The 525,000-nt window shown below is 38.2% G+C and overlaps 1 protein-coding gene and 1 pseudogene across 1 annotated transcript; one reads left to right on the top strand and one right to left on the bottom strand.

The window, feature by feature from the left end:
* The first annotated feature begins 61,707 nt into the window (after positions 1-61,707).
* Positions 61,708-291,768, top strand: Chsy3 (chondroitin sulfate synthase 3). Its single transcript, XM_036205226.1, has 3 exons — positions 61,708-62,850; positions 65,583-65,866; positions 289,355-291,768. The coding sequence occupies exons 1-3, from the start codon at positions 62,043-62,045 to the stop codon at positions 290,915-290,917; spliced, it is 2,655 nt and encodes an 884-aa protein (XP_036061119.1). The 5' UTR covers positions 61,708-62,042; the 3' UTR covers positions 290,918-291,768.
* On the bottom strand, positions 137,800-149,392 carry LOC118594926 (annotated as a pseudogene).
* Positions 291,769-525,000: the final 233,232 nt, after the last annotated feature.

The following is a 525,000-nucleotide window of genomic DNA, read 5'->3' on the forward strand; positions in this document are numbered from 1 at the left end:
CAAGAGTGATTTTACCATTCTAAACAGACACGTCTCAAGCATGCGAGCACCAATTTCATAGAACAAAGACCACTAGATCTAAAACCATTGATCAATCACAGCACGGCAGTGATGGGAGACTTCAATGCTCCACTATTACCAGAGTCAAATGCAATTCTACTCAAACCATCAAAGCATTTCTTTACAGAAAGGAAGGGAAAAAATATGTGGAGTAATGAAAGTCTAAAGATAACAAGAGAAATCTAAATAAAAAGAATACTCTGGAGAGAATTGTCATGCTGTTTCAACTCATACTATCAGAACCATAGTAATAAAAATAGTGCGGTACCTGAACCAAAACCGACACACAGATCAACGGAATAGAACAGAGAAGATATACACAATTCCATGTAACTAACTGCACCAGTTTGATTTTTTTGGCAAAGATGCTAAAAAATATGTATTGGAGAAAAGACAGCCTTCAGTAAATGACTCAGGGAAACCTGGTTGTCAACACCCAGAAAAATAAAACTACCCTGACATTGTTACAGGAAACGTAGGGAGAACACTCTCTTACAGGCACAGGGACAGACTTTACATAGGGCTCCAAAAGTGAAGGGAGTCAGACCAATACTTATCATGTGGGTCTCATAAAACCAAAAAGCTTACAAGAGATGATCAGATGAGTCTAGAGGAAGCGCATAGAACCCAGGAGCCAGAGGATGGGAAGGAGTGCTGTGTAATGCCCCCTATCAACACGACATGGGTGTTGCATGTACCAACTCAGGGAATGCGGTTCCACCTGTACAGAACCTTCACACGATCAAGTCAGTTTCTGTTCTACAGTTTTTGTGTTATTTCTACATAGTTTACATTTTTCTTGCTATATAATATCTCTAAGTAGCTGAAAGGAGAAATCACTGTTACCAGTCATTTAAAACATTTTTATTTGTGGCCTTAAAAATTCATCCAAATAAGCTTTATAATTTTTTGTTAATATAACTAATCTCCACAAACACTGTTATTTTGTGTAGAATTGAATAAAATTGTGTTAAGGCTGATATAATTTGAGAAAAATGTTATTTTAAGAATTTTTAATGCTGAACTTTTTTGACATTCTAGAAATACGTTCATGAAAATATTTTATATTTCTCAAAGAAACAAGAAATTACAGCATGAAGATTTCGCCATGGAGAAGGGAGGAGACCCTGAGGCCAAATCCATAGATGATGGCTGCTTAAGAAGAGTGAGTCACTTTTCTTTGGGGGATGACTACTAAGATTGCCCATGCTCAAGGGGGCACCATACTCATGTGTAGATGGGCAGCAATAATTTGCCTCAGTGGGATGTGTGTGTATGCATGATATCTATATGTATATATGTATGTATATATGTGTGTATATATGTGACATGTGTGTGTGTGTGTGTGTGTGTGTGTGTGTGTGTGTGTGACATGAAGCTAGAAGAGAGAGAAGGGATGGAACAGAGGGAATTTAGAGGAAGGGAGTGTAGATAGATATGATTAAGATGCAGTGTATACATCCATGACATTTTCAAAAAAATGTTTTAAAAGTTGCCATTTTGCACTAGTTATTCAGATAGTACAACAATGTCACAATGGTTTGTGATAAAATAGGTAGATGTTATCTAAACGTTGGTAGTGATATAGAGAGAGCATTTAGGTTGTATGTGTGAATAAGATGAATTGCTCAACTAAAGGGGGCACTGGCTCAGAGCCTAGTGTCTGTGGAGAAGGCTGAGCCAGACCTCAGAGTACCTGTGTTATCAATGTATTGTGTTAGTAGGGGCTTCTCTCAGGCACAGTGCCTCTTATCATTTGCCACATGGCCTTAGGCATTGTCCTTGGTTTTGTTTTTTGGTTTTTTTTGTTTTTTGTTTTTTAATCTGGTAACATGCTGATAATGATACTGCTGATTCCATCAACTTTTAAGAACGAAATGAAATTATTATGCCAATAGTTAACATTATCTCACACATAATGAGATTTCAGTGAATGTCAGAAATCATAATTGACTTAGGATATAAAGGTCTGTGATCTCTTATTTTTTCAGTTTGATATTTTTGACCTTTTTACATTAATTTCAGTTTTGTTGTATGTAAAATAAACTCCTTTAAAATTATTTTTTTAAAAAAAATCCTATGTTTAAAATCTGATTTTAGAGGGGGTTAGAGACAGTCTTGGTCATCAGAAGTTATGATTTGTGGAACCAGCTAATGTCCCCATTGATATAGTGTTATAGTTAACCAGTTCTAATTTTTTAGAAAGCTGAGAACATTCAAGTGAAATGGTTAAAATCTCACAGAGAACATGCTTAAAAGGCTTTTGAAGATGGCTTTTGGTCATACCATGACACCAGGTATACTTATGTTTGCTTCCCTCCATATATTGCAGAAGCAATGCAGAAAAAACAAATTGTGAGAGACTTGCTGCAGCTCAGAAGATCCAGGGCATGACCAGGGTTGAGGATAATGTGGAGAACTGGGGTATACATATGGAATATGCTTCAGAGGAGCTGACTGTCCCCTGACTCATCCCTTGTTGAGATCATGCACACATTTTTCCCATCTGTTTTCAGCTATCCTTTATAAAAGGGGTAAATGAAACAGAAATATGTTGAGATGTACATTAAAGATTGAGAGATAAGAATTTGCATTTGCCATAGAGAAATCAATAAATATCAGTAACAGGGAAAGCATAAATCATTTCCCATGGTTAGAGGTGAATGTAGATAAAAATATTCATGAAATATTTTATATGCCCCTTTAAATGTAGATCATCAGTAGTCAGAATATGGAATAGAGTACTGCATGCTGAGCTAAACAAACAAACGAACAAACAAAAAACCATGAAACTGCATTTTGAACTCTTATTTTATTTAATTAATTTATTTATTTAATTTTGTTGTTGCTGTTGTTGTTGTTTGAGACAGGGTTTCTCTGTGTAGTTTTAATGCCTGTCCTGGATCTCGTTCTATAGACCAGGCTGGCCTCGAACTCACAGAGATCCACCTGCCTCTGCCTCCCGAGTGCTGGGATTAAAGGCATGCGCCACCACCGCCCAGCCATTTTGAACACTTTCTAAAGAAATAAATCAACCTGATTTTTTCTTATAAATCTTTTGAATATTTGAGCCATAGATACTGGTCGTGACTATCTAGTACTAGCAATGACTGCCCATTTGGGTGGATTGGGAATGGATTACAAGCAGCAATCTAGCTCACAGGTGACACTTTTCTCTCTAAGATTAAGGTTCCAGCTCAAGATGTGAAACAATGGGTGACAGAACACAAAAAAAACAACTGACAGACTGACACTCCAGTGAAGAGGAGGTAGTGTGTTCCAACCACACACGAATCGTGGCTGTTTAGAGACAAGAAGCTACAACTTAGACAATTCTCATTCACCTATCCAGGTCTAACTAGCCTGAGAATGATGGTCCACCACATGCCTAGAATAAGACACACACTATTACTTGTAATGGAATGTTTTAAGCCTGCTTTTAAAACTCAGTACTTGAAATGTAGCTCTACAGTCAAGGAGGAACTAAAATATTGTTAATATGCAAAAATGTGCATTGAAGGTATGCACCAAAATTCCACTGAGTGGCATATGATTCTAAAATCAGTATTGCTTATGTGATTCCTCACAATTTATTCTCAGACATCTATCTGTATGCTTCAGCATATTCTTCCAAAATGGGAAATGATGCAGTTTTTTAAAATGTGCACTAAAAATGTGAAAAGATGTATTTCTAACTTTTAATGACCTCTTTTAAAGCAATTATATGACTATTTTTTCTTACTGGCTTGCAAAAATGATCATAGGTTTATACTTAAGAATGATCTAATTATGCCTTGTCATGAAGAGACAGAACTGAGCATTCACACAGAGTGATTGTTCTAAAGACCTGCCATTACTTTTACCCCAGACTTTCACCTGTAAAATTTTATAGTGCCAATGACAGATCACAAAGAGAAGATTAAGTAGGTCACCCCTTCTGATTCTGAAAAATTTTCACTTGGTATTTCCTTAAGAACATGGATGCCTGTGTCTGCCTGTGGGGCTACATTAGAAGTGTTTCTCAAAAGAATACAAAAAAATGTTACTGAAAAAGAATATATTCTTTTTCAACAGAAAAGATTTGAGGATCAATGCTTAAGCTATGGCATGGTAGCAGACTGGAGAAAGAACTAAGGAATGCCTGGCAACCTAGTGAGATACAACTGAGAGGTGAGGCTTTCCTTTGAAATGGAAACAGCTTCACGGACTCAGGAAACATTGGGAACAAATAGACTCCCCGTGATAGCTTCCAGAGGCTCTGAAATAGAAATACATGCAAAGAAAGAAACAGAGCTAGTGGTAAACTGTGCAAGTGATACATGGCTACTATGACTGCAAAGAAACATGCCATCATGACTCACAGGTGACCACAGGTCACTATGGTCCTCTTCATTCCTCACAGGTGACCACGGGTTGCTATGGTTCTCATCCCCTGTAGTGTTAGTTGTCCTAGACTAAACAATGGATTTCCTCAAATTACAACTTAATATGTCTTTTTTATTACAGGGTATTTTACTGAAGTTCAAGAGAGCTACAAGTGAAGTCTTGTGTTTTGAATTGTATTTTCATAACATCATAATGTTGATCATCTTTTCAGGAACTTGTTAATTATTTATATATTCTGTGAAGAACTACTTGTTTAAATCCTTTGCCTATTTTAATTAAGTGATTTGCCTATTTGTTGTTGGTTTGCTTGTTGTTGTTATATTCTCAAGAAAATAACTAACATTAGCACGAAAATGGAGCCACTGAACTCTTACACATCACTGGTGGGAATGTAAAATGGCACTGTCTCTGAAAAAAATATTTTGGCAAGTTACAGTTACATTGGTGTGTCAAATCCTAGCAAATAAATAGTCTGAATACAAAATATGCATTTTCCATAACAGCCCTATAAGTATAGATTACTTACATAGTGCTCATTGGTAAGTTAAAACTTTATATGCCTACACAATGCTACACCATTTCAGAATTAAAAGGCAGTGATTCATTTCATATTGTTACCCGGGAAAACTTCAAGACTTATCCTAAGTGAAGCAGTTACTTTTTGTGCTATGACAGAATACCTGAGAACAGTAACTTCAGAAGGAGGGTTTTGTTTGAGAGTCTCCATCATGGAAGGAAAATGTGATGGTAGAAGCATGTGTGACTTGTCACAGTGTATCAACTGACAGCAAGCAGAGAGAGGACCATGAGTGTCCCACTTTCTTCTTTTTTCTCATTCTACGACCTTAGTCCATGGGATGCTGCTGCCCACATTCAGAGTGCTCCTCTCTTCTCAGATAAACTATATTCAAACACAGTCTTAGTCACATTCAGTTTTACTGCTGAGTTGACTCTAAATCCATTCAAGCTGACATTGAAGATTAACTATGACAATGTCACCCTTTGCCAGCTTGACACCCAAATGCATCACTTGAGGGATTGTCCCTTTATGGGTTTTAAGTGACCTCTCTTATTTCTTTTGAATCCTTTGAAGTCTACTTTGTCATATAGAAAGGTTACACGTGTTTTGTTTTGTTTTGTTCTCTAATTTCATTTGATAGGGATACCATCTTTTCCATCCTCTAACCCTAATGTTCTGTCTATTGTTGATGGGGATGGATGTATTTCTTGGAGGCAGAATAAAAGATAGATTCCGTTTTCTAATCCAGTCTGCTAGTCTGTGTCTTTTTGTTGGGGGAACTGTGACTGTTACTATTCAAGGTTATTGTTGAAAGCTGTGTATTACTGTAATTTTGATGAATTTGTGGTATTTTCTTACAACTCTTTCTATTAACTGTCCTGGTATTCTTTATTATTTCCTGTGACCTTTTGGATGCATTCATACCTCTCTCCAGACTGAAGTATTCTTTTTCGATTTCCTCTGTGGAGCCTGTTGAGTGGTCATAAGTCTCTTTAATCTTTTTTTTTAAATGTCTTCTTTAATTTTAATAGGTAGTTTTATTTAGTAGAATGGTCTAGGTTGAAAGCTGTGATCTTTCTGAACTTGGAATATGTTTTTCAGTCACTTCTGACTTTAATTTTCTTTTTATTCAACGTTCAGGTGTTATTCTGATGGGCCTGACTTTAGAAGTGACTTGAGTATTCGTGCAGATTTGAATACCCTCTCTTTACCTTATGCTTTTGATATTTTAACTGTAATATGTTATGAGGAGTTTCTTTTTTATTCTGTGTGATTTTTGTGTGTAGGACTTTTGTATCTTGGTGGGTATCTTTTTTTTTCTTTAGATTTGGGGATATTTTTTTATTATTGTGTTTAAAATATATCCTTAATTCCTTTACTTATTTTTATTTTATATGTATAAGTGAATGTTTTTCTTGTATGTATGTCTGTACACCACATGCATACAGAGCCTGCACAGGCCAGAAGAAGGCATTAAATCCCCCTGGAACTGGAGTTATAGTGATTAGAAGTTGCTATGTGGTTGCTGAGAACTGAACCTAGGACCTCTGATAAAGCAATGAGTGCTCTTAACCTCGAAGCCAATTCTTCTGTTCCTTGGAACTATATTCTATGTATTTGGTATTCCTCTCCTTCTTCTATGTCAGTGATTTCAAGGTTAGGCTTTTTTTTTTAATAGTATGCCAAAGTTGTCTTATTTTCTGTTCATACATTTCTACAAATTTATTTATTTATTTATTTATTTATTTATTTATTTATTTATTTAATTTTTTCGAGACAGGGTTTCTCTGTGTAGCTTTGTGCCTTTCCTGGAACTCACTCTGTAGACCAGGCTGGCCTCGAACTCACAAAGATCCACCTGCCTCTGCCTCCCGAGTGCTGGGATTAAAGGCGTGTGCCACCAACGCCCGGCTATTTCTCCAAATTTATAATTGTTCATTACAGAGTGATCTAGTTAAGCTACCCTGTGTTAGCATTCAGGCCTGCCCTCAGGGTCCTCAACTGCAGCCACTAAGAGCATTCCCCATGTGTATGAGCTTGTTAGTACGCAGGAATCTACACTGGTCTGCTGTCAGGTCCTGACAGCATACACCATCAGCTGCTGTCACTACTTAGAGCTCTCTCTCCCTCTGCGCATGCAATACCTCCCCTTATAAGAGCCAAATCCCTTCAGCCTGCCTTCCTCCCACTCTCCTGCCACTCTTGCTGGTCAAGGCTGCTTTTCTCCCACCCCTCAATAAACCTCCCATGTGAGTTCTATTGTCTAGTGTGACTTTCTGGTGCCCCTTGGCTCCAACTCCACCAAGGTCGCCTTCCGCTGTTTTTTTTACTATTTCACTTTTTGAAGATCATAATTACATCATTTCCCCCTTACCTTTCCTCCCTCCAAAACTCACATAAACCATTCATCGCTCTCTTTCTCCTGGCCTCTTTTTCATTAATTATTGTTACATGCTTATATACATATATATTGAATATATACATATTGAATATATATTCAAATCTGCAAGAATATTCAAGTCATATTACACACACACACACACACACACACACACACACACACACACATATATATATATATATATATATATATTACCTAAAATACCCTTCTCAGTCTGCCCAATGTTATTTTTAACGTATGTTTTCAGGGCTAACAATTTGGCATTGGATACATACATTTTAGCGACACTAATTCTTCTAATCCATGAACATGCAAATTCTACTCATGTTTTTGTATCTTCTTCAAGTTTTTTCTCTGTACTTTACCATTTACATGGTGAAGTTCTTTCACCTCCTTGCTTAAATTCATTCCTAACTATCCACTAATCCATTACTTGGTATCAATCCAAATAAATGAAGTCACCATGCTAAAAGAACCTCTGAAATTGAATGATTATCATAACAGTATTCAACATCCAAAGCATGGAATCAGCTTGGGCATCATTGGATGTTGAGAGGAGATATAGGTACTTATTAGTCTGGTCTGATTATTACAAATTTCATGTTGAAACATTACACTGCACCTCATATGCACCCACAATGACATATAAGTTTAAAATGTAAATATTAACAAACAACGTAGTCTTTGATATACCACAAAGATAAAACCCTTACGGTAAAAATAAGAAGATAAGAAAAACTGGACTGGTTGAAAAAGGAGGCACCTGGATAAACAGCACACGACAGAGGAACATTTCTTCCTTCTAAGAATAAAAGATATTGTGAAACAAAGAATGGACACAGAAATTTCCTTTTAAAACAGTCTCTGTGCAGATAACTTGTATATATATATATATATATATATATATATATATATAGAGAGAGAGAGAGAGAGAGAGAGAGAGAGAGAGAGTTAGTTAGTTAGTTAGTTAGTTAGTTAGTTAGTTAGTTAGTTAGACAAACTGTGGCCTAACATCAATTATTGAAAACAACACAGTGCCAGTAACATTAGAACAAAACTTCTTAGAAAAGCACAGGTGTTAGAATCAGATGTCTGTACCATTCTGGAAGAGAGTCTATACTGAAGATCCACAAGAAGGACACTAAGTGTTTTGACAAAGTTCTGGAACAAAAAATGAAACTATTGTGCTAGAATCTGCTGCAACCAGTATGGTTTTATTTATATAATTACTACTCCAAATCCATAAGCTAAAGAGACACATTTTTTAGCTTACTGTAGGTAAATATCTGGAGTTTATGGGTCCTGTATCACATCTAAAATAAAAATAAATGATGAAAACTAGTTATAGGCATCTTGAGAATGCCTTGATTTGAGATGACCAAGTTGGATTGTGGTAGTTATTGCCCTTGATTGAGAGTAGGTTAGCTTATTTACCTGTGAGTAGCCTTTTACCATGGTCCACAGAAGGCTTCCTTCATTGTACTGAGATTTGGTAGGGCTGAGGTGGGAATCTGCCACCCTGCCCACATTAGCAAGGGCATAAATTAGAACACACAGTTATCTTCTTCCAGCTTGCAGTAAAAGGTTCTCTGGCAGCAATTCATTCTTAAGTCCACTTGTGCATTATAAGTGAAGTGAATGTGCTGGATTTGATTTTCTTGAATACTAGAAAATAAAACAAAAGACCAGAGAAGGACAAAGATGGTGTTCTGTTGGATGTGTGTGTGTGTGCGTGTGTGTGTGTGTGTGTGTGTGTGTGTATCTGTGATGTATGTCCATACCTGGCACAGCCATATCTAGATGGAATGACAGAAATCATAAATCCAGCACAGTTGCTTGACAAAGACCCAGCAAAGCTAAGCTGGATGATGGCTGCCATGCCACCTTTGGTTTTCATCTCCATCTGTTGCATACTTGGGGCATTTTTAATATTTGTACAATTTGGGGATGTTAGATTGATGGAAAATTCCTTATGAATCATTTATGCCTTCTCCTAGGAATGCTGCTTCTAAGTTCCCCCAGGACAATCCTGAAAATACTATTCCCCTGCTTTTAGGGAGATATCTTTATCTACTTGAAGGTCTTCCTTATGCCTTGGAGGTTGTGACACATAAAGAAGCCAGAGGTCTCTTCATAAGGCTATGAGATATTTTTGAAACAACTGTCCCTGTACTTACACAGAAACAAGATATTTTTAAAAAAAGTAAACTTAAAAAAGTCAACAAGATTTGGTGGGCTAGAGGAGTTAGCCACAGGTCAGATTACAAGCCTCTTCCCACTGTACACTCAGACAACTACACGGCATATATCTCTGCCCTGCACAGAGACATATTGATGAGTGAAGTATGGAGGGGAAAGATGATAAAAGTATGAGATGTCAGGACCTCTCTTTCTTAGAAGTTATCTTATGCAGGGCCACTGTGGTGACATATGACCAAGGAACAACAGAATGCCAGGATTAGACATATAGAAAAGTTCTATAAAGATATAAAATATAAACATTGTATTATTTCAGAATTTAAATAATTGCTGCAGCATCTTTAGCCTGAGGATTTTTCATGGGCATTCTAATCACTAAGAATTAATAATACACTGCTTGGGACATGGCAAAAGGCTCAGGGTGGCTTGAAGATTTTGTTTTGGTCTAGTGTGCTTGAAGCAACCAAAACTACCAGCCTGAGAACAGGCTGTCATATGCCTCTAGATTCTTAAAATTTGGGTTATAGGGTTAATAAGTAAGAATGATAACTCTGTTTATTAATGGTGTCAAAACCTGAGGGAAAATGATTGGAAATGATAACTCTGTTCTGTCATAGTTTATCAATGTTATTATGATGACTAAAAGATGATCAAAAGGAAGTGAAACACATGTCCAAAACCAAAAATGATATGATCTATGTTTTGGAACATCATGGATGTATCTCTGCTTACTAAATTCTGTATAAATAAAGAAGCACTCTGGCTGCTAGTCATTCAGGCTGCAAGATTCTCCTGATCACCATGACCTGGCTCACTTCTTACATCCTCTGCTGGGACCCATCCACCACTGGGGATGGCTCCCAGCACATACATATCTTGTTCTACCACTCTCTGTAACACAAATCACCAAATGGTCTTATTAGTAAAAAACTCAGAGCCAGATATTGGGGGTGAAAGCTGAGAGATCAGAGGAATAGAACAAGCAAGTTCTTACCGCTGGGAAATCTTCATCTCAAGAGAGAGCTACTTCCTGTATACGCAAGCCTTATATACCTTTCTGTGCCCTGCCATCTTACTTCCTTCTTCTGCACAGCTACACCACTTCCTCTTTCCACTCAACTCTATCACTTCCTGTCTGTCTGTACAGACCTCCAGACCTCTATGGTTAACTAATGCTAAAGGTATGTGCCACCACACCTGGCTCTGTCACCAGTGTGGCCTTAACTAGCAGAGATCCAGATGAATCTTTGCCTCCCAAATGCTAGGACTGAAGGTGTGTGCTACAATTACCTGACATCTATTTTTAACATAATGGCTAGTACTTTCCTCTGATCCCCAGGCAAGCTTTATTTGTTAAAGCACAAATAAAATACCACAACTCTCGGCCTTTTTCTCTTAATAGTGAGTCTCTAGTTGAACCTGGGGCTGGGCTAGAAACCTCAGAAATCTTTTGATTTTCACCTCCACAATGCTGTCATTATAGAAACATGCATTGCTATATGCAGTTTTGTTCTGTTAGATTTAAAATGAGGATCAGTAAACACAAACCCCATAGTAGACTGTTGTGGAATATCTGATTTCACAGTGACACTCTGAGGCTGTTAGTAAAATTAAATCTTGAATCAAGGTGCAGAGTCCATGACTAGCTGACTAGAATTAGCCATGGAGATTTTAGAGGGCCCAGATAGAGGGGCACAAGAAGAGATAGGGAGGGTCTTGGAAAGATTCATAGCCTTTTCCACCTGGGAAAATGGAGACAGGTCAGCTAGTAGTTCCTCCACTGCTTTCTTAATCTATCAGGTTTGTACCCCAATATTTGACTCCTGAGTTTTTATTAATAATAGAACAAGTTGCCAGCAGTGGTGGCGCAAGCCTTTAATCCCAGCACTCAGGAGGCAGAGCCAGGTGGATCTCTGTGAGTTTGAGGCCAGCCTGGGCTACCAAGTGAGTTCCAGGAAAGGTACAAAGCTACACAGAGAAACCCTGTCTCAAAAAACCATAATAATAATAATAATAATAATAATAGTAATAATAGTAATAATAATAATAGAACAAGTTAGGAAAGCACATCAGTAGATAGAGCATTGATCATGTGACCTTAATGCCAAATTGCTTTGGTATCTATGCTACCTCTCTTCTGGAGGAAAGCCAGGGCAGGCCTGTCACTCTAGGCATCAGCCATCACTAAGAAGAGTTGTGTTGGGAAGAATTCTAATGATTGTTCAGAATGCTGGCAAAAAGCCTGGTAGGGGAAGAGCTTGAGAAAGCTTTAGCTTGCTATCATGTTTGCTCAAGGAACTGAAGAACATTGAGTTGTCTCATACATACTCAAACTCACAGGGCAAACAAACAAGACAGGTTGCCAAAACCTTAAAATCTTTCCAATTTAAACAAGTCCCAAGTAGCAAACTTCAGAATGCATTGATAAAAGAAATGAAAGTTTGGGGGCTGGAGAGATGGCTCAGCAGTTAATAGCACTGGCTGTTCTTCCAGAGGTCCTGAGTTCAATTCTCAGCAACCACATGGTGGCTCACAACCATCTGTAATGAGATCTGGCGTCCTCTTCTGGCCTGCAGGCATGCATGCAGGCAGAACATTGTATACATAATAAATAAATATTTTTTAAAAAAAGAAAGTTTAATGGCTGATGGACAAAACTCCAAGAATATCTAAGACTTGTGAGCCAGCTCCACAAAGATCTTATATACAGCCATTATAGTAAATGTTAAGGCAGGGAGAGATAAATTACCAAACAGGTAAAGAGACCAGAAAATAAAATACTATAATTTGTGGAAATTTTAAGAAATTTTAAAGAAAATTTTAACTTAAATCAGTATAATGCCACCTTTGACTGGTGAGTCTGTGATTTTTTTTTATCTCTATAACCTATCAATTGCCCATAACAAACCAGCATTTTACTGAAATTAGAAAAAAATGAACAGAATGACTAATGTTTAAATCCATTTTCATTGCAGGTCCTTCCTCCTGTTGTTACATTTGATACATATTTTCACTTCCTGTATTCTTATCCTGATTGGTATATAGTAAGTGAATTCTTACTGCTGATGAGCAGCTAGAGTTTTCTGATTCTGGCATTAGAAAATCTTTCAAATACTCAGGTGTGCATAAGAGAAGACTTTGACTCTTATACCTTCTTATCTGATGATCTTAGTCACTGAACTAATAAATCTGCCTCTTCCTCTATAAAATGTAATATTTAGATAGTAAGATAACTAAAAGAATAAAATCAATGTACATAAGATAGACATTTAGAGCACTTAATTATTAGTACTTTTAAAATTTCCAGTTCTTTTTGTTATTGTTGTTGTTTGTTTCTTTGTTGTTGTTGTTTTTTCCAAGACAGGGCTTCTTTGTGTAGCCCTGACTGTCTTGGAATTTGTTCTGTAAACCAGGCTGGCCTTAAACTTTCTTGCTGGGGTTAAAGGCATGCACCACCACACTTAGCTAAATTTCCAATTATTGACCCCAGTGGCTTAATCATTCTTGTATCACAGAAGAAATTTCTATTTTAATTAACTCATTAAAATATGGTTGTTCTTGGAAATTGATTACTTGGGTCTATGCATGTAAATTTGGTGAAGGGCAGAAGAATTTATTAAACTATTAGAGCAGAGAAGAAGGTTTTGCCTAAGATATTCATTGGAACAAATTGGAACCCTTTGATGGCAAAGGGCAGAAGAGGAGAAGGCAGGTAGGAGGCAGAGGGAGCCAGTGGAGAGTACTCAGTAGAGGGCAACTGGTAGTCACCAAGGTTCTGTCTACCCAGAATGTGAGAGTAAAGAATCAGCCATTGGTCTTTGAACCATTATAAAGCGGAAATTAACTAGTAAGCAGAGTCAAACATCTGATTTAATTCAGTCCTACAGTTTCTGGTTTGATTTCAGTCCTACTTTGCAATCTTCAATGAGTCCGAAACTTTAAGATTCTCATGGTTCTTTCCTCCAAAGTTCAAAAGACAATTATTCCCATACTGTGAGAATTTAGAATGCATCATTATGGTTCTTCAGTCTGACAGCCTATCTCTCTTTTGACTGTGAATTCCCAAATTGTGACAAGCAGAGGTCACAACCAAACAGATTGTATTGGCAGAGACACTCTGTATTTATTTATTTATTTATTGAGTTAAATGAATGGTGTATGCCATACATTCTCCTAGGCACTGGGGCATGGTGGAAAATAAAGCAGAGATGATGCAATTCCTCAAAAACAACAACAACAACAACAACAACAACAACAACAACAAAACTATACATGCTCTAGTAAGTGCTATGAAGAAATTATAATGTACTATGCAATGGGGACCAGACCTGATCAAACAGTTCTCCAGGGAGGGACATTTAGGGGCTGGAGAAATTGCTCAGTGAGTAAAGTCCTTGTCACACAAAATGGAATCAGTGAGTTCCAGGTTCAGTGAGAAACCCTTTCTCAAAAAATAAGATGGAAAGAGGCTAAGAGTGAGGAATGCACCGGACATTGACCTCTGGGCTTCTACATGCACACACGACCATGTGCACAAACACGTACACAAACACACACATATGAAAAAGAAGGGGCATTGGATCCAAGCATAAATAAACTAAAGAGTTGGGAGGAATAGTCTTCTAAAAAAGAAAAGTGTACAAATATCCCCAAATCAAACAGAGTGTGTACTAGAGGCTCTGAAGGCTTAGTGTAGCTCAAATAAAGAGCTGCACAGTGAGGCAGGCTCAATAACGTCAGTGGCCAGTCCACACAGGCCACTGCAGGCCACAGTAGTATTCAGTTTTATGAGAGTGGCAGTAAAGAAAGAAACAGATGTATTGAAAATAAATATGTCAAGGCAATACAGTTTTCTAAAGACTGGATAGATGTGCACACACGATAAAGTGAGGTATTAATAGGTGACTTTCTGTGTTCCTAGTCTGATCTGTGTCTTTTGATATATAATAACCTGGTTGAGTTCCAGGTTATGGGGATAGATCGTGCATTCAATTTAGTCATCCTGAGTCCAAAGTGGTTTTGTAACAGCTACAGAGACATGCTAACTCAATGGCGAGGATTCTGGGTCTGACATTCAGAAGAGATCTTGACAAGAATGTTTGATCCACATCAAAGGGGTCAGAGGGCTGAAGATAGAGATATATAAATCAGACTCCATAGGATAAAGGGTACAATCAGAGGGAAGGGACAAGTGTGGTGCACCTAAGATAAATCTTGTGCTCTGTTGAGATCCATGGACCCTGTCTACTCTGAAGATAACAACTGTATGATGACCAGCCACCTCAATGCAATGTTTTGAAGCAAATTGGGTCCATTGTGCTTGGTTACAGCTTAGAGAAAGCCATCCTATCACCATGGCATTGTGTGTTTCTTCTATTCTGTTGTTCTTTGCTAACACTTTAGATGATTAAAAAGAAATAGAGCCTATTTTAGAGAGCAGACCACTTACTAAAATTGTGCTTCAGTGCCAGAAATGTCATTGGGGAGAATAAATGGAAAATAATGCAGGGTGCTTTGATGTAAGAACTTACAAGCTAGGATAGCAAAGCAATTAGGAAGCCATCTGAAATGCTTTTTCCAAGGTGAAGAATTGAATCCCAGAGCAGGCTTTGTAACCATTTAACATTGAAAACCATTCCAATAAATTGGTTCTAAAATGGCTGTATATTCATCTTTTTCTGTTCATTTCATTGCCATCCTTTCAACTTCAATAAAACAATACCATTAAAAGGCCATTTGTGCGTTCCTCCTCTGCCTGTCTTATTAACACCCCCTTCATCACTAAATCACCTAGTCAAACGTCTCTCAGCTTCTGACCATCTCTGGTTTTCTTCTCTGACCTCTGATCTTCTGACCTCCCCTTGCCACATCCACTTTAGAGTATCTCACAGTGTGTGTGGGCACCCTCCCCTGCGTCTGTATCTATCATCTTGCTCAACAAACAACAAAAAAATGAACTCCAGGATACAAGTTTTTAAGAAGGTTCAAGGTGATAGATGTCCTGGCTCGCCATACTTACAGCAGCATCAAGATAAGCAGAGAGATTTAAACCTGGAGTCCACAGCTATAGCCTGTTCTTCGAGATTTCCCAACAGGCCGAGTGTTTCTTCACTCTCCCACCCTTTATAGGAAAGCTACAATACAAAGCATTACAGTTTATGTCAAGAAGCACTGTTTTGGATCTGGATGCCAGAATTCCATCTTTTCACCTCTCTGCTCACAGGGAATGGGATTTGAACTGTTGCAGACTCGGCAAAGACAGGTTTCCTTGTGAGCAGAGACTAGAAAGTAGAGTGTTTAGTGACTTTGTCCAGGTAAGACTTTATTACTGTCCATCAGTGCCTGAGTCAGTTCCATGTAGGCTCCCTCATTTTCGGTTCAGTCTCTGTGAGTTGCTACGTGCCCAGGTTAGTTGATTCTGTGGGTTTTCTTGTGGTGTCCTTGACCCCTCTGACTCCTTCACTCCTTTCTCCTACTCTTCTGCAGGATTCCCTGAGCTCCACCTAACGTTTGGCTGTGGGTCTGCATCTGTTTCCATCGGTTGCTAGATGAAGCCTACCTGAGGATAGCTGGGCTAGGGACCGCTCTATGAGTACATCAGAATATTGTTAGGCGTCATTACATTGACTTTCTTTTTGAGATTTAAAAAAACATTTATTTTATTTTTTGAGAGTGTAATATAAATATACCATTTCCCCCTTTCCTTCCCCTCCCCCCAAGATCTCCTACATACACACCTTCTTGATATCTTTCAAATTCATGGTCTCGTTTTTCGTCATAAATACAACCTGCTCAGGCTGTGTTATCTTACTGGTAGATATGTTTTCAGCATTGATCATCTGGTATTGGATCGATTGGTTAACTGGTGTGCTCTTTCCTGGGGAAGATGATTTCTCCCACTTTCTGCATCCCTTAGTAGCTTGTAGTTCTTCGGGTAGGACTGAGGCCTTTGTTCTCTCCCCATCCACTTTAGCGTGTCTATCGACTGTAAGATTTTATGTCCCCAGGACTGACAGTAAAGTTGAGGTTTCTAAACCCCACACACAGTGTAAACGAGGACCAACTTTTCCTCGCTAACATTCACATGCTCTCCATTTCCAGCATAGTGTCTGAGCATCCTCATCCTGGCAGGTATAAATCACACAGAAGGCAAAACTCTCTGACTACCCACATGCTAATCTCCAGGGGTTGCTGGGCTGTGTATGGCACTGGTGGGGCTGGAACTCACTATGTGAAGCTGGCCTTGAACCTGTGGTGCCCCTCCTGCCTGTGTTTTTCATATTCTGCAGGAGTAAAGTAGCATATCCGTATCTCCATGCCTCCTGTTAGCTTTTGGGAGCAAGATTCTTTGTGCCCTCAGCCATTTCTCAAACCCATTCTTTTGCTTTTTACTTTAGTTTACCTTAGTTGAAAACAGTATTCTCTTGACCGGGAGGTGTAGCTGTTTTCTTGCCTTGTCCTACAGACAGGCCTGAAGGGAATTGTCATCTTTGTGCCTCCTGGTGACTTCCAGATCATTCTTCCCCTATAAATGTGTCCAGGCTGTCATCTCACTCTGTCCAGGTATTTTACTCCTTCTTATTGTCATCTATGCCTGCTGGGATGTTGTCCTTCACTCCACAAATATTTTATTTTTATCCTTCTCTGTACACACACACACACACACACACACACACACAAGCACACATTTATGGCTAAATAAATATGATATGTAAATATATACATGGTTGTTTACACATTGATGTGTATATTATGTAACTGAATTTCTATCAAGAGAAATACTATAACAAGTGGAGAAAATATTAATTTAGAGGTGAGCTAGAACATTTTAAACTGATTTGGCAGTTTCTCTGTGGGATTGATTTTGACTAAATACAAAACAAAGCATAATATTCTCACTTGCTGGTCTGTAAATCATTTGTTGGGTTCTCCATGAGCTTAATATTCTTACATCTTTGACGTTGTGCCCACCATATATTTCTGTTTGAATCTATCCTCCACTGAACCTATCTATCTGCTGGTGGTAGAGTCATAGTCAGGGTGGACACCCTGCTTTCTGCATGAGAAAGCTGCTGTCTCTGGTCAGGCTCCCTGATTTCTATCAGGTTGGACACTGCAGACTACTATCTGATGATAGAAAGGTGGGAAGAAAGGTGAGTGGGGTGAGAGATTTACCCACCATGCTCTGTCCTTGCCAGCCTGTATACTGATAGTCTTCTGTACATGGCCTTGATCCTGTCTCTTCCACACTCTTCTATCCCATCAGTGGCAATTCTTTCTGGACTGTAACTTGGTAACTTTCTTTCTCCTATTCAAGCCTGGACCTCCTTGGAGGCCTCATTAATCATTACTTCTCTGTTCACATTATCAGTACCACTTTCAGTAAATTCTCAGTTATTCTCTGAAATTGTCCACTTACCCCTCCAGGATCTATGTAGGTACACCCACCTAACACTGGCTCTTGTATACTCCTTTCCATGTACACTGGCCTGCATGCTGATCCTTGGACCTGCCAGGCACAACTTCATCTGGTTCTCTCTCTCTCTAAAACATTTTTGTCCTGGGTGGTTTGCTTTGTAGTTTCAAATCTAAAGTCCTCTGCTTAGTGAGACCCACAGTTTCCACCCCTGGCATTTCATTCTCCATGGTACTTTTTCTCCATAATACATATTTCATTTATTTCCTCTTGGTATTTTGTTTCCCGTCAGAGAACAAGCTGCAGGGTAGCAGGAAATTTCTGTCTATTTTTATCCAGCTGTATTTGAAGCACCAAGAATTTTCAAAATTTGTTAGTGAATGAATTGTATCTGCTTAACTAACATAACAGCAATTGGTGGATTGTTTGATGACTGATGGCCACACTGACTGAGTAAAATATTTAATACACAGAATCAGAGAATAATAGCTGAGTGAAACTTGAGAGTTCAAAGATCATTTAATCCAACCTTCTAATTTCACAGATGAGATGATCTGAAGCCAGGTTTTAGTGCCTTATACTGAGACTCTCTCACAGCAAGGTCAAGATGAATAGTCACTCCTTAGGGACATTTCATGATTTGTGTTAGAACAAAAGGAATTATCCTTCATATTACTCTCTCTATTTTTTATAATAGAAAGCAACCAGAGCATTGGAATAAAAAGGAACCCACTCTGTATCTTGGATTATTGTCATCCTCGTCTTCAGGGTGTAGCCACAGCAGGTCTGGCTTTAGGCTGTCTTACTGTCAAAGCTGCCATAGTTCTCTGAGCTGTTCCATGTAACTTCTTGCTGGCTGTCTGAATTACAGGAGAACTCCCAGGTCTGCCCTAACTTCCTAAACTAATGAAAATGCAGAGTATTCCTAAGTGACTATTAGCTGTAAAATAAAGGATAACTATGCTACAGTTCACAGACACAGAGAGACTAGGTAACAAGGAGAGTTCATGGGAGACACCCAGATCTCCCTGGGAAGGGGAAATAGAGATTTTGTTAGTGGACTGAGGGCTGGTGGGGATGGAGACATGAGCAATCAGGTTGGGGGGGACATGAAGGGGAGAGTGCTGAGGGGACCACTGATGGGTCATTTAGGGGTCTGGTACAGGGGAATCTCCCAGAAGTCTATGGGTAAGTAGACTGAACTGGCCATCTCCTATGACCAGATTGGTGCCTAGTCCAATTGTCATCAGAGAGGCGTCATCCGGTACCTGATGAAGGCAGATGCAGAGACCCACAGCCAAACATTAGGTGGAGTTTGGGAATCCTGCAGAGGAGGAGGAGAAAGGCGTGTAGGAGACAGAGGGGTCAAGAATACCCTGGGAAGGCTCACACAATCAACCAATCTGGGCTCATAGGGGCTTGCAGAGACTGAATCAACAACTAGGGAGCCTGCTTGGGACTGACCTTGGCACTCTGCATATATGTTACAGTAGTGTAGCTAGCTTGGTCCTCTTATGTGACTCCTAACAATGGGAAAAGGAGCTGTCTCTTCTCATGCTGGGTCTCCTTGCCCAGCCTTAACACATGGAGAGGTGCTTAGTCTTACTGCAGCTTGATATGCTGTTTTATTGATAACTCATAGGAGACTAGCCTTTTCCTGGATGGAGATGGAAGAGGAGGGGATTGGGGGTGTGGTGGGGAGAGGGACTGGGAAGGATGACTGGGGTGGGTAGAGGAGGGTGCTGTGGCTGGGATGTAAAGTAAATAGACGAATAAAAATGCAGAGTATTTCTCCCTTTTTGATGCAAAAGTCCTCTTGTTTGCTAATTATCCAATGAATAAAAACCTAAATAGCATTTCTGCCCAGAACTGGGACAAGAAAAAAAAAAATCTTCAAGCTTACTTGCTTGATTGCTTCTCTCTCTCCCCACCTCTCTCTCCCCCCTCTCTTTTTCTTAGTAGAGTTACTAAGCAGAAAATCTTTTAACTCTGATCTTCCCGAGTGGTTTCCTATATTAATAGGACTCATAAGCAATCTTTAATTTTGGAATAAGTGAATAAGAAATTCTAGTTCTTTATGGTTTATGTTGTTTAAAACAGAATACTTGTTGGTTTTCACTCATTACATACATACTTCATAGCCAGCACATGCTCTATAGGCTTTCTAATTATGGTCGCCTATCACTGTGGGGCCTCCAAGGTCCTCAGCTGGCCCTGAGTTTGTGATCCCCCGATCTTGGCTTCCAGAGAAGCTGGGATTATGTGAATGGGCCAACACTCTCAGCTCATATTTGAACTTTGCTTTGTAAACTAAGTCTAATGAATGGTTTTAACTCAAGAAAGCTGGAATACTGGAAGAGTTTTAGTTTCCTAGCTTTGTGATCCTGCTTTAGAGAGGAAGAACCCGAACTAATGCAGCTTGGTTAAGGACACAAGTCAAAAAAGGGGCAGAATTGCAGTTTTAATTTAAATCAGTCTGATTGTAATACCATGTTCTTTCATTGTTTTATATCAATAAAGGGGATTTATTATTTAACCTGCAAAAGTGAACTAATATGGTCCTAAAATTGTCATTTAATATTTTCAAAAATTTGAAAACACTTCTATTTTGACCCAGAAACATCAATTCTCAGACTGACAATCTTGTATGTCATCATCCTGGTTGGTTTTAACTGTCAATTAGATACCACCACGAGTCACCTGGAGAAGGGGTCTGAGTCTGGGCTTTGTCCAGATCAGGCTGGCTGTGAGCATGTTTGTGAAGGGATTGTCTTGATACTTAATCAATACAGATAGGCTGAGCCCATTGTGCTGTTCTCGGAGAAAGTGAATGTGCACTGTGTAGGAAAGCCAGTTGGACAAGGCAGCAAGTAGCTTCCCCCTCTGGTTTCTACCTCTGGGTTTCTGTCTTGATTTTCCTCAAAGATGGACTGTGACCTGGGAGCATAAGCTAAATGAACCTCTTCCTCCCCTAAGTTAGAGTGTCTTTAAAAACAACAAATTACATTTATTTGTTATGTATACAGTGCTTTGTCTGCATGTATGCCTGCAGGCCAGAAGAGGGCGCTAGATCCCATTACAGATGGTGATGAGTCACCACGTGGTTGCTGGGAATTGAACTCAGGTCCTTTGGAAGGACAGCCAGTGCTCTTAACCATTGAGCCATCTCTCCAGCCTAAACAGAGTGTGTTCTTACAACAACAGAAAGCAAACTAAGGCATTCATCTGATCTGTTCCCTCCCCTGGCAGCCTGAGTCTCTTCCACAGTACTGGGGTAACTACTCGCTTGGTCTCTTACTGATCAACTCAGTCACTATAAGTACATTTTATGTTTCTCTAAATACTAGAACTGCGACATGCCTTTTTCATAAATATGCGTTTTAATTCCCTTAGATTATATAATGAAACCAGGAGAGGGTGAGATATAAAACATTTTGTGAGTCTAAAATTTTAAAATGAGGATGAGTCCAAAATATTGAATCTTTAAAATGTATATGTGAGGGGATTAACTACAAAGCATAATAATTTATTAGGAAAATGCCACAATGAAATCCATTTCATTGTGCTGACCATAAAGCTTAACTTGAGAAGGAAAGGTTGTAGTGGGTAGCCGTTCCAGCTTTGACCTGGAAGTACTACTCCCAGTGAGGCTTCTGGTGACTATCATGCCTACCTATGACCTGCCCCTGAGGCAGGGTCGAGATGGGAGACCTTCGGACCCGAGATCCAGATTGGCCAGCTCTCTTGGTTCCTGGTAATCCTGCATGTTGGATGGTAGACAGAGCAGAGTTCTCCAGAGAACATGCATGGCTGGACTGCACTTCACCTTTCCCGGATCCTGTAAACCTTTACCTGTTGTAAGTAAAACCCCCAAATAAACCTCCCTTTTAACTACATGGAGTTGCCTTAATACTTCTACCAATAAATGTAATCACAAAAGCAGAACAAAACAATAATACAAATACAGGAGGGAAATTACCAAATCATTAGATAACTGTGATGGCAGGGGTTCAAAGGTCAAAGGTCTGTCCTGTGATCAAACCACCCCATCCCTTATCTCTGCTTTGTGTTCATGTCACCTGGTGGTAGCCAGGAGGCAGGTGCTATCATTTGTGGATAGGATATCGAACAGGGAGATTATGTCTACTAAACAAATGTTGTGACAAATCCTGGTCACTTCCAAGGGAAGAAGAACAGTAATGAAAATAAAATGGAATAAGAGCATTTTTATGAGCATGTAACTAAAGACCACTTCTAAGAAACTAACACTGAAGATCTAGAGAATTATGGGAGTCTTCCATGTAATTGAGGAACAGGAAACAGCCTATAGGAACTGTAGAAACTAGGAACTATAGGAACTAACGAGGCTGATGGGGAGTTCATTGCAAGGGAATGAGAGTGGAGAAATAATCAAACACCTGATCTTCCCGGGTCTTGCAAAGCCTTGGGATTATCATTGTGATAGGAAGCTGTAATGGACATCTGGAGGGAGCCATGTTAACAAATTAAATCCTGGCGTTCATTGTGCCACCTTAGGAATGAGGCAAAACAAGGAAGCTGTGGGTATCTGCCTTGTGTTCAGACATCGGAGAAGAGAAGGGAAAACAGGGGAATGAAGAAACTTGTCTTCCTTCCCTACTCTGTCAGAGTATTTATCTAGTATCCTCTCTGTCATGGACAAGGAAAGTGTGCCAGATGCAGTAAACTTAACAACTAAAAACACAGGGTCTAACATTAACTCCTGATACCTGTGTCTGCTCTACCATTTATCAGGCAGGTTACATAACCTCTTTGTGCTTCTGCTCTAGATCAGCAAAGTAAAATAAAAATAAAACAGATTTCAGAGAGTTATTAGAATGATGAAATGAGCCCATATCTGAAAGTGTTTAGATGGTGTTCAAATATTAGCCTTTAATTTAATGGAAATGGGTATGCTTTTTAAAATGCTTCGAGCACATTGAAATTGTCACTGATAAAAGGTTATATATTTAGAGTGCAAATAAAAGAAGAGCGGTCAACATTTTCTATCAGCTACCTGGAAATGAATCTTTGCTGGAAATACTTTCTCTAACTTGAACAACCAAATTACCCCAGTTCAGACAAGGGTACGAAGAAGAAAGTGGAAAGTCAACTGAGTGATGACTTCTGCTTTCCCTCTTTATCTGTTAAGAATTTAAGGGAAAACTCTCAGTAGATGCTTGGTTTTCTTCATAGGTGGAAGTCTGTTGGAAGAACCTTGTCACTTAGGAGCATTGTGGCACCTGTAATCAATACATTACAAATATAGGAATAAAAGACAATTCTATCTATAGTGGACTTTTCAGTGACCTAAATACTACTGAAGACATAAACATTTGGAGACTCTTATGTGCATTGTTAAAAAACAGTTTATGCAGGACAACTGCTTGGGTTTTATACAACAGCTTGCAGGAGTAATTTTTCCCAAGATGGCACTCTGACTGTTTTAAACTAGCAGACCACATTGGCAACAGCCGAAACATTCAGGAATAACTGCTAATGTCATAGCCAGATGTGTCTTAGAAAATCAACTGTCTGGCCAAACCACCAAACCCTATGAAAAAAAAAATGCAGAGTGAGCTCAGCAGGTAGAGAAAAATTCCATCATGTCTCTTTTACCCTGAAATATTTGTGTGACTCAATTAATAGCAGACTTTATTTCCTATTGGGCTCCAAAACTCATATTGAAGGCAGTTTCTCCCAGTGTGTCAGCAGGCTAACAAATACTCATTTTCTAAGTCCTAGGCTTCTCTAGCATCGTGAAGGTATCCATGCATGGGCCACTGCTGTTTCTGTCTTCCTTGGTATACCAGACTCAGTTGGTACTTCTGGAACATTATTACGGAGCAGCAGGATGTAGCCATTCAAATGTGTCAGTATCTAGCGAGAGCCAGCATACTATGGTTTGCTTATTAACAATTAATTTTCAAAACAAAATATTGTTTGGAGACGTTTATTATCTTTGTTGGAAACACTTCTCTCTTCCCTCTCTCCCTCCCTACCCTAATTCCTTTCTTTCTTTCTCAACCTCCTCTTCTAGTCCCTGCTTCTGTTCTTACCCCTCTGATTCATATTCTCTCTCTCTCATTTCTCCTTCCCTCCCTTTACCTCCCTCTCCCTCCTTCCCACCCTTGCTCTCTCTTGACATGGGAATATTCTCAGCTGTCCCTTGTCCCCCACAGGGGCTTTTCTGGCCAGTGGGTATTTTGCAATCTCATCTGCTTTCTATCATGTGGTCATCTCATTGGCATAGCTTGTCTCCAGAAATCAGTAACGAAGGGTGCAAGTGCTGTGGCCGTTCGTTTTGAAGAAACAAATGAATCTATCTCATAGCGTGGGTTTAAGTCAGTTGAACACCAGGCCTTTAATGCTCATTCATTATCTTCATGTGTACATAATGCTCATCTATTATCTTCATGTGTATATAATGCTCATCTATTAGCTTCATGTGTATATAATGTTCATCTATTAGCTTCATGTATATATAATGCTCATCTATTAGCCTCATGTGTACATAATGCTCATCTATTAGCTTCATGTATATATAATGCTCATCTATTAGCTTCATGTGTACATAATGCTCATCTATTAGGCTCATGTGTACATAATGCTCATCTATTAGCTTCATGTATATATAGTGCTCATCTATTAGCTTTATGTGTACAGAAGAATCTGTCTCAATCATTCAGAAGTCAGGGAAGCAAGGAAGGATCTTTTTACACTGATTTCATGCACTTTCAACACCCATGGGTGTTAAACAGTAAAACCACAACATTTTTGTTATGAATGTATGTCCAAGTTTCATTTCACACTTTCCAAGAGGGAAAAGGTTTTGAACAAACTAGGTTCTTTTGGTAAAAGGGAAAAGGAATGGTTAGATAAGAGGAGATGGAAGGAAGGGACAGAGGTGGAAGAGGACAGACATCTAGTTTCAGTTCATGATCATTAGACTTCTGATCATCAGAGAGCTGCCTAGCAGGAGATGCTCATCTCACCCACAGTTTAAAAAAATCTGACATGTTTTATAAACAATTCACATCCTTCCAAGAAGGAGAATGTGAACTGCTTCCTGTAAAAATTGTTTCTCCAACTGAACTGTCCACAAACTCTGCCTTACTCCTTTCTATGTTAAAAAAGATCAATACTGAGATATTTTTCTTCAATATGAGCCTTTCAACATCCTTGGTTCACTCATATCAAAACATACTTCAAATAACTCTCATAAGGACATGCTAGGTGATAGGAATAACAAGCAACCGTGTGTTGATGATTTTAAAATATTAATTGTGCTTGTCATTATGTGTATGCATATGCATCTGTATGCGGATGTGAGTGTAGATGCCTACAGAGGCCAGAAGGGGGCAGCAGATCCTCTGGAGTTGGAGGAGTAGGTGGCTATGAGCAGCCTGCTGTCGGTGCTGGGAACCAAACTGTGGTCCTTTGCCAGAGCAGCAAGTTCTCTTTAACTATTGAACTATCTCTCCCCTTGCATCGTTTAATTATTTATTTTATATTTTGAAATTAAAATGTTATTACATCATTTTCTCTTTCCTGTTCCTTCCTGTTCCTTCCTTTGCCATGAAATCCCCACTTTGCTCTCCCTCAAATTCATGGCCTCTACTACCTTTGTTGCCCACACACCCATAGGTATAGTCCTAAATATATAAACACAACTTGATTAGACTGTACACTGGTCACTTGCTAACCAATCTGGGGCATCTTCCCTAGGGAAGACTGTTTCTCCTGCTCTCTGCATTCTTTACTTGTCTGTAGTTCCTTTCCCAGGGTTGAGGAACTCATGGGCTTCCCCTCTTCATGTTAGAATTCCTAGTTGTAATCACATGTTTGCATGTCTCTATGTGGGTGTATGCATGTGGGTGCAGGATATTAAGCAATTTTTATGTACCAGGTGTTGTTATAAATATAATTTATTTAAGCCTCTTTATACTCTAATGTAGGCAGACTTTGCATTGCAGTATAAGTTGGGTATCTTCCATCTTCACCATGTAGATCTCTTTACCTAAAATGTTTTCTTTTACATGTTCTACATGAATGCTCTCAAGATCAGAGGCCTACCTTCTCTCTAGGCACCATTTGTGACATATGAATATCAATATATCAGAATCCACTGTCTTAGAATGACATGACATGTGGTTGATAAAAACCTTTCTGATGTAGACAAGAATCTTCCATCCCAGGAATACCTTCTAGATATATGAATGTCAGTAAGTTGAAATCCTCTGACACAAATAGTGTGGTTGGCAATCCGTGGCCCTCTGGCCACCTTTGCAAATGGCAGAGTTGGTGTAAACATAATGCTCTTTGAATGTAGACATCAGGTGCTTCCCTTGTTCAAACAAGGCTGGAGACCTCCTGAACCAAGGAGGGAATCAGACTCAAAGTGGACCAACGTTGGGTGAAAACAATCATGACACAGCTGAGAATTTGGAGGAATAACTAACTACTACTTTAATGGGATGTGAGTGTCTACAGTCCAAATGTCCTCTCCCTGATGACATTGCTCATGGACTTCTGCTGTTAAACTTCTGTTTTCCTCCTCTTTCCATCTTCCTTCTAGCAACACTTGTTAAAGCACTAACAACGTTTACCTATTTTTCTGTCGGCCTCCAATAAATCATCCTAGAATTCCCTTCTGAATGTTTTTAAATTATTTTACCTATGAGACCAGGAACCTTCAAAAGGCCTCTGAACTGGTTCTCCTCAGGTTCTCATATTTGCCTTAAGCTTTCCTAGATAGCGAAAGTTCGTCTGGCTTTTTGTAATATCTCTCCTTGCCAAGATAACATATAAAGTATACGTCCTGAAAAATGATACTTACCCTCATTAAAATTTTCCTCAAACCCCCTTATTGCTTCTAGGCCACTAATTAGACTTAGTCTCACTACAGGCTGATGATGAAAATTCTGCTCTTGTTGGGAGGAAATCGAGTATCCATCAAAATCATGTCAGGACCAAAACACGCTATGAATTGAAGTCATCCTGTGGTTTAAAGGCTACTATCTTCCAATGGCATCTGCAGTCATTCTAATAAACTGCTAATACAGTGTCTGAAAATCAGAGAAGATGACAGCTGACCTCTATGGATGAGTATTGAGGAAAACTTGACATTTAACAATCAATTTATTATAAACACAGCAGAATAATTGACTCTGTTCTCCTTAAGGCCACAGGAGAAATGCCCCCTGCTCTAGCCCAGTGAATACACAAGTTAAAAAACAAACAAACAAACAAACAAAAAAAACCCGAACATTGCTGAAGATTTTAGCGACAGACCTTCTCTTTGGGGAAGCTGAAGATTGTAGAATTGGGCTGGCTGGATGACAAGACCCTAGAATATGAGCCAAGGCCAAATTCAATACCAAATTATCATCAAGGTTGATGCAATTACTGTGATGGGAAGTGCTGTGAGACAGCCAGGAATCTCTAGTCCTTAAAAGTCAAGGGTAATGACCTAAAGACCAAAATCATTCTAGGTCAAGATAAGTGGAGAGTCAACAGTTCATATCTGTAACCAAAAAAAAAAAAAGCGACAAATTGAGAAACAGAAGATTTATGTCAGCCATAGCAAAGAAAGTCATGTTCTTGACTGAGTTTCCAAACCTGAACTTATTCTCAAATGTAGATTTAAGAATGTAAAACTAGATATTAAGAAAGGATCTTGAAATATCTACAGAATGCTTACACAGTGATCCTCAAAGTCCTGAGGAACTCACCATCATTTCTTCAGATCGTGTACAAGACTTGAGGAAAATGAGATATTCAAATCTCAAGTAATTTAAAATAGTTTTACATCTGAGATGTTACCAGTACAAGCAACAGAACACTACCATGATTTTCCTGTAATAATGCAGAAAATAGTGGGGAATACTGCCTTGTCTTAAGATATGTCTCATAGTGGGACCAGTGTGTCATTTCCTTGGTTTGTGGGTAACTAATTTTGGTAGCTGAGAGTACTCTTACACTGATTCTCCAACCTATCTATGCTTTAAGACTCTGAAGGGGCAGGGAGGCCAAGTGAATGCTTCTGAACCCACTGAATGTGTCTAAGATATTTAATCAGAACAATGCACTATCGTATGGAAAACATAAGATTCTTAATCAGTTCAACACACCATAGTATAGAGAAGATAAAGATAACAGTTCAATGACACACTTAAAAGTGTAAAAGGGCACACATTACATCCCTCTGTAACTTATCAGTCTTATCTCCATAAAAACAAAAGGAATTAAGGCAGATGGTGTAAACTTATTGGGTGGCACAGAAGACTGTCTATTTTAGGTTGGATTCTTCAATACATTCAGGATACTGAAGAAGACCACTGTCATTTGGGACACGTGTCATGGTAAATCCTGCAGTGCTAGAGGTTTCTGTGATAATCAGAATTTCTAGTATGGTTTCTTCAAGCTCTGAGAAGGGACACGAAGAAGAAACTCATTTCAGACCCTCTACCATTTTTTAAGTAAGACAATTCCACCTACAGCAGAAAACTTTTTCAGCAACAAAAAATCAGTTTCTATAGTATTTCTGGGCCCTAATTGGAGTTTGTCATTTGACTATAGAACATCAAGTCACCACAGGTATGTACATCATCATTTGTATGCTGTCAAAACCACCATGCAATAAGATCAAAGAGTGATGCATTGTATAAAACTGATCCAATTAATATTAGGATACAAGAGACCAGGGGCATAAGAAATCTAAACATGACTCATGTTCCCTCCCCATTTCACCTTTATTATCCTAATCTCTACTTCCCAAGACCTTGCAAGGAATTCTCCATGATGAGTTGTCACATTTTAGTAATGGCTTCAGCTTGTCACGATAAAATTCTGTTGCTGCTATATTACAATCTGACCGACTCAGTGTTGGCCCTGATAGCAGCAATGAGATGAAATTTTTCTATGCATAAAGCTTTGAGTGGCATACCTGGCCAAGAATTAAATGTAGGGAGAAGTGGTCTGAGGTAGGGTATACTATACTTGGAACTATAAAGAATTGTTTGCAATCACCTGGGAAGGACAAAGCTGAAACAGATGAAGACTTACTGAATATGAATGCAAAAGCCAGATATTTGTTCCCACCCCACACTGCAGAGGAAGCTATGAACAAATAGAATAGGGCAATTGGGGGTTTTGTATATGGAAAGGCATCCAGATCCTGTCCGTGGCAGCACAGTGCTTGAGAAATTGGCTTTTAAATGAAGTAGTCAGAGTGTCAGGCATGAAGACTATGTATGTGTTTCCTTTTGCTGAGGCTGACATATTTACTACCAAGGATTAATGTTCACCTTTCAATAGGCAAGATTGATGCTGAACTCTCAAAATGGAACTATTCTTGAAGAAACAGCCACTTGGTGGCAAGCTGAGTAAATCAGATCAGCTTCAGCCAGGAAAAAACAACAACAACAAATATTTGCATTTACTGGCATTAATAAATGTATGGGTATGACTTTTTACACTCAATCCCATAGTACCTTGGCTACCAATATTATCAGGCGGCCCAGAGTTTCTGATTTATCATCCTGACATCTCACATAACATTGCCTTGGATAAAGTGGGGGCACTATGGGTGAATGTTCATGGATCCTAAAGCATTCATCATGAATCAAGCCAATGAATGACTCCTTAAAGGCATAGCTAAAGCAGTAGCATAGAAATGGCACCCTTAACAGTGAGAAATCAACCCTGTATCCTTCAGGATCCAGTGGTCTCAACCCAGTGGTGCTGTGACCCTTTAATACATACAATTACTTTTACTGCTATTTCATGGCTGTAATTTTGCTATTGTTATGAATAATATTATAAATATTTGTGAAGATAGAGTTTGTCCTATCTAGCCCTTGTCATGACTCACAGCTTGAGAACCTCTGCTGTATGTACTACGTAACAGCAGTCATTATGTATTCAGCATTATAAGTTCAAAAATGATTGTATTCAGGACCTAAGATCCAATGTGAATCCATGAATGACTCCCCTAATCCTCACTCCCAATGATCCATTCAGGGACTTTGTGCTTCCTGTCTCTGTACTTAAAAACTCTCTAGATTAGAGCCTCTGGTTCCTTAGTAAATAGGATTGTGTCTATGAGAAAATAAAGTCTAGTCCTATAGCTTCAATACCAGCTTAGTCATTGTAGGTATATCATACCTACCGACCATGAGGCAAAGAAATGATTCACTACATCAGATTAGTATGATCTGCTTTTCATAAAAAGATAAAAGTTGCTGCAACATTATTGGGTAGTGTAGACTATTTGGAATTCAAAAGGTTCACCCACAAAACAGTTATTTACTCCATGATGTGATCAGAACGCAAAGAGTGAAGGACTATGAGGATCAGGATCTAGGCTACTCAAGAAGTAAATAACCTAGGTAACCAGAGGTGTTGGCCAAGGTAAAAGGTCTAGCAAGGGAGGTAGAAGAAATTATGAATACCAAATTATACCTCAAGAAAGCTCTTCAGGATGTCCTAACTGTGAGAAAATCTACTCTCTATTAAAAGTGATATAATGGGAAAATAAACACACACAAGTGGGGAACAGAGTACCTCAAAGACGATGTAAGACTAGGTTTACCTGCTAATCTGGCTAGTCTGTATCTGCAGGATGGGCTATGGAAGAATTTAAGTTTGTAATGTGGACTGAGAATCATACCAGAGGAAAACAATGTTAATTATTAAAGGATCAGATTGAGCCAGTGTGTCTGCACATCTGGAAGGCTGCCCACCATTGGCATTGCTTTCTCATGATCTCTGCTCAGTCTCAAGGAAGCACACTCATGTGGTGACTGTAGTCACATCCTTCTGTTCACTGATGAAAAGAATCATCCCTATGGAGAAAGGAATCTTAATCCCCTCTTTACTCTTTGACAAATAGATTAGGTTCAGAATCCAGTTGTTGCCTGGAATGGTACTTAGCCCCTGAGACCTGGGTCTTCTGTGAGTGGGAAGCAGAAGATGGACCAAAATATTCAGTGCTACTGTTGGCTAATTTACAATACTGCTTTGCAAGATAGTGCAAACATAATGTCTATGCTTGACAGGCTTATGCTCTCCAAGATTAAGTTTAACTCAACACTCTTTTCCCTGGTAGACCAAATAGGTAACTTAATGGTGCAGAAAACTTGGGAAAACTTTGCTCTAGAATTTCCAAAATGAAGAATAGGGTGGTAATGAAGCCATTTTTTGCATGTTGGACACAGCAAAATATAAATGAGAAGACAGTCACCAGAGAAGCATTTTAAGAGGAAAAGAGGGGACTATAAATCACCTCTGATTGACAGGCAAGAAGGAAGACAAATAAGACTTGAGCATTTCTGTTTGGTGATATTCTAATCTTGATGACCTACTATAGTTTAATTTTATGACCCAAATTCAGCCTTTTGTTCTTCTGGTAAGCTCCATATAGTTGATAGTTGTTCCAGCTTTGACCTAGGGGTACCACTGAGGCTTCAGGTAACTATCACACCTATGAGGCAGGGTAAAGAGAGAGCCCTTAAGAGCCTCTGAGATCCAGATGTGCTGGCTCTCTTGGTTCCTGGATTCTGGACACTGGAGGTAAACCAAACAGAGTTCTCCAGAGAACACCACTAGACTGCACTACAACTTTCCCGGACCCTGTAACCTATCCTTTTACTTGTGAGTTACCCCACAAAATAAACCTCCCTTTTAACTATGTAAAGTTGCCTTAATACTTCCCACCAATATCTGGCACCCAATGTGGGGCAAATTCCAAAGGCCTAGATGTCTTCTATCCATGCCTCCATGGTACCAGGAGGGACCCTGTAAGCTATCCCTTCACTTGTAAATTACCACTACAAAATAAACCTCCCTTTTAACTATGTAAAGTTGCCTTAATACTTCCACCAAAAGCTCCACACTGAAACCTTTCTTGTAGGACATAGGGTGGTTTTAGTGCCTTATGATATCTGAAGAATATCATGCTCATAAAACAGAGGCACATGTGCATGAAAGAAGTAGTGAGAGATGGGCAGTAATACATGAGAGTAGTTATTCTTTCTGTATTTAAAAGTGCTTATCATTATAGTGATTTCATTTTCAATCATATACACTGGATTGATCTTTATTTTCCAGTCTTTTTATTCTTAGAGTATCTTACTTCATTAAAGCTATTTCCTGTTGTTAGGTTTTCCTATTTTATTTCTTATTTTCCAATTAATGTAGCTAATATAAATAATAATGTATTCTCCAGAAATTAGCATACACTTAAGAAATACAGAACATTATAAGAAAAATCTTTTTAAAACCTCTACCATATCCCCTTAAGTTTGAAAATTTAAAAGAAATGGATTAATTTATTGATTCAGTTGTATATTTTTTTAGAGAAGGCAAAGCCATCATCTTGGTGATTATGATTTCTAGATTGAAAAACTCAAAGGAATAATTGATTAAATAGTTCACAAGTAACAGATAATGACATATATTAATATTTTCTGAGAAATGCAATAAATACATCATTTACTAAAAATTTCCAAAGGTAGCATGTAACCAACCAAAAATTTCCAAAGGTAGCATGAAAATCTTATTAAGTCACAGCTATGGCTTTGTATAATACAAGTGTAGCACAAAATTTTCTTTATTAAGAATTTTTTATTAATTTTACACACCAATCACATATCCCACTCTTCCCTCCTCCTTCCCCTCCAGCCTTCCCCCCTCAACCCATCCTCCATTCCCTCCTACAAGAAGGTAAGTCCTCCTGTGGGGAGTCAGCAGAGGCTGGTACATTCAGTAAAGGCAGGTCCAAGCCTCTGCCCTTCCCTCAAGGCTGATAGCTCAAAATTTTAGGGGATTTTTATTTTAACATAATTATTGTTCTCACATGTAAGCCTCATGGATTCAAAAGCTTGCTTTTCTATTTTATTTTGAACACACTGTGGGAGCTAACAAAGGTTTTCTAGTGAGATCTGAGCTAGCTTTACACAGCAGAGCCGCATTAGGGGATGGCTTGACCACATGCAAGGCCATGAGGTGTTTGGGATGATCTGCACTTGGCTGACTGGTGGGGAGATCTTTTGCTCCACCCCTTGGTGTTCCTTTAAAAAGCCCTTTAGTAGAGACAGAAGGGGCTGGTGGGTTGAGACCTCTCGACGCTGTCCTATGTTTCCTATTTCTCTCCTCTCTCCTTCTATCTACAAATTCCTCATTTCTCCCTGCTCAAGAGTACCCTGGGGGAATACGAGGGAGCTGGTCTTCCTCAACACACACACACATACTCACTCACAATACACTCAATGTCTGCCCAGTTTTTTTCTCCATTGGCACAACTCACCCAGTTCTCGCTGTGATCCTTACTATTACTGTCCAGTGGTGGTGAGCGCAGAGAGCCTGTTGCATGCTGTGTGTGTTTACCCAGTGTTTCACCAACCATGGTGTTTGTCATTAACAAGAGGAGGAAATAACAGTGAACAGGCACCAAAGCTGCTGTGACACCAAGGTCATGGAGTGGAAGAAGTATGAAGATTCAGGAGATGACAGAAGATTCACCCAATGGATTGGAAATATTACTACGAATAAAACAGGTTCTAAATAAACAGGTTTTTGGGTAATTCTTAAGCCATCTAGGATTATATGAAAGAAGACCCAAGTAATAAAAAAAATATAAAGTCATTTAGTAGAAATACATTAATTTTATCCCACAGTGGGAAGATAATTGGGGTTTGGGAAGAGTTAATAAATAATGTTTGTGAATATTATAGAATTAAGAAATAATAAGGCAAGAGAAAAACTATCTCCTAAAGCAACTAATGCATAATGATAAAGGGTAAATAAAATTGTATAATGAGTATACTTCAGGCAGAATACTGTCATAACCCTCCACAATTTAGACAAAGCCACCTATGCTGCTATGAATATCAACATGCTTTTACTTTCCTGGCACTACTGTAGTAATTTAAATGTAAGGGAAAGCAGCTTTGTGGAGTAAGGTATCTTGATAGATAGAGCTATTTATTCTTGTGAAAGAGGAAGCAATTCTTCAAAATAAAATAAATGAGTGGGGGTGTGGAGGAGGGGAAAGCTGTGTTCCAGAGAAGGATCAAGATAATGATTATAAGCATGGCTGAAGGACTTTTATGAGACCAAGCATACCTAGAGAGTTTACCACATTGTTAGTAGTCTATTTTCCTCTGATCTCATTGGCCATTTTCAGCAAATTCTTAATTGTTCACTAATGCTTTTTTTTTTTTTTTAATAAATGACTGTTTCCATGGGAAACTTAAAGCTTCATGTAAGAAAATATAATATATGAAAAAAAATCAAAATTCCTTGGTGAGCTTAGCTTACAATCACTGCCCAAACTCTGCAAATGTTTCTTTCACTGAAGTGCTGACAAAACCACTAACTTCACCTATTGTGTTCTTTTTATTCACTCACCTGCTAAGTTGTTGGGTTTATAACCATAGCAAAGCTTTGGGAAACACAATTTAATAATTAAGTTTACTTAAAAGTGGTTGTGAGCAGCAGCAAGCTTCTGTATACTCAAACATTAGAATAATTTAATGGGCATGAAGTATAATGGTCATGAAACATAAACACAGTAACGATCACACTAAGAGAACATTGAGGAAGCCAGTGAAAAGCCAGTCTCTGCCTTGGCTTGGCAGACCCAGCTCTCCTCACCTCTTAACGCAGTTCTCAGGATCAATATGCAGTGTTGTGAGGTACAAGGAACTGTCTGGTCCAGACAGATCCAGTGTCCCTATCCCTTCTAGAATAAGATGCCCTTTCAACACTTTTAGTTTAGCAATTGTTGTGGCTACTGGGGTAGAACATCACAGAACAAAAGATTGTCCAGGTCCTCTCAAACTGTGTTACATGGAACAAGTACTTATTAAAAGTACTGGCACTACTCGAGCCTTATGGGGTCACATCTGCACACATAAAGGAGTTCTGTTGTCTCTAAATGCCTATCTGTGAATGATGAAGCTGCTTCATGAAATTCTGGCTTGTGAGAGTGCTCTGACTCATCACACTTACAGAGGAGATAGTCACCAGCATATAGTGAAACTTCACAAAAGAAAGAACTCAAAAAGGATGTTAGATGTGAACTCTATTATAAAGCTAGGTGACTTTCCATATTAAAGGGAAAGATGGGGACACATTTGAGTAACAGGCCTGGGGAAGGCAAAGCACAGCATGCTGGGGGACACTGGAGATAAAGAGCTGGTGACAGCAAAGATGTCAGGATAGTACGAGGCACCAGTATTGTCCGGCTATCATAGAGTCATCTGGGATCTTGGGGGCTTTTTTGGTGAAAGCATCAGAGTCTATAGATGAGCAGTGTCGACCTGGGCATTGGAATGCTGGGTTTAGGCTGTACTGGACTAGATCTGAGAACTTTGAAACCACCCATCTTACAGAATGTGCTTTGTCAACAGAGATAACCCCCTCTACCTGTTATGATGTGCTAGCTCAGCTGTAACAAACTCCTCTAAGGTGGGTTCTTAAATTACTGGATCAGAAAAGCAGGAGCACAGCATTAGCTAGGCCATACCATACATATTCCTGATGTTTATATCTAAATTAACATTCTTGCTATTTTTTTTTTTTTTTTTTGAGTAAAGCTATCTCTTGGAAATGTGCACTTAGGTTTCCAGTTTCTACTGTAACAGATTACCACAGACTTGGTGCTTAAAACAATTCAGATTTCTTCTTTAAGAGCAACAAAGATTAGAAGTCCTAAAGCACCAGGCTTGATTCTTTTTGTTTTTTGTTTGTTTGTTCGTTTGTTTTTTCGAGACACGGTTTCTCTGTAGCTTTGGAGGCTGTCCTGGAACTGGCTTTGTAGACCAGGCTGGTCTTGAACTCACAGAGATCCACCTGCCTCTGTCTCCCGAGTGCTGGGGTTATAGGCGTGTGCCACCACCGCCCAGCAGGCTTGATTCTTTTTACAGACTCTAGGGAGGCATCTCTATTTTTCATGTGTTTGGATTTGTCTAGCATTCCAAGTTTGATGATCTTTTTTAGCTAGGCTTCTCTAGAGGAACAGAGCAAATGCAATGAGTGTATTTAAAGGAGATTTACTAGGTTGTCTTACATGCTATGTGCTGGATTGTCTAATTGATGGATTCTTCCCATGGCAAAACCGAGGGTTAGGTATGCTCACTCCATCAAGCTGGGGGTCTCCGGCAGTCACAATCTGGTGCAGGACTAGAACATTTTTGGAAAGCCTAGGTCTTCAGTCCGTGTTGGAAGTTCTATGAAGCTGGATTCTGGTATCAGTAAAGGATGACCACAGTGGGGGCAGCAGCACACTCCAGCAAGAGGTGAAGAGAAAGAGGAAAAGAGCAAAGCTTTTTTCTCCTTTGGTGTCCTTACATCTGGCTCACTGCAGGAAGATGCTGTCCACATTAGGGTGGGTCTTCCGTCTCTATTAACCTAATAAGAAAACCCTACATGTGCATGTTAAGGGGCTTACTTAATATGGAAAAATCTTTCACTGATGTGCAGAAAGGCTTATATGATGGGTGGTTCTGGGTCCTGCTGGGCTGAGGATCAGTATCAACCATAGGGCCCCATTCTCCAGTTGTCAAACCAGCAATGTAGAATCTCCTAAGTCCCTGTCCAAAGCTGACCCTGCCATCTCCCATCTTAAGGGGACCATTTGATTGTATTGGGCTCGCCCAAACAATCTAGGATAAGTTACCCAGATCATTAACCTTTAATTCTATATGCAGAATTCCTTTTTTCCACATAAGAGACATTTACATGTGTTCCTAGAATTAGGATATGGGCATCTTGGTGGGAATATTGTTTGGCTTAGCACACCTCTAGCATTTCATGTTAGTTGTGAGTTTAGAGCAATAAAAATGGGAAAATAACACATGGAGAGAATTATCATCCCTTTTTACAGCATCTGCTTTAAGGTGGCTTTGACAATGACAGTGATATGGTGATGGCTATATTTCTAGAATTATGAATATTTCCAATATTTGCTTAAATGCTGGATTGCAGAGTTAGGAGCAACTTCTAAGTCAAAGTTTGGTAACACCTTTGTCCTTCCATCTCTACCAATGGGCTTATAAGAACCTAGGCACCTCTAGTAAACACACTGCTGGTTGAAATGCCTAGGCCAGTTTCCATTTTTTTCACATGGAATCTTTATTGCTAGGACTTTAAACTAGTACACAAGCATAACCAGTTCCAGGTAAAAAGCTACATTCTGAAAGGCAATTTCAACTCTGAAAACCTAGCCCCAATATTAATGTCCATGTGATGTTAGGAGAATTACTTATTTTTCTGTGCCTGATTTTTTTCCCTAGAGCATTGTTACCTCTCTGCCAATGATAGGCTATCTCATTATTTTGAAGCAAAGGAATTAACATATATAAGACTTTAGACAAATATGGATTATATATTGTTATATAGAATATCATACTTTAAATATACAGCAAATACTTTCAACCCACATATATGGACAAAATAATATTATTTTCATAAATGTAGTGCTCTAAAAGAGAAATTTCATATTTACAAAGAGAGAATTTTACAGAAATATTTTTAACTGGCCAACCAAAAGGAACACTAATGTATGAGAAGGATGCTAACTACGGGAAGCAGCTGACACCTCAGGATTTGGAAGACAAAAGGAATTTTAAAATTAGAAGCTCAAAGGGCGACTTCATTGAGTCTATTTCCCTGTGTCAGAGCAAGACACTGCTAGGCCATTGCCAGAAGCTTAGAACAAAGAATAAGGCTGATGGCAGAAACAGAAAGTATCGAAAAATAATAATAATAAAGTGATGGACAAAAACTGATTCAAATACTGGTATGGGAAATGTTACAGCCTTCCTATTGGACAGGAAGTCAGTACAGATAAATAGGATGTGGCAATCCTTCCTCCTACATTCTGTGACTTTCTCTCATGTCCAATTAAAGCTTATTGAAAATGAAGCAATTCTAAAGCAGCAGGCATTTCAGCCCCAATGTCCCAAGCTGAATATGGAAGGATGAGCTTTAGGGTGCTATTACTTTGTCCTATGGGTTCATGCACTGGACCCTTGGTCCCCAATATGATGTTGCTGAGATTGCAGAACTTTCAAAGCATGGTTGTAGTGTCCTGGGACTAGAGTGTGAAGGCACCACCTCAGATATGATTAGTGCTGGTCTCTCAGCATGAGTTAGCTCTTGCAAGAGCAGGATATTATAAAACAAGGCCACTCCTCATATTTGGTCTCTTCTGAATGTGGCCATTTAGCTTTTGTTTCTCTACCATGATGTAAAACAAACAGGCTAGCCTTTACCAAGATAGTGGTGCCATGCTCTTGAACCTCCAGATTTGTCAACTAAATAAACTTCTTTTCTTTATAAAATACTCCACTTCAAATAATTGGCTACAGTGACACAGAATGAGCATAACTAGGAAATTCACATTCTAATATGGAACATGTATGCAAGACTTCATGCAAAATTTTGAAATTCTCCCTTTCTCAACAGCACAATGCAACTGTTCTTCATCTAGTGAAGACAATTCCTCACCACTGCCCCCAGTAACAAGATACTCCATCTGCAACCATTCTTCTCCATATCTGGAAAATAGTTGCATTTATGTGTTGTGTGGATTAATTTTCACATTTGTTGTAGTTTCACCTGAGTATGGTGTTACTTAAATATAACACTTACACAAAAATTATTTGTGGAGCACTAAACACAATAAGGAAATTACTCCCAGTGTGCACTTACTACAAAGCAGTCACAGGTTTGCCTGATTTGTTTGGTTTTCTGGGAAGAACCCATCCTACTTATATGACTTACTGAGACTTACTTACAAAACGAAATGATTCATCCCATCATTTACTTGTGCACTTCTTTGCTAGATATGCTAAATATAACATTTTAAAAACCATTTTATGATTACCATAATCCAGTATTTTTCCTAATGGTGTCCAGAATACAAGGACATAATTTCAAACTTTCATGAATAACATCTCTTATGTATCACTCTCCTCACTTTCTATTTTCAGGTAGTTAAACTTGTGTTACAATTTTCACTATTTTTCATACTTCTCTATAAGCCTTCATGATGGGTAAACACATTTAAGTCCATGCTCCATTAATCACAACAGGGCACATTTGACCTCTCACCTTGGCATGAATGATGGACTGTCCTGTTCTAGCTAAAATGTGAGTACAGATTTTGAAATTATTTTGTGTGTTTCTTTTTAAAATTCCTTTCATCTAATTTATTGTTCTCTATTTCTCTGCACATGTTTTTCCTTAGGGTAGGTTTTTATTGTTACAGGAAAGAAAAAAAGGGAGCCAACATTTAATGCTCCCCATTCAGAAGGCAAATCCTAGAGGAGATTTCACTAAGATACCATGGGCCAGAACTCCTGGACCAGATTGTAAGAATGTTAATATTAACGGTACTGCATGAGAATGATGTAAGTATGGTCAATGTTGGAGGAAAAGGAGTGAGGCAGAAGCCCAAGCTTCTTCATGACCTTGGAGAGGGGAAGATGGCAACAAAGATGGTGGCAGTGTCATGGTCAAGTGTCTTCACACCGGCTTCATTTCTCTTGCTGGTGCCTTGGGCATCATAGAGATGCATAGGAGCCATGTTGAAATGAAAGAGGAAACAGGATAGCTTTGCCTTGTTCTCTAACTGCAGTCCTGGGAGTCCAGATAGGCTGGCTTCTCACCACCTTGAGAGAGTAAAGCTTTGTGGAGAGATGTGTGAAAAGGATCTAGACACCTTTCCTGGTCTTCCACGATGGGTATTGATAAAGCCTAGGTAATCTGTAGTGGTCTCCCACAATAGATATTGACACAATGACCTCCCAAGTCTGGGTGAACCTTGCTCCATGCTGATGAGCTACAAAGTCTCCTTAGACTCTATAACCTGTTTAAGCAAGAAAATGGAACTTTGTATGCAGCTTAACTTTCAATAAGAATATTAATGTAGTGGACAGACTTTAGAAGTTGAAAAGAAAAAAAACTGCTGAAGCCACAGAAAATGGCCAGGTGGTGGTGGCACACTCCTTTCATCCCAGCACTTGGAGACAGAGTCAAGCAGATCTCTGTGAGTTTGAGGATAGCCTGGTCTACAGAGTGAGATCCAGGACAGGCTCCAAGAACAACACAGAGAAACCCTGTCTCTTAAAAAAAAAAAAAAAAAAAAAAGCCACAAAATGTCCCATCTTTAACATTCCCCTCCAATCACCTTTCATGGAGAGTTTAGAAGAACACCAGGAAATGAAATGTCTCTGTATTCTTTGGCCATCTGTGTATATATGTGTGACACTAACAGCACAGTCAGTATCCAGTGACTTGAGGTACTTGGTGGTGGCGGCTTTATGCTCATAATTGAGAATAATCCAAGCCTTGAATATTTGGAGAATATATTCCAAACAGCTGATAAACACGATAATTATGCTGTTCAAATACATTTAAATAATTTGCTATGTTGATACTACAAGGTAAGAAGTAATTATAACAATGATATTCAAATAATATTCAGTCACATTGTGTATTAACATTCATGTATTACAAAATAAGGAAACATATGGTCTGTCATGATATCTTGTCTTCCCAGTCCAAATCATACCTACTGTGATTCATTTTTTTAAAGTAAAAAATAATTTAAGATTTAAAAACATCCAAATTTGCAGAAAAGAATACTGTACTTCTAAGTAACTAGCGGTAAAAACGTCTATCACCTTTGATGACTTTTTTCTACTTTTATTGTGTTATTTTTAATACAGTTTATAGTCTTAGATTTTGACCCAAGTCTAGGAATGAACTATACTTAGAGGAAGTACCACATTTTAATATGAGTTATAATTTTAATATAATAACTTTTGCTATGCAATCCTTCTTCTTATTTTAATGCAGATAATTTGAAATCGACATTTTATTCATCTCTTCCAGTAAATAAAAGCCCCAGACTAGAGCTGCATTCCATTAAATACCTGTTACAACATGTCTGTGGAAATGTCTACCATGTGTATACAAAACTCCAAGAAAACTGGAAATTTAATGTCTGAGTATTTTATAACCTGTTAGCACTACAGCAAGAAAAAAAATTAAATGAAATTTATGATCAAGGTACTGAAGCTGCTAACAAAAATTCTGCCAGCTTCCAATATCTGCTGGTTTGGTTCTATGCACAGAGTTCTTTGAGTGCCAGAATCATAGATTCCATTTAAAAAGTAAAATAAATAGAGTGTCTGGGCCGGTGGCTGACAACCTTTGATTCATAGGCTTGGAGGTCTTCCTGTCTTCAGTTTTTTGTGTTACTATTCTTTGAGCTCTGTTTAAGTGTTCTAGGCCCTCCCTACCTCTCCTTTGCCTTTAAATTTAATTTTTGATGTGTTGCCTGGCCCTTTTAAATCTATTTGTTCTTTACCAGTTTTGTTAGTGTGCATATTGCTTAGTGTATAAGCAAAACAACTTCAGTATTTATCATGGACCTGACATAGTCAGTTAGCGTCCAGCCCCCTTCTTTCTCTTCCTCTCTCCCTCAATTCCTCTCTCCCCAGTCTCTCTTCCCCTCTCTGCCCCCCCCCCTCTCTCTTTTTCTCTCTCTCTCTCTCTGTCTCTCTCTCTCTCTCTCTCTCTCTGTCTGTCTGTCTCTGTCTCTCTGTCTCTCTCTCTCTCTCACACACACACACACACACACACACACAGAGACATACACTCACAGAGTTCCTATTAATAATCTGCAGTAAATGAGATTGCTATGCTGATTATGCCAGAGAAGGAAGCAAACTGAGGTTCAAGGTATTCAAGGAACATATTCATAAATAGGAAGGGAAAGACTTGAGGTCTGATTACTTATGGCATAAATAATCTTTAAATGACAATAATGTAGCCTTTTAAAAGCAGCCATGTTTAATGCACACTTACCCCTGTTTTCATGAAAATCTTACTTGTAGTGAATGACACAAGTCTAACATGATCTAGTGTACAAAATACAGCATCAACTGCCTCACATCACAAAAATTCCAAAAGTGGGTTTCCAAACATCCAGCTCCTCTTATCAACATGGCTCCACTTTCCAACTGTCCTGACTGAAGTGACCCCATGTGCCTGAGGCGCCAGAGGTTCATAAATCACTCTTGGGAGGGTCATGGTATCCTTGACTGGGTCACACGACTGAGGCTCAATGGTGGCCAGAGCATTGCTATGGCTAAAGATAGTCAGCTCCACCTATGTCACACAGACTGAACAGGAATAGTACGGAAGAAAGGTCATATGATTTCCTAGAAGGATGCTAGTCATGCAATAATTAAAAGTGAAAAAGCCTGAATGCTCCCAGTGTCCCTTCACATATGTACTGACGTCATGAATTACTGTAGCAACCTCAGAAAACTCAATGAGATCAATGCTATCTTTGTAATTTCAGCTATCAGCAACAGAAACAGAGAAAGATTCCTTAAATTCACATCATATGTAAATCATAAGACGTTTCACAAGTTGATTACATATCTGGTTGACTAGCATTAGAAGATAATATAAAAAGTCACTCACTCAGATCTAAAGGTGTGACACTAGAACCAAGTGTCAACATCTAAGGACTAAATACATTAAATAAATAAAACCAGACTTTGGTCTCATTTTAGTACTTTAGTGTTTGACAATAATTAATCTTTTAGACAATAGTCTAATTATCTTATACATACTAACTCTAACTTGAAATTTCCTGAAAGCAGAAAATCAAGAAGCAGAAAATCTATGTTGGATAAATGTCAGATTTAGTCACATTCTTGGGTTGAAGAATGTGAAATAAATTCAGAAATTAAAAAAAGAAACTTAAATCAACAGCAGCATTTATTAACATTTTATGTAAAAAGTATTGAGAAAAGAACTTATTTTTAATTAAGTTTTTCTGCCTATACATGGGGAAAATGTTTATGGCATAAAGCTTAATATGCATCAACATAGATGTATCATGTCTTTTTTTTCTTTTCTCTCTCTCCTTCCTCCAATCTCTCCTTTTGTTTTATTTCATAGGCAGGCTCACTGTCTACCTCCTATTCTGGAATTCACCATCCTCCTGTCTCAGCCTATGTAGTGCTGGGATTAAAAGCATACACTCCCCTATTTAGCTGATATTTACTTTATTTTATTCCATCTTCAAGACTCCAGTTGGGAAGAAATGAAACTCAAGGCATTTCCAGGATGTACCTGGCATTAGAACTGTCTGAATTCTAGGCTTGTGCCTCTAGCACCTAGGATGCTCCTAAAGTTATGTTGTACACAGTGGTTGCTGCTGGCACAAATGTTTCACCACCTTGAGGCTCTCAAACCTCTGCCCTGTGTGTTTTGAGTCTCTGTAGATAACAACATAATGTAGGATGCATATTTCCTGGCAATTTCTCTTGGAATGACTATAGTAGCTAATGGTCATGGGACCCACAAATCTTGGTCCCATTTATATATACTACAAATGGCCTTAAATCCACCTCCTTACCTGTTGGGAATGAGCCCAAAGGATCCTATTCATGAGCCAATATATTACAAAAGCTAAGGATGACAGTTTTCCTCAAGAGGATTTTACTTCCTATTATGTAAAATGTCTGGGATCAAGAGAAACAAATAGGTTGACTCTCAGCTTGAAATAAGAGGAAGGAGAAATACAAAAAGAGAAAAAGCTTTCATATTGTATTGCATAATCAAGATCTCCAGGCTGAATGAGGGCATTTTCCATAGAGCTGCCTCTAAAGTAAAACTGCAAGTGATAGGGGAATTGTGTCAACTTTAGGCTCTTGGAAGGGTACTCATCTGCTCTGCCTGGAGATGTTGCCCAATATAGGTGCCAGCAGCATCTGAAGCAGCAGCTAGATATGGGATGAAGAGATAATCATTAACAAGAAAAGCAAATAAATATTTAAAAAAAAATAACTAGAGCGGTCAGGCATCAGTAGCTAGACTCTGACCCCCATGGACTATTGGAACTTCAAGTTATAGATCTCTTCTCACTTAAGAGACACGCCTATGTTCTGTTGGTCCGTTAGAGGGTCTTGGGGGTTTTAGAAACATTTTATTGTAATTCCACTTCTCAAGTAGTACTGTTAGCCATTTTTAATACTCAGGAAATCAATAGACACAAGTGAAAGTTTTATGTCATGAAGGGATGTTGTGTGTACATGTGCATGTGCATGTGTGTATGTATCTCTCTCTGTGTAACTTCAAATAAGAGAGCATAGCTTTCACAGAAAATGTAACTCCATGGGGTTCATTGTTTTGCAAGAATGTGTGAAAACTTGAATGAGGTCAAGGCCTCTTCTGTTCCAGGTCTACAATGTCCCCACTCAGCCTCTGTGGTGTTCCTACAACAAACCACACTCATTTTGTTGGTCATTCACAACCAGTGTGTAAGTCCCATGAAATAAAGTCAAGGAACATTGGCCTGCTTTACTTAGATAAGAATTCCTAGCACCCAGTGTCTGTGGTTGATATATTGTGCACCCCAATAAATTTATCTAGGGGTCAGAGAACAGAACAGCCACTATATTAAACATAGGTTTAGGCAGTGGTAGCACACATCTTTAACCCTAGCATTCAGGAGGCAGAGATCCGCCTGGAACTCTGTGAGTTCAAAGCCATACCAGAAACAGCCAGGCATGGTGACACACGCTTTAATCCTAGGAAGTGATGGCAGGAAGCAGAAAGATATATAAGGCGTGAGGACCAGGAACTAGAGCCTTTTTAAGCTTTTAGCTTTTAGCAGCCATTCAGCTGAGATCCATTCGGATGAGCACTCAGAGGCTTTCAGTCTGAGGAAACAAGATCAGCTGAGGAATTGGCAAGGTGAGGTGTGATGTGGCTTGTTCTGTTTCTCTGGTCTTTCAGCATTCACCCCAATACCTGGCTCTGGGTTTGTTTTTATTAATAAGACCTTTTAAGATTCATGCTACAGGTGCCATGTAGCTCGTGCTTAGGAATCTTCACTGAATAAAGGTCTAGGAGAACTAATCCCAGGCATCAAAGTGAAATTGCCACAGTTAGATCTTTATACAAAATGGTTTGTGTGCACATGCACATTTGAGATATATTTTAATATTCTAATAGAAAGAAGTTGCATCAAGCACTTTCTGTCCCAGATCTGTTTCATGCTGAGAGTGTTTGTCTTGTTGTGTTAACTTAAATAACATATTTAACTTAATAATATATACCTTGCAAATATAACCTATTTAACCGAAGTTAAAGTAAGAATGCAACAAGCATTTTAGAATTTCCACCCACGTTCTAGTCACTGTGAGTATATGGTGGGTGCTCTTAAGGGCAGTGTTTCTATACAACTGAATGTATGTTTTTGTCTGAGTTGAGCTCTGAAGTCTTTAAATTTCAGTGTGATAAAATGCACGGCATAGAAATGCGTATCCAAGACCATGGATAATCTACTTTATAGAAAAATACAGGATTGTCAAGGGTAAATTTTACTGGGTTCTCAGTCTATTTTCAAATCGACCCTAATCTCTTATAAAATGTAAATGCAATTTACAAAAAAATGTAAATGTAGATTACACTAATTTTAATCCAACTATGATTTTTAATAAGCTTCAACTGCTGTACTTGGGCACCTATTTAGACGTTTGAAGTTAGGAACTTCAAACAGGAAGGAGTTCTTCCTCCCTCTGTTTACAACTCAAGCTCTTCATTGTCCACTAACATAAGATTGTAGCAGCCAATTCGTCACTGGGTGCCTGCTCCTCAAAGCCACCAGCCAGTAGCTCCATCTCAAGCAAACACTGGGCAGGCTAGACTATGCCCAGCTTTATCTCTCACTCCAAATTGTTGGTGCTGCTTGCCTGATTGCTACATTTTGATGATGAGAGCTGTTTCTGACATTGCAGGTAAAATCAAAAATTTCTACTTCTCATTATAAGTATTTGAATCAGTTTAATTTCAGAAAGTCCTAAGATTGCAAGGTGAGCTGTTAAAAAAAAATTGCTGCTATTTATAATCACTTATCTGCTTGAAGCAGGATTTTATTTTTGAACCACTCCAACAAAAAAATATCCACAGAATAAATTGTAGGCTGATTTTTTTTCCTAATACTGTAATTGTCATCTACAATCCCCAATGTCAAAATTGTCACCCCTTTCTTAGTCTATCATGCTCAAAGAAGCAGCCCACTTGTTCTGTATTGAACTTCACTAGTGAGCAACTAAAAGAAAAAAAATATTAAGCCCTTTTAAGTAATTATACATTCATTTGTTTTAAGTCAGAGGTTAGAATGGGATGTTTCTTTCTCTCTCTTCTAATTCTGATGCTGGGAATGATTTGAAAATCACAACTGTAGTTTGTGAGTCACTGAACTTTTTCTGAAAGAGCTGAATGTCAAATATTTTATATTTTTTCCCCAAGGAAGCAAAATCAAGGACCTTAAGTAAATATTAAAATACAAAAATTATTAAAGTATGAAACTTTTTTGGGAACAAGGTGGGCAAAGTTCACTTTAAATTTGTAGACTGTCTCAAATGAGGTGGAAGGGTGGTTTGGCCTGTGGGATGCAGTTTGTCAACCTCTGCTCAAGCACAATTAGCACTTACCTTCTCACTGTGAAGAAAGCAGAGTGGAAATTCTTGTGAAGGGGTCACAGGAACCATAGGTCTAGGAGGAGAGTATGGCTGCAAGGCTGGCCTGGTGACTCCTGACATTGCTGCGTCATTAATGAGCAGGAGGAAAAGAGTCACAGACATCTGCAGCAACAGACACCAAGCCACAGCTGAACTAAAAAATAAAACCACCGAAAATGACCACATGGGTGTTGACCATGTAAAAACCACCTTCAGGAGAGTTCTTCCTTTTTCAAATACAACCCCACCAAACTCTTCTTGAATGCAAAATGAAATATCCTTTAATTCCTAATGATCCATACCTAATGTACTAGGAATTCTAGAGGCTAAGAATCAAAGAATGTGGAGATGCAACTCTTCACCTTGACTCAATTACACACTTGTTTGAAAAATTTATGATTGTAATTTAAGGAATAAAAAAGCAAAATTTACCAATTAAATAGCTTCTTCTGTTCTTCCCAGAGTCACAGCTCTACATGTTAAGATGCAGACTTGAAAATAGTTATACGATTTTGGTTAGAACAGCAGAAAATTAGGTTGCTTTTGGTAGGAATAAATTCTGTCTAATCTTGCCTTTTAAATTCTCTAATGCATTAACAATTAAGGTTGAGAGAGCAAACATCTACTCTTTGTACAGATGGTCTGAGTAGGTAAATTTAAAGTTAAGTTTTCTTGACAGAAGTATTTCAATTAGTAAATTAGTTAGAACATGTCCACTTGGAGTTTCTAATGAGATAAGCATTAGATTGATCAAGGAATCCAGTATCAATTGCTGACAGCAGCAAAGGACAGACATACACGGCAATCCTACTGCTGAAAGAACACAAGTAAATTAGGAAGCAAATTATGCTCCGAAAAAAAAAAAAAGAAAAGAAAGAAAGAAATGAACCTGTATTTGCAATCCTCTCGAGTTTATTGTCAATTTACCATTTCACAAGGCATAGTGACTACCTAGAGAGATGTGGTAAATGACACCTCACAGTGAGGAGATGTACATGTTCTCTAGTTGTGAAGAATTTCAGAGGGCAAAATATTCAGTTTGTCTTTTTAAAACAAAATATAATTTGAGAAATGCAAGAGATGTAGACAGAACCCATTACAAATGTTCAAAAGCCGCAGAAAACAATAATAATTCTACGGGCTTGATGGAATTATTAGAAATTTGATAGTGTTAAAAATGATTATTGGGTCCAGTTATTGATGAAGTAGGAGGAAACAAAGCTAAAATACCTAAAGTAAAAACTGTTGAAGCTGGATATCCAGAACAGGAAGACAAGTGTTCCTTTGTAAAAGATTTTTAAAATAGCCAAAGGGAATTCTCAATACTAAGCCTGGTTAGATGGCCACTGTGGGCTCCTTCCTGAAAGCTGAACATTAGTTTAACAAGAATGACATTCAGGAAACATCAAGTCAAATAGATCTATTAAGATTGCTAATATAAGATCCATTCCTCAACTAAAAGAAATCTGAATTTGCAGGAAATGTATTTGAGCTGTTACTTGGGGTATGTTTGTAGTGTTGTAGGAATTCCAACAGTTTGGTTGTAGGGTGACTGTCATTTCTAACTCCTGGATAAAAATTGAGATTGTCAGAGCTCTGCTCACATGACCTTACCCTTCAGTGCTACTAACAATCTATGTTCCAACTAACAGCCCTTTAACTGTTTTTCAAGAGGCTTCCACTGACAGCTGGGCTGCTCTGTGAACCCTACAAGGGAAGGCTCCAAGTGTTGGAGAATGAATATTCCTGGAAGCAACCATTAATCAATGACTGATTTGTTTATTAATAAACACCCAAATTCTTTTCTCCTACAGTGAAATAAATAATCCATATTCCATGTCCTGTATTGCTATTAGAATCTTCAAAAGGAATTAAACTTCAGTTATCCACTGCCATAGTTACTGTTTTTCTACTCTATTGCTAAGAGATATCATGATCAAGGCAACTTAAAAAAGAGAGTATTCAGTTGGGGACTTGCTTACAATTTCAGTGAATCCATGTTCTTCATGGTGAGAGCATGGAGGCAGGCAGGCAGGCAGGCAGGCATGGAGTTGGAGCAGTAGCTGGATCCACAGCAAGAGGCAGAGACAGGGGTAGGGCAGAGATGGAGACTAAGAATGGCCATGACTTTCCTCAAAGTCCATGCTCAGTGACACACCTCCTGCAACAAGGCCACACCTCCTAATCCTTCTTAAATAGTCCACCCACTGGGAATGAAACCTTCAAACATATGAGCCTATTAGAGGGCATTTTCACTCACATGATGACATCCAGCAAGGCAGTGGGCTTCAAAGTCTGTAATCATTCATTTTCTTTCCTTATCACTATTTTTTCCTGCCTACATCCCTTCTGCTAATGTTTCCAAATATCCATTTGCCCTGAAAGCCTGGACTCAAAACCTGTTTTCTGGGGAGCCCAAATTAAGACACACAGAGATAAAATAACATTTACTTTTAAAAAAAAAAAAGGAAAGTTCTTCTATGTTTTGGGGCTAGAGAACCTAGTATTTAGACATGGATCTATTTTTCCCCCTGAGTGCTCTTGACTTTCATATTATCTAGTTTAACTTAACATGTCAGGATTTTAATTACTCCAGTTATTAAGGAAAATGAACACAGTGCAATACAAACTTTGGTAGCTTAAGAACCATGTAAGTAAATAATGGATTCTTGGCTCTTGCTGTCAGTGTTTCGGATTCAGTAAGAATTGAGACTTATAATTAGTTTTACCAAATCCAAACTTAGAAATACTCACGTAGGTATTCTGAGCAACAACCTTGGTACCCACATTTTAATTACCTGTAAGATGTCGTGGCCAGTCAAGTTCTATAGACCCACAGACAAGCTTTTGAACTGACTTTGATAGCTATACCATGTTCAAGAGTTCAGGAGTCAGTCCCAATTCTGCGCCACGAATACTAAAGCCTAAATTTAATTTTAATTAGATCCAGGTGGCACAGCTACTATTCCTGTCTGTGTTTCTGTAAAGGTAGACATGGGAAATTAAGGGTGGTGGGGGGGATGCTGCCCAGAATGGAGGGTGTGGCGAGTCGAACACCAGCAGAGCTGGGAGTGCTGTGCTCCACACCCTCACTCACTTCTGGCTGGGCCTCAGCCATGTGTCATTTTGCAACCCTTTGTGCCTAGTTAGGAGACGAAACCAGGAAGCATTCCTGCTGAGAAGTCATGTAACTTCCAGGCTCGTATTTACTCTTGATCTTCACTGGGAACTTCTTTTTTCCTTTCTCCCCACATAAGACTCAAAGATGAAGCCACAGATAACGATAAAAGAATTACCACCACATGCGCTCTCCTTCCCTGACTCATAATATTTTAATTAGAATAATTGTGTACATGTGCATGGTCTGCACGTATGTGTGTGCATGTGTGTGTGTGTGTGTGTGTGTACGTATGCGTGTGTATGTATGTACTTGTGTGTAAGGACATGTGTGTTGTGTGTGTGCATGTATGTGTATGTATGTGTATGCATTGTGCACTTGTGTGTATGTATGTGTGTGGTGTGTGTGTGTGTGTACAGGGCTGGTGTGGAGGTTAGGGGTTGACTTTGGGTGTTTTGCTCTATTGATCTCCAGCTTATTTCTTGGGGATCAAGCCTCCTACTGAATGTGGAGCTAGTTACTGTTTGGGCTAGAGTGGTTGCTCGGTCTTCTCTGGTGTCCTTCCTGTATCTGTAACCCCTTCTCCCCCCCAGAGGTGGGGGTCCGGAAGCTCCTGCCTTTATGTGACTGCTGGGGATTCAGACTCAGGTCTCCTTGGTGCAGCCATCACGTGACTCCTCAGATCTCCAGCCTCCTGTTCTTACAGTCCTTACGTCTATGAGGCCCATTTTAAATAAGTTCACACTGTTTTGTTTGGATTTACCATCCCCTCTATTGGAGGAACATAATTACTCTTTTAATTTTATTAAGATGGTCATATTATCTTCCATCCTCAGTAAATTTTATGACTGTGTTTACTCTTGAAATAACCAGTATTGGTGAAATTATTAAGGCCATTCCACGTAGTTAAAAGGGAGGTTTATTTTGTGGGGTAACTTACAAATGAAGGGGTATGTTGCAGGGTCTAGGAAAGGTATGGCGCAGTCCGGTGGTGTTCTCTGGAGAACTCTGTTTGGTCTACCTCCAGCGTCCAGGGTCCCGGAACCAAGAGAAGCCTCTCCTCTCCATCCTGGGTCTTCAGCGTTCTCCCTCAACCCTGCCTTGTGGGCATGACCATTACGAAGCTTCAATGAGGGTTGGAACTTCCAGGCCAAGGCTGGAATGGCTACCCACTATAAACCAGAGATATTTTTTTCTTTGACATGACAATCCAAACTGGCCCAAATTTGAGAGTGATGTATTATTATTCTTTTGTAGAATTGAAAAGCATGTCCTCAAATCTGTTCAAGATAGTAATATGTTATCATGGTTTAATTAGACTCTCAGAGTTTAATTAGAAAAGAATGACATGAAACTAATGCTCCGGCAAATTCATCCTTGCCATGTCCTTTCAGTAGCCATCCACGAAAAATCAAAACAGATGCCAAGCTACAGAATCCTTGAATGTAAAAGTAAAAATCAAAAACTGTGGTGACATAATGTTTTTAAAACACTGAAAACTTCAACAAATGCTAATTCAAGGATAGATTGTCATGTTAGCCAAGATTCTGAGTGTAAAGCTAACAACAAAGAATTCTAACTCTTTATGTTTGTGGGTTTATTGTTCTATTTTATTTTTAAATACTGATGAGGACAGGGAATTTAAAAATGGGATGGGGCCTCTATTCCTGTCTTTGACCAGAAGTCAAAATGTCCTTGGTCTTATCCTAGGTGGAGGTCAGAAATGCCATAAGTATTTGCAGGCATTTGTCCTTGGTCTGATTCTTAAACAATTTTAAGCTCTCTGCTCTTGAGCAGGAAATTTTATATAGCCTTAGAGGCCATCGAGGTTTTGGACCCCACCATCCCTTCCCTTGTAACATTAAAAGGTTCACCACTACTTTGATTTCAAAAAAGGGAATACCCCTGGCCCTGGGTTGTGATGGAATATCTAAAGTGCTCTAAAATTAGAACAGGATATACTGTGGTCTTCTCCACTCAGGAAGGCTGATCCAGAGACAGGCAGGCTAATTATTCTTCAATAATTATTCCCCTAATGAGATAATATACTTATCCTCCTTCCAAGAGACTGCTTCACCATGTAGACCTTGGCAGAGCTTCTGTTAGGTAGCACATGGAGACTGTGCACTCTTCTGAGTCTTAACCCAAAAAAGTATAACTTTTCTTTTTCCTTCCTTCTGTCTCCTTTTTTTATTTATTTAATATTTTTATTTTATAATTAACTTAATTTCATATATCAGCCACGGATTCCCCCCTCCCTCCTCCCCCTCCCCAGTCCCCTCCCTATGCACCCCGCATTCCTACCTCCTCCAAGGCAAGGTCTCCCCTGGGGAGTCAGCCCAGCCTGGTAGACTTAGCCAAGGCAGGTCTAGTCTTTACACCAAGGCTGAGCAAAGTGTCTCAGCATAGGCTCCAGGCTCCAAAAAGTCAGCCCATGCACCAAGGACAGGTCCTGGCTCCCCTGCCTGGGGGCCTCCCAAACAGTTCAAGTTAATCAACTGTCTCACTTATCCAGAAGGCCTGGTCCAGTTCCATGGAGGCTCCTCAGGTATTGGTTTACAGTTGATGCATTTCCACTAGTTTGGCTATTTGTCCCTGTGCTTTTTCCAACCATGGTCTCAATATCTCTTGCTCATACAATCCCTCCTCTCTCCTGCTGATTGGACTCCCAGAACTCCACCTGGGGCTCTGCCATGGATCTCTGCATCTGCTTCCATCAGACACTGGAGGAGAGTTCTATCATGACAGCCAGGGTGTTTGGCCATCCAATCACCAGAGCAGGTCACTCAGGCACTCTCTTGACCATTGCCAGTAGTCTACTGTGGAGGTATCTTTGTGGATTTCTGGGGACCTCTCTAGCACTCTGCTTCTTCCTATTCCCCTCGGGTCTTCATTCATCATGGTATCTCCCTTCCTGTTCTCCCACTCTGCTCCTGATCCAGCTGGGACCTCCTGCTCCCCTAAGCTCTCTTTCCCCCACCCTTTCCCTCCATTATCCACCCCCACCTCCAGTTTGCTCATGTAGATTTTCTGATGCTCACCCAAGCCTGCTTCTGCTGTTCTAAATTCTGGTCTCTGAAGCTCTTCTTCCTTCTGAGATTAAAAAAACACTTCTCCACAGTGTGGCTACCTGCACATGATTTTTTTTTTTTTTTTTTTTTTTTCTCCTCTGTTCCTTGTCCCAGCAGCCACTGAGAATTACAGCTTTTCCTGCCCTGTTGTTTGACTCTCCAACTCTAATAAAATGGTCCTGGAGCTTCCTCCAAGTCTGTTTCTAAATCCTTTTATTAATGAGTCTAAGAATCAATCAAAGTGAAGGAACCTCAGTTTTCTCCATGACAATACAGGGTTTCTCACCGAAGCCTAGGCTGGCCTCACACTTCTGTCCTCACAGCTGGAGCTTTGAGATTGTTGTAGTGATGTTTGCTCAGCCTTGGGCCTGAAAGAAGCAATGTAGTGACCTCTCAAAAGGGGAGGGAGAAGGGTCACATGCCCTTCCTCCCTGCTCCTGCCTGCCAGGTGGATTCCCTCAGATTAGAGGAACACTTACTTCAGCTGTCTACTCCGTTCTGTATTCGTGAGTGTATTTCCTCAATTTATATCTTAATAAATCCCCATTACCCATTAAAAAGACTCAGCTGGATTGATCATAATAGGTTGTGGGTATGGAGCTACCAAGCCAAGTTTAGCCAGTTCTGAACTTCCTGGAGAAGTTTTTTTTGGTTCTCCCAGGAGAAGAAAAAGATACATGAAGGAATTTCTTTAGACTAGTGTCCTCAAGCAATTAAAAAAAAAATGCTTTTTTTACATTTGTAAAACCTGATGAGGAGAGGCACATAGGGTGCTCAGCAGTGAAGAGTGTGGCCTGCACTTGCAGATGAAAAAACTTGATTCCCAGCATCCCTGTTTAGTAACTCCAGTTCCAGGGGAAGCCAATGTATCTGGCCTCCGTGGACACATGCACATACCTACACACACACACACACACACACACACACACACACACACACTTAAAAATAAAAATAAATGTTTAAAGATTGTCTAGGATTGCAAATATTATTTGAGAAATTAAAAAATTAGAAAATTCAGTTAATCATCTACTATTATAAAACATTACATGTTCATGTGAACAAATAAAATATTTTATGATACTAAAACGTTTCCAAAACCAATAATTGTAGAAAACATAACTGACATCCTAGTGCTAACATAGCCATAAAACTTTTCAAGACTAGGAGACTTTGGGGCCATTGTTAGCTTGGTTTGAAGTTAAATAAGAGTCATTCTGTCTGCAGCCACTTTAAATCAATTATAAACCATGCCTGCCTCACTTGAGATACAGAATATTGGGGAGAATATTCAATCTGCAAGCCTAAGGCATGTCTCTTGACAATCTATTTAAAGATGTGATACCCAAGCTTGCCTGTACCCTAGTAAAGTATTCTGAAATTTAATAATACTTGTGATCAACAAGGACAGTTTCTGATCCTCCTCTTTACACTTCTTTTGCAACAATAATGTAGCAATGAATACAAATAATACACACACACACACACACACACACACACACACACCACATTGTTATATATTCTATCCAATATATTCATATGTGAATATTTTAGAAAGCAGCACAATGATTTTAGAAACAGTCTGAAATTAATTTCCTATTGTTTAAAAACTTAGCCTTAAAGTCTTGCTCCCTAGAGACAGAATTATTGAGAAGACAAAAATGCAATATGAAGATTGAGTTTACTTTTTCAAACGTGGCTACGAGAAAATCTTAGATGACAACATTGTGTGTTGTTGCTGCCCAGCCTGGTCCCTGCAGACCAGGAAGGCAGAAGTAACCAGCAGGGACTAAAAACCCAGCAGAGGAAGGTGACATGTATATTTTTAAAATACTAAGATTAGTATCTGAATTGTAGCTTATTAATATCTTAGGAGCATAGTGAAGAGAGAAAATTAAAAGTAGAAATATTTTTAAGAGTAAATTCAGATTTCTGATTAAGTCCTTTCAAAAATTGTTGCAGCTCAATGTATAATGATAAAGTTCTTTCTATTTAGAAAAACAATCCTTTTTGTTTGTTTGTTTGTTTGTTTGTTTTTCGATCCTCATGTCAGAAATGGTGCTTCTTTGTGAGAATTCCATCAGGCATTTTTCTTACAGCTCAGACAGGGATATTTCTTTCATTTTTAATGTCTCTTGACCTCTTGCTAAATGACACTGTTATATGAGTTACCATTCTGTTGCCATGAAGAAAGTATCGTGAACAACACACCTCCAGGAAGGAAGAGTTTGTTCAAACTTATGGCTCCAAAGGGATAGAATCCATCTTGGCAGGGGGTCATGGCAACAGGCAGAAAAAGCTTGGATGAAGAAGCAGCAGCTGGCTGATCCTGATAACATTTTCATCTACAAACAGGAAGTGAAATAAGAAAACAGGAGGTGGGGCAAGGTCAAGGCCCCAGTCTGATGTCTGTAGCTTCCTTAAGCACCATGACCAAAACAACCCAAGAGGAACTGGCTTCCAAGTCGGGATCACAGTCCTTCATCCCGTGAAGCCAAGGCTGAAACTCAAGAAGGGCAGGAACTGAAACAGAGACCATGGAGGAAGGCAGCTTACCGGCTTGCTCCCATGGCTCCCTGTGTTCATTTTTTTATACAAGCCAGGCCCACCTGCCTAGAGGCAGCACTGCCCAGAGTGGACTGGGCTCTCCCACAGCAATCATTAGTCAGGAGAATGTTCCCCAGATATGCCCTCAGACCAGTCTGTTGGAGTCATTTTTCCAGTTGAGGTTCTTTCACCCAGGTGTCCCCAGTTTGTGTCAAACTGACAAGAAAACCTAACCAGCAAAACCACAAACTCTCAAAAGTCCTCTCCCAGTAATGCATGGAAGACTGTACCCACAGAAGGGTCCATAACTTGGTAAAGACCCCCCAACTGGGACCAAATTTTAAATACATGAACCTTTGGGGGACATTTCTCATTCAAATCAACCCAAATGACATTCATTCTTTCTTGTCACTTGGCCTTATCAGTGATCGTTTGGACAGAGTATGTTATCTCAGTCAGTTAAATCTTCTGAAAAAAAATGTTGAACTTGCACTATTTGTAAACAAATGAAACATTTTCTTTAAGCTGTTCATTATGGAGAATTCCAAATTTCTCCGAAGGTACCCCTGGTGCAATTCTAAGCCCCACCCCTAATACCATCAAGCTTCACCCGTGTCAGGATCCTATATAACCTCAGTGAGTATTGTTTGAAGTATCATACCACCTCACCTGAAAATAAAGATTGTTTTGAAAAGAATCAGACCCTAATAGTATTACCATATATAAAAACAGAGTTAACAATTAATAATATCTTTCTAAAAATCAAATGGCCAGTCACTGTAAAAAATTAACCATTGCATCCTCATTTGGTTACCCAAGTATAGATTATCATCAGGTCATGACCCACACAATTTGAAATCTGCTTTAAATAATTGTTTTTGTTTTTGTTTTTTTTTTTTTAATTTTACTATGTAAACTTTGAACATTCCCTCCTGTGCTGATTTCTGACAGAATAAAAGATTTAAAAAAAAATGGCTATCTTATTATCCATGGCTATAACAACCCTCAATGTCAAAAGTCCTGATGACATCATTTATCTCAGAAGCGAACTGTATTACCATTATGATTACTAACCACTAGATGCCACAGTTGCTTCACACACATGAAATCAATTCAGTCTTGATCTGTTAAGGAAAAAAAGGTACTAATATCTAAAACAGATTAATAGAATCCCAAACCAAAGTGCCTCAGAAGTATGTGTTGAACTGTTTATTTAAATATTTATCTGGAGCATAGTAATCAGAATTAGGTACTGTTCCCAAACTCACTCTTACCAGCTAGTGCTAACTCTTTAGGAATACTCATATACACAAGGGAACGAACGCCTCCAGAACAGGCACACCTTTGTAACACCTGGTCTCCAGTGGTGGATGATACACTCATACAACCCTACCCTTCCATCATGAATAAAAACCGCACCCTGAATCCAGATGACAATATATCTCAATAACTTTATCTCTGAGGAGTTGTGAGCAAATCCATATGTTACAACAGTTACATCTGATCACCTCTGAAATCCTTAAAAGATGAAAGGAGGTCAGGGATTCAATTTCGTGATTTTCTTTGTAAAATAATTACAATTTTTGGACACTTCTGTTCGTACTGCCTTCCTCAAAACTGGCCATCATGTTGCTTCAGGGAAATTTTACCGGCAGTTTGCTAGTTCACATTCTGAGACAATCTTCTCAGATAAGAATAATGAATGTGCTGGGCACCTTCAGTTGGAGACACCATTCTTCCTGTCACCTGTGTGTACTCTTTCAATTAGTGCTCAAAATACTTCCTTTATAATTATGTTTCGTTTCCAACACATAATCTCTTAGTCTTGGGTGGTATTACATATTTACATTTCCATGTAAATATGCTGCTATTACCTCTTGTTCAGATAGCTTTCTTTTCCTTAAATTCTTTTTCCTAGAATACATATTACTTATTTTAATAAAAAAAAAAATCCCCGAAAATTATTTATTCTAAAATTCACGTATTTTCAAGATTAAAATAAGTATGAAAAAATTGTTTCACTGGCTTCGGGAAATGCCAAATAAGTAACTCTAGGAATCTCAGTAAACATAATACTTACTTCAGATTAATAAAATTAATAAAATCAGGCTATCACAGTATTCAGTGGGTAAAGGTGCCTGTAGCCAAACAGCTCGAATTCACACCCTGCCACCTACTGTACTGCTTCCTCCCACTTCTACATAAGCACATGGCACAAGTTCCGCCACCCCCGTGAAAAAAGAAAATGTAATTTAAAATATTCAAAACATTAAAAACAGAAGTCTCACAGCGTCTCCTTAAAAATGAGAAGTGCAGATGCTGTGGGTGAAGAGCAAAAATGGTGCTTTACCTAAAAATTTTTTGGCGGAGGGAGGGGGGGTGTTCGAGACAGGGTTTCTCTGTGTAGCTTTGCTCCTTTCCTGGAACTCACTTGGTAGCCCAGGCTGGCCTGGAACTCACAGAGATCCACCTGGCTCTGCCTCCCGAGTGCTGGGTTTAAAGCCATGCGCCACCACCACCTGGTCTATTTTTTTTAAACTCTGGCAGGCTTGTAATTGAGCTCATGGCCTCACATGTGCTAGCCATGGCCCCTAAGCACTGGTATATACTCCCAGCTGCTATGAGTTTTAAATGCCTTCTACAACAAATCTCCCCTTCTCTCTAGGTTTTTCTCCCCATAGGCATTAGGGTGAATTTACAAAAATGTTGTTTTTCTTCTTGTAAAACACAGATAACAACCATAAGATTACTCTACATAGCATCTTTATTGTGACTTAGAAGAAATCCAGAGATTTTGCAAATAGTGATAAGACACTGTATATACACTGTCCACTGTTAGCCGCTAGCTACATGTATGTATTAAGCACTGAAACTGTGGTTCATATGAATTTTTATGTGCTATAATGGCCTTGGTGAAAAAAAAAACAGTTCACTAAAAGGAATATAAAACATCTCACTAATAATTTTATACTGATAACATATTATAATGACATTTTGGATATATTAATTTGAGAGCAGGAAAAATAATCAGACTAATTTATTTTTAAAGGTGGCTGTTAAACATTTTAATCACATTTGGAGTTCATATTAGTTTTTTTGTACATTTCTGCATTTTTTTTTCAGTATGCCAACAGCTCCTTCCCATTTCCAAACTCCCCTAGCTTCTGGTGATCTTCAGTAGACTGTGCCTCTCCCAGAGGCTTGGTGCCTGCCAATTCTCTCTGCCCAAAAGTTCTGCTGAAGCTGTGAGAAGAGGTTTTTAATTTTTTGAATATTTGAAATGATATTTTACTTATTCACAGGGGTGGCAGATCTTGTGCCGTGGCGATTATGTAGAGGTGGGAAGTAGAAGAAGCAGTAGGTTCTGGGGAGTGAATTCAAGTCATTTGGCTGCAACCACCCCTATGGTTGGTTCTTTTATTTTTGCCTATCTTTGATAGGATTATCATAAAGAACTCTGGTATACCACTTTTAAATTGTCACATTCCCATGCACACCAACACTATGGTTCTCTATTTTGAAGCATGGATAGAAGAGCCAGCATGTTTATTTATTTACATATGTTCTTAGGTAGCACTGTAGATCTTCCTTAGTAGACTAAAGCGCCATGAAACAGGAACCTTGTCTCTTTTTTTCTGTTTCTTGATAACAGCATCAGGTTTGCAAGAGATGTTAAATACTAATAAAATAAATAAAAGAATGAAACATAAAAACAATGTTTGATAAGGTGTTCCAGTGCTAAAGGCTTCCAGGCCTGATGACCTGAGATTGATTTCCTGAGACACATACAGTTGAAGGAAAATACACACACACACACACACACACACACACACACACACACACACACACACACACACCACAAAAATAAATATAAACACGAGGTGATATCAGACAAGGGCAAGAACAAACATGTCCTGGGTCTACAGTGACCTACAGGCTGTACTAATCACATTCAGTGTGCTGGTAAATTCTCACAGAAATGTGATGTTCAGGTGAGACATCTGAAGCGCAAAGGATTTGAATCAGGTTCCCTAAATCACTCGGGTAGCACTGGACACTGCTTCAATAATACCTTCATTTTATTACAGAATGCTCTTTGTGTCTTCCTGATTCCCAAAATGATGTCCTAAAGTACCAGAACACTCTTATAGGACCGTGTTTCTTCATCCTACTACTTATCAGCACTGTGATATTTTGCCCTGGGGTTTTATGTCCAGCCTAGGGTCCACTGTCAGCACACTAAACTCTGTCTCAGGAGGCAGCAATGATCTAGCTGGAGTCTCCATGTCCAAAGCTGTCCACTTTGACTGGTATGTAGTAGTGTCTTATACATGCTTGGTAAGCAAGCTAATCAATGGAATTAACTTTCTTCTCAATCATTCTAAACAGGCCCTGAGTGGGTTATTTGTGCGGAATGAGAATTAATGGCTTTGTAGGTCAACCCATGAATGACACCCACTAGAATGAAGAGCAGCTGAGAGCTGTAAGGGCGTGTTTGCTGATGTGTAAGCAGACTTGGTCCTCAACCACCGACCATACGTAATTGGAAACTCTTTGTAAATGTGCTGTCCATCACGGCAGCAGCTGACCACATGGGGACAATTAAATCAGAATTAATTCAAGTTATATAAAACTGAAAATACACTTCCTCGGTCATACTAGCCACATTTCAAGTGCCACAAAATCTGACATGGTCAGCAGCTACCATGAGGGATAATGAATATTCATTATGGCCAAAGTTCCACGAGATAACACTTGCATGAAAATTAATTAATTTTTTTTGGGTGAGGGTATATTTATTGTTAAGTCAGGAGAGTCCTATCTGCTTGACTAGGTTTGTTTCCTAGCTGAAATTCGACATTGAGAAAGAATCTGATCGTCTTGTCTTCATTCCCATGAGTCTCAGGGCAAGCCTCAGATGTGGAAAGGAAAGGAGATTCATTGTCAAACAGAAGCAACCTTTAGTCATCCGGGCTCATGCACAGCCAGTGACGGGTGTGGAAAGAACCCTCCTGCAATGGCTCCAGGCAGGCTTACTGTTCCGGGGACGCTGCCAGCGCGGTGCTCCACAGAGCCATTATGCCTAACGCCATTCAATATCATCCCCGTTGAGGCTGATCTATAAAGCAGAACACTGAAACTGGAAAGAAGTCAAAGGTTTGGGATGGCAGACACACCAGACCGTCTACGGTTAAACACATGAATCTGTTCAGAGAACAATTCTGAATTGTCTCCTTCGAAAAATTACTTAGCTACAGATAATTTCTTCTCACTATTGAAGTGATTTTGGCCAATACAACTTAACCATTTTGAAATCCCTCGCCGGAGAGATGAACCCTCTTCTGCCAGTGTCTCGGAATAGGCAAGAACAAAAATCGCACCTTCTATTTTATTTTATGACTAAGTTCGTCGGGATGATCTCCTTGGTTTGCGTCTTTGAGGTTTTCCGATTTGTTCGCATTTTTGTAATCCTTTGCCGGTCCTACTTAGTCTTCTTCCCAGACAGAAAATGATTCATGCTTCTTATTTCCACACAAGAGACTACCAGGAGAGCGGAGGAGGGGACAATCAGGCAGCCCCACGTTTCCCAAGTCAACAGGTGGAGTACAGACTTCACAAGTTCTTTGGGGAATGAACAGCCCCCTCCCGCGCCCCCACTCCCACCCCCAATTCACCTTTATCTCTCCAGGCCTTCGGAACGCGTATTTCCAATCTCAGAATTGTTTCGGGTGGCACCAAGAGCTGCTGATGCTCTGGCCGGGAGAGGGGAGGGGGGAAGGTGCAGGTAGGGCAGCTAGGCTGGGACTGACCGTTGGTTTCCTGGCAGTGAGCGGAGAGAGAGGGCGCGGCACAGTGGCAAACAGTGAGCGTAGCCACTCAGAACCCAAACCGCCAAAGTGGCTCCTCGGACCCTGAACTGGGCGCAGTGGGAGAGGGTCACGCCAGGACGCCACGGTGGGAGAGGGGAGCCCACCCACCATAGTTCGCTCTTGCTGGGGGCTCGGGGATACTAGCTAGCTCCGAGGATCGATCCAGCCCGGCCCAGGCACCAGGAGGAGCGCAGCAGAGGCCGGGGAAGCGGGGTCAGGAGGGCGGGGCGGGGGTGGGACCGGACCCAGAGCAGGAGCCAAAGGAGGGGAGACCAGGGGACCGCCGCGCTGGAAGCCGGAGGTGGCCGCACAGGCGGCGTTTCTTTCCGGAGGGGAGGCTGGCCGAGCCAGGCGCTGGCTGGGGGGCGTCCAAGGGCGGGGACGGGGAAATACCACGACCCGCGCGCTTCCCCACGCCTGGCAGCCGCGACGCGGGTGGCTCCTCCTTCGGGCCGGTCCCGAGCCCGGCGGCGGGTGGGAGGGAGGCGGGGAGCGAGGGCGGAGGCTCCGGGAGGAGGAGGGACCAGGCGCGCCTGTGACAGGGTGGCAGCCGAGAAGCGGACGCGTTGCCGCCGCCGCCGCTCCTCCTCCTGCAGCTCCTCTCGCCGCCGCCGCGGCCACCTCCGCCGCTGCCGAAGTTTCACTCCCGACCCTCGGCGGGAGCCCCAGCGCCGAGCAGAGCGGCTGCTTCGCCTGGAGCTGCGGCGCACGGCTGGCAGCTCGGCGTGTGGCTAGCCAGCCCGCGTTGGCGCCCAGGCGGCGTTCCACGGCCCGGGCTGGGGTCGCGGAGACTCAGCTGAGGCTGCAGCCAGCCTAGGGGACCCGTGGCATCGCCCACACCGCCCCATCTGCGTCCGAGCCCGGTGCTGCCGCGATGGCCGTGCGCTCCCGCCGCCCGTGGGTGAGCGTGGCGCTGGGGCTGGTCCTAGGCTTCACCGCCGCGTCCTGGCTCATCGCCCCCCGGGTGGCCGAGCTGAGCGAGAGGAGGCGACACGGCTCCAGCCTCTGCTCCTACTACGGCCGCTTGGCCACCGGGCCCCGCGCGGGCGCGCAGCAGCCGCTTCCCCAGCCCCAGTCCCGGCCGCGGCTAGAGCAGTCGCCGCCCCCTGCCAGCCAGCAGCTCTTGGGGCCGCAGCGGCCGGAGGCGGCGCCCGGAGGTCCCAGTTTTCGGAGCAGCCCCTGGCAGCAGCCAGCTCCGCTGCCGCAGAGGAGGCGAGGACACAAGCCCGAAGGTGCGACGGCGCTTCCCGTCGCTCCAGCAGCCAAAGGGGAACCCGAGGAAGAGGATGGGGGCGCGGCTGGCCCTCGGAAGGGTGGCCGGCCAGGGAGCAGCCACAACGGCAGCGGAGACGGGGGCGCCGCTGCCCCAAGCCCCGGACCCGGGGACTTCCTGTACGTGGGTGTGATGACCGCGCAGAAGTACCTGGGCAGCCGCGCGCTGGCCGCGCAGAGGACCTGGGCGCGCTTCATCCCCGGCCGCGTGGAGTTCTTTTCCAGTCAGCAGCCTCCCGGTGCCGCGCTCGGCCAGCCCCCTCCACCTTTGCCTGTCATCGAGCTGCCGGGGGTCGACGATTCCTACCCTCCTCAGAAGAAGTCCTTCATGATGATCAAGTACATGCACGACCACTACCTGGACAAGTACGAGTGGTTCATGCGCGCCGACGACGATGTCTACATCAAAGGTGACCTCCCAGTGTTAGCTGTGTCCCCCCTCCCGACCACCTCCTGATTCATTTCGCTTCTGTCAACCCCAGCCCCTCCACTGCTTCTCTGCCAGCACCTGCGGGGCTTCTGCAGACCCCCGACTCACTATCCCCACCTCTAGCATCCTCCCACCATTCTTAGCCTGCTCCTCCTCTTCTGCAGCGTGTCCCCTCTTCATACCTGCTCAGCTTTATTCACTTTCCTCACTCTTGCATTTGTTCCTAACGTCTGGCTGGAAAGGCGTAGAAAGGGACCTTAGAGCTAACCCAAAAGCCCTCCCCGCCCCTCCCCCAAGTAGGTGATAGTTTCCCAAATCTGTGCAGAGGGGCGTGTCCTGGCTAGAGGCAAGCGAGATGCAGGATGCTGGCTTGAGCAGGATTGGAGATTTCACATTGTTGCTTTACTCCATTTCTCCTTTGTTTCAGCTTGGTCTAGAGCGGTTTTTAGAACCGCTTGATGTTGAGGATAGCCATCTTTTACTGTCCCAGACCCGTGTTTGAACATTCCGTTGCCTTTAGAAACTTGCCCCACACTGAGACCTTGGATACACCCACTAGCCCAGTGTGCTAGCTGTTCCCCATTCTCTGCCACACTTTAATAAAACCCAGAGGCGATGAGTGGGGCTCCTCAAAGGTCAGGAGGAGAAGAGAGGTTGAAAGAGCTTTAGATTTATAAACACCCTGATAGCTGCAAGCTACATCATGCACGCTAACGGTAGATCCTTTTCCAGTTCATCTTGGTGGCTGTAGTGTATGACAGAGTCTAAAAGAACTACCTAGAACCACATCATGCAGCCACAGCACGAAGAAACTTTGTCAGGGAAGGGGCAGGTGTGTGTGTGTGTGTGTGTGTGTGTGTGTGTGTGTGTGTGTGTGTGTGTTTTATCTTTTTTTTTTTTTTTAATAGATTGTCAGAGGTTCTGGTCAGAGAATTTCTAAGCTCAATGCCTCAAAGTTCCTTAGAGTACAGGAGTAAATCTTCCTGGTTCAGAGAGTGGAAAAGGTAGGAAAAGACTCCAAAGAAACAGGCTTATCCTGAAGAAGCAATCTGTGCTTCCCATGCCTTCTAACCTCTCGTGCTGTGGAGGGCAGCCCTTCCTCAGTGTGTGCTGGCTACTTGGAAAACTATGGATTCGTCATGATCAAGGTTAATACCCTTCACATGACGTTCGGCCAAGCAAATGCAAAGGTCTTCTTTGGGACAAGGAGTTGACGTTAGCAGTCAGTGTTCTGAGTTTTGAGCTGAGAGGAGGAGGATCGCTGTGCTGGTGCCATTTGAAATGAGAGATTTTTATAGTTAAGTGCAAACAAGCCTATTATGACTGCATCCCTCAAATATGGTATTTATGGTTGATTTGGAGAAAAATGCCACTTTCAAAAGTATTGACACTTAAGCTAATTTTGCTTTCTGTTCCTTGCATTGTGGTCCTTGGACTTCAGGATAATTATCTTCAGTTTCTCATCAAAAATCACAAAACATTTCCTGGCAAGGGGGTCATGCTTTACAGTGTACATTGATAGTACCTACTTCTGCCATTTGTTTTAATTCTTTGAAGTGCCTCAGATCTTTGAAATGGCATATTCTGTTCCTATTAAAAATGAAAAAGTATTTTTATAAAGAACTCAGTCACAGCTTAAAATACCCCCTTTGAGAGTTAGAAAGTGTGATATGGGATTGAGATAGTGGCCACACATGTCCTGTTAATCAAAAAAAACGAGAGTACCAAGGCTGATTAAGAATGTGGAGGTTGACTACTTATTCTGATATATTGCTATATAGAATATCAAATGCTTTGAACTCTTACAGCTACAGAGTTTTATTTTAAATCTTTATTTTAATCAACTTACCACCCACAAGTCAATTTATGGCATTATTTTTCTTGTAAGGGTTATAACTCTTTCCCTCTAAAGTAATGCCTTTCCAAGTTCAGTTTCAAGATGAAATTTCATTTAAATGCCCCCTTAAATAATGTAGGTTGTATATGACTGAAGTTTAACTAATGAGAAACACTCAACCAAGTCAATTATTATGAAAAATATAGTTGAATATTGGAGCTCTAGCATAGCTAAGTTGGCAGAGTGTTTGCCTTGGAGGTATCAGACCAGAGTGGCATCCCCCAAAACCGCACGGAAAGAAAAGGTTAGACATGGCAGAATACTCTTTGGGGCTCTCTAGCCTGCCAGTATAGTCTACTTGGTGAGCTCCAGGCAAGTTAGAAAGACATTGTCTCCAAAACAAGGTCCCTGGAACCACAAGAACACCTAAGGCTGAACTCTGACCTCCATGTGCATACATGTGATGTTGTACCTCCTCCTACCTGTAAGGACATAGAAACAGATATTCATACAAGGAAAAACATTTATTGGCTATCAAATGATTGCCCAAACAACACAAAACACCAGCATTTGATATTGTGTTGTATTTCTGGGAATTGTTGTCACTTCAAATGTACTAACAAATGGTCTTTATTCCCTTTATCTCACCTCTGCTGCAAATTTGATGATTGTTAGATTTGTTTACATTGTATTAAGATTTAAGAAATAATCATAAGTTTGTGTTTTAAAAATTGTAAGAGGGAAAAGTGTTTCTTCCTAGCGGTATAAGGTGTACAGGGAGGTTAAAAGCAGTGGTGGAGTCCTTTCACTCCATTGAACACGGTAATGGCCTGTGAAATGAGGAAAGGAGGTGACTCTGGGTTTTCTCTTTGTAGGTGATAAATTAGAAGAATTCCTTAGGTCCCTAAATAGCAGCAAACCTCTCTACCTGGGACAGACTGGCCTGGGGAATACAGAAGAACTTGGAAAGCTGGGGCTGGAGCCTGGGGAGAACTTCTGCATGGGAGGACCTGGCATGATCTTCAGCCGAGAAGTCCTCAGGAGGATGGTGCCTCACATTGGCGAGTGCCTCCGAGAAATGTATACCACTCACGAGGATGTGGAGGTGGGGCGCTGTGTTCGCCGCTTTGGTGGGACTCAGTGTGTCTGGTCTTATGAGGTAAGCCTGGAGGTGTGACACATATGTGTGTATTACAGGTTCATGGCACTTCATGTCCTGGACCAGAGTCCTATCTCTTCTTGACTTCATTTACTTAAAAAAAATCACAGTAGCTGTCTTTATGGATTTGGGAATGATTGTGAGATACATCCTTCTTATTAGACCTAAAGCCTCTCTGAGGTTTTGTTGTTAGTATGGATCTTAACATTGGGCAGCTTTTTGGTTACATCTCTACTGGATAAAATTCCCCCTACCCCTCTGTATTTGCTTTTTCTGGTGTTTACGTGCGTGTGTGTTCATTTGATGTCTCTAACAAGAGAGCTGGTTTTAGTTCCTTCCACTAAAGTTTTCATTATTTGGTGCTGTCTGGACACTTGTTTTTTTTTTTTTTTTCTTTCTTTTCTTTATTTACACGACACAACCCTTTGCTTTCACATGACTAAAATTTAGTTTCCTTGGGAACCTTCAAGTGGGAATTGAACACTTAGTGGGAGGTCAGCAATATGTCATTCATGATAGGTTCATTTTCAACACTTTAAACACTATTTGATAGTGTTTGAGCAATCTGGGGAAATGGCTGAGGATGTCACATAGGTGTTTTCACTGTTCTCTGGACTTTATTTATGTCTATTTTGGTGACAATTTATCAAAAGTAAGAATTATTTGAATAATCAGAGGGATAGCCTGTTATGACATTCTGGCCATTAGCTTTGTGAACATTTTCCCTTTAGAATTTGACTTTGAAATCAAATGAATTGTCCTTTAAAATAGACTTCCTGAAAGATAATCTTAGTAACAATTGATTTGACGTTTAAATAATACATTGCAGTTTTAATGCAGTTTTGTTTTCAGATATTTGGAGTTTAATCTTATTTTACCTACACAGTGGACACTTTTTAAAACTGCATTTTAACTTCCTTATTTATCTTAAAAACATTTAGAAATTTAGTGTGGAGGACATATTTTATGAAATATATTTCATGGGAAATGATTGTATATCAAAGTTCCATGGTTCCTTTTATTATTATTTTTTTCTTTCAGGAGTGTAATACGCTTTAGTTTATTTAGTTTTTTAAACAAAAGGTTTTGTGATGCAATTCAAGGAGATATTTTGAATAATTATTACACACAAGGAAACTTCCTGGTAATTATGTATTTGGAATATGTGTTAGGCAAATTTAGATGATTATATAAGTAGTTCCTTCTAATGATGAAATAGCAAATTTTATTTTATAAATATGAAACTGTCCTATAGCTTTGGTAAAGCATTCCTGTAGTTCCAACACTTGCAAACCTGAAGAGGGAGGACTGTGAGCTTGAGCTTAGCCTGAGATGTGTCATCGAACTGTCTTACAAACAAAACAAGTGACAGTATTTGGAAGAAGATTGAGGAGCCTTAGAGCTTTTATCACTAAAGGTAACTTCACTGAACTCAATAAAAAATAATTCTCTCTACTATAAAATTATCTGTGAAAAGGCAACAGATGCTTGATGTATAAAATACACTCAGTTCATCTCGTGGGAAGATATGCTGTAGCCGTTTGGGATGAATGAGCGAGAACAAAATGGGAAAATGTGTGTTTTTTTTTTTTTTTTATAGTTTATTGACTTAAGTTAAATAGAAAGTTTCAACTAACTATCTTTTATTATCTTCCACATTTTCATTGATTCTGCTATGAATGTCCAGTCTCTACTCAATGTTTTATCTGTTCACGTTCCATGACAGGAAAAGGTGCTTAAGTGATGTGTAAGCTCTCTTGTAGGCTGTACATTGGTGGTATTTCTAATAACGTTTGCAGTGTGTTTTAATTTGGAATGACACTTGTCCATCTCTGACTTCAAAATCTATATTAATGGATCATTTCACCATTTTGTTCTAGCTCTGGGGGAAAAATAAAGTTTCCTGAATGAAATACTGAGCACCCCAAGGCCTTCATACAGTGTTTAGTCTGTGGCAGGTTGTTATCACATACTTCCTATCATTGTCTCAGAGCTGTACACTGTACCTCATGGGATCAAATTAGGAGTTGTGTAATGTAACATGGATTCGTAAACTTTCCTTACATGATAGTCATTAATGATGTTGATTCTTCTGTATCAAAAGAGTCAAACGCTTTAGTTGCAGAGTCCATGCTTTAATGGATTTTTTTTGTTTTTTTTTTTTTTGGCAAAACATTGGAAAACTGTAGTCTATTTTATTTTAGAAATTATAAAAAAATCTAATGATAGTCAACTGACTGTGAAACTCAGAATGCTTCTAAATTGCATTATAATGTAACCAAATTAAAGGAGAATGTGTGGAACATATTATTTAAATATACATTGTTCACGAGTCCTAAACAGGTTAGACTCTATCTACTTAGAGAAAAATGACTCAACTAATTCCTAGATTCATTTCTGGAGCTCTGTTCCATTTTCTGTGTTTTTCTTAAAGTCTCAACAGGCAAGGAAGTTGGCGCTGTCCCATTCCAATGTCACTCCCACAAACACCTAGGGACTCTTCTCTTTCTTTCTTCCCTTTTATTCAAGAAAAACAAAACAAAACAGCAAAACAACTTTACTCTCAGAAAATGAAAACTTACATTTACATAAAACCTTCTGTGTAAATGTTATAGCAATTATTTGTAATCGCCCCAAACTGCAAACAACGCAAGTGGTCTTCAGTATGTCAATCTACTTAGTTTTCAGGAACGTATTAAGGCAGCTGAAAACTCTTCTTGCTGTATTGGAACTCGGAGGCACTAATGTGTAACTTTAGTACCTAGGAAGCAGATTCTAGTAGTCTGGGGGCATATGTTTGCCAGTGGGCCCCTTCTTCTCTTCTCCATATCTACTCTCCCTTGTCCTTCACAGCACAGAACACACCAGATGCTACTGGAGAGTGTAGATGGATACTTTCCAGCTTGGGACTGGGACATCCATTTTTCAGGTTGTTAATATTCAAGGACTTCCCAGGTGGCTGTTGCCCTCACACTGGCCTCCGGTTCTGTGTTTAGATTGAAGCCTATTAGCAGGTGATTCTGTTGTATTCACTGTGTGCTAGCATCGATCGGCACCTCCTGCTGGCTAAGATCACTTGTCTGGTGTAGCCTTGATTGGGCTGTTGTTGATCTCTGTTGCTTTAGGAGGCTGCATATGGCTCTCAACATTGACTTGCCAACGAAGGTTTTCAAGTTTTGTGTTTTTAGTTCTGTTTTGTGATTCCTACAGCAAAGGCAGACAGTTTTCGGTTCCCTTCATGTCTCATTGGACACAAGGATTTTTATTTTCTATGTCTGACCCAAGCTGACCAAAATAATGCCATGGTTTTTGTTTGTTTATTTTTTTGTTTTAAGCCAGACAACCCTTAGGTTACAAATTTTATGATATTATTTTCCATAAAATGAATGACTTTTGGCAGTAAGGATAAAATTTATATTTTAAATACTTTGTTGGAGGATTATACGTAGTAGTTATTAAATCCAAGTCACCAATAGTGCATGGATGTCACATTAAGGAAAGAAATAAAAGCACTTCCCTTGGAGTTGATTAAACAAGTGTGAGTCCAGAGCTGAATCGCTCACTTCATTCCCCTTGTGTTTGTCTGTTGTAGGAGTCTGAATCTGTGCTCTGTTTGTATCTGCGTTTGTCTGGTGTCTGTGTCTATCCCTAACAGGGGGCTTTGCTCTGTTTTTATTGAGCATCATAGAAAGCATCACATGAGGAAGGGGTGGGATACTTTACAGAAATCTTTAATAGAGATTTTTTTTTTAAATAAGGGATTAAGTCTCTGGTTTCAACTGATCCCAGGTCACCCTAATAAAAAGCAGCCTTGTTTACCAACCAATATCCATAAATGGTTGCTTTCTGACTTTGTGATAGATTTTAGGGAGTTGTTTTCAGCTTCTGTATCTGTTGCTTTGAGCAAATGATACACATAAATGCATTATCTGGGTTGGGAGCACAGAAGAGTACATAATTTAAGATTACAGCTATATGTAATTTTAGATTGTAATAGTTGTTTATATGGGAACCCCAAGGCAAGTAAGATAGGTTCTTACACTAGTCTCTTAAAAGCAACTTAAACAAACACTCTGAGTACATTGTAGGCTAGCAGTCTTAAGTAACTTTAAGGTGTATTATTGACTCTGGCTCTGAGGCCCAGAAAAAGTTCCAGTCTCTTAAAATGTTAGTGATGCCTTCATAATATTTCACTGCTACACTTTGTAAAAGAATCAATATTTTTTGAGAAATTTCCATTAAAATTGGGTATCATATTCACTTCTATTTTTATTGTAAATTAGCTTATTTATATATTTATATTTAGTTATTAGCAGTCTTGAATATTTTTGTTTGAGTACTATCACTCATATTTAAGAATTAAAATTGTTTTAACTTCAGTAATTATTCTCACCCTGTGAGTTCTGCATTTGATGACCAAAGATCAATAGAAGAGAGTTAGAAGAGAGTTAGTTTTTCTCATTTTGAGTTCTGCAGTAAAATAAAGTTAACGGAAAGATATATAATTTAACTAAATGATGTTTCAAAAGCCAGTTCTATGTTGGTAAAAAAAATTCTGTGGCTTTAAAGAACCATTTCCCATGACTAGACAGAATTTTATTTGATTCTTCATAGTTAACGTTATGCCAGAAGTCTGATGTTCACTTTTGGCTCATTAATGGCTATAAAAATCATAGTGAATTATATTATTTTATGAAAGGATATATTTTGTGAGTTTTCCTGGGCTTTTAAGTGAAACCAGAGAGCTGAGACATTAGACTGTGTATAAAGTCTTCATTGCATCTTTTACGTTCAAAATATCTCTGCTATTTCCATGGGCTGCCCCACGTACTTCTTAGTTTCTTCCAGAACTTTGTGAATTATTATGTCTCCCCCATCTCCTGTTTTTCTTTGCCTTTATCTTTGTCCTCTCTCTCTCTGTCTCTTTCTCCCTGTCTCTCTCTCCTCCCTCCCTCCCTTCTTCCCTCCCTCCCTCCCCTTCTCTTTCTCTCTTTCTTATAAATGCATGAGTGTGTATAGGTGTGTACACATGTGTATGCTAGCCCCTCATTTGAATGTCCTTATGTAGAGGCCAGTGGTTGATATTGGTTGTCTTCCTCAGATGTTTGCCACTATATCTGTATATGTGTCTGTCTGTCTGTCTATCTATCTATCTATCCATCCATCCATCCATCCATCCATCCATCCATCCATCCATCTGTCTTTGAGGCAGAATCTTGCAACTGAACCAGAAGTTCAGCATCTATGCCACTCTGTCCCCCCAGTTCTGAATACTGGGGTTAAAAGAACATGCTGCCTGCCACATGTGGTTTTCACTCTATGTCTGGGGACCTGAACTCAGTTCCTCATGGTTGCACAGCAAACACTTTTACTAATGGAGCCATCTCCCCAGCCTACTGACAGGTGGCTCCTTGTTTAATGACAGTTAAGCTGGTTAAGCTCTGTTATCTGCATGTTTGATGCCCCCAGAAGTCATTCATAGGTGTGGTAAAATCCAAGACAAGGATTTTCACATAAAATCCAGTCTTTCAGAAGTGTTTTGGGTATGACTCCGGCACTATTTGTTTCTTTCCTAGAAGCAGCAAGCTTCTCTCACCCACTCGTTCCTCCCCCACCCCACTTGACAGATGAAATCATCCATAACTGATTTCATGAGACTTGGTTGCTTCCACACTGTTTTCTTCATTGTCCAAAATAAAATCACTTCCCAAAGTGATGGGAAAACACAGTACCTCTTTCCATGCGTTGTAAGCTCTGTTTGTTTCCATGGCTAACTGGTCCCTTATCAACAGACTTGAGATAGTTTATGCATTCTAAATAGATGCTGTCCACCCGCTGATGAAGCTACTAAGTTTGAATGATGCCTCCAGACATCTGGGAATAAAGTGCATGATAGTGTGACACTCCTGTCAGTCTTAAATGCTTTTCTTCCTTAATAAGTCACAACTATTCTAATTTCTTGAAAAATAATCAAGTCCGTTTCTGGTTCCACTTTCATTGTGTTGTTGTCTAAAACAATATGTTCTTTGAGAAACATTAGTTCAGCTGTTTTTCTACTTAGCAAGTATTAAAAATAAAAAGAAATGCGCCAGATATCCAAGAGCAGTTTATTTGCATTATACCGTATTTTGAGACATTTTGTTCAGGAAATTTAACTGATCGAAGAATGAAAAAGTACCAAGATGTGTGAGTCATTATTAAATGATGTCAACTACTAAAACCAGTCAAGGAAGGTGGGAATTGAGGAACTCCAGGGCTTCACAGGCCCAATGTTGTCCCACTTTGATCTCCTAAGAAACAATACATCGATCCAGGTCCTTTGTCAGCCATCATGTGCGTTTAATGTTTTTCTGTCCTGGAAATGTATTGGACATCAACAGTTCAGTAAGTGTGTTACCAGTTTATGAATTAACTGAGTAAAAAGATTTATTTTTTAAAAGCTAACAGACGCTGTTTTGGGTCTAACAGACAATGAAATTGATTTCTTAGTTGTTTGGAGATTCTCACATCTTTATTTACTGTTTATAATTTGGACACTTGTGTTCTTCATTCTTTGTGTTCAATAGTATCTGAAGCTTTTTTACTATCCTTTTTGGTTCCATTAGTTTTTATTGGAAAGCTATTTATTTGTAAAACTCCTATATCACTAATAGATGGTTTAAATGTACATATATAGGAAAAATAGCTGTTAAAATTCAAAGTAATCAGAGAAAAAGAAACGGCAGAAAAATACACAATTGGCTATTATTTTCTGAACATTAAATAACAATTCTGAATAAAAAGTTTCAAGTGAGGGAATGGAGTGTGGAGAGTTAGCAGACCACATCGTTAACACATCAGCTATAAGAAGGTAGTAGCATGGATGTTACATATGACTTCTCCCAACAGTAGCCAGGGTTGGAAGGCAGAAGGGTGATTCTGCAGACGGAATTCCCTGTAGAAAAAAAAACACACCTGTCATCAATTGCACCCATGTTTGGTGTACTGCTTGATTTTATTCTAAAACATAAAGTCTGCTTCAGAGACTTCTCCATGACTACCACAACTGGCTCAAATACTTTTTTATTAGGCTGGCAAACATATGGTGTGAGAAATGCATTTGTGTTGTTGTGGTTAAAAAGACTGGAGTACAGGTGTTGTGCTTTTGATCGAGGGACTGTGTGTGGTGACTTAGAGAAACAAGGGAAGGTGGGAGTAGCCCTGCAGATGGAGCAGTGGGCAGCTGAAGACAGGACAGCTATCCCACTGAGGAGCTCAGAGGAGTGGGATTCCAGACAACTGGGCCTAGCGTTAAAAGCACCATTACATAACCGAGAGCTGATTATTAGGAATGTCTCTTTGCATTAATAGTCATTTAATTTTGAGGTAAAACACAAATCAAAATATAAGAAGATAAACACTTCAATAAAAGCTGTATTTAATGAGGTAAGAACATGATACCAAGATGAATTCTTAATGAAATGAGGATATTTAATCTACATGATAAGCAGATCTCCTGAAAATACATTTGTTAAAGCACATTTCAATGTTCTGCTCATATAGCCAGCTTTGTTCACTTGTTCCATAGGCCCATGGAGCCTCCTCTACAGGCAGTGTGCCGTGAATCTTCCTTTCTTATCTTATGGCATGGACCAGGAGTAGGACCCAGGCTTCTAACTCACCTCTTGCCTTTGGGTCTGACATAGAATTGGACTCCCATCTCAGATATGTTTCTCAATATTACTTTCATTCTGCACTATGGGAGCTCCAGCTGACTCCAACTGTGGTAATCTGTCTCATAATAAAGATAGTATCATTATTACTCAATTTTATTAGCTGTGGCATCTCTTAGCTCCCAGAAGATATAAACAGACACATTTAGTAACCTTGTTCTCTGTTAATATCCTTTATTGCCGTTGGACACTGCTAACGGCAAATTACTTCTAGAGCTGAACTATCCCCCTCCAGACTCCAGTTTGCCATCCACTGGCTGTGTGGCTGTGGACAAGTCATTGTGTCTCCTGGTTCTTTCACTTTCATTTCATCACTGTCCATCACACTGAATGGTATTGCACTAGTACTTCCTTCAGAGCACTTCTTGGAAGGCTTAAATAGCTTAATGTGTAGTGGCATCAAAGCAGTGGCTAGAACTATTAAGCATTCTACAATGGTTATCTGTTTTGGAAGAAGCAAAATGCCATAAAATAGTGAGGAGTTTACAGAATCATTGTGGAGAATAAAAAAGGTCAATAAATTGAAAGTCTTTAGGAATCTGCTCGGCACACAGTAAGCCGTGTGTGTGTGTGTGTGTGTGTGTGTGTGTGTGTGTGTGTGTGTGTGTTAGCTATTTCTAATATCCAAAATGGCAGTGTTCATATGTTTTATTCCCCATAGGAAAAGGGTAATGTCAATTGGAAAGAGTTTTGTTGCAGTGTCTTTCAAAGGTCTGCTTTGCTATAGTAGGGAAAGTCTAGATTCAGTGTTTTATTTTATTTATTTATTTATTGTTGTGTTCATCCCTGTGTGAGTGTGTTAACATGAGTGTAGATGTCTGCAGAAGCCAGAAGAGGGCATCAGATCCCCTGGAGATGGATACAGGTGGTATATATAACCCATCTGATATTGTGGAGATAGGAACCAGACTTGGGTCTTTTGTAAAAGCAGTATGTTCTCCTAACTGATAAGCCATCTCTCCAGCCCAATTTAGTGGTTCTTTATTTTTGACTACACAAAGTGATCCTCTGAGGGACTTTGAAAAGAATTGTGATATTGGAACCAACCTCTGGTCCAACATATCAGAATCTCTTATAGGTGATTCCTGTACTGTGGATATTGTTTAACATTTCCTAGGTGGCTAAGGTGATCATAGTGTATTTCTTAAGTGACTAAGGTAGATGTAGTATTAACATCACAGTACTTATTAAAATATATGCATGGCTGGGCAGTGGTGGTACATGCCTGTAATCCCAGCACTCGGGAGGCAGAGCCAGGTGGATCTCTGTGAGTTTGAGGCCAGCCTGGGCTACCAAGTAAGTTCCAGGAGAGGCGCAAAGTTACACAGAGAAACCCTGTCTCAAAAAACAACAACAACTATATCTATATCTATATATATACATATATCTAGCTATATATCTATATCTATATCTATATCTATATCTATATCTATATACATGTTCATATTGGTTCTGGAGATGGAACCCATGTCCTTGCATTTGCACAAGTATTTTACCCACTGAAGTATCTCCCCATTTCCCTAGTATATGAATTTTAAGTTAACTTTCCTATTTACATATCCAGTCAATTTTGAGTTATTGTGTATTTTCTTTCTTTTTTTGGAATCAGAGACTAACAAAACTTCTATATCATTGTCATTCATCTGTTTAAAACAGTTAGTTCCCAGATTTTAAGGCAATAATATGAAACTCTCACTTATAGCTACGTGCCTTCTCACCTAATGACTATGCTCAAATATTGCTTTCTGAAAAGACATCAAAGAGTATATTTAGACAATCTTTAAACTACTTTTACATATTCAATGCTTAAGAAATTATTGCTCTTCCTAATAACTGTATCTGAGTTATTTATAATAAGGGTTCTAACATACTTGTATACTGATTCCCATGACTTTGCTTCCATAATATTGACTTACTGCATTGGGCTGGTGCTTTAAAGCCGAAAGGTATTAGAGTTATTTGTATGATAAGTTGCAGAAATGGTAATTTTATAGATTTAGAAATCTTTAAATGTATGTTTGATGTCATCTGCTTATCATCACCAAACATTTCTTTGCCCATCACTGTACTGACTTCTCTGCCAGTGGAAATTATATGATGCGTAAAAGAAAGAAATGTCCCAGGGAACTGAAAAATGCAGTATTTCCCTCAAACCTGTAGAAATGTACAGGGCAGTTGGCAGATGGGGAAGAGCATAGAAAGCTGAATAAAAGAGAATAGTGGGTTTGGGTTAAGTATATCTTGAGGTAAGATAAGTGAGGATTAAAAGCCACAGCCAACTCCAGTTATAAAGTACTTATACATTATACTCAAAGGTCCAGATATAACTGTAGATGAGTGTGTGAGTCTTAGATTTTCATGGAATAGTGTGGACTTAGAAGAGAGCATCATATTGTTAAAAATCCTTCTGAGTTTTTTTCTTAATGAACAATCCATATAGAAAATCAGTCCTATGGCTTTGATGAGTTCTGAGTGGAGAGTATCACACAGAAGTTTTTCTTAATGGCTCTAGTGTGGGGGCATGATTTAGAGGTCTTTGTGCTTACGGATAGTGACTTATGAGACTTAGTTGTAACCTCTGACCATGTGAGATGAATCTTAATAAAAGGGCCAAAGAGGAAATGAGACCAGTGATCTTAAGAGATGGTGAAGACAGAGGATTGGGAGAACTAGTGACAACCTAGGGGTGCCATAGTAGACCGGGGGAAGGGTAAGATGACTCCTGGGCCTTGTTGAAGGTGGCAGTGTTCTGAGAGGTAGAGTGCATGAGATGAGCAGGTAGGGGTGATTAATGAGTTTGAGGAATTGGCAGAACACAGGAGAATGTCTGCTTAGGGCACACCAAGTTCTATTCACTATTCATTTATTCAACCAACAGTCATGAGCATCTAATACCCAGGCATTCTTCCAGTTGTTGGTGTTTCCGCAAACATATAGAACCAAGTTCTAGCCTTATTTTCTGGAGTAGGAGAGAAGGTAAATGCCCATGAAAAGGCTCAGGAAGGCATCGCAGGAGGCACACAGCTCTATACACAGAGTCAAGGCGGGCTTTCCTGAGAAGACACTGTGTGAGTAATGCAGGTAACGAGGGACAACAGTTTCAGCGAAGGAGCATGGGCCAGCAAGCCAAGAACCAGGAAGAAGGCAAGAGAAGTTCCAGGGGAGTGACAAACTGGAGCGTTAAAAAATGCAAGATCAGAATGAAGAAATGGGGGAACAGACATCGTGTGTGCCTTTGAAAGGCTCTGGGAAGACTTCAGAGGAAATTGAGTCCCAGGTACCTTGAACAACTTTTCTGGCTAGTGAGGCAGGGGTGCCAACCCACAGGGGGCAGTGTCTTCTATTGCATACATGCATTTGTCTTAATCGAACTTCACTTCTAGGTAAAGCAAGTATTGTGCAAATAATCATTTTACAGCTGACTGTGAGGACAAGTGCCTGTGGGTCCCGCAGTCAACTCAAGGATCTAAGAGTACTTGACATGGGAAGTCTGAGAGATTGTATTGTAGAAGAAAAAAATTACCATGTCCAGAGTGTGACAGTCCTATTTTAATTTAAAATTTTACTTTAAAAAATCAGTTGTTTTAAACTTATTAAAATAAAATTTAATAAAAAGCAGTATTATAAAATGGTCAGAAACTTACGACATGCAATATATATCATATACATATATTGTGGAAAATCTTTCTATTTCTGTTCTCCATCTGACTCTAGAGTTTTTCTCCTAATAACCCATTTTATTTTATTTTATCTTTTTAACAACTAAGACTCCATTCTCTATTAGCGGTTTCTCTTGAATGTCAGAAAGCTTTGATTTAGTTTCTCTCCATGGTTATTATTTTATTTTGATGGGAGGTGGAAGATGTAATATACACATTCTTCTGCACATTAACTTTTTTTCAGTTATGATCCTTGCTGGGAGCTGTAGTTTGACAGCAAGCATGCCCTCGAAGAGGCTCGTGCATTGTGTGCCCAGCTGGTGGCGCTATTGAGAGGTGCTTGGATCAGAAGTGCACTAGCTCATTAATGGGTTCTCTAATGATGGGTTTGTAGCTGAACTGCCTGGAAGAGGTGGAGCCTGGTGGAAGAGCAGGTCACAGAGGCATGCCTGTGGAGGGAATTTCTTATGGTTGGTCCCTTCTCCCTTCTTCCTCTGGGTTGCTGCCAGGTATGTAGCTGCCTCAGCCACATGCTCATACCATTATGATATTCTGTCTCGTCCTAGGCCTGGGCCATGGACTAAAGCTTCAGAAACTGAGTGAGCCAAATTCATTTTGCTTTTAAGCTGTTAGGTAACAGCTAAAGTTTGTTATAGTAACAAAAGTCTTTTTTTAAAATTAATTATTTTTTCATTTTACATACAACAAAATAGTCTTAACAGAGAATCACTCACATTGGCATTAAATATCTCCACTCTTTATTTTAATGCTACCTAGAAGTTCGGTATCATTGGATGATTATCTTTGGCATTCTGGAAGAATACAAAGGAAATGGACTCTACTGCACACTTTCAAACCTTGTGCAAATCCCCACTTTTATAGGCTGCTTTTGATTCCTGGAAATAGTGTTCACTCTCCCAATGATTAGCCTTTTTCAATATGGCTTATTCATTTTGTCAAGATTTGCCAGGTACCTCTGGGGAAGGTATTTTGCTGTGTGCTATGAGAGGTAAATTCTGTTTATGGAATATGTGGTTTCAGGGAGAGAGATAAACAAACAAACACGGAACAAATACATGTCTTCCTTTATGAAACTGACATCTTGATTTATGAATATACATTACTTTTTGTGGCGGTAACTAAGTTTTGGTACTTTTGCTAAGATGACTTTGAACTAATAATTTTAGATTAATTAAAAATTAATTAAATTAAACAGCCTCTTACCATTAGTCTATTCTTGATTTCCTACCCACACAGTTGCTTCAATTAATATTTAATACTCATTTGATTCCTCTGTGGCTGTTTAACATTCTGCATTTCTCATAATTGACCTTCATCTTCTTTGGCTTCCCTTTTCATTACATAATCAACAATTTATGAACTTGTGACAAATCAGATTTCATGGAGAATGTCTTCTGACTTGTAAGTTGACAGACAGACCTACTGTGTGCAGTCTTTCAATCATTGTTGATCAGCACTACTACTGTGTGCAGTCTTACAATCTTCGTTGATCAGCACTTTCTCTTGACAACATTTTGCAGTAGTATTGGTAGAGGTTTGCTTTTCCTTTGGTTGTAAACCTGCTGCTGGTGATTGTTTTCACTAATGTTTGTTACCATAGTATTAGATGCAGGTGTATCCAGTGCAGTAAGTGCTTTGCATGGAATATTTAACAAACTGTCAGTTGGGAAATAATTTTAAATTCACTAACCTAGATTTGTCTCATTTGGAGAACATTTAATAACAATTTAGTTTTTTTTTAACATAAGCAGTCTCAGGAAGGCCAGTGTATTACTGAAAATATATGCTCATAACTGTAGGATGGTGTAATTATGGTATTTCTATAAAAACAATATTAATTGATGATAACTATAAATTTAGATATTTATGAAGTTTTTAAGGCCCTGGTTTGAATACACTTTAAAATTACATATCTTTTAAAATTTTAACTAAGCTCTACATTTTTCATCTCCAATTCTCATTTTGAAATATTTCTCTTTTATCAACTCTTAGTTTTTAGTATTCATAGGTTTAAACTCCATTATTATGTTTAATTTTGCCTCTGTGTTTTTGAACTGATTTATTTGTTGTGAAATAAAGCTGCATTGACCTATTCTTTGTATAGCATGTTCTACACTCTGCTTATGTCTTTCCTGGGAAACTTTTGACAGACGGGCACATGGCCTAGTTGCCATGTTCAGGATGCTGAGCTGATAGGTTCAGCACTAGTGTTCATCATTCAATACGTCACTTGAAATAGCAGATAATGAGTGAAGCTGTTGTTTTCCTACTGTGGCAGACAATGGGTGTGTGTGTCTGAGAGTTACTAAAAGGCTTCACATTTCATAGTTTTCTAAGTTACTGGGTAGGAGTAACTCTACAGGATCTTTGTATAAGGTTGTAAGTCACGACACTGACAATTGCTAATTGTGGGAGTTTCAGGAACAAGTTTACAGTTTTCAAATGACACCTGCTTTCATCTCATTTTTCACTCCAAAGGTTTGTGATTATGAAGACTCTTCTTAATTTTTTAACAAATTGGAATGATTAATGCTCGTTTATTTCCCCTTCTCCATATTCACGTTAAATTCTAGTGTGTTACACACATATAGTTAGGATAGATAACCAGCGTGTCACAAGCTCCCACAAAGTCTATGCAAAACAAATCTGGTGTAGTGTTGATGGCAGATGATTCTTACAGGACAATTTATATAGTTAGTAGTCACAGATTTTAGACTATTAGAAAATGATAAAAAGTATATTTTTCTTAGTTCATTTGTATCATAATTTTCCACCTATGCAATATAATTATTGTGGCTGAATTAATACAGATCTGATTCTAAAATGGGACATAATAAATTTTGTTACTAAAATAATTAGAATGTAATTCTATTTACTGTATAAAATAGTTGAAAATTGTGTTCTTTCTGCATGCTGGAGTTACAATTAAGGTAAATTGAGATGAGACTGTTTCATCCTTTTGACACTTAAAGTATCATGTAACTTTTGAGACAATGGAATCTTGAATAATAACTTATTATAGTTTAAAAAGCAGTACAGACAAGTTTTCTAGAGGTCAGTTTATAGCTTGATGTGGTCACACGAAAGTCTACTGTCTTTCATTGTAGAATGAAACAATGCTATTAACTAATTGAAAAGTCTAAAATCTTATTATGCTAATGATGAGCAGTAACCTACATTTGAACATTTATGAGTGTATAAAATGGTAATTATCATAAGTGTTGAACATTAGTTACATGCCTGATTCTTAATGGGTACTCTATATTCTGAAGGTTTCTGAGCTGTGCAGGGGTTCAGGGAAGTGTTGTTTCCTGTATCATTTTCTACAAGTGCTGATACAAACTAGAAGTTTCACAAGTAGCAGACATCACAGAGCTTGAGAATTGACAGAGTCTTGCATTGAACTCTGATTTATTTGATCCCAGTGGCCATTTCCCTGTCAGATTGTTACATTGCCATCATGGCTATGAATTCAAAGAATGACCTTGTGTTTTTTGTTTGAAAGTACTGTCATAGTGGATGCTGTACATGGATGCACCATTGCAGGAAGTTGGGAAGACAACACATAAAGTGAGAAAGATTAAACCACAAAGATAGAGTGAAGAGTAGTATCCAATGATTGTACTGTTCTCTGCTAGGCATGTTTACCTGTAGAAGATATAAGAAATACTGTCATTCCAAGACAGATCTGTGATATGTGGATGCATGAGATCAAAATTGCTGTTCTCTTTCCAGCCCTTAGTAGGTTTCCAGGAAAATATCTAGAAGAGCAAAATTTTCATTTTCAATAGAAACAGAAAAATGCCTTTTACTGGGCCTAAGGGCAAAAATAAGAATGTATGCTGTCAGTTTTATCTGAATGACCTTTATTTCCATCTGTACCCTTTATGAGCAGAGTGCATGTGGGTATGCATATCACAGGACAATCTTGCTTAATAGGATTTATTCTGAAAACTCAGCATTTTACATGTAATATATCTCTTTTTCTGCTGCTGAGTGTGTATTGCCAAGAGAATTTCTCATTTAATATATATATATGGAGAAATGTATCAGGGCTAGGTAAATAGTACAAAATAAAACAAAAATCTAATAACAATGATGCTATACAAACTACTATTTCAGTCTTTAAAATGGATATCACATAATTAATAGTTTTTAAGAATGAATGCCTTCTATTTATGCTAAACTATTTTTTATATAATTTAATTTAATTTTACATGTCAGCCACGGATTTCCCTGTCCCTGCCCTCCCCGCCCCCCTTAACAAATCTTTGTGAAACTCCCTAAAGATAAGTAGGGTTATTGTGACCTTTATTCTAATCATTATTGCAAGAAGACTATGGTGCGTGCTAGACATATCCTTAGCTTATGACATAATGCAAAAAGAGATTCCAATACATTTAAGCCCTTTACATACCTGAATGAGCAGTGTAAGTACTAAGTGTAAGATCCTACACTTTGTTGAAGGCACAGAACCTCTTGCTGAATGGTTAGCTAGGGTAGAGGACCAGTAAACAAGAATATAAGCAACATGCCACATACAGAGCTGGGCTGTGGATGAGTCATCACTCGGGATCATGGTTGATCTAAACTTGGAAAAGTAGGGAAACCTCCCAAGCAGAGGTGGGATGTGATGAGATAGATTGACTATGAAGTCCCAGGGCAGCACAGTCAAGGTACCCTCTAGATCAAGACTTCTTAAACTTGTTCCACTCACCCATGCATGTCTGATTATATAGTTGCATAAACCAAAAATTTTGTGATAGTAAATCACAAATTAATTTTAAAACAATTTGTATTCATATAATTTTATCATTCATTAAAGATGAAAGCAATTTTGCACATGAGATGAATGTGCTTGTCAGTTTTTCAAACAACAGTAAACTGTTGGCTGAATATTTGATAATGTAGGATGTAGAGCGTGTTCAATACCTTTAAGAGTTAATCAATATTTTGATTTTGTAGTCATCAATACTGCTTTTTATATGATGTACAAAATGGCAGAGTATAGTCAAAGCAGTTTCAGAAATTGGTCCTAATTCTTTCTTAATCAAGCCAAATGAGTTTAGTGATTTCTTATGATACTCAAGTCACCAACTCAAACAAAAATTTTCAACACCAAAGTTCTAACACAGTATGATCCAAGACATTTCATGGTTACATTTGGAAGATTGAAAGTAGGGAAATGTTAAAAAATTTTTGTTTCCATAACTGATTATATTTCTATGAGATCATTAAAACCATTGTAATTCACATCATATGATGGTCTCTGAGCTAAGGTGCTGCAGTACAAAGCATGAATATTGTGTTTAGCACCAAAGCTGCAGTGAATTCCTGCCACACATTGCCAGAAGCACCTCAGGTCCTTGTATTTCATTTGAATCAATTTGGTTATTATAGGTTCAGAAACATATTACAATTGACAAATTATTGATAACTTCCACACTCCCTTCTGATCCCATGAGGGGTTATCCCCCAGTTTAAGAAACTGGTGTCTAGATCAGAGCTGTAGAGGAGCGGGTCTCAACAGCAACAGGGGCAGCCAAGGTTCTACCTGTCCAGAGGGACAGATGTGGTGGCTACAAAGACCTGAGCAGTTGAGAGAAAGCAATGGTTGTCTAGAGCAGAGATGACAGCCACAGTGGGTGCGGAATGTGAAAGGGTGTTCATTTACATGGTTGGGGGGGAGTAGCTCTTGATCAGGGCTCTTCAGTTTTCTCATCCTCTTGAGGAAAGTTGTTTGTTTCATCTACCTTGGTTTTGTTGTAAACAGCCTTTAGCAGTATTTGTAGGCATGTGTGTTAATGTAAAGAAATCTGTTCAGTACAGATTTGTAAACGATTTAAGTCGTATTTGTTGTTTTGGAGGCCACGTATTTTTGTTCTATAACAAATCTGCATCTCAGGACAGACCAGCTTCTCCATCCTTCCATTGAAAGGAAGGGTTGACTTCCTTCACATACTTCTAACACAGAGTTAAATTAAGGAAATCATTAGTTGTTTGATAAGATTGCCATTCCACATTTTAAATTTAGCAATTCATTAGCTGTTTGATAAATTCTACATCAATTTTTTTGTAATTGTGCATTCTAAAATTCATTTTTACTAGTTTTTGTATAAGGAAGTAAGTATCTATATGGACACTATAGATATTTGTGGATTTTTTTGCTGTTGACATTTGATTTATAATTATTTGGTTAGATGCTTAGAAAGCCGTTTAAGAATGTAGTTGGCTGGGTAGTGGTGGTGCAGGCCTTTAATCCCAGCACTTGGGAGGCAGAGCCAGGTGGATCTCTGTGAGTTTGAGGCCAGCCTGGTCTACAAAGCGAGTTCCAGGAAAGGGGCAATGCTACACAGAGAAACCCTGTCTCGAAAAACAAAAACAAAACAAAACAAAAAGATTGTAGTTGGCTTCAGAAAACAGAAAGCTTGGAGACAGTGGCTGTTGAGTTTTCCAGATGTGCAGGTGGGACAGGGCACACCTGATGTGGTGTGGTGATTTTTGTTACCTTCTAGCTCTGCTGAGGCTTCAAGTATTAGCCTTTATTCCTGTACTTGCAGATTTAAGACATTTTAAGTATCTAATTCTAGCTCCAGATAAGGATGGGAAAGATTTACTGCTACTCTGAAATCTTGAGTCAAAGTATTTCCTATAGACTTCTGCCTAAATATCTATTCAGAACTATATCCTAGAGTTACCTATGGTTGTGAAAGCGGCAGGAAAACTGAACGTTTATGTTCAGTCTTCATAGCAATAGGGGCTGGAGAAGGAGCCCAACAATGAGCAGTCATATAGCTAATCCACTGTATTAATGAGTTTTCTCTGTAGGAGTAAAACCAGTGAAATGCATGTCCAAAATGTCAGCCATGGTTCTCTCTCTCTCTTTCTATCTATCTCTATCTCTCTCTCTTAGTCTCTCTCTCTATATAATCTATATCTATCTATCTATCTGTCTATCTATCTATCTATCTATCTATCTATAAATATCTATGTGCATTTACACGTATATACAGTCATGAACCACTTAACAATATGGGTACATGCTGAGGACTGTAATATTAGGTAGTGTTGTCATTGTGTGAACATCATACACTTGCAAAACCATGAGGCGAAGTAAAAAGACAAGATGAAGTGGAGCACTGAAGAGAGGAGCACACACAGGACACATGAATCTGCCACAACTGTGACAAGACATTGAGCTTTACATTCTATAGTGCAGTAAACACGTAGAACAGAACATGAGGTTAGTTATTACATCAAACTTTCTGAACTGTGCACGGCTGCGTGCTCTATGCTTCTGTGTGATTGACAGTGCAGCTTCCTTACTGATGCAAGAGCATTGTGCTAGGCTGCTTTCTTTTGGTATCAGAAGAGGTTAAGAATTTTGAGCTCCACCATAATCTTTTGAAATTATTAGTTTAATACTTGGCACAAATTGTGCAATTATGAAATTTATTATGTCATTTATAAGTTACATGTATCACAACCAGATTGTTTCCTCTTTCTCTTCTATCCTATGTTGTCCTTAACCACCCATCCTCTATCCACTTCCTGGTTCCCCATACAGTTCTTCGCATAAGGCCATGGTTTGCTTCAGTTTCATGACAGTTGCCTTTCTGTATTTGGCTCTTTTCACTTAATATGTCCTTCAGTTGAACCCATTCTTGGAAATGACATGATTGCATTCTTCTTTAGAGTTGAACAATATTGCATTGTTTACATATACATACATACATACACACACATATCATACTTTATTAACCTGATGATGGACAACTAGGCTGATTTTATACCTTAGCTATTACAATCAGTGGCACAGGAAACGTGGCTGTGCAGGCTCAGAAATGAGCTAGTCTGTGGAATGTCCATCATCTAATTGACAGCAGTGTAGTTCTGCGGGGAGAAGGAACATTGCAGGCAGAATGAGGCATGCTTTGATATTAGGATTCAGCTTTGGGTTGGGTCAGTACTAAAGTACTTCAATCCATGCTATTTAAACTCTATTCTTTTGAACAGTTAATCAGCAAATACTAGGGAAATGCCATCTAAAAATATTTGTTTTAATGATACTTACAATTTTAAATGATTTTTAAAAGCACTAAATGGCAATGGGAATAAAAAATGTTTTCTGTGCACATTTATTTTTATTTAAAAATTTCCCTTCATTTTTATTTTACATGTGTGAGTGTTCTACCTACATGTGTATTAAGTCTATGTACTGTGCGTGCATGCTTGGTGTGCACAAAGACTGGAAGAGGGCATCAGATTTCCTTGGCCTGGAATTACAGGTGATTTTTAGCCATCATGTGGGTGCTCATAATTGAACTTAGGTACTTTGGAAAAAGCAGCCAGTGCTCTTAGCCACTGAGGCCTCTCTCCAGTGCTTTATGTGTGAATTTATTTTAAAAAATACTTTCATATTCTCTGAAGTGATGAGTTGCTCAAGGTCATTTTGCTTGTATGTACAATTAAAAACCACTCACAACTTAATTCACTGAGGCACCAATTTTGACATAATAAATCTGGTGAAACTCCTACAAAGGAGATAATGCAAATATATCCATAGAATTGGATTTATAGAACCCTAAATGTTTTGAAACAATGCCTCTGAATTCTCTCATAGAATTATGATCTTCTTTGGGAGACTCAATCAGAAGTTCTGTTATGCAATTTAATTCTTTTAAGAAGTATTAGTTTTGGAACTTTTGGATACCAACTGTTAATTCCTCCCCTGCCCCCAGTGTGTGTGTCTGTATGTGTGTGTACAGGTGCACATGCATATGTATCCACGCATATGCGCATTGGAGGCCAAAGGTCAATGGTAGATGTCTTTCTCAGTCACCCTCTATTGCAGTTTTGAGACAGGATCTCTCTCCAAACATGGAACTCACCCATTTGCCTAGACTCCTGGGCCAGCTGGGATCTGCCCCTCTCTGCCTCCTCAGCACTAGGATTAATTGGACTTTATTTTTTAAGAAACTCCAGAGTGCTAGGAATCAAAATGATAACGCCAAGCTTGCATGGCGACCACTTTATCAGTTGAGCCTTCTCCCTAGCCTTGTAACTCTTCTATTTTCTATTTGTTTTTTTTTCATTTTTCAGGAATTTCATACACAAATACTTTATGTCATTTCCACCCTCCCCTTTTCTCACTCCAACATCTCTTATGTGCCCCTTTTCAAATTGATGACCTGTGCTTTATTATTTTTACACAAATATACTTAAGCATACATAAACATATTTTCTACTGATTCCATTTAATGTTGCTTATATGTATATGCATTTATGGTTTGGGATTGGATAATCTATCAGGGCCTCATCCCTGGAGAAAACTGATCCTTCTTCTCCCAGAAGCCATTAATTGTCTATAGTTCTTCATCTAGGGATGAGGTCTTGTGAAATTCCCCTCATCCATGTTGGTATGTCAACTGGCTTTGTCATTATGCATATCTTGTTTAGGTAGCCATATTGTTGAGATTTTACGGTGCAGCTTCCCTGTCATGTGTAGAAGAAGCAGGCATCCTGGTCCTGTGTCTCTGGAAATCTTTCCATTCCCTCTTTTTTTGAGCCTGAGGTATAGTGGTTGCATTGTAGGTGTATCTATCTGTTTGAGTTTGATGCTGGAGATGGCGTAGGATTCTGTGCAATAGTGAGTTCTTTGAATACAATAGCCTTTCAGGAAAATAACCGAGGAAGTATTTAGGGAACATTCTGGAGGAGTAATTTCAGGTTTCAGAAGATGGGTAGGAAGTTTTTGTCAGCAGCATAGGAGGGTTTATTTGAGATGGGCTGTCTAAAAGGCCTAGTTCTGGCCTTAGATAGAACTGCTAATTGAACAGAGATATCTTAAGAATACTTAGTTTAAAGTGAGCACTTCAAAATTAGACAGAAATTTTCCTCATATTATGAATGAGACCCTCATATTAAGTGAATCACACTGAAAGCTGGGATATAAAAGGAAGAAAAACTATTTTTAAAAAGACCATTTTAAATAGTATATGAAGAAATGGATCTTTCCTAAAGAGAAACACGATTCTTCTGGCCACATTTTCTCAAGTGCAGTTATTGTTTTGTATTATTGTTACAATATTTTAATTTACTGATTTAAATTTACATTTACTATGTGATTTTTCTGACATTTAAAATATTTATTCTTGTGTGTATGTGTGTTTGCACACACATGCTTTCTTGCTGTGGCATGTATGTATGTGTGTGTGGGGGGGTCAGAGAACAATTTCATGATGTTGGTTATCTCCTTTCACCTTTATGTGGGGTCTAGGGGTCAAAGTTAGGTTGTCACACTTCTCTTACAAGTGCTTTTCCCCACTGAGCCTTCTCTTTGACCTCCAACCTATTTTGTTTTGAGTGTACACCTTACTCAACTTGTTTGTATTGTAGACAAGATCTCTCTGTGTAGTCCAGACTTGCCTACAACTCAATATCCAACTCAGCCGAGTCTCAGCTCAGGATCCCACAGCCTTAACCTCTGAGATTATTGGCATGTGTACCACAACTGGCTTAAGAAGTCTTGCTATTTACATAACTGATTTCTAACTATAAATGTGAGAGTATCTAATTTTTCTAGTTATCATAGAAAGCCATATATGAGTTATGAAGTACAGAGAAGTTTTTCCTGAATTTTGGGGGGCTGAATATTTACCATGTGTTTCTAAATTAGAGTAACTCTATAACCATATCTCAGAATGTTTGTTTTCTTGTCTGAAATAAAAGATTGGCATCTGTCTCGTGAATGCTGTGTCATTCAATTGAAAAGTTGGTTCTTGGCCCTCTATCATTGTGCCAAAGTATTCATTTGACTGTTTGCATTTTCAGAGTTCATTCACCTACAACAAAAATAACATGTAGCTACCTGCAAGAAATTATTTCCAAGTGGAACTGACTGATAAGAAGAAAGAAAAAAAAACAGGGAAAAATGAAAACCAATAATTTTTTTTACTTAGGGCTTAAGTGGGTATACTCTCCTGATTTACTCAGCCTGTACCACATTCTGGATAGACAGTTGTTTAGCTTAAACTATTTGCTGGGCACCCAGGCAGGGGGATTGGGATCCATCCCTGGTGCATGAGCGGGCTTTTTGGAGCCTAGTGCCTAAGGTGTGACACCTTGAATAGCCTTTATGCAGTGAGGAGGGGTTTGGACCTGCCTCAACTAAATGTACCAGGCTCCATTGACTCCCCATGGGAGACCTTGACTTGGAGGAGGTGGGAATGGGGGGAGAGTTGGGAGGGAAGGCTGAGGGGCAGGAAGAGGGAGGAGAAAAGGTCTGTGGTTGGTATGTAAAATGAATAGATAATTTCTTGAAAAACATTTAAAAAAAGATTTAAAAAAAATTTAGGAGTCTTACATGGACCTTGTGATGGTCATTAGATGTGTAAATGAAATAAGACTTCAGAGTCAGGCTTCCATCCAGAGAACTAATTTGCCTTAATTGGCCTTTTGTTCTCTCTGTTGTACTTCATAGTAGCTTTGTGGTGTTCACACAACATATAAGTTTGGATCCTCAGCTGAAGGCAAAAGGACAACCTCTGGGTGATTTGCACAGTATGAGACTGATTCAAGATTCTTGGGAGCAGCTCATGAATGTGTTGTGGCTCAAGGATAAGATTGAATACCAGTTACCAGGACAGGATCCAGGATTAGGTTGCAGCTCATATTTAGCCCAGTATTGTTGCTGCTGCTGAACACACACCAGACTTTAGTTACCACTGCTAGGCTACTCTCAGAAGCCAAAAGTAGCCGCCTCTGTGGTCACCCCCTCTACCAGGAAACTGCTGAAACTGCCTTTGCTTCCTTCCCTGTATTACTATTACTAGTGCCTGAGTGGGTGGGTCTGACGTGCTCTCTCAGGTGAGATTTCTATACAATAAGTAATGCTGTCAATGGACCACTACTTTCCATTTATTGTTCTATGGCAGATCTAAGATGAGCATTTCTCAAATAAAAGATTGGAGAATGAACAATGGCCATCCAGGAATATTTATGTCTGATTCACAGCTTTATCATTCACTTTGTCCCCATGCCCTACACTCTATCCATAGCTTATTCCTCCTCCCATTGGGAGAGTTTATGTTTTGGTAAGGCTCTGGTTTTCTTAACCTTCTTACCTTGCTCTGAATCCCTTTTCGTCCCCATTGTACAGAGAGCCCTTCATGTATCATCCACAAAGTCATTTTTTCCCTCCCATAGGAAGAAACATGTCCCTTCATTTGGGATTCTCTTCCTCTCTTTTCCTCTCCTCCCTGTTTCTGAGCTCAAAAGGGGATGTGGGTCGATATCTCGCTCATTTTCAAAATGCCAAATGAATCCCTTGAATTCCTTTCTCTCTTCTTCCTCTCTCTAGCTTTTCCCCCTTCCCAATCTCATCCTATCTGTCCTTGAAGGCTGTGCCTCAGTCATAATTAACAGCAGGCTGAATTCAACAATTTGTGCTCGAGAATTTTCACTTTCAAATACTTATACTGTATTTTCCTCAAAAAATCATGAAAATAAGTTTTTTCTTACTGTGACTCTTTAAGGTTCTAAGTTTTTAAAATGTTAATGAATTTTTATCCTTTTTGTTTTATCCAAGCATTACTTTACACAAAAACACTGCTGTGCACGACAAGAAAAAGAATCTAAAGTTATTTTGATTTTTTTGTTCGCCAAATAATAACATTTGACATTAAAAGATAGTATTTTTGTTTACAAACCAAGATGGCTACTTGCTTTTTTAGTAGGTTATAATAGGTGATTTTTTTAGATTAAAAACCACAAACAATTGTGGAGTTTTTTACTAAATGAAAAGTTAGAATATAGAAAGTCTTATTGGATGGATGATGCCCTGACTTTATGCAAGGAAGTGAATTGTGTTTCCGTGAGACCGAGTTTATTTCAAAACATGAATAATCTTTCCAGGTTTTAACTTAATGGGTTGAAAGTAAAGGTGCTCAAAGCTATTCCCCGCAGAGCCTGTCCTATCAGTTAGCAGGAAATCTTTTCATAAGTGTTGATTCAAGATGAGATGAAAACTTAAAGCCTAAAGACTGAAGTGTAAACATCAAATGCATCCTCAGTCCTGATTCTTCAGTTCTGTACAGTGGGAAACATCACCGCTCACTAGGGCCTGTCACGTTATCTGACTTGACAGAACTGTTGGAGGCTTGTGAACTGGATACGATACGTGATCTTAGATTCTAATTAATGGATATGCAAATCAAGCTCAAATGTTATTGAAAGAGTTCTTGAGTAGAGTTTTTCCAAATTCCCCTTCACAGTTTAGAGTCTTACTTGCTGACCAAGTGGTAGAATAGGATCCTGTTGTACCCTCCAGGCCCTGCCTGTGTACAAACTGAAGGGAATCTAAAGTGATTAGAACATCTAATCATCTTTTCAAAGGCAATGTGAATTCCTTGTTTACCACAGTGTGAAGTGGATTTCTGATTGTCAAATTATTGAAGATGTATTGGGCCTTCTTTTGGTCCTCATTAACTGAATTCACTCTGAGCAATTGTAATGATGATTCGGATATGAATAAGAAACTAATATTTGCCCGATGAGATGATTAACAAAATTATGTCATTAGATATCATAACAAGATTTGTTTCTGATAATACTTTTCAACATTATGATAACCTTTAAAACATGTCTAAAATAAATTCATACACTGCTGAATCTTAAACATATAAGACTATGCTTTTTACCCTTCAGAAAATTACATAAAGTTGACCTTCTTCCTTTTGTAAATGCCATTTTTAGGTTTTCATTGTTACTAAAAATAGTACATTCATTATCTTATGTGTGTGAATGTGTGTGTGTGTGTATATATATATATATATATATATATATATATATATATATGCTATAAATAATGTGTAAGTAGATTCTATGCATATATATGCATTGTACAGTATATATAAATTTATTATCCTTAGCAGAGTATATTTATGCACACAGCACATATATTTGTATATATAAATATAGACACAATGATATATATTTACCTATTTAAATACATATATACACACATACTTAAGAGTTATATATATATATATATATCCATGAATTAAATATATTAAATTAAATTATTAAATTCTGTGATATAAGGCTATGATAATTTCTTTTTCTCATTTCAAAGTCTGATAAAGATGGGTATTTGAAATGCTTATAGTTAATTATTAAACATTGTCATAAAAATTAAAAGGCATTAATTAGGCATCTCCCCAGATTAGAAAAATTCCCAGTAAATTGCACCAATCTGGGGGACCCACAGGTTGGAAGATTGCGGGAAGGGTACCTTTGTCAATGTCCCTTCACTCTCTCCTGTCCCTCCTCTCCTCTGGTGGTAGGTCTTCAGTGGAGCTTATCAAACATAGTAGTCCTCTCTGAAAGTGATGATTCACGGTGCTCTCTTGTTTACTGGGCTTCAGCTGTGAGTCTACATCTCTTGTGGCTCTTGGGAACATTGTCGTTTAATATTAACCCAAAGAAAGGTCACTAACTCTGACCCAGAGGTCAGTTTGCTTTCTTTTTAACCCATGATAGTTTATTGGGAGTTGAGGAAAGGAGGATACTGGTCGTTCCAGACTGCTAATGAAGAACACCAAGAATGACTCAATTGTAGTTTTCTTAAAAAGGGGTGTGATGATGGCCTTCTAAGTTTCTATGACACCAGAATGGGTCAAAGTGTGGACTATAGTATCAGGACCATCCTGTATTACCTCCAGATTGTTGCTCTTTTAGGAGGAGATATGAACCTAGAGATCCTTCCAGGCACTACCTACCAGAGGACCAAAGACAGTTCCAGACTGCTTTTTGGGGTCCCTTCCTTGAGTCTTTACCTAACCAGTTTCTATCCCCTCTTCTCAACATTCACCCTCTGAACAGGAACTCTAACTGTCATTGAGTGAATGGGGACATGGATTTATCAGACCCCTGGAGCTGTCAGGTTTGGCAGTTTGGGTGACCCTCCAATGCAGCAAATTAGGGGATCCCAAATGTGTATCAGTGCTTCCATTTATCAGATAGCTGAATGTAGGGAAGAAAGAAAGTCTTCAGCTGGTGCCTGGATAGAGGTGAGGAAGACATAAAGGCAAGAGCTGTTAAGAGTACCATCCTAGGCAGAGCACCAGATGATGCCAGAGGAGAGGGTACTTTAAAAGCATCAGAAGCCTAAGCCCACTAGAATCCTGTAACAGGCTCATAGGGGCATTGGGCCACTGTACTCCTCTTCATTTTCTCTGGCCTCTAAGGATGGACTGGAGAGTGATGAACCCAGAACCAGCTTTCAAGCATGTTTACCATCCTACCTGGCTTCTAGACACACAGAGAATAAATTTAACCATCATTTGAAAACAGTAGTGGACCTTTGTCTTTCGACTTCATTGAGATGCTGCAGTGTTGAATTATACCAAGTTCATGATGTCTTATATGTGGACTTCCATGGGGAAGATGGGTTCTATTCATCACACAATTCTATGACTTTTAGAATTACAGCCTCCAAGTGGGGAGGGTATAGTAAAGAACAGGACCTACTTCTGGGTGGAGACCCACCACCATTGTCTTTCCTAAGAGTTAATTCAGCTCAGCAGCTCAGTCACCTGGCCAACGTATTAGTCCTCAGGAAGGTGGATCCACATAAACCTTGCTAAGGAGAGAGGGAAGAATAATGATGCCTTTAATGAGACAATGGACTTTTCTTCTCAGAATCCTTGCTCTCTGTGTGGTTGATACAGGGCCACTATGAGTCAGGACTCAGAAAGGTCTAACATTTCCCCCTTTTTTTTCTCTTCTGTCTTTCTTTTGGATGCTGGCCAGGGCCTAAATATTCCTTTTCTGGTCTGGTACTCTTTTTCCTCATCATGTGACTGCTTGTCTGCCTTGTGGCTAATCTCCATGCCAGCTTAACTCAAACCACATGGCCTTTTCTTTCTCTTCTCCATCGTCCTCTTCTGGGAGTGATCCACATTTACAATTTGCTATCCTGCTGCTTTGGGATTTCAAAATCTAATAAAATGGTCCTTGAGCTTAAAAAGAAAACCTCAAAAAACGTTGCTAAGAAGAGGGTCATGCAGCTATAAAGCTTCAGGTCACTAGCTAAATTCAAGTTAAATTAAAGACAATGAATTTAACAGTTTGTTTGAACTTTTGACTACATCATTTATCTGTAATTACTTATTGTCATTTTTATGATTTAATTTTATTCATTTTGTTTGAGGCAAGGTAACCCTGGGCGGCCTGCAACTAGCTAGGTAGATCAGTCTGCCTTAAACTTACAGAGATCTGCCTGCTTCTGCCTCCCAAGTGTTGGGATTAAACATGTATTCCACCATGTCCTACCCTGATATTTTTTAGGTCAATTTCCTTTTAAAATCATTATATGAAGACAAATCTTGTTCCCTATAGATGAAAGTTTCATGTTCTGTTGTTTCTCTTCCTTTAAAAGTTTTATTCAATAGTGATGCCTCTTCTTATAGAGCAATAGATTGATACAAATAGGTAAGTATATGAAATGTGTTGGCTAACTGGGTTAAGTTGACACACTTGGGAAGATAAAACCCCAAGTGAAAAGCTGCATCTATCAGTTTGGCCTGTCTGTGCAGCATTTCCTTGATTGTTGATTGTCATAGGAGGGCTCAGTCCACTTTAGGCAGTGCCAAACCAAGGCAGGTGGGCTGTGGTTGTATTACGAAGCAAGTGAAAAGTAACATTTACCTTTGTCCTCTGCTTTAGTTCCTACATCTAGGTTCCTGCCTTGGCTTCCCTTCATGAGGGACTATAACTTGTAAGTCAAAGAAGCCTCTTCCTCCCCAAGTTGGACTGGTTGTAGTGGGTAGCTGTTCCAACTTTGTCCTTGGAACACTGCCTCTAGTGAGGCAGCAAGTAACTGCTACACCTGCTTATGATCTGCTCCTGGGGCATGGCCAAGACAAGACCCCTCAAGACCCTAGATGTGTATGTGCTTGCTCTCTTGGCTCTTTGTAGACCTGTAGGCTGGATTTCAGACCAAGTCAGAGTTCTCCAGGGAACTCCGCTGGACTGCATCTCATCTCTTCCCAGATCTTGTAGCTGACCCTTTAGTGGCTGTAAGTTATGCCTGAAATAAACCTCTTTTAATTACCAGATAAATTACGTGGAATTGCCTCACTAATTGCCGTTATAACCGGTCACTATTTATCACAGCAACAGAAAGCAAACTAGAATACAAAGTAACAGTCTTCCTTCTTCACAGCTTTCACGATGTCCACATTTGTATTTCAGTCCAGAACATGGTTTTTAGATTACAAATGATTTTGCATGGAGCAAGAGAGGGTGGCAGTTGGAGGCTAATGTGGCAGTGAACATATCATTGTTACCTGGGAGGTTGTTTCTGTTGTCCTATGGCATGGGCAGCTGATCATAGTTAACAGTGTAGAAGTGGCCATTTCAAAATGATTTAGAGGATTCTCAGTGTTTTCATCACAGAAATGTTCAATCCCATGATTTGATTATAACACAGTATCTATATGTATTGAGAAAGCATACAGTACTCTATAAATAGGTAACATGTTTATGTCAGTTAAAGACAAAATGAAATTGAAAAAGTGTGTGGCCTATTTTGTCATTTCTTTGGCAAGTGATTATGTAAAATAAAGTCATGCTACACTAATATTCTCTGCAAGAAAATGCATTGTTTTAAAAAAATTACTGACCAGAATTAATTACATTGTAAATTAAAATAATATAAGCCAATGTGTTAGAGCAGTGGTTCTCAACCTTCTCCTTTAATACAGTTCTGATGACCCCCCCAACCATAAAATTATTTTCATTGCTTCTTCATAACTGTAATTTTGCTATGATTATTAATCATAATGTAAACCTCTGTGTTTTATAATCTTCTTAGGCAAGTCCTGTGAAAGGGTTGTTTGACCCCCAAGGGGTGGTGATCCACATGTTGACAACCTTTCTCATTAGTAAAACTGATGCCAGTTTAAGGACTGTATTGTTTCAATAGTCAAAGTCTGTCATTCTCTACCCCTAGTGAGCAGCTGCCCTAGTACTTCAGGAAAGAAAGATGTTGAGAGACTCTTGGACAAGAGAGGTGTTGACAATGCAGAAAATGCAAAATGTACAGGAATTTAGAAAATTGCTATTCTGTTCTTTGCCAACTGGTCAAAAATAAATAAATAAATAAATAAATACATAAATACATAAATACATAAATAAATAAATAAATAAATAAATAAATAAATAAATAAAGCTTTTAGAGTGAGCACCCCACTGTTTTCTCAATTGTCACCTTTGCATGAAATTTTGAGAAAGAAAAACAAGTCAAAACAAACCAAACAAAAGTATAAGGAAGGAATACAATCCAAGTCTTAGTTTATAGGACCTGAAGAATTTAACCTGAGGCATGGCTCAATTTTTAGAAATTACACTCACTTAAGGCAGTCTGTGAGCATATGTGCCTTCTCTTCCACGAGACACTTCTGATGGGAGACACGTAAGAAACTTCTCTCTGGAAGGGCACAGGAGGGAAGGGTGGAATAGACTAATGGGTGTTTTGCTTTTGGTAGTATGGGGAGGGAGGTGACATGGGCAGATGCAGTTGGGACTTTTCATTCATGCTTTGCTCTCCATAGTATTTAGCGTAAAATTCTGTGGATGGCAGCATCGTTAAAACACCGTTTGCTTTTTGTTAAAATTTTCCTCTTTTTAAGAAAAAACAACTATGTTGTGATGACTACCACTTCCCTAGCATTTGTAGTGTCTTCGGTTTGCTCTCTCTGTTTCTGTCTGTCTGTCTGTCTGTCTCTCTCTCTCTTTGTGAGTGAGTGAGTGAGTGTGTGTGTGTGTGTGTGTGTGTGTGTGTGTGTGTGTTGGTTTTAGTAAAATTTTCAATTAGTACAGCTCTTCCTCCCCACTTTCCTTTTCTTTTATGTAGAATCTACTTCTGAATTATCTCAGGAGAAAGAAATCCATGACGTTGAGAGACATGAACCTATATTCTTCTAACCACAGGCTTATTTTTAACAGCCTTCCCACTCTTGACATGACTTGAATAGCATCAGAGAAGGGCAGATTGATGAACTCAAGAGCAATGAGGGATCAGCCTGGATTTCTCACCTTTATGAATATTCCTGTTTGATTCACTACCTGTGTTTAATAGTCTTTGGGATTATGAGTATGGGTGGATTTAGGAAAAGTAGACATTTTCAGCAAATTTTCTTATTTTATAGCTGCTTCCTAGAGAAGAATTTTGAGATCACGTTAGGGAATTGTTAAAGTAATCATGTTTCCTAGAGGATTTCTCTGTAAAGAATTACTGTGCAAATTTGTATCAATTTAAAGTTTACAGCTAAAGAATTAAGAACTTAAAAAAAAAACTATCATATGCTTTTATTATTTATGTTTTTGTGTATGGTGTGTGTTCCTCTGTATGTGGAAGACAGTCCACATTAGGGGTGTATTCCTTTGTTGCTCCTCACTTTAATCCTTGAGACAGGGTTTCTCAGTGAACCTGGAACTCACTGTGTGGTGAGACTAGGTGGCTAGCATGCTCAGAGATCAGAGGTTCTCCTGTCTCTGTCCCCAGGCCCGTTCTGGCTCTACAGGCATATGCTGCCCTGTCCAACTTTTCCATGAGTGCTTGGGGATCCAAAGTCAAATCCTCATGCTTGCGTTGCAAAGACTTTCCCCACACTCCCATCTCCCTGCACCCTAAAGGTCTGTCTTTTAAATATAAAAATGTAAGCACCTTTAGAAAGTTACACAACCTTTGTGTTTAAGTTGAAATAGTTAAGTAGTCATGGATAATTTGTACTATGTTGTACATTGTATCTCCAGAACATATTAGTCACATATCTGATGATTCTAACCCTGATCAGCATCTCCCTAACTTGGTCCCTATCTAAAAATGGTAATTATATTTCTACTGTTTCCATCCGTGTGACAATTTTTTGATGCTGTATGTCACTGAGATTATGAAATTGGGTCCCCTCTCTCTCTCTTTGTAAATGACAGGATTTTCTTCATTCATAAGGCTAAATAACAAGATATCTTTGGGATAAATTTTCATTGTACTGATTATTTTCCTTTCCTGTGAGAAAGTTCACATGAAGAATGTTCCATCCAACAGTAGAATACACACGCCTCTCAAGCACATCTAGAACCTTCTATATGATGGATATTATGTTAGGTCACAAAAATTCATTTTAACAACTTGGAAACCATGCAGATATTTTACCAAATACAAAAAGTGTGAAACTAGAAATCAGCAATGCAAGAGAGACTGGAAAATTTGTAAATCAGTGGGGGAAAATGGCTTCTGAACAACCAATGAGTTAAAGATATAATCCCCAGGGAAGTTGGATAGCTTAGACAAACACAAATAGAAATAGTATGCCAGGTTTTACTGAAGAACAGCTCTGAAGAAAGTCCATAGCTATAAATACCTAATGGAAGGAAACAACTTTATACCTCAACTGAGCTACAAAAGAAGAGTTAAGTAAGCCCCAAAGTCAAGTTTTCTTTGTCTTTTTATGTATTTTAATTAAAATTTAATTAGATCACTTTCCCCTTTCCTCCAGCCTTTCCCAAATCTCTACCCCAGACTTCCTCATCCCTTCCCCAATTTTAAAATTTGATGGCCTTTTCTTTCCTTACTATTATTATTATGTATTTGTGTGCACAAATACACAACTTGCTGAATTCATTTATGTCGTTTTTGTGTATATGGTTCCAGACTGACCACTTTGTCAAGCTAACAGGGGGACTCATCTCTGGGAGAGGCTAACTATTCCTCTCTCAGCAGTCATCAGTTGCCTGTTTAGACGTGTGACCCTGAGTCATTTAACCCCTTCTCCATTACCACATCTTTTGATACTGTTATCGTTCAGGTCTTTTTTATGCAACCCTTTCTAAGAATAACCATGAATAGCAGAACTTCTGGTATCCCACCTCTTACAGTCTTTCTTCCCCCTGTTCCATGATGCTACCTGAGCCATAGATGCAAGAGTTGTGATGTAGATGTATCTGTTGGGCCTGGGCTCCCCATGATCTCTTGATCTTTGCGTTGTGTCCAGTGGTGAATTTCTGTTATGATCTCCATTTGCTATAAAGACAACCTTCTTTGATGATGGGTGGTAGCTACACTAATCATAAGGTTTACAATTTAGTAAGTGTTAATGCTAGTCTATCAAAGTGGTAGTAGTGGATTTTCTTCTAAGATCCATGACCACACTAGTCTTGGGAAGTTGACTAGAGTTTTAGTTTCAGGTATGATTTCTTTCCTGTTGTGTGGGCTTTATTTCCAATGAGATGGCTGTTGGTTCTTGGCAATATGTGAGTTCCACTTACTGTGTTCTTATAGTATTGCCATGCTGGTCAATCTTGCGGTTCATAGGTGTTATAGATAGAAAGGACTATTAATAGCTTTCCTCCTTTGGCAGCTTGCAAAGTATTTTCTGGTACTATGGAAGTTCTACCACAAGAAGGAAGCTTTCAGGTTGAATAAGCCATATAAATCCTTGTGTCATAAGTGTGTGGTGTCTTCAGCAATAGGGACTCACCCTCAACCTGTGAGAGGCAACCAAGAAGCCCAGAGTTATTGAAATTGAGGAAATAACAACTGTCAGAGTAGAAATAAACAAAACAGCAGCCACAAAAAGCAAGATTAATACTACAGTTGTTGTTTTGAAGCGATAAACATTGGTAAATAGGCCCTAGAGAAGAAATAGAAGATCCCCATAAATAAACTCAGAAAACATGAGACAGCTACAGATATTGTCACAGAAAATAAAGAGTGTTAAATATATATCAGCAAATTAGATAACATTCCTAAACCAATATGTCTGAGCAGTGAAGAAACAAAAACCGAGGTCAGTAACAACTATGGGGATTTTGTCAATATCATGGTTTGAACAAGAATAGCTCCCACGGGCTCATATATTTGAACGTTTGGTTCCCAGATGCTGGACTATTTAGGAAAGATTAGAAAGTGTGACCTTATTGGAGGAGGTGTCTCACCTGGGGTAGGTAGGCTTCGACAATTCAAAAACCCACACAGCCAGTCTTGGTCTTTCTCTGTTGTGGGTTGGGGCCAGGATTTGAGAAAATGTTGTTCTAGTGTCAGAACTCCCTGCCTGCCACCATACTCCCTGCCATGATGATCATGGACTCACCCCCTGAAACTGGAAGCGAGCCCCCAGTTAATTGCTTTCTTCTGTAAGTTGCCTTGATCATGGTATCTCTTCACAGTGATAGAACATCAGCTAAGATAACCAGTAACAAATTCTTTCATGAGGATCACTCTAACACTAACATAACTTTCTGTGATTTAGAATCACTTTGGAGATAAGCCCCTGGTCATATGTGTGAGCAACTGGCAAGATTAGGCTAGATTGGGCATGGCTATGAGGGCTCATTTAGATTAGGTTTATTAATGGAAAAACCCATTCTAAGTGTGAACAGCACCATTCCCTGGCTTAGGTCCTGAACAAAGGATAGAGCTAAATACCAATAGCTGTCTCTTTCTACCTCCTGCTTGTGAATATAGTATGATCCACAGCTTTAAGCTCCTCTGCCATGACTTCCTTACGATGGTAGGCTGTGTCTTCCACGTGTCAAGCAGCAATGGATCCTTCCTCTTCTAAGTTGCTTCCTGTCATTGTCAAATTTGGTCATAGCAACAAGAAAAGTGACTAATACTTCTCCCAACAAAGAAAAGCAAAGGGCCAGAGGATTTTCTGGTGCATTCTACCAAACATTTAAAGCCTTCTCAAACATTTTCAAAATATTGAAGAAAAAATACTCCTGAACACATGAGTTTTGTGGTCAACATAATACCTATACCAAAGCTGGATATGAACAATATAAGAAGGACAATCATAGACCAATATGTCTGATGAATATAGATGTAAAAATCTTCAACAAAACATTTGAAAATCAAAATTTAGTTGCATATTAAGAAGAGTAAGTGGGATTTATTCCTGGAGTGCAGATGGTTTAATACACACAAATCAATAAATGTTATATTCTGTAATAGCAGAGATAGGTATGAAGAATAAATCTACCATGAAGAGTGATAAGGAAAACATTTAACTAAGCAGCATACTTTCATGATAAAAACTCTCAGCAATTCATATATAAAGATAGTTTACCTTCTCATACTAAAGACCATATCTGACAGCTGACATAATAATTAGTGATTGAAAAAAAGGAAGACTTTCCCTATAAGGTTAGGAGTAGGAATGGATGTCCATTTTCTCAGCACTTAATCATATGAGTTCTGAAAGTTCTAGTCAGAGCAATTAAGCAAATAAAATAATAAATAATTTAGAAAGGAATTAAAACTGACAGATGGTGTGATCATGTGTGTAAACATCTCTGATGATTCCACATAAAAACCTGTTAGAACATGTGTTGTAAATTAAGTAGTTTTAGCATACAAAAATCAATATAATATATATGTATAAATATATATATACATATATATGTATATATATCTGAAAAGGAAGTTAAGAAAACAACTGCATCTACAAAAACATAGAAAATAATAGTTAGGAATAGATCTGACAGGAAGGTTTGTAGACTTGTCCTCTAGAAAATATAAGGCATCAAAGAAGAGGTAGTAAGCTGAGAGAGACCATGTGCTCATACCCTGGGGAGTTACTATGTTAAAATAGCCATTTCACTCCAAACAGTCTGAATTTAATGTATTCCTTGCTAAAGTCCCAGTGACACTTTTCATAGAAACAGAAAAATTCACATGGAAGCAGAAATGATCCTTAAGAAGAAAAAAACTGTAAGCATGCCATTTCTGGAATACAAATTTCTATTATAAAGTTGTGTCAATCAACACTCTATGAAACAGTCATAAATACAGGTGAGAGACCAGTGGACTGGGGATAGCCGAAGTTATTCCAAACACGCATGGTCAACTGTACCATGGCAAAGATGCCAATTTTCTCTTCAAAATTTAATGTTGAAAATACTGGATATAACATATGGAAAAGGATGAAATGGGATCACTATTTTACCGTACAGAATAATCAACTGAGAAGGAACTAAATACTTAAACAAAAGCCTTGGGCTATGAAACCCCTAGGACCTAGCATAGAGAAAGTCTTGTGATATTTCTCTTGGTACCCTGAGTTTTGGATCCTGCCTCACAAACACAGTTATAATCAAAACAAATAACTATAGATAGCCACATAAATTATAATAAAATGATTCTGTATTTTGTTAGTATGGTTTGTATTTGAAATTAGTATGGCAATATGTGCATATTTAATCTTACACTGAATGTGAGTTGTCTTACATATCAAACACTTTTGTGTAATACTTTTAACTACTTAGTAACATGATTATCAAATGTATAACTGTATTTAACTGAAGAATGTCTATATAAATTAGTGAGACTAACTCAGTAAGTAGTGCAAATGAAACAACTACAGCGTTAAAGATTTCTCTTCCATATCTGAAGGGCTCCTGTCATTTTAACATTTCTCCAGTTTTTTCAAATCCCATGTAAAATTCATACATGCAGTTTTATTGTGTTATCATGCAGTGTTTCCCCTCTGGGGACAACTTTGAGAAACATTTGGAAGGGCATAAGTAGCAAGCAGAACAACTCCATAGCATTGAGTTGATATCCAGAGAAGTTGGAGGACCTTAAAAATTGGGGGAATAATTTTTAGAGTATGTCACTGCTCAAAGATTATTGAACAGAGTATATACTTGTTATTCTCAGAATATCATCTCAAACTCACTGATGTCTGTATTCAATTCCAAACTTTCTAAGATTTTCAGAAGATGTTTACAGTGGAACAGTGAGACACCTTTCTTCCTGATGGTTCAATTTGTGTAATCTGCTGTAGCATAGCTGAGAAGGCACAGCCACACTTGATGGATGTGCCCACAAAAGAGATTGCTTTTTAGGGCTCTCTTGACAGTATAATTACTGTCTATACATTACCACTTGCTTTGAACTGTTTTCTGCTTTACATTTGCTAGCACTGTTTTGCATGGCTCATCTACATCTGCTAAGGACTGGGTAGACAAGCAGAATAGGTATACAACCAATCTGGTACCCAAAGACACATCCACATAAGAAAATAGAGCACAACATACTAAGCTTAAACTTACATGCTCTATGGTGTAGGCACTGCCATCCTGTAAGCATTCAGTGAAAGGAGGAAAGGCAAGGAGATAAAGCAATAGGGGTTTGTTAAGAAAGAACAATTGCTCCAGTGAAAATGGAGAAAGGTAGGGTCTGTAATATCTTTCTTGAGCAACTATAGAAAGAAAGCTTACCTTAAAACAATAAACAGAGACCTTGTCCTGTAGGCTTGACAGGAGAAGTGACCAATATTCTGTTGGAAAAACAGTTTCATCCAAATTTAATAAGAAATGATTGGGTCATGAAGACTCCTGAAATGTGTTTTGAGATCATTTAATACCAGGAGGTTGAGTGTTATTTTTATTAACATATAACTGAAATAACTATCAGCATGCTTATAAAGCTCAGTTAGACTCATTCTGACTTTATGTTTCAAACTATTTCAAACTTTCAGTTCTTTCTACCATTTACATATCTTCTTGATGACTTTTTTACCTTTTCTGAAAACTATCATGTATCCTCAGCTTGCAATTTGTGTCTGTGATAATCTACATGTTTCTCTTTATGCTTTAAAATCTCTCATTGGTCACATTTGATGTGTTGTGTTTTCCATCTGGTGCTTTTAATGCAAATTCCCACCTCATTCTTTAAACTCTGCAATTTCTTTTTATGGGGTATTTCGAGCTTATTTCCTGAGAGAGCATTTTATTTCCACTTTAGCTCTGATAGTGACATATCTTTTGCATCCTCTGGGAAGAGACTTTGGTATGCTGTGGTAGTTTCCTTGGATACACCAATAAAGGTAGGAGAAGTGCTAAGATACGAAGAGAAGAAAAGTAACGAATATCTACTACAGTCTAGGTCCAGGGCTGGGTTTTTGGGATATATTGTTTCATTTAGTCATCAAATCCTGGGAAGTGAATGATGGTTCCCCACTTAACTATGGATGATCTTGGAGTTTAAATTACTTTAACATGGCAAAAATGGCTAGAAACCAGATATCAGATGAGCTGCTCACTCTAAGAACCTACAGTTCTTAATGAATTCAATAAAAGTGTCATTGTATACTGGAGGACTGTGCGGGGCAGCATTGCTGTGCAATTACCATGCATTTAGCACTGCTTTAGGATGCTATCCTTTGATTTCTTATTATAACAACAGAAATTTCTTTGGCACCTGCTTGTGAAGGTAAGAAGTCCTGCTATCTGAGAAGGGCCTTCTCTGTGAGTCAGAACATGGTAGATAGCAAGTGAGAATGCAGGACAGGATGGAAATCAGGCTGAATTCAAGCTTTCATCAGGACCCAGTCACACAGTAGCCAACTCACGCCGGCACTAACACTACTAGCTCGTTTATGATGGGTGAGCCCTGTGACCTACAAGTCTCTTAAAGGTTCTGCCTCCTAAAACTGTCAGGATGTGAGGGAATGCAGACATACTTATACGCTGTAGTACTATTACTCTGTATCAAATTACATAGAGTACGTCATAGAACATGGAATTCTAAGCTTATTTGCACAGTATTAGATAAGCCCACGCTTCAGAAAATGTAGCATTATAAGAAATTTGGAAGGACAGGGCTTAATGTTGAAGAGCACTTCATAATTTTTTGAGTATTTGTCTCAATCTTATCTTAATACTCATCTAATTAATTTCCTGATCCAAGCGCCTCCTCCATTTTACAGGCAGACTTTTGCCTGGTTGAACTTTTCATTTGGAGAATCTTTCTTTTGTTTTTGTTTTTTTTTTTCCTCTTTTTTTTTCCTCTTTTTTTTTTTTTTTGGTGTGGTGTGAGGATTGAACCCTGAACCCTGAGAAAGACAGGCAAGTGCTCTTCCACTGATCCACTGCCCCAGCCCTCTCTCTGATTTACATTTTTGAAAAGTCTGTTGTAAACTTTTCTTCTTAATTTTAGCAAAAAACAATTTAGAATGACTGAAAATTATGTATTATCTTATGTCTCCGTAGATCAAATTTAAACGGTTAGATTCTAGAACTATAATTCAATTGAAATAACTTTTATATACATGGATTTTTAACTACATGGACCTCTCTCCCTTTAAAAAATAGTTAAACATTTGGCCATAAAGTTATATGGCAGGTAAAAATGAGTGAACTTTTACAAGTCTAAAAAATACCTTTCATTTCAGAAGAAAAAATTACTTTGATTATTATTCAATAAACATTCAACAAAAATGAGATCGGACCCACTTGCAGGCTAGGTTCATATCCAGGTAATGGGCATGTGCCTCACTTTAGACACAAGACACTGTTGTGTACTGGGACTATCCAGCCACATCTGCACAAAGCAATTTAAAATATGTTGTCAATTGTCTGCCATACCTTTTGTTCTTTCCTAGAAAAAGTTAGAAGCTAATCTTCGAATACAGCTGAACCATTAACCACTTTCTCACCATCCTTCCTTCCCTCATGCCCATCTTGGTCCATGTGTCTAGTCTGTTCTTTACTGTGACTTCCTGTGTTTTAGTGCCCGACGTATTATTTCATGTAATATTTCCCAGTTTTAACCACAAAAATATTTGTTCTTTTCGCATACCTGTTTAACATTTTTATTTAGCAGAGAACTTCAAGCTTAATAATAAATTTCTCAGAATGTGAAGTTACTTTCTTTCCATCTATGTTCTGTTATACCATGCGAATGACAGTCTGGTTGTTTGAAATTGTGCTTCCCCCATACTACAGGCCCTCAGGAGGTCTTGGATTTTCCTCTTCATCTTAGATACTCTGAAACTTTATGATCACATCTAAACATGGAGGGTTCCTATGTATTTCATTGTAAACACAGTTTTCACATAAGGAATTTTCCCTTCTTTCTTTTGTATGTAATTTTAACATTGATAATGTTTTCACTTTCTATATCAATGTTCATCGATTGCTTTTCCTCAGAGCATCCAATTACCTTTATGGAAGCAATGCCTTTCTTAAGCATTGAAGGTTCATACTTCGTGTGTTTAAGTTTTCTTCTCTGTCCTGGATTACCAGTGCTTCCAATTTCTTCTTCATGGTGGCTTAGACATTTGGTTGTATTTGCTTGTCTGTTCTTATCTGAATGAAAGCCTTGTTTGGTTATCTAATTATACAGTATGGATTTTCTCCAATGCTAGACCACTAGACCTACCTTTTCTTGGGCCCTTTCCTGGATGAAGATCTTCCTTGGACTCTTTAGAAGGAGCTGAGTGGATTAAAAATGTCCCTTATTAAGTATCACTTAACTGCTAGTTCTTATTAACTAATCATCCTGATTGTCAACAAATGAGATAATTACTTCTACTCTACAAAGAAAAAGTGTAAAGTAAACAGTAACAATATTAGCAACAAGAGTATGTGATCCTCAAGCATCTGTCTCAAAGGCCTAGAATAAAATAAGAACTTTATTCCTATTCTCTATATAAGACTTCATTGGTTCTTCTATTTCTCTGCTTTTCTATTGTGATTCCTTTCTTTTTTATTTGCTCATTTTTTTTTTTTAAAAGGATGGGCAGAAAAAATGTGAACGAAAAGATAGTTAGATGCCGGTGATCTTTTGACAAATCAAAATGATGTTATTTAATCTCTCCGTTAACATGTGCTGGGTGCTTTCTGTTTAGGAAGTAGTTCCTTTGAGGGTGAGATTATTTTTTGAATGCCAGAAGTTTCAAAAAATTAATCCCTGAAGGAATGCAGTGCAGGATTCAATATTTTTCCCTGCTAGTCTAAACAAATGACTAGTTACTAAAGTTTGTTAGCTAAACAGAGCAAAGATGTGCTCTTCATTCAAGTTCCAGCTTTTAATGAAGTGTTCTTGGATAAACTCCAAATGAATGTGCTCACATTTGCATAGCATAGATTAATTCCCCCCTCTCCTATGATAATTACCACATTTTTCTTCATGTGCTGAGTTGAATGCTACTGTTAGTTATTGTTAGATGTGGCTCTTGTCCTGAAGATGGTTTTCATTTTTATTTATATTTGTTCATTTCCTGGATACCTTTCCCCTAAAGACTAGGTAAACAACATTGGCCGGTTGACTAAACTCATGTTGACTTCATCACCAAATTCCAGTTGCAATCTGTTACTTGCTATCTGAGCCAGAATACTGCTCATATGTCCAAAATGTTTCTCCTCTGTCACCTTTCCAAGAGCTGTCTCTGAGGTTGAGTTTGTATTTATGTTTATGGCTTACATTTTATGATATTGATATTATGGGGAAAATTGAACACAAATACAATCACCTCCTTTTTTCTGAAATTTATGTTTATTATAATCCAGTATAACTAAGAAATTTACATGTGAGAATGTGGTATGTCAGTTTTAATGCTAATAGATTGAACTAACAACATATATATATCATCTGGAATATGTGAACTCAGTGTTACTCATTTGAATATTCAGGTAAAGGTGCATGGCAGTACTTATAGCGGTTTCAGTTCACAGTGTTTCTGATTTATTTGCTTTAGTATTTCTTTGTCACCAAGTGGAAAAGGAGCTGTTGAGAATTGTCATATACTTTAACTTTTTTCATTATCGATTTTTCCTTTGGAAATGCATGTTCTAAAATTTAAGGTGTTTCTTTTCTTTATTACACTTTTTTAAAGAATGTTTTAAGCTTGGTAACAGCTCTTTCAATCTTGATTGATAGCATATTTGCTAATTACCAGACATTAATCATATCTCTGCTTTGGGTAGAGTTGGAGACTATTGGGCAAAGCTTAGACATTCCTTAGTTCTGTGAATTATTAGTCTTAAACCATCACTTGCAACAGATGATTATAGCATGACTTGGTACTGGAAATCTGACTGGAGCCATGAGGGAATGAAGAAAGGAGCGTCACTCAGACACGTGCAGAAAAGCTGGAATCAAGTGTGCTGTCCTTCTCTGATGGAGGGCACCAACTACATCCCAGAACCTCCGTGCTTTCATTTTATACATCTGAATGGAGGTGGTGGGTTTGTAATATAAGCTGAATAAGAAGGTAGGTTTAGCTAATTCCTGGAGGGAAGCAGTCTCCTGCTGCAGCCATCCCTGGGGAGGAAGCTGCAGTTGGTAACTTCTGCATACACTATCAGCATTGGCACTGGGACCGGAGGAAGCCTTTGCCATCCCTCTGAGCCCCATTCAGGGGAGGCTTGGATGCTCCTGTAGTTCAAGGCACTGCAGGTCCTAGACTAGACTCTGCTCATATCGACAACACACATTCACTCCAGACTTCATCTGCTCCTTACACATTCACTCACGGGTTCCTTCCTTTCCTACACTTGACAGCATAAGGAAATGTTTGTTTGGGATCCATCTTACCCTGTTTACAAAGACCCTGGCCTATCATGTCAGCCCTTGAGCTGTCACTCTGACTTTGCAGGCTCCTTTTGCTATTTAATCCACACATGAGAAGGGTCTGGCACTTAACAGATGCTCACTAAATATAATGAATAAATTAATAAAGGACACTTGAACGTTTTTCCAATTCATTTTACATACCAACAACAGTTCCCCTTCTCCCCCAACCCATCCCTACCCACTCTTCAGAAAGGATAAGACCTCCCATGGAGAGTCAACAAGGTCTGGCATGTTCAGTTGAGACAGGATCAAGCCCCATGTCCCCACATCAAAGCTGAGCAAAGTTATATGGGGTTTTTTGCTCTGTTTTACTCTTTTGGATGGCCCATCATCCAGCTCCCAAATAAATCACACACAGAGGCTTATTCTTAATTATGAATGCCCGGCCTTAGCTTGTCTTGGTTTCTAGCCAACTGTTCTTAAATTATCCTGTCTACCTTTTGTCTATGGGTTTTTCCCATTCTCTTACTTCTGTATGTTACTCTTACTCCGTGGCTTGCTGTGTGTTTAGCTGGTTTAGCTGGCCCCTGGAGTCCTCCTCCTTCTCTGGCTACTTCTTTCTCTTTTTCTCTCTTTCCAGATTTCTCTCTCTCTATATTCTCTTTGCCTGCCACCCCGACCTATCCTTTCTCCTGTTTTGCTATTGGCCAGTTCTTTATTAGACAGGCACAGTAACACAGCTTCAGAGTTAAACAAATGCAACATAAACAAAAGTAACACATCTTAAAATATTCTACTACAGAGCAAGGCATCCCACCATATGAAATGAGCTTCATAAAGGCAGCTCATTCACCAGGGATAGACTAGTCTCACTGCCAGGGGTCTCACAAACAGACCAGGCTACAAAACGGCCGCCCACATGCAGAGGTCCTAATTTGGTTCCCATGTAGGCTCCCTAGCTGTTGGTCTAGTGTCTGTGTGCTTCCACAAGTTTTGGTCATCTGTTTCTGTGGGTCTCCCTGTCATGATCTTGATTCCCCTTGCTCCTATAATCCCTCTTCCCTCTCTGACTGGACTCCCGTAGTTTGGTCTGGTGCTTGGCTGTGGGTCTCTGCATCTGCTTCCATCAGTTACTGGATGAAGGTTCTAGCTTCTCTGGAGCTGTGGATTGTGGACTGGTTATCCTTTGCTTTACATCTAGTATCCACTTATGAGTATCCACTTATACTGTGTTTGTCTTTCTGGGTCTGGGTTATGTCACCCAGGATGATTTTTTTCTAGATCCATCCTTTTGCCTGAAAATTTCATGATGTCATTCTTTTTAAAATATTTATTTCCTGGGAAACTTTAAAATGGCCTTTAATGCTGGGATTTTATCAATTGGCAGGTTTTTTAACAGCTAAGGAAAACAAATCCACACATGGATAATTTTTATTATAGATTGGACTAAGACATTTATATTTGATTTTATAAAGGTATTTTATTTGTATTTCACTTGAAAAAGACAACTGTAGTGAGAAGACAAAGTATATGAATATTTGACAAGAGTACATTAAAACATAAAAATTATGGAAGACATCTTAAAGCTCTAGCTCAAGGTTTCATTGTATTTATTTGCTTTAAAGTAATAAAATCCTCAATGAAACAAGCCAACGATTTTGCAAATAATAAAAATTGTACTGTTAGTGTCTTAGTAAGCCAATTGTTTCATATGCCAACCAATTCTTTTAAATAATAAATTTGTTTCATTATTTTAAAGACAGGTAGTTTTTACAGATTTCTGATTTATTTAACACATTTTAGTAAATACTTTATAAATACCTTTTCCCAAATATTAGCATAAACAGGAAAGCATGCAAAAGTCTGCCTTTGTAGTTGTATTACTTATGTCTAGTGTTCTGTGTTATCACATTGTAATTGGTATTTTTGAAGCACTTTAAATGCTGTGTCCACCAGTGAGTATGAGCAAACAGCAGAAACTTTCCACAGCATGTCCTTCGTTGAAATTCTTCCCAGAGTGACTTGACTCGGAATGTTTGGTTGACTGTGGCAAAGCTGTCCTGCTTCTCACCATACATGGTACAGGCATGAGTTTTCTGAAAACAGTCGATGGAAATTTCAGCTAATGCAAGAAACACACCAAGGAGTACTTGCTTCCTTCTTTCCCTTTCCTTTTACATTGGGTTTTTCTTACAGACCTGAAGTTGTTGAAAATGTTTAACTTCTCACACACACATCACAATCACAACACATAAATGCAGAAAAAATCTGAAACAGTGATAAAGGGATTTGAACTGAGAGAAATAAAAAAGTGTGATCACACTGGCCTCTAAGAATAGCTTTGTTGGGCTGAGGACATGGCTGTGTTGGTAAAGTGCTTATCATGCATTATAGAAGGTTTTAATGTCAGCCTGTCCCGATTAGTATCACTTGCACAGGGAGACTGACCTGAAGAATTGTTAATGAGTGCCTTAATTGATGAGTGCCCTCCAACTTTGTATATTTGAATACTCAGTCCCCAGTTGGTGGAACTATTTGGCAAGGATTAGGGGGTTGTTGGAGGAGGTGTGTCACTGGATGGGCTTTTAGGTTTTAAAAGACAGAGGCAAGCAGATCTCTATGAGTTCAAGGCTAGCCTGGTCTACAAAGCAAGTTCCAAGACAGCTAGTGCTGTTACACAGAGAAACCCTGTCCTGAAAAACAAAACAAAACAAAACAAAACAAAACAAAACAAAACAAAAACCAAAATAGACTTGTGTCACTCCCAAAGACTTTTTCTGCTTACAATTTCTGGATCAAGGTAGAAGCTTTCAACTGTTCCTGCTACCACACCTTTGCTTTGCCTCCTGGGACTCTAACCAACTGAAGCCATACTCCCAAATTAAACACTTAAAGAAAATTGCATTAATCTTGCATAGAAATTAAGGCAGAAGTTCCTGCCAGGAATGGGACATTGCTGTGAAAGCCTGACCATACTTGGAATTTGGACTAGGAAAACAATTGAACACCAGGGCTTTGCAGGCCATCGAATAGGCCTTAGAAGACAATAGTGCCAAGAACAATGTAGAGTATGAGATGCCCAGGTCAAGAGGTCTCAGAGGGAAACAATATTAGCAACTGGGCTAGAGATCATTCTTGTGATAGTTTGACAAAGAATGTGGCTCATTTCTGCCCTTGTCCTGAGAACCTGCAGGTTATATTTAAGAGCATTAAATTCATTTCCTTGGTAGAGGAGGTTCAAAAGAGCCTAATATTGGCTCTGTCATATAGTGATTGATACTCTTATGCAGGTCTAGATTGAAAAAGATCAAGCCATGTATCCAGAAATATAAAATGTGCAGTTTGAAGAGGAAAAGAGTATCAGGAAATTGAATGTTGGGGTGAAGTTTAATGCTGAACAAAATGAGAAAAGAAAGTCCTGTTCTGAAATGAAGTAAAGGGAGGAGTGCCACCAGGGCAAGACCCCACCCAGTCAACCTTCCAACTGGTAAGGAGGAAAAGCCTGAGGAGGTTTCTCTTTCTAAAAAGCAAAACATAAAACTTATGCAAATGTGGCAAGCTGGGATCCATTTCACACACAGACACAGACACACACACACAGACACAGACACACACACACAGACACAGACACACACACACACACACACACACACACACACACACACCCTAGGCCTCAGAAGCTCTCCTTAAATGCATAGAACCAGTCCTTATGCTCTTTATTCAGGTGTTCTTTGTTGCTCTAAAATCAGACAACTTTGCCAAGTTTGACTGCAAGCCTGAAGTGAAATGAGGGCAAGAGTGAGTTTATCCCTGCATAGAGGTCCTGAGAGGCCGTAAAAGTGAAACCTGGATTGCAATGGGGATCCCAAGGTGTTGGAAATGCTAGAGTTGTGAGAAATCAGCCAAGGAAATATGCACACAGGGAGTGGAACCAGTCCAAGAGAGATAAATGTGTTGCAGGCAACACAGCCAGGAGGGAAGAGCCATCCAAGTCCATTGACATCAGCCACAGAGCTATAGTATCTTGAGTTTGCCCTGCTGAGTTTCAGTCTCGATTTGATCTAGCGTTCCCTCGATATGCACCCATTCCTTCCTTTTGAAACGGTAACATATATTCTGTGACACTGTATGCTAGAAGCATGGGATTTGTTTTTTTATTTTTATTTTAGAGAGGATGACAGTTGAGAAATTGCCTTGATACTCAAAAGAGACTCCGGACTTTGGATTTTTAGACATGTCAAGCCTGTCAAATATGATAGAGATTTTTGAAGTTAGATTAAAGCAATTTTGCATTATGATATGGCTGCAAGCCTATGGAGGGGTGGCATGGAGAGGAATGTGGTGGTTTGAAAGAGAATCGTCCCCATAGGCTCATATATTTGAATACGTGGTTGCAAACAGTTGGTGGAACTGTTTGGGAAGGATTAGATGTGGCCTTATTGAAGGAGGTGTGTCACTGGGGGGCTTTGATGTTCAGAAGATTTGTGCCATCCTCAGTGTGTCTTTTTCTCTGCCTCATACTTGTGGATCACTATGTAAGCTCTCAGCTATTCCTGTTATCACACCTTTGCTCTGCCATCAAGGACTCCAACCCTCTGAAACCATGAACCACAAAATAAATGCTTTCCTTTATAAATTGCCTTGATCATGATGTTTTATCACAGTAGTAGAAAAGTAAATAAGACACAGTATAAGATGCAAAATAGCAAGAGGAATCCCAGCACATTTAAAGACTTTCGTCATTGCCTTTCTCCTGTGCCAGATCTTGGGGTAGGAGATGTTACTGTTCAACTGGATGAATTAAATGTAATGGATTTCACTGAGCCTCTGAGTGGCAGGGCCTGGTTGGCAGCACTGACTCCCCAAAGGCAACGTGAGTACAGTTGTAATGAGAAGCACAGGCAAAGTAATATGTATAATGGTCTGACCCATAATTGTTAGCACAGGCTATGATCCTTTTATGGTGGCATGACTGGTATAGACCTTTGGGACTGGCTAATCCATTGTGATGTTTTATCACAGCAATAAAAACCCTAAAATTCCCAGAACCCAAATGAAACACCAGGTGCTACAGCGAATGGGTAATCTTTGTGCTGGGATGGCAGAGACAGGAGAGTCTCAGGGATGTGACGGTCAGTCAGCCTAGCCAATCTGTACATTCCAGGTTCAGTAAGAGAACCTGTCTCAAAAGTTGGGGTAGAGAGTAATCAAGAGAGAACTCTTGCCAGTGCACATGTGTACAAACATACACAAACACATTCATATATCACACATACATAAAAAGAGTAGTATGTGCAATTGTATTAGTATAAAGAAAATGACTCCTTGATAACATGACGTTTTCAACTCAAACCCTTTTACTTGAAATGAAAACATAGACTGTATGCTGCTCCCTTTCAGGCATGACATTTGGAATGGTCTCTTCATCTACCATCTGAGTACAATATATAGTTACATTATATTACACCCCCATAGTATAAGCCTTATGTACTCATTATCCTAATTTCAACTACTGGCTCACTGTGCTCTGTATCATTCACTGATTCTCTAAATTTCTTAGAGAAGCATAACCTGAGATCTGCTTGCACAACAGTTGTACAGATTTTTCTGTTCTCTCTTAGGCAGCATACATTTTAATAACTTCAACAACTGTTGCAAAGTCCCTCTACTTGGACACTTGTTATTTCCTACTTTATTATCTACAAAAGACCCTCCTTCATTCATGACAAGGAGAATAAAATTTATCAGTTGGAAGTTCTCAGCCTCCCTCAGTTCAAACCAGGAAACTCTCCCTGTCTGCTACTGTCCCTTCAGCACTGTCCCAGATCCCACGTAAGAGGAAGTCTGTTCCTCCTGCAGCAATGCCTGCATCTGAGTTTTGGTTTCTATGTCCTCAGTCTGTCGGGTACTCTGGCCTGTCTTCCATCTTAGATAAACCATTCGGCTGGGACTCATTTTCACCATCCCAATGAACGACTGATTCTATAACCTTCACCAACCCTTTCCCTTGTCCTCTGATCCCACTGAACAGCTCTCCTGTGAAGTCAGTTGCATGTGGAGACACCTGGGAGACATTTTCCTCTTCCACTCCGCAGATTCAACCCTTTCCACGTTTTTTTGATATTGTCCCCTAATGTCCTCTTCTGCCCTTGCTCCTCCAAGTACCCTTACACCAGACAGATTTTTAAAAATCCCTAGTTCAAAAAGGCTGGTTTCTAAATCACGGCTTCTCTTCTGCTTAAGCTCTTTTGTTGCTTCTAGAACACCAACTATGCAGACAAACTTCTCTCTGTAGGTTGTGAGATCTACTTCTCCCTCCCCTGTGTGTATCTGAAGCTTTACTTTATTCATGCTCCCCTTAACCACTAATCATTCCTTCTTTTCCTATCTAGTGAAGGAAAGAAATCTTCTTGCTTGTGGGTGACATTATGTCTCTAGACTCTCAGTGACGTAATTCAAGAACTACATTCAAATGCCAATTCTTGCAGAAACATTGGAATCATATAGATGGGTCAAAAGCCTTCTGGAGTATTGGAACATATTGGTTGGTTGCAGTCAGGGAAATACCTGCCCTGGGTGTTTGTAACTCATTCTAGGGCAGTTAGTTTCTGTGTGAGAGTCAACTTGTGTTGTACACTGCTGTTGGTAGATACTTTATAGACTTCAAGAGTGGATGTCAGGAAACTCAAGGTCACTGCCAGGATCGCAGCTCTAGTGGTGAAGCAAGAATGACTAGAATTAATTGTTATTTGTGATTGGCCTAGCAAAATTATGATGTGAAGAAGAGGTACAGGCTCTATGTATTCAATGATCTAAGAATGCGAATTTTATTTACTATTAAAGGGAGCTGTGACCCTCTTTCTTTCTCAAGTCAGAGAAATAGATAATACCTTGAATGCCCACATTCTTTTAGTGTGCATGAAACTATTTCCATCTACTATGTGGGTTGATATTTTAATATTTATGGTAGAGGTGGTCACCATTTTTCAGTTTTGTTTTTCTCTGAATGAAGAAGCAAAATGAAAGGTTGTGATTTGGCTGTGGTTTTAAAGCCAAGTGAAGCAGCCACATCATCTAATTTCTGTGCTGCCCTCATAAGATCCATGTAACATTTAACACTATGCTGGTCACAATGTGTACTATTAACATATTAGTTAAGTGTGATTTAGTGGGAAAATAACTAGCATATGACATTGAGGAGTTGATTTTCAGCTGCTTTTCATAATGTTGCCCTCTGTTTAGCTGTTACCCTGACCCGTTCTTCATTGTGTTTGGGATGCATCCCAGAGTCGTATGTCCAGAGTCGATGATGACCTTCTTTCACTGATATTTGCCCTTCGTCATCATCCCAATATTTCTAATGTTATCTGACTCAGAGAATCCACATTTTGATTTTCTGCCACGGTACTGGCTAGTGTTTTGGGTCCCAAGTAGTGTCATGTTCGAAATTTTTTTTTTTTTTGATTTTTTTTTTTGGTGGGGGGGAGCGTGAGGGTTCCTGCTAAGAGTTTAAAACCCCCTAAGAAATGTTTGCCTGTATGTGCTAGAGTTCATTTTTGATGATGAATGTCTGAGTCCTGGTAGCACTCACTCTCTCCATTTTCATGTCTCACAAGTGTGTATGCCAGTTAGGAATAGACACACTGGCTTGGTGCAAATGGGTTGTGGTCTGTTTCCTTTCCTGTAACCAAGCTTTCTGTGTGCACTAGAGGCTGTTTATTGCCATGTGATCCTTGAATAGCTGAGTGATGAGCCAATTGCTTTACCCAGACTCTATGTATGTGAGTAGAATAGCAGATAAATGAGGTACAATTCCTTCTGGCCACCAGAGGGTCTTTGTTCTGTTAGTTGGGCTCTTTCCTAGCTTGGGATGAGAAAGAGAAGAGAAGGTAAAGATAGTTGAAGGAAAGTAGAGGTTAATTTCAACTCATCCCTCAATTGGGGCTACTGTAGCTAAATCATGTACCCACGCATTAGAATCAGAATGCTCTCAAGCTACCCTCGCTGGTATTATGAAACTGCAAAGTTCATCTTGTTTCAACATCCTAATACTCTGGGACTGAATTATTTAGGTTAATCCCTACAGGTGCCTAACAAATAATATGCACAGAATACCAATTACCTTAGAAAGAACCTTAATTGGCAACACAAAGCCAGGTACTAGTAATGGGTGTGTTTAAAATTCAAATTATTATGAAGAACTTTTAACCTCTGGAAATGTCTCCCACAGTGTAAGCCTTCTTTAGGTTTGTTTTTGGCTTTAAAGCTATGCTAACCTGAAACTTTGAAGGATCTTGAACTTTCCTGTTTTCCTTGAATGATTTTCTTTCATTTGGATGAAAGTACCTTATTTGATATATGTTTATTCTGCTTCTACAAAATGTAGGTTGAATTGTCTACAGCAGTGGTTCTTTTTTTTTTTTTTTTTCCTTTTTGCCAGAGCTGAGGACCGAACCCAGGGCTTTGCGCTTGCTAGGCAAGCACTCTACCACTGAGCTAAATCCCCAAGCCCTAGCAGTGGTTCTTAACTTTCCTAATACTGTGATCTTTTAATACAATTCCTCATCTTGTGGTTATCCCAAGCCATACAATTATTTCGTTGCTACTCCATAACTGTACTTTTGCTACTGTGATGAACTGTAATGTAAATATTTGATATGCAGAATATCTGGTATGTGACCCCCAAAGGAGCTGTGACCCAGAGGTGAGAACCACTGGTCTGTAGTCTTTCATTCCTAACAATTGAAAGTTTCAAAAAAGATAAATAAAAGCACGTTGTGTGCTTCACAAGTATACTATCTTTAGTATCTGCTTCACTATAGTGTAACCACCATGGACAGTGGTGGTATCTGTTTCCAGGACCTGCAGAGATGTTGCTTTATTGTTGCACTACTAAACTTTGGGTATTTTTATATGGGTGCTTCAGGTATTAAAAAAAATGGATGCCACTGAGACAGATGCACAAAATTGGGAGCATTTGTGGTGTGTGTGTGTGTGTGTGTGTGTGTGTGTGTGTGTGTGTGTAACATGGAAAATAGGTAGCAAGAACATTCAGGTCACCAGGCCACGCAGAAGTGGATATCAACCTTAGCTACCAGTTTCTGTTCTATCTGTATCTTTTCAGCTGAAAGAAACAACACCCATCTCATTGGAGACTAGAGAGATGAGGATTTTGACTATCCTTTACTATATTTATATAATATGAAGCTGTGACAAGAGTTTTTTTTAATATGCTCAATTTATATCTCTGTAAAGTATGAGAAATAGCAAATGATTATCGAATAACTCCTACTAAACCATTAAGGAGTGAGAGTATGCCAGAACCAAAAGAGTGGAGTATGTATGTCCCTTTTATTTGACCTGGTGATTCAAAGGAGTTTGTGTTTGGAGTAACTTGGTGTCATGTGAGCAAGTGGAGCTTAGTAAACAGTTGCTGAATTGCAGCCACCCATGCCCAGCAGGCAAATAAATCACCCCAGGAAGCCCACTGCCTGCATGGGCCAGAGTCCTCATCTCTAGTAGATTGGCTAGGTAGCATTCTCTTCTGTGAGCTTCTGTGTGATCATAGAATCAAGTGAAACCCAGGTTGCTAAGAAAATAGAGTAGATATTAACATGTTTATGAATAGTCATTTTTAATTAATACAAACCATACTCTTTTTTTTTCTGGCTTCACTTGTGTTAGAGGTGTAGAATGGCAGTCATTACATGATTTCTCTGTTAGCCACAGTCTGGGGCTTGTAGTCTTCATGCTGTGAAGATTCGGTCCTAAGTGTAGGCTTTTGCAGTTCTGTAGAAGTAGTCAGTTTTATCCAGTGTCTACCTGAGAGAAAGGAAAAAAGAACAAACAAAAAACAAATCAACAACAACAACAAAACCCAAACTCTAACCTACTATTGGGGATTAGTTTTTTTGAATTGGTTTTATTTCAGTCCTGAGAAGGGAGATGAGAAAAAGCCTTGAGAAGTGACAATGTGGGAGCCAATTCCTGGCTTTATTCCCTTTCTCAGTGACCACACTGTCCCTCACACACTGAGGACACTGTAAGTCACTTTATACATAAAGTCAAAGAACTCCTTGTGTAGAGTCTCAACGTGTCTAGTGTTACTGTTGCCTAAAGCAATTTAAGAAGGCACTAAATGAATGATTCTGACCATCTTCTATTTATGTAGCCAATGTAGAGTGACCGGGTTGTAATGGAAAAAGCACTCAGAGTCAAAGGCCCTTGTGTTTAAAGTCAAATTTCACTACTCAACTAACTTCAGTGTCCTCATCTATAAAATAATACCACTCAGCCTCTATGTGTCCAGGACATATTGATAGAGGCCGAGAAAGAGCTCAAGGGAAGAAGATTGAATCAGCAAATAGTCTTATACATTTATCTAGAAAGTTAATATGTGATCTAAGGGGAATTAAGAAACATAGGTGAGAATCACTTTATGTAATAATGAAATACAGAGTTTTCTATTGAGTTCTTAGATATGCTTGTGTGTGTGTGTGTGTGTGTGTGTGTGTGTGTGTGTTGTTGTTGTTGTGTTGTTGTTGTTCTCTTTCAAATATCCAAATAAAGGAAAACAAATTTATTTCTGAACACATTGAATTGTGACTTTTGCTGTTTTTTTTTTTTTTTCTTTTTCTGGATAATATGACATTTATTTAAAAGGTCTGCTATTTACCAGTCACTGCTGCTATTTGGTTCCATAACAACCTCACTAATTATCTTAGAAAGCCAAATGTGATCTGGGTTTTCTTGGCAAAGGGATATTGACTTTCATCAAGGCTGAATTGCAATACAGACCTTTAAGCCTTTATCTGCATCCCATTAATTGGCATGTGATTTGGGAAAGTGGCTATTAATTATACAGAAGATGATGAGTGAATAGAAAGAATCATTCAAAGACAAACCGTGCTTAAACCTGACCATGTCCTCAGGCATTATACACTTCATCTGGCAGCCATTAATTTCCCTAAGTGTTTGGAATCAACTATGGTAAGGGGTTTTAAAGGGCACATCTAGAAATGACATGAATGTCTCGATATTTTTTCATTTAATTTAATGCTAAGCCATTTTATTAAGTTTGCATGACTGCTTGGTTGAGGTCACAAGAAAGGAGCACATATAATGTAATACGAATAAATCTTGAGAAATTACAGATTGGTTTATATAAATTAAAGCCCCTTCCATTAGTAGGATATTGGCTGCTCTTTAAAAAAAAATCCATTGCCAGTTTAAATAGTATGTTTCCTAAATATAATGGTTAATGAAGAATCAGTTCTCACACCTATTGTGAGGTTTCAACAAGTCAATTGTGTCTTGTTAAATATGTATTATTCAGAAATCTGCTTTACTTTCATTTGAATGACACACTTTATTAAACCCATATATAGAAACAGCTAAAGACTTACATGCAATAAATATGATTGAGCCCTCCTTTTTCAATTTTATCTATATAATGAATGCCTTTATAATTTGCCCTTTTAAAAAGTATTCTCTTCAACCTGGTGGCTGGAGGAGATGGGAATGGAGGGGAGGGGCTGGGGGAAGGTAGGGGAGGATGTGGGAGGGGGGAGGACAGGGGAACCCATGGCTGAAGTGCAAAATTAAAACACAAATATAATAAATTTAAAAAAAGGAGAAAAAAAGGTATTCTCTAAATTTTTAATTGATACCTAATGGTCTCTATATAAAGTATAATGTGACTTTTAAGTATAGCTACCTAATGAACAATGATCACACCCATGTAATTGTTATAGCCATTATCCACTGAAAGAATTAACATATTCTCCCCCTAGCCACTTTGAAATGCTCAATTAGTTGTTTCTGACTGTAATAACCCTGCTATGCTATACACCATTAGAATCAGTTCTCTTTTCCAACTGTGCCTCTGGGCCTGTTAACTGTCCTCTTGGCATCATGTCCTTCCTAGAAGAGTGCTCTGGTGCCCACCATTCTACTTTCTGCTTCTATGAGACCACCTCCTTAGCTTCTCTATGTGAGTGAGATAACGTTGACTTCCTCTTTCTCTGTGGCCTGATTATCTCTGTGTGTATGAATGCATGCACAAATGTATCTGTTTGTATGTGTACATATTCGTGTGTGAGTATGTGTACACGTGGAAGCCAGACAGATTTCAACTTCAAGTACCATCGCTCAGGAGTCATATACCTTCTTATTGGGGGAGGATCTCTCATGGGCATACAATTTGTTAAATAGAATAGGCTGGATTGCCAAGGATCCAGAGATTCCACTTTCTCCACCTCTCTATCACTGGGATTATAAATGTGTGTTACCACACCTAACTCTCTGTTTTTTTTTTTTTTTTTTTTTTTTGTGTGTGTGTGTGTGAGTTCTAGGGATTTGAACTCATGTCATTGTGCTTGCAGAGTGAGCACTTTGCAACCGCAGTCTCCCTAGCCCCTGTGTGGTCTATCTTTAAAGGAAAACAATCATTTGTAATTGTGTGCCATAGCTGTGTAATTTCCAGTGTTAAATCTCTGTTTCTTAAAGCAATTCAGCAAACTGACATTGGATATTGACTGTGAGCTGCATTGTGGTACTTTAGGCCATTTCAAAGAAGGCAAGGGGCTGCTACTCTTAAAAGTTACCCTGGGAAAGGAGGCCAGAGGATTTTCCAGCTCCATCTGTGGGATGGCAGGTGTTTAGTAATGTGGTGTGACTGTGTTCTTACTGGTTTTCTTGAGATTCTGTTACCAGTGTATCTATGGAGGAGAGGCATTTCTCACAATTCCATGGATCACAGCAACTGAGAAACAAACATGGTTGTTTCTATTAAGTGGTGAGCACTCTGTGACAAAAATCCCCCAGTGAATGGGCCACTGTGATTTTAGAACCTTTTCTTGAGATTTTCTAGATGTGAAGAGCAGTCAGCACCTTCCCTGTGGCAGCGGTGTTGTCTACCTTAATCTGAAAAGTAAGGTTTGTTACTACCCATTTCCTAGCAGTACTCCTGACTTTATGTCAGAATCTCCAGGAGAGCCTGTGACCCTCCCTGAATTTAACCCAGTTTGGGGGATCATTAACCTTTGACTTCCCTTCCTTCCATTTTGGATACTGAGTTATTACTATGAATATTTTATAATTAATGGAAATGATACTAAGTCAGTGTTGGTATATACTTCTCAGCATTATTATCTGTAGGTCAATGGAAGTAAATGGATATTTTTTGACAGGTCCTTTGTTTTCTACAATAAAACTTCAAAAATTTATCTGTGCCTATATACACACAAGAGACAGACAGACAGACACATATGCATGTGCACTCATGCACGTGTACACACACACACACACACACACACACACACACACACACAGACTTGAGGTGGAGTATAGGTACAGTTAAATAAGTGGGTACAAATTTGGAACCAATTTCTGAAATCAACATAAATACTTCTGTATTTAAAGTGGTTGATACAATTTCCATTAATGCAATGGTTTATTCATTAATGGTTAATGATGAGGCATTACTTAGTATAATTAAATGGATCATGTTTTATGATGCATATTTTCTTCAACTAAGCATTAGCTAATTGTCGTTAAGTCATTAAGTATACTGATTGCATACAGCACTCATTTTCTTGCTCTTTACAGACATCTAATTTGAAACACTTCCTGTGTGAATATCAGGGGATTTTTTTTTTTTTTTTTTTTTGCTTTTGAATGGTCTTGAGCTTAAATTAAAGTTTTTTTCTTCTCTTCAAAAATTTAATTTATATTTTTACATAAAGAATATGTCATTTCAAAGCACGTTGTAAGTAGTTTTGCAAGACATGAGTAGAAGATATAATCTTCACCATCTTGAGCGCTTTCATCTTTTCTTCAGTTACACTCATTTGGGTAAGGTGCCTGTTACTGCTATTTCTGCCATTCTTGACGGTCAGCCAGCAATATAAGCTGGAGCACAATGTTCTGTTTTAATTAATGCATTAGGTCAGTTTCTGTTGAATCAAGGTGAAAATAAGAACTTTTCAACACAAACTAGGGAAGCATATACTTACTTGTAGGCTAAACAGATGTACACTTGCCTTTCTTTGAGTTCCCCAATACTCTGAGCCATATCCTAGCAAAGGTTCTTGCCATATACACCTGTCTGCTTGTAAGGATTACCACCATGTCTCTCTGCAAAGATAAACCTTTCTCAGCCTTTAGGTTTCTGTTGAGGGAAGTCTTAGCTCATCTTGGCTTTACTAGTGTGTTTAATGTAGGCCTCCACTTCAGCCTTTTGCTTACTGTTTTTGGAAGACTTATCACAACTTCTAATCACATGGCTGTTTACTTACTTCTTGTCTGTCTTTACCACTTTATTGAAAGTAAGTTAAATATAGCTATCATGCAAACATTTGCATAAGCAGAACATAGTGTAATAACTGTCCCTCCTATAAGATGTACTTAAAAATATATATCCTAAGGGATGAATGGATGGAAAAATCGATAATAAATGGTCTTGAGTTGGGAGACATGGAACTTACAAGGTGTGAAAACATAAAATAATGCCTTTATGTGCTAAGTAAGGAATGGATGAATCTTAGTACAAACTTGACTTTCATTTAAGCATTATAAGCAGAATTGATTAATTGAACCAAAAGATAGTGTGGCTTGTGTTGTTTTCTGAAATGGTTGCACTTTGCCTACACTTTATGTGATTTGGCCAAATGCCATTTTCTCTCTATAATTTTGAGTATATTTTTTCTTTATTTTCACAAAATATGATTTCTGAGTTTAATTTGGTTTACAAAGTCATAATCTACTTTAAATTTTAAAAATGTGCTACCAGAAAACACATTATGATTTGAATTTGGTAAATGCCAAACTTGATGAAGTATTTGGTGGCATTAAGGATAAAAAGGAGTTAGTGTGCCCAGTTCTAAATTATGTAGTTAAATGTCAATTGAAATAACTATATTAGATCAGTTGTTCATTTTTGGTGGTGAGCCTAGCCTTTAACAGCTGAGCCATGTCTCCAGTCCTAGATCTGTTTTTCATAAGGCTAGAAGATTAAACTTGGCTACCATTTGTGCTTAGACATATATGCTTATAAAATTCCTTGGTATTCTATTTTAAAATACAAGAAAAACATTTTTGGGGAAATTGAAATACTTTTAATGTAGAGGGCATGCAATGATTCTACCGCAATTAAAAGTAAGAGAACCCCCAGGTATTCTGTTCTCTAAAACATAATAAGATAGAAATAACTTTTCATGTATTTGAATCTTCATGATAACAATAATTTTTGTGATTATATTTTAAATGTGGTGCAGTTTTACAGTGATAGATCATTATTTTTTAATGCATCGCTTAATTAGTCAAAACATTATAAAGTATCCTATTATAACTATTTGAAATAATAATAAAATATGGACTTAATTTCTATTTTTATCATCACATGCTATTCATTTAGTTTTGTAAGTTCTCTAGGCATTGGGTAACAGGACTAATATCACAAAACTAAATGCTGTTGGTTATATTATTTATTTCATTATGTTACTAAACAACAATGTAGGCATTTTAAACAAATCTATCTACACAGAGACTTTGTAAAAGAACATTATTGTCCATATTTTACAAATAAGAAAATTGTGTGCTCAAGATGCTGGCCCAAAGCTATATTGCTATAAAAAAAAAAGTTCTAGGTTGGGTTGATGTCTTTTTAAATCCTAAATTCTTTTTATTGTATCACATAGTTTCTAGAAAATACCATCTTGACATAAAATAATATTCAGACACATTCTTAGTGTAGACTGCATTTTTCACTCAGTAAATCAGCAAGCATTTATGGGGGTTACAGGCACTCTGGCTAGTTGAAAATTATCCATGAGCCTTGTCTCCAGAGACCTCATTGTGTAAAGGAAGATTGTTGCTGGCAGCTGTTAATTTCTGCACATGCTCTGGTTCTACTGGGACATAAGCCACACTGTTTTACACATTGCTTCATCTCTAGTTAATTCAAGTGTGAATGGGTTACTTCCCCTGGAGCAGTCCTCAGTGAACCTTGTTTAGCCAATATTTTCCTTAATTGCTTTGGCAGGAGACACAGTTTTTCATATGAATCCGGTGGAAATTTTGACTGAGTTCAAGTAGATGATTGGACTTTATAGAATTCAGTGTTGTCTGATACCCTCAGAATATGTCAAGTATATAAAGTGATTAAATATGTCATCCTCTATCAGCAAGATTAAAATGATTTCAGATTATCTCCAGGTTTTCCACTCTGTCTTTAAGTCCTAAAGATGAGTTTTCTGATAGAACGTCCTGGTGGTCCTTGATAATGTGTAGATGGAGTTCACTGTGCTTGGAGTGATTTTATTGTCTTGGCAGATCTTACTCATATTATATGTCTGGCACAATACGCAGTATGATCAACCTCCCTGCCAAAGACATTCTCAACAATTCCCATCCCCATTATTTATGGCTCCTATATTATTTTTTCACAGTTCTTTGTTCTCCAAGCCTTGGTATGATTGTTTATCTTTATTCTCTTTATGACTTTATTTTCATATAGCTTGTAGACATGCAATAATCAGGGTTCATATCCTACACTCATGGGTTTTCTGTAGAAATATCTTGTGTCTACACACGAGTGGTATTTAATGTCTAATTACACTTAATAAACTCAATTCCCAGGTAAGGGTTATAGTTTCTAGGTAACAACAGTTGTAGTAATTTAACTTCTTTCAAAGACCTTGTTAGACTAAAAGGGAGAGACGACTTTTGAGAATAAGGAAGAATCCCTACTACTTGGAGTGAATCTTCATTGTGAGAATGTATCTTACACTTGATTTCATGTTTTAATATTGATAATCCACAAAAACTCTATTGATTCCATTTTTTTAAGAAAAATAACTCAGGTTGAAATTTGTTAAAAGCTTAAATGAACATGAAATGTACACATAACACTGTTATTAAAAGCATGCACACTGTTATTTTTCCATTTAGCCTAATCCTCTTTTTTGATTGTCACCACACACTGTGTACTTTTGTGTTTATTTTAATAGCTAATAAAGATTATTTATGCCTAGTTTCCTTAAATAACTCACTAATCAGGATACCATCTGTATTGCACACAAATATATATATATACAGTCTTTCTGGTTTCTAAGAGACAGGTATAACATATCACAGAGTAATAATTCTATTTTATTAACCCAGTACTAAGTTTTACAAATTACTCTTAGCACTGAACATTGTGGATGAAGGGATATCTTATTCCATGTCTGGGGTTGATACCTGTACTTATTTGGATGAGAAATGTCCCCATAGACTCATGTGTTTGAATACCTACCCCCCACATTTGTGAAACTCTTTGGGAGATGTTGTATAACTGTTAGGAGATTGAGTCCTACTGTCACTAGGGAGAGCTTTGAGAGTTTATAGCCTTACCCCACTGCCTACTCCACTCTCGGCTTCTTGTTTGAGGTTGAAGATGTGACCCCTCAGCTTTATGCTCTGGCCACCTGCGGCCATGTCTATCTACCCCACCATTATAGATTCTCCTTATCTGAAAGCCAGATAAACTTTTAGCCCTAGAGTTTTATCATAGTAACAAAAAGTAACTAATACAATAGTGTTTTCCTAATCTCTGCCTTTTATTTCACTTTCCAGTTGGAGTGACCATCTTTTGATTTGTAGACAGAACTGGGCTAATACCTGACACTCAACCTTTTCCAGAAAGGCAGAGTTGCTTCTTTGCCTAAGTATTTTCTTTGCATTTGTATTAAAGTATATGTCCACACCCCCATTTTTTGCTTCAACTAGGAATTTATTAATGATCTGGCCATTCTAGATAACCCCACTATCCAAACAGATTTTTAGAGACCCAGAAAGATAAAAGGATGAAAATCCATGAGCATGGAGAGGGGTTGTCAGGAAGACACTGAATTTCTGTTTCTAGGATGCTTTCCTTACTGATTTCAGTTTACAATGTTTCAGGATTTGTGGGACAAATCAAAGCCATCAAAGGGAGCAGAGACATAGAGGATCATGTGACCTATTTAATCCTCTCCACCTGCATGTGTGGAAGGAAGCATCCTCATCTCTTAGTATAATCTAAATTTTCTTGATGATAGTGGCCCCTCTTACTCCAGCACATATCCGAGTGTCTATTCCAGAAGCTCTCGTCAGAGAAATACAGATGGTGAACACAGCTCACAATGTCATCTCTGCTGTGCATGGGTGTTTGCGTGTCTGTGTCTAGATGAATATTAAGAAATACCCAGCCCTCTCCCATCTGCTCACCCAGAGTGCTCTCAAAACCAGACTTATAATAAATGAACAGTGTGCAGAGAAGCACTTCTCTGTTTGTCCAGAGTTTCCTGCTCCCACACAGTGCCTCTTCCAGTACTTTCTGCTGCCTGTGTCTGGTTTCTGTACCTTCTCTTAACTCATAACTATTGCCAGGTCTCTCTCTCTCTCTCTCTCTCTCTCTCTCTCTCTCTCTCTCTCTCTCTCTCTCTCTGAACTTTAGCCCACTGATCAGGTCTTATCTTATGATGAGTCACTCTTGTTAGTCCATCTCATGTTATGCCTCATGTGGTCTGTTGCTCTAACATCTTGGTTGTAGTGGTCATGTCCTTCTCTGTGTCTCTGCTCTCTTTAGTGGCTCCTTAATTAAGTGTGAGTTAATTTTTTGCTGTGGTGTTTATGAAACCTTCATGTCATACATCCTGTCTCCACTGATTATGCCTTATTAGGAATGTAGTCCTATCAGCTATGATTTCTGAAACATATTAGTGCATCACCTGGTTCTCAGAAATAACTCATTACTCTTTTATTTATTACACTTTTTAATAAAGTTAGAAACTCTTGAGCCTCATGAAGAGTCAAAGCTTAGCTCCTCTAACTGCATATTCAAATAAACGAATAACTTTTGCTTCTTTTTATGTCTCTGAATTATATTCCCACACAACTAGCTACTTTCTGCATGTAAAATTTCTTATTCCTGTTCTAATGAATCCAAAGTGTTTCTTTTTAAATTACTGCTGAATTTTAAGGGTAATTTTAGATGCAATTTACTTCATTCATGATTTGAAAATGATTATATACATTCGTACTTCCTAATACATCCTATTGTTTGATTGCTGTTAGAAATTCTCAGTAGTCTCTATTGTCCTTCTATAAAACCTCCTTTCCCTAGTTTTTCTATGCAGAGCCGTGATCAAGGGCCTCATTACCTCTCCTGGAAGAATGATGAGCTGGCTCTTCATGCTTATCCCCTTGCCAAGTAAACACTTTCAAAGTTATCTTTTAAAAATATGTCACTCTGGATAAGGTACTTTTATACTCATAATCATTCAGTGTCTTGAAGAATAAAGCACAATCTATTTCTGCTTACCTTCTCAAGAAAAATTACCCTACACCCCCGTAAAACAAAAGTACTTGTGATATTCCCTAAACTTGTACTGTTTCAGGACACCCCAATTTCTTATGCTGTGTCCTTGATCTGCAGTGCTCTGATTTTGTCTATTTTGCAAAATCATATCTGCCCTGGATTCTTTATAGATTGACCACTCTTCAATTTCCTGTATTCTTAAAATACCTTATTATCCTATATTTACTTAATATGTAAAGTTCAAATTTCATCGAATGTTTCTGAGGGCAAATCATGTTTCCCACTAAGTGTAGCAACTTCTGGGAGCCCTCAATTTCTCTGGATGCCTTTGAGCAATTGAGCCCCATTAATACTGAGTTACCTACACTCTGCCCTCCTTATGAATCACCTACGAGGAATGGAATGGGACAGTCTGGGTGTGTAAATTATCACCATGGTACTGAGAAGTTAAATGGCTGTGATGTGGAATTGTCCTGGTGCAGTGATGCTGTGAGTTTTCACATGAGTTTGACGTGTCAAAAGAACAGTTATTCTGTTAGCTGCTGACTCTTGAACTGGGAATGCAAAACAGCAGAACCATTTGAATTGCCTTTGGTGAAATAAAAGCATTATAACTGAGAAGCAGTGGCAAGCTACACGGCCCCCCCCCCCCCCACCCCGTTCTTATGTTTTCCCAGGACTGTCAAATGCAGGTAGATAGGTGGTGCTTCTGCCAATCTGCCCTGAGAGGTAGTTCAGAGAATGAAATTCTGGAGCAAACAACTGTGCTCATGTTCCCTCCATTTGCTGTCAGGAAGAGCAGCAGCAGAAAGATTCACATCTTCTTCCTAGATATCAGGTGACCTTAGTGTACCCTTTGCTCGTCTCCTGTACCATGAATCTAAGTCAGAAAATTAAACCAAAGTGCACATTATCAGCACACCGCGTGGGGAAGTAATGGTACACATGCTGAGAACCTAACTTAGATGAGAATTGTCCTGGGCTGTCTTTGTCCCAGAACTTAGCAACTGTTCACCCATTAGACATTTATCCAAAGTGGATCTTGAGGGGAAAATGATTTAGATTTATTGTGGAAGCTGTCCTCCAAAGGCAGGAAAAAAAAATCTACAAATAAACCCAAGAAGATATATTGGTAATTAGTACAAAAATGTGTTGGTTACTTTAGTGGTTGTGGTGACAAAATTCCTGGCAAGAAGCAACTTGGAATTTGTTTTGAAAAGAATTTTGTTTCAACTGGGATAACATCTATCCAGACAGATAGCATGGTAGTAAAAACACCAACTGGCTGCTCACATTATGTCTGTACTAAGGAAACACAGAGGTGGATACTGCCACAGCTAGCTTTCTGTTTTTATTTTTGTTTGTTTGTTTTGTTTTTTTGTTTTTTGTTTTTGTTTTTCTATTTTACTCACTTTAAGACCCAAACTACAGGTGGGTCCTTCCTCCTAACTTAAAACTATTCAAACATCCACATGCACCCACTCAGATGTATGTCTCATAGATAAGCCCCAAACCAGTCAGCTTGGTGATGTAGAGTAGCCATCATAAAAGATATTTCAAAGATGAATGATATTTTTAAGTACTAAATAACTACAATGTAATGACATATAAGCAAGCTCATGTGAATGCTGTATTTGAGATCAGCTGTCCTTCTGAATTTTAGCAGCTCAGAATCCAGCAGCCCTTTGTGCATATGATGCACCTCTGTTGAAGAAGGTGAATATATATTCATCTAATGTCACCCAAAGCTGATTTAGATTATCTATAATATAGTTTTAAAAATGTAGATAGGCAGTATAGGAGCATGTACACACACACACCCACACACACAAATACATACACACAAATACACCCACAGAAGTGAAACATGCTCGGTAACTATAGAGACATACTTTAAACTGATGTAGTTAGTATACATTTCAGAGGTAGTTACTTCCTCTTATCAAGTTTTGTTTTGTCTTGGAGAAATAGAAGATTTTACAATATCAAGTTTAACTATAACCATGAAAGTGTTGATAAAACGACGAAGACTACAGTTTCAAATTAAAATAAGTCTTTTAAATTAATGTGGAAATACCACATAATTTACTTGACTTGGTTGGTCAGTATGCCACTGTAGTCATAAGTAAAAGACTGAGACATCATTCTTCAGCAGGAAAAACATATGATGGAGATGTATTTCTGAATAGGGATTTTAATATGGAAAGATGAGAAGAATCCACCTAGAATTTCTTTCCATCAAATCTCAGTTTTTTTTTTTTAATGTTGTTAGTTTTTTAGTTATGTGGTGGTTATTTTCCATTCAAGCACAGCGCTCTTCTAGAAAATTCACATGTTCATTTCTTACACAGAACTTTACTGTGCTATGAATTAATTGTTAAAGTAATTTATTCTTAGGTTTCCTTTTATTTCCAAGAGACTGGAATTCCAGTTACATCAATGGCTTTTAATGGTCTGTTTTGCACTGAAAAAATTTGCTGTAGTTCCTTCCTGGTGATATATTTCATATATTGAACTATATATTTAATCTAAAAATATTAGTAACATTAAAATACTAAATACAAGGATTCATTTTGGGGGAAATGGGTCTTGGTGTCATTATAATCAAGAGTTTTGGAGGCTGAAGCAGGAAGATCACCAGTTTGATGCCAGCCTTAGCTTTCTTTGGATGTTCAAAGCTGTCCAAATAATATAGTGAGATTTTGTCTTCCAAAACAACAACAACAAAAAAGACTGCAAAGAATGTTTTGTTTTAGTAATAAATACATTATTTAATATGCATATATTACTAATGAAAATAATTTTGAGTATTTTAATATTTTGATTCTTGTTTTCTTTAGCTACTATATACAAGAACATTTTACATACACACATGTACACATAGAACACTCTCATGACTAATATGTGATTCACAAACATTTGAGAATCAGAAGTATAAAGAGAGGGCTCACTGCTTAATCTTACATGTGATTCCCAAGTTAAAGCATCTTCTAGTGTATTCTGTTCACTTGTGTGTACATGTAGTTATGAAGGTGTTGATATTTTCTTTCTTTTGAATGCTTTAGGAGCTTTCTGCAGAAGTACATGTAATATCAATTCATGTAAATGTGTTAAAGTGTTTTAGCTTACCTGGACAATGCTGAAGACATGGAATATATCTGATAATTTATTTTAAGCTTGAAATTAGGGCTAACTTCTCAAGTAAAACTGAAAGTATTTATATATGTGTTTATTAACTGTATATATGGATTGTGTATACCCATTAGTGCCATATTATTATTAGAAAAATTATCAGTAAGCAATGTAAATAAGACATTATTATATGAATGTATTTTGTGGCCACTTCTTGCTATTGTTCTTAGGGCAATCTTGACTCAAGCAATCTTTCTAACTTAATAAGATTCACACACTCATCTATCCAGGCTAGAATTAATTTAATAAGGGAAATTATATTGGGATATTAAACTCATGAATGAGCTTTAAAAGTTAACATAAGATTTTCATACCTTCTTTATATATTATATGATACCATATAGTGTTTAAATTTTTCAATTCAAAGTAAGTTGTAAAATTAAAGTGAGATTTTGACTTGTCTTTTATCATAAATAAAATAATAAAACTTTATTATTTTGTGAGAAGAATTGTAGCATGAATCTTAAAATGTCTTATTAATAAAATCAAACCTGAGGCCAGTTATTGGGGTGAATGCTGGAAGATCAGAGAGACAGAACAAGCCACAGCTTCCTCACCTTGCCAGTTCCTCAGCTGACCCTTTTTTCTCAGACTAGAAGCCTCTGAGTCCTCATCCAAATGGGTCTCAGGTGAACTGCTGCTCCAAAGCCTAAAAGCTTAACCAGCCAAATGTTTCTGGTTTCTGGTCTTCACGCCTTATATATCTTTTCTGGTTTCTGGCATCACTCCCTGGGATTAAAGGCTCACTTCTTGGGATTAAAGGCTTGTGTCACCACTCCTGGCTGTTTCCTATGTGGCCTTGAACTCACAGAGATCCAGATGGATTTCTGCCTCTGGAATGCTAGGATTAAAGGCCTGTGTTACCACTGCCTATCCTTATGTTTGATATTGTGGCTCTCCTGTTCTCTGACCCCAGATAAGTTTATTAGCGTGCACAATATTTCAGGGAACACAATACCACCACAAAGAATGGTATTGAGCTTTCCACACACGTTCTAGTCTTTGCATGCTTAGATTCCTCACTGTCAGCATCCCTTCCCAGAGAGTGTATTTATACAAGAGTCCAGACAGGCATGCATTCATCTCCTGCCACCCAAAATCTAAAGTTTAACTTAGTGTATGTTCTTAGTATTTTTATCCTGTGAATTCGGCCAAATGTATAATGGCAGATTTTAGTATCAGATGAAGCTTTTCATTGCCTTAAAAACTGTCTATGTACTCGTCTTCATCTCCTGCTCCCCAGTCTGGAAACCTCTGATGCCTTTACTGTTTTATAGCCTGTAGCTGTCTATAGCATGGACCCCATGAAATCATTTCATACATATGGCCTTTTCATATTGACTTTTCTTTGCTTACTCATGTGCATTTCAGAGCTACCAATGTGTTATGTCATTTCTTAGATTGATAACACACTTTCCTGTTTATTGAGTCAGGGTCTCATATAGCCTAGACAGGCCTTGGACTTGCTGTATAGGATGAGGATGATCTTGAACTCCAGTCTTCTTGCTTCTCTCTCTCCCAAGAACTGGAACAATATGAGGCTCTAGAGCACAATACTTTTTAGCAGTTGATATGCACCACGGCTAAGTCCCTGTTTACCCATTTGACCAGTGATAGACATGGTTTCTAAGTTCAGATAATTATGCAGAGGGCTGCTTCAGTCACCAAGCATTTTATAGGAATGAAAACTTTCAGCTAAATCAGGTTGTGGAGAGCAGACAAAGCCTGCAGTGAGGGAAGTCCACAGTGAATGTGTGTTGATATGAGCTGGCCATGTCAAAGACTGCAGACCCTTGGAAGAGTGGCAAAGCCTTCCCCTATGGTGAGCTTGAGAGGCAAGATAAAGCCTCCTCAGGGGCCCTAGCACGAGTGTTGACAGAGTGCACAGAATATGTCCACCTTGATTTTCATCCTCCTGGACGTTTACAGTCTGAAGACTGCTTCACTATAGAAACTACTCCTGTGAAGATTAGCCAAACCCGCCTCCTGATCCAGTTGAACACCATAAACCCTGCCTCCCTGTTTATTTGTATTTAATGACCCTGTCTTCATGTCCAATTGCATGTAATAACCCTGCCTTTCTGTTCATCTGTATATCATAAACACAATGAGCTATGGCGTCTCAGAGTGTAGGCCACTGGATTCTAGCTTTCTCTCTGTGTGTTAGTCTGTTTTCTTCATTCTTCCTTTGTTATCCCAGTCAGGCCTGCCCCTGGAGCTTTTTTGGATACAGCAAAAGGTAAATGCTAAGAGTGTGATTGCTGGACCCCATGACAAGAATGTGCTCACCTTCTCAAGAAATAAGCAAGTTATCTTTCATGTTTGTTTCACTGTTTTTTTTGCATTCCCACTATAAATTACAGGATTTTTTCCAGTGGCATACTGGCTTCAAGTCCTTTGGATATACACAGTTGTGATATAACTTGATCATGTGGTAATACAGTCTTTACTCTTTTTTAGGAACTCATTCTTCTGAATAATCTGTTTTTAATTTGTATTGTCTTGTTTCGTTAGCAGAGACTGCCAGTACATGTCAAGAGGCAAGTCATTGGTGACCAGATTTTTGTGAGAATCTTGAGTTTCTCACCATTGAATATAATGGTTGGTGTGTGTTTTCTTTTATCCTATTACCTTTATATTGGTTAGTATGGAAGGTTTCGTTGTGGGATTTTTATATCTATGTATCATTAGACTTGGTTCTGGTTTGCTTCCACACTCTCTTCTCCAGTTACCGCTCTTCATTTCTGGTCCTGGTCCACCCTCCAAATTGTCCCCTTTCTGCTCTTTAGTCACTTGCGTTGTTACTCTTTCATATCCCCTCCTGTCTTCCTCCCCTGGCTGTCACCGTTCATGTCATTGGTATGAGAGAAAAATGTGATAGTTGTTTGCCGAGTCTGGCTTACCCTGCCTATTGTTAGGATATCTAGCTCCGTTCACTTTCTGAAGACATTGTAATTTCATGCTTCCTTATTTAGATTTATTATTTTTAATACATTTGTAATTAAATGTCACTTCCCTTTCCTTTTCCTCTCTCTATCCCTTTCTGTAACTTCTCTTGAATTGATAGCTTCTTTGTCCTCAATACCATTGTTTTACACACACACACACACACACACACACACACACACACACATATATAAATGCAACCTGCTGTGTTCATTTTTGCTGCTTGTGTGTATATGGTTTCAGGGATGACCAGTTTGCAATGGACAACCACCAAGCCCTGGGAGAGGCTAACTTTCCCTTTCCCAGCTCTAATTAGTTGCCTATAGTTCTAGGTCTAGGAATGGGACCCTGTGAAATTTTGTCCCTTCCATGACATGATGTCTATTAATGGAGGGTTTCTGGTCTTGTTTGAGCAGCCATTTCTAGAAAAAACTGGTTCACAGCCGATTTCCTGGAATTCTAGCTCTTACAGTCTTTCTGCTGTAGCCACACTTAGCTGTGAGTATAAGGACAAGATTTAGAAGAAGGAGTTATGTTGGTCTAGCAGAGTGCTGGTATTCTTGTTTATGGCTAAAAGACATTTGATCTTATAGATGGACCACGTTAACTTCATACATTCATTTATTAATGGACATCTAGGCCAGTCTTCATCTTATTTATTGTGAGTAGTGTTGCAAGTATCTCTGTAGTATGTGAGTCCTTTGGGTGTATCCTGAGTAATGATATAACTGGAGCATATGTTTTTCACATTTTTGAGAAGCCCTCTTACTATTTTCATATTGTCTGCAACAGAATGCTTTCCCATCCTGTAAAGGTTTCTCTTTCCACATGATTACTAGCACTTGCTCTTTTTTTTCTTCATGATAGTGATGTTGACTTGAATGTTATGGACTCCCAAGCAGTTAAACTGAATTCCTTCATAGCTTAGGATGTTGAACACTTTTTGAAATATTTGTTCCAATGTATACTTTTTTCTTTGGAAACTGTTGGTTCAATCTATTACTATATTTACATATTAGATGATATAGTGTTTTAAACATTCTACATTGAGTTAAGAAGCTTGCCTCTGATCCTATCTATCTATCTATCTATCTATCTATCTATCTATCTATCTATCTGTCATCTGTCTTCTGTCTATATATCTATCTATCATCTATCGATCATCTGTCTATCTATCTGTCTGTCTATCTACTTACCTATCTATCTATCACCTGTCTGTCTATCTGTCTATCTATCTATAGTCATAAGCCCTCACATCATGGCTGGGTGAGGCAACCCAGTAGGAGAAAAACATCTCTCAAGAGCAGGTGAAAGAGTCAGAGACACCTCCATTCCCACTGTCAGAAGTCCCTACAAAATACCAAGCCAACAACCATAACATATGTGCTGAGAAGAACAGACTCATGCAGGTTCCATGATTGCCATTTTGGTCTTTGTGAGACCCCATGAGCCCTTCTTAGTTGATTCCATGGGCCATGTTCTCCTAGTGTCCTCAGTCCTTCTGGCTCTCATCACCCTCTTCTGAAGGGATCCCAAGCTCCCAGGGAGGGACTGTATGGAACCTCTAACTTAGGCTCTCTCTTCGCCTAATGTTTGACTGTGGTTCTCTGCATCTGTTTCCATCAGCTGCCAGAGGAAGCCTCCCTAATGAAGACTGAGCTAGGTAATGGTCTATGAGTATAGCAGAACATCAGTAGGAATAATTCTATTTATTTATTTATTTGTTTGTTTGTTTATATATTTTTGCCAGTCATGTTTGGTTCTACCCCAGGTCTCTGGGCTATCCTGCCTCTGGTTCCTAGTAATCCAGGTGGTGTCAGGGGTGGGCTCCCTTTCATGGCACGGGCCTCAAATTAGACTACTTATTGGTTGACCACTCCAATGATTTCTGAGTCACTAGTGCCCCAGAACATCTTGCAGGGTGGACAGATTGTAAGTCGAAGATTTTGTGGCTGGGTTGATGTCCCAGTCTCACCACTGGAAATTTTGCATGGTTACAGAAGATGGCCCGGTTTAGGCTCCTTTTCCTCCATTACTAGAGGTCTTGGCTAGGGTCACCCTTACAGATTCAAGGGAGTTTCCACTGCACTAGGTTTCCATGTTGCCCCTCAAATGCTTTCCAGTTCCACTCGTGTCTCCCTGTACTCTCTTCCTCTATCTCCTGGCACTGATCCTTTCTATTCCCATTCCCACCTTCCCCCAGTCCACCCAGAAAATCTACTTCTGCTTCCCAGGGTTTTCCATGTATCCCCTACTAGGGCTCTCCTTGTTACTGCACCTCTCTGGGACCTTGGTTCTTACTTAATTGAGAGCTCTTTATCATTAATGAATGTTGGAGTTTTTGTCTGTTGTCTCTTCTCCATTAATATGGTTCTACAGTTTTGATTTTTATCTAGTTGTCTTAGATTATAGTAATGGATTCTCGAATCCTCCTTACATAGCTAGGATAAATCTTACTTGGTTGTGGTGTATAACCCTTTTAACACATTGTTGGTTTCTATTTGCTGGTATTTTGTCAAACACATTAGTATCTATGTTCAAGAAAGGTAATGATCTGTAGTTGGCTTATGTTTTTTTAATAGGGTTTAAATGCCAGATATATTCTTCCTTTCACTGATGGGTTTAACACGTACTGTTAGGTTCTTTATTATTTATGAGGAATTCAGGAGATAGAAATTCACTCTTCAAAAACACCCTCCCCCTTGTCCCGCTATACTTGATGATTTTTTCAATGTGAAAACAACCCACCAATTAAGTGTTTTAAAACTGTTGTCTTCATTTCCTTTATAATCACAAAGTGTTTACTAGTATAGGAGAAGTAAGGAATGTGTCTTTGTTTCCCTTGTGTTCAATGCACACTTGGACAAATTCCTGAAGACGTTTTATCCCTTTGGCAAAAATGGAATAGTGTCTTAAAAGCAATTATATATAATTTGATCAAAATTTTCATCTTGAACTGTTTTCTTTTGGACAATTCTGAGCTATATTTAAATTCAAAGGTCACGCATAACTAGTATATTTAATACATTCAGTTCCTTTCATTCTGTCTTAGTAATGTATGTTAGCACATCATGAAATCTGAGTGGAATGGAAGAGAGTGAAGCATTCCATTCCATTTGTGATGTCTACATCAATTTAAATACAGACTCAAATTAGTGTTCACAGCCAGACATAGAAACACCAATGCAGTTAGAGTTGATCAGAGCACACATACTTTTAATTTTCTATTTAAAGTATGATTGCATCATTTTCCCTCCTTTTTCTTACTACACCCATGTCCTCCACATCCCTTCTTCCTCCCAAATCCATTGGGCTCCTTCTCTTTTAACCATTGATTTTACATATACATGTAAAATAATACAAAACATATAAATACAACCTACTGAGTCCATTCATTACTACCTGCATGTATATGATTCTAGGGTACTGGATAGCCAGTCAGATGGCTCTTTTCTGTATCTCAGGAGTTGTTAATTGCTGTGTAGCTCTTTATCTAAGGATGAGTCCCTGTGAGGTTTCTCTATCTCTGGTGGAATGTCTACTCCTGTTAGAATTGTTCAAGTCTTATTTAGGCAGCCATGTTGTTGAGATCATTCATGCAGCTTCCCATCACAGTAGAATGCCTGGTCCTCTGGTCTCACCCATACTTCCACTCATTCTGTGAGCATTAGGTGTAGTTGTCATGTCTTACATATATCTATTGGAGCTGTACACCCCACAATCAATTGATCTCTGCATTTCACAAGTTTTGCCTTTATTTGATAGTCTCAATCTGCTGCAAAAAGAAGCTTCTTTGATGAAGGCTGAGATACTATGCTTATCTGTGGGTAGAAGGATAAGTACTAGAAATGCAGTTAGGGATTATACTGATTTAGAAAAGTAGTGAACATAGTGTGGATTTATACATTTGCTTCTGGTTAGGCAAAGATAATAGGTATACAATTATTTCACAAAAATAGACATCATTTTTTAAAGCTTCCAATGTTCTTGGAAATTTCATTATTGTTTATTATTAGTTATTACTGGCATACCATTACCAGAGTAGTTTGCTTAAGATCTAGGCTAGGGGGATAAAAATACCTATATCCTTGTAATTTACATTTAAAAACTTAAACCACTAACATAACTCCATGTACAGCCTAAGAGAAACAGCGAGAATTATTTGGAATTTTGCCAGTTTTCTTTATGAAACTGATATGTAAATTAGTTGATATTTGCAGGTTGTTCTAAGCACATATTCTGCATTATTGTAGACTCATGACTTTTGCCATAGGTGAAATTCTGTTCCCTGTATATGAAGGTAGTGCTTGGATGACTTCCTCCTGTGTCCATATGCTGTTGCTTAGAAGAATCATAAGATTCTGCTTTCTATGCCTAGGAGTTCAGCATAAATACTAGGAGGCTCACAGTAGTAAGAACTAAACTCATTTTAATGGGTCTCAAAATTCCATGACACATTTTTAGATGTTTTCCATTTAAAATATTCATTTTAAAAATGAATAACTTAAAACTTATACACACACACACACACACCAAATAAATAATAAATAGTCCAAAAAAATGTTATTTTCTTCTGAAAGTTTTACAGCACATTGCTGTCATTAAGCAGTCTTTTAATAGTAAACCTAAGTAGCCCCTGTAGGCAAATGGTTCTGATATCTTCTTCCACCATGGAGTAAGACAGGTGGGTGTTAGGGGTAATATTTATTAGCCTTCTGTGCTTTCTGGGCAGACTTGAGGACCTTTCTAACACCAGCAGCCTTCTTGTCCACAGCCCTGATGACACCCATAGCACCTGTCTTCCTTACATCACATGCAGCAAAAATGACCCCATGGAGGATAGTCAGAGAAGCTGTAGACACACATGGGCTTGCCTGTGACCTTATCAACAATGGAGCACCACCAGATTTTAGGACTTAGAGCCATCTTTCCAGCTTCTTACCAGAATGGCAATCAATTTGGTGTGTGTGTGTGTGTGTGTGTGTGTGTGTGTGTGTGTGTGTGTGTGTAAGTGTATGTGTTTTGTTGCTGTTGTTGTTGTTATTGTTGTTTTGTTCCAGGACAGGGCCTTGCTATGTAGCTCTGGCTGTCCTGGAACTAACTATGTAGATCAGGCTGACCTCAAACTCACAGAAATCTGCTTACCTTTACCTACCTGGTGATGTGATTAAAGGCGTATGTCACTGTACTTAGCAATCAATTTTAGTTTTCAAAGCTCAACACACTTGCAAGCTAGGTGAGGCGTGTGATACTCCAGTCTAAGAGCATATCTAAGAGCATATCCTTCACTTGTTTTGCCTGGGTGTTTCAGGATCATCATCTGTGTGGTGACACCAGCTGCTTTTATTGGAGGATCATTTTTGCTATTCCCAGCAATGTCACCACATCTAACATCTTCAAAAGTCATGTTCTTTATGTTGAATCTTAGGTTGTCCTGTGTAGCACGAATTGTTAGAAGTTCTTATTAATGAAAACAAACCTGGATCCAGGTATTGGGGTGAATGCTGAAAGATCAGAGAGACAGAACCAGCCACAGCTAACCTCACCTTGCCAATTCCTCAGCTGATCTCATTTCCTCAAATGGGAAGCCTCTGTGTCTTCATCCAAACAGATCTCAGATGAACTGCTGCTAAAAGCCAAAATGCTTAACCAGGCTAGTTTCTGGTCCTCACACCTTATATACCTTTCTGCTTCCTGCCATCACTTCCTGGGATTAAAGGCGTGAGTCCCCATCCCTGGCTGTTTCCAATGTGGCTTTGAACTCACAGAGATCTGGATGGATCTCAGCTTTTGGAATGCTAGGATTAAAGGTGTGTGTGCCACCATTTTCTGGCCTCTTTATCTAGTGGCTGTTCTGTTCTCTGACCCCGGATAAGTTTATTAGGGTACACAATATTTTGGGGAACACAATACCACCACAGTCCTGGAAAGAGCTTCACTCAGAACTTCTTGGTGCATTTCACCAGGTTTTATCTCAGTTGGGACATTGGCTGGGGCAAATGTAACCACCATGCCTGGTTTGAAAACACAAGTCTCCACTCAGCCCACAGAGACAGTGTAGGTACCATCCATATAGACACCCCAGGGGGGCAGTTGCAAAGGTTTATCAATTGGATGAATTAGTGGCAGGATACAGTTTAAAGCTTCCAGCAGTAGGGTCCCACTAGCATGCCCGTCTCTACAGGTGACTTTCCATTCCTTGAACCAAGACATATTGACACTTGTTTCCAGCATGTTGTCAAGGTTCCAAACAGAAACGGGCACAAATACCACTGTTTCAGGATTGTAGCCCGTCTTCTTGATGTAAGTGCTGACTTCCATAACCATTTCCCTTCTTTTCTGCCTGTAGGGTAGCTTGGTTGAACCATTTTTTTGGTTGTTGTTGTTGTTTTGTGTTTTTTAACACCAACCATTAGCTGTTTCACAGCCAACATGTAAGCCAGAATGGCATGCTCACAGGTCTACCCATTCTTGGAGGTACTAGCTTCAAATTCACCAGCACCAGCAAAAACATTCAGGACAGCACAGTCAAACTGAAATGTGCCTGTAATGATGTTTTCCATAAAATCTCTGTGTCCTGGAGCATCCATGGTAGTCACACAATATTTGCTGGTCTCAGATTTCCACGGAGTGATGTAATAGTGATACCATACATACTCATGCTCAACTTTAAGTTTGTCCAAGACACAGGCATACTTGAAGGAGCCTTTTCCCATTTTAGCAGCCTCCTTTACAAACTTTTGATGGGACGGGCAGTTTGACAATTCTACAATTGTAGATCAGTCCAGTAGTAGTGCACTTGCCCAAATCTACATGTCCTATGATGACAATGTTGATGTCTTTTCCTTACCTATTTTGTTGCAGATTTAGTAATGGTTTTCACAACACCTAGGCTCTGATGGCAAACTCATTGTCAAAAAGCAGTAGACTTCACTGGAAAACATCTATAGAGCCAAGGATCAACAAGAGAAGAGAACGTGTATATGCCCCTGATCCTGCCATGATCTTATAGGGAAATTTAGCATGCCCAGGATATAGAGTGGGGGAACAGGAGGAGATTACTGAAGCTTAGCCTGGGGTTAGTGGTTGGCTATGTAGATAGATGCCTTGTTTGACAATGTCAGCAGCTCAGCATTTGCAGAACTTATAACTCACAGAATGTTACAGTTCCCTCTGTTGGTGAGAAGAACCCTGAGAAGCTGAGCCTGGGTGGTCCCTCCTCCCAGAATACCAGGAAGTCCTTATTGGCTAGCCTTCTCTATGACAAGCAGAGTACTACCAGTTAACCTTGGAGAGACTTGTGCCTCATATTACAAAAAAGTGGCCATTTAGAGAAAATTAAACTCTAATGAGACAGGAAATCTCAGTAAATGTAAAAGTTTTTCAGTAGTTAGAATATGGTATATTCATTACCTTTGTCAAATATCAGTTATATTTCTATATAGTTGCTGCTGTGCTCCCAAATGGCTCTGTCAATGTTCTCATTTTTGTTTGTCTGAATGAATGATCCTGGTTGCCTTTTAAAAACTTCTAGAGCCAGTGCTCAACCTTTGGGGTTGCTTTGTTTTGAGCATGGATGCTGTCAGGACTTCTCATATGATATCCCTACTAAAAATGTTCAGTCTGTGCTGTACTTCAACAGCTGCCTATCACATGTGTCAACTGTTATAGCTGTGTGTGTGTGTGTGTGTGTGTGTGTGTGTGTGTGTGTGTGTGTGTGTTGCTAAATGCTGTGTGCGTGGTTGTTGCTAATTAGTTTGTGAAGACTATGTGGGATATCAATGGCAGCATGCTTTTAAAGATTTTTTTCTAGACAATTTGAACCTTGGAGTCTAATTTTATCTGAACTTTTTTTAATGAGCAAAATTAATGTGCTAAACTTAAGGTTGGTCTTCAGTACTTCTGAAGCACACAAAACCTGTTTGTGTCCCTTTAATTTTGGAAAGTAATCAACTCTGGAGTTAGCATTGGCACCGGGACCTGTCCTTAGTGCATGAGCTGGCTGTTTGGAAACTTGGGCTTGCACAGGGACACTTTGCTCAGCCTGGAAGGAGGGGACTGGACCTGCCTGTACTGAATCCACCAGGTTTAAATGAATCCGTGGGGGAGTCTTGGCCCTGGAGGACATGGGAATGGAGGGGAGGGGATGGGGGAAAGGTGGGGGTGGGCACGGGAGGGGGGAGGACAGGGGAACCCATGGCTGATGTATAAAATTAAAACACAAATATAATAATAATAATAATAATAATAATAATAATTATAATAAAAAATTAAAAAAAATAATCTTATCATTTGGAATTGACCAAGACATTCCATTCTAGATATTAACTTATTTAAAGAGTATCTTCATGAAGATAACCATATTTATTTTCCTATTTGACATCTCTGTCTGGAATACCGAAAAACATCCATAAATTGGATACTTTTCAGAATTTATGTGACTTTTAAACTGGCTCTGACTATTATCCTAAGGGTTTGTAAAGTGTATTCAAATTATAATTCCCAAGCAGCTAAAGTGCTGAGAAGTTCTCTGTCCTGTGCTCTGGGATCCTCAATAGCACACTTACACTGAAGGTGATGATTTCCTTAACCACACAACATGAAACCACCTATTGAGTAGCAAATCTACCAAATATGCTTATTCTTTTAATATTTGAGACCATTACATATCTGAATTTCAGTGATACAGTTTTATTTACTTTGAAATGTATAAGTCCTTTGCAGTAGAAATGTATATTGGAGCATTTTCATTAATAATGAGTAAATCTTTTAAAAAGTAAATCTATGGAATATTGTTACTTTACTGTTTGTACTATTTTTGTTCATTAATAATATTTGTTTGAATAAAGAGACAAAATAAGGCACAGATAGGAGGTTTAGTTAGCATAGGAATGAGAAACGAGAATTCTGGATCTATATCCCTCTGATACCCAAGGGAAGCAGTGGGCCTTAGAATGCCTGCATTATAGAGATCAAAATGTTCTATTATATCTGGAATCCCAGATTTCTGTGTTCAATGAGTGCATCTATTTAAGGCATCTGAGATACGGGTTAAGAGGGAGGTGCTGATGGAGAGAGGATGACCCCCACAGAGGGCATGGTGCAAGTGATGCTCCTGAGGATCCAAGCATGAATCTGTGTCTTTCAGGAGTCTGCTTTTATCATCCAGCCAAGTGTGAGGTGAGGCCCAGGATCAAGATAGTAGTCTTGGGGGGTTTAAAGAAACTCTAAAAGCTAGACCCACAAAGGCTTTGGTTGGTACTGGTTAGATGTGGTGCTTTGGGAATCTAAGGACATTTGGCACTTTGTTCATGTGTTTGTATCCATGCTGTGCAGGTGTGGAGCGTGGGGGGTGCTCAGTGAGTGTGTAGCATGCTGCCTGTTTCCAGACATAGTGGAGATCACCAGCTGCATGATGATTATCTCCCTGCTGTTTTCCCATCTCTAAACTTAGGTCCCCTAACAAGCTAGTCTCTCCACTGCCCCAGGCTTTCTCCAGTCATCAATGTTCCTACTGCCTTTCTTGTAGCTCTTTAATAGTCTGTGCCTCTTGAAGCAGGAACTGTTTTATCCCAATGGTGGTAGCAACTAATGAAAGACAAGTAACTTGCCTGAGAATTTTTTTTTTTTACCCTGTTTTCTCTAATCAGCAACGGACAGGCTTTAACAACTTTTTAAAAATCTATTAGTTTGTATAAAATCTTACCTCATATTTCCCTCTATAAACACAATTTATATTTGCTTGTTTGTTTGTTGTTGTTTCTTTAAGACAAGTTGAACATCAACAGGCTGAGATAAAATGCTTCAGATAGTCTAGGAGCTTTCTTTTGTTGTAGAACATAGAGCTTTGTACAACATAGCATTAAAAGATATTTAAATAAAGTATGATGGGCTAGGAAGATGACTCAGTCGATAAAGCACTTACCACACAATCATGAAGCCCTGCCTAGGAATACATGCCTGTAATCTCAGCAGAGATGGGAGAGTCCTTGAAAGCTCTAGGTCTAGCTAAGGTGGGATATGTAGGACTGAAAAAGAGACCCTAGTCTCCAATATAGTGGAAGATGAAAGCAAATCCTTAATTCTCTCTATATGAGATCCATGGCACACATGTCCACATACACATATCAATACAAATGCAACACAACCTATACATATAAAGAGAAAAGTCTTTAAAGAATGTGCCTTGAAGATATGCAGCATACTGTCAATTGGGTTTAGAACCAGAACTACAAGAAATCACAACAATGCAGTTCCTGTTTGGTTTAGGAGATCTCTGGGAGAGAAGAACTTCAAGTCAAATTGTCTTGAAACCCCTTGACCACAGAGGCTTTTCTTGGGAACAAGAGGATGAAGGGCACATGCTTCCTTTGTTGTAGGTGTTGTTTCCTGCTGGGTGGCTCCCAAATTTGTGCCCACTGTAGTAGTCTCAAGAGGGCATTGCTGTCCTGTCACTGAGGTGTACCTTTAAGTCTTTGGATCTTCCACCTGACAATATGCCAGCCCAACTATTTTATTTTTCACCCAAAGGGAGATTATGATTGCATAGCCTTATGTGTCCAAACAGAATTGTATTCATATAGGGGAAGTATAGTGTGCCCTTATTTACCAAAGAAATGTCTGCCTTTCTTTATTTTATATCTTGCTTTTTATTAACAAGAAATCTTGACTGCTATGATTTAACTTAAAAACACCCATGCATTTCCAACCATTTAACAGGCTTACCAGTAACTGTGAAAAAGTTTTCCTCCTAGTGCTCCTAGGCCTCCCTAAGCTGAACATTTTGTCATTCTGAAGAATTTTGTCAGGATTATGGTCAAACATATTTCTTGGACTTCTTTTCATGAAATGGTGTGACTGCACGACTGTCCAGTGTTCTGAATGACATGATCCCATCACCTCTGTGTCTGTCTCCCTAATTATCACCCCTCATCTTTAGTTCAAGCTTTTATTCTTTTCTCTTTAGTTCCGCCCATATTCCATTTAATCTTGTGTCCTGTCTGTATCTATATCCCCATCTTATTATATCATGTAGAAGAGTTTTTTAACATACTGTCATCACATTTGAATTAGCATTTTACACTTGTTGAAAACAGTCCTAATAATTACTATTATAATGGAAATACTACCAAACATTAGCACATATTCCAAAACAGCCCATTTTTGCCTCTTCTTCTCATGCATTCTTTGTCTTTATAATTGACAGCACCAACTGTCTGTCCCATTAGCCCAGATGCCTAAACAATTATCCTCTGCCTCCTCTTACTCTTCCTTCCTCATGGCTCATCTGATTGATCTGATCTCTTTACTATTTTGAACCCATCACCTCTCTGCCTCTCTCTCTACTTGTCAGCCCTCATTTTTAGATCAAGATTTAATTCCCTCCTCTAGATCATTGCATTTTCTAATTAATCTTGTGTCTTGTATCCCAGATCCTTATACACATTTACTCTGGAGAATAACAAGTGATTTGAAATCTTAGGTAAAGTCTTTATAGGATACTCCATGTAAAACATCACAGAATTATTTTATGTAGGTTTTTAAAATAAATATTGTGCCATCTGCTTGCACAATGCCTAGAGTATTTGCAGTTCTGATGTCACTGGCCTACAAGAAATCTTATTACTCTTCCCAAAACTCTATAGGTTAGCAGTGATACCATTTGATTAGGACAAATAGACATTTTAGATATGTACTAAAAAAAAAAACACACACACACACATAAGGGGTTAGGGATTGTGATTCTTTCCACTTAAAGTAATGGGCAGTAAATTTAAATTAGCATTCTGCCAAAGAGCATTAGAACATTCTGTTTCTGTGAATTGTTGACATTAGCAGTGTGTTGTCTATGCTTTCTCTACATTGTTATTTTACAGAATTTCTTATTAAAACACAGAGTTGGCATACCTACATCTCTGAATATTATTATTAGTGTCTTGTTCATGCACCTCCTTCTGATTAAGGTCCCAACTCTGTTTTGCTTGGAGAAAGCCTTCAGTATCCCATGTGATGTTTCATGCTGATTCTCTGGCCTTCTCTATTCAATATCATGTGTATCTGAACCAAATAAGATGCATATTTAAAATTTTATCACCCGAGGAGATGGCTCCTTGTATAAAATTATTGACATGTAAACACGAGAACCCAAGTTGCAGTCCCCAGAATAGACATAGAATGTGGATAGATAGCAACAGAATGTATAATCTAGCAGTCCTACAGGGAGATGCTAGGCAAGCACAGGAGAATCCCTAGAAGTCTGTGGGCCAGCTAGCCTGGCATACACAGGAGAAAAATAACAAAAGAGCTCCTGTCTTAAACAAGGTTTAAGATACCTGATATTGACCTCTGGCTTCCACACATACATGTTGTGGCATGTGTATACTCCCCACCACACACACCCCTCACACACAAATAATAAAATAGAATCTGAGATTCTTATTGGGGTGGGAAAAGTTTTGGATTCTGTACCTTCATTTGCCAAAGCTCTTAAGCGTGAAATCACATTGGCATTGGCTCACCTATTTGATAGAGTGCTTCTATTATTGTTGGGAATCCTGTTTCCATTTCACTGTCTGCTACTCTGTCTGGTAAGATATGCTCCAAATCTTGATCATGTTTTTATTTGTATACCTTTATCTACTCCTCTTATCTTACAGTGTTCCTAGTCATGTGCATGGCTTTCTTTTCATGTCTGCTGTAGATACTCAAGAGACAGAGCCATATTTATACAGTCTTAAGTTTTCAGTATTTGGTTGTCTTAATTACTTTTCTCTGGCTATGAAGATGCATCATGGTCAAGGCAAATTATAAAAGAGCATTTCATTGGAGACTTTCTTAAAGTTTCAGAGGTTGAGTCCATGGCTGTCATGGTGGGGAGCATGGCTGCAAGTTGGAGGCAAAAAGCAAGAGATTGAGCCTGGTGAGAGCCTTTGAAACCTCAAAGCCCAGCCCTAGTGACACACTTCCTCCAAAGAGTCCACACCTCCTAATCCTTCCTAAAACAATTCCACCAATAGGGATTAAGAATTCAAATATATTAGCCTGTTGTGGGGGCCATTCTCATCCAAATCCCCATATCAGTAGAGAACGTGTCAGTATGTTTGTCTGGCAAATGAATACTGGTACTTATTTCAGCCATGTTTATGTATTGTTACATCACTGACATCTCTGTAGCACCCATTTTTTTTAAAAAAATGTATTAGTTATATATTTAGGATGAAATGTTGAGTCATAAGAATCTCATTCTGATTCATCAGTAAGCAGATAATAGCACAGTCTTTGCTAAGATAAGGGCTCATGCCTAATGCAGGTTCCGATGGCTACAGCTGTACTTGCTTACTGTATTTCTACCACCATAGTTAATGCACCCTGAATACCCAGCCAGCAATGTTGGAGAGCTTTTAAAACTACTGATATTTTCATTTATACTTGAATCACTGTTTTAAGTGCATCAATGCAATTTGATCTTTCTTCTGTAAATGTGGGGAGAAAACAGACAGGCACATGAATTGCTTTTCCTGCCAGTTTCCATGGTAATGGAGCTTTCTATTTGTTTAGCCAGGATGGAACACTAGCAGAGTCTGGTTTGTTTCCTTAGTACATGAAAGCAAATGCACACACATGTATATACACATGCAAGCACACGCACATGTGTAAACACATGAGGCCTTACTTTCTCAAATTTTCCCACAACTTGACTCAACCTTAGTGTTTCTTTCTGCTCCAGTTTAATTTGCCCTACCCCTTATCTTTCCTTCATCAGAAACAAACACTCTGTAAACTCTTAAGTTTGAGAAATCCTCACGGAATGAGAAAAGAACAAATGTGTTATTATTTCAAGATGCAATGCCACCTTCAGGATGCTCCAGACTTTTCTAATAGCTGGGATTTCAGTAAGTTTAGAAGTAAGTCAGTCTTCGTTTCTATTTTTATCAGTTGTCTTGCCTAGTTATGTAAGTATGTGGCATCCACGGAAGAGGACAAGATCTCAGCACCTTCCTTTTATTTCAGCACCGATCCACACACAAGAGTGATGGGCTGTTGGCATGGTTTGTTATTTGGATAAACCAATTGGGTCATTTACCAAGAAAACGGATTAAATCTGCCACCTGAAAAGAGGAGTTTTCTTTCCAAATATTCCTCAATGAGTGCTGGATAGATTTGGTTCTATGATTTACAGTATGATATAGGACACAATTCTGTGCTCATGAGTCACAAATACCTATTTCTACCTATACCAGCTTATTATTCTCAGCAATCTTGAGTATTCCATGGCGATTCTCTGACTTCCTTCTTTTTTTGTTTCTTGTTTTTTGAGACAGGGTTCCTCTGTGTAGTTTTGTGCCTTTCCTGGAACTCACTTTGGGACCAGGCTGGCCTCGAACTCAGAGATCCACCTGGCTCTGCCTCCTGAGTGCTGGGATTAAAGGCATGCGCCACTACCGCCCAGCCTCTCTGACTTCCTTTTTAAGATTTCATTTTATTATTTTTAAGTGGTGTGTGTGTGTGTGTGTGTGTGTGTGTGTGTGTGTGTGTATTTGCAGTTATGTACATGTGAGTAACAGTGCCCATGGAAGTTGCCCATGCAGATCAGAGGTGTCAGATCACCCTGGACTGGAGTTCCTGAGTCATGAACCTCCCAGCACAGTACTGGGAACTGAACTCCAGTCTATGCTCTTGACACATGAGTCATCTTCCTTGCCTGTGTTCTTTACCTATTCATGTTTGTGAGCCACATCATTCTATGGCACATCTACATAGTTAATGCATATTACCTTAATAAATATTATGATGAGAATTTCTCTTGGATTCTATGTCCAGACCTTTGTTTTGTTCATTGATATTAACATCAAACTTAAAGATGTGCCTCAGATGGCAAATGACCAGTGATATATCTGCTTACATTTGACCCAGCATTTTGAAAATGTGAAAAAGGTCTCTGAAAGCAAAACCAGTTCTACTCCTTTTCTCTCTGCCAATAACATCTGACTTCCTCCTCTCCTCCTCCTCCTCCTCCTCCTTTTTTTTACTCTATTCAGTCGACTCTCATTTGTCAGTTGCTTTGAAAAGTGCATTTTACTAGAGAGAAAAGTGATAAACTTCATTGACATCCTCAGTGTATTATTTGATCCTTCCACCTTTGGGGCCATTTGTTCAAAGAAGCATTCCATGGAATCACATTATTTAAACATTGTTTCCTTGACTTCCCTGTCACCCAGCATCCATTTAAAATGAGTGATAAATGTATTACATTGGGTATAAAGAATGAGTATTACTTTTATTTTTGCTTTTTGTCTTTCACTTTTATAGAAGGATTCTGTGAACTTCCAATGAAATATGGAATTTTATCTACTTGACATCCAATATATGAAACTGTGTTTCATATTTGGCAAAGGACAGTTCTAAATTAAAATGATGATGAACTTGAGAATGTCTCCTTGACTGTCATCGCATAGTCCTAGAGAAGAACTCACAAAATTATTTTAAAACATCCTTTGAAGTGTCCAGCTCAGGAGGGTTTTTGATGTTACTTTCTTCCTTTAGTAATGGGAGACTCTCCACTGATGAACATTTAAATTTTGCTTTTTAATTTTTGTTTTTCTACACCTCTTGTAGGAAACAGAACAAGTTTCAGGTATTGTTTGTATTTATAAACTAGATTATGAGGAGTCTAATAAGTAGTAAGAAATTGTGTGTGTGTCTATGTGTTATTCTGTTTGCAAAATACACAAGGCAGCAGAAATCATGTGTGTTATACAATTGTCGATCATGTTGAAATTGTTTTTCTTTTTTTTTTTGTTCCCAGAGATTTACTTTCCAATTTACTTCCCTATTAAAGTACCGTGAAAGTGAATAAACACAATAGTACCATAGAATAGGATGGGAAATAACTTTTGAATGAATAAGGAATGTTTATGATAATTTCATTTACTATTTACAAGCAACATGATTACCATTTAGAGAAGAGGAGAGCAGCCACTGTTGAGTGTGGATTAATCATTGTACCTTATGCTTCAGACATACATAGTCAGTAAAATGTGTGTAGACAGTGAGCTGAGGAAGCTGAGGTCTCAAGTCATCATCGTAAGGTGTCTTTAGAGAGTCAAAGAGCAGCCATACAGAAGTTAACACTTGAGCTTGTCTTGTGACACTCCACATCTCTCCCACCTCTTCATCCAGTATGGTAGTAAAGTGCATAGGGACACAATGTGAGTCAGGGTAGAGATGAGTCTCTGCAGGAGGAACTACGCTTTCCTTCCTCAGCATTGGAACAGCAAATCCCATTATGTTTTGAAAATAGTTCTTCAGAGGAAATACACTTTTGTGGGGGGTATGAGCAACTGTCTTATGTTTTCCTAGCATAAGGTATCAGTTGCATCTCAGTTTTTGAACATTGTGTTCACTTCTGTGTGCCATTGAGAGTAAGGGTTATAGGTGGATAGTAGAGAACTTGGCTAACAAACGGGAGAGGGCCACAGACACACAGATGCACACAGATGTAGTAGTCAGTGTCCACCTGAGCACTATTTATACCTCCTGCTTAACCACCCATGATGTCCCACCCTTCTCTGACTTGGCCAGATCAATTCAAATACTAGTCTTCTGTTGGTCTCTCTTCACCAGCCCCATGATTGTGCAAGCGTATGGCCCTTCCTTGAAGAACCCACAGAAATCTAAATTATTTCCACATTAGAAATAAACTGTCTTCAAGATTTTCTCCAGATTTACAATTCTAATTGAAGTGAACATGATAATATCTTAAAAAGTAATAATTTAGTGAAAGCAATTCAATACCAAAGCCTACTGGAACAGTTGTTATTGCACTGAGCCTTTACTTAATAAAACTCTGGAAAGGGTTTTTTTGTTTGTTTGTTTGCTTGCTTGCTTTTTGCTTTAAACATAGAGTAGTTTGTTTGAAAGTGCATTATTTGTAGTTAAAAAAAAAAAAAAAACAACAACAACTGTCCAGATCATGAACCAGTGTTTCATGGCGTGCAACAGGGAGGCTTCACAGTGGCATCCCATCCCATTTTACCCCTTTAAAGGACACAATAGAAGTTAGTCTTAATTTGATGGTGCTCATAAAATGTTTCTTATTGACATTTATGAAAATTAATTTTCTTTTACTTGCATGGAAAACTGATACCAAGTCAGCAATTCTTTGTAACAGTGGATAGCATGAACACAAAATTAAGCAAAATATTAAACAAAGTTCAGAAAGACTCTGAGATGTGAGATAAGCAACTCTGAATGGTCCCCAATGTTGTTTTCAGAATTACTATGTGGACACAGAAGCTAGTAACAGAACAGTTCAACAGGTAAATACTATTACAAAGCACGGACCTCACCCTTCTCACCTTGATTCTGATCTTGCCTGAGATCTCTGTATAAATTAACTGCACCAATTAATGATCAGTCAGACATGAAAATTACTTAGTTGGGTAAAGAATATTTTTTTTTATCTCATTTCAGTCTTTGAAAAACACCAAGGAAAAGAGAAGATAGGTTTTATTTCGACTCCAACTTGACACATAAGTCATCTGAGTTGGACAACGCTGCACAGGACCAAACTAGACTGGCAGTGATGGCCCAGCCTCAGTGTATAACTGCTCAAAGGTTCAGCAAACATTTGATCAATCATTAATTTGTGGCCTAGAGCAGCTTATGTACTAGAAAATGAAGACTTCCTCCCTTGGTAAGGATTCTTATAAGACACATTTCCCCCCCCCCAACCATATGATAAGTGATTTCCAGAGTACTCCTGCCATAGCAGAGTAATTTCTGGCATTTTATTACCATGAGCATCTTTAGATATGGAGTTTCCTTTAATTTGACTTCGCATGAGACTGAATCACAGGAGGCAGGGATTTGGATATGATTTTGGGATCAGTGAAATCCTTCCTAAGGCAATAACATTTAGATTGGGTGCTAATGAAATTAGCCTTATTAACATTTTTGCAACAAGGGAATATAATATACAGGAAAGAAGCCAGATGAGCTAGGAGGACACAGTGGAGGCAACTGGCTAAGGGAAGCAGAATAGTGTGGCTAGAGCGAAAACAAGAAGGTAAACTCAACGAGGCTACAGGCCTGTGAAATTCCCGTCATGGGTGGTACTGTTAGCCTTTTAAAATCATCGCTCCGTCTCGCACAGTGTTTCCTGAGTGTTTTCTTTAGAAGTTGCATCATAGATGGGAAGGGTGACAGGGGAGGAGTTAGAGGAGGAAGATGGAGGACTTGAAATAATGTGAACACTTTGGTAAAATCCTAAAAAAAAAAAAAAAAGAAAAAGAAAAAAAGAAAAAAAAAACACTTAGAATTTAAATAAAAAATGACATGATATTGGGAGGGATTGAAGGTATATCTGGAATGATTTGGATTTGGAGAGAAGTGTGATATAGGCAAATGTGATCAAAATACATTGTAAGAATGTATGAAATTTTCAAATAGTTAATAAAATATGCCTTTGAAAAAGAAAAAAAAAAACATATCTAACCATACAAAGAATATTTGCCTTTTAATGAATGAAACCGAGTGGTTAAACAAGAAAATGATATTATTGTAGGACATCTGTACGACTGCAACCAAAAACCATAAGCTGTATAGGTCGTAGAATTGGGCATTGGCTTAGAGTTTGGGGCCAGGAAGCCTATGCCAAAGGCACCAGAGGAAGTGCCATCTTAGGGGCTCCTGTTTTTTGGTTGGTAGGCAGCAGACTTCTTGTTGTGTATTCAGACGAATGGACAAGGGCAAGGAAGCTCTCTGGGGTTTCCTTTGTATGGGCACCAGGTCCCTCTAAAGATCTCTCTGCCTTTATAACCTAATCTTCTTCCGGAACTTCCACCTCCAAATACCATCACTCGTGGGTGTTCAAGTTAAATGTGTGAATTAGGGGAGCATTACATTTATTTATAACATACAGTGTCTGGGTTATACTTTGAAAGATCATTTGGCTGACATATTGAAAACCTGTGGTGGAAGTAACTAGAGCAGTTTCATCACCATCTTTAGCCTCTTGCAGACACACAGGTAAGGGATGGGTTAGCTCTGAGAACCAGGATAGTATAGAGGAGAATGGTGTAAAGAAAATCTTGCAGATTCATGATTCTCTGCTCTCTCTCTCTCCCTGCCCCCTCTGCATTTTTTTTTTTTTTTTTTTTTTTGAGACAGGGTTTCTCTGTGTAGCTTTGGAGGCTATCCTGGATCTTGATCTATAGACCAGGCTGACCTCAAACTCACAGAGATCTGCCTGGCTCTGCCTTCCGAGTGCTAGGATTAGAGGCCTACACCACCACCTCCCCTGCTCATGATGTCTCTCAACAAGGGCCAGTCATATTTTATTTTTCTGCTAATTACAGTTTCTGAAGGTCGTGACCAGGCACGAATCTTGCAAGGGTAGAAATTACTGTTTGCTCATGGCATCTTCTCTTGATTATTCATTCCCATTTTGACAAACATTGTGCTTTGTTTGGCAAAGTATTAAAAACTAGCAATGAAGTAATTAAGATGTACAATGTACACTGCATTCACTGTGGTTAAGTACTAAGAAGATAATTGTTCATTAAATAACTTGAATGCCCGCTGAAAATACTGGTAACAGGATTTCCTTCAACTGAATGTATTGTTTCATACCAGCAACAAATGTTATTATAGACTGTCAGGTGGGATCTATAAATAGCAATGATATGTTTTAGTTTTATTGATGCAAATGGATTTGTGCCTCCTAATTTGTGTGCCTAATTTGCCAATTTACATTCTTATAAGGAAATTATATTTAATAACCATGGTCTCAAACCAATTCTTTGAAAATGGGATCTGGTGCCTCTTAAAATTGTGAAACATTTTAACTAGGTTATGCTCTAAAACTTAATTCATTTTCAACAAATTTTTAAAAATTGCCTTGTTTCAGAAAATTTAGTAGATTAATCTATTCAAGTTTGAGCTAAATAATGACATGGTGGATTGAAATGCTTTTAATTTTTGTTCTACTAATACCCTTTTAAAATGATGACAGCTTACTTTTTTTGGGCTTACAATATGAAGTATGGAAAGGATTCCTTTTCCCGATGGCTGATTGTATGAACACATTCATGAGTGTGTGTAGATAAATCTAACTGAAAACTGATAGCAGTGGAACCACTGGGTGAACTCTTTCCTTGTGTCTATGGGTGTTACTATCAGGGAGTCAGGTCTTCACTCCCTGGAAGCATTGAGTAGATGTGTGCGTGGGTTGTATATAATGTGACCACCCTGAACATTGTTTTATACAATATTGCAATATTGCTAACATGTTAATGGCTAAGTCATTCAACTCCATCAAACATGTGACACTGTAAATGAGAAGAAATTACCGTCAGCTAAGGTGTAACCTGATAAATTTGTATATTGATGCATCAGAGAGAATAGATAACCAGTGAAGCATTGGACTAGTTCAAAGCTAATATTAGCCTTGTGTTTCTTTCATGTGGACTCCTTTATTTCTAGGATAGGTGGACAACAGCAGCATGTATATGGGTTTGGAGTGTATCTGGTGCCTCTCTGTATTCTATTCCTTTTAATTATGGTTTTTAGCTTTTTATATCACCTCTCCTCCATCCCCAGACAGGGGTGTAAGAGAGCTCAAGATAATAAGAAATATTTTCATTCCAAGTTGTTTATTGCTTGCATGATAGAATCCACCACATCTAAATGTCTAAGAATTGTCACATTTTTACTAATATAATAGTATTGCATTAGACTGGTATCTGTGAAATAAGGCATTAAAGTGGGAGCACATTAAACAGGAATACTTTTTGCTTAGCTTCCCTTAAGAAGAATTCTTCAGCCGGGCAGTGGTGATGCATGCTTTTAATCCCAGCACTCGGGAGGCAGAGCCAGGCGGATCTCTGTGAGTTCGAGGCCGGCCTAGGCTACCAAGTGAGTTCCAGGAAAGGCCCAAAGCTACACAGAGAAACCCTGTCTCAAAAAACCAAAAACAAAAACAAACAAACAAACAAACAAACAAAAGACCTCTTCTGTGATACAATACCCTTTTATTTCCAAAATGAGGAAGTAGGGCACGAACACCCATTCTAAGCCTGGCAAGAGCATATTCCATGAGGTTTAGGAGAGAATTCCACTCTGTGTTCCATCCCTGACTATCTACTCAGAAGTGACAGTCAAATAATGAGCAAGGATATTTAAAGAGCCCACTCTGAGGGCATAAGTGGGGTTCCCTGAGTTCAGTCATATGCCTGGGGAGTCACAGATGAGTTGGCATGAAGGATAGAGGTGGGAGTTTCCGTGAGGGATCTCAGAGATCTCAGTTCATCTGTAAAGCCTGTGAACGGTGGTGTGAGTGGGGCACAGATGTAATCTGACAACCATGCAGACCTGACAATTATTGTTAGCCCAACCAGGAGCTGAGAGCAGAGTGTGCCTTGGAAGTTGCCTGGTTCTTGTGGCAGTGGCAGTGCTGGTTCCTGGACTGTGCTGTCTTGAAAAATTGTGCTATTGGCCTGAAAGCCAAGGCAGACTGCAGGCGGCTGTCTGCTATTCTACACTCTGCACAGATGGGCACCCCATGCACTCCTCAGGATGATCTGCATGTGGCAAGTCCATTGAGAAATACTTCTGGCATTTCTGCTGATATGTATATAGTATTTCAAGTGTTTATAGTCATTAAATAATCATCTTTAACCAATTAAAATGTTCCAGTTTGTTGTAATCATCGAAATCTCAGTTTTATTTGTTCCCTCTCCAACTATGGCACATACTTATTCTGTAAATGATATGACATGTTGCCTTATTTTGTTCTTAAGTCCATCTTTCTTTCTCTTGGCACAGTTCTGATTTTTCTAGTTGACACTCATGAAGCATTGACACTTTGCTCAGCCTTGGTGCAGGGAGGAGGGGACTGGACCTGCCTCAACTGAATCTACCAGGCTGGGCTGACTCCCCAGCAGAGACCTTGCCTTGGAGGAGGTGGGAATGGGGGGTGGGTTGTGGAGGTAGGCTGGGTGGTGGGAGGAGGGAGGACAGGGGAATCCGTGGCTGACATGTAAAATTAATTATAAAACAAAAATATTTATAAAGAAAAGAAAAGAGACAACGGGGCCATAGATGTGCTACTACCTCAAGACCAGAGAAACCTCAAGAATAGTAGAATTGATGAGTGCTTCCTGCTGTGTTGTTGTTAATAATAATAACTACAGTTTTTACTCATACTTTCACAAGCATATGGCTTACAAACTCCACTGATGATTCTTAAATCAGTTCTTAAATGCATGAAATGACTTCACTGGTGAATGGAGGAACTAGAATCTAGACTTTTGAGGGTCCTAGAGTTCTAGAATCTCAATATCTGAGGATTCTAGAGATCTAGGGCCTCAATAACCTGAAGTTCCCAGAGTTAGTTTCTAGACTGCCTTAATACATGAAGACTTTGGTTTTAGTGTTTTCTGTATTCTGTGCTTTATATTTATTTGCTTTTAGAAAATATTTTTGTCCATGAGTTGGAAGGTAACTCAGCATGTGAAAGTACTTGTTTTGAATACTAAAAGCCTGAGTCCAGTTAGTGGGACCCATGGATGAAAAACAGAATTGATTATTATAAGTTTTCCTCTGACTTCCATATGAACAACCCCAAACACACAATAAATAAATAAATGTAAGGAAGAGTGAAAAAACATGTTTACTCCTCTAAAACTCAAGGCTATGTTTATGTTTGTCTAGTACTGGTGTTACCATTAATTTAAAAATTATGTAGATAAACAAAACAGAACAACTGAAAGTCCAGCGGGCCACTCCCTAGATGCTTTTAATTAATGTAAATTGAAATATGAAAATGACATAAACTTCATTGTGTGCCTGAACTGCATTTTCATCCTCTGTTCATCAGCTGGTGGGCCTCTATACTGACTCCAGCCTTTGTGACTAGCATAGCGGTGAGCACTGATGTACAGGCATCTCTGTCACCCTGTGCAGAGTCCTTTGGGTGTATGCTCACTATGGTAGTTTTAGTTTTAGCTTTCTGAGCCATCTTCCCACTGACCTTTATAGCTAAACTAGTTGTCACTACCATCAACAGTGTATAAATATTCCCCTGTCCCTATATTCTACCTAGCATTTGTAACCATTTCTTTTCTTGACAATGTTTCATTGTCACTAGAATCAGACAATAGAATCTCAAAGTCATCTTGATTTATTTCCCTGACAACTAAGAATATCAAAGACTTTTAAAAATGGTCATTAGCCATTTTTATGTTTCTTTGGGGAACATTCTATTTAAGTCGAGAGTCAGTATTTTGATTGAATTGTTTATCTTCTTGGTGTTTAGTTTTTTGAGTTCTTTGTATAGGCTACAAGTTAATCCTCTAGCAGATGCATGGGCTGCCAAAGATTTTCTCCTGCTCTATAGGTTGCCTCTTGGTTATAGCCACACCAATAAAATAAGCCTCTTCAAAAGTTTTCTAGCTTCCACTGACAACATTATCTCAGGCTTCAAATGTTTCTTTCACTCTTTGTTCAGTACTAAAATACTCTTGCAGAGACCTTGCTAAAAAGTCATCTCTATAAGCTTTCTCTATCCCTTTTCTCCAGCTAGGCAAAAACTTGTGATATTTTTTAAAAGGTACTTTCCATACCTGTCCAGTTGCCTTTGGTAGTATATACTAGGTAAGTGTGGATGTGGCTGACTCAGATAAACCATGATTCTCTGTTAGGTACAAGACAGTGTCTTTGTTCATCTAGTCACTGAGGGTGTGGAAATATTTCACTTAGGAACTGTAGATATAACTGTCTTGTTAAATAAGAAACACAGAGCCAAACACAGAGTTAATAGCCAAGAAGTCACAGCAATAGCTGAGAGCTGAAAACTTTACCCTTCACTGCTGCGGCTGTCTTTCCCTCAGCAAGAGGCCTACTTCCTGTGTCCTGTCTTTTTCATAGACTTTCTGTTCTGTCTTCTCATTGGTTGTAAACACAACCACATGACTTCCTTGTCACTGCCTGTCTGTACAGAACTCCAGATATTCTATGGTTGGTATTGAGATTAAAGGCATGTGTCTCCATGCTGGCTGTATCCTTGAACACACAGAGATCTGCCTAGCTCTGCCTCCCAAGTGCTGGGATTAAAGGCGTGCACCACCACCAACCACCAACCACCACCACCACTACCACCACCACCCAGCTTCTGCTATGGCTTGCTCTGACCCCAAGGCAACTTTATTAACATACAAATAAAATCACATTTCAGTACAAATAAAATATCACCATAAGAAACTTTATAAATATTCTTTGTAATATAATTCTTTGAGATAAGAAGCTACATGATTTGGAATTAGAGGTATTACCCTGTCCTCCCATCTAACTGTATAGTCTGAGAGTCAAGCTCCTGGAAACTTCAGTTCCTTAAGCAAATGACACAGTGGACCATGGACACTCAAGTCCCTTCTTAATTTGCATCCTTGCTTTCATCATCATTGTCTTGTTACTTAGCCTGTGCCTTGCTAATATCACTGTTGTTGATAATATCACCACTACTACCCCAAGGAACAGTTTGCATCATTGAACATAGAGGTTTTGCCTTATGAAAATACACTTTCAATGAATGTTTTACTAGAAAAACAGAGGTTAAGAACTTTCCTTTTGGCTCAAGTGTACCTGCAGGAAAAGGGTCACAGGTGTTAACTTGCAAATCACTCTGTTATTGATCATGCTTTGCTCGTGTGAGAACAGAAATGAAGATAGGGAGGTTTTTAAACTATTGTTTATGAATATCATAAAGAAAATGTAAGCAGATTCCATTTCCTTTTTACACTGAATACTGATAGACTTTTAATGTTTAATCTATGCTGATTCTCCCATGGGAGACTATTAACTTCTCAAGTTACTTAGAATTCATCTTTTTTCCTTCTTTTAAGAGGTACAACTTCATATTTTAACAAAGAGTGATTCATTCTCCTAAATAGGAATCTGAGAACTGCCAGTTTTAGCAACATTTTATTATGCCATTGTCATCGTTCTCATCAGTCACATATACTTGTTTTTCTTTCAAAGTCAGAAAAAGAGATCCATTCAACAGGAATTTGTGGTTCAAAGATAGGTGCCCCCCCCCCCCAGAGATCGTATTCTGGGAAGGTTAGGTAAACAAAAATGAACAAGCAAGAAACATAACCAGCCTATACTCTCCCAGTAAGTTCCCCAGGGAGTATACAAAATGAAGCCAGGACAGGAAATGCTGAGGGGGCAGACGTTCCCAATGTACTGTTATTTCATATCAGCAAGTTGTCACTAAGAAAATAACGTCTGACTGAAGATCCGATGGCAACTAACAAATGAGGAATAAAAATGTCTAAGTGATGAACATCTCCAGTAGGGAGAACAAGGAGTACAGTTGTCCTGAGGGGGCGAAAAACACTGCTCAGCATTCATGAAGAAGGTTAGTGTATATGTCGGGGGTGGGGGGGGGCGGGTGAAGGTAGAGACAGTTGCTATTAAGATGGCAAGGGCAGGGTGAACCAAAGAAAGCAGAGGGAAGGTGAGGCTAGAGGTGTAATAGAAAACTGTTCTTATCGGTATACTTAGAAGTAATTGCATTTCTAGTGCTGGTATGACACATATTGAAAGTCCAATGTAAAACAATAGGGGGAGAATCGAATCGGAGAGTGGAAGTGTAGGCATCTTTAATAAGAGTCCAACTGGTACCCCCCAAAAAAAATTTGGTACCCCCCAAAAAAAAAGAGTCCAACTGATGACAGCAACCTCTACCAACATAGTTACCAGGGTAGAGTACAGGGGCAGATTCCTTTGTGCTTGAAGACCGCCCGTGGGATGTCCCAGTGGATGGGCAATGGGAATGGAAACATTCAGGATCTGTGATAAAAACAACCAAAAGGATAAAGTTAGCCTAAATTGCAAAGAATAGTTACACTTAATTGCAGTACAATGAAAATCATGTGTACATTTTTTTTGTGTGTTTTCACAGTAAAAATACTTCAAAAGTGTAACTTGAATTGCTAAGTGGTCTTATTAATAAAATATCTGGAGCCAGATATTGAGGTGAAAGCTGAAAGATCAGAGGCAGAGCAGCAAGCCACTAGTTCTTACTTCTACAAAATCCTCTGCCCAAAGAAGTGAGATCCTCTCTCCACCCTGCCTTATCTCTTCCTCTCTCCACCCAGCTCTATCACTTCCTGTCTGTCTGTCTGTATGGACCTCCAGACCTCTATGGTTAAATAGTGGCCAGCTCCTCCTTCTGATTTTCAGGCAAGCTTTATTTGTTAGAGCACAAATAAAATATCACTACAAAAAAGAGTAAAAATGCAAACAGCATATTTCTTTAATGTAAAGCAGCATGGATTTTATAGATAGCCTAGGGCTATATGTAGCATTATAAGAGTAAATTGAAATGAGTGATGTGAGACAGATGCCTCAAGACACAGGAAACAGAAAGAAGCCAAGGTCAGCAGCAGAGAAGAATTACCATGTGACAGGAATAATCAACAATATTCATAAAAATTCTAATATTTAGGTCAGATCTTCAGTCACTAGGAAAACAAACTATTGATTTCAATTTCTTACCTTTTCTAAATTCCACTGACAACTTAAACCCTCTGCATTAAAATTAAGAGCAGGTAGGTAGCTGATTGGGATATTGACATTCTCTGGAGCAGGTGCCTGAGCCTGATTGTTCACTTAATGTTGCTTTCACAAGTAGCTCGTGAACATCACTGTGTCAGACACAATCATTCTTTTGATCCTGGATAGTAAAGCTTTGGTTCCACACACACTGACTGTCAGGCAAGATGGATTAGCAGCTCACAGTTGATGTACTCAAATCTAACAATGACAAAAACGGGAACACACTTTCTTTCTGGAACACGGTAGAGAGTGAATTAAATAATGCTTATAACATGTTCACTCTGGGGAACAGAGAGTGAGAAGTGTCACAAAAATGCTCTCAATCCTGCAGTAATTACATCTTATTTTCTCTACTCGAGACAATTAGCAAATTTAAAATGCATGTGCATTTAAAAATATCTCAGTACTTTCCTTGCATACTTTATGTATCTTTCTACTCACATAGAAGTCCTCTTGTGCTTTGAATTTTAAAATACCTAAAACACACAGTTGTTTTAGAAATGTGTACTGATTACAGAGACACTGACTAGGTAGAGTAGTCACTTTACTTTGTAAACAGTGTTTTGTTTATTGTTTTAAAATCACGTGCCCTGGTAAACTGCTAAAGGTGGTTGAAAAACTCAGAAAGTGATGCACATAGACTGCCAAGATGAGAAGTCAGATCCTGGAGCCTGCAGGCTGGATCCTAGGCTGCCTGTTCTGCTGCGGATCCTCGGCCTCTATGAACTCAGCTTTCTTCCATGCACAAAACTTCATTGAGTAAATTGGTTAGTACCTACCAGAGTGAAAATAGTTTCACTTTCTTCCTTGTTTTGGAACTGATTCTATACCCCCTGAAACCCATCCTACGCCCGTGTGCGTGCGCGCACGTACTATGTATTAGAGAAACTTCAAAATGAAACACGAAGAAATAACTCCATGCTTCCATTTTCATTGCAATGAGTCGAGAGCCATTGTCCAAACCATGGACTTGACTTCTGAGTAAACTAAAAGCTAGATCCATGGAATATACTAGAGCAGGTCACTTCTTCATGAGTGGGTGGCCCCTCTGAAAGACCCAAAGCTGCCTCTTGCCAGTGGGAGACATAAGGGTTGTAGGTGCTATGGAAAGAGTAAAGATGTATTTTTACTGTGGATGTGACAACAAAGGGAAACTTAACAAGGATGCCTCCAAGCACACCACCTTTAATTTCTAGAACCCTCCTGACAATGTGAGGCAAATGAACCATGGTGAACCTGACCACCCTCCAGGCTGAGGACCTGGACAGGCAAATGAAGCCAGATTTTCTCTGCTTCCCTCCCCTCCTATCAAGGAAGGTGCAGAGATGCTGAACATGAAGGTCAGTCAGAGGGCAGAGGCTGCTGGAGTTGTTGAGAACAAAAAAGAAAATGACAAAGCATTACATAAAAAGATGTGAAAAGCTTTTGGTTTCAACAAAAATCTTTTTAAAAGTGTGAATTTTTCTTTTCCATTAAAGCTTTTAAAATGAAGAAAAGAGGTATCTGCCTAGGTACCCAGGACAGTGCTAGTTGAATTCTTGGCAAGGCAGCAGGGTCTCACCCTAAGGAGAAGAGAAAAGCAATCATTGCCTCCTTCTGTGCAGTTAAATTATTTGAGTCCTGTCTTTCTGTGCAGTTAAATTGTTTGAGTCCTGTCTTTCCATTCAAGAACCCATTTTCTTGTGTATGGGGAATAGAACGTAGATTTTTTTTTCACCCAGCAATCATTGTTATATTAATGATATGTTTATTTTTAGAATTATGTATCCATCTGAACTTTATTTTTTTCTGCTATCAGAGCACTAAAAATGGTTGTCATTGGATATTAACTTGAATTTGATCTTCCCTGATTCCTGTGGTATACAGTAAGAGTAAATCCTGAAAGTCCTACGTTTAGCAGGTTGATGTTTTCCGGGGATTGAGGGGGTAGCTGAAATTTGTATTCACTTTGAATTTCCTCATCTATAGGAAATGGCTTTAGATTCCCCTTCCCAGAAAAACAGCAGGGTATTAACGTTTAGTAATTGTCTTCTCCTTTGTGGACAAGCTTCTCTGAGAAAGATTCAGGCACAGTGAAAAGGCTTTTTATGCTTGTAGAGGAGAGCATGTGTACTTATGTGTGTGTTTCCCTCTGTAAGAAGTTAAATGTCAGCATTGTTCTTGTTGATTGAAGTTCTCATTCTTGGTGGGGAAGAAAAAAATCGCACCTATATTAAAGATTCTACTAAGCTTCGTGACTCATTAGAACGTCCTGGCAGTTGAGAATTGGAACATTGCATTAGAACTGAATGATAGTCGAGAATTGGAATGCTGCAGATTGAACAAAAAAATACCTGAAAAGAAGCCATGTCTACAAAGACTGACAGATGGCTTTGAACTGCAGTGTTACACAGTGATTGGAATGTTGCAGGTCCAAGGCCTATTTGCCTCATTTGGGGGCAACTTTAGCACACAGAATTCCTTGCCCACCTCTGTGTCTCTACTAACATCCCCAAACACTGATTCATTGAGAGCATGCTAACAGGATGGGAGGCATAATTATGCCCTCTAATAAAATGATGTACTGTCTTTCTCAGAGGGCCCTCCCTCATTGCACTGGCTTATGGAGCTTTCCTCATGGCCTCACTGCTAAGCCTGACCACTTTGAGTCTGAACTAAAAAAATAGAACTTTTTGTTTTCTCTTTCATTTTTGGAAACTGAGCAAAGCCGAGACATGCTTTTCCTGACACTCAGGGCTCGTCACTTTTTTGCTGAAGCCCATTCCACCAGACAGCTCTTTGCAGAAACCCATTGTTGAGCATGATGGCTTCCTTGGATCCTAACTCAAAAGTCTTGGCTTCCTCTCTTCCTAGTCTCCATCTCTCTCCTGCCAGCAGCTGCTGAGATTTACAGTTTGCCTGCCTTTTTTTCCCCCTCTCCTCTCAAATTCTAATGAAATTGCTTTTCATCTTCCTTCCAAGTCTGTTTCTAAATTCTCTTTACTAATGAGACTAAGAATACAAAAGGGAAACCCGTTTTTCTTTGTGGAGTCACCCCATGTTACTGGGGAAATCTGGGTACCCTTTGAGAGCCACAGAATGGATACACAGCCACCTGTCTTCATCTCTTTACCCTTCATCCATTACCCTGTTGGCCCCATTGTAGCATGAATATAAAAAGTCCTTATTAATAAAAACAAACCTGAGGCCAGTTATTGGGGTGAATGCTGGAAGATCAGAGACTCAGAACAAGCCACAGCTTCCTCACCTTGCCAGTTCCTCAGCTGGTCTTGTTTCCAGACTGTAAGCTTCTGAGATCCAAATGAATCTCAGCTGAACTGTGCTGCTCAAAGCCTAAAAGGATAACCAGCCAAATGCTTCTAGTTTCTAGTCTTCACGCCTTATATATATTTCTACTTTCTGCCATCACTCCCTGGGATTAAAGGTTTATATCTCCATGCTGGCTGTATCCTTGAACATGCCTAGCTCTGCCTCCCAAGTGCTGGGATTATAGGCATGCACCACTGCTCTTCCAAAGGTCCTGAGTTCAATTCCCAGCACCCACATGGTGGCTCACAACCATCTGCAATGAGATCTGGCGCCCTCTTCTGTGTACATAATAAACAAATAAAATAAATCTTTAAAGGCATGCACCACCATCGTCCAGCTTTTGCTATGGCTTGCTCTGACCCATTTTCTACCCACCATTTTTGGCTCTGTATCTAGTGGCTGTCTGCTCTCTGACCCCAGATAAATTTATTAGGGTGCACAATATTTTGGGGAACACAATACCACCATACTCCATGATGGTGTGGTGCCTTTTAGCAAAAACAAACTCTTAGTGCCTGTTTAAATTGAATTTCTGACATTCTGTTAAAAGTTCAGAATTTTTGCATTACTACTTTATGTTCAGTAATCTTGCTGCCAAAATTCAGATTCATGGTGTTTTCACCTTGAGAGAAACATCCCCACCCTACACAACTAACAGTTGAATTAATAGGATTTTTACTCTCCATAGGGAACTTTTGGGGGCTTTAGCTTTTTATAATATTTCATGTGCCAACATTCTCTTTTTGTGTGAGCTAATATAAGTTGCTCAAATGATGTCATTTTAGGGAAATGAGGTAAATTAACTTCGTTTCCATGTGGAAAGTAAGTGATGTTACAAGAAGCACTCTAAATCTGTGTCTTGAGTTCTGTGCTTTTGAGCTGTTGGCCACATTCCTGGTGTTCATTAAGCATCTAGATAGTGGGGAGAGGGAGAGCTTTTGTGGGGCTTCTAAGGTAGAGCCAGTTTCAAAATAAGCTTGTTTCAATTGCTGATCAATGGCCATTTTCATGGAAACCTGAATCACCATGAAGCATTTAGAGTCTGGGAGACAGACTGTAGGGATGGCTTTTCGTTGTTGTTATTCAACTGTCAGTTTCCGGGGTAAAAATTTCCATGCTGTGACAAGGTAGTCATTCTAAAATTTGCTCCCCAAATTGTTCATACCTGTAATACTATGCATTTGAAATTGCAAAGATGTTTAAAGTGTCAAAACTGCCTTGTTTTGACCATTGTTAATGCTAAGGAGATGGAGATGTCTCAGCCTACCTGGGAATTTACTCATTTAATGGTCTATGGTAAATCTTCTGTGGCTCAGATGTTGTCAATAGTATGTCACAGAAAGCTGTGTAATATAACAGCTATACAAGTGAAAACCAGAACAGTAAGTTATTTCAAACTTGATGGACATTCAAAATAAGCTAATGGTTAGGTTTCCAGAGAAACAGATGCTTATGCTGTTTCGTCTGCTTTCTGTGGCTATGATCAAACACTGACTGACCAAAAGAGCTGGGGAGAAAAGAGTTTGTGCTCAGAGCGCATCTTGAAGGGAACTCAGGGCAGGAACTCAAAGCTGGCACCTGGTGTCAGGAACTGAAGCAGAGGCCCTGGGGGGGGGGGGTAACATTGCTTCCTGACTTGCTCTAGTGGCTTGCTTGGTTTGCTTTCTTACACAGGCCGGGACCACTGTAGGAGGGTGGCAGCACCCACGGTGAGTTCGTCCCTCCCACCCTCACCATTAATGGAAGAATGCTCCACTACAAGCCAATTTAATGGGAACATTTCTCAGTCGATATTCTCCCTTCCCAGATGACCCCAATTTTTGTAAAGGTGATAAAAAGAAAAGTAAGCAGCACATACTCTAGATGCTCAGCACACAGTTTACAGCTTGCCCACGTTGACGAGGTTTCTTAGGGGAAGAAGAAAGGCGGCTCTTTCTGCACGTTGCTGTGTCTGCTCCACATAGTACACTCTGGAAGTCCTTCACCAGCAAAAATACAACATGTCAACATAGTTTTTCGAAGGGAATAATATTATGCTCAAGAAGTAAAATTGCTTGCCTCTTTCTTTATAGGAGCAATTATTACACAACACTGGGATATGACAGTTAAGGAAGGTTTGTGCTGTTGCTGGGATAAATCTCAGACCCACACCTGCGCTGTCAGTGTGACCCACACCAGGCTGCTCTAAGTGTTGCTTGTTAACAGCTTTGAAGCCGCCTCCTACTCTGCAGAGTTGTGCTGGGCCCAGTAGGAATTATCTTAGCCATGAAGGAAATTTCACTCCTTCTCGTACTTAATGATTGACAGCAACTGGGAGACAGTGATATTCGCCCTTTGTCCTAAGTGGAATATTGTCAGCTGCTAATTGCACCCAGTGTTCTCCCAAGCTATCAGGCTGACATGAGGTGAGAGGTAAAATCACACCAGAACCCTACATCTGCCCGTTCCCTGAGAAGGATCCCTTGAGAAGAGAAGAGCACAGGACCCAGCATCCAGGCAACCCAGGCCAATACAAGTGCCTGCTGCTTTCCTTTGTCTTTGCTGCTCTGCTACTAGTACCAAATGGAAGAATACAAGAAGCACTAGAAAGGGATGTGCATGCACGAAAGAGAGAGAGTATAAAACACCAATGTAGAATTATGATTTCAGTGTGAGATGGGCCCTGCAGGTGCATGTATTGAACACTGTGTTCTGAGTTCATGGTACCCCAGGTGTATATGTTGGATCCTGTGTTCTGACTGGTGGTATTTAGTTTAGGTGGGAAATTCTAGAAGTCATAAGTGAGGTCTAGATGAAGGAAATAGGTCACCCAAAGATTGACTTTCATGGTTGTACATGGTTCCAGTCCCCTTTCCCCAGTTTCTGTTTTCTGTCCACTATGAGGTGACAGCTTCTTCCATACCTTCCTACTGGCATGATGTTCTGTGTGAGGGCATGAGGCCAAGCAATGATGAACTGGACCCTGGAAATCATGAGCTAATATTCCTTTGTCAAGTTGTTCCTTTGGGGTTTGGTCCAGTGATAGAAAAATACCTAATGTAATAGGTAATTAAATATTTACTTAATGATTATTTTTAATTTGTTTATTTTAAAAGTCATGAAGCTACATCTTAATATTGGTAAAAGATAAACAGTGTTATATTGGTCATTAAACACAGTGATCCTATTCTTTTATGAAAGTTAAAAATACTTCTTAACATAACCATTAAAGATACTTGTCTATTCATGAATTCCAGTGCGTAGGAAGTTTGGAGAAAGGTAACAATGATAGAAGGTAAAGGAGCCTCATAAAAATCTTTAAAGAAAATTTAGGATTAATATTTAACAATCTCTGCTGATAAGAGATACTATTTCTATCTTTTACTGTACATATGAATTTATTGTACCATCTCATCTCACTAATACATGCATATCCTCCAGACAGTAATTATTCAAGCAAATCTTTAATTAGATCAAGGCAAAATAAATATTCATACACTATAATCCTGGATTATTTGCAGCTTCTTTTGCACTTTAAAAATAAAATAATTGCCATTAAAACACCAAATCCTTTTGTTGGCTGCTTTTAAATGGCCAAGCCAATCATTTTGTTTGATTATATCCTGCACATATGAAGCAAGATATCAATATTTATTTGATTTTTGATTTTATGGTCTCAGCTTGATTAAAAGAAATACAACATTTAAAATGGTTTGTGTTTGAGATCTAATCGTCTCTTTCCTATCAGGTAGAGATTCATAGCAGAGTTATATATATTATTCTAACCTTATTCATTCTTCAGATAGCAAGTAGATATTATTTAATATTTTTTCCAGTGTGGAGTACCCCAAAAGAATCTCTGCTTATTATAATTCCACCTATTATTCAATGATCGTTATAAAAAAAATACTCAGGAAAGTTTAACTTTCTGGTTCCTCAGTGCAGTCATGACAGGAGCTTGAAGACTCTTGTCCTATGGTCTGACATAGCCAACCTTGATTACCAGGGGTTATGTGACGACCTCAGGTAGTCATATTAATGCCTGAAACATGTGCAGTTACTGTTAGTTCAGTCCAAAGGCTGAGATGCATCCTTCTGTTACATGAACTCAGTGTTTTTCCCACTCAAAGTCTACCTTTTTGTCTTGTTTTGTTCTTCACATTACTGAATTACAACTTCATTAAGTGTTCCCAGTTCTAGAAGAAGTCATCCATTTGTCAATATTGTATTTTATAATACTAGATGGATGACTTCTTACTCCTTTCTCTGAGGAGAGAATTGAGTAAAGTATTAAGAGGGATTTGAATGAGCTTGGATAGCTGGAGACCATATATCTTGGGAATTAGAGGTGAGATACAGGCTTCATAGGCATGCCTGTATAGATGCATCTGTATTCCTTCTCAGCAGCTAAGAATAATGCAGATCATGCATTTTATTATGTGCTAGAAGATTATACTAACGAAAGGGCATGGATAACAGCAGAGCTACTCTCTATGTGTTGCTGCCCAGCATTTGCCTTGTATCATGAAAGTAACTCATAATTTTATTCATGTATTGTATTTGCTATCACATCATAGGTTTAACTTAACAAATTATTAGAAAAGCACAGGAAGTGTGCATTCATTTTTGCCGATACTAAGGATAGTAGCCAAATAACAGTTTTTAACTTCTTTGGTGACTATTGACTTTTTATTTTAATAACCATCTAGATCTACATTCCAGAAGAGATGATTTTTATGCTGAAAAATTCCACACACCATGCTAGACATACATTGCCAGTGATGTGGTTTGGTAACAAATGAGAACATTGAACTAAAATTGGGTTGTTTATGTATTTTTTTCATTTTTTGTTCACTAAGTGTTTATTGAGTATTCATGTTATGTGATTCCCTTTGGTAAATGCTGCGGACACAGAGTTAAAGAACATAAGATGCTTCCGTTGTGAAACTTAAGTCTTATTAGGGAAATTAAAAAACCTAAGAAATTAAATGAAGAGAGTTGCGAATATTGATAAATACATAGGAAGGAACAAATGAGATCATGGAATAGAAATGTATTGGGGGGGGGTGTCCAGGTAAGTTGTTTAGTAAAGAACATAGTGCAGCAAGGGTAATGGCTGACATGCTCAGGTAGAAGCAAGGTGGCCATGGCCCTTGGTGTGAGCTGAGATCTCAGAGGGAGAAGTCTGAATCATGATGCTAAGCTCATAGGTCCACATCTCACAGGGCCTTGTAAGCAAATGGAAATCTTCTTGTATGAGCACTGGGAAGCCACTTGCTGTTTTTAAAGCAAGAACATAAAAGATTTAGTTGCTGTTTTTGAATGGCTTCTCTAGAGAATGAATTGTAGGCAAACAGACACAGTAACAATGTGATTAAGAAAACAGATGATTTACTGATACATTTTTGGACAGAAACTGATAAGTTTTGGAGACAGAAGCAGTAGGACTTGCTGTTTAGAAAGAGACAGATGAGAAATTGTTGAGAGTCTTTTCAGTTTTTCCTTGATTGCAGTGGGTGGATACTGGTGTTATTTGTTGTAATGATGGAGGCCAGAAGATTAGATTAGAAAACGCAACATTCAAGTGAAATCAGGATTTGGATTTGGCCACAGTGAAGCTAACAAGCAGGTCAGAGCTTGTCATGAAAATGTCAGGCACGAAGCTGAACTGAATCTGGAAACAGCATTTGCAGTTGGAAAGCTTTGTCCTGAAAGGCTGTTGTCTGTAGATCAAATGTAGAAGGCTTGAGAGAAAATACACCCTTGGAAGACAATGCTCATGAATAGAACCTGGGCAGCCCAGGATTAATTATCAAGGCATTTCATTATTTGGAGGTCAAGAGAAAGAATGGGGAAGTGATGCTCAGGAATCAGCAAGACAGTAATATAAAAACCATCAAGATGAGTGGCAAAGATCAAGAAAGAAAATGTCGAGGAAGGGCGTAGGTCAGCTGCGTCAGCTGTAGAAGAAATGAAAGGACAGGACTCATGACTGAATTTGGCAGCCAGAAGCTTGAAGGTGACCTTGAAGAGAAGTTTCAGATGTTGGTTTGAGAGACATCAGATCGGTGTGTACTGAACTGTGAGAGGGAGAAGGGAAATGATTTTCAGATGAAATACATCACAAGAAACTTTTTGTAGTTACTTGCTCGTCTGTGCTTGTATATATATGTGTGTTTGCATGCATGTATGTGTTTAGAAAAGCTCCTTAGCATATTTTGCATAATGAATAGAATAATTTATGTTTCATGTATAGAATTTAATGGAATAACTTTGGATTTCATGATTTAAAGATTCTATCTTGTTACAGGAAAAGCTTAGAAGAAAAAAAGAAACAGAAGGTGAAGTCCAGAGCATAGTGTAGAAATTGGTCTTGTTTAAAAGAAGGGAATTCACCTCCATTAATCGAGGGAACAGAGGGAAGCCTGGGAGGTGGGAGATATGTGAACAGATTGACAGATTCAATAACTGGAAGGTGAGAGAATTCTGACAACTATTATATTGCCTAAGTGAATTGTGAAATCATTATCTATGCAGTAGTAGGGGAAGGAAATCAGTGGACTTTGCAGGGGAGATGTGCTAAATAATTATTTGGGGAGTAGTAAACTGAGTTTATTAGGAAACATAAAACCCAATTTTGAGTGTCATGTCTAGATTATAGTATGGGGACAGTTTACTCTATGCTTCTTCCTATGAAATCAGATATACTGATACATATATAGATAATGACAGAAACAAATATTCTCACTGGGTTAGGAGTGTCTAGGGTGACCAAGAAATTGGAAATACGTTTAAGGCAGTGACTGTAACAGTTTGTCATGGAATCCAAACAAGAGATAAGCAAAGCTGAGAGAATGATGATTGGCATACCAAAGGAGACCCTCAATGAAAGCCTTTAAAACTAGTTGATATTTTAACCTTGTGTTTGAATAACTGGAAAGGAGATGCAGGCACACCGAGACTACAGTGTTGAAGAACATGAGGAAGAATGTGTAGTGAGAGTGGAGACAAAGATGGAGTGCATATTTCTGGGTGGAAGTTAGAGCTAAGCTTTTATTATAGCAGTGACAGGCTGTCAGGGAAAGTTAATGGGGTTATTAGAGGTGACAAAGTCAAACAATTAAGGCACCAGCGTATGACCATTTGAAGGATATGCATTGTTTCAATGAGGTTGATGTCATCCAAAAGAAGGACAGGGAAGATAGTTGTTTCTTCAGAAAATAACACAAGTTAAGTAAGTGATATAAAAATAAGTTTGAGGCAATGATATCTGGGTGGCTTAAGAGTCATTGGCTTCTAGGGGAACTAAATAAATTATGAATAAAAGTAGCAAGACAAGAAAACTTATCCCACCTTCTAGAGCTGAGGCATATAGACTATAATGTAAAGATGCAAATGTGTTCACTAGAGTAATTAAGAAGCCAGTGTGTTCAGAGTACTTTCAAATTTGGCTTATAGCCTATTAGAGAAGTGATTAAGAAAAGATTGAGTTTAGAGCAATGTTTAGTCATGTTAGGCTTAGTTGGAAGGAGACATCCAAGTTTTGAGGATAAGTGTAGGGCAGCCTTAGATAGAGAATGTGTACGGAAAGATGCTGGTGATGATTCTGAGAGGAACTGATGTGATCTTAGAGACCTGGTTTGTGCTGGTGACATGGATATGGGTGATGAGGAATCAAGTCCTGAGAAGATGAAAATGGGAATAACACCAACCAGCTCTGTCTGTGTGCCTGAGAATCACAGTGATGGAACAAAACACTTCTCCATGGGAACACTGGAGATGCCAGGACTGCTGTTCAGATTAAGGGGGCTGAAGCATCGTTTAATTTGCCTTAGTCTGTGTCTATCCAACTTTGTGAGTCTTCTGTGATTGAACAACTCTTACTATGTCAGGAATTAAGGAGACGCAGAGTGGTTAAAAACTCTCAGACCTTCCAAAGGGTGCTTGAAGCCTGATTGCTCTCACGAATTCCCCGTGCTTAAGGGAATGAGTTCCCGTTGAGTGTCTCAGTGTTACTATCTCTTACTGATACTTCATGCTACCTTTCTTCTCACTTTCAAGTGATACTTTCCATTCTCCTAAGGCTATTAAAGCTAAATGTCAGAAAATAACTGTATTAATCATGTCATCATGTCCATACCTACAACACTATGATGGTAAAGGGAAAGGCACTGACCCAGGAGGCCCTCTGTTAATATTATATTGATTTAGATAGGAATGGTACATGTTTGCATTCAGATTTCTCACATCCTATTCTATTGAAGGTTAGGAAGCAACTCAAAATACAAATGGAGGTCAATTGCTTTGTCTATGACAAAAGTTTGGCTGCTTTATAGCAAAGTGCTGTGCATCCTATAACTATGCCAAAGAAAAATGTTGGAACTCCAGGAGATGTTCAGGAGAATGTCCTCATGAATAATAATTTAAAAACTGGCTAGTTATTAAAATGTTTGAAAACTTGACATTTTCCTAATGGTTGTTTTGATCATAAATTTGTAGAATAATAGATACAATCTTCTGATTATCTCAAATACATACTGATCAGTTATTCCAGAAGAAACAGCACCTGTTGATTAATATATCATCAACACTTTATGGTAATAGATAACAACACACTTTTAGCACTTATGATTAACAGTGAATTGGCATTTACAATATTATAATCATCTACATGGGAAAGACAGAAAGCTCTCTCTTGAACATGTGCACACGTGTGTGAGTGTACAGTGTATACATATGTGTATACATATGTATGTGTGCATAGTATATACATACTCACATATATATATATATATGCATATATTATATAAATATGTGTGAATGTGTGTGTATGTTTAGGAGAAAGAAATGGGGAAGTGAAAGAGAGGAGGAGATCTTGAGAAGAATGGGATGGCAATGAAAACATGTGACATAAGAGGAGGAAGGGAATGAGTTAGATGTTGTAGGGACATGGTGAAGACAGTAGGAGAGGAAAATGAATTAGAACAAAGTACAAAACCCTTCATGTATGCTGGTTTAAATTTTCTTTAAAAATTTGTGTAAAGAAATCAGAATTTTACAACATGTTCAGTGGTGGCAAGTGAATTATCAATAAATTATGTTCATGAAAATTTAAATGTTTTTCTCATATCCACTTTGAATGAGTATATTTATTCACACAGCACTGGTAAATGCAAGAAAAATAATCATGCAATTTAGAAATATTTTTGACAAGTTGTAAGATCTGTTCCAGTCAACCACACAGATTTTGAAACTATTCTGTCATCTAGAAAAAGTCAAATACTACTTGGTAGGAAAAAAAAATCATCCTTAGAATATATTAAACTGTAGTTCATTGCCTGCCTAAGAGACCACCAAAAATACATGTGATTTTCCCTGAACCAGATCACACTCTTACCTAATACAAAAGTTCTGTTAGCTGCAGCTTCATAGCTAAGATGAATAAGGTTCAAAGAAAGCAAATGTCCTTCGTAATATGCCCTAAATAGCCTCAATAAGAACACAGTGAGCTCCCACTAACACCAAAACAATCATGTCTAATTCCATTTTAACTGTAAAAATCAGGGAATAGGGAATGAATATTTTACACTTTTATCACTTTTACTAATCAAACCAAACCAGATAGAGTATTACTATTGCATTCTAAGTGTAATCTGAGTATTTACACTTGTATTTTTGCCATATGTATTTTTGAAAATTATTTTTGACTCCAGACTTTCTCCCTAATTTCATTTAACTGATTCTCCTTGTCTCATGACATACCTCCAATATTTATTCATCTCTGAACTTAACCCAATTATTTTCCATAGAAATCTTGACTAATTATTTATGCCTTGTACTTATTGAAAGGGTTTGCCCAGGGCTTTTATATTAAGATTCATATCTTAAGACAGTTTTTAAAAATCTCACTTTAAAGAAATTTTATAAGAATTTAAAGCCATGCTTCCTTAATAAAAGAATACAAAATTCCAATGTATTGCTACTAAATCATACAATATTGTAGGTCATTGTTTCTTCTGCCCTTCATGGATACACACACACACACATACACACACACACACACAAGAAACTGTAAGGGGATTATAAGTAAATAAATGATCCTCTTTTTATTCAGACATTCCTTTTAGCATTCATAAGTCCTCAAAATTGTATTTTCCTTTACTATCTCTTCTTGCAGATTTTCTCAGACTAATTCATGACCATTTTTTTAAATTTCCTGTTTAAAAATCCTTTAAATATCATTTGAGGAATCTTCAAATAATATGTTGAATTTAAAGTATGTGTGGAGGATTCACAAGTGACATTATCTGTTTACTAGAAGATCACACATTATTTCCACAAATAGGATAATGTATTATGTTGTGAAATTGTGACATAGCCATTTGTTTTTATGAATACCAATAATTCCTAAAGAAATAAAATTCATTATTATTAAACAATTATAACTAGTTATATACCAATTTTACTCATTAGAAAAATTTTAAAAGCACCATATTTAGTTACTAAAAATTGTATTTGAAAAATAAACCCAAAGAAAAATGATCACTAGAATTAAACACTTGGGTTTAAATTCTAATTTAGGACCTGTCTTTACCATTAATATCTGTCTTATGAACAATCTATGGGCAGATGATGGTAGATAGCTAGGTAATAAGGTAGACAGGTAGGTAGGTAGGTAGGAAGGTAGGTAGGTAGGTAAGTAGACAGATAGATAGAGAAGTAGATAGGTAACTAGATAGAGAAAATGTCTCTATCTAGCTGTCTCAAAAACAACAAAAAAAGATTGTTAGCCAAAGAAAAGTGTAGAAGAGTATTTATAAACATAAAATTTTCTTCCTCAAAGGAAATGGTCATTATTAGCTATATATCAGTCTTCGACAGTGTTACAAAAAGTTTAAAAGACCTTTTATTTCATTTCTATAGTAGTATGTGGCTATAATGTGTGAGCATTTCCATTAATAGGAGAGTATTGATTTTTTTCTTGGCAAACTGGAGTTTTCCTTAATGAATTTCAAGTAAGAGCTGTAAATATATGGAAAGTAACACAAATATGTGGCTCTTCTGTACTTATTAAACATTGCAAACATGGAAATTTTCAGCCGTTGCTTATATGATCTGACTTAAATATATTCATGGAAACAAGTGACATATTTAAGGGAAGAAGATGAGAAGGCACAGGTACTCTAGAGGCAAACAGTCCATCCTTTACCCTTCAAGTCTATGGGTGCTGCTCATGTGGTAGTTATCAACCCTGGATTGAACATAGTCTAGAAATATTGCATCTACACTTCATGACAATCCTTTCCTTATCTTCCTATGAAAATCAGTATAACTTCCATTTACACAGCATTCATGTTGCTTTGGGTTTGAAGGAACTTAGAAATGATGCAAACACACAGGGAAGTAGTAGGCAAACACTAGGGATGTTAAAGGTCCTGAATATATGAAGACTTTTGTGGCAGTGGGAGTTCTGGAGCCAGCCCCCATGGATTCCAGGAGATAATAGTGTATAATTGTCATAGCATCCCAAACAATACTCTTAGTAGCAGAGCTGAAGCCTTCTGCTGGAAGTACTGTGGACTGTTTTATAGTCAGAGTGCCAGTGATGTCTGGTCATTTAGGTTAGATGACATGTTCAATGTCGGAGCTCATGTAATGTGACAGCAGTGGTACCTTGGGTCCTCTCATTGCAGAGCTGTCACTGTGTCCACTATTTACCATCACCAAGGGACAATGTATATGGAAAGTAATGCTAATAGAAAGGTTTAGAAAGGGATGAAAATCTATTGTGATTTCTTTTTATTTTTGGTTTTTGTTCTTTAAATACTAACATTGCCTAGATTTTGGTAAATATTAAGTTTCTCCTGTGTGGGAGAAGATGAATGCGTATAATGTTCCATCTAAGTACTGAAGTTTATGGAGCATTCCTTGAAAACCTCAAACTTCATTCTCTCCTCTGCACATCCAAAACTGTTTGGGTTGGATGCAATTCTTTGACCCAGAAAGCATCTGATAACATGGTTTTAGCACTTTGGCTCTCTCATTCAGCCCAGTAAAGAAAGTTCTGGTTCATCAGAAGTAGAAAATTGAAAGAAAACAAGAAGAAGCTGACTGACTCATCTGACAGTTCAGTGTCCATGCCAATTTAAGGCATGCTGCCCTGTTGTGGAAATGATGCCGCCCTGTTTGTGATGGTCCCTGTCTTTAGAAGGATTCTGAAGTTGCAGTACTCTAGGATGTTTTGAATAGCTATGATTGATACAGAAGGAAATTTCAGAACTTACCATAATGCATCTTTCTCTGATCTCAGTCAAGCAAGGGTTAAAGGAAAGGCTGACTTTTCTATGTGATCTTTTTGTCTCACAGCTTCTTTGCACTTCCATGGAAAATGAAGATGTAGGAGCACTAAGTAAAAAAATGTTGAATAACCTTAAATAACTGTCACCCTCTTCACAGTGGGCAGAACAGAAGGTAGTGTAGTTTGTGACTTGCATTATGGGTGAAATTCTGATCCAGTCCATATTAGTTGTGTGCTCTCTGGCAGATTCTTAACAGCACTTTAAACACCATGACTCACTGTCCCCTTCTATAGAGCTGGATTGGGGGTTTTAAGAGGACTGCATGAGTCGATACTCAAAGAGCACAGGAAGACTGCCGGCTGCATGGAAACACAATGTGTGCTGTGGCCATAGTTGCCTTCTAGTGAAATCACCCAGGAGTATGGAAACCTTATGCTCTTATCACTCCAAATGAAATTGGTTCTGAAGCTGTTTTCAGAAATATCGATTGATCCTGACATCATGCAGGGTGTTTGCTAAATAATTTCTCCAGTTACTATTAAGGGCAATGATAGTTTTTAGTAACACTTTGATTTCTAAAACTGATCATATTTGTGTCACGCAGACAGCTCAATATAAAAAGCACAGATAATAGGATCTGCTACTTAGAAGACAGTGCTCTCTATATTCCCATAATCCTATCAATGAAGTAGCTCAGCATGTATAAATTGGACATCAATATTCCTTTTCAGACCTTGTATCAAAAGCATATTCTAGTGACAGACTCCTCTATAATTATTGAACTTGTTTTCCATTTCTTCTCTAGCAGTAACAGTGTGTTGATGAAAACATTTTGTTTATATGAAGATGCTTCACCACATCTCAAATTCAGTAAATTCAGAACTTAGGCCTTTCTAATCGTTTACTTACTCCTCTCATTTCTGATCTCCATTCTTCCCCACTGTCTCTTACTTTCGCCTACAAATTATGCAAGTGTGTTCATGCTCATGTAAGCACATGCACATGTGCACATGTGTGTGTCCACACATGCATGCACACACACACACACACACACACACACACACACACACACACACAAACACACATGGTACCTCTATTCAACATCCTTCTTAGGTATACCTTTGTTTTGCTAATCACTTTATCTCCCAAATTTAATTATATCTGATTCATCATTTAGCAGTGACTGAACATTAATGAATCTTTCCTTTAAGTAACACTTATTTGCTTTAATTTTCACGACGTCTTATGACTCAGAACGAAACCCTTAATTCAGGGTTTTTCCTTCCACTATCATTTCCCTATATGAAAAACTGTACCTGTTACTCAAATTACTACTTTATATCATGAAATCTAGATGAAAGACAGTCACTACTTTTAACATACCATAGTGATCAGCTGTCCTTTAAGCATGGATAAGTATGGTGAAAAGCACACATGGAACGTTAAAAATCATATAACCATAAAACAATGCAAAAGAGAAATTTAATAAAATAAAAGCAAATACATAAGATGAAGTGAACATTGATTCTTTCATCATGTACTATATCAGTTTGGGTCTATTGTTTAATTATAATAGTTTTGCTTGTTTGTTTGTTTGTTTTTTAAACATTAGGAACATATTCTTTTATGGATCTGGAGTCCAGATGTCTGAACCCAAGGTGTCAACAGACTCCTTAGTCTCTAGGGAAGAAATGGTTCTTGACCGCATCTTTCTACCTGTGGCTGTGGCTAGGTTCTTGGATAGTACTGGTAGTAACCATATCAGTGTTCCATTCCTTTGCTTGCCTTTTTTGTCTCTAGTAAGACACTTGCCTTCAGATTCATCCTGGTCTCTACTTGGTTAGGACACTTATCTTCTTGATGAAGTATAGATGACTTGGGGATGGTATTTTGCAGAGGTGACTAATGTTATGGTAAGGTAGGTTGCTCTCTATAATCACAGTGGATGTCGTGCATTTTACTGAGGACCTTGAGAGCAAAGTGTGATGTTTCACGGAGAAGAAAGAACTGTTTTCACATTGCCAACCTTTTACCTTGCATACAAACTCCAGTCTCAAAGCTGCAATATCAATTTTCAGCCAAATTGCAAGCCTGCCTCATGGATTTCAAACTTGCCAATAACACGGGGCCAATTAAAAAAAAAATCTGTTTAAACAAAACAAAAACTGTCCCCTCTCTTCCTCCCCATCTTTTCTTGCCCCTTTTTCTCTTTCCAGTCCCCCCTATCCCTCTTCTTCTGCTTCCTCCATTCCTGGTTTTGTCTAACAAGAGAACCCTGACCAATGCAGGGCCCAACCTAGACAATCTAAGATGATTTCATCTCAAAATGCTTAACTTAGCTACATCTGAGGAAATCTTTTATCCAAATAAGGTAACAATTACACATTTCTGGGATTTGAGGCACATATTTTGGGGATGGAAATGGCCATGTTTTTGCCTACCCTAACTACCTTATAAATGAGGAATTCCTGCTAGACATGGCACAGGAAATTATGAAGTAGAATGACCTTCCACACAATTCTTAATATAGTAATCAACAACAACCATGACAGAAAAATAATGTCCTTCACAACAGAGAATGAACATGTTGGCAGAGGGAATTTAAGACAGAAGGTCATCACAGATAGAATAAATACAATGCAGCTAATTGTAATGTTTTAAATTAACCTAAAGTCTAAATCATGATTAAAAATGAAGTAAAAGCAATTTCTCAGCAAAGCTGTCTTCATAGAAACCAGAAACTTAATTTGTTTAAGAACTCGATTTTTATAATTTTAAGTTATCTAATGTGTGTGTGTGTGTGTGTGTGTGTGTGTGTGTGTGTGTGTATTGGGGGGATTGAGCATATGATTGCCCGTACCTATGGAGACCAAAGGTATCAGATACCTTGGACCTGGAGTTCAGGCAGCTGTGAATCACCTGACATGGGTGGTGGGATCCAAAATCAGGTTTGTACAGTACAGCTCTTAACTGCTTAGCCATCTCTACAGCCCAGGACCAATGCCTAAGCACTGGCTGCAGAGGTTAACACAGATTGTATTTGTTTTAGTAATTTTCACATCTGTCAGACTGAGCTCTGTAGTTTTTTTCCAGTGAATCATTAATTTGTTAGAAAGTTATGTTACAACTTATAACTCGATCCAATTCTGTGGAAAATAAATACTGACTACAATTTAAGGTCTGTATTATTTCCCCTCAACTTGTCCAAGTTTTTAAAAACACATTGAGAAAACATTTCTAGATAGGATTTATTTCTCAAATGAAAACCGGGCTCCTATTTAAAAATAATTTTGTGTTCAGTAGATAATCATTAGCTCCTGGGTTTTGTGGCCTGTACCTTCTCCTGGCTTTCCTTCCTTGCATTTCAAAAATCTCAAGATTTGGTGAATCAGCAATATAAACTAAACTTGTATAATTAACAGCGGTATTTTTTTTTGTTATTTATTATATTTGTATTTTAATTTTACACATCAGCCATGGATTCCCCTGTCCTCCCCCCTCCCGCCCCTGCCCCTACCTTCCCCCCCAGCCCCTTCCCTCCATTCCCATCGCCTCCAGGGCCAAGACTCCCCTGGGGATTCATTTAAACCTGGTGGATTCAAATGGGACCCTAGGAAAGACACAGGGATCGACCAATGACAGAGAAATGGATGAAATCTACATGAACAACCTGGACAACAGTGGGAGTAATGAAGGGCAAGGTTTGAGGGAAAGAAAACAGCGGTATTTCTTAACTCTCCTTTGTTTATGAACAGTATAAAATTTTAAAGATATTCTTACTATATGCATGTAACTTGAGGAAACATTCTGCGACTGTCTCGTTGCATCCATCTTATAAGGCACTTGATGCAGATTGGGGATGAAGAGGAAAGCTCCAGGGACAAGGAGGAAGGCAGCTCCATATTGATGATTGCATATTTGCATTGTGGCCGCCAGACCCTACCTTTCACTTACATCCCGGGCACCAGCTGTGATCAGGTGCACACACCTAACCTAATGACAATGTGTGCTCCAAGTAGCGCAGCTCCCACTGCACTAACATGTCCCTCTAATAGTTTTATTGTTGCGGCAGCTCAGACATTTTTTGTCGTAGCCTGATGTCACTCATTTATCCAAACTTCGTTCCTCTGGAGCAGTTCCATTGGCATTGCTGTCTCAAAACATTGGAAAGACGTGTCCCTTTTATGAATAAAGAAAATCAATAATCTCATTTCTAAGAGGCTGGGGGATGCCTTTGTGCCCCTACAACAGAACAATGCAGACGAGGTGATTTATTATAATAGAAATTTATTTGCACATCTCTGAGGGCTCCAGGGTTCAAGGTCAAGGCTTCAGCATTTGGGGAGAAGGTTTTGGTTGTCAGAGCTTGACAGAACGTGGAAAGGCCAGAATGAAAAGTAGTTCAAGACTAAAGGAAACTTCTTTTATCTGAATTTTTATCTTGTCCACAAAAACCAAAGGTCCCAATGGTATAGGGCCCTAATGTCATAATGCTATCAGGTTGGCTCCATCTGAATTCAGATGGCAGCATTCAAATCACAGAATACAGCAATTAAGAAAGGATGTATTGGTCACTAGGATTTCTAAAAAATAAAATCTTGTCCATATAACAGGAAAATTCTCTCTTCCTGTCCTGTATGTCTCTTATTTAAAGAATAAAATAGCAGAGTCTTTAAGAAAATGATGGTGTTGTCATTTGAGCTACAAACTATTCTAATTAAAATACTTTCATTTTTTATAATGTGATAGGTATCTATCTAATAATAACATTACTGATTTGTTTTATATACAAGTTCTGTGTCAGAAACATGCTTACAGACATAGAAGCAATCTCTTGTTCCTGTGATGGCCTGGTATGTCAATCCAAGGTCTGTTTTATACTGAGAAATTGAAGCTGACAGAAGTTAAGGAATTTTTACACAGTTCTATAGTGGTTGTGGCAGACTCAGAGATAAGGTCTATTTATTGCTTCAATTCTCCATTGATCATCCCTGTAGTATTTGGATAGGGAAGGTGGTTTTGAAATGATTTTCTACTTGCTTTAGGCAATTCTCTGAAGCAGGACTATTTCTGAGGCATATGTTAAGAATTTAGAAAAGTCTAAATAATTTTGGTTAATTTGGGAAACAGATGAAAGGCTTGTCTGCTATTCACTGACTTCACATTTTGCATAATGAATCTATGATGTTTAAATCTGCATATATCTGATTCTTCATCTGGAGCCAAGTCTAAGAGAATCCCCAAGAGCCAAGGCTGTTCCCAGAATTCTTTTAAGTAAATTGCAAGGTCTAGAAAGTCCAAACAAAGTCTCTGGCCATGAGCAGAGAGAAAAGTCAGAGGGGTTACCAACTAATTGTGCTGAGCATGAGACACTATTATTGTTTCTTATACTGATGCTATCTTTGCATGGAGTTGAAGGTTGTGGCTGAGTAACTTCCTAGAGAGAATATTCTATTACCAATGGCCAAGGATTGAGGTATAGTTAGACTCTGCATAAGTCAGTTTGCAGAAAAAGTTTCCCTCAACTCTTTTCTTTACCATGTTTGCAATGATTTCCTGCATATGATCTCAATAGAACTTTCTTCCTGTAACTCATTCATTTGGAAGAATCCTATTCTTTTGCTACTACTTTGTCAACAGATGCAAATGCTTCTGAAAAATTGAATTTATTTGGAAATCTGTTATTGTTTTTTTGTGGTGTGGTTTGAATCTTGCCTTTCAAAAATATGAACCTAGTGTTCACTGTTCTAAAAAAAAGTCAGCTCATTTTGAAGCAAGAACAGTTGCTAGCTAATAAAAACATTGACATTTAGTAGAAGTCCTTTCCTAACAATGCTTAATTAAATATTCACGGAAGAATTAATGACAGTCCTCAGTATCTGTTTTCTATACATTAAAAGGTTATTATAATGTGGTCTAGTGGTTTTTGTCTTTTCGTTTTCCTAGAAAATTCTGATTATTTGGGCTATATGATACTTATGAGTATGCTTGCTGATGTCTCTGTGAAGTCCTCCAAGGTTCCCCCTTGTTAGGTATTTTTTCTGTTTCCTGGAGAAGCTTCTTGCTTTTAGCTACATCAGTGTAATTGATGGGGCTCTACCAAGACATGCTCTGAGAACCTTTCTGATTCACAGCACACGGCAAGCTGTCTGAGTTTGAGTATGTAAGATGATGCTACTGTTTTCCTAGTGTAAAAGTATCAAGAGAAAAAGATGTCCCTCTAGTCTGACATGTGATTAAGTGTGTTAATATGCTCCTAAATTTGCTGTCTAACATTATTTTTTAATTGCATCCATCCATCGACTTTCGTTTGGTGAGATGCCAGCTTTCTAAACTCAACTGTCTGCATCACAGTTTCCTCCCTTGTCACATTAATTTAGCACCCACAATTTTCCTAATCCCAAACAATGTCCTTATTCATGCTGCTTTGTATTATCTCAAGATCCTCCCAATATGCTTTCACTTATGTGGCATTAACACATTGTTCCATGGCTCCTACCATGGAAAATAAGCCCAAACTTGGATACACATGTCTTGAGACTACACCAACAAAAGAGGCCAAGTATCTGCTCTCATTTCTCCATGCTTCTGCAGACGAGCCTTTCTTACTGTTTCCATCATACATTATGGTCATCACAATCCTTTCAAATATCACTAGCTGTATTTCTCTTTAATCACAGTCTCCTAAGTGACTGTTGCGTCTTGATCAAGGTCTTCTCTTCGTGTTGATTATATATACTAATATACTAGGTGTTTTCCAGAACATTCCAAGTCTAATCATTTGCTAGACTTCAAATAATAAAGCGTGATGGGACCAGAGAAGCTCTTGGCTGGGCACTAATCTTTGGAATATTAAGAGCTACTGTGGAGCCACAATTAGTAACGGAGATGAAATCTGAACTTGCAAAGCCTTCTTGTAAGTTCAGATTTATTTCTATACTGTAATTTTCTCCAAAAGAAACTTGAATTGGAATATTTAACATAGTAGGAGTGAATTACCCTAAAGGAATACAAGCCCAAGCATAGTACATTTGAGAATTCTAGCTGTTAACTTTATACTTACTCTTACCTCTTTATTTTATTGTTTTCATTTAACTTCTGTAAACTTTGACATTGGGTGATTTGAATTCTACAATCCACAATTTCTATGAATAAAATAAGGAGTCATTTCTCTAAATTGTCAAGTTCAGCTTATTCACAGTAAAAACCTGAAGTCTAGGGCAGAAGCAAACCACACTGTTTGAACACTCTCAGCATCATTTAGCACCTGATGTCTAGTATTGGCTTAGAGTGTCCTTTTTGTCCAATTGTTGAATGAGGTTGTGCCAGATGCATTGACAGCATATCCAGGGGTGCTGAATTCCTTTTCTGGACCTGCTGCCATAAAGAACTTGTTTCATTGTCTTGTGCTAGAACTTTGTGACTTAACACTTGTTTATCTTCCTGCCTGCATTTCAATTTTTGTTCTGTTATCACAAGCTGTGCTGACTGTAGGTGTGAAATGATTTTTCTGTTACTTTTATTATCAGTTTATGAACACTCACAAACAGTGCTTTCCAATAACCATTCACTAATCTCCTTCCTGAAGCCATCTCTAATTTTCCTAGCTGAGTATTTTGGTTTCCTTCTTGTTTTACAACCATGGATAATTTCAGCTTCTTGGTTTGCCATGTGACCATAGATTCAAGAGCATGTTCAACGACATATCCAATCTCCCATTCTGTTATGAATGCAGGAACTCCTCTGAGACTTTCATCACATATTCACAATCAGAAAAGGAAATCACCTTGAAGAATGACGAGGTAGAAGTAACTAGCCATCACTTCATACACAGGACTCTCGTTACAAGGGGACTTTTGCTTGGGGACTCACTGTAGTATGAGTATGGAACTTGTTTTATAGATTGACATCGGTGGTTAGTCAGTTCCTTGATGAGAATTATTTTCTTCGAAAAAACCAATAATGTATATTTAAGAGACAGACAAAATTTCAGCTTACAAAATGTCAGCATATACATATCATGATTAACGTACTTCTATTATTAAGAAGCACATTCTTTGCTTATAAGCCAAACCCCAGATTGCTGAATTGTAACAATAATGGTGATGTATTAAAATATGGCAAAATAAATGCATTTTGCAAGTAATCTGGTCAGCGTCTAAATGAGTGCTTTAGGGACATCCAATGTCTACTGGCAGATGCTTTCATGGAAAGTGTGAATTCTGAAGTTGGAAAGCCGTGTGACTCAGACATGGAGTACCATCTGATCTGACTCTGAAACCACTGGATCCATCTGTCTATAAAGATGTTTCTTCTAATTAGAGAAATCTTCACAGGCGTTGACATGATATTCTTCTCCCTGCATTTTTCATAGCTTCTTACACCTTACTTGGTCCTTCTGCCCTTGTGTTTTATTCTCACTAGCTAAATAGACTGCCCACATGTACTTCCTATCTTGTTACTAATTTATTGGGTCAATTGTTTTTAAAATTATAACAACATAAATAATATCTGGCTTGAAGTACAAACCATGGAACTTCCTAGGGAAAGACATTCTAGATCAAAGAACATGTTGAATGTTATGACTTATTCTTTTCTTACTATAAAAAAAAATAACAAAACTGCAACTATGACTTATGGGCAAAGAGCAATAGCAGTAGGTGTTGATATGTTGAAGATAGTGAGGATAAAGGAAGAAGGAATAGCTACCCATTAATCTTTAAGGAATATGACTATGGTGTGCACTAGATGGGATAAGTGGTAAAAAGTGGCTAACTGTGGGGGATTTGCTTTAAAGAAAGTCAATATAATTTGCTGATGGATTGGATAAGTCATGAAAGAAGCAGAGAACTAAAACCCAGTTCTGGCTGGCCTGATCAACGAGAAAGATAGAATGGAAGTAAAAAGAAGATGTTGGAGTGAGGGTTTGGTGTGTTTTTGTTGTTGTTTACTCTTTCATTCTCCTGTCCTAGGAAGTATGTGGACGATTGGATTTAGTCACCGATATTTAATAGTGAGAAGATAATCAAGAGAGTAGATGTAGCAGGAGGGTCTAAGACAGAGACTGTAATGATGGGCCATGGGTTCTGAAACATTAATAGAGTGGTGATTAGCTTGACTGGTTGTTGATCCTAGAAAGGCTGACTGATTGTGACAAGATGGAATGAAAGAAGTTGATGGCTGTAGAATGGGCAAGTGGAAACAGACCATGGAAAGGATACACTGACTTTAACAAGGTGTAGAAAATGCCCTGGTAATGAAGAGCTGAGGTTACACAGAGGGAAAGCTTGTTAGATCATGAGAGATGGGGAGATTAAGACTTGAAAGTACAATGTTGAGAGAATGATTGATGTGAGCGTTAGAGTGTTAATAGGTCAAGAATTGGGACTGTGTTGAAGATTCTTAGCAGCTGTGGTGTGTTTGTTTGTTTGTTTGTTTGTTTGTTTGTTTGTTTTTTGAGACTTGAATAATAGAGTCTCAGAGTTGACATACTGGGCAGTGATATTGGGATTTTAGACATAATCCGAGAATATAGAATTCAAAACTGAGTATTTCATGCTGGAGGGAATATGATTAGCTAGAAGTGCCAAGAAGAATATTCACATTTGCACTTTGTGATACTAAACTTTGGGGATAAGGAATAGCCATCCTGGAGAAGGGCCTGGGAAAACATCATCCTCAGAGGAAGCAGGTTTGAACAAGAGATTCAAGGAATGGTTGGGACAAAGGGGAAAGATGAGTGAATGTGGCTGCTTGTATATCTGATTCTTACGTCTTTTGCTTATGATTTCAAAGACGTAAACTGTATTTCACTCCTTTTTAGGTTTTACTAACATCATAATGCAACATTATGGATTGATTTAATGTGGCATAGGTGCCTACAGATAATATAGACCTTTGTAGAAAGTGAATTCTAGTTACAGTTTCAGTCGGTGAAAGTGCAATGCTGGCCACCCTATATAAATGTTCCAATAAATAAATTAATTCTCAGCATATAATGTCCAGGCAACTATAAGAAATATATTAAGTATAAATTTAAGTTGTCAGCACTCACTCCTACCCTTTCTTCAACTTGACTTGTATTAATATTCAATTAAACTGGCCGGGCGGTGGTGGCTCACACCTTTAATCCCAGCACTCCGGAGGCAGAGGCAGGCGGATCTCTGTGAGTTTGAGGCCAGCCTGGGCTACCAAGTGAGTTCCAGGAAAGGCGCAAAGCTACACAGAGAAACCCTGTCTCGAAAAACAAAACAAAACAAAAAAAATATTTAATTAAACTGAATTTGTATTTCTGTAGACAAATTTCTAAATGATCTTATTAAATAAAAAAACACATAGCCAAATATAGGGGTGAAAGCCTTAGAGAGATCAGGGAAATAGGAAAAGCCACCAGCCATCCTTTTCTCACCAACTCTGCAGCTTCCAAATGCAAATTACTTCCTTTCTACCCAAGCACATATGCCTTGCTGTTCTGCCATCTGATTTGCTCTGTCCAGCTACGTCACTTCCTCTTCCTACACAGCTCTGTCACTTTCTGTCTGTCTGTACAAACCTCCAGACCACCATGATTAACTAGTGTTGGAATTAAGGTGTGTGCCACCACACTTGGCTCTGTTTTCAGTGTAGCCTTGAACACACAGAGATCCTGCCTGCTAAGTGATAGGATTAAGGGTGTCTGCTACCGATGCCTGACTTCTTTGTTTACTTATAATGGCTGGCCTTTTTTTCTCTGATCTCCAGGCACTCTTTGCTTATTAAAGCATAAATAAAATATCACCACATATTTCCTTATTGGTCCTTTAGCCAGGATTTGGTATGACTGTCATATATAGAGAGAACCTGTAGTTACTGTTAATGAACCCTGTAATTGCAAGTAAAAGAACTGAATATACTTGAATTTCCCATGATATTTTAAAAATAAGGTGGAAAATTCACTAGGTGTCTATTTCATTTTCAGAGGATTTTATAATTATTAAAGTGTCTCTATGATGGAACAACATGGTCCAACTGCTTGTAGGATGGGCTGCCCCTGTTCTGATACTTTCCTGTTTATCAGGAAGAACATTCAAAAAGCTCACTGCACTCTTCACACTCAAAAAGGGCTATGTAACAAAACTGCTACTCTGTTCCTAATATGGAAGACTGTGGCGAGCCTCCTGGACATCTCTGAGTGATGCATTGGGGCAAGGGAGTGCCAAACCACAGAAGTCTAGACAGAAAGTATGGAGGCAGTTCATAGAAAGTAAGTACCAGTGTTTCCTTATGAAGGACAGCTTCTGAACAGCTTGATGCTAGACTTACTTTCTAAAAGCCTTCATCAGCCGTGGCACTGTGGGATATCTGCAGTTGCTTTGTTTATAGACCACTACTCTTGCGTTCTGGCTTAAAGACCCAATCTTTCACCTACTTACAGAACAAGTTTCAAAACTTCTGTAAAACAGCCCTGTTGGTGAAAGAGACTTGTGTTTGCTTCTTTAACAACTCCAGGGTCAGCTGCTAGTCTATTACTCAATTAGTTTCTTTTAATAAGTGAATAAGTAGGTGAACTATGCCAAGTATATGTATACCTTCCTATCTGTAAACATCCTGTCATAAAAGATCCATACTTTCTATTAGTCAATCTAGGCCTTAATTAACCTTTGGATGGAAAATGTAATTGAAGAGGCAGCAAAATCCAAGGCTAGCTTTCCCTGATGCATCTCAATAAACTTTCTGTGGATTTTGCTGACTTAAAATAATAAAACAAAAACATTTTCCAGTTGTAAAAGTTTAATTAACTCTGGAGTTCAGAGTTCAGTACTGTATCAGTAAAATGAGTAAACACAACTGATTTACTAAGAGTTCGAATGAGAAAATAATTCTAAGGCCAGTGTTTCATTATGCAGCTAAATGCCTATCCCCTGACTTACATATTACAGTGACATAGAAATAAATTCAGCTATCACTTTTTGGAAGCATTAATAACAGTTAAATAAACCTGGGAGCTGGAGAGAGAACTCAGTGGTTCAGAACATAGTTGCTCTTCTAGGGGACCCAGGCTTAGTTACCAGCATAAATGTGTCATGGCTCACAACCACCTGTAACCCTAGCTCCATGGGATCTGACACCGTCTTCTGGCCTTGGCTAGCACCACAGTCACCACTCAATTGTACATATCCCCAATCACACACACATACACATAATTAAAACATTGTTTAAAAAGATAAATCTCAATAGCAGCCCAAATGAAACCAGTAAGGAATGAACATAGTTCAGTGCTGCAAAACTCTGGCTGCTCTGGTTCCATTTTTAATTGCAAGGGAAATAGTCTGAAGGTTAATAGACATAAATGCATTGCTCATTGGGTTCATTCATGTATATGTCTCTGCCATTGAGCATCATAGAGAGACAAGAAGAACTTTTAAGATAATAGCTCTACTGTCCAGCATGCAGTCTTGTGTCCGCCTTTGTCAATCAATGAAAGCAATAAAGCAATATTCTGTTATAACAACTTTGAGACAGCACAGCTTTATAAAGCACATTTATTTATTAACTAATTGGGGAAGTAATAAAGGCACCTTTTCACAGCTGTATTATAGACATCAAAAATCGTTGTTTAAAATATTAGGTAGTTCTTGGTAGCTTATAACTTTACATTTAGAATTTTGCATGGAAACAAATGTGTTCATGTATAGCAATTTCCAAACTTGATATTCATTTGCTTATGTGAAAATAAGTGGATGCATTCTCTGAACATTTGGAACACAATAAATAAAGGAATAAAAACCCAGATCTGTTCAAGGAAAGGTGTTTAATTTAACAACATAGAAAGGAACTCAGGACGGCTGACTAGACAAGCCTCCCCATCTTGTCTGTATACATATGCACACCACATTTTCTTCATTTACTCATTCTCTCATGGTGGACCGTGGGAGCAAGGATGAATGAACTTGGTGTACAGATGGCCCTTCAGCATCACATGCCTGATTCATTCTTATTGCCTGCATCCCAAAAGTGTGTCTTCTGGATCTCATGGTAAATCCACTTTAAGGTTTTCGAGCAATCCCTATATAATTTTTTAAAACATCTACACAAATTTACAGTCCCAGAAGCATGATAAAAGTCTTTCTTTCCCCACATCCTTGCCGGTCCATCTTACGATTTGTCCTTTCTATAAGACGTTCTAAGAGATATCACATAACATGTAATTTTGGTCTTAATTTTCATTTTCCTGGTAATTTGAGATGCAGAACACCTTCCAAGTGTCATTTCAGATCCTTTGGTTGCATTTTCAATCAGGTTATTTGCTTTCTTGCTCAACTCGAGTTCTGCATGTATTAGCCTCTTGTCAATGCATTAGCATCTTTTCAGACAGTGGTTGGACTCTTGACTCCTGTTCCAAGGCTTGTGCCTTCACAGTGGTAGCTGTCTGCTTTCCAGAGGGGAACTTCCTAGTTACTCATGTCTTCTTCCATCGGGTTTTATGTTTGTGTCTATATTTTTGGAGTTATTATTGTGTACCCAGATGTCATGAAGTCTTTTCTGTATTCTTTAATAATCTAACAGATTCAGGTCACACATTGGAATCAGAATCCACCGCTAACTGTTTTAGATGTGTGGTCATAGGTAATGTTCTAACTGCATCCTTCTGTGTCTGGATATCTAGATTTCCAAACACGTATACTGTAGAAAATATTGTTTTCCATAGCTTTTTCTTGGCTTTTATGCAAAACAGAATCATTTGATTATGTATGTGTGGATTTATTTCTTGGATCATTATTTGGTGTTTGTGCCTTTGTGTCTGTCATTAAGCTTTTAAATTGCTATGTCATTATATATATATATATATATATATATATATAATGAAATATTAATTTCATAGTAGGTTTTAAAATCATGCAAGTTAGTATATTAACTTCATCCCCTCACAAGATTGTTTAGTTATTCAAACTTTTGTGTCTACATAAGAATTTTTGTGATTTCTTTTTCTATTTACATAAAAATGTTATTAGAATTTTATAGGAAGCACATAAAATATGTAACTTGTTTCAGATAGTATAGCTATTTTAACAATATTAATCTTTTTAATCCATGAAAGTGGAATATTATGCAGATTTAAAAGTGAAGTAATAAATAAAAAAAGTGAAGTAATAAAAACATTGATCATTTGAGACAACATGAATAGAACAATATGCTAAGTGAAATAAGCCGCAAACACGAAAGTAGTACTGTGTGAAATCATTTCAGTGTGGAATTTGAACTACTCTAACTAACAGAGGGAAGAAAGATAGTTGTCTGAAGTTGATAGAAAGGAGAAGCTGTGAGGAGAAAGGTTCTTGGACAAGGGGTAGATGTGTTCAGTTAAACAGAAGGAATTCTGTCAATGATGGTTTATAGCACATTGTGAGCACACTTGATAACAATGATGTGAATTAAAAACAATATTCAATATCCTTGCTGGAAGAATAATAGTAAACTATCCATCCCATCAGAAATATAAACTGATGAAATCCCACAGCATGCACAGGGACAGGGACTGAAACACTGCATCTTGTTCCATAAACCTATCTATTTATTGTTTTTCTCTTTGAAATAAATACAAAAACATGCTGGAGAGATGGCTCCATCAGTCAAGTGCTTGCTGTGAAAAATGTGAGGGCTAGAGTTCAATTCCCTGAACCCACCTGACAAAAACTAGTGTGGCCATTCACTGATAACTATGTAGGGTAGGTACTCTGCAAAACTTCTTGGCCAGCCAGCTTAGCCTATTTCTACTACTAAACTAGCCTACGTAGAGCACTGTAGGCCAAGTAAGAAACCATGTTTCAAAACAACAAGGTAGATGACACCTGAGGATGGACACACACACACACACACACACACACACACACACACACACACACCCTACCCCCACCCCTGACACATGAACATATATACACACACAAAGGTTGTAAGAAAAATAATACCACTCTTTGCAAAAATAGCAGTGAAACAAACTATGATAATATCCCTCCAATTGTTCTTGGTTTTCTTCTTCTTCTTTAGATAGAGTCTCATGTGGCTGATATTGTCCTCAAACTCACAAAATAGCCAAGACAGGCCTTGAACTCTTGATTCTTCAACTTATAAGTGCTGGGATTACAGGCATATACTACCATGGATCGCTTTCCTAGAGTTTCATTTTATAATAGTTTATTTAATTTTCAAGGTATTTTCACCATTATTTACTATATGACTTTCACGACACACTTCAGAGTAGAGCCCATCATCTCCCTTGTCAGAGACATGAAGAAGAAGACATGGAATCTAATGTAAGTTCCAGTTCTCAAGAGCTAGTTTGCAATAAACAATATTCCTCTAAGTTGGAGCTCAGACTTTTTCACTTGACCCTGTGCATTCTTGTGAAATGTTGTAATATTGGACAATTTAACAGGTTTTTTTTTTTTAAAGCAAGATGTCCTATTTTGCTTTTTATTGCAGTGATAAATCACTATAACCAAAAGCAACTTGGGGAGGAAACAGTTTCTTTAGCTTACACGGCCCTATCACAGTACATTTTGAGGGAAGTCAGGGAAAGAACTGAAGCCAGTGTCCATTTAGGGACCTGCTTATGAATTTGCTCCTCAGACACATACTCTGATATCTTTCTTATACCTCTCAAATCTACCTCCCCAGGGGTGGCACCACCCAAATAGGCTGGACCTTCTCACATCAATCATGAATCAAGAATATGCCCCATAGATTTGTCTATAGGCCACTTTGATGGAGGCATTTCCTCAATTTAAATTCCTACTTCTCAGACTCTCAGATAACTGTAGCTTGAGTCAAGTTGACACAGACACACAGAGCAAAGAATCGGCATGCAAGCATCCATATTGTAAGGCTTAACTCTATGTATAAAAGAAACAGTGCACTACCTACCAGAGAATATGGCACAAATTCTGCTTGTTTGTATGTGAACCTGTGTGCAGTGCCCTCAGCTGCTAGAAGAGGGTTGGGAGTCCCCTGGAACTGGAGTGAAAGAGAGTTGTAAGCCACCTGACTGGGTTCTGGTAACTGAACCCAAGTCCTTTGCAAGAGCAGTAGGTGCTCTTAACAACTGAGCCATCTTTCCAGGCCCCAGTGTTGTAAATTCTTGTTAGTATCATATAAACTAGAATGAAACATGGGGAAGTGAGAGGATACATTTATCATTATAAAATTAGCTGGACATATCTAGGAGATAATAAAAATAAAATCTTGGCATTTTATAAAATAAAATTTCCATGTGAATTTAAGTATTTGCTAGTTCTAAAAATAAATATTTTCTGGTAATGCTCTCAGGAGAAAAAAATAGCTTATTAAAGTAATAAGATTGTTCTTTCTTCACTTTTCCATTAACCTCAGACTCACATAATGTACAGTGCTACTGCACAATGTAGCATCACTATATTTAGAATTCAATACTCATTGAATGGAGCTGGCTTGAATATCAAAGACAGAAGAAAGTCACGTTTCTGAAAATGGACATTTATATTTAATAATAAACAGATACATGAAAATAATCAAGCTTTTGAAAAGTCACATGATTGTGTACATTATCTTTTTTTTTTTATCACTTGTAAATGGAATCAGAATCTCACACTTACTGGAATATCATCAGAACAAAGGGTTTGGAATTGTAGAGTCTTGCACTCATTTAGCATGTTGCACCATTTGTTGTAAAATCACTGTTCTTTTGTTTTGTTTTCAAGGCCAGAGGAAGAAAATACTAGTCAACCAAACTATATAATGGTGTATAAAACTTTCAGCCCTCGTGATAACATTCAAGTACCTTTATTCCAACCCTGAGCCAAAATCATTTTAATAGAAAATTTGCTTGTAGAACATTCATGTATTCAGAATATTTTACAAGTAATTGAAATGTTGTGATAATACAGAAGAAGCAATATGAAATTCAAAGGTATCGGTGTGCTCACATGCACTTTATTTACTTCAGCTTATGCAAGTGCATTCATTCTGCCAAAATTACTCTTGTTGGGCCATGTCCAGTGCCTTCTGCTAATGTTTCATAAATAATGTAGTCAGAGTTCTTTCCTTTTTCCACCCATTCAAACTGTTGCTACTCAAGTGGCTGGTATTTAGGTGAGAAATTCTGTAGGCATTATGAAGAATACAGACTCAGAATTCTAGAATTTTCTCTCTCTCCTTCTCTCTCTCTCCTCTCTCTCCTCTCTCTCTCTCTCTTTTATTTTGATTTTAATATAATCAGACCATTCATCCCTTCCTCTTCCTCCTCCAAAACCTCACAAACTCACATATACCCTTCCTTAGTCTCTTTTAATGCCATGGCTTCTTTTCATTAACTGTTGAAACTGCATATATATCTCTGTATACATATATAGATATAAATATGTCTATATGTGGAAATATTCCTAAGTAAATACAATCTTATCAATCTGAGAGTCAGATTTCTTTTTAAAAATCATGACCTCAAATTGTTTAGCACTTTGTTCTGTAAATAAAATTAAGATACATACTAAATTACAATTGGCTTGGGAAAGCTAATTAACACCATCTCCAGGAAGGAAAGGACCATTTGAATGACATAAGATCATGTTAGGCACACACTTCCTGAGATCATTGCTGATCCCTGGAATCCACTCATATTATCTGGGATAATTTCTAATGCTTATTCCAGTACTTCAAATTCATGATACCCTTTTTCTAAGATATTGTTTTGTTTTCCCTCATCTTCTTGCTTAAGGGCATCACTATTGTCCCAGTTGTCAGTGCTTAACATCTTGGTAGTGGGGTAAGCCTTTCCTTGTCCATACAGTTACTGATTTACAACATGCATGGAATTGTACAGTCTAGTTGTCTGCCTTCCCGCAACTCACTCCCTACCTCATGCAGATACTTTCTGCAGCTACAGCCCTTCGTGTTATTGTCCAGAGTTCCCTTCATCCCCAGTGACTCTGAGAGCTGTGAGGAGATGGTGTTGTGAATTCTTTTTCACTGTGTGCCTTCAATCCTGTTTCTGAAAACCAGCATTCCCAACCATATTCAAATCTCCTTGTGTAATCTCAGGACTCTTGGTTTTTACATTCTCTGTGGCTCTATCACACTCCAAATCATATTATAATTATTTGAGAACAAACTTCGATTCCTTATTTAGCTTATAAATCCCCAAGGAAAAGAACTATTTCTTTTCATTTGAGTTTCCTGAATCTTCTGGAGTAAAACAGTAAGAAATGTTTGTGTATAGGCGATAATGAATACATGAATGCTTGATCTTAATTTCACACTTAAATGATTTAACATTTCTTTGAGATTAATATGCTTGGAAGTGTTCCGACATGCATACTTAAAAAGATCTCTAAAGAAGTAATATATATTTAGTGGTACAGATATAACTTTTCTTTCTTTCTATCAAAGTTTACACTTGGAATTACCAAAGAAATATCTTACATTACTTCTGCTGGGATTTAAATGGAACTTTGTGGAGAAGTTTTTGTGGGGTGGTCAGTGTAGTTTTGTAGTGAAGCTTTTGAAGAAGAAAAATGCTCATTCTTATGGATGAAAGAAACTCATACAGAGTCCCAGCATGAGGTTGGAATGTATGCTGAGAATACGAGAGGAAAGTCGATAAGCACACCCATCTTCTGTATTATTAGCAGTGAGACATCATAGGATGGCTACTGGGTGGCAGAAGCAAAGACTTTTTAAAGGGTCCCCAGGACCCTCTCAGTGTGGAAAAGGTGCAGTACTGGGTTCCTGCATGCCCTCTGCAAGCTGAGAGAGTGCATTCAGTGCAGTTGAGAAGGGAAGGCAGAAGTTGGGACATTCTTTTTCCAGTGCATCTTTTATTTGTTTTCTTTGACTTCTCTATTTCCTTATACATTTTCAATCATAACTACATCACTTTCCTACTTCCCTTTCCTTCTTCTGTCCCCTTCCAAGTCCCCTCCCTCTAATTCCTTCCATGTCACTCATCACTTTCAAATGGATAGCCTCTTTTTGTTATATATGTATATATATAATCCATATATATGATCCATATATATATATGATTCATGTATATCATGATCAAATAATATGCATTATGCATATGTAAGTATAAGTATGTAGAAATATATAAATATAAGTTGGTAAGTCCATTTTTATTGTTGGTGTGTATATGGTTTCATGGCTGACTACTTTGTATTGGATCATCAATTAGGGGGCTCATGCCCAGGACAGGCAATTCTCTCTCTCTCAGCAGTCATCAGTTGTACATAGGTCTTTGTCTAAGGCAGGAGTGGAATCCTCCCCCTTTTGTGTTAGCATGTCGTTGATGTTTTCATTGTTCCAGTTTTGTTTATGCATCTCTTTACAAGAGAGGCAATCACACAGCAGACTCCATGGTCCTTTAGCTCTTTTGGTCTCTCAGCTTCCTGTTTGTTGATGTTCCATTAGTCATGGGTGCAGGAGCTGTGATATAGATTTATCCATTGGGGCTGCACCCTGCACAATCTATTGATGTGTATAGTGTCCAGTTGTGAATTTCTGTGATGGTCCCCACTTGCTGTAAAGAGAAGCTTCTCTAACGGGGGGGGGGGTCATTACACATATCTGTGGATGTAATGAGGAAGATTTAGAGTAGTTAGGAATTATGCTGGTGTAGGATACTGACAGTAGTAGAATCTCTTCTAAAATCCACAGCCCCACTAACCTTTGGAAGTAGGAACTAGTACCAGGCATGATTTTCCTCCTGTTGAGTGGCTACATGTTCTCTGCCATCTACATTTGTAGCTCCAGATCTTCAGATCTGAGTATACAATATGGAATAACCACTAGGAAAGTATAAAGGGACCATGCAGTGGGGAACTTAGAGAGGAATAGCAGGATATGGGTAATGTGAAGGAAATATGGAAGAATGGACAGAAGGGTCCAGCTGGGAAGAAGGAAGGAAGGTTAATGGATGAAAAGAGGGATGAGTGGTAAATAACACGATAACTGATAGCTTCAGTGAATCGTATTTTATACTTGAAATTATACATAATACATTTAAGTATTTATGTGTGTGCATATCAGAAAGAGTTATGTCACTTGAGCTGGCAACGACCCTCATCTGAACCATAGACTGACAAATCCCCCAGGCACAAGAATCACCCTTTTAATGGTTAGACAGAGTAGTTGAAATGATTCCCAAAACATTATAGGCTGTTGTTGTTAACCTTGTTTACCTCCAAAGGTTGAAAGAAAGTTACTATTGCTGAATACACAACACTCCTAAGACACAGGGCTGGGGTTATTTAAGCTAAATCTAACTTGAAAGGCTCTATCCTGCTGTCTAGCTTCCATAGTACCAGAAAATACTACCCAAGCTACCAAAAAAGGTAAGAAATTAATAGTCCTTACCCAGCTGTGACACCTATGAACCACAGCAATAACCAATATGGCAAGGTATTTGTAAAGGTGAAGTAATTGGCACTTAAATATTGGTGGTAACGAAGGGCTGTATATTTGGACTCCAGGCATATTATATTCAGATATATGAAGCTCCATACTGGTGTGATGATAACCTCAGTTCTCAACTTGATATAGAATCTAGATTCTCCTGGGAAAGAGAATTTCAATAGGTGATTTCTAGGTCAGCCTAATGAACATATCTTTCAGAATTATATTGATCACCTTTTTGAGAAAGAAAAAGCCACCCATTGAGGATGACACCATTCCCTAGGTAAAGGATCCCAAACTGCTCAAGAGTGGGAGAGCTGAATGTAAGTATTCATGGATACCTTCTCTGCTCTTGACTGTGGGTGTGACTAGGCTGTCATCTTAACTTTACAATGATGAACTGGAATCATGAGTTAAAGTAAATCCATTCTTCCCCAAGTTGCTTTTCTCAGTGTACTTATCACAGTGACTGGAAAGTAACTGGTAAGTAGAAATCAAGATTATCATAAAAGTCTTAGTACAGTGAAGATAATTCAGAAGTATCCATATTTGTATGGCATTTAGTTAGCCTACTTTACTAGTTTGTGTGTATATGTGTGTGTGTGTGTGTATGTGTGTGTGTGTAAATTTAATGCTAAAATTTACACTGGAGAAAATCTTATAAGTGCTATTGTATGTAACAAATAGAAATTTTCTAAGAAAACCATTTCTGATTAAAGCAAAAACATATGAATACAAACTTATAACAATTATCATCTATTGACTAATTAATCTTCATTAGTCACTAGGCCAAGCAATTTCTGTGCATTTGATCTCCACTATGATATGTTGAAATACTGTTTCCATTTATAAGTGAGAAAGCTGAGATTTAGAAACCATAAATAAACCATAGAAGTTGAAATTGTTTATAAGTGGTTATGGTGGGATCTTAAATGAGGCTGTCCAACAACCCAAATAGGTGACATGGGAGGCCATCACCAACTTTTGTCTGGGGAAGAGCCCTGGGCTCCTGAATAGCCCTTAGAAATAGCAAATACAAAGTGGATACAGAGATCCTTGGCCAGGCCCCAGGTGGAGCTCTAGGAGTCCAATTGTCTAGAAAGGAGGGACTATAAGAGCGTGAATTGTTGAGACCAAGATTGGAAAAGCACAGGGACAAATAGCCAAATGAATGGAAGCACATGAATTATGAACCAAAGGCTGTGGAGCCCCCAGCTTGATCAGGCCTTCTGGATAAGTGAGAAAATCGAATAGCTTGAACTGTTTGGGAGGCACCCAGGCTGTGGGACCAGGACCTGTCCTTAATGCATGAGCTGGCTGTTTGGAACCTTGGGCTTACACAGGGACACTTTGCTCAGCCTGGAAGGAGGGAACTGGACCTGCCTGTACTGAATCCACCAGGTTTAAATGAATCCCCAGGGGAGTCTTGGCCCTGGAGGAGATGGGGATGGAGGGGAGGGCTGGGGGAAAGGTCGGGACGGGGGCAGGATGGGGGAGGACAGGAGAACCCATGGCTGATGTGTAAAATTAAAACACAAATATAATAAATAACAACAACAACAAAAAGAAATAGCAAATACAGAAGGCAGTAGACAGTGGTTCTTACTGATGCCATCTAAGCTGACATGATGGTTTTACTCGGTATCCTGGAGTTCAGAGAAGAATAGAAGACAGATGGCTGTAGGAATCAGCTGTGTCTGTTGGGAGCCATCCAGAGGTGCAGAGGCTAAGGTGCAATCCAAGAATCCAGCAGGCTAGGGCCCGCTCCCAGTCTCTCACAGCCCATCTCATCTCTCTTTCACCATCATCCCTCTGGGCTCACTTGTCTAATATGCTATAGTCTTCAAAGCAGGACATTAAGTGCCAAGATTTCTTTGCCTCTCAAGGTTATTATGAGGATTGATGGGATTATGTTTGTTAAAGATTCCTGCAAACATCAGAGAAAGGCGCTGCCTGAATATCAAGCGCTGCTGTGTCTGCAGCAAGCACCATTCTTTGCTCCTCTATTGTCTGCCTCAGAGACCCTTGACAATAGACCTTCTACCACATCCCCAGCCAGGATGGCAGCTGTGAGAGGCACAGGATTCAAAGCTGAGGTCATAACTGCTTTCCATAGACATTTAAGCCTGAGTGTTGCTGTCACTTCTGAGGAGAACATTTCCTTTCAAATCAAAGTTTGACTCTTATGACTGTGTTTTTCAAATGGAAATTTCCTTTTTGAAAGACTCAAAGGCAAATATCATGACAAAAACCTTATTCCCAAGTTTGATACTTTTTGAAGTTTAAACGTTTGGTTAAGTTCCAGGAATAATGTGTATGAGGAAAATAGCAGCATATTGTCTTGTCGAATTCAAAAGCAAGTATTTTATTTTCTACTTCATTTATGATTTTAGTGGTTGCTTTATTAGGTTAGAGTTTGGATTTTTATAGGAAGTAGCTTTACGGACAGTTAAAATAGGATGCTGCTTAAGAATAGACAGTTTTACAGACGTGATGGAATAGTGCCTGGCCCTTCCCATTTCTCCAACTTTAGGCATATTGTACAAATTTTAAAATCTTTCTTCTTTGTCTTTAAAAGTAGAGTAACCTGATATTTTCAATAGAGCTGTTGTGAAGCATGTAGAAACTATGAAGTCTTTGACAGGTTTTAAGTGGTCTCAACCACTTAGCTTTATGTACTTTTAAAATCCATAGAAAAAGCAAAGAGGTTGGTCAGTACATTGCTCTGGGCATTGGAAAGCTGACATTTGTCTCTGACTGCATGGTTTCATGACTTCTGAACATTAGTTTTTCTGACAAGCTTAGAACCTTGCTCAACTAAGTACCCTCAACCCTTCAGAAATACCTCTCTGTGTGCACGTATATTCATGCATATGTGTATAAGGGTATATACATATACCCACACATTTGTATTTCTCATGCCTATGCCTATCCTCTGCCATATGCCATGCAGCTATTTCTGTAAGCCCTGTTGAATCTCACCTATTTGCTGTGTCTGCAGGTGGAATAAAGTCATTGGTTTTCAGTGTAGCTGTCTTTAAAATGAAGACTATGGAATAGGTGACCTCTCAATTTTAGGTTCTCAAGCTTGGACTTTATTTTTTTATTTCTATCTTGACCTCTGTAGCATGATATAGTCTTATGATACATAGCACTTGACCAAGGTAGCCTTTCCTTGCCCACTAAGTTGAACACCAACACATACATTCATTGTAGTATGAACTCAATCCCTGTGCGACCAGGGTTTCTCAATGGGCCATTTGAATCTGTGCTCTCCATTCTGTCCATCATTAGCACTGTATCTAGCCATAAGATACCTCCCCTCCATGCTCAGTGTGGGCTACTTCAAAACTAAGCCTGGCTGCTATGGGCAGTCAGAGGAAGCCCATTGGAATCTCTTTCTGTTCACAATGTATTTTTGCCAAGCACAGTGTTTAATAATAAATGTGTTATTTTGTTCGTAATATTTTTCTTGGGATATTTGTTAAAATTTAGCAATATAAATGTAAGTATCTAATTCTTTAATGTAAATCTTGGCCAATAACCCAATGAAAAAGTCATGTTGTGTTAACCTTAACATATTTGGTTCTCTTTTTTTTTTAAATTATAATTAAATGAATTTATTAATTATTGCTAGTAGGCCAACAACAGCCTTAAAGACAAATCAAGGGCTTGTCACACAGAAGAGACTGGAGGAGGGGTTTTGAAGGCGGGCAGCACAATTATCCCATTTGTGTGCCTCTCTTTTTATGACACCTATAAGCATTTGTCATCTTCAGTGAAGGTGTATTTAATTATGATGATGATGAATTCCAATTAAAATCCAAGTAAAATTTTGGAACAGATTGATAACCTTTTACTCATATGTTCTATAAAAAGAACTTTGAATGAAGAGTAACAACTTACTGATAATTGCATATCATTCATAACTTTTCAGAAACAGGCATTCTATATAGAAAATTAATAAAAGGGAGTCTAGATAATGACAAGTTTCAGAAAGAGTTTCTGTTGTTTTTCTCACAGCCAAGAAATCCAAGTCACAGTATATAATTTGTTTCAAACAATGTATTTGAACTGATGAAATATTTTAAGCTTTATCCTGCTTTGCCTTCTGTGATGAATCATCTCCTTATTGTTACTAAAGCGTATCTGGATAAATTTCATTAGTGCTAATCTCTTAGTTTAAAAAGAAAGTCTGGTCTAGAGGCTGGGGAGATGGTTCAGTCAGTAAGGTAAATGGAATGCTAAACCAGTGCAAAGTCCTGAGTCCAACCTCTCTACAGCTCAGCTCACACAAATCCTAGAGAGGCAACTAGCCTTTAATCCTATCAGTGAGCAAGCAGAGACACAGGGAGGCTCCCTGGGGCCTGCTGCCCAGCCAGTCTACCTGAATCAAGTTTAGTGAGAGACCTGATCTCAAAATATAATGTGGAGAGCAATAGATATGGATGCCTGGCCTGCATACATGCGCGCACACACATGCGCACACGCACACACACAAGCGCATATCCCACCAAAATCTTTTTCTAGGGAGTTTTTTAAAATGGCTGTTTTTCACATTAACCATGTCATGTTTCATCACCGGTGCTTGATTGTCTTTATAAAAATGACTTCAGGAAATATATGATAAGCAATTTGTAAGTTAAAGGAGTGGGTGTATTTAATTACTCAGCTGGGGCCTGTACAATAAGACTTCAGAGGTATGGAAAAAGTTTGCCAAAAGGACTATGTTGTGATAGAAATAGAGGTGACTTGAGTAATGTTGTAAGTTCCCATTGAAATCAGTGACAGGAGTAATGTCCTAAAACCCAGTTCCTATTGAATGTAGTATAAAAACATCATATCTTCCCACCTTCCCCTCAGATGAGACTTATTTTATTTTGCTTTTTTTTTTTTAAATACAAGTGACTTCTGAGGTTCAAAAATACTGCTTGATTTCCTTTTGATTATTTGATTTTACATGCGAGAGTTACACATTTGATGAGCTGTAAAATTGACTCAAGTTTTAGTACGTGAAGGTCAGAGGACAACTTGTAACAGTCAGTTCTCTCTGTCCACCATGTCCTTTTCAGATGTCAAAATCAGGCCATCAATCTCAATGGCAAGAGCCTTAGTGAGCTATCTTGTCAGCTCCTCTTCTATAATTTAAAAATATATCTCAGCCCCGTTAACATTTTATGGAAATGTATGCATAGAAAAATGCATTCTGTCTTTCCCTGTTCTTAAAACTCATTTCCACTGCTTCAAGGCTGACAGTCCCATTTTATAAGCAAGTATCATTACTTAGGAATGAATACAAGAAAAAATGTTAAAGCCAATTTGAGTCATTACATGTGGTAACATACAATATATCTGTCAATAAATAATTAGATGAGAAGTAAAAATTACTATTTTCAAAAAGATAAATTGATAATCAATGGTTGACTTCTTTCTTTATGTGCATTTTCATTTTAGCAAATTTTTCCAATGTATCTTTCTAAAGGGTATTCATATTTTTATGAATTATTGAAATGTATAATCTTGAATGTCACCAAAAATGTATTATGGTTCAAGGTCATTATAAATAATTTCTGAAAAAAGTAAATTTAAAAAAAAAAAACAACACTAAAATAGTCAGGCGGTGGTGGCGCATGACTTTAATCCCAGCACCTGGGAGGCAGAGATAGGCAGATCTCTGTGAGTTAGAGGTTAGCCTGTCTACGGAGTGAGATCCAGCACAGGCACCAAAACTACACAGAGACACCCTGTCTCTAAAAAACCAAATTAATTAATTTCTGGGATTTTGTTGTTGTTTGATTTTTTTCCCATATGGAAATACCTCAGACATCTTTAAGTATATATTTTGACCCTTTCAAAAACAGATTTATGCTAAGATTTGTTTTCCTTCCTTCACTGTTTTCTATTTATGAGTGGGAAGTGACATGTCAGTGATTTTTTTCTTCCTCTAAATAGGAAGTGTGTATTTATGTTAGCAGGTAGTCCTTTTGCTCACCCCTACAATTTTTTATTCTTTACTCTTTACTAAACAGCTTGTATTAAAATATTTAAGGTAATTTATCCACAAAATCATGTCTGTGTTCAGAAGCATATTCTGTTGTTGGCTTCAGAAAGTTAATGTTATATTTAGAATATCTTTGATGAGGCATACTGTAGGGTTTGTAATTATAATCTTAATATCTGAAACTACAGAAAATTTGCTGTCTTCAACAGATGAGAAAATTCTTATTCCAAACTTTTAAGTAATGTCTATGATTGAGGTTATTTCAAACTAGTTTAGATGTTTAAAATATTCTTACTATAAAGGCATGAAAAATGTTTGAGGTAATAAATGTGCTAATTTAACTGATATTATCAATTCATAATATATACATGTGTCACAACATTACAGTATGTTCCACAAATAATATACCTATTGCTTAAGAAAGTATAAAGTTGTTTCAATGTTTAAATAGAAAAAAATATGAAACATACAGTTTTTCCCAAAAGATATGCATTTATAACCTAAATTGTAGCCTTGAAAATGTAACAAATAGATGAGAATTAATCAAATTTATGTCAGAACAAGACAGGCCATGATTATGAAGTTTTGTTTTTTTTTTTAATTGGAGTATTTTTTCTTGGTTGACATGGAGTTACTTTTTTAACTACAAAATATCATTTTTAATAGAAAGTCAATATTCTTCATTTTTGACCCAGAAGTATATCCATGTATTTTACTCTGACTCAAAATTTCAGCATTTGTTTTATTTGTGACAGTGAGTCACAAGCATTCCTCCAAATGTCAACGAAGTCGCTGGTAGATTAATAGGCGTCGCTTGACTTTGGTTTCTTTTTATGCATATGTATTAGAAAATAAGATTCCGCATGTTTACATGTGTGTGAACTGCGTACCTTTCTCTTTGTGTGGATATTTGTAAACAGAGAATTAAATGAAATGCACAGCTCTGTAAATTGGCACTGATGAAGTCTTGACGGCAAGGGAAACGGAGGCTTATTCATGCTGGTACATATCCAGGTAACATCTGGGGACTAATGAAGCTGTTCACCCAGTGTTTACACTTCGATGTGAAAATGCAGCTGTAAGTGATTTATTGAACTACCTGAACAGAGCAGGGCTCTCTCTCTCTCTCTCTCTCTCTCTCTCTCTCTCTCTCTCTCTCTCTCTCTCTCTCACACACACACACACACACACACACACACACACTCCATTTCTATGCTTTCCTTCCATTATCTAGCCTCTGTGCTTCTGGCTAGAAGTCCATGAAGTTCTCAGCACTTTCATCTTTACGCCAAGTGCTACCATCAGAATTCCAGTGTCTTGCTAAATGGAAAGTTCTGTCTCCTGCTTAGGCAGCCTTGGATTTTCCTTTCTTCCTCTGTTCTTCTCTCTCCATGCTTCTTCTGCTTTGGGGGCTTAGAAGAGCGCAAGAGAAATAACAGAAAAGAATAGCCTTGTGGTGGTCTTGGTGCCTTCTGGGATCTGGATATCCCAGTGGATTTTCTTTCTTCTATGAGATTTTGCTGTTGATCTGTGAAGAACTGTGTGCCGTGGTGCTGAGGTCTTCCCACCCTCTAACATATAAAAGTGCATCCAGTAAACACCATACAATGCACACCCTGGTAGTACTGGTTTCCCAACAGTATCTTTCTGTCTCTGTCATTCATGTGCATGTAGTCACATTTAGGAAAGCAAAACTGACCATTCCTCAAGGGTCCCCATCCAGTCTCTTTCCTCCAACCAATTTTTTTTTATCTCTTACCATGCAGGATTTTGCACAGCTCTGGAGGATTTAAACATTTATAGGCATGAGACAATACCAGTCTGTACCTTCTTTAAACTCTGGGGGACATGTAAATCACTGCATTACTTTCCCCTTTCTTTTTTGAGTTGTTATGGCCAACATACATAGATGTTACTGTACACCATTCATTTATTCAGCACATGTAGTTCTAAGTTGTTTCTGTTTAAGTGTTATACTCATTAGTGTGATAGCACCAATGGAGAGAAGGAAGGGGATACTTAGAAAGTACTTCCTCTTCTCAGAGGCACTTAACATCTTTGAGGTGGACTTCCAGTTATTTGCTTGTGGAACAAGGAGGAGATATGCTATTTATAGCATTCTGTTGGTGTAGTCTGCTCAATGCTAGTGACACATGGGTTCTTATCTTTTCAGATCTGCTTTTAACATTTTTTCTTTATAATTGGAGATGTTCTGTTTATGAAGCATTTGTAATTTCTGTTTACAAGAACTGTGTCTGGAGCAGTACAGCATGCTTCAGATTGGCTGTTTCTGAACTTAAAAGAAATCTTGCTTTTCTTATGTTTAATTATGTAAGGTTTTGCTTTTCTCCTATCAGACCATGATTCAGTGCTTTTAAGAATGTAATTATCCCAATGTCTTCTCTTTGAAATAAAAAATAATATCTATTTTTTTTTGTCTCAAAGCAGCATCTTGTTTTTAGTTGTGCCTTTGAGATACTATGTATAAACAAATGAATTTGAATTCCTACTTAGTAACAAGAATTACTTTTAAAATAAAGTAAGGGAGAAACTGGATAGAATTTTAAGTATCTATTGTGTTATTTGCAAGATAGCTATGAATAGCTTAAATGTTGGTTATCAGGACCAGGCCAAAAAAGAGATCATTCAGTCTAAATACAATTGTGTAAAATAAGAACATGGGCATAAATTGCTGGGGAAGAAAAAGAACCATCACAAACAAACCAATGCTTCTTAAATTTCCATGTTCTTCATTTGTAGAATTAAGTAAGGTGGTTTAATTCAAAAGTTCATGAGATTTTTATATGATAAAATAGTCTCTGATACAGTATCCATGATAAATGCCTGTCCTCTCTAATAAGAAGTATTTTGATATGGGAAAATAGCATTTAAAAAATTCCAAAAGAATTTTTGTGATAAAAAAGTACATTATGGGAGTTTTTATAAAAATCCCATTTCCAGCAGCCTATTTATTTAAGTTAGCTGAGACATCTAGACCTCATGCATCACAAGGTTAACTAGCTTTGAGTTTAAAATGAGGTCACATTATGGTACAAATTTCCATTTTCCTAACTACTTCTCATCTCAAACTATAGAAAAGGCAGTTGGTATTCTCTCCACAGGAATCCGAAGCAGTTGTTCTACTGAATAGTCCCAGTCAGTACTAGTTCTGGTCCATCAGTTTTATACTCATCTCCATCTGCATTGATAGACATCTGTCACTGAGCCAGCCACATGAAGACCCACAGTGTTTTCTGGCTACTCTATATCTGTGCTCAGACCTTCAAAACATTGAAACCACACCTGGTTCCTCTGGGTGATCCTAGAGAGGGCTTATCTTCCATCATGCCTTGTTTTGTCACACCACAAAAGCAATATTTGGGGAGACAAATCCAAGTATAAATGCTAAAAATGCATAAAGTGTTGGCAGTCCTGTCCTATTAGTGAGCCATAGCTGAAGAAATTCACCAGGCCCCACTGTTGATTTAACATACAATTGACCTGAGGCCTCAACTATGGTGATGTTTGATTTTCCACCTGATATGAAATTTCTAGAATGATAGACTCAAAGGAATCACTCCTCTCTTATTCCTAAAATCAGTGTTCTGATTCCTTGAAGGACTTGAAATGTAGATATTTTCCTTTCAAGTTTCTGGTTAGGGAGTCCAAGATATGTTCAAAACAACATATACTATTGCTGTTACCCTTCTTTTCCTCCAAGAATTTGAAGGGAATACATTTTTGCTAAAAGCATCACATTCTTTAGAACTAGGGATAGAGATGGAATTGACCTAGAACCCTCACCCCAAGATGTCTATCTCTCATGGTATCAGAATAGTCTGCAAGCTGCTAAGGGTAGAAAAACAATCAATAGTCCCACCCAATTGTAAAGCCTAGGAATTGCATCACTGACCATCCCAGCAATATATCACCAATGCTGTGATAGAAACACTGTTAACTTGACGCTAACAAACAACTGTCTAATGTAACTTAATGCGCACTCAATAGGAAGGGATTCATACCTCATACCATAAACCTAGCCACTGTCCATGGCTGGTGAGGTCATGGATCCTAGATGACAATGTACTATTGCAACTTTTCTAAACCAGTATAATTCCGAACTACATTTTAAAAAACCTATCCATCTATGTACAGGTACATGTAGCTCTCACCTCCCTTTTATGAAACAGTGTGGGGATGTATTGTGTCCCCCAAAATTTTGTGCACCCTAATAAAGCTTATCTGAGGATCAGAAGAAAAAGCCAGCCACTATATTAGACACAGAAGTCAGGAAGTGGTAGCACACACCTTTAATCCGGGCATTTGGGAGGCAGAGATTCAGCCAGATCTCTGAGTTCAAGGTCACACTGGGGAACAGAGACAGGCTTGGTGACACACGCCTTTAATCCCAGCACTAACCATAGAGGTCTGGAGGTCTGTAAAAACTGACAGGAAATGATGAAGCTGGGCAGAGAGAGGAAGTGATATGTGAAACAGAAAGGCATATAGGCATGCATATATAGGTAGTAAGTCTCTTTGGGGGAGGATCTCCAAGTGGTAAGAATGTTGCTGGATTCTTTCTGCTTTTCTGATCTTGCAGTTTTTACCCCAATATCTGGCTCTGGGCTTTATTAATAAGACTGTTTAACAATTCATCTTACAAAAGAGCTTCTTTGTGTAGCAGTTGGAGACTATTATAGTAATATATAATTGGCCCAAATACAGAGAACAATTGACTGTAGAGTGTCCAACCCTGTGGTGATATTTTATTTGTACTCTAACAAATAAAACTTATCTGGGGATCAGAGGACATAGCCAGCCACTAGATTAGACATAGAGACCAGACAGTGGTGGCACACATGCCTGTAATCCTAGCACTGGAACTTTGTGAGTTCAAGGCCACACTGGAAATAGCCTGGTAGTGGTGGCACACATATTTAATCCTAGGACTTGAGATCTCATGTCTTGCTTGGGAAGGAAACATGCCTTTAATTCCAGGAAGTGATGCCAGGAAGCAGAAAAGTATATAAGGGATGAGGACCAGGAACTAGAAGCTTTTCAGCAGTTCAGCTGAGAACCCTTCTGGGTGAGGACTCAGAGTCTTTCAGTCTGAGGAAACAAGATCAGCTGAGGAGCTGATGAGGTGAGGTTGGCTGTGGCTTGTTCTGTTTCTCTGATCTTCAGCTTTCACACCAATACCTGGCTCTAAGTTTTTTTTTTAATTAATAATCACATTTAGCAATTTGTCTTACACAAACCCATTTGATACTTCCATGGAACCCCTTCAAATAAGTCTCAGACAGCATCCAAGAAGAGAGGATTGAAAAACTGTAAGAGACAGAGGACCAGGATTTCTGCCTCCAGATACTGATTTCTATATGTGACAGGTGTCTATACCCATGAAATCTCAACCTAAAGAAGACCTGCACATGATACCATTCTAATATGAATGTGTGGAATCTCACAAGGCCCTATACCTTGGTGAAGAGCTACAGGCAATTAATGGCCACCAAGAGAGGAAGAGTCAGTCTTCTTCAGTGACCAGCCTCTTGAGAGGCTGTCTGTCCCAAGATATCAATCCTGACCAGAAACATATGAAAAACACCAAATAGACCCACCGGGTTGTATAAGTGTAACAATAATAAATAATATATCAGTAATTTGAAGAGTAGGAGACATAGGAACAGCAAGGAGAAAGGAAAGAATGATATACAGTACTCATGTTTGAAATTCTCAAAATTAAAAACAAAACAACCTCAGATATTTCTGACCATGTGGCACTTTAAATAGATTCTTATTTAATATGTATTATTTGGTTGACTTTGAGGATTTTTCTTTCTTCTGAGATTTTAAAGTGTATTTGTTATTTTGTTTACCATTTGATAATTTCATACATGAGTATGGTATTTACTTAATGTTTCACTCCTCATTTTCTTTCAGTTTCTTCCATGTCTCCTCAAATTCATGATCTTTTATTCCTTAATTATAATTGTTGTATGCTTATATACACAGATGCTGAGATCCTTTTGCACTTGTGTTTAGTCATGTCCTCTTGGGACTGGCCAACCCATTGCAGGTGCTGGTCCCTGAAGAAGACCAGTTGTCCCTTTCCCAGCAACTATTAATTACCTGTTGCATTTCTTCTAGGGGTGGAGCCTTGTGAGATTTCTTTTTCCTCTCACGCACATTGGCATGTAAATTGGGGTCATTTTTAAGCTCATGTTGTGGCAACCATATTGATGAGATTTCCTGTCATATGGGTGTACTTTTCTTGTCATGTGTAGAAGAGACACTATCATGCAGAAAATGTCCTATCCTGGTCTTCTTGTTCTTACAGTATTTCCAAACCCCTCTTCCTCAATGTTCCCTGAGCCTTAGGTATAGGTGTTGTGTTATAGATGTATCAATTGGGGCTGAGCCTCCCATAGTTAGTTGTTCTCTGTGTTTTGACTTGTTGTGGCTTTCTTTAATGGTCTCCATCTGTAGCAAAAAGAAGCTTCTTTTGTGAGGGTAGAGCTAAGGATGAGTATAAGGATATATATTTAGAGTGCAGTTAAAATTATATTGGTTTGGATAAAGTGGTGGTAGCAGATTCTCTTCTTGTGTGCATGACGTCACCAGTCATGGATAGTTGGCTAAGTTTACAGTAAAAGGCATGAATACTCTTCCTTTAAGGGGGCCTTAAGTTCAATTAGACTACTGATGGTTACCTCCAAGATATAAATATCATACTAGTCATTGTTGCTCAGAGGCATTACAACTAGATAGGGATATTAATTGCTTTTCCCCTTGGCAGCTTGCATCGCTCCTTCTGGTTTTTGAGAGCTAGTACTCAGGGAGGATACTTCCAAATTAGGTCCAGCTCTACTTCTCTAAGTTCTGGGTCCAAAGTGTGTGATGTCTTCAGCAATAAGATCTTACCTTCAATTTCTTGGAGGCAACAAAAGACAACAACAACAGCTTATATTGTTTTGAGGGTCTTTTGGATCCCCCAACCAACAACTTAAAATGAGATTTCTATATCTGGCACTGAGGTTTTTAAATAACACTGAGTATGGTTGAAGAATCCACACAGAGTCATATAATTTTATGTTTCATTAAAATGATACATATGTGAGTATATATGGATGCATAATTTAAATGAGGTTGTCCTATTTGGGGTGACAGTGAGCTCCAAGTTTTACAGACTAGGATTTTCTTGTTACTGATATCTGAAATGCCTAAAACAAACAAGCAAACAATATCAATGGAGATACAAACAAGCTTTGTGAAAACTTTCAAAGCCTATTAAGAGTTAGACACAAAGAAAAAATTGTAGACATATCAGTAGTTTGGGAGGCAAAGAACTGTTTAGTTGTATGACTATTCTGATCATGCTGTGCTCTTTGAAGTGATGGCTATTTTTATTCATGATTATAAATATTAAAACTATGATTTCTATTTTACCAGATTCTTATTACAACCTAAGAAAATATGCATAAATATTGTAACAATTGCTATGGTGATTGTTGCATACTTATCTTAGGCTCTTCCTGGCTTCCTACTCTTAAAATTCCTTACTTACAATAACTTTGATTGTTGTGTATTATGTGGCCTACTTGACATAGAAAGGAACTCATGAGAGATATAGTAGTTAATTCAGAGTCACCCAGTAGTTGGCCCAACAGGACAGTAAAGCCTATCCTTGGGTAACACCTGCTCTGGTTGGTTACTCTTTCCAGAAAGAGCATCTTCTCAAAGAGGAAGTACATATTCACCTCATGTGTTTTTGAAACCCTGGCATTAACTCTAGGAGTGCACCCTTGGGAATGACTATTTTGACACAAGAAAATTTCAGATACCCTTTGACCATCGAAAATCATTTTAATTTTTTAACTACCTATTTTCCTACACATCTTTTATTTTCTTCTTTTAATGTTCTGATAACCATTGTCTTCTATTCCACATAGAATTATCACTGCTAATCATAAAAATTGGCATTATTGAGTACAGAAATTCAGTAGCCCTCTGTATGAGCCCTTTCTTTGTTCTTCACACCCACCAAGGTCCTGGTACAGATGCATAGTGGCAGCCCTTCTATTGGTCTCTGGGAGATTTCCAGTGCATTTGTCTGAGGGATAATTGGTCACTTGCACCACATAGGAGTGTGTGAGAGGAGGCATGTATTTCCTTTAGTTATTAAATATGTGGCACTGGACTATCGACCACTTAAGAAATTCTAAATGCAAACCCTCCAAGAAAGGAACACTATGAAGAAAAATATGTACCGTCTAATTGAAAGACAATTTAGCTAAGAGAATTTTTAAAAGCCAGGTATGAAGAATAATAAAGTTAAAAATAGTATGCACTTATAGCTCTGCTGATTGTTTTCATTATAATGACTTTGAGATGCATGGTTACTGTAACATGACTAAAATATTCTGTGTTCATTTCTAAGTGCCATTCTGTGAGGAATAAAACTTGGAGTGCTTGTAAAATGGTTTGATTCTAGACTCCTTGTCATCTTGTAATGTAAAATGAGGGGTGGGAAGCACGAGGACAGCAGTGATGTGTTCTGCATATGCACTGCTTTAGAAGACAGTTCACATAGCTATGTGGGCTACCTGCTTGTCTCTCCCTGCAGCTTGGCTGAAGTGGACCACCACAGCTGGAGACTGACATCAGAGCCTTCTGTCTGCTTCAACATCCACAGGAATTGTCATAATTGTGCTTTTGGTGGTCAAGCCACAAGCAGCCAGGCACAGAGCTGCTAAGGATTAGAATTTTACTGAGTGTGCAATGGTCTCTGTGACCTTGGACAAATAAACAGACTTTTCTGAAATGAAGTTTTCAGAAAAAGAGAGGGATAAATAATGGTGTTTACCCCAGAGTGCTTAAGGCAGAACTAAATGAGATGATTTCATACATTAGTCAGCAGAGCATCTGGTACATGCTGTCACCTGGTGGTCCTGTTAGGACTCAGGAGGCCTGGGAAAGGCAACTGCTAGCTGAAGCTTCCAATTCCTCACTCTACTTTATCAGGAAATAAGAGCATCAAATTTATACGGGATTTTTCAGCAAAAGAATGCATCAATTGTTACAATATTCTTGAAGTGTAAAACCAAAATTCAAATTAGAAAGCATTCGTTAATCATATTTTAAATCTGAGTAAGAGGGAATGGTGAATAATGAACATTTGATGTTCATTCTTAACTGTAATTTGACTGTAAGAAATGCCTTCATGATATTGTGTGGGCATGCCTGGCAACACCTGGGCAGGTTTGAAACCATTGTCTACTAGACATACAGATATAATGGGACAAAGCAATGTCTAATTGATAGAACAGATTGGCAAATTAACACATTTATTTTCCTCACGCAGCTGTATACGTCTAAAATAAACCATAATTCTGCCTCCTACAAACCAGTTTGAAGATTAACAAATAATGTTTGTTTGACAGCTGATAAAAATGGACTAATTATGTTGGATTTGTTCTTCTCTCTGGCATTTACAGTGCTCCTTTCCAAACAGATCTTAGAGAGACCAAGTGGGAGGGAGTACTTTCTCCTTCTCCACATCACCTTCATTGATGACAGCAATGCAGAGGCAAGGAGATGTGTTGACTGCTAGTGATGTTTTCTTTTACTAAGGCTGAGGCACATTTTAACATAGATGTCATGGCTGTATGAAGTCTTACAGAATTTTAAAAAAATTCTTTGGTTTAAAATGGAAGTGGTCAGAATTCCCCTTGTCTTTGTGAGTGCAGTAATGCATTTGTTCATACACAAATGTGTGAAAATGGTTCTATTTTGCATGCAGTTTATTCTCTTTCTATAAAAGTCTTTACTTACAAAGGTGATATTAAGAATTCTACTTTTTCATTTGTTTTATACCTGTGTGAAGAGGCATCAACTCCAATGATTATTTTTTTTTTAGCCTAGGATTGAGACAAAAATAACATATGATGTATTTCTAAAGACAATTATTGCCAAAGACCATTAAATAAAAAAACACATGAATAAGCTATAATACAGTCCCTCAAAGTAGACATTGCCAAGCCTCAGAGTTGGCTGATGATTACTGCAGAATTTCCAGCAAGCTGGTTCAACATTAAGGTATCGTTAATAGAGGCAGCCTCTTGTAATGAATGTGTCCCACCCATAATGGACTCTGGGCATGTTTGAATTGTGATTGCTACATGAAATAAAGTTCCATACAAATATTTTAAAAATTACACTGTATTTGAAAGATATCAAAGACTGATGAAGGAAGTTTTTATGAGCATAGGAACAAATCATGGGACTACAGGATGGAGAAGAAAAGTGTTTCTGTGTATACCCATTCCATTTGAGTATCTAGACTTCTATTGTGTTTGTATGTTGAAGAAACAACTAACTATAGGAAACGTTGCTTTGTTGTATTTAAATGGTGTGGTGTTTTTTTTTTGTTGTTTTTTTGTTTTTTTTGGAAATATGTTAGTATACATTTATAAGAATTGTGCTCCATAACTACTATGAGATACATCCTTACATATTCTTAACTGCCTGTGTTGACTTGTTAGTGATAAATTGAATTGAGAATCTAGCAATAGAAAGTCTAGTGTCCAAGGAAGGACGTCAGTATTCCTACAGCAAGATAGTGCTGTGGTTATTACTTTCATTATTACAAGCCAGGTAGCCACGTGATGAATAATCATCTGTTGGTACATTGATTAATTACTTGTCTTTATTTTCACTATTATTATTAAACTCTGTTGTACCTAAACAATATCTAAATGCTCATGATTTATTCAACATGTTAATTTGAAAGCCTCACTGAGATTGACCATTTACACAGATACTCCTCCCTTTTGTTACCACGCTCCTTAAAAACAAACACACAAAAAAAACCCAAAACAAAAACAAAACACTAAAATCAACTCCCAACTACTGAGCAGTAATTTCATCTGATTAAGTAGTAGCCAATACTGCTGTGATGTGGTCCAGAGAGTGAGCACAATGAAGTTAACTTTCATTCAGATGGGCTTATTTAAAGTTTCATGTATATTCAAGCATATGACCAATAATTCGTCAGATAGGTATGATCATGTGACTAATAGAGTGTAACAATAAAATGACCACCCATAGTCCTCACAACAAAACCCAAAGTTGGATGCGATTTAGCTGACATTGAAGCTCTTAAATATTGGCTGAATTGTGGAGAATGTGGCAATGTGTGCAAGAATTCTAGCACCTGCTGCTTTAAAACAGTATTCTGCTGTCTTGTCTATTCACCTTTTCCCCATACATTTTTCTTAGCAGCTTGTTCTTTGAGAAAAGGTTATGAGTCTAGCAGAGTATCCTACTTGAGAATAAAAATGTTTACTTGGTAACTCAAAGGGCAAAAGAAGAACCAGTTATTTGCCTGAAAACAACATCAATGGAATCACATACCCTGTTTAAAAAAATAGGACTGCTTTACAGCCTTGTGCCTAGAGGTGTTGCTGTGTGGGATACAACTATAGATTCAGCCAGATGGAACATATGGCAAAGACTAATTAAAATGTTCCAACTGGGAACAAGCCATGCACTTTCGGAGTCATTTCTAGAACGTTGAAAATTTCTAGCAACACTATATTCTGTGGTCAAGTTAACCCTCTGGCCAGATTTCTTAGCTGTATGAAAAACCTATTTATGTATAGATCGGTTGCATGCATCAGAACTGAAAGGACCTGTGCACATCAAGAATGAACATGACTTAAGTTTGTATTAGAGTTACTCTAGATAAGCCTTTTTTCCTGAGGCATTGTACCACATTGGGAACAGAAAGTAAGACAAATGTGTGGCTGCTATGTGTAACTTATAAGGTTTGCCTAAATGTTATCTTTGTGAGCATCCGTTTCATTTTATTGTAACTATCTTCTTTTTACATTTTTGCCTTATTTCAGTTTCAACATTTTTGAGCGGACTATAGATCTAAAATTTAGGTAGCATTTTCTGTATCAGATATTGTAGAGAAGAATGTAGGCATAAAAACCAGATACATGCATGTGGATGATGTATGAAATAATTTTCATTGAAAGTGGAATATTTTTTGAGTGAATTAATTTGAAAGTGAAAAAGAATCATTTTACCACTGAAAACATTATGCACAATTTCACCTGAGGCACAGGCATTTGAAACATAGTCAAGCCATGTCTTTTCTGTTTGCATTTTCTCTGCATATGAAACCCTACCCTAACCTGGCTAGCCTTCACTTTCTATATGCCTCCAGGACTACTGCCTGATTTCATGGAGATAGACTGTTTGCTCTGTAATGATTTCTTAATAATGTGTTGCCTCATGCTGTTCTACATCTTTAACATGGCTTATAATTTAAAAACAAGTGCTTATTATAGACCAAGAATAAATATGTATCAATAGACTTTGAACTTAAAGAGTATTTCTCTTACATATACCTAAATGCATTTGTTGCTTGCTTGCTAAGTTTGAAAAGCCCATTTTCATTATTTTAGTTTTTGGGATAGTTTCTTGTAACTTGAATTTTGTTTCAAGTTTTGGTAATTCATCAGTAGCCTATGAAACTCAATGGAATTATATATAGCCTGATTATTCACATCAATTAAAAAATGTTTTTACAATGTTTGCCAGAGGATCAAAACTGAAGTGTTGATTAAACACTTATTTCAATACTTTGAAGCTGAGATATTTTCTTAAGGGAATTCTTTTTTATTTCAAATAGCTTTCACAAATGCATGCACATCTTCAGGAATGCATTAACACTCCTGACCAAATTAATTGATGTGTTTTTAGATATCCCATTCAATCACAGTAATGCACTTCAGTAGCACAGTGTAATGTAACTCAAAAAGAAAAACTGGAAGGGTGAGGGCTTGTGGAGATATGACCCATTTTAGGAGAGGTTTATTACCATAAGTCAATGACTCCTGTTCTCATAGGGTAGGATGTGGAGCAACTACAGAGAAGGGAAGACTTCATGTGTGACTTAGGATTTCTATTTTTGCAATGAAATAACATGATCAAAAGAAACTTGGGAAGGAAAGGGTTTATTGGCTTACACTTCCACAATGTTCATTATCAGAGGAAGTCAGAACAGGAATTCAAACAGGGCAGGAATCTGGAGGCAGGAGCTGATTCAGAGGCCATGGAGGAATGCTGTGTACTGGCTTGCTTCCCCTGGCTTGCTCACTCTGCTTTCTTATAGAATCCAGGACCCCCAGCCCAGGGGTGGCATAATTCAAAATAGGTTAGACCTTCCTCTATCAATCATTAATTAGAAATATGCCCACAGGCTTGCCTGCAACCTGATCTTGTGAAGACATTCTTTTAACTGAGGTTCCCTCCTCTCAGATGACTACGGCTTTTGTCAGGCTGACATAAAAATATCCAGCACAATGTGGAAGAGCAAAATCACAAGGGAAATCATTTCATAAAGTGTCGTTGAGGACACTAACGTAAGACAGGTGGGATAAGGTCAGGCCATCAGAGCCTCAACTGATAGACAGAGGGGCTTGTGTGAGACTCATCAGGTCAAGGAACATATTCTTGCTGCTTGGAGAGTGTGGCCTGAGTATTTTGGAGGTGACTAACGTGTCATCAGTGTGGCAGTAAATTAGAAGTGCAACGTATAAACATCAAGATTAAGGAATACAAGGTGTGAGTCACTTCTGAAAGACAGCCCCGAGTGTACATGCCCTCCCTGTCCCTGTGCCCTGCTCTCCTCTTCAAAATAATATAAATACATAGATATTAGAGCTCTGAGGTACTGCGTTATTTGAAATAGCAATTGTTTGGACTAATATTTTACTCTCACTAGGAGGGTGCAAATTTGAGATAGAAGTGACTACTGAGTGAGGAGCACTAGCTACTAGCCTGATGCCTTGCACTGGCATTTGTACTTGCTAGCAATTCTCCAAGTCACGTGAGGCCAACTATATGCAGAGATGACAGACAGACTTCTTATTTGTCTCTGAAAGGCCTGCATAAAATAGCACATTCCTGGAATAAAGTACCATGGAGTTTAGCATAACTTCTAATCTCATGCGCTTCTATGCCAAAAATAGTTTGTAGCTATGCTGTCATATCATGCAAATTTCTATGTAACAGCTACTAACTGGGCATTTTGAGTTATATTTACATTTAAAGCAATTTGACTCTGGTTATAATTCTGGTAGAGTACACTAAAGTAACTTCAATCTCTTGTTTTAAGTTTTGTTAGCACCATTGTCATAATCATTGAATCATAGCCAAAATATCCCATGTAAAGAGTAAACGTAAAACTAGTCTTAGCCATGTGTAAATTATTAAATTATTAATTCAGGCACTCTGTGGATAAAGTATCAGTAATTGCCCATATATAACTTAACTGTAGGGTGTCTTTGCCCTGATAATGAGCATGTTGTAATTATTTTTTCCAGATAAACATTTAAACAAACTTTACGTCAGTATTTTCATTGTGACTATCTGGAACTTACATGTATCTGGGACTCTTCTTTCCCATTTCAAAGCAAACAAGTCCAATCAGTGTTATCTCTGAGAGTCTTCAGGATGAGTGTCCATCTTCTGCTAGCAAAGAGCTCTTGATGATGCTGTTGTATGGCTCCATGGAATACATGCCGTCAGTTGAGTATTGTGGGATAATTTTGCATTGCACTTAGTTCCGCGATATCTTAACTAGGTGGATGGCAGCCAATTCACATAAAAGTAGTTCATGAATATCATTTTCATTCGTGTATATTCATTAGAGGTGGTACTTGGTCATATATCATTTTACAAGTATAATCCGTACAATGAACATATTTTCTCATTCTACCCTACCCTTCCTCAGTCCTCCTTCCTTCTCACACCCCTTGTTCTACTAGCCAGGTTCTTTTCTACTTTCAACTCATACATACATACATACACAAATTTATATCTTTATATAAAATCATGAAATGACTGATGTCTCTTTTTATGTCTGAAAATAGTTTGTGTGTGTGTGTGTGTGTGTGTGTGTGCACATGCACACTTGCACATCTTCCTTATGCATTCCTCTGTTGTTGGATACCATATGGCTATAGTAAGTAGTGCTTCAATAACCGTTGACGAGCAAAATATCTCTGTGCTATGCTAATGTGGAATCCTTTGGATATATACTCTGGAATATGGCTCAGTCATGCAGTAGCTCTGTTTGTATTTTTTAAGGAATCTCAAAACTGATTTCCATAATGGCTAGACTAGATTAGATTATGTCCTTGCCTGCAGTGTAGAAGAGTTCTCTTCAGTCTGCATTTGCTCCTTGTTTTCCTATTGACTGAGATCCTCACTGAGTGAGATATGTCTGTGCAGTTTTGATTTTCATTTGTCTAATGGCTATTTTTTTCATGTTTACTGACTTTTGTACTTTGTCTTTTGAGAATGGTCTTTTTGTTTCAGCAGCCCATCTATTCATTGTGTTGATTTCTTTTTATGTAGTTATTTGAATCTTGTGAATCGTTAGCTATTCATCCTCTATCCGACATACAACTATCAGAGATTGCCTACTAATACTCTATCAGGCATATAACTATCAGAGATTGTCTACTGTTCTGTAGGTTATCTGTCTCTCCACTTGATTGTGCAGCAGCTTTTACATTTCATAAGATACCATCTGTCAGTTGTTGGCATTGCTGAATGACTGGACTCCTAATGAGGCAAATGATCAGTCTTACCAGTGAATCATTTTGTGGAATTGGCATCTCATGTCCTCCAGCAAGGGAGAAGAATCCACACCATTTCAGCATGGCTTTGTTGCTGTACTTTTTGAGTTCATGAAGCAGTTATGTTGATGAGAATTTATGAGTGTATCTCCTCACATTAATAGGAGACACAATCTCACAGAAAACTCTGTGATCCTCTGGCTTTTACATTCTTTCTGACTTCCTTGGAATTTCTTGAGCCTTAGTGTTTTCTGGATGTATCCTCTGGTACTGGGTCCCACAAGTCTGCATTTCAGTTGGCTATAATATTAGGTATTGGTCTCTGTTTATTGAAAAGAGAAATTTCCTTCGAGGAGGGGGTGTGAAGACCACAACTGTTGGTGCATATAAGGACAAAATTTTAAAATGTAAGTAGGGATTATGCTGAGTTAGTAAAGTGGGGGTGGTTGTGGGTTCTCCTCTAAGATCCAAGACTTCTCTAGCCCTGGGTAGATGGCTAGGCCTTCAGTATCATTAGAGAGTTGTTGGTTACCACCAAGGTATGCATGCCACTACTGCATCCTTTGGGTTATCCTGCTGGCTTTTGGTTATTGCTGAGGATCACAGGACTGTTGGTTGATTCCCTCCTTTGGAAAATGGCACAGTTCCTCCTGGTACCATGAAATCTAGTCTGTGGGGAAGTGGCTTTTGGATCAGTCCCAGCACAAGGGACTCTGGGATCTGCATCTGAAATGTATATCTTCAGAAATAAGGACTTACCTTATTCGTTCACCTTCTGGAGGCAACCAAGGGCAACAGCGATAGTCTGTAATGTTCTGGGAGTCTCTTAGACAGTCCTGACCAATAACTCAAAAAGGGCTTTTCATTCTTTGTGTTGGAGTTTATGTTATATGATCTTTGGATTTTAGAGGGAGCACTATCACTACACATGTGAAAACTTCACTCTCCCCTCACTCTGTGTTATAGGGTTTTTATGTGTATCATAATAGTATGATTCCTTATGACATTTTCACCATTATTTTGCCATCCTCTTCTTAGTATGTATTTATCTCTCCATTTTCTAATTAGAGCATCCCTATTTTTCCCATTTCCTCAGTAAGATCACTTATACCCTGTTGTTCCCTTCTCTACTGTTCCCTCACTCCCACACTGTGCCAGTGGTTCCTTTAACTTTCCTGGTTTCTGAGGTTACTCTAGGTATGTACTCACATCTGAAGAGTTGGAGCTAGGAGACTCTAGTGAGACCATGAAACATTTGTCTTTCTGGGTTTGGGTTACCCTGCCCAATTTGGTCTTTTCTAGTTCCATCCGTTTACCTGTCAAGTTAACGATTTCATCTTTCCGTATAGCTTAATAGTATAAGTATTAGCCATATCTTCATTATCCATTCATCAGTTGAAAGACATTTAGGCTACCTCCATTTCCTGGCTATTGTGAACAAAGCAGCAATAAACATGCCTGTGCAAGTGTCTGTGCAGTAGATGTAGAGTCTTTTGGGCATATGCCAAAGAATTGTATAGCTGGGGCATAAGGCAGATTTATCTTTAGCTTTTTGAGAATTCTGCACACTGAATTCCAGAGTTGCTGCACCAATTTGCAATCCCATCAGCAAAGAATGAGGTTTTCATTTACCTCATCTCCCCTCTATATCTATTGCTGTTGTCTTGTTGATAATTTCCATTCTGAATAAAGTGAAATAAAATCTCAAATTCATTTCGACTTATATTTCAATAATTGCTAGAAATAATGCACATTTTTTTAGATATTTCTGTAATCAAATTTATGAAGGAAAAGAGAGTGCCATTGAGGTGAGGAAGGGTTGGGAGAAATTGAGCAAAGTTTCCCCATCATTGGTACGGCTTAGCACCACTTATTTCAATAGTCCCATTTACGTGATTCATTGTTATAGTTGACCCAAGTCTAAACATGGATTTGTGATCTCTGTAGTCATTGCTCTACACGTTACAATACCTGCCTATAACTGAATCATGTACATTCTTTGTTAGAAAATGGGCAGGGACCCCTGGAGACCAAACTGATTGAAAAAGCTCCTGGTCTGTGTGCATAGTGACACATGGTTATTGTTTTAGTTCTGCTTTTTCCTTGAATGTGTGCTTTATAATCTCAATGAGCCTTTAAAATAGCTTGTGGCAGCACGGGGAGTAATCAATGCCATCCTGGTATCTTCCGCTATGTACCAGAGGATCTGTCAGTATACTTACTTTTCATCCATTTACCTCCCTCACTAGCCTCCCTCCTGGTCCCGGATCCCTTCCAGATGGTTTCCTCTCTTCCTCTAGTTGTACCCCATGTGCCAGCCACTATTTCCTACTACTTTAACATTGCTTCACTCTCATTATCCTGTTAACAGTTTGTGACCTACAAGCATGCAGGTATAAATACATAGACACAGAGACTGACACAGCACACACACACGCACACACACACACGCACACACACACACACACACACACACACGCACACACACACGCACACACACACGTGCACAATACAGACACTCACATGCACACGTATACTCACACGCACACACACACACATGCACACACACACACGTGCACAATACAGACACTCACATGCACACGTATACTCACACGCACACACACTCACATGCACACACACACACACATGCATATACACACACACAGATACACACACCACACACGCACAATTTTAGGGCTAGTTTCACATATGAGATAAAACATGCAGCATTTGTCTTTTTGTGTCTTATTTATTTCATTTAACATATAATATCTACTTAAATCTATTTGACTGAAAATATTATGATTTCATTTTTCTTCTGGCTGCATAAAATTCCATTGTGCATATTCATCATATTTTATTTTTTTCATCTGTGTACACTGTGGTCATGCTTGAAAAAGTTAATATTGAATAACAGTTACGATCACTTTGTCCCCCTAAAGGTCCATTTCTGGTTTTATGCCAAGTTTATTGAAGGATCTGATACTGCTTATTAAAATATTAGTAGCTAAAAACAAAAAAATAGTAATTAATATAAATATGGTTCTATAACATAATCTTGATGATGGCTTTCAGTTAACATTTCACTGTCTGAAAAAACATTAGTCTCAATGGGCAGTGGTGGTGCACACCTTTAATCCCAGCACTCAGGAGGCAGAGGCAGGTGGATCTCTGTGAGTTTGAGGCCAGCCTGGTCTACAGAGTGAGTTCCAGGACAGCTAGGGCTGCTACACAGAGAAACCCTGTCTCAAAAAAGCACAATAAATAAGTAAATAAATAAATTGAGTAATTAATTAAAAGAAAGATAAGTCCCACTCATATAAATTGTGGGATTTGTACATAAACCCTTGATTATTTAATGCTTTTTCTTTAGAAGCAATTGTTAATCTGACCTGAATTAGCCTTATCATCCAAATATTAAATAAAGGGTAATCTCTCCTGTCCTTTTCACAATGTCATAAAAGCTGTGTTAACCCTAATAACACACAGCTCCTTCTGGCTCATCAAAATGAATATTGTATATTTTAAAATGAAGGTGTCTTATGTGGTGTCCTTTTATATCACTTAAACATTTCATAGAGGACGGCTGTGCTGCTGCTACACAAGTTAGTAATGGTGATATTAAAATAGAATTGAAAATGAGTTGCTTTTCTTCAGTTTTACACACATGTCAATTGCTTTTTTAAAATGTGTGGTCAGCTTAGGCAGCCCCTGACTTCACTCCTTCATAGTATTGCGAATGTATGGTTGAATTTCACTTTGCCATAGAGATAACAGATCTCAACTGCTGAAATACATATAGCCTAACACCCAATGATATTTAGCCCATTGAGTCAGTTCAGTCTGATAGTTAACTCTAGTTGCTGGTATTCTGCACATCAAATACAAAGCATCCCCATCTTCTACGTTTTGTGCAACTGTTTCACAAAGCACTTGGCTACTTCTGTCTTACAGCTGCTTTCACCTTGCCAGATGAGGAATAGCCAACTTATTGTGCACTTTCAATATCCAACCAGTATTCTACAAGGTTGGTAGGATGTTTTGGCAAATAATAAGGAAAACCATTTTTATTGTCAAAACTACTCACCATTGGATTGTAAGCATATTGTCACTTGACAATTTTGTAATTATTCATAATTGATGGGGAACTTACAGATACATTTTTGAAATTTTTGTTGTGCCCAAATAAGTAAGACATCTTAAAGCAAGAAAGATGGGGCAAGAATTAATATTGTTGACTAATTTAATCATTGAATTCCTCTAGCTGATGTCAATTTACTTTAAAAATTCATGCCAAACCTTTCATTTAACCAATTACACGAGGACATATATATCTAAATCTGTGGCTAATACATTTGATGTTTCCAGTGAATACCATGTGCATTCTAGAATCTCTAATCATAATTTCAGAGAACTCTTATAGATCACCTTTTGTATACATTGCTTACATAGTTACATTACTGTGCATATGGTACTTTGTACATTTTATGGAATAATCCAGAGGCTGTATAAGATATAAGCAGTTTTCTCTTTTTAAGTGGTGAGTTCCCATTCAACTAAGTATGATGTCCTATTTTCAGTAGCAATATTTATAATGAAGAGTGAATGAGTGATAGAGAAGTACATTGATTAATTTGGTCTGTGAAACATTATTAAAGATATATATATATATATATATACATATATATAAGTGTTATTAATATATATTATAAAACATGTGTATTATACTTATGTAGAGTGGTGATATATTAATAGAAGGCTTAATTAAATTTATTATTTGTTTTGTAAATGTGACAAAGCTTTACTACATTTTGAAAACTATCACTGTTTAGGTTTTTGTTAGGACATTCATACACATGTTATTAACTTGAAAGTGGATTCATGGAGAGATAATAGTGTAGCACATTAGTATACTTAAAGCTTATTATTGTAATAACATTTCAAGCATCAAGAATGAGCTTAGCATGCAGCATTTAATTACTATGGGGCAAATAATAATATTTTGTATTTCTGTACAATTTATTGTACCTATAGACCCAAATAATCCAAAGCATGGTTCTCACTCTTCTGTATTATGCACCCAACATTTTTGGATAGAAAGAAGATTGAATCTACCATATACATATTCTATATTCTATTCTAATTACTCTATTATGACCTGAAAATGAAATTTAAATACAAGGTTCTTAAGGAACTGGTTATTAACTTAAGTCCAAGAAATACTACAGTTATTAATCTCTCTTTATGTTTAAGCTACTCGTTGTAGCTTAAAAATTCTTTGCTTAAAAAAATCATCTCTTTGTTTGCTTTGGGACATAAACATTATCTTCAGAAATTTAGATCTCCATTAAACTTTGCCCAGCAGGGCACAGAAACACCCTAGTATGTACTGCGTTTCCACTAGGGGGTGATCTCTTATTGAAAGTAATAAGGAGGACATTTGAAAACATAAGTTCTTGACAGTCAAAACACATTCAACAAAGTGTTTTAAGAAAGAGAAAATTAAATCAATTCATTTGAATCTGGATCCAGCTAAGAGGAACATCAAGATCTTTATTACAAACACTTGTAAACTTCAAAGGCAGGTATGTTGGTCAAACTTTTTTTCCCTCAATTTCCAAATTTCAGTAGTCTTCTTTTTCCTCATTAATTGGATATAAGATGCATTTTATGGAGCAGAGATGTTCATTGGTTTATTTAGTAAAGAACGGATTTTTCAAATTCTGAAGAAAGGAAAGCTTACATAATGTACTTTGTGAAACTTCCTACTTGTGTGTTGGAAAATAGTAGTTGGGGATTTGGAAGGTGCTGGACTCTGAGAGGTAGTATGTGTTCCCTCAGACTTAGGTTCTGTCCTGGCTAAGGTTCTCACCCCATCTCACTTCATAATATCAGTGTTCTTTTCAAACTATAGGTGACTTGAAAACACAGGAGTGCATGCTGGAGGTTTGATATTAGGTGAGCAGCAGGGATAATATAAACAGGGGGAAGTCTGCATATGCTTATAAGACCATATCTTCCAAGATGTTAGTGACAACATACATCAATTCAAGAATTGGAGATCCCAAACAACCTGTGACTACTACTCTAAGAAAGAGAAATGTGCCACCAGGTGTGGTGACACAGGCCTGGAATCCCAGAATTTAGGAATCTAAGCCAGATGGATTGTTGTGAGTTTAAGGACAGCCTGCACTATATAGTGAAATCCTCTCTCAAAATGCCAGGAAGAAGGATTGGATTGATGGCTCAGCTGGTAAAGCTAGGAAGTCTGATAACAGAACCCACATAACACAAGAAGAGGATCAACGCCAACACGTTGCCCTTCAACCTCCCCATATGCTTGGCATGCTCCTGTATACACCACACACACACACACACACACACACACACACACAATTAGTGGTAAAACCAGCTGTTTGGGTTTTCCCCACATGGATTTGCAGTGACTTTGAATGCAAACCATGACTTGGTGAGGGCTTTATATAGTTGCCATTATTGGTTTGCTTAACTTGGTACAGATTTGATTTCTGCTCTACTAATAGAAGTGCAGTGGGTGAGCAGATGGGTTACAAAGCATTAACAAGGATGACAAAAACCACCTGGTTGTCTTGTCTTCTGTTATGTCCAATGAGGTACACAAGAAGAGCAACAATGGACAGCAGCTGCTTCATGTGATTCCTGCAAAAGATATTCTAACATTCCCCAAAGGTGAACCCACAAAAACCACAGTCTAATCTGTGGCTTTTGTATTTCCCAGGGGCTTTTATAATGACAGTCTATGAAACCTAGCTCTTATAAGATCTGCTTTGAGCCTTTGGGTGATCATCTCCATAATGACTATCTATTTACATATGTGTCTTTCCCAGGTTGGTTGAAAGATACATATATATTACCACTAATGACATATACTTCTTCAGCCCCAGATTAGTGAATGTAAAATAAGTCATCACTGGTATTCTATAGACATCTTCATACTTCATTAACATGGGGACATGTTAAACCTAGATAAAATATACAGTATTTATATTTTACATTTAAAGTATTTAAAGTTTACATTTTTATACAGTGTCTTCAATAGGAATAGTTTTCAGATCTTTCAAGGTCTCCAAGGTTGACAATAGGAAGAGGTCCTAGTAATTCTGTTGTTCCCTGGGGACTTGGTTTGTGTCATGGGTGCATTGATATGGCAACTGTCTCAGCTTTCACAGGAATTGAATTTCTTACATGTTGGCTGTTATTTGTGTACAAACTTCCATGTTTTAAACATTGAGAAACAGATGTGTGCTGGTATAAAAATAAGTTACTCTGTGAGCAAGACCCACTCATTAATGTATGCTCAGATATCATTTTTGGCTCCTATGGCCTGAGTCCTTCAAATATGTGTTTCATTAAAGCACAAATCCGCATAGCCATGGGCCTGGTGGATGAGAAACCAATGTTAACTCCTTAGTGACCAGAATCTCCCATACATTATTTTTAACAGCATACCCAGACTTGAAGGATCACCTGTTAAAGCAACAAGTGATTTCAAATTCTTTACACATTATACCATAGTGGATTGCTGATAAATGCACATTTTAAGAACCTTATTATATGGGATGGGGATTGTCCCAAGGTCATGGGTATGCCAAGATCTAGCTGTTGCAAAATTTGTGAGCTCATTTGACAATCAGCTCAGGTGTTTAAACATCTCCATATATGGCAGGAGGGCTTTGATTTATTCCATGATTCCTTGTCTTGTCTATAAAAATGACATGCCAAGTATGACCATTATATTTTGAAAGCTGATTGTCTACTCATAGTTGAAGGTGAATAGTTTCTGGTGAATTGCCTAGAAAAGATTTAAAGTATTCTAACAAATAGAATTCTGGCTAGAGCAAGCAAACCAAAGTGAAAAAAAAAAAAAAAACAGTGATTTTTAGCTACCAGGTAAATCCAATAGTCCACCATGTTCAGGACCTAATACCTTATCATGATATTGTTCAGCTATCTGGAAAGGAAATGCTAACAGATACCATGTGTGCAATGAGATTATGGTGGATAAAATATAGCGTGTAATTGATTTTACACATTTTTTTTTAATGAACACATAGATGGGATTATTAGGTATTAGGAAGCATATTAAATATTTGACTCAACTGTAGCTTACCAGTGTGCTCAGACCAGAGGACTTGAAAATTTAAATCCTTAGGCCTTGCACTGAGCTGCTGAAGTGCTAGGGGTCTGTGTGTTTAAATCTATATTGTAGCAATTTCACATGTGAGACCCTTCCATTGGAAGCTGAAAATCATTCTTGAACTTACAGTAAAATCACTTCCTTGGGCATTCCAACTAGACAAACTTCCAGAAAACTTTCAGAAACTCTAGGCATGCTGTGGGCACCCAGAATCTTCCAACATGTCCCTTTCCTGGGAAGCTTGTGAGCGGCTCCCTAGTTCCAGTTCTGGTACTCACAAGCCTTTTTGTTTAGGAAATCACAAGTGATGGTTTCTAAGGAATCTGATACAGCTGAGTCAAGGAATATAATTGGAGATGCAATGGCTTGGCAGAGATTCTGAGGCTGTGGTCTGCTGGAGGAAAGTATTTGGCTCAACTGTCTCTTCTTTAAGTCGGGATGCGGTAGTGCAAACCTCACGAAACTACTATAAGAGCTGATTCAGTGATTGAACACAAGCCATTCTCTATGTAAACCTTAACAAGTTACTACTGCGTTCTTGAGAAATTGAGAACATAAGAGCAAAGAAATAAATCAGAGGAAGTGAAAGAATGAGATTATGGAGATACCACAATCAATTTTCACCATTATTTCAACCCAAATTCCAATCATTTTTCCTTTTAGGTCCCTTTGTTAATTTATCCTCATTGCCTTTTCCTTTGAGTAAATTGCACAGTAGTTAGCAATATAATGCAGGTAATTACTATCATGGAACCATTTGTAGCTAATATTTAGAGTTAATTAGAAGTCACATTTTAAGCTAGTAGTGTTAGTCCTTCCACAGCTGTATGGGGTAAGAGGTATATTTAGAATTCTGTAATCATGAATCATGCTATTAAAATCTCACATACTTTATATCAGAGAATTTGGTATAAAAACATGGGGTAGATTATCAGATGGTGTTCATAACAGGGGAGATAACAAGTGATGAAACCATACATTATTCCTACTGTGAATTTAAGCTTTAAGAAGGGGGAATAACAAGTGATGAAATCATACATTATTCTTATAGTGAATTTAAGCTTTAAAATCTTTGTAAATCAAACATAATATCCTAACATATTTTCACCCTAAAATCAGATTGTTCCTACTTCCTTATTAAGCACAAGCGTTTCAGCCTCTATAAGAAAGTGTGCTAAGTGCTATTCTGTGTGCTTTGCAATATCTTAGAGAATAAATAAGAATTGGCATTTAAACTGAGAAGTAAAATAGATTTATTGAAATAACATTTTAAACTCTGTCAACAAAAAAAAATTGCTTTTAAAAATAAATAATAACTCAGAATAAAATAAAACAAAACACTGGCCCGGCACTTAGGAATCACACACACTCTTCTATACGAACCCTGGCAGAGTAGGAATCCAGTGTGTGGATCCAGTAGGAATTCAGTGTGTGGAGGAATCCATTCCTACTGCGTCACTTGTCTGGGTATGGACCAGTCTCTAGCTGAGCCGTAAGTCCTGTGCATCCTGTGGGTGGGGGGCAAGGAGGGGAAGAGCCAGACCTGAAGGAGAGCCCAACCAACTCGAGTGTTTCTCCAGCCATGGTTGTTAGTTACTGCCTTTCTTACAGCAGGTACATATGAACACCCCATTTGTATTAAAAGCACACCCCTGTTTGAAAGTATTTCTAAAAAGTAGGGAAGTAACATGTTTGCTCTATTCCTTGAACCAGTATGAACTGGAAGTGTAACTGGTGCCGCCGCAAGATTGACATTATGTGTTTGGACACGAGAAATGGTCTCTCTGTGGTCTATGCTGAATCATTTTATGAGACCTGATTTTTATTCACATTCTGTTTTCTGCAGTGAATAATTTTCATTTAAAAAAAAGCTCAAACAAGCGTATTTTTATTGTTGTAGGATTGGTTTTCCAAATGTAGATGTTATTGTAACATACATTACCTTAAATTACTGAAATATGTTAAATCTCAAATAATGAGCAGTGTACTTTGTATCAATGTGATTAGAACTATACCAGAAGATTACAGATATCCCCTTGATAAAGCAATAAATATGGATTCTTAAACTTAGGTGATATTTATTTATTATTGGCCTTCTACTAGGAGACTGAAAAATGGTCTTAAAATAGTCTTCCTAGATAGCCCAGGTTGCCCTGGGACTTACAATCCTCCTTCCTCAGTCTCCTGAGTGATGGGATTGCCAACACACAACAGTATAGCCAGCTTTCAGTACATGTTTTAATTGTGATTCTTGGTGTTGGCTTACATGGACAATAAAAAGCTTGAGCATTTCCCAACTGGAGAATTAGGAACAAAGTCATCCAGGTGATGATGGTGGTTGGGATGCAGAGAAGGCATGGGAAACATTTCTAATGGTGGACAACGAAATGAAGGCCTGTTGGACATTTTTGTCCTTCTGACTTCTTAGGAGAACAGAACTTGTAGGGAAATTTAGAAATGTGGAAAATAAACTTTTTATTTTTTATTTTTGAATTTGCATAGTGATAATAATAGTACCCATCCCATGATGATGTTTTTAAAACTGATGAGTTAGTATGTATAGAGTAACTGGCACATATCTAACCAGAATGCCATGGAAGTGTCTGGCAAACTCAATAATGAATTAACTAGCTAGAAACTTATTTATTTATGCCTCACCATATAGTGCTCCTGAAGCAAGTGCCACCCTCTAGATTGCCCTTGCCATTTTCAAAATGTCTACGAGTACTTGTATGATTGCCTTCTAGTCGTCCATCTGTCCCTCTCACACTTCTAGGCTACATTACATAATCCTTTTGCTTCCTCTTTGAGTGCCTGTCTACATTCCAGAATGTCGTTTTACAGAAACCTTTGTCCTTGGTTCACTCCTGAAGACACAGTCCTCCCTGAACTCGACCCATTAACTCTCAGCAGCTTCTGTAGATATCACTTAGGAATGTGCAACCAAGACACAGTTTTTAAAGCTCTGATAAAGAACCTCACCTTGTGTGTACAGTATTATTACAACTATGCCAAAAAATGTAGAAAAGTAACAAAAGAAACATTAAGAGGGTTTGGTGGGTTCCAGTGGTTTTTGTTTTTAATTATCAGTGTTACACAATGATATTGGCATATTATAATGGGAGGGCTGGTGAGAGAGCTCAGTATGTATAGTTGCTCGCCATATAAATTGGTGAGTTGAATTCCATCCCCAGAACCCATGTGAAGATGTAAGATGTGTACTAACTCACAGAGTTTTCCTCTGTCTTTCACATATGCCCTGTGATACAACACACACACACACACACACACACACACACACACACACACACACAAACATACACACTAAAGACATATGTTCAAGAAGAGGAACAATTGCAATAGGAGAAATAATAGAGGTTTGGTTTTTTTTGTTATTTTTTTTAACTGAAATCTCACCCCTATTTCTAAAGCAAAGTTTAAACATTTTACTTTTGTTTTGTTTTCTTCCTTGTCTTTATTTCCATAACCAGAGAGTACATAGTTATCTTCTGGACACAGCTGAGGTATGTTGTTTTAGTTGTAATACATTTACCTTCCTGACTGCTGTGCAATATCAGAAAAGGTTCCTGAAAGGCATTGCATGGATTTTTTTTCTTTTCACAATCCACACAGTGTTTCCTGCATTTTCAATACTTTCTGACATTCCTCTTACATCCTGTGTCTCCAGAGGAGCATGGTTTGAATCCCAGATTCTTCCCTTCTCATTATCTTGGGGAAGAACTCTCAGCATTGTAGCAAGGCCAGGACTTGACGCCTTGCTATGCTGTTGTTCACTTATCTGCCAGTCAGTCCTCAGCCACCATCTCCATTCCTGTAGCAGTTACTTCCCCAAGGCCTCTGTGCAGGCTGTACTAATTTAGAGACTGATTATCCACCCTAGGTTACTGTCCATTGTCTTTTCCTACTCCTAGCCTGTGACCAACTGTCCTAGTGAATTTTAGGTTGCCATGAACAAAGCATAGGAAACTCCTGATGCTAAATAACACTCGTGTGGGTTTAGTCACACTATACCATGGCAGAACTACTCTTCAGAATATTATCCTTGGCTCTTCTTTGGAAGGGCAGTCTGGGGGATGGCAGCATCCTCATCCTCCCTGAAGCATCTGGCAGAGCATCCTGTTAGCTTCCTCCTGTAATAGCTCAAAGATGCTCCTCCTCTCCTTTGTGGGCTCTAGAGCTTCTCATGTTTGGTTTAAGGGACTGGTTCCTGAGGTTTAAGTCTGTCAACATTCCTCTCTTCTCCAGAATTACTCTAATTGTTCCCTTATTTGTCCGCCGTGATTATTTTTGGAAATTCCTTCTCAGAAGTTTTAAGACACTTCACCCAAATGGCAAGAACATGTCTAACATTAAGCAGGAGAGTTCACTTTAATAGGTTATAATAGTTCTTAGAAGAACTCATCCATGTGGGACAAAGATGGCGTATGTAATGTGCCTTTTCTGACATGGTGAGGCTATAAACACGATCTTTCAAATTAGAATAAACTCTCCCCCATTTAAAAGCATATGTATTATTTTTACATCTGGTATCTCACTCTTGCATTTTGCTCCTATAGACAGTATAGGTGCTCAAATGTGTCAAACAGTAGGGAGATGTGTGAGTAGCATTCATGCTAGCACTTCAGCAGGATGAGCAAGAAGCTTAATAGCCTCATGCTTTCCTTTCCTGTTTATATAAGTCAATATACTGGCTGTGGAGAACTGTTCTAGCGCAGTGGGCAATTGATTGATGTGAACAGGACTGATTCTTCCTGATTTCATTAGTTCATCACCTCTTGAAATGGACAGCTGGCTACTTCATAGATTTCCTGTGGCAGCCTGAGCCAGCACAAGAAGTGAAGGTTAGGCACAATGGCAGGCTTCTCCAAGCCAAAATGGTCTAGACTTTGAAAGGCTCAGTCAGCAGAGTGCTAGGAGACTTGGCTGCTTTACTTGATTGAAAAATCACCTCTCCAGTTTAGCATAAATTATCTGAGAGTTAATGAGTTATTGTACTAAAAGTTTGACTTGTCGACTGAGTATGGCCACCTGTCTGGAAACCAGGCATTGTTCTGGGGTTGGTGGGCCTAGGCAGCCTTCAAGGAAGAGACAAAGGAATGGAAAGCATCCTAGTTCTTATAAAATGTATTACTTTTGATGTTAAGGAGGACTTAGAAATCTACCACGGTCAAACGAGGCATGGGTATCTACATTGGGAGAATGTAGAAACTGAGGCCGATAGTGAAACACAAGGAAGGAACTGTTTAGAGAGGGGAACTGATTGCAGTGACCGTGATAGGAGGAGACATGTTGTAGGTCAGCATTCTCCAAGGGACCATGGATGGAGAGATGCTGGTGATGGAGGAAGGTTGTAAATGAAGCCTTACAGATCACTTAGTTTATCACACATGGGATCCCCTTGAGATCTCATTGCCTGCCTGCTAGGAATACAAGCCTGAGTTTCTAATTCCCAATGGAGAGCCTTTCTCTTGGCTGCTTTTACTGAAAACACTGACTAATGCACCAAGCCTCCTCTCAAGCAGCTATTTTAGCTAGTTGTTTCTTTCATAGACGAGTTATCTTGGCACATAATAAACCAAGTCTTGACTCTCATTCATATCTTCTGTGATTACAGAAGCTTATAAGTATATATTCTTAAATTACCAAAACTTCTGTTAATGAGGATGGATGCCTAACAAGCTACTTAGTATCAAACATAACAAACACCTGCCGAATATTGATGCTTTTCTTAGCGCTCAGAGAAACACTGCTGTCTTCTACAAACTTCCGGTTTCAGTAATGAAGTTGTAGCTTTGCTTTCAGTCTGGGTAGTTCAAAACATGGGTAGTGCTTTTGGTAGGGGTTGGATTTATCAAAGCCATTTGCCAAGATGTTTTATCAATGAACACCATTACTCTGTGTACGATCAGCTGTACCCTTGGGATCACTACTCATGCTAATAACAGCATCAACACTGACCTGAGGCTACTAGTCTATATGCAGAGGATGGAGTGGAGCATGAGCAACAGAGTATGTTCTTGTTCGGTACTCATTTTGCACATTACCAGCAGTTTCCTTTCCTTGAATGTAAGCTTAAAACAGAGAACCATTGCTTTGCTTTAAAAGGGGGTGGCAAGTTCTTTCCTAAGTCACACTGGGTAAAGGATTTGCTAAGGAGACTCTACAGCTAAGATTTCACAAAATAGGAGTCCTGTTGTGTGCAGGACTCCAGCTTTGCTGTTAGCCAAGTCTACAGTAGCAACTCACCTCCTAGCTCCCCCTGCTTCCTTCATGTGAGCATAAGAGGAAGGGGAATCAGATGACAAGCACAGTGGTGGCCCAAACATGTCCTTAGATGTCCCAAGGACAGGAGACAGACTATTTTTCACTTTCCAACTGGAACGATGTTTGGATGAAGCAGACACTTAAAAATTACTCATGGGGAATGAAGGTTGACCTGAGTCCACCGAGGAAAATGACCTACCCACTGGGGCCTCTTAGACAAGGCTTCTCATTGTTCAGATAGGAAAACTGAGGTTTCAAAGGTTATGCTTAGAAAGTGGACCCCACTGGAGCTCAGGATTGTGCAGCTGCAAGTAGACTGCTCTCTGACACTGTGTGTTATCTCTGTGTTGCTAAGAAGTTTCTAGACCGTTGGTACAGGCAGCCATTCTGCTGCTGAGATTGTAAGCAGAAGACTTAGAGCTTGAAAATGGACCTCACTAAACATTATATCAGCAGCTCTCAACCTGTGTGTTGACACCCCTTTTGAGGGGAGAGATTGAATAACCTTTGACAGGTGCTGCACAGCAGATATTTACATTACAATTCATAACAGTAGCAATATTACAGTTATGAAGTAGCAATTAAATAATTTTATGGTTGGAGGTCACCACAGCATGAGGAGCTGTATTCAAGTGTCTCAGCATTAGGAAGATTGAGAACCACTCTTCTAATGCCTTCTTTGTGTTAGAGGTTGTTACTTGGGCATCATTGTGTAAAATGCCTTTAGATAACTTCTGGCCTCAGGGAGAAGCCTCCCTTGCCACCCCCAAGTCATTGCCCACTGTTCCTGAGATCTTGAGATCTCATCTCTATCCCAGACTTGTCCTCCTTCCATCTCCTGCCTGTGTATTTACATGGATTCTCTCAGCCTTGCTTCTTAGATTCCTTGCCTCCACCTCTAGCTTGATACCTCTTTGTAGGTAATGCCTCAATATTCCTTTCATATTTTTCTCTTTAATCTTATGCATTATTATTTATATGTGTGTGTGTACATGTGGGCCTAAAATGTGCCATAGCATATGTGTGGAGGTCAGAGGAGAACTTGCAGGAGTTGATTTTCTCCTTCCACCTTGTGGGTCAGGAAGGTTAAACTGAAGTCATCAGGCTCTGTGGTATGTGCCTTTACCCACTGCACCATCTATCTCTCTAGTCCCTATGCAGTGTTTCTTGACATTGCTACCAGAGTCATAGTCATGAAAAATAAACCAGATAATAGCATATTTTTTTTGTGGAGTTCCTAGTTTCATAAGATGCTATGTAGGCTTCCAGGGGTGAGGGTGAAAAGAGGGAAGGGAAGGGAAGAAGGGGGAAGAAAAGAGAGGAGATTGACGGAGAGGGGACTACTGGAAAGGGTGTAGATAGGGCTCGGTTTTTGACACAATGTACAAAGCTGCTCTGGTACTGTTTTCTGTGTCTGAGAATCCAGGCATGCAGATGTAACTGCTTAAAAGAAAAGGTTCCTTTCTCTATTTGGACAATTCTCCACTTGTCACGCCATCTTGGAACAAATATGTCTGTCTGTTCTGTTTGGGGTAGCCATCATAGTTAGGGATTCCTTGAATAGCCTTTGTAAATCTCAAGGGTGGGGCTGTCTTTAGAGTGATTTCCCAAAATTTAGTGCATACAAGTGAGCTTTGGGAGATTTGAAGAAATGGATTCTCAGTCAGCTTCCGATTTGCAATGCTGTTGATCTACCTTTAAACAGCCAGGCCTAAAGCTAAGTGGCACTCTCAGCATACAGTAGGGGCTGCATTAATAAATATTGTCAAAGTGGGAGTAGAAAGGGGAGGATGAAGCCATATTTCATAGGTAGCAGGGAACTGGAGATTCATTTATCTAACATATTTAGAGAAAAGATGCTGAATGAAGACAAAATGATGGAAGAGAGTTGTGAACATTTTTACATAGGTAAACAGTTTTAACAGTTTAGAGCCGGACAATAAATCTCTTAAATGAGTCCTCTTCACTTTCTCCCAGAGCTTCCTGTAGCTCAAATTAAACTTAAAAAAAATCACAGCCTCCATAGTACTTGATACTGGGGGTGGGGGGGGCATCTCATGTTAAATAACCACTATTTGATGTTTATGAACCCTGAAGTTTTTGCTAATCTTGAAGGATTTAGGGCAATAATCTTGTTGAATAGATTTTAAATCATTTCAGTGCATGGTTTCCACCAAAGAAATGAAGGAAGGTATATAATCTGTCAGTGATGATGGGCAGGTAAACACTATTATTGATTGATCTATGAATGTCTCCAGATTGCTTATCTTGCATTAGAATTGGAGAAAGTGATGCAGCTGAGATGGATGAGGCTGGGAACAAAAGAGCCTGCTGTGAGGTATTCATCATTAAGTAAAGAGCAGGACATTGGCTCCTGTGGCTTAGTGCCTGGCAGACCACTGGCAGTTCTCCTAGGGCTTGGCGGCCCAGACCTGTTCAACCATAAAGCAAGCCTTAGTCTTCCAGAGGGCTTACTTTGGGGAAAGACTCTGTCACTGAGGGATGACCACCCACCCTCTTGTGTTCAGTTTAAATGTCAGAAAGGTTTGAGATGTGACAAAATACACATGAGTACACAAACGAATAGACAAACAAATGAATTAATGGAAAGGCGCCCCTCCCACACACAAACACACACATACACATGCAGAAAGTGAACAAGCAAATTAATAGGCAAGTGGGCATGGCCACACAATGCACATACAGTGTGTTTGCATCGGATGCGGGTTGTCACTGTTCTCTTTACTGTTTCCCCTTTTCTCCTATGATTATTACACTTCACATGTTCTTGGAGTTGAATTTTACCCTTTGCAGATGTTAAGGCACTATTAGGACAAGGCAAATGGGTAATATAACCAACCAAATCTGTCCCTGTGAATGGTTCTTTACTTCTTAATAACAAAGATGCTTAGGTTTTCTCATGAAGCCTTTCTAGGAAAAAATAAATCCCAAAGCAGCCCGAGGCAAGCAGTACAGAGGAAGTACTTAGCTTTCTAATAAGACCATCTTGAAGCAAGTATTTGTGTGAGATTTCAAAAAGAGGCATTGAGACAGCCCTCTAGTCACAGGCACACAACACCCTCTGTTTTCTTCAGAGTGAATGGGTGGCCTTGTGTAAGTCACTTCCAGAACCAAAGAGGATTGTTTACCTTGGACAGACTGCTACATGTTATGGACCACTTCAATTTTCAACAATGAGAAATTCATGTCCAATAAGGAAAGGGTTATCTAATATTTTGGTTGTTTTCTTTTAGGTCATTTATAAATATTGCTTGTATAGTGTACAAAGGAAGAAAATTATTTTGAAATCCACCCAACTGGCATTTGTTTGTTTGTTTTTAATTGATAGGTGTGACCTCCACCTTTTAAAGTGCAAGGGAAAAAAGGATGTCCTTGAAAGCCAATGGGGTTGGAGAGATGGCTCAGCACTTAGGAGCACTGGCTATGCTTTCACAGGATCTGGTTTGATTCCAGTGCCCCCATGGCAGCTCACAACTGCTTATAATTCCAGATCTGGGGAATCCAAAACCCTCTTCTGGCCTTCATAGGTACCAAGCATGCATACGGTACAAGAACATATATGTAGGGAAAATAGCCATACACATAAAATAAAATAGTAATAATGTATTTGTAAAAACCCCTTACATTAGGATCATTACATAATTTTAAAATGACATTAATTATATACAGTTGCTGCTGTGTTAAAAATACAGTTACCACAATCTGAAAACATTTGTTTTTAAATCTAAGGAAGAACACTGTTTAAGATTCTAAATTCACTATTTTCAATTTCATAAATAGGCTAGGTGTTTCAAATAAAGCTGCCAGGGTACATAAACTTCTGATCATATTCTTCCCATGTGCATATTTGTATACATGTAAGGCACAGATGCATACAGTCAGTACCCTAAAGTTAGTGACCAGCCTTAAGAGCAATGGAGTAAAAGCATAGAGTGGATTGTATAAGACATAGAGGATCTTGTATAGTCTGAGGAGGTATTTTCTGGATGGTTCTTAAGTGATGTTGTTAGACAAATCCTGCTGGCAAAGTTCTTTGAACTGAAATAGCTGTGCGTTCTCTAAGCCAGTCTTGTCACAGGAGGAGCTCTTTGTGTTTCTTGTCTTCCTTCCTTTACCCCTAAATCTTCCTGGAAATGCTCCCACTGAGGATGAAACAATAAGAGGAATCTTCACAATCAGCTTGTGAGATAGGATAAGTGGTTTCTGCATCTTGAAACTGCCTCGGCGTTTCATTTATTCTTCAAAAGTACACCTCAATAAGCTTGACTCCAAGCCACTTTCCTTATTTTGAAGTTACCTTTGGCATTTTGCTCTCAATACCAGTAAAAATTCAACACAGAATGTCAGTTGATTCTCCCTTTACATCCATCCCCAGAGAATAAGACAGAGTAGCACTGGAAAGTAAATGCTCAGCTAGAGACAATAAATTTCAATGCAGAAGTTGTGATGAATCTAAACTTAACCTTGAATTTAACATAAAAATATGAGGGTCAACATTGAGCACCTTGTTCCCTTTTTGACCCCAGATCTTTCCATCACTGTAACAGTGCCTTAGAAGCAGGTTTGCTGGATTTAAATCTGTTAAATCAATGGCAGGAAACCAAAACTGAAGGCTGAAAATGCTTCTGGGAGAAAGGCTCATGCAGGGAGATGCTGCTCAAGACCTTGTATAGAAACTCCACGTTTACATTTAGTGAACTGTTTTTTTTTTTTTTAAGATTGTGCCAAGCAATGCCAAGACTTTACCTCTTCTACTCCATAGCTCATAAAACGGACACAATTATTCAGGGGTTTTCACCTGAATACAACTTCCAAACTCCTGGTTGCTTCCTTCACACGTTTTATTTGGAGATGAATCTGATATTATGATAACACCTTGGATTTAAATTTTGCAGAACCTTTCATATACTTGTTTTTTTGTCTTTTGGCAAATGCTAATTAATAATGACATTTTGAGGTTGCTGAGAACAGATTTCATATCACGAGTCTAGTAAGGCTGTCTCATCAGGGCTCTGTGGATATTTGATGAATATGCGTGCATTGATTTCCTGTTGAGTAGTAGCCCCTGCTGGTCTCATTGACCTTACCTGAGGAAGAAAGGTGAACCATTGTTGTTTCACAGATGGAGGAAATCATGTGTTAAGCATTAGCAGGTCATCTTGCTGTCCCACATCTGGATCCTTGTGTATCCAGTTGGACTTGTGTTTATAATCATTAGGATGTCAACTCACAGTCAAGAAAAGCATAGTTACACAGATAGTATTAATCAGTACTTTCTGGGTTAAAGGCTGTCTGCATTTTTTTTTTCCATAATGGTAAGATCAATTTGTCACTTTGATGTGGAAGAGAAAGCAAAAGCAGGAATTGGGGAACTATAAGCTCTGTTTACAAACGAAGAAGTCCACGTTCATCCCTTAAACATAGCACTTCATAGTTTTATTCTCCGGTAGGAAGCAATTTAGCTAACCAAAACTTTCCCGTTTTATTTTTGGCTCTTTTAGGTCCTGTAATTTTGGTCATAGCAGGACAATGTAATCATGCAAAGCAGAATATGTCAAAAATAAATTAAAGGTAAATTTACAACTATTCTCAACAATTCAAGAAGAGAAGTAATAAATTCAGAATGTATGACCACATCCTCATGCTTTTATTCCCTTTAAGCTCTAATCTTGCAGGGAGCTATCCATGCTATCTTTCAGAAAGGACCTTGCTGTGGTTCTGAGGTCCAGAGAATATGGCTGTGTAGCCAGTGGAGCGTCTATCAAAAAGTCATGAAAGATTATGTGATCTCATGAAAGGCAGTGAGTGCCTGTTTTCTTATGCTACATGAATGCTGTGATAGAATCTGAACCAAACAGTAACTTTATGTTCTGAGTTTATATTTTCAACTTACACAATGGACAAAATGCTCTGGGACCTTGGGAGAGGGCTCAGTGGTTAAGAGTGTCTGCAGTTCTTCTGGAGGACCTCAGTTTGGGTCCCAGCACCCGTGTCAAGCAGCTCACAACTGCTAGTAACTCCAACTTGAGAGGATCTGATGCCTTCTTATGAATTCTGTGAGTTCCTGCACTCACCAGGCATATATCCCCATATAGACATAATTCAAAGATAAAATAAATCTCCAAGTCACTTCAATGTAGTCTATGCTGCCTTCTCTTGGGAGCCCATCATCACAGATTTGCTTTCTCCCTTTTCTCAATTTCAATGTTTAAGTAATCACACTAATATTAATATTCCAAACCAAGCTTCTCCTTTATGTCATATGCTGTACCAGACACTTCTTAACATTATTTCTCATTATTAAACAGCCCTGAATCTTAGTGTTATATGGCCATGTCAAATATAAAGAGGAAACAAAGCATAGAGGTAAAAGATCTTGCCCAGTCAGTAACATCAGATCTGGCTGGCTTGAAGCACATAGCTCTTCTGATAAATCCTTACGTGTCTTTAATCAGCAATCCCTGAACACAGCAATGCCTTTTCTAACTCAGCACCTGACAGTGGGCATCTGTTACTATACAAGAATAAAAGCACTTTGGTTTGTTTGTCCTGTTTTTAGACTATTGTTAAGTTTAGAAAAACCAGACAGTCACAAAGTTTACGTATACTCGTGACTTAAATATTTACCTATGGTGAAATGTCATGTTATCGACAACTTTAGAGTTCACATGTTTCAAGTGATTTTTTTTTCCTGTGATGATAAACAAACAAGGTCTTATACTGTTCTAAAGATTACTCTAGAGTATGGGATGCTTTATTGTGATTACACAGTTTTAGTGTTCTCAATTCTATAAATACAGGCTTTAAATTATACCATCGAGACACAAATTCAGCACTTATCAGACAAGTTAGGCTGTATGTACTAAAAATATCTCCTCACTGACAATATGTAACCTTAACTTACTCAAAGTTTGAAAAGAAATATATGCCAACCTTACAAAGATTTTAATACAAAATAATGTTTTTAGTTAGAACCAAAACTCCTTTTTCTTTTCTGAGAATGAACAAATACAAGAATGACAGCACTACAGATCCCATAGACAAGAAGAGTGTTTCCTTCTCACAAACTCCATTCTCAAGAGGTGAACACAGTTTTTAAATGTATTTTTAATAGTCGAGATCCGGGAGTAATGTAAATGTCCATTAGCAGATGAATTAGGTGAAATCAATATTGTATGTATATACAACATTGTTTGTCTTAGCAGAGAAGGATGTCTGGTCGTTGGTGATGTGATTAGAGCTGGAGAACATTAAGCCACATGAGGTCAGCTTGGAAGAGGAGGGACGATATTGAATTAGTTTCTTTCTATGTAAAATTTAAAATGGAAAAACTCATAAATCCTAGAATAAAGCAGGTAATTACCAGGGTCAAAAGACAAAGAGAAGAGATAAAAGAAAGGTGATGCCCAATATATTGAGAGTGTTAGTCATGCAAATTGGATGTTTGTGAATTCTACTACATAGCATGATGTTTGGAGAGAACACTGCTGTGTGCTCACATTTTTCTGAGGGCAGGCCTTAAGTTAAATTTTCTTACCAAATACAAATAAAACAGAGGGCTTAGTAAAAAATGATCAATGATTATGAACATGCCAATAGCCTTGAAATCGGTCATAGTTTTACAAGTGCACATGTCCCTATATATGAAATAGAACTTGTAAATGTAAAATCTGACATATTACAAACTTTATTCTTCAAGACAGTATCATGAGTACGTGTATGTTGACTTTATTGTGAGTTTGCATCTCTTTCTAACACCTATGTATAGAGAATGCTCAAGCAAAATAATGGTTATCATAGTTCGTCAGTTAATTGGAGAAATTCTCATAAACACACATTTCTCTGTTTTCTTCTAGTTATACATGTGAGCTGGGCAGGGTGAGGAGTTGCATACAGGAGCTTGCTGTGCCAAGTTTCCTCAAGACAATTGGCACCAATTTTTTTGAATGGCACATATGGGTTTTGTGTTTGGGTGCAGAAGACCCCCATTTACTAGACAAATATAACATCAAGAGATTATTAATTTAATGTAAATACCTTTTTGTTTTAACTGAAAAGCCATGTAAAAGCAATGACTGTCCTGACACGAGGATGGCTACAAAGGGCTCTGTTTCATTGGGAGCTCCATCTATGGTGTGCATCTCATCGTACACGTGGAAGAGGCCCCAAGTTGTAATAAAGCAACTGTATCAGTTGGCTTCATTGCACGGCACAGATGAATGGATAACACACAAGACTTCCTTATCCCGTGAATTCTTCTAACAGGCAAGACAGGAACCAAGTATCTCTTATTTAGTTAAATTCGTGAAAATAATAGCGTGTTCGGCCCTCCCTTTTCTGTGGAAAACAAAGACACACAAAAGATTCAGAATTTCATAGTAAAATATGACTTTAAGTGACTAACTTTCCTCACAATACCATTGTAATGCAGAGAGCAATGGATGTTTTTGTCAAAAGCTGTACCTTGCAGCAGACCCTTCCACTTTCAAGCAGAGTAACCCTAAGAGAGAGCTACAGTGGCCATAGGTCTTTTCTCTTTTGTTGATATGTTTATGAAAGCACATGGTGTGATGTCTAATTCCAAAGGGATCGAGGGAACACACATAAAAATCCTATAGGTACTACAAACATGGTAAGTATAGACCCATCTTATATCTTAGAGAGGAGAGAGAGAGAGAGAGAGAGAGAGAGAGAGAGAGAGAGAGAGAGAGAGAGAGAGAGAGAGAGAGAGAGAAAGAGAGAGAGAACACAAACTTTCAAGGGTAGGGATAAGGGTTCTGGGAGGAGTCTGGGGAGGGAAAACAATTAAAATATATTATATAAACATTAATACAGTTTGTATTTTGAAAATAAGTTTTTAATATAATGATTTTTAATCTGAATCTTTCATAAAACAAAACTGACTTTCAATGGTAATATTAGGACGCCAAGTACAGTCAGTTTCACTGCCAAGACAATTTTGTAGGAAAGTGGAAACAGACCATTTTAATTGTGTTAAATAAGATCTATTATAAATGCCTGTCAGTGTATCAGAGTTTAAATACAGACTGAAGGTTCACATTTTCACTTGTGTGATTTAACTTTTTATTTCTTAGTTCTACCGTATGTATCCTTAATTAAGTTTTCTTTCTCTCCCTTTCTCTCACCATCTCTGACCCCCCTCTCTCCTGTCCTCTTTCTTTTCCTCCAACCTCAGACCTAAACCTAAGTGAGGCATGATGCTGTCCTGCTAGCCTATATGTTCTCATGCACCACTTAACCCAGAATTTCGTGTCATATGATAATCATGGGTATCCTTCAGTCTATTATTACTTAGCAGTCCTTCCCTAGCTTTTAGCTCAAAGATGACACGTAATCTATCCCAATATGCTTGTTGCTCCACATCATATAGTCTTCATAGAATTAGGCTTGCAGCATCCCCTGCCCGCCCCCCCCCCACCAGGCACATCATTCTTTGGTAGCAACCCTTCTCAGTCTTGGACAGGGCTCCAGATATTATCCAACTGTTGAAATCCACTGTCCTCACTGATACCTACACTTCAATTGGTGAGAGAAATCCCATCGCACTCTCTGCCATCCTGCCCAGTTCCCCCAGCATCAGGAATTTCTCCGTCTGTATTGTCCTTCACTGCAAACTCCAGTCTTTACTCCTTCGAATCGGTGCGCCTCCTCCATGCAGCTACTCCTTGCCTTATACAATGCACATCTCTAAACCACGGCTGTCAGAAATGGTTTCTAATGAACGTTACTCCCCTGTGTCATGCTCCTTTCCCGTCTGCCATTGTCACCGACAGATTCTGTCCTTCTCTCTTTGTCTGCTACAGTTCTTCACGCTCTCAGCCCCCCTCAACCGTTCTCCAGTGGTGCTCCTTGGGACCTGCTCTTCTCTGTCTTTCCCAAATGACTTCTGCCACTCCGTCAGCTCAGATTTCTCCAGTTGCTATCAAACTCACAGAGCTTAAGAGTCCCTTCTAGAGCATCTCTCCACATTTGTTTCCTCACAACCTTTTCCAGTGTTGGAAGTCTAGCAGGGTCAAATTGGAAATTCTAGAATATTCCTGGAGCTTTCTGTTTCATTTCCCAAACTCAATGTCCCCAACACATTGTCAATTGGTGCACATGTCTGTGCCTACAGCATGACCACACCTCACTAGAGCCTTTTAATCTATTCCTGATGCATGAACTCAGGTTTCCATGCAGCAGCAAGAATGCCTAAAAAACTGCAAATCACACCATGCCTTTACTCAAAATTTGAAAAGACTTAACTGTACTTAAAAGCTACTCTCTCCCAAGCTCCAAATTAAAAATATCATAGTTAAATGCATCATTTTATTTAATCACAGCAATATTGTTAAGTAAATATTATTAATGTCCCCATTCTACAGAATAGGAGGAAATCAGCCAAAAAGCCACTTGGGTAAGATTGACTGAGTCCAGGTTTAAATTCTGGCAGTGGTCCCTAAGCCTGTACTATAAAGTAGTGCAAGCTGTTGTATTAAAAGGCTCTGAAGAATTGGGCCTTTGCCCATCCAGTCCAACCTTACCATGTACACTAGAATATAAACTTCACCAAGACAGAGGTGCTTGTCTGTTTGGCTCACTACTGGTCCTCATAACTTGTGATAATGTGTTTACTAAGGAGAGGAGCTCACTTCTACCTATGGACTTGGTGCATGCTGACCTCCTTCACCTCATCACCCTTCTAAATCCTTCTGTAGAAAGCACATCCTTGTCTTTAAAGCTTTCTTAAGCTGTCACTCCCATTCTCAATATTCCATAACTACTCATTTAAAGCAAGTCCCACCTGAATGTTCTTACCTCATCACTGAGTTCAATTTTCCTCATAGCAGTTTCCCAAATTGAACTTATTATTAACCAATTTACTCTCTTCCCATTAACTTGCCCACAAGGGCACAAGAGCTTAGATGCATTTGCTGTTGCAAACTCAGTTTCCATAGCAAACATTCAGTTAAAAAAAAAATCAAAAAATCTTGTTGACGGAAATAGCTTTTCATGGCCAACATTAAGCTCAGAGGCAGCTTCTTAAAAAGCAAAATTATTCCATTTTTTTAAAAAATATTAACTTGTGTAAATATTTAGTCATTTACCTTAAGGCTAATCCTATGCTAGGAACTGTGACTACAATAGTAAAATTTAGACTTGGCCCTGAAGTTCAGAGTCAGAGTTCAGGAACAAGAAGAAATAATAAAAGTCACATCAGCCACAAACTATCATAATGTAATATGATATGATAGCATCTACAGGGGGCAGAAGAAGCTTCTCTTATGAGTGTTAAGGATATAGTAATCTATGGTTATAATGATAAATTATTAAGAATCAGTTAATAGTATGCCAATTTAGCAGGATAGTAGTATTTGTTCCTCTAGGGCTTAAGACCTGTCTAGCCACAGTTTCTTATCTGTATAATAATGCCAGGAGTGGGTTTCACTTTTTGGAGTGGGACTTAAATCCAACTAGAAAGTGGTTGGTTTTTCCCACGACATGTATGCCAGTATTGCAATCATGGGCATATGTTTTATGTAAAGGCCAGACATTCCTATAGTTTACAAGGTTTACAGCTAAATGGCATTGATCTTTACTCTTCTCCTCTGGTTGTATGCATAGTACTTTTCAATATTATGAAAGCTAGCCAGTAGGGATGAAGCTTCCAGATTAGAGGCAGGTCGGTGTCTCCGTGTTCTGTGACTCATATATGTGGTGTCTTCAGAAAGAGGGTCTTATCCTCAAGGTCTGGAAGGAAACCAAGCACAATAATAGTTTGTAATTTTGGGTGCCTATGGGACCTCGCTGGCCAACAACTCCAAAAGAGGGAACCATTTCTGGGACTGGTAGGCTATTTGTGAGCCTGTGTTATCTACTAAAAGTTCTTCATTTTCTCAGTTTTTAAATTTTTATTTAAGGATGTCATAAATGAGTATTGTATTTTCACCATTTTCATACCTGTTTCTCTCCTTCAACTCCTCACATATACCCTCAACTCCATCTCAGATTATTGACCTTTAATGATTGTTATGTACACAGACATATGCACTTTACTTGGTGCATTTAGTATTGCTAGTATTTACATGTGCTGATGCTGACCAGTTGGGACTGGATGAGCTGTCAGAGGACTTTCCCTGATGTTCTCTCTCATTAATACTGACTGTCTGTCAGTCTTCGCAGAGGGGTAGGAACTTGTGAAATTTCCCCTAATCATCCTGGAATGTGGACTAGTGTTTTCATCATCCAGGTCTTGTTTAAGACACCATATGGTTGGGATTTCATGGGATCAGCTTCCCTATAATGCCTTGAAGACACTATCTCACCTCAGGAGGCCCATTGCTTCCATTTTCCTAAACTAATACGCTTTCTAACTGTGTTCTAAGTACTTTTCCTTATATCCACAGATAAGTGTCACATTCACCCCTTGTCAAAGAAGCTTCCTTTTGCAGCAGATGGAAACCATTACAGAGATCCACAAATTGTCAAAATGCAAAGAGCAGTGCAAAGAGATGCCCAACCCCACTTGATGAATTTGAAATGCAGCCCTGATACCTAGGACTCAGAAAGATCACAGACGAAGGGCCAGAAAGATTGGAAGAGCCAGGGTACCAAGAAACCTGCTTCAATTAGTTTAAAGTTAGCATAAAAAGTTGTGTGCTCAAATGCAGCATTTTCATGCATAACTTCCTAATGCCGTAAAAAGCATGTGTTACCTTTCTCTATGCCCCTTTTCTCACTGGTTCCTTTCCTTTCCACACCCCATATAATGTTCACTCCTGCTCCCAGGTCCACTGTCCTGTCTTTTCTCTCTTTCCCTTAATATCTCTTCCTTCTTTCTCAAGATACCCTTCATAGTTTTGTGACCTATCAACATACACACATGCATGCACGCACAGGCACACATGCACACAATTTTTCACAATTAAGGAAAAGAGAGACAATTGAGAGTTTAATTGAAATGAAATTATTAAAATATTGCTTTCTTGCCCTTATCATAATGCGAAGATAATGAGTTCTTGTGTATACCAAAGGAGCTTTTAATAAACTGGCAACTAACTATAAACCCTTCACATAAAAATTCTAGGATACATTTGTCCAACAAAGCCAAGAAGATATCTGATACTCCTGTAACAGAACGGTGCAATACAATAAATAATATAATAGATATTTTTTTTTACTGAATTATATAAAGTAAAGAGGTTTAGACAATATTAAATAGAGATTTTATAAATTTGGAGAGACTATAATGTCTGATCCTTGGGCTATTTGAAGATTTCTTAAACTTGATACTACTGATAATTAGGACAAGAAAAGTATTTTTTTTGTAAGTGAGGATGTGCGTCTTGCTCATTGGAGGATGTTTGGTCACTGCTATGACTTCTTTCAACTAGATGCCCTCTTTCTTCAACTGTGGTAAATTGTGCATGGGGTAAAGGTTATGAAATTAGGGAAGGATATTAAAGGAGGGAGGGAAACATAATATTCCCTGTCTCTCAGTAGACTCAGACTGACCTCTTGTTCAACATTGACATTCATAACCACCTGGTGCTCTGAGATACCATCCAGGACATAAAATGTGTGTTTGTGTGTATGTGTGTGTGTGTGTGTGTGTGTGTGTGTGTGTGTGTGTGTGTATGCATGTATGCACATGTGTGCTTGCCTGTTTGACCACATGTAGAGGCCAGAAGTCAAGTCACTTGTCTTCCGTGGTCACTCTCCACCTTATCACTTCAGCTAGGATTTTAATGGCCAGTGAACTACCAGGGTTCTCCTTCTCTAATGCTAGGACTAAAGGTCCACACTGTCATAGGTCCTTGTGCTTGCACAGCAAACACCTCACCTACCAAATCATGCCCCCTGCCCCTCAGATTTACACTTTTATCGGCAGGATCTTGGAATCAATGTGGGATTATTATTTTCTGATATTGCAAAAGTTGGCTTTCTGGAAATATAAGATCTGTTTGTAAGGTGAGAAGACAGTCAGTAAACACAGTCATATAACAGAGTGTCAGCATACAAAACCATGCAATAAAATCAGATACATGTTTGCCCTGTGGTGTGGACTCCCCTGGCTGTGATCGCTCGTGTTCCTCATCTCGCTTAGTCCTGGTTCTTAATTTTTCTCTGGCTATTTCACAAAAGCTATATCATATTATTTTAGAAGGTAGTATCGCATGTCATGTATGAACATTTGAGTAACAACCATGTCATTTACATTACTTAATGTGCTATTCACACCTCCACACTATTCTTTTAAAGCAACCCCTTGAGATGTATTTGCTGTTACGGAAAGGGACAATGAAGTTTGGAGAAACGACGCTGTTTTTACAGAGTATAAGGCCTGGAAATGCAGACTTGAATATGAACCTGTGTTTGTCTAATTCTATGCAGAGTTCATCTCTGTCTCTCCATATCATTACTAGGTTAGAATGTGTGGTGCTTAATTTTAATATTTGAACAATTAAATTTACTTTTTTCTGTTCATACTCAAATTTCATAAGTTCAAAAGGGATATCTTATACATTAAAATACATTTTACAAGTTACATGTTTTGGTAAGGCACAAAATAGAGGATCCTGACTGTCAATGGCAGGGTTCAAGAACATGCTCTTCCCAGTCCTGCTGCCCTCGCTGACTATAGTGCCACAATCCCATTACACCTAGGGAAGGCATGTATTCTCCTGAACAGGGGTTTTACCAGTTGATTGGAGAATTCAGCTGGTTCCATTTAAAAGCCCAGTTCCCAGAAACCATTGGATAACCGTTCAATCACTAATTACTGCATGAGTTTCATCAAGATGTTCTCATTGCATGTCACTTTTTGTTTTCGAGATTGTAGCCCTGTGCTTTGCTGCCATCATTTGTCAGCTTGCAAAGGGATTGGAGGGTCAGGACAGCTACAGCATGAACTTTTCCTAGAGTGTCTAGCTAAGTTGCCCAGTCATTACTTTTATTCCTTCACATTTCATTTTTCCATTTTACCACGTAACACCAGTCTCTGAAACCCATTCCTTCCGCCCACTGTAATGTTTCCATAGATACAGATAAATGTATAGACACTTTGCATATAAGCACACCTATGCCACATATACACAAGTATAAATACTCGTATACCTAAGTACCTGTTTGTGTAATGTCTTATTTTAGGCTGTTAGTGGGAATATTTGCATAAATGTGTATGTATTATATATGTGTGTGTGTGTGTGTGTGTGTGTAAAACTCTTAAACTTTACTGTATTCTATCAAGTATACATGTATCTTGGGTTTTTTGTTTTTGTTTTTGTTTTGGTGTGTGTGTGTGTGTGTGTGTGTGTTTTTTTCAAGACAGGGTTTCCTGGAACTTACTATGTATACAAGGTTGGCTTCAAACTCACAGAAATCTTCCTGCTTCTACCTTTTAAATGCTGGGATTAAAATGGGTGTGTGTGTGTGTGTGTGTGTGTGTGTGTGTGTGTGTGTGTTTGTTTGGTTTTTGTTATTTTTTAAGTCAGATGTTGAAGTTTGAGTTTAAAAAAACCATAAAGTATCTTAAACATGTGAAAAATGTCAGTTCACTTGTCTTGTAGTAGACTCATTTTTTAATTTAACCTTGGAGCTGATGCCAGTCATGTTCTTTTCACACTTTTGAATTCCATTTTATTTTATGTGAGTTTTTTTCCCATCATTTTCTCCACTTCTCCATATCACTATGAATTGATTTCCTTGAATGTCAGAACCATCACTGAAATATTGCTTAGAAATCTCTTGGGCTTTGTGTGCAATTGTGATTTCATTATTCATTTCTCTGTAAAAAAAAAAAAGCTAGCTTTTCTCAGGAGAAACTATCTCTTGATTATATACTTCCTAATAAAAATAAGAGACAAAAGATTATTGGGACACCACAGTTAGCTCTCAGACTCACAGAACCACAAATTCTGCTCCTGTGTTGCTTATATAATTATCTCAAGATTTTAGATAACTGATAGAACAAAATTAAGAATTGTTTCTTGTTCTTTCAAATAATAATTTAAGGTTGTCCACTTCTTGAGCATTATGCCATATGTTTAGAATTCTTTAAGAAAATTCCCAGATCCTTTCCTTCTCTCAAACAGTCAAAGGAGAAAAACCAAGTCACTTCAGTGAGAAATTTTAGGACCAGGATAACCCAGTTGTGCATTGGATACTGTGGAATCTAGGAGATGCTATCTGCCACAGCCAGACAGGGAGGAATATGAAGAAGGCTTCATAAAAAGAATAATTATTTATTGGATTCTTAGTGCCAGATAAGATGAAGTCACATAGAGAAAGAAATGAGGTGGTGATATATCCAGCTGAGAATTGGGGAGAGATCCAGGCAGAGGAATAAGTTAATAAAGGCAAGAAGCAGCAAAATATAGTTGGGACATGTAAGCAGTTTCATTTCATTGGAACATACCACCCATATGGTTGCAAAGAATCTAATGATCTATGAAGAGTGATGCCGAGGAATTTTGAGCAACTGTGTTTTAAGGCAGGGAAGTAATAAGTAGATTCTAACTCTGGCAACTGTTTGGCAGATGGGGTTGAGAAAGATGAGAATGGGCAACTTCAGAAGCTACTTGAAATAGTCCAGGCAACAGATGATGGAAGACAGACTTAGACACTGGCAGGGACTGTGGAAATAAAACAGAATGAGGTTTATCTAGAAACAAAACAGACAAAATCTAATTCAATGCTGAGTCACTCAACACAAGGATCCTGGGGACCTACTGACCAGCAAACTCTGTCCTAAATACACAGAATTCCTGGAAAATATGAAGAAATGAGGCAAATTGCCAGAAAAGTTCAGTGCACAATTTCCATATTACAAAAGAAATTGATCCAGATTCAAAGGATTGTGTTCTGTCTGTGAACTGCCAGGTTCAATCCTGCCAGAGCCCTACATGTGAGTGGCAAGCAGAGTATCAGGGAACAGATCCCAGAGGCCTCAAATGCTTCATGAAGGATTTGGACTCTGCCCACTGGGAAAAGAAAGGAATCGGTAGATTTCAAACTACATGGGCCTTTAAAACAGTTTACTGTAAAAATCATCTGGAAGGTGGATCGAAGTTGTGGTAAAATATGAGACAGAAAAAATGACCAAAAGGCCATTGAGCCTTGAGAGGTTGGGATTGCTAACACAATGGTGACAGGGGAATGGAGATCCTAAGTAGGATTTGGGAGTGTGATATATGCCATGAAATGGAGGGGTTGGTGAAACACTGGCCTGGAGGATGACTCCCGGTGAACAAGGACAGGCCACAGCATGAAAGATGCTGCAGTTAGAGGAAGCAAATCCTGTTGGGCTTGAATCTTAAGTTTTAAGAACTGGTCTTAGTTGATAGCTGGCTATATGTGATTGGATACTGGCATTGTTGCCTTGCATGAGAAAAGAGGTAAAATTATGAGTATGATTTTCAATATCCATGAATATTGACCTCTTTACAGGTAAAATATACTGACAGGGAATAGCAGATATTCAATAAAATTCAGAGGAACTATTCCTTATGTTAGGTAAGGCTATAACATCTCCCCTTGAAAGCACATGCAACTTTAGAACTTCATCCTGTTGGTCTGGCTTTTGTTTTTCTTCAATGCTTCAGCCTTCCTCCCATTTAGAGGCCTATTCCTGGCAGGTTCTCCTGTAGAAATGTTTCTTACTGGCTATATCCTGGGTTACCTCTTTGTGTTAGTTACAACACATCGATACACCCCTTTCATCTTTATAGAGTTCTCTCTAGCTTATCACTTCCTGGCATGCAGCACTGAGAATTTATCTGAATAAAGTCTTCATCCCTTTCCCAACAGCTTTGATCTTGAAGCTCTGTGAACTGGCATCTTGCCCATTTACCATTTTTATTTCCTTCCAACCCCAGTTTTTTTTACTACAATGTCATGAATACTTACAACACATTTGAAATTTGAAGGTGCCAAACTCAGTAGTCCAGTTGGGACCTTATCATTGCAAGGCTGGGATGGAACCCAGGGCCTCATGGATGTTAGGCAAACTCTCCATCACCAAGTTGTAGAGCCAGATCATGATGTTGTTTACATAGCTGTAATATGTGACTTTCTACTTTGCTTCTACTATCATAATGTATACATATTTTCAGGAATTTTGCAAACTTCCTCTTTTATTTTGTTACATTCGCATACCTCATATGTTTAGTTCAACAGCATATATTACAACAGTACTTAAATTCAAATATCTAGAGTTATATTTAAAGCTGGTAATCCAACTTTAAAGATTTAAAGATTTTAATTATCTTTAGATTTCAGTCTGAATCTCATTATATACAATGCTGGAACAATGAATCCTTGGAGATTTTCATCAAAAATTAATTTGACTTAAAGTATTGTTTTCCCCTGTCACATTACCTGCATAAAAATACCTATATAATATATATTATATTAGAATATAAGATTGTATTAGTAACCATTCTGAAGGTCACCTGTGAACTAGATTGTCATCAATAATCTGATCAACAGGCTAGAGATGAGGCTCAGTGGCACAACACTTGCCTGTGATGTGCAAAGCCTTGCACTCCATTCCGAGTACTTGAGAGAAGAGGGGGAAGGAAGAAAAGAGAGAAAGAAGAAATAGAAAGAAGGAAGAATCAGTAAAAGCACAAGAGGAGAGAGAAGGAAGGGGAAAGAAACTCTACTTCTCACCTCTTCTAGTCTTTGGTGCAAACAATAAAAAGATTCATTGACCCCAAATAATATCTGTTCAAAATTGTTGTCCACCCTCATTTATTTGCCCCATGTACATATCTCTAGTCTTCAGAAATACACTGGAAATAAATCACTATTTTGAGTGTAGTGGCTCATACCTATTTTAAAAGCATGAACATTTCAAGCTGATAGGAGTTCCCATAGGCTGTATTCACACCATCTGCAGTTAGGGAATATTTTACAACCTGATTGTCTGCACTCACAAATAACAGTTCTCTTCCTTTCAAACCTGTGAGGTCTACAGAAAACAAAAGTCTTTAGAGCAGTTTGGCATATATGAGATTACTGTGGCCAGCTAAAGTTTCCTGATGTTTTCTAATTTAATCTTAAATGTAAATCCCTTGACATCCAACCCCACCTTCCAAGAACTCTATCATAATGTGTTAAAAATCTCAATACCAATAGATCAGGCAGGTAATGTGAATGCATGAGTTTACCTAGGGCTGTAGCAGACATGTACTATAAATATCCAGTAAAAAAATATGTGCTTGAGCACATATATGTTTCTTTCCCTCTCCCCTCCCCCCACCTTTCCTCCCTGTCCTGCTCTCCCTTTCTCTCTTACCCTCTCTCCAAGTACAAATATTTAACATTTGGCCATATCAATCCCTGGTTTTCCAACTTTTAGTGGTAACAAAAGAATGTGTTAGCTTGAATCTTAAACCTAAGGTTTAAATGTCTTCTTGTTCAATTTCATCTTTCATAATGAAAAAGTAACAATGCAAACATAATAATAAGGTTCAGTTTTATATGACCTCACCAAGGGAGGTGAAGTCTATAATAGAACTGTATTTTCTGAAAAGATATTAGCAGCCTGAAGAGTCACAAACACTGTTCTGTGGTGGTACAGACACAGTATTGCTAAAGCCTCACCTTCAATCCAACCTGGTCATCCAGGGTTTTTTTTATATATAATTTTCTCATTTTTAAAGTTTGATAACCAATAGAAAAAAGCAAACACACACACACACACACACACACACACACACAAGAAAAAAAAATGGGAGGGAGAGAAGGTAAACACTCAGTTCATCAACAGCATGCTAACTAAGCAAAATACACAAACGCTTCTGTAGCCCAGGCAGCAGACTGATAATACTTTCTCAATAACAGCACCTGATGCTGTTTTCAGAATTGAAGCCCCTTTGGCAGAAGAGTGGTGTGAGAGAGGCACAGCTAGGGTGAAGAGAGTGTATAAGAGCTGAGCCAGCATCAGGTGACCACGCAATATTAGCCAAGGACAGCATCTCAGCATGAGTTTGAGGGAAGGCTGAGGCTGGAGGTAGACACACAGTTAGCTTGGACATGCCTCAAGTAGCAGGCTTTGACTGAAAGACTGTGAAACAAACCAGAAAAGACTTTGGCCTTGAAGGAGTCATTGCACACAGGCCAAGAATTTCACAGGCAAGGCAGCCACATGGATTGAAATCTGAAGTATAATCCAGTTCTAGGTAGGCAAGTAGGTAAGATAGATAACAGACATGAAATGAGGACACCCAGCATGACTGCCTTAATGTTGAATTCATCTACACCCTTTATGCCCATAAATAGTACTTGTTTGAGGGCCAACTTGAGGCTAAGTATGAGGAGTAGGAGGTGATACATGGTGTAGGGATGAAATGGGTGGGGCAGAGTGTGGTAAAAGATGTTATTGTAGACACAATATTATTCTTTGCCCAATAATTCTAGAGACCACTATTTGAAATATACATACACACATGTGTATCTGTATCATTTTTGTTAATGTAAAGCAATGAGCAAACTATCAAAGAAAAATAATCAAAATATTGATGAAAACCAAGGCTAGGCATATGATAATATATGCATATGTGTATAACATATTCATCTATGACAAATATCTTATATAGTTTTATCATATTTATGCATAACACTCCTAAAGTGATATTTCCTGAAAATACTTTCATTTTTTTTCCTTTTAAGTCCAGTCTTTAAAGTCTTTTCTACCTTTAAAAGTGTAGATTTTTTTTTTTTGTAAGAAAATTTTGAATTCTGGAAAGGAATAAACATTAGGGAAAAGCAGTCTTAGTCTTAGAGCAAAGATGTCTCCTTAAGCAATAATTCCAAAAACTCCCCCCAACACACAGCTATTAATTTTCTCTTAGTAAGTATACCCAATGGAGCTATTAGTATAGCTCAGTTTTGAATGGAATACACTCCAAAATTTCTACAGGGTTAATTATGTGCTCTTAGGTATTTTCAACAGTTAAAGACAGCAGAGATGCTGGGAACTCTATAGCATTTAATCATTATTGCCATCATCCCAGATGGTTGAAAGCCAAAGGATGACAACACAAAAACTAATTGATTTTATAATTATCATTTTGATAACCCTGATGAGGCTCTGAAATAAACTATGAAGAAAATAGCCTAAAGAAAACTCTGGAGGACAGGAGACACATCACTGATCTCAACTGGTGTCCAGTGTGTATTGGTGGTTGATTAAGAGTTCTGGATGAATTAGTGTTTTATAATATGAAAAATCATTGTAGGCCTTCTAAGAAGATATGAATAAACATTTTTCTAGATTTGTGCTTAATGTAAAGGGTATGTTTTTCATTAGTATTCTAATCAATATCAGGTTTAGAAGATTTTGTTTATGGGAAGCAAATAATAATAGAACGCTGATTATTTCTACTTTTAAATCTAAAGAGCCATCCTAATTTCATTAAGATGCACACTATTAAACCATAGTTATGAATCAGTTACTTTCTTAAAGTGCTCATCTTTGGAGAGTAATCATATATAACATACAAAACAGATCATTGAGCCAATTTGGTGTCATTTTGTAAGCACTGGCATGGATAATACATATATAATAGAGACACGTAGAGAATAAAGGCTTAATCTGATTTAGCTATCAACAAGAGATTGGCAAAATGATGTTGAGTGATGGGATAAGAACATATTGACCTAAAAGCTTAGACAATTCCAACAAATGGAACCCAAGTTCTTTTTTTTCTTTTCTTTTTTCAAATAGAATGATGATGAGACCAAAAAAAAAAAGAAGAAAAGAAAGAAAAGAAAAACCACCACCAACAAAACAAACCTAAAACATCAATTCCGATACTGCAGTTGGCCTAAGGAGTTCTTCTGGGCAAGATACTGTTTAAACAAACAACCTTGAAGAGAGCAGTTTTAACAAGAGGGGAGGATGTTTTACCACCACAGGAAGCTCAGGAGCTCAGAGTCTCAGAGTGAGCTGTCCTGGCTTTGTCATGTGTGAGCATCACAGAAAGCCTCCTTGTGAGCGTGAGGTTAGAATGTGCATAACCTACACTAAATCTAAGTCTAGACAGCTGGCAAGGCACACACTTGCCATTCACAGTAGATGAAAGCATCACTTTCTAGAATATCAGACAAAGGCACTAAAAAAGAAGAAGAATGGGAACTCTTATTTTAAAGTCAAGTTCTTTTCTTCTATGCTGCTGCAGGAACACATGGCCACCGGCCGAGTCTTCACAAGAGACTATCAAAATGATGCAACTGAACTCCCAGAATTCTAAATTTTAAATATGATAAAGAATATCCATAGGGACTGGAGAGATGGTTCAGCTGTGAACACCAGTATTGCTCTTGGAGAGGATTCTAGATCAGGTGGTTCACAAGTGCCTGTTACTCCAGCTCCAGGAAATCCAATGTGTCTGCCCTCCATGGACACCTGTACTCATATGCACATACCTCCACCCAGACATAGATGCACACACTTACAAATAATTAAAAGTAAATCTACAAAAAAGAATATTTACAAAATTCACTATAAATGTAACTATATCCATTGAAATATTTCAGAGAGACTGAATGCATCCGTTAATATTTAAGATACCCATGTTATTATATTGCTTAAAATACAATTTTAAAACTATTTTAAGCCAGATTTTCATAATCAGAGATCTTACTTCTTAAACTTATTTACTTCTGGTGGCAATGTTGGTTATCAAGCCAAGTACAGTGATCAAATTTTGAAGCCCATCTTTAAAATCCACAGTAATAATATGGTTTTCATATAACTAGACTAACAGTCATTTGAGTTAAACTGGATCAAAAGGCCATCGATTAACATCGCAAATGGAAGTGATAGATATTTTAATAGAGAACTTTAAAACTGCACATGTCAATATGGACTGACATTTTACAGTAAGCCATAATTCTGTTTGGTGGCAATGATTTCATATGGGCCTAAGACTCATTCTGCAATGTGAGAGGATAGGAGTTTTGTTTACAGTTTTTCTTCTCAAGTTGGAACATCGAAGCCTCACTTTAATGAAAAATTCTTAGCTAAAGAGAGAATAAAATATTCCAATATGTTTGTGTTTGAGGGAAGTGAGTCAAGACGTGAAACAGGTTTTTCCATCATCATCATCATCGGTTCATAGGTATTCGTAATATAATACCAGAAAATAAATGGCAGTGTAAATTTTGATTATTAAGCTTTACTTTTGAGATTATCTCTAAGTAAAAATTATCTAAGTAGTTGAAGCTGCTTTGAATGTGCAGGGAACCATACTAAAAAATCAATTCAAGATCGAAAGAACTATGAAACTTCCACAAGAGAATCTATGGGAAGCACTAGAGGACACTTGAGCAAAGGTTTTTCTAGACTATGACACTGCCCCCACCCGTCCCCCCCCCCCCCCCCATCCCCCACCCCAAGAGCCCAGGCAACAAAAGCAGATATTAACATGACACTGTTCTGCACAGCACGGAGCCAATTGATTTAAGGAAGTGACAGCCAGGGGAATGGGGAAAAAAATGATCAAGAACTATTGTCTAACAACGGACTACAATACAGATCTATGTAGGGAACTCAAGCAATAGAACAGTAAACACATGATCTAATTAATTGACATTTCTCAAAAGAAGATATACAAATGTCCAAAACGTACCTAAAATATGGAAAAGAAATGTTCATCATTTGCTCAGTGACAAGGTCAGTTTCACATGTGCTAGGCAATGTGGAGCTCTTACTTCATGCCCAGCTCTATTTACACACACCAAAAAAGTCATTAATCATCAGGGAATGAATAATCAAAGCCATAGTGAGATGAACATATATATATATATATGTTTGTACACACACACACACACACACATATTATTGGTTCCATTCACAGATGAAAAATCCACAACCTTTGTCTTCACAGCTGCCTTTGTGAGGGTTCAGTTTTGATTGAATGATCTGTATTCCAGAAAAATACGGCAGTCAGGTGAGCACACCACATATAATATTATCTTCAGTTAATTGATTATTTAGAGAATGAGAGCTTTAGTCGATATAAAAATATCCAGTATGACAAGAGTTAGATATATTCCCTGGGAATAGACAGAATTGTCACCTGTACATTTATTGGTAAAAAACGCTAGTATCTACATCCCAATTTATTTAATGAAATATAAAATTGAATAATTGTTAAAATATAATTTATGCCTAAAATTATTATGAAAGTGTGAAATGATGTTGATCTCGTGTCTGGCAGACAGCATTTTACAGGCCTTCTCTCCATTGTCTGGCTTTTACATTCTTTCCACCCCCTATTTTATGAAGTTTCCTGAGTCTCCATAGGGGTGCTGGTGCTGGTGGTGGTTTTAATATGGAAACCACACTTAGGATTGAGCAACCAACAGTCACATAATCTCAGCACTTCAAGCAGTTACAAATTCTGTCTTCTGGTAGTACATGGCCATGGTCTTCATGATTTACCATACAGAGCTATGGTTACCTGCATAATATCAAGCCAGTCAACATGCCAACATGTATAGGTCTTGCGCCTAGATGAAGAGCTTTTGGCACTTAATGGCCCAGGGGGAGAGGGAGGAATCATTAATCTTCAGTGGTATAGCCCCTGTGAAGCTGCCCACACTCTAGTAGATAACCCCATGCCTGTGTTCATACAAACAATCCTATTTAAACTCAATGATTCATTAAGTTAACAAAGTAAACTACATGAATGTCAGTAAGCAAGTGCTGACATGCTGAATTCACGTTTTTGTGTATTTATTCAACAAATACTATCTGGGTAAGCCTAGGTGCTGATGTGAGTGTAGCTGAAAGTTTTTCTGTGTCCCACCCCGTCCACAGCCACTCAGACCCAAGTAAACACACAAAGGCTTTTATTTTTCATTTTTCTTTATTGAGAAAATTTCTACTCACTCCAATGCTATCAACAGACCCCCCTCCTCCATCCTCCCACCCCCTAGCCCTCTTTCCCAAGCTACCCCGCATCCCCACATCCCCCAAATCAAGGTCTCCAATGGGGAGTCAGCAGATCCCAGCACACTGAGCCTAGGCAGGTCCAAGCCCCTTCCCACTGCACCAAGGCTGTGCAAGATGTCACACCACAGGCACCAGATTCCAGAAGCCTGCCCATAGAACAGGGACAGATCCCAATCCTCCTGCCTGGGTGCCCTGCAAACAGTTAGAGCCAAACAACCATCTTCCGTATCTAGAGGGCCTAGTCCAGTCCCATGGGGGCTCCACAGCCACCAGTCCACAGTTCATGGGCTTGCACTAGTGTGGCCACTCATCTCTGGAACAAATTGGCACAGGATACCACTTCCTAAATATAACCCCAGTAGCACAGACACTGAGAGTGACAATTAATAAATGGGACTTCCTGAAACTGAAAAGCTTCATGGTCAATAAGACCAAACGACAGCCTACGAATGGGAAAAGATCTTCACCAACTCCACATCTGACAGAGGGCTAATTTCCAAAATATATAAAGAACTCAAAAAGCTATACATCAAAATACTGAACAATCCAATAAAAAAAAAAAAAAAAGGCTACAGAGCTTAACAGAGAATTCTCAATAGAAGAATCTCAAATGGCTGAAAGGCATTTAAGGAATTGCTCAACATCCTTAGTCATCAGGGAAATGCAAATCAAAACAACTCTGAGATACCATCTTACACCTGTCAGAATGACTAAGATCAAAAACAGCGAAGACAGCTTATGTTAGAGAGGATGTGGAGAAAGGGGAACACTCCTCCACTGTTGGTGGGAATGCAAACTTATACAGCCACTCTGGGAATCAGTATGGCGGTTTCTCAGAAATTTGGGAATAAGTCTTCCTCAAGACCCAGTGGTACCTTGGCATATACCCAAGGAATGCTCAATCTTACCACTAGGACACATGCTCAACTATGTTCATATTAGCATTATTCGTAATAGCAAGAACCAGGATACAACCTAAATGCCCCTCAACTGAAGAATGGATAAAGAACATATCACACAAAGGCTTATATTAATTAAAACTGTTCACTCATTAGCTCAGGCCTACCACTGACTAGCTCTTACACTTAAACTCAGCCCATTTCTGTTAATCTATATGTTGCCACATGTTCCGTAGCTTTACCTGTGTGCCATTACATGCTGCTGCCTGGACGGTGGGCTGGCATCTCCTGACTCAGCTTTCCTCTTCCCAGAATTCTCCTTGTCTGCTTATCCCACCTATACTTCCTGCCTGGCTACTGGCCAATCAGCGTTTTGTTAAACCAGTCTACAAAATCATTATTCCACAGCATGAGCACTGGGATCATGGCAGAGTACAAATCAGGCAAAGTTCAGCATACATGAAGCTGCATTCTCCTACATTACCATGGTGCATATATCTCACAAGTTTACTTTTCTTGAGGACATAGCTTTGGTTAGTTATGGGTGTCCTTGAGTCAACCTATCATAATGTCCAGCATCATTCAAAACATAATTCAGGGACTACTCCCAATAGTATTACTTCAGACACCTTTAGAAAACCAGAAACCAGGCTTACTCTTGATGAAAAGCAGGAACACTGTAATGTAGGAAGCACCTCAGCTTCCTTTCACATGATAGAACCACAATCATGATGAGCATGGCAAGTTATGCCCAACCATGCAGTAGTAGCACTTACATCTTAACCAAGAGCCATCTAATTGGACTTAAGTCTTAGTCAATAGGACAGAATTGATGCCAAACACTGTAAACCTAGTCAATTACTCACAGCTGATGAGGGCATAAACCCTAGAGGAGGACCTATTACTACCATTTTCTTAAACCAATATAATTTCAAACTATGTTCTAAATGTTTACTGTTATGCCCACAGATAAGTGTAGCCCTCAGTTCTCATTAATGAAGCTTCTTTTTACAGCAGATGGAGACCATTATTGAAATCTATAACCTGTCAAAATGTGGAGACTAGGTGGCCACACTATTCCCATCCTCAATTAGTACACCTACAGTGCAGCCCCTAGACCTAAGGCTCAAGGAGCATCACAGAAGAGGGGATAAAGGACCAGGATCTGCAAAAGAGCATCTCCTATATGTGATGTAGATGCTGCACTCATAGAATCTTAACACTAGGGGTGCCTAAACATGATCTGCACAGTTGCAACAGCACTTAGTATGTCTGTGCAGATGGAGAAAATCTCGCAAGGCGCCAACCCTAGGTGATAAGCTAGACACAGGCGATCGATGACTGCTGAGAGAAGGAGACTATTTTCTTCAGAGATGAACCCCCTGATGGGTTTTCTGATTCCAAGTGGTCATCGCTAAACACATAACATGGCCAAAAGTAAATGGACCTAGCATGTGTGTGTGTGTGTGTGTGTGTGTGTGTGTGTGTGTGTGTGTGTGTGTGTATTCTTGTCATAGTTTGCTTTCTACAGCTTTGATAAACACCATGACCAAAACCTACTTGGGGGTGGGAAGAAAGGCTTTTTTTTTTTTTTTTTTTTAAATCTTACACTTCCACAGCCCATAATTGAATGAAGTCAGGGCAGTTACTCAAGCAGGAGCTGAAGCATAGACCATGGTGGGACGGCCCTACTGATTTGCTCTCAGGTTCATGATCAGCTACCTTTCTTATACCTCCCAGGCATACCTGTATAGGAATGGCACCACACGCATTGAGTTAGACCCTCCCATATCAATCATTAATCAAGAAAATGCTCCACAGCCTTGCCTACAGGCCAATCTGATGGAAGCATTTTCTCAATTGTCATTCTTTCTTCCCAGATGAGCCTACATTGTGTCAAGTTGACAAAAATTAACCAGCACAATACAATACTCATGTATGAAGTTCTCAAAATAAAACAAAACCCAACCAACCAAACAAACAAACAAACAAACAAACAAAAACCAACAACAAAACCCTTACAATTAAAAAATAAACCCTGATGTTGAAGAAATGTCTTAATAGGTGAATGCAGTTGAGAACCTGAGTTTGAATCCTGGAACATAGGCAAAAAAGCTGTGCATGCCTGTAATCCCAGCTTTAGGTTCATGGCCAGGAGAACTTGGTAGCTCACTGACCTGCCAGCCTGACTGAAACAGTTCACTTCTGGATCACTGAGGAAAGAGAGTTGATGTCAGATTCTGATCCCCACATGTGCATTCATGGGAATGGGTACCCACATGCTCAAGTACATGCACTACACACGTGCATGTGTGAACTCACAGACAGACAGACAGACAGAGACATAGGCACCTGTGCCTAATTCTTTTTATGAGCAAATAACACAAAACACTGAGATCCAAAATAATTTACATTCCTTGTGACCTCAGCCAACACTGTTGGTATGACACAAAGCTTCAGTTTGCCCATTCTGACACTCCAAGTTTGGAAAGGACAACTATAGATTGCATAAATGAATGACTTCCAGAACACAGATGGGAAATTTTAATAAAATATGCCTAACAGGATGTTTTAATATTCAGTTCAATTTCATCATTTCTCTACTGCCTATAATTTTTAGAGATATTTTTGCATTGGCTATTTTTCCTTACCAAAGAGCATTTAAACTTCTTTCCTGTCAGTTCCATGATGTGGAAAAGAGGGAGAGTTTGGTTCTTAATCAATGTTCTTTTGCTAAAGTTGGGAGTAAATAATTAAAATCACAGATGGAATACCTCCGATTAAATCTATAGATGAAGCAAGAGACACAGTTTCCTTTAAAAGCAACCCAGAAAGAGGCACAGCTGTTTTTCAAGGAAATATGAAGTCAGCTTGATTGATAATATTTAATGCCCTTTAAACATCTGTTAAATGTCTTTCATTTTTGGTAATTTCTGAAAAGTGAAGAAATTATTAGAAATTGCTTGCTAGCCTAAGCAATAGCAGCTCTACATCGGGTAAGACACAGAGATCTTACTTTGTATTCTCCTATTTCTCTGGTCCCAGGGAAATCAAAGGCAGAACATGTGAGAGCAACTATTTAAAATGAAGCTCTCTGTTTCTCCCATTGCAGCCTGAACATTGGCCCTTCCTAAGAAACAAAACAAACAACAACTTTTGACACTGACTCCTTAAAGCTCAGTCAATGCTGAAGCCTTGGGCACTCTCCTAGCTGGCCCCAGCCAGGATGCTTCATCCAAGCAACACTCTCCCTCAAGCTTAGCTGGTGAGGTTTTGTCACCTGCAACACTCCCTCCCCCCTCTTGTTTTTCTCTTTTTTGCACTTCTTGAAATTGAAGTCACAGCCAATATTTCTGAGTCTGGGCATGCTCTCCCTATCATCCCAGAGGTTTGTTCTCTTCTCACCTCCAGCATCTGAGTGGAAACCCACCTCCTTGCACATCCCATTGTGCCTTCTCTTACTTTCTGCCTCTGCATATCCTGAAAGCTGCCAACTAGCCTCGGGGTGGCCACAAAGCTCTAGAGCAGTAGTCCTGTGAGTCGTGACCCTTCTGGGGTCAAATATTAGATACCTGCATAGTTGCATTATAATTCATAAGAGCAGCAAAATTACAGTTATAAAATAGCAATGAAATAGTTTTATGGTTGGGGGTCACCACAACAGGAGGAATTGTGTTAAAGGGTCACAGCATTAGGAAAGCTGAGAACCACTGCGTAGACTTTATGTTGAGGTTATAGAGTACTCGTTCTTGGCATATTTCATCCTAGAGAGGTTTTCAGTTCTCGTTCATTCAGTTTTAGGCATCAGTGCTTGGTTATTTTTATAAATGGTAACTTTTTCTTAGACATTAAAAGTGGCTTAAACCATAAAGATACAGAGTCTTGACTACATCTAAAAGTTAGATGTGATAGCAACACTGAGCCCAATAGCCTGGAATTTCAGAAATTCCTTTTAGGATAAATACTTTTCCACTAGGTCTCTGAAGTGCATTTGCTCCTGGCCCTTGTAGGTATCACAATGTGTGTCCTATTCCATGAGTTGAAACTCTACAAGCCTTACATTAGAGAACAAAACGTCATTGTACCTGGGACAAGATCACCTTTCTCGCTCAGTGCAGCTATGTGTGCTCTTAGGACTCTTCTTTCTCCCTTCAGAGGCACGTGGTGCCTTCCTGACTTCAGTGTCTATCAGTCTGTCCATCAGTCAGCACGTGCGTGTGTAACGAGGCACTGCAAGATCTGTGTACTCTCTTCACTTCTGAATATTATATAACACACAGAAGTTCAATAAGTAGTGACGTCTTCCCTAAACCTGATATAGAGGTGGCTAAGATCCAGCACTTGGCTGTTCAGTTTTCTTCTGTACCAGGAGAAGTGAATGTTTCTGTGCTGGCACTGGTCAGGGTACCGGAGATCAACCTTCAGAAGCAGAGAACTAGGCAGAAACTGTATGCAGCTCCTTGGGCTGAAACTTTAATTTACATTCACGCCATCTGGGATCTTATTAAACTTCAATAGATGATTCATTTAGTCCGAGAGAAGCCCACATCTCTCACAGGTTCTAACAAAATTCCCCCAAAGACACCTTGAAGAACAAGCCCAACCCATCTGACTCTTTGAGAGCAAATCTGGCGTTGGTTCAGTGGTAGATTGCTTCGCTCTGGGACACATTACAATTTGAAAATGAGGTATTTCCAAGAGAGTTAACTTTGATTTTAACTATTCAGTATACCAAGAAAACAGAATAATTAACTCAGCTTGAAGAGTTTGTAACAGATCCACAGATTTCCCTTCTTAATAACCAAAGGGACGTTACATATTTAGGAAGCACCCGCTGCAAATAAAAGAAGGCCCTTTGATTTCAGTTCAAGGGCAGGCCATCTGGCCCTCTCCTTGTGTAGCAATCAGGCTAATGTTAATGCTAGTAGCTCCGTTGGAGAAAGCATAGAACGGCTCTTTAAAATCTGGCCCACAGCTATTTTTAGGTTGGCAGCACCGGAGTGGAGTGTTTATTTCATGTTTAATGCAACCCTCCACTTCAAAACTGCTTCTTTCCCTCTACCGAGTTTCTATCAAGTCTCCGAAGAAACACTGCCAGCTTTGCACATCCCTATCCTCTAAGATGATTAACTGTTGAAAATTGAAAAGCCTTGAAAATGTAAATCCTGCCACAGGCCCCTGGTGGGGTAAAAAGACAAGTGGAGTAAAACGGTTCCAGATGGTTTAGGCATTATGTTCTTTCTGTCCTCAAAGCTTGGGAGGGTCCTGTGATGGACTGGTTGGTAGAGGCACAGGGAAGACTATTTGGCAGACTTTTCCAAAGCTTTGGAAAGCTAGGACAGGGTTCTTGGGATAGCATATATTAGCGAGACTCTGCTCAGCAGCTGCTGGCTCAGCTCTAGCACCAGCCGCCTTAGCACTGGGTGGGGTGGTTCTGCCTGGCTTCCATCTCCGAATCCTTTAACAAGTCTCATCCGTGGTGCAATTGAAAATGTTTTCTTCTCTGGGAAGTTTGCAGTTTGTACGCAGTTTGTCTGTGTTAATCCAAGTCAATCGATCTTCCTGATTGAAAAGGTTGCAATTATCCCTTTATTGGCAACATCGAGTATTACAGAAAAGAACTGTCAGTCTTCTTACTGTTGCATATACCACCTCCACTCATTTTTAAACAATAAGCAATTTAGTCACTTAGCTCTCTAACAACCATTTAAAGTATATCCTCTGCCTTGTTAGAAGAGAGACATTCAAGTCATTGCTTATTTCTAGCTTTCAGTTACAAAATACACACACACACACACACACACACACACACACACACACACACAAATGTATTGCTCAAAGTAGAGTGGGAAAGAGAGATGAATTTTGAGCAGGTGTTAGGCTGTTTGTTTGGTTTCTACACTTCATGGAAGGCATTTCAGCATCTAGGACATGCTAATCCCAAGGTACACTTGGCATCTGTTGAATACACATATTTAGCATTTAAATGGCAATTTGTGTTTTCAAAGTGTTTTGTGAACATTAATTAGCATTTCTTCACAGCATGCTGAGGAGATGGGTCAACATCATTATCACCATTTTATAGATCAGAGGGGTGGGATGACAGAGCTGAGTTATTTGAATGAAAAGCAGGGTAAATCAGAAGCAGGCAGGAAGGGTCTGTGGCACCAGCCTGGACAGCAAATGTGTCCTGGTATCTGGGAATCAGCACTCAGTCAGTACTCCAAGAGTCTTATATTAGTAGTTGCAAAACTTGTTTGGCTCAGCCTTCATAGGCACTAGTCATTGTAGTTAATGGATTGTTGCATGGACTTAATTGTCTACATGTAAGCAAAATGCACCCCACAATAGCACTCACCTACAGAGAGCTCCTGACTGAATATTGTAGGATTAGGTTTTTGAAACCCACCTCCATGAGAACAGCCTGGCGTTGTTTTTATCAACATGAAAAGACCTTTTATTGAATATTCTATGAGAAAAATAATCATTGCTATGACAGCTACACAGACATAATTGTCCTCCATAATTTGGAGAATAAGAATTTAAGCGTATGGGTTAAATCTCTTAGCTAAGCCACTTGTCTGATTCAAAGTGAGATTCAGATTCAAATGCAAGTTCATGAAGGACTAACTTGTTTGTGGTCTCCAAATGTGAAGGAAATGCGGTAAAGCATCAATCAACCTGGGAACTCTATTTATCTGTCATTCTGTCTGTCTATCTATCTATCTATCTATCTATCTATCTACCATCTATCTAGCATCTTTCACTTGTTGTTCCCCTTCATTTAAGCAATAACTTAGGAAACTATATAGACAATGATCACACCATGTAGAGGTAAATAGTATAAATGTTGGTTAAGAGAGTAGAGTCCTTTGTTTACAAATGGCCTAAAAAATGACCCAGCTGTGCTCCTCTGGCCATACCTGAAGCACTGTTATGAATTTGGTTTTGATTGTCATACACGGAGAAGACTAAACTCCTACAGAAACACGGGAAATGAGAATCCTATCAGTATTTCTTTCACAGCAGCCAACCTAAGTGACTACAGCTGTCACACATGAAGGGAAGTCATGAAAAATAAAATCTGAGCTTGGCACTACAACACAAAGCATTAGAATTAGTACCAGGGGCTAAAAGTTAAAGGACTCGATACTTTATATTTTTGGTTGTGAGCCTAGCCTTTAACGGCTGAGCCATCTCTCCAGCCCAGGACTCAATATTTTAATCAAATAGAAAGAATAGCCTGGAGCATACCTCAGAATGAAGTCAGCTGAGCAAAAGTGCAAAATCCAACTTTGGTGTTATTTGTCAGGTCTAGTGGATGGCAAAAGCATGACTCTGGAGACTGAGTACATAGAATCAGAACCCCAAGCCTGCTTCCCTCATGTTCTCCAATTCTTAAAGAACAAATGGAATTCATATTAGGTTACGGTAACCTAAGCTAAATGCCCTAGAAGACCTTGTGAAATTTCTTGACTTAAAGATACCCAGTAAAATAAATTTTATAACCAACGGGGGGGACTTAGATGAGAAATGCCTTAAAGTTCCTCACATTGTACCTTGGACAACCTTTGATGGAGTAGTTGCTAATTGAGGGAGTGAATTTTGTCAGTGGTGACATTCTCACAGGAAAGCAAGTTTGGGTGGCTTTAAAATTCATCCCAAAGTTCTTGCAGCAAGTCTGAAAGGTACTACTTAACTGTAAGGATAAAATTTTAGCCACAAGGATTTTCTGTATAATAAAAACCATTATTCCTTAATTCTGTATTCAGATATTTAAAAGCAATTTTTATCCAGTTGTACCTGAAATCATATTAAATTTAGTTAGAAGAAAAGAGTTTCTGTCTTTGCCCTTTTGTCTTTTCTAATCTTTCTGATTGAGCCATCATAGTAAGTTAAATCAAACCCTGAATACAAACATCTAGTACATGATTATTCACTTTCTATGTAAAATGCAAATTGTGCCTAATAACTTTAAATGGTAGAATTAGCATATGTCAGTTATTCCCATCTCAGCAAATTTGTACAAATGACTAGAGGTGTGAGTGTGGGGGATTTCGGATCTTGATAATAACTGAATGGACAAGCAGACATGCTTGCTGTCAATCAACTACTGAACACATCAACACAACCAATGCAATCAGCTCCACACAGTCATTACCATGAAACAAGCTGGGTAGTGATTCCTACCTGGCACAGACCATGTTCTGCTAAAAGTTCCTCATAGTAACAATCTTGTGTGTGGACAACAAAGGATGCACGGTGTTTATGGAACATAGTTCTGAAGCTCCTTTGCACCATTTAAAGACAACTTCATCTTAGACTATTTCTGTCAAATCTTGCATCTCCATTTGGATCTAAATTAGGAACAGATGAGTATTCTCATCCTACTTTCAGTCATAGAAGATGTTTTAAATCAGAACCACAGATTTATACATTTCGATTTAGCAGAATTAAACAGAGAACAAAAAATGCCTTGTCCACTTGTCCAATGCCTGCCTAACTTAGTAGTTACTCAGAAGTCTGAGCGTAGGAACCACCTTGTCTCCTTGCTCATCCACAGAGGCATGCATCTCTCCTTACCCTGCCTTCCCACTATAACAGAGGAAATACTTTTTCTCCTACCAAAGGTTCCTTGTATCCTCTGATGTTTCAGATCCTTTTTAGAGGCCTCTCTCCTTCGCTTTGTAAGTCTCCCCTTTTGCTTATGGCTTTCTACTTCCTTTTCAAATTCCATTCATCTGTTTGCTGGGCTTTTCTGCAATGTCTGTATTTAGCGGTACTTCGCGTCTCTGAATCAAAGAGCATTTTGAATCTTTTATCATCATAGAGAAGAGGTTCCTGGTAACCTCTTTTCCATTATATAAATGCAGTGCCCTGTCTGGCCTGAAGGGACCTGTGCAGCATTCCACTCCACACTTGCAGGAGTATGTCTGCTGTTGTCAGGAAGCTTCTGACCCATGAGATGCTGCTCACTCAACAAATGGTGAGAGAAAGGAGAGGAAGGAGGCCTGCCCACTAGAAGGGTTTAATGGTAGCCAAGGCTAGCCCTTTGGAGAGGCTACTGAAGAATAGGATCACAAAGTGGCACTAAGTTCTGGCCTTTCTTTTCTTTCCCTGCCTCTCCCTCCCCTGACTCCTTCTCTCCTTCCCCTCTCTACGTCTTTCTTTCTCTAGCACTCTATAGACTCTTATTCTGCGTTCTCATCACAGCATTCATTTCTACATCTTTACAACCCTTTAAAGACATCCCTTCTCTGCTCAGGATCCCCTCAGAGAGGCTAGTCAGCTCTTGTAGAAATGATTATTTGGCCAGTTGTCTTGCTTCTTGGTAGAACCATTATAAACACTTGTATAGTATAATAAATGCCATTCACTGTCTTGTTGAGGATTTTTGACAAGTCTGTCCTTTGAACTGAGATACATTTTTGTCATTCCTTTTTTCAAGAAGCTCATTTATATACTATACCTCATGCAAATGCATTTTAGTTGTCTCACTTAACGTTCTGTATGAATGTACTGCTATTTTAATTATATTTTTAAATAACAGCCTTCAATTGTACACAATGATTGAGTTAAGTGTAACAATTGCATACGTAGCTTGTGTTTGACTTTTGTTCTCCTCTCTTCACAAGTAAGATGATAATGATGTCTGCTGTGTGTCCACTATCATACAGTTGATCAGTTGACTTCCAGCCTTAGGCTCTACCTTATAAAATCAACTGATGCCTAACATTCCTTCTTGTAAATTCCCTAGATTCCTCACTTTATTTTTTATGTATTTTTATATGGTATTTTTTTATTATCAGATACCAGTTGTCTCACAGATTACACAATGCAGATGGAATACATTTACATAGCTGCAATCAGCTCAGATCTAAACTCGGGTGATGTGAGTAGAGCAATATTGTGCCTTCTCTATGTAAATGCATTACCTTCCAATTTATTTTGTCATCAAACAAGCAATTTTTCAATCAGTGCAACTTCTGCAAATCAGCACTCGGAATATGAATTAAATCACTTAGCATATATTATAATGCCCAGCCCCTCTCCCTGAAAAAGAAAAAAAAAATTGAAGAAAGATTATATGAAAGTAGATTTGTCAAGAGGAAAAGTAATGGGTGAGTTGAGCTTTAGTCTACAAAAACCTAAATAGGAGGAAAATGATGGCACACATGTGTGATTCCATCTTCAGAAGGTTGAGGCAGGAAGATCCCCATTCAATCATATACCCAGGCTGCGTAATAAGACCTCCATTCAAGAAAGTGTGTGAGTATTGTGTGCACACAGGGGTGCACGTGCGCGCACGCACGCATGTGTGCGTATGTGTGTGTGTGTGTGTGTGTGTGTTTCTGTGTCTGTGTGATTAGAGTAAAATAAATCTATTAGCAACATATACGATTTTGTCAAGTACAGAAAAAATATCTGCCAAATAAAGTTTATTTTATATTTGTTAATTGTCCTAATTTGTGTAGAAACAGAACACACACACACACACACACACACACTTGAAAAATAAGACATTTTAGCAGAAGAGGTCGCTTATGTTTTGCTTCCTCACAAAGGGACACAAGCTTAGAAGGCTGGCTCAAGGCCAGCTTGTCTGTATCTCACTTCAGCTTCTGGATCTTATTCAGACTTGGGGCCCTGCAGAGCTACTTCCATTTGTTCTAAATCCTCATCTAAGAAAACTCAGTTCATTGGTTCTAAGATGATGCCATTTTTTTCTATGAAAACACAATCTTTTAATGGGGTTCTCTCCATCCTTAATAACCCTAGCACCAATCAGAATGAGATACATTTGCCACAATAAGATTTTAATGTAACTATTGTGAAGGATTGAAAAGAGCTAATAACCAGTTAGCTAGTTAAATTGCCATTCAGTGATTAAACCTATAATTTCTTAAAGGAACACTCGGAAAGCCAAGCATTGTGGTAAACACAGGCTTTGTGGTATGGCTGGCTTCATAATGCCTTACATAAAAAAGCCAAGATGCCCTAGAATCTTGACATTGCAACTGTGTGGTAGGAAGATACATAGATTTTAGAGGACAATGGAAGAGCTGGGGATACAGCTTAGGGGTTGAGAATTTGCCTCGGGTATGTGAATCTCTGAGTTCAATTCCCAGCACCACACACATAAATAATTTAAAGAAATAAAAGGAGGCCATTTGAATTGTTAGAGCTTTAGAAGGAAGAGGTTTGAGAATAATGGTTGAAAGCATGTTTTCCCCATTTACAGCTATTGCTTGGAAACTTAAAATCTATCAGCTTTTAAAGCACAACCTCTTTGATTGAAGGGAAGAAGTAAATGGGCTCCCAGAGTCCAATTAACCTGATCCCCAGTTCCTCATGGCCTCTGAGTTAGCTTTCTCAAAATTACCCATTCTGTCTCATTCTGTTTATCTGTATCCTCTGTGAATTCTTGGAGCATTAATATCTTAGTCCCATAGCAGAGATGTTTGTAGTAATTTGTGTTTGAACCAAAGTCTAGGTAATAAGAGGGAAGAAAAAGATATAACTAAGGAGTGATTGGGGGGGGGAGAGAAACAAAGAAAAAGAAAAGGAATAAATCAATTGTGATTCTAACAGATATAGGAACCAAGTCTGAGATGTCACTGGACTAATGCATCTGCCTGGGGAAGAAAATGGTGTTACCTGGTTTCAATTAGGAAGACAGGAAAAAAAAAAAAAAGAAAAAGAAAAAAAAACCTATAGATTTTAAGTACATTCAGTTTTATTAAATTTTTCATTGGTTTTCATATATCACTATGTTATGGCTTCTCAACGGTTCCTAAGGACCACAGTTATTCTGATTTGATCTTTGAGTATTCACCTTTCTTGAAAAGCTGGTGTCTGTTCACAGGCGTTTGATATGCACTGATACTCTACGGACACCCATTCCCACACTTACACCATGTGAGGCTATGGGGATAGAACAGAGGTAGGAAGACACAGTCTAAACTTTTGGAAAACACCAGTTTTTGAGGCTGGAAATGGATCTGGATGAATAAACAAACAGAAAATTAACCCAGAATTAGTGAAGAATTAGCACCTGCTACCTAGGAGGATGTGCCATTCTTAATGAAGGCCGAACAGTATCTTTGACATAGTAGTATTTGAGCTGAAGAAGAGACAAATAGGGGAGAAGTGAGAAGGAAGGAGGGAGGAACGTTCAAAGTAGATGACAAGGCTTGTGCAGAGGCACTAAGAGGAAAAGTCGTAAGTGTGGCTAGAGAGAGAAAAGAGAGATCTTCATAGAAAAGAACGAGGTGCCCAACTCTGCCAGCTTTGTTCTGTGATTGTGGATGGCACAGGCAGGGAAGGAAGGCCAACCAATCACACTCACTTGTTGCCTCATGCAGAACAGATTACACACAGTTCCCAGAAGACCCGTGACAAATAAGTGGTTATTGGAAAGAAAGGTTTTGTAATCTTGGAACATTGTATCTGCCCTGAGTATACATGAATAGTTATAAAGGCAGGCCTAGTGTAATTATAGAACTTGGAAGTCTGAAGCAGGATGATCATAAATTTGAGATCAGCTTGGCCTAGAAAGTGACACCCTGTGAAAGAGAGGGGGGGGGGAGGGAGGGAAGGAGAGAGGGAGGGAGAGAGGGAGGGAGGGAGAGAGAGAGGGAGGGAGGGAGGGAGGGAGAGAGAGAGAGAGAGAGAGAGAGAGAGAGAGAGAGAGAGAGGAGTTGGTGATGAAGATAAAAAGAACAACAAAACAGTAATGATTTAGAAAGAAGTACTACGAGTATCTCGACATAACATCTCTACTCTGCAAAAATCACTTTCGTAAAGTACTGATTGTGTTTTTAATTGTGGTATATTTTTAAATGATATTTTTACTTATTCTTTGATAATTTCACTTTTGCTTGTTAATAAGACACAGATTGTGTCTGAGTGTGGTGACACAGAGGATCTCTGTGAGTTTGAGGTTATCCTGGCCTATATAGTGATTCCAAGACAGCCAGTTCTGCATAGCGAGACCATGTCTTAAAAAGAAAAAAAGAAAGGAAGAAAGGGAGGGAGGGAGGGAGCGTGAGAGAGACATAGACAGAGAAACAGAGAGAGAGAGAGAGAGAGTCAGAGAGAAAGAAATCCAACCTAATGAAAATAACCAGCTATTGACTCCGGCTGATTCATTTCCAGTCATACTGCCGCAATTCCTATCAGCTTTCTCTTGAGAGGTTACATTTGCTTTTGATTACTAAAAGTACTTTATTTACTTCTTCTTGTCAACTGCAACAATTAGAAATTCTTTTTTATGTGATTAGAAGATAATTCTGTTTACTTAAAACTGAATTACTCATTACTCTTTTACCACAGCTAATGCAGAGACTGTGTGGTCAGTATGAAACCCGATGGGTCTCATGAAATTGTTTTATTAATCTTTGACATAAATTATGCCCTTTTTTGTTGTAAGAACCTTATACTTGAGAGCCTATAAGAATAAGCTACACATACTCCCTGAGTAAAGATGCATCAATATAATGAGAAAGGTCAAATTCAACCTGATTCAAATTGTAGTTTTACTTCCAAAAACTTTGACACTCAGATTAGACTTCACTTACTTTTATTTACCGCCATCTTGGAAGGGCCCACTTGTTAATTAGAGTCTCATTGTCATCCTTTTGTGGCCCTGTAGAAGCCTATAGCACCATAATTAGGACTTTTCTTCTGAGGAAAACATTATAACAGACATCCCGCCATGCTTATGCTATTATAATTGCATGTTTAGCTCTAGGGATCATTATAATTTATCATAAAACTTTAATGTTAATAAAATCAGCTGGAAGGAGGCACTACTTACATCCTTGATTACACCATAAAGAGCTGTATCTTAATTTGAGCCTTTCTTTTTTTTTTTTTTTTTCATTTTATTAAGTTAATGTGTGCAAGTTTTAGGGGTGTCAGGGGATATTAAAACTGTAGCTCAGTACATCACCAACTATTGCTGATGACCTACATTAAAGAAAAATTACCAGAGCTCATGCTAAATAGGCAAGAAATACCTTATTCAAGGCTGTTAGAATAAGGAGAAAAATTGAACTCAACTTCACTGAAACAGAAGTCAGGGAAAGGTGTTGAGGGGTTGTTTGTTTTATTTATTTGTTTTGCTTTTTTTCTTCCACCATCTGAATTATATACATTTAGAGCATACAGGATGATTTTCTATGCATATACACAGTGAATTGTTTACACTAGTTTTTACTTTTTGAAATTATAATAATATCATTTCTCCTTTCCCTTTCTTCCCTCTAGCCTCTCCCATGCACACCCCTCCTTGCTCTCTCAAACTCATGACAGCTTTAATTTTCAACCTCCCACACACACAAACACACTCTCACTCTCTCATACACACATACACAATTCATAAATACATATAAGTGAATATACCCATGTCTTCCTAAATACATAAATAAATGTGCATATCCATATCCATATATGTGTATATCCATATACATTCCTAAATACATAAATCTGTTTAATGTTGCCAGTATGTATAAGATGTCAGGGCTGACCACTTGGCATTGGGTAACCAAATGGGAGGTTCTTCCCTGGGGAAGATTATTTGTCCCCTATTTTTCATTTGCCTGTAGTTCTTCACCCAGGTTTGATGCTCCTGGAGCTTTACCCCTTCCATATTAGCTTGTCCATTGGTGTCAGTTAAGGTTTAGGCAGCCATGTTAATGAGAGTTCATGGGTAACCTCTCTGTGTTTCTAGGAGACACAATCTCACAAAAAACTTCTAGTTCCTCTGACTCTTTAACCAGCCAAGTAACAAGACTCCTAGCATACTCCATGCCAGACAGCTTTAAGCTGGTTTCATACAGGACAGAGAACAATCTGGGAGTACTACTGTTCCTTAAAGCAGAAAATGTGTCCAGGGTCAAACAAGAAATGAAAGAGCAGATCTCAAAACATGCATGTGCCCCTATAGCCAGGGTCTTGGTTCAGAATAGGCATGTACAAACAAAGGCTGAATAAAGAACAGAGCAATGTATGGAAATGTTGATTGTTCTTTTCTTTAAGCAGCTTAAATAATTACCCAAAGTCAGTAATAATGCCACATAACTTTAAGTCTATCTACAGAAACCCCATTTTTCTGCTGATTTTTTTTTTTTTTTTTTTTGAGCTGAGGATTGAACCCAGGGCCTTGCGCTTGCTAGGCAAACGCTCTATCACTGAGCTAAATCCCCAACCCTTTCTTCTGATTCTTCAACAGAAGATTCTGGGCATCCATGCACATGGCGAGGGCCTTTCAACCAGCGGTCATTCCCATTCAGTGTGGTTTTTGCAGCAATCCTTCATTTATTTGTGCAGAGATCATTAATGTTATGGACTCGGGCCTGATTGTAGAATCAGTTTAAAATCTGAGAAGCTATTTCACATTGTGGTAGCACAAATGGAAGGACAGTGGCTCTCTAATACCTTTTTGTGCGTGTGGATGGCTGCATCAATTACAAAAAGAAGAAAAAGTTGTACGAGACCCATCAGCCTTGATAGAAGAGTAGTAGATTACTTAAATAAGGCACAAAAGCCTTAAAACATGTGACATATTTACAGGTGCATTAAGTATAAATCTACTTTTTTTTTTTCACTTGAACCCCTTGAACCCTTAGAACAGCCATTCTCAACCTGTGGGTTGTAGCAAATTACAAATCTGAGGTATCAATTAAATAATTTTATGGTTTTGGTCACCACAACATGAAGAACTGTATTAAAGAGTCTCAGCATTAGGGAGGTTGAGAACCACTGCTTTAGAAGCCTGGGAAAAATACCAAATCCCGATGTTGAGAATTGTCCTTTGTGTCTGGAGATGTGGCTCAGTTGGTAGAGTGCTTGACTAGCATGCCCAAAGCCCCAGGTTCAGTCTTCAGCACTGAATAAACCAAGTATGCCTTTTGAATATGAAGGAGTTGTCCCTGGAGCAATCACTGCAGTATTAGCACATCTCCCACAACTTACAAACTGGAGTGTATAGGAAAGTGTGTTTTAAAGAAATAACCAAGACAAAGCTTATTTCTTTCACAATTTTCCAATTTCTAATGCTGCAAAAATCTTTGACTTTATTGTATGGTAAAATAGAAAGTCCTGCATGACTCAGTATAAGAATCTATTCTTTGTGGTAAGAAATGTACACATACATGTCAAACATAGAAAAGTGTTAGTCTTCAAATCTAGGCTTTGACCTCCCAAATAAATGATGACTGTAGTAACATTAGGAAGAAGGATTCAAGTTCCATTAGGCCATAGAGTCCAGGGCATGGGCTAAGAACATTCCAGCATGTGATGACTGCTATAAGATTAAGCCTTATGGTGTGGAGCCATTTATTTAATGAAAAAGTAATTCAGGGCCAATTACCTTCCTACTTTGGAAGATTTTATTTTGCCTGTAGAGTTTTATTAATATAATATGAACACAAAATGCCTCTGAAGGGTTGACTCATGATGTCAAGTTTGAAAATAGCAAATATTAAGAATGAAAAGCTATTCAATTGGCTACAGTATTTTTTCTTTTTCTTTTTCTTTTTTTCTTTTTGAGACAGGGTTTCTCTGTGTAGCTTTGGAGCCTGTCCTGGATCTCACTCTGTAGACCAGGCTGGCCTTGAACTCACAGAGATCCATCTGGCTCTGCCTCCCAAGTGCTGGGATTAAAGGCATGCACCACCACCGCCCAGTAGGCTAAGGTTTTTAAAACGGATTATTGTGTTTTAGAATTCTGATCCCTGTATTCTTTACAAATATTTTTGGAGTATATGCACTCAAACTAATTATAAGTATTTTACAAAGTATCAGGCCTGCTGGAAATGCATGTGGTCATTTAATGCAGCAAGTACAGTTTGCTCAATGAGTAGAATGACCACCTATCAAACATATTCAGCTGCTTAAGCATACATGTATGTCTTGCTGTATCTCATCCTAGAGAGTTCCATGAGGGCAGGAACTGTATTTGTGCTTTTGTTGTTTCCTTATCTGTAATACATGACCCCATTAGAAACTAAATAACTGTAAATGAGCAAATGACTATAGCTGCAAGGGATACAGGCAAGCTGTCAGGAACACTGTCTCAGGACAAGTTTGCAAATGATACCATACATGAAAATCCACTAACTGCCCAAGAAGACCACCACCTCAAGGACAAGTTGTTGGTTTAAAGAAAGCAAGCAACCCAAAGAAGGGGGCCATCAACATCAAAAACCATCTTGTCCAGTTTTGAGGTGTAAGATTTATGTGGGGAGTCCTAAGAGGCATATCAGATGGGCAGGTACCAAGAATGTTGCAAAGATGGAGTGCTCTGCATTTTTAATCTCATAAATCCACATCATTAGTTTTATATTGTTATGTCTAAAGAAAGATTACTAATTAGAAAGTCATATGATTCATATCTTTCTAGTTTCATTTCCAAGAAATAGTTCTGCAGCTAATTTTTTTAAATATGAAAGGTATATCATTTTATAGGGTGGTATGAAAAAAGAAAAACAACTTTACCAGAGGCTTGAGGGACAGACAAAGGCAACTTTCTCCCTGGAAGGTATGAACATTAACAGAAAGGCACCTCTCCTGTATCAGATAATGAAATGCAGCTTTTCACAGAACATTTTTATCCTGTTAGATGGAGTTTTGGTTCGAATGAGAATGGCCCTCAGAGGCTTATATGTTTTGATACTTGCTCTGCAAATGGTGGAATAATTTGGGAAGGATTGGGGGGTGTGGCCTTGTTGGAGGTGTGTCACTTGGCGCAGACTTTGAGGTTTCAAAAACCCTCATCATTCCCAGTTAGCTCTCTCTGTCTGGTGTTTGTGGATCAAGGTGTAAGCTCTCAGCTCCAAACTAGTCTAACTCCAAACCTATCTGCCTCCTGCAGTGTTTGCCACCATGATAGTCATGATCTCCAACACTCTGAAGCTGTAAGCTCCAAATTAAACACCTTCCTTTATATGTTGTCTTGGACCCAGTGTTTTGGCACAGCAGTAGAAAAGTAAGCAGGATACCAATGCTATATGCCTCTGCTGCCAGACACCTGAATCAGTGCTGCTAAAATTTAACTAAAAGCAAGTTGAATTACAGGGTATACCCAAGTCCTCTTTCAGTGATATTCAGGCAAAGAGGCTGAAATGAATTTTGACATTATCAATTCTGCTATCTTGTCCTTTTTTATGGAGTCCACATTTATGTAAATTAGATTATTTCTGTTATAGCCTCAGCAGCTTTATTCTCCTGTCCTCTTTCTCCTCTTCAGCTCCATCTCTTCCTCTCCCAAGCAACCCCCCCCCCCATCCTTAGCTCCATATTCCTACTATTCCTTCTCCTCTTCCTCATCTGAGGCACAGTTTCTCACCATGTAGACTCACGGACCCAAACTTCTTGGGAGCTAGAATTTCAGACACGCACCATCACACCACACCCGACTTCCATCTTTGTTGACTATCTTCTCTGTACATGGTCCTGAAGTTTATCTTCCTAGGTGGCTTATTTAATAATACTTTATGTCTGCTACTCTGTAATATACATCATGGACATAGAATATTTGCTCTAAAGTCTTGAAAATATATCTCATTTTTATTTCAGAATATATTTTAATATAAAACTTTTCTGCAGGCAAAATTAGACATAAATCTGTTGCATTGAATAATGACCCTCTTTTTATTTGGTAAGAAGTGGCTACATTTTGTTACTATTTGTCCAAGTTTCCCTAAAGTTCATTATAGCATCACTATTGATGCTTACTAAAGACTTAACATTTACAGAAGCTAATAATGGGAGTAGTCTGTGCCTACTCTACATATTTTAACTTTTAAAAGCCTGTTCTGGAAGTTAAAGCCACTCCCCTTCCCATTGCCTATTACTAGTTATGGTGCACATCAAACATTTAGAAGAAAATGAATTCATCAATGAAGACAGAGGTTATCTTAATATTACACCAGTCAGTGGTAGGTAAACGTTTATAGAATGGCACCTGGAAAAACACTTTTTACCTCTTTTATTATAACTCATGGGTAAATAAGAAGTCTAAAGGACAAAGTGAATGGGAGATTTTACTTGACAGTTTATGAAGAAAGAATTCAACGTCTGCAGGGAAAATAAAGTCAGTGGATTTAGATAACCAATCAGTATTTCTTAGCTGTGCATCAGGAAGTGTGCATATGGCATTACCTGGATGTGTGTCAGGTAAGTAAGGCATAGAGACAATCAAGCAAGTTTAGTTACTAATTTTGTGACCATGGTTGGTTCTAAGTTTATGAGAGTGATAACTCACTCCGAAAAAAGAATAGTTTTAGTTAAGAAATGGGAAAAGTGTTTCATTAAACTAACAACAGATCATAGTAGTTGCCATATCCTTGGTAGATGCTTTTTGAAGAACAGCAACAGTGGCCACCAGCACTGTAGATGGCCTGAGTTGACGCTCTGATGTTGTTTTCATAATAATAAAACACTCAGCATCCACTGTACGGTGGCAACACCTGCACAGGTTTCTCTTCTCCTTCTTGACAGTACAATGGGTAGGTTTCTTTCTTAGCGTATCTCCTAACAACCTCATCAGATTTTTTCCCCTTTTAGTATAAAGTCAGTCATTTATCTTTTCATGTAAAGGAAGTGCTCCATGGATGCTCTTGTGCCCTCTGTCTGTTGTTAGGCACAAGTGCTACTGAAGACCACCATTACAAAACTATGAGGCTTCATCTAGTAATCATATAGCTGCTGAATGACTGGCAGGTCAGTAGTACATACAGTGTGGCTCTGCTGGACAAAGGAATGATTCCTATCCCAGAGAACATCATGAAATCTCATCATGCTACCTAGTAGAGCCTTCAGTCTAAAACTTATAATTGTTTATTTCTTGTATTTTCTATTTAATATTTTTTAATTGTGGTTGAACACATAATGGCAGTTCAAACTGTGCAAAATGAAACCATTGGCCAGGTGGTGGTGGCGTGTGCCTTTAATCCCAGCACTCGGGAGGCAGAGTCAGGCGGATCTCTGTGAGTTAGAGGCTAGCCTAGTCTACAGAGTGAGATCCAGGACAGGCACCAAAACTACATGGAGAAACTCTGTCTTGAAAAAAACAATAACAAAAAAAAAGAAAGAAAAGAGAAGAAAAGAAAAAGAAACCAGTGGTATCATCAATATGAGTTATTATAAACAGAAATATGATTAATTTGGTCATTCCTTTATACTTCTAAATCTTTGTATTTGCCTGAGGTATCAGATGTCCAGAACATACCTCATTGAGGGGTCTGCATTAGTTACTGATAGTTAATAGTTGTGAGATATTTTCTGTGTGCTTAAAGTATTTCCATGCAGTATTGAATATATACTGTGTAGAAAACTCCGTGAAAAATCTTCTAGGCATATCTCTGAGCTATCTTGCTTATTACCTAACAGCTGTATTTATTCTAAATTCTTTTAACTTCTGAAACTAAAATATCTAGCAAAATACAATGAGATATCTGTTTTAATGGCATAAGCCACCCATGTAGGTACACAGTTTGGATTTCAAGCAAGAATGAACTAGCTAATTAAACAAACGACATACCCCCTTTGAAATCATACAGAGTTAGCACAGTCCTCACCCTGAAATGGATCAGAGTAAGCCTTTTTGAAAGGGATTCCTGGGTGCAAGTGACACAGCCGTGGCTTCATAGCTTTGTTGAGAGAACCACAACCCTGGTACCCTCAGAGCTGTGATGCAGTTGCCCAGAGGTGCTGCTGTTTCACGCTCTCTAAAGCAGTCTTCTCTGTCATTGCTTTGTCTGGTTGGCAAAAATCTCTTTTCCTTTCTCTGAAATATAGTGTGGAAAACTTAACCAATGGTTATAGAGAACCTTTTCTGTTGTTATTGTTCGGGAGAGAAATCTTACCCATACACAAAACTGACCCAAGTGTAAATACTTCTAACAGAGTTATAGTCAGAGCGTGGTGGGAATTTTCTTTCAGGAAATTAGAGCATCATGCAAAATAAATGGAGCTACATTTCACATGTATAGTGTACAGTACGGTAATGACAAGGGCACTACACATGTTACACACCAGGTCTCTGGAATCTGCCTTGAACAACTGGATCACTGTATCCAATCTATTTCAGCTCACTTTTCTCTTCCTCCAGTTCCTGACATATACCATTCTTGCTGAATGTATGTGCTTAACCGCATTACTTCGGATAATTCCAGTAAGAAGCATCATGAGATAGTAGGTGTGTGTGTGTGTGTGTGTGTGTGTGTGTGTGTGTGTGTGTAGCTTATAGCATCTAGTAAAGTGTGTGTGTCCTCAAATTTATTCCATGGTGTAGCAGTCACATGATTTCAAAGGAAAAATAGTAAGTTTTGTGACTTTAAAATAATATCTAAAAACACAAATGACTTTAAGCCAATTAAAAGTATAAAATAAACATGAAGTAAGTTGAGAGGCCTGAAAATGCGCTGCCCACTTAACATTATTCAATTTAAAATTCATTCAAAGTGTTGAACTTGCCAACTAAAGTGAGACAAAACACTGGCATGATTCCATATGCAGCCTTGGGGCTATTGCTTTTCAAAATCTGCCTTTTACTACACTGTATTTCAAGAAGAGGAAAAATGTAAAACACTTTATTTCAAGTTTTGAATTGTAGTTGTTTTTTCTTAGCTTTCTGAGATAGTGATTGAGTCACATACGCTCATACAAACAAGATACAGATCCTCTGTAACCACCACTCTCCAGCACCCTCCTACTGTAGTATCTGTCCTGGTTAGTGTGTGTGTGTGTGTGTGTGTGTGTGTGTGTGTGTGTGTGTGTGTGTGTATGTGGTGGTGTTTTCTTTGTGTTTGTGTTGTTATCTTGACACAAGGAAGAGTCATCTGGGACTCAGAGAACCTCAATTGAGAAAACGTCTTCATCAGATTGGCCTATGGGTCACTTTCGCAACTGGTGATCTATACGAAAGAGCTAGCCTATGTGGACAGTGGCAATTTTGGCAAGGGGTCCCAGAGTACATGAGAAAGCAAACTGAACAAACCAGAAGAAGCAAACCAGTAAGCAGTGTTTGTCTACAGCTTCTGCTTCAGTTTCTGCCTCCAGATCCCTTGTCTAAGCTCCTGCCCTGACTTCTCTTCATGATAGCCTGTGATCTGTGACATGAAATAAACCTTCCCCAAGTTGCTTTGGTATTTCATCACAACATAGAATTCCCAACTAAGGCAGCATCTTATAGCCTATAGTTAAATTTCATAGTCAGCACAGTGAAAGTCTCTCACCTGACTCAACTCTCTCATTTGGCTTTTTGTGTGTGTGTGGGAGGGTGGGTGTGTGGGTTCTCATTTTTTTTGTTGTTGTTGTTATTGTTGTTCCATGCAGTCTTATTCCATGTTGCACAGTGAATTTTAAAAGCACAATTCAGGGACTAATTATGCTTATTTGCAAAGTGCTATTATTTTCCTAAATCTCTATGATGAAACAGTAGTGTATGTCAAAAACATAAATGATGTGTAAAGGGGCATATTTTGTCATGCTTACACTAATTCATGGCTTTCAAATGCTTCTTTACTGTGTACATCCCATGACAACTTTAAATTATTTTCTGTAATTGTGGAATTAAATGATTTTGTCTAAAATTACTTCTCCTTAAGATTTAAAATCAAGCTGTGCCTTCTGTGTTGTCTTTCTCACAGAGAATTAGGACACACTTTCTGCACATTCCTGTTAATGTCTGAAGACAGCCCTTAAGGAAGAATAATGGTATTAATTGGAGAAACCACTGTTCCTCTTAGGACTTATATTCTCTCTAATATTATAAAATAAAAGAAGCACCATTAGGCATTTGCATTAGGGCAGCAGTACTCTCCATTTAGTCATCAGTATTATTTAACTAAATCACAGAAAATGACATAAGTTTAAATATTCACAGAGCTAATTACAAAGTCTTTAATACATAGTCACTATTATGTTTTACATTGTGTTAATGGTTCATTATTGTCTTATAAGCCTTCGTAATCATTCTAATTGTGAAGTATCCACTTCCTAATAGAAGAAAACCTACTTGCCCTAGTTCGTAATTTTATATTAAAGAAATATATGCAGATTCTTGCAACGCAGAGGATCATTTCTTTTCAGAAAAACGTTGTGATATCTGAGAAAAATCAGCAGAATGAAATGCTTTCTTACACAAATAAATTAAGGAAAATTTCTTCTTACTAGAGAAAAATTATGCCATTGTTTCTCCTTAATGGAGAACATCAAAGATGTTCACAGTCAGCTTTCCCAGTCGTGGCCTGGTCTCTCATTTCTCCTTTATCTCACCAAAGACTTCATGATGTGAATTGTTAGTTTTCTAATCTTCAGGTGATAAATCAAATAGTAAGTGAAATTTTCTAAAGGAAATTTGACCAAGGCCATTCTTATTTACTTTTTTAAAATACTTTCATTAATAATATCAGAATAAGCAAATGACTATAGAAGTGAGTGCAATAAAAATAGTGATTTCTATTGCCATTACTATGTGACATGTTCTTTTCTAAGCACTTCAGATAAACAGAGCAAATGCTGAGAGTACTCGGTGAGCTACATGCTCTCAAATGCCTGCTGTGCCAGGTCCATCTCTGATGGTGCGGCTTCTGTCTGAGTGCTAACTTGCAAGGTACATCCACTGGTTGAGTTATCATGAGACAAACAAATAGGAATCGATCTTTTCTTCAGAATATTTAAAATCCCATAGGAAAGAAATAGCAAATGTTTCTACACGAGACAGTACTATCAAGAAATACAGGAGGAGAATTTCTGAGTTCTTTGGAGACTGGAATTTCTTTCATGTGGTTTACAAAGGTGACCCTATTTGTGATGTTCTTTGGTTTACTGAAGGAAAGGAAGACAGTGAAAACAAAGGCACTAGCTGGGAAACAGAAGAAAAGATCCTTGGAAAGAAATGTACGAGCTCCCTGTAAAGGGAATGGGTGATGGAAATAGTACCTGTACATGGTAGGGCCATTTCTTAATGTTAAAAACAATATAAACAGAAAAAAAACACCCCCACTGTTACTTCTTTCAGAATTTTATAAAAGTGTGTGTTGGCAAATTCAACCCTCTCCCAACCCCACCCAGAAGCATGGCTACCCTTCCTTACACACCAAACATTAAGTTTTGTTTTTTGTTTTTGTTTTTCCCTTTTCTTCTCTCCCCAACATCAATTAAAACAAAATTGTTCTACCCATATAATCTTGGATGTATGGGTTTTCCAGTGGAGTGTGACCAACTCCTTAGGGCTACACTCTTATCTCTCTCTTCCTCCCCAGCAACTATAAGTTGTTAGTAGCTCCTTGGCTAAGGGTAGGACTTTGTGCTCACCTCCCATTTCATGTAGGGATTTGGTCTTCTTTGAGCTTGCATAGGTATTGTGCATGCTGTTATAATCACTCTGAGTTCAGATGTGCAGCTACCCATGTCTAGAGGATGTTCTTTCCTCGGAGTCATCCACCACCTCTGGCCCTTACACTCTTGAAGACACCAGAAGATGGAACGATCCCCCATACTCGTGGATTGGCAAGATTAATACTATAAAAATCGCCACCCTATCAAAAGAAATATTCAGATTCAACACAATCTCCATCAGATGACTACAGTGTAACAGCATTTTCCAGACACATTGTAGAACAGATGCCAACATATGGTGCTTGTCAAACTGAATAGCATATGCAAAAGAATAAAACCAGATCCTTATCTCTCACCCTTCACAAAAGTCAACTCCAAAAAGACCAAGAAACTCAACATAAAATGTGATACCTTCCTAGTATGGTTTCTAACAAAACAGGTGTGGCTAATATTTATCAAAAAAGTATATGTATACAATTAGTTATTGGTTTAAATTCACTTATACTAAATCTATGTGCAAAGTGATTGAAACATTATGTAATGCTTTCAGAGTTATAATGAAAAGTGAAAGATTCCTGCCTTTTCCCAACTAATGATTTATTCATCAAGCTTTTTTTATTTCTAAGAATGTTTTCTTATTTTACATCATCTAGTTTTTATTTCTTTATTACAACCCCTTTCTCTTACTCTCTCAATTTTATGAAGTTATTGATAGGATTGTCTTTTCTCTATCTTATCTATTTAGCGATTGAGTTTATGTTGTTTTTTTTCTTCTCTTATTTCCCTTTCATTCAAAAGGATTTCCTCAAACATTATTGGTCTTTATAAATTAATTCAAAATTAAGTTATTTCACAACATCCGTATGAGCTTATTAAAATCTTTGTATGAATGGACCGGTCATCACCTTTCACAGGGAAACTGCTAAGGAAAGACAATTTTCCTGTAACCATCCAATTGTACTCCCATGTATCGAGGCTTACTGAACAAGGTAGAACCTTCCCTCATCCACTGCACAAATACATCTTGCCCTGTGTCCCTTCATAAAGGACATACAATATTTACAATTATGTATAGGTAGTTTCCTCTTACAAACTTCTCCATGATAATCAGTTTAATTTTCCTTGCTTTTCTTGTCCCTGTTTTTATAAGTGTCTTCTTTTTTCTTGTTTTTCCTCTCTGTTTGGTAAAACAGATCAGTTAACAGTTTTCTGAGAAATGTGCTAGAGAGATTTTTTTTTTTAAACTAAGAACTTGACCTTATTATCTCCTGCTGTTGAGACAGGCAGTTCAGGGTTGACATCCTTGTTCCATCAAATTTTGAAACAATCATTATCTTGTTTCTATTTTTCTTTTTGAGAAGTCAGAAAACATTCAAGTCCCTAAGCTTCTTCTTCCTCTTCTCCTAGCAAGCTTCTAGCATATTCTCTACCACAGGATCATAACATTTCATTGATTTACATTCCATGAGTTGATCCACCTTTATGGTTTTGGTGAATAAATCTTCTCAATTTGGGAAAACCAGCCCTTCATCTGCTGCATCTGGAGGGAGTTTTCATGAATTATTTTGTTAATAATTCTTGGCCTGTTTCTTTGTTGACTCTTCTGAAATGACTGTCCTCTGGCAGCATACAAACCTCCTAGATGGATCTGTTAATTTTCTAAACTTCTGTCAACTATTTTTTTTAATTTTATGACTTTTGGTTTAACTTTCTAGGTTCTTTAAATCACCTTCAATTACTATCTCTTTTTCTTTAAATTTAAATTTCTACTGTTTCATTTAAATTTTGCTGTGTATTGTTTGAGGGTCCTTGGTGTATATATAGAGAGAAGTGTAACAGAGCATTTGATTATATATATATATATATATATAAAATCATCAGCATGACCTTATGTCACAATAATATTTTCAATACTTTCCTTCATCTTTTTGATGACATTACTTAATTTTTTTCCTGTTTATATGTTCTTGAAGTCTGCTTCTATAAAAATGGCTGGTGTCTTGAACAAAATGTTTAAAATTAAGGTTAAGGAGGTCTGCAAAGATAGCTCATTCAGTACAGTGCTTGCTGAGCAAACAAAAAGATTTGAGTCTGAGTCACCATCACTCATGGAAAAGCCTAGCTGAAGTACATATTTGCAGAACCAGAACTGTGGGGATCAGAGATAGAACGATTTATGGAGTTTACTGGCTAGTCAGTCTGACCAAATCTGTGAGATCCAGGTTCAGTGAGAGATCCTGTCTCAAAACTAAGTATACCCCCCCCCAAAATTCTGTATTATGTTGCAGAGATATTCGTGCAACTGTGTTTCTGAACACTGTATTCAAAATAGAAAGGAAATAGAACCACCTTAGATGTCATCAATAGAAGATGAATGGCTAATGAAAATGTGGTACATATACATAATGGGATATTCAGCTGTAAAGAAAAAACAAAGTCATCAGATTTTCAGGAAAATGGATTGGATGGAACTTAAAAGTATAACATTAAATGAGGTGAATAAAATACAATATGATTAAAAAATGGTCTACATATTCTAGCTTGTAATGTATATGTGTATTCATGTAAACATGTGTAAGTGTGGTTAAAGTCTAAATATCTAGAAAAGGAGACCCAGAGAGTAACACTGGGTCATGAAGAAGGATGAAGAGTAGACAAAGGACACATGGCCATGAACAAGGAAATGAATGAGGGCACTGGAAGCTATAGAAGAAGAGAGTGGAGTAGCAGAGGGTAGGCAAGGTAGGAGGAAGAAAGCACACCTCTCTAGAAAATGTCACAATGCTATCTAACATGTTTTATACTGATTGGACTCGGGGACTTAATAGTAATAAAAACGATATGAAGTTAGGAGAGAAACTGTGTGGGGAACATAGGCTAGAGGTAGGTACTGTTGGACATATATATGTGTGTGTGTGTGTGTGTGTGTGTGTGTGATCAAAGTATGCAGTGTAAATGTATTTTTAAAGAATAGACAAAAGTACTATTTAAAAAATACACAATGAAGACCAGTTGAGTAAGACACCCAATACTGAGCTCTGCCTCCATATGCACAGGCACACACATGCACACTCACACACACATACACACACAGGAGATGAGGTAATTTAAGGTAAATTCTGGTTAGGGTTTCTGGAAAATATGAATGGCTCTTGTCTGCTGAGACAAGAGTGTCCACTCCACAGATTGTATAAAATGTTTTTAAACACATATTTTGGTACACAAAGGGGCAGTTGCCTGCTCTGTCTGATAACATTGACACTAGCTACTTTCTCTACTATTCTATAGATTCCCATTCGGGTTCTTATTCAAGTTGGTCCCAGTTTCTTTCCATTGCAGTTTTGCGGGTCAGTTTTCTCTGACATCCTGAACCCAATTGTTCTTTATCTGCGGCTGTTACAGTGTTCCCACATTTTATTTACCTTATATGTATATATTTGCAAAATCATCTCGTTGTCAGTGTTTAGTTCAGGAAACATGGCAAGCACTGCTAAGGCTGCCATTTTCATGAGAAGCTGGCTAGAAACTTCTTCTTTCTTCCAAAGGTTTTGTTGTTTCTCTTTTTAAAACTATTCTGAGTTAATTGAATTTTGAATACAGTTATGTGACTTTAGCATATAGATAGAGTTTTACTTCAATAGCACACTGTCTTTTTAAAAATTGATTAACTGTATTATTTATTATATTATTATTTATTAATCTATTATTATTTATTATTTATCTTCCGTGTGTGTGTGTGTGTGTGTGTGTGTGTGTGTGTGTGTGTGTGTATGTGTTTTATGGGGATTGAGAGAAGTGGTATTTCTTCATTGTAGATTTTTAAAATAGGGCTTTGTATTTGTTACACTATCTTTCTTTCTTAGAAAAATGACTTATCTCAGAAAGAAATACTTTGAACCAGGCAAGATATTTACCTTAGATTTATCTTGGAAGTGTGTTCAAAACAGCTGTGTACTTGCTAATTTCAACAAAGACAAGACATTGATTTTTTTCTCTGCAGCCTAATATTAAATCTGTTCCATGGGAAAACTTGTTTTTTGTACTTCATTCCTTCTGTATCTCTGTATTTTCTACTTCTTTGAAACAGATGTTGAATCCCTGGGGTTGATTCTACCTGAGTTTCTCATGTGAGTGTCTTCATCCAAGTCATAAATGAGGGGTTTTGTGCTCAATGTTTTTAGACCATTTCTTTTCCTAGAGCTTTGTGAACTATGCTGTCTGTGGGAGTATTTACCACAGGCAATGCCCTGCATGGCTTTCAAGGACCAGTTGCCTTCAGATGGACCTTCTCATCCTCAGCAGCCCATGGAAATCCCCAACATTTTTTTAGTTAGCAATACCATTTTAAATTGGAGTTGGGTGTATTTTCTTTCCAACATTATTGTTTGTAAATAACTTACATTCTCAGAAATTCTTTTGCAGTTGTATGGCTTAATGGTATCTAGTAAAAGGATAAAGTTGTATAATCATTTTAAAATCTAATAAATCAGCTTTCTGCTATTCTTATACTGACCTTGTGTCTTTTTAAATACTCAATTCCTTCCTGTACCTAAAGGATTTTAAAGTTTTTCTTTTGCATATCTATGATCATTCCATAAATTATACACACTATATTTCCATTACTAATAAATTTAAATGCAGACAGAACTTAATATAGTAAAGTGTAATGATAATTCATATTAAACCATCTCTGGACATTTGTTGTGTTCTTTTCTGACTTTTCCTAATAGGTTTTTTTATAGCCTCTCAGACACTGAGGTTGTGGGTAACGGGAGCTCTTGGCATCATTACAACTGTGATTTTGTTTTTGTAACATGATGCTGCCACAAATTCAACTGATAATTCTTTGAAGAACAAGCAAATTCAACTCTAAGTTGTAAATCACCTCAGGCAAGCAAGTTTCCAAATGTAAACTTTACATTCTTTTCTCAACTTTTGCTGTACTCCATGTGAATATGATATGTTCCATTTAGTTTTAACTCTTTTATCTTTCTTAATGGACTCTTAATTAATCAACTTAATCCCCACAAATTTTAATTTGGTGAAATAGTCACAATGTTGTCTTTTTTTTTTTTGTAATTTAATATGCCAATAGTACATTAAGTGTCCTGAAGCACTGACGATATGTAGCCAACTTTCAAATTGTGCATTGATAAGCATGAAAATAAAGGCATGTGTTAACTGAAGGTGCAATCCTAATTCTCTGAAGACTCCTAATTTAAAAACAGGCACAATTTTAAAATAAAGTTGCCATGTCCTTGAATAGTCATTTCCACGTAATTATTGTTTACTGAATACTGTCTACTAGATAGGCTACAATGCTAAAAGTCATGCATGCTTTTATCTTATTTAATGCAATTTCAATAAGCATTGGAGTAGTTGGCATTTCTCCATTGTATAGAGGAGATAAAGGATTAAATAGACTGACTATGAAATCTGCTAGACATGATAGAGCCCAGTGTTCAAAACCTGTGTATATTTATCCCAGCTGGTTCCAAAGCATAGCTCTTAGTTTAATTGTCCATCATGTATAGATTGATCCACTCTAAATATGAAAGCAAGAAATTTGAAAAATAAGCTATATTATTCTTAGTAAAAAATATATTGAAGATGCTATCATGATTACTACATTATCTGAAATATATATAAATAAGCTACTTTTGAGAATTTTTTCTATCCCCAACTAGACACCAAATGCTACCAATAAATCCCCCAGTCCCCCAGTACAGGTACTGTATTACCTCTTTTTGAATCATTGACTAATAAGGTCCTATAGAATCCCCAAATACTGTAGTTACCCTCCAAAACATGATGGTAATATCCTATTCCTGAAGACATCACACATTTTCAGTATAGAATATGGAAAAATTTAGCTTGTACTCAACAGGAAGCTTACCCCCATTTGCTAGCATTCATAGTGCTAGAAGGTACTATATATGCTGCTAAAGGAGAAAAATAATAATCAACCTTACTTAACTATGAACCTTGTGAGCTATAAGAATAACGTCTCTGCAAGATATGCACACTGGTATAATCGTGGCACAGACATCAGGGGACTGACAACCACTTTCAATTGGATTTAAGGTCACCTCTATGAGATAGAAAACATACCTGATATTGCTAATGAGATTAAGATTCTCAGAGTAGATAGGTTATGTGCCCAGAGAAAAACCTACTACTATTATTCTGCTAAATGAACATAACATGACTCCCAATGACATATTACTATTATTTATTACATATATTTATATGTATATATTACATATATTTATAGATCAGTGTCTTACTCAGCCCTCACTACAGAAGTTCCTTCTTTAACAGTTCTTATCATGATGGGTGTGGTAGATTGCTTTTGATTCCTGTCAAAGGAAGAAGTGTGAGCTACAAGTTTGAATGCTGGTTTTAAAACTATGTATTTTCACTTAGGTTTCTGGATTAGTAAATTTGTTGTAGATGAGCTGAAAACTTTCCTGGTTCATAGGGTGTCAAGCATGTCTAATTGAATATAACTTGACACCAGCAGTCTACCTCAGCCTCTTACCAAGAACTTCCTCAGTGAAACTGGTGTGCTAGGACACTAAATGATCATCTGGCAAAGAGCCTATTCCCGCCATTCCAACCAATAGGCTTCTTGTCTTACTTTTCACTGAACATCCTCTTAGAGATACCCATGGTATGTCCACTGTGCTTCTAAAGGGTCTACTAGGAGATTATGGAAATATTTGAAAGATTTGGGGCTGGTTTCTGGAAAAGGAGAGAAACAAAATACTTGAAGATATATAAAACATTGGTTTACAGTATTCCCTGTTATGTTCTTGGCATTTGTTACCTGAGTCCAAGTGGAAATAAAATGTTGATGTAATTAGCACAAAGTAAAATAGTGGTTACAAGGAGAGGTGAGATAAAAGTTTCATTGACACACTGTGGTCAAGGGCTCTACTATATAAAACAATGGATGAGGTTGATAATAATGCAGTATATGCTTAAAGGATATATTTTGTAAAATGATACCTATGGCATAGCAAATATGCTAATTAGCTATGTTTAGTCACTCCACTAATTTCACATACTTTAAAACTTCATATTATACATGATAAATACAATTTTATCTGTTGGTTTTAGAAATAAAACTTGTGATTTCATATAAGTATACATTCATGAAGCATATTAACCACAGAATGCCGAATTGGTAAATATTTATTAAATATTTTCATTTAAATGTTTGATTTTCATGCTAATTTTCCTTTTCAGTCTTACATTCTGGTTGCCTTTACTTTTCAGATGCAACAGCTGTTCCATGAAAACTACGAACACAATCGCAAGGGTTACATCCAAGACCTTCACAATAGCAAAATCCATGCAGCCATTACACTTCATCCAAACAAAAGGCCCGCGTACCAATACAGACTGCATAATTACATGCTTAGCCGCAAGATCTCCGAGCTCCGCTACCGCACCATCCAGCTCCACAGGGAAAGTGCACTCATGAGCAAGCTCAGCAACAGTGAAGTGAGCAAAGAAGACCAGCAGCTGGGAGTGATGCCTTCTTTCAACCACTTCCAGCCACGGGAGAGAAATGAGGTCATCGAGTGGGAGTTCCTGACTGGGAAGCTGCTTTACTCAGCTGCAGAGAACCAGCCTCCTCGACAGAACATCAACAGCATCCTTAGGACAGCCCTGGATGACACCGTCCTGCAGGTGATGGAGATGATCAATGAGAATGCCAAGAGTAGAGGCCGGCTCATTGACTTCAAGGAAATTCAGTATGGCTACCGCAGGGTTGATCCCATGCATGGGGTGGAGTACATTTTGGATCTGCTCCTCTTGTACAAAAGGCACAAAGGAAGGAAATTGACTGTGCCTGTGAGGCGCCATGCCTATCTTCAGCAGTTGTTTAGCAAGCCTTTCTTCAGAGAAATGGAGGAACTCGATGTCAACAGCCTGGTGGAGAGTATTAACAGTGACACTCAGCCATTCTCCTTAATATCCAATTCTCTAAAAACACTCTCTTCTCTTCAAGAGACCAAAGAAATAGGAGGGCACAAAGAAAAGAAAGTACACATTCTTGTTCCCCTCATTAGAAGGTATGATACTTTCTTGAGATTCATGGAAAATTTTGAAAGTACCTGTCTTATCCCAAAGCAAAATGTAAAGCTGGTCATCATCCTTTTCAGTGGGGATTCTGGCCAAGATTCCGACAAGCACATTGAGCTGATACAAGACTATCAGAATAGGTACCCTAATGCAGAAATGATGCTGATTCCCATGCAGGGGGAGTTTTCCAGAGGTCTTGGTCTTGAAATGGCTTCTTCTCAGTTTGACAATGACACATTGCTGCTATTTTGTGATGTTGACTTGATCTTTAGAGGAGACTTTCTCCAGCGATGTAGAGACAATACAATTCAGGGGCAACAGGTATACTACCCCATCATCTTTAGCCAGTACGACCCAAAGGTGGCCCACATGGGAAATCCTCCCACAGAGGATGACTTTGTATTCTCCAAGGAAACTGGATTTTGGAGAGACTATGGCTATGGAATCACTTGTATTTACAAAAGTGATCTACTGGGTGCAGGTGGATTCGATACCTCAATTCAAGGCTGGGGACTGGAAGATGTAGATCTCTACAACAAAGTTATCCTATCTGGCTTACGACCCTTCAGAAGTCAAGAAGTAGGAGTGGTGCATATTTTCCATCCAGTTCATTGTGATCCTAACTTGGACCCTAAGCAGTATAAGATGTGCTTAGGATCCAAAGCAAGTACTTTTGCCTCAACCATGCAACTGGCTGAACTCTGGTTAGCAAAACATTTGGGTATCAGGGACAATCGAACTCTCTCCTGACAGTCCAGGCAACACACATTGCCTTTTGGAAGGGGAGTTTACCTCAGTGTTGGCTGTTTTTATTTTATTGTTGTTATTTTATTGTTATTATTATTATTGTTGTTGTTGTTATAATTTTATTTTGTTGTCCTGGTCTTAAAGTACTCTTAGTTGTCTTCCAAAGGGTGTTTGTTGACCTCAAGAAAGAAGAGTCTGAAGTTCACTGATATTTCACAGTCAGAGTTCTACTGAAGTCAATAAATGTATTACTTTTATATAACTTTATTTGAGATTGAGTTAAATCATGGCAATCAAATGACTTTGGAAGCTCATTCATCGCAAGAGACAGCTTAGAAGAATGTTCTCTTAGGGCTTAAAGATGCAATATTGACTTTTCTTTTGTTTGTCAACTTCAATGTGATACAAATATTTACTGGTGAAAGGTACCACAAAAGTGCTTTATGCTTCCTATGGGGAAGGGACTCTGTGACATAAACTTGAGTTTTGTAATTTATACAAGGACTTAAATATATAGACAATAATTTTCTTCATCGTTAGAATTTTTAAAGTAAATGAACACCTATGATTGTATGTTTATTTTTTAAGAAAAAGTTTTAAAAATTGAGGAGTACTGTTCCACAAGCAACCGGTACTGGCTACCCTGGTCTTACAATTACAAACTCCTCACAACTGTCTGCTATAAATGCGAAGGAACTTTATTTTCACAAGGAAATATGATTTAATGAAATATTCATGTGCATTTTAGAAGCTTTATGAAACAATGTCCTTCATTTGCTGGCAAGAAGATAAAACATGACAGAACCTGTTTATTTATAATAAAATACAGGTATAACCGTATTCTTTTTCAAAAACATTGTCAAAACTGTTTTGTTTCCTTTCTGTCTTATTTGATGTAATTTTTAGGGTCATGTTCACCAAAAAACGGACTGACTTCAGTAGATGGGACAATGCTGTCTTCACTATGGGATCATAGGAAATGCATTGTGTTCTGCCTTATTCCCAGGCTTCGTAAGTGATTCATAGGAATTAATTCTAAACCCAATAATGCAACATCTGAAAGGAGACTCTTCACAGTCTCTGAAGACTGTGGTTTGTCCAACCACAAAAGAATAGTTCAGAATCTGCCTTGGAAAGTATATAAAAATGTAACAATCCTGGGGGAAATAAAAAATAAGATTAATTTTACAATTATGGAAAAAACACCTAGGGAAATATCTCATTTTTCATGATGTTTTTTCTTTTGACTGAATCCATGAGGTCCCTTCTAGAAAAACACTGTCATATTTAAGAAATGTAAGAGAGAATGAATACCTATATACTTATGCAAGGAAGTCTCATGAAACATTTTAAAAAATCATTCTGCAGACAGGTAATATATTTACACAAAATTAAACAAAACATTTAAATACCTACAACTATCTGGCTGTTGTACATTCCAACTCAGACCTTCTTGATCCAACACAGACCACAGTTTTGGCTTACATGTATCTTCATACCTATCTTTACTTTCTAACGAAGAAACTATATATCTTTTACATTTTACTCTTTATGAACAAAGTAAATCAGATGACTTTCATTTTTCATTGAAAAAGAAAACAATTTGTGTCAGTTAATTTATCTCACAAATTATTGGCCTCATTTGGAACAGACAGCCACAAGGCCACCAAACTATGAAGGGTCCTAACCTGGTAACAACCTTTTTTTACTGAAAATATTTCCAGGGCTTCAAAATAACATTACTTGGTATTGAGAAAAACAGAATGGAAATTTCCCTCTCTAAACATATAATCTTAATAATTTTGAGTCCACCAGAAAGGAATTAATGACATTTTCATTTTTAAAATGTTCATCTTGACAGGACCATCAATTTAAAATTGATCTCTGCTCTTACATTGTCTTTGGCTTTCACAAATACTTATTTTAATAGCTTACTTTCTTATATTACATAACTTAGCTCTTTTGCACACTTTATTTTCTTAAAAAGCAAATGGATTAACATTCAGTCAGTTATTTTGGATAATTATTACCAAATGATCATGATTACTTTTTTTTTATTAACAGAGCCTACTCTTTTCCTTAACACAAATGAGTGATACAAAAGGGTTTTAGTAAATAATAATAATAAACATAAACACCACATTTCAAACATTCTAAGTTGTGGAATTAACCAAGGGACAAAGCACTATTTTAATTTTATTATTTTGCTTCTTTTATTTTTGAGATTATATATAATTTACCATTTCCTCTTCCCTTCCTTCCCTTATAACCCTCTTTACACTTTTTCAAATCCTTGTCCCGCTTTTTTTTGAAATAGAACCTGCTCGGTCTGTGTATCATTACTTGGATGTATGTTTTCAGGGCTCAGCGTTTGGTATTGGGTAACCAACTGGTGTACTCTTCCCTGAGGAAGACTATTTCAGCTGCTCTCACCATTATGTAGGTGAACATAAGTCTTTGAGTAGGCTGGAGGCTCTGTTAATTTATCGAAGTGTACAGAAGGGATGAAGGGCTGCAAGGATCTCATCTGACTGTAATTATAAACCAGCACACCACAGTGAGCAACTAACATAAGTGCATCTAAAATCTGTTTTATAATTTGACATGAGTTTCCAACAATTTCTTTTCAGGCAATGCAGTATTTCCTGACTGAAGATTTAAGGGTCATGGTGTTAGTAAAATTGACTCTGTCAGTCTACATGGTATCTGTTTTCTCAGTGTGTTATGGTTTAAGGAAAACACAATGTGAATGCGGTCAGAAGCAAAAACTAGGTATTCTCACTAATACAAGCACCATATTCTGTCATTTGGATAGCTGTGAATATTATTTTTATGAACATCACCCTAAAAATGTTCCGTGTCCTTCAGTATCACTATAGGTTTCTGATTACTCACTCAACAACATGCAATGCATTTTGCTTGAATTTTCCTAAGTACAATCCTCATAATAGCTCTCAAGATTATTCAGAATATTTTATATATTCAACAAAAGAAGAAATGGAGGTCTTCATCAATTAGGGGACTCTATAGATTGCATGTTTAAGCTAAAAGATATTTGAATGGGAAGCACCTGCCTCGGGTCTCTGCCGAACATGGCTTCTCAGGTATTGGGCAGGATATAAAAATCAAAGGAAAACGAAGGTCAGCTGTCACCATAGATGTAGTTGATCCACCCTTGAATTTGGTTCTTTTGCCAAATGTTCCTCTGGAGAAAGCTAAGCTTGCTGTATCCTTCAACTTTCTTCATAATCCTCTCCCACTTTGTTGGAACCTTGGTACAGGGCTCTGCTGTGGGATGAGAATCATTTTGCTGTCTACACGTGCATATGCCACTGGACTCCAGCAAAAAAAATCTCAAAATTCATAATGCCAGTATCTGTCTTTCTGTTTCATCTTGGCCAGCTAGGTGCAGAAATATTCCACACTGATGAAAGATGGCATGTTACCACACAGACTTGAAATAAGCACACTGTCATTAACAAAATGTTTCTGGATCTAAGAGTTGAGCCCACTATAAATAATTAATAGTTTGAGAGCTACATAGAGGAATGAAGTATTTAACTATGTGCTCATAATCCAAACAAGTAAATAAATGTTCACCAGAAACTTAAATAATAAAGTAACATTTTAGTATGAGAAGGCCCAAGGCACCAGCACCATGGCTGGAGCAACTGATTAGTTTCCTGGTTTAACTCCGAATATTTTCTTCTTCTAAGAATAGGACTCATTGTATAAGATTCCTCTCTACCATCTTGATTGTTCAAAAGTTCATTCAGCTAGGGCTCATTACATTTTCCTGGGGAGAATACTGTAGGTAGACCTTGATCAGGAGATTTTCTGCTTCCATTCTCAATAGCAAATTGGTTCATGCAAATAAATACAGAAATGCAAATCTCCAGTAGCCCATAAAATATCTGTAGCTTCGTATTGCCTTGATGATATGATTTGGATGTGGAAACAAAGCTTTCTATACATTCTGCTTATGTGGCCAAGGTACCACTGCCTTCCTGCTGTCTCTTGCTTTCTGACAATTGCCTGTGGTGCCACACACTAAAGGAAGCTAGTGTGCTTTACTCTACTAGCATCTCTACTGCTAACACCCCAGAGACTTCTACACTGCCTTTCTAATTTATGCTTAATTACTAAAGGCATATCATTTTCAGAAAGTACCCTGGGTTGAGGGATGTTACAGGATAAACTGAGAAGATGATGTTCTCAAGGACAATAAAGGGATTTTTAACTGCTGCTGGCTTGCCTACTTTCCCCTGCCCCCTTCCTTTCAACATCTTAATCACTTTTAGCATGCCATATTAGAGACTTGAGTCTGTGCTGACTAACAGTATCCTTCAGGGACATCAACAGTGCATGGAGAAGCCTCTATAGCCAGTGTGGTCCAGCTTCTTTCAGCCTTACAGCCTCACTCAGATGCCAGTCCTGCTGCCAAGTTTGCCATGACAGATGGTGAGGATGATGTGAGACACCAGCAATGATTCATTTCCCCAGATGGCAATGAAGCTGCATCTGGATCAAGCCTGAAACCATGCTGCCTGCCAGGACATTCTAGTGTCAACTTCAGTTTCACTTCCAATTGTCCATGTCCCTCTTCTTTCTACATATCTACAAACCCACCAGCTTTTGAGCCACATGTGGGATTCTACTCCATACTAAGTTTTATCTTAATAAAACTCAATCAATATATTAGTTCTACAGGTTGACAAAAACTGCTCATAGAGTTTGTTGATATATTATGTATACTTACACATTTTTGGAACTCTACTGTAACATTTTGAAAAACTGGGTCCACATGAAATTGAACTGATAAAATGTTGTATGAAGTGCTCCTGTTATAAAAAGAGACACTTCCAACATGAACATAAACACACAGCAGTACTGACAAAGATGCAAGCACTCATGCTATCCACCACATTAACCAGTTAGCAAATATTTATTGAGAAATTATTTGGTCAAAATATTCTCCAGTCAAAACGCTAAAGCTGTGAAGACATGCAACACTAAACATTGATCAAATAAACTGAGTGCCAAAGGTTTATATAAAAAAATAAAAATAAATACCCCCACCCTTCAGGTCTGTTCCCACCGACAAGAATATTCTATACCTACTCTAGTAAGCATTCCATTACCAAACCACCCTAAAATTTATCCCCACTCCTCTAAATTTCTCAAACATCCATTTCTTAAGCAAAGTTCAATTGAAGGAAATTAAAACATTAAAGATAGAGTGGTAATGAGGTATATTATTTTCATCTTTTCCACTTCCCTCATATGTCCCATGATATTTAATCATGCTTATGACTGCCTATACCTTTCAGTATTTTACTTATATTTTTGTCTTTCACACCCAGGAATGACTTGATATAAGCATTATACAATTTAGAAAACAAGTTTCTCATGCTGAGTCTAAGGAGATAGTATTGTGTAACTCATGAGCTTGAATGATGATATTCATATGATATTTTCAACTTTCTTTATTAGCAATCCTGGTCTATTGAAAGCATGCTGGAAAGCACTTCTCCTAGGAAGCTGATTGGAAGCCCAGCAGCTTTTCTATACCCTGGTGAGCATTTAAACTAGAGACTGAAGGCAGAGATATCCCCCTCAAATGCTCATATTCCTTAATTAATCTGTTCAATATTGAACCCTGAATTTAATGGAAAAAATATTGCATCAAAATATTTACTGAATAAATTTTTCATTAAGAAATGAATTTCATGAATAAATCTTAGTGTATAGTTTTAGAAGCTATTTTGCTTTTGCGAAGCAATCATGTATATATATTATATATAATCACATATAAAATATGTTTTTCTGAAAAGGTACTATTATATTGGAAATAAGAAGGTAAAGCCTTGATTTTTATATAGTTACCACTGCTTTCTTGATTATAATGCTTATATTGTCATATATTATACAAGACAATCAGAATTCTTTTAATGAGCTTAAAACTCAAACAGGACTTAGACATTATCATTGTTCATAAAGCATTGATATTTTCCACACCGAATCCCCTAGCTAATGTGGAGTTAATCTGACAAATTTACAATGTCTCCAAATATTTCTCCCCTTTGTCATTTCAAGAAAGGTCATTTTAATAAGCAGGAAAAGTAAAGAAATCCGTTTATGTTATTTAGCATTATTATAACAGCAACTCTTGCTTAGTGCATTTTTACTTACACTTTTATTTATGTAACACTATCTCCCTTCAACCTCATAATATATAAAATAGGCACCACTATTCTCATGTTATAGACAAGCAAAATTAATCAGAAACAAAAAAATTCATTGTGTTATCCAAAATATAAATGTCCAGGTTTCACTTGGGACTTCATTGGTTCTAGATGAATTTCATTCATTTTGCAACACTATATCCAAAGCACATCTTTCAATTTAGAACAATTCAGGTGGTAGGAGTGTCCACTTGCCCTGCTACCTTTAGCGAATCCAGCACTCCAAGCAGGATGGAGATACACTGATGCCAGTAACAGGCCAGCATTTATCCTTCCTCTCAAATCTTCCCTCCTTTTTTCTTTCCTTGAGTGTGCACTCATGTCTTATTTGGGACTGTATTTTGGTTTAACATCTCATTTTGTTCAAATCATTGTTTGGATAGTGGTTAATGTTAACTTGCAATAGAGTACTCTCATTCAAACTGATTTCTTCAGATCTTCAGAAACTGATGACATGAGAAGAGTTTTATGTTTTTACTCTACATTTTGACTTCTTCCCATGGCTATTTAACATCAGTTAATGATTAGTCAACACACAGCACTTAAGAGAAAAGTAGTAGATCATGAAAAGAGACTCAGAGACAAATTCCTGTGAGACTTTAGAGAATGCCTGTCTTCTGCAAGGAAGCTCACATATTTGTGGGCTTCTAAGACACAAAATCTGCAGTCTTTACTTATTAAATATAAATAACTTTATCAAAGGTATTACTCTATTTTTCTGAGTTGTATGATTCATTGCTTTCAACCTCCTAGGCTCCTGGGTATTCCTTAAAGTTGTTTCGTTACTATGTTTATTTGAATTTTAATTTGACTGAGTCATGTGGGAAAATGTCATTGTTTTTGAAACAACAAATATTCTTAAACAGTTTGCAACATCACACTTTATGTAAATGAAGTTCTTTTGTGAGTCAGTTTCTCTGAACATTCTCCACTTAAAAAGAGATAAAAATCTCTTTAAATCTCTGTGGCTGCCAGATGTAATAATCTAATTTGTTCCAATATAATAAAAACAGAAATTGAGATTAAGATTTGATAAATCAAAGGAAAATGGAGTGATTGCCTGACCCTCTCTCCATTTTTTTCCTGAACCACCAGCCCTGGAAATTCCCCAGAACCCCTCCCTCCTTTCCTCCTGTCTTCTCTAGCAACTTCCTCAATCCTCCAAGAACTTTATGGCTAATCACAATCAGCCAATCACTGACTCTATCCTTTGACTCAACGTTGCTTTATTGGCACAGTAGATTGGCTATATACACAATTCTCCTTCAACATTTCCCCCTTTTTATCTAAATAAAAAATGAAAGGTTTTAACTCTAACAATGCAAAACCATATATAATAAGAATAGTTATCAAGTAAGAAATACAATCACAATGACCAATCCATTAGTATTTGGAAAATTCAGAGAAAATAATCTGTTATCTATATTATCTTGATGAGTCCAAAGTTTTACACCTAATTTACTTTCTATCATAACCAAGGAAAACTATAGTATAACTATATAATCTTCAATACCATCAGAGACTCAAGATAGATATAATATTACCTCAGCAAACAGGAAGTGCACAGCAAGCGACTTCTAAAACTAAGAAATGACAGACACCTCTGACTGCCTGGACAGTCACCTCGAGGTTCTTCTTTAATATTGGGGCATCCATCTTCAGCCTATGGGCCTAGAATAACCTGGCAGACATTTCTGTGAAGCAGGAATTTTGTAGGACTGTCTACCTTTCCTTGGCAAAGTTTAGCAGTTACCTTCTTTCATGTCCTGCTTGTCCAATTTGGACAGCATACTATCAGCACTTGAGGCAAGGGCAGTTTATTCTCCCAGGGGCTAACTTTACCACAAATGAAAGCAAATTCTATATGGAGGTTCTTCAATTTCCATTATCCTCTTTTGAAATAAATTGATACTGCCAGGAGCAGATGTACCTCACTGTCAAGAAAAGCCTCATGTTATTAAAACATTAAAATGCCATATTGTGTAGGTCTCTGAAGTATTTGAAGACCATCTATTTAAAATATGTCTGATTGAACTTGAAAACATACTTAACATGACTATAAATTTGACTGTTATAGATGACTAACTACTAGCTTGTATTATTTTAATATCCTAAATAGTTTTCAGTGACTAGAACTTTATATTATAAATGAGCTGAATAGGTATACTACCTTAAATGAGCTGAATAAGTATACTATATATATATAAAACATATAATACAGTATAACAAAAAAACTTAAATTTGTATCAATATATAAAAATATATTAAATAAGAGTTGAAACATATATAAGTGTAACAAAAATAACCTTAAATTTGTATCAATATAAAAAATTTATACCAATATAAAATATTTGAGACTAGTAGTTGCTTCTTTAGTTTGAAAGTAGATACAACAATCTACCCTTTTATTCTATAATTCCTATATCCCCCCTTTTTCTTTTCAGACCAAGATCCCTGGATCTCATTTCCTTTGCTTAGTTTCATCCCTAACCATGACTGAGAACAACTTTTGACCAACCCCCACCCCAAATTATGACAAACATGCATGGAATGATTAAAAACCTCCCACCTTAACTCTTGGGAATGTGGGTATCCTGTTCTTAGAATTAATTCCTGATGTCTGGAGATACTAACATCTTTAAGGGACCCTGAAGAAAAACTGAGATAAAGATCAAGTTCTGGGAGAGATAGCTGTTGTCCAATCTCAGTGTGATGGGAGGGTGCAAGGCTTATCTGAAGTCCTGACTGTATGAGGCTGCACCATCTTAGTTGACTGCTTTGAAGTTGCCTTGAGCACTTTGTAGTCCAAAGCTGACCTTTGGCTGGTGTTTGTCAGCTTAGTGACATTACTACAATTCAGGTGGATTCACCATTGTGGGGACCCAACATTGTCAGGTCCTGCCTCACTGTTGAACAATCCTTGAAGGGCAGAGTGAGAACTGAAAAATAATAGATATGAAAAATAGAGATGTAGACTAAGAAAAAGACAGAGACACAGAATTACATTGAGAGGTAACTTGGTCAATAACACAGTCACCTCCAGTTTATTCCTCATGGGCTTTTAATACACCAACAAGGGGAGAGGCAAAAGACTTGCCCTTCTCTCAAGGACACTACACAAACAAGTGCAAACATTTTCTTAATTCTCAAAACTTGTAGCAGCCATACCTTACAACAAAGCATACTGTAATTAGGCCTTGAAGTATAAAACACCTGGTAACCACTCCTTTGGCCTAGTATGCAGCCTTGTGGGTCAAAACAAGCTCAGGCTCTCTGACCTTGAGTCAAGATGGAATAAGGCCACACTATGAAGTCTCTGTGGGCCCCCATACAACATCATTTTGGAGACTATGTGGATCTCTGTTAGGAACAGATCATGGCAGGAAACTTAAACATTTAAAATGTCATATTAAGCAGATATTGGATAAATTGAAGGACCAAAATCCATTAAATACATCTGTGGCACACAAACTTAGTTCTTAGTTACCTGCTTCAGACTTAAGCCCAAAATATCACATATTGGAAGCTAGATGAAGCCTATTTCTAGAATCAGTTAATACTCTATATGACCATTAATATCAGAGAGAAGATATATATATATGATAATATTTATACCTTTAAAAAGTTTTAGAGGTCAAAATAAAACCAGAGGATTATGAAATTAGTGACAAAAGAATAGTTCCTAATTTTGGTTTTTCTTCTTTCTCATAACAGGTGGCTCTTCTTACATGAGACAGAGATTTTGGACTTTTTTTAAACAAATATGCTTGACTTTAGAGAAGGGGAAAGCCATGCTCCAACTCCAAAGCCAGCTTTAATTTTTAGTTGAATTGGAACTACAAAAAATCATTTGCCTTATATGTCTGTAGAGAACAGTAGAGACAAGCATTTGGGGAGATTTATGAAATTTTATCCTATTTGAAGTGTTCTGTACCATCAGGCCAATTAACTCTTCTTCTTGGGGCATTTTCTCTGGATTATTCATCTTTCTTCTTTAAACATCTCATTTGTCCAGTGATATTCAGATTCCTTATTTGGGTATTTTTGTTCTCCAGGAAAGACAAAAGCAAAACCCTGCCTCAATCTTAACTATGGGAAATTTCCCTTTTATTCAGGTTGAATTGCCACACTGTTTGATGAACTATAGCTTCTGCTAATCAAAGGTCTCTTGTTTGATTCTAATATTTATCAGTGTTGGTGGTATCCATATGTGGTGATATTGTGTCCCCCAATATATTGTGCACCTTAATACACTTTTCTGGGGTCAGAGAACAGAACAGCCACTAGATAGATATATAGGCCAGAAAATGGTGGCACACACCTTTAATCCTAGCATTGTGGAGGCAGAGATCCATCCGGATCTCTGTGAGTTCAAAGCCACACTGGAAACAGCCAGGCATGGTGACACATGCCTTTAATCCCAGGAAGTGATGTAAGGAAGCACAAAGGTATATAAGGCATGAAAACCAGGAACTAGAGCTTTTGGTTTAGGTTTTTGAGCAGCAGTTTAGCTGAGATCCATTTGGATGAGGACTCAGAGGCTTCCAGTCTGAGGAAACAGGATCAGCTGAGGAACTGGCAAGGTGAGGTTGTATGTCTTGTTCTGTTTCTCTGATCTTTCAGCATTTACCTGAATACCTGGCTCCAGGTTTGTTTTTATTAATAAGACCTTCTAACAATCCGTGCTACATCCATAGCTTTTCTTCTCCTATGGAGACAAAAGAAATCCTCTGCCCAAATGTGACACACATTGTGGTTTCCATTTTGAGGCCAACATATCCTTAAAATATATAGGCTGATTTCATTCAATGTTTTTTTTTTTTTTCTACTATCCAATGTCTCTCTGCAGCTGTTGTTCCTTTCCCATATGCATTTTAAAAATTTAAAGGTAATAGAGCATTGTGTAATCTATCTCTGGGAATCTTTATTACCCCTTTCAGTTTATTAAGTATATCTTTTAAAGTGTGATTAGATCATGGTAAAACTGCTTGTCCTGTAGGATTATGTGGCACACCTGTAATATGTTTTATACTGTAATATGCAAAAAACTGCTTCATTTTACTAGAGACATATGCTGGAGCATTGTCAGTCTTAATTTCCACAGGTATTCCCATAATGGCCATAACTACTAATAAATGTGTGATTACATAACCAGCCTTTTTAGAACTCAAAGCACTAGACCATTGATATCCTGAACATTTACCTATGGTGTGGTGCGTATACTTTAGTTTTCTAAACTCTGCAAAATGAAACATATCCATTTGCCAAATTTTGTCTTTTTGAGTACCCTCAGGATTAGTTTCTGTAGGTAGTAGAATTTGGTTATACAAAGAACAAATAGGACATTTCCTTATAATTTCCTTGGCTTGTTGTCAAGTGATAGAAAAATCTTTCTTCAAACTCTTGCTATTAATATAGTATTTCTTATGAAATTCCTAGGCTTCTATCACATTTCCTACCAACAGCTGTTCAATTTAATCATTACCTTGTGCTGCAGGGCCTGGTAGACCTATGTGGGATCAGATCTGGTAGACCTATGTGGGATCAGATAACTGTTATATACAAGGGATGATTTTTATTTCTAATTATTTCTTGTAATTGAATAAATAACAAAGTTAGTTCTGAATCATCTGGAATAATTTCAGTGGTTTCAATATGTAAAACAACTCCTTATGAATATTGAGAGTCAGTAACTATATTAAGAGGTTCTGGAAAATCTAATAATAACATGAGAATAGCATATAATTCTGACTTCTGAACAGAATCATAAGGGCTTTGAGCCACTTTACACTTTATACATGTAAGTAATCTCCTGACTTATAACCTGCCTCTCCTGATTTATTTACATCAGTATAGAATGTAGAGGCACCAGAAACTTGTGGTTCTTGCACAATGTGAGGAAGAATCCAATTAGCTCTTTGTATAAACTGAAGTCTGTTGCTTTTAGGATAGTTGTTGCTAATATTTCCCAGAAAATTACCATAAGCTCTTTTCCTGTGTTCATTTTCTGCCCATAATGAGGACATTTCAGCATTAGTAAAAGGTACTACAATTTTTGTAAAGGGTCCATTTTTGTTGATTGATGAATTCTCAATTTTAATTTCAGAATCAATTCAGAAAACATTTCTACATAGGTCTTTAATTTTTTACTCTGTATGACTAAAATATGCATTCTAAAACATTATCTTCTCCCTGCATAAGAATTTCTGTAGTAGAATGTATAGAATACACTAGGATGCAATCAAGCTCTGGATCCAATCCATCCACATATAAATCCTCCAGTTTCTTTTCGACCAAAGCCAATTCTCTTTTAGCCTCAGCTGATAATTTTCTTGGACTATTTAAATCCTTATCACCTTGTAAAATTTGAAATAAATTACATGGTTATTATATCTCAGTCCAGTTGTGGGCTATAGCTGTTTAATATCTCCTAGAAATTTTTGAAAATCATTAAGAGTTTATAATTGATTTCTCCTGAATTCTAGGTTTTGTGGTAAAATGTTTTGAAAACCTATCTTATGTACTAGTTAATTAATAAAATTGCCTCTTTGTATTTTTTTCAGGAGCAATTTGTAATCTCCAACAAGGAAATATTTTCTTTGCTTCTTTAAACTTTCTTTCTAAGGTATTCACATCTAAATCAGGGGCCTATGAGAGGCCCTTCAATGTGTTTCTCAATGACAAAAGGTTACCTTGTTTGTCTCTTTTAGATCTGCATTTATTAGTTCAATGACAGCATTTGGCACACCCTCTACATGCTCCAGAAGGCTGGAGCCCTTTGTTTGGATTATCTCTAGAAAAAGCATTGTTTCTAGGAACATCTCGCCTACAATTCCTTCTCAAATGACCTTGTTTACTACAATTAAAACATCTGACATTCTGATTTTTCTCAAAATTTCTAGAAGTTACTTCTCCTATCAAAGCAGCATCATAAGCATGAGATCCAATATCAGCTGTATTTCTAATCCATTTATCTATTGGCTGATTTTACCTTTAAAAGCCAAATCACTCTTTTGCATTTGGAATTAGCATTTTCAAAAGCCAAAGATTTAATAAATATTTGTTTAACTTCCACATTCTGATATCATTCTATTTGCAGCTGAAATCAATCATTGTAAAAAATCAGCAAGGGCTTCTTTTGGGTCTTGTATAATTTTAATAAATGACTCAGTCCTCTTTCTTGATTCTTTAATCCTGTCCCAAGCATTTAAAGCTGCTATATTACATAGCACCATGGTGTTATAATCAAATCTAGATTGTTTTTGCACATCAGCACACTAGCCCTCACTGAGAAACTGGTCTTGGGAAATTTCCATATCCTTATCCCTACCTCATTGTTCTATGACCCTAGCTTTCTCTTTCAACTATATTTTCCATTGTAACTTAGGACTAGCTTCCAATATTGCTGTAACTAAATCTTTCCAGTCTTGTGGAATAATCCTATTATGAATTGTCCATGATTTTAATGTAACATTTGCTTCACAAAGGGTAAATGCATACCGTATAAAGCAACTGCTCCCTTAAATCTCTTCAAATCTGTCATTTCTACAGGATCCCAATTAACTTCTGCATAGCCTATCATTTGGTTCTTATACTTGTATGGTAACTAAGTGGATTAAGATTGGTTTTCTAATAACTTTAGGTCACTCTTCTTCAGTTTCATAATGTAATGGTGTGGTAGGTTCTCTAAATTCTTCTGTGTCTCAGTATTTTTCTTATTTTCATTAGTAGATCTTTCTGAGGCTTGTATTTTATCAGTAGTAAGTCTTTCTTAAGCTTATATCTTATCAAAAATAAGTTATTCTACGGCTTGTATCTCATCAGTCAAAATTTTCCTATTTTTATTAGTAAGTTTTTCTAAGGCTTATATCTTATCAGTAGAAGTCTTTCTAAAGCGTGTATCTTATCAACAGTAAGCTTTTTAAGTCTCATGTCTTGTTAATAGTAAGTCTTTCTATGTCTTGCATCTTTTCAGTCAAATTATCGTATTTGGCACAGTTGTTAAGCCACCTTTTTAAGGATAAAGTATGAATTACCAAACTGATAATAATTATAACTGACATATCAATCCCAGCTAAGTTGTTTATCCCCTCATTAATTTTTTCCATATGCAAGCCATCCATAGTAGCACTAAACAGGATCCTACCTCCCTGCATTGTGATATTACCAATTCTTCACAGTGACAACATTACTTCCTCCTATATAGCCTAATCGCCATTTAAAAATTCCCAAGTGTCTTATCACATTTGATGATGATGACAGCATAGGCAGAGATGTGTGGAGGAGGAGGGTGGAGTTGCCAGTTGTAGTGGCACCATTCTGGGGTGGAGGCAGTGTGTCCAGGCAGCCAGCCTAGCCTAGTGGGCATTGGGTTCACAGCAGGCTGCAGCTGTGCTTCACAGGCCTGGTTGAGGGGACCTGCAGCTGCTTGAGTATAGGGTGTGTGGCAGAGTGCCCTAAGCTGTGCTAATTGCATGCTTTGGCTGAGGGCCAATGTGGCTGCTCAGGTGCCATACAGGGAGGGGTGTAAGCTGTATGAAGAGCTAATGCAAGAAGGGAGTTGGAGAAATCTGCTCAGCTGAGATGCAAAATGAGATAGGATCATCCACTTGTGGGTAGTGGTGGTGGGGTGGCTGACCAGGAGTGTACTCCACTGGCTACCGCTGTACTGCAAAGCTGGGCATGGCTGGACCCCTCAGCATCTTGAGGCAGTGACAGCATCAGTAAAAGCCTGAGCCCTGAGCTGGTCTCAAGGCAACTGAGCTGGCCTGGGTGGGCAGTCCCAGGAGGAAGACCCAGGGAGGAAGACCCATGTTGTGGGAAGTGACCACATGGGCCTGTGGTGGGGTGGCTAACCCCAGAGGTGTTTTAGAACCAGGGGCAGGCAGCAACTGAAGGTTGTTGTAGAAAGACTGCAACAGAAAAACCCTGGATGGGAAAAACAGGTGCAAGGGGCCTGTGAGAAGGGAGACAAAGCCTGCTGCTGCAGTGGCTGCAGCATGGGGGTTCATTGACTTGGCATGGTTTAATAATGTCACATGTTGGGCACCAGATGAGGCTGCCAAATGTAATGATTACCTAATTTGTTCCAGTATAATAAAAACTTAGGAGTCAGAAATTGAGATTAAAGCCTGATAAGTCCAAGGAAAGCAGAGAGATTGGCTGACCCTCCCTCCATGTTTTTCCTGAACCCCAGCCCCAGACATTCCCCGGAACTTCTTCCTCTTCTTTTCCTGTCCTTTCTAGCACCCTCCTAAGTTCCCTAAGAACTCCATGGCTAATCCCAGTGCAAATTGCTGACTCCATAATTTGATTCAAGGTTGCTTTAATGTCACAGTGGATTCACTGTACAGACTATTTCCCTAAAACAAACCTCATCACATAAAAAACAGTAATAATAGCATGAGAATTGAATTTCTTTAAGGAGAATTTTATAAGAATCTAGTCTCTTCCTTCTTTCTATGTGTATGTAGATAGATAGATAGACAGATAGAAATTATATTAGTATTTCCTTTATTTCTTAATGGCTTTTGATATTAGTATCTCTCTTAATGAGGCAAAATATTTCAAAACCAGGACTGTCACGTGTAGCTCTTTTCTTTCTCCTGTTTGGAACCCATGTCTGATTAAGACAGACAGAATAGCTGAATTAAGCTCTCATTCAATTTGATTTCTTCAGAATCTTCAGAAACTGAAGACATTAGAAAAGTTTTATATTTTTACTTATATTTTTAAATTCTGCCCATGAATATTTAATGAAATGATAGGTTTTTTTTTGCTTTTGTTTTTGTTTTAATATAAAAACAATTGCCTTAAAACTAGATAAATGATGTTCCATACTGTTATGGGAAGCCCACCAGAGTCAACCACTTAGACACAGTTTATAGCCAATTGAAAGGCTTTGTTCCAGTTGGCTGGAACTACACTCAGGTATGCAGGACCTAAGTGTGACCCCAAAAAGCAAGGGATTTTTAAGACAAAAACCACAACCTGATAACTCACTCAGCAGCTGCAGGGAAGATTTTGCACAAGCAGGCAGTTTAACAGAAGATAAAATAAGCTGGCTGGGGTATTATGACCTCAGGTTCCTAGAATAAAGGTGTGGTAATTTTCCATGGGATTTTCCATCAAAGAGATCAAATTCTAGTTAAACCAGAAATGGCCTCAGCAAGAATACAAGATGAAGGAATTTCTACAGTGTTTTCCCCTGTCACATTCCCCACTGGCACTACAGGCATAAGTCAAATTGACTTGTCCTGTCCTAGGGGATCATAATAGTTGCTAAGGAACATAGCTTGACTGAGTTTATTCTCTGATATAGTTGGCCATGCAGTTGAGGATGCAAGTTCCCACTGTTAGCCATATCAGAAAAAGAAACAACAGTCCAGCTAATGTTGACAGTAAGGTGTTCAGCCATGGGGACCAAGTTAACAGAAACTGATATCCATCATCTAATGGTTCTCATTGTGTGGGTCATGACCCTTTTGGGAGTCAAATGATCGAAAATATCAAATATTTACATTATGATTCATAACAGTAACAACATTACTGTTATGAAGTAGCAACAAAAATAATTTTATTGGGGTCACCACAATATGAAGAACTACTGTGAACTATCTGATCGAGGTCTCCTTTCTTTCCTTTCTTGCAGTTTTTAACTGACCATGCAAGGTTTTCACTAATTACCACTAATTGGTTGGCATAGAAATAGTAAATTTCTTCTAGGGAAAATATCTCTTCCCTGTTTCATAAAAATGGAGGCCCATCTCCTCCAGTTCTACGACCACTTTTTCCAGGGAGTCAACTTGGCTCTCCAACCTGGAAATAGATTTGTTCAAATGACCTAAGCCTAAGTCCATCTGAGAACCGAGACCCCTGAAGAATTGGTTCCCAACAATCAAGGCTGAGGTGCTCATGGTGTTTGCACTGACTGGTCTTGCTTCTACTAGGACTGGAACCATAACTGAGGCCCATTTGAACTTCATTAACTTTGAGTCAAGGCCAATGTGAGTTCTCCCCTCTTTTCCATTATGTTCATGTACCTGGGGCATAACATAGAGCAGCATACTTAGAATGGGGGTCTGACTTTCCAGTGAGTCCGAGGAGGTGCATCTAGTCAAGCCATTAGTATAAACAAGCCAGGCAATTTGAGGACATGATACAGATAGCTTGTCCTTGGCAGGGCAACTCACCATTGGCAAGGCATGCATACATTTATAATCCCTAGAGGCCTTGTTCTCTTCAGTCTTCTCCACAACCTGATTTGCTGACCTTCATCTCTCCTAGACCAATAAAGTTCCATCCCTGGAAGGGATGTGAAAGAACAAAGGTCCACCTGAAAGGCAGTTTTCTTCTCTATGGTTTTTTTGTTTGTTTGTTTGTTTGTTTGTTTGTGAATCCTCATGGCCAGGTTTGGATTATGTAACCCAGGTTAGTAAACTCTAGTCAGTCCTATTTTTAAGAAGTTCAAGTTCTAAGTGACAGTCCATCTGTGATCTTGCCATTTTCCCAGAGGATGGTACCATCTACTTTGACAGCAGTTGGAGTGGTGAGGATGACTGAGCAGAGTCCCTTCCAGATAGTTCCAGGTCTATGCAGGGATCTTCTTTACCCAAACTGAGTCTCTTGACTGGAACTGGTGGATGGGTTCAGAGGTGAGAGATGAAAGGATTCCTTTCACAGACTAGTCAATGGTCTGATGAGTTTCCCTCAAAGCCTGGAAGGACATGAAAAGGCAATAATGAGCAAAAGTCTTGAAGTTTGGGGAGGACTGGAGGCAGACTCCAAACATAATTTCACAATGAATATGCCCCTCCCACTCAGAAGTAACATCAGGTCCTGAGCAGGACAGAGGAAGGAGGGCAGTCCAATTTTTCTCCAGTTTCCAGGACCAATTTGGACAGAATTCTCTTCATCCTTATACTGACCTGAGCTCAGTGGCCTTAAATGCACAATGCAATTTCCAATTAATACATAATACATTTGTCAGATTTTGAGACACCTTGACTGTGAAGGCCTGGCCATTGTTAGACTCCAAAGCTAGAAGCAGTACAAAGTTAGGAATTATTTCCTAAAGTACTTCCTTAGAAACCATTGGTGAAGCTGGGCAGTGGTGGTGCATACCTTTAATCCAAATAGGTGGATCTCTGTGAGTTCTAGTCTAGCCTGGTCTACAGAGCAAGATCCAGGACATGCATCAAAGCTACACAGAGAAACCCTGTGTCAAAAGACAAAAAAAAAAAAAAAATTAAAAATAAATAAATAAATAAGACAGAAAAAAAAGAAACCATTGGTGCAGTCTCTGTTTGGGTGGGGTAGGCATCTTCCATCTTGAGAAGGTATCTACAAACACAAGTAACAGTAGGGATTATTTCAATAAAGTTCTACTCCCATTGCACCCAGGCCCCATTGTCTCAAGCTCAAATTCCTTGTGGGACCTTCTTTACCCCCTTTTATGGGTTTACTGGGCACAGGTGGGATATCTAAAAGTGGGAGTCTTTAATCAGATTTTCCAAATATAATAATAAATAATAAAATACTTGGGTTGAAGGAGTTCAGCAGCTTTTCTGGCCTCTGGATCAGTGGCTTGTGGGAAGATGGGTCTGCCATCTGGCAGCATCCTTCATCCTTGTTAAGCTTGTGTGGCCATTTCTTGTTTCACCTAGTCAGTCTCACCTGGGATGTGTTCCATGTGGTTTGGTCAGCTGAACTCTGGCAAGACTAACAAGACTGGCAAAGGTTTCACTGGTTCTAGGGCCACTTCCCAGGCAGCCAAGTCAACTGTTTTATTGCTTTTGGCTTCAGGGGGAACCTCCCTTTTGGTGTCCTTTGCAATGGATAACAGCCACCTTCTTGGGTAACCAGATAGCTTCTAATAGAGTTAAGATTTCTTTTCTTCATTTCATTTCTTTTCCTTCTGATGTTAGCAATTATGTTTCCCTGTATAGATCCCCAGGGACATGAGCCATGGTGAAAGCACATCTTCTGTCACTGTACATGGTAATAGTCTTGTCTTCCCCTAAGTAGCATGCTAAAGTCAATGATAAAAGCTCAGATCCTTGATCTGAGATTCCCCTGCTTAAAGATTGTGCCCAGATAGTTTTATCTTGGTTCACCTTGACTGCTCCTGCATACTTACTTGATCCTGTTTTGGGCGAAACTGCTCCCATCTATGAGCAATATCTTCTCTGGTATTGACAATGGGACATCAGGCCCAGTCAGGCAATGAGCCTGATAGACTAGATCAGGTCAATCAATTGAAGACAATCATACTGGGGATCCACAGAGAGGATCTGGCAGCAGACTGCAGAGTTGAGGACTGAATCATGTAGAACCAAATGCAGAGTTGATAAGGTATTGGTTCAGCTGGATGTTAGACATCCATCTCTCATGTATCCCACCTAAGGAAGACCTCAACAGTGTTTGGGGATGTCAGAAACAGTCTGTGTCCTAAAGTTAATTTGTCAGCTTCTTTTACCAGCAGGGCAGTGGGCAGCAACTAGGTCAAGTGTCTTGGAAAGATATGCACTGTTTCTTTTTTTTTTGTTTTTTGTTTTTTGTTTTTTTCTGGATCCCATAGTTCACATATGAACTCCTTACTCAATGCCTCAGGCCTCATCCCTATACAAGTGGAATGTGTTAGTAATGTCTGGGAGGGCCAGGGCTGCAGCAGACACTGAGGCCATTTTCAAAGCTTTGGAGATCCTCTGTTGAGTCTTAATCCATTCCCAAGGCTGCATGAGTAATTCTTGCTGGCTGGTCTCATAAGAGGTGATGAAGCTCCTTCTTTTCTGGCTCTCATTTCAGGCTCCAGGCAGCAGATCCTTGTTTCTCTATCATGACAACATGCCTTTATGATATAAAATGGTGTTGATTTTTGTCTCAGAGGTATATTTCAAGCATATTGCACCAACTTTACTAAAATGTTCTTATTTTCCAGGCAGTATGGAAAAATGAATAAAGATAAAGATGTGATTCAGTAGTCTTGAGATGTACCAAAACCCAAATCTACCTCATATTTCCCATAAGGGTGAAGGTTTTGCTATTCTCATGCTTTCTTTGTATCTCTATGTATCTGTTCTGTGGAAAAGCTTGAAGCTCCTGGAGTAGAACACCTACTGGTTACATCTTACCTTTCATACTGGTTTCCTACAGTCCAACCCTCCTGGAAAATGCGATGTATCCAATGTGCTCCAGACAGGTACTAGATCTACACCACAAAGAGGCCCATATAGTGAACCTTCCACTTTGCACAGGAAGTCTATCACAGTTCATTTGCTCTTCAGGAGAAAGAACTTATTTCTCTTTTACAAAGGGCATTTGTTTATTGTTTATTTGTTTTTGTTTTGTGACGAAAAGCCTCCAGAACCATTAAACTTGATAACCCAAATAACTCTGGGGTAGGAAATTGTCATTGTGGTTTTGGAGTATCTGAATTTAACTTTCTAGTATGTCTACTGTTCATTAATCTTTAAGCTGGAGTGCTTGTCCCTTGTGCTGAAAAAGCTTAGCCATGGAAAACATGACCTCTTCATGAAACATTCTCTGCTGACACCCCAGTGGCCTCCCCAAAGACAATGTTTAGTGACTTAATAGTGTGTGGTGCATTATGCAGCATCCAAAAATAGAGCCAGCTCAACACTAGGTGGGGACTGACTACACCCTCTCTCAGTTCCTATTGCAGACACTTTCTTTTCTTTCAGTTCCAACTTACCAGGTGGTTGTGTCTCATCTTTCCTTCCAATGTCTTGTCTTTATAATGATTCAGAAAAGTGAAATAAGTGATATAATATATCCTTTAAAAGTAAAAGTAGAAATTACATTTTAGCACTTTTTTCTAGAAGACATTTTCTTATAAAGTGTGTGTGTACATATTTGTGCATATGTGTCTATGTGTTTTTTCTGCCTGACTTTGCAGTACACAACCATTTTTAAACTTGTATTGTTTAGGAAAAAAATCTAAATTTTTAACTAAACATTCCTACTTATAATTATTCAATTCCAAAAGAAAGCTGATAAAGCTTACTTTTAGTTTTAGCAGCATTTCATTATTAAGATTATCTTTAACTTTCTTGAAATGAAATTGTTTTCTCTACTAACAGAGAGATTAATACATCCCCAGTGACGAGTCATCTGTCATGTTTTATGACTTTGATATTTTCTCTCATCAGTTCTCAGCCAGGTGCAGAGTGCACAAATCGCTCTGCAGAGATATTTAGGTATCCCTAAATGCTGACACTTTCTCATTGCTTGGATAGAAATGATGGATGGGTTATGTAACAAGAGGGCTGGTGGTTATCTAGGGGATTGCTGACTCTATTCTGTGTCACAGACAAATAAATGGCCAGGAAAAACAGAAGACTAAGCCTCAGAGAAAGAGATAGTAACAACTTTCCATTTGGGGATAGTAGAGGCCTGAGGCTGAGAGTCCACTGAAAGGACATTGACTCTAGTACTTTTTGGGCACTTGGGTCTTTCCCTTTCCACTATTGGTCCTATTTACATACCTATCCCAATGGTATCCTTGCTTTTCTTCTCAGAATGTCTTCTGGGGAACAAGAAGCCTCCATCCAAGGAAGCTCACTTCTGCTTTCCTTGTCTTCCTGTGTCCCTCAAACTAAGCCTTATTTCCCCATCTCAAACAGCGACTTCAGTCAGGAAAGGCATAATGACTGCTCTAGCTGTTTTATGCTGAGAGGAGGCAGAGTCTAGAAGGTGTAGACACCAGAGAGAGGACTTACAAAAGGCTGGTACGGGGCTGCAGTAAAACCCTGGCAGGCACTACATCTAGAACTCTATCTGTGACTCGGAGAAGGGTGGCAATTCCCCTGAAAAAATCGCATCCTTATTAGTCCATAGCTGGTCATTAGAGTGATGAATTTAGGATCTGATTTCAGTCACTTTAATGGCTGTGGGAGTGGCTAGAATCACAGCATGAGGTCCTTCCCATATGACTTCTAGACAGAGAAAGAAGAAATGTTACCATCATTTTATTTTTAGATTAAAACAATAGTGGGCCTGTCTCTCTTGGCTGCAGGTAGATGCTGAGGTGTTGAGTTGGGTCAAGGTCACAGTGTTGTAGATCTGGGCAATATTTTTTCTTATGAAGAAAAGATCAATATTGAGAAGTAGTTAGCTAAATAATGTCTTATCTAGATGTAAGCCTGGTGTCTGGGGAGTATGATTCCTCAGGCTTTGATTACATATTCTTATTAGGTGCTTAAGGATACACAGGTGCCCAGAATTAACCACTATTTTTTTTTAACTGTCAAGGTAGTTAATAATCTAGTTGTCTAGGGTCACTTGGGCTTGAGAGGAACTCCAGGCTCCTCTAGCCTTCCCTTTACCATTTGTTCCATCTATTGAGGATAAATCAAAGACTTGATTTGACCATGCTCCATTTAGAAGCATGAGGAATTTTTTTCCTCTGTCTTCGCCCTCCTTTTGTAGATTGGACACTGACTAGAATTTACCAGGTGAGGTCTCCATGACCTTCCTGAACAAGGGGATATGTGATTTCCCACATTATTCCCCACAGTCCCTTAGCACTTAGTTGACCTCAAAGGTCAAGGTCAAGAGGGAAACTCTTTGATTTAATGCCTCTAACTATACTAATATAGCCTTAAAGTGTGGCTATTGAATACTCAGGAAGACAGTTACACTAGTCTGTTACTTTTACCTACAGTGTAATAGTTAGATAAAACTTGGAGAAAAACCAAACACTTAAATAAATTTTAATTTGACAAACATTTTTGTTTTTCAAGCCAGACCCTCTAACTGTTAGGCAGAGCAGATAAAAAGCTCTATTGATATGATCAGAAGTTTGAATTCAGACCTTTGTAAATTGCTTTAACTTTCCACCTTTCTTTTCCATATTGGAAAAACATACACCCTTTTAAGAGACACAATAACATAAACAAATCAACAATCAACAACCCTAGCCTTGATGATTCCTTTCAAGTTGGTAGAGTGGATAGCATGGCAGTTGTTTGGCTGGGGAAATAGAGCTATGTAACAACTTAATGAAAGAAAGGTGAATCCAAACTGCATACATAGTAAATTAATATTAATTGTGTATATACTGTTAACTATGGGGCTTGGAAAGTTCCCAGGTAAACCTTATAGAATACACAGGGCAGTAATTTATACAGTACAGTGTTCAACCACAGCTGTGCTTTTGGTTCTAAATGGTGTAAGCAATGGATAGAGATAGAGCTTTAGATCACAGGATAAATAAATGTCAGGAGGCCTTTACTCTTTGGCTGTTTTATTGTTCTCCTTTCTTCCTGTCACAGAGTTTTGGGACTAGCCTAACTCTGGAAAGAGGACTTTGGGCAGCATTTTGAGACAAACATGCTTGGGTCTAAAGTGGAAGAACCAAATTCCATTTCCAGGGTCAGCTTCTCAATAAGCTCAAAGTCCATGGGAATTTGCACAAAGGGTGTTTTCTCCCCTATGAAACTGAACCTACTGGTTTACACTGAATAGAAAACTCATTATTGAATCCAGTGACAACTAGCTGGACCCAAAGTCCCAATCCTCCTTTAAATCAGTGTAGATTTGTCTGGATGAGTCTTATCTATTTGGTCATGCACTGGGAGAAGGGACTGGCATGCTTTACTTTTAGAATCTTTAAATGTTAAAAGTTAAAAGCTCATCTCAAGCTAGCAACTGAACTCACTAACATGTAAGGGTCTCCTGTGTTGTACTGGTTTTGACAGCATGGATTGAATGGGCCAGGGAAAGAAGCTGGGCCTATGGTCTAGCTGGCAGGGTCCCTGAAGAGGGCAGAAAAGGCCACCGATAAAGGTGCAACCTTGGTTGCAAGTGAATACCCCACCAGATTGGAGATGTCAGGGTCATGGGATTACTGCCAGAAACAGTAGCAGGTATGGAGTGGAGACTGCCTGAGTCTACAAGAAATGTTGTACCTATTAGAAATGGGAGAGCCAGAGAGGTATGGCTACCCAAATAATTTAGAGCTCAGAAGATCATGAGTGAATTCCAGATTATCAGACACTATGCTTCTTACACCACTGGGCTTCGATTTACTTTGATTTGATTGTGACTGTGCTTTGGCTCCTCACTCTTGGGGTAAGAAAATATTTAACTTGCTTTTTATTTTCCAGGGCCCCACAGCTGATAGGCTGAATTTTCAAAGAGACATTGGGTTTTAAAATGGACCTTTAAAGAGTTGAAAGTTGTAGAAACTATGGGACTTTTCAAGATATAGTACATATTATACTATGATATTAACATGAGATGTTGGGGATAAATAAGAAAGGAAAGGTTGTATTGTGCTTTCATGACACACTGGCAAGAGGTCAATTGTACAGGTTAGTTCTGCCAACCAGAAACAAACTAGAGTCATTTTCAAAGAGAAAAATGCCTCATCAGATTGTTCTGTAAGCATGTCTGTGGGGCATTTCCTTTGTTAACAATTGATGTGAATAGGCCAAACCCACTGTGGACAGTGCTACCACTTGGCAGGTTGTCTATGTAGACAAGCTGAGCAAGTTAATAAGCAGAATTCCATCATAGTTTATGTCTCTGCTCCTGCATGAGTTCTGCCCTGACTTCCTTTTGTAATCAAATGTGATTTGCTTATGTATTCCAAATAAACCCCTTCCTCCCCAAGTTAAGTTGCTTTTGGTCATAGTGTTCATCACAGCATTGGAAAGCGAATTAGGATAATTTACTAATCTTGTTTGAAATGCATTCAGATGTCCTACTTAAATGTTTGCCTGATAAAATGCTAGAGTACAAAAATAATCTAATAAATATTCAAGAATTTTCACTTGATTTTATTTTGTTCTGATTAACTCTTGATATATAACCTACTGTCTTAGTTCAGGTTTCTATTGCTGTGAAGAGACACCATGACCCTGGCAGCTCCTATAAAAGAAAGCATTTAGTTGGGGCTGGCTTACATTTAGAGGTATAGCTCATTATAGTCATGAGGGGAAGCATGTTGATGGAAACCAGACATGATGCTGAAGAGTTAGCTGGGAGTTCTACATCCATATCAGCAGGCAGCAGGAACAGAATGACACTGGGCTTGGCTTGAGCATTTAAAACCCTAAAGCTCACTCCAAGTGGCACACTGCCTCCAACAAGGCCACACCTACTCTGACAAGGCCACACTGTGTAATTCCTGTCAAGTAACACCATTCCCTAATGACCAAGCATTCAAATATATGAGTCTGTGGGGGCCATTCCTATTCAAACAACCACTTGTATCACACATTTGATATAAATAGAAAATTGTTTCATCACTTCTCCTTAAAACTAGGAACTAAAGCAAATCTAGATGTATTGACTCTTGGGTTAAATAAGATGGTTCAGCAGATAAAGGTCCTTGCTGCCAAAACTGACAACCCATGCTCAATCCTACAACACAGAAGGAGAAAACTGATTCCTAAAAGTTGTCCTTTGATGTCCACATGAGTACCATATTCAAAATAAATAAATGTAAAAAAAAATGCTGACTGTCTTCAAAGCTTGAAGCTCTAATTCTGATATTGACAATACTGAAAAAAAGTGAGATACTGAACTGTGGAAGGAAAGGACTAAGTGTTATTTATTTATTTATTCATTCATTTTCAAGCAAAGGGCTGATGTGCTTAGGGAAAGGAGTTTGAAACAGTCCTTCAAAAACTCTTTATAAGGTCACCTGTCAACCCCTCATAGGAACAAAGGATTCCTGGCAGGCTGCAAATGCTGTGGTATGAGGATCTGATTAGACAAAAGTTTTAAGTTAATAGAACATTGTAAGTCTCAAGAATGTATTTAACTAGATGCATTATGTTTCTAGCAATTGTCTAGGGAAACTGAAAAACATTAACAGTTTCATATAGAAAAAAACAACATTGTTTTTAAAATCACAGATCCATAAAATAACCCAAAAAAGAAAATGTCAGTTTATATTAAAAATTATTTATAACACATCTGTAAGACTCTTTTTATAACCAATCCAAGTCAATGTTACTTCAGTGAATAATTCTGAAGGATTTTTTTAAATCTATGTTAACTTCTCTCTGGATTTTTATTTGATTTTCATAGCTCAGAACAGTATTAATTTATGTGTATTTTCAAAGTTGCTGATACCTCAAATTTTAATTTTCTGTAATGAAATTTTAGAAATAATTTGGTTTCTTTCCATAATAGTAAAATACTGTTTTTTGTTTTTGTTTTTTTTCAATCAGGAGCCCATGAAAGTTCATCACTGAAAGAAAATACTTGCCATACTTTCAGGAGGAGAGGCTACAATCTTTTTAGATTATGGATTAGCCTATAGAAAAATATCTGCCATAAATCAAACAGTGAGGGGGAAGATGAATAGGAATCTCACTTACTCAACTTAAGTAAAACATAGCTCTCTGAACAGAAGAAGATGGGTCTCTTCTGTATCGCAGAATCTAATCAATATTTATATGTATAATTCAGCTATCTTTTGGCTTAAAAGGGCTTTTGCTTATTGGGAAATGTCATCATTTATACTATTTTCTACAGAGAAAATATTTTACTGTTTAAAATAAATAAATTTAAAAAAAGAAAAGAAAAATTAAAAAAAGAAAGTTCATCATAGCAGCCATCTTTCCTCCCTTAAGTAGCCTTGAGTGAATTACTCTAAAGAGTTGCTATCACTCTGCCAATGGATACCAGAATATGTGTCTGCTGTTGTCCACAACAACCCTCAAGCAAAGGTTGACTTCCCTTATATTATACACTGGATTGAAGAACATGTAAGGATTCCAATTATTTTAGCCAGCTTTGCATCCTCTGATTTTTCTGTGTTCTATTCATTCTATACTATTAAATGATTTGTCACTCTGTAAATGGCTTCAGGATGCCTACCACATTCCCTAAATCAATGCACTAATTTCTAAAACAAAGTTAGGAGAAAACCATGTGTGACATAACAGAAGTGGGAGTGGCTTGGGGACAGGAAGGGAGTCAACAAGAATGGGTCAGGAGAAATTGGGAAGAGTAGGGAGAAATACAAGACAAACAAGAACAAAGTATATTGATATGTGTGCATGAAAAATTCCATAATGATACCTAGTCCTCCATATGTTAACTTAAAAATTATCTTAAAAGGGAGCTAGGAAGATGATGCAGCTGGTAAGCTACTTGCTGTGCAAGCCTGAGGACCAGTTTGGATCTCCAGCACTTGTGTAAGCTGCCTTCCCCAATAATGATAGCATTATTGACATAATGACAGAGGAAGAAAATGTCTCCATCAAGCTAGCAATCCATAATAGATCAAAAGGAGAGTTATTGTTATTTAAATTGTTATTCAGTGAGACATCCTGCTTGAGAAAGTAAAAAGCAATCTATGAAGAAAGACACCTTAGGTCAACACTAAGTCTCCATGTGCATGCACACTTTCGTACACACACTTGTGCCCTACTCTTGAGAACATACATATACACTGCACACATACATTAAAAAAAGAATAAAAACCTATTGCCCTGAAGGAGTTTGTACCCCTTCCAAAGAGGAAGAAGAGTGAATAACTATAACAAAATACTTCAAGCTAAACACATTACTCCAAAGCTTTGAAGCTGGATCCACATATGAAAAAGAACATGTGACATTTGTCTTTCTGGATATGGATTACCTCATTCAATATGATGTTTTCAGTTCCACCCATTCATCTTAGAATCTTATTTCAGTATTTTTTTTAATAGATGAATATAAGTTCATTTTGTAAGTGTACCGTACTCTCATTACCCTTTTATCATTTGATGGGCACCAAGGCTGTTTCCATGGCCTAGCTGTTGTGTTTAACTAAATCTCAAAGTTTGATTTTACCAATAAAGACTCTGGAGCCAGATGGTGGTGTGAAAGCCAATAGGCTCAGAGAGGCAGAGAAATCACCCAACTGCCCCTTCTCCTCCACCAGAATTCCAGAAAACATAGACCTTTTTCCTACACCATCTCAAACAAAACTCCTCCAGCTCAATGTCCCTCCCCGCTACTTCCTATATGTCTCTCTATTCTCCTGACTCCTTCTTACTCTCTGTTTTTTTTTTCCTGTTCACTTCTTGTCAACTAGTTTCTTGCTCGGTCTCTTGACCTATGGTTGGCTTTGTTTAATCCTGTTTACCATAAGGAAAATGGTCTTGGATTAAAGGTGTGTGCTGGGGCTGAGCCATACCACAACTAGAAACAGATTTTTCCAGTGAGTAATGCAATCTCAGTGTTCACAGTGTGATCAAATATCCTGCAAAACCTAGCTATTATGATTAGAGAAACAGTGAATATGGAGGAGTAGGCATCTCTGTAAAATATAGTCTCCCAGGAATTGTATGACTGGGTCATATACTATTTCCACTCACAGGTTTGTAAGGACCCTCCACTCTTATTCCCATAGCAACTATCAGTTATAATCCCACTAAGAGTGAACAAGGATTCCCCTTCCCCCATACCTTCACCTTGATCCTTTGCTTCCTCATCTCAGCCATTCTGACTAGGGTGAGGTGATATCTCAAAGTAGTTTTACTTTGCATTTCCCTGATTGCTAAGAATGTTGAATGATTTTTAAAATGCTAGCTAGCTTTTTGTACTTTTTTCCTTACCTTCCACTTCACTCAGTTATAATGAATTATGATATAAAATGTAGATAGCAGTATGGGGAGAAAAATATCCATTGGAATTTTATTTCAGATACTCAATTTTAAAAAAATTAAATTTCTAACTAAAACTATTTCATATTGCTAGTATTTTTGTATTAAATTCCAGTAACATATTTATTGACTATATGTCTGTTTCTATTCATTTCTCCTCTTGATTCTTAATAGCATTGTCCTGCTTCTTCATGCTTAAACATTTTTTTTTATGTTCTGTGACTTGCATACAGCAGAACACTGGGAAACAAAAACACTTACACTCTATTTATTTCAAAAGTGCAACTCATTTCCTGTAGCAAGTAGCCTGATTAAAAACTAGTCATTCCGATTCCTCTTCATAGATGTACGCAGAACTAAGGTGAAGCTGAAGTAGATTGATTTAATCTATGATTAACTCAAACTGCAACACACCAAGGTGACATCTCTTTGAAAACTCCATTATTTTAATCAGAATTTGATTGAAGGAAATTGTCCATATTTTAGCTTCACTTTAAATATAGTGGTAGTCAGGCTACAGTGTCACCTTGATAATGCAAGACAGAATTTTTTCCTCTCAGCTACCTCTCCTCTAATGTGTTTCTAAGAAACCAAAGGAATAGGAGAATAACTGTCCCATTGATTTGCCAGTTACCAGCCTGACCCATATGGGCAAAGGCTTTGAAAATTTCCCATGATTCCAAGGCCTAGGTCCTTATCCATGTTAACAATTTATATACACTCAGGACCTCACACACTGAACATTTCTTACACCTCCTACATTCATATGGAAAATAAAGGACCCAGGAATCTGCCCTATAAGCTCTCTGCCTCAGCTGTGATTTGGTGCTGATCATAGTATCTGCCCAAGATATAAGAACCTCAGCCTATACAAGATATAGAATGCACAGATTTTCTGTCCTCAAAAGACCTAAAATTGCTTTCAGTCATTGCACCGGAAACTCAGCCCCACAAGGAACAGAAGACAGGAATTTCATGTGTGTATTTCTCTCCTTTCTGCTTCTAGCAGATGTCTGTCTCCAAAATACCATCTCCTCCTCCAGGGATCCAGCATACGTTTCCTTCCTCCAGGTTGGCAGAAAGCCTGTACTGAGATTATCGTCTGGAATGTTTTCCAACCTTATGTGTTATGTTATTGACCCTGTATTTTTAGTTCTCTTCTCTTTGGCATTTGATAAGAGAAGTTCATTTAGAATTCATAAAAGCGCCCCCCCCCCACCCCTGAGCTTTTTTTTCTGGCTCCTGAAATTAAGAATTGTACCTGTAATGGTTATCATTTCTGCTAAGCGCTAGTTAACTTCTTTGTTCTGGTTATAATTATCTTTCATTACATGGAAATCAGGGTAGTTTTTGGTACAATTATATTTGAGAATATGATTAATAAAATCTCTACATGTTAGCCCTACTGGCCAGGATTCTGTCAAGAAAGAAAGAACATCCACAAAATGCAAAATAAAGTTCTGAGTTAGGGACTTGGCTCAGTTATAAAGTACTTGGTTAGCTATTATCAAGCTCTAGCTTTTATCCCCAGCGACACACACACACACACACACACACACACACACACACACACACACACACACACACACTTAAGGAAGAAACTGCTTATTAACCACAGACCTAGTTGAGGAAAGCTATTAGAAGAGATGCAAAAAGGGGGAACTGTCACTTCTAGAGAAATCATAAACTCGCTTTTAAAGCAAAAAGGAGCTCTATATTTTACATAAATATATAAACCACAAATCTTTCCAAATTGCCATAAGTACATCTCCCAATGGGATTTGTAAATGATTGGCATCATAGCTGGCCATGAAAGAATTTAAACAGAGGAAAACATTAAATGACTTATTTCAATACCCTGAGGTCAGAGTATGTCTGCCTGCCTGCCTGTCTGTCTGTCTGTCTCTGTTTCTCATTCCCCCTTACCTATCCTTCTTCCCCTCTCTCCACAAACACTCTCTTTGACATGAGGCTGATTCTTCTGAGAAAATACCTTCTCCAAGTTCTCAAGGTGGATGAAGAATCACTGTTTTATCATGGTCTGGGGTTAATTTCTGTGTATTGTTCAACAGAGGAAAACAGTTTTAAATAAAGAACTTCAGAGATTTTCTCAGGACTTTGTTAACCTGAAGGAGACAATTACCTGTGGCTTTTAAACACGTCTGCCATGGCTTGACAAATGATTCTCTAGAAGAGGTAAACACATGATGGTTTCTTTCTTTTATTGAAAATAGTCTCTTATTCATACAATATATTCTGTTTACTGTTTCCCTCCCCAACTTCTCTCCATTTTTTCTCCTGCCCCTTCCACCCATAACCAGCCTTTTCTGACTCTCATCAAAAAATAATAGGCTTCTAAGAAATAATAGTAAAATAAAATAAAATTAGGTAAAACAAAAACAAATAAATTGGAGTAGAACAAAATGAAACAACAGAAGACAAAGAACCAAAGAAAAGCATAAGAAACCTGTATAGACATAAAGGCACACACATTATATCTTGGCACACAGAGGAACTGAAAAAACCATGAAACCTTAATATCTATAGGCAAAGGACCTACTAACAGGTTAAGATTCAAAAAATGCTCTGACACAACATTATAACACAAAAATCCTCCATAGATGTCATGGAGTTTATTTTGTGTTGGCCATGGGGCCTACCTTGAGTGGTTTGTTTCTCCCAGTGAGACTCCCTTGGAGAAAACTTATTTTTTTTTTGCAAGAGGTTAATAATAATAATAATAATAATAATAATAATAATAATAATAATAATGATAATGTGTTCAGAAGGCCTGTTTCTCCGGTGTTCTCTACCCCTCTAGCTCTTACACTCTTTCTGACTCCCCTTCTGTAGGGTTTCCTGAGACCTGAAGGGAGGAATTTGCTGAAGACATCTCGTTTAGGATTAAATGTTCTAAGGTCACTCACTCTTTGTACAATGTCTTATGGTGGGTCCGTATTTGTTTCCACGTGCTGTAGGAAGAAGCTTCTCTGATGATGGCTGAGCAAGGCATTGATCTATGAGTATAGCAGATGTCGTTAGGAGTCATTTTATTGCTCTGTTCCTTTAGCAGAACAGTAGTATTTGGTTTTCCCTTAGGGCTCTGGCTTACAGAATCAAAGGTTCATGTTCACCCCGTCCGTGTTAGGTATGGGTTCCATATAATGGCCTTAAATCAAATTAGCTATTGGGTTGTTACTCCCGTATCTTGCGAGCAAGTCATGATTATAGATCAGTGAATATGTAGATATCGTCTTCAGCAATAGGTACTTACTGTCAGTTTGTGGAGAGCACAACTTTGGCAATAGTCTGTGTTGTTTGGGGGTTTCTACAGGACCACTTTGGCCAACATCTTGATTAGATGTAACCCACTCCCAACACTAGAAGGTTCATTTGGTGACAAGAGATATCCAGTTGGTGTTCAGTTTCTCCCATTATTTGGCAATTTTATTTAGATCACCTTCCTATATGCATACATATTAGGAAGCTTCTATTGTGTTTGGTTTCCATACAAACCCTGAAATGGCCCTAACTTTTAGTGTATCTCCTGGCTATTGTGAATAGAGCATCAATGAACATGGTGGAACAAATATCTCTGTAACAGAATGTAGAGTTTTTTGAGTATATGCCCAAGAGTAGCATATTAAAGTAGACCTATTCCCAGCCTCCCAAAGAACCAGCACATTGATTTCACACTATTCCAGCAGCAATGAATGAGTGTTTTCCTTACTCAAGAACCTCACCAGCATGAGGTGTCAGTTGTATTACTGATCTTGGCCTTTCTGACAGTTGTAAGATGAAATCTAAAAGTAATGTTGATTTGAATTTCCCTGACAACTAAAGTTGAACATTTCTTTAAGCTTTTCTCAGTCATGTAGTTGGAGAGCTTCTCTCCAGGTTCCACCAAGCCCCAGCAGTCCCACAACCCACGTATAAAATAATCATACAGACACTTATATTATTTAAACTGCTTGGCCATTAGCTCAGGCCTAACATTGTCTAGCTCTTACTCTTATATTTAGCCCATTTCTGTTAGTCTACACTTGGCCACATGGCTTGTGGCTTACCGGTGTCTTTACATGTTGCTTCTCATGGCAGCGGTTGCTTCTCATGGCAGCGGCTGGCAGTGTCTCCTCCCAGCCTTCCTGTTTCCAGCCTTTTCCTCTTCCTTGTCCCGCCTACCCTATCCTTCCTGCCTGGCTACTAGCCAATCAGCACTTTATTTATACAGAGTGATATCCACAGCACAGTTATTTGAGTTCCTTTTTTGTAAATTCACTGTTTAGATGTGTACACCATTTTAAAAATAGAGTTATTTGTTTTCTTGATGTCCAGTTTTTTTTTTTTTTTTTTTTAGTTCTTTATACCATTGCTACAGTATCCCCCTTTCAGATGTGTAGTTGATAAAGAGATTTTCCCATTCTGTAGCCTGTTGCTATGTCAGAATGATGGTGTCCTTCCCCACACATAACCTTTTCAATTTCATGAGTTCCTGTTTATTAATTGCTGAACTTAGTCCTGTGCTTTCAGGGTTCTGTTCAGAAAATCTTTTTCTGTGCCAATGAGCTCAAGATTATTCCCCACTTTCTGTACTATCAGGTTCAGTGTATCAGGTCTTAGGTTGATGTCTTTGATCCATTTGGATCTGAGTTTTGTGCAAAGTGATAGATATGGATACATTTGCATTCTTCTATTGTAGCCATCTAGTTTGACTGGCATCATTTGTTAAAGATGCCGCATTTCCCCCAGTGTGCACGTCTAGATTATTTGCAGAAATAACAACAACAAAAACCCAAAAAACAAAAACAGGTGTTCATACATGTGTGTACTAATGCCTGGGTTTCAATTTGATCCCACTGACTAATGCATGTCTATTTGTGCCAACACCATACTGTTTCTATTACTGTAGTTCTCTAGTATAATTTGAGATTGGGTTTGGTAATACCTCCAGCAGTACTTTTACTATTTATGATTGTTTTTTTTAGCTATCCTAGGTTCTTTTTTTGTATTTTGATATGAAGCTGAAAATTGTCCTTTCAAGTTCTATGAAGAATTGTGTTGAAATTTTGATAGGGATTGCATTGAATCTGTAGATTGCTTTTGGTAGGATGGTCATTTTTACCATATTAATCCTACAGGTCCTTGAGCATGGGAGACCTTCCATCTTCTGATATCTTCTTCAATTTTTTTCTTAGATGTCTTCAAGGTTTTAATTATACAGGTCTTCCATTGTTTTGTTAGAGTTACCCAAGATATTTTACATTTTTGAGGTTATGGTATGATACTGTTTTTCTGATTGCAGTCATGCTCTGCTTGTTATTTGTACAGGGGAAGGCTACTAAGTTTTTTTGTGTTAATTTTGTATCTTGCTACTTTTCTGAAAGTGAATATCAGGAGTTTCCTGGTGGGATTTTTCCAGTAATTTATGTATATCATTATATTCATGTGCAAATAAAGATACATTGAGGTCTTCCATTCCTATTTGTATTCCCTTGATCTCCTTCAGTTGTCTTATTGCCATATCTAAGACTTCAAGTACTATATTGAATAGAAATGGAGAAAGTCAACAATCTTGTCTTGTTCCTGATTCAAGTAGAAATGTTTTGAGTGTATCTCCATTTAAGTTGATGCTAGCTGTGAAGTTGTTTGAAATTGTCTTTATTTTATTATATTGAGAGTTCTATATATTTTATTATATTGAGGCACGTTCCTTGTATTTCTAATCTCTCCGGGAATTGTATCATGAAGGGGTCTTAGATTTTGTCAAAACTCTTAGCTCCATTTAATTAGATGACCATGAGATTTTGTATTTTTGTCAGTTTATATGGAGAGTTGTATTTATTGACTTATATATGTTGAACCATCTTTGTATCTCTTTGATGAAGCCTACTTGATTATAATGGATGAGCTTTTAGGTGTGTTCTTATATCCAGTATGTAAATGTTTCATTGAGACTTTTTTGCATCAATGTTCACATAGTGGAATATTAGAATTCTGCACTAAAAATCATCTGGCCCTGGGCTTTTTTTTAATGCAAGACATGGATTTAAATTCCTACTGCCAACATTATTTTTAAAGCCAGCTGCACATGTCTGTAACCCAGAGTTAGGGAGTGGAGGAAGGTAGATCCCAGGAGCTTAGCCTACCAGGAACAGTGAGATTCAGGTTCAGTGTGTGAACTGTCACAATAGCATAAAATGAAGAATGATAAAGCAAGACATGTGAAGTCCTCCACTGGCATCCAGAGGCACAAGAACCCATCTTCCACATACACACTGACACACATGCATACATCACACACACACACACACACACACACACACACACACACACACATCCATGTTAAAGGGTATGGTTTAAAATTTTGATCCATACTACAATCTATCATTGCAAATATTTCTCCTGACAAAACGCTCCTGGTTTATGTTTTATTATATCTTATAAATGGAACACCACTGAGAAACATTTAGGGGGGAGACAGGCCTGTTGGGCTTATAACTGTGCTCAAATTTTAGTTTCTGTGATTTGGACTGAACTATGTTAGAGGTACCTACAGTGACTGTCCTAAGACTCTCTAGTTCACTATGAATTGTCTCACAGGAGCTTCTATCTCATTTGAAATTTATTCCTCAGAAATGATTTGGAGACAAAGTTCTCATTGTTCATAATTATTTGAGAAGTAAAGAAGAGTTGGACATTAAAAAGCAAAAGAATGCAGACACGTGAAGTATGTAATATTCAGCCATGGTCTCTAGACAAGTAGAACATAATCTGTTAGTTAGAAGTCAAACCAATGTGTCTGGGAATGTAGCTCAATGTAGAGTATGAAAATAATTTAGTAGTCAGACAGAAATAATGGGGGCTAAGAAACAGAGACAGAACACCCAGTATGCTCACACACAAGCACACTTACAATAACTGGTCAAAAAATGGTGATGTAGGCATATTAAAATGAACAAGATCATTTACAATTTATAGTACTGAAACTAAAATATAGAACCACTGAGAGTCATTGGAATAGCAACAGAATGTCGATGCTTTCACTTTGGATATCAACCACTATATCCAAAAGTTTAATTAAACAATTATATTATTGTCCACTATGTTAAACAAAACATTCAAACTTCTGCATTTTATCTGTTTCAAGTTATTAAAAGTGTTATTTACCTGATATACACATAATAGAAATGGCTCTTCTCCATTGTTTTCTACTGGTATTAAGAGACATCAAACAGTGAAGGGTTAAAGAATTTCAATAATATTATTTTTATTAATGTAAGTGTAACATGTTTTCATTCAAGACATATCAAAGCTATAATTTCTAGATGTTAAAATTGTCCTATGTGTAATGGGATGTCCCTTCTAAATTCATAGAAAGGGTATCTTAACCCTCTAAGGTAGCTGTTCTTAACCTGTGGGTCACAATCCCTTTAGGGACCAAATGACCCTTTCACAGAAGAAACAAGATTTAAATATTAGAAACAAGATTTTACTGCATTAATATATGTTATTTTAGAATTGGCCCATAGCATGAGAAAATATGCATCCTATCCTAATGTTAGCAATGAAACTTACTAAAGACAAGACTGTCAATAATCAGGCAACAACAGGACATTATTTACTTGATGAATAGATGGGAAAAGTGGTCTCAGAAGCAAGGCCTGAAGTCATATGGAGGCTCACCAACCTTGCTTCCCTCTACAAAGCTGATCTCATTAGCCACACTGCTAAAGTTTATTACCAGCACAGACAGAAATTTAGCTAGATCACCAGTTACAAAAGCCTGCTGAGTTATCATAGATGGGAAAAACAAAGACATTACTTGAGACAATCCTGAATTCTTTATATCCTATGACTAGATTCCTTATATATCACTTTGACAAAGAAGTTTTACTATAATAATTTTGAAAACAAACAACAATCACTTAGAAATTCAGCACAATTGGCTGGGAGTGGTGGCACACACCTTGAATCCCAGCACTTAAGAGGCAGAGTCAGGCAGATCTCTGTGAGCTCATGGTTAGCCTAGTTAATGTAATGAGTTATAGGATGAGTAGGGCTACAGAGAAAAATCCTGTATCATCATGGCCCCTCAAACAAAAGAAGAGAAATTCATCATAAATTGTGTAATTAAAATAATTTGCACCAACTATGTGATAACAATTTGATTTGCATATGAGCAGTTATTCATTGAGTACTCTCTCAAAACTTCCTGCATCTGAATTTCTTCTTTCCTTAGGTAGCATATAAAACTTGGTGCTTTTTGTTATGTCCCTGAAGATTCTTCTACACAAGATTTTTCTTTTATCAATTTTATTGCTTTTGGACAGTTTAAAATCCTTGCTTTCCAAATTAACAGTGCTTTCTCAAGAGCTAAAATAATGGTTAGTTGCTGAGGCTGCTGATTAGCCATTGGCATTCATGTCCCTGAACCAATGAGTAGAGAAGGGTTTGATAGACTTTGGTGACAAATCTCAGTGTGACCATCACTAATACTATAGCAGAGAAAGGACAGCCAGCATCTCTGAAATCCAGAGTTCTTTTATCTAACTTCCACATACAGCTGGATATATTAATGCTGATGCTGTTTCAAAGAGTATTAGTTAAGAAAAACTACTAATATTCTGTCCCCATAGGAAGAAAAGCTTGTGACACTCAATCTAAATAGCTGAGAAGCATATGGATTGTAAATGTCGACTTCAATCTCATGACCAATTATAGAAGCAACTGTAGCAATATTTGTTATTGCATATTTATGTATATTAATTTCCACATTTTTCTTTCCTTTACTATTTCACCCAAATGTTTTAGTAGTGGTTATTTAGTCATTAGTTGTCTGTATATTAGAGTTGAGTTATGTTTAAATGAAAAGAATGGAAATAGTTAGCTCTGGATGAAGAATGTATTTGGATGCTGAGCAAAAAGCAGAAGGGGTGAATGATTTTTTTCAGGAAAAAAGTATGAAATAAAAACAATTTCATCTCCAAATTACAAAACATGTAACTCAAACAAGAATAATACTTTCAAGTGACTTTGTTCTCCAACACCACACCACAAAAATACATAAATCAAAAAAATTCTAGTGATATGTCAAAGAGCTGTAGGTGAATATAAATAAACTCTCATCAGTTCATGATTGATGAGGTAGATAAAAGTATGTAAAACTGTGTAATCCAATATATCATGCAGTCAGTCTAATCAATATATTTCAAACAGAACACTGACAACCGGCAACATGGTTTTCTTCACATTCACAGAAACCTCTTACAACTGCAAATGAATCAGGCCATCAGTATATCTCTATGAATTGAAGAGAAATGTTAAAATCATGTAGTTCACACTGACTTCTTTTCCAATATAAATAATCTAAATATGTATCATTACTCATAATTTATATTTTCCCTGCTTTTCTCTTCTGGAATATTCTGCTGGTAAAATACTTTATGGAAGACTTGGAGGAAAAGAATGGAAATGTTTATGAGGAAATTACTTCTGGCTTCTACAGTGGAAAGGGCAGAATCAAGTTGCTGCATATTTTTCCTCCAGGGAATAAAAGCAACACATTCTTATTTCTACTTAAAACAAACAGAACCAGTTACAGATCTTTCATTTTCTCTTAATAAGCTTTCAGATCAACTTAGGCTAGCACTAGCAAGCAGAACTTTCCCTAAGGAGAGAGTTAGAGAAATTATGATTTCATTCTTTTTTGTTTCTGCATTATATAATCATTATGGAGCAGGTTTCTGGCTACGCTAGACAAAGTCTAACAAGTTTCCATTATAAAGATAGAACATTCCAGCTTCTAAGTCTGGGTCGATGAACTGCAAACACATCATGGTGGCTAGCACAGTAGAGCTTAGTAGGTGATTTCATTTTGAGGTACTGATGAATCTGTCTTGGAAAAGCAGGTAAGTTTTGGTTGAACATTGCAATGTCTTGAAATCCTCAAGTATTTCTTTGCAAGTTCTTCAAAACAAGTTATACTAATGTATGTTTTATTTTTCGTAAGCTTGGCAATGTTGTAGCTAATGAGTCCACTTGGCAGAACATAAATAAGCCTGTCTGTTCTCCTAAGCTGAAATTGTTTTCAACATGAAAGCAATGTCTTTAGCCCAACACAAAAATTTGAGAATTAAAGACCAGCGTTTTTCTTTCTTTCTTTTTTCCAAGCACCTTCCCACCCATTTTTATTGAAAATATATTCTTCTCTGGTACAATATATCCTGATTTCAGTTTTCCCTCCCTCTACTCCCACCCTCTTCCTCCCTACCTCTCCTTCTATCTGTATCCACTTCCTTTCTGTCTCTCATTAGAAAAGGACAGGCTTCTAGGAAATAACAGCAAAATATAACAAAATAGTATATAATAAGATAAAACAAAACCATCACACTGAAGTTGGGCAAGGCAAATCAAAGAAAGGAAAAAGAGGCCAAGAGAAAACAGAAGAATAAGGGACCCACTAGTTCAGGAGTCACACCAAAACACAATATTGAGAGCCACAATACGTACACAGAGGACCTGGTATAGACCTATGTAGGTCCTGTGATTGCTGCTTCAACGAGCTTTGCTCAGTTGATTTTGAGGGTCTTCTTCTCCCGATGTTCTCCATTCCCTCTGGATCTTACACTTAATGCTTTGCTTGCAGATTTAATAATGATAAACTGAAAATTTCCACTTCATGTATTTTCTAAAATATAGTAGATGAATAAAGCCTAATAGTGAATATTATTGAACTACTGAGTAAAACAATATTAGAAAGTAGAATTCTACAAATACATTAGTGATTATTTTCTTAAAAATAAAATCAACTCAGCAAGATTATATCCATCTTCCTGAGTACCTTTATTTGGTTATCCCAGAACTCATAAATCAAAATTTTAAAAATATTTTTCAAAGACAAAAGATGCAAAATGACGGAGTTAGGAAGATAGCTCTGTGGTTGAGACCACTTGCTCTCAGAGAGGACCTGGCTTCCATTCCCAGAACCCAAATGGTGGCTTACAACTTTCTATAATTCCAATTACAGGGGATCCAATGCCCTCTTTTGAACTCTGCAGGCACCAGGCACATACATGGTACACAAGCATATATGCAAACACTCATAAACATAAAATAAAATAAATAAATCTAAAAGAAAAAATTAAAAGATGCAAAATGAAATAATTTCTAATTTTTATCTGCTATTACTAAAACATGTTAGATCTCCATTAGTTTGGCTATTTGTCCCTGTGCTTTTCCAATCTTGGTCTGAACAATTCACACTCTTACAGTCCCTCCTCTATCTCGACAATTGGACTTCTGGAACTCAACCTGGGGCCTGGCTGAGGATCTCTGCATCCGCTTCCATCAATTATTGGATAAGAGTTCCAGCACAACCGTTAGGGTGTTTGGCCATCTGATCACCAGACTAGGTCAGTTCAGGCTTTCTCTGGACCATTGCCAGTAGTCTACAGTAGATGTATCATTGTGGGTTTCTGGGGACCTCTCTAGCACTTTGCTTATTCCTGTTCTCATGCGGTCTTCATTTATTATGGTCTGTTATTCCTTGTTCTCCCTTTCTGTTCTTGATCCAGCTGGGATCTCCTGTTCCCCTAAGCTCTCTTTCCCTCAAACCTTGCCCTTCATTACTCCCACTGTCGTCCAGGTTGTTCATGTAGATCTCATCCATTTCTTTGTCATTGGGCAATCCCTGTGTCTTTCTTAGGGTCCTGTTTTCTAGGTAGCTTCCCTGAAGCCCCCAACTGGATCAGGCCCTCTGGATAAGTGAGACAATTGAATAGCTTGAACTGTTTGGGAGGCACCCAGGCAGTGGGACCTGGATCTGCCCTTAGTGTATGAGCTGGCTGTTTGGAACCTTGGGCTTACTCAGGGACATTTTGCTCAGCCTGGAAGGAGGGGACTGGACCTGCCTGTACTGAATCTACCAGGTTGAGCTGAATCTCCAAGGGAGTCTTGGCCCTGGAGGAGATGGGAATGGAGGGGAGGGGCTGGGGGGAAGGTGGGGGGAGGGGTGAGTAGGGGGAGTACAGGGGAACCCATGGCTGATATGTAAAATTAAAACACAAATATAATTAAAAAAAAGTTAGATCTCAGACTGAAAATAAGTAGGAACTTGCTCAAGAAAATTTAAAATTTAATATTTAAACTATAATGTCCAATATTACTCATGCTTTATTTTACAAAACAATTATACTGATATTACATGTGTGGTAACTGGAGTTTTTTGAACAAATACTCTATTTTTTGGCATTTAAGTTATTTGTCAGTATAATTTTAATGTGTATTAAAACTAAATGAATTTTTTTCTTAAAACTATCTAAAATTCTGTGCAAGACTATGAAATAGATTGCTTTCATTAAATATTTATTTTGTTTTTAAGATGTCTATGTGTGTGTGTCTGTGTGTGACTATGTGTATGCGATTGCTGGTGTCCACAGAAGCCAGAAGAGGGCACCAGATCCCCTGTATATGGAGTTTCAAGCAGTTTTGATCTACCGAATGGGGGATCTGGGAGCTGAATGTGACTCCTCTGGAAGTACAGGGCACACTCTCAATCTTTTGAGCAAACTCTCCATCTCCAAGGATTTCTTTCTTAATCCTCCATTTATGTGTGTGTGTCAAGTTCTTCCTTTAGTTAGGAAGTATGAGGGCAATTTTACATGGTCATTTGACTTATAACAACATCCCCAGATAATGCACATTAGTCTGTAAGGATAATTTCTAGATGAAATGAGCATTTGAAATTAGATTGAGTAGAACATATTCCCCTCCCCAGAATGAGTCTTATCCAAACCACTGGCTCCCTTGAAGAGCTGACTAGGACAAAAAAAACACTGGGTAAACAGGATAATTCTCTTGCCTGGATGCTTGAGCTGGGACATCAGGTTTTAATGCTTTCAGATTGAATTGAGACTCCTGCTCTTCCTTGGGCTCAGGGTTGCCAGCTTTTAGAAAAGAACTACACTGTCAGCATCCCTGAGTCTTTTGTTTGCTGACTATAGTGCAGGGGATTTGTAAGCCTTTATGACTCATACTAACAAGTCTTTCTCTTTTCATACACACACACACACACACACACACACACACACACACACACACACATATATATATATATATATACACATACACACATATGATATTACTTCCTTGTTTCTTTTGGCTTTAACAAGGCCAATATTTCTATGTGATCTATTAGAATACTTCCTTTTACGTTTGGAGATTGTTATTAAACACATGCTGTTGGCTGATGCTGGAGCAGTGTTCAACTCCTTGTTCCTGGTGAGTTGTCAGCTGCTGAATATGACTGCATAGTAAGGAGTTTGACAGCTGTAAGGCTTTCATCCTTTGACCTTCTACTAAACTTCGATGACACACTGAGTATCACTTCTGCAGCCACTGTTCCCAGAACTGTATCATGACATTTGAACACAAAATCCTATCTGTTTTTTTTAAGAACCATCTATTGCTATCAGATGACAGTATATAAGCAAATATCCACAGAATAACTGTTATACCCTCTAAGAAAATGCTGAGAACTGTTTCCATAGATGTCTTGATCTATAATAGATTTCAGACAGTTAAAAACACTTTTACTCTGATTGTTACACATTTTTAAGGTTCAGTTTTATTTTTAGTTTTTTTAACCTGATATAAACATGAGAACATATGAATTCATAAGCTACTAGTGATGCTTCTGATGTTACAATATATGTATATGTTATACAATATTCAAGTTAGGGTATGTGTATGAATTTTCTCAAGGATTTCTCACTCCATAGTGCTGAGAACTTTCCAAATATTTTCTCCTCTCTATTTGAAACATGTAGTGAATTTTCATCATCTATACTCAACCTGCTATGTGCTAGCACACTAGAAGTACCACTGCATGAGGAAAATGAAATTAATTCTGGTTTGGAGTCAGACACAATTTAAGAAAATAATCAAACTTTTTTGAACTTCATTTCTCAAGTCTTTCAGTTACATAAACTGCATAAATAGTCTTTGATTAGAAGTCCCAGTTCAAAATATAGATCTGCAAAACAGAGAAAACAGGTAGTTGTTTAGTACTTGGTTTGCTCAGCAGTCCCAAACTGGAACTGGAGTCTTGGTGAAGAGCTGCTGGTCCTAGGTCTACATTGGAATCCTGAAGAAGTAGGTTAAAAATGTAAATAGAGCTTCTTATACCTGAGGTTAGGGTTCTTGTTTGGTTCTCGAGGGAAGCATTGTGAACTCAAATGGGAAGATATTATTTATTATATATGTACATATATTCACCTACTTATGTGAATTTTAGACATTTTAATTAGCTAACCCTTATGGTACTTACAGACATTGTTATTGTTATTTATCTCGCTCTCCCATCCCTAATAGAAGCTCCCCTACTAATTTCCTCCATTTCCCTTATCAGGCCACATGTACCCTGCTATTCCCATCTTTATTGCTCCCCCACTGTCCTATCTAAGCAAAAGATCTCTTTTTACTTTCTTTATTTCTGAAACTACTCCAAGATATGAACTCATACCTGAAGATTTAAAGCTAGGAGTCTCATATGAGAAAAAACATGAGATGTATGTATTTCTTTCTGGTTCTGGGTTACCTCGTTTAATACAATGTTTTCAAATTCCAGTTATTCAGCTGCAAATTTCATTATTTAATTTTTCTTTACAGTTGAATAGTATTCCACAGTGTATATGTACCATATTTTCATTCTCCATTCATCAGTTGAAGGACAGTTAGGTTGTTTTGATTTCCTAACTATTGTGAATAAAGTAGTAGACATTTATTCTCTCACAGTCCTTAAGGTTAGAATACCAAACCCAAGGCACAGGCAGAGCCATGATCCCATGGAAGGCTGGAAAAGAATCCTTTACTTTGAAAGGTGTCACATGAAGACACCAGTCACTGGATTTATGATTTCAGAACAAGGTCCCATTCCAAGACCATGTGTGTGTGTGTGTGTGTGTGTGTGTGTGTGTGTGTGTGTGTGTTCATGTTTTTGAGAGGTCCTAATTAAGCCATCATAGACACTCCACCTGCTATAAAGTTTTCTTATTCACTTAACTTGTGTGTTTGACCTTACTAATAACCCCAGTAAATGTTGTGTTAAGGACACACTGAGTAAAATTCCAACATGGCCCTGTTCTTGTGATGATCATGGTCAAACAAATTCTTTTTGAAACAAAATGCAATCACGAGATAGTATGATAGAAATATCACTAAGAGTTGAAATTCTAAAGTTTAATTTAGATTCAACAACATGATATAGGCTAAATACCCTCTCTATAATTTATAAATTGTAATACATGAAAAATGATCCCAAACCACAGTTCTTCCTTACTATGGCATTATGGGCCAGGAGTGACTTTGAATGAGTCCTTCCATGTATCTCTACCCAGTTTTGATGTTTTGTTACTTAGTCAGATATACCCTGTAAGAGTCCATTAATCGCAAGTATTTGGGAGACTCTGCTAAATGGTATCTGAATTTTGCTCTACATTTAATTTCTATGAAACCATCTGATGTTTTTTCTTGTTTTTTTTTTTCCTTTGTGTTCAGCAATTCCCAGTAAGACTTTGCTTATGCTCTGATCTAGGTTGTACAGTTGACCTATGGGCATGACATGCTTGCCTAGTGACTTCTCAAAGCAGTGGCTAGCTTGTTCCAGAGGTGTAAACAGTTTCCTGTCCTTAGGTAACAATCTACAGAAAGGTTTCGGTAATACTGTTTCTTACTCCTAAGGGGTTAGATGAAAACAGTCTTTGATTAACTTCATTTGTATTCTTTAGGCATCGGTTTGGTACTCAGAGGTCTGGGCTTGGCAGACTTGTGTGGTAAATGCCATGTACTGTGTCAGGTTTGGGGAGCTTGATATTGAATCTTTCACTGTAGTAATTTCTACTGTGGCAAATTAACACTACTCTTCCAAGAATTTCATTTTACTACTGGTTCTGAAAAGAGGTTGACTACAGCAGCAACTGACAGATTTGGGAGGTGAAGGATATTAACTGAGCCATGAATTCCTAAGGTGATTTGTAAGAAACTAGATGTAAGCATAGTTATGACACATTGCCACCAACCTGAGGACTAGCCTTAGTAGGAGGGGCCAGGAGAGGAGGCACTAGATAAGCTAGGACCTTGAGTACCTGGCAATGACAAAACAAGTTTGCCAGCAGAGGAATTCTCTCTTCACTGAGGAATTATTATTCCAGGTATTGACTTTGGACAGTGTTCCTCAGAATCCATCTATCACACCTTGTGTGAACCCTAGACTTATAGCCAGGCTAAAGCCCACATAAAGCATAAAGTCAAAAACATGATCCATGAGGAATAACAATCTACATTGGAAAACCTATGATCTTTTCCATGACATTTTGTAACAAGGCTACAGGAAATACACAGGAATAAATACTAAACGGTCCTGAACCTGAAGGAAGTTGAACTTGGATGGATTTGTTAATATGGATGTGATAAACAGAGACTTTGGATTTAATGTTTCAACTTGTGTATCTCAAAATTACTCTAAAAATTTGCCTGACTAGTTGACTGAAACTTAGAAACAAAGTTGGCCCTGACTGCAAACAAACAAACAAAACATTGAGTTCCTAAAATGCTTTAATGTATCACCAAGGAAGGCATCCAAAACGTTCAAGATACTAGAAGTTAAAATGAATTTATCTATGTCAATTATGTGCCTAACTCCAAACTATTTGATTCAGAAAGGTTCAGAGCACAGTTCTCTCACCAAGTAAAAAATATGTGAGCATCCTTGATAGGTTGTCATGGCTATCCCTGCTAGGCAAAAATGATAGTAAGAACAAGCAGAATTACAAACAAAAAGTGGGGCATAACAGCAGACACTGAGGAAATCCAGAGAATCATAAGAACATAATTTAAAAGTCTAGACTTTACCAAATCATTGGAAAACCTAAAAGAAATGGATCAGTTTCTCTCTATATACTACATACCATAGTTAAATCAAGATCAGATATGCAATTTAAATAGATCTATAAGCCTTAGTGAAATAGAAGTACTAATTAAGTCTTCCACCTCCAAAAGTCCATGGTCAGATTTTCAAAGTATTATTAACACCAATGCTTCTCAAAATAGAAACAGAAGGAACATTGTATAATTCTTATTATGAGGCTAAAATTACCCTGATCCCCAAACCACATAAAGACCCAACAAAAAGAGAATTATAGATCAAATTCCCCTATGGACATAGATGCAAAGAACCTCAATAAAATACTTGCAAATACAAGAACACATAAAAAAAATCATCCATCGTGATCAAATAGGCTTCAACTCAGAGATGCAGAGATGGTTCACCATATGTAAATCGATAAATATAATCCACCATAAAAACAGAAACCACATGATCATCTCATCAGATGCAGAAAAGGCCTTTGACAAAATCCAACATTGGTTCATGATTAGTGTCATGGAGAGACTAGGGATACAAAGGACATACCTCAGCATAATAAAGATAATTTACAGTAAGCCTACAGCCAAAATCACCCTATACAGAGAGAAACTCAAAGCATTATCACTGAAATCAGGACCAAGACAAGGCTGTTCATTCCCTATATACTTATGCAATATAGTGCTTAATGTCTTAGCTAGAGGAATAAGACAACTGAAGGAGACCAGGGTATAGAATTAAGAAAAGAAAAAGTCAAAATATATTTGCATATGATAAAATTGAATACATAAATGACCCTACAAACTTCACCAGGAAACTCCTACAGTTGATAAATGTTTTCAGCGAAATAGCTATATACAAAATTAACACAGAGAAATTAGTAGCCTTCCTATATATAAATGACAGATGAGAAAGAATTCAGGGAAACAATATATTCTACAATAATCTCAAAAACATAAAATATCTTGAGGTAATTTCAACAAAGCAAGTGAAAGCCTTATATGATTAAAAACATTTAAGACACTGAAGAGAGAAATTAAAGATGATATGGCAGATCTGTATAGGAAGAGGAACTGATGCAGTTGAGTGGAGAGAGCAAATCAAATGGAAGAACAGCAAGGCATATAGATGAGGGTAGACAGGAAGTAACTTGCATTTGGAAGCTGTAGAGTTGGTGAGGTAAGTTTGGCTGGTGACTTCCACTATTTCTCTGACCTCTCTAAGGCTTTCACCCCTATATTTGGCTCTGTGTTTTTATTTAATAAGATGATTTAGAAATTTATATACAATGTTATCAGAAGATGAAAAGATTTCCCATGCTCAGAGATAGCTAGGATTAATACAGTGAAAATGGCCATCATACCAAAAACAATATATGGATTTAATGCAATCCCCTTCAAAATTCCAACACAGTTCTTTCTTCCCAATTTGCAGCTTCATATGGAAAAACATAAAATCTAGCATAGCTAAAACACTTCTGAATACTAGAACTGCTGTAGGGTATGGCCACCCCCAACCTCAACTTTTACTACAGAGTTTCCTCTAAATCTACTGACCAAAGCTCATATGAACTCACAGAGACTGAAGCAGCATGCACAGGTCTGCACAGGTCTGCACCATGTCCTTTGTTACATACACAGATACATTATTGCTTCCACTTAGTATTTTTGGGGGCCTCTTGAGAATGTTAATAAGTGGGGTCACTGATTATTGTGCCTTCTATTAAGCTCTTTTCCTTCTGTTGGTTTTATTTATCCAACTTAGTTGTGATAATTTTTTTTTAAATTTTATCTTATGTTTTGCTGCTATCTCTTAGAATTCTGTTCTTTCCTAATGAGAGATGGAAAGGGGATAGACTCACTGAGGAGGAGAGATGGGGGGTAACTAGGAAAAGTAGAGGGAGGGAAAACTGTAATAGGATATATTGTATGATAAAAGGAATCTATTTTCAATAAAAAGGGGAAAGTTTTGGCATAAAAATATTCTGATCAATGAAACCAAATTTAAGACCCATACATAAGTTCATATACCTATGGGCACCTGGTTTTTGACAAATAAGCCAGATACACACACTGGAAAAAAGGGACAGCATCTTCAATAAATAGTGCTGGTCAAACAGGAAGGCTGTAGGCAGAAAAATGCAAATAGATCCATACTTATCACTCTGCACAAAACATATCTCAAAATAGATCAAAGACTTCAACACAGAACCAGATACGTTGAGGGTGATAGAAGAGAAAGTTAGGAATAGTCTTGAACTCATTTACACAGGAAAAGTTTCTGAACAGTGTGGTGATATTTTATTTGTCTGAAATGTGTTTGCTATTTCCTCTGATCTCCAGGCAAACTTTATTAATACACAAATAAAATATCATCACATTTGAGACCGCTTAGAAATTCGTCTATAGAACAGAACACCGTTATCATAGGTACTAAGATCAACAATTAATAAATAAGACCTCATGAAACTGGAAAACTTCTATGTGGCAAAGGACAAAACCATTCAGATCAAGAGGCAGGCTACAAAATGGGACAGATTGTTGCCAACTACACCTCTAATAGAGGGCTAATTTCTAAAATACATCAAGAACTAAATAACTGAAATTAAGAAAACTAATCACCCAATTAAAAATTATATTCAGTTCTAAACAGTATTATCAATACAGGAAACAAATGGCTGAGAAACTCTTAAATATATGCTAAATATGCTGAGTCATCAGAGAAATGTAAATCAAAACTACTTTGAGATTTCATTTTATACCATTCAGAATGCCCAAGACAAATAAATAACAGTTTGTGCTAGCAAAGATATGGAATAAAGAGAGCACTCATCCACTGCTGATGGGAAAATCAAACTTGTATAGCCACTATGGAAATCAACGCTGTGGTTCTTCAGGAAGCTGGATATGTATCTACTCTAAGATGCAGAGATACTACTGTTCGGCATATACGCAAAGGACATTTCATTCTACTACGGAGACACTTGCTCAACTATGTTCATTGCTGCTCTATTCATAATAGACAGAAACTGGAAATTGCCTAAATGCTTGTTAATGGATGAATGAGTAAAGAAATGCCGCCATATGTTACACAATAGAAAAATACTCAGCTGTTAAAAAATGAAGTCATGAAAGTCACAGGTAAATAGACTGAGCTAGAAAAAAAAATGATTCTGAGTGAGGTAATCCAGAAAGACAAATATGGTATTATTAACTTCGGTGTGATTGTCTTCTATAAGCAGCCTACAATTCACATAACTACAGAGGTTATGTAAAAAGTAAGCGACTATGGAGGCCTACACAGGTCTAAGCCAGATTGGATGCCAGCTCTGAAAGGAAAAGAGGACCCAAACTCTCACTCCTAACCTAGAAGCCTTCTCCAACTGAAAACCACTCACAAAGGAAATAGTAGTTTTCTCCAATAGAGTCTCACAGTGTATACAAGCCACACTTAAGGGAAGGCACCATGCCCCATAGCAGATGCTATTTTGGAGGGTTTTGTCTCTTAATACTTTGTTTGGATATTTCTTTTTTTCCCTTTCAAAGTTTTTGCTTATACATTATGGTTTCTGATTTTGTTTTTATGGGATTTCTCTGTGTGGGAACGTGTGCGTCTCTGCATAGATATGTGTTTCTTCTTTGGCTCCTGCTTTCCTATTTGTTTCTTTGTTTTTCACTATTTAGGTTTGTTTGTTTTGTCCTAGTCAGTTTAAAAATTTGTCTTAATTTATTTTATTTTATTAGTTTTATTCCCTCTCCCATTAGATGCTTGCGTGCTTTCTAATAAGAGAGGGCAAGAAAGGATATGGATTTTGGGACGGGGGAAGGAAAGGAGAATCTGGGCGGAGCTGGGGGAAGGAAAACCGTAATCAGAACATATGGTATGAAAAAAGTCTCTTTTCAATTTAAAAAATAGAAGGAGTGCTGCAGATGTAACCGTCTTATTAAATAAGAAACACAGAACCAATTGCAGAGTTAAAAACCACGAGGTCAGAGCAAGAGTGGAAAACCTTACCCTTCACTGCTTCTGCTGTTCTTCCTCTCCACAAGAGACCTACTTCTGTGTGTCCTATCTTTTTTATAGACTTTCTGTTCTGTTTTCTCATTGGTTGTAAACCCAGCCACATGACCTCCTTGTCACTGCCTGTTTGTACAGACCTCCAGGTCTTCTATGGTTGGTATTAAGATTAAAGGCGTGTGTCTGCCATGCTGGCTGTGTCCTTGAACTCACAGAGATCTGCCTAGCTCTGCCACCCAAGTGCTTGGATTAAAGGCATTCACCACTACCGCCCAGCTTCTGCTCTGGCTTGCTCTTACCTCAAGGCAACTTTATTAACATACAAATAAAATCACATTTCAATACAAACAAAACATCACTATATTTCCCCTTTTCTATTTTAATAAAAAGGAAAACAGTTATAACTAATATAAGAAAAACTATATACAAAAGTACAATAACTATATATACCATATATACAAACAATAAATACTTAAACAATGTCTAGCCCATTTGAATTTGACAAAATCAGAGAAAATAATTCCATTATCTATCCAAAATGTACCTGACTCACTTTCTATCCTAACTTATATTATTAACACAACTGTCTTATAACATCTTTCAAATTTATACACTTACAGCTCTTAGTGAGTTTTTCTGAAATCCTTAACAAAGACAGTTATAACTATAACTAACTGATCTTCAACTCCCTCAGAGACCCAAGAAGGAAATAATACTACCTAATAAAAAAATAAAAAACAGGAAATGCATGCAAGCAGCTTCCAAAAAAAAAAAAAAATGTGAGTTGACAGAAACAGCCAGCTGCCTGGACAGTCAGCTGAGGTTTCTCCGCAGTGTTGGGGTATCATCTTCAGCCTATAGGCTTAGCATATCTGACAGACTCATTGTGAACTAGGATATATACAAGGTCAACAGTTTGACCTCACATTTGGTGAGAGCAGTCCACGTACCAGAAACACCTGAATTCCATTACTGTCATGTCATGATTCATGATTTTAAATTCTGGAAATTATTCATTTTTTTTCTTCAATTCAGCTATCCATTCTTCTTGGCTGTGTATATGTGGCTTCATCTTGGCATCCCATTCTTCTCCACATCCCTCTATTAAATGCCAGTCTACTATTGAGAGTGGTGAGCTTAGTTATTCTTCAAGAATAACTGTTTCATCTGCTGTTCCATTGCACATCAGAAGCCATCGGCCTACTCCCTGTTCTGCTGCCTTCGAAGAAAAGGGCACGGTACCTTTTACAGATTGCAAAAGCCACTCACTTCAGGGATGGTGCCATGTTGTCCTGGCTTCAGAAGATGCCTCTTGTTAAAGCCACAACCACACTTGTTTTGGCAAGAATCGGTAGTCCTTGGTTTCATGTCCTGTCTGTCCTGTTTGTCAGCAATTGATTAGAGGATACTTTGTTGTCTAGTGGCTAACTTTTGCCACAATGAAAGTTAACTCCATATGCAGTTTCTTCAATGCCCATATTTTCTCTGAAGTAGATTGGCACTGCCAGGAGCCGACATGTCTCATAGTCATAGCAAAAAAGAAAAATTCCTAAGTTATTAAAACATTTTAAATGCCATATTCTGTAGATAGCTGAAGGGTTTGAAATGACCTGTCTATCTAAAATATATCTGTTTGATCTTGAAAACACACCTAATATTACTACAAGTTCAATTATAATGTCTAACCACTAACTTTCATTTCTATATATCCTAATAGTTGGTAATACTAACATTCAAGGATTAGCAAATTGCATTACATTGTTAAATGAGTGGTATAAATACAATATCTCAAGCAAGATTAGAAATATGTGTATGGTATATTCTAACAATCTCAATCTCAACAATAATAATAATTTGTATACAATGTAAAACAATCCAATCCAATGTAAAGTATTTAAAACTAGTAATTGTCTTTTTCTTTTTTCTTTTCTTTTTCTTTCTTTCTTTCTTTCTTTTTAAAACAAGCACCTTTTGCCTAGCCCTTTTCCTAACCCTTAACAACAACTTGTAACCAACCCCCCTAAACAATGAAAACTATCCCAGACCCAATACCCATAAAAAGACCAAAAAAACACCCACCCCACACCACCCCTTTGGGAATGTGGGCGTCGTATTCTTAAAATTGCTTCCTGCTGGGTATGGGCGAAGTAATCTTTATTCTGAAAAGAAAAATTTGGGGTTAATTGTCAAATTCTAGGAAAGGTAACTATATTCTTTGTTACCCATAATGTCAAAGTTCAGGGTTTATCTCAAGTCCTTATTCAAGTAGTCTTTGAAACTGGATCATCTCACCTAGCCATCTCAGAATTGCTCTAAGCACTTTGTAGACCAAAGCTGATCTGTAGATGATGTTTGTCAGCTTAGTGATATTAGTTTCCACGTGGAATTGTCGTTGTGGGGCCCCATCTTCTTCCTGGAGATTTCAGTTGATGTTAGGCCTGGCCGTGATTTCCTGCAGAAAACTGAAAAGAGACTCGACCACAAAGACATGTATAGGCAGCTAATCGAAGCCTTTTCTCTAGAATTAATTAGTACTCTATATGACCATTATTATCTTAACAAAGTTAAGATATATATATATCTTGTAAATTTTGATATAAAATTCCATACTTTAAGAAAAGTTTAAAGAATCAGAATAGAATCAAAGAATTGAGATTGGTAATAGAATAGTCCCTTAATTAATTTAGTTTTTCTCTTGTCCCCTGTCAGAAGATGGCTCTTTCTTCTGGTATGATACAGGGAGTTTTTATTTTCCTTTTAACAATATGCTTGAGTTTAAAGGAGGAGAAAGCCATTCTCCAACTCCACAGTCAGCTTTAAACTTTAATTGAACTGGGACTCCAAGAAGACAAATAGTATTAATTTTTTAGAGAAGAGCAGAAACAAACATTTAGGAAGATTTATGAAATTTTGTAGATGATATACCAATGGGCAATTTTACTCTTTTTCCTGGGACAGATGATTTGTCCTTTTTCTTCAGTTGTCTCATTTGTCCAGTGTTCTTTAGATTCCTTAGCCTTCATTCTCCTGAAAGACAAAAACAAAAACCCTTCCCAAGACTAATTTTGGGGAGGTTCCCTTTTGGCAAGTTACATCTGATTAAGTGAAAAGGCATGTATTAATGGTATAAGTGAGTTTAAACTGGATGGTCATGTTGGTTGACGAACTATTACCTCCTCTAATTAAGATGTCTCTCTTGTTCAAATCTAACCTTTATTAATTTTGATGGTACCAACAGCTTATCTTCTCCTGCAGAAACAAAAGCAAAACCTCGTCCCCAACTTAACACATACCCTGGTTTCCATTCTGAGGTTAGCACATCCTTGAAGTATATAGGCTGATTTAATTCTGTAGTTTTTTCTATTAACCAATGTCTCTCTGCAGCCGTTGTTCCTTTCTCATTAGCATTGAGAAAATTCAAAGTTAATAGAGCATTGTACAGTCTATTTCTGGGGGTTTTGTTACCCCTTTCTGTTTATTTATCATGTCCTTTAGAGTTCTGTTGGATCTTTCTATAACTGCTTGGCCTGTGGGATTATGTGGTATACCTGTAATATGCTTTATATTATAATAAGCAAAAAACTGTTTCATTTTAATAGAGACATATGCTGGAGCATTGTCAGTTTTAATTTGTGCAGGTATACCCATGATGGCCATAACTTCTAGCAAATGAGTGATTACAGAATCAGCCTTTTCAGAACTTAAAGCAGTTGCTCATTGAAATCCTGAATAACTATCAATAGTATGGTGTACATATTTCAATTTTCCAAATTCCACAAAGTGAAACACATCCATCTGACAGATTTCATTCCTCTGAGTACCCTTTTGGTTACATCCTCCTGGTAATGGTGTCTGATTATAGAAGGAACAAGTAGGACATTTCTTTACAATTTCCTTGGCTTGTTGCTAGGTTATGGAAAAATCCCTTTTTAAACCTTTAATATCGACATGGTGTTTTTTTATGAAATTCTGAGGCCTCAAGCACATTTCCTATCAATAATTTATCAATCTCAACATTACCTTGGGCTAGAGGGCCTGGCAGACCAGTATGTGATTGGATGTGAATTATATATAAAGGATGATTCCTTTCCCTGATTGTATCTAGTAATTGAATAAACAATGAAGTTAATTCTGAAGCATCAGGGATAAATTCTGCAGTCTCAATATGTAATACCACTCTTTCAGCATACTTAGAGTCAGTAACTATGTTGAGAGGTTCTGAAAAATCCATTAATACCAACAGGATAGCATACAATTCCGATTTTTGAACTGAATTATAAGAACTTTGAACCACTTTACTTAAATTTTCTGATTTGTAACCTGCCTTTCCTTGTTTGTTGGCATCTGTATAAAATGTCTGAACTCTAGATATGGGTTTTTCACATACAATTTGAGGCAAGATCCAATCAGCTCTCTTTATAAGATCAATTCTATTGCTTTTGGGATATTTGCTGTTAATTTCTCCCAAAAAATTACTACAAGCTCTTTGCCAAGGTTCACTTTCTGTCCATAATTTTTCAATGTCCTCTTTAGTTAAAGGTACAACAATTTCTGCTGGGTCTATTCCTGCTAATTGACGAAGTCTCAATTTTCCTTTCAAAATTAAGTCTGAGATTTTTTTCCACATAAGGTTTTAATTTTTTATTTGGTTTATTTGGTAAAAATATCCATTCCAATATAATATCTTGTCTCTGCATTAATATTCCTGTAGGAGAATGCCTAGAAGGTAAAATAACCAAAATGAAATCCAGCTTTGGATCAATATGATCCACATGTCCTTCATGTACTTTCTTTTCTACCAAGGCCAATTCTTTCTCAGTTTCAGGTGATAATTCTCTTGGACTATTTAAGTCCTTGTCACCTTCTAAGGTTTTGAACAAATTATTCAGTTCATCATTTTTTACCCCAACAATAGTTGTAGATGAGAAATGTCCCCAAATAATCTTTGAAAGTCATTAAGAGTCTGTGGGCAATCTCTCCTAATTTGCACCTTTTAAGGTCTAATTTTTTGTAACTCTACTTTATATCCTAAATAATTAATAGAATCTCCTCTTTGTATCTTTTCAGGAGCAATTTGTAATCCCCAGCAAGGCAATATTTTATTTACTTCTTCAAACATTCTTTCTAAAGTATCTGCATTTGAGTCAGCTAGTAAAATATCATCCATATAATGATAAATTATAGATTAGGAAATTTTGTACATATCACTTCCAATGGCTGTTGTTCAAAATATTGGCACAGGGTTGAACTATTCAACATTCCCTGTGGGAGGACTCTCCATTGAAATCTTCTAACCGGTTGAGAATTATTCTAAGTAGGCACCATGAAAGCAAATCTTTCTCTGTCTTTTTCCTGTAAGGGTATTGAAAAGAAACAATCTTTTAAATCGATAACTATGAGAGGCCATCCTTTAGGTAACAGAGTAGGCAAAGGAATTCCAGATTGTAGAGAGCCCATTGGCTGAATTACTTTGTTAATCGCTCTAAGGTCTGTTACCATTCTCCATTTACCAGATTTCTTTTTAATAACAAATACAGAAGAATTCCATGGGCTAGTAGATTCTTCAATATGCTGAGCATTTAACTGTTCTTCTACCAGCTCTTCTAAAGCCTGGAGTTTCTCTGTTGTTAAAGGCCATTGATGAACCCATACAGGCTTGTCTGTTAACCATTTTAAAGGTAGAGCTGTTGGTGTCTTTGGAAGATCATCAGTTTTTGTGCCCTGTTCTTGTATAATATGGATGGCTACTGAACACTCATTAGAATAATACCTTATAATATTTCTCTCAGAAACATGTGCTAGTTTATGATTTATTTCTGAGGTTGGAGGGATGTTAATCTGAGTATTCCATTGTTGTAACAGGTCTCGACCCCACAGGTTCATAGCTATGTTAGCCACATATGGTTTTAATCTGCCTGTCTGTCCTTCTGGGCCTATACATTGGAGCCATCTTGCACTCTGTTTCACTTGAGATAATGTTCCAATTGCTAACAGTTGAACATTTACCTCCTGAAGAGGCCAAGATGGATGCCAAAATTCTGGTGCAATTATGGTCACATCAGCACCTGTGTCTACCAGACCAGACAACAAAACACCATTTATTTTTATTGTTAATTTTGGTCTTTGTTCATTTATAGAAGTTTGCCAAAAAATTGTCTTTATGGTTTCTCCTGAATTTTCTGTTCTCTCTGTCTCAGTTGTTCCATTACTCTGAGTAGCCTGGTTTATTCCAATAGGCATTTGGTTATTTAACTGCTCTGAGTAGGGGTCTCCTCTATGATTGCAGGAAAGGTCTGAACTGGATTCACTGCAGGGGCCTGCCTGAGGCCCCTCTGGGTGTTTCCCAAAGACTGAGGCAAAGAATTACCTTGTCTGTCCCTTGTTGATGTACATTCATTGGTCCAGTGTCTTCCCTTACCACACCTTCTACATACTCCAGAAGGAAGGGGCATTCTGTTACCATTGTTCCTTGAAGAAACATTGTTTCTAGAAGTGCCCTGTTTACAGTCCCTTTTAAAATGTCCTTGTTTTCCACATCCAAAACATCTGACATTCCTCAAACCTCTTGAAATTGCTTCTCCTACCCACATATTATCATGATCATGAGCCTCAACATTAACCATGTCTCTAATCCAATCTTCCAAGGGTACAGATCTTGCCTTTAACGGCCTGGTTATTCTCTAGCATGCTGCATTTGTGTTCTCAAAAGCCAAAGATTCAATTATTATCTGGCTAGCTTCTGAATTTGGGACCATTCTCTTTACTGCTGAAGTCAGTCTTTGTAAGAAATCTATGAAAGATTCTTTTGGGCCCTGTATAACCTTTGTAAATGACTCAGTTTTCTTTCCTGGTTCTTCAACTCTGTCCCATTCAAGGCTGCCATTTGACATAGAATTAGAGTTTGGATATCATATAAACATTGTGTTTGTACTGTGTTGGCCTTCTCCAACAAGCTGATCCTGGAAGATTTGTATACCTCTATCCCTACATTGTTTTGCTATGTTTTTAGCTTCCTCTTTGAACCACATTTGCCACTGGAGCTGCTGTCCAGGTTCCAGAACAGCCTGTGCCAGCTCCCATCAGTCCTGTGGTATAATCCTATTATAAGTTGACCAGGAGTTTAACATTTGCTTTACATATGGAGAATGCATGCCATAAGATACTATTGCTTCCTTAAACTTTCATAAGTCTAATATTATCAGACTGCCTAAAATTTCAAACAAAGCCCAGTTTTCTTCCAATGTATACATAAAACCCATTTTTTTTAAATGTGGAAAAAAAACTCTTTTAAATAGTTTCCTTTAAAATATCTGATATAAATGACTTACCAGTTCAGCCATGGGTTCCTCTGTCCTCCCCCCTCCCACCCCTATCTTTTCCCCCAGCCCCTTCCCTCCATTCCCATCTCCTCCAGGGCCAAGACCCCCCTGGGGATTCATTTAAACCTGGTGGATTCAGTACAGGCAGGTCCAGTCCCCTCCTTCCAGGCTGAGCAAAGTGTCCCTGTGTAAGCCCAAGGTTCCGAACAGCCAGCTCATGCACTAAGGACAGGTCTGGGTCCCACTGCCTGGGTGCCTTCCAAACAGTTCAAGCTATTCAATTGTCCCACCATCCTTTCTTTGGAGAAGGAATGGTTCAGCAGAGAGCCCCTGCATTTCTAGCCTCCTCTGGCTTCACACATGTGTAAATGCTTTAAAATGTGATTGCTAACTTTAACTAAAATAATCAAACAGTTCTTTAAAATCAGAATATGCTCTAAGATCTGGACATGGTGCCTCGCACCTGTAATCCCAGTACTCATGAAGCTGAAGCAAGAAGATTGTAACACATTGGAGGCCAGCTTGGGCTACACACTGAGTTTAAGGCTGCCTTCACTGTAGATTGAGACCACATCTCAAAGTAAAAGAAGAAAATGAACAGAGTTCAGTAGAACTACGACATAGAAAGTCAAAGTGGAGGAGAATATTACTTTGGTCTGTGATCATGACTCACTTCATTTCACCATCAAAAATATATTAATTAAGCTTCTCTTATGTGACTCACATTATGCTTGTGATAAGGATACAGAGACAAACATTTGGTCTTTATGGAGTTTTAATTCTTATTTGGAGAGGTAACAGTAAACACTGGCAGTGCTGATATTATTTTAGCGACCTAAAAAATAGAACAGAATAAGATGGAAAGAGGTGACAGCGGGGGTTCTTCAGAAGGGATTCACTGAGGGAGCAGGAGAAAAAGTTGAGGGTGGGAAGGATTCAGGTTAATTTAGAATACAGTAAGGAAGCCAGGAGTTTGGAGGAAATGAAGGTGATGTGGAATCAGGGAAGAGAACAGTCACAGCCCAGGGCAGGGTTCTTCATTTTATCCAAGGAACAAATTCAGTTGGAGATTTTAAACATCACACATTGGACAAACGGTTGTGTTTCTGCTCTCTTATAAATAGATGTCTATGGAACATCAGCAAACAACGTACAATGTACAAAGGAGAAAGTAAGGCACCATCTGTAGGGGGCCATTCTACATGCCCACATTTCCCCAGAGTACTATTAAGTAGAAGCAGCAGGAAATATTAGAAGAATAGAGGGGAGAGAAAAAAAGATAGAAAATACAGGAAAGCCTCGAGAGGGCCTGGATCTTAATCCAACATGCCAGAACTTTATTCCAAAGGGCTATTTATAACAATGCCAAGGGGTGGAGCAAAAGACCTCCCCCTTGGTAGTTACGGTCAAGTGTAGACCCTTACAAACACTGGTACCCAGGCCTGTGGTCCAATCATCCTCTTATGCATCCTGCTGGGCAAAGCCACTAGGAAACCTGGTAGGCTCCACCAACCATGAGAGCAGAAAGTAAGGATTGTAGAGGCAGAAATGGTTAGATAGTTAGAAATTTAGGGCAGAGATGACCACGATTTTATGAGGGTCAGAGAATAAAGAAGGTAGAAAGGTGAGCTAAAAATACTCTAGTACTTATGCAGGAAGTCCAGAAATGGCATTGAGTTGAAGTAACCTGCGAGATAGGAGGAAGGATAGGAAGTATAAAGGTGAAGGGTGGGGGCAGGCATAGAGGAGATGAAGATGGTAAACAAAGAAAGCAGTTCAGAGAGGTTCAGTGACCAAATGGCCCATGCTATGGCTGAATGGAGCAGGTTAGGGCAAGCTCTGACAGAGGTCAGTGGTGAGGTGAATCTGAGCACTCCCGTTGGAATTTCAAGGAACAGCCTGAGCTGGGCCCAAAATGTGAGGGAATATAATTCTTTTCTTTCTTTCTTCCTTTCCTTCCTTCCTTCTTTCTTTCTTTCTTCCTTCCTTCCTTCCTTCCTTCCTTTCTTCTTCCCTCTGTCTCTCTCTGTCTCTCTGTCTCTGTCTCTGTCTCTGTCTCTCTCTCTCTCTCTCTGTATGTGGGGGAGGATATGCCTGCGTGTGTGAATATGTGCACAGGTGTTTTGGCTTGAGTGTGTGTGTATATGTGTGGAGGTCAGAGGTCAAGGTTGTGATTGCTTTACTGCTTTCCACCTTACTTCTCTGAGACTGGATCTCATGAGAATGCAGTTCATTGTTTCTGCTAGACTGGCTGGACAGTGGGGCCCTGGGACTCCTCTGTCTCCCATTCCCAGAACTGACTTCCAGACCCTCCATCGAGATTTGCTTTTGCACTGGTGATGGAGTGCTGAACTCAGGTCCCAGGCTGGGTAGGAGTTGCATTTACCTGCAGAGCCACCTTACTGGCCCGTAGAGACTACTCTTCTTACAGGCACTGTACAGCAAGCATCACTGAGTCACATGCCAACGAATTTCATTTCTAGAAGTCCACTCTCTTTCCAGATTCACCAGCTGGTCCTCAGGCTTTCTGGATGACTAATGTGCATGCTCCCAGCAGGGGTTGGGGTTGGGGGTGGGGGGCGATGACTACACTTGAAAGGGTTGGCTCACTCACTGTCCTTATCTGGTCTCTAATGTCAGTTGTAAATGTTATGACAAAAGGTCATTAAAACAGCTGATGTGGTATTTTCTTGAAAATTATTAGGAATATTAATAAGAAGTAGAAAGCTCAGTTTGCCTTTGCTTTCTTTTTTTTCAAGATCATATCATAGAGGGTAATATGTAACTACTCACTTTAGGAATTTCATGGTTCTGATCATTGCTTTATAACAGTCACCAAGAGAGTATTTACTTTGAGACCTCATTGTCTTATCCCCCTGTCTGTGCATTATATGTATCTACTAGCTTTGCTTTGGAGCAGCAGGTCTGATGCAATCCTATTAAGCCTTAGTTTCTTCCTTCGATTTTGTCACTGTGATTATTTGAAACTTAGGTATATCAATAAGCTACATTTTTTTTCTGCTTCTGTCTCAGTGTCTCAGGAAGTTTTGTTTTAATACATGCCTTGACAAATTAAGATAATGCAAATAAAGTTTTCATTGATTGGGATTCCTCACCCACCATAAAACTTTGAGGTGTTTGGTGATAATGTATCCTTTCCTAAAAGGTTTTAAGCCAGCCTGTTTAGTTTTTTTTTTTTTTTTAAATAACTTCAATTAGTGACAATTTATATACTGATCAAGCACAGGGTAATATTTCAACACATGTATACAATATATAATGATCAGACAAGGGCCATCAGCATGCCCACAATCTCAAATACTTATCCCTTTCTGGTGAAGCATCCATCTTCTCTTCTAGTTACTCTGAAACACACAGTAACTCTATAGCCACCCCATTCTGGTGCAGAGCACTAGAACTTAGATTTCGAGCCTCATTTCTGTGCTCGTTGCCCGACCCACCCCCATTCTCCTTTCTGGTCAGCCTCCCAAGACTCTGGTCTTCACCATTCTTTTTCTGCTGCTGCTGAGGATGACAAGTTTTGGCTTCCAGGTGACTTGGCTGACTTATTTCCCCTGATGTAATGTCCTCCACTCACTCAAGATGATGCATATGATGACACAGCTGAATAATGTTACATTTTCTATAAATACAACCATTTATGTATCAGTTCATCCATTGAATCCATGTTTGAGCTATTAAGACTAGTGCTGTAAGAAAGTTGGGAGTGCCAACATCTTCTTCAACACACTGTTTTTCTGGGCTTTGCATATACCCAGGAGTAGGATTGCTCAATTCTGTGGTAGCTCATGCTTTATTTTTTTGAGGGACTTCCGTACCACTTTCCATAATGTCTAACTAATTTACATCCTTACCAAGAGTGTGCAAGTGTTTCTCCCCCACATCTCAACCAGAATTTTTCATATTTATATTTCTAAAAATATTCATTCTTATTTGAGTGAAGGAGTATCACAATTCAGTTTGGACTTAAAGTTCCACAGGCTTTTTTTTTTTAACATGCTGAACCACAAGTCAATATCTTTTATAAAAATTTATTTATTTATTTATTTATTTATTTATTTATTCTATTATCAGCTCGACACAGTGCAAATTCTTATCCTAATAGTGAAATGTTTCACTGAGGCTTGCTCAATGATTAAGTAAAACCAAAACTTACTATAAGCCACAGTCATCCTAGGGTCCCCCTGCTATGTAGCCTCCCTGGTTCTGTGGGTTGCAGTCTGATTGTCCTTTGCTTTATATCTAGTATCCACTTATGAGTGAGTACATACCATGTTTGTCTTTCTGGGTTTGGGTTACCTCACTTAGAATGATATTTTCTAGTTCCATCCATTTGCCTGCAAATTTCATACTGTCATTGTTTTTCTCTGCTGAGTAGTGTGTATACTCCATTGTGTATATGTACATTTTCTTAATTCATTCTTCAGTTAACGGGCATCTAGATTGTTTCCAGGTTCTGGATATTACAAATAGTGTTGCTATGAACATAGTTGAGCATGTATCTTTGTGGTATGATTGAGCATTCATTGGGTATATGCCCAAGAGTGGTATGGCTAGGTCTTGGGTTTGATCAATTCCCAATTTTCTGAGGAAGCACCATACTGATTTCCACAGTGGTTGTACAAGTTTGCATTCCCTCCAACAGTGGAGGAGTGTTCCCTTTGCTCTGCATCCTCTCCAACATTGACTGTCATTAGTGTTTTTGATCATTGCCATTCTGACAGGTGTAAGGTGGTATCTCGGAGTTGTTTTGATTTGCATTTCTCTGAAGACAAAAAGACAGCCTGCAGAATGGGAAAAGACCTTCACCAACCCCACTTCTGACAGAGGACTGATCTCCAAAGTATATCAAGAACTCAAGAAACTAGACATCAAAATACTGAACAATCCAATTTAAAAACGGGCTAAAGAGCTAATCAGAGAATTCTCAAAGAAGAATCTCAAATGGCTGAAAGACATTTAAAGAAATGCTCAACACCCTTAGTCATCAGAGAAATGCACGTCAATAGCTTTTAATGAAGATGCCAAGGACATGTACTGAAGAAAGATGCCCCCTTGGTCACTGGAACCGGCAAAGCTGGATACTCACATGCAAAAGGCTGAAATCATCACCCACCTCTCATCCTGTGTAAGACTAATGTGATAGGCACAGCAATTATTAGTATGTATATGTAAGATTCGATGCTATGAAGCTTACTGGGAGAAAAGTGGGAGGAGCTGATTCAGAACACTGGTGTGGACAATTGTTATTTGCATATGGCTCCAAAAACATAGAAAATGACTACCACAAAAGGATTATGTGAAGTCAAGAAGCTTATGCCCAGCTGAAGAGACCTGGCAAAGGGAAGAGGCAATCTGCATAACGCAAGGAAGTATGAACAAACTAATCATCTAATAAGTGATTAATGCCAAGAATATCTGAGGACACAAAATTTAAAATACTAAGCATATTATAAAAATGAGAAAATGATCTGAACAAGCTATTTGAGGTTGAATCCTACGATTTCATTATGAACAACATATTGGATTAAAGTTTCTGGAAACTATTATCACAATTTAAAAACTGTAAGACTTTCTGGAACTCCATTTTTAAATTGACTGGCCTCAATTCTGCTTTCTGGCCAAAGCTGTCCATGAACTCCTGACCCTCCTCCTGCAGCCTCCCAAGTGTTAATATCATAGATGTGAGCCACCACACTTGGCTAACTTCCTTTATCTCAATAGGAATTTTAGAAGCAAGCAAAGATTGGTAATTACATCATCTGTTTCTCCCACTGCTCTACAATAGAATCTGGAGAAAGGTCACTTTGACTCTGTAAATTCATCCCCTTTCAACCATACTTTGCTCTTTTTACAGCAAGTTCTCCAGCGTTTCGAGGTTAAACATTGCTCTCTGTGCAGAAAGGGGGAATCAAAGGGAAAATGAAAGAACCAAGAGTCACTTCTCCATGCACTGGAACACTGGTATAAGGAATTGTCGTGTATGTGTGTTGGCTTCTGCTCTGTGCCACTCACTCTTCCCTTGTCCTCCCCTATGGAATTCCTGCATCATACTGCATGAAGTGCTTTCGCCTCTGGCTGTATTCCCAGTGCCTGCATTAGTCTCAACCACCATTGGGAGCTTAACAAAGAAAACATGACAGAGATAAAAGATGTTGGAGATATGATCTGTCAAAGAGTAGCCTTCTGCACTCCTTTTCCAAATTTACTATGCACTGAGTATATGTATTTATGCTTCTGCAGAAATGTACATATGTAAGAAATTTAAGAATAATAGAATGTTAATATTTCTTTTGTTGAAATATTGAAACTTTCAACTCTTACTTATAACTAGTTCTATATTATAAACATTATATGTGAGTTACTCTCTCTACTTAGTATATACTGATTTTAAAGGATAAGCACATGAGGCTAGAAAATTAATCCTCTTAGATTTTTAAATGGACAATTTTAACAGGATAACAAAAATGCTTCAAGTACTTAACATTTCAAGTGAATTATATAGATCTTCACATTTCCAGTGCCTACCAATTATTTTTAAACATTACATTATCTATAGGAAGCACATTTACAACATGAATCATTGTTCATGCATTCAAACTCAACTTTGTGAAGTTAATTCCTTACTTTTTTGATTGATGTCATTTCTTTATTAAACACTGGAGAAAATACATCAACAACAGACAAAGACGAGACAAAAAGGAACCAGTTCTCCAGCTTGGTGCAGTTGCAGAAGTGGGGTACAAATGCATATCTCAGTTGTGAGCAGTATTCTAGCAAGGCAATGAGGGCAAGGTTGCACAAAGAGAGAACTAAGAATAGACCTAAATTCTGCAGAGAGGTTGGCTTTGTGTGTGTGTGTATGTGTGTGTGTGTGTGTGTGTGTGTGTGTGTGTGTGTGTGTCTGTGTGTCTGTGTGAGAGAGAGAGAGAGAGACAGAGACAGAGACAGAGACAGACAGAGAGACAGAGAGAGAAAGAAGAAGAGATAGAAACAGGCAGAGAGAGAGACAGAGAGAGAGAGACAGAGAGAGAGAGAGAGAGAGAGAGAGAGAGAGAGAGATATCTTGGTTTCCATTAGCTTGACTGATACCCAATATGCAGGTAGAATCGCTATTCCCTAAAGGTTTCCCTCAAACCCCCAGAACTCTTTCAATAAACCTTCTCAGATTAAGATACAATTTTTTTTTTAAATCATCTAATACCTCAAAGCCAAGAGTAGAACAGAGACTTGAAATATTTGGCTCCTGACAAATATAGATTTAGTGGTCATTTATAGCACTGCCTGGTAAACTTTTCCTCACACTAATAGCCACTGAGATGCTTCTTAATCTCCCTCTGCATGCAAGCTACTGCAGGCAGTTACATTCAAGGAGTGCTGGATGGGAGGGCTTAGACTCTGTTATCTTGTGACATTTCCCTGATAATTCTAAAATAGGATGAGTTTACCATAATTAGGCAAGATGTTTAATGTACAAATATCAAATTCACTTTGGTTCACGAATTCATTCATGTCAAAATTTTTTTATCAGGAATCACAAGCTGGTTAAGGGGACACTGGGGGCAGCATAGGAATGTATGTGGGGAAAACAGGTGACAACTCAGTTTAGAACATGTTTTGATAAAACAACAATGTATGATTGTCCTGGAACAACTGTATAAGGGAGTAGCAAATCTATGAGGAAGAAATAGATTATTACAGTCAATTTCATTAAAAAAAGGCAAAGCTTTAATTAGAAGGACATTTTGTTTTAGAGTTTTACAGAATTTCAGTACCAGAGGCCAGCTAGACAACTAGAATATCCTAGTGAGAGGAGTGTAACAGACCAATGTAATCAAGCAAATACTTTTAACACAATTTCTGATTGCTAATTTTTTATTAATAGTTTAATTAATAATAATGACATTATTAGGAGGCAGAATAAACCTCTAACAGTTATGAGATATTATTTCCCCATTTATTTCTGTGACATCATATATGATTGCATCCTGGTTCTGTCTATTTGTCCCTGTGCTTTTTCCAATCATGGTCTCAATATTTCTCGCTCATACAATCCCTCCTCTCTGGTGCCAATTGGACTCCTGGAGCTCCACCTGGGGCTCAGCCTTGGATCTCTGCATCTGCTTCCATCAGACACTGGACAAGAGTTCTATCATGACAGCCAGGGTGTTTGGCCATCCAATCACCACAGCAGGTCAGCACAGGCACTCTCTCGATCATTGCCAGTAGTCTGTAGTGGAAGTATCTTTGTGGATTTCTGGGGACCTCTCTAGGGCAAGGGTCAGGGGAAAGAGAGCTTAGGGGAGAGGGAGGTAGCAGCTGGATCAGGTGCAGAGTAGGAGAATGGAGAAGGAGATAGCATGATGAATGAAGACCCCAGGGGAATAGGAAGAAGCAGAGTGAAATTAATTCTTAATGGTATTAGTAGTCTATTCTATTTCTCTATGATAGACAATTTTTAAAAGTTTGGATATTGATAACTTTAACAGAGTGACCTCTATAGGAATTAGATGACAAACACATGACTAATCTTAGCAATTAACATTGTGTGTGACAGTTGTGTCCAATACAGTACTGATAAATATATACAAGGTGAATGAGAGTAAATTTTCTTCAGTTTTTGTGTCTTGTTGTGCAAGAGTTTGGAATTTAAGACTGACTACATTATTCTCATTTATATCTTTGGACACTGTAGAGCTATTAAGTCCTACATCCTACTAAGTGCAATTCCAAGAATGTTGGTGTCCTTACCCATCTCTATATTATAAATATTGGAAAGATACTAAAAATAATTACCTTTTTATTTATCTTGTTTTGTTAGGTGTTGTTGATCACTGACTTTATATAGACTCCCTATTGAGTATAGTGGAATCTTAAATATTTCCCCACAATGGATTTTCCCCCAAGAATGTAATTAAATGAGAATTAAAGAGAATATACAGCCAGCCTTAATATTCACAGATTTAACCAAATGTAAATCAAAAATTTATAAGAATTAATCTTATAGGGAACATGTTTCTTCTTCTCCTTATACCTTCTAAATCAAAGGAGCATGACAATTTTTATAGGGCATTTATTTTTGTACAGTATTATATATAATACAGAGATGATTTTAAAATATAGGAGATGAATATGACTTAAATTCAAAGGTTATATCTTTTTTATTTTAAACTAATTCCCTAGGATCTCAGGAAAGACTATGATGGCTTCTAGGGTAGAGATAAATTTGTTTAATTTAAGAGAAGTCTTTTTACAATGGAGTTATTTTGTTAGAATAGCTTGGGTTTGTAAAATTGTGACCCAAACAAAAAAGCATCCTCTTAAAACTGGCATTAGCTTTCCTCAATAGGCAAAACCAAGAAAAAGTTAAAAGCACTTGGGCATAGTAGACTAATCTGAATGTTTGAGAGAAGGATGATATGATTGCTCAATATATATATATAGAGAGAAACATAAAAATCATAACATATAAAAGTTTAGCTTTTTTGTCAAATTCCCGATCCTCAACAATGTCATGTCTATCAAGAATCTGTCATGAGAAAATGATAAATCCATTCAGCTACTTTTTCATTGCTGTAATAAGACACTGAGTCCAGGGAACCTGTAGAAGAAAAACTTTATTTGAAGCTTACAGTTTCAGAGGGCTAGAGTCCACGCCTGTCAGGAGAGGGAGCATGCTAACAGGCAGACAGGAAAGAGGTTGGAGCACAATTTCACTTGACTCACAAGGCAAAGAGAGAGCTAACTAGGAATGGTGTATGCTTTTGAAACCTCAAAATCCTCCTCCAGTGACATACCTCTTCCAACAAGGCCACACCTCCTAATCCATCTAGTGGGTGAGGAAATATTGGATAACTTCAGTTCAGGTATTGCTGTGATTTTTTCCCCCTAAACCTTCCAACCATATTACTCAAAAAAGGGGTTCACTTTGTTCAGATTTGTCTAAAAGACATAAAGAGAAGAATCCTTGGGAAAGCCACATCATACATTATACAAATGTCCTGGCTGTAACAAAAGGGGCAACTAAAACTCTGTCTCTGATCTGCTTTTCCAGATGGTATACTTGCAGGATGCTGGAGTAGTAGCTGAGATCTCATATCTTGTTCCAAAGTATAAGGCAGAGAGACAGAGACAGAGACAGAGAAACAGGAAGAAAGAGGTTGTGAATGATACAAGTTCTTTGAAATCTTAAAGCCCACCCTCAGTAACACACATCCTCCAATAAGACCACATCTTAAGATCCATAATTCTTCTCAAACAATTCTATCCTGGAGACCTAGTATCCAAACATATAAGCCTCTGGGGACCATTCTTATTCAAACCACCGTATCTAGGGAGAATGAGGCCATATCCTGGTTCTAGCTGTGTATTTCATGTTCTCTACCAAAAATTTATCTTCACCTCTGTTTTCTCTAAGGAAATCGAAAAAGAAAACAAATGTGCAATTTAATAAGAATTTTCAAAGTGTATGTGTATTTCCATAGTATTCTTCAGGCAAGAAATTATTCAGCTGTTTAGATTTTGATTGTGTGCTTTCAACGATATAGAATCTTAATCCCTTATCTGTGAATAAAGCTTTACAGTGGTGGATATTTGTGGATGTTGCTGAGATTGTATTATTAAGGGGGACCCTATCTCAAAATGACTCTCATTCTTACAAGAAGAAGGAGACAGAGAATGTGCTAAGAGACATGCAAGGACAGGACATTTTTGTAATATTGAAGCACAGATTGCGGTGATGGGTGATGGTTCTACAAATGAAAGCATGGAAAAGAATCCTGTCAAACACCAGAAGTTATTGAAGTCAGAGAAAGATTCCCCTTTACATGGCTCAGAGAAGCAAGACCTTAATGATACATTGATTTCAAATATCTACATCCAGGGCCATTGTAACAATAAAATTCTGTGGTTTCAAGAAAAAAATCAGTATCTGTAATAATCCACAGGAAAGAAACTAAAACATAAACATGAAACTAACAAAAACAAAATAGAATGAGCCACTTCCCCATGTTTTTAAGCATCTCATGGTATTTCTATATGTCCTTTAAAAAAATAAAATAAAAAAATAAAAAAATAAAAAAATAAACCTCCACTTTGGAAATCAATATGGTGCTTCCTTAGAAAATTGGGAACCCATCTCCCCAAGACCCAGCTATAGCACTCTTGGGCATATACCCAAGGAATGCTCAATCATACCACAAGGGCATTTGCTCAGCTATGTTCATATCAGCATTGTTTGTAATAGCCAGAACCTGGAAACAACCTAGATGCCCTTCAGCTGAAGAATGGATAAAGAAAATATGGTACATATACACAATGGAGTACTACTCAGCAGAGAAAAACAATGACATCATGAGGTTTGCAGGCAAATGGATGGATCTAGAAAACATCATCTTGTTTGAGGTAACCCAGACTCAGAAAGACAAACATGGTATGTACTCACTTACTCATAGTAGGATACTAGATGTAAAACAAAGATGACTAGACTGCTACACAACTCCAGGGAGGCTACCTAAAAAACAGGACCCTAGGAAGGACACAGGGATCATCCAATGACAGAGAAATGGATGAGATCTACATGAACAACCTGGACGACAGTGGGAGTAATGAAGGGCAAGGTTTGAGGGAAAGAGAATTTAGGGGAGCAGGAGATCCCAGCTAGATCAAGAACAAAAAGGGAGAACAAGGAATAAAAGACCATGATAAATGATGACCACATGAGAACAGGAAGAAGCAAAGTGCTAGAGAGGTGCCCAGAAATCCACAATGATACCTCCACTGTAGACTGCTGGCAATGGTTGAGAGAAAGCATGAACTGACACACTTTTGTGATCAGATGGCCAAACACCCTAACAGTCAAGCTGGAACTCTCATCCAGTAACTGATGGAAGTGGATGCAGAGATCCTCAGCCAGGCCCCAGGTGGAGCTCCAGGAGTCCAATTGTCGAGAAAGAGGAGGGATTGTATGAGTGAGAATTGTTGGGACCAAGATTGGAAAAGCACAGGGACAAATAGCCAAATGAATGGAAGCACATGAATTATGAACCAAAGGCTGTGGAGCCCCCAACTGGATCAGGCCCTCTGGATAAGTGAGACAATTTAACAGCTTGAACTGTTTGGGAGGCACCCAGGCAGTGGGACCCAGACCTGTCCTTAGTGCATGAGCTGGCTGTTTGGAACCTGGGGCCTCTGCAGGGACACTTTGCTCAGCCTGGAAGGAGGGGACTGACCCTGCCTGGACTGAATCTACCAGGCTGAGCTGAATCCCCAGGGGAGTCCTTGTCCTGGAGGAGATGGGAATGGGGGGTTGGCTGGGGGGAGGTTGGAAAGGGGAAGGTGGTGGAGGAGGGAGGACAGAGGAATTGGGTGGCTGATATGTAAAATTAAATTAGATTATAAAATAAATTAAAAGAAATATTGGGAAGCATTTTGTTTGCACCCAGGTTAGTTTGACATGCCATGTCTGTCTAATTCTTCTCTGGAGTTTGCCAACTCTCAAGCTCTCCCCTTCGTTACCAATTTCCAGATTGTTCTTACTTCCCCACATCTGTTTCCCCCAGCCCCTGCTTCCCTGTCTTCAAGTGCCCGTGCCTCGCTTCCAGTCCAGCCATTCTTAACCTGATATCACCATGCCACCCACCAATGGCTCCCGTGGTTCTTTCCTTATTTCTGAAACAGAGTCAGACTTTCCCAACCAATTTCATTAGGATTCCTCAACCTCCTCACAATTTACATTTTGAACTGGGAAATTCTCTGTGGGAAGGGCCTCCTGCTGGGAGGTGATGAATCGTCTTGACTTTTCCCTAGCATTAGCCTCCCATTTTAACACCCCAAACATCTCCAGGTACTGGGTAATGTTTGCTGAAATACGAATTGTACCAAGTCAAGCACTATTGATCTGGACGTGCCCAGTTTGTGAAGCTCGACACCTCATCTCCTGCTACCTTTGCTGCTGTGCCTCTTCCTTGTTTCAGATCTGGGAGTTTCATCGGGGACTCCTCTTTCTTTCCCCATATGCACACACACGATATTCATCTTTTATTTTCTTCCACTAATGCGGCAGCAATGATTTAAACAGATACTTCCTAGCACTTGCAAATGCAGTTTCCATCAGCAGCAGTTGGTTAATGTCTTTTAAATTAGTTCCCTTTGCTTTACCAACTTCAATAATCTTGTCTTTTTAGTTAGAAATTTGAGCTGATGATCCAGTTGTTATCCACATGCTCTTTTTGTTTTTTAATACTGATTTTTAACCAGTGATTTTGAAAAGGATCACCTATGTATTTTTGTTGTTTATCCTGATTTATTTCAGCACAACAAAATGAGTATACATCTGAGCATTTCTCTTCTTTCATGTGTTACCCTATTTGTATTATTTTTAATTTTACTTAAGATATTGATACAACTGTCTGGACTATTTTCTAAAATTACTTCATATAATTACAACTGGGGTCTGAGCTGAAGTCAAAAATTTGATAAATTAATAAAAGCCATGAATATCAAATCCTTTCTTCTTGAATCTATCAATATTGCTTAAAAATTAATTTGATCACTTTTCTTATGACTCTCTTTTGACTATCTGCAAAACAAACAAACAAACAAAAATCAAAACATGGAAACAGCCAAACCTGTATTTTTTATCCTCCATCCTTTTACTGCTCTGCACTATTAAACTTTATTGAAAGACAGTATACCCTACATCCTGTCACCTACTTACTGAAATATTTTTTGCTGATACAAAAAAATATGTCAAATAAAATAACTCTGCCTCCACCACTACAGAATAGCATCTTATGTGAAACTCATTTTACAAAGATGACAAAAAACCTCTTAATTGACAAATCTAGTGCTTTTTCCAGAAATTATTCTTACACAATATAATGAGGGATAACTAACACTACAGGACTTTTAAAAAAGCCACATTAAAAATGCTAATATACAAACTTATAAAATATACACATATACATTTTAAAAAGTTTAAATGGAGTTATCCTAAAATGAGGGACAGTATCCCAACTAGAGGCCATATGCAACCAAATAAAAACCTCTAGTACCAACAATGGATTTCTTCTTTTTGAGTTGTCCAATGGGGTTCCATAAAACACCCCCACCATCACAACACATTCCAGGTCATTGCCAAATGCTATTAGCTACTTGCCAAATCTTTATGGTGAGACTCTATTGCTGAAGACACCACATATTTGAGTCTTACCATGGAGCTAGTGAGCTGGAACTCAACTGGAAGTTTCATCCATATGATAAGCATTCATAGTTCTGGAAATTGCCATACATGGTACTGGATGAGGAAAGTAATCATCAGTCTCACCCATCTGTGAACCCTGAAAACTACAATAAAGGCCTCCCTTCTAAGATATGACCATGTGTGCAATAGTGGCTTCAATGTTAGGGAAACAACCAACCACTTTTTAAATTATTGCATGTAATGCTCACTCCAAGAGTTAGAATGTGGGTATCTGATACTGTCTGTGAGGTCAATAACCTGCCTCTAGCTAGATTATGGGCCCTTGCAGAAAACCCAGTAAATAGACACATCATCACTAAAGCCAATCCTAATGACTTACTGTCATAATTATATATCAATATATCCCCTAATCCTCTTCAGAAAAAATTATTTTGACAGTGTAAAGCAATTAACATAAAGACTCAAAACTAATCAATGTGAAGAAAAAAAGACACTTTGTAGTACTCCTCCCTAAATGGGATATCTGTATCACATACCTCCTGTCAAAGCCCATGGATCTATGTGGAAGAAAGTATGAAAAGATTGTAGTAGCCAGAGGTGGTGAATGACTTCAACAAAACCTAAATCATCACTTTCTTTTTCTTTTCTAATAAAATTGTATTTTAGTTGCCTCCACATGCCAGATTTTGAACAACCAATTGGTATTTGCTGAAGGGATTTTTTTCTGTCTTTTTGAAACATGGTAGAAACTTGGAGCTTAAATAACTTAAGAATTTTGGGAAAGGGCCTTTGTTCATTGACTATAATTGGCAATTGTCACCATCCACAGGTTTTTCATGCTTGATACTTAATACCACAGCAGAGTTTGAATTTCAATTTTTAGACTCAGTTCATAAGAATTTACCTCAGGAACTATTATACTTTATATCTCTACTGTGCTCTTAAGTGAGGTCATTATTATCTTTTATCTAGACTATTAAAAAGTCCTTTTCTGCTCTATTTTTAACTATTCTGCCTGACCTGTGTCTCTCTTCATGCAGTTACACTTTAAACATAAGTGTATGTACTTATCCTTATCCTAAAATATTCTATGATTTTAAAAATGCAATGGTTCCTTCACCTTTTGCTTCTACTTCACAATTCACTTGATCCCTTCTGACCTTTATTTGATCACACATGTACAATAAGTTAGGATCAACAGACTGGTGCATTCTTTTATCCAAGATAGCAGAAGCATGGGATCTCAAACATCCCAGGTGCATAAATTCTGGGAGGCAGAGGAAATCTCTAAAGCCTGTGCTCTGAGGGCATCTGATATGACACTAAACAGAGTTCCTATTTATTAAATCCTGGGCAGGTCTAAGGGCCTGTTTTGGGGGAGGGTTCATTAGTGATGGACTGATTCTCAAGTAGTAACATTAGTGTAATAAAGAAAATATATTAATAAGAGGCACATGCCCTCCAGAAACCAAAAGGACTTAAAAGTATTGGATTTGTATGTTCTGAATGAATTCATCAAATAAAGCCCATACAGAGGGTGTCTTCAATGTAATATCACATTGTCTTACTTATTTTCTATTGTTATGAAGAGACATGATAACTAAGGGAACATAAAACAAAGCACTTAATTGGAATCTTAATATTTCAGAGGGTGAGTCCATGACCAGGTAGCAAGAAGGCAGACATAGTGTTGGAGCAGTAGCTGAGAGCTTACAGCCTATCCACAAGAATGAGGCAGAGAGCTGAAGAGATTGGGCCTAGTGTGGGCTTTTCAAACTTCAAAGCCCACCCCTTCAACAAGTTCACACCTCCTACTCCTTTCCAGACAGTTCCACCAATTGGGGACCAAGTATTCCAAGATGTGAGCCTATGGGTACCATTGTCATTCAAATCACCACACACATCTACACTTCCAGAGTAAGTTAGAGGTTAGATGCACTAAGACTATGCAAACATATCATGTGGGGTCAAAGGTGCTGAGTTCCTTATGGTACCTAGTAGATGAGTGTGTGTCCCTTCAGAGATGAAGACAAACTGTGGTAGGGAGGTTGTTGACAGCACATTATCATGTGGAGGGTCCCTGCAGACTTTACAGCCAGCAAGGACAATGATCAGGGTGAGGTAAGAACGAAAATCAAATCAGCCTGATTTAGATCATCGGTTCCGGGCCAGGACTACTTGGAATCTGACATCAACCTGCATATGTTTTTTGCCATATTTAAATGTAACACAATTTCGGGAAAATGTCTTTAGACAACAGCTAACTGAACCCTGTGAGTACAACACAGCTTAAGACAAGTTTACATTAACACACTTTGCAAGTGCATATGACTTCTTCCATTAGATGGGTTCTTGTTGATTTAGAAACAATACTGTAGATAATCATCTAGGGAGAAAGACTGAGGTAAGAATAATGTCTGGATGTCAGATAACACAGAAGTCACTTAGGATGTTGTAAAGTACAAATGGCATTTCTCAGGAGGATGAGTTTTATGGCCTAGAAACAATGCTCAAGTTTTAGGGGAAAAGGATCTGGGCTAAGCAAAAAAAAAAAAAAAAAAAAAAAAAAATTCTGGGAGATAAGGGCGGAGCCTCATTCATAAGACAATAAAGGAAAACCAAGTTGTAAACTACATCTTTTCCCAGCATTCCAGTAGGATAAATATCTCTTTCCTTTGAAGGATGCCTTCAAGTTTAACTTTCCTGGCTTCCCTAATGCTTATCTGTGTACACAAACTCTTTATGCCCACTACATTAACAGAATCAATAACAGCAAAATACTTAGTGGTTACAGATTAGGTGGAGATAGTAATTTTAATTAACACACAATACGAAGTCTGTGTTTTAATGGATCAGGAGCTATGATTGTTGGTTTTGACGGTGCTCTTACCCTGTGAGGAAAAGTCACAAAACACAACAGAATCCACTAACAAGAGTTTTATTAAGATGAGGAGAGAGGGATAGATGTGAACAGGCCTGTGGAAAGACACCTGTGTGAAGGGAGCCAGGGAAACATGGCACAGGCTTATAAAGGCTGAGCTACACCTGCACACACAGGCTTGCTATTTCATGCATGCACATAGATCATGTGGTTGCACTGCATGCTTCACGCAACCACGTAGCCACAGGGTCATGGGTCATGCAGGACGTTTGACCAGGAAATGACTAGGCAGAAATGACTAAGTGTCCCGCTGGGCATGAGCGACCATGCCTGACCTTAGGGGTGTGTTGGGAATTTCTATCAATGATGATTAATTTGATAGTCAGCCTGACATAATCTAGAGTCACATGAAAAATGTTCCTCAATGAGGGATTGTCAGGTTGGTCTATGGGAATGTCTGTGGGGAATTGTCTTGATTATGTTAATTAATACAGGAAGACCAAAAGTGGGCTTCTCTGTTGTGTGGAATTTTTTTTTGTGTGTGTTCTGACAAATAAAGCTTGCCTGGAGATCAGAGCTGTCTCTTAGTTATCTGCCATTTGGAGGCTGATATGATTAAAATTGGTATATAGGTCTCAGAAAGTGAATGCACAGGGGTTTGAGTCTAGATGTACTCAGCTGTTGAAAAGGTGAACTGACCCATTGCTAGGTGAAAATAATACTCAAAACAAACAAAACTTTTACATTTGTTAAAAAGACTTGGTCCTAAGCCACATGCCAGGGCTCTGAAATAATTGTCTTGGGCAGGAGTCTGGGAATCAGCAGGTCTCCAGGGAAGCCTGTTTATAGTAAGTAGTTGGGATCATAAGCTAGGCTCAGGAGTGTTTGGTTTGGAAGGATGAATCTGGCAGCTGTAACCCTGTACCCCTACATTACCTTTTACATCCCAGCCTTCTCACTGGAGAACTGGATAGAACAATAGCATATAGCACGAGTCTTAAAAGGTCTTATTAGTAAAAACAAACCTAGACCCAGCTATTAGGGTGAACACTGAATGATCAGAGAAACAGAACAAGCCACATCCAATCTCTCCTTGCCAGTTCCTCAGCTGATCTTGTTTCCTCAGACTTGAAAGCCTCTGTGTCCTCATCTGAATGGATTTCAGCTGAACTGCTGCTAAAAGCCTAAAAGCATAAAAAGGCTAAAAGCTTCTAGTTTCTGGTCCTCATGCCTTGTATACCTTTCTGATTCCTGTCATCACGAAATGTGTCTTTCCCAAGCAAGACATGAGATCTCAAGTGCTGGGATTAAAGGTGTGTGTCGCCTTGCCTGGATATTTCCAGTGTGGCTTTGAACTCACAGAGATCTGGATGGATCTCTGTCTCTAGAATGCTAGGATTAAAAGTGTGAGTTCCACAATTTTCTGCCCTCTATATCTAGCGGCTGTTCAGTTCTCTGATCCCTAGATAAGTTTATTGGGGTGCACAATGTATCAACCACAATAGCACCTCTGTCCTGAACTCTAACTAAACATTAAGTGAGATAATGTATGCAACATGCCTAGAGTACTATATACAATTGCTTATTATAACCTTAGACATTCATGAGCTTTAAAATACCTTTTAAGAAGAAGATTGAAGAGAAACAAAGGCTGTCTGTGTAAGCCTGTCAAGACATTATGGCCTGACACAAATACCAAGCCTAGGCCAAAATGGCTGATGCTGGGCATCAGGTGGGCTATGAGTCAGCACAACACGGCTGATGTCAGATGACCAGAGAACCTAAAAGTAAACAGTGACATAATCCGTTATAAATCTATTCCTGAAAGAATGCTTCTTTTGTATGATTTTGGATAAGTACGACCTTGAATCAGAGCTAAGTTCCTTGCCTTAGCCCTCTAGCTTTGTAAGGAAGCCTACACAGATCAGTGGGTGCCTACATGCACCCTGTGTGTCTGTAACTAACTGAATACAGCCCATGTGTGCCAGCATGTGCTGGTGCCTGCCAGGATCTGACTGCTTAGCATCTCATGTGCTGGTAAATAAAGTATTTATCTGTCTATTACTCTGCAAACTCTCTGCAACATCCTGAGTGCACAAGACCCTTCTCTGTTCCTGGCATTAGAACTTGGACCTTACAAGGGGGAAATCTAAAAATTAAGTATTTTAAAACACTTCATTTAAAAAAAGATTGTGGTGTTTCATTAGATTTAGAGAAATGCTGATAGAGTATCCAAACAAATATGTTTCCCACTGGTGTTTATTTTAGCAGTCACTGCTCAGCATGGCCATGAGCAACCCAACTTCCCTTCTATTCCATTCTGATTTCAAATAAGACACTTTAATTAGGGGAGGAGGAGTACATTTACGTTTTCCTAAAATTATGAAAACTTCTGGCAGTCCATGTTTTATAAGGTAAAAGGCTTAATCTTCATTCCATCAGGAGGGAGTTGACTGGCATCATCTGAAAGCTTAGACACTGAAGAGAATTTATTGACATTTCTAAGATCTGTTTTCACCTCTTTGTCACAGTGAAAGAAAAATTACCTAATAATATGTTAGTAATCTGCAAGAAAATGTCCTTTTCCATTTACAAGAAAATTAGATTATTTTATCTTCTCATAGGATGGGATCTTGTTGACAATTGAAAAACTGATATCCTCTTAAAATTAAATTTCTAAATTTTCTGAGTTCTTCTGAGATAAATATTAAAAATATAATTGTATGCAATGAATGTGTGCAAACATGATAGTTTGATATATGTAAAAAATTTAAAGTGATTGTTGTACTCAAACTAATTGCCATGGCCATCATTGCTGTGGATAACACTCTGTATAAATAAAGTTCTGATTGGCTAAGTAGCCAGGCAGGAAGGATAGGGTAGGCGGGACAAGGAAGAGGAGAAGGCTGGGAACAGGAAGGCTGGGAGGAGAGACTGCCAGCCGCCACCAAGACAAACAACATGTAAAGACACCGGTAAGCCACAAGCCACATGGCAAAGTATAGATTAATAGAAATGGGCTAAATATAAGAGTAAGAGCTAGACAATGGTAGGCCTGAGCTAATGGCCAAGCAGTTTAAATAATATGAATGTCTGTATGTTTATTTTATAAGTAGGCTGCAGGACTTCAGGGGTTTGTGGGACCAGGAGAGAAACTCTTCAACTACACATCATCTCATATATTTGCCTTTCATTTCTGTGTTGAGAACATTTTCCTATACTGTTAATAAAAATAATTTTAGAGCTACTCACAAAACCCCTTTAAAGCCTGCCTGACAACCCCAGACTGCATGGCTCCCCATCCCAGGCTCCATGTCTTGGTCTACAACTTCAGAAGAAGACTTCAGTTTTATTGGTACACAGGCAAGATTTAGGGACCCCAGCACCAGCAGCTTTCCTGGAGGCCAGGCTGGTCCTAGGGACCCCAGAGGCCACACCGACTTTAGGGATGCCAGTTTGCACCCCCTCCCCTGGGCTCCATATTTTGGTCTACAACTTTGGAAGAAGACTTTGACTTTACCAGAGACCAGGATGGATCTAGAGACCCCTAGCCCCCAAACCCCAAATGGGACACTCTACTGGAACTGTGGACATGTTAGTCACCCAAACACTTGGCAATTTAGGCCAGAAGACCAAAGAGGAAAGAAAAACCAAGGAACAAATCACCGATCTAACAAAGACAAACATGGGAATCAATACCTAGATCTATAATTATCACAAATCCAGATGTGTAAGTGCCAGTGTAAGAACACAATTAATAACAGAAAAAATGCAATATGGCATAACCAGAGCCCAGCTATCCCATAAAAGCAAGACATAACCAATCAACACAACTGAAGCACAAGAAAATTACCTTAAAATTACTTTAGGAAGATGATGGAGGCCCTTAAAGAGGGTATGAACAAATCCCTCAAAGAAATTGAGGAAAAGACAAAGAAAAATTGGAAGAAATTGATAAATCTCTAAAAAGAAAGTCAAGAAAAAAAACAAGTAAATAAAGAAAACTGTCTAATACCTGAAAATGGAAATAGAAACAATAAAGAAAACACAAACAGAGGGAATCCTGGAAATGAAAAATCTGGATAAGCTAACAGGAATTACAGAAAATCAAGCATCACCAACAGAATATAAGAGATTGAAGAGAGAATCTCAGATGTTGAAAACATGATAGATGAAATAGATTCATCAGTGGAAGAAAATGTTAAGTCTAAAATATTCCTAACACAAACCATCCAGGAAATCTGGGACACTATGAAAAGACCAAACATAATAAAAATAGGAATAGAAGAAGGAGGAAGAACCAAGCTCAAAAAACCCAGAGAATATATTTATCAAAATCAGAGAAGAAAAATTTCCAAACCTAAATAAGGACATGCCTATAAATGTACAAGAAGCTTACAAAACAACAAATAATTGGATCAGAAAAGAAACCCCCTTGTCCATAATAATCAAACCACTAAACATACAGAACAACAATAAAAAAGAGTATTAAAAGCAGCAAAGGAAAAAGGCCAAGTAGCATATAAAAGCAGACCTAGTAGAATCACACCCGACTTCTCAACAGAGACTCTAAAATCCATAAGGCCCTGGACTGATATCTTACAGAGACCACAAATAGCAGCCCAGACTGCTATACCCAGCAAAGCTGTCTAGTACCATAGGTAGGGAAAACAAGAAATTTTATGACAAAGTCAAATTTAAACAGTATCTAACCTCAAATCCAGCCATACAGAAGGTATTAGAAGCTCTAACCCCAGGAAGTTAACTATACTCACAAAATACAGGCAATAGATAATCTCATATTTTCAAAATCCAATGAAGGGAAAAACACACGCGCACGTGCGCGCGCGCACACACACACACACACACACACACACACACACACACCACCACCACCACCAACAACAACAACAACAACAACATAAAAATAATAATAACAACAGGAATTAAAAATCATTGGTCATTAGTGTCCCTCAATCAATGAATTCAACTCACCAATAAAAAAGACACAGGTTAATGGATTGTATACTAAAACAGGATCCATCATTCTGCCACATACAAGAAACAACACCTCAACTTCTACGACAGACATTACCTCAGAGTAAAGGGTTGAAAAAAATATTTTCTAATCAAATGGTCATAAGAAGCAAGCAGGTGTAGCTATCCTAAGATCTAACAAAATAGATTTCCAACCAAAATTAATCAAAAGAGATGGAGAAGAGCATTTCATACTTTTCAAAGGACAAATCCACCAAGACAGTGTCTCAGATCTGAACATCTATTCCCCAAATATAAGGGCACCCATATTTGTAAAAGAAACATTACTAAAGTTTAAATCACACAGAACTCCACATAATAATAGTGGGAGATTTTACCACCCTACTCAATAGAAAGGTCATTCAACAGAAACTACATAGAGAAAAAAATGGAACTAACATGTTATGATTCAAATGGTCCCAACAAATCTAGAGAACATTTCACTCAGTCACACAAGAATATATCTTTTACTCAGCACTGCATGAAACCTTCTCCAAAATTCACCATACACTTGGCCACAAAACAAGTATCAACAGATTTTAAAAAATTGAAATAATACCCTGTATCTTATCAGACCACCAGGATTAAAGCTGGATTTTAACAACAACAAAAACAACAGAAAGCCTACAAACTCAGGGAAACTGAACAACTCTGTACTGAGCTACCACTAGGTCAAAGAAGAAACAGAAAGAAGTTAAAAGGCTTCCTAGAATTCAAAGAAAATGAATGCACATCATACCCAAACATATGGGACACAATGAAAACAGCTCTAAGAGGAAAGTTCAGACCACTAAGTGCCTTCATGAAGAATTCAGAGAGCTCTTATATTAGCAATAACAGCACACATGTGAGCTCTAGAACAAAAAGAAGCAGACACACCTAAGAGGAGTAGATGGCAGGAAATAATCAAACTGAGCACTGAAATCAATAAAAGAGAAACAAAGAGAACAATAAAAAAAACAATGAAAGAAAGAAATGGTTCTTTCTGTAAATCAACAAAATAGATAAACCCCTATCTAAATGAACTAAAGGCAAAGAAAAAATATCCAAGTCAACAAAATTAGAAACAAAAAGGGAGTTTTAACAACAGACTCAGAGGAAATGCAGAAAATAATTAGGCCATACTTTAAAAACCTGTATTCCACAAAATTGAAAGATCTAAAAGAATTTGACAAATTTCTTGATAGATATCACTTACAAAAATTAAACAAAAGATCAGATAAACAATTTAAATAGATTGACAGCTCCTAAGGAAATAGAAGCAATCATTAAAAGTCTCCCAACTGGAAAAAAAAAAGCACAAGGCCAGACAGTTTTAATGCAGAATTCTACTATATTTTCAAGGGAGAGCTAATACCAATATTCTTCAAATATTCCACAAAAGAGAAACAGAAGGTACATTGGCAAATTCTACGTGGTTACAGTTACTCTGATACTCAACACAAAGACTTGATAAAAAAAAATAAAAGAGAATTATATACCAATTTCACTCATAAACATTGGTGCAAAAACACTTAATAAAATACTGGCACATTGAATTCAAGAACACTTAAAAAAGATCACCCACCATGACCAGGTAGGCTTCATCCCAAAGATGCAGAGATGGTTCAACATATGAAAATCTGTCAATGCACTCCATAATATAAACAAACTGAAAGAAAAAAAACCACTTGATCATCTCATTAGATGCTGAGAAAGTCTTTGACAAAATACAACACCCCTTCATGATGAAAGTCTTGGAGAGATCAAAAATACAAGGAACATACCTAAACATAATAAAAATAATATACAACAAGCCAACAGCCAACATCAAATTAAATGGAGAGGAAACTCAAAGTAATTTCACTAAAATCAGGAATAGGCCAGAGTTGTCTACTCTCTCCATATCTATTCAGTATAGACTCAAAGTTCTAGATAGAGCAATAAGACAACCAAAGGAAATTAAGGGGATACAAATTGTGTTCTCATTCTCTATTTTTTGCCCTCCATTAACCCCTACACACACACTCCCAGTTTGCTCATGTAGATCTCATTTATTTCTCCTTCGATGGGCTATCTATGTATTTCTCTTAGGGTCTCTTCTTGTTAGCTAGCTTCTCTGGAGCTGTGGGTTGTAGTCTGGTTATTCTTTGCCTTACAGCTAGTATCCACTTATGAGTAAGTACATACCATGTTTGTCCTTCTGAGTCTGGGTTACCTCACTCAGAATGTAATTGTTAAGACAAAAGTGCAGTTTTTTGAACTATTTTCTATTGAACTATTTGTAGTATCCACTAAATAAAGGAAACAAAAAGCTAACTGCATTCCCATCTATATGGTTAGGTTCAAAAGAACTTTTAATAGAAACTTCTTTATATCCTTCACTAAGAAGAAGTACCTTCAGTTGCCTTAGTCACTGAAATAATGAAAGCAGTTGACAATTGATTTTTAAAATGTCTCTCAACTCACATAGTTGACAAATTGCAAAAGAAACTTTAAAAAATCATCAACAATCTTTACTTTCTTCTTTGTTGTAGTTCACAAAATTTAAAAATTTAAATTGTATATTTTTAAAATGTTTGAAGTGCTTCTTTAAAAGATAAAAGTTCCTTTTTAATGTTTCCATAAATACATGTCCTGAGAGTTTCTTTGAGCCTGTAACACTTCCTGATATCAAATTTCCTTTTCTTAAGAAAATACTATAATTTTTACACATACAGCACAGTGCCTAGAATGTGATAATTGTCCACTTTATACAGTTTGTAATGTTCTGTCTTCTTTGGTGTTTATCATCACTGATTATCTAGTGCCTTTTGGTGTCCAGTTTACACATGTCAGTAACCACAGCAGTCTGAATATATACAGCACACCTAACGGCCATTGTCTATGGGCTATGCAGAGGCAGCAGCCTGAGGGCTTCTGTGGTGTTTATTTCATTTTTGTCCCCAGAACCCACCTGTGAAGAATAGCCAAGACAGTCCTATCACCACACTCAGGCCACCACCGGCTTTTCAACATTTATGGATCAATGACTTGTCTATCTTGCAAACTGGCTTTTTGTGTACACAGCACAGTCAGTGTTAGGCATTACATGTTAACTATTAAGAAGAAAATTTGTTCTCAAAAAACATTTTATGTGGTGATCAACAATCTGACAATTCATGTGGCAATAATGTTACAGACATCTTCCTCTAGTATGAAAACTCCAGATGGCTTCACCATCCTTAGTTTATTCTTTTTGTTATGTAACATTCATTAACCTTCCCCTATCCAAAATACCAGCTCTCACAAACCGTTTGAGAAATGCTACACCATGGAATTTTGGAACTTTAATTATTAAGGATGCCTGTGATGTGATCTGTGTGACTGGCTGGAACCAATTCGAACTGAATTCCATTGACTGTCATCACTTTATCATAGTCACTTCTGAGTGCCAGCGTATAGGTGTTCCACATCCTTGTCCTCCCTGTTTAATTTGTGAAATCCAGTAACCTACCACTTGTGCCTCTAGGGCTTAAACTTTAAAAGGCATTTATGTAAAGGTAGTAAATATTCGAAATACTGAAGAGAATATAAAATATTTACCCCAATGACAAGTTAGTCATTTTAAAGGAAAATAACACACCTGATTTCTAGATTATTATTATTTATTACTATTATTATTTTACATTTTATGCCACGAACTATTGGAGTTTTATAGTCCTCAATTTTCCCTTACTTCTCTTTGCCAAGGGAAATTATATCTGAATTTTAAACAAAATAATACACCATATATCAAATGTATCTGGAGCAGATCCCCACATATTTCTTCATCTTTCTTTGTCCTGTAACAGAGTTTTCCTATGTAGCCCAGGCTGGCCTCAAACTCCTGATCCTCCTGCATCAGCCTCGAGTGCTCAAATTAAACATGTCATTACACACAGTTTCTTTATTATTATTATTATTATTATTATTATTATTATTAATTAAGAAATTTTCTATTCATTTTACATACCAACCACAGATCCCCATCTCCTCCCTCCTATCACCCTCCCAGCCTTCCCTCCCAACTCAACCCCCTTTCCCACCTTCTGCAAGGCAAGGTCTACCATGGGGAGTCAGCAGAGCCTGGTACTTTCAGTTGAGGAAGGTCAAAGCCCCTCCACCCTGCACCAAGGCTGCGCAAAGTGTCCCACCATAGGCACTAGGCTCCCAATAGCAGGGCCATGCACCAGGGACAGATCCCAATCCCATTGTCAGGGGTCCCCTTAAACAGTTCAAGCTAAACAATTGTCCCACCTATGCAGAAGGCCTACTCCAGTCCCATAGGGACTCCACAGCTATTGGTCCACAGTTCATAGGTTTCCACTAGTTTGGCTGGCCGTCCCTGTACTTTTTCCCATTATGGTCTTGATGTCCCTTGCTCATAGAATCCTTCCTCTCTCTCATTAATTGGACTCCTGGAGCTTGACCTCTGCATCTGCTTCCATCAATTACTGGATGAAGGCTCTATGATGGCAGTTAGGGTATTCACCAATCTGATTACTGCAGTGTAGCCTGAAGAGGCCCTGCGGTCCAGCAGCTACACAGACCCAAATGAGCACACAGAGCCTTACATTAATTATAACTGCTTGGCCATTTGCTCAGGCTTATTACTGATTAGCTCTTACATGTAAATTAACCCATTATTCTTATCTATGTTTAGTCATGTGGCTTGCTACCTTTTTTCAGTTCTGCCTTCCCATCTTGCTTCCTCTGTGTCTGGCTGGTGACTCCTGACTCTGCTTTCTCTTCCCAGCATTCCTTTAGTCTGCTTGCCCCACCTGTACTTCCTGCCTGCCTACTGGCCAATCAGAGTTTTATTGAACCAGTGTACAACAGCATTATGCCAGATCACCAGAGTAGGCCAGTTCAGGCACCCGCTCAACTATTGCTAGTCGTCTAAGGTGGGGTCATCCTTGTTACATACACTTTCGTCCTCCTTTCCCCCTTCCTTTTGCAGATCATTATAACCATAGCAAATTCTCCTGATTGGCTTTAGAGCTCATTCAGTGGTTATGGCACAGCAGGCTTTCAGGAAACACTTGTGAAATTTCTGAGAGTTTTGTGGGACAGTTGTTAAGCAAAGCCACAATGAAACATTAAAATGTAAAAACTAATAAATTTTATAAACCACAAGTGTAATAGGTACTAAGAAACATGGTCTAGTGATTTTATATTATCTAAGCTGGAGATTGCTTACATGAATCACAGGCATGTGGTGGCAATGCTCTGTACTGTTGAGCCTCTGGGTAACTCTCCCCAAATCTGCATCTAGTGACACCGTGCTAAGGACTGGACAATGATAAGGGTGGAATAGTCAAAGCATCTAAGTCTGCGAACTCCACAAACTGGGACCTTCCACCCTGTACCTGGACAGTCACATGTTACATCTTATTCGTGACAAAAAATACAAAAAAATGATCTTGGAGCATCTGATCACTCCAGGGACTAAGGAACTGTTAGGAAAAACAAAAAGTCCCCCAAATCACAGAGTATGTAACAGTGTCATAGGAACCACTCCCTACGAGAGCTCCTAAAAGCCAAAGCTGAAGCAATTCAATAAATTCACAAAATAAATAGCATGGCTTCTATGATGAAATACATATTGATGAGTTCATGTTAGTATAAATAATTTGATAGATTAATAGGTAAGGTAAAACAGAAAAGTTTTGCCTGTTAAAGATTTCCAAATAAATAATGGAGTCATTTCTACTGCTACAGTGATAAAACCAGATTCGCTGTTCCTAAGTGTGGGACATACCCAGGGTCTATGCTCTAAAGAGAGAAGACTGCACTTGGGACTTCTAACCATGGCTTAATAAAAACATGCAGCCAGGTGGTGGTGGTGCACACCTTTTATTCCAGTACCCGGGAGGCAGAGGCAGGTGGATCTCTGTGAGTTTGAGGCCAGCCTGGGCTACAGAATAAGTTCCAGGAAAGGTACAAAGCTACACAGAGAAACCCTGTCTCGAAAAAAACAAAATAACTAAATGAAAACATGCACATAATAAGGAAATTTACTAGATTTATTTGGGCAATATTAATACTTCCTGATACAGGAACTTCAGGTAAAACAAACATTTATACTAATTTCAAACAAAACTGATCCTAATTCATGCTTCTGTTAAGCTAAATTCTCTGGACTTTGAGACACAAATGCTAATTCTGTCCTTTAAGACAATGCTTTTAATAATTTTTTAGCAATTTAAGAAGGACTTAATGCAATTAAAACTCACTAATGACTGGGCTGGAGAGATGGCACAGCTTTGAAAAGCACTGGCTACTCTTCCAGAAGACCTGGGTTCAACTCCCAGCACCCACATGGCATTTCATAAGCATCTGTAACTCCAGCCCTGGGACAGCTGACACTTTTTCCTGGCCTACATAGGCAATGCATACATGTATTATGAAAACATACATACAGGTAGAACACACATGCACATAAAATAGAAAGAATAATAACAAAAATATCACCAATGACTTTCTTATTGCTAAACTCAGTAAATAAACAATGGCATGGTCTTTTTCCTCAGTTGCTCACATTAGTACTTGGTGGCACTATTTTGTTTTGTTTTGTTGTTTTCTTTTTCCTAAAATGCCCAAACCCACAGTACTCATTTGGAATTCATCATTTTGTGTTCAGGTTTCTGTCATCATTACATTTTATAGTTCTGTTTCTTAGCATATATTCAGATGAACATTCCTACCACCCTCTTCCTCTTTGTCTTGCTGTGGGACCAAGGAGACTTCATATTGCTTTGTGTGCTTCCAACTGAAGTATGTTCAGACCTTGAAATTCATATATTTTCAGTGTGATCTGACCAATACTTTTAAGAATTATTTACTTGGTCTTGACCTAATAATACATCTATAAGTAATAAATATTCAATGAGAGTGATATATGTTAATAGTAAAAGTCAGGAAATAGCAGAAGCAGATTATTGATAAAGATCAGGGCATAACCTCACAGAACAGTGGGATAAATAAATGAAACTAAGATGTCTAGCCAAGTAAGCCAGAGAGAAGACTCAAATCAACTGAGAAATGATGGAGGAGGCAGCAAAGTTGCTAATATAGAAGGCAGGCATATCATAAAAGAATGCTACAGACAGTAACATACCAACAAATTAGATGACAGAGAAAAAAGTGTAAATCTTTGACACACAAAACCTCCCAAGACAGAATCACAGCATCACAATGAAGTAGAAAACCTGAACAGACCAATACGATAAGCTGGTATTATTAATAACAAAAGGCTGGGCCCTAAAGGGCTTCCTGCCTGTATTCCTACAAAAAAATTAAGAAAAATTAATAATAATCCTGTTTCTTAAACATCTTTGAAAAAAATTGAGGAGGGAATCTGTATTAGTTACTTCTCTACTGCTGTGGGAGAAATACCCAGACCAAGACAACTTATAAAAGAAAAGGTTATTTTAGACTTACGGTTCCAGAGGGTTAGAATCCATGACAGCAGGGTGAGAGGAGATTGTAGGTGGCAGGTGCAGCAGCCAAGAGCTCACATCTTAAATACAAGCAGGAGACAAAGAGCTAACTTGAAGTAGTGTGAGTCTTTTGAAACTTCAAAGGCTGCCCCAGTGACGTGCTCCTTCCAACAAGAACATACCTCCTAATTCTTGCTGAAAAAGCCACCAATTGAGTGCCAAGTATTCAAATGCTTGAGATTTATGGGGAGCATATCATTCAATCCACCACATTCTACTACCTGTTACCCATCATCTTGTAGTCATATTGTAATGCAAAAAGCATTGAGTCCAACTTCAAACGTATCCAGTCGTTCATAGTCTCAACCATTTAAAACTCTAGTCTCTTCTGAGACTCAAGGCAATCTTTTAATCACAATCCCTGTAATATAAAAAAGAAATTGAATACTTCAAATAAACAATAGCACAGAATATGTATTAACTTACGGAACAGGACAAACCAGACAATAGTGAGGAATTACTGGACCAAAGCAAGACTGAAGCCAAGCAGGGCAAGCACCAACTCCTGTAGCTCCATGTCTAACAGCAAAGGGCTGAGACACAAAGGGCTCCATCCCTCCAGCTTCGCTCTGGATCCTCTCTCGGGCTCTGTCCACCTTGTGTTCCATTTTCTTTGGTAGGTGTTTCACTTCTCAGACACCTCCAACATTTTGGGGGTTTCCAAAATAATCCAGGTTTCAATTTCACAGCTTTACCCAGTGGCTTCTCAGGGACTCTCTCCCCTGCCATATTCCTGGCCTCAATAGCTCTCCTTTACCATGAAGGATGGTCCTTGACCCCTTGACTCCAAAGCCAGAATCACTTGGATGGCAGTGCTAACTTAGGCTGTCTGCTTGGGATGGCACTATGCACGGTTGACTCTCATTTGCATCAACTTTTCTATGTTACTCTCTATGAGCGGAAAATGTCTTAGGCCTTTTTCTTTTCATAAGTTGGAAACTTAGATGGGTGACTTTTTTCTGAGGGCACCTCTCTCTTTATTCCAATGCATTTCAGATGCCTCCTTATTTCCTTAACAGGTGTAGTATTTAAAGTAAAATCCACACTATTTAGATAAAGCTAATCTATATCTCACGTACAAATTATTTGAATGGGCAAATAAGTATGACATCTTTAACATGTCACTGTGGATACAAAATTCATTTGAATGAAAAATGAGAATAGGTTTACTTACAGTTATAAATACATTTCTTGGCCAATTTACATCAAAACCATTTCTTTAGTGTATCCGAATAAGTCTGGGAAAAAAATCAAGTATTAACTAACCTTCTTGATACAGTTTTCCTTAAAACTGTAATGTTGATTCATGAAAACTAAGAGTAGAGGGACTTCCTTCTTCAAAATACATTTTCAGCATTTATGCTTTGAAAAATTCATACGTTTTTACAATGCATTTTGATCATTGCCTCTCTCCACGTCATCTTATTGTCTCTCACCCTATCATCCTTCCAACTTCACGTCTTCCTTTTAAGGTAATATTAATAAGCCCTTAAATCCAATCCAGGCTCTCATATGTACATTGATGTATGATAGACAGTCCACTGGGACACAGGCAAATTACTAGAGGCCAAGTCCTCAAAGAAGGACTCCCTCCCTCCGCAGCCCCACCCATAGCAAAGGAGCTGTGGCAATTGATAGGGTACTCATAGTTAATTCTACATGGCACTTTGACCAGACATGAGTCTTTGCATTAACTACTTCTCACTCTAAAAGCAAGCTTCTCTGGCCAAGGTTTAGAGTAGTAATAGCTCTCGGAGTAAACATGAATATTTAGAGGGCAGTTTGACAGCATGATCATTTAGTAAATTAACAACAGTAGGTTCCCCCTAGGGGTTATTGTCTCTCTAGTCATGGGCTTTTGACCATATTTATCATACCAGTTATGAAATTCCTGCTGTGTAGCAAGCCTCATCTCTAATTAGAATGTAGTTGGTTACCCCAAAACCATTATGCCATTATTGAGCCAGTGACTACCTGTTGTCATTATAGTAGCAGGCAGAGTCTAGTGCTGAATAAGGCAATTGATGTATTTTATCGTCCAGCAGTTTATATTGCACTTCTGGCTCTATGAAGCTAGGCAGCAGGGGCAGAGTTTCCTGGTCAGGTTGAAATTTATTTCTCTATGGTTTGATTTCAAAATAAGAAGTAGTTTCTGCAATATTGCTATCTTTGCTGGTTTTATATTAACTTGACACAAGCTAGAGTCACTGGAAAGGAGGAAATATCAATTAGAAAATGCCTCTATAAGATCCTGTAATAATGTCAGGCAGTGGTGGCCAATGCCTTTAATCCCAGCACTTGGGAAGCAGAGCCAGGCAGATCTCTGTGAGTTTGAGGCCAGGCTGGGCTGCCAAGTGAGTTCCAGGAAAAGGCACAAAGCTACACAGAGAAACCCTGTCTCGAAAAACCAAAAAAAAAAGAAAGATCCTGTAATGAGGCATTGTCTTAATTAGTGACTGATGGGAGAGGGTCCAGTCAATTGTGGGTGGTGCCATGCCTGAAATGGGTGGTCCTGGGTTCTATAAGGAAGCAGGCTAAGCAAGCTATGAGGAGCAAGCCAGTAAAAAGCAGCACCCCTCCATGGCCTCTGCATCAGCTCTTGCCTCCAGGTTCTTCCTTGTTTGAATTCCTGTCCTGACGTTGTTTGATAATAAAAAATGATATGGATATATATTAAACCCTTTGCTCCCCAACTTGCTTTTTGGTCATGGGGTTTTGTCACAGTAATAGAAACCCTAACTAAGACATCACCTGTATATGATGAGAAACCAAGAGCAATGGCAACAGCTTGGTGTTTGGGTGCCTCTGGGGCCTCCTTGACAAATAACTCATAAGGAGGAATGCTGTGTTGGCAGGGATTATCAATGAATAACCCTTGTCTATGGGGACAATATTGTCCAACATTGCAGAGTACTTCAGTTCCAACCCTCTATAGCTCTCTTCCCACACATATAATTATATGTAATTTTAATTATTTTATTTTATTTAAAATCTAATTATATTATTCCCTCTTTCTCTTTCTTCCCTTACAGCCCTTCCCATGTCATCTTTCTCCAACCCATTTATGTCCTCTTTCATATTTCCTCTCAAATTCATGGTCTCTTTTCCTTTATTATTGTTACATATATTTATTCATAGATATATAAATACTACCTGCTGAGTCTGTTTAGTATTGCTGGTATGTACATGACTGAAGGGCTGACAGCTGGTATTAGATAACCTATTAGGGGACTCATTTCCTGGGGAAGACTAATTTTTCCTGTCTCAGACGTCATTAGTTGCTGCTGGAAGTTCTTTGTTTAGGGGTTGGGTCTCAAGAGATTCCCCCTTCCACATTAGCATGTCTGTAGCAAGATTTCTTGTCAGATTATCTTTGGATTGCCAGCCCTCAAATAACAATGCAGAGACTTATTAATTATAAAAGCTTGGCCTTAGCTTAGGCTTGTCCTACTAGCTCTTATAACTTAAATTAACCTCTTTTTATTAATCTACATTCTGCCATGTGGCTTTACCTCTCTCTTGTTCTGCATGTCCAACTTGTTCTGCATCTTATTGGGGTCTCCTATATGCCTAGATTCATCCCCAGTTCCTCTGTTTGCCCAGAAATCCCACTACCCTCTCCTGCCTGGCTATTGGCCATTCAGCACTTTATTAAATCAATCACAGTTTCACACAGTGTTAGCAAACATTCCACAACATATGTTTATTGATATTGTCATTTAAAAATATTTTTATCCATTTTCTGAGAATTTTGTACTATGGAAATAAGTGTGGAAGTTTCTCAAAGTTGTAAATATTTTTATCATAAGATAGAGCTGCATTATTCTAAGGTAAAGGACTCTACATCTTACTATAGTGATATTTGCTCATCCATGTTTATTGATGCTTTACTCCTAATAGCCAGAAATTAGAAACAGACTAGATGTCCTCTAAGTGTTGAAACATTTACACAATGAAATACTATTCAGTTGTTAAGAAATAAATGAAGTTACGATGATATTTTCTGGTAAATGGAGGCAACTGGAAACAACCCTCACGAGTGAGGTAATCTATTGACCCAGAAAGACAAACACTGCTTCCTCTCACATGTGGATGATAGCTTTTGTGCTTTAGATATGTGTGTTTTATTTAGAGTACCCATAGAGGTTAGGGTGCTACCAAAGGACCAGGGGAGAGGAAGGAATCTTCCAAAAAAAGAGAAAATAGAATGCAGTGTTATAAAGGGATAAAGGAAAATAAGAAGAGGGCACTAAATGGGGTTGGGATGGATGGCCGGGTAGAGGAGGAAAGATGAAGAAGAACTAACAGTGAGGGCCCTTTGAAAAGCCCTGTGGAAACCTATTACTATAGATGCTTCCTAAAATATAGAAATGTTTTATGAGTTTAAATGGAGTCACCAGATAGTGGGGGTACACCATCCAATTAGACATCCGTTCCCAAATGAAATCCTCAGTAAGAGAAAGAGATTGTCACATTTTGAGTCGTTGGCTAATGGATTCCCATAGACTCACCCTTCAAACATTACAGGATATTGCCAATGCCACTGGATATTCTCCACAACTTGACAATAATTCTGTTTTTAGATTAGCTTAAAAGCTAGTAGACATCCATAAGATTTACTCATACACTCCTAGTTTTGGCTAATCTACCTCCTACATGCTCATCTCCCTAATCTCACCATGCCCAATTTAATCTCAAGCTTCCCCCTTTTGCCCTTTCCTTCTGTGTTCTGCTATCAACTTTAACTAAAATTTCCCCCTTGGTGTCTAAGCTATTGTTCTATTGCTGTGAATAGACATCATAACAAAGGGAACAATAGAAGGAAACATTTAATTAGGGGCCTGCATATAGCTTCAGAGGGTTGGCTTGTTACCATCATAGTGTGGACCATGGTGGCAGGCAGATATGCATGGTGCTGGAGAAGTAGCTAAGAGCTTCATCCAGATTCACAGGCAAGAGGCAGAGAGAGCAGGCCTGGCATGGACTTTTGAAAACTCAAAAAAAACACCTCCAGTGACACACCTCCTCCAATTAGACTGTATCAGTTTCAATAAGGCCACACCCCCTAACCCTTCTTAAATAGTTTACCAACTGGGGACTACGCATGCAAACATAGGAGTCTATAGGGAACATTCTCATTCAGACAACCATGTGCAGGTTAGAAGATTTCTGTACAGTTTTCAGATGCCCTTCATTTTGATTGAGCATTCTATTCTCTCACTTCCCTACACTCAACTCCAAAAGAAGAATCTTTAACTTCAGGTTTTTATTTATTTCAAAAATCTCAAGATATCTACATCAGCAGTTTTTGCCAATCGTTTTCTCATAGTGAAGGTGACAGACACCTAATCATGTTGGTCAACTTGCTGTAACTTGCAAGAAGAAACATCAATTGAAGAATTTCCTCCATGGATTGGACTCTGGAGGTGTCTGTGTCATGTTTTCTTAATTTCAAATTAGCTCAAGAGAGCCCAGTCCACCATCAGCAATACCAACCACAGGCAGGTGGGCCAGAACTCTAAGAAGAAAGCCTGGGAGCAAGCCAGCAAGCAACATTTCTCTGTGTTTTCTGCTCCATGTTCTTGCCCTATCATCCCTTACTGATGAGCTGTAACAGGTAAGATGAAATAAGTCCTTTCTTCCCCAGTTTGGTTTTGATGCTGGTGTTTATCACAGCGACAGAGAGCAAAGCACACTGAGACTGTGGAGAAAGCCTGCTTCTCAGAGGCTGGATTTTTTTACAAGTCTTGGGGAAAAAAAATCTCATTTTAAAAATACATAAAAAAGATACAGAACCAAGTCCTGTCTATGTCACCATGAGAAAAATAAGAAAAAATAAGGCTCTCTTGTCTTTAACATATCTTACTAATTCTCCCCCTAAGAAGTAATAAATATTCAGAAAATCCTAAGGTAGATGAAGGTCTTCATATGAAAATTGTTACCATTCCATCTCCCCAAACATACCTTATGCTGGAATTGAGACTACCCCCATCAAAGTTCAGAAAACCCTAATTCTCTGCTCACTACCAGGTCTTAAAATAGTATCTGCCTTATTAAGACAATTTTAGATATGATGATTCTGATATAATTCCATTAATAATCATCGTAAGTGTGTATGCTCTCAAAGCCCAATTATTCTGCACGAAATCTGCACATCAGATTCTCAGTCACTGTTCTACATTCAGTACAGTGCTGGAGGCTTTAAGATGCCCGTCTGTTTCTTCATGGGTGTGTAAAACCACAAGCTGTTTCACTGCTTTAAAAGTCAATCACTTCACCTTGCAAATATCCGTTCTTCCCCCACAGTTTTAGCTCATGCATCTTCTGTTGTGAAATGCTCTCTTACCTGAGCAATAGTGGGAGACAGTGTTAGTTGATCTCCCTTTCTCAGTGTTCTGGGAACTCTGGAAATGAATCCATGTGTAGTTATAGTTACCATAATACAACTTATGTGCATGACTCTTCATGAGATTCAGACAATGTATATTGAGGGGACTAAATGATATGTGTATTTCTGTCTTTAGCATCTTGTACAATTCCTGCCTTAATATGGGTGCTTGATAGACTGGTGCTGGGTACATGAGTGATCCTGACATAGTAGGTGGAGTAATTTCACTAAGATGCTCATCAAAAGAATCTATTTTAAATAACTCTGTTGAAAGTATAACTTATTTTGCATAAGGGTTTTCCAATACAGTTGTTTACCATTTAATAGTTCTATAATCTTTAGAACACTGCCCCTAAATAAAGGACCAAGTGTGCTTTGGTATAATTTCAACATGTGACTGTGTCCTCTGCCTGGAGAAACAAAATGTGTATGCTGGTGTTTTCTCAAAACAGATAATATCTTCTTCTCCTCCTCTCCCCATCTTTGCCTCTTCCCACTTTCCCCTCTCTTTCTTTTTAATGCTTATTATTTCTTACCAAGTGTTTTGTTTGCAAAAAAAAAAAAATGATCAAATGCTTAAAATTAAGAACAATTCCTTTTATATACTTTTGTCTCTTTGTTGAAAATACTACATTAGATATAAGGGTTTAGCCCATAATGTGCTAATTATATGGATTCTATAATTACATTTTTATTATTATTATTTTATTATATTTGTGTTTTAATTTTACATATCAGCCATGGGTTCCCCTGTACTCCTCCCACCCGCCCCCACCCCCACCTTCCCCCTAGTCCCTTCCCTCCATTCCCATCCCCTCCAGGGTCAAGACTCCCCTGGGGATTCAGCTCAACCTGGTAGATTCAGTACAGGCAGGTCCAGTCCCCTCCTTCCAGGCTGAGCAAAGTGTCCCTGTGTAAGCCCAAGGTTCCAAACAGCCAGTTCATGCACTAAGGACAGGTCCAGGTCCCACTGCCTGGGTGCCTCCCAAACAGTTCAAGCTATTCAATTGTCTCACTTATCCAGAGGGCCTGATCCAATTGGGGGCTCCACAGCCTTTGGTTCATAATTCATGTGTTTCCATTAATTTGGCTATTTGTCCCTGTGCTTTTCCAATCTTGGTCTGAACAATTCATACTCTTACAGTCCCTCCTCTTTCTCGACAATTGGACTCATGGAGCTCCACCTGGGGCCTGGCCAAGGATCTCTGCATCCACTTCCATCAGTTATTGGATGAGAGTTCCAGCACAACAGTTAGGGTGTTTGGCCATCTGATCACCAGACTAGGTCAGATCAGGCTTTCTCTCGACCATTGCCAATAGTTTACAGAGGATGTGTCATTGTGGATTTCTGGGGACCTCTCTAGCACTTTGCTTCTTCCTGTTCTCTTATGGTCTTCATTTATCATGGTCTGTTATTCCTTGTTCTCCCTTTCTGTTCTTGAACCAGCTGGGATCTCCTGCTCCCCTAAGCTCTCTTTCCCTCAAACCTTGCCCTTCATTACTCCCACTATCGTCCAGGTTGTTCATGTAGATATCATCCATTTCTCTGTCAGTGGGTGATCCCTGTGTCCTTCCTAGGGTCCTGTTTTCTATGTAGCCTCCCTGGAGTTGTGTAGCAGTCTAGTCATCTTTGTTTTACATCTAGTATCCTACTATGAGTAAGTGAGTACATACCATGTTTGTCTTTCTGAGTCTGGGTTACCTCAAACAGGATGTTTTCTAGATCCATCCATTTGCCTGCAAACCTCATGATGTCATTGTTTTTCTCTGCTGAGTAGTACTCTATTGTGTATATGTACCATATTTTCTTTATCCATTCTTCAGTTGAAGGGCATCTAGGTTGTTTCCAGGTTCTGGCTATTACAAACAATGCTGATATGAACATAGCTGAGCAAATGCCCTTGTGGTATGATTGAGCATTCCTTGGGTATATGCCCAAGAGTGCTATAGCTGGGTCTTGGGGAGATGGGTTCCCAATTTTCTAAGGAAGTGCCATATTGATTTCCAAAGTGGCTGTACAAGCTTGCATTCCCACCAGCAGTGGAGGAAAATCCCCCTTGCTCCACATCCTCTCCAGCATAAGCTGGATTCTATAATTACATTTTAATAATTCTTCTGACATAAGATGAGATTAGGTACATTCAGGGTGGTAAAGCCAAGATTCCATGTAATAATTCTATGACAAAGCCAAGTGATATTAACTAACATTGGCTATTGTTTGAAATGCTTCACATGTTGACTCCATTTGTGTCTGTGCTGAAGTCTGTAAATTGCAATGCCAGTGCCACTGTGGATCCAAACCTTCCCCTGATCCTCAAGTTCTGAAATATATTGATCAGATTTCATACTATGGTTTTCTTTGCTGTGGAATGACATATAAAAAGGATTTATGCAGAATTCGGGTTTTCTCAGCATAACATGCTTTCACCAATCATATTTAGTGTATACTTACTGTATTTATCAGTATACTTCCATTGTTGAGGAACAAGTTAGTTCATCAATCTATTAACCAAAGGACATTTGTATTATTTCCAAATTTCCACAGCATGAATAAGCTTACTCATGGATTTTTCTGTGAATATACATCTCTTTTCATTTGAATACATGCTTGGGAGGCATGGATAGAGAGTTCAGTATATATTTAATTTGCAGGTTGTCAAGCTGTTTTCCATTTGCTGTCTCATCAGCAATTCTGGGCAAATCTAGTTGCTTCTTCTGAAATTTATTATGCTGGTTATACTGTACTTAGTCTAATTTGGGCACAGTGGTGTGCATCACTGAATTTAATATGCATTCGCTTAGTGTTTAATTTTACACATCATCCTTGCTAGTCCTTTTTTTGCCACTCTTATTTTGTCTGTTCACATAGCTTGCCTAAATTTGAGTTATTTACTTATTTGATAGTTGTTTGCATTTCTGCTTCAGTGTTTATTTTTTTGAAATACAAGCTTTTAAAACATTTTCTCACATTCTGTGGCATAAATGGTCATTTTCCAAACTGGTTTTAAACGAGTGTATTATATCTACAAACTAATTTTTGCTTCATCTTTGTTCATTTGAGAAATATACATTGATGATCTCTACTCATTGGGAAAATAAATGGAAACATTCTGGGATCACTAAGCTACTATCACAAATGTTAACTAGATGCCGTAGATGACAATTCTATTCTTAATTCTTAGAATGGCTTCATGAAATATACTTTAACTATTGAAATAGATTTTTATTTTATCAAGTGTATCATTTTTAGTTGGTAAACTATGAAATTATCAGAAAAATGTGATGTTTCAAGCTACTACTTTGCTTTTTGAAAACATCTTGATATCTACCATATGGTTTTACTCCCAGTGTAAATGATGAAACAAAATATGGGCATACTTTTTAAATTCAATACACAACAGAAGTTCTATGTAAAAAATGGGACAATAATACTTTAAAGTATTTCTTTATAAATGTTAATGGGAAATATCTGCATATGAAAATCAAAATAGTGTAACTGATTGTTCATGGTTTGTACTAGGCTATTGAAAATACCTTGCATGTCATTGGTAAAAATATGAAAATTGACATGTAAATGTCATATATTGTTTTGCACCACACCAGTTATATAACTATGCCTTTATTAACCTTTATTTAGCATTTTAAAGCAACTTTCTTCTGCTTTAGAGAAAAGTCTTTCTACATCTGCATTTTGTGAACTTTCCTCATAGAACTCTACCATAAAGGGAAAAAAATCCCTGGTGGTGCTGAATAAAGATTGCATTGCTAGGACATCTTTATGGCTGATTTTCAAGTGATTAGCTTGTTCTGTAAGAGAAAACTCAAATGAATGAGATACATTTCCACTTCCTTGAAAGCATTTATAAATCCTTTAGAACTATGGACATATTGTTAGCCTTGACTCCCATAGTGGGATTTGTGTACTACATATTAATAATGAAGTTGTCAACACGTTCTTACTTACAAAGGGGCCTTTTGTTTTGAGAATCCTCTGCAATGCTGTTGCTGAGCATCTTTAGTATTATCTCTTAAGTCTTTTCCTCTACATTGTATATAGAAGAGTCATTTGGATGTATTGCTCATGAGAAGTGCCATATTTACACTGTGAAAATTAGAGCATGGGAGTGGGGATACAAAAAATGCATTTATTCTTATTTTTTAATGAGCCCTAAGTTTTACCTGTTCATTTCTTACATTTGAAGGAGTCTTTGGTGACTTTCGTGGCCTAAGATTCTTTGTCCCACACAAACATACCTACTTTACTATCACTTTTACAGAGGCCTACCCATTCTCCCCAGTTCTTGTCATCAAACCTTAGTTAGGTTGGTTTGTTGCTTATCACAAATTGCCTCCACCAACCTGACATTGACAGGTATATCACAACTGGATGCCAGCACACACAGCTTGGCTTGGCACTTGTTTAAGCCTTTGGCAACTGTGTGAACTTCACGTGCTGGGCTCTAGTGGATAAGGGCTGTCTTCAGTACCTCTTAAAAGCAGAGTTAAAGTCCATTACACTTCTAGCAGTAACACCCTCTTCCACTGTGGTGGTGGATTACTGCTGAAACTGAATCTTGAATGCACCTAGGCCTCTGACTCCATTGACTGGGCAGAGGCCGAAAGGAAAAGCATTTTTTGTCATTGCTCTTCATTTTATTTCTAGCCCTCATTTGTCTAAATGGTATAGGAAAGTTCTGAATTATATGATGCTTATTCTGAAAATCAGTCTATGTCTAAACATGAGTTGTTAGAGACAACAAGACTAGGTATGTCAAAGTGGACAGCCTTAACCCTACACAAAGAATTACAGACAACTACAAAATGCTGGGGAATGGATTTATGGATTCATATCTGTTTCTTGTGCCTTTCTTGGGCTCTTTTCCTTCTATTTGGTTTGTCCTATTCTGATATGTTTGTTTTTGTTTTATTTTATTGTATTTTATTATCATTTAGATGTCTGTTTGTTTTCCAAGGAAAGACAGAATAGGGAGTGGATCCAGATGGGAAGGGAGGTAGGGAGGACCTGGGAGGAGTAGAGGGAGGAGAAACCATATTCAGAATATATTGTATAAAAAAATCTATTACCAATAAAAATAAAAATCTATTTTCAATAAAAAATAATAAATAATAATTTTAAAAATGTGGTTGGACCTCCTACAGAAGGTATAGTATGAGACTCCATCTTTCTGAATGATTAGACTTTTAGGAGATGGCTTCCAGAACCTTGACAGAAACATATTCCTGCACTATAAGGGCAAAGCTCTGAAAACCTTTGTATCTCAAAGACACAGCAGGAAGAATTTACAATTGCAAGTGTTTTACAGGGAGAAAACTGTCTAAAGTTTAGACAGGTCAAGAAAAATAATAATGCAACTGGACTGTGCTTACAAAATATATAAATAATTATGTATGTTGAGTAACTAATAGTATGAAATCCTATTAGTTAATATTTTAATAGTATTTTTGGCAAAAATTAGCTAATATAAAATAACCTTCACTTTAAATTTATTAAAATTATACAAAAGTTGACTAATTTGTAGTTTTTTTGTTTTTGTTTTTGATTTCCTACTAAAAAGTTGATTGCAAAAAGCACAGGGACAAATAACCAATCAAAAGAAAGCACTTGAATTATGAACCAATGGCTGTGGAGCCCCTAGCTAGATCAGGCCCTCTGGATAAGTGAGACAATTGAATAGCTTGATCTGTTTGGGAGGCGCCCAGCCTGTGGGACCAGGACTGGTCCTTAGTGCATGAGCTGGCTGTTTGGAACCTTGGGCTTACACAGGGACACATGCTCAGCATGAAAGGAGGGGACAGGACCTGCCTGTACTGAATCCACCAGGTTTAAATGAGTCTCCAGGGATGTCTTGGTCCTGGAGGACATGGGAATGGAGGGGAGGGGTTGGGGGGAATGTGGGGGAGGGTGCAGGAAGGGGGAGGACAGGGGAACCCATGGCTGATGTATAAAATTAAAACACATAATAAATAAAATAAAATAAAAAAGTCGTGTGCTTAAAAGTATTCTACAATTAAAAATCATATTTAACATTAAAAAAAGAATTACTGAGAGTGGGATGTTGTTGAATATTAGTTGAAGATATGTTACATTCATTTATGCTGTGGAATATTTGTTTAATGATAAGATACAAAGATGTGTTGCATTTGTTTATGCTGCATTTGTTTAACTCTGTGAAGCAGTGTTGCTTTCCTTTTCTAAAACAACTGATTGGTCTAATAAAGAGCAGAAAGGCCAATAGGTAGACAGGAGAGAGATAGGTGGGGCTCCCAGGCAGAGAGAATAAATAAAAGGAGAAGAAGAGGGGTAAGAAAGGAGAAGGAGAGGAGAATGCCAGGGGCCAGCCACCCAGCCACCCAGCCACCAAGCCACCCAGACACCCAGCTACACAGCCACACAGCCACATAGAGTAAGAAGGAAAGCAAGATATACAGAATAAAGAGGTAAAAAGCACAGTGGCAAAAGGTAGATTGGATAATTTAAGTTAAGAAAAGCTGACTAGAAATAAATCAAGCTAATGCCAGCCATTCATAAGAAAGAATAAGTCTCTGTGTATTTATTTGACAGCTGGGTGGTGGTACCACAAAGAGCAATGAGTAAAAAAAAAAAAAAAAGCAACTACAGTGGGATAAATATTCTTCTCCAGGAAAGAGCACACCAATTAGTTGTCTAATCACAAATAATCAACCCTAAGAATGTGCATGGTAGTGGTGTTATTCAGAAAGAGCAAGTTATGTTTAGGAATGTGTGTGTGTGTGTGTGTGTGTGTGTGTGTGTGTGTGTGTGTGTGTATGCATTTAACAAAAATTGAAAGAGTTAGAGGTCATAAATTTGAAAAAAAACAAGGATGGATATATGGAAGGATTTGGAGGGAAGGACTTTGAGAGGGAAAAATGATGTAATTATATTATAATCTCAAAAACAAAAGAAAAAATCACAAAAAACATAAATAAATCCGGTCTAATTTTCTCCAGTGAAATATTTTTGTCTTCCCCAAGTTTGCAAAGCTTAATGAGAAAAATTGGTGACAAGTGTCATTAATATTCATTGTATTATTGTCATTTGCATATCTAATTATGTTATTTACTAAGTAAGCAATCAGTAAGTTATTGGTAACAGAATAAATGAAACGATGAAAAGCAATAGCTTGGAATAGCACGGGTATTAACTCAATTTCACAGGTGGGTAAACATCCACAGTGGTGATGAAAACCCAGGCATTTGTTGTGTATGGCTTTCAGTTTATCCTTTGTTACTTTGTTGAGGTCATATTTTGACTTTGGTGTTGTTTGAAAGTTGGAGTAATATTCAAACCTGGCATCACCATCCCTTGATTCTCAATCTGTGTTTATTTTGATGGATTGTCTCCCCCAGGGACATTGTCACAGGGGTAAGTATTTCCAGGAATATAACAGGGAAAAATTCAAATCATGAAGATTCCTTTTCAAATGAATGTTTATTAATTAATATATGAAAATCCCCATAGCAAACCCATGTAGGCTACAGAATTGAGTAGATATACAACCTACTTAATAGGTATGCATTTATGGAAATATGGAGACACATGAAATATTTAGTCTATTTAAGATTCATCTACCAGAGAGGACAGAGAGGGTTGTGAAGAGCACAGGGCATCTCACTGAGTTTGGTTGATGATTAAAAACATCTAATATAACATTTGTGTATACACATATATCAGTACACTTCATCTTCTCTCTGTATGTAGAACCAGTTTTACAAACCTTTTCCGAGTGCACTCCTTTATAGAAGTCCCAAATACATTGAGTGTGTTCCCATCAAGCATGTTTACTCTTTCTACTCACTTTCTACCATACTTGGTATTCATCAGGCCTGAATAGTGTAGTAAAAATGTCTTTAAAATAACAAGACAATTTATATTTGAAATTAATATGCATCAAAGGCATCAGCCCTCTTTACTCTATTCAGCTTTAGCAACCTATCTTAACATTTTATACAAATGAAAAACCAACCGGATCATGATCCCCAAAACATTTAAATATATTTTAAATAGCATTGAAATATATTTTGAATGGAAAATGGTCTGTTGGAACACTGACAAGGGTTCCCTCCACCAATAAAGGCTATCAGTAATTACCGTCAGCATAATTCACTTTGGGTAACATTTTCAATGAACTTAATAAGAGAAAAATAATTATAAGGTGTTTAAGGAGGCTTTTCATTGTGTCTCAAAGACTTTCAAGAACACTGAACAATTATAACTTTTTGAATAATGTACATTATCAAATACATTCAAACCTATCCTAAAAATGTCATTAACATATTATGTAATTCTCCAACGTTGTAAAATACTGTACAAAAAACATTTTTCATGGCATTTATTTTTATGGAGATCTATATATAAATTAATAGCCAAATTCTGTCAGCCAGTATCAAGCAACCTTACATTTATTTTCCTCAACAATGAAAAGAAACAAGAAAATGTCAATAAATTACAAAATATCAAAATTTGAAAACTGTTTTATATATGCATGTTTCAAAATAAACTCTTGTTTTGTAATAGTTTGAGATTTATAAGAAAGTTCTAAAAGTAATGAGGCAAAGCTCTACACACCCCTCAGTTCATTTCCCTTCATGTTAACATCTTGTATCCATATCATATTTGTTCAAATTAAAACATTTTCATTTGTACCTCACTAGTAACTGAAGAGATATTTAGAGTTGACAGTTTCCCTACTGGTATTCAATCTAAACTCAAGACCAGCTTCAGACTTCCATGCTGTGCCTCCCTATTGGTGAAATTATTAAGGCCACTCCACGTAGTTAAAAGGGAGGTTTATTTTGTGGGGTAACTTACAAATGAAGGGGTAAGTTGCAGGGTCTGGCAAAGGTATAGCACAGTCCGGTGGTGTTCTCTGGAGAACTCTGCTCGGTCTACCTCCAGTGTCCAGGGTCCCGGAACCAAGAGAGAGGCCTCCTCTCAATCCTTGGTCTTCTGCTTCCTCTTCTGCCCTGCCTTGTGGGCGTGACCATTACCAAAGCCTCAATGGGGGTTGGAACTTCCAGGCCAATGCTGGGATGGCTATCCACTACATCTCCCCCTTTTGTCTAAATAAGAAAGTTCTAACCTAATACAAGATTGTATACAAAGAGATGGTTATCAAATATTGTCCAGGAGTAATGAGGGATAATGACCTAGATAAGTTGGAATTACAATAAGTGCAAACAATATCAAGCAAAAAACACATAGTAAAATCCAGGGAAGTCTAGGGCATGGGTAGGTGGCATGTTACAAAGATCATTCCAAAAGGTGTCCTATCCTAAAGAACCTGAGTCTAATACTCAATATATTCTATCTAAGATATTATATATGTATATATACTAAGTTATAACTATAACTGCTAATCTCCAACGTCATCAAAGACCTGAGAAGGAATATAATAATACCTGAGAAATGGGAGAAGGACCCAAGCAACTTTCAGGAGTCTTGCAAGAGTAGACAGACAGCTAGCAGCCTGGACAGTCACTAATGTTTCTCAGCATCGTTGGAGCATTCAAATTGGCTACAGGCCTAGGGTATCTGACAGACCATTTTCAGAAGCAGGAATTCTGAAAGACCATCTTACCTTCTCTTGGCAAAGTATGGTGGTCGCTTTCATTGTGTCCCCCTTGTCCAGAAAGGACAGCATTTGTACTGTCAGTTGTTGAAGCAAGGGCAGTTCTTTGCCCAGTAGGCCATTTTGTGCCAAGAAGACAAACTTCCAAATGGAAATGTCTTAGAAGCCCAACATTCTCTTGGGATCAAATTGGTGCTTCCAGGAGCAATTGTGTCTCACGTCAACAGAATTTTAAGTTATTTAAATGCCATATTCTCTAGGTCCATTAAGTGTTTGAAGATTACCTGTCTATCTGACCTATGTATTTATAAATCTGGATAACCTAACTAACATAATTATAGAGATGACAAGCATAGGTGACAATAACTCTGTAAGTCTTATCTACCTAAACAACCTAAGGACTAAGCTTCCTATAAATAAGGCAAACAGTCTGTAAGCAAATGTACAGTAAAAGAACAATGACTTTAAATTGTGACAATACACAAAATATCTTTAACAGAGGTAGGAATATATAGTGCAATATGCAATATGATAATAATCCTAAATATACAGAATATCTTAAACAGAAGTAGAACATACATACAGTATGACAGATATAAATTCACATTTGTATCAATATACAAATATTTCAAATAAGAGTAAAAATATGTGTACAATATAACAAACATAGTTCTGTATTTGTATCAATATACAAATTATCTTAAATAGGAATGTAAAAAGTTTATATTTGTATCAACATATAAGAATTCATAACAGTGCAAAGGCTGCTATATTACTAAATTTGTTTACTAATGTATATGATAGTCTACCATAATATCTTATACCTATCCATTCCATTTCTTCTTTTCCCTTTTTTTGAGACATATTTTCTTTCCTTAAGGAGAGTACTGAGTTTAACAGTTTCTTCCACCCCCAACCCTATAACTATTATCCATAACCCTGAGAAATATGAAACCTTAGGGATAAGGGGCGTTGTTTTCTTAGAATTGCTTCCTGCTGTTTAGGGGGCAGTGGTATCTCTGTTGGGTATTGTGATCAGATAGTTAAATCTCAGTTAGACTAACTGTAGATTCTGTAGCAACTCTCAGAGTAATGGGTAAGATTGTCTGAAATTCTGGCAAGAAGTGTAGTATGATGATGATTATCATTGCATCATTCTGGATTGGGTAGAGTTGTTGTTGTTGGGGCCCCATCTTCCTTCTGGAGACTTCAGAGATTGCTATTGGAAAAAAACTTATTTTTTATCAGAATGGAAGGTTTGGATTTAAAGATGTCATGACATGTAAGAAAGGATTCCAAGAAATCAAGAGTAAGCATGGAGAGAATTAGAATCTTGAAGATAATGGTCCCTTATAATAGGTTTCCTTCTGTCTCACACCAGAGAGCTCTTCTGATATGGGACTGAAGAATCTCTCAACCTTTTCTTTTATCAATATGCTTGGGTTTAGAGAAGGAGTGAGCCAATTCCATCTCCAAAGCCAGCTTGGTTTATAATTAAATTGGAACCACAACTATTCTAGATTGATAGAGATATAGATGTTAGACAGTGATATCTTACCCTGTGTAGATTGGTACCAATAGATTATTCCTTTCTGCTGTAAACATCCGGATATCCAAGGCCTTATGATTTCTGGAAGATGGGTATTTCCATTATCCTGGAAAGACAAAATCAGAACCCTACCCCAACCTTTGATTGTTAAATTTTTCTTACAACCTGAAGAGATGTCACATTGGTAGATGATCTTTTACTTTTCCTCATCAAGTGCCTCCAGCCTGGCTAGCTCAGTCGGTAGAGCATGGGACTCTTAATCCCAGGTTCGTGGGTTTGTGCCCCACATTGGGCGCCAGATATTGGTGAAATTATTAAGGCCACTCCATGTAGTTAAAAGGGAGGTTTATTTTGTGGGGTAACTTACAAATGAAGGGGTAAGTTGCAGGGTCTGACAAAGGTATAGCACAGCCCGGCGGTGTTCTCTGGAGAACTCTGCTCGGTCTACCTCCAGCATCCAGGGTCCCAAAACCAAGAGAGAGACCTTCTCTCAATCCTTGGTCTTCCGCTTCCTCCTCCACCCTGCCTTGTGGGCATGGCCATTACCGAAGCCTCAATGGGGGTTGGAACTTCCAGGCCAATGCTGGGATGGCTATCCACTACACCTCCCTTCACATATCCTTGGTCATCTCTGGTTAGTACCAGTCTCTCACCTAGCTGCTTTAGGTATATACAACAGTTCTGAAGTTCCCATGTTTAGATGAACTTGATGGAGTCAACTCATGGAGTTGTAGAGTCAGCATTGTAGACTGTATCTTTTTGTTGTTTTTTGTTTTTTGGGTTTTTTTTTTTTTGTTGTTGTTGTTTGTTTGTTTTTCTAGACAGGGTTTCTCTGTAGCTTTGTGCCTGTCCTGGAACTCGCTTTGGAGACCAGGCTGGCCTTGAATTCGCAGAGATTCACCTGCCTCTGCCTCCCTAGTGCTGGGATTAAAGGCATGCACCACAATTGCCCAGCGTAGACTGTATCTTAACTTGAGTTTATAGGGCATAGTTCTATGATTTGCCTGGCTTGTGACATTTTTGGAAGAATATCAAACATCTAAAGTTTCCTTCTCAAGCCAACTAGAAGATATATGATGTGTCTGATATCCCATTGGTCTTTTGGGAAAGAATTTTTTAGTCTGCATCATGAAGAATCTTTTCCTCTCTTATAATCTAGTTTGGAGAAGTAATCTACTACTGTTAACTTACAAAATGCATTTGAAATATGACCACCACAAATAAACAAAGAACCTCACAAATACTGGGTAGATAGAATGATTATATAGGATGGACTAATATAAATCATTAGTTAATTTTTATCTTGCATGCTATTTTCATACATTTTATTAAACTTTTATTAATTCAAATATAAGTTGTGCTTATTTAGTTAGGCAAAACACATTAATGTGCAGTAAGATTTCCCAACTCAAAATTCCATCAATTCTTCAAGGGACACTGTGAGTCAGTGATTACATGTATGACTAATGGTGATCATTTATTTCTATATCATGATGAATTACAGTTGTCCATGAGCATTGAATTATAGCTGGCCAAATAGATGTCATTCCTTAATCAAGGAATACAAGAAAACCCAGTGAGAAAGTTTCTAGGATATTTTAATTCTTAGCCTCCTTGGTAATTGACATATGTTATAAATACAGTATTATAACACAGTCTAATGTTTCCTCAAGTGAAACAGTTGTGCACTAGAAAGAAGAGTTCTGATCAACATACACTACTTTAACTATTTAGATTACCATGAGATTAAAAAAAAAGTCAAACTTGTTGAGTTTATACTGTATGTTTTTCTGTGAAATATTACACCTTCATATTGTAAGGAGTCCTGACATCAAGTTCATGTAATATGACCTCAATGAATAGATTGAATCACTAGACACTAAATTATACTAACCTAAGATAATCAAATACTTCTCCCAGAGAATTTGAAGCAAGAGTACAAAGACTTACCTATTTATTAATTAGTTCTACGTGAAGGTGATGTAGGGTGGAATGAGATAGAGAGTGTCTTAACCTTGCCAATCTCTGAGCAGGGACCACAGAAATCAACTCCATACGAATTATTCCAAAATAAATTGTGGGGTAATCATAAATGGTATTTTCACATTACATCATAGATGGATAAAAAAATGAAACAACAGGTAGAAGTATCATTAAGAATCAGGCGGCATAAATTAGAGATACATGTTTTAAAAATCATGAAAATCTATGATCACTGGTAAAACAGAAAAGGCTTTGTTGTCTCAAGATTTGTTTCTCACTGGGAGTCTTTCAGAAAGGGATAAGTGCATTTACTCTGCAGTGTTTTCTCTTCCAAATGTACTGTGATTTAAACGAAAATGGAATCATGAACCTGCTTTGTACTTCCTAAAGGATGCTGCAGAGGGAACATCGTGATTCTATAAAAATGAAGGAGGAATTGTCTTCTTTCCGAAAGCACACCTTCTGTTGTACCTGTGCTGAGAAAATACCCCAACTATAGTGAAAATAGCTCAAGACAGAGGTTCCAGGTTGGGGAGTCAGAACTGAAAGGTGGCACGGCCATTTCAAATGTGAGCAAGCAAATTTTCAGATCCCACGACCCTCTCCCTATGAATTATCTGACATCTGGCAGCTGTGAAGATGACCCACCTGTTTCATGCACATCCACATTGTATACAGCATGACAATGTGGAACCCTCTCTGCTCAGAAGAGTAGTGATTTCTTTTAAGGATTGCCTTATGTTTTGTAGAATGCATAAATGCTGGCATTAAAATCCATAGAGCATTTTTAATAGCTTAAGATCATTAGTATTGTAAAACTCGGGTAGTCCTTTCTCCATAAAAGAAATTTGTACATCTGATTAACTCTTCATAAAATCTTAAATCAATGAGACATATAAGAAAATCTTGTTTTAAATGTTATCTGTGCTGGAGGGAACTGATCTGCCAGAAACAATGTGTGTTCTTCAAACATGGGCCTAATCATTAAACGTCCCTTTGGGACCTTTGGTTCTGTTGCCTAAAACTAAGGAATACTTTTAAAACCTTTACTAAGACAAATTTTTAAGTGAGTGGGATATAGTGAAAGTTTAATTAACAGTAAAGAAGACGTTTCCAACATTACTGCTCTTGAAGATGCTATTTCCATCCTTAGGCAAATCTACCATTGAGAATTGGTCTTTAAATAAATTCTGGTGAAAAGGCTCCATTTTTCTTATGTTTTATTTAAATACTTTGATGATAACACTAATACTATTTCTCAAATTTAATGGTGAAATATGCTACATATGTCAGGAAAATTTCAACTAACTAAGATGTGACTAACTTCATGTTACTGTACTAATAGTATAGATACATACATAGATGTGTTTACACATGTGCCCTTGTACATGCACACACATGCACATGCATGTGCACCTGCATTTACAGGAGAGGTGCTCAGCTAAAAATGATTTTATAATGTGAAAGAAAGAGTAGCTTCTAAAGTCATTGAGTGAATGAGTCAGAGAAAAGAAGGCAGTTCTGAATGTGGTGTCTGTAGATACCAGACTACATTGAGATAGCTCTCTGGGCCTAGTTTGTCCTGAAAAGAAGGGATTTAAGTGATATAATGCCTCCTAGACAAAAATCATTTACACAACTCCAAGGGATCCTGATGCTGATGCCAGTCTGTGTTCTGCTCAAAGTTACAATATATTGTATAAAAGAGTGCTTTTTCTTTCTTTATTTTTTCAGTTTCTGGGAGCCTCCATGATACACAAGGAATCTGACTCCATTTTGAGTGCAAACAGAGGCAACATGACTGCAAGTTGGTAGGCATGTACATAAACACTACCACCTGTCCATCACCACCCATGAAGCATAACCTGATCAGCATTTCTAATGTGGAGAGAATATGGCCCTGAAAATTTATCAAAGTGAATTGGAACCATATGAGTATAAGGATGTGTTAAACTCATACCAGAGAAACCAGGCTGAAGAACTTGTTCAGTGCACTGGACCAAAGAAAAGCTTAGTACCTTCATCTGGACCCCATAGAGAAAACGATATGCAACTGGGTGATGATAATGGCTTCCACTGACCTGTGGTCTGAGTACCTGGTATGTACATGTGACTGAGTAGCAGAAAGTTCTAAACTCTCCCAGAAGCTTCTGTACCCACTGAGTCATGGCCAATTCAAGTTGTCATCCATCAGTCTACCACTTGTCTATCGATACTCAGTTCAGTACTTTCCCTCTCTGGCTATCCTTGATATAACCCTCACTTCTGCAGCTAGACTTGAAACAAAGGCTCTCCTCAAGCTTTGACCCTGGTGCTTGGCCCTGGAGCAGTGTTTCCAGCAGACCTCTAGCAGGGTGTATGACATAATGCCCACAGAGGTTCCCTTTGTATCCTTATCTGCTGTCTGATTCCCTCAGGTTTGGCTTCTTTGCAAGGCCTTAAAATCTGCTTTGGCCAATTAGAACCTTTGTAGTCATCCTGTAACCTGCATATGCAGAGATATGCTTCGCAAGTGGCATGTCATGTGACACCCAAGCATTATCATTAGTCCTCAAGTTTGGAATAAGTGGACCTGGATTGTCTCAGCCATGTATCAAGGGAAGCAGGATGACTTGACAACTTCTAGTCAAGAGAACTGACACAGCTTGTGAATTTGTTGTTGTTCAACCCATTCTGACACTGTGGAAAACACAAACATGTCTGTTTCTAATACAGTGTTCACACACACCTTGTGATTCCTCCAGCTTGGAGCCCTGCTTTCCTGCTTTCTCCCCTTTTCCTTTCTCAGCATTTTCTGAGAACTTTCAGGTGACGCAGCTAATTGCTGTTCTTTCTAACCAAAATTTGACTTCCTTGGGCACTTGATGAAAGCTCTGGATAATAAAGAAGAAGCCTGGCAAGAAACAAGTGCTTGTTAATTCTTGCTCTAGGCCATAGCTTAGGCACAGGATTTTAGAATCACCTTCGCAAGGTAATAAAGACTTCAGCTCTCAGGAGTTCATAGTAAATTAACTTAGAGTTACCAGCTTTAACTTAATAGTAGTGTTTCTTCATGCAACTGGTTTTAAAACACTGATAAGTATTTCTTCTTAATTGAAAGCAACAACACAACAACAAAAACCCCTCATGACTATTTAATGTGTTGTTCATGGAATTACTACTTTACATAAAATGTTTCACAATCTCTACATGTCATCAATATTTATAAGCCTCTAAAAATTACTGTCTTATGTTGGATTGAAGGTGAACATGAGCAGGAGAAACACATCTGGAAATATATCGATAAATAGCTTAGAAGTAAACTTTTAACTCAGGCTACATCTTTGTTTCTTCATTTCCTTAGAACCAGACTGACTTCGCAGCACAGACAAACAAGCCCATCATGAATCTTCTTAGTGAATATGGTGGTAATCACTCCTGTTGCCATTTTATTTCAAACAGGCAAGGCATCCAACTGCTCATCTTTATGGAATTTTGAAATCTTTCCTCTTGTCTCAACCGTTGGGATTAAGTCTTACGATGTCCTTGTTCTCAGACAGCAGTGGGTGAAGAAGAGGAAGCAAGAACTCAGGCATAGATACGGACCCTGGCTGAGAAAACAACAAAGCAGTATGTTGTCAAGTCACTAAGTAAAAAGAGAGCTGAGAGAAAGCACCACACCAGAGGAAGGAAGAGCAGGTGAAGCAGGCAGAACAGGTGGAGACTGCAGCCAGTCACCCAGTCGCTGACTGAGAACAAGAGCTAACACCATCCTGATGTCAAAGCAGGGCCCCTGCTGCAGGGTGACAATGGCAGCTCATGCCAACTCCTGACCGGTGAACAAAGATGGGTGAGTTCTCTTAAAGAAAGAGTGTTTCATGACATGAGCAGGAGTCATATCTTGACGATTGTGACTTTTGGGACTCAGAAAACAAGTCCCAGTGCATGGCATCTTGGTGTGCTGAATGCTTTGTGTTAAATAAGAATCAAGGTCTCTCTGACCTTCTGTGGCCTTTCTGGCTCTAGTTTCTTTTTCTCCCCCAAAGGGCAGGCAGGAGAGTTGTTGTTTCTTTTTCTGAATTCCCTTTGTTTCGTTTGAGATCCTTCAGCAAAGAATATGTGTAGTTTATAATTTGGAAACCATCATAGGAGTGTAAAGCTAAGAGAAAGTTTGATTGTATACTAAAATAAACACATAGCTTTAAGGCACCCACAAAAATAAACCTTGGTTCTTTCATAAAACTGAAGTCAAACAAAACCACTATATTGCTTTAACCTTTAAGGAGGAGAAGGTTTAAGGATAGAGAAACGGTCTTTTCTATTGTTCAGAAGTAGCTGCAGATGTAGATTTTCCTTATTCTTCCTGTGAGGGATTGACTGAGGGATTAAAATGACATGATCATGGTGTCTCCACAGGTGGGAACAGAGCGGGATAGGAGGGAGGGAATGGGAGGAGAAGAGGGAGGGGAAACTACAGTGGGGATACAAAAACAATCAATCAATCTATCAATACTTTTATTCAAAAAATAAATAAAATGTTATTTAAAAATAAAAAAGGATTAAATGACACTTAGAAGATAGGGTCAACTAGTCCCCAAATGCAAAAATTCAAAAAGAAATGCAGAGATAAAAACAAAAACCAGTCACTGGCTTTGTGCTGGCCATATTAAAGTTGAGACACACTTAACTATAAAGGGAAAGGTATTGGAGCAGAAACAGACCCAGTAGCCTTTGAAGATGGGAATTACTCAGTTGTTTATGCCTTCTGAGTTTACTTTCTTAGCTGTGAACTCGTGGATGAGGAATTGGAATAAATAGTAATTGTTTCACCTTATTCTCTTTTGCTTATTTTGTTTTTCTGGGTAAGCAATCCTGCTGTGTAGCCCAGGCTGGCCTTGAACCCATAGTCTCCCTGCTTTGGCCTTCCATGTGCTGAAATCACCAAGATCTGTCCCAGAATCTAGCTTCATGAAAATCTGGGCATTAGAAAAGAATACTATTTAGCCAGTGCAAGGATTCACTTACAACCGACTACTTTTGAGCTGCTATCAATACACGCAATTATGTCCTTCCCCTTGCCCATATTTGATCCCTTGGGAAAAGCCTTGAAGAAGTTAGTTTGTAGTTGTGATTTATAGTTAATTTTAGGAACATGTACTGAACATGTACGGTATGTTATAAAGAAGAATGTTTGAAAGAAGTTTATCTTCTTTGTATCAAGTAGTAAAAGATGTGAAACACAGAATGCATGCATCGTTAGGAGAAAGTAGAGTAGCAGGATAGTGGTCATTGTGAAATATGGTGTAGACTAGAATTTGTGAACTGGAAGGTACTGGACTTTCTCCAATTTTAGTTCCATCACTCATGTGTATGTCTAGTTAACACATCTCGACTAGTCAATGGTGAGCTGAACTATCTTCAAGTATTCATCTTTTGCCAGGTAGTGGTGGCACACGCCTTTAATCCCATAACTTGGAAGGCAGAACCAGGCAGATTTCTGTGAGTTTGAGTCCAGCCTGAGCTACAGAGCGAGATCCAGGACAGGCACCAAAACTACACAGAGAAACCCTGTCTCAAAAAAAAAAAAAAAACAAAAAAAACAAAACCAAGTATTTATCTTTTAATTATTTTTTTTAAAAAAACTTTGCTCATCTCAATAACCATCTTTATCAAATATATTCTTAGCTTCTAAAACTGCAAATAGAATTTTAAAATCTGTATAGTTTTAAAGCTTATTTGATATTCAGGACTTTTAAATAAAACAGCTCTTTAAAATACAACAAAATCTGTATTTGACATTTTGAAGATTTTACTGTGTTTGTGTCCTTTTCAAAACAATTACCCTTTTAGAAAATGTCTTGCTGAGGGAGAGATAGACTCTTGTAAAATACACCCTGTGTTTAATGAAGAAAACTTGGAGTCTGCATTTGGATGACAATACTAAAGGAAAGCCTATAGCATGCAAGCATGTCTGAGTTGCAAGGAAATCACATAGTCTGAGATGTACTACATGACTCTTCATTTTATTATTTCTCTGGGGACATAAAAGAATTTCCCTAATTATAAAATGGAAAAATATATAGTCAGAGCCTATTCTTCTAAGGAAGAAAGATAGGAAAAAGGAGCAATTAGTTTTCTATGGACAACTCATGTCTGGGTACTGTGGCTTACCCTCTAATGTGCAAGCTAATGGTGGCCAGCATGGCTGTGTCCCAAGGCAGCAGTTGGCAAGACACACATTTAAGTCTAGGACAACTAAAATTAGAGTACCGTGGAAATTTATCTGATTTAGGCCATCTTCCAAAAGAAAAAAAAAAAAAAAAAAAAAAGGAGAACAGGCAGTTTAGCGTGCTTGTTATTCTCTTTTCTAAATTTTTCTTTTGGATCAAAACAATTTTGTTAAGGACTACTATAGACTAAATATTTATGTTCCCTTACAAATCCATGCATTGCTAACTAATTCTTAATGTGCAGATAATTAGAGATGGTGCCTTTAGGAAGGGACTAGGGCTCGAGGATGAAGCTTCAGGAGCCGAGTGAGCCTCTCTAAAACTGACTCCATACTCGTTGTCTGATAATTCTGGCCTATGATTAAATTGAGAAAACATCCCTCTGTAAACCAGGAAGCCAGGAATCAACCCATCAGACGCCAAATCTCTAGCAGCACCTTAGTCTTGGACTTTCCAGGCTATAGAAATAGGAGAAATAAATTTTTACTGTTTATGCACTAGCAAATCTAGGGTATTACCCTGTAGCCACCTAAATGCACCGAAGACGGAAGAAGTAAGTGCAAACACACAGATTCTACCTTCTTCTTTAAATTAAATGCAATCGCATTTGTGTTTAACACAATAGGATCATCTCTAAAGTTGGTTTTATAAATTATGGCTACAAAAGTCCTTTATAACAGAGCAGCTGGTAGGCCTACACTAAGGACATATCCAGGGGCATGTTACTCTGAGTCAGAATCTTACCTTTGTTATATTTTACCAGCATCTCTATTTCTAATTTCTTTCTCTGACAATTTTACTTAGCATTTCAAAGTATCAACCAAATCATATTACTCTCCAGACATGGTGGCTCAGGCCTAGAATCTCAGGACTCTCAAGGTTTGAGGCAAGAGGATCTCTATGAGTTGAAGCCAGCTTGGGCTACATAGTGACTTCAGGGCTATCCTGTCCTTTAGAACAATACCACACCTCACAAAATGAAAGAAATCCCAAGTTAAGTAAATACATATGCAATGGTAATAGTATCTGCCTCAAGATTCTCTTGTGAGACTTAAAGGAATTATTTTAATTGAACTTTTAATATATCACTTGATAACTTCCAACAGTTGTCATGTACTATTATATGCTTCCACACATACATGCATAAATGCCAATAATAAATATTTACTTTAAGACTTTAGAAATTTAAAAAAATAAAACCAACTTCTCCCAAAATGATACATAATTACATAAATTAAAATATATAAACTAAGAAGGTTTGGGGCTAACTCTTAGCTGTTCAACATTTATGAAGAACACACATGATTTTAGCCTCTAGAGTTATCTTCTGTATATTAATTTCTCATTCAACTATTTAAGAAAAATTTCTAGGTCATAGGTTACTAAGCAGGGAAGACAGAATTCAAAGCATGATATGAAAACACGAACATGTGGGTATTTTGAAGTGTTCCTTATTAACAAACCTTGGTTGTATATCGGACAATTTAAATCCTTCCTACCACAATGACACTTGCTCAATTATGTTCATAATGGCTTTATTTGCAATAGCCAGAAACTAAAAGCGACCTAGATGTCCCTCAACCAAAGAACAGATAAATAAAGTGTACATTTACACAGTGAAATATTACTCAGCTATTAAAAAATGACATCATGAAATTTGCAGGCAAATGGATGGAACTAGAAAAAAAATCATCCTGAATGAGGTAACCCAGACCCAGAAAGACAAATATGGTATGTACTCACTAAAGATAATTATGCTACAATTCACAGACCCAGAGAAGGTAAGTAACAAAGAGAGCTCTAGATGGGGTGCATAGATCTCCCTGAAAAGGAGAAATAGAAGAGATTTCATGGGTGGATTGAGGACTGCTGCAGATGGGAACAAATAAAAAGAAAAAAAGGAAGAAATAGTGTGTAGTGAACTTCAACTAGTCAAAATATTGTAGACTTTTGGTTGTTATTATTAGTTTCTGTTCCATTGCAGAATTTTTATAAAACCAGAGATAGTCCCAAGGAGCAGCTTCTCTCCTGTTCTTGGTTATTGGTCTTCACTGTTGTTCCTTCTTACCTTCCCTAGATTTATCTCTAGCTCAGCCAGGAACAGTGAAGAGGAGCAACTCCCTTAGTATCACCTTCAGGGTAAAATAAATATAAGACACACACTGAAACCACCAGTTGCTGAACAGATGAGGAGAGAGAACAAAGGGTCTATCCATCTGGAGGTGGTCTTGCTCATCTCTGTGAATCTGCATGGTCATCAGACATTAGCCAAATGTGACTCGGTCAGCAGGTTCGTAAGTGACTGTATATCCCCACTCTGCCTCCTGCTGCTGGGAACTTTTCAACCACCACATACCATAGCCTAGGCTAGCTTCCCAGAAGCCAAGAGACTACAAGAAATGAGGCCACCCCAGCCTCTTGGATGAGATCTAGTAGACAGAGTAGCATGCTAACTATGGGACAAGTGAGTGAGGCCATTTTAGATGCTTAGCTAAAATGGAACATCAGGACAGTGCACAGAATTGTGAGAAATAGATGTCTATTGACTTAGCCTCTAAGTATTGTAGAGACTGGGCATTGTGGTGACTTTATATAATCAATAGATATATGCTGGACACTGTACATGGCTCTAGAGTGTCTGAGTGAGTTCTTATCACTCTCTTGTCAGCTTTACCCAAGATGGTAGTTGAGAGAAGTCAGGACATAAATACTGTATGGAATTGTTATAAGAACCAATGTTCATGGTTCTGGGAAGATGGCCCAATGGTTAAGTGTAGTGATGTTTTGTTCATGCTCTAAAAAATAAAGCTTTCCTGCAGAACAGTGTGGAGCTAGCCACTAGTTAACTATAGAAGCCAGGCAGTGGTGGCATCCATCTTTAATCTCAGCACTTGGGATCTCATGCTGTTGATCCCAGTACTTGGGAGGCACAGACCTTTCATCCCAACACTAGAAACAGGAAATGATATGGCTGGGCAGAGAGAGGAATATAAAGTGGGAGGAGAGAAGAGCTCACCCAATTTTGGCCAAAGAGTTGGCAAAGTAAGAGGTGGTGGCTATGGCTTGCTCCTTTGTCTCTCTGGTCTTTCAGCATTTACACAGATATCTGGCTCTGGGTTTTTATTATTAAGACCAGTTAGAATTTGTACTACAGTTAAGATCACTTGTTGCTCTTCCAGAGGAACATGATCCAATTCCCAGTACCCATATGATGACTCACAAGTATCTGTAATTCCAATTCAAGAGGATCTGATGCCCTTGTGTGCCTCTGCTTGCACTAGGCACACAGGTGGTGCACAGACATACATGCAGGCAAAACACAAACACCCATACAAATAAAATTTAAAATGAAAATGAAAAAGAACAAATGATTGTGCAATATTGAATTTCCTCCTTTGTTGGAGGAAAAAAATCATAAATAACCTCCAGAGGCTAGACTCTATAGAAAATCTTACCATCAACCTCCAATTCAGTATTATTAAGAGAGAATATCTTCAAATAAATTTGTTGGTGAATTTTAGAGCAGTGGCTCTCAGCTTTCCTAATGCTGTAACCTTTTAATATAGTTCCTAATATTGTGGTGATGCACAACCATAAATTCATTTCATTACTACTTTATAACTGAAGTTTTGCTATTGTTATGAATTATAATGTAAATATTTGATATACAGACATGCGATATGTGACCCCTGTGAAAGGTTGGTTTGACCCCCAAAGGGGTCATGACCCACAGATTGAGAATCATTGTTTAAAGGCATAACTAATCTTAGAAAATTCCAACTCACATTTTAAAAATATAACATCTTATTAATTTTTTGCTTATTTCATATGATGTGCTTTGATCATATTCACTTCTCAATCATCCCCCTAACTCGTCACAGATCCACACCGACTTCCCTGCTCCAACTTCATGCCACCTTCTTTGTTTTTAAATAATCCATAAACTTCAATATATGCAAGCCATGCATTCCTGGGCTTGGGTCCTTCACTAGAACATGGTCAATCTACCAGGTCATTCTTAAAGAATACTTAATTATCTTTCCCTTTGAAACCATCAGTCAGTTGGTTTTCAATTAAGGGCAATGGCTCAGGAAAATCCCCAGCACACTCCATATGAGGATGTTGTCTGGTTTGATGTCATGCCATCAACTACAGGTTCTGTGGGTTCATGAGTCTAGCAGTCCTGTATCATATCTAGGAGACACAGTTTTATTCTGGTCCTCACTGACCTCTGGCTCTTACAGTCAATCTCTTCTTCTGTGATGGTCTCTAAGACTGAGGAAAGGGGTAAAAATGTACTCTTCGTGTACATTTATTCTTTGCACATCAGTTATGATTTTCTTCATTCACTGGTACCCATTGCCCAGAGAAGCTCCTTTGACAATGAGAGATGCTTGCACAGAGATAGGAAATTTGATCAATTTGATATTATGCTTATTTAGCAAAGTAATAGTGGTAGGCTTACCCCTGGGGCTGGTGAGCTCCCAAACCTTGGATATTTGCTCTGATTTCCGGTGCCAGGCATGTGACTCTCCATGTGGAGCTGGTTCTAAGGCCAGTCGGAAAGCAATTGGTTACCTCAGCAATGTTTGTGTCACAATTGCAGCAATGGGATTATCCGGCAATGCCAGTCACTACTGAAGTTTACAGGGCTCACAGTTGGATAAGACTCAGAGGTTTTAACGTGAGAATATTGAGAGGCAAAATAGAAACGCCCCTCCAAGTCTTCAGTGTATTGGTATTTGCTATTTCCTCCACGTGGAACATGTTTCTCACCTCATCCTAATGTAAGCTACATCTGTACAACTGGCCTACCAAAAGCTTGCAACCTTAAGATACAATGTCATTTACCTCTACAGATCTATTTCAAGTAATTATGCATTTTTACTTTATTTTCAATTCTGTCTTTTTTAAAAAGATGTCCCCCAGAAGTGCTGAGGCAAGTATCTGACAATGTGACTCCTGCATGCCTTTCATGTCTGAGAGAAACAGAAGGTTATGAGTTAGGGCATAGCCTGGGCCAAGGGCATCCTATCATAGGTAGTGGGCTCCAATAAGCCAGCTGATGCACCAGGGATGGATCCTGATCCTACTGCCAGGGGCACCTTAAGCAGATCAAGCTACACAACTGTCTCACTTATGCAGAGGGCCTAGTCCAGTCCCATGCAGTCTCCACAGATGTTACTCTAAGTGTCATGAGTTCCCACTAGTTTGGTGTGGTTGTCTCTGTATGTTTCCCCATCATGATCTTGATGTCCTTGCTCATAGAATCCTTCTTCTCTCTCTTCTACTGGATTCTTGGAGCTCTACCTGGTGTTTTGCTGTAGATCTCTGCATCTGCTTCCATCAGTTACTGGAGAAAGGCTCCATGATGACAATTAGGATATTCACCGATCTGATTACTGGGTAAGCCAGTTCAGTCAGGCAACCTCTCCACTATTGCTGAGCTAGTGTATGTTGACAGCAATATATAAACAAACAAACACATATACTTCATGTAAAAAGAATATAGTACTTTTGTTTCTCAGTAATGCTGATTTTTATATCTTAACTTAAAATATTTACAGACATTTGTCATCCACTGAAGACACAGCAGAGAGAATGTTGGCAGTACAACATCCAAAGACACAATCCTGTTTAAAAAGCTTTACATTGTAGAACTTATTTGTTATTGTAGGGCTTTGATCAAAGACAGTGAATGAACACGGAGATACAGAGGTTAATTTGAGATCACTATAGAAGTATAACTTTACATTAAGATTAAAAACCCATTTGTCTATACTAATTTCTTCATGATTGCAGCTTTCCCTATATATGTACAAACAATAAAATACTGGCTAACTATGTATTGGCAAAATGGAATTGATTAATTATGCTCATTTATGTCAGCATCTTCAGCAGTTTGAGGTAGTTGTTAATTATAGTAATGATTTAATTGTTTTCACCCAGTTAATGAGAGAGAACAGAACTTCTAAATGTTAGTTCTACCAAAATAACATTATCAGAAAAGATATAGATAGATAGATAGATAGATAGATAGATAGATAGATAGATAGATAGAGGAGAGGGAGAAGGGAGCAAGAGATCATGAGAGCTTGAGAGAGAGAAAGAAAGAAACTAGACTTCAAAATGTTTCTTAATAAAATCTGATGAATCAAAACTATGCTTCATCCATTTGCGTATTGACGGACACAGGTTAACTTCCTGCCCAGCAATGTCTATCTAGCAATGTTACATTAAGGACAGAAGTGTAGATACCAGCAAGCTGATTTCCCTTGGGTCACATGCATTTCTTTTATATTTATACTCAGGATGAGTTATTGCTAGAGCACAAGGTATTTCTGTTTTCTGTAAGAGTATAATTTCTTACATTTTCCCAATGGTATACAAGCATGACCTTTTCTGCATGTCTTCCATGACTGAAAGTACTGTTGCATATCATTTGGAAATGTGGTATAGAATGGAATATAGAGATTTAATAAAGTTGATCACCCAGCAATATGTTTCTGAAAGAATTTGGTCTGTGGTATGAATGATAAACTATATCTGACAGAGTCAAATAAGCAGGAAATATTTTATTCAAATCTATAGCAGCAAAGTTCAAGAGACTGACCTCAACTCCTACTGAGGAAAATATGAGGATGCTTTTAAACATTGAAGTGAATTTTGGGGAAAGGACTACAGGATCCTGATGGGGAGCCATTTGTGTTCACCATTTGATATTTTCAAGAGTTATGTGGATACTATCCACCCAAATTGGAAGATGGGGAACTATTTTTCTTGATAATACATCTCAAGATATAATAACCACCAGGTCCCCTTGGAGGTATAAAGCTGAAAATAAGCTAAGTTATTTGTATCTCAGAAGGAAAGAAAAATAATTTACAACTGCAACTTTCTCTTTCTTGTTTTTGAGGATATCATGCATGTATTTAATATATTATACTCAAAATTTCCCATTCCCCCTTCTCTTCCCTCCTACTCTCACTGAACTCCTTTCTCCCAACAAGCTACCTTCCTGCTTTCCTATCTTTCTTATTTGAGTGAAACCCACTTAGTTCAATGATGGTTGTTTGCGGAAGCATGGGTAGGGCTGTTATTCAGTGTCTACACCACTGAAGAAATTGATTCCCATCCCCAGTAGCCATTAATTGTCAATGGTTTCTCATGGTGGGTGAAGCCTCATGAACATCTTTCCCATCCAGGACAGAGGCCAACTGACACGTTCCAGCTTGCAAAGATAACCGGAGCTGCTATGAATGTGGTGATATATTGTGTATTAAACAAAGCTTGCCTGAAGATCAGATGGCAGAGCTAGCCACAGAGTTAGTCATAGATGTCAGCCAGTGGTGGCACACACCTTTAATCCTAGCACTCACGGGCAGAGGCAGAGATCCATCTGGATTTCTGTTATCAAGGCCACACTGGGTTACATGAGATTAATCCAGTCTAAAAGAGAAACAGAGCCAGGCAGTGATGGTACACATCTTTAATTCCAGCACTGAGGATCACACACCTTTAATCCCAGCACCAGGGCAGTTGAGATAGAAAGTGATCTGGATTGGCAGAGAAAAGAATATAAGGCAGGAAAAGACAGGAACTGGCTTGCCTTCAGGTTCTTTCAGGCTGAGGCTTTGGTGAGGTAAGAGGTGGTGGCTGTGGCTTTCTCTGCTTCTCTGATCTTTCAGCTTTCACCCTGATATCTGGCTCTGGGTTTTTTTTTATAAGACCATTTAGAATTCATGGAACAGCTATGAGTTCATGAAGCATCAACTCTGCCCTGAACAGAAGACGTTTTACAGCACACCTCTTTTCCCCATTTTTTTCTCTTCAAGTAGTGTTCCTCAATCCTTGGTGAACATGATACGAATGTCTTGTTTAGTGGGGAACAAGCATAGTCCTTTATAAACCTCTGCATTAATCACTGACCACTGCAAAAAGAAACATCTCTAGGTAAGGTTGAGAGAAAAATGAACCTATAGCTACACACATAAATGTTTTGAAGGGAGTTTGATTGTTTTCTAGCCTTTGTGTTAAAATAAAATGTAGAAGGGAGTTTGGGAACATATCCATTTAATAAAACAACAGAAGTAGCTTTCCCACTGGAGCTTATGGTATCCCCAGCCATGGGATGTTGACCAGGTTTGTTACCAGACATGGATTCTCTCCTGTAAAGTGCTCAATCCAAGCAGAAGTTGGTTAGCAAGCACCATAATGCCAATTATGTACTAATGGATACATCTTGCCTCGAAGGTCTGCATGCAGGTTCACAGCTGGGTAAGATCAATGCAACTGAAGCCCTTTTCAAGTAAATACTCTGAGAACATGGTGATCAGGGATTTGTAGTCAGGAATGAGTCTGTACGTTGTAGTCAAGCTAAAGGGAACCACTGACCACCTTGGTCAGTTCATTGGTCAGCACCTCTGCACACTTGACTGATTTAGAAGAAATAAGTACAATTCAGCTTTTTGAGGTTTTTACTCACTATTCCATTTAGTCGAGGCAGTTTATTCTTTCAATTTGGGTTTTTTTGTTTTTGTTTTGGTGTGTGTGTGTGTGTGTGTGTGTGTGTGTGTGTGTGTACATGCACATGTGCACGTATCTGCACATGCTGCTACATGGAAGGCCAGAGTTTTACATTGGAATGTCCTTTTCAATTGCTTTTCTACCTTATTTTTTGGAGACAAAGTCTTTCACTCAACCTGAAGCTCATCATTTCCGGTGGTCGACTGGCTAGCAAGCCTCAGGGACCTGCCTGACTCCATGACCCAGCTTTAGGGATAAAGGCTCAAGGTACTATGCCCAGCTATATACTTTTTTAAAATATAGCCTGGAGGTTGTGGAACTGAAGCATAAGTGCTCGGTACAGAAGGCACTTCACCCACTGCTTGGACTTCTGAGACCTGATGCCGGTTATTCTTCTCTGTCAGAACTGAATTCTGAGAGTGTTGGAGTCACCATTTGACCCCGTCTTAAGACTTTAAGCTTCATTTAGGTTTTCTGTTTGTTTCAACTTAGTTGTATGTGTAAAATGTTTATATAGATGTGTGTGTGTGTGTGTGTGTGTGTGTGTGTGTGTGTGTGTGTGTGTGACTTTGGAAGCCAGAAGAGTACAGGCAGTCCCTTGTATCTGAAGTTGTAGTGGTTAGCTGACAAGTGGGTGTTAAGCATTTAGTTGAGGTGCTCAGGAAGAGCAAGCAGCTAGTGCTCATAATGAAACCACAGAAGATATTAGAATAACTCAGATAGTCGAACATGTCACCAGTTCTTTTGTTCGTGCATACATGCATTTATTAGAAAGTAGTTATTTAGTCTATTGCTTAACACCCACTATGGCAGGTGTCAGTAGCTGGTAAACATAATAGTAGCTAATGATTAATTAAGTCTTGTTGCTACTAAGAAAGTTTAAATAGATCATTTTTCTTCTACTCATTTAATGTTCAATGACTTCCTGAAATAAATACTATTTCTTATCATTCAGCAAGTTGAGACAGTAAGAAAAGTTAAATAACACATCCACAATAACATAAAATTGTGAAGCCAGAACGACTGAACTACTCAATACTTTCACTTCTTGAATAATTTTGAGTCGATTAGACATGGTGATTGGTCTTGCCACAAGAGAGAAAAAGACATGACAATCAAGTAACCACAGTTTCATTACAAACTATTACAATGGTCAGAATATTGTAGAGAAACCATGATGTACTAGGGCACCAAAAGAGAAACAGAAAATGAGTGAAGGCAAGTGACTGGGGCACAGAGAATCGGGAGTGGTGCAGTAAGCAGACAGACAGGCAAGCTGATCCGAGTGTGTTTGGAGTTAAGCAGTCTACTATTCTAAACCCATCCCTGTTGTGTTTCAGTTGTGTATTTCAGGCAGGGTTTCCACTTTCCTGAGTTTAAGTTTTTGTCTTAAAAGTAAGGATAATGCAACAATCTACCGCAGAAAGTTCTGAAACAGACAAATGAGCTGTTGGATACATGCCACTAAGTATGTGATACATGTATATGTAGAAAAAAATCTAGTTACTATCATAATTATCTTAAAGGCTAAAAATATTTAGAACAAGTTTTCACACTGAGTCTAATTCTTTCTTCAGTTGATTTAACGTTCTGCAGTTTATAACTTACATATGGAACAATACATATGATCAACTCTTCAGTCATTTTCAGCAGAATTTGGACTCAAAATGTTAATGAAATAATATGAAGGGCTGGAAAGAAGATGACTCAGTGGTTAACAGCACTTGTTGCTCTTTTAGAGGACAGGTTCTGCTCCTAGCATCCTCTTGGCAGCTAAGAACCATCTGTAACTGCAATTCCAGAGGATCAAATACCCTCTTTATGGCCTCCTCAGCACTTCACAGTCATGATACACAGATTGCACACATGTAAAACATGCATACACATAAAACAAAAATAAATAAGTCTTTAAAAATGTTAAAAATGACAAAATGTGGCAGTTATTACACACAAAACTCATAACCAATGCTTGAGTGCATGTGCGCAGACCCATCCAAGAGCACCTGTACCTTTGTACAGATGGTCTTTCGTATACTGCAACCAGACTGAGCTTGTAATTATGACATAGTCCAGGCCACAGAAAATATTCCCCATTGCACATTCTGTTGAAACATTGAATCACTTGCCCCACTGCATCCTAGTTATTAAAACAACCAAGGAAAATTAGTCAAATGAATGCATTTCTAAACTTAGCCTCAGTAATTTCTGAGAGCTGTGACATTGGTTCTAAGACAAGTAAGTGGTAGTCAGTGCAATGGACTGTGGTTAATGTAATGGACTGTGGTCAGTGTGATGGACTGTGGTCAGTACGATGGACTGTGGTCAATGCAATGGACTGTGGTCAGTGTGATGGATTGTGGTCAGTGTGATGGACTGTGGTCATTGTGATGGACTGTGGCCAGTGTGATGGACTGTCACACCAAGTGATGTGTTTCCTTCTTAGACAGATGAAGGTAGTTAGAAGATTTGTTTAAAAAATCAGCAGGGTTGCAATCTTCATTTATTTTGTTCTCTGTGACTAGAAAACAGAAGTATTTCTCTTTCCCTCTTTGGGATGAGAAGAAAGACAGCAATTAAGCTGCAGTCACCTCAAAAAAACAAATGGGCTGAGCTGGTGCAGCACCAAAGGTAGCAGATGCCAACTTGTAAAATCCAGACTGCTGGACCTTTGTGGATGGAAGATCAGACAAGAACTTTGTGGGGAGCTTTACCTCTTAATGGGGCTGCTGTAAGGAACACCTTAGGAAGCCTCCCTGGGCCGTCAGCTGAAAGGAAGGCAAGAGCCTGCTTGAGTAGGTGAGGAAAAAGCTTGAGGAGATAGGATATACTCAAGAAGGGAGTGTGCCAGCCAATGAGGAACCTGGGAAGATGCCATAACATGATTTTCCCAGGGCTGTATCATTAAAAGTACTTTGGCAAAAGTCCTTCTGTTTCCAGATCCCTGCAATAATCCAGGCTTGGTTATTGCTGAGACTGATGCCATATGGCAGTTATTTCATCTGACGAGCCACCAGAAAATCAGAAGAGAAACAAAACCAAATGTAAAACCATGTGGCCATTATGTCTAATTGCACATGCAGTCTAGTTACCAAAGCCTTGTATGTCCAAGCCCTTCAGAATGCTGCTGGGCAGGATCCTGTGCAGGTGAGGCTTGTTTCCCCCTCTCTATCAACATCTCTAGTTTAGCAGATGGTTGTTCACAGCTGTTTGCCCCTTTCAGCTGCCAACCCAGCCCTCATGAAGAGTATACCGCAAAGCTAAGAACATGGCCCCAGGCTCTTCAGGACCACCTCCAGGTACTAGCAAGCTACTTGGAACAAGCAACCAGAAATTCATGAAAGCACCTCTAAATAAGAACATACTATAAGGAAATGACATAGTTTCAAGGAAAAGGACACTGTCACATATTTTATTAGAGGTAAAACTGTTTTTCACTGTAACAAGAATCTGAAAAGTCTTATTAATAAAATCAAACCTGAGTCCAGTTATTGGGTTGAATGCTGGAAGATCAGAGAAGCAGAACAAGCCACGGCTTCCTCACCTCACCAGTTCCTCAGCTGGTCTTGTTTCCTCAGACTGCAAGCTTCTGAGTCCTCATCCAGAATGAATCTCAGCTGAACTGTGTTGCTCCAAAGCCTAAACGCTTAACCAGCCAAAATGCTTCTAGTTTCTGGTCTTCACACCTTATATATCTTTCTACTTTTTGCCGTCACTCCCTGGGATTAAAGGCTGGATTTCTGGGATTAAAGGCATGTGTCACTACATCTGGCTGTTTCTAAAGTGGCCTTGAACTCAGAGATCCAGAGGCATTTCTGTCTCTGGAATGCTAGGATTAAAGGCGTGTGCTACCACTGCCTATCTTCATGTTTAATATTGTGGCTGTCCTGTTCTCTGACCCCAGATAAGTTTATTAGCCTGCACAATATTTTTGGAAACACAATACCACATTTAACCAATGTGTTTTCAAAAATATCTGATTGTTATGTTTAGCTTATCACATGAACTAACTAAATCAGCATTTTGCTATAGCCATTAATAGTGGGGTAATAGAACATACATTTACAGATTTTAAGAACTACTTGCCTAGCCAAACATTTTTAAAAAGATAATTTTAGCAGACATAGTATTCTGTTGCTGATACTTGATGTTCCATTAAACTGCAGAAAATGAACAGCCTTGGTGTAAGAAAGGGTTCTAAATCTTGAAGACCTAAACTATATTCTTTCTCAGATGTGTGCTTACTGATGGATTGAAATTCAAATCAGAGTAATTTATCACTTTTGCAAATTAAATGACTTCCCTCTTCCTGTCACACAATGAAGCTGTTAATCTAATGGTGTTGCAATCTAATGATCCCTCTCGAAAGAACTATCGGGACAATTTCATTCTGATATCCTGTTAGTGCTTTGGAAATTTAATTAATTTACAGTATTCATAGAAATGATATGTAAAATGATGAGGAAAAATATACCCTAATCTGCCAGTGTGATTGGCTATTCTACTCAGAAGATCATTTCAGTAGTCTAGATATTATAAAAATTTTGTCTTTTAGATTGCCATCATGATAGACTACACCTGATGTTTTGTCTGCTGTTACTGAAAATGTTAGTGTCAATTGGCAACAGCTCTTCAGATAGTGGTGGGACTTCATGAGCCTCTCGTCTGTGCTTGTGTTTTTGCCTGGCTTGATTTGCACATGTCGTTCCAGCTGCTTCGAGTTCGTTTGTGCAATTACACCATCATGTCCTGAAAATACTGTCAACGTGCACACTTGACTCCCTTTGGCTCTCACAACCTTTCTGCTTCCTAATATGTGATGAACCCTGAAACTTCTGGGTGAGGGATGTTGACAGATCCTAGGGGAGGGAAAGGTAGTTTTCTTCAGAGATGGGGACCACGAGAGTCTACCTATGTCCTAGTTAGATGGTCCCAAGTGCACATATAGGCAGCACTGAATGAAAAACAGTGAGTATTATAGTAAGGCTGTGGTGAGAGGAAGCAAGGTGAGTTACTGTTAATAGTTTTGTCCTTGGAGGAAGTGTGGTGGACTAGGAGGGGATAGGACTCTTCCAACATCTGAAGAACTGACAATGTTAGTATAATTTTCATCTTGTCAGAGAATGATTAAAGACATGGAAAATGAAAATAAAAGAAAACCAGGAACAGAACCCATGGAGTTGGAAGGAAAAAGTGGAGTTAGGGAGAGGGGAAGGATGTGGAAGGAAGGGAAGGGGTGAATTTGATCAAAATCAAACTATATTATATGCATGTATGAATATTAAATAAAATATTTTAAGTGTTGGTATCAGAGAAGTAGAAAAATATGCTAAATTGTCCTTGGAATCACAAAAGACCCAAAATATCATAGAAATACAATGTAAAAAGAAATGCTAAATATCAAAATATAACACAAAAAACAACATGGTGCTGCCATAAAATGAAGCATATTGAAGCCAGAGATGAATCTGTGCACAAAGGGTTTCCCTTAATACCAGCTGGGGAAATAAGAGTTACTTCAGAGAGAACTCTTAGGACAAAAGGACACACATCCAAAAGACTGGAAAGTAGATGTTGATCTCACACCACATAAAAACTGACTAGACTGGATTAAAGCTTAAACATAAAATGTGAAACCATATATCTACTGGAAAACTTGAGTGTATTGACATAGACTTGAAACCTTTACTCTCGAGCAAGAGGATCACTTGGGCCCAGGAATTTTATGATAACCTGGACAACAAAGAAAGACCTCATCTTAAAGGCACCAGTGACAACAACAAAAAGCAAGTAGCCTATTAGAAAAATAGAAACGGTGTCTAATTTCTTGAGTTCTTTATATATTCTGGATATCAGCCCTCTGTCAGATGTGGGCTTGGTGAAGACCTTTTCCCATTCTGTAGGCTATCGCTTTGTCTTGCTGACCATGTCCTTTGCTCTACAAAAGCTTCTCAGTTTCAACAGGTCCCATTATTGATTGTTTCTGTCAGTGTCTGTGCTACTGGTATTATATTTACAAAGTGATCTCCGGTGCCAATGTGTTCAAGAGTACTTCCTACTTTCCTCTTCTATCAGGTTCAGAGTAACTGGATTAATGTTGAGGTCTTTGATCCACTTGGACTTAAGTTTTGTGCATGGTGACAAATATGGATCTATTTGCAGCCATCTACACATTGACATCCAGTTATGCCAGCACCATTGATTGAAGATGGTTTCTATTTTCCATCGTACATTTTTGGCTTCTTTGTCAAAAATTATATGTTCATAGGTGTGCGGGTTAATTTCAGGGTCTTCAATTCGATTCCATTGGTTCACATGTTGGGTTTTATGCCAGTACCCAGCTGTTTTTATTACAGTAGCTCTATAGTAGAGCTTGAGGTCGGGGATCATGATGCCTCCAGAGGTTGTTTTATTGTACAGGATTCTTCTGGCTATCCTGGGTTTTTTGTTTTTCCATATGAAGTTGAGTATTATTCTTTCCAGATCTGTGAAGAATTGTGTTGGTAATTTGATGGGGATTGCATTGAATCTGTAGATTGCTTGTGGTAAGATCGCCATTTTTACTATGTTAATCCTGCCTATCCATGAGCATGGGAGATCTTTCCATTTTCTGACATCTTCTTCAATTTCTTTTTTCAGGGACTTAAAGTTCTTGTCATATAGGTTCTTCACATGCCTAGTTTGAGTAACCCCAAGGTATTTTATATCATTTGTGGCTATTGTAAAGGGTGATGTATCTCTGATTTCCTTCTCAGCCTGTTTATCTATTGCGTATAGGAGGGCTACTGATATTTTTGAGTTTATCTTGTATCCTGCTATGTTGCTGAAGGTTTTTATTAGCTGTATCACTTCCTTGGTTGAATTTTTGGGGTCACTCATGTATACTATCATGTCATCTGCAAATAGGGAGAGCTTAAATTCTTCCTTTCCAATTTGTATCCCCTTAATCTCCTTATGTTGTCTTATAGCTCTGGCTAGAACTTCAAGTACTATATTGAATAATATGGGGAGAGGGGACAGCCTTGCCTTGTTCCTGATTTTAGTGGTATTGCTTTGACAGTCCAATTAAGAAATGGGCTATAGAACTAAAGAGAGAATTCTCAACAGAGGAAGTTCAAATGGCTGAAATACATTTAAGGAATTGCTCAACATCCCTAATTATCCAGGAAATGCAAATCAAAACGACTCTGAGATAGCACCTTACACCTGTCAGAGTGGCTAAGATAAAAAACACAGAAGACAGCTTATGCTGGAGAGGATGTGGAGCAAGGGGAACTCTCCTCCACTGCTGGTGAGAATGCAAGCTTGTACAGCCACTTTGGAAATCAATATGGCACTTCCTTAGAAAATTGGGAATCCATCTCCCCCAAGACCCAGCTGTAGCACTCTTGGGCATATACCCAAGGAATGCTCAATCATACCACAAGGGCATTTGCTCAGCTATGTTCATATCAGCATTGTTTGTAATAGCCAGAACCTGGAAACAATCTAGATGCCCTTCAACTGAAGAATAGATAAAGAAAATGTGATACATATACACAATGGAGTACTACTCAGCAGAGAAAAACAATGACATCATGAGGTTTGCAAGCAAATGGATGGATCTAGAAAACATCATCCCGAGTGAAGTAACCCAGACTCAGAAGGAAAACATGGTATGTACTCAATCATAGTACAATACTAGATGTAAAACAAAGATGACAAAACTGCTACACGACTCCAGGGAGGCTACGTAGAAAATGGGACCCTAGGCAAAACACAGGGATCACGCAATGACAGAGAAATGGATGAGATCTACATGAACAACCTGGACAACAGTGGGAGTAATGAAGGGCAAGCTTTGAGGGAAAGAAAGCTTAGAGGAGCAGGAGATCCCAGCTGGATCAAGAGCAGAAAGGGAGAACAAGAAATAACAGACCATGATAAATGAAGACCACATGATAACAGGAATAGGTAGAGTGCTGGAGAGGTCCCCAGAAATCCAAAATGATACATCCTCTGTAGACTGCTGGCAATGGTCGAGAGAAAGCCTGATTTGACCTAGTCTGGTGATCAGATGGCCAAACACCCTAACTGTCGTGCTGGAACTCCCATCTAATAACTGATGGAAGTGGATGCAGATATCCTCAGCCAGGCCCCAGGTGGAGCTCCAGGTGTCCAATAGTTGAGAAAGAGGAGGGACTGTAAGAGAGTGAATTGTTGAGCCCAAGATTGGAAAAAGCACAGGGACAAATAGCCAAAAAAATGGAAGCACATGAATTATGAACCAAAGGCTGTGGAGCCCTCAGCTGGATCAGGCCCTCTTGAACTGTTTGGGAGGCACCCAGGCAGTGGGACCCTGACCTGTCCTTAGTGCATGATCTGACTGTTTGGAACCTTGGGCTTCCACAGGGACACTTTGCTCAGCCTGGAAGGAGGGGGCTGGATCTGCCTGGACTGAATCCACCAGGTTTAAATGAATCCCCAGGGGAGTCTTGGCCCTGGAGGAGATGAGATTGGAGGGGAGGGGATGGGTGGAAGGTGGGGGCGGGAGTGGGGAGGACAGGGGAACCCATGGCTGATGTGTAAAATTAAAATACAAATATAATAATTAAAAAAATGAAAAAAAAAGAAAAGAAAAATAGAAATTGGCCAGGTGGTGGTGGCGTATGATTTTAATCCCAGCACTCAGGAGGCAGAGCCAGGAGGATCTCTGTGAGTTCGAGGCTAGCCTGGTCTACAGAGCGAGATCTAGGAAAGGCACAAAGCTATACAGAAAAACCTGTCTCAAACACACACACACACACACACACACACACACACACACACAAACAAAAAAAAAAAAAAAAAAAAAAAAAAAAAAAAAAAAACAGAAAAAATAAAACCAAAACCAAAACAAAACAAACAAACAAAAAAGAAATAGAAAAATAGAAATGACTGTTAGGTGGAAATTCCACAGCACTGGGTTGCACGATGATTTTCATTAGGTTCCAAAAGCAAGAAAAGACAGGTTAGAATATATATTAACTAAAGCAATTCTACATAACAAATGAAATCATTGAGAGAATGGAAAGACACCTATTTAAAGACTAAAAAAATCTGCAAATCATATGTGTCATGGGAGTCAGCATCCAAGGCATACAAACTACGCAAATAACTCAATCCAGAAAAGAGAAGTTTTAAAGCAGGTAAAGAAGTTGAATGCACATATATCTATAGGGCATACAGGACATTAATCAGAATATGAAAAATAGCACAATGTCACTAATTAAAATTAAGACTGTGGTGAGCTTCACTTCCTATGGGTTACAAAGGCAATTCACCTGTAATCTCAGAATTTAGGAAGTTAGGAAAAGAAGACTGTACAAGTTCAAGGTCAGCCTGGGCTGCATAGATAGGACCAGACCAACCAGAGCACACATAAATATCTTCTCTCAAGAAAAGAAAGAGAGGGACAGAGGTACCAAAGAGGAGAGGAGGAATGTGAAGACAGGAGCTGAAGAAAGAAAAGAAGGGAGAGCAAAATGAAAGAGGGAAGGAAGAAAAGAAGGAAGGATAAGTGTTAGTGAGGACAGGGAGAAAAGAAAATTATTTTAAAATTTTAATTGTTAAAAATTTGTTGACTATTTCATAGGTATATAGACTGAATGTTTGGTCACTTTGAAGCCTATAACACTCTCTAACCACTGCCCACTTCCATGGAAACACTTCTTCCCAACAAATCCCTTCCTTCTTTGATGTCTTATTTTTTTAACTCACAGAATTTAAATATTGTTGCTTGTATAAACAAGAATATTGTGGAGTGGAGGTAGGGTCAGTTAGAGAGAAGTCTTGACCACTATTGTTGGGAAAATAAATAGAGTAGACCATTGTAAAACAATGCAAAGTTTCCTAAGACTTAAAAATAGAATATTATATAAGACAGCATTCTCAGGACTGTGTGTATATCAAACAATAAAATAAAATGAATATGTTTAAATTACATCTGCTTTTTTGTGTCTAATATAGCCTTATCACTACAGCCAAGATTTGAATGAACCTTGATATTCATTATCAAATATATGGGAAAAGAAAATGTGATGTGCATATATGCATAATAGAACATCATTTAGCCTTAAAAAGAAGGAAGTAAGTCATGTCTGTTGTAGAACAAGGATGAATATGGAGGACATTGTGCTATATGAAATAAACCATACACTGTAAAATAATAATCTCATGTGCTTAGCAAATATAAAATTGTTAAACTCAGAGAGGCAAAGATTTTAAAATGTCATTCCCAAGGTCGCAGATATAACAGGTAGTAAAATGGGAGTAGCTGGGTCCAACTTCAGGAGAAGTCAATTCTAGAGATCTATCATGAAGTATCCTATAATAATGTATTATGGACATGACAAAGACCCAACCAATAAAATATAATGATAAACATAATGCAATATTTCTCAACAAAATACTTAGAAGCCAAATTCAAGATCACATCAAAAATATCACACACTATGATCAAATTGGTCTTATCTCAGAGATGGTTCCAAATACATAAATCAATAGATGGTACCCACTACATAAGTAGATTCAAGTACAGATACTACATGATCCTCTTCTTTAACGATAATCAATATTGTCTCATGATATAAAGTTCCTAGGCAATCTAGGTATATGGAGACATACCTCAACAAGTCAACCTCATACCAAATTGAGAAAATTGAAGGATTTGCATTAAAATTAAGAACAAAACAAGGATATCCAGTGCTTCTAAATTTTTAACATAGTGCTTAAAATTTTTGTTAGAACAGTAATTAAGAGAAAGAGACAAAAGGGATGAAAATAGGAGAGAAAAAAGCCAGTTTCCCAATTTGCACATGATATGCTTCTATATGTTAAAGACCTTAGAGAGGCCACCAGAAAACACCTACAGCTGGAAAAAAAACATTTATCAACATAGCGGAATACAAAATAAACAGACATTAAGAACTAGTCTTCCCATAAAAAAATGACAATCATATAGAGAAAGACATCAGATAAACAATATCATTCAGAATAGCACTAAAAATGTTGGCAGTGAAAGAGTTAAACAATGAAAATTTTAACACACTGAAAAATAATTTGAAGAAAATATGAGAGGATAGAAAGACCCCATGTTTATGAATTGGCAAGATTAATATTGTGAAAATGATCATCCTACTAAAAGCAATCTGCAGACTCTATACAATCTGTATCAAAATTCCAGTATAATTATTTACAGAAATTGAAAACCTGATCTTAAGTTTCATATGAAAACACAAATGATCCAACAAACTATTTCCTACTACGTAGATACATGGTCATCCATGTTTATAACTCTATTCAGAATAGCTAAGGCATGGACACAGCCTAGACAGTCATCAACTGATGCACAGATAATAGAAATGAGATACCTATATAAAGTGGAGTTTTATTCAGCTATAAAGAAAAATGAAATTGTGAAATTTGCAAGTAAACAAATGGAGCTCAACAACATTAATCTGAGCAAAGTAACTTAGACTTTGGCAGACAAACATCACATCCTCACTCATATGTAGATCTTAGCAATGAATCTTTAGATTTCATTTCTGTGTATAATTTGGAGTACCTGTGATCCAGAAAAGTAGAAATGGGCCATTGGAGGCACAGAGAAGGAGCTTAGGGATGGGATAACTAATTCTAAATGTGTTTGAAAAACCCATATAGAAATCTACTGTTTTATGTATTCACATAAAAAAATAAGTTGGAGTTAGCCCATACAAGGAATTACGTTAGCCCTCAAAGCTGAAACTGTTATCAGGATATATTATGTGAGAAAAGAAATCTCTTTTTAATACAAAGAGTAAGAAAACAAACAAACAAACAAACAATACCTGGTCTTGGATACTTCTCCTCGAGATTTTGGTTACGGGTGTCCCAGAGGCCCCCAGTATAATGAAGGCTATCAACATTTACTCTTGGATGCTCACCAGAATTTGATGGTAAGACCTGACTGCTAAGACGCCACACCTGCTGGTCACAGGGTATGGAAAGGTGCTATGCAGGCTGCTGAAGAAAATTTAAAAAGATCATCAACAGTCTTACTTATCTATGAACTCTGTGAATTGAAAAAATGACCCATGTGACCAGATATGCACGTGGGTCATAGTGGCATGAATGTTATAGTGTAACCAACTGCTTTCTGGTTGGATTCAATGTTGGCTCCACAGAGGAAAACACATGCTAGTTACAAATCTGGCCCTGAACCCATGGTTGAGGAGCTCATATACCCAAAGGTTTAACCCAACTAAGCAAACATTAGTTTCCTAAATGAACATAATATCAAAATGCTCTCTAAATTCATCTCTCTACCTTCAGATTAGTGCTGCTCTCAGACCTTCTCAGAGAAGGTTTCCTGTGCAGTGAATTGTGGTTAACATAGAAATTCACAACTGGTCAAAGTGTAGAGAATAAGTACCCATGGAATGCTTAGCCACACACACAAGGGATATCTACATCACCCTAACCACCCAAGGCTCAGGTACCATCAAGGAAGAGGAGTCTGAAAGATGCTTAGAGCCAGACGTCAGGAAGGACTGGAATGAAACAATGTCTCCTAGACTGAACAAGACTATTCATTCATGAGCTCACAGCATCTGTGGTTACTTAGCTAAGACCTGTAAGAAGAGTAAGCCAATCAATATTCTAGCATGGCAGGTGGACAGTTTCATGAGATCCCACCTTTAACTGAGGAGCTATTGGCAGTATTGATGACTTTTTGGAGAGGGTGTGATTCATGGGAGGTCAGCATGCTCCAACTGATGGCCCCATGCCTATGAGCATAAGGGCAGCAGAAATTGTAGTCAATGAGTTATTAAGTTTTTAGAGGTACTTACAGAGATATTAAGTATGTATATACATTCAGAGATGAAATAGGAATTTTTTTCTGTGAATAAAGCTGGGTGGTGGTGGCATGTGCCTTTAACCCCAGCACTTGGGAGGCAGAAGTAGGCATATCTCTGTGAGTTCAAGGCCAGTTTGATCTACAGAGTAAGTTCCAGGACAGCTAGGACTGTAACACAGAGAAACCCTATCTTGAAAAATAATTAAAAAATAATATATTTAAATAAACTTTGGAGCCTGTATGGGACTGGACCAGGCCCTGTGCATGGGCGAGACAGTTGTGTAGCTTGGTCTGTTTGAGGGGCCCCTGACAGTGGGAATATGGTTTATCCCTGGTGCATGAACAGGCTTTTTGGAGCCCATTGCCTATGGTGGGGCACCTTGCATAGCTTTGATGCAGGGAGGGACTTGGACCTGCCTCAGCTGAATGTGCAGGGCTTTGCTGACTCCCAGTGGGAGGTGATACCTCTTCAGGGGAGGGGATGGGGGATGGGTTGAGGGGGGAAGGCTGAGGAGGAGTGGGAGGAGGGTTGAGGGAGATCTGTGGTGGGTATGTGGAATGAATAAAAGATTTCTTAATTAAAAAAAAGAAATAAAAAAGGAAGAAAGAGCAATCTAAATTCCACTTTAAAGGTAATGTGCTGTTTTGGGGTTATTTTTCTTTCTGGTGACTTAAGTAAACTAAACTCTGGTGTCAATGAATTTATCTCTGAAGTAAAACACCCAGGACACATTTACCTTTACTACTGTATTAGTAGTAGTATGTATCCTTGAACTATCTTCTGACTGAAGGCTTCATTGAAAAGGTGAAGTATTGATATTGGAGAAGTAATAAATGAATAAATAATCCAATTAGTTAAAAAGGAAGCTAGCCAAATTTTTTAAAAAAGCATCCTCATCCTTTGATGCTAATTGTTCATCAGTTGACTGTGTTTGCCACATCTAAATACACGCTAACAAAGCAGAAATGAGCTAGAAGCTAACTGAGACAAAGTGAGTTAAAGACAGGGAGGTAAAAAATGAGTGTAAAGGAATGAAATGGGAGATTTTTCACTAATCAAGTGGGCCTAAGGCTGTTTGCATCTCATCAAACTAAAGTTTATTATAAGACTTGGAATTTATAGGTAGAGGAAACTAAGTAAGAGAGAAACCCATGAACACTGGGTTTCTGAAAGTTTGCATGAACACTTTGGCAAACATGTGTCTATAGATCACTTTGACTGAATGAATATTGAGTGGAAAGGCTTCTGTGCCTGTTTCTTAGCTTAATATTTTGACAGTGCAACATTTTTTTCTGCTCTAAATTTAGCAAGCACCTCCTTTCCTCAAGAAATTCACAAGGACAATTGGGTCTTTCTACTATTTAGTTTTCCTGTCTCATAAAAATTAATCCCATGTAGGTATGTTAGTAAATCCATTGGGTTACAGACCACAGGCCTTGTTGTTACATATCATGGTCCTTTTGTGTTGTACATGCTATCACCATCAGGGATAGAAGTTCCTCTTTTCATCCACTCCAGGGTTTCACAACATTTATAAACACAAACCATTGATATTTGAATGTTATTTTCCTTCCTTACATAATTCCTATCTATCTATAAAATCTATAGCCTCTCTTGTGTCCTCTCCATTAGGTTAAGGACTTCTCATTTCCCACTCAGATGTGTTCAGAGACCTTGCTTGGAAGGCTTGAGTTTGCTTCATTTGTCTGATGTTGACTTGCAATCTCCTTTCCACCTACCAGTAGATTGTAATAATAAATCATATTTGTTGAGCTGCTTCCTTCTCCCATGCCTGTAAATTCCATTCAGTTCAATGCTTAGTCAGCATGAACTGGTGTTCCCTTCTGTGCTAGATAGCCAAATTCTTCTGTTATATAGTCAAATTATCTCATTTTCCTTCCCTAAGACATAGAGTAGAGGCCATCAGTTTGGGTTTTCCTATCACTTATGTTTTAGTTACCCCATTCTCAATTAATCTTAGAAGAATAAAATCCACCTACTCGAGGAATACTTCTATTTAAACACCTTTTCAATTTTTTCCATTGCTATCTTTGGAAATTTTTTGTTTGCCCCCTTTGACTGAGATACACCATTAAGAGATGAGAGGAACAGCCCTTTTGCTTCTGAAAAGTCTGAAAATGATGGGTTCTAGGAACAATTGCCAAGGTGCCTTTCACATAAATAGTATGCTGGAGTAGAGGAACTGCAGCAGAGAACAACTGCATACCAAATGTCAGCACAGAAAACAAGTGTCTCAGTCTAATGGCAGCTAAATTTGAACTTTACCAAAGGCACCAGTGGCCCCAGTGGCACTTCCTCAGACTGCTCTGTAGGGTATGGGGTGTCTGAAGCCCAGATTGTTAGTTTTAATTTGTTCAAATGTGTTTTTGTGACAGCTGGCTACAGAGGTGGCCGAGGGACGCAGTCTCTGGGGGCATTAAGAAAAAGGACCAAAGTGTTCTGAGGCCTTCCGGTGGCTGGCAGTTCAATGTCCTCAAGGAAATGCTTCCTGACAATAATTATAAGAAAAACACCAATGTTTGATTTCCAAACTTTGACAAAATGGAAAGTCTTTGCTATTTGCCAGGAAAAGGGAACCAGTGGATGCCTTGATCTTATGGTTCAATGGAGTCTTAAGAGACGGTGAGGAGGGAGAGAAACTGTGAACCATGCCCCAAATAAGCTGCCAAGTCCTAACTAACAGACACTGTGTTTATCAGGACATATTGTTTGTCAAGTTGTATGTTGTTATTCTTGCCTTTTACGGATTCAATGAGTTTTCTGTTTGCTTTTTACTCTAGTTTGGAAATTGTTCCTTTAAAATATTCTGTTAGAAGAGGTGAACACAAAGTCCCATCCCTAACCAAGAAGCTATATGCAATTGTCCCCTGCTGGGGAAGGGAAAATCAGTTTTCTCCAGGGAGGTGACACTGGATATATCTATCACACTCCAGGGCAGGCCCCTTACCCTGGAGAAGTTGATCACCACAAACAAACTCCATGGTACAATGTATATGTGGTTTTTGTTTTGTTTTGGTAATTTTTAGCTTACTGACTTTTTCAAAATCTGCTTTTAGTGTTTTAAATTTCTCTTATTTTGTGATTCATTTTTTTTATTTGTGTTTCTTAGTTGTTTTTTCCTGTTTGCTTATTTGTTTGTTTGTTTTTGAAAGAGGAAGATGTTGAGTGGGGGAAATCTGGGAAATGGAAAAGAGTATGATCAAAATATATTGTATGAAAGTAAAAATTTAATAAAAAAATTTTAAAATGTCCTCTTCATCCTTACACTTTTTAATATATTCAATTTTGATATCTAGCTAGTCAATTTTCAAACTTCCAAACATTTCATTAAAATAAATATAACACATGGAAGTAAAATTATTGTTGCCAATTCTTACTTTGAGTTTATATATTTTTTCCATGTAAATGTTAGCAAGAAAAGTGTCAGGAAAGAAGTGACCACAACAATTGGCAGACATGTTGAATTTTAGCTTTTAAAGTTCATTTAAACACAAAAGACAGACATCTGTGCCCTCAAAAAGTACTGAGCGATCAATCAATCATATTTTGAAAACTTGAGGCAGCACATCCTCTCTGCTTGCTTCCCTCGATCCCTTCACTCCTTCTGTTGGGTGCTCTGTTCTCCGTGTATAGTTGATAATAAGTAACACTCAAGGTGAGAGTTCCTTCACGAATCACAAGTCCTATGGCATCACATACAAACCTCCTTCGGGTGCTTTATCCAGTGAATATCTGTCTGAGAAGTTCCATATTTATCTTACAATATTGAAAACTAGAAAAGCTTGGCGCTAATCATGCATTGATCAGAAATTAGGAGATCAGCATTTATCGAGACTATCCATGCTTACTTAGTTCAGCTCACATTAGAAATACTGTGCAGGAACTGGAAAGGTGGCTCAGCATGGAAGGGCATTTACTCCTAACTTTTACAGCATCAATTCCCATAATCTACATGGGGGAAAGAAAGAATCAACTCCCACAGTTTCTCCTCAGTCTTCCACACACAAACATAGGTACCCTTTCACACACATGCACAAATAAATAAGAACAGTTTAAACTATTTCTTAAAAAAGGAATCTTACGTAAGATGATCACAAGCTTTGGCTCTGCCTCCTTCAGCAGTTCAACAGTTTCTTAACTAGTCTTTAGCCTTTGCAGGTGCTGGCCACCAAGATGACCACCCCGTTAAGCTTTGCTGTCAGTGTCTTATGCAATTCAGTCACAGCTTCCTTTGTTTCCAGAACTATATTGGGTAATAGTTATGTGTGGTAAGGAGAGCCCATTACAAAAAAAGCAAAAAGAACAGGTCAAGATGTCACTACTAATTTCACATGATGACTGTTACTATAATTTCCATTCAGATGTCTCAGAGGGCATCTAAACTCATTGGGTTTCACATAGGAGACTAATAAACAGCATCATTAGGCTGGGAGGAAAAAGAAAACACTGGCTAAAATAACTGAAAAGAACACAAGCCAGAAGGGGACAAAAAGGGTAACATTCTCTCACAAACTTTTTTGGAATTTTATAAAACATATTCCAACTATTAGTAAGCATGGCAATGTTTGTCAGATATTTTTTTCTTTTTGGATTCTTTTAAATTCACCCAATAAACTCACACTTTATTATTTTTTTAATGATACATGGTGGCAGATAATATTGCTAGCAGAAATGTTTCCTGATGTCCTCATTCCACCTCTTGGTACTGCATTTATAGTTATCCAAGAAATTCTGAATAAATAGTATGACTTAAAAATTTTCAGTTCTGTGGAATCAAATTTGGACATTTTGAAACTGTAGATTAATTGACAGGGCCATGTCTTAGCCCATCTTATGTTTCTATGGCAAAATATCTGACACTGGGTATTAATAAAGAAATGAGATTTATCTGCGGTAACAGTCACATTTCTGAAGACTGGAAAACAAAGATCAAGTGGCTTTTGCTAGGGCCATCTGCTGCTCCAGGCATGGCCCAAGAGTGCACGGTAAAGGTCCACAGTGAGATGAAGGCACAGGAAAGTTAACATTCCTGAACTGGTTTGTAACAACCCAGTCTTGGAGTTATCAACTAGGATGCAAAAGCACTTCTGTACTCCTAAGTGCTCAGCCTCCTGCTGTCCACCTTTCCAGGCTCTGTCTCATATAGAAAGTAAGCCTCTGCATGAGTGTTGGTCAGAGCAAGACCTACTCAAACCATAGAAGGCAATGAACATGGAGGGCCTATCTCTCCTATCTCTCATTTCCTTTGGACACATACTCAGGAGTGGGATTGCTGGATCACATGTAGTTTTAGTCTTAAATTCCTTAGGAACATCCATCCCATACTATTTTTCACAATAACTGCACTAATTTACATTCAAACCAATGGTGTGCACAGTTCCCTTACCTCCAAATCTTTTCTGGTAATTGTTATTGCTTGCGTTTTCAAGAGTAGCCATTGTTCCTGGAGTGAGGGTATATCTTATTGTAGTTTTAATTTGCATTTCTCTTGTAATTAGTGACGATGAACATTTTTTTCATATACTTGTTGGTCATTTCATTATATGTATTCTCTTGTGGGAAGAAGGGGCTCTATTGTTTAGATTTAATCAGATATTATAAGTTCTTGTATGTGATGACTTTATTACAGCACTCTTCACAAAACCAAGAACTAGAAGTTATACATGGATTGGAAAACTGTGTTAAAAAACATGTCCTATAAAGACAATGAAATACTATTCTGTCACACACACACACACACACACACACACACACACACACACACACCACAATATGGTGAGCTTCTTTAACTGTCAACAGGGACAGAGCTGTTTATCATTGTCCTTAGTACTATCACTAAAAAGATTCAGCAAGTGCCAATACCAGCCATGCAGCCATGTTCATTGGGAAAAACAAAAACAAAAACAAAGAACAAGTACCTACATTTAAAAAATTTATTTGAAGTTATAGTGTAATTAAATCATTCCCCTACTTCACTTTTTTTCCTTTTAACACCTCCCATATTCCCTTTTATTCCCTCTCAAAATTATGGCCTCTTTTTTAAAAAATTGTCATCATCATACACATATATGTGGTTGATATATTGTGCACCCCAATAAACTTATCTGGTGCTCAGAGAACAGAACAGCCACTGTATTAAACATAGGTTTAGGCAGTGGCAGCACACATCTTTACCCCTAACATTCAGGAGGCAGAGATCCGCCTGGATCTCTGTGAGTTCAAAGCCACACTGGAAACAGCCAGGCATGGTGACACACACCTTTGATCCAAGGAAATGATGACAGGAAGCAGAAAGGTATATAAGGTGTGAGGACCAGGAACTAGAGCCCTTTTAAGCTTATATCTTTTAGCAGAAGTTCAGCTGAGATCCATTTGGATGAGGAGTCAAAGGCTTTCAGTCTGGGGAAATAAGATTAGCTGAGGAATTGGCAAGGTGAGGTTGGATGTGGCTTGTTTTGTCTCTCTGATCTTTCAGTGTTCACCCCAATACCTGGCTCCATGTTTTTTATTAATAAGAACTTTTAGAGATTTGTACTACACATATACATATAAAAAATATACAAATACAACCTGCTCAGTCCATACAATGTTAGTGATCTGTATATGATTTCAGGGCTGACCAATTGGTATTGGATAACCAACTAAGGAGCTCATCCCAGAGGTAAACTATTTCTCCTGCTCCCATTATTCCTTAGATGCCTAATTCAGGTCTCCCTTATACAGTCACAAACTTGACATAACATTGGTGAAGCTTCCTATCTATTCTAGGAGACACCTTATCACAGCAGATTTCCTCATCCTCTGGCTCTTTAAATCTTTCCACACCCTCTTCTGCAATGTTTCCCGAGGTTTAGACACAAGAGTTGTGTTGTAGATGTATCCATTGGGGCTGGTGATGCAAATATTTTAAACTATGTTGCATTCTCTCTTTTTGAAGAGTAGCTGATCCATGTTTTTTGCTAAGTGTTAAAAGTAAAATATTTGAGATATTTTATTGATGGAAAGCAAAGTGCCCTAAGAATGTCTGGTGTGGTGAGAAAAGAAGCCAGTGTGAAAGCATTTCCATTAACTAATTTGATATAAGGTAAGACTCAAAAGGAAAATAATTATAGCTAATTGAAACAAATTTAAGTGCCTGAAGATCCCCTACATCTTAATGAAACCACACAGAAAAATTAAAATGAAGTGTATATTGCTTGCATGTAATATTAATGGGACATTAAATATTCTAAAGAGATAAGCTGCATTCATCTCTCCAATCTGTCAGCAAAACCTCTAAAGTAAACGTAGTATTATTAACACCATTATCATTATTATTTTGCTTTATAGGTGCTTTACTATGCTATTAAGAACATGGCTCATCTTCTCAGTCTCATGGCTTCCCTTGGAATTATCTATGGTCTGCAGATCAGCAGCCTGGAGTGCTGACATGCCTTCTGGGGATTCTTTCTCTTGTTGAGTATTGATCACATGATTCTGTACTTGCAAGTTATGGAGGCCAGCATCCAAGAAACCAACAATCATTGGAAATAAATCAAATGATTTCTGATTGCTTATTCTTCTAGCTACTCATCAAACACACTGGTCATTATAATTTGCTAATATCTAAGTAGCGAATATGTTACTTGAGAGCATCTAATATTGCTGACTGTTAACTCAAATATATATTAATGCAGAACAGTGGCTTATGTCAGACAAATTAAAAGCTATGCAAGGAGATTGCTAATTAGAAAGACTACACAATTTAAAAAGTTTAAAATTCTCCCTGTTAACCCATGAGTCACACCTGGCAGGCAATCAAGTAGACTGACAGTAGATCCCCATCTCTCCTCTGCTCCTCCAGATCCAATACCCTCAGTCTCATCCCCAGTTGTGTAGGAGAAAACTTGCTGTGGTCTCCCTTTCCTCTCTGTGTTTCTTCAAGGAATCACAAAGACCTTCTCCCCCAACCTTCCTTTCCATAATTCATCCCATTACGCCAGCCTCCAATACCAGGAGTTATTCTTAGGGAACACACTGGCCCACCTGCCAACTGAGGACCTTCACTATTCCACCCTCTCTTCCAAATTCAATGCCTCATTCTCATCCCTAGCTCCGCAACAGAATACCAGCTGTGGTCTTCCTCTCCCAACACTTGCCCACACCTCCTGCATATCCCATAGGCCATCTCCTCCTATCCTTCTTCCCCTAACTTATCACTTTATCTCAGACGCCAACTCCAGTAAGCACTCTCTGCTAACCCACAGGTGATACTTGCAACAAAATGAGGTGGGATGCCTGCAGATCTTCTCTTCTCCCTGTGTTCTTCCAGGTCCAGTGCCCCAGTCTCATCCCCAGCTCTGCTACAGAACACCTGTAGCAGCCTTCTCTGCCCTCCTGCTACCATCTCCTGGGGATACTACAGATCTTCCCCTTCTAACTTTTCTTCCCTAACTAGTTGCTTTTTCTCAGCCCTCAATTCCAGCAAGCACCCCCTCCTAAGCCAAGGGATGTTCCTCTCAGGGAAACAAGTAGGCTGATGTTGGATCCTCACCTTTCTTTCTGCTCCTCCTGAGATCCAATCCCCTAGTCTCACTCCTAGCTCTGTAGCAGAAAACCTGCTATGGTCTGTCTCTGTGGTGATATTTTATTTGTATGTTAATAAATAAAGTTTGCCTGGAGATCAGAGGACATAGCCAGCCATAAACAGAAGGTAGGCAGTGGTAGCACATGCCCTTAATCTGATCACATGGCAGGCAGAGTCTCTGTGTGTTCAAGGAAACAGCCAACCGTGGTGACACACACCTTTAATCCCAGTACCAACCATAGAGACCTGGAAGTCTGTATAGACAGACAGTGATGAGGAAGTGATGTGTCTGGGCTAAGAGCCAATGAGAAGGCAGAACAGCAAGGCAATAAAGGTGTAAGTTAGACAGGAAGAAGCTGGTTTGGTTCTAGGAAGTGACAGTGGCTTGGAGAGCTAAGGTTAATTGGTGACTATCACTCTGATCTCTATGGCTGTCACCCCTGTATTTGGCTCTATGTTTCTTATTTAATCAGACTGTTTAGAAATTTGTCTACATCTCTCCTCTTTCACTTCATCGTCAATGGATCACAGGTCCACACAAAAATTTCCTACATGCAACACATGGCCATCACACTCTCCTAAAGTCCAGAGAGAAAGCAGAAACCAAGGTACAAAACACTCACCCAACAGAAACAAAACCAGATATCAGAACCTAGACCTATAATCATCCCAATCCCAGATGCCTAGATATCAGCATAAAAACACAATCAATAACAAGCAGGACAATGCATCTCCACTGGAGCCCAGCAACTCTACCTCAGTAGGTTCTAAGTATTCCAACATAGTTAAGGGCCAAGAAAGAGGCCTTGAAACAGCCTATGTGAAGATGATAGAGGCCTGTAAAGAGGAAATGAGTAAATCCCTTAAAGAAATCCAAGAAAACATAAACGAACAGTACAAGGAAATGAATAAAACTGTTCAAGACCTGAAAGTGGAAGTAGAATCAATGGAGAAAACCCAAAATGACAGACTCATGAAAGTGAAAAAAAAAAAAAAGAATTAAAAAAGAAAGAACTACAGAGACAAGTTTCACAGACAGAATACAAGGCAGATAAAAGACTCTCCAATATTAAAGATACGATTGGAAAAAATGGGTACATCAGTCAAAAAATGTTAAATCTAAAAATTTCTTGACACAAAATTGAAAGGGGATGTAATAGACACTGAGGAAATTCAGAGAATCATAAGGACATACTTAAAAAAAAAAACTGTGCTCCACAAAATTGGAAAATCTATGAAAAGGATAATTTCCTTGATACATACCTCTTACCTATGTTAAGATCAGATAATGTATTTAAACAGATCTATATCCCCTAGTGAACTACCAGGAGTGATTACATTCTCCTAACACAGGCAGAACACTGTATACAAAATGAATAAATAAATCTTTTAAAAAAATTCTCCTAACCAAAAAATTTCCAGGACTAGATGATTTTAACACAAAATTCTACCAGACTTTCAAAGAAAAGTTAACATCAACACTTCTCAAATTATTCCACAAAATAGAAACCAAAGAAACATTTCCCAATTCATTCTATAAGGCCAAAGTTACCCTGGTAACTAAACGACAAAGAGCCAATAGAGAAACTTACAGACCAATTTCCCTTATGAACATAGACACAAAAATGACCAATAAAATTCTTACAAACCAAGGACACATCAAAAAGATCAAGTAGGCTTTGTCTCAGAGATGTGGGAATGGTTCAATATACAAAAGTCAATAAATGTAATCCACTATATAAACAAACTGATAGAAAAGGCCACACAATCATCTTTTTAAATGCAGAAAAGGTCTTTGACAAAATCCCACACCTTTTCATGATAAAATTCCTGGATAGATTAGGGATACAATTAGCCTACCACAACATAATAAAGGCAATCTACAGCAAGCCCATAGTCAGGTCAACTCATATGGAGAAAAGGTTGTCCACATTCTCCATATCTACAATTTAGTACTGGAAGTTTTGGCTAGAGCAATATGACAACTGAAAGAGTTCAAAATGATACAAATTGGAAAGGAAGAAGTCAAAGTATTGTCATTTGCAGATGATAAGATAGTATAAATAAGTGACCCCCAAAATTCCACCAGGGAGCTCCCACAACTGATAAACACTTTCAGCCAAGTAGTAGCTGGATATAAGATTAACTAAAACAAAAACAAAAACAAAAACAACAACAACAAAAAAAAACAAAGCAACAACAAAAAGCAACCCAGTAACCCTCCTATATACCAATGACAAACAGACTGAAATAGAAACCAGGGAAACAACACCCTTTGCAATACCACAAATAATATAAAATATTTGGAGGTAACTCTAACCAAGCAAGTGAGAGACTTGGATGATAAATCTTTAAGTCTCTAAAATAAGAAGTTGAAGATATCAAAAGATAAAAAGCTCTCCGATGCTCATGTGTTGTTACAACAGTCTGTCTTGTCAGCAGCTCCCAAATAAACACACTGAAACTTACATTAATTACAAATGATGAGCACATAGCTCAGACTTGTTACTAGTTAACTCTTACATTTAAATAAACCCGTATTTCTTATCTATGCTCTGCCATGTTACGTTGTATCTCTTCTCAGTATGGCATGTGCATCTTGCTTCTCTTTGAGTCTGCTGTCAACTCTGACTCTGCCCTATGTCTTCCCATCATTCTCAGTTTGGTTCTCCTGCCTAATCTTATCCTGCCTAGCTATAGACCAGTCAGCTTCTTTATTAAACCAATCACAGTGACATATATTCACATAATATGAAGGAATATTCCACATTTCCCCCTTTTTGCCTAGTTAAAAAGGATGGTTTTAACTATAACACAGTAACATTACATATAACAAAAACAATTATCAAGTAAGAATTACAGTCCCAATATCCAGTTTATTTGGCAAATTTAGAGAAAATACTATCTTGTCTTTGAGAGTCTAAAGTTTTATACCTAATTTACATTTTATCATAACTAAGGAAAACTTTAACTCTAGTTATTTAGTCTTTAACTCCATCAAAGACCCCAGAAGGGTGAAATGTTACCTAATGGAATGGACATCTGGCTCCCTGGATAGTCATCCTACATTGTAACATCTGTAATGTTGAGCATCCAACTTTGGCCTACAGGCTTGGGATATCTGACAGACATTTGTGAGAAGCAGTACATTTTGAAGGACTGTCCTACCATGTCTTGGCAAAGTTTGGCAGTCACTTTATTTTATGTCCTGCTGGTTCAATTTGGACAGTTTTTACCATTGACAAAATTTTGTCATTGACAGTTTATTGTCAGTTTTTGAGACAAGAGTAGTTTCTTTGCCTAAATGGTTAGCTTTTGTCATAAAGAAAACAAAAATCCATATGGAGTTTCTTCAATTCCCATCATCTTCTCCAAAGTAGATTGGTGCTGCCAGGAACAGACATGTCTCACTGTCATGAAGAGCCTTAGGTTATTAAACATATTAAATGCCATATTCTGTATGTCTCTGAAGTTTTTGAAGACTATTTCTCTATCTAAATATATCTCTGTATAACATACATAACATGACAATAAGTTTGACTTTTATAGATGACTATTAATCTGTATCTCTTAGTTATATATTACATTTTTAAATGAGCTGCATAAACACAATACCCCAAATGGATAGAAACATACATACAGCATAACAAAATTAACTTTAAATTCATATTGATATACAGAAATCCATACCCATGTAAAATAAGACTAGTAGTTGCTTTTTTGGTTTAAAAATTCAATATCCTACCCTTTTTTCCTATCATTTCTATACCCCCATTTTCTTTTCAGAAAGTGATCATTAAATCTAATCTACTTTGTTCAGCTTTTTTCCTGACCATTACTAAAAGCAACTGGTAACCAATCCACTTTAAATAATAATAAATATCCATAACCCATCTTTTGGGAATATAGGCATCATTCTCTAGACTATTTGTTGTTTGAGGGTGCTGGTAATCTTTGGGGAAACCTTGAGAAAATCAGGATAATTGTTAGGTCTTGCTTGGAATAGTTTGTTAGGCTGTTTCATTTCAACCAGCAGCCTTGAAACTGTTCTGGATACTAGATCACCTAGGATATCTGTTTTAATTGGTGTCTGTTACCCTTGCTCTGGAAGTATAAACTTTTAAAGGTAACATACATATCTGCATTTACAAGTATAGACTGTGCATTGTACACAAGTCAGTCAAAGATGATTTTTTTTTTATAAAAGACTGATCCACATTCATGGATCAGTAGCATTAACATAGTAAAAATGGCCATCCTACCAAAGACAATCTACAGATTCAATGAAATTTCCATCAAAATTCCAACACAGTTATTCATAGATCTTGAAAGGACAGTTATCAACTTCATACAGAAATGGGTGCACAGAGGATCATGGGAGATGGGAGGTGGGGGAGACTAGGAGGATGGGAGGGAGGGAAGGCTACTGTGGGGATATATTATTGCTGTGAGATGTTCTGTATGTCAAATGTGTTGCTCTGATTGGTTAATAAATAAAACATTGATTGGCCAGTATCCAGGCAGGAAGTATAAGCAGCACAAGGAGAGAAGAAAATTCTGAGAAGTAGAAGGCTGAGGCAGAGAGACACTGCCAGTCACCACCATGACAAGTGAGATATAAGGTACTGGTAAGCTACAAGCCATGTGGCAACTTATAGATTAATAAAAATGGGTTAATTTAAGATAAAAGAACCAGATAGCAAGAAGCCTGCCATAGCCATACAGTTTGTAAGCAATAAGTCTCTGTGTATTTACTTGGTTAGGTCTGAGCAGCTGTGGGACTGGTGGGAAGAGAGATTTGTCCTGACTGTGGGTTAGGCAGGAAAACTCTAACTACACAGAAAAAAACTGCTACAAATGGTGCCCAGCATGTATAAAAATGTACATAGACTTGTAAGAGAATACATATATATTTTAAAAAGAAAGTCTTTAAAGAAACAATAAAAGTAGTTTAAAAAGTAAGCCACATAAAGACAGATATTACACAGAGAATCTAGATTCTGTTGTCTTTGAGATTTTTAACTACAAAAAAAAAAAACATTCAATCATAAAAGCTGTTGAGTTAAACCAATATGTTTATTTTAAAGGTACCTTAACTTCAAAATTTGGATGTAAGGATATGTTGCTTTGGAAAGGAGGCTCTGCTTTTGTTTCCACAGAAAGCAAGAGGCTATAGATTTGTTCCAGATTAAGATACATCAGGTTTGGGCAACCAAGACCACTTAAAAGGTCTGCCATGACACCATAGCCCAGATGATCCAAATCCAAAACAGATTCAAGTCAACTGGCTCAGATGATACACATTCATGGACTACTCCATAATTCTAAAATTTTCTTTGTGTCCCCATAAGATACAGTAACCCCCTCAAACAGAAAGTAATAAGAGAAGCTACGTCCAAATTCCCAAATATACCAAGCTGGCTTTAAAAATAAAATTGGCTCACTCCTTCTCTAAACACAGGCATATTGCTAAAAAAAAAAAAAAAGAAAAAGAAAAAGAAAAAAAGAAAAGAAAGAAAGAAAGAAAAAGGTTAAGAGATTCTTGTATCATAAATCACAAACCAAAAGACCCCTCTGGTGTGGGACAGAGAAAAACCAATATTTTTATTTAAAATAGGTTGATTATAAATACAATCTCTTTCTAAAAAAAAAGAGATAGTAAAAATATGATAGGATGAAAGGGTAGATTAATGGAATTACTTTTAAAGAGCAACAACTTTTTAAAAATGTTTTACATTGGTATAGATTTTAGTTTATTGATACAAGTTTAAACTCAATTTTGTCATAAATATATATGTATTATATATATATTTCTACTCTCGTTTGAGGTATTATGTTTATGTAACTCATTTAGATTGTAATAGATAATTTAAAAATACAGATCAATTAGTCTTCTATGATAGTCAAACTTATAGTCATGTTAAGTTTTCTAGTTATACATTGATATATCTCAGATAGACAATTAATCTTCAAATACTTCAAAGGCCTACAAAATATGACATTTAAAATGTTTTTAAAAATGTAAACTTTCTAGACAACGAGACATGTCTACTCCTGGCAGCACCAATTGACTTCAGAGAAGAGGATGGATATGAAAGACACTCCATATGAAGTTTATCTTCTTGAAAAAAACAGCCATTTGGGCAAGAAACTGTTCTTGCCTGAACTGCTTGATCTACCAGACACACAGACACATAAAAGGGTGACTGCTAAACCTTGCTTGACAAAATGGTCCTTCAGGTTCCTGCTTCACAGAAGAAACTGCCAGACATTCTACAGAACACAGAGAAAAGTGACTGAGAGACTCTAGACCTGTGGACTAAAGACAGATGCCCTAAATTTACAAAAGAAACTTTGGATGACTGTCCAGGCTGCCAGGTGTGTCTGTCTACTCTTGCAAGACTCTTAAAAGTTGCTTGTGTCCATCTCCCATTTCTCAGGTAATAGAATATCCTTCTGAGGTCTTTGATGTAGTAAAAAACTAAAGATAGTTATAATTTTCCTTAGTTATGATAAAATATAAGTTAGATATAAAACCTTAAATTAACAAATATAAGATAGATAGGATATCTTCTTTAATATTGTAACTGTAATTCTTGCTTGATAATTGTTTTGTTATATGTAATTTTGTTATGTTAAAGTTAAAAACTTCCTTTAAAAAAAAAGTGCTGTGAGATGTTCTGTATGTTAAATGTGTTGCTCTGATTTGATTAATAAATAAAACACTGATCGGCCAGTAGCCAATCAGGAAGTATAAGCAGGACAAGGACAGAAGAAAATTCTGAGAAGTAGAAGGCTGAGGCAGAGAGACACTGCCAGCCTCTGCCATGACAAGTGAGATATAAGGTGCTGGTAAGCCATTAGCCACGTGGCAACTTATAGATTAATAAAAATGGGTTAATTTAAGATAAAAGAACCAGATAGCAAAAAGCCTGTCTTGGTCATACAGTTTGTAAGCAATAGAAGTCTCTCTGTGTTTACTTGGTTGGGTCTGAGTGGCTGTGGGACTAGTGGAGAGGAGCAATTTGTCCTAACTGTGGGCTAGGCAAGAAAACTCTAACTACACAGAAAAAACTCTAACTACATATTGTATGAGAGAAGAATAAAATATAAGAAAGGGGAAAAAAAGCAAGATAGCTAAAACAACCCTGAACAATAAAAGAACTACAGGAGGTCTCACCATTCCTAACCACAAATTATACTAAAAAGCTATTGTGATAAAAGCAGCATGATATTAGCATGAACACATGAGTGGACAATGTTACTTCCAAAAGACTTGGCTTATTAACTGTAAATATTATTACAATTCAAGGTTTGGAAAACCTCCCCATGAGTGATTGGCCAGGGAGTTCCCTGAAGTCTTTAAAACAACATGTTATTTTCAGTGTTCTTGGTTGCACATCACAACTACCTAGATAAGGCTCTATTGAGAAAGACATGTATTTTTGTCACTGGACATAGAAAAATCAAGCTCATACTAACCAGGAAATGTCCTCCATATTGGTTATGTTCCATAGTTACAGAAAGTACTATGTAGGCTTCTGGAAGAAAGGGGAATCAACAGTCTTATACAATGCTGGACTCTATGCATTGCACAATACTGATCTGCCCAATATTGAGATAGTGTCATGACTGCTATGGTGTAGCTAACTGCTTTCTAATTGAATATGAGTCCTGATCTTCAGGAGGGAATTTCATGCCTGGAACTATACTCCTGTCAAAACCTCATGGCTAGTAAAGTCATAGGCCCAGGAGAGCACCCATTATTGTTATTTTGTTAAATGGTCATACTCTCAAATTGCTTTATTAGTCATGGTTCTCTAGAGGGACAACCTGATGGAAAGATGTGAGTGTGTGTGTGTGTGTGTGTGTGTGTGTGTGTGTGTGTGTGTGTGTGTGTTTGTGTGTGTTGTATACAAATGTATTAAATCAGCTTACATAATGTGGTGAAATAGTAACAACAGCTGTCTCAAATGTGAAAGGAAAAGAGTCCAGTATTTGCTCAGTCACTAAGGCTGAGTGTCTCCACAGCTCCAATCTGGCCCTGACGTCCTGAAGGGTTCCCAGAAAGGCATTATGGGTCCTCAATCCACATTGGAAATCTGGAAACACAGGTTCCAATATCACTGGAGGTGTCACTATCAATAACAATAGGTGAAATGAATAGGTGGCAAGAGAGAAGATCAAGGTAGCAACTAGGATTTGGGGTAGGTCTTTCCATATCTAGGTAATGACAATTCTTCAATTAATGCTTCCTGCTCAGGTGTTTCTAAGTTGTATTAAGTTGACATAAAACCAACCACTATATCTTATAAATATTAATATTTTTACCCATAGATATAAGGTGTTCTCAACCTTGGTCAGAGAAGCTTCTTTTTGAGGTGTGTGGCACTCAACAGAGAGATGTGTAATTGATCAAAGTGCTGTGAATAAGAGACTGAGTACTCAGCTTTGGAGGGGAGACTCCTGAACTAGTACCCTTAACACTCAAAGCCCAAGAAACATCATAGAAGAGGAGGGAGAGGGAATGTAAGAGCTGGAGAACAGAAATGGATGCTATGAAATGCTGTATCATGACATGACATAGCTACAGCACTCACACTTTTATAGCAGCTATGGTCTCCTGCACAGGATCAAGCCAGCAAAAGTTCTGAAATAGATGGGGAGATGATCTCAAAGTTCTACCCCTTATTTGAGGAGTCATTCGCAGTCAATAGCTCCTCAGGAATGGAGAAAATATTTTAATAGGTAGCTACTTGCTGCACTGATGATCCCACACCCATGCTCATATTGGCCGTTCTAAATAGATTCTGAGTTATCAAAAACACAAAGATATAAAATTGGGATGGAGATTTGTTGCGAGGATATGGAGGAAGTTAGGAGAAAAACGGGGTTACTTATGATCATATTTCATTGGATGTTCTATGAAATTTTCCAAGAACAAAGAAGAAACAGCAAAACCAACAAACAAACTAAACAGCTCTAGTTTGAATTGCTATGTCCTGGTTCAGTGTCAACATCAGAACTGGCAATTGAGATCATAGAAACATCTGCTGTACCTTCTCATTTAGATTTCTTTTCCCCAAAAGCATCAAAATAAATTTCATAATTAAGGAATAAAAATAGTTTATATTGCTATTCCTTCCAGGTAAAAAAAAAAATATGGATTCCAATTTAAAATGTATAAATACTTGCCCTGGAAACTCTTAGGCTAAACTTTGTAGGAATGAAGATTCTGTAGGATGGAATCTGGAAGTGTGGTGGTAACAATAAATGTCACTTATGTTCACAGGACCCTGTATGAACAGAAATCCTTTTCATGCCTGAAGTAATTGTACTTTACATTTGACTTTACAATAACATTCTGAGCATGTGAAGTTGTAGCTATTGTTATTAGGGAGTTTTAAATATGCTTTTAATTTTGAAATTAAAAACTCACATGTATATCACCCTTCTAAGGGAAAAATAGGGTATACATGCTGTAATAAAATTAAGAAATTCATTCTATTTACATGGCCAAACATCAATAAAAACATCTTATTAATTATTTTCTTTCTATAAGTGGTTATTCTGTCAATGCAAATTCCCATTAGTTGTGATGAAAATTCATTTACCTTATTAACAACATACCTTTTATGAGAAGTTGTTTTTTTAGCATACAGTATCTGCTGACCATAAAAAAGAAAGAATGAGTCTGAAAATTCCATTTCCTGTGATGATATACCTTATCAGGAGGAGAGAGATCTAAACTAGAAAACACTACTGTTACAGACAAAATTTCCACACTCTTACAAAGACAATGTATAAACTCCTAAGCACATAGCATCTCTTTAAGGTATAATATAATTCCTGAATTTGCATACTTAGAATGAAATGGTTGCTAAAATAACCAAAATTGTTATAAATATAAATTTCACTGAAGTATATAGTAATTCCCAGAGAATTCCTTCTCATCTCTTTAGTTAATGCTCAACCACAATTTTTATTAGTCTTTATAAGACAAAGTTTGCATACTGGAAAACACAGAAAATTATTCTACTTATATGTTTTCTTATTGATTATGAAATTGTTTTAATTTCATTTTACAATACTTTCATGTAAAAATTTCATAATTTTCCTCTTAGAATGAAAATTCCATACATCCACACACACTGAAGCACATTAAAACACTAATTGTCAAGCATTAAAAATAGCATGACCTAAATACTTGGTACATACATAGTTACCTACTTTAACCAGATTCCAAACCTTTATTATTTTCTAACACAATCATTAATATCTTTCTATTTTTTCAGATGATATTAATTTCTTCTAATCAATTTAATCCAACATTTTTATTTACAGTTTAGCTATTCTCAAATATTTGACAGTTTTAATAATGTATTCTTGAAGACAATATTAGTTTTAATAGAAAAAAGTATCCTTTCTACTTGTGGTGAAGTATTAAATTATCAGATATTCTTCAAGACTATTTAATAAGTAAGTTCTACTTGTAAACTTTTTAAAAAGATGTAAATTATTTGGCTTCTCAACTTGTTATACCACTATAGAATTTAAATTTATCTTAAAGGATCTAAAATATTGTTACAATGAAAAATATCACAAACCAAAATCATGGAATTTTCAGAATTAAATCCTATCAACTCTGTGATTTTTTTTCTTCAGTTTTTTTTTTTTTTTTTTTTTTTTTTTAGTTCTACACTCTACAATGTAGGAATAATTAGGAGTAGTTGTTCAAGATTAACTAAAGTGATGAAAAGAAACTATCTGGGTGATGAAATTCCTTTATACTTCAGTAGAATTTTACTGTCAAAGGTACTTGAAGATCCTGCCTGGCTCCTCTTGTCTTCATTTTAATAGTTTCTCTATATATTCTATGGTAAGTTGAAGGCCTTGCTCGACCATGACTTCTATTGCAAGCATGGAGGAAAATTTCCCTCTCTATTGACTCTCCTCCTTTTGGGCTGTATTTCACTTAGTTCTCAGTATCATGGACCTCTATTGTGATTCACCACAGTTAAGATGTTGATGGTCCGTTGGACTTACTTGAAATTGGAGAGCTAGTGAGATTTCATTATAAACTCTAAGTATGATTACCGAACATTCGGAAATTTAATTATACCAGTCTGGTATTTTTAACTACTATGTAATATTTGGATAAAATTTGGCAAAGCTAAATGAATAAATATTAATTAGATGTATGTTTGTGTTCTTTAAGTCAGTCCTTATAATTGTTATGGTAAGTAGACCAATGAGTTCTATTAACTCAAGTGGCACTTTAGTGTCTGTGACCTTTGACTTATGTAAATTGACCAGATATTTGTAATTTCCTTAAGCTTTCCAGCCTTCTTTTTACATTGTGGAAAAGCATCCAATCATCATATGTGACATAACAATGTTAAGAAAATCAGCAATCAGCAAGTCTAGTTATGATGATACTTTTCAGTTTGTTACAACTGGTGTCATGGAGGTTGTATTGTTCCAATGCTAAAGCTGCATAGCACCACTTTAATAAAAGAAAGTTAAATCCCAACTATATTCATAATAAATTAATATTGCCCACAGACATATTGTTAAACTGTGGAGGTTTATAGGTTCCAAGGTGAACCTGAGAGAAAAAACAAAGCAGCCTTTCTATAGTACAAAGAGTAATCTACCATAGCCATGCTTTAATGTGGGGTCCTGCCCCACCAGGAACTTAGGTCTCCCAAGAAGGGATGATCTGGAACCAAGAAAAGGTGAGTGTGCTTTGCCGCTTGCCTGTTCTCCAGCCTCCCTTTTTCCTGGGAGACAATCGGAAGCAGTGAGAAGCCAAGTCAGGCAAGGACTCTTTTATTTAAAAACAACAAACTCTTTTAAAGCATAAAAAAAAAAAACCAAGGCTGGGTGTGTGTGTGTGTGTGTAAGTAAATGCCCTGTTGGGCCAATCAGCTTAAAAGTTATCCAATCATGTGTCTAGTCTACAGTATTTACAGTGTTGTCCATGAGGAAATCATGTACTAACATCATCTTTCTTGACCTGAAGCTCCAATCATATCTTTTCCTAAACAACTTGGGTTCCACCCTCTACACTTTTTCTTGGGGCCACCTTTACTAGCACCTGGCTCCATAGGTCCCCCACCACACACACACTTTAAATTTTGGATGAGTGCAAGTAGTAGATAGAGACAAAAGTCTAAACATGACATTTAAACCATATGCACTCAGAAAAGGACTGGAAGCCCCCATTTAGTAAGTTCACTGAGTATAGACAGTATGATGGTCACTTCTCTGCTCCAGCCTCATTGATTCCACATCCAAATTCACAGATCTAGAGACAGAGCCAGATACAGCAAGGACAGATATGACATATACACATGGCCAAGGGCCTACTATGGAAAGCCTGTGAGCCAAAATTTCTGAGTCTGTTCTGTCTCATCCTGAGACCCATTAGTCACTTGAAGAAGTCTCAGGGAAACAGAATTGCTAGCTAGTTATCGGGCATAGATGACAGTCGTGACTGCTCCTCCCTTACAAATTCGTCTCTGGGGCCCATCACACTCCTATCTGGTCCCCAGATGAGCAAGCTCAAGGCCTTTTGTGGAGACAATTCCTGGTTATACAAGCTTCACACTTGTGACCTAGCCTTAAGTCTAATGTCATCCAGATGAAACAGGCTATGTGCAACTCAGAGGTCCTTTCAGACGGGACTGGAATGCTGGGTCTGCAATCAGTCACTGCTATAGGTCTACTACCCTGCTCATTTTATAATGAGTTTAGTAATTCATATCAACCTTCCCGATTACATTTCACTGCACAACAGTTAAACCAAGCATTTAAAATTGCAACAAGTAACACCTGTAACATAGAAAACAGTCACATGAGTGTGGGTCCTCAATAGGAAGAGACCTAGGCCATCCCTGGTGGAATAAGAGTCACCTGATTGGGAGGAAAAGTGGTCACAGTTACAAGGATCCTAAGATTAGAAGAGTTCACAGCCCAACTGATGGACATCTTGGCACTAGAACTACAATATCCTCTAAGCTCTGGTGATTCCCTGGCAGTAGCAACCAGGCCAGGAGAAGACTGAGGGGCTGGTGCCTGGAGTGAAAAGGTAACAACAGGGTAGGCTTTGAAAGCATATTCTTCACACTCCCTTAACCATGGGAAACAACAAGCAATAAACTAGAAGGAGAATCTCCCCAGGGGCTCAAAACACAGCAGTCCCATTTCAGAGCTCCAGAGCTTAAGACTTTTTTCTTCTCCTGACCCTACAGCAGTGAGCAGTTTCAGATATTCCCAGTATGCCCGTCTGTTGTTTGTGGTAGCTTTCCCAAAGGTGCTTCCATTAATTACAAGACTTGGAAGAAATTGTGACTAACGTAGAAAACACAGGGGTCTGCAACAACCTCTCAAGTGTTACCCATTAAGAAACCAGTCTATGCAGCTTTCTATGTTTGCCAGGATCTGCCTGCATCTGTGGAGATTTTCTATACTTGTTGGGTTTTACAGTCCCACTGGAGGTCACCCTTTTATCTTCCAGTGTATATTTAGACCAAGCCCTGTGAGGAGAAATATCTGACATTTCTTCCTTAATGCTTATGGGTCAAAGAGATCCCAATGGGTTAGGGATGAGGTCTAGTGGAGCCTTTTCTGACTACTATCCATCTTCAATGCAAAAGAAGATATATGGTGCAAATTGCTGATTTATTTTGTCTTCCTCTCCAGAGTAACCTCTGGAGATTTAGTCTCCTCTTTACTGATGTGGGCATGGGTGCCTGCACCTTCTCCTTCCTAATTAGTGACAATGATAGAAGGGGGAGCATGTTCAGGTTATTTGTCCTTATTGTGACTATTTAATAGACTTGAGACCTTAATGAATTCCCATTCTTAGCTTGTCTTTGTAAGATCTAACTGATCAATGTAAACCTCCAGAGTGAATGTTTCCTTTGATCTTTTTTTCTTAACTTTATACGCAAGCATAATAAGCACTCTGAATGAATAATTTGCCACATGTTCCTGTAATCCTGGGAATATGAAGTACTCACTTTCCAGAGCCTGTTTGCATCACAGCAGCTGGGAAATAAAAACCAAAGAGGTGCTACCCAGGGCTCAGTGGGGCAAGAAGAAAAGCAGGCCACAAAGGAGAGACTATTGTATCTCAATTGGAGAAAAAGAGTCTTGGAGAGAGATGCCAGGCAGCAATATCAGGCACTAAGAGCAGTGGAGCCCTTGTCTCAAGCCCCAATCCAAGCAGGATGACCCTTCTTTGCCTCTCGCTGTTGCTGGCAGCAACTTGTCTAGCATCTACCTGGACCTGGACTATTGCAAATTCACATGAATTTCTCAAGTATAACCATGTTAGGGCTAGAGGCACATAGTGGGGAAAACTCTTAAGAAACCATTAAATCAATATACTTTCTCCATGAATGGATGCTTGGATGTTTGCACTGCTGGGGAAGAAACCCAGGTTATCATGCAAACTTAAGCAAGTCTTTTACTGCTGCATTCCACCTGTAGTCCCAAGCTCAGTGCACCTACCACCATCCTCTGGACTCCACCCTCAGTCTAGGTACCTCTACAGCTCAATATAACTTGCAAAGCCAGCAGAGAACTTTGTGTACAAAAGGGGACACAGGGGAGCCTGGCCTACAGGAAGGGGCATGTGTGTGGAGGAGGGCATTTGTTCTGCCAAACCAGAATTATCCCTTGGCACTCACTCTCTCTGTCTCTGTCTCTCTGTCCTTCTCTCTTTCTCTCTCTCTCTCTCTCTCTCTCTCTCTCTCTCTCTCTCTCTCTCTCTCTGTGTGTGTGTGTGTGTGTGTGTGAAAGAGAGAGAGAGAGCACTTGCCAGTATCCAACTAATCTTTCCTACACGAAAGAGAACTTCCTTCTTGATGCTCAATTATAGCTGCCTCCTTTTGAATTTCAGGTACCTCCCACATCAAGCAAAGTACTCTTGGTAAATCCTCAGGACAACTTCAAGTTTTGCAAACATGCTCAAATAGCTCAAGAAACACTAGAAAACATTCAGCAAGTCTTCCTTTCCCCCAGCTGCCTACACTTAGCCATATATTGTTCAAGGGCCCAAGAGCTGGCCATGGGGTAGAAAATCGATTGAGCAGAGGGATGGTGTGCCCATGGGCCTTTTCCAAGTGCACAGAGTGATGAGTATGCCCTCTCTCACTTTTCCTCTCCTGGAGATGAGCAGTCTCGGGGGAGTCTGGTTTGGAGCGTCTCTTGCCTTAGAAGTGGCTGCCTAAGACTCCACTCTGGTTCTCCATTGAGAACTCTAGGTATGTTCAGCCATATGAGGTTCAAGAACCAGGTTCAAGATTACCTACTAATCTTACTCCTGGTGGAGGTGGGAGGCTAATTCGAAGTTCCCATCATGCTAGTAGTGGTGGTGGAGGGGTTTCTCTTTTGGAAGAGGCCCTGGAGTCAAGGCCACTTCTGAGTTCTTCTCCAGGGTTTACAGTCAGGAATATGACCTTGAGCAAAGATCTCAAATCTTGGATAAGAGCCCCCAAGAAGTATGTTGGGAAACCAGGGAATCAAAGATCTTGTTCTCTGAGGCAAAGAATGGAATGTCTGGAAAGACTAAGTCATAGAAAATGCAAAATTAATAGTTTTATCCCTTTGGGATGGGAAGGCCCTAAGGCTGGGAGTCCATAAAAGGAATTCTGGGTTGAGTGTTTTATGGGTCCCTGGGTCCCCCATTTCTCCTGTTGTTCCTGTTTAGATAGCCACCCCATGCCTTCCAATCTCTTCCCCTCACAATATCTTCCAGGAACAAGAAGAGGTTATCTCAGGGACCCCAAATTTACTTTCCTTATCTACCTACATCCTTCTAACAGTCCTTCAGTGAGAGATCCTGTTTCAGATATTAAGTTAGAGAGCAGTTAAGGAAGACAACTGACATCCATCCCTTACCTCCATGTGCATATGCACACTTGTGCACCTCTACACACACACATACATTCACTCACAAATGCAAGAAAATAGCATGAGAAGAAATAGGTCAGGGGTATAGTAATTGAACTCCAAGACTATTTTCTTCACACATATTTAATCAGCATGTCACACTGGCCAGTTATAGAAGTTCAGTTCTCACCTTTTTAAGGTGGACAGTCAACAATTTTATAGACAGTTAAAGAATGCAGGTTTATAATTAGAATGAATATAATAAACATTACTGACAAATATTTATAGGCTAGTTTATGTAAGCATCACGTTCACATGCTAAGACATAATTTAGAACAAAAGTCATTTCCACAGTGGCTGTCAGCCTGATATGTTTCAGAGAGACAGCTTGTTGGTTCCAAACTAGATTTAGACTATGAATTTTGAAATACAGAATCATCATTTTTACAAGGCTTTATATATGATATCATGCCACATCAGAATGTTAGAATATATTTGTCAATCAACAATGAATACACATTTGTGAACTTATGACTGAAGTATATGAGGAAAACAACGTATTCTATCTTTCTAAAATGTTTCCTCAGGCTTCATGACATTTTTTGCTAGTAATCATTTAAAAGATCTTTGCTTTTACTATTGTTTTAAATGTGTCCTCAAAATGACAAATATTATTGTGGTGTGTTTGTAGCTGAACAAACTGTTGCAGAACTATGAAATGTGACTCAAAGGCTAACCCACAGGTTGGTCAAGCTATTTCCATTGTCCTATTGTTACATGCAAATGCGATATTTATATAATTCCATTGTGGAATGAAACTTTAATCTAAAATGTGAAAATTAAACTCTGTTGAAAATTAACTGCTTTATCACTTTGAGACTAGGAACATATCTCGGTGGTGGAGCCTGTGTCAATTATGCATAAGCATCATGACAGTGAGGGTCTAGGAATCATCTCCAGCATACTAATAAAAGGGGGGGGGCTACTTCATTGTTTTATTTGTAAAACAGTGCTAATGAAAAAATACTTTAAGTGTGCTTTTAATCTGGAAATATGCCACACATTTTAATTGGAATCTTGATTTTCCATTTTCAGAAACTGCTCCTTAATGTCAGTTCTGCAGAAGAGGAAACATTCCTATGTGTCTCAGGTAGACTAATATCAGAGAAATTTGCTAAGAAGATGAGTAGAATAGTTCTGCTATGTGCTGTTTGTTGTTGAATCTTTCTCCAGAGAAATGCAGTTTCCTGAGGATAAAAAGGCAATACTTTCTAACAATCTTAATGTCTGGTTCTGTCTCTGAACCAGTATTTCAAAGTTTCTAACTTAGTAGTCAATTAACACAGTAAATCCTTCTCACCCACAGAGCAAATAAAGATCATCAATTTTTTTGTTTGTTTGTTTTTGTTTTTTCAAGGCAGGGCTTCTCTGTGTAGTTTTGGTGTCTGACCTGGAGTTCGCTCTGTAGAACAGGCTGGCCTTGAACTCACAGAGATCCACCTGGCTCTGCCTCCTGAGTGCTGGGATTAAAGGTGTGAGCCACTGTCACCCAGCTAAGATCATCAATTTTCTTTTCATTTTTTAGTAAGAATTTTTTTCATACTACACACCAATCAGAGATCCTTCTCTTCTCTCCTCCTGCCCCCCAGCCTTTCCCCCCAACCAACCCTCCCCATTCTCCCCCACAAGAAGACAAGGCCTCCCAGGGGGAGGCACATCCAGTAGAGGCATGTCCAAGCCCTTCCCCCTGCCTCAAGGCTGCACAAGGTGTCCCATCATAGTTAGTGGGCTCCATGAAGTCCCCTCATGCACCTGGGATGGATTCTGATTCTACTGTCAGCCCCCCCACCAGGCAAATCCAGCTACACAATTCAATTGTCTCACCATGCAGAGTCCATCCCATGCAGGCTCCACAGCCATTGATCCAACTTTCATGAGTTTGGTTTTCACTAGTTTGGTTTGGTTGTCTCTGCAGGTTTGCCCATCATGATCCTGATGCTCTTGCTCATAGAATCCCTCTTCTCTCTTTGACTGGACTCCTGGAGCTCTGCCTGGCCTTTGGCTGTGGATCTTTGCATCTGTTCCATCAGTCATTGGAGAAAAGTTCTGTGATGACAGGGTATGGAATTCATGGATCACCCTGGGAAGGGGAAATAGATGAGATCTCCATGAGCAAAATGGGGGTGGGGGGCAATGGAGGACAGGGCATGGGGGATGAGAACATAAGGGAATGGGAAGGTCAAGCTGGAACAAGGATGGAGTGGAAAACCAATGAGAAAGATCATCAAATTTTAAAGAGGAGTTTCTCACTAAAACTGTTTTACAGTGAAACATGGACACCTTGATAAAAATAAAATGTCCCTTCTGGATTTCAGAGTGCAAAGCCTGCATCTTCACCAAATGATGCTGGTCATACTGGATGTCTGCATGTAGATGAAAGCAAAAAGTTCCATGCTTATCACCCTGGACAAAACTCAACTCCAAATGGACAAAGAACTTCAACATAACACCAGATATCCTGAATCTGATAGAAGAGAAAGCTGGAAATAGTTATGAACCCACTGACACAGGAAAAGACTTTCTGAACAGAACACTGACAGCATAGGCACTAAGATCAAGTAAGATTAATAAATGGGACCTCATAAAACTGAAAAGCTTCTACATGGCAAAGGACACAATAATTCAGAAAAAAAATAGCAGGCTACATATGGGAAAGATTTTTACCAACTACCCATCTGATAGAGGCTAATACCTGAAATATATAAATTACTGAAACAATAACAGCAAAATGCAAAACCTCCTTTGACATCAAGAAAACAAATAACCCAATTGAAAAATGGGGTTGAGATCCAAACAGAAAGTTTTTAATAGAGGAAACACAAATGGGTGAGAAAAACATTTTTAAAACTTTCAACATCAGGGAAATGTAATAAAAGTTACTTTGAGATTTCATCTTACAGTAGTGAGTATGGCCAAAGTCCATAAAAGAAATGACAGCGTATGTTGGCAAGGATATGGAGGGGAATGCTCATCTGTTGCTGTCTAGCCCCTATGGGAATCAGTATGGTGGTTCCTCAAAAATGTGGGAATCCATCTAACACTAGATCTAACTATACCACTCTTGGGCGTATACCCAAAGGATGCTTCATCCTGCTACAGAGACACTTGTTCAACCATGCTCCCACTGCTCTATTCACAGTAGCCAGAAATTGGGAAGACCTTGTATTTTTATCAACAGAAAAATGAAAAAAACATGATACATTTGTACAATGAATATTACTCAGCTTCCAAATAAGAAACAAAAAACTATGACAGTTTCAGGTAAATGAATGGAGATGGAAAAAAAAATCCTTAGTGAGGTAACTTAGACCCAAAATGACAAATGGGATATATATTCCCTTATATATGGATGTTAGCTGTTAAAGTCTTTGAAAAGCAGACTATAATCCATATAACCACAGAGGTTAGGTATACCATAGAGGACAAAAAAGGATGGAAGGATTTCCATAGGAAGGGAAAATATATATTTAGGGAAAGGCAGGGATTGGAAGGAGACTAACATGGGGGATCAAAAAGAATGAGGAACAAAGAGGCACTAAGAAAGGAAAGGCAGGAAGGGACATCTAAAGCTAAGGGCCCTTTGAGAGGTCATATGGATATCTACTACAATAGAATCTTCTTAAAACATATACGTATATGAAAGAAATCTAAAGGAAATCATCAAAGAACAGGAGAGGCAGAGCCCCAACTAGACATATCTTAGTACCAAATAAAACCTCCAGTTTCTGGGATGAGTTGCATCTAATTGAGTTGCTAGCCAAAGAGGCCCTGTGGAGACCACTTAAACAACCAAGAATATTGCCAAAGATATTGGTTGCTCTCCACAAACTAAGGCCCTATTGCTGAAGACAACACCTACATAACTCATTGAACAGGGAGATCTGTAGTAGAAAGTTTTTCTGTGTCCCTGCCTGCCAGCAGTCAGGACAAATCTCTCCCACTTGCATCCCCCAAGTAAACACACACAGAGGCTTATATTAATTAAAACTGCACAGTTATTAGCTCGGGTTCACTGCTGATTAGCTCTTACACTTAAACTCAGCCCATTTCTGTTAATCTATGTTGCCACACGTTTCATGGCTTTACCTGTGTGCCATTACATGCTGCTCCCTGGACTGTGGGCTGGCGTCTCTTGACTCAGTCTTCCTCTTCCCAGAATTCTCCTTGTCTGCTTATCCTGCCTATACTTCTGACCTGGCTACTGGCCAATCAGTGTTTTATTAAACCAGTGTACAGGAGCATTATCCCACAGCAGAGCTCTCAAGTAGGTTCCTACCTGGAGCTTTTGCCCTCACTGACTAATATCCATAGTACTAAATGGCACTCTGCCTGCTATCAATGGGAAAAGGTAAACACCAACCCAACTAGAAACCCTTTAATATATAGCGGTGACTTGCCTGCAAGACATTTTGGCGCAATAGCGGCACAAAAGCTGTTAGAGTAGCCAACCACTATCTAATTGGATGTAAGGTCCATTCCATGAGCAGGAACACATCCTTGACACTGCTCTTGTGGTAACGAACCTGGGACCAGATAGTCCAGGGACCTAGAGGAAAACCAAATATTACTGTTCTACTAAAGGTACATAGCCATAGAAGATTCCTACAGACATTCTGTTGTATTCATAGATAAGTTTCTTGCTCAACCATCACTTGAAGAGCTTCTTCCTGAAGTAGATGGGAACAAATGCAGAGACCCACAACTGGGCAATGTGTGGAGAGTGAGAAACCTTGGAATATACAGTCCTAAATGGGAGTTCTCCATCAAATCTCTCTCTTCAGTGATCAGATAACCCTGTGGAAGAGAAGGCAGGAAGATTGTAAGAGTCAGTGGGGATGGAAGACATCAAGGAAACAAGCCTTTCTGGACACAAACATGTTGATGCACACATCAACTGACAGACACTGTGGTAGAATGAGCAGGGCCTGCATAAGTCTAAGCCAGATGGGGTCCCAATGCTGAGAGAAGTGGGCACAAGTGCCCATCCCTATCTCAAAGCTATCTCCAATTGATCACTGCTGGTAAGGGAAACATTAGTTTTTCTCTAAGGGAGTCTCAAGGTATACAAACTACACTTGAGGGTAGGCCCCATGCCCATCAGTAGATGGCTAACACAAAAAGAACTCAAGGGTATTTTTGGAGGGTTTTGTTTTTAATCTCTTAATGCATTTTTTAAACCCTATATATCTTTTGTTTACATATTATGGTCTTTTGATTATATATTATGGTGTTTTTTATCTGATTTCTAAATGTGTGAATATGTGTGTGTTTCTGCATCTCTATGTATTTCTTATGCTTTTTGTTTGGCTTTTTTCCCCCCATTTGTTTGTTTTGTCTTATTCTGATTTGTTTTTATTTTACCTATTTTCTTTTTGTTAAGATATCTGTTAATTTTCTAATGAGAGAGATAATGAGAGGGTATGTATGTATTTTGGTAGGTGGGGTGTGGGGAGGACTTGGGAGGAGTTGGAAGAGAAAGTACAGTGATCAGAACATATTATATGGAAATCTATTTTCAACTGAAAAAAAAAAAAGAATGCCATGTCTAGAGGGTGTGTTTGTAAAATGTGTAGCTCAGCTAATTAGATTATTTATAAACCTCTCTATTGTCCCTGTTCCTTCTTTCAAATCATTGAAATTTCTGTCAGTCTTGTCCTTGGAGAGTAAACTGCATGTTTTGGTGACTCTCACAAGCTATCAAATAGCTGCGATAATCAGAAATATGTGGATGGATGGTTTAGCAATATGACAATTTTATTTAACCTTACAAGATAGCATTGAAACTTCTTTCAACCTTAAATTGCAATCCAGGCAGAGGCCTTTGATGTAAATTGTTTACATTGATTTGAAAGCCCATAAACCTTTATGGTAAAGTCTGCTCCTTGAATTTAAAGCCTTGCTTAATTCATCAGTAAACTGCTTTCTGTTTCAGGAATCCCTTTGGATGACTTGAGTAGAACTAAAAGAATTGGTCTTGTGGTGAGATAAAGGACTGCCTGCCCGAGAATCCCTTTGATGTATATTGATCAGACAGAACTGACTCCCTGTGGAAGAGCTTCTTCCTACTGAGACAGAGATGCCAGCACCACACCTCTGCCTGTGGTGAGCATTGGAAGTAAGGAAGTGCCTACCACTCGGCCTCATGCATGGGACCCCCAAAGGATTGTGCCTCCAAAACATCAGCAAACAGACATTCACCTCCTCAAGAACTGTCCTCTCCAGTAAGTGGTTATGGAAAACAGTTTCTGCCTGTGCCTAAGGAAGTCTTAAGCAGCACTTTGTGTTCTATCAAAGGATTAATTGCATCCAAGTTGATAAAGCTTGAGAGAGTAAAAGGGGGAAATGAACAATATCTGAAGTATGGCTGTCAGATAAGAGACATTGTCCTACTGAAGACAAATAAGCTAATGGAAATTTTTAAAGGAATTAAAATCCTTTTTTTCAAATGCACCTCAAAACGGACATTAAGATTTTTATCACTAAGAAAATATACAAGCTCCTTTTTCAAAGTTACACTTTCTGTTATATTTATATTTCTGATGAGTTTTTGGAAAGAACGGCAGCATAAACACAGCAAAACACACACAATATCAATCTGTATGTCTGAGGCTATACCCCAGATTTGCTGTTTATGTCTCTTGACCATGGGAAGTTTTCCAATCTCTTTGCCTCTTTTTTTTTTACACGTTTCTTGTTAATTTTGCAAAGTTTCCTTTGAAAATTGCCCTTCATGACAAGGCTGCAAACCATATTCCTCAAACATGGTTATGGTTATTGAACTGGGTCAGATCAAGAGGCCAAATGGCCAAATGTTACAAAAGAAGTCTGCTGACTTTTCTGTGGAGGATTTTAGTGTTTAAATACTAGATGACACTATATTTGGAGATCAGTAAGCTTGGGTCATGCAAAGCTAAGACTGCAAATTTTAGCACTGATTTTTAGAGTTAATCACAGTATAGTTTGTTGAACTTTTTAAACTGTGTCTTCTGTGGCCTTTCAGTTTGCTGAATTTTATGTATATTGATATAATATAAATATAATATAATGATAATGTAAAATTTTATCCACAATTTCTTCCCTTGACTTCTGTTGTCTAATTAGCTGACTTAATTGAAGTGACTCCATAGCTTACCATTTTACTTCAGTAATGGTTTGGGTTTTATCCATTCTGTTTCATACCTTATAGCTTCTTAGGCTATATCTTCAAGTTCAATATTTTTGCTATATTGTTTAATCAGCTATCAATCCCATCTGGAGTAGTTTTCATTTCTCATTTTAATGTTCTGGTTAGGACTGAGATCCTTTTTGTGTTTATAAATCTCTGGCCACCATGCTCAATCTTTCCTTTAGCTTTGTGAAATGTAACTATAAGTAATGTTTTATCAGTGTTGTTAATGATGAAGTATATTTAGTTTTAGAATGATGATGCTGACTGATTTTTCTCCTGTTTTCTTCTCTCTCTCTCTCTCTCTCTCTCTCTCTCTCTCTCTCTCTCTCTCTCTCTCTCTCTGTGTGTGTGTGTGTGTGTGTGTGTGTGTGTGTGTGTGTGTGTGTGTTTTATCTGTCTGTGTTTTTCTCATAGACAGACAGTGTGGAATTATATCTTCTTAGGTCCTTGACATTTTGTCATAACTACAAACTTTCTTGTTCTTATTTAAAGTTAACACAACTTTAAAAATATTTGTATTTATTCTTTGAGAATTGCATACAGTATATTTTGATCATATTGACCCTCTGCCCAACTCCTCATATCCACCCACTCCACTCTCCCTCTCTAGCACCTATCCACTTTTTTACTTCTTTTATCTATTCATCATGTCTAACTAGTCTTTGAGAGAACTGTCTGATCTGGCATGTGGTCCACCTCCCACCGTCACATCGATAGGTCTCCCTCTCTCAACAGCTATCAAATGCTGATAACTCCTTGGCCCATGGTGGGATTTTGTGTTTACCTTTCCAGCTTTATGCTGAGATCTTTGTCTTGTTTGAGCTTGCACAGGTCTTTTGCATCCAATACATTTTTATGATAAAAATCCTGAATGAACTAGGGTTACAGGCAATGTAGTAGTCTGTGTCCAACAAACGGAGATCATTGTGCCATAAGAATGCTACAATGTGTGCTCACAAGGTTCCTTTATGCCATTACAATGTTCCATTATGACATCATATTACTCCACAATGATGTTGACTTACAACATCATAATCATATATTGTGTGCTTGGAAGCTTGCTTTGTGCCATCACAGCACCCATTGTATAATCAGAGTGCTTCATTTTACCATTTAAACAGGAGATTATATTGTTGCAATGCTCCTTGTCCCATAACATCAAATGCTTTATTGGCATCACCTGAGCATCATGTCATCATAATGATGATGATACATTGTGGCATCATAGTGCTGTGAATATTGTTCTGTCTGCTGTGAATGTGTGTTGCTCTGATTTGGTTGATAAATAAAATGCTGATTGGCCAGTAGCCAGGCAAGAAGTACAGTATAGGTAGGATAAGCAGGGAGGAGAATTCTAGGAACAGGAAGGCTGAGTCAGGAGTCGCCAGCCAGACACAGAGGAAGCAACATGTGAAGGCAGAACTGAGAAAAGGTACCAAGCCACATGGCTAAACATAGATAAGAATTATGGATTAGTTTAAATGTAAGAGTTAGTCAGTGGTAGGCCTGAGCTAATGGCTGAGCAGTTCTAATTAATATAAGACTCTATGTGTTTATTTGGATCCAAGTGGCCACAGGGCCACGGGAGCCAGGCAGGACCAGGAAAACTTCAGCTACAATTCTAGTACTTTACTGTGCAATACAATGCCAAATAATGATGTCACAGTAACCCATTGCACCACCAAATGTTCCATTTAGCATCACAATCTTCATTGTCTCATTACAATGCTACATTGTATCTTCATAATACTCCACTGTATCATCATACTGCTGAATTGTGACACCAAATTATGACATTATTTACTCATAATGGTATGTTGTGACAAAAATATCTTGAATTTTGCCTCACAGTGCTCAATTGTTTCATTACAGTGCTTCATTGTTTCATTACAGTAGTATATTGTGTCATCACAGTGCTGAACTAGGATATCAGGATATTTCACTGTATAATAATAATGGTTCATTCTAATGTCATAATGGTTTATTTTACCACCACAAGATGTATTGTGCTATTACAATGTTGAACTGTGATATCACAATGCTATGTTGTGTTATAGCAATGTTCCATGATGACATCACAGTAGTACATTGTGACACCATGATGTTCCATTGCTTCATTACAGTGCGCCACACTCACAATATCACCACAGTTATATATTGTGCCATCTCAGCACTCTTGTTGTGCTCCAAATGCTGAACTATGACATCATAATATTTCACTGTGCCAAAATAATTTTGTACTGTGCCATAGCAATGCTCTATTTTACCATAACAAACTACATTTCAATGTCACAAAGCTACAATGTGACACTGCAATTCACCCTCATGTCATCATGGTGCTAAACTGTGATGTCACAATGTTATTTCATCATAATGCTGCATTGTTTTGATAAGGCTCCATTTTACCATCACACTGATCCATTGTTTCATCAGAACTGTCCACTGAGTTACCACTATACTGTGTCACCTCACTTCTCCATTTATGCTATCCAAGTGCTCCACAATATTATCACAGTGCTGCATTTTTACATCACAATAATACCCTGTGATATGATACTCCTCCATTATACTAGCACAATAGTATGTTTTGTGCCACAGATTTCCATTGCCATCAAAATACTCAACTCTGACATCACCATGCTTTATTATATTACCACTGCATTGTATTGTGCCATCAGAATGCTCTATTTTACCATAGCAAGCTACACTGCAGCATCACATTGCTCTACTGTGTAGTCATGATGCTGTATTGTGATAATGAAATACGGAACTGTGACATCATATGGCTTTATTGTGTCATAATAATGTTGCAATATGATGTTACAATTCTCTATTTCACCAACACAAGCTATGCCATGACAGCACAGTGCTCCTCTGTGATATCACAACTCCATGTCCTGTTGGCACAGTGCTATACCATTTTATTATAATGTTGATTTTGCCAACACAAAGCTGGATTATAGCATCACCATGCTTCATTGTGATATTGCAGTGCCTCATTCTATCATAACAGTTCTGCATTATGCCATCACAATATTGAAGTATGATGTCACAGTTCACCATATTTTCCACCAGAGTAGTGTTTTGGGTCATCCTGCTGTTTTTTGTCCTGTAATGTAACTACACTTTTTGGGAGGAGTTCTCATGTTGAGGTTGGTTAAGCAGAGCCAAGGCAGCATGGTTACAGGGCCATGAAAAGCTGTTGTGCATTTCTAAGACCCCTGCTCCATCTTTTTCTGAGGACATCTGCCAGCCCAAGCTTGTATTCCTCCTCTGTGGCTTGGAAGAGCCAGGCAATAACCTGGATGTTGTAGAACTAATCTTGTTTACTTATTGCTCTTCAGTGACCTTTTTCTTCTCTCTTGTCTTGAAAGTCTCAAAAACTACTATTCTAGGTATTTTGTAGCCATGCTTGATGGAAGGGCAAGTTCCCATTGTTTTGTGACAGCTGAACATAGAAACTAACAAGTTATTTTGGTGAAAACTGTCAAATAATTTGTTCTACAAGAAAATAATTACTTGACATGTAGTTTTAACACTTATCTATCGTGAAAATCAGTGCTCAATAATTATAACTCTTTTGAACTAATAGAGAACTTACTATCTGTTTAAACACATTATTAAAAACATTGATAAGCATTTGATTTCAGTCATACACAGAGATTCATATTGGATCAAAGATCTAAAGCAGGCTAGTTATAAATTTCTAATGAAGAGATGTAATCTTATATCTACAGGTAAGAAAAACACCCTGTGAAACAAAATTATAAGCCACAAAACTTCATTGATACATCAAAAATAAATTAAAATTAAAAATATACATATTATCAAAAACTTTCACTGCCACCGGAATTAAACAGTAAGTAACCAGCAGTGTCAAACGTATACATAAAGGCATATAAATTAAATACTAAAATATTCAAATATTTTACTAAGTAATAAGAATAACAGCTTGATAAAAACTGGGTAGGGAGTCAAAAGAACAATTGTCACAGTAAAAAAAAATATACGGCCTAGGAACACATGAAGGTGGCAAAACGTTTTCTAAATTTTATATTGGTAAAAGTTTGTTTAAATCACAGAGTTATGAGAAATAAATATCGCTTCAAATTTCTCTAAATTTTAAGAGTATTTATATGTGCATTTAAAGTATAACAACCTAGGAAATGTAGTTATTAATATCATAATCATGGTGAAAAGTGGGTATTATCTAACAAGCAAAGTGGTCTTCTGCTGTGGGATGTTCTCTGTGCTATGAATGTATTGCTCTGATTGGTTAATAAATAAAGTGCTGATTGTCCAGTAGCCAGGCAGGAAGGATAGGGTAGGCAGGACAAGGAGGAGGAGAATTGTGGAAGTGGAAGGCAAGAGAGGGAGAGACCGGCCAGCTGCCACCATGACAAGAGAGATGTAAGGTACCAGTAAGCCACAAGCCATGTGGCAAAGTATAGATTAATAGAAATGGGTTAATTTAAGATAGAAGAAGTAGATAACAAGAAGCCTGCCATGGCCATACAGTTTATAAGTAATATAAGCATCTGAGTGATTATTTTAAACGTGGGTTGTGGGACTGTGGGTGCTTGGAGGGAGATGGAGAGACTCCAGCTACAGTCTTCTTTTGTAATTCCAACTTTGAACAATTCCGAGTTCTTTGTAGAACTGTGTAAATATGTCAATGTTATCTGTGTAAATGATGAGACTACACAAAACAAATGCTAGAAAACGAACTGTGCCCACGGGAAGAAGCATATGCACAGGGTTCTCAGTGCACATGCTATGAGGCAAATCAGTGGAGTATTCTGGGTCCTGGACATTTATATAAACAGCATCCCTGCTTTCCCTGCTGATAAAGCCATTAAGTCTCTTTGTGTGGCTTTGTCATTTGCTTCCTTAAACAAGGTCAAGTTGAGTTTGTATTATTTGCAACTGGGTATGTCCTTGTTTTCTTTCTAGAACATTTTGTGCTCTACTGCCTATTATATTTTTAAAATATAAAATAGCACATCACTACATATTTTCTTGCTTTTCCTCAAAATAATGAGTCAGTAACTAAGTATGGAGCATGGGTTTAATCTCATGGGGGCAGAAAGGAAAGCAGACTAGGAAAAAAAATGATATTTTAAGTTTTACTCTGAGAAATGTCCATATGATTGATCTGAACAAGGTTTCATTTATATATTCTTCCTGTGAGGCTATCAGTCTCAACCATGAAGGATTACAAATGTAGACTAATAAATTAAAAGGCAACGGATATAGGACCAGATAGTGTATAAGGTTTTGACAGTGGGGATTTTGATGAAAGCTTGATGATTCCTATTTCCCATCCATTGCAATCAAGTCTCTAGAATCCAGGTCTGGAACCCTGGGACCTGGGAGGCTCCCATGATAGCCTGCTTTCCTTTCCAGCATGCTGCTGCCGATTGCAAAAACAAACAAACAAACAAACAAAAAACCAACCAAACAAAAAACACCATAGTGATTGCAGAAGCACAGGTCTTAAGGCTTAGTAGCAATTACTTTTACCCACTGACCTGTCTGCCCAACTCCAGATTATTACTTTTGACAAATATTTTTGGGGGTGTGCTGGTTCGATTTTGTCAACTTGATATATGCTACACAGAAGGAACCTCAACTGAGAAAATGCCTCTATCAAATTGGCCTGTTGGAAAGTCTGTGGGACATTAAAAAAAAAAAAATGATGCCCATTTTAAGCAGTGCTACTTTAGGGCAGTTGGTCCTGGATTGTATAACAAAGCAAGCTGAGTAAGTAGCACTCCTCCACGGTCTCTGTTCAGGTTTCTGCCTCCAGGTTGCTGGCCTGCTTGGGTTCCTGCCTTGGCTTCCCCCTCCCCCAATGATCGTAATGTGTAAGCAGAGAGAGAGAGAAGAGAGAGAGAGAAATGAAAAAAGACCCTTCCCCCCAAAAAACCTCTTTCCTCCACAGGTTACTTTTGCCTTTGTGCTATACCACAGCAATAGAAACCAAACTACTACAGGCGATATCAAAGAGTTTGCCGCCGTCTGTGATTGCTTTTAACATTTCATCAAATGCTGCGTTCACGTGTGTAATAGAAAATTCATGTGACAACAGGTCAGAAGTTATAAATGCTGCAAGAATGCAAGAATGTAAGATTTCCCAACGTTGTCATTCCACTCGAATGTGGGTTTTAAAAGGATCCAAACTATGTGAGAGCCCCACTGTTTCTGTACGTCAAGATATTCCAAGGTGCATTTGAATTTCAATTTAAAGTTAGCATACTACTTAAGGTATTGTCTACTTCGTCTCATTTCTGAATGGATTCTGAACATGAGCTTCTCTTTGGTTGGCCTACCTGCTGTAAAGTGGACAATCTCTAAGTTGTACATCTTGGTACAATTTCAGTACATTTTAATACCATGTAGCCACCATGCAGAATAAACAATCGATTATCGAGTCCCAAAGAGTTCCCTCTACCGTCATCAGTTGTTAGGGGTCCACGGTTGTTGTGATCATTTCAGCTGAAAAGAATAACTGTCAATTTAATATACATTACAATATTTAAATAGTTCAGTGGAAGTGTGTGTGTGTGTGTGTGTGTGTGTGTGTGTGTGTGTGTGTGTGTGTGTAGATGGCTCTATGGGTAGATGTGCTTGTTACTAAGCCTAAGTACCTTCCTTTGATTACTAGGACTCATATGATGGAACAAGAGAATCAACTCCCTCAAAGTTCTCTGCCCTGCAGCATGGCATGTCAATCCTTACCTAATAAATAAGCATATGGATTTAATATTTTTAAATTAAAAAATGGGGAGACTTCTGCTATGACACCACAGAAAGAAATAGCAGGAGTAATGATTGCCTTTAACTTTTAACTCTTCATGAACTTGGGCTTTAATTTAAGTGTGTTGGTTAAGTGACTCTGCCTCGATATGTTCATTGATAAGGGTGAGTAATGTTAAGAACTTAATGCTAGTATATGTGTGCCCCTTCCTTCACTACTCAGAATAACCACAGCCACCTACTCATAGAGTGTCAAAGGAAGTAGGGTCTTCTAGGTAGCAGCTGTCAGGAAATCTCAAGAAGAGTCAAGAAGAGAAGCAGATGGGAAGCTGCCATGTGCGGGGGGTGGGGGAATCAACAGAACACTTTGGGTACTGTCCTAAATTAGGAATTATTTAAGAAATAAGAACTGGACGGTAGACTGATGGTGAGCAGATACAGATACTTTAGCATCAATAAAGCTGATCAGACTGAGGCTTAGTTTGCCAGTCAGAATGCTTGCTGAAAGTCCACCAGGTGAAATCACATCTGCTAATACACCAACCTGGGAGACCAGCCTTGCCTGCACAGAGGCAAAGTAAAGGAAAATTAGCCCCCAGTGCTTGCAGATGTTTAATTAATGATCTTTGTTCATTAAACAGCATGAGTCAATGGCTTTCAGACATTTGTCAAACAACAACAGATACTTCACTTCTACATGGAGAGGAATAAAGAAGGGATGTAAAGGGGCCTGCACATTGCAGGGCAATTGTCATTCTACTCAAGAAACAAAACAAAGGGGTTGTGGTTCCTCCTAACACTAGACATCCCTTCTAGCCTCTCTACAGTGGCCAAGTGTGTGTATAAATACCACTTTGTACCATGATCAGGATATATTTAATTTAATGATGAAAAGCCCTAAGGAAATCACCTAAGTATACGTGGGGATTTACTTAATCATTCATAGGACATAATAATGATTTGTAAGAATTAACCAGCACCAAGATTGGTTATCTACACTTCTTTGAAGTATTGATCATTCAGCCTTTTAAATAAATAGATAGACCTTGATGAATAAGATAATCCTAAATTTCCAGGAATTATACCTTCTTTCCATTGTTTTTACAAAGCAAAGGACAGAAAAAAAATTTCCTCTAGTATGTACATTCTGTAAATGAAAAGTTAACCTTTATTCCAAACTATAATTTAAAAGGCATTATTAAAAGTTGATACCTATGCAACAAGAAATATGAAACCATAATCACTAAGGCCAGGAAGACTTCACTAAAAACAAGTCATGGCAGAAAGGCAACATTATTTTTCTGATGAAGTTAGAAGATTGGTAGGCTCTGAAAAATCTAGGAATGGTAATAATAAATTGAAATAAAATTTTCAGAATAACAAGAGTGGCTGCATTTATTTCTTGAGCTCATTGTGTTCAACTCAAGAGGCTTGTTCATCCTGTGGTTCATGAGAGAAAAACCAGTTCTACAGTTTGAGCCAAACTTGAAACAAGCTTTAATTAAATACTGACCAGGTAAAAGAACTCTGGTCAGTTCCACCTCTGGGTTCCAGGAGATAGCCCCCACTTGTATTTTGCAGTGCTGAAAAAAGTAAAACCCACAATTCATTGCATTTCTCATCAGGACCAATCAAGGGCAAGTATGCATCCTGATTTATTTCCTGCCCACATGATTCCCACCTACATGTGATCAAGCACATCCAGTACAGATGGATCAAACAAACTTGTTTAGGGGAAGGAAAAAAATTGTGGCTTGTTATTTCCCAAGAACTACAACTCCCAGCATTCCAGGAAGTTACCTTGTCCTTGGGCAGGGGAGCTTACATAGTAACTTGTATTTTACAGCCCCAAAGCAACAGCTGTGTTTCTGATGTGTGGCAAGATCTCAGAAAAATAAGCTATTTTATGGTTGGTCATATGTTATTAATATTATTTTTAAAGTTTGTTTTATTTTGAATTATGTGTAAGTGTGTGTGTGTGTGTGTGTGTGTGTGTGTGTGTGTGTGTGAATATATACACATGAGTACATGCCCTTGGAAACCAAAAGAGGTAGTTGGCTCCTCTGGACTAGAATTACAGACTGTTGGAAGCTGCCCAAAGTGGGTGCTGGGAACAGCATTTGGTTCCCCCATAAGTAGGGTGAGCTCTAACCTGCTGAGCCATCTTTCCAGCCCTTTGTGTTATTATATTGTAAGACAACATAGATAAAAATTTACAGGTTATTCATTAAAATCCATGGGAAAGTTATTGATATTATTTAAATCTGTAAGTTGGGACAGACATTATAAAGATAAGACTGTATTTTAAGTACATAATATACCTTCTGAAGCTTGAACAAAGGGTAAGTTGCACAGTTTGGTGGAGTTATCCTAAATGAGCAACACAAATGTAGCTACAATACAGAACATAAACTAGGGTATGAGTTCCCAGAAGTCCCTTTAATATAGCATCAGTAGCTGCTAAGGGTTCACAGTTGTTTCAGCTAAGAAAAATATTCCCAGTGACTCCAGACTTTTACAAGTAATGAAAAGGTTTCCCAGTTAATACCTAGTTGAAGTCTGTGCCATAAACACATGGAGAGTGATTTTAAGTGCAGTTTCTAAGACCAACAAAGAATAGCATGGGCCACAGAGCAGTGGCAAGCCAGGAATCCAGTGTTTTCTGATTTTAGAGCCCCATGGAAGATATATGAATAGTGTTTTAGTTAGGGTTTCTATTTCTGTGATAAAATACCATGAAGTAGATAGTAGGTAGATAAGATAGATAGATAGATAGATAGATAGTAAATAAGCTTGAAGAGAAAACGGTTTATTTTATTTTGCACTTTCATATCACAGTCTACCATGAAACAAATCAGTACAGGAACTCAAGGCAGCAACCTAGAGGCAGGAACTGATGCAGAAAATCTACTTACTGGCTTATTCCTCATGACTTGTTTTGCCTGTTCTCTCTCTCTTTTTAATTGTTTATTTTACTTTTTGATATTACAATATAATTATATCATTTACCTATTTCTTTACCTCTCTCCAAGCCCTACTATATATCCCTTATTCTCTTTTAAACTCATGGGCTCTTTTATCAGTCATTGTTTTACACACATACGCACCCAAATATATATATGTTATGAATATATATGTATACTATATACATATTTCTAAATACATAAATACCATCTGCTCAGTCTGTATAATGTTACTTAAGTATATATGTTTTCGAGGATGAACAAGAACTATACCAAAAGATATGCTAACATGGAATCAGGAGAGGCTCATAATGCCTCAACCTATATAAAGAACTATAGAATGCTGAGATGTTTGGGATAAATAGTCTTCCCAAGAAAACAGTCTGTTTTCTTAAATAGTTCAGGGCCACCTGCCCAGGGGTAGCAACAACCACCTTGAGCTGGGCCTTCCCACATCAATCATTAATCAAGAAATACCCCCACAGGCTTGGAAATGGAATTTTCTCAGTTGAGAATCCCTCTTCTCAAATGACTCTGGATTGTGTTGAATTGACAAAAAACAAAATCAAAAACAAAAAAAATGACCTACAACAATAACAAAAAAGCTAACCAGGGCAAATAATATACATAACTAAACTACAAAAAAAGCTGTTCATATTCATGGGTGGGGTTTGAAAGAAAACAGCCCTAAAAAGGGTGACACTATTAGGAGGTGTGGCCTTGTTGGAGTAGGTGTGGCCTTTTGGAGGAAGTATGTCACTGTAGGAGTAGACTTTGAGGTCTTCTATGCTCAAGTTATGCCCAGTGTCACAATTCACTTCCTATTACCTATGGATTAAGATATAGAACTCTCAGCTCCTTCTCCAGCACCATGTCTACCTGCATGCCACCATGTTTCCCATCATGATGATAACTGACTAAACCTCGGAAACTGTAAGCATCCCTAATTAAATGTTTTGCTTTATAGAGTTTCCTTTGGTCATTTTGTCTCTTCACTGCAACTGAAGCCCTAACTAAGTCATTCATTAAGATGAAGGGCGTTACATAGCACCAATATTAGTTGTGAGAAATGTTTAAGTACTAGTTGAAAAGGAGCCTCATTATGAATCAAATGTGTGAAACTGCTTTTCAATATTAATCAAAGTAGTCCTGAGCTTCATCAAAGTCTAATGTGTTTAATACGCCATAGAGATAGGTATCATTTGGATGAAAATAGGGAAAAACCATTATTTGCCCCATCCCTAGGGATGATGATCAATAGAAAGTCTTGAAAAATACAACTCTTGTTCAACACTGAAATTATATCATCCAATGATCACTTGAAGTTACTCAAAGCTGGTGGAGAAGCTATGGGAAGCAGCTTAGCTTCAGTGCTTGGAGATTTTGAGCAGTATCTGAGGACCTTTTGAGTCAATTTTATAATCTCTGGTTAGAAACAAATAAAAAACTTGTTTAGAAAACATGTGTAACTAAACTCTCTTTCTGTCTCTGATATCATGAGCCAAGAAGTCTGGGGGAAATGTAATTCCTTGTCTGGTTTATCTTTTCCTTATTGTTTTTCTCTCTGCAATTTTCCTGCTGATTATTTAGGCACAAATCATAAGAGTATGAGCAGTTAAGGGTGGCCAGATAGGAACATGAGAGAGGAAACTTTAAAAGTATCACCCTGCCTGGCTGAAGTGGAGGTATACACCTTTATTCTCAGCACTTGGGAGACAGAGGCAATTCGATCTCTGTGAGTTCAAGGCCATCCTGGTCTATATGGTGATTTCCAGGGATATGGCTACATACAGAATAAAGAATCAACCATTCTTGTGTGACTCTTTACCTGGGGGGTAGACATAAAAAATAGTCTTTTCCTAGGACCCCAATAAGGCATGATTCTGCAACAGTGTACTCTGAGGACCCAATGTGTTTACCAGGGTTCCCTCCCCAAAGACTTCACCTGGAAAATCTTTATCCAACAAGGATGTGGGCTTCCTTGTAGCCACATAGATGAAACTTCCTCCCCTAGTCTTCCCCACCCTATATACTTTAACCCTGCCCCTGAGACCATGTGCAATTAAGGCTGAGTTATCATACCATCTGGATACTCAGGTGAGGGTCTCATGTCTGTTCCCACCTCTCCATGACTGAGTATAAATGATTAAAAAGCCCACCTGAGATGATCTTTTCTTTTGTGAATGGACACACCTGAACTCCCTAAGATGGTGGTTGATTGGCAACTTACTAATTATGCATCAATGTCACATTAAGAAATTAAATCAGAAACTTCCTTGTGGATTAGTTTGATGAAGAGTGAACCCAATTTGGGATTATCCACTCCACTCCCAAAGTCTATCTGTCTTTAGTTTGTGATTACTGGCCTACAAGTGAAGAAGTTACTGTACTGACCCCAAATGATCCAGGATAGCACTCAAAACCACATACTGGGTATTTTAATCTATATCCACACATGGTTTCCAATATTTGTGGAATATTTATTTTGTTTAAAGTTGTTTGCAACCTGTTGGCTGTTTTTAGCAAATATTTACAGTTATGTCACAGAGCAGGACCCAAAATGTCCAAGGATGGTGACCTGGTCCCAACATGGACCAGATTCTTACTGGTTAAACAGAAGGATTCTTACAGGGTAAACATATCCTAAAATTAGCATTCCTCTGAAACCTTGTAATGCAGGTTTCTGTTTGTTAGGAAAGCCACTATTTCCATTCTCCACCCTCAATGGTCAACATCCACAGACAAAGTGTGTCTGTCTAGTTCCTGATTAACCTGAACACCCTGCACTAACTCAAAGAACCTCCCCATTCCTCTCTGCTTACTATCATATAAAACCATATAGTTTTTTCTGCCTAGCTGTCATTCTACACTCTTGTGAGACATCCTGGCAGTTTGTCCCCTTTATATTTTTTTCTGCCAATAAAGTGGCCCAGTTGGGTGGTTTCATTGTATTTGTCTATAATTACCACAACACACACACATTATTTTGGGCCAGGAACCCAGAAGAATATATAACTTAAGATTAAAGCTATGACTTTATCTTAGTTTTTAAAAGTTGATGATGTGGAAAATTCAAGGCAGAGTAGAGTTGGTTGCACAGCTCTCTCTTTCTCTCTCTCTCTCTCTCTCTCTCTCTCTCTCTCTCTCTCTCTCTCTCTCTTGTTAACTTACAAATTACAATTACATATATTTATCATGACAACACAGTGCTTTGAAATAGGTATACATTGTGGAATGCATAAATGAATATGTACCTGATATACTTAGGGGACTTTTTTTAAGAGGGTGAGAACACTTACCAACTATTTTTAGGGATTTTTTATTTTATAATTTAATTTAATTTTACATATCAGCCATGGGTTCCCCTGTTCTCCCCACTCCTGCACCCACCCCTACCTTTCCCCCAGCCCTCCCTCCATTCCCATCTTCCAGGGCCAAGACTCCCCTGGGGATTCAATTCAACCTGGTGGATTCAGTACAGGCAGGTCCAGTCCCCTCTTCCCTTGCTGACCAAAGTGCATAAGTCCCAGGTTCCAAACAGCTAACTCATGCACTCAGGACAGGTCCGGGTCCCACTGCCTGGGTGCCTCCCAAACAGTTCAAGCTAATCAACTGTCTCACTTATCCAGAGGGCCTGATCCAGTTGGGGGCACCTCAGCTTTTGGTTCATAGTTCATGTGTTTCCATTATTGGTTATTTGTCCCTGTGCTTTTTCCAATCTTGGTCTCAACAATTCTCACTCATACAACCCTTCCTCTTTCTCACCAATTGAAATCAGCTATGTTCATATCAGCATTTTTTGTAATAGCCAGAACCTGGAAACAACCTAGATGCCCTTCAACTGAAGAATGGATAAAGAAAATGTGATACATATACACAATGGAGTACTACTCAGCAGAGAAAAACAATGACATCATGAGGTTTGCAGGCAAATGGTTGAATCTAGAAAAAAATCATCCTGAGTGAGATAACCCAGACTCAGAAAGACAAACATGGTATGTACTCACTCATAGGAGGATACTAGATGTAAAACAAAGATGACTAGACTGCTACTCACAACTCCAGGGAGGCTACCTAGAAAACAAGACCCTAAGAAAGACACAGGGATTGCCCAATGGCAGAGAAATGGATGAACTCTACATGAACAACCTAGACGTGAGTGGGGGTAATGAAGGGCAAGGTTTGAGGGAAAGAGAGCTTAGGGGAGCGGGAAATCCCAGATTGATCAAGAACAGAGAGGGAGAACAAGAAATAACAGACCATGATAAATGCACAGCTTTCTTGAAAGGAGGTTAAACTTAGCAGACTGAGTACACAGTTGGAGAGCCAGTTGAATATATAGTCTTAAGTGATCTCCAGCACTGTGTTAACTTGGCTGTGAGGCTGACAATATTTCAATATCTCTGAAGGCTAGAGATATGCAATACCACAAGGTCAAAAACAGATGAAAAGCTGATAGCAGAATTTTAGATAGAACTCTAGTATCATGGTCCAATTAAGAGATTAATAGCAATTCATTCTGGGAAGAGACATGAGAGGTAGAGGAAAGTTGATGAATCCAAAAGACAGCTGTGTATCAATACTATCAAGACTCAATGATAGGTCAAATATGCAATTGGAATAGGAGGAGATGCTAAGAATCTGCTTCTTTAGTGAATAGTTGTACAACACTGAGGCATGAGCTAAGGGTAGAGCAGGAAATATGAGCTTCCCTGTTCTTGGGAATCCTACACCCTGGCAGGAGAACACATGAAAAGTAAATGAAGTAATGTAGAAATGGCAATACCTTGAAGAAATAAAATACAATATGATAGAGAGGAGCTGAAGAAACCTGTTACTTAGAAGTAAGAGAAGTTAAAAAGTACAAGAATAAGAGTTAATTTGGAATCTATGTGATGAAAGGAGCTGGCTACAAAGGCTAGTATTAGACTCCTCTGGACCAAACAATGCAGATGTCAAAAACAAGAACACGTCGAGGGCTGAAGAGATGGCTCAGCTGTTAAAAGTGCCTGTTACTCTTGCAGAAGATGGAGTTCAATTTTCCTGACTTCCCGTAACTTGTTTCCAGTTTATTTGCCTCATCTAAATGATCTCACTTGTTAAGATATATTTAGCATTCTCTGTATTCAATTTTTATTTCTGTAGAGTCACTATTAAGGACCCTCTTTCACCTATGATTCTGACTGTTTGAGACTTTTTTCTTTTCCCTTGATCAAAAGATTGAGCTATCTCAATTTGTCGATTTTATTGACCCTCCAAAAGACCAGGCTTTTGTTTCATTGATTGTAACTTTTCCTTTTGTAGATTCTGTCTTTGATCTGACCTTTATTTCCTCCTTCTCCGGTCTGCTTCCTTTTTTCTTTTCCATTGTCTTAAGGTATATAACACATGCCAGCTGAGCCCTGAAACTAATGGACATGTGTGTCTGTGTGTCTGTGTTAGGTGATTTATCTGTTTTTTTTTTTTTTTCTTGCTATAACATTTACTTGTGAGCAATGCTTTTCCTGGAATCCATGGGTTGTATATTTTGTGTTTATGTTCTCATTTATTTAAAATAATTTTGATTGCTTATTGGATTTCTTTTTTGATTCATTGGTTTCTGGGTAATGTGTCTTTAAATTTGCATGCACATTTGTAAGTTTCTCAGTTTTTTCCGTGGTATTCATTTGCTCTACTTCATTGTGATAAGAGCTATTCATTGCATAGTTTATATCCTTTTAAATGTATTAAAAGCTTACATACTCTTTCTTTAAATGTATTAATAGCTTACATACTCTTTCCCAGGCGACACCTCATGTGTAGTTGAGAAATGTCTATTTTGCTACTTTGTGTGGAGTGTTGGGTTCTCTTGGGTCTAGTTGGCTTGTAACGTTGATCAACTCGTCCATGACTAGTCACTGGTCTAGCTCATCTCTTTGTATACAGCTGTCTGTCCCACTAGCCTGCACTTCTTTGAATCTCTGGCCGGTAGCCTCTTATGCAGTCTTCATTTTGTTTTTCAAAGTTTTATTTTAAAAATTGTACAATATATTTTGATCACATTCTTTCCCCTTTCCCAATTCCTCTCAGATTGTCTTTCCTATCCACCCAATTCTATGTTCCTTTTCTTTCTCTGCACTGCTTTTGAGTCCTGTTTTGTTGGTCTAACTGTGCTGTTTGTTGTGAATGAAATCAATTCCTTTGGGAAGAAAAGAGGAGCTTGCCCCACCCTGCAAGGCAAATCACCCAGAGGGACATGGAGCTAAGGATGGGAACAGCAGGTTCTCTAGGAGTGAGCACCTTTTTCTAGGAGCTGAATGCTACTGGAGTTGGGGTGGGAGTGGGGGATAGTGGTGTCCTCCCTTCACTTCTCCTGGCGGTGGGACTACTGATGAACAACTACTGGTGACCAACAGAGATTATCGGGGCCACAGTCATTACTCTTTACTCTGCCTTATGTGGACCCCTCGTTTTATGAGTAGAGTCTCAGAGGGAGGCTTTAAAGGACACCAAGCACTCAACTAAAACAACAGGTAGTGGGGATGGAATGAGAAATACACGGGTCTACTCCTTCAGAGAAGATGATTCGCTGTACTGACCCTTTGTATCTAGAAACCGAGAGGAAGGGCATCCTGTGCTCTTGGTTTCATCAACCTGGACTGGAAGTTCAGCTTACTGACTTAAAGTGAGGAGTACAGTTGATTCCTCTGGAGAGCTAAGATTTTTATCCTAAATTTCCCATTAATTAACTCGAGACCTTGAGAAAATCAATGACTCCTGATCTCAGTTTGTCCACCTGTGGTATGAGTGCTGGGCAACGACATGGTGCTTTCCAGTCCTGTGTTCTGTGGCATCATGGGAGGCTAACACCCTGGTGAGACACAGGAAAGTAGAACCAATGGCCTCTGACCATACATTTGTAAAATAGTGGATAAATATAACATCTCATATATTCAAAATACTTCAACACACAAAAGTGTTTATTTAAACATCCATTGCAAAATGTTAAATGAGCAACTTAGGATATGATTCATGTACGGTCAAATAAAGGTATTCCTGAGAAATAATATCACTATAAATTTCAGTTATCATTTCCTGTCTTAGAATGAGCCAACTCTGAGATGAGAAGCTATTTATTTCCTCAAGGCAAAGTGTGATGTCTGAGGAAAAGCTCCAGAATAAATAGACAGATTCATGGCAAACAATATTTCAGATATACCAGATCCATAAATGTAGAGAATTTTGAAGCAGAGTTTTAATTCAAGAATGATCTGAGTGCAGTAAGAAATCCAGCTAGCGTGTAACTCAGTGGCAGTACTTCAGCCAGCAATTGCTTAAAGGAAACAACAGAGAAATTGTTTTTTAGCCTGCAACTCTGTCGGCTTTTCTTACATTGCTGTAATCATACAGGTATAACGGAATCAAATGAGTAATTGCTGACAGCCCCTACTGCCTCCTACCTCTGTCTCCAAGCTGTTATAAGGGGAAATGGCTGCTTTTAGGGTAATGACATACATGGAGCCATTTGCCTGCTTCTTAAGGCTTCATGAATCATTTTCCAATGATTTCCCTTGACACATTATAATTTCTGCCATGCTGGCCCTCTTTTGCTTCTCTTTGTTAATTTGTACCTCTGTGTGTTCCTGTCTTACTCATTTACAATACGGTGTCCTATTGTAAGTCACTTCCTGTGCTTAGCTAGGTGATGGAGATGGCTTTCATTTCAGTAGCTTTCCTGATAATATATGTTCTGAGTAGTAGGAGAAGGCAACCTGGTTTTGCTACAAAAGTTGTATATGTTAAAGCTGCTTCATTGACTTATAAGTTAAAGAAGAATAAGTTAAAACCTGATAGGTTTATAGGACCTGCACTATGATTTCTTTAAAAATAACTTTTTGTTGAGCTGCAATATAATATCCCCCGGGCCTAAGGGAAACTATTCTAGAGCCAAGAAAACTGAGCTAGAAACAATGATGTAATCTCTCCTTTAGTAAAGCCTTGCCTACAGCAGATGTGGCACAGTTCCAGAGAGTGGTAGAGTCCATCACCATCATGGCAGTGAGCATGGCACTCATGTTCTGGGTTTATGTCATGGATATTATAGTGGTTTGAATGATCACGGCCCATATAGCCTCATATATTTGAATGCTTATTCCCTAGTTGATGGAACTATTTGGGAAATATTAGGAAGTGTGGCATTGTTGGAGGAGGTTTGCCACAGGGAGCGGGCTTTGAGGCTTTAAATACCCATGTCATAGTTAGCTTTCTGTCTCTCTCTCTATCTCTCTGCCTCATGCTTGTAGATCAGAGGTAAGCTCTCAGCTACTGCTCCAACATGCTCTTTGTCAGGATAGTCATGGGCTCTGCTGCCCTTTAGAATTGTGAGACTCCAAGTTAATTTTTTTTAATAAATTGCCTTGGTCATGTTACTTTGTCAGGTCTATGGAAAATTAACTAAGATAGAAGTTTAAATGGGGAGGGGAATGGGTGGCCAGAATAAAGGAGAGAATGAATATGGCGAAGGATGATGAACTTCAAAGGCCTTTTGAAAAGCCATATGGAAACCTGCTATTTTAGAAGCTTACTAAAATATACGTATAAATGCAAAGAATTTAAATGAAGTCACTGTCAAGTCATTGTCAATAGAAACTCCAAATTCTGGTGCTTAGACAAAAGCCAGCATTCCTCAAGAACTTGTGAAGCCAGGTCCCGCTACCAAAAGGAGCCAGTTCTCTTGTCACAGACAAAGGGACAAATGGCTATCTGTGATGCCTCCTAGCACACCAAAGTGCATATTGGTCTCCAGGCTTTCTCAGTACCTTAACTGCCTGCTACACATTTAGAATCCATGCTGGCATCCTGGCTCTTCTCAGCTCTTCTGATCTCCCTACCACCCTGAACTTCCTCCAGCCTAGGAGCTTCTCTCTCCTCAGCCTCTCATTCTTCTTATAATCCTGCTATGTCAGCTATGCTATCTATTTTGCTCAATCTTTTATCATCTGTTGAGTCTGCACTCTCTTTGTCTTCCCTATAGTCTCCCCTAACTACTCCCCTGCCCTACACCTGCTTCTATCATGTCCAGCTCCAGTTGGATAGCCATGTTCAATCTACTGCTTTCTCTCTTAGCTCTGGCTCTTCCAATTGCCTCTGATTGTTCTCTCTCTCAAATCTACAATAAGCACCTTACCCTTACCTATACTTTGTTGCCATCATAGTCTCAGTTTATACAGTCACAGTATAATGGAGGAGATAATACCCAAGGTAGACATCTTATGCCACTAAGAATGGATTACATCTTGATGAATCAAAGGGGTCCTATACAGGTCATTGCTGTTGTTATTGGTTACCCTCTACCACCCTGTTGCTGAACACATCACTTAACTTATGCCATCAAGTGTGAAGAAATTGATCAGGTGCCTAACTAGAAACTTCTTGCATACTGATTAGCACTCATGGTGCTGGGAGGCACTATTCCTAGTCATTCTAATGGAGGTTAAAAGTAACCAACAATATCACCCAGCTTTATACCCTATGTCTTACTGTTGTAATGAACCTGCCAGCAATATTTACATGATGTTATGGGAGTAACCAAACACTTTCTGATTAAATTTAAGACCCACAGCATGAGATAAAACCCAAAGATGTCATTGATAAGGTGGCTAGGTATATGAATATAGGTCGTGTGCCACAAGGAAAACCCTACTATTATCTGGTTATCCTGCAGAAGATACTGGAACTGAGACAATGACGGGTCAGTAGTAGGTAGAACCTCCCCTTGGTCTGCTTGTTCATGGTCCCTTTAGGATTTGGTTTCTGCAGTTGCCTTACCTGTAGCAAAATCTAATATAAACAGATTTTAGGAGGTCTGTTTTGATTTTTTCAAATATTCTATATGTAACTGTTAAATTCCTGCATTTATCTAATTGCTTTTCAAAAAGAACAGAAAGTAAAAGATCACAGGAAACAGCTCCCATCATAAGTTTGTAAAGGACAGGAAAGGGAATATTCCCTAGAGGACACTAAGATGGTAAACTTAATATTTTTTTATTGTTACAAAATCATGATGAAATTCTCCTCAACAATCTTGTTATTCTGTCTCACATGTTTCAATGGAACCCCAGTGGCTCAGAAGAGCTTCAAAGCCTTCCTTGTCACATGATTGATAATCAAATAATTCAAGGCTTTTCATACAGTGTAGCATAATAGTCCAAGTAGTTCAACAGAACCAAATAACTCAATTCCAAAAGACAAAGCCAGGCACAAAATGGCAGTTGTCTAGATAGTTAAAAAATGCATATGCAGGAATCCCATAAAAACATAAAACTGGAAGTTATACTATATATAGTTAGATAGATAGATGGATAGATAGATAGATAGATAGATAGATAGATAGATAGATAGATAGATAGATAGATAGATGAAATTACAAAACAAAAAAGCTGTGACAAGACATTTTGAGAAATCTCCAAAGATGCCTTTGAGTTTGTTTTCTGTTAGCCATCTACTGCTGAGATTGGAGCTAAGCCTTAAGGGTAGTTTGTTTCTCCAGTGAGCTCCCATGGAGAAAACTAAATTTTCATTTGCAACTGGATATCAATTGGAGATAGCTTTGCGTTAGAGATGGGGCATGTGTCCACTACTTTCAGCTCTAGGACCCCATCTGGTGCAGCCTTCAACAGGCTCTGTGCATGCTGCCTCAGTCTCTGTGTGATTATCATATGTGCATCCGTCTTGCTGTATTTAAAAGGTCTAGTCTTCTTAGTATCCTCCACCCCCTCTGGCTCTTTGCTATCTTGATGTACTGTTTTCTACAGTTGCCTGATTGACTGGTTTTTCTCTCCCCCAACTTAAATGTGATGTTCATGGAAGGTTTTTATATTTATGCGATCTTAGAAAGAATTCCATGATGTTTTTTTAATGTTTTATAACATCTTTATTGACAAATAATTCACATAGTATACAATTTTCCTGTTTGCACAATTTGATAGACTTTAGTCCAGCATCCTCATAGGCCTGTGACACCAGCACCACTATTTTAGAACATTGCTGTCTTCAATTTCATACACACATATAATGTATGGTGATTACATTCCACCTTATTTTTTCTTATTTATTTATTTATTTATTTATTTATTTATTTATTTATTTATCAGTCTATTTATTTATTTATTTTTCTATTATCAGCTTGATACAGTATACATTCTTATCCTAATAGTGATACTGAAATGTTTCACTGAGGCTTGCCCACTAATTGAGTAAAATCAAAACTTATTATAAGCTGCAGTCATCCTAGGGTACCCCTGCTATGTAGCCTCCCTGGTTCTGTGGGTTGCAGTCTGGTTGTTCTTTGCTTTATATCTAGAATCCACTTATGAGTGAATACATACCATGTTTGTCCTTCTGGGTTTGGGTTGCCTCACTCAGGATGATATTTTCTAGTTCCATCCATTTGCCTGTGAATTTCATGCTGTCATTGTTTTTCTCTGCTGTGTAGTACTACATTGTGTATATGTACCACATTTTCCTTATCCATTCTTCAGTTGATGGGCATCTAGGTTGTTTCTAGATTCTGGTTATTACGAATAATGCTGCTATGAACATAGCTGAGTATATATCTTTGTGGTATGATTGAGCATTCCTAGGGTATACACCCAAGAGTGGTATGGCTGGGTCTTGAGGTAGACCGATTCTCAATTTTCTAAGAAACCACCATACGGATTTCCACAGTGGTTGTACAAGTTTGCATTCCCACCAACAGTGGAGGAGTGTTCCCTTTGCTCCACATCCTCTCCAACATAGACTGTCGTTAGTGTTTTTGATCATGGCCATTCTGACAGGTTGTAAGGTGGTATCTCAGAGTCATTTTGATTTGCATTTCTCTGATGATTAAGGATGTTGAGCATTTCTTTAAATGTCTTTCATCCATTTGTGATTCTTCTTTTGGGAATTCTCTGTTTAGTTCTTTAGCCCATTTTCAATTCAGTTGTTCAGTATTTTGATGTCTAGTTTCTTGAGTTCTTTATATACTTTGGAGATCAGTCCTCTGTCAGATGTGGGGTTGGTGAAGGTTTTTTCCCATTCTGTTGGCTGTCTTTTTGTCTTATTGACCATGTCTTTTGCCCTCCAAAAGACAGTTTCAGGAGGTCCCATTTATTAATTGTTGTGCTCAGTGTCTGTGCTGCTGGTGTTATATTTAGGAAGTGATCTCCTATGCCATGATGGTTTTAATCCTGACATTATCACCTAGAAATTCTCTAGCTCCATCAGGGAAATAAGGCAAGATGATTTCTTTTGATCTTTTTTTTTCTGATTAGGTTTTGCTCTAAACACATTTTAATATGTTTTATATTAACTTAGTCTTTGTTCCTTATATACTTTAAAACAGTTTTTGCCAGCAAAGCTTACAGTTTAGGCCAGTCATAGGACTAACTAGCAAGTTAGCAGTCTGTTACCAGGTTCATGAAACCCTATTACAAAACAGAAAAAAAAGTCCCCAAACTTTGTCATTCAGATTTAGATAATCACAGGGGAATGGGAAGATAAGCACAGGGGAACCCTTAAGGAAGACTGTGGGCCTGCGGCACTCAGATGAACCAATGAGTTTAATTGAAGTTACATAGTTAAGCTTTGATGGGGCATTATTTATAGAAGCCCTTATCAGTGGCTACACCACTGAAAAAAATGTCTCTCTTTCCTCCATCAGATATTAACTTCCTATGGATCCTCAGTGAGTGTAGGAAATCATCATCTTCTCCTGCTCCTGGTAGAATTATGCAGATAATCACAGCTGATCAGATTTCATGATAGCAACATCCATGTCATACATTATGTGATGCATACAGCATGTGCATGGCCTGCAGGAGTCTGTACAAGATGGGGTCCTAGGGCTGAAAGAAGTGGACACATGCTCCCATTCCTGAATGCAAAAATTAATATTAGACTATTTGATGAATTTCTACTTGAACTTAGATTCTTACCAATGCAATTCTAGGACATTGAAGACTTGGTTTAGGACATTAAGGTTTAGCAAGTGATTCATAAAAATCAGCCTCTACTTCTCACAGGGATTCTTTCTCAGGTAATACAGTCTCTACTCCTCCATATAGTTTGGGCCTTCATTCAGACTTTTATTGACATAGTAGCCAGTTCTAGGACAAAAAACCAAATGGAGGGTTTAAACACTCAAAGAAATACAGACTTACACAAATTAAATAATACCACAGAACACAGGTGTAGCATGAATCTTAAATGGTCTTATTAATAAAAACAAATCCAGAGCCAGATATTGGGGTGAATGCTGGAAGATCAGAGAAGCAGAATAGGCCACAGCCACCTCACCTTGCCAATTCCTCAGCTGATCCTGTTTCCTCAAACTGGAAGATTTTGAGTCCTCATCCAGAAACAATTTCAGCTGAACTGTTGCTAAAAAGCCTAAAAGCTTAACCAACTCTATTTCCTGTTTTTCATGCCTTATATACCTTTCTGCATTCTGTCATTTGGATTTCTACATTTCTGCCACATGGATCTCTACTTCCCAAGTGATAGGATTAAAGGAGTGTGTGCCACCATTTTTTGGCCTCTTTGTCTATCTAGTGGCTGTTCTGTCCTCTGACCCCAGATAAGTTTATTAGGATGCACAATATATTGGGGGACACAATATATCACCACACACAGGGGCATGTACATGGAAGTTTCTAATGATGCCTGATCATACAAAAAGAGTAAAACCACAGGTAGATGCCTATGTGTTAAGTGAGTACTGTTTCTATGTACTATAGAATAACTGCTCTCTGTCCTTCATACACAGTACACAAGCTTTGGAGGTATTTGGTGTTTACTATGGTCTTCAGGTGAAAGTCGAGATGTAAATATCAAGTTAAATGTGAAGATTTGGCAACATTTACTTCACAGTCCAGTTACTCAAGTGCTGTTGTCTCCTATTGGTAAATGCAGAACAAGAAAGTCTGCTGGGTAACTTGAGGGTTGGCTGTAACTTTCAGAGGACCACAGCAGCAGGAAGAACAAAAAAGAGGCCCAAAGATTACTCATTCCTTTCAAAATAGTCCATCTAAGGCAATAGCACATGCTATAGGGAATTAGTACTATCAGCATGTAGACTCTGCATGTACATGTACATTGTAGAGGATGACTAAATGAAAAATCAGGTGATGACTATAATTTCAGCTGTTTCTTTACTGAGTAAATTTAACAGGTTGTTTTCAATGCCAATAGAATCAAGCCAGCTGTGATTTCATAAATTTAATCAACTAAGCTTCATCGTTTTGCCATACTATAGATGGCATGCTGTGATGCCCCCAGTATTGATAGCAGAATGTCATGTGGACCTAGGTGTGCAAGAAGTAATTGCTTCTCTAAGTGTCTCATCAAAATACACATGTCAAGGTAAATCGGTTGAAACTCCAGATGCCCACTGCTTCAGTGAAATAGTCAAGTGTCCATCAATGTACCTATTGCACAACAAAAGACTATTTCTTACACCTTCATGACCCACTGATACTAAAGTTTCTAGACTTGAAGGACAGTCCACACAATATTTAAGAATGTTCTTTGGCTATTTAGTAAGTAACCTATGAGGCTCCTGAATTAGAATGGTGCTTAAAAGCAGCTGTTTTAAGATGCAGATCAAATAAGTATAACAGAATCTTCATGGCCAGGTATTCACATTCAGTCTCTCTCTCTCTCTCTCTCTCTCTCTCTCTCTCTCTCTCTCTCTCTCTCTCTCTCCCTCCCTCCCTCCCTCCCTACCTTGTGCATGTGCATGTGAGTGTCTCACCATGTGTGTTATATGTGTGCATGTCCACATATGTATTCATTCATTTGTGAATGAAAATGGGGTAGCCAGAGATTGATGTTGCATATCTTCCTCTGTTGATCCCCACCTTATATTTTCAAACAGGGTCTGTCAGTGAACCTGATGTTTAATGATGGGATAGACCGGCTGGCCAGTGAGGCTGCCTCCACTTTCCCAGTGGTTGAACCACAGGCAAACACCTCCACCATGCTCAGCTGGTTATGTAGGTGCTGGGGAGCTGAACTCAGGTCCTCCTGCTTACAGGGCAAGCATTTTACCTACTGAGATGTCTCCCCAGAATCCATTCTGGATGTTTCTATGGTTAATCAGGATGTTGTATGAGGAAAATCTTCAACAAGAACAATCACATAACAAGCTTCTTCAATTTTAGAACTAAGCCATTTTCTTTGGAAAATCCAGCTCCTAACCTATTAGTGAACCTCAGCATTAGAATCACGTTAGTCAGTTTTTATTATTCTGGCAGCCATTCTGGTAGGCTGAATATGCAGCCAGCTTCCTTGGTGCTTTTGATGATGTTGTTTCTTACATTACAAATCACAGATTGTTAGAGCAATTATTTGCATATGAAACAACTGGCCAGAAAACTGTCAGAGAACTTTAATAAATTCAAATTACCTGCTTGGGAAGAGCACATCTTTAGAAATCAGCCTATAAGAATCCTCCTATGATTATAGCTCTTCCTATGCCACCTTAACCTACAATCAGCTGTCTGGATAAAGTGGGGTGGCATACATGCCTGTATTCCCAGTGCTTAGGGGGTGGAGGCTGGAAGATCAAGATCATCTCCAAAAGAAATCACAACTGCAAGACCACTAGCATGTATTCCCAAATTGACTTTTCTGACCTGTCTCTTCCCTCTCATATGATCGTTACAGACTTCTGAGATGCAGTGTGTTAGCCACCTTTCCTCTGATGATTTTGCTTTAGTCTAACAACATTTACTCTTTTTCTGCCTTTGGACATTCAGCCAAGTCTTTCTCATGGGATCCAGAGAGAAGATCTTCATCTACCGTCCTCACAGGCAGCTGCTCTCCTCAGGCCTGATTTTCTTTCTCAAGACTTATTTTCTAATAAATACAAAATTTCTGCAGTCCTTCCAGCTTGTCACCTTGAACTCCAGTTTATCTGACATGATTCTGTTTTGTTGGCCTGTGATTGATGTATTTCTGTATTTCTTTTCTTTCAACTACCTTTATGCCACTTTATTTAGAATTAGTCTTCAGGTAGAATATTGTTGAGATAATAGTGTTGTATAATTTGATGGCTTTAAAAATATTCAAAACTGTCTATAATTTAGACACTGTGCAGATTTAGTCCCAGACCACTTCAATAAAGCAAATATACCAATCAAGCATGTTGCATACAATTTTGGGAGGGCTTCTCAGTTCTTATAATAGTAATGTTACAAATTACTGTAGTCTTGTGTGTAATAGTATTAAGCATAAAGTATGTAAATGCTTAATAGACTATACTTTATTTCTTAAAGATGCTAAGGTTCATGTGAACCTCCAGTGAGTCACAGTCTAGTCCTCGATGCTGATGGCTGCAGACTTATCAAGGCAGTGGTTGCTAAAAGCTGGAGTGGCTGCTACAATTTCTTAAGATAATGTAACAGTGGAGTTTTCCACATTAATTGGCTTCCTTTTATCAAAGTTTTCTCCATGTAGGTGATGACATTTGAAAGCACTTTACTCACACTAAAACTCTGAAAATTAGTGTCAATTCTCCCAAACTCTGCCACTGCATTATCAATTGACTTTCTGTTCTCACTTACTTATTAGCACTTCAGCCATGCTCACAGTATAGTCACCAATACCAAGTCCATCTCAGTCCACTTTCTCTGGCCATCCTTAAAGATAACTCCTTGGTTATTAAAACTTTATCACGATCTGCAGAAATAGTCACATCTTCAGGTTCACTTCTAAATTTAGTTTTTGGACCATTTCCACCAACTGTGTCTCTGTACTCTTTAACATCTCAAAATCATCCAAGTGGACTAACATAAACTTCCAAAAGTCCTATGAATGCTGGTATCTTGGGCTCTTCATATGGATTGTTAATGTTCCTGCAGCCTTCAGAACCATGATCATTTCAGGAATTTCAACTTATTTTTCCTCAGATCTGTCAGAGGGGTAACTATATACAGCATATTGTTATGAAATATAGTTTCTAAATACAAATTTTAAAGTTCAATTTTTTTCTTTGATGCAAGGGCAGCAGAATGAGTCTTGTGTTAGGTTTGAAACAAATTCCATCTCATCATCTGCTTGCATCAGAGCCCTTGGTGCATTGCCAGCAACATTTGAAGGAGAACTTTTTTTTTTCCCAAACAATAAGTAATTTCCCAAAGGGGACTGCAGATATTTAGCAAACCAAAGGAAAATATGTGTTACCATCTAGACTTTGTAATTCTATTTTTAAAGTAGAGCTCACATGGAATAGATTTCAAATGGTATTAACCCTGAAATGTGTAATTGTATCTCTTTTTTATTTTTAAATTTGCATTTTATAATTTTATACAATCTATTTAGATCATATTCTTTCCCTTCCCCCAACTCCTCTGAGATCTTCACTACCCAACCAACTAAATTTTCTCTTCTCTCCTATTAAAAACAAAACAACAACAAAAAAGAGAAAAACTAAAAACAAAAAAGAAAATCTGTAAATCAAAGTAACAAAACAAAACCACCCAGCTCCCCTGCCCTCTCCCACACATACAGTGGAGTTTGTTTTATGTTGGCCAACTACTCCTGATCATGGGACCTGCCCTGGAGCAAGGCTGATATACCTAGTAATACTCTATTATAGAAAACAACTGACTTTCCCCTTTCCAAAAGGTATAAATTGCAAATAGTTCTTAGTTCAATGTGGACTTCATCTCTACTTCTGATGGTTTTTAGTGGCGCTCTTACCCTGCGAGGAAAAGTCACAAAACAAGACAGAATCTGCTAACAAGAGCTTTATTAAGACAAGGAGAAAGGGATAGATATGATCAGGCCTGCTGAAAGGACACGAAGGGGATGGGGGAGGCGCATGGGCCCTGCTTTTTTAAGGACCACCCCGCACATGTGCACACAGGCCCATGTGGTTATTCCATGCATGTACATAGATCATGTGGTCATGCAATGCATGATTATATGACCACGCAGCACATGGGTTACGTAGGACATATGTCCCAGAAATGACTGAGTGTCCTGCCGGGGCTTGTGCGACCATGGTGGCATGGCTGGAATTCCTATCAACTTCCCCTTTCAGTACAGAAGTTTTGTTAATTTGAACCTGTGCAGGTCTTGGCATAGTTTCTGTGAATTCATGTGCACATCACTCCTATTTGTGACTGGAAAATACTGTTTCCTTGAGCTCATTCACAACCTATGGCTTTTACAATCTCTTTGCTTCATCTTCTGCAAAGATCTCTAAGCCTGGAGGGGAAGGAACTGATAAAGATATCTAATTTAGAGCTCAGTGCTCCAAAGTATTTCACTTTTTTGCACACTGTCCAGTTGGGAATCTCTTGTTAATTTCCATTGACTGCAAGAAAAAATTTCTCTGATGAGGGTTGACCAAGGAGCTAACTGATCTACAGGTAAAGCAGTATGTCATTAAGGGTTGTTTTATGGCTATTTTCCTTTAGCAGAATAGTAGTAGTAGATTTTATCCTGTACATATATATGACAAGGTTTCATCTTATGGCATGGGCCTTAAATCTAATTTTTTTTTTTGTATGTGGAGCTGAGGATCAAACCCAGGGCCTGTGCTTGCAAGCGCTCTACCACTGAGCTAAAGCCCCAACCCCTTAAATCTAATTTTGAAAAGCAGTTGGTTATTCCCATAACATTTGTGCCACTACTGTGACAGTATACCTTGCAGGTAGGCTTCTGTTGTAGGTTGCAGAGTTTGCAGCTAGATGATACCAATCATTAATCTTGTCCTTGGTAGCATGCAAAGTACCTTCCAGCACCATGAATACTACTCAGCTGGGGCAAAGCTCCTAGCTGGCACCAGCTCAATTTCTTTATGTTTCATAATATAACTAAGGTGTGTCTTTAGCAAGAGGGGCTCACCATCAGGTTATTGAGTGTAAACAATTGCCTTGGCAATAGCCTGTAGTATTTGAGTGCGGCGAGCTCCTCGACCAGTGAGGAAGAACGACCACCATTCGAGGATTCTTCTCAGATCACACTTTATTGGAGCGCTTCTTGGTTGAGGGAGAGCGGGAGGTGAGGGGCCCCAAGAACCAAAAGGCAGCTGTTTATATAGGGAACCAAGTGAATGGGTCAATCTGTGATTGGATCCCACCAGAATGCAAGCACGGGGAGCCACGGGATAGGCTGAGGACATAAGGCCATATACGCGCATGCACAAACCTCGAGGCGCACAGCCCAACAAGCACAGCCAAATACGGAGTTGTTTACAGCAAAGCTGTCAGGAAGTCGGCGCCATCTTAGAATGGCAGCTCCCTATATCTCCCCCCTCTTTATTAATTAAGCAACAGGAGAGAGTAGAGGTCCGATCTCTGATAAGACCTTCAAGTACCCTTTTTTCAGAGATGGGATATTGGTACTGACCCATATGCAATTGGACTTGCTCTCCTTGAAGGAAGGAAAACGTCCTACTCTCCAAGTGCAGTGCACGAGCCTGGCATCCTGTGCCCAATACAAATACTTCACCCAATCAGGTCCCCACCTCATGATGTGTTGACCGATTGAAGGTGAGTAAACAAGATAATTGTCCACATACCTTCCCGAGTGCAATGGACTAACTAGTCCTAGGGGTGCAAAGGCTATGTGAACTTATCATTTGTTCTTTAAAGCAGAAAGCCAGATCTGAGGGGAGCAGCCACACTCCAGAGCCGCTAATGCCTGAGTGATAATGACCTTGCCCTTTTTTTGTACGTGCTTGCAAAGGGCAGACCAACCACAGACAAAGCACACACCCTCCAAGACAGCATGCCAAAAATATATCCACCCCCACCCACTCCTTAAACAGGGAAAGGGCAGAAGAAATCCAGGAAGTTAATCCCTCCGCCAGTCTGGTGTCCACCTGGGTCGAGCTCACCGTGATGATAGCCACCCTCAGTTGTTCCATCAGGTTGTCGAATTCTCCCGTCCAATTGCCTAAAAGATAACTGGACAACTGTTTAGACAGATTTACAGCACGGGTAAAGTTTTCATACTGGATACTAGTCACACACAACTCAGCATATTTCCATTGACAGCAGAGCTGGGCAATCTGCCAAAGGGTATCAATTTGCTCTTATTGGCCGCAGCCTCTTCATTAGCAAACTCGATCAGGACAGACACCTGAACTCGGGCCCTTGGCCCTAATCATTCTTTATGCGGACCTGCTGGATAAAGCCACGAGAAACCCAAAAATGGGCTCCCACAGGTCCCCTTTTCTTAATATATAAAAAAATAACTCATTATTAATAGCTTACAGCAATCTCCATAGCTTTTATACCTCCCAGAATGGGAGGAGAAGATGATAAAGATGGCATTTCTCTTTTGGATTTGGTCCAAGGTGACTATAGCAGTCTTTAGCTGCATCAAGCCCTCTTTAAACGAAAAACTTAATACAATTGCAAACTTAAAGAATCCCTTAGCTTCATCATTACCATTAACAGGTTAACATAAATATTGCTATACATAGTCACAATTCTCCCAGTCTCACGACTCAACGCAAACTCTTTACAGAATCATTTGAATTAACATGTATGGTGATATATATAGTTCAACCTTAATTCACTCGTAATGCAGCTTGTGTGGCTGTGAGGACTGCCGCCGCTAGGCCAGCATTACTTAGCGGTCCTCCAATCTCCCGACAGGCCTTTAACCAAGCTTCCAATCCCTTTCCTTTCCACGGGGTAATAGCTCTTCTTTAGTTTTAATTTTTTTGAATACAGTAGCTCGTTAAGAGCCAGAAAAATTGGGTGCGAAGAAGAAGCGCTCATGTCTAAACTTTTCAACCTTTTAAACAATGTTTCACTTTCACTCTTGGTAACCTTTTAAACAATGTTTCACTTTCACTCTCTCTTTGCCTACAGAGAAGAGCAAAAACCTCCTAGCTTTCACTTTCACTTTTGGCTCGTCCTGCTCTCTCTTTGTCTGCAGAGAAGAGCAAAAACCTCCCCGCTTTTGTCGCAGGTTCCCAATTTGCCTGGGATTTCCTTTAACCCCGCTTTTGTCGCGGGTTCCCAGGTATCCAATTGCCTGGGATTCCTTAACCCGCTTTTGTCGCGGGTTCCCAATTAACCTGGGATTTCGCCGCTCCGTGTGTTGAGTTCTGAATCCTCTTTGACCCCTCACCCGGTGTCCGAGTTTCCCGGTGTCCGAGTTTCCCGGGTTTCGGCACCAGCTGCGGCGAGCTCCTCGACCAGCGAGGAAGAACGACCACCATTCGAGGATTCTTCTCAGATCACACTTTATTGGAGCGCTTCTTGGTTGAGGGAGAGCGGGAGGTGAGGGGCCCCAAGAACCAAAAGGCAGCTGCTTATATAGGGAACCAAGTGAATGGGTCAATCTGTGATTGGATCCCACCAGAATGCAAGCACGGGGAGCCACGGGATAGGCTGAGGACATAAGGCCATATACGCGCATGCACAAACCTCGAGGCGCACAGCCCAACAAGCACAGCCAAATATGGAGTTGTTTACAGCAAAGCTGTCAGGAAGTCGGCACCATCTTAGAATGGCAGCTCCCTATATTTGAGGGGGAAGATCTATGGTCAATGACTTTGGTCACTGACTCAATAATAATATGGAAACTATTCCTGGCACTTGATGTTTTACTTGGTGGCATAAGATGTCTAGTTGGGGTATTACCTCTCCTTTTGTATAATGACTCTATTTAATTTTCTTTCATATATGTATATAGTTTGAGAAGCTTCTACAGCACTAGGTTTCTCCATGTTTTTTCAATAGACCTTTAGTGTTAGTTGTTTCTCTCCACATTCCCTTTTACCCTTACTCTCTATACTCACCCCATTTGATACTCCTTTCTAGTTTCCCCTTTATCTTTTCATAAGCCTATATTTTATTCCCCCTTTCTTGGGGGGACCTCCCATCCCCAGTCCATTATCAGCTACCTAATTTCTGCAGTTATTTTTATTGAAATGTATATATCTAAAGATAAAGAGCTAACATCCACATCTAAAAGAAAACAACACTTGATTACCTCGCTCAGGATGGTTGTTTCTGGCTCCATCCATTTACCAGTAAATTTCATCTCCCCTCCCCATTTTTTCATGGTGAAAAGAATTAATCTTATTCTTAGTGGAGTTGACCATCTTCATCTTATTTTTTTTCTTTTGTTATTGATGTTTTTGGTAGAAAGTGCACTTTCTTCCAAAGGACATTATTCTGAGAATCCTAAAATAGCCTTATTGTGATTTCTTTTATCGTTTATTATAAAATAAAACTTGTGGACAAATATCAAAAACAAAAACCTGAGACTATCATAAGGACCACTACACATACTGTCACCTCAGCTTCCTGGCTTGAAAGGGGTGCTCATCCTTCTGTCCCCACCTACTCTTCACAGGAGCTTCTCTTTCTCCAGTTTGCTGGGGAACTCTATGATCCATTCTGATCAGCTGAATGTGAACCTGGTCTCTCCAACCAACAGCCGACTCCACTGAATGTCAGACTATAACACGGACAAAAGTCTGGCAGCATAACCTCTTCATTTTGGACAAGTTATTCTTCATGCTTGCTGCTCAGATCTCCTTGCTGTTCTTCACATTTATCCCATCTGTTCCTTTGGTTGAATTGCCACGGTTCTTTTACTCTATGCATTTATTTCTTATTTCTTTTGTGTTTATGGGATATACTCTTAATTTTTCCAGAAATAATGCCTAGGAAGAAAGTTTTTTAATTTTTTTATTCCTAAAAATTACTTAAAATTTAATCACATATAGAATTTAAAATTTAATGTTATGTTCCCTCAGAGCTATGAGGATATTGATGCCTTTTAAGTAACTAGTTGCTGATATATTAACTGTGCTTATCATATTAATTATGATAGTTCTCATAGGATAAGTAGGCAATAACAATATTAGTTATCAAGGTATAATAACTGGACAAGTAGAATTTTACTGGGTGTGAGGAAAATATGTGATGATAGACAGATAAATTTAAATTACCTAGCTCTTCTGCTGGTGAATATGTTGGTTTTACTTCATTAAAGAGAGAGAGAGGAATTCACATGTTTTGTTTTGTTCCTTTTATCATATACAATGATATAGAACCCTTTCTATTCTCTAGCTGCATCCAGGGCTTGACTAATAATTCTGCAGCACTAGGGATTTAACAAGAGAAGAAGAACCAGCAAGTGACTTTATATACACATACACAGAAGCATAAGAATACACATATTTGACACTGGTAGTTGACTTACACATCCTGAGGATCAAAGAAGCCGACCTTTGAAGCTGTGTCTCCACAGCCAGACAAGCAGGCAAGTGCATAATCAGGCACTAGGAGCCCCTAGAAATGCCTACAGCTCACTTTTGTTATTCTGGTCTGAATGAAAAGGATAGCCTGAAGAAGTCTTTTTCCCAACTTTAAGCACCCTCCTAAGGCAGAGGTCACAAAAAGAGAAGATGCAAGCAAGCAGGGTAGAATAGCTACAGGTGTAGACACTGGCTCAGACCGCTGACATGAACCAGTGGATCTGTAATAACATGGGGCAGCTGCACTTGTCTGCTTCCTGCCCCAGGGCCTGTCTTCCTCCCTCTTTTTCTTCCTTCTTTTCATTGTGTGTGTGTGTGTGTGTGTGTTGTATCCATGTGTTAGCATAGGTATATGTACATGTGGGTGAGTGTGCCTATGAAGGCTAGAGTTTGATGTCAGATGTTTTGATTTGTTGTATATTTATTTTTATATATGTAATGCTTCCCATCTTATTTCCTAAGACAAGAGCTCTCACTTGGAGTTTGTGAAGTTGGCTAACTGGCCAATGAGTTCCAGGGATCTGTCTGCAACCTACCCTCTCCCAGCACTGAGCTTATAGACACACACTGGCAGTCCCAGATTTGCACCTGGGTACTGGGAATCTGAAGTCAGGTCCTCATGCTTGTAAGGCAAGGCAAGCCCTTCACCAACTGAACCATCTTCCCAGACCCTTTCCCTGCTTCTTTTAAACCTTGCAAAATCATCTCTTTTTTTGTCGTTGTTTTTGGTTTTGTCAAGACAGGGTTTCTCTGTGTAGTTTTGGTGTCTGTCCTGGATCTCTCTCTGTAGACCAGGCTGGCCTCAAACTGAGAGAGAGAGAGAGATCTGCCTGGTTCTGCCTTCCAAGTCCTGGGATTAAAAGCATGCACCAGCACCACCCAGCACAAAAATCATCTTAAGAGCCATACTAATGAGAAACATACAGCAGAGAATTCATGGAAAAACAGTTCAAATTGGTCAGGTGATGCATCATTAGGTCTTATATAGTGATATTTTATTTGTATTGAAATGTGATTTTATTTGTATGTCAATAAAGTTGCCTTGAGGTCAGAGCAAGCCAGAGCAGAAGCCGAGCAGTAGTGGGGCACGCCCTTAATCCCAGCACTTGGGAGGCAGAGCTAGGCGGATCTCTGTGTGTTCAAGGACACAGCCAGCATAGCAGACACACGCCTTTAATTTCAATACCAACCATAGAAGACCTGGAGGTCTGTACAAACAGGCAGTGACGAGGAGGTCATGTGGCTGGGTTACAACCAATGAGGGAGGAGAACAGAAAGTCTTTAAATAGACAGGACGCACAGAAGTAGGTCTCTTGCGGAGAGGAGGAACCGCAGAAGCAGTGAAGGGTAACGTTTTCTGCTTTGGCTCTGACCTCGTGGTTTTTAACTCTGCAACTGGCTCTGTGTTTCTTATTTAACAAGCAGGATACATCTACAGTCTTACTGTTTTCAAAATGATAAAAACTGTTTTTTATTTTGGGAAAAAATCTTGAGAAATTCAAGAATTACTGGTCAATAGGAATATAATCTCTCCTTATATCTAATATATTGAATTAAAATGGATCTCATAGTGATTAACAGTTAATATTTTTGTATGGGTTTATTTAATACCAGCTGCTTAAATGTGTTGCAAATAAAATAATATATTGTGGGTTAAGCCTAGCTTCATATTAATAACTTCTGAATCATATATACCACCATGAGCAAGGCTGTGATATCAGCATATACAGTGCTTATCTCCTTGTTATTCACTCTGACAGATATACTATTCTTGGACTATTCTAAACTTTTGTTAGATAATTTAAGTCACTTAAATTATAAATCTGTTTAGTTAAGATACAAATTATGATTCCTTTAACCCTAAAACCATGGTTAGCAGCAAGCCTTTGTGGAAGCATTATTAATTAAACTCACAGCTGGGGCTCATCAACACAATCAATGTGAATGAAATCTGGAAATAGTGGCTGGAACAGCTCTGGAACCATCTTGCCACTGCTCAGGCAGTTGGAGTCATTACAGGGTGATCCAATTGCATAAATAAAAAGGAAAGGGAAATGGGATTCACCTGATCTCCAAGAATACAGTGGGGTGGATAGAAGTCCAGCCCACTGCCCATTTACCATAAATTGTAAGCCAAATTCCTGTTAAAACAAAGAACCTGGCAAATAATTTGCCAAAATGGTACAATTCAATAATAAGACAGGACTGATGGTTTTATTCAGTGTACACATCTCTTGGTCTGGAAGCATTTGTTGAGAGGCAAACATGTCTGAATGCTGATCACTTTTTACTGAACATTTGCCAGTCAAAGTATACTATAAAGACTAAAATGTTCATATGCCATAGATATTGAATTGATATAAAAGGATTTGGAAAATTGAAATATACTTTGGGGATAAATCTGGAGTTCATTAAATCAGAAATGTTCTAGATATAAACGATCACTTTAAGCCATGTCTTATGACAACTTGCATGATTTTAGTATGTCATACAAAAGAGGGAGTGAGATGGTTCAAGGGGTAAGAAGGGTTACTATGCAAGATTGAAAGCCTGAAACTGAATCCCCAGCACCCACATGAAAAGCTAGGTGTGGCGAAACATGCCTGTAACCCCAGCTCTGTGCTGGGTGGAGACAGGAGGATCACTGGGGCTTGCTGGCCACCAACCTAGGTCCAGGTGTAGTGTGAAACCTTTCTTCAAGGGAATGAGGCAGGGAGTTACAGGGCAGGAACACCCTACCTTGTCTTGGATTCTACCCATGCATCCTGCACAAGCACCTAAACCTGTACACATGTACACATACATGCACACACACAGAAAAACATACATATATACACATGTATATACATACATGCACACACATACACAAAGACACACACACATACACATACACATGTATTTACACACATGCACAAACACATATACATAAGCACACACAATTGCATATACATTGTTGTCCATTTTTTTTCTAATTCTGTTTCAAGGTCCTGTTTCCCAAAATTTAATTTTACAGAAGATTTCTCCCAAGCTGCTATCAAGCTCAAGCTCTTGAAAGACAATTGATCCATTGGCAACATTGGGCCTTAGTTCTTGGAAATCTCCTTTGAAGTATTCTAAAATTGTATCAAGTTAAAAGAAAATAAGAGTAAATGGGTATTGAATTTCATTTAAAATATCTAGATGGAAGTTGAAGTTGATGTGCTTGTATTTATCAGACTAGTTGTCAACTACATTATTCGATTTCAATGCTTTTTATGAATTATTTTCTTATAAACAATGACTTTTTACAAAAAAAAAAAAAAACCTTAGGTTTAGCCATCAGAGGAGGGACTGTAAGAGTGTGAATTTTTGAGACCAAGATTGGAAAAGCACAGGAGCAAATAGCCAAACTAATGGAAAAACATGAATTATGAACCAAAGGCTGTGGAGCCCCCAACTGGATCAGGCCCTCTGGATAAGTGAGACAATTGAATAGCTTGAACTGTTTGGAAGGCCCCCAGACACTGGGACCTGGACCTGTCCTTCGTGCATGAGCTGGCTGTTTGGAACCTTGGGCTTCCACAGGGACACTTTGCTCAGCCTGGGAGGAGGGGACTGGACCTGCCTGTACTGAATCTACCAGGTTGAGCTGAATCCCCAGGGGAGTCTTGGCCCTGGAGGAGATGGGAATGGAATGGAGGGGCTGGGGGGAAGGCGGGGACAGGAGGGGGAGGACAGGGGAACCCATGGCTGATATGTAAAATTAAAACACAAATAATAAATAAAAATAAATAAATTAATTAATTTTAAAAAATCTTAGGTTTATAGGTATGAAATATAGTTTCACAAAATATACTTTAACTGAGCTAAGAAATTTTACTATTAAAATGTTCCCTAAGTTCTTACCTTTGTACCCATAGATCATCAGTATGTCTCTCATCCCTCACCAGAGCATCTTCTCTTTGAAATATTGTTGAATGCTGAGACCCATAGCTGGTCAATGTGAAGAGAATAAGAAACTGTAGATGTGGAGTGTTCACGTACAGATGTCACATCTCTGTCAGACCTTCTCCTTCTGACACTTGGAGTTATTGTAAAAGAGAAAGCAGAAAGACTATATGAGCTAGATGTGGTCAGTATCAACAGCTAAACTCTATTTGCTGGACATGACAGGACTGTCATACATATGAGTTCACAGAAGCTATGACTATATGCTCAAAGCCTTCACAAAACCAAACCAGACAACATGATGGGTGGGGAAGGGGCTAGAAAGTTCTCTTAGCTGAGGCACTATTTGCAGTTGGCTGCTGGGAGAGAAATAATCAGGTTGGTTTGTTTTTTCTGAAGTTAAAAGAAAATTTGGCCTATATTTAAAAAAATATAAATGCAATATGGAGAAGTCAGTTACTTTCCTATTAGTCACACACAAAAAAATGTCAATTTAAAGGATAAAGAGAAAAAAATGCACATTTAAATGTTATATAACAACAGTAAATCACTTTTGTGTTTAATGTTAAAGTTAATCAGACGTAAAATGTATTTGCTGATAACAACACCCTGAACCCTGCTACCCCCCCCCCAAGTTTTGCATTCTAAGTCAGACTATGAATTTTAAGTAGTATTATGGTTTATTTTAAATATCAGCTTGACACAGTCTAGGATCACCTGGTAGAGGAATCTCAGTAAGGGCCTGTCTAAATCAGGTAGTCCTGTGAACCCTATGGGGGATTATTTTCATGACCTTAATCAAGGTGGGAAGACACACCCACTGTGGGTGACACCATTCCCTATGCTAGGGTTCCTGAACTGTTTAAGAGGGAAGAAAACAAGCTGAACCCAAGTATGTATACATGCATTCATTCTTTCCTTGCTCTCGACTGTGGGTTTCACTAGCTTGCTCAAGGCCCTGTCACCCCTCTTCCAGGAAGTGATGGATTTTATCCTGGCACTTTCTCCCTTTCTCCCTTTCAGTTGCTTTTTGTCAGAGTATTTTTATCATGGCAACAGGAAGTGAAATTAAGACAGGCACAGTTTTCATTCACCACATAAATGATGGCAACCTTTGGCTCTATGTCCCTGTGCTCTTCCCCTAGAAACATCACAAAGAGGCCTCTACAATATGATATGCCAAATTATTCTTGATAACTCTAAGGGTTATTTTATTATATTCACGTATTTCACTATAACTCTGCAGTAGGCTTTCTGTCTGTGTCTCTTCAGGATAAACATGCCAAAACCTAATCACTGATGTGATGGCATAGGCAGTAGGGCCTTTGTAAGGTGGCTGGGTCATGTGAACAGAGCTCTCTTGGGTGCAATGGTTAGACTTATTAAAGTTTTCTGGGCCCTTTCAACTTTGAGGAAAAAGGCAGGAGCCAGGAAGTGAGCTTCCATCAAGAGTCAACTTTGGACTTCTTGACCTCAAAACTCCATTGTTCATAGCATCTGCTATTAGACCCTGCTAGTTCTGTTAAAGCAGCCTGCAAAAACTAAGATAGTGTATTAAGATAGACAATGTAAGATAGATTTTATACAGTGTAAATAACACTGTGACATAATCATGCACATATACATGGAATGTCATTACACAAAAAAACACAATGATTTTCCTGATGAGATTTGACACCAACATGAAAAGTAGACAATGGCCAAGCTTTTCATAGCCAATAAGACACCTGGCCCTGCTGCACTCTTCTTGGGTCTTTCCCCGGGTGGCCAGCAGAAGCTATGGGAAAAAAAAACAAAAACAAACAAACAAACAAACAAAACATGGTTCGTCTGCTAAATCAAGTTGTTTTGCATAAAATGTGTCCTAGGTTGACAGAACTTTTAGACAGACAGACAGTTTAGAACCAAAATTCTGTTCTCACTGTGTCCCACTCAGGGCAATTTTCTCTTTTACTTATAAAAGACCATATTGCCTACAAGGGAATAAGGACTTCTTTCTTGGCAGCCTAAAAAATGCACCATGTACACAACTCTGTTCTGTACCCATATTCTCTCTGCCCACCTCCAGCCTTCTGGTGGATATTCTTCAAGCTATCAGCATAAAGGTCCTACCTGCTATAAAGAAACTTTATTATTTTCTATGCCCAAATTATAAACGCATGATGCTATGTTTTTGTCATTTATTCGTCTGAGAGATGAAAAGATTCATTTTTATTACATTGAGAAAAATATATATATATATATATATATATATATATATATATATATATATATATTCCTTTTTCTTTCTCTCTACTAAAAATACTACATCCTTCATAAAATCTGAGGTAATTTTCCCTGGCAAATTTAAGCAATTCTTTGTACTCTTAGTCACACTTCCCTAGAGATGTAGTTCAGTTTTAGAGACATGATCAATCCTGGTATCCAGCTTGGCCTTGTGATCAGGGGTCTACTTTCCTAAATTAGCTCTCCTTGGAGCATTTGAAATTTTATTTCCAACTCATTATTTGTTATGCTCTCTGAAAAGTTTCAGAAACTGTTAGTTTATTTCAACCTTAGACACATGAGAAAGCATTTCATCTTGTGGTTCTTTTCTACAATTGGTAAGACTTGGATGGGATAAATAAATTACCCGTAAAGTACTTAGAACATGGCTGTGCTGTGGTGGTGACACTTTCGTCATGGAGTATCAATTTATCTCAACTCTAATAATGGATCCCAATTTTCAAATTCTGTTCTGTAAATCTATGGTTTTCCTGGTTGAAATGTAATCTGGGGGATTATAGAAAAGCACTTCCAACCAAAGTAATAGAGTCAAGACATGAAAGAGGTGTCTTGCCAAGACAGGAGGGAAATGAAGTCCTGAGAACATTTTATGTTTGAATTCAGCTATGCTGGAATCCTGATTCTCCTAGATGATTCTAAATTTTAAGAACAAATAAATTCCCTTCTCTTGTTTAAACTAGCTTAAGGATTGCTTCCGTTGGTAACAATATCAGTTACTGGTGTTTGGCCTTGAACTGAGCTCTGCATGACTTCAAAGTTGATGTGGTGTAAATCAAATAGCAAACTGTCACTCAGCCATAATTATGGGGGGTTTCGAAAGTGCCCTTATCAATATTGTGACTTACATGTAGAGATACTCTGTAATTTCCTCTATTAATAATGAGAAAATTGTCTTGTATTAATCCAAATGTGTCTGGTGAGGCAATCTACTAAGGAGGAGCAAAGTCATAGCCTGTATTATGAATGAGCTTTTCATTACATATGCCTTTATAAATGGTCTGCAGGCTCCAGGCATATTTTACTTGAAAGTGTTCAGTAATAAGACATTTCAGTGTGATTCTCTTCTCTCTTCCAAAAACAATCCACTGATATGTGACTTTCCATGCCCTAGGTCAAGTTGTGCAAATATTTTCAATGAGAGTCACACACATGGCTCATTTGTTCCACTTCTCCAAAGCTCCCTTTCAATATATTCTGGTGATGGGTTGAATGAGTGCCTTCCTAACTCCCTAACTAAAAAGGAAATCACTTCACCTGACTCAGGCTCTTTGGACCTGACCACACATTTAATCCGTCGGAATGAATTAGAATCAGAAGAAAAATGGCTGTTCTCAAACATGCAGCCCTTGGCAGGTCCGATGAAAGATTTCTTTTTCATTTTAACATATGGAGAATCTGCTAGTCCTCATGCTGCCTGGAAAGAGTACTGTTGATTTTTTGACTAATGTCTACACCCACTGGCTCTGAAAAGAATAAATCCCTTGAGACTGTTTGTCAAGTGGCCATTTAAAGGCATACATTCTTCAATGCCCTTGGCACAGAAAAAACACAGCAGCAAATGTGGCGCTGCCTGCACTATACCTAACTTGGAGGCACTCCTGGATCATTTCAGCATATTGCTTGTGTGAAGGTACTGCCAGCACTCAGTGAATGATGTATAAATATGGGAAGAGTTCTGTCTCAAACCAAGACAGTAGCATATAGCAACTGCTGCAAAAACTTGAAAGTCTTCAGATATAGAACTGCCTGATGAAGCTGAGGTGACTTAGCAATAAGCTCTGATTTCATTTAAGTTCTTCATTTTTCCAAGTTCCCAAATGTTTCCCCAATGGCTGGTCTGAACACTACTTCTCCCTCTAAGGAGGAGAAAGCTAAACAGTGCATACTACATGTGTTAAACACTCCATTGTATGTTGGAGTCGTTTGAACACAACATCAGTTTTCTGTTTAGCCAATACAGGGAATGAACACTGGGGAAGAGTGAAGGGAAGCTACAGAAAATCTCGAGAATTTGGAAAAGATCGAGAGGCAAAGATGCGTGTACCTCAGTGTCTTCTGGTCATTCAACTAGCCAGAGGTTTGTGCTTCAACTTTGTATTTTTACCTACAGGAAAAGGAGAATAGCATTCATTCATTGGCCCATTTATTGGACACCTGCAGTTAACAATCACCATGGTTGGCAAGACTACAGTGAAGATTCAAGGGGGTAAAATATGAAGAAAAAGTAAGAGCCATAAAATGTAGTCTCTAACTTTAAGGAAATGACAGTGGAGTACAAAACTGAAACATGAAAATGTTTTGAAAGCCAATAGATCAGAAAATGCCCAGTGGAGTTAAAATCTCTAATGGAGTTTTCTTTGTCTTCAGTTCAGTTCCATCACACACACACACACACACACACACACACTCTCACACACACACACACACACACACACACACACACACACACACACTTCCACCAAATGATACTTTCTGTAAGGGTTGCAGTTCTACCTGCTAAGTCAGAGGTCATCTCCTTTTTTTGACATACTGTTCTCCAATGATGGTATTGACTTTGAAGGCTCTGTCTTTACCTTTCCCCAGCAAGGTCTCCAATATTCAAGAAATATTACATAAAATCATGTCACTCAACATCTTCATTGCATAAATTCATTATGGAGACTCTGAACCATAAAGATTCAATTAAGATTGAGCACCTAGGGTGAAGATATTTTTATATTTTAATTAATTAATTAACTTACGTGTGTGCATGAGTGCACATCAGTCACAGTGCACATATGGAAATCAGGAGACAATGGGCAGTAGTTGATTCTCTCCTTTCAATCATGTAATCCCTGAGATCAAACCAGGATTGGCAGCTGACACATTTACCCAGTGTTTCAGTTGGGATTTCTATTGCTGTAATGAAACACTATGACCAAAAGCAAGCTGGGAAGGAAAGGGTTTATTTGGCTTAGACTTCCAAGTCTATCATCTGAGAAAGTCAGGACAGCAGCTCAATCAGGACTGAAACCTGGAGGCAAGAGCTGATGCAGAGGCCATGGAGGGGTGATGTTGTTGGAGACCTTCTCTCCAGCCCCCACCAAGCCCTGTCAGTCCAACAGCCCACTTGTAAAATAAACACACAAATGCTTATATTATTTAAACTGCTTGGCCATTAGCTCAGGCCTACCATTGTCTAGCTCTTACTCTTATATTCAGCCCATTTCTAATAATCTATATTTTGCCACGTGGCTTGTGGCTTACTGGTACCTCACATCTCCCTTGTCATGGCTGTGGCTGGCAGTGTCTACTTCCTGCCTCTCCTTCTCCCAATTCTCCTATCTCTTAGTCCTTCCTACACTTCCTGCCTGGCTACTGACCAATCAGTGTTTTATTTATACCAAGCAATATTCACAGCAGGATAATGTTTACTGGCTTGCTCAACATGCTTTCTAATAGAACTGGGGACCACAGGTCCAGGGGTGTCCCCACCCACAATGAGCTAAGCCCTCCCACATCAATCACTAATTAAGAAAATGCCCTACAGAGTTGCCCAATCTTATTGAGACATTTTCTCAGTTGAGGCCTCCCTCCTTTCCAGTGACTCTGGCTTGTATCAAGTTGACATAAAACTAGTTATCACACCCAGGGAACCATCTCCAGCCCCTAGCATGAAGAATTTAATTCCGATATTTTTGTTCATGCACCTAGTCACTCCAACCTATCTAATGCCTTTATAACATAGAACTTAACTCTGGGTGCCCTTAGTTGTAAAATTCTGCTCCAAGAAAAATGTGTACTTTGTAACACTTTGGTCAATATCTTACTTTTCTGTTCCTATGATAAAATATCCTGTCAAAAGCAACTTAAGGAAGAATTGGCTTATTTTTGTCTTATAGCTGCAGAAGTATACAGTCTGTCATGGTGGGGAAACCCTGGAAGGTATGGTAGCTGAAGCAGGAAGCTGACTGATACAACCATACTCAGGAAGCAGAGAGTGAACAGCAAGTGGTGCCTAGCTATAAAGCCTCAAGTCCCTTTACCAATGAATCACTTCTTCCAGCAAGATATATATATTTCAAATTTCAAGCAGGGTAGGGAGAGGGAGAAGGAAAGGGAGATGGTTTTACTATTTATCCCAGAATAACCCAGAGCTCACTAGGCAGTGCAGCATGTCCTCAAGTTTGCAGTAGTCTCCTTCCTTACCTCAGAAGTGCAGGGATTATAAACATGAGTCACCCTGACCAGGTAATTTCAAATGAATTGATTACTTAAAAGCAGTTTCAAACTGTGAGAGCGAATGAAGGAATATTTTCCATGCAAACTCATTATGATCATAAGAGAAATACTGATTTTGTTCAAGTGTTCTCCAAGTCTCATACACCTCACTTTCTTCTGCTTTGCATTTCTGCATGCTTCAGTTAAATCTTTTTAGCAAAACAAATCTGGTCTGATAAATGTAACTACTTTATAAAACATACTTGCTCTTAAAAATTTTACAATCATAAATCACCTGAATCATGTGAATTCATGAGAAAGTCCAGTCCTTCAAAATTCTTTTCTCCATTTATATGTGGTATCCAGTCATGTGATAAATTCAAAACCATATACATATGTGTGTGTGTGTGTATACATATATATATGGTTAAAATTATATATATAGCTTAAATTTTTATTAAATGTTTTCTTTTCATTTTCATGAAAATTAATGTTTTTTATGGCATCTTCATATTTTGTTATTTTGGCTTCCACACTTCTTCCCCTCCCATATCAAACTGAGCCCCTATCTTCCCTACCAATAACACACATATCTGTTTTCACAACAATTTATTCTATTACTTTCTTCTTTCTGCCTCTTAAACTCTTTCAGTGTATGACTATTTTTATCAGTGAGGTATAGTTCGTGGTATTAACAGGTAAGTGGATCTTGGTTTTTAGCTCACAGTGTTAATTTGGGTCTTTCAAATAGTGATTAGAAGGTGTTTGTGTTTAAAGTTGTTTTGTGAAGGATTTGGTACTTCCTATTGATCATTCTTTGTTGTCCAGGCTAGATAAATTATTACTAGTATTTTTCTCTCATGCTTAATTGTTTTAGGAGGTACTGGTTTTCTGTGTTGGCTATAATAGATTCTTCCTAGGTCTTCATTTTTCGTTCATTCCTCTCATGAAATATATTTTTGTTCAATGTTTTCCTGGATGGGATTTTCCTCTTACACTGTGTATAGTATTTTGCTAAATTCTTTTTTTTGGGGGTGGGGGGGAGATGATTTAGGTGGCCTGAATTGCCTTAGTTTGCACTTGTCTTGAAATGTCATATTTTGTCTGTGTAGTGTCCACATCCACATTAGTTGTGTGTGCACAAGAGTGTGCTGGTGTGTATGCACATATGTGTATGTGGGTGCATGTGGAAGCCAGATGTCAATATAGGATGTCTTCCTCAGTTGCTCTTCACCTTCTTTTTTTGAGATAGAGTCTCTCACTGAATTTGGAGATCATTGATTCAGATAAAGTAGATGTTCAGGAAGCCCCAGGGATCCTCCTGTCTCTGCCTTCCTAGGACTGGGATCATGGGTATATGCTGCTGTACCCAACATTTTTACTTGAGTGCTAGGAATCAAACGCAGGTCCCCCTGCTTGCACAGCAAGCCTTTCACTTATCAAATGAGCCATCTTCCTAGCCTCTTGAAATGTTCCTATTTTTCCAAGTTTAGAAAATAACATCACTATGCCTGGCAATTATTTAATTTAGTCTTGCTTTTCTGGCTTCTAGTGTTGCTGATGGGAAATCTGATATATCCTCAGCAGTTAGCTTTTGCTGATGAGCTGGCACTTTCCTCTTATAGGTATTAGTGTTTCTGTTTGGTAGATGTCCATCTCTTTAGGTTCTAGAGTATTTGTTTGTGTATTAATTGAGCAAATAATCTATACTTAGATTTTTATATCAGCTCTGTTTTTTTTTAACCAAGAGATTATTAAGTTTGTTCTACTGAATGTGTCTAAAAGTTCATGGACATTCTGGGGAATATTCATCTTTATGGTGGTTTGTTTCTATGTGTCTGAATGTATTGTTTTCTTGACCTTCCTCTCTGCTGTATTTTTCTCTGAAAGCCTTCTTATTCTTAGTCTTGTTATTGATGGTACATTCTGTTAGGGTCCTCAAATTGCTCCAAAGACCACTAGATATGTATGCAATCAGCAAGGGCATTTATATCATGGAAGCAAAAATTTCAGCATGAGGGGGTTAACCATTCATACAAAATAGTGACCCCAAGAGAAGCACACAGGCTCCTTTTAAGCATGAAGAGGGAAATACCAGAGTGGGTAAGTTGATCTTTGACATGATTGGTAGGGAAGGCTCTGAGGCATACAGGTTGTTATAGGATTGGTTGGTGGTTTTGGTGGTTAGGGACTTCCCAGCAGCAGGGTTGGGGGGAGCTATCTTTGGTAAACATAAAGCTAAGGGGCTCCTTCTGATTAAGTGCCCCTGGGTTGTGGATTTTCCAAGAACTGCTTGTTCAGTTCCAGTAAACTGAAACTGAGGCCTGGTCTCTGGCAGGCTATTAAGAACCTGTCATGGTATTTGATTGGCTTTCTCACTTTTTTCTACTGTATGTTGCTTTTTTTTCTTTCTTTTTTAATTTTTCTTTCTTTCTTTTTTAATAATTGCTACCAATTCTGTTTGTTTTTTTTCAAGGACTTAATTCCTTACTGAGTTTTCCCTCCATGTTTCTGTTTTTCCCTTCCCAAATTCCTGACTATTTCATGCACTTTGGTACTTTTCTCCTCTAGGTACTCTATTGATTTCCTTAGTTAACTGTTTATTTGGGTCATCCATGCTGTCATTAATCTTTCTTAAAATTAATACTCTGAAATCATTTTCTGCATGTCATCTATCTCATCATCTTTATTTCCAGCACTGAGAAGCTGTGAGGCTGTGGAGGTGGTATAGCTGAAAACCGCCTCATATTTTTTATATCATTTGTTGTATTTTTCACATATGTTGGGATGGAGATGTCCTCTAGCTTTGACTTTTTCCTTTATTGCCCTCTCTAAGAAAGTTATTTGAGTCCTCATGGTTAGCTGTCTTTACTTGGATTTATATTCCCTGTTGCATTTAAGGAGAAGCTGACTGAAGTAAGAAATCCAATGAGGAGATAGTAGTCCTGGAAGATGCTGCAAACTCCATTTTACTCTCCAGTAAGGTTCCGAGACAGTGGCATTAGGGTAAATGCAGTTTATAGTGTTTTGCAAGGTAAGGCACCAATAAGTAAGTAGTGAAATGTGGAAGAACGGGCAAAGGGTATGAGTGAAATGGAAAGTATACGGGTTAGAAGTATGAGAGAGAGTAAAGAAAATATAAAGTAGGTTCAGAGAAGAACACCTACACAAGTCCATTCAGATGAGATGCAAGCTGAAACAAAGTATCTGGGAAATTGAAGTTCAGGATTATAAATGATAACCATAATGAATATATAAAAATTCAAACAAAAGAACCAAAGTGAAACAGAAGCTTTCTGACATCATTTGGTATTTCTTCCTGGCAGGAATGCATGTAATTTCTGCTCTCCCTCAACGGTCTTTTGTGCTGATCTCTGGAGGTGGGATGGGGCCTGCTATTCTCAATAATCCATAAAAGTTAAGTCAGTGTGTCCTTCATTCTGAGAATGATTTTCTTTTGAAAGTTTTCTGCTTGAATTCATGATTTGAGCCCCTGTCTGGCCATTACAATGTCATCTTTTTGGGCCTGGAGAATATTCTGCCCTTTTATGGTGGGTGCACTGTCTGTGAGTGAGAATCTATATAGGTTGGGAAAACCCACCAGTGTTATCTCCTATTACTGGAAGATGTCTTCCTAGACACAGTTATCAGGAGACTGCACCTCCAACAGTGTGCTTCTCATGCTAAGGTGTTGTTTGTCCAGGTAGAAAAATTAGCTGTGGCGTGTCAGTGGAGAGTCTCAGCTTCAGGCTCCTGCTACATATTTCTGAATGTCTCCACAGTCTGTGATGCCTCAGTCTTTTCTTATTCTACAATACTAATCCAGTCCTTGTATCTCTGCAGCATAATGTACACACACACAAACACACACACACACACACACACACACACACACACACACACACACACACACACACACACACACATTACAACTCTCACCTCAACAGGGAAAGGATATGAAATAGCTTATTCTGGAGCCAAATATGAGTAAGCATAGCCTGGAAACTCATATTCACCTCAATTTCCATGTTATGATGTTTTAACACTCAGGAAGTTTCATAGTCACAGAGCAAAGAAAGTCACAAATCAGGGAACTTTTCAAATACATTGCTGGAAATATCAGGTAGGCAAGCTTTAGGAGAATGGAAAAATATAAGCCATAAGCTTATAGTATGGTATCTGATTGCATTATTATCCTTTCAGTTGGCAGAAACTACAGGATTGTTTGTAAATCCCAACAGATTTACCCAATGGTCACAACAACCTTAGTTCGCATACATAGGAGGTCAATAAATGGCTATTAAGGAGATGGAAAATGGCCCAAGATTATTTTGTTATGACTTGCAACAATCCAGCTTTGCCACATTGTTGAAATTCTAATCACTTAATCAGCCCTTGGAGTCACAGCTTTCTAGACAAATTTCTAAACAGCCTTATTGAATAAGAAACACAGAGCCAAATACAAGGGTAAAAGCCGTAGAGATCAGAGAAATAAGAATAGTTACCAACTAACCATGCAGCTGTAGCTTCCCAAGAGAACAAGCTTCTTTTTGTCTAATCTGAACTTTTATTGCCTTGCTGTTCTACCTTCTCATTGGCTCTTAGCCCAGTCAACTCACTTCCTCATCACTGCCTGTCTGTACAGACCTCCAGGTCTCTATGGTTGGTACTGGGATTAAAGGCATGTGTCACCACACTTGGCTGTGTCCTTGAACACACAGATACTCTGCCTGCTATGTGATTGGATTAAGGGTGTGTGCTACCACCTCCTGACTTTTGTTTATGGTTGGCTATCTATGTCCTCTGGTCTCCAGGCAAACTTTATTTATTAACATACAAGCACAAATAAAATCTCGCCACACAGCTTCTCTCCAGAAATTCTACTTCACAATGGTCCTGGGAACCTGTGTCTTGGCTGCTGTTACTGCTGCTGTATAAATGGCTGGATGACAGTGCAGCAGATGAATGCAGTTTGTTGCCTTCTTTATGGAGAAAATAACACCTAAGTTTATGACTCTGTCTGAGTTATGGTTTCTATTACTGTGAAGAGACACTGTGACCATGCCAACTCTTATAAAGCAAACATTTAATTGGGCTGGCTTACAGTTTCAGAGGTTCAGATCATTATCATCATGGCAGGGAGCATAATGGTGGTGTTGTGCAGGCAGAGATGATGCTGGCTACATCTTGGGGATCAGGAAGTTGACTGTGATACACTGAGCAGTGTTCTTAAGCCTCTTGTGGAGCTTATTTCTCGTTATTTTGACTTTTACTTTTGAAGAGGTGACAGTGAGGAGGCTTTTAATCTGCCATCTTATCTGGAAGCCTGATTTTAATATTCATACAATTGGCATGTGTCAGCTAACATATGCTTTCGATATGTCAGAACAGAAAAAGATAAAACTCAATGTGGAGCAAACAGAGACCAGTTAATGTCTTGCCTCAGCTTGACATTATATCTTGTGTTTCTGAAGGATATTTTTAAAAGGGAGATATCTTAATATCTTGCCCTTCCATATAATATTTTTTTCATTCTTAAAGGAGAAGAGGATGCTTTTAAAATTTACAAACAGTGGGCTGGAGAGATGGCTCAGAGGTTAAGAGCACTGACTGTTCTTCCAGAGGTCCTGAGTTAAATTCCCAGCAACCACATGGTGGCTCCCAACCATCCGTAATGAGATCTGGTGCCCTCTTCTGGCCTGTAAGCATGCATGTAGGCAGAACACTGTATACATGATAAAAATACATAAAATAAATTTTTAAAAAATTTACAAACAGTGTTGTAAATGGGTTTCCACTTTTCTTTTAAAATATGAACCAGTGTGCATTAAGAAAAATTACCCACTATGTATAAATAGCTCCCGGATTTAAGTTTTAAGTTCAGGAGCACAACAATAATTCTATATAAATCCAATTGGGAAAGGTCTTCTCCTTTATCTAGGACATAAGAGATTTTGTAGTAAACAATAATTTAGTAATAGGTGAGTTGCACAATCTGCTTCATGCCTGACTTCTGTAGTTTGAGATTGGACTATCACATTCTTTTCAATTGTCCAGGCTGACTGAGACTGTGTTTTGCTACATTCTGATCTGTCTGCCTCTGGCTTACCCAAATAGCAGCAGTTGGGATACAATAATGCAAAATCCATTAAATTTGCCACTTCTAAGTAGAGGTGTTGGAGACCATGGTGAATCATGACTGGATATGGGTCACACATTCCTTTTAACAAAAACTGAAAAACAAAGCAAAACAACAACATTAACAAAAAAATACCCTTTGAAATCCTTCTATTACTCTCTTGAAATGTTTAACTCATAAAAACTGAAAAAGTCACTGTGAGGTCTGTGTTGCTACAGAACAAAACAAACTCAAAACTCAAAATGCAGATATGACAGTAATGTAGTTCATCCTGAATAACACTTCTCTCACAGAAACATACTTGTTCACTAATGTTCTACAGGAGACAGAAAATGCATTTGTAAATGTTAAGACTGATCCCATTTCATGCCCATCTAACATAATTTATTTTCAAATTATTACTAACATAATCTTTCTTGTTAGTGTTCTTTCCCAGGGAATTGAACTGAAGAGATATAGGGGAAACAATGATTACTAGGAATTTGCATCTTCTAAACTAAAGTATGACTTTGGGATATTACAACAGTGATGAAAAACTCTGTATACAAAAATAACACAGCTCTGCAATCTCATGGCTATTCCGTGCTAACAAACACTTTGTCTTTGATGGCCCTAACGTTCTGCCAAAACGAGAATTTTATTAAGGTTGGAGCTAACTCTTGTTTCATTTGATAATCTGCCAATATTCTTGTCATTTCATTTATTCTGTTAGATAGAGTTCATTTATGTGAATATGGAAAATTTATGATCTTCTTAAAGTATTAAAATAATGACCTTTGTATCACAAAACAGTTGATCTATTGTGATAACTTACCCAAAATCAGACTATAAAATGCAGGAATGTCTAAAGCAGCATTTTTTTTCTCCTAAAACATTGATTATTACTTTCATGAGAATGAAAGTATTTTCTCATATTTATTTCACTCATGTAAAAGTGGACACAGGTCAAAATGCTGAGAACCAATGACTCTGAGTGCTCAGCCAAGATGAGTCATCTGCTTACACCAGCTCACATCTAAGGCTCCAAAAGCATTGTTGAAGAATGGGTGGAAAGACTGTGAAAGCTGAAGAATGGAGAAGAAAACAGTGGAATTCTGTCTTTTAGTCACCATGTGGCTGATGTAAACTTTTAACTCACAGCAGCCATGCCTGTCTGCACAGGGAGGACACAAGATAAAGCCATTAGAAAATCATCACATAATGAGAGGGCCCATTTCTGAGAACCACATATTCTCCATCTCTCAGCAGTCATGAGTTGGTTATAGTCCTTTGGATAATGGTGGGGTTTCTTGAGATTTCTTCCTTCCCCATCTGCATGACTTTCATAGACAGTGTTCAGGTCTTGTTTACATAGGCATATCGTCGAGGTATCTGAGTAGAGAAGGAACGGTGCCCTGGGAAAAATGATAAAAACAAAAGGTCTGCCGCAGAAGTGCAGAGGAGAGACGACAGGAAGGACAAATGTGATAATGGCTGTAGTCATCGGAAGGCAGAGAGTTTTGTAGTGTAGCTCATGGGTAGATTTGTAAAAACTAGAATCACTGAAATATTAACAAACCATATGAAGTGATAAGTAGGAGATGAGAACAAACTGAAAGGAAATAGAAATTTGAAATGTATCAATATCTACATATCTGAATCAACATATGTGTCTATCTACATATACATAAAAAAGTGACCACAAATATAATTTCACTGAGTGTCAAGAAGCTTATTGACCTGTAGATATTCATCTCCACTACTTCCAATGATCTGGAGTCTCCATGTAGATAACACTCCATTGAGAATTCCAGGAAAAACCTGTTAAAGTTGCTTTCAATTACCACTTGTCACACAAATTAAGAAGATAGACCCAGGAAAGGGGTAGTATTGCTCATATGGTCTTGACAGCACATGAGTAGAAAAGGTTCTTAGGGCATCATCAGAAGAGAAGCAGAAGTGAGTCCATTAAAGCCCTTTAGCTATACAGATGGTATTTATTGCCCATGTCTAAGGCTGCTTATAATTGCTCTCATTTTTTCTCTGCTTATGAATGAATCCATGTAAATGTAGCCCCTTGATTTTCAAGAAATGTTTCAAGATTTCAATAGCCATTACACTGTTGTCTAAAGTACAGTGGTCAGTGGCAGCTGTTCTCTGAGATAATGAACTGTATCATTAAAAGCTAAGTAAAAATTTTATCTTTACTTATTAATTATACTGAGTTTCCCCTTGGTAATTAATAAAGCCAAACACAGTAGGATGTGTTTCCTGATTATTTAGCTAGAGTATTGCAATTACATTTCTGATAGTTGATATTGTCATGACCTTCTGTACTTAGAACAGTTCAATTAACTGCTGCTAAAAAGTCATTTTGTGATTCTATCTAATTTTCATAGTCCTTTAAAACACTTCACACAGAATAGAGGAGAATTAAACCAAACAGGTGGTCTATGGAGTTATATAGCAGCTTGCTCCCTTTCCTTTCTTACTTGAATGTTTGATCTTCTGGGGAAGTGCTATATTTTTTTAATTATGTTTATGAAAGCTCAATAGAGGTAGGAATAATCCAGTTAAAAATAGTCTTCTTCCTGTGGTTTTGTTACCAATTGTAGAAATTTAATTCTTGCTATAACTTTGGTTGATAAATGTGGTAATAAGATATTTCAATGAAAATTAATAAAGCTTAACAGAAAGATATTCCCAAACACAACAATGTCCTCAACAAATGAAAATTTACTTTTTATTTTATTTATTTTTTTTTACAAATGATAATTTTTAGCATTTTATTTTTCAGTGAAAAACTTGTATCTTACTAATTACTATTGTCCCACTGTATAGTATGCTGCACTTACTCTCAGAGGAATAACCAGAAAGTCCTACTAAACGTATTACACCTACAGATTTGGGAGCTCAGTTTTTGGTTTTAGCCCCATAAATTAACATTTATTTTTCAGACAATGGTGTTTGGGCCTATTTTAACTATCTAATCACTATTAAGTATTAGTTATTTAAATACTAATGATTAGAAACATTTTCTAGGTTAAATTGATATTTTATGTGTCAATTAGCTTTTTGCTTTGCAAAATTTATAATGCATAGAAAATTACAAAAATATGGCAATTATTCTAATATATTTGGACTTTAAATATTGATAGGAAACACAGACATACACAATCTCATACATATATAGAAGGCAAGGGTGCTAAAGCTAGAACTTTTCTCTTGTTCACATTATTCACTTTTATTGAATATTTATTCACATTATTTTTCTTGCCTTCTTTATAACTACTAAATTTGAATTTCTGGCAATCAAATGCTGTGCACAGTTGCCTTCTAGTAAAGAAGTTGACAAATATGAGTTATGTCCTTGCAAAAACTACAAAAGGAAGCAATACTGTTTACTTTCTTTGGGTTCATCCCCACATTATTTGTGGAGATTCTCTTGTGATTTCTAAATCCATCATGTATGTATAGGTGCATGGAGACTTAAGGGGGACATTTGGTGCCCTCCTATGTCATTCTTCCCTTTATTCTTCTGAGACAGGATCTCTCACTGAACCTGAATATAGGCTGGTATCCAGCAAGCCCCAGTGATACTCTTATCTCTGCATCCTACTGAATTGGGTTTGCAGGCAAGCCCTAGTGATGCTCTTGTCTCTGCATTCTACAGCATTGGGTCTGCATGTATGTGACTATTGCTGCTTTTTAATGTGAGTGGTGGCAACTGAATTCAGGTATTCACACTCTCAACAAAGACTCTTATCCACTGAGATATCTCTTGGTCCCAGATTCTAATTTTATTAAGGTTAGTACCAATTATAGATGATAGATAGATAGATAGATAGATGATAGATAGATAGAAAGACATAAAGATAGATAGATAGACAGATAGATAGATATATGTGTATATAAAAGCAAGGTTATGTGCAAATGTAGCAAGACTGTGTCTATACATATTACAAACATAATATGTACAATCATATATGGTGTGCATGTATATGTATATATACAACATATGCCTTTTCAGGCCTACATTCCTGTGATATTATATATTGTCTCTAAGATATAGATTCTGCTACCTACATATACTTCAGTTTACATAAAGATATCATGGTATTTTTATTGTTCATTTCCAGATAATAGCAAAAAATCATTTTGGGAGCTCAAATCTTTGAGATTTGGAGGATTTAACTGTTTAATGATAATGATAATGATAATGATAAATTATGACAAGCCACTGTTCTTAGAAAAATGTGTGCACATGTGCATGCATGTGTGTGTGTATATGTGTGCTCCTCACACACTTCAAAAGAAATTAGTATTTAAGTGATATTGTTCCTAGTGTTCTCATTTGAACAAATTTCTGGCTTTTCTATATGATATGCTAGCTCTTCAAAAGCCTTTTTTTGGCATAAAGAGGGTTCATTGTCTATACTGTCTGAAAGAGTTAATTGGTTATCAAAACACAGCTGTCTAGTGGTAAAGTTCACATCATTCCCTGAACGTGACACAATACATTCAATGCAAACAAAGTAGTTTTCATATTTAATATAAAGAGCATAGTGAGAGTCTTTGTACTATATGTGGGTATAAATGCCTTGCTCCCAAGGATGCTTGAGGGGTCAGCAGATGGGAATATATATATGAATTTCTCTAGAGTTTACCCTAGCTTCAGATTGTGGAACAACTCCTTTTGGTGGGATATGTCTAATTTTACCACCCCAGACCCAGTTTTAATTTCTTCTTTTTATTCTTTGTATCTCTTAAGTGATAACTGTGAATGGAAAAGATAAAGAAACAATTATCACACCTGTAAAAATATTTCATCTCATCATAGTACTATTGGTTGACTGCCTAGGGCTTCTAACTCACCCAGGAAACCTGGGTCATGGTGGAGATGTAATTAACTATGTTCATTTAAAGAGTTTTATAAACAGAATGTCTTGCTAAGCAGCAATAACCATATTCAGTCTCAAAGAAATAGTTTCTATGGGCTGGAGAGATGGCTCAGTGGTTAAGGGTACTGGTTGCTGTTGCAGGGATAAGCTCAATTCCCACCATCTACATGTTGGCTCACAATCATCTCTAACTCCAGTTCCAGAGCAGCCAATCCTTCTTCTAACTTCCGTGGGCATGTGGAACATACACACAGGCAAAACATTCAGACAAATAAAATAAATAAGTTTTAAAAACCAAACAACAATCTATATAATAAATCATGGTGCAAAAATCTACACTTCCTGTCACAACAAAACAGGAACTTGGACTCATACATTTGAAGACAAGACACTCTGTGATAGTCCAGGGAATGGTTCTTGTACTTGCTGTGTTACAGTGTTTCCCTTAGACCTTCCCTCAGCCTATGGTGGTTAAGCACTTTGTGTTCCCAGAGATAAACTATAGCCCGAAGTTTTAAATCAAGGTATTTTGCTTTTTAAACAATAATATTTTCAACTGAGCTCTATTCATTCTGTTATTGGAGTTGTATCAGAAAGAACTTAGAAAACAGATTATTATTTTACAGAGAGTAGTTGCTCTGTATTTTCTTTAAAGTTGAAGGAAAGAAAAAAAGGGCCATAAAATTTAAGAGTAAACTCAATAAGTAACAATTTACCTTCAAGGTAATCTGTCACTTTAAAACACTACTGTTGACAACAATGTGCCTATATGAGGAATGACATTAAGAGAGAAAAGGCACTAGTCCTTCCTTTGGAGCTTCGCTGTTTCCCTCACACCCCCTTCCATGATGGCTCACCCATCTCTCCTGAGATACCTGATAGTTACAGGTGTATCTGGACCATCACTTTCCTTTTCCACTGAAGTGTTCATGCAAACACACAGGTGAAGCTCCACTTAGCAAAGCTTGAAAAGCTCAGGTTAGATTTAATTCAATGAAAACAAACAGCAAAAGACAAAAACTACAGCTATTCAATAATCAACTTTCAAAGAGTCACAGTCCAACCATATAGAGAAACTGGAAATCTGTAGCCAGAGGTTTTCTCTGGTTCCACCCAGTCCCCATGGTCTCGCAGCCCCTTATAAAATAATCACTCAGAGACTTAATATTACTTACAAACTGTATGGTCTATGGAAGGCCTCTTATTAGCTACCGCTTATATCTTAAATTAAACCATTTCTATTAATCTATGTTTTGCAACATGTTCCTTGGCTTTACCTATGTCCCATTACATGTTGCTGTTTGGGCAGCTAGCTGGCATCTCTCTAGACTTTGCCTTTCTCCTTCTTTTATCTCTCTTTCAATTTCCTGCCTGCTTCTAAGCTTCCTTGCCATAGGCCAATGCAGCTTTATTTATCAACCATTCAGAGCAACACATATTCACAGCATACAGAAAAAATCCCACAGCAAAAATCCTTTCACTATTTATTTATTCATTTGTTTATTTATTTATTGGTTTTTCAAGACAGGGTTTCTCTGTGTAGCTTTGTGCCTTTCTTGGATCTCACTGTGTAGACCAGACTGGATTTGAACTCATAGAGATCTTCCTGCTTCTGCCTCCCGAGTGCTGGGATTAAAGGCATGAGTCACCACCACCCAGCCCTTTCACTATTTCCAGGAAAGAGCTGCTGTCAAAAATAACATCAGAATAATGTCCTTTCAGATGGCATTCTGACAGTGATCAGTAACAAAACAAATAAAAACGTGGTAATGAAACAAAGCAAACAAAAATTCCATCTAGGTAATTATTGCACATATATTCATAAAACGTAGTATAAACTTCAGAGGTTTTATTAAAATGTTGAGTGTAATAGGCAGTGAAGGAAGTATGGTCTTTAACTTTGAATTTTATTTAAATAAAATACAAGTAAATCATTTTTTTGTTTACTGTATTTATTGGTGAGGATATAAGGTTGTTTTTAAGGCCAATTACCAGGGATTAAATAACAAGTATATTTTTAAAATTCTCTGTGAGATTATTATCTATTTAGATTATCTATCTATTATTTATGAACAAAAATAGTTTATAAAAAGTAAAAAATCAAAAATTAAGAATTATAAAAATGTTTAAAATTCTAACATAATGATGAATTCAAATTAATTAAATACATAAAAGCATATATGAGATTTAATAATAGGTTGTGAAGACATATTAGATTACACATCCCTGTATGGATTTATATACACATATACACAATTTAGATTTGACTTGAAAGTAAATCTTGGTAAATTTTGTTTCTTGAGAAAATGCTAGCATAGAAAGAACAATTAAATGTCAAAGCTACATAGGCAGAGGGAGAAATGAGGTTTTAAAAATACCTCCTATTAAAAAGCATACTCAAGCCAGGTGATGGTGGCACATGACTTTAAACCCATCACTCAGGAGGCAGAGGCAGGCAGATCTCTGTGAGTTCAAAGACAGCCTGGGTGGTTATACAGAGAAACCAGGTCTCAAAAAACAAAACAAAACAATAACAACATTAATATAATTCATACTCAAATCCCTAAAACTTCATTTTCAATGTATGATATTTTACCACTGTCTCCCACTGAGAAGAATTTTATCATTTGATTTTTACCATTAAGAGTTGGGCTTTCACCCAAAGTCAATGTACTTAGTATGGACATGATGCACTTTTGATGTTCACAAACACAGATTACAATGATAACATACACTTTGATCACAACTTCTTCAGAATCTGTTCAGAACTTGCTCTGAAGGAAGTTTTTTGGTAGATGTTTATCTTCTGAAGATACTTAGAAATATAAACAGTGCATATAAATCGTATAATCATAAGCACACATTTTCCAAACATTGCTTTTTACTTAATATTGATATAGACATGGCTGCTTAGCTTTTGATTTCTCCTTACATTTAAATAGATTTGTAATTCTCTTCCTTAGACATTAAATTTATCTATAAATAGTCTCTCTTCCCATGGATTTAAATGCCTATTTCTTTTTCTTTTATTTTAAAAAACTATTAATTTAGTTCCTAAGTATGTTAGTGACAATTATGAGAATTAAATAGTTCAAGTAAAATGGCCTATTTAAATCATATAACTCAGTGGCTAGCGAGGTGCTCTTTGGCCTTACAGAAATTCAGCTCCTTCATTTACTCTAGTGACATGTTTTCAGGGCATAGAGTGACTTGGTTAGAGTAGACTGTCTCCATGAAGAGCTGATATGTTCATCATGTTAGTGGTCATTTCACCTGCTAATAAATGAAAGGAAGACTGAACACTGAGAACTGGCCTTAAGAATAATTTATAACTCCAGAGTTTTTTTTTTAATTAGATTATTCATCTTTCCATTAAAGTAGTTCTACATTTAAAAACAACAAAAAAACAGTCATTTATGAACATGATAATTACTGCCATTTAAAAAAATGAAACAAAATATACAATAAAATTTGCTCTAATTTCTATTCTGATTTCTTTTTTTGAAGACAAAAATAGAATGTATTTATGTCCAGTTTTATATAATTCTGAACAACCATTTGTTTCTTCTTTATAATTTTTTAATTCATTTTACATACCAAACACAGATCCCTCTCTCATGCCTCCTTCCACTCCCCCACCCCTTTTTCCCTCCCCCCATCCCCTCCTCCAACAGGGTAAGTTCTCCCATGGGGGAACAGCTAACTAAGCCTGGTACATTCATTTCGGGCAGGACCAAGCTCTGCCCCACTGCATCAAGGGTGAGCAAGGTGTCTGACCATAGGTAACGGGATCCAGAAAGTCAGCTCATGTACCAGGAATAGATCATGATCACACTGCCAGGGACCCCTCAAACAGGCACAGCTACACAACTGTCTCCCATATACAGAGGGTCTAGTCTGGTCCCATGCAGGTTTCATATCTGTCCGTCTAAAGTATGTGAGTTCCTTTGAGCTTGATTCAATTGTCTCTGTAGATTTCCCCATCATAAAGAAAATGTGGTACATATACACAATGGAGTGTTACTCAGCTATAAAAACAATGACATCATGAAATTTGCAGGCAAATGGATGGAACTAGAAAATATCATCCTGAGTGAGGTAACCCAGACACAGACAGACAAACATAGTATGTACTCACTCACAAGCAGTCAAATATTTATTGCTACCTAGCATGAAAAGTTGTCTGTCTTAGTTAGGGTTTCTTTGTTGTGAAACTACCTCCAATAAGACCACACCTACTTCAACAAGGCCATACCTCCTAATAGCCCCACTCCTTTTGGGGGCATTTTCTTTCAAACCACCACATTCCATTTCCTGGCCCCCAAAGACTTGTAGCCATATCATAATGAAAAAAAAATGCATTCAGTCCAACTTCAAAAGTCCCCATAATTTATCACAGTTTCAAACTTACTTAAAAGTCTAAAGTTCAAAGTCTCTTTTGAGATTCATGCACCCTCTTAACTGTAATTCCCTATAAAATCAACATAAAAAAACAGATCATCTACTTCTAACATATAATGGCATAGAATACACATTTTCATTCCAAAATGTAGGTGAGGGAGTATAGTAAGGAAACACTGGACCAAAGCAAGACCAAAAAAACCAGCGGTGTAAACTTCAAACTCTGATTCTCCATGTGTGGTGTCAAAGCAGACCTGCCACTTTCAGCTTTATTGACTATACACACTTCTTTCTCTTGGGCTGCCTCCACCCTCTATTAAACAGCTCTCTTTGGCAGGTATGCCACAGCTCTGGCATCTCCAACATCTTGGGTTCTTCAAGGTAATCCAGGTGTCCCCTTCATAGCTTCACTCAATGGCCCCTCTAGGCCTCCATTCTGGGATACCCCTGCTGCTGCCTGGCCTCAGCAGTCACAGAACCAAACCCTTTCCTCTATACTTTACTCCAAGGCCAGAACCATTTGGCCAAAGCTGACAAATTTCTGCTGCTTGCTGAGGCTGGAACATGGCCCCCTTGTTCAATTACATCTTCACCAGCTTTCTGTTTTCCATGTTTCCATGTTTCCTTCACTGCCTAAGTGTGGATGTTCTGGAACTTGCTCTGTAGACCAGGCTGGCCCCAAACTCAGAGAGCTGCCTGCCTCTGCCTTTCAAGTGCCAGGATTAAAGGTGTGCACCGTGACACCCATTTCTAAGCTTTTCTTTAATTCATTTTAACAAGTTTGAAATTTAGCTGGGTGGGATTGTGTTCTGAGGTTACCACTCCATTTCATCCATTTATTAATATATTTATCTCCTTGAACACAGGCCTTAGCTCCACTTCAATTCCTGGTGCTCTTTTTCTCCTCAGCTTGCTCCTTTTCATTGTAAATATTCATAAGCATGAACATTAGTAGTTACATAACAGAGTCCATCCTAGACTGTTTTGAGATTTCCTCTGCTAATGGAATTAATCTAAAACTCCTCAATTTAGACTCAGGCAGATCCTTCAGACAAGGGCAAAAGACAGCAACATTCTTCACCAAAATATCACAAGAATGATCTCTAGGCTACATATTAATATTCTTCTCCTCTGGAACCTCTTGATCCAGGCACCCACAGTTCAAATCATTCTCAGCAACATTGTCTTCCATGTTCCTGAGTATGGCCCATTAAGCAGTACTTAAAGCATTCCACTGCTTTCCTAACTCAAAGTACCAAAGTCCAAGCTCCTCCAAACAAAAACATGACCCACCCTATCACAGTAATAACTCCTAGTCCCTGGTACCAACTTCTGTCTTCATTAGGGTTTCTATTGCCATGAAGAGATACCATGACCACAGCAACTTTGATAAAAGAAAACGTTTAATTGTGATGGCATACTTACAGTTCAGAGGTTCAGTCCAAAATCATCAAGGTGGGACATGCAGCATGTATGAAGAAATGATGCTGAGGAGGTAGCTGAGAGAACTATATCTTGTGTGGGCAACAGAAAGTAGTCTGAGAAACTGGGTGTGACTTGAGCATATATGCGTCCTCAAAACACACCTCCACAGTGACACACTTCCTCCAACAAAACCACACCTACTCTAACAAGGCCACACCTCCTAATGACATCATTCCCTTTGGTGGGGGGTCATTTTCTTTCAAACTATCATATCACCTGTTCTTGCTTTTCCTATTTGTTTAACCACTAGCATTATTTTCAGTTATGTATTCTTCCATGGGAACCATTCAATGCATGTGAATTATCTGCTGGAAACAGCAAATATAGAGGTGGACAACACTTTTCAACCACAAACATTGAAAGCAAACATTTATATATTGGTTGAAAAACAATGTTTTCTTGTTTTCTGGATCAGGTGGAGCCAGTGATTTAAGTTTTTGTAAAACTCTGTTAAAGATTTCTGTGAAGTATCCATTCCTTCCCATGTAATTCTTTCTGTGCCATTAAATAAGGAAAGAGAAGAGTCCTTGGTTATGAATAGACATGCACAGTCATACAACAGACATAGACACAGAGAAGAGCAGGGTCACAGGACAGCTTTCAGGAAAGCACAGATTCAGATTCCTAAAACATATAGAGGATTAAGACATGGGTGGGGAGCATGAAGTAGGTTTTCTATGCTCAAGTGGTAGCCCAAGTCTGCATTTCTGGGCCATGGTCACTCAAAATGGCTACAGAATAAACTATCTTTTACTTCCTTTAAGATAAAAGCTGTGAGTATTTTCTCCAACAGTGGGTTATCAACATAAAGTTAGTAAGGGGGTGTTAGGAGGTATAAGCAGAGTTGGGAGGTAAGTGGGATATGCAGATGTTGATAGTTAACCATATACATGTGTGAAATTCTTGAAGAATAAATCTGTAAGTTGAAAAAATTAAAAGAAATCATCTTAATTTTATTTGAAAATTGACATGCTATTAAGGAATTATGCTATAATCCTTTCCTGGTTAAAATATTCTCTTCTATAAAAGGGTCCCAGTGCCACGATTTACGTGTCTTAATTATTAGACACGAAGAAACTATTTTTTAAATGCCTTTTAATTTCTGTCCCTTTTGCTATCCTTTCTCCCTTCATGAAGGAAAACATTCACACAAGTAAACGAATTTCATTTTCTCTGGAGCCCTTTAGGTGATGTGTGTAGCACAGGCCTCACCAGCAGCTTAGTTCTCCCTTCCCCAGGATCATCTGTACAGGATAACTTATTTTTTCCCTTCTCATTTGATGTGTCTTCCATGATATGTACATACCTGTAGAACTTAGAGTCAGCACACATTCTAATGGTCCTCGCCATTTGCTGATATAGATCTTGTTGAGTAAAATAAAGCTCAATGGTGTTCTGTAGTTTTTAAAAGACAGTTCCCTAATGGATCCATTTCCTCAAGTCCCCTATGTATGAGAATACAGCCAGAATGAATGGCATCTTATTGCACATGATGTGGAATCTTAACTCAAATGAACGATGGTTTTGGAGCTCACAGGAAGATGCAGCCCCTGAAGGAGACGCAATTGCTGCAATTGCTCAGGGCATGCAATCATCTATGGGATACCTTTCAAAGATACAGTTGAAGGTAATTTTACTTCTCATAAGTTTGGTTCACTACATCATTAGTATGCATTCACATCATTTTCTAACTTTGGGGTAAATTAGTAATATTCTCCTTAACTTTTCTAGTTTAATTTCAAAAAGTACATTAAATTAACATGAAGAAGCTGTAATCTTAGTCACAATGTGAAAAGATTTATACAGCTGTTTTTAATATATTTTGCTCTTCCCCTACTGCGAGCTTTTAAAAATTTATTCTTTTATAATTTCCTATATTTACACAGTGAATGTTAGTCATTTTCTACCTAATTACCTTCTCCCACAGCCCTGCACCCTCCACCAAAACCCTCCTTCCACTTCCTACTACCGTATCTTTCTGGGCATATGCCCACCAGACTTGTTTGGGGATATGTCCTTGAGCATGCAAGGAAGGTTATTTACTGGAGCAATTATCAGCAGTAACATAGGAAGCAACCAGTAACTGCCAATAGTTGCTTCTTTGGAAGGGTGGGATCTCATAAGCCCCTCCCTCAACCCTGATGAAAAGTTGACAGGCCTCACTTTCTGTAGGTCTTGTGCAGCTAACCACAGAGACTGTTAGTTTAGGAATATAGTAGCCACATCATAACCAGAAGACCTTTTTATTTTTCCTTTCTTTTTCTTTTTGTACACTTCCTCATCCTCTACTTAGTAAATGCTTTCTGCTTCCACTTATGAGATACTGCAAAAGCGTGAGAGTGATGCAGATGTACCTTCTAAGGCCTGCCACACTTATTCAACATTGAATTCAGCAACAGTATGTAGTAGATCCTTAAAACCTACTTTCACCAAAAACATGAATGAGTGAATGAATAAATGAATTTGGAGGCACATTTACAAGGTGACTACAAATATATACATTGAAAAATCCTGAGTAAGAAAAGATATTCTGGATGTAGTATAGTGCCAATTTTAATTATATTGGAGATCAGTAAGTAGTAAAGCTGATATAGTGCTGGTACAAAAACAGACCAAAGGGATAGAATAGAGATAGAGGACCCCAAAATAAACCCACACAGCCACAGCCACCTGATGCTGATAAGTATGTCTAAGCTATACACAGGAGGAGAAACATCCTATCAAGGGGTCTGTGGAAAACAGGATGAATGCTTGTTGAATAACTGAAACCAGACTCCTACCTTCCCTGCTGCCTGAAAATAAATTAAAAGTGGATCACAGACCTTAATGTAAGACCTGTAACTTCAAAGCCAATAGAGGACTACATAAGAGGAAAATTCAAGATAAAAGTAAAAGCAATAACTTTCTAAAAAAAAAAAAAAAAGCACCCCAAGGGCTCAGGAAATAATAAGAATTGGCCTAGAGGAGTATATGAGATTTTAAAAAAAGCTTCTGTGCAGCAAAAGGATCAAAATTAAACAACCTGTACAATGAAATACAGGTGTCTAATATCCTGAATATACAAACAACTTGGAACACTAGATATCAAACACCTTTACAAGTAAGCCAGCCAGTAAATGGAAAAATGAACAAGGCATATGGTTCTCAACAGAGGAATCATAAAAGGCCCACATGTGAGGGTGGAGTGTTCCACCTCCTCAGCCTTCATGGAAGTGGAAATCAAAACTGCAATGAGTTTCCAGCTCACCCCAGTCAAAATGGATATCATCAAGAATACAAAGCAAACCCCTCAATACTACACATGAAATGCTGGTGAGGCCTGGAGGAGTGGCACATGTTGTGGGATGTTCTGTATGTTAAATGTGTTGTTCTGATTGGGTAATAAATAAAACACTGATTGGCCAGTAGCCAGGCAGGAAGTATAGGCAGGACAAAGAGAAGAGAATTGGGGGAAGTGGAAGGCTGAGGCAGAGAGACCTACCAGCCACCACCATGACAAGGGAGATGTAAGGTACCGGTAAGCCACAAGTCACATGGCAAAGTATAGATTAATAGAAGTGAGTTAATTTAATATAAAAAAGTAGATAACAAGAAGCCTGCCATGGTCACACAGTTTATAAGTAACATAAGCGTCTGAATTATTATCTTATATGTGGGTTGTGGGACTACGGGGGCTTGGTGGGGGATGGAGAGGAAAACTCCAGGTACAGGCACATGCCTGGTTAAGAATGGGCACTGCTCTCGCAGAGGACCAGAGCTCTGATACCAGCATCCATAGTGACACATACAGATGACTCAACCATCTGTAACTCCATTTCCATGGGATTTGACATCCCTTTGGGGCCTCTGCTGGCGCTGCACTCACAAGCACATAGCTACCCCCCCATACACATTATTATAAAATAGAAATAGATTTTAAAAAAGCATTCAATGTTGATGAATATGTACTGCTGTCTGGAATATGGCTTAGTTCAAGCACCATGAAAATCAGAGTGCAACTTCCCAGAAAAACTAAAAATAAACACAATATAGCTGTAGCACTCCTGGGTACCTATCTGAAGAAATCCAGTAGCAAAGACACCTATACAGGCACTTATCACAGAGCTATTGCCAACTACATGTTGTGAATTTAGTGTTGTTGAACTTCACTTGATGAGGAAAACGTGGATAATACCCAAGGGAATATTACCCATGCATGAAAAAGAAAGCCATGTCATTTGCAGAGAAATGTATTGAAGTGGAAATAATCATGTTAAAAGAAATCAGTTAGATTCAGAGTGACAAATATTTTTCTTTTTCCATTATATGTGGAATCTAGATTAAAATAAAGCCTGAAAATGGAAGGGAGGCTGTTTGGAAAATGACAGAGGGACCAGAGGAAGAAGAGAGAGTGGACAAGAAAAGATATGAGTAGTCCATATGATGAAAGACCATTATATGCATTTATAAAAATGCCACAATAAAACATTTTGCACAGGTGGTATATATGACTGACATAATATCATATCACACTATAACACACACACACACATATATGAAGACACACACTACACCACACACATCCTACACCACACACACACATATACATACACACAACACACCACATACACATACAAACACACACACCCCACACATCAGACATTTCATATGCATACACCACTGCACACCCCAAAACACTACACACATGACACATCACATACACACACAGACACACACCACCATGCATGCCATATGCAATCTAGACAGACATAGACACCACACACACACACACACACACACACACACACACACACACACATACACATATCCCACAAGTACTTTATAGTTAGAAATAATCCAAAACCTGATTCAAATCTTGGTTCTATTAATATCAATGTGAATTTATAAAATTCCATATCTTTTATTTGCTCAGTAAAAGGAAGATAATAATCACAACTCTCATGAGTTGTGGCAATAACATGTGTGTGAAGTACTTAACGAGACCTCTTGAAGACTTGATGATACCCAATTAAAATAATTTATTATAACATCTAAAACTTAGTGAATGTGTTATATTCATGAATTTATTAAGACTAAGATATTATTAAGCCTTTATTAGCACTGAAAGAGTTTCATTATAGCAATGATCTGTATCATTCAGAAAGGTTGTATAAATACCACCTTCAGTTTTTCATTCTAAATAAGGAATGTTGACTATAGCAAAAATGTATATAGTTTATCTCTTCTTTAATACAACAGATTAGGCCACTTTTCTGATAAACTGTACAAAGTGAGGGCTTTCTAAAATCCTCTGTTGCAAAATGGTTTCTGTGCTTTTCAGAAACTTCTTATTAACCTTTGGAGAAGAACTCTCCAGAACCCTGATAACAGTGCCAGTCAGGGAAACATGAAAAATGTCTTTCTTGGATGTGGTGATAAGGAAGAGCCAGTGGGACACTGAACGCTTGAGAGAAGAGTCAGTGGTAGCCTGACAGTGCCATCCTCAGGCTTACAAGGAAGATGATTGTGATGAGCACGGTTGTCAGTACAGCTATAACATCCATCCTTAAACCCTGACGAAATGCACTCCAGACAGCCTGCCATGTGTGGACAACAGTAGACACTGAAGGCCATTAAACTACTAAGTAGGAGGCTGATTTTTGATATTCTGTAGTTTGTGTCAAATGTCCAAGGGCCATGCAACTTATGCAAATGGTGGAAGTGGTGAGTGATAAAATCAGAGAGTGGTCAAGGTCAGCACCAGATAGAAGAGGCCTGATAGAAAGGTCCCATCCTCTGCTCTGAAAAGTAAAGGAGAAGCAAGAGTGGGAAAGGAGGTGGGAGGGAAAAGCAGATAGAAAGCTGAAGTGATGTGGAGTAATATATAGCAATTACTCAAAATGGGGATAATTCTCCACCAACAACCATAGCCTATCAAACAGAAGGATCAGAGCCACATATGAGAGATGTCTCCTCAAGCTGTTGGCCAGTGGGGTTCAAGAGACTCCCCTAAACAATACAGGCTATTGCTGTCGCTCCTGAGTATCTGCCAGAATCTCTGGTCAAGAACATATTGCTGAAAACACCAACCACTTTGGTTACTGAACTTGGAGAAATCAAACTTCTACTGAGCCAGAAGCCTCCTTCCTGATGGCTAGCTCTCCCAGTGTTAAGTTAGAAGGTGCTATGCAAGTTGCCAGGGGAAGAAAAGTAATAAAACTCCTATCCAGCTATAAACCCAGTGAACTATAATAACAACAGACCCAGTGGTACAATAGTGGCACTAATATCTTGGGGATAACAAATAGCTGTATGATTGGACCCAAGGCCTGCTGAATAGCAGGTAACTAATGCCTGGTATTTTATAGCTATGGTTACTCACACAAGTCATGAACAAGACCATACCATTCAACATGCCAGCAGGAATGGGGTAAAGGATCAATAGGTCCTATCCATACTGAGGAGCAATAGGCACTCCAGGGCTGCTGAGGAAGAGTGAGACAGTTTTATTCATGGACAAACCTCCTGATAGGTTGTGTATGCCCAAGTGATCAGTTCTACACTCATATAAGAACATGATTGGATTCAGTCGGATAGTTATCTATATAATAGAAGAACATACGAATTTGGGAAATTTTATATATATATATATAACATGTGGGAACACAGAAGGAGTTGTGGAAGCAGCAGTGGATATTATCAAAATCCCTTGTACTCCTGTGTGCTGGATGGTTTTATGTCAACTTGACACAAGCAAAGCCATCTGAGGGGAAGGACCTTAATTAAGTAAATGTCCTAGTTGTGGGGCATTTTCTAATTAGTCATAGACAGGGGATGGCCCAACCTATTGTGGGTGTGGTACCACCTCTAGACTGGTAGTCCTGGGTTCTATAAGAAAGCAGGTTATGTAATCTTGGATGAGCAAAACAGTAAGCAGCACCCTTCCATAGACTCTGCATCAGCTTCTGCTGCTTGCTTCCTGCCCTGTTTGAGTTCCTGTCTTCTCTCAATGGAAGCCAAATAAAACCCTTTCTCCCCGAGTTGCTTTGGTCAGGATGTTTCATCATAGCAATAGAAATTCTAACTAAGTCATCATGTATGAAGTTTTCAAAATTAAATTATAAGATTAAATTTTTAAAGGTTTAATTTTAAAATATTTTTATTTTAATTAAAATATTATTTCATTACTTTCCAACTTCCCTTTCCTTCCCCAAAACTTCTCATGTCTCCTTCCTACCCTCCCATGTCCTCTCTCACCCCTTCTCAAATTAATAGCCCTTTTTTCTTTGATTATTATTGTTATATACACACATATAAATGTATAAATACAACTTCCCATGTCCTGCTTTATTGTTGTTGTTGTTTGCATATGAGAGTTCAGGGCTGACCACTTTGTATTGGATAACTAATAGAGGGCTCATCTCTGAGACTAATCTCTCTCTTCAGCATTCGTTAGTTTCCTGTAGTTTTTGTCTTGTGTTGGGGCCCCAATAGATTTCCCCCTTCCTCCTTCGAATGTCTATTGGTTCAGGTCTTGATTATGCAGCAATATTGTTAAGGTATTGTAGATAAATAGATAACCTATAATTGCTAGAAGACACAATATCACAGCAGATTCCTTGGTCCACTGCTATCTCACAATCTTTATGGTCCCTTTTTTTTTTTATATATATATATATATATATATATATATATATATATATATATATCTACTGTGCTGTAGGTGGAGGAGCAGAATTTGTTCGCACTGGGAACGTTGGGTTCAGTTGATCTCTACATTTTAAACTGTTGAAGTTTTCTTTAATGGTGTCTTTTTTATGCAAAGAGAAGGTTCTCTGATGCAGGATGAGAGCTACACTTATCTGTGAGTATAAACGGTAAGTTTTAGAACTCAGGAATTGTGCTGGTCCAGTAACATGGTAGTGATAGTTTCTCCTCTAAGATCCATGACTTCACTAACCCTGGGCATGTGGCTAAGTTTTTAGTGCCAGGCATAATTAGCCTTACAACCAAGATTAATTTGTTCAAAGCCACACTTTTTATGCAAGATAAGCTGTAAACGTTATATAACAGCTGTGAAAGATATTTTGAGTATCCAATTTGCTGAGTTTAAAAGACATTCATCCCCAATTTATCTTCATTACAACAAATAAGGAACATTTATGTTATGCCTAGAAGTTCCCCTGAGCCCT

This window comes from Onychomys torridus, chromosome 13 (assembly GCF_903995425.1).
Source record: "Onychomys torridus chromosome 13, mOncTor1.1, whole genome shotgun sequence".
Lineage (NCBI taxonomy): Eukaryota > Metazoa > Chordata > Mammalia > Rodentia > Cricetidae > Onychomys > Onychomys torridus.

Coding starts and splice junctions, on each gene's coding strand:
- Chsy3 (XM_036205226.1), top strand. CDS start 62,043: ATGGCCGTGCGCTCCCGCCGCCCGTGGGTGAGCGTGGCGCTGGGGCTG. Junction 62,851..65,582: donor CGACGATGTCTACATCAAAG/GTGACCTCCCAG, acceptor TTCTCTTTGTAG/GTGATAAATTAGAAGAATTC. Junction 65,867..289,354: donor AGTGTGTCTGGTCTTATGAG/GTAAGCCTGGAG, acceptor TTTACTTTTCAG/ATGCAACAGCTGTTCCATGA.